Source organism: Barbatula barbatula (genome assembly GCF_947034865.1).
Source record: "Barbatula barbatula genome assembly, chromosome: 23".
In the NCBI taxonomy this organism is placed as follows: domain Eukaryota; kingdom Metazoa; phylum Chordata; class Actinopteri; order Cypriniformes; family Nemacheilidae; genus Barbatula; species Barbatula barbatula.
The window spans coordinates 13,232,173-13,758,690 of NC_136786.1; the positions used below are offsets into that span (position 1 = coordinate 13,232,173).

A 526,518-nucleotide genomic window follows, 5' to 3' on the forward strand; every position below is an offset into this window, starting at 1 on the left:
CAAAACACAATGAAAATTAATATCTTTAATCACAAACATTTACATCAGGAGTAAATTAGTACAAAACTCTAACATCCTCTGGGTAAACGTTTTCCTTCTAAAAAGTACAAAGTCATCATCGTCTAAATCTGACTATGTGAACAAAGTATTAGATTAGCAGCTCTATGACGTCAAATCTGTTCTGACATTCGCACCTCAAGCACCTATTTCAGTTCTTAGCAGCCTTGTGTAAGCATCTGTTATGCACGATTATAAAAAGTAATTATTTAGAGCACTGAACAACACTGTTTGTGTGAATTACACAAATGTCATTGCAGTTTCTTAAGTAGTGATATTTGAAAGCTGCATGTACCAAGTCTCATCAGGTTGACAGGTTGGCATTATAACAATTCAACAATTTACATTATTACATTTATGCTAGAAATACTATTAATGTATTGTAAGTCAATTGAAGATTTTCGTATTTCTTTAAACAAATTTGTTGTGTTCATGAGTAATGTGCAATGTTACTATTTGTGTATACTATTTGTAAATAGTAATGCTGTGCTGTTGTCCCGTGATGAGACGTGACTTACGTACGGAGAAAGAAGAAAGTTGAGTAAAGAAAGTTACGGATTCACTACTCTCGTGTGGCCTGTATTATTCTTAAATCATCTTGATCACATCCCAAAATTATAAATGGTTTGATTCACTCATCAACAGTCTTGTGAGGAAAGAGCAAGTTGCAATACATGTTAGTCCAGTAAGTCTATAGATTATAGAAGAAGCAAAGCAATGGTTTTGTCCCTGCTTTGGGCAAGCTTCCTTGTTATTCCACTGCAGATGGTCAGTGTCCATTTGAAAGAGCGATGTCTAAAGAAAAAGCGTTATAATGAGATTTTTTTACAGCTTCAGGCCATGAGCTATTGGTTGATCAGTGGCAATCAACAAAAGCTGATGCATTACTGTTATTTTCCTTGACTTTGATCATACAACCGCTATAAATCTCAGAGAGAAACAATCGGTGTTGTAATCATGCCATCTTAAGACCTTTTATTGTATAAGGAGTAAGAGAAACAGAGATTAATGGCCCCAGCCTGCCATTTATATCTATATGCCTCTGTTATTTACAAAGGTCTAGGGGTGGTTTCTACAATAATGAAAGGAAAGTTCATTTTAATAGATCGCAGGCTAAATCATCACAGCGATATTTCCGTGAGGAGAGGAGTTGTTGGTGGATTTTACAGAGAGGATTGTTTACACTTTGGCAACCTGACAAAGTACATTTAGCTCAAATTGTATTGAAAAATATTGAACAAATGAGATATAATTTGATGAACCAAGCTAGTGATGTGATTCTGAGAACACACGTAAACCCAGATGTGAGAAACCCATCCATTATAAGAGCTAATTGGTGTTTATTTATGTTTATCATGATTTTAAACATACAAGGTGTCCATTTTGAAACCCGAATCACAAAACTTGCGATGCTGCTGCTACTGGATGCCGGTGTTATTGTGATTTAATCACATGTTGCGGTTCTCAATAACACCCTGCACCATCCATTTCTGATGAGCTTTCAAGCTCCAACAGACTGCTGCACTCACAGGTTTTAAGCCAAATGTCATTTCACTCTGCAACAGTTTGCTGGTAAGCCTACTTATTAAATCAAATGGGAAAGACATCTCAATTCGAGCCAGCAGTGCTCCGACGGTATTCAAATGTTATTGCTTATCACAAGCAATAAATAGATCACAAGGAAATGCGACTGGTTAATTCAAGAGGGCTCTTATAATGCATTGCTAGTTTTCCTTCAATGAGTTATATTTTACGAACGATCAGATTGTTTAGGTAGTTGTTTTAACATTAGCAGATCAACACAGGAATATTATTGGCAGCGCATGTTTGTGTAGCTCTGTCGACATGTGGGGGTAATTATAAGGTTGTTCAGTCGGTGTTGTGACAGACCCATAATGACTGAGTCAGACAAGTCGAACTGCAGACAGACTGATTGCCTTTTTCCTCTCCATCAGGACCCTGTTAGGAAAACACCTGCCAAATAGCCAATCACAGGGTTTTAACTTTAAGATTGAAAATCTAGGATTAAGCATATACATGCAGCCGAAAAGGAAAATATTATATTGTGCGAGATAGGTGCGTACGTCATTTTTTATCCGACTAGGATCTTGCTTTGGAACACCCAAGGGCCCAGATAAGCATTTATGAGATAAAAGTATAAAACTGCATTCAACAATGTAAGTTTAACATTCAGTTGCATTAAAACGTGTTCATCGCCTAAAATGAGAAAAATGCAGCCTATTGTGGTTTTGAAGAAGTTTGAACATGGTAATTTATCATGTTCTCCAAAATACAAAATGAAAAATGCTATGTGCTCCACTTTGTGAGTCACTGGGGTTCTAAAGATAAAAAGTAATTTCAGTTTACACATCCTGCCTTTGGATTTAGTAAAATACCACAGATTATGCCTTAAATTTATAATGTTATGATGGATAGTCTGTTTTCAGGTGTTTTTCTTCAAATCTTTGTCATGAATTCTCTTTGAGCATCCATTTATTATGTTGTTTTATTTGCTCAAATGCAATGAGCATATATAAATATTAACAATATATTGAATTCATTAAAAAATGTTACAGTGTTTGTGCAGATAAGCGAAGAAAACAAGACTGAAAACGTATAAAATGAAACACAAACTCGGGTTTGAGTACCAGAGTGACCCTAGGAGCTATGTTGTCGGGGGCTATATGCCCCTGGTAGGGTCTCCCAAGGCAAACAGGTCTTAGGCGATGGGTCAGACTAAGAGTGGTTCAAAAATCCCTTATGATGTTAAATACACCAAGGACCGTGACGTCGCCCGGTATGGCGCAACCGGAGCACCACCCTGGAGCCAGGCCCAGGGTCGGTGCTCGTATGCGAGCGCCTGGTGGCCGGGTCTTTCCCCACGGGGTCCGGCCGGGCTCAGCCCGAAGGAGCGACGTGGGGCCGCCTTCCCGTGGGCTCACCATGTGCGGGAGGGACCATAGGGGGTTGGTGCATAGTGGATCGGGCGGCAGTCGGAGGAGAGTGCCTCGACAGCCCGATCCCTGGATACGGAAGCTAGCTCTAGGGAAGTGGAACGTCACCTCGCTGGCGGGGAAGGAGCCTGAGATGGTGCGTGAAGTTGAGAGGTTCCGACTAGAGATAGTCGGGATCACATCTATGCATGGCTTGGGCTCTGGAACCACACGAGAGAGATGATGGACACTTCACCACTCTGGAGTTGCCCATGGTGAGAGGCGGCGGGCTGGTGTGGGTTTGCTTATAGCCCCCCAGCTCTCCCGCCATGTGTTGGAGTTTACCCCGGTGAAAGAGAGGGTCGTTTCCCTGAGCCTACGGGTCGGGGTTAGGTCTCTCACTGTTGTCTGTGCCTACGGGCCGAACGGCAGTGCAGAGTACCCGACCTTCTTGGAGTCGTCCTACTGGGGGACTTCAACGCCCATGTGGGCAACGACAGTGACACCTGGAGGGGCGTGATTGGGAGGAACGGCCCCCCTGATCTGAACCCGAGCGGTGTTCAGTTATTGGACTTCTGTGCTAGTCACAGTTTGTCTATAACGAACACCATGTTCAAGCATAAGGGTGTCCATCAGTGCACGTGGCACCAGGACACCCTAGGCCGCAGGTCGATGATCGACTTTGTGGTCGTTTCATCTGACCTACGACCATATGTTTTGGACACTCGGGTTAAGAGAGGGGCGGAGCTGTCAAGTGATCACCACCTGGTGGTGAGTTGGATCCGATGGCGAGAGAGGAAGCTGGACAGACTCGGCAGACCCAAATGTACTGTAAGGGTCTGCTGGGAACACCTGGCCGAGTCTCCTGTCAGAGAGATCTTTAAATCCCACCTCCGGCAGAGCTTCAACCAGATCCCGAGGGAGGCTGGAGACATTGAGTCCGAGTGGACCATGTTCTCCACCTCCATTTTCAAAGCGGCCGCTCGGAGCTGTGGCCGTAAGGTCTCCGGTGCCTGTCGAGGCGGGAATCCCCGAACCCGGTGGTGGACACCGGAAGTAAGGGAAACCCGCCAAGCTGAAGAAGGAGTCCTATCGGGCCTGGTTGGCTTGTGGGACTTCTGAGGCAGCTGACGGGTACCGGCAGGCCAAGCGGACTGCTGCCTGGGTGGTTATGGAGGCAAAAACTCGGGCCTGGGAGGAGTTTGGTGAGGCCATGGAGAAGGACTATCGACTGGCCTCGAAGAGATTCTGGCAAACCGTCTGGCGCCTCAGGAGAGGGAAACAGTGCCCTACCAACGCTGTTTACAGTGGAGGTGGGAAGCTGTTGACCTCAACTGGGGATGTCGTCGGACGGTGGAAGGAGTACTTCGAGGATCTCCTCAATCCCACCGTCACGTCTTCCATTGAGGAAGCAGAGGCTGAGGGCTCAGAGGTGGACTCGTCCATCACCCAAGCCGAAGTCACTGAGGTAGTCAAGAAACTCCTCGGTTGCAAGGCTCCGGGGGTGGATGAGATTCGCCCTGAGTACCTCAAGTCTCTGGATGTTGTGGGGCTGTCTTGTCTGACACGCCTCTGCAGCATCGCGTGGAGATCGGGGACAGTGCCTCTGGGATGGCAGAGCGGGGTGGTGGTCCGTCTTTTTAAGAAGGGGGACCGGAGGGTGTGTTCCAACTACAGGGGGATCACACTTCTCAGCCTTCCCGGGAAAGTCTATGCCAGGGTACTGGAGAGGAGAATACGGCCGATAGTAGAACCTCGGATTCAGGAGGAACAGTGTGGTTTTCATCCAGGCCGTGGAACGCTGGACCAGCTCTACACCCTCTACAGGGTGCTGGAGGATTCATGGGAGTTTGCTCAACCAATCCACATGTGTTTTGTGGATTTGGAGAAGGCATTCGACTGTGTCCCTCGCAGCATCCTGTGGAGGGTGCTTCGGGAGTATGGGGTCTGTGGTCCTTTGCTAAGGGCTGTCAGGTCCCTGTACGACCGAAGCAGGAGCTTGGTTCGCATTGCCGGCAGTAAGTCGGGCTTGTTCCCAGTGCATGTCGGACTCCGGCAGGGCTGCCCTTTGTCACCGGTTCTGTTCGTAATTTTTATGGACAGAATTTCTAGGCGCGGCCAGGGGCCGGAGGGTGTCAGGTTTGGGGACCACACGATCTCGTCTCTGCTATTTGCGGATGAGGTTGTCATGTTGGCCCGTTCAAACCAGGACCTTCAGCATGCACTTGGACGGTTTACAGCCGAGTGTGAAGCGGCTGGAATGAAAATCAGTACCTCCAAATCCGAGGCCATGGTCCTCAGTCGGAAAAGGGTGACTTGCCCACTTCAGGTTGGTGGAGAGTTCCTGGCTCAAGTGGAGGAGTTTAAGTATCTTGGGGTCTTGTTCACGAGTGAGGGAAGGATGGAACGGGAGATTGACAGACGGATCGGTGCAGCTTCTGCAGTAAAGCGGTCGATGTACCGGTCTGTCGTGGTGAAGAAAGAGCTAAGCCGCAAGGCGAAGCTCTCAATTTACCGGTCAATCTACGTTCCTACTCTCACCCATGGCCATGAGCTTTGGGTCATGACCGAAAGGACAAGATCCCGGATACAGGCGGCCGAAATAAGCTTCCTCCGCAGGGTGGCTGGGCGATCCCTTAGAGATAGGGTGAGAAGCTCGGTCACCCAGGAGGAGCTCGGAGTAGAGCCGCTGCTCCTCCACATCGAGAGGGGTCAGTTGAGGTGGCTTGGGCATCTGTTGCCTACCGGACGCCATCCCCGGAAGGTATTCCAGGCCCGTCCTACCGGGAGGAGACCCCAATGCAATTTGTGTTTCAATTGCAACACAAAACCAGTGCAAGTCAATACCGCCATGGTCGGTTACCAACATTCTTCAAAATATATTTTCTTGTGATGTGCAGAAGAAAGGAAGTCATAAAGGTTATAAATTAGAAGAAGGTTGAGTAAATGATGACCGGATTTTCATGTATGGGTTAACTACTACTAAGAAGTGAGATGCGAACCACTGTTACTGTATTGAGTCATATTGCAATCATATCTTCCTTGCATTTTGTATTCTGTTCTCAAATTGAGCATACAGTATGTACCTTAACTGGACCTGCCAACACAGATCGTGTGCTTGAGTAAGCGCAGGACCATCTCGTAATAAAAATCTATTTCTAAAGCAGGAACCTCACATTTTCACACAACTCCATCAGTAAAGCTCAAGTATCAAACCAACACCAAAACGCAAATCACAACCATTTATATGGACAAACAAAGGAGAGAACCTAAAGACTATTGGAAAAATGAACCCTTAGCCTGAGCCTACAATAAATATGCAAGTTTGATGGGTATCTTTCAATATATACAGTATATCTTTATAAAACAGGTGTATATTACAGAAAAATTAAACTAACCATAGGAATGATAACGAATGCAGAGGAAATTGAAAAAGTAAAGTATACTATAATAAATGAATACATACTTTATTAAGGTTCATGTCTTCATACAGTTAAAGCTGTCAGTCGTGTTATGCACGTGCTTGCTTCATAAACTCAGGCTTATTTGAATAGAGACTGAACAACCCTCTCATCACCTGTGCTAACATTGTCCATTGACCCTTCAGTGCTCATTGTCAAAATGAAAATTAGAGAATATTTTTCCCAAAAAGTAATGAAGCTTCATGTATTATGTATAATTTTACCCATTTCCCCCTCTCTATATATGTACATATTGTTCTTTTCTAATGGAAAATCTCATGAATGGCCTCTCATCTTTCTGCCAAGCTGAGGTTTCCATGCCGTTCGGCCTGATTCCTGAGGGGATTGTCCAAAATCTGAATACTAATTTTATGTTTGGGCATGAGATTTGAACAAAGAACCTTCTTGCCAGTCCAAGAATATTTAAAGATATTTTTAAATAAAAACGAACATTATTGGGAGAAAATATGTTCACAAACATGGTGAAATCATTAAAATATCATTGTTTAAAACACCTAGTGCTGTGTGGGGATGTAAACATCCTACAGTTTTACCTGCTGAGTATTTTGCTTTATTAAAACGACATTATCTGTGTTGCAAATATGTGTTTTAAAGGCTATACTCTAAGTTAGATATAGCCAGATGTGGTTAGTGTGCTGACACATAGCGCCAGTGGCGACCCGGGTTTGATTTCCATTCTCAGTGGTCCTTTTCCTCTCCCCTGTCTTTTCTCCAAATGACCTCCTGTCTTCTCTCCACTGTACTGTCATTAAAGGCATAAAAGCCCTAAAAATATAACTTAACAAAGGCCATGCTCTACTTTAGAAAGGGCAAACATTGTGCTTTTTTGCTGATAATAATTAAATAATTTTTTATGGTTCCTGTTTGGTCGACAGAATCTAGCAGCAGAATGTACAGCGCCTGAAGAAGGCACTCACAATCTTCAGATAATCTATTCAAAGCATTGCTATTACAGTAATATTGAATAGCCTTTGCTACAAAAATGGAAAGAATTTAAATTACTGCGAAGATTATCACAAATTTACCATAAAAATACAATTTCAAAACAATTTTCAGCTATGCTTATTGCAGCAACGATTTGAGACTTTCCATCTCCATATGCGTTCAATCTCGTCAGATACTTCAATCTGTGTGTGTTCTGATTCAGTAATATCTGTTTCTGGCAGGCGGAATCCGTTAAAAGGGGTCTGATGCAGAATCACTTTGGCAGCTGAAGACACACCAATAATCTTAATAGACCTGCCCCAAAGCCTTCGCCTGTGAAAGTTACTGTGTGCAGTGCTTCAACTTTCTAAAAGGTTTTGGGTATTTTAATGTTGGTAAAATATTTTCTGAGTATGAAAAATATCACACAGCTTTGAACTCGCAAGCCTTCATTTTGCAAATCAGCTTTATTTTTTGGGGATCATGTTTTGACTGCACGAGTCACTTAATAAGTCAGGATGCTGAAATAACTTAAAATTCAGACTAAAATAAAGTTATTGCGATGTTTTAGCCTTTAACATTTTCCATATTTGTTTAAAAGCATTTCCCAGTAGTATTGTATCTGTAAAAAGGAAACATAAAAGACATCTGCATGATTTTATGTAGATTTGGTACACAATTGATGTAGCTTTGGTTTTCTTGTCTCCAAAGAAAGAAACAAATTGCCCTTTAAGAAAAATATTGTTTCTAATTTCTATTCACAACTAGTAAAAGTATGACAGCCACATGTATCTCTGCACTTTCACTTTACAATTTAAAATGTTTCTTCAGTTTAACAGCAATTTTTCTTGAAAATATCAGATTTAGTAAGAATATTCTCTCTCATTCTACATTAATTGTTTGCGTGGGCTAATAAAGTCTCAACCGCTACTATAAATGTATAAATAAAACACTTACATGAATATGTATCTTCTTATACGGTATGCATATATATATATATGCAATATATATTATTATAATAAAACAGAAAAATCTAATTTAATCCACTTGAATCCAGTTTTATCAATAATTCACTTTCACAGAACTTGCAATCACTTCGGACAAACCTTGAAAGTGCAGTACATTTGAGAGAAAGAAAAAAACATATATTTACTGACTTTGGGCTAAATACTCAGAAAAATCTCAAATAGATTTCAAATGAATCAAATGTATAGCTTTTTTTAAACGATTCAAAGGTAAATGCTAAGGAGAGTTAATTATTTTAATTTCTTTGCAATTCCAAGCACAATCTACCTTTTATTAAACCGTACAGTGCATGACTGTGTGACTGAAGCTTTTACATAACTCTCTGTGAGGTGTGATCATTGGCCTCTTTCATGATGTGTGCACTGTGTTCACATTCTTTTTCTTAAGGTCATTTTAACATCAAGTTCATCACACATTTCAAATAGTTATGATCGATCATAACTAATTCCCAAACCAAATGCAAACTTTGCAATGTTTTGGATTGCTTTCATTTGTCAGCAGTACATTTTCAGTTTTACATTTCAGATACAAACCTACAAATCAACAAGAAAAGGAGTATGGAGAAATAAACCAACTGCTGAGCATTGCAACACTCAGAAAAAACTGATTTGTGCTGCTTGTTCAATTTAGCTGAGCTAATGCAACACAATGCATAAACATTTTGTCACAACTTAATTTCAATGCGCACAGCAACATAGGTCTGCTCACCTGTAACTATAATGTATTTCTGTACTTCCTGTCGTATGTAAAAATAGCTTTAAATTAATTAAATAGCCTAGGTTTGTTTTATTCATTGAATGAACCTGCACAGATTCTGAGGGCTGCAAGAAATCTCATGTCAAAGGCTGCTTTAAGCACTAATATTAGTCTGTTATCTGATGTAAAAAACTCTTGTATGGCACAAAGTGTCTTGATTTCATCTTTAGTTTAATTAGCTTTATCTGGAGAGCATTACCCAGAGGAACAAATAGCAAATTGAGGCCAGTTGTTGCAGATAAAGGATTTGATGCTATCAAAACACAATTTAAACATGAGGTACATGCAACACGGTATGACTAGCTTAAAAATAGGCACATTTTCCCAATGGTCAAAATAGTACAGATTTAACTTACTAAAACACTAAAGATCAAGTTTTTATTGTTTACTTACCTTCACATCATTTCTCATCTGCAGAACACAAAAGATGTTTTGAACAATGTTGGTAAACGAACAACACAGGACCCGATTGACTTACATTGAATGGACACAAAAGCACATTTCTCTTGAAGCATATTATTTGTGTTCATAAAAAAAGTGTCATTTAATGTATGGGTTTTGAAAGACAAGAGTGAATAATTAAAATTTTGGGCGGAACCCAACCCGTTTTTATAATTGCTCTTATTAATAAAGGCTGCTTATGATTTTTACAATTATGAAATAATTAGAACGTTTTACCAGCATTTTCGTTGTATAGTTATTGACACGGCCATCGCATAAAGTAGTATTCATACCTTTAATATAACATACTCTATTTCTGATAGAAATTATCATAGTCTCCAAGAATGGTGTTATGTCAAGGTTGTACAAATAGCTGTACATTTGGCCACATATACATACATCATAAATTTTCCATCACCGATTCTGCTGACCTGCAGAAAAAAGGCCCATCAGAAGTACAGCGTTCTGTGAGCCGGTGGTAAACAAAAGGGAATTCTAATTTGACAAGGGGCACCAAGGTTAAACTTTCCCACACAGCACACAATCCGGGGTCACCGAAGCTTTTCCAGCAAGCTGAAAAATGAATCTGCTGTATGAAAGCTTGGGTAAAACTGATAAGGCCGATTTCATGAGACAAGCTGGTTAGAACATCACAAGCATCTATTCACTGAGTTGCCTGCCACTTTGTACACATCGATATATCCTGTCTGGCAAGAAATAGATCAACATAACCAGATTATTGGAGTTGAAGAACAATCTTGTTTTCTGTTTTCTGATGTGACAGTGATTTTGATGCTTTCAAAAGAATCAGAACATCCAAGTTGATTTCCTGCGCTGTTTCTTGATGTTCTAATGATCTTAAACTTTGTGTCCCATTTATTGACATGTTATTAACTTATGGTAAATGTGTATGGCATGCTGAACTCTCTGGTCCAAATGAGAACGGCCTGACCTCATATTTAGGTTATTTTGTAAATATGTAACTACAGGATGCTCTGCTAATTACAGTACAGTTCGTAATAGAAAACAAATCGCAGGATTAACCATGTATATTGTACAGGAGGTACCACAGGAAGTCTGTTCAAATCCATAGTCAAATAAACTTTATATCAGATTTATTCATGTATTTATTAATAATAATAATAGAACTGATACTATTATTATTATCATTATTAATATTGTTATTGTTGTTGTTATTTGTAATTTTAAGATATCTATGTGTGGACTGCAGCTATACGCTCTAAATAAAGCAAAACTAGCATCGTTTAGATCCAACACACATTCTTGAAAAGGAGTTAACAAAGCCTAATAGTTTTCTTTACACGGCTAAATTATTTTTAACGTTTTTATTTTTTTTATTGATGCTTAAAACAGGAACATAACAAAGGAGAAAGTACACATCACACATAATATCAACCAAAACAATGATAAACAACAAATAGGACAAATATATACTTATGTAAAATACATTAAAAAATAAATAAATAAAAAAAGAAAAGAAGTAAGGCCAGATTACAATACAAAGATATTCACATGAAGAGAACAAAAGCAGTACAAATTCTTACAGTTCTTATAGCTTTTTTATTAGTAGATACTGAGATCATATTTAGATAATTTTCTAATTCTTTTAACAAGGCTGAGAAGACAGGTTTGAACATTTGCATTTGTGAATGTAGAATTTGCTTAGGAAAATAATCAAATTAATAACAAAACAGATATTCTCGTTTGTGGGGTCTGAGTCAAAGTACCCAAATATAATGTTTCTCATATGTATTGAGAAGCCTGGCCAAATCTTACACTTAACAAATGCATCAATATCATTCCAAAGCTGAGTGTAGTGACATGACCAAAAAAACACGGCTACATTTTTCAATTAAATGACGTGCACTCTCGAGGTGTCATTTCCTGTTTTTACGTGACCGTAAATGGTGAAGTTGTACAGTCCACCTGTAGATGTCACTGTGATAAACTTAGTTCGTTCAGGAGCTGAAGGGCTTGTCTTGCCGGGACTCGTTGTCGTCGACTGTAAAGAAATCTTGCCGAACACACACGCTGCCTCGACGGACATTCAGAGAAGTGAGTACGCAGAGAATGTAACTCGAAACCTAGTGAGCTGACTACCTAGACTGCATTTTGGGGCATTATAGGCGCCAAAATACTGATCGATTACTGAACACCGGCCGATATAATGACCAGAAATGCTGTCTATCTAGGAGGCTCTGTAGGATTTACGACACCGGCAGACTCACTGGGTAAACGTACAGTATGAAAATGATTCTTGTCATCTTGTGTTTGTTATCTGTTCAGTTTAGATTATTAGGAATATGTATGTCAGTGCGATTTTAACGATATATTTCGATTGCTTATTTGATGTTTCGCTTACTGAATCTTGTGAACATCGCGTGCTGCTCAATGTCACAAAAAGCGGCCATGATTCACTTTATTTTATTTACGTAGAGCTCCAAAACAGCCTTAAACATACAAGCAAAACAAATTTCCTATGCTTCCGTGGATTACAGGTGTTTCCTAGGAAATGCAAATCGAGTTAAGAAGAATGCATTCTCTAGTTTGTGTAAAGGTGCACTTGCTTTGTGATTTAAATTGAAGGAATCAGGGATGTGTAAGTGAAGTTTATAGTTGTAATTCGTGCAACCTGAGAATGATCAGGTTTCTTTAAAGAAAACTGATGTCAAGCTGAGAATTTTCCATGACAAAGTCAGAGAGCCTTGAAATTTAAGTCTATATGAGTAATTACAAAACCACACAGAGACAAAAAACTACAACAACAGGGGCCAAAGGAATTACACACACAATAAGGTTAACTTAGTTTTACTTGGTTATTGTTTTTTCAAGTCTAGAAAAAGTTGTACAATAGTTCTCACCTGGTTGATTTCAAGTGTTGTAATGTAGAAATCCAACAGTTGGTTATCATTCCAAATTAAGAAAATATCTCTAACATAACGTCTCAAAAACGTTTTAGACTAATATTAACTTGAAAGCATAAATTTGACAAATACAGCATATGCTGAGTAGTATAGTTCATTGTAAATGCACAAATAACAGCCAACGTGTGATTTACAGTCTTCATAGTGATGTTTTGTTTCTAAATGTCAATTGAATAATTATGGCTTCATGTCAGACAATAATTCACCGCACACTGTGGTCGGCATAAACCATTTGTTCTTGCTTTGAGTAAACCTGTATTCATTGTAGTCTGGGTTGCATTTTCTGCTTGCATAAATTCACCCATGGTTGTCTAGCTTAGGCTACCCTGGCTAACTTGTTCCAACTTAAGTGGATTTGTGACAAATTTCCTCATGCTTTTATATACCAACTATATAATGCTCAGATATACGGTTGCATTTTATTATTTGCATTTAGTCTTGTTTCTGTACAAGATAATGTACAAGGTTATTTTACTTACATTTTTATACAAATAAAGTAAAGAACTGGGCATTCCGTTCAGAATTACATATTGACAATAATGATGACACACAAGTTTAATTGTATTTCTATGGTTCCTGTATTCATATATTTATTTAACACCATTCCAGCCTCTAAGGCTATAAATCTGTTTAATCATGCACAAGTTGGGGGGCCAATTTGGAATTCTCAAACAATCTGACCTGCTCGCCTTTGGGCTGTGGGAGTGTGTGTTTACCATGGTTTTACGACATAAAACTGGGTTTGTTGCTGTAGTAAAAGCATGGTTCATTTTCATGAGGGAAGGAATTGAGAAATGTCATTATTTATTCACCTTCTTTGTACAATTCATAGTGCCCTAGTGTCTTTGATTCTTCTCCAAAAGAAATAAAAGAAGTTCATATAAATAGTCATTCAAATTGTGCCGATGTGATTTTAGTAAAACGGAAACGTTATTAGTAAATAATGAGTTAGATGTCAGTCTGTTCCTGTATTGTTCGGCTGCAGAGGACTTGCAATATAGGACCATGTAGACTCATATGGAGCTTTTTTAGTGTTTTTATGTCCACCGTAAAAAAACTAGTTTGGAATGACATGAGGGTTAACAGTTTCTTCAAGTCTCCAGTGCTAGAGAAAAGTGTTCCCTCCTTCAGTGCTGGTGCAATTTCTTTCTGACAGCACTTCACTTGCGTCAGTAGTATTGCCGGTGGCAGGCTGGATTAGCCCCTTTTAGTTGCTATGTTGATCCATTTTGGCAGAGAGTTAGGGATACCTCTGTACCTGCATTGATTTGTTTCTCTCCGCTGGATTGATCCATGTAAATGACATTTTAAACAGCTTTGTCAGGAGTAGGCAGGGGTGCGATATCTGTTTCAGGGTGAGATGTGACAATCAATGATAGTCCCTGTCATGTCAGAACAAGCTTCAGCTTTAGCATTTTGTCATTTAAATGTCTTTTTTAAAAAAGAAAATGATAATAGTAGGTAGGATAGGTTTGGGGTTTACAAACCATAGCTTGTCTGAATTCAGATAGTGACAGAATGAAAGTGATTATTTGTGTTCAGTCTTGTACATTGTATTTACAATGGTGTAACAGCCCTAAACCCTGACAAAAAGGTTACTCTTCTCATTGTCTTTGCTCAACATTTCACTGCAAAAGTTGATGGACGAATTATATGTTTTTATGATGTTTGTCTAATTTTAAATGTTTACATCAATTTAACTTCTACAAACTGATCCCACATCAGTTCGAAATGGGTTTACTATACACATGCATGCTATAAGTTAGATACCCTTCTAGTGAGGTAGGCGGGAAGACTACAACCCTTATGTATACTAGTAACATATAACAGAAGCAGGCAAAGGTACGTACATAGAGGTTAGTAGACACAGAGTAGAGGGAAGTATAGACTGAAGAGTGAATGAACAAAGGTGAGGGATCACTTCTACCTGTCCATGAATTCAATGTATACATGCTGTTTTATTAGAATGCTGTGTACTGTAACCAGATCCTCTCTGCTGAGAAAATAAGTTTGTTTGTTGTAGAACATGTTTTATGTTTTTTGTCTTGTATTTGTGTTTTTCTTCAGTTGATGAATTCAGCTGATTATAACCGAAGCCATGGATGAAGAATTTACTCCATTAGATTGCCTTCTCCCTTCAGGTATTTATTCAATTTAAAAGTCTGAATGTATTTAGCGCAGCGTTTCCTGTCTATGCATGCCTGCGTTTACACCCTTTTCAAAAGAAACTACACACAGTTAATGTTTATTTATTTTTTACTTTGTCCAGTTAATGTGTTACTTAAAGAGGGTTTTTGCATGCATGTACAGTTACACAGCACTTCGTCTGAGACTCTTGTTTCTATTTTCTTATAATAATTTTGCGGTAACACGTTACAATAAGGTTTTATTTGATAACATTAGTTAATGCATTAGCCAACATGAACTAACACTGAACAATGCTTCTACATCATTTATTAATCTTAGTTCATGTCAATTTGAACTTTTACTAACACATTATTTAAATCAAATGTTGTAACTATCTTCCTCCATCCGTTTGATATCGTGTTCTCTACCTTCCATTCCGTCCGCTGGGATACGGAACTCCAATCCTCCCAACCCATATGCACTGCAAAGAATTGGTGGGGAAATTTCCTCACAGCACATCCCTTATAATAGCTTAAGTACAACTCAATACTTGTTTTATCAATTATTTGGATATTTGATTTGTTTTTAGCTAAACCGTGAAACCATCAGAATTCATAAAATAACCATGATAACATGATTTTTTTGTCAAACCGCCCAGCACTAACATGAATAACTAACATGCTGAAAAACTATATTGCTCATATTTGATGTTAGTTATTGCATTTACTAATGTTAACAAATACAACCTATTGTAAAGCATTACCATTTTTATTTCTACAACAAATACTGTACGTTTTTACAGTATAAGACATTTTCATGGAAGTAAGGACAGGCTGAGTGTTGATTCCGGTGTAATTTTTCACTTCAATCATCAGCTGAGATTACACCTGACCTTGTGAAGAAGCTATTGTTATTCTATTTAGCTGAAAATATTAGAAACTTTTAAAGACTAGTTCAATACAAAAGTCACAACCCGGTTAGTCTGATGACAGCTTTGCTTCGGGAGATTCACTCAAGCCAGAAGAGAACTATTAAAAAAAGTCAAATTAACACTGCTTCATTGGGTCCTTTACTTCAAAGGTCAACCAAGGCTGACTGGAGATGTTTTGTTTTTTAACAGGATGGTAGTAGCAGTTTGACAATGATCTAATGAGCCCGGTCAAGTTTCCTTACTGCAGAAATGCTTAACAGCCTCTGACAATATAAGTGGATAGAGCATCCCTGTTTTGAGAAATTCGAAAGCAACCCGAAGCCAAATAATATTTTTTTTTTTTCAAATTATATTTCTGTCTGACTAGGTACCAAGAACTGTATTCACGGTTTTAATGTTTCTCAGGCTCCATGTGGTCATTTCAGTAATGAATGCATTCTGATGTATCTACTATTTTAGTTATTTATGTTGATTTATATTGCAATTGAATATTTCAATGCATAAGGCCAGACAATAATTAAGTGTGGCTGCAATATGCATTTTTTAAGGCATGAAGTTAAGACAACTGAGCTCATACAATGCATGAGGTGAAGACAAATGCGCTCGTATAAAGAACAACTGAAAACATAAGCCTCAGTAACATGACAATACATAAGTGGCACAAAAATATAAGACACGCATACAAATACACTCAAGAGCTATTTATGGAGAATAAAGTCACTAAAGATTCAATACATCCCGGCTTCTTTATATGCATTGATTTATGTTTTAAGTTCAACTGTCCAAAAACAATAGAAGAGAGCTCCATATTTTTCAAAAGCAGCCATTTTATTTCTTAGTATAGGGTGGTCATTTTCTCATATGTTAAATCTATTAGATGTCTAAACAATTGAGTAATTTATATTATTGTTCTATTCTTCCAATTTAAAAAAAAATTCTAGTATGGATGAAATAAAACTAAAGGGTTTTGTTTCTTTTGATGCATCGATAGAAGAGAGATCTCCCAACACTTGCATTGAGGTTGCCATAAAAATGTTGATTTTAGTTTCTGGCTGTGCTTTATTTCCATGCTGTTAAATACACAAGAGGTTTTAAAGGAAAAGACCGTGGTCAACCAAAATACAGTTATTTAGACAGACACCCTTAGACCACTTATATATGGCATTAGTTAATATATTTGGGTTATCCTTTGATTCATGCATATTCAATAAATTGATATTTAAGAAACTGTATTTCATGTCCTTTTCATTTCCATTTGTGAACTAATTAAACCGAGCTTGTTTGTGTTGAATTGCAAATTTGGTGTATCCTAATGAACGGCAAGCCCTGAACTAATTTGGTGTATGATAATTTCCGAGCATTTCAACTGATGATTTACAAGTTCTGTCAGAGACAAATATTCAAATGGGGAAGTCCTTGCTGCTCTATTAACAGAGTGGAAGCAGCCAGAAAATAAGAGCGCAATAATAGCTTCAACATGTGGGCCGTCATAAATTTAATTTACAGGAATTCAACAGATCTGTGATTGAATTTACAAACAGATGTTACACAATTGTTGCAAATACATGATGTTATTTGGCCAGAGGCACCTACCTTTTCTTCACAGTGCAGGGTGTTGTTATAGCTCTGATTCATTTACACTCTGTGTTTGCACCCCGGGACCTCAATACTTTCCCAGTCTGTTCCACAAGATGTATTCTGTTCTCGCCTGCATCGAGGCGCTGCATCGTGATTTATTTGAAGGCAGTTTTGACAAATACACGATGTATTCACATTTGGATACCCATTTTGTGATTTATGATGAATTTCAAATATACAGAAATATAAGTGCACTAAAGGCCTTTGCTTGGAGCATTAATGCCATTAAGAGATTTAGGGGATGTTTTTTGATGAAACAACACATTGAATCGAGAAAGCGGTTGATTTGCATCATGTTAGAATGACTTAAAAATGCATGAGTAACTCTGCTCCAAACCAAAGAGACTAAATCTGGGACTGTGGAAAGTGTTGAAGACTATAAACACGCATGGAGCAACAAAATTCTGTTTGGTTTTCTAACATCATTAGTTCAGTGACTCTCATTGCTTTGCCCTATGTTGGAACGGTAAGATTACTGTGTTTACTACGAATGTTTTACATCGTAGCTTCCCATCATCTCTACTTGAAAATAAATGATTTAAAATAATAAAATGTAATAATATTACTGTGTAAATGTCACAAGGCTTGTTTTCTAATTTGCTCAAAGAATATGAGGACCACTATACTGCATATATTTTCTTTTTGGAGTGGCCCCAACATGCACAAAAGTTCTCCTACATTTAAATTGTAAAATGATATCAGATCCAAAGTTGTTTTTTTATATTGCTCAAAAGCATTGTTTTGGTTTGCTTTTTATTACAGCACTGATAAAAAATATCTAGCAGTTGCAAAAAATAACAGAATCCGTACTCAGGCAATTACAGAACGCATTACCCTCGATTATCGTGGTTATTACTCTTGCTGTTTTTATTAGCTGCTTCTGTTTAGACCATTATCTCACCAGATGAAATTATTAAAATGTTTTTCTCTCTTGCACTTGGAAGGACTTTCATCTGAGACCTCACCGTAACCAAAGGATTCACTGTGTGTTTTTCCTCCTTTCTTTCCCCAGGAAAACAAAAGATATGCTTGATTATCCTAAATCAGCCGTTGGATGAGCAGTACTTCCATGTGCTGTGGAGTAAAGGTATTGATTTTCTAATGAAAATTGTCCATTGATTTGATGCTTGTGCAGTACAGAACCGTGACACGACTTGCCATGTACAGTTCTCTGGAAAAGGTCAGCCACGCATTATAAAATAGGTGCACCATAAGCTATAAAGCCCCAAAAAGCATTAGTCATGTTTTTGGTCCATCATTGGATAAGTCATGATTGCATAACTCACGTTTTCTATCATTTTTTATTATTTACTTAGATTTTCAGCTATGCCTTTCATTGTTGATCTTAATCAACATTACATTCCTGTTGCAGTCTGAACTGTGGTTCACAACAGGACCGATCACACAGACGTATTCTTTTACTTCTGTAATGTTTTTCACGTCAGATATTTTTAGGGGTATCAAAGGTTTTTCACCACTGCAAAATAAGTGCTTGTATAATTTGTTCTTTCAAACAAGCTTTTTTCTTTGCCGTTTGATGTAGCATGTCATGAATTTACTTTTACTTTGTTTTTAACTTGTTTACTTGCTCCTATAAACACAGTTCCGATTTATCGGCAAGAGTTTATATCAGTGCTCTGAAGCGTTGAGTTTATCTCAAAGATTTCGCCATGTTATTCCTTTAGTGTTGCATCAGAGATGCTGTGCATTTTTCATGAGGCTCAGCTTTGGAGTCAAAGCAGGTGGGACCAGAATATTTTGCTGGGAGCTGAGCAAACAATTCCAGATGGTATACCTTGAGGGACCGAGTCAGGACGCTCCACCCCTCCTCCAGTGAGCCTCAGAAGTGAAGCCACCACCAGGATACCACCACTACTATGCATAATACGCATTACATCACCGATTTCCCAATCTTGTTTTTGAAAATGACAATTGAAGGACTATTCTGTTTCAATGTACAGCCACAGAATTGAATTTAAAAACCGCATGTAAATAATGATTCTGTTAAAGGGATCCGATTAAGCCATCTCTAATAGTCACCGGTATGATTTTTCACTCAATCCTCATCTTGTTCTGTTTTTTTAAAGAGTGCTTTAAACTTCAAAAAAGCTTCTCTTGTTGAAAAATTTATAGTGCCACAGAAAGCGGATATAGTCTAGTACACCGTTTTTCTCTCCTGTCCAGAAACCTTTATTGTGGTACGTGAAATCATTTTCCTTTGATTTCTTGTGAAAGTTGTCTGTTCTGAAAGCGCCTCTTTTAAACTACAGTCTTTTGAAACCTTTTTTTCAAACCGAAGCTTTGTTGAAGTTTTGGTCACTGATCGGATTGTGGGTTAGCGTTGCTTACATTTGTCTCTCCGGCACAGCCTTTGTCCTATGTGATAAAGACGTTAAGCTATGGTGAGATGGTTATTCATTCTGTTAAACTGTAGACACAGGTTAGAAATTCTGCACTCATCCCGCCCTCTCAACTGAGAATAAAGAAACCAAATTGAAAGGCAAATTAACCTTCCATTTTGGTCCCTGACCACTCGGCCCTCTTTGATTTACAAAGGCCACAAGTTTCACTTTACCTCCACTGCCAAAAGACATTAAATCAGGGACAGCAAACTCGGCCTCATCAATATTTGTCCCCCATAAAACACCAGCCGAGTAGCAAAAGTTCATGACAGAAAGAGGAAGCACTGCTCGTGGATTTTGAAGTGTTTATTTACAAGGTTATCTGTCCTGCACTAGGGCTTCAGTTAAAGAGCATTCATGAATGATTTACCTTCTCCAGCACCTCTCAGTGGCATAATGCAGTCTCAACGAAAACTCAAAGTGTCTTGTTTAATGTTGCAGGCCTCGCCGCCAGTGTCGAGTATAGCTGCTTTAAATTATAAGTTGCTTAGCTTGTCAAAGTTCCTTGTAGTTCAAATACACTCAAGTTACAGTTTACTTACGTTTAAGTAAAGCTATTTAAATAGATTTTTTCTATTTTGGATGACTTTTAGATTATAGCATCTGAAATTTGTTTTGCTTTGAGGGATTCTTCACCCAAAAATTTAAATTATGTCAGGAAAAATGTTAGCAACTGACATTTCTGGGACATCATTGACTCCCATAATAGAAAAACTGATTGTTTCTTCTCTTTTTGAGATATTATGAAGAATTTAGGAAAGCAAACATTTCTAGGGCACCTATTACCACCATTTTAATCTTTCCTACTATAGTAGTCTATGATGTCCCAGAAAAGACATTTTTATTTCATCTTTCTTTGTGTTCAACAGAACAAAGACATTTCTACAGGTCTGGAACAATTTATGGGTGAGTAAATCATGACAAAATTTTGGGTGAAGTATCCATTTAAAACATCTAAATTAGGTGGAAAGCATTAAATGAAACACACATTTATTGATTTAACAAACAGATGACAGAATTCACACTAATTTATAGATCCAAGTGACTGAAAAATAGTCACATCACTGTTAAATTAAATATTTTGCATAAGGGCTTCATTGCGTTCATACATGTACAGTATTTAAGTCATCTCAAACCAAGTGGAATTTACTTGAATGGGAAAAGATTGATTCTGTTTTGTTTCTTAACCTTAAATCGTGTAAGTGACTCTTCCTCACAGAGAAATCGGATGTACCAATGTAACCATGCCTAAAGTTACAGCGAATGTCATTCAGAAAATCCAAGCTATCAGCTACCAAAAAATATTTCTGTAAAATATATTATAATACATTATAAACTATTTTGAATTATATCAAATACTATTATTGGCTTACCATAGTTTGTAGGCCAAAGCAAACATGGATTTAGTAGTATTGTTTTTTTTTAAAGATTATGATTATTATTTATACTCTAATATAACATTATATACTACAATTATCATCAATCAAACTGCAGTTGGCTTGTTTTGATGAAGTAATAATAACTAAGACAAATAAAAACATGAATTTTTTTGAGAGTTATGTTTTTGCAAATAAAATCTTCGTATTGATTTCAAAATAATTTTATGGACTATCTTTTTCACTACAGTGCTAATTTTAAAAGGCTTTGTTGTATGGCTCATGGTTTAGTATCCATCCTTTCCATGTGAAATGTATTACATATCTTTTGAGTGTTTATAATGGCAAACAAATGTTTTTCATGATGAGTAAATGCATAATCTCAAACTGTGATTGAACGCTCAGGCTAGACATTCACAGGTCATTTAGAACTGAAAAAAATGAAGGTATCTTCCTTAAGATCCACAGTCATAGATGCTATATAATGCCTTTTTTCTTCTGCCTGTGAGGTCTTCATTTTATAAACGTCTTCATCTTAATATATTTGCCTGGTGAAATAATGACTCATTTGCATTCAGACCTTGTGAAGTCTTGTTTCTAGCCAGTGTTCCCTGGTATACCGAATCACACCCTGTTCTCCAGTTAGAGATGTTACACGCTGTTTACTTTGATAGGATCTTCACGAGAAATCTTTTGATTCAACTCCCAAGACCGCATTAAAAACACCAAGATAATGGCACTGCGTACAAACGATGATGGGTTTTGTCAGACCAATTTAGTCGTCTGGAAACTAATGAATAACTGGCGTGGATGCACCATCACGATGCGTTATATCAGAACGGAAGAGCAGATTTTATTTTGCGCTTTAGTTGTGTTTTCGTAAGTACATCTTATCTGGATCATTAGAGAGACAGATGTGAACCTTGTACCATTATCTTTTGAAAGGAGTCAGATTTTTTTCTTTACAGTGTCTTGTTAATGCCCTGCTGATGTCATCAGGCAATCAATAACTTAAGTCCGTCATTTATTCGCAGGAGAATAGACTATGAAGAAGCAGTATTAACACAAAATAGGAATACATGACTTTGAGAATACTATAAATCTAGTCTGGACAAGTGGGAGAACGGACAGAAAAGCATGTTTTGTTTTTCTAAGTGCCTTCCAAAGCAAGACGACCTCGGCAAGTCAGACTGTTATTTTGACTGCATTTAAAATTTTTCAAGAGTGAAGCTTTTTCTTTTTGTGCTATTAAAGATGCTTCAAGTAAAAGGTAAAGTGAAGGTACTGCCTACCTCAAACACTCCCACAACCTCCTGGAAGAAAAAGCTGAAGCAATTAAACTGTTCTGGTGTTTAACTGTGCACCGTGAATTGACACCTGAAGGGAAGTTATTTTAAAAAAATATTTACATTTACATGAATGCATTTGCCAGGTGCTTTTACCCAAGTTACTTACAGGATATGCACCATAAAGAATTGAGCTACAAGAACTGGAACAATTCACTCAAGGCCAGTAGGTGTCCACTAGGATTTCAACAGTGTCTTGCACTTTCCATTATTCATGTGGCTTATGATGCAATCCTGTTCCCCTGACATTTGGCCATAAACCAACTGTGCTGACAAGATTACATTCGTCTTGACATGATCTTTGTAACAAATTCCGTACACTCATGAGCACAGCATCTGAGTGCTTTTCCCCGAAAAACTGTTTTTATTTCACTCAGCCGTGAAAATGTTCGCTCTCTTTATATCGGAATGCATTCGGAAAACATAAAAGGCATAAAGTCACGTCTGTTTGTTTATAAATGCGCTTTTAAATAATACGATTGTTGAGGTATAACCAACCCTCTCCTGATAAATAGGAAGAAACGGCTTCAAAGGAAAGCAGATGTTCTCAAAGCACCTGGTTTAAAATAACTATGCATTCAGCGAGAATGTGTAAATTCATGTTTTCTTGCCTCTTGCTATTGTCTGGAGAGACAATCCCACATCTCTGTGCTTTAGTTCATCAGTTACAAAAGAAGAGAAAGTCGGAGCACTTTCAGTGAACTTCTGCTCAACTTCAAAGTCTGCAGGATTATCATTTTAATGTCACTTAGATGTTCTTTTTGTACATTTTGCATTAAGCATATGGTGCGACATCTTTCCCAGATTTGTCACCCGGCGCCGCATAGCAAATTGAAACACTTGGGTGTTCATGCTCACGTTAAAAGAATAGAATGCATTAGAAAACATAAAATTGTGTTTTTAATAGATTTACGATTTGAAATGTCTAAACTTGGATCGGTAAGTCACAAATATCGCTGCTGTCCTTCTGAAACCTTGTATCTCAATATTTTGTTATCTTTATGATTTGCCATTAATCATTATTATTGGTCACCCTCAATGTTTGTCACTGGGCTTTGCAAATATATAGCCTAATATGAAAAGTATTAAAAGTGCTTGTAAACTTTGACAAGGCTGTATTTAATGCAATACAGGATTTTGCAAATTTGGACATCCAAGGTTTCAGAAGGACAGCGACAATATATTACAATTATTAACAAAAAACGTCATTTTAAGATGCATTACTTAAAGGGATAATTTATCCCAAAATGTATTCATCCTCATGTTATTCAAACCTGTTTATGACTCTATTTTCCGTGGAGCACAAAATATATTTTGAGAAGTGATTTGTGTCCTTACAGTGGAAGTCAATGGGGGCCAATTCTGTTTGTTTACCAACATTCATCAAAATATCTTGTTTTATATGTGACAGAACAAAGGAATCCATAAAGGTTTGGAATGACCTGAGGGTGAAATTTTTTTTTTGGGATGAACTCTACCTTTAACTAGTAAATCATATATATATTTAAATATAACAAGGTTTTGCATGTAATATTATTTTTAGAATCCACTGCTTTTATATTGTTTTTATGTTATGGGTACAGTAAAAAACAACATTAAACAACATTGTGCATGTGGTATTATCCACCAGTAAATCTAAAGAAATTATGCATTAATGGCTGTCATATTCCTCTCCAAAACCAGTGTCGTATTTAACATGGTTTCACTTTCTAACCGGCCTTACCTTGACAATGACGAGGCTCACCATGCTTATCAGAATCGATGATGATCCTGACAGGACAGTCTGACCTTCATCCTGAAATGATTAGTGCTTTTGCGGAAAGGCACAAGGGGGCCATTACTGTCAGCCTGACCATGATCTGGAATAATCTATTTGTTTTAATTTCAGCATCTCAGCAGTTACCGGGCTGGGGGTCTAAAATAGCCTAAAACATATAGTCTTATAATGCAATTGCAATGATATTTATTACTTCAATAATTTTTTCTTCCAGATCTGTGCTGTAATGTAACTGTTTGAGATTTTTTGAGGTGACATCCTATGTGTGTGAAATGAGCCCCTTACGTGTTCTCTGTGCCGTTTCAGCCGAAATCCGGGCATGTGCCGACGGAGGGGCCAATCAGCTTTACCGGCTCACGGAGGGACGTCGTGAGAGGTGAGAACCCCTAATTTCAGTCTCGGCTGTCAAGGTTAGAGATGGATGTGGTGATGTCAGGGTACTGGGGTCTACGCAGTTTAGCTGCCTCTCACAACTGCAAGACCACAAGAGTATCCCGTTTGCCAGGGTGCTTTCAGAAGACTTGACTCCTAATCCATCACCCTTTGTCTGTGTCTGACAGGCTAGATTCATCTCGAGCTCTCTAAATTGAGTATTTCCATACCCCCTTGAGCTGTTTCAACTGTTTTCTCTTGTTTGGTCCCTTTCTGGTTCCACCTACAAATAAAACTCAGACTGTGCAAGCACAGGATTTGAGTGATGGAACAAAACACACACTGGTGCATTTGTTTTTTATATAAATATTTCACAAAAAAAATGAATATTCTGTTTTGCTGTGAAATCAATCCGAGTAAATCAAGTCCAAAATAAATGTGTGTGTGTGAGTGCGTTATGGTTGTCCATTATTTATATATATATATACTGTATATATAAACTAAAACACACCCCACATATATTGGAATCAATTCACCGATTTGACAGCCCTAATATTCTGTAATTATTTAATTGTTGTTTAATGTTGTTTTAAACCTGTATGACGGATTATATTTAATATAGTTATATACATTCAAGAAGCATGTTTGTAATGTAATGTGCTTCAGCCATTGAGTAATTTATGAACTAGAACTGTATAATCCATTTGAAATAATCTTGAAACCAGTGTATTGACCAATAGATATTGACTGGTTATGAAAAATGCATTTTATTTTAATCTCAGTAGTCTGATTTAGATACTGCTTAAAAGTAAACCAATGATTGTGTGCACATAGCAGATCATTTTTAGGTGATCTGTTCCTTTAAACATCTGTTTATTCTCACGTGGGTGTACAGTAGCATAGAGTTGACCTCAAAACTAACAAACATAAATTAGAATTCACAAAACTCCTACTTTATTTCAATTCCACTGCGTTATTAAAACCCACCATTTCAAGGATTCAAAAATCCTTATGTTTCATGCATTTAGATAGGATTTTAGAAAATGAGAAGATGAAATAGATTTGTATAAGCCGCACACAAAAACTGAACTTGTTTCCCTTACAGCTGGTTTATTGTAACATCAGGCATATTTAGATAGCAAGAACGACTTTGCGAGGAGCTAATGATCCGTTCAGCGCATTTGCTAGCCGAGTGTGTTTTAACCGAAAGCTTGTTTTTTTCAGCTTATCAGCTTAAAGCAGTACGGCCAGACACCTCAAAGGACGTTGTAAAAAATAAACAATATGTTTTGAATGCATATATGCAAGCGTCCTGTGTCACATCCATCAATTCTCTTGTAGCTGTCATCGCGTTACTTTGTATGCTTTTGTTGTCATCTGTAGATTTTACTCAAAACACGGTATAGGAGCCTTCGTCCAGACACTTAGCCATATGCGCCGTCACAGGGGAATCTACACCTGCTGGAAACAATTTGCATCTGAGCGGCAAGCAAAACATTCTGTGTTTGGAAATGAGGCTCATTTTGACGTCTTTTTGAGGGAATTTATTAAAAATATTTAACGTCCCAACATCTACATTGTGTAACTAATGGTAATGCATGATTGTGTCATCTTTTGCTGTTGTTTTGTACATTTGCCAGCAGAAGTTTGAGTTTTTTGTTTTAACTAGTGATTGGACATATCCCACAAGTCCGATTGGTGGAGAAGCAGAACTCAGTCTGCTGGACCTCTGTACTTACCTAATTACATGCATCCTCAGTGATTACTCATTTTTAATCTCCCTGCGCAAACAGAAACTGACAGGGAGAGAAATCTTCAGAGAAGCTTGTGCACAGATCAAGACATATCCTGTTATTATCGCACAGTGCCTTAAATGTAATTACTGCATTGACCTTTCCCGGTACTCTTTGATTAGTTTAGAAAGCTCAGCTTTATTTGAACCGAAGCTGGGAACCCGGTATTGGCAATATTCTGGCCGTTGCAGATGGTACGTTATTACAGAGCAGGTTTCCGGTTCCAGACTGTCTGGATTATTAACATTGATTCCTCTGCGGGTAATCTTCAAACATTCAGATGCCTTATTAACTGTTAATAGGGTATATGTCTAAGTTTCTGTTTTTAAAGCCCTCGTGTTTTGCTGTATTTGGCCCAGAAATACAGTATTTGGAGCTCTTCAGAAAAGTGAATTATTTTAATTCTTAAAATCCATTCTGTTTCCATAAAGTCTGTGTGGTTTCATAGTTCACTTTATGCAGGGTTTCTGTTAGTTAAGATTAACTGCAAAAAAATGGCAATTTTATTCTTAGCAGAAGTTGCAAGAGCGACCTGTTTAATACTAAGATGTTTATAGGTACACTTCCTTTCTAGAAGGCTAACATTTGCACGTATAAAATGAGAATAAATGCTGAAAAGAGGTTTACAATCAGCAAATAAAAATGTGTAATTTGCCACATTGTTGTTTATGAAAAACCATCTTTGTAGTCAAACTTTGGAATATTTAGCAATTTATTTCTAACGTGCAGTACTTTTAGAATGCTTGTAAAGCAGATGCAACACACCAGGAACAACACAATTCGTGCATTTTCTATTTTACGTTTTTATCCATTAATTTCAAATATATTTCTATGGAACGTGTTACAAATGTATAAAGCCAATTTAATAAATACACTACAGGCAAAAAGTGTAATATTTTTATGAAATACAATTATTATTAAGTATATATTGTTTTAATTATTTAAAATATAAAAGTATGGTTATGGGCCCACTACGCATTGGTGTTTTATTAATATGTAGAAAAATCTATGTGGTGCCTCAATTTGTGGAATCTTTTTTTTCCTTTATTAGGAAGAATCCACAATTTTTGTGTACCCCTTTGTAATGTACCCCTTCTGGACCACCCAGGGAACCCATAATTGATTTAAAAACATTTGTAGTACCAGATGCAGTCTCTGGCTTTTTTTATTTAAGTAAAGTAATTTTGTAATTTTAATGCAATATTAATTGAATTATTGCATTTTCTTGGATTAACATTGATGATATACCAGGTATACACATATAAACAGTAAATATATATATATATATATCCCTTTTCCTTATTTCCCTTCATTGTTTTTTTTCTGTGATTGGTCATCCAAAGTATTGTGGTTAACAGCATTGCAGGTAGTCGTGTTCATGTTCTGACTGTCACATCAGTACCATGACCATCCTCTGAACAACCTGCTTTTGCAACTCAGAGGATACATCTATGATGAGCCTTGCAGATAAGCCTCCTATTTGTCCTCTTTGACCGATTTACAAATTAGCCGTTCTAACCGACACATACACAAGCTCAGTAACGTACCATTGTTTAGCATGTTAGCTGTCATGCGGTTGTTTTGAAGCGCTCGTGTGACCTTTGCTGATTACGAAGGAGTCGAAAACCGTGAGGCATAATCAAGAGCTGATCGTCTGCTCGGATGATCCACTCTGGAGGTTTCATGATTTCACCAGCTTGTCTGTAATGAAGCAACAGCTGAAGAGGTCTCTTGATATTCAGAGTGGTGTGTAAAAACCGGGAGGCATAAAACTGATGATCTGTTATTTAAGTCTTGAGTGGGCTTATTGACGTACAAAATAGAGCGCACCACACGATACCAAGCCAATATGCGCTACCCAGTTGATGAGCAGTCTCGCAGTTTATTGGCAGTGTCAAATTGGAAGACCTTTGAGGATTTGTGTCGTTTTTCTCTTCAATGTCACTCGGGAGCCCGCTCTCCACCTCTTTGCTTTGACATTCTCATACCTGTTGTTCTAAAGTGCGTAACAAGGACAAAACAAGAAAGCCAAGGCCGGTAACTGTGATCTCGTCGATATGTCTTGTCTGTTTGTGTGTGACAAAACGAATCAACCGTCTGATGCGACGGGGCGTCTCGTCTCGCAGTCTCCCGTTGCCATCGGTCTTGACCTTACGAAATTACTTCAATTCTTAATTCTAATTTTCTCAGCGCCCCTTCGAATCGAGTTCTTTTCCAACGAGAGAGTCCCTACATTACGATTAACTTTAAGTGACACTTTAATTTGAATGTAAAAGAGGTGTATTTTGCCTCCAATTTGAGCTCAGCAGTTGGAAGAGGGGTTTTCGCTGATAAAACGTCAAAAGGAAAGGTTTCATTTAGCTTCACCTTAATGTGGCCACAGAACTGTCACCGTTGAGGGTTATTTATGGCTTCTTGTTTAACTAGGAGTCTGTCGCAGAGACCTGAACGAGAAACTTGAAAACTGTTTGTTGCTTTGAATTGCTTTCTCTCGCACATTGAATCCTGGATCAAAGCCAGTGGGACGTTCCTGGACGATGCGCTATTTCACGGGTACATTCTATCTCGTGATCTGAGGATTTTAATGAGAGCGATTGTAGTGGCTTTTAAAGGAACGGTTTGTGTTGAAATGAACATTTACGCACCCACATGTTTTGACTTTCTTTTGTTAAAGGGACAGGTTGCCCAAGAATTCTGTCATCATTTACTAAACCCTTTGAGTTGTTCAAAATCTGTTAAACACAGAGAACCAAACAGGTCTTGGTCACCATTGACTACCATAGTAGGAAAAATTACAATGCTAGTCTGAGTTAACCATACAAAAAGTGTGACAAATGATTACGTAACACAAAGAGTGTGTGCTGAAGATTAATTCTGACAAATTGTTCGGTAATGATAGCGATGCTTCTCTTAGCGAACGGCGCTAATAACCACCACCTCGGTAAAAATGCAGAGATGCAGTTAAACAGTGGAAAGTTTAGTATCGCTGCACTTTTATACACACATCCTGCTTCTAATCCAGTTACATTTGGGCCATAAACGCAGCAGTGAGGTGAAGATAGAGCTCTCGCTGTTATCCGCCACAGTGTTAAAATACCACGCCGCCGCATTACAGCTACATGCACCACCCAGCAGAGCGTGAAATCTCAACGTCGAGTCTGTGTGCATTAACGTCTGCCAATACAGACACTGCCTTTCTTTTCTGAAGGAAAAGCTTCGACATGATCCGTCTTTCTCAGCCCATCTGAGCGAGGAAAATCTTGCCATTTCTTTCACATATAGTGTAAATCTATGTAGCTTCAGTTTTGAGGTACACAGCATCACCATGGTGTGCATCAATTCTTTCTAGTCTTCACTTTGTCAAAGAGGCCATCTGTGTTGCTTTTGTCATGACGGTGAGCAGATAACGCGGTGACTGGCAGCCAATTGAATGGTTTTGTTGAGGTCCTGTCAGTGAAGTTTTCCATGGCTTGGATCACAGGCCCACCTCTATTTCACATCAATTAAGTCTAGGATGGGTGCACAAATTGCGATGATTTCCTTTTTTAACCCATCGGCCTCCCTGATCTTGTTTTTCTCTTTCTTTACATTAAGTTTTCTCCCAGACTACATAAGTGGAGATTTTGATTCAATCCAAACCGAGGTCAAGGATTTCTACGGAGGAATGGTAAGACTCTTCAACCTTACTTACATTTGTACATTCTGTCTCATTTTCTATCTTGCGAGTTTTTGATTAATTCAGTTTAAACCGTTTTCCGCTGCTCTTGCTTTATATAAAGCAGTGCTTCTCAGCTGGTGGGCCGCAGATCTGTTCTTATAGTCGTGGACAGGGGGGAAACATTACTGAACGTAATTGATAAAATGCGACTGACCAGATGAAATGAAAATGAATAAGCGTAAGATGCTTTGCATATTTTCGTTTTTTCTATAAAAAAGCAATGCATTTATTCAAACTCTATGGTATTTTAGCACCTGTCGCTTTGTAAAAAGGTTGTGAAATTGGGTTGCCAACACATAGGGAGGATGCCTGACATATTGGTAAAATGAAATACAAATATGGGTTTACTTGCAGTATTGATAAATTATAGTTTTTCTTTCAGCCACAGTTTATTTTTCTTGTTAAAGTATTGGCTGCCAAAATAATAAAAATTAAAGAGATGTTTCGAAACCAAAATTGTTCATTTTCCTTTTCAGCCTTATGTCTTGTTAAAAGGTGTGTTGTGGTAATTTGAGTCAATTTTACATGTTTGTTTTTATAACTTTGTATTTGATTTTATGATTTAGTTTCTTTTTCTGAAGTAAAACCAATTGAGAACCATCTATATATGGCACATTCAGTGTTTCTCGCGAGATTTTAAAAGAGTTTAATTAGCATATTTGTGACGTCATCACTTCGTGTTTGCGTTGGGTCTAGTTTTGACATTGGCGCTTGAAATCTGTTTCGCTTCTACTCTATGATCTGTCACATTGTATTGTCTACCAACACAACTGAATGCTATTTTCACATATTATCTGTTCTCTTATCAGACATAAATGAGTATAGAATTGTGACTAAACACAACCCGATAACATCTCCTGTTTCGTCCAACCAATTGTTACTTTAACTGCTGCTATAAACGCGACATTGTCTGACATAATCCCCATACATTTACATTGAAGAGCGGATATATGAGGTGATTTTGGCTATATTACTTGTTTGTCTCAACAGCCTTTACAGCCTTCACTCTACAATGTATTAAGCGGTTTCAAATAAAAAAATAAAAATGTGCATGGGAATCATGAAAAATCTATTCATGGCGGCCAGTGTTGATAGTGTGGCAGGCTGCGATGAATAAATCAATATGGGAAACCGACAACACAATAATATGTTGTTATGAGAAGTATGCATTTTAATTTTGTACTTATTGAAACTAATGCGGATCAGATTACAACTTGTCTACACCGGACGCTGCCCGATGCGATGGGATAGTCGCACCGCGCCATGTCCGGTGTGGACAAAATGTACAATTATAATGGTTTCTAATGCGTACTATTGTCTGCTTCACGTCAGCCTGGATAGGTAGGTGTGATGTGCCGAGAGGCGGAGCTTTGTGACATTGGCAATACAAGCTCCCTCCGTGCCCTTGAGAAAAGCATTTAACTTCACGTTGCTCTTGCAGGATTGTCATTTTTTTTAATTGGCGTTCTGTAAGTCAGTCTGAATGAAAACCTTCTGCAATGTAATGAGTACTAGAGGTTATTTGCATTGTTATAATCCTGCGTTTTATCTCATTCCTAAGCCCGTGTATGCGGGTTTGGAGGGAACGGAAGTTTGACAGACCATGAAGCTTGAATTTAAATGGGCTTAAAAAAGGAATAAAAACAGGGGTGAAGCTATGTGGAGGATAAAGGAGAGATCAAGCAACAACAGGAACAAGCTCTTGAGCTGACGTGCGGATGCGGGGTTTTGTGGTACCTGCTGCGAGTGAGAAGTCACCTGCGACGGGGCGTGTAGATGCACCCATTCAGCGGAACTGAGAGCAGAAGACGCCCAACAACGACGCTCTGTCCTTCCTGACACTCAAAGAATTCTCTCAGCAAGAGATCCCATTTACAAAACAAGACACTATCGGACATAAGAGGCACTTGTTTGTCTGCACTAGTCGAGCATCTTTTAAGTTTCTCAACTTTCTTCTTCAATTCAAGAGGCTTTCTCTACTGTATATATAGTGCTTTCTAGTTTTTCCAAATCGTTCTTATTTGTCACACCATTTTTTAAATATATATTTGATAATATGTTGGAAGCCCTTTACAGAATGGTTCTATACAACATGAAATAAACATTAACACTGCATTATTATATGAATAGCATTAACCAAGATTAGTAAATGTGGTAATTTTTTTATTACAGATTTCTTTGAATTAAAATAAACCTGAACAATGAATAACAGTATGTAAATAAATTCAAATGAGCCTGGATTAATGAATTCTGCTAACATTTTTAATGCATCACTTCCCTGTTTTTTCCCATTAAACACAAATTTCTTATAAATGAGTTTATAACACATTCCAAATGAATATTACATGTTTTATTATTTACTCATGGGTAGTTCTGTAATAAGTGGGATAATGTGCATTATCGTTTATGTACTAAATTGAACCTCATGGAAAGTGTAACTTGTGTAAGTGATACTGTATAAAGGGTCATATAGATTTATTTAATGCAAATAGGAAGTAAACATAACCTGTACACTGTCCTATTTTAAACTAAATGTATGTCTTGTTTATATTAAGTAATTTTGTAGAAATCAAGTTAATTGTAAAATGCACTCTAGTGAATCAGGACTATATGTCACTTGCTAAAAGGTTTACGTTTTTCTCTTAAGCGGTTGTAATTTTTGGTTAATTACACATATTAAATACACATATTGTTTTTCAATTTGTAATTTATATCCAACCTTCTTTTACTTCAGAACTGCAAGCTGATGGAAACGCCAGACCAGGACCTAACAGACTTCACCAAGTCTTTGGCCATTATGCTGCAAAAGATCAAAGAACAGAAATTGCAGGTTGGACTTCCTCACTCCTCAGCTGTATCTCATGTCTCTCTATCTATATCTCTCTCTCTCGTACTAAAATATTCTGTGGTTTCATATCATAGTGTAATTTTATGTGCTAAACCAAAGCTTTTGCTTTGAGATCCATCAAGTGATGACTTAAAGTGATAGTTCAACCAAACATGATTTACTTAACCTCTTGTCATTTCAAACCTGTATGACTTTCTTTTCTTCAGAAACTTTGGTCCGAACAGCAGCGACACCTATTCAATTCTATTGTATGGAAACACAACCAATGCAAGTGACTGATTGCTTTAAAGAATATCTTTGTCTTCTGCGGAGTAAAAAAATCAAACTGAGTAAATGATGACAGAATTTTCATTTATGGGTGAACTTAAAGACTTTGCCAAAATTCTTTATTTTACAAAATAAAACCTGAAATGTCTTTAAAACTAAATATTAATAACCTAAAACAAGTTTATAAAGCATGAATCACTGATGTCAATCGTTTACTTAACAAAACTCAACGATGATGGCATACACCAAAACTAGATATCAAGCTGTACATTTCGGGCAATAACACCAAGAATAATCCTGTTGAAAAAGACAGCATATGCTGGTTTGGTAGGTTTTGAAGCATGGTTGCTGGTTAGTGCTGGTTTAAACTGGTCCTGAGCTGGTTTAGGACCAGCTTAAGCCAGCACAAACCGGCTACCATGCTTCAAAACCTACCAAACCAGCATATGCTGTTTTTTCAACAAGGAATGTAATCTTAAATTAATTGTGATTGAAACATTGCGTTTTCTTTTCATCCTTTCATGTATAAAAGTTGAGCTCACATCTCAGCTTCAGTGTGAACTCACCTCCTTCAGGAGCTGTCAGAGAGCTATGTATGAATATTGTGTGTGTGCGTGTCTGGTTTCTCCTCCTCAAAGCCGCGGGACTGAGCTGTAGTCTTGTCAGACTGTCTGTTGGTCCTCACAGACCTGCCCATCACCTTCACAGACACTCCAGTCCCATCGATATACCAGACTCGAGCTCAATCTATATGCGCCGTGTGCTTTTCCTACTTTCCCCGTTGTGTTTATGGTCCATCTTTGTCTGTGTGCTTTTATAGACCTGAATAAACTGAGAGTAACCGTGAGATAATTTGCTTTTCTGTCACTCTTTCGCAGTCTAAAACATGGATTAAAACCGATAGTGTATATTTATTTATCTAGTTGTTGTAGTGTCGACTTCACTTTGTACCCGCAGAGCATTTACTGGCCGTCTGATGTATAAAACACACAAAAGATTTCTCACAATTATAAGCTCCCATCTGATTGGCCGTATGACTTCTTGTGGAGCGCGAGGGGGTTTAAGTGTTCTGCTGGGATATTTTGTTGTTGAACAATGTCGTGAATGTTGCACTTAATAACAGGTAAATGGGGTGTCCTCATGCGCTGTATATTCTGCTTTGTGGTTTTTGTCGTTCTTGAAGTAAAAAGCACATTTTATTCCCCAGACATATAAACAAAACAGGCTGCACAACCATTTGCGGAGACCGCTGTGCTATTATTTGAACGAGCTGCCTCTTTGTTGCACGTTGCTCAATTATGGTTGTATTATTATTGATTTCAGTTTTACCCACCTCTTAAATGTCACACGTGATTGGTTATTTTACAGACGGGCCCCTTCCTGCAAGGGCCGCGAAATTGACCAGACGTTATGCCAATAATTAAACGTCTGGCTCTGCGAGACTTTCATTCGGATACCTCTAGATAACGCTTGTTTATTGCTCAAAGTTTTGCTGTTATCATGAGAAAGACTTTGAACGGTTCCACATGCTCACTGTAGTGTTTACAGCTCTGCGAGGATGCTTTGACCTCAGAATCCAAGTTACGAGCACATCATTATTTCTGTTTCGCTTTTTAAAAAGTTTCGCAATCAGTCCTCATAATTATACAGGCGCCGTAACATGAACAATTTATGTGTCGGATGTCTCATAAAGTCCTGCTATTTAAGCGAGCGGGTAGGAGCTGCCTGTGAAGCGTTCATCACCCTCGGTGCATTTTAAAGAGTTTTTGTCACATGGAGTTGTTGGATCTCACAGGGTGATGGGTACATTGCAACAGTCAGACAAATTGTCCCGGGAGCAAATGTCAAAGAGATTCTGCCAACTCAACGTTTTCTAGTTCGCACCGTTCCCTCTGAATACTTGCCATAATTAATGAGTCTATTGTTGCTGGAAGATGGGCATAATTCAGAGGCTGCAAAGGGACGGGAAAAGCTACGACGTGACTTTACAACAGCACTTATTTATCCTGAAGTCACTAGTTACTTGGCTTGTTTTATATTAATGTTTATAGACGGTTTCATCTTAACAACATAAAAAACGTTACTGCGCATGCGCACATTTGTGACCCCCACCTTAACTTCCGGTGCACATTCACAAACAATAGAGTGCCTGTAGGTTATTTCTGATAACAATCAAAAGAAACCGAGAAGAGCTGTTACTTGGCTAAACTTGTCTTTCCAATATTTTGAATTTAGACTGCGATACCAATACCAAGCTCAACTACTAGAGGTCAGTGTTGCATACGGTTCCTTAAAATGCGTCAAAACTACAGGACCCATTCAACAAATTGTGTATTCAATCAAATTAACATACAACAAATTGCAACAAATCATTTATTTTATATTGTACAATAAAATAACAATGTAGATTAATATTAACCCAAATTAAACAAAATATAAAAAGTTAACATAATAATATTTTTTTTATATTTTAATAATAATATTTTTAGATAATAGTGGTCAGGGGTCTAGGGGTCAGGCTCGACCGCATCCGATGAAACGGTGTATAAATTCATTATTATTTGCGTAGCATGATGCATGAGTGATTCACAAGATAAAATAAAGCATGAAAACAAACGTTGACCATACCATTTAATATCGAAATAAATAATATGATAATACTTTACAATAAGGTTGTATTTGTTAACCTTAGTAAATACATTAACTAACATGAAGTAACAATGAACAATATAGTTTTTAGGTGTATTGATTATTATGTTAACATTAACTAATGTTAACAGATACAACTTTTGATTTAGTAAATGTTGAAGTTAACATTACAGTAATAAATGCTGTAGATGTATTGCTCATTGTTTCTGCTTGCTTATGCATCAACTAATGTTAAAAAATAAATGAAATTCACAATATGATTTCACACTATATCAATAAAAAAAATTTTAAATAGTGTGTGCTTATGAAAGCTTGCAGCCTTCTTCATATCAGTTGATTAAGAATGATCTCAAATTTATTTTAGTTTGTTTGTGTATTAATTTGTGCATTCATAAATGTGTTTGTTTATTTGCAACAGTATGTTTAGGATATTTATCTTTTAGTACTGTTTTGTTATTTATTTATGTGTGTTCTTTCGTCCATTTGCTTGTGCAGCCCTATAAACATTTGTCCTCATTCGTTTTGTCATTAGCTCATTGATTTATTGTTTTATTCATTTATTTGTTTGCATGTGCAACAGCACTTTTACAACATTTATCCTGGCTGCATGATGTATCTTCATCTGCTTTGCTCCCACAATCCCTCACTTATAAATGTGTGTGTTTATGCACTTGTTCATTCATTAATTTGTTTGTTTGAGTCACTGGTCATTTGTTTGTTCAGCAGCACAAAAAAAAGAGTGCAGCGATATTTATTGTTATACAACAGTTCTTTCTGGTTCTCGAATCTGATTGGCTGAGAGCCATGAGATGGTACACCAGTATCACAATGGTTTCTGATTTATCTATAAACCTGTGCCATCGAACTGTTGTATAAATGCATTATCGCCCTCGTAGCTGTGTGATAGTGCTCTTGTATCGGCGGCTGTGATTGCCTCTGGCCTAATCACAGCCATGTCGATATAAGAGCACAATCACACTCCTACTTGAGCGATATTGCATAAATATCATTAAGAGATGCACGATAAATTAGTGGCCATATCTGTATCAGCCGATAAATTATCATTTTGAATGTTATCGGCTGATAATAAAAATTTAGGCCGATATATTATAGCCGATAAACCACAAATAATTTCCTCTGGTTAAACTTCTTCAGCTGCACGCTGCTCACAGTTAAAATACAGTACAGTACTGTCTTTCTGTCGTGATCATTCACTTACTGGTATTAGCAACACATTATTGATGTAGGTACAGTGTGTAGATATTTATGAATGTCTGAATTATAGGAAAAAAAGCATATTGTTTGAATCAGACTGCTGTTTTGAGATCTTTTAGACTCGTGGCTATTAAGACAATTGTTCTGGGTTGCTCAGGAAGAACATCTATAATTTATTTGTTTTGGATAAAAAATATACCAGAAGAGTTTGAAGGTTAAATAATCTTTAACTAATGTAAAGTAGGCTTGGTACATGATTTTCATGGGGAAAAGAGAAAAAACGGTTACTTTGTTTTCTGCAGTGACTGTTTTCATATAAAAGCTCTTGTCCACTTTTTGCCTTAATTTTCAGTCTAAGGAAATGTTACATTAATATCTAGATACAGTATATCGGCCTATATATTGATTATCGGCTTACAATGTTAAAGAATCATCCGTTGTCGGCCAAAATGTACATATTGGTGCATCCCTAATATCATTTATCGCAGTACTTTTCTCTCAAAGTCACTCGCTTATTCATTTAGTTTGCTTGTTTGTGTATTCACATCTTTCCTGTTTATACCAATACCGGGAATCTATTTATCAGTGTGCGTGTTTGTTTTTCACCTTTTTACCGTCTTTTTGCAGGTGGACACAATAGTAACGCTGGGTGGTCTTTTAGGCCGTTTCGATCAGCTCATGGCCTCCGTGGAGACTTTATTTCATGCCCAGAAGATGACCAATCTGCCCGTGGTTGTTATACAGGGCTGTTCTCTGGCCTTCCTCCTCCAAGAGGTAAACACTTGTCTTTCATTAGCATCTGCTAATCAATGTTTGCACTTGTGTGCTGTTGACACCCTGATTGCAGCACTTAAAGATCAATCGTGATATTAAGCAGTTAACAACCGCAGAGGCACCTCGCCTCCTTCGCTCTGTTGTTTTCATGTTTGTGCACTTTTAAAAGGTCACGTCTCTGAATTACATCCGCTCAACTCACAATATGTTGTGCTTATCAGAATTATCACACAATTATAGGTTTCTCAAAGTTCAATAAAAGCATATATGCACAGTTTTGTGTGTGTGTGTGTGTGTTTTAAGAGACCCCGGTCGTCATAAATATTGGAAATTGTGAGTTCAGGCAAGTGCATGACTGTAGGATCATGGAGTGTCTTGTGACGATACAGCTCAGCGCATCATTATTCCCCTATTGGCCAATACCAAGATTTGAGTGATGTTCAAGAACACTGGAATGCTCAGACCTGCTCAGATATTCTTTTAGATGTATTGCGTATCAGTCCAGTGGTTTTATGTGGAACAGAGAATAGCGAGACACTAAGGTAGGATCAATATCTGAATTTTGGCTTTGGTACAACACCAGCCTCTGGTACTGTATGTCTTTATAGATGCTAAATCAATTCCCTTTCAACAGTCTTCAAGATCGGCTGATAAAATTTAAAGAAGAGTGTCAATAATTCATGTTTTATGTCATATTTTGTGAATAACATGTTCAGTTCCTGTTTAAGGAAAGAAAAATATATTTAAATGTTGAGTTTGCCAGTTCATGTGAACGTGTGTGCTTTACAGTGGGGGAACATTATTTTCCCTTTATATGGTTGTATTTCATTACAATACATTATATTCAATTCAGACTGCAGGACCACAGCTAAATATAATTTGGGTACTCACTAATGACACAAAGACATGACAAGACACATGTGATCTGTGATACAAAACGGGTTGTTACGTAACAAAATATTTAACTGTAAAACAAAATATTTAACTGTTCTATATTGCTTGAAAGTGCATATGAACAGAACATCTTTTCTGTTATTTTGACCTTTTTCTCTAGTTTCCATTTTCTGCAAGTAAGTGCAAATAGAAAATCAGTACCTCCAAATCCCAGGCCATGGTCCTCAGTCGGAAAAGGGTGGCTTGCCCACTTCAGGTTGGTGGAGAGTTCCTTCCTCAAGTGGAGGAGTTTAAGTATCTCGGGGTCTTGTTCACGAGTGAGGGGAGGAGGGAACGGGAGATTGACAGACGGATCGGTGCAGCTTCTGCAGTAATGCGGTCGATGTACCGGTCCGTCGTGGTGAAGAAAGAGCTGAGCCGCAAGGCGAAGCTCTCAATTTACCGGTCAATCTACGTTCCTACTCTCACCTATGGTCATGAGCTTTGGGTCATGACCGAAAGGACAAGATCCCGGATACAGGCGGCTGAAATGAGCTTCCTCCGCAGGGTGGCTGGGCGATCCCTTAGAGATAGGGTGAGAAGCTCGGTCACCCGCGAGGAGCTCGGAGTAGAGCCGCTGCTCCCCCACATCGAGAGGGGTCAGCTGAGGTGGCTTGGGCATCTGTTACGGATGCCTACTGGACGCCTTCCTCGGAAGGTGTTCCGGGCCCGTCCGACCGGGAGGAGACCCCGGGGAAGACCTAGGACACGCTGGTGGGACTATGTCTCCCGGCTGGCCTGGGAACGCCTCGGTGTCCCCCCGGAAGAGCTGGAGGAAGTGTCTAGGGTGAGGGATGTCTGGGCATCTCTGCTTAGACTGCTGCCCCCGCGACCCGGTCCCGGATAAGCGGAAGAAAATGGATGGATGGATGGAAGTGCAAATAGAAACAAAAATGTTATTTGAAAATTGGGAGAAATATTGTTATTAGTTCACAGTACGAAAATGTATTCATCAAACTGCATCAAAGTGCCCAAAAATAAACCTGAACCTTATGCACATTTATTAAATTAAATAAACTTTCACCACACTTTACTTTGTGTAACAAAGGAGATTTTGTTGCTATGGTCTGAAGGTCTCATTTATGTTTGTAGAAAAATATATTTATATAGTGCATACTTGCTATGGTTCCCATATGGATTTAATGTAGCGATAAACTGCATCAAAATGCTGTCATGTCAAATAAAACGAATCTCACACTATGCTTGCATCACTTTGTTGTCAGGTACCAGAATTTGCTAAATGATGTTATACTGCAGTAAAGTTTTGGGACCGTACTATTATTTATTACCCGTGTACACGACGACCTCACAAGACATTTTGACCTTGTACAACTACAGAATTGCTATGGCAGCATTATTTTGCATTCTGTAAAAGAAGGTTTAATCAACCTCTGAAGTTCATAGAAAACACATGACATTGAGGCGACTCCGAATATGTTAATATGTTAGCTGCTGTAATGGGCCAGAAATTTAAATGAATGCATCTCAATCTATATAAAGACTCCCATAAAGCAGACCTATAAAATATGAATTCAGTCCTCTGTCATTGCGACATTTATTTACTGCCATCCATGGCATTCCAGAAGCATCATTCTCGATAAGTTTGGAACTGGCAAACTTTAAAGTTTGCAAAAGTTTGAAATAAAAAGCCAGGTTTTATATTTAGTGCCTGACTTTATACCGAATGTTGTAGGTGGTAATTAGGCTGAACAGAATCGTTCTGGGAACATCTTGGCAATTTTCGAGTCTTTTTAATTTTGGAAGGCTCATCATTCATCTTGCTTCTAAGGAAGTGTGTGTGTGTGTGTGTGTGTGTGTGTGTGTCTGTGTGTGTGTGTGTGTGTGTGTGTGTGTCTGTGTGTGTGTGTCTGTGTGTGTGTGTGTGTCTGTGTGTGTGTGTCTGTGTGTGTGTGTGTCTGTGTGTGTGTGTGTGTGTGTGTGTGTGTGTACGTAGGCAATAACGTAACGCTTTAGAAAAGTGATAATTGAAATGATCACAATATTGAACCAAACTGTTTGTGGGAGAGAGACAAGAATCTTATTACAAATGGCTCTTGCGGGTGAGAACATACATCTTTTGAAATGTAGCTTTTTTTGTCATTTCAAACCTATAAAGTCTGCAAAAGAATAGAATAGAATACGAAATATATCAAAATAAATGGAATGAAATGAATCTCTCCTACTCTTTCAATGACCACCTCTTTCTTTCTATCTCACTTACAGAACAGACTGCATCGGCTAAATGTGAACACTGGTTTGGAGGGTAAATGGTGTAGTCTCATTCCGGTGGGCTGCCCTTGTCTCACCACCACTTCTGGGCTCAAATGGAACTTGGGTGAGTTGCACGTTTGTAGCCCACATGTCCGTCCGTCCACCCACACAAACACACTTATCCCAGAGGACTCACGACCGGCATCATCCTCTGTGCACCATTTGTACGGCCTGTCCTGAATAGGAGACGCTCATTACTCCTGACAGCTGAAATCTCTCACTGATGTTACAGTTGATTCAGTTTGTCAGGCCTACATTTAGTGTTCACATCAGTGTATTTTAGCTGCTCTGCGCATTTGATCTCTGTTGATTTTGATGTGTGAAACTGCTATTTTTTCCAGGGATGGTTCATTGAGAATGAGTCACGCGTTGAACAAAGGAAAAGCAACGGATAGAAAATTATTTTTGGGGTACATTGGTTTTGTATTGTTTACTAGACACGCTGTTCCGTGCAATCCATCTTCTTTGAGGAGAATGTTTACTTTTATTGTTGGAATATATAATGGAAGAAGGAGGTGTATGCTTTTCAGAGATTATTGGTGGAGTGTGAAATTCCTGCACCACCAGCTGCACCAAACGGCTGTTTACAAACGGGTATTCTTAAACTCTTGAAATCGAATCAAACTTTTTTTTCTAAAAGCCTCTGTATTGTTCCGTCCCATTTCTCTGGTACGTTGTAAATGGAGAACACAGTTGCTGAAAGTCGACCGCCTTCTACGTGCATTAAATGTTAAAGGTGTGCCAAAGTGAATGCTCTGACTGAAGACATTAGAGGGAATAGTAATGTTGCCCAACTGTTTGCCTTTGATCTGCTAATGCAAGCTGTCACTGAGAATAAGCCGGGCCCCGTTGTGAAAAATACACGACCTGCTCGCATCCAGGAGGCAGAGGCATCTGCCCCTCCTCCTGTTAAATCTTGCAGAGGGCACACGGGGTGTTGTTGTGCTGGGACTGAAGTGACAGATACATGACTGAGAAGATTAGCGTTATTGTTTCAGCTGTTCGTGGTCTCGGTCTGGATGAAAGTGCCAAAGTTTGGTTTGATCTTCACGGTTTGAGGATCTGCCCTTTGACCCAGATCTCTTGAATTCTTACTTTAAACACTTTACTTACTACTTGCCTTTAGACACTTTTATCAAAAACAACTTTTTACACAGGCGCATTTTTGGACTGTTGCAAAATGAATTTCTTACCTTTCTAACTTTTTGTCTTGTACAAATTTCTACGTTTAAGTGAGAAGCAAAGTATTTTTCAAAGGAAAATATTTCAAAATGAAGAGAAGGCAGGGTTAGGACTACAGTACTATGGTGACGGTAATGCTAGCACCCACTATACTATAGTGAAGGCCTTCCAGCAGAGAGACGTTGGAGAGAAAGATCGTCTAAAAAAATCAACACAAGGAGGTTGTTTTGATTCGGATGAGTATGTGAGTGACATTGTTGTTGGTGTTTGTCAGAACCAAGATATAGTATGTTGTCGTTGCTGTAGTAATATGTTAGCTGTGTAACGGAGTAGTTTTGAGCGTCATTGTTAATCTGGAATCAGTGTGCTGCTTGTATAGATGGTTTTATCTTAACAACATAAACAAACTATAGAATAGTAGAAGAAGAATGTTGGTAACCAAACAGTGCCGGCACCCATCCACTTCTATTGTATGGACACAAAACCAATGCAAGTGAAAATGTGCCGTGACGGTTTTCTTAAAAATATATTTGTTTGTGTTCCGCCGAAGAAAGAAAGTCATACAGGTTTGAAATGACAAGAGAGCAAGTAAATACTGAAAGAATTATTATTTTGGGGGAACTAAGACGGAAATACTAATAAATACATGTTATAATAATAATAATACAATTCTCTAAAATTATTTTTTATAAACCAAATATGAAGCCAAATGCTAGCACGTATTGTTTTCTGCAGTCCTGTGTTAGCAGATTCAGAATTTCCCCGTTGAGTAAAAAAGTAAAAGTGCGTGGATTTTAGTGAGTTACATTTAAATAATATTCCCAATATGTACTCACAGTGGTCTGTGATCTAGCAGATGGTCCATTTCCAACCTCGTGAGCCAAACAAAAAATCTTTGTATGTATTGCGTTAGAATTTATTGTTTGTCAATTGTATTAAATATATTGTAAAAAAAACGCAAACATTATAACAGGTGGCGTTCATCAGGGTGAGATTCCTTAAAGCCATGTGTCAACTTATTGGCCTCATCTTCACTTAGAAAAACGCAAGCTGCGAACATAAAAATGACTTAGCGTATATTTGTCGCATTTCTTGATGCTGTGTTTATTAGCCTTGTTTTGTCTCATTACACTCAGCTCTCGCACATACTCCCTTGAGCGTGATAATGGGGGAATGTTTGGCAAAACTATATTCTGCCAGAGATAAACTGCCTGTGATCAGTTTAATAATTTCCTGTATGAGTTTGAATACTTCTCTGCCTTTGGGGTTTTAGCAATATGTCGTGAAAAGAGATCAGTTTGGGAGTGGGTCGTACATATGACATAAAATACATAAGCGAGATCAAACAAGCAAGAGGGATGTTTTTCTAAATACCAGCTTGGTTTTTAAACCACAGTTCTATCAACAAGCATTTAATCTTGAGTTGAATTATTGTGTATGCTTTTTATCGGCGAAAAATGTTTAAAAGTTGTTTTTTCTGTCTTGACTATATCACAGAAGACTATTTCTGTACATTTTGCAGATGATTAATTACTTAACGTTTTTCAGATCATTGAGTTTCAGAGAATCGAGCGGTAGTTCTCTCATTTATCATCTACACGAATGAGCCTTAATAAAAATGAATACCCTAATAATATTAGCTCTGTTTGCTCTTTGAACTAGGTTAGAGGATCACATTAAAAAGCATCACAGAGTTAAGATGGTGAATTATTGATTTTACCAAATTCCAACCCTAACTATGTTATTCAGTCATAGGCGGGTCGCTGTGTCCTATCGTAAGAACGCAAGCGTGAAAACTGCATTTGGTTCTGGAACTGAACGTCGTACACATACATCCAAAGTAATCTAAAAATTGAAATCACTGCCCGCTACACATTTTCATTCCTGCTTGTCTTGAAAATGTCTGAGCAGAGCCAGCCTTAATTATCCCCAATATTTCATGGATTATTCATGACCACAAATGTATTTACTTAAACGCTTGTGAACGCTTTCAGATAACGCGCTGAAGCATGTCAGTTTTGCTTCTCACAATAGCCCGAGGCCGACGTACATTTAAACTTGGCGAAAAGATTTCCACACGCTTTCGCTGGAGTTCCATTCAGAGCTTCCTCTTGGGAAGCAGACCTGCCAAAAGCTTTACCACAAGCAACTTACAACCAGTAGCTAGATGATGCTTACAAACATCATTAACAGCATTCAGGTACACACACATTCAAGCTGAAGGGGCTTCCAGAGCCTGTAGCGCAGTAAATAAAACCTATGGGAATATATTAATGATGTGTGTGTATTAAAACAAGGCCAGGCTGATGTAATCACGCTGTGGTATTAACACAGAAGCACCACACAGCTTAGTTGTGTTTACATACTTGTATTTGTGACAAGAAGCCCAACAAACATTCAGTTGGACTCGAGGCAAAACTTCTACAGAATTGTGAGAAATGCCTTTGTACCCATACAATGGAAGTCAATGGTGTCCAATGTGGTTTGGTTACCAACATCCTTCAAAATATCTTCTTTTGTGTTCCACAGAAGGTTTGGAATGACATGGCGGTGAATAAATCATGACAGATTTTTCCTTTTGTAGTCTTAAAAACCGCTTAAAAAGCTAGAGCTTGCTATCATCACTTTATTTTATATCCAAGTCTGAAGAAATTGGCTCTGTCATTCCCCACCGACATTTAGTATTTTTTAAAGATTGCATCTCATTTGGCTTTGGTTTAAAACTGCCTGAATTAAAACAAGTGTTTCTTACAAGAATTAAAACCGATCCGTCACAACTACTCCATTTAGAGTTTTTAGGTGCATTGTTCTCTAGTTGACATCAGGGTTATAACTTCATCACAGAACACACTCCAAGCATTCAATTCAATCCTCTGATAGAGGGGAAGAGCATTCATAGCCCACATATGGAGGAATATTGCTCGCCTCCGCTTCAACAGCACCTCTGCGGATAATGACACTGGCAACGGAAGCCCTGCTGACCTCAAATTGCAACACATCCAGTCCAAAGCGTTACGGTAGAGACTCTTCAGTTTGAACGGTACAGGTACCCGGTGATAAGAACGTAAGCACAAGTGCTTAGTGGATACGAGATTCGTGTCCATTGAAAGACGCGGTTTGTCTGTGAGGTGGCATTGACGGCACCGGCTTCCTAGAGGTTATGGGTAATTCATTAAAGGCTGTTTAATGGACGCCCGCTGTGGCCCAGAGTGATTTAGCACCTTAGATACTCATTCTTGGTAATGGCGTTAAAATGGGATGACTTTACGGCCCATTACTGTTCTCTTGAGATTGCTGTAGGGTAGATATCAAGGCCAAATATTAAAGTTCGTCATCAGGACCAGGAAAGAACCCCATTTTGAGATGGTAATCACACCTTCGTTTTGGCTTTTGACAAGAACTCCGTAGAGCACTTGAAGTTAGCTCAGCTAGCACCTGGAGACACAAAAATGGATATGACTCACAATAACGCTATATGTACCGTTCTGTAAATTCCCTTTAATGAGCCTTAAAAATGCCTCGTGGAATTGACGTACGTCTAGATCATTAAAATAAACATAACATTCATGCTTCACTTGTGCAACACATTTTTAGTTCCTGAAGTCACATGACTGGTTGCTTTATCAATGCGTTTTGAATACTTGTCGTATACAGTTAGCCTTCGGTGCTATCTCTCTGTTGACATTGGTAGGTCATCTTGTGTTCTTTTGGGGGGTGGGTTGAATCTAAGGGTTATGAACGCAGAAAATTGAGGGTTACTGACAGACTTTTTCATGTGAATCTTTAAAAGACCTCTCCCTGTTCTCCTCAGGAGACCACAGCATGAGTTTGTACAAGTGAGAGTATACAGAATGGAAAAGCTTTGAGATGATGTGTTCTATTACAGTGTTTACAATCGCTCTTGCCATACAGTATGTACACACAACCCCATCAGTCTTAAAGGGATAGTTCAACCAAAAGATTCTGTTATGTTTTATTCACCCTCGTGTCGTGCAAAACCTGTGACTTTCTTTCTTCTGTGGACCACAAAAGAAGATATTTTGAGAAATGTCTCAGTGGTTTTGTGTCCATACAATGGAAGTCAATCTTTGATATGCTCTTACTTGTTCAATATTAAAGATTTCAAGGTTATGTTTTCACAAATGTTCTTTATATTATGAAGGAAGCAGTATATTTATGTAAAAAGCAGATAACCAAATTAACTTTAGCTGGGTTTTCACAGACAAGGATTATTTCTGATATAAAGCAAAAGAGAAGAACCGTTACTTGACTAAACTTGCCTCTCCAATATTTAGATTATGCGATACCAAGATCAACTGCTAGATGTCAATGTATCATATGGTTTCTTTAAATGCGACAAAGTTACACAACCCATTTAACAAATTGTTCAACAAATGTTATATTTAATACAAACATTTTACAATAAAATAATAATATAAATTAATATGAATTTAAATTAAATATAAATAGCGTTATTTGTTACATTAAATCAAGAAAAATATTTGATATATTGATGTTCACCCCATGCAGTCCTCTCCACAAACAGCTAACAGCAGTGATTGTCTCTGTCTCAGTAATGAAGTGGGGTGGGTGCCTAGGTGGTATCACTATTCATAGTTTTATAACATACCGTAAGATGGCGTTTTGCACTCGGCTTACCATATGATAGATCTTCAATGTCCTCCAGGCGGATGCAGTGTTACGATCCAATGTGACGTATTACCATAAACCTCTCTGTGGGGTGACGTGGAATAGTCGTCAGTGGTGTGTTTTTACAGAACATTGGCCAATGTGAATATTTATTGTGATTACTGTAGTTATAGTGTGCCATTTATAGCTTTGCTGTCAGATTTCAGTTATTACCTTAAAGACCTCTGAAGGACAGAAGCTAATGTGTTTTTTCCCACCGCTGCTAAAGGACAGCTTGTCTTCTTTTTGGTCTTTACCTCTTATTTACTTGCTCCCTGTCTCTCTCTCTATCTCTCTCTCGCTCTCTTTTTGCTATATTTCCATAGCTTTTCACCCAATCTGTGTCTCCAAGGAGAAAATAAAGATCGCCAGAGTGGAAATTATTGGGTTCAAGTGAGTTTGAACTCAAGTCTTCACACACGTAAAGTTACAAGAATGCGACATGTTCGCGACTAGAAGCCCGTTCTCTCACCGCTCGAGCTGCTATGTATAGCAGTTCATCTGTGACCCCTTCCAGAGCAGAAAACATGGAGATTGTAGGTTGGAAGTCATAAAGCTCATTCGTGTGGAATAATGGCTCTCAGATACTTCTGCTCCAACTCTGGCGGCCCGACCACCGTTAGGGATTGACCGCAGAGAGGAAAACTGTGCAAACATTAGCCGCTCCCGCGCAGACAGGGGGTGTATGGCTGGAAACATTAGTATAGCTGTTAAAGGGAAATTGAGACACATGGGAGCCGCGTCTGAATGTGCGAGTACTAGCCTGTTTGAAATGCGAGAGTGCTAAGAAAGAAGCAAAGGCCGACTCCAAAAGAGGATTTATATTCCCTGCACAGACAGACACAGAAGCAGTCCTATCTACAACATGCTGCGGTGATGTTTTACCAAGACATAAAAACATTGTTTTTGTAGGTGGAACTGGAGATTTGCAATATCTATTGTGATGAAGAGAGCTATGAAACAAATACTGTTGACAGGATGCATTGTGGGTTGAGCCGGGCGATATACTGTAGTAATAAAATGACAAGGTATGGACAAAATAATGAGAACACCAGAGAAATATGTGTTGTGTCCTATTTAACAAGGTGTTGGTACACCGTTTGCCTTTAATACAGCTTTAAACCATCTCTTAAATGTATGCAACTTTATACAAATTCAGTGAAATTTTCGTCTATCAGAACAGCTTCCAGTTTCTTCAGGTTGGAGAAGGGAATCTACTCAGTTTTATAACTTTGTATTTTATATAATTATGAAGTATAAATCTAATTTCACTATAATCTTTTCTAACATTGGATTGCTCTTACAAAGCATGTTCATAATATCATTTTCAGCAATATTATTTTGTACAATGTATCTCAACATATTCTCTGTATGGATAGTTTTCCCAAAAATGACAATTCTGTCATAATTTATTCACTCAAATGTCTTTCTAAACCTGTATGACTTTATTACTTCTGCAGGAGATATTTTAAGAATGTTGGTAACCAAACAACATTAAACCCCATAAACTTCCTTTGCGTAGACACAAAACCACTGAGACATTTCCCAAAATATCTTCTTTGGTGGTCCACAGAGGACTTGATTTTGAATGACACGAGGGTGAATCTCGCAAACAGAGCTCAGACGTTTTGATACAATGATACAATCAGTTTGTGTGTTCTCTGGGAAGCCACAAGAATAGCATTGAATAATAGTTTTGTATGTGGCATTATAATTAGGTCACATCTAGGGGACCGATCGCTATAGAACCGACCAAGGACAGGTCCACTTGTGTGTTTGTACTCTTTCATCCTCTAATGTGGCCTCTAAAAATAGTTTGTTTTTGTCAATACAGACTGAAACAACCCAACATCATTGATTTTTGGTGTTTTGTCTTCTGAAACAAGAGGGACGAGATAACAGAAAGGTTTGCCTTTGATACTTTATAGCACGATCGGACCAGTTGAGACGGAGGGAGCATGTGCAGGACGATTTTTTTTAAAAGGGTCATATGAAGGTTTTCTTTTAGCTTGACTTGACAAATCTGACTTCTGTGACTCTCTCTGTCTGTTAAAGTCTTTTCAGAATAGTCTGTGACTCTCCCTCAAAACTTGAATTGAATCGAGAAGCCGATTAAAGATGTTTTTATGGATCAAATTATGCTGAGGGATTTATGGGTTTTTTATGGGATTTGGGTGAGGAAAGCAGGTTTAGCAGCAGGTCGACTTTCCAGGTCATCAGTTAAATCATTGAAAAGCTAAGAATGAAATTCAATATATTGTAATAAATGAACCGCCTGCTGCTTATGAGGCGGCTCACAGAGATTTCCAATCAAACTCTTGTCATGATATATCTATGAAATTTGACGATGTAAAAACTGTGCAGATCAAAGTCAAACACTGCAAATGGGATTGTTGTTGTAATTAGTCGCCATCTTTTTCGTTTTAATTAAAAACAGCTCATTGCCAAACCCATTTGACATTGCACGTCTGTGTGTTGGATTCGAAAACAGATCCTCATATACACATGTATTCATGCACAGCAAAATGGTCTAAAATTAACTCTCACAGTGTTTATATAATCCACACTTTGAGAGTGTGGATTATATACTATACACTGTGAGTGTTAATTTCACCTTTTTTAACACTGGCGATATTACTGTGTTAATAACTTGTTTGTGGTTTGAATCAGAGGAAATGGAAAATCGACCTAAATCTAAAATCAGAATCTCTCTGGCCACGGCGATAATAAAAGAAAAAAACCTGTCCGCTCCGACAGTATTGTCACATGATACAGCAATTTGTGTTGGTGAATCGATACAAGGTACCAAGTAATGGCCCAGGCCAAACAGTTCACAGATTTTAGTTAATATCATTAGCCTGCATAGACGTAGGTCAAAACGGGACAAATACTGTTATACATCCACAAACCTGACAAACTGAACAAAATTGCATGTCGTTATTTTGAGGCACGTCAATTTCAACGAAAGGTGTCAGAGATGCAATTACTTCCACTCAAATGCTCTTCCCACAGCACACGCAGGGAAAAAAGCTTCTTTTGAGGTCTTGAAAGATGTCAGGTCTCTTAATGGAACAATGCCTGACAAAACCTCCTGCTCGGCATTCTCATTTGCATATCAAAATGACTTTGAGTGGGGAAAGTGCCTTCAATCCCATCAAAAATTGGCTGACAGGTTTTGTTCCGATCAGGAGAGAGTGTCCGTCTCTCTTTTACCCTAACAGTAGCATGACAGTAATTCAAACTGGGCTAAATACAATCCCACATTACGCGCTCTGGTAAAGGAAAGTGAGCATGACTCAGCAGGTTTTAAAGTACGCCATAACTCAGATTTTTTGAGCATCGAGGAAGCGGGCAGGACTTCCTGATATGTAGCCGTCCAACGGATAGCTGGCGTATCCCAGGCAGGATGATTTCGGAGGGACTCGTGCTTGTTGGAGTCCCAGAAGTGTCTTTTCCTATTTCGTTAATGTGCTCCTTATCCCGGTGAGATGCAGCTTCTTTGGTCTGAATTTTAATGATGCTTTTAGGGGCTGGATGATGTGTGAAGAGAAGATGCTGTAAAACTGGATCAAAAGGACAATGGATGAGAAACGTTAGTGGGGAAATCTGAGCCTAGGGCTGTCGAAAATCCTTTCAAATTACAAACACAGGCCAGTTTGGGTTACTGTGTGCGTAAGTTTAAGAGGTGTTAAGTGTTGTTTGCGTTTAAAGAGACAAAGACCCTGTTTTACGGCTTTAAACAATCAGAAAAACATAGTCACAGTGAATGATATAATTTACAAGAGTAATGAATCAACTCTAAGAGCCGTTTTGCTTTGTTACCAGTGATTCAATTACATTATCATGATGACTTTTAAATTGATAGTTCACCCAAAAATTTTAATTCTTACATCATTGACTCACTCTTGTCATTTCATAGATGTATGACTTTCTTTATTCTTAAGAACACAAAATATATTTTGGGTAAAAGTCGATAACAGAATAACGGTGGTACCCATTGACTTGCATTGTCTGTACAATCGAAGTGAATGGTTACCACTGTTATTCGGTTACTAAAATCCTTCTAAATATCTCCTTTTGTGTTCTTCAAAATAAAGTAATACATGATAGAAATGACAAAAGGGTGAGTACAAATTACAGAATTAATATTTTTGGGTGAACTATCACTTTAAGTTCATCATTATGCCACGATATGTCTTCAATATGTTTCATGATGTCAAAGTTATAGAAATCACTTTCTGTCCTGTTTTCCTGTGCATAACTCCTAATAAGTGAAAATATTCCTCAGTAAAATGTACCTCAAATTATGCTATTACTTTTGTGACTTCATTTAGGATAAAATGCACGAAAACATACACTTGCATTCAAAGAAAATTCTGCATTGACAAGGACTATTCCTTAGAAAGTATACCTAGCTGTTAAGAAGCTGTGATACTTTTTGTTTAATGTTCCTTATCGTTGCTGACTTGATAAACCGTTTTTTCACCTTGAAGTCACTTTCCTTACACATTCTCTCACCTTAATAACTATAAAACATGCTGGTTCCATTTGTCACGTCCTGACTTTTTCCCACCTTCTCAAAAGGTCTTGCATCCTCAACAAAAGTGAAAAAGACAAACTAGTGATTTTTCTTCGTTGTCATGGTGTTCCTCGTGAGAATTGTTTTTTATGAGATGTGTTGCTTGGAAGACCATATGTGTCCTGGGTGAGGTTTTTTTTATCCAAAGCGAATTGCGAACAGCCTCTGTATCTACAAATGGATGAATTAGACTCTCATTTATTCTGCAAGGTTCAATGCGACACATTCACTTTGCAAGGCGATGAATGTGCATAACCTTGGCTGCCTCACTGCATTGCACAGTTCAGACAGTTTATGTCAATGAAACATTTTCATTTCTCTGCATATGTAGTCAGCCTACTTGTTGGGTCCCAGCTTTTATTGTTTTAAATGTACTTTCTTTATGACTGTTGTTGAGATGACTTTAGCATTTGAAGGAAATGATGTACGACGGTAACTCTGGAAAGACTGAGCCCACACGGACACATATACACATAAAATATGTTGCTTCTTGGAAACCAAACAGCGATTTTCCAGAAGAAAAAGCGAGTTACCTGTAAGAAACTCGGGCACAGAGACCATGTTATCTGAAGGACGAATTAGCATCGAGTTGTCACCTCAGCCTTGTAACTTCCCTCCAATGAAGCCATAAACATTTAATAGAAGCGCTATCAATGCACACCAGATGGCTACTACAGCAGCAAACCTCACCTCACACGATAAGCAGGTGACTTTTGGGTACAGTTTTTGCTTGAAAATGACTCCGCCCCATGACTGTACCATGTTTTTAACACTACCTGGTCCTCTCTGGGGCTCCGTGTAATTTGTTCTGTAAATATTGGGTACTTAAGTGAAGTGCATTGGTTCTGAAAATGCAATTACTACATGCAAACATCTTCATTGTTATCAATAACAGGCACGCATTAATTTCTGCTCCTGCCGCAGAGTCAGATATCGATCTGAATCAGGCTGAGGGGATTACTAATGAAGTTTCCTGGAAACACAGGGAACTAGCTTCGTGCTTGAGCCAGTCTTATTACACATGCATGAGATCAACTCACTGTCCAAACCTTGATATCGCTCATTCAAACACAAAGAGAGAATAATTAATATGGTTGCAGGTGAGATTGGAAGATGAGCCTCAACCAACTTCCAAAAAACAGGTGTCCTCAAAGACAGTAGAACAAGCATTTTCTCTTCCCCTCCCTCCATTCGCAAACTTGGTATTAAATGTGTTATTGCTACATTTCCACGTAACCCATCATGCATGCTGGATATGAATGATAATACAGATATATGACAAAGAACAGATATATTTATACCTAGTCGACTAAAAAGGCAAAAAGTCTTGGTAACTTAAAGTAAAGAAATAACAACGAACAAGAATACTGCTTGTCTGACTTTGACCTTTTCATTTTATAATAATGCATATTTTTGTACATTAATTAAAACAATGACAGTCAATCATACTAATTCTGGTTTTTAATTACATTAAGTGAACAAAATGTCATTTGTGTTTAGTATAAATATACATTTGAAGCATTTGAAGATTTATTTCTGAAATCGTGAACAACATGAGTTGAGGAGTGAAAGAAGCATTATCTTTTCAAAGTGCTTTGTCGCCACCACTGGTCGATTTGCGAACTGCAGAGGATTCAGTACTCGAGTTCTGTTATTTGAAGCTTTCACCCTTTGATGAACAATTCTCTTTTCCGCACTAAATGTCTGTAAAACGGTGGCATTGAGAGGAAGAGAGGAAAAGAAAATTGCAAAGTTTAGTCAAGTTTATCAGCGCTTTAGATCTCTCGAGCTTTTGTTTGGTTGAAATTGCCTTCCTACAATCATTCACGCGCTTGATTAACTTGTGGAAGCCGCCTTTGTAGAGACTGTGAGCCATTCACAGTTGACAAACTAAAGTCAGTCCCTGTAGTGAAACTCTTTCTGTTTGTTGTTTGTTACTCTCACGGCTGCCTTTGAAGTTGATGTTTCTTGAGACTTTGAAGTGTTTTTTCAGCAGCCTTAGTGTAAACCAGCTTATTCAAGTTTTACATGTTGCTTTATTTACCTTTATCATGCTTTTCATTTGCTTTGGTTAATATAATAGAAAATATGTATGGTTTATGTATCTTTTTTCATGTTATAATACTGTCTAATTGGGGCAGGACATTCGGCTATAGCAATCACTAATGTATTATAAGGCTACTACAATAATATATTGTGTGTACTTGTATTCTTTTAGTTAAAAAATATTCTCAGTTAAAAATGATACACAATAGTAAACAATGTATGGCCTTAATAAAATAGTACAAAAGTGTGTTCTATGAAAAATTTGCAATGTTGGATCCACAAAATTGTAGGCACATATTGAAATGGGGCTTTTATACATGTCTTACAATAAATTACCACATAAACGTGTTTATGTATTTTTAACATAAATATTAAATGATAATTTAATATGTATGTTAAGTTAGGCTAACTTGGACAATTTTGCGGTGAATCTCGAAATTGCAATAAAGCGTTTTGCCACTGGGGTTCACGGCAGCATCAATTGTTACCACGATTATTGGGAACGTCCTTATAATCAGTTTTTATGTATTAGACAAAATTATATTAATGCAAGTAAATGTTCTTTATGATTTGTAATTTTGTTGTTACTAACCACATTGTCAAGACCGACCAGTGTGTTGTTCAGTACTCTGGTTCAGTTAATATTCTTTGCGTCTCTACCAATGCTTGAGTGGCCTGATTTAAATTACTTCAAGCATGTCTGACTTCACAAGGGACCACCAACACAAATTTTAATTTGGTCTAAATACCACCCAACAGGTACAACGCCTTGTTTTGAACAGCAAATAGGTTTGTCCATCAGAAATGGCATGCTCAATGATCAAGAGAAATGCTATTGTTCCTATAAAGCTTGGCCAGTGAAGTGAGATGCATTGAACTCTCTCTGGCACCCAGATTACAGCACCACTGCTGCTTGGAGTTTCCGGTCAACAGTCAAACTCAATGAGAGACCCAGAGAATGAGAGAACAGCAATGTCAGTCCCACAAAGCTACATTAGGGCATGTAGTTTCTCCAGTTCAGTATAACACACTCTTGATAGGTTTGGTGAGACTGACTGCACTGTTAAATTAAAACAACTTGTGTTTTTGGACAACACATTTTAAGACCATCATAACTATCCAACCATCCATTGAAAGATGAACTTGTTTGCTTTTGTAATTTCCCCTCTATTTTCTGTTTTTTTAGAAAATCGAGTATTGGCTTTTGGAGAGCTAGTAAGCACATCAAACACTTACGAGGACCACGACCCCAAAGGCGGCAGAAAACCTGTGACGGTCACAAATGACAAACCACTTTTATGGAGTATGGGTATTAGAAAACTGTGAACAAAATCACCAATCCTTAAAAAGTGCCTTTTTCAGCACTAACGTCCTTTTATTAACAACGACAATGATTAGTGTAACTTTTGATTTATTAACACAGCCAAATTTCAAAACGCACAAAAAAAAATATTTTTACAAATTCTCGCATTCGATTCATCATCAAACACAGTTTCTGGCAGCCGAGGGTCTGTATGGGTTCACTATGAAGAGGATTCAGCCACCACTGTAAACAAAAGACAATTCTTGCTTTAATAACAGATGACTGCATGTCACAACGTGTCAAGATATCTTTACACAAATCACTGCAGACCCAAGAATCTATCACTTGAGGTCCAAGCATAATTGTATTATAATAATAATAACAACAATTTTTTGTGATAAATGTTTCTGTACTGCGATCAATGTGTGGATTATAAAATAAATAAACTTACACAATGATGTTGTTGATGGGGATGTGGATGAGTTTAACGAAGAATCCAATGAAGCCCATGATGGCAAATCCAATTGCTGTTGCCATAGCGATCTTTTGAAATTCTAGAACACAGAGAGAGCGAACAAGTTCAAATGTAATTTTAATAATACGAGTAAAGTTAAACACTGTACAAAGTCTGTATTGCATTACAGTATAGGCTTATTTTACAAGATGTCCCTTAAAGACAGTTTAATATTTTTGTCATATTTCATTCAGTTCCACTATTTATTATCAGTGAGAACAAAATGTCACTACATTAAGGTTTTTGTCTTTAAAAAAGCATAAATGTCCCTGTAATAGCTCATAAAACGTAGGCTACATTCTAAAGATTTGGGTGGAGACGACACGTACCTTTTCTGTCTGGTTTCGTGCATCTTTTAACGAGCCTGATGGAGTCCTTGACGAACTGCCTGCTGGGCTCCACGAACTGCATAATCTGATCCATCCTGAAGTAAGGCTAAAGAGAATTTGAATGAGAACCGAGCAAGAACCACAACCGGACAGGATCACGTCATCTACACAACAGCGCAACTTTAATGTTACACTCGGATTGATTTCCCACATCTCGCTGAATAAAGTTTATTTTATACAACCAAGTTTACATGAAATATAACGTTCGGGTCTCATCGCTGGATTACTTAGAAGTCTTTAATGCTGCTTATAATACTGACCTTTACTATAACTAATTGGTCGGCTAACTAGCACGGTTTGCTAGTTAACGTTAGCCAATCAGCTATCTTTAAACGATACAAAATAAGTTTAATCCGTTAGTTAGCTTATTTATAAACCTGTTAATCATGAATATCTTAGGATAGATATTAATAAAACTCGGAGAGCGATCCTAACCGATCAATCTGAGACGCTGTTTACGCGGAAAGTCAAAGATCAGCTTAGAAGCGTCAATAACGTAAACGAATAAATGGTTTGATTAAAAAAGCTGAATTCTTCAACAAGCGTCGGTCCAGAGCACTAAAAACTACAAGATTGATAAAGAAGAAACTTACCTGTGTTAGAAAATCAAAAGATGACGAAACGGTTCAGCTTGCTGTAGACACTGACTACGCTATGTGTGTTGAGCCACGTAGATTTAACTGCGGAAAGACTGACGCAGCGCTAAGGATGACGCATGCGCGCTCTCTCAAAACTGCTTCGTACGATGACGTGATTACTGCCATCTAGCGACCGGATGTTAGAATACAACTACTTGTCCACATCATCATTGCAGTGTAGACACTGGGATGTAAAAGACTCGTATGATTTGAAAAATCCGGCCCGAGAAAAGTAATTTTCCATAAAAGTCAACGTTTCACTGATGAAAAGTTTATTTAAAAAGTTTACGTTTACATAAAAGTGTATAAAAATTATGACACGTATCCTGCCACAAGTAAGCGTTTGAAGCAATATAGAGATTTACTGTTTCCTTAAGGTAGTAGAGAGCAAAACATCCTCAGACAATATAAGCTAAATTCATTAGTTCATTTACTGTGGATGTAAATATTCTGAAAAAAGCTGAGTACAAGCTGAGTACTGAGAACATATAACAATTCAGTAAACCCGGATATATTTTAAGCCCTAAGAGTTCATTAGTTTTATTTAAATGATTACAGCATAGATAAATTGGAAACAGCCGAGGACCTTAAAAAATAATATTAGATTTACAATATAAAACAGTGCTGGTTTGGTCATGCGTTGTATAAATGCTGCAGTTCCCATTATCTATGGCATTAGTACAAAAGTTTCAGTTTCGCTCTTCTCATAATTCTATTATTAAGAGGAGAGTAGCGGCGTTGCGTCTTTCAGTCCCAAGTAATGCCAAGCATCTGACAGCTGAGCTCCCAGAGTTTCTGAGCCATTTCATCATCCATAGCTTCTCTTGAACACCTTGCCGGGGCACAGTCACTGTTAAGAATGAGATCCTTAAGCTTTAACCTGACACAACATTAACACAGCTAGAATCGTTTCCGTGTTTGCATTTGATTATCATGATAATACCGTGTTGCGTACCTGTAATATCCCCCGCTCTCTTTGTCCAGCTCTGGCTCCACAGCACAGTGGATGGTGGTCTGAGCCCCCTGCACAGTTGTCTTGGTGAAGGGACTGAAGACCTTGAATGCTATCTGTGCAGGCTTACTGACATTTCTAAAGAGCTCGGACTGCACCACGCCAGGATGGAGGGAGTAAACAGTCACATCTGTGCCTAGAGACGTGACATTTGTAACCATATAAAATAGAATTTAGGAACAAAAGATGATAACAGGAAATGTAAGTTTATCTTCCTAAAAGAAATGTTTAGTCTGACGTGGATATTTGCTATGAAGGTCTTATACCCTGCAGTCTTTTAGCCAGCGATCGAGTGCACAGGATGTTGGCTAGTTTGCTCTGCCCGTAGGCCCTGCGGGGAGAGTAACTCCTTTCACTGTTTATGTCGTCCAGGTGAATGCTGCCCCACGTATGGGCGACAGAAGCCACGTTTATGATCCTGGCGGGGGCGGATCTCTTTATGAGGTCCAGCAGAAGGTAGGTGAGTAGGAAATGACCTATCAGCGTTTTAGGAAAGATAAAAATAGTTAGGGGTTGCTTGACCATAATGACCTTCATTGTCTCCATGTGTCCTGTTGATGTCTTTTGTGTATGACTCAATAAATGCATGGAAGTGGATGTGTATGGAGAGGATGTATATTATGTGAGTATTTGGGTCTTGGCAGGGGCAGACGAGTCATGCAACAGGAAACCAACTTGGGGTGAGGGTGATAAATAGTAAAGCAAATGTTAAGTCAGTTTAGAGGTTATGTCCCTTGAGCAAACTATTCAACTTTGGAGGAAGTCTAGGACACCCTGTCTGAAATAAGGTTTTCTTGTACATGCTAATAGTGCTTAGTTTGACCACATTACTTGGTTTACTGTGTGAAAAAGTAGCAATGCTATTTACGTTGATAAAATTATAGTTTAGCTGTCATGATAAGAGTTTTAAAGCTAAAAAACATACAACAAAAAACGTCTGTACCCAAATGGTTGACACCAAACTGCATCTCATAGCCATCTGCGGTTTTTGAATATGGGCACATCATGATGCCAGCATTGTTGATAAGGATGTTGACTTGTTTTTCCTCTAAAAAAAAAGTAACAAATAAAGGATTGGTAAAAATGTCTAAACACACAAGTGAGGTAGGTCTGGAATAACATTGATAGTCTAGGTAAAAGAAATTGGGTTGTCTTGATTCATTAATATTAATACAAATCTTACACAATAAAGCACAATAAAAAACTGGACAACATAATTCATTAATAACATACTTTAAACAGAGCTTTCTGTTTTTGCAAATTAACTCTTCATATTTTAATAAAATGATAAATTCAATAATATATATTGAAATGAAAATACTGAATTATATTAGCAAAATAGAATATTAGAAAGATTTCACATTGTTTTAAGTAAATACATACAACGTATCCATGTTAAGTAATATCATACCTTTGTTTACAAGTTCTGCAAACGCTCTGATCGATTTGGTATCTGATAAATCAAGTTTATTTGACACAATGTTTTGGTTTCCAGAATCCTCCATTAATTCTTTTCTGGCGGCCTCTGCTTTTTCCAGATCTCTGCAGGCCATGATGACTCGAGCTCCTGAGGAGGCAACATAGAGACGTTCAGGACAAGTCATGGAACATTTCACTTAAAAAAAGACAGAAAATCTTCTTGGATCTTAAACTTTGTTTACATATTCCAGCAAATGCCCTTGCTGTGAATTGTCCTTGCATAAGCAATTATTTTGGTGCTAAACCGGGATGTAAGGCTGATGAACTAACACAATAGCTGTTTGCCTGGTAATTACTGTGCAGAAAGTCTATTATACTATTCAGAGCAATTTGGTTGGCAAGCATCAGTGTTTCTTTGTTGGAATCCGGCGGGTCGATGTGGGAAAGTGTGCAGTCGTACATTTCTCTGGCAGACAGTATTATAATCCTGTCATTTATTTATCAGCACACATTCAATGCTGTCAAGAGTCTGTCACTTTAAAATGAAATATTGTCTGTTTTTGTTTACATATGCGGTGTCACGTTTGACACTCTGGAACGCTGGGCATAATTTATTTGATCTTTTTTTTTGTTTATCATGGATTATAGTGTTTTAACAGACTGAAATATGTATGAATATAACGGTATAGATCTAAAGTAATTCTGTTTACTGCAGGCAACATGATTGTTAACAATGATTGTAATAGATCAATCTAGATTATTCCACCTAACCTTCCCACAACCCTTTCTTATTTAATTTTATTAGTGGCAGATACATGGTTTTGTCCCATAACTGGTCGGCAGTTGATGCCTTCACTGCTTTTCATGAGCAATTAATGGAACAAACAGGATTACATTTACATTCATCCAAAGCGACTTACATTGCATGATACTATACATTCGTATTTGAGTACGATCACACAGCATTTTCCTTTTAAGGCTTTGTTGACACAATGTATATTACAAAATACAGTGTATGATAATCCAATTCTTACCTCTTCTCGCCAGGTCTCTGGCTGTCTCTTTGCCTATACCTGTATTAGCTCCGGTGATGATGACTGTTTTATCATCAAGCCTTACAGAAGAACTCCACTGACCACAGAAGAAACTTCTGATCACAGATAGAGAGAATATTAATGTTGACAGATGTGTTTTCATTTCTTTACAATGAGCAGATTTTGTTTAATATAGGCTACACTTCAATAGAAGTTTTGTACAGTATATAGTGATGCACACAAAAATGCGTTTAAATATATTTAAAGCAGAGTCATACATACATTACTACAATATATTTGGCACCAGATACGACACAATTTATAACTTTGGTAAAACGTCTGGGGTTATAAAAGTAAAAGCATAAAAAGTAGGCCAGTTAATTAAAAGCAGCTGTAGACAAAAGCACCGCCTACCTTATAGAGTGCATTGTTCCAATATACTGGCAAGTGTCCCTTGGAAAACAGCAGATCTCTAGCGTTGTGAGTAATTTATGAATGAGATATCACTCTGCAGTCCAGATCCAAGTCCGTCCCCTCGAGATCATTGTCTTCTGGCCAATAAAACACGACCGAGGTCTATATAAAGTAGGCTATTGAATGAATATATTCTGAAAGATCCTGGTGTGTTTGGTAGTTATTTCTGAAAGCCGGGTTTTCCTCTGGATGTCAAAAGACCAAACGCAACAATTACGACAACCATTTTAAAACAAAAAAGCTTCCCAAATGCGCAAAGTAGACGCGGCCGCTTTTGGCCACTAGAGGTCCTCGTTCCCCAAGTTAAATGCACGGATGGAAGCGAAATAAAGGTCTCACGGTGTGCATTGTTGCAAACCATCCCAAAAGGAAACATTTTAACATTATTTAAAAATAGGGAGAAAATACCTGCAAAAATATCTATTCAAGATTGCAACTGTAATTCGACCTTTAAATCTGAGCGTATCATTTACTGTGCCAAATATGTTCTTATTTTTACGTACGGCTAATTTTTGTAAGGGAAATATTTCTATTTTGTTTCAAACCACAGAGTTCTTTGTTATGACGAACACATGAATTGTGAGTTTGATATGTACGATGTCAGTTCCAGCTCTTGTAGCCTATTTATTTGGTTAAAATAAGAAAGTTCCAGCTCAGTTTGGTCGGGACTCCTGCTGTTAAAAGGTAACTAACATGTGTCTAGAAATTTTGTTTGTACATATTTAAGTACAGTATGTTCAAATGTGCCGGCGGATGGGTCCCCCCAAATCAGTCTTGGTTCCTCCCAATTTCTTCCTACGTGTTGTAGGGAGGTGTCACTGGGGGTCTCGAGGCATGGACTGCTGTATCCATGTACATTTTTGGAGTTTTACTGGCTGAACTCACAATAAACATTTATTTTGCGGCCAACACAAGCCAGCTCTGTGTTTATTCTCAAAGGTCTTTAAAGTCCCGGTGAAATAAAATAAAGCAATTCTTATTTTTTTCATGGAATATTGCAGCGTTTATAGTAAATAGCTTATCGATGTGAGTCATTTTCTTTTTAAAATTCATGTACGTTCATAATCTTCAATTAAAATCTGAAAATGCACTTCCGCCCTGACATGACGATCCATACAAGCTTGGGCGGGGCATCAACCCCTTCAACTGTCAGCCTGCTGCTAGTTTCATTTCAAAATGCAACAGCTGTTTTAATACATCCAATCAATTCGCAGTAAAAAACGGCACCACTCATTTTCTCCCTTGAAATTCCCTTTCAATCGGAAATGCGTCAGATTACGGAAGTAAAGATGATCACTACTGGTTGACGGGGACTTTAACATCGAAAAAGTGATGGCACTCAAAGGTAAGAAAAAAGGTAAGTAAAAGACGTTAGCTGCAAAGAACGCGTTTTACCATATTTATTTTGAGGAGTGTAGATAGATTTGCAGATTTATTTTTACTTTCTAGCATCTTATTTATTACATTCCAAGACAAACCCCTTTACCAACTAACAGTTGTCAGACTGGTCTCCAAACTATTATGTCTGACGGTTTCAACTAACTAGAAGCTAACTTCTGGTCTGTGTTTTGTTATTAAAAAATATTTTACATTTCGTTTATATTAATTATATTAATTGAATTAAATTAAACTTAAACTACTCGATAGTTATTGATTCTCTACTGTAAATTAAGTCTAACTTTGTTTATGTTGTTGCCACTGAAACCGTCATAAGTAAATCATAAGTTTGACCCATCTGCACAAGGAATATAGATATGGCCCCAGGTGGGCTGCTGTTGAAACTGAGTTATTATCATATTAAATTAGGGCGTTAGTGTGAAATAAGACTCTATCATCTCCAGCGAATGCCCAGCAGGTGGCAACTGGCAGCCCACAATCTGCTTGCAGTGTTGTTATCATTAGCGGCCCTGGAGCATGGTGCCACAGCACAGTCACTGAAAGAAATGATCAGTAAAACAATATTAGTGTACGAACCAGTATCTCGGGGCATTTCTGTTGATGCAAAATGTGTTCTATTATCAGAGGTATTCCAGGTATACCACCTGTATCAGATCTAACAAACCTGTAGTAGGCTCCACTGGGTAGGCCAGGGGTAAGAGCACAATACAGGGTGGTATATGCACCCTCTGCAGGGTTTTTTATCAGTAAGCCAAATGTCTTCACAAAGAACTGAAGAGACTTTTTCAAATGCCGGACGAGATCTGTCTTCACTACACCTGGGTTCACGGCGTAAACACTCACCCCATCTGTCAAAGAAAGAAGATGTACAGTTATTCTATCTATTCGATCACTAGTTCTACCACAAGACCTCATATGTTATGTCAGGACAAACCCAAACAAAAAGTTCTTATTGCAGAATGCTTGCGGGTAAAACACGAGACTCTCACGGTAAAATACCATACTGATGAATTCGTAACACCATTATATGGACACGGTATGACACACATTTTGATCCAATTTTGATGATTCAAGAATGCTCCAAAGATCTCGTGTCTTTCAATAGAAATAATAAAATCCTTTTATAAAAAGGCATTAATGTGGTGATAGATTTGTATACACTAAATCTTTAATATTACTTACATTTTTCTTATGAATTGGATATAAATTAATATTAACTTTTTAATATTACTATTCATTTTTTTCTTTTCTGATCAATTCTTCATAAAATGTTCCGTTCATTTCCAAGCTTAAAATACATACATCCAAGATTTTTGATCCATTTGTTTACACATTATAATATGTATTTGAATGTCAGCAAGAGTACCTTCTACTTTTGCGGCAAGCTCTCGTGTGAAGAGTACATTGGCCAGTTTGCTCTGTACGTAGGCCTTCACGGGATGATAGCTCTTCTCACTGTTCAGATCCTCAAAGTTGATCTTTCCCATGGAGTGAGCCAATGAGGAGACATTAATCACTTTGGAAGGAGCTGAATGCTTCAACAGATCCATAAGGAGGAACGTGAGAAAGAAATGTCCTGGAGAAGAAAAGAAGTAGTACATCTTCGTCACTGAATACGCTGAATACACTTCAATCTTCAATGACCTCTATTGTTGCTAAAACCCAGGAACACATAAGATGAATAAGGGAAGACTTGGGTAAATTGTTACACTTTGTTTCACAATGCACATTTACAACAATCAAGTAGAAAATAAGTATTCTTTAAGGAATAAGAGTGATAAAGACATCAAACCTAAATGATTGACTCCGAACTGCATCTCAAAGCCATCTGCTGTTGTGGAATATGGGCAGATTGCCACTCCGGCATTATTAATCAACAAATGAAGAGATTTTTCAGCTAAAACCAAAAAAGTTATTTTATGAATACTATATTTTGTATACTTATTATACAAAATATTGCTCCTCGTATGTGACTCACTGTTGTAAATCAGCTCGGCGAATTCACAAATAGTTTTGGTGTCAGCCAGGTCCAATTTACAAGTAACCACAATGGCATTCTCCACCTCTCTGCGGATGTCACATGCCGCTTGTTCAGCTTTAACCATGTCTCTGCAGGCCAGGATCACTCGTGCACCTGTAACCACATAAAGACATTACAACAGCACTTCTCTGTACTATTATTACAGTTACAGTTACTGTGTATGTTACGGCTACTTTAATGAGTTAATGTTTTTAATTTCTGCATATTATGCTAATAAACACAAGGTGCAACCCACCACGTTTTGCGAGGTCTTTGGCTGTTTCTTTCCCAATGCCAGTGTTCGCTCCAGTCACTATAGCTGTTTTACCATCTAACCGAACATCTGATGACCAGCTTTTGAAGAACAGCCCCCTGAAAGAGTTATTTCTTTCAATTTCACAAGTGTTTGCCAAAACCAAGCGCTAAAACAATAGGTAAACATATAATATATAATGCATAAAAAGATTTGTGTGGGTAGCTGATAAATGTACCATAAATGTGTCCTAAGGAGTGCGACAGCAAAATGTACAAAATAAAACAAATGTGACAAACCTGTCTTATTTTAAATACAAATATTAATAATATAAAATAATCTATTATTAACAGGTTTTTTTATTTTTGCTGACACACCATAGGACACATGTACAGTATATTTGTCAACTACCCATATATTGTATGTAAGTGAATAATACTGATTTGTATATATGTTTAAAATATTTAAGGCTATCAATACTGATTTACCAATACATTTTCAAAATCTAAGACAAAGGATAATGCAATTTACCATAAAGCACAAAATAGTCCTTACCTTAATGTATTCATTTTTCCACCACATTTATTAAATGTTAACCAGCCAGAATTATATTTGCCAAAGCTACTCATTCTGTGTGTTATGATAACTCTCTCAGTGTCGTTTATACTTAAATAAGCAGGCTATACACAAAAAAACCCTTTCTTCTTTTGAGGTCAGAACGAATTGATTATGTTTGGTGTGCAAAATAAACTCACACTTAATATTTCACATATCCAAAGGGCCAACAAAGCTGTGTAGCTACAGTATGTGATCCACTGGCAGCACACTTAATGAAAACATGTTCGTGGAAACTTTACAACAAAAAATTCCCACTAGCAAGAATCACATGCATTTACTTTCGTCAAAGGTACTTTTTAACAGCTCTGGCAACAAAAGTTGTATCAAATGAGCATTATAAATAGCTAGAAATTACACAACAAGGCCCATGAGGATTGTTTTAATACTGCTTGATTTTAAACGATGGGAAAGTCTTTTTAATTCATCTTGACAAAAATCAGGTAGTTTCCAGCCAAGCCAAATGGTAGCTCACCTGTCCAAACCTTCGGCTTCCCTGTCACCTGATAGTATGTGATCTGTTCGGACATGAACATACTGTATTATGATCACTGCCACCTTATAAATGACCAAGGGAATATAAAATGATCCATAACGGTGTAAAGAAGGTGTTCCCCCAAATCCCCATTTTGCTAAAGAACACATGGCCGTAGTTGGTGAATTATAAAATGCCGCTGATAGAGGCTCATTTATTAATTAAAAAACTAAATCAGGCCTAAAAAAACATATCATATTTATGCCATGTTGAAAAAAACCGCAGGTGCTGGTTAGGTAGGTTTTGAAGCATGGTAACTGGTTTGTGCTGGTTTACGCCGGTCATGTGCTGGTTTAAGACCAGGTTAAACCAGCAGCTGACCAGCTAAGGACCAGCAGCTGACCAGATTTAACCAGCAAACCATCTACCATGCTTCAAAACCCACCTAACCAGCATATGCTGTTTTTTACAACTGGTCGTTTATAAATAAAAATCTAATATTACAAATATCGAACCATTAACTGTTTACAAAACCAATTTTTATCTTGTTTAGTCTTATTCCATTAGGATTTAATGGCATCGATTCCCATCCGCCAGATGCAAATCAGTACATGCATACACATACGAATTGTATTGAATAAACAATTTGTTGAATTTAATTGTATGTTCATTTTGTTTAAAAAATGTAAATGTTGTGGAACATTTAAATAACTTAAATTCTTTACTGGTAACCCAAAATAATACTTTTAACTTGCTAGCTGATGTAATTTAGTTTAGTTATCTAAAGGGACTCTATTTTTTGCAGATGTGAATAAGTAGAGTTTGGGCCACAAATGCGCGCATACACTGCAACGTTTGTTTTTGTTGTTGATTTGAAACCGTCTTGTACTGACCCATAGTTTAGTTTACATGTTTCTTCCTATTAGATAGTTGAGTGTTCTATTGTTATGCTCTAATGATAAGTAGTCCACTAGATGGCACTAGAAGAATACTTTATTGAGTGCTGGTCACGAGGACCCAAATGTGCCTAAATGCCTGTAAAACCACATTAGGACCAGTCATAACTTCCTGTTTTGGCAGACAAAACTCAAGAATTATCTATTTGTCTCTGTTCCAGTAAGACCATCCCAAAGTCAGTCATTACTTCAATCACTGCAAACAACCCAAAATGATATTCCCTACTCTAAACATGCAGCAATTCTCACCTCATGTGGCTAAACTCTTTTTGCCTGTATTTGAGACAAGTGGTGGCAATTGGCTGCTATATTTTAAACTGATGTGTCAACATTGGTTTTACTCAAAGTCTAAGGTTTTACCACATACTTGCAATAAACATTGCTCGACTAAACACCCCTTTCATACCATCACACTAACTTACATGAAAGAGTGTTCGTACAAACAAGCTTTATTTACAGTAATAAGTGAATTCATAGAAAATCACTACTCATGTATTTAGAACAACAGTTTTCAATCACTATATACATCTAATGCTTGTGTATAACATCAATGATTATCTTTTTCTGCTCCAGTCAGACAGACTTGTCAGGTCAGTGGCACAAACGGCGCGATAAATAAACGAAATGATTTAACATTTACAAAGAATGGTTTAAATTCATACATGTAGACATAGTCAATTATCCCTGTAGCTTTTTAAACTGTTGTCAGCTCAGAAACTTAAAAAGCGTCTTTCAATGAGGTACTGTTCGATCACTGAGTTTCTGAAGAAGGCGGAGAGAAAGCCTTTGTACTTATTTGTGCTTTCTCTGGCTCTGCTATCATCATATTTGGCCAGGATTTGGCTTACTGTTGCACCAAGCCACTCTTCCAATGTTCTTCACTTTCATCAAGTTCATTCAATGTTTACTCCAAACCAAGAAAAAGTACGGTATAAATACACAGGTCAACAAATGCATAGCATTTTTCATGAAATAGCACTCAAGTTGCTATACCTACTGTATCAATAACAAAAAAACTATAAAAGCCAAGGTTGAAATGAGTCTATTCCTGTCCAGTAAAAGTAAACTTCTTTATTTTTGCCAGGACCAGTCATTGGTCACTTCCTGTACAGGCAGATGTCTCTGTGAATGGCTGATTTCATTTTCGGCCTGCGGTGCTGTTCTTGGGATGGATTTGGGTTCACTTTGAAGGCTGTCAGCATTAGATTCCTCCTGAACCGGGCAACTGAATGGTTCCTCCGTTGCCCCTCCGCTGCCCAGAGACGTCTGACTGACGTACACCACAATGACCTCACCACTGAAGTTCATTACCTGCCCGCTGGAAATAAAAGTAGTGTTGTTGTTTCCCGTCACCTGACCTGGTGAAAATAGGGAAAACATCAGTGTTGATGTTAGCGGAACAAGGCGGAAGTAGAAACAGCAATATTTCCATGAACACCAAAAAGGTGTTCCTTTCCTGGAGATGAACTTAAACCCATTTACGTTTGATGACCCCGTTGTGAAGGCAAACAGTGCATGTTTTGGTAATCAGACCTATGTTTTTAAATCATACAAGGAAACTTATTTATAGCCTCGAACACACGATGAATAGACTGTGGAGATTCGCAGTCTACATTTTTAGCTTATGACTGAACCTGTTATTTACAAGTATTCTTTTTGAGAAACTTAAAGGGACAGTCCACCCCATAAAAACATTTTGTCAATATTTACTTACCCTAATATCAGACAATATATGACTCCTGTATATGACTGTATCTTCTGAGGAACATAAAAAGGAGATATTTTGAGGAATGTTGTTTTTTGTGTCCTTACAATGAAAGTCAATTAAGGGTCTATTTTTTTGGTAACACATTCTAAGAAATATCTTCTTTTGTAAAAAAAGGTTTGATACAGGTTTGGAATGACCTGAGGGCGAGTAAACAATGGATGATTATAATTTTGAAGTGAACTATCCCTTTATTTTTTTCCCACTAAACCCTTAAATATAGGCTGAATGAATGGTTCCCGTTTTTCAGAACATACATATTTTAGAGAAACAGACTTTTTTGTCATTTACCGCTGGTTTAAAATGGACTCTACACCCACTCCCGGCACTGGCTGCCTGCCATTATTTCAACAAACACTTCTTACTGGAATGCACATGAGCTGAATGTGCTTGTTCTAATCATTAGCTAAGAAAAATGATGGTCACAGTGGTCCTAGAACTGCAAATAATACTAATTAAAATATTAGATATTTAATGCACTTCCATACACATTTATTTACATTTTAAATGCATTTGCCAGACGCTTTAATCCAATGCGATTCATAATGCAAACAAACTAGTTAATACCATACAGGTGTAGACATGCAGGTGGGGCTGTGTTTCATAATCAAACTACAGGAACAATTGCCACACTGTGCACTTCTAAACCCATATTCCAGTAAGATTATTACTTTTCTCTCTTCCAATCTTTCATCATATTTATCCAAAAGGAATATAATCATATAACAATACTGGCACATCTGGGAATATCTGTGAAGCAATACTTTGAATACCTCACATGCGCACACACACAACAGTGTTTCTTACCAGATGTTAGAGCAGCCTCCGAGCACTGGTTCTGATACTCCGTGTCTGCATCCGGGTCAGACAGCTTATTGTCGTTGCTGTGGATCAGCGAAAGGCCCTGGTCATTAGCACTTACAGACGGCAAGGGAGGAATGGTGGTGGAGTCTATGCTGCAGCAACAGGGTTCATTCTGTCTATATTGCCCCTCGACCCGACCTCTGTCGCCTCTTATCTCCGACATGGTGTCCTTACCAGCAGGACTGCTGTAGTCCAGGTAGAGTTCCTGAGAGCGCTGCATGTAAACGCAGTCGCCAGCGCAAGCACGCAAGCCCACGGAAGAGCAGTTCTCACATAGCACAGGCTCTTTTAAACTGATCACCTGCACATTTTCTGTTGATGTACCAACAGCATCTCCTGTCCTGCAGGAGCAGCAGGTTGTCAGGCCTGTGGGTACCAGTTGACTACAGTCTTCGTTTTCTCCGACCTCTATGGGTTCCTTGGAGAGCACACAACTGCAGGAGCTGCCTGACAGCGGGGATGCGGATCCACTTCCAGAATCCTCACTTGAGCGCCCTGATGATGTGTCAGCTCGGTCGTGGTCTTGTTCATGGTCAGTGGAGGTTTCATCGTTGATGGTTAATACGGTGCTGGGACACGTGATCTCTGGAGGGGTTTTCTCTTGGCAAATAAGAAGGCAGGTTTGCGGACCAGTAGGACAGTGTGAGGGTATCCCAGTCTCCTAAAGAATAAAACATACCTATATTTAAATGAGGTCTGTGACTATATATAATACAGTAGAAACCAAAACAAATATCTCAAAATCATCAGAGAATGTTTCAAAGATCATCTTGTGTGCTTTAATGGAAGCAAGGATATGTGACTTTTTGTTCGAAGAGTATCAAACATATCAAATTTGAATGAATTTGTTTTTTTAACATTCGTTTCCACTGTATTGACATTCTTACTCACCGGTTGATTTCTGCTTCGTTTCAGGTTTTGGACGCACGTGCGAAGATTTACTGCGGCGCCAAAAGAAAAGCTTTAATCCACAACATAGACATGAATCCCTCAAAGTGTAATAAAGCAACTTAATCCAGAACAATATTTACCTGAGAGGAAGGTCATCCTTTCTTTACAGCAGAATAGAAAAAGAACCACCAGAGATACCACGATGACGACGGAGAGGATGGCCACCACCATCCAGGGTGTCATAGGACCTGGAGGAGTATGTCAATGAAAAGGTTTAAATACTCATTTTAGTCCGGTATCATCAGTATGTGATGATGGTCAAGTTATTTAGGTCATCGTAGAGTTTTTCTGTTCAGCTGGATGTGTTTTTCTATTGCACAATTATATCTAATGATGCCATTTGGATGAGTGTCGAAACAGCTTGAGCAACAAATACCCTAGTTTGATGTATTGATATTCATAGATTTTATCACAGTTATTAAGAATAGCGGTATACTGTAACCACTTCCCAGCACAGTACATTGCACAGCCATTTCAGTCGTTTTACCTTTTAATAAAAGCTATCATGGTTCACACTAACACACAATACAAATGATTACACACACACATACAACCCTTTATCCAACCTACCGGGAGAAGGCAGTCCACACACCACATCTGTCTTACTGCTGCCTGGCTGCTTCTCAGTCTTGCCAATGGCCTTGCAGCTGGAAGAGAATGAGACATATCAACACAGGGCGGCTCAACAGCCTGGTCACTTCTGGCTTCATCAATCCCAATTTTCTCTGCTAAAAGTAACCACAGAAAAAAAAAGCAGAGAGAGAAAATGGGATCTTTCAAGGGGAAGTGGTGGAGTAATTAATCATAATACCACAGTGCGGTAAGACTGCGGGGGCTTGAAAAAATGACTGAGCATTCCTGCGACCTCCTCCAGACAAACAGTGTGCCCGTGAGAAGAAAAGCTGTGACTTTGAGTCCTGTTTAAGCGCAGATCTGCGTGCGTGAGTCAGAGAACAAGCATGTTTGTGGCGCACACTCCCATCTGTTGTTTAACCTGTGAAGTTGTGAATGCACACAAAGTTTATTATTCTCACAGATACTCACTCTGTCCATTTCTTGCAGATTTCTGTCGACAAGGAATCTGAGAAAAATCCATACTGACACGGGACACAGGATGCTCTGTCTGACGCTTTGTCTGAAATGAAGAGAGGAGGATGTTAATTTAGACACAGAGTGACAGAAGTGTTCATTTTAAGATTTGATAAAATATGCTAAATGAATGCTTCTCTATGATTAATAATCCGTATAATGTACGTGTAATGTACCTCAGGACAAACATGTTAGCAAGAAGTTTCCAAACCCACAAAATCTGAAGCACTTGCGAATTACAGTAGTTTGATCTTTTTTTATATATGAGCACACAAACTGTTTAGTCACAACAATCTCTTACCACGCATCACAACTCCTTCTCCAGCAGGGCATTTCTCAATTGCCTCGCAATACTCGCAGTTTATTAAGGAACAGTGGAAACCCTGTTTGCATCGACAGGGTTCGGGCGCTATGGGGTTGTGTGGACGAGTGCGGTTGAAGCCTTTACCTGCAAAGATGTACAAAAATATATATTTGTAAATATATGGAATAACACATTGTTCATCTATTTCATCATATTGAACAATTCATAAAGAATTTCCACATTGGTACTAATATGTGACCCAGTCTGTGAAAACCATACTAAAGTCTCAAACTCTAGTTTAAAGAAAACAAGCCATCATTTCACTAGGATTTCAATCTTGGACATGGACTTACTGAGTCAATACTGAAAATGTTTTGGTTATATTTTCAGAGAATGTTTTTTACATTATGTAGAATGATTTTATGTATACAAATTGACTTTATCCGGGGTTTTCACAGACTGGGTCACATATATGGAAATGTACCACTTATTATATTGCATTATATGTTTCAGAAAGTATATTCCCATTTGTTTTCGTTTCATAAGGGAAGTGACTGACCCTCATCGCAGAACTTCTGAGGGATGCATTTCAGGTCACTGCTCCAGTCCGGCTGGTACTCATCATGACCACAACCCCGGCATTTTGTGACCGAGGTGCCAGTGCAATGGTCGAAAACATATTTTCCTGCATTTAAAAGAAATCAGTTGTACAATTAAATACAAAAAATCAGTTGTGTTTTCGGTTTTGATCACTCTTGATGACGTCCTAAACGCCAAAACAACATGCACATCGCAAAACACAAAGAGAAATCCTCCGGATCAGTGGGGTGGAAGTGTTTATAGGTCATAGTTTATGTGGGTATTTGTGGACCTCTTCCCTTTTCTCTTCTTCTGCTTTTTAATTCGGAAAAATGGGGGGTAGCAGTTTTATCTTTATTTAAACCTGACCTTGTCTTTCACACACACTACACTCACACACAGCCTTTATAAATCAAACAGATATTAAGTAAATCCGTTACCTGTTGTACAATATGGAGTACTCACCTGGTTCACATTTACCGCAGCATACCCCGTTGTGCTCATACTCAGGCTGACGGCAGGTTTTGGCCAATCCTGTCTGAAACAAATGTAAAATAAACGTTATACAGCAACATGTCACATAAGTACCAAATTCATAAGAGTATGAGGGTAGAAATTGGAGAGTAATTGTGCAGCGGTGAGATGTGCTCTCATTGAACTCATATGAGAGGTTTTAAATATAGATGTTTACTGTGTGTAAGAGACAGGGTTTCAGTCTAACTTAAACTTCCAACGGGTAAAACATGACATCACAGGTCAAATGTAGTGTCAAGGCAATATATCCAAATATAATTCCTCCTTGTACATTCAGATTGTTTGGAAACCTGTTTGCAATAGTAATAACATGCATCCAAGGGGCATCGAACAACAGATGTGGGACTGATTTCTTTGCCATTACTTCTTGTTATCTTGATATTTCGTAACTTTAGTGTGTTTAGTCAGTTTCCTTACAATTTTTTTCCTAAAGCAGTTTATATGTTATACTAAAACCTTATGAAACATTGTGAATTTACTTTTGAACAGAGAGAGAGAGAGAGAGAGGCTGTATATGTAGGGGTATTTTTTTTAAGTCAGTACAGTCCGTCTGTAGAAAGAACATAAAAAAAGGAAAATAAGACACAAAACGCCACCCACATCCCTCCAGATACCACAAAAGCATTCCACGGTTTAACAGCAGGGCAAAATTATACGCAATCCTCTAATTCAGTGCAAATATGAGAAAATCCAGCTGTCACTAATATAAAGGACAATAAAAAAGAAAACAGAGCTAAACTCAGCATACTGGCGGAGGTGAGCAGGGTTGTGGAAAGGACTTAGCTAAAATACTAGATATTTCTTAACAGACCATTAAAATAGCTTGAAATGAATACAACGATTTCTTTATGCAAGTACAGTAAAAGATAAACGTCCCCCATGCTGGTCATGTTGAGGTTTCGTATGCCAGCCAACATGGACTGTATTTTAAAATTAGAGGACGACTAATGAATCATGAAAGCATTGTTTATCCCACGAAAACAATGTAGAAAGCAGAAGCAAACATTTTCCTATGTGACCATATCCAGACGAATTCCAGTTTCCTGATGTAGTTTAAGGATCAGTGCATTTAACCATCACCTCAATAGGAAAAATCCACGTGTGTTATGGAAATTCATAAGGAAAGACTTCTTTATCAAATCTGTTGAAAGGGCATAACCTTTACCTATACAAGTAGCCTGTCAAGCTTAGTGTAACCAAATAAATATGAGGAAAAAACAGCTTTATTCAAATGATGAAAACAGGTTGTGTCCTACTGTGACCTGATAAACAACCCTTTGGGTGACAATATTCAAACAATAATGTTTGTATGTAATTTAACGCTCTTATGATATGTAGGAATACTTTACCATGATTGTAAGGCAAATACAACAGTTTTTTGTTAGGAAATTGCATTTATGGACTTGATTGAGAAGGGTTTTTCTTGCCTTGTTGAAAGCATGAGGAAAACACACAGGAAACCCAAAAGAATGTTCAGAAATGTTTTCGGGGTACGCTTGAGCGACACAACATATTTTCATTGACTAAATATATAAGATCATGGTCAGTAACGCCCTGAAAAATTATACGTTAGAAAATATGCGCCGGACACGAGATGTCTTTCTCACGGGACATCACTATGTTTAGCCCAACGTTGCGCGATACGTTGCGCTGTAACTCACAGCCATTCAAATGGTTTTCTAAGATGGGTCGAGGTCATTGTGTCTGTGTACTGTATGTGCAAAGAATGGCAGACATGAAATCGGTAAATGGTTTGGTAAACCAGTATAATATACTATGTTATATATTGTGAGACGTTTAACCTATGTTATATGAAATGTGACTCGCAGTAGTGGTAAAAATAGCATCACATTCACCACATCATGAATTTGGCTATGCAGGTCTATTGCCTGAAGAATATAATAATATTTCAATAACAATATTTATTACAATTAAAGGTTGAGAAAAGCATTCAATGTAATACAATAACATGTTCTTGTATAATTCTGCTCACAACTTGGCGAGTTCAGACCTGAATGTGATGCAATAGAAAACAAGTTAAAACTCCTGACCTGATCGACCGTTAGATAACATAGAGACTCAGAATGAATGAATGAATGAATGCATTTTGATAGCATGAAAGCAAACTTTATATCTATATTATTTCCCTACGCCTTCTACAAACCAGACAGGAAACATCAATTATGTTAAGCTTTGAAAGATGCTACTTGAAACAATAGGGAAACGTTGCATTAATATGGCTATGACTTTGAAAAGGTTACATGTAAATATTCAATCGAATGCTGTAGAAGTTGGGATTTTTAAGGAACCACACATATGCCTGTTTTGCACATTTCATAATTGACATTTAATGACGATCCCATTAATGTTTAGGGCAAACCTCGTATTGCTCTGTAGGGAAAAGCCCGGATGCAGCACACTAATGGTTTAGAGATCATTCAAAACAACATGCACGAAGAACATCCCTTAGACATTCCCTTTCATACGGAGTTCCCCTCACAATTCCACAATTCGGGCAAAAGTGCATGTAATAAATCTGACTGATAGCAGAAAACTGCTTACATCAGAAGAACAAGAGAGTGACTACGTATCTAAACCTTTCCAAGTGGTTTTAATTGAAACTATAACGGACTCTGTGGGTCTCTGTGATGGGTTCTGCTGGCGGGATGATAGCTGGTGGATGGGTACCAAAAGCACATCCTTAGATCCCACAGGAATAAGACCCAATCCAACAACTAAAACTTGTTTTAAAGGAAAATGTAATGATTCGTACTGGAGTTTGTAATAAAAACCATTACAATATTTCAGCTGGTAGCTGCTTACAGTATTTTTAGGGGGGAAATGTCTTGCTAGGTAGTTTACTGGGTTTTGAGACACAGCCGTGTGTGTAAACTGTACAAGCAGTTGAAATGAAGAGAGGAGAGGGTAACGGAGTTTGGCATTGCGGTGAGGAGGAGAGGAGGTCCAAGGTATACTAAAGTTAAGTGTCCAGTAAACACAGCAAAATAAAATCGTCAAAAGTCTGGACTGAAACAGTAATATTTAATACGTTTTAAAATAACTACGTAAAATAAATACAAAAGCGGTGTTACAATCGCAAACAACCTACCTGCGTGCACAGAGCAAGCACCAAGTGCGTGATCCATCCCTGAAATATCCAGCTAGCTGAAAAATCCAGTCTCATTATTCTTAAACTTTAAACACACGCGCCGAATAAAACCGGACTCGGTTGTGTTTGTGGAGGTTTCGGGATGATTTTACGGTCCACGGGAGTCCTCTGTGCGTTCTTGGTATCAGTGTGAAGAGATGATGAACTGTCCAAGTTGCGGTCTCAGAGATCATGTCCCATGATGTTCAGTCACCCACGCCACGACTGCCGCTCGCGCTGACTTTCCACAGCACTAGAGTCATGTGCAAGCTGCTCAGTCTGTCGCTAGCTCCTCCCCTTTCTCGTAATCAAAGTATTCCACATGAATGGGTTGATATATATAATAACATGCTACTTGGTTTAACTGCAAATACTAGGCTCAATATGTATATACTGTTGATTTAAAATAGAACCAACAATATAGTAATGGTTACTATGGTATTTTTAAAAATATGGATTAATATTTAAAATGAATATGAATTAAAATTGAATAATAATTAATTGTATACATTCGTATTGTTCGCACAAAAGCTGTTATCATTTACACAACAGGCAGAACAATAAATAAACAGTTTAAAAATACATCGGTCTATAGATGATCTTAACTGCAACGACGTGAAAAACGTGTGACCCGACTTGACTTCCGGTAGACTTTCGCAAAGAATCAATAACGAAAGAGTACATTATTTAATTACAATTAATATAAACTAAAATATGAATAGAAATTAAATAAATTATAAATGAATTTATTAGCCACTAGCCAGACTGATAAACAAACACAGACCGGAAGTTGACTTCAGCCCAGGCGCATGAGTCCGTTTAAACCGTGTTTTAGAAAACAAAACTTGCATGCTTCATACACGGGTAAACAAATGTATTTAATGTCATAGCTTTGATTGTGTAGCTTTAATTGGGTCCTTGAGAAGCAGAAAGGGGGTAAAAACACGTAGACTGTAACATTAAACTAAAGCTAACACTTACTCAGCATTATTCAAGAAAATAATGAGTGAATCTCAACCCATTAACTTTAAGACTCCATTTTACACAACCTTATTTGACCTCATGCAGCACTGATCATTTGTACCCAGGAAAATAATCGACAGCTTGGCATGACTAGAAAAAAAACAATGAAAAATATATTGATTTTGATTGGTTATTTTAATGTTGAGGGACATCTTTGAGAAACACTGGCCTGGGTCGTATTTCAGCACATATTGAAAATGTAGACGTACTGAAATTGTCATTCCACCTCCGAACCATCGTTGGTGGGTAAACGGGCTGGGGTAGATGGCTGGGGCGGATAGCAATAAACCTTTTGAGTAAATCCTTCAGGGCGTGAGTGTGTCTGAAACTTTGCCAGAAGTTTTCCTAATCTGCAATCCTCTCGCTTTCAAGCCCAAAGCTGCAGTGTATGCCCCATTAAGCCAGCAGGCTGCTTTGAATAACAGTCGTCAATAAAGCTGAAGGGCATATTTTGGCCCCCATGCAGCTCCTCCACAGCCACGCATGCAAATCAGGTTCACGCTGCCCTCGGTTCCTGGAGGCTTTTCAAAAAAAGCTGCTTTGACAGGCAGTTTAGAGATGTCACAAGAGACCAATTGTTCATACAGGAAAAATAACAGGTTATTAACAAGTTAGAAAATAATTTGGTGTTTTGCCATTAAATCAGAATCAAACATGATTGATATCACAATATTTGGATCTGTAATATTGCAGTGTTGGGTCTTCGAGATCATTTGCGTTTTCTCCCATCTGTAAAATATGTTTTGATTCATCACCTACGTGTTAAGTGCACTAAAGTCGATCAAAGAAATCCAGACTGGCCCTGGCACTATAAAACATATTTTAATTTGCATTTTGGGCAGAACTCTGAATTTAAAAGATCGTGTATGCTGTCTTGTTATACACATGGTTAACAAAGTAATAGAAATCAAAACAAGGAGCGGCAGAACGTTCCTGTGGTTTATTCTGTCTCTCTTATGCTCTTTGGGCTTGGAAATGTTCCTGATTTGTGACTCACAGTCCTCTTCAACTCTTGCCCTGCACTTGTGAGTAACTTGTCCCCGCTGATGAAATTTCCACACATACTACTGTAGATCGACTCTAAAGTCAGACACAAATCTCAGGAGCACTGACACCCGGTGTAACCTCTTACCTGACTTTAAAAAAAAGACAAAGTAACAGTGGATAAACACAAAAGTTAAAGATTAAAATTAATATGCAAATTTTGATCTCCTTGAGTCAATAAATGGACTACTAAACAAAGGCTTTTGCAGTATCAAACCAAAATGTCCTCACAGCAACTGATGACCATGTAATCAAAAGATCATCTATCATCTTCTGAACTTTGAAACTTTCTCCAGAAACAAGTTCATGTCTTTGAAGTATTTGAAGGCCATATTTTTATTGTAGTAACACCTGCTGAAAGTTTAAACTAGGCGCCACAATATTGTGTACTTGCAGTAAAGGTTCAAGGGCTGTGCGATATATTAACTGATATGAACCCTATAAATGAGGAACTGGGACAAACAATGTGCTACTGACATTTGCCTAAAGGGTACTCAAGTGCACAAACATATTATAATAGTTGTAACGCCTGGTATTGGAAAAAAACAAACTGAAAATGTACTTTATCAAAAACAGGTCAAACTAATAAGAGTCAGATGTACATAAGTACACAAGTGGTCTTCGCTTTTTATTATCTTATGACACGGATTTCAAATATACATGATATCAGGTACGGTTCTCTTGATTCACTGTATTTTACAGTCATTTACGATTGGAACAAATCCCAAACGAGAGAAACAAAACCCCCCACACTTATAGAAAACATTCTCCAGAGACACGGCAACAGATAGACAACAAGACAAGGAAGAACTTCTTTTGATTTCATAAAGTTCCCATTTCAAAACAGAAAGAATGTGTAGTGATCTAAATAAGCCTCTGAAATATGATGGGGGGAAAAAAGATGAGTGCAAATTTCTTTGGAGGCTGGAATACATTTTTAAGACATAAATATGTTAAAATATATTAATTCAAAGACGAATAAAACAAAGGCAGACGATTGACTTCAAGTAGAAGATCCCAGACAGGATCGTGGGAAACACCCGGAGCTGCTCTCATTTCTTTCTCTGGAAAACGTTAGCCAGCATGGCACCTGAGGTGGTCAGCTGGCCCATCTTACTTAGGAACTTGGTCTTTGCGTCCTCGCCCACCAGACTGGCCGCAATAGAAATAGACCTGAAAACAAATATTTAAGTTAGAGATTGCAAATCTGAAAGAATACGCACTCCTACTTTTTGGCGAGGGATACAGTCATATTTGGAGACGCTCAAAAGCACATATTCAAGAAAAGCATGTTTTACTATAATGAGCATATTGATAAAATAAATAAATGCCCTAAATCAAACAATTTCTTTTAATAAAAACAGTTTTTGGCCACAATGGACTACCATCGTAAAAAGAAAATCCCCCCAAAAAGTGCCCCAGAACTGTTTGCTTCTCTACATTGTTCAAAATATCTTCTTTTGTGTTGTCAGATTTGGATAAACTTGTGGGTGTGTAAATAAAGACAGAATTTTCATTTTCGGGTGAACAGTTCCTTTAAATGACCAAAAGTGTCACCTAAGATGCATTTCCTTCTAAAAACATTCATGCTTTAATGTCACCCACCCAGCTTTAGAAATATAAAAAGTAAAATCCTAGATGACTCATGGCAGAGAAACCCACACGGTTTGTGAGGGGCAGATGGACTGATGTATAATGGCTCTCAATGACAGTCAGAATGATAGACCTCTGTTAAGTTATAATGTTCAAACATTTATAAATATCTCAAAGAGCTGTGGCAGAAAACCACTGGCAGCGTTGTTCAGCTGCTCGCTGTGAAATCAAAGAGACACGTGCTGTTAAGATCAAGCCACATTTTAAAGTTAAAGGTTTAAAAGTGTGCCACATGTGTTTACAAGCCGGGGAAGCTACGTTTATAAACCTTCCCGAACACAATTCTCACTATAAAGTGAAACCGTATAACCATATATATTTTGTTACCCCTGTTAACCTATTATCTGCATAGCTGGACTTGTTTCAGGACTCTCTTGTTTTGTATGACCTTGTGGTCTCATGATAATACAAGACCCATCAGCTTCCTGGGCAGACTTGACCAACCTGTTGACATTTTGAAATAATGACCATCTACATTATTGCTTACATGTACGGTTTAAAACATTGTGTGTTTTATATATGACTTAAAGAAACAGTTCACCCAAAAATAAAATTCTGTCTTCATATACTCACACAGTCAATGATGTCCCAGAACAGTTTGTTTACAAGCATTCTTTCAAATATCTTTCTCTGTGTTCATCAGAACAAAGAGATCTATACAGATGTTGACAGATCTTAAATATTTGGGGTGAACTGTCCCTTTAAGAAACTCCCAGTTTTCTACTCAACCTGAAATGAAGGAATTAGATAAATAATGCTCACACTTGGTTAAATCTGTTCTTACTGTTTAAACCAGGATTTTTCTTAATGTGCTATTAGTTTTAATGTGAAACAACCCTTTCATGGGCCCACAGGCCCAGCGTGATTAAACCAGGTTTGCAATAATCATGTGGCCGAGCCAGTAGTTTGCAATGCTTGATGGGAAACCTCATTATGCTTGTGAGAAGTGGAGACGCTGAGTCAAAACCAAAGCTGGACTCAAACAGATAAATTGAGGAAATAAACATGTTAAAAGCTTTTCTGCCTAGAAAAGGGATTAGAAAGGTACACTTGAGTTCGCTGAGAGAACTGTTTCATGTATTTTTTATACATTTTTATATTGAATTAATTTATTTTGCTACTGAATAAGCACTTGCCCTGTTGTTTTACGGCAGAGTAGCGCCATACTGGCCAAGAAATTATTGAAGTTGGAATAAGAGAGGTAAAAGAAAAACACTGTATTCACTTGATTTTCCACTATAATGTACTTTTGTAGAGCTCCATTTAAATAAGCGGAAAAAAAACAACACTATAAAAACAAGTATGAAAATGACTTCTCACCCTTGTGCCTCTCCAATGCCTTTGTTCTCCACCTTTATTTCACATTCCTTTATCATGGAACTCAGAATAACCTAAAAGACAAACAAGTAAAGGCGGGAGTATTTTTAATGCGCTGCCAGGAAGTGTGACATACACGCAGACGCACACACACCACGTGTTCGGGGTGGCACATCAGCTGCCCATTACCAGGCAATTCAATAAATAGAAATTGTATGACACAAAGCACAAGAACAGTTAAAACATAAGATGTGGAAATGTTTTTCAATTTAAATTAGTATTGGCTTATAAATTAAGAAGTTTTCTAGATATAGATCGAGTACCTCGTGTTCTGGAGAAAGCTGTTCCATATCAGCCCTCAAACATCTCAGTCCAGGGAGGAAATGATTCACCATCAGCTCTTCAGAAATAACTGAAGCCCACGAGTTAAGAAAGGACAATATGTCTAACCTATTTAAACAAACTTTTGTACTATTCCAAACAAATAAGGCTATCCATTTTATAAAAATCTACACACATCAATTCACCTTGACCCAAAATGTAAACTTGTGATGTTACGGCGCATCAGAATACAGACACAAGGAGGTTTCACAAAACTGCATGGGAGGCAAGCCACTACTACAAGGGGGTCTTAACTAAGAATAAGTGGAGCGAAATGAAATATGTTACAGAACAACAGAAGAAGCATCTGCAGAGGCATGGGTGCTGGGAATCCTGACCAAAGGGCCGGGCTAAACTCTCTCTGCTCCAACTAACAACATCACAGAGCATTTAACGACAAATTCAGCCATCCACCCTGCAATTTAGTGTACAAAAACGGCTGAGGTTTATTTCCTTTCTTTCCCCGCCAGCGGGATATGCAAACATTTTCGAAACATTGAAGCACTCTGAAGATGAGGGAAAGAAAGAGAAAGAGCGAGCGAGCGATGGTGACTCCTATCCATCTTAAATAGTTGTCCATTGTTCAAAATTGAAAAAACAAGAAAAGTGGCCACACAGAGTGTGTGTTGGGTATTCAGTTGAAACTAGAGGTGGAATTGTGGTCAGCTGCCATACGCCACAAACTCTGTTAAAACTAAAGAAAACAGTGAAAAGATCACTTCTGCTTCCATACATCAGCAACGGAGGTGTGGAGAAAATCAACTTTTTCAACAGTTTTGGAGAGATAAACCATCATATGTGACCGAGGCTTACAAAAACAATAAATGGCTTGAATTGATTTGTCAGAAAGTAAATTTAAATGCTTCTCCAACAATATCACCGACGGCATGTTCATGGACCATCCGATGCATTATGGATAGGAAAATAGAAAAAGCTCTAATCTGATTGGCTGCAGAATTAGCAAAAGTCAAAGGTCTAACTACACAAGACAGATTATATGGCCACAATAAGTCAAAACTATATGACAGACAAAATTGCTAAGTGTTTAAAGGTCCAGTGCAAGAAATTAAGTGGCATCTAGCGGTGAGGTTGCGATCTGCATCCTTTCAAAGTTCTGTGTCAGCCACCAAAGTGCTAAGAAATGTTTTTGCTCATATTTACGAAACGTTCACTGCTGAGCAGTTTTTTAGTTTTGGGCTACTGCAGAAACAACACAGTTTATAACATGCAAGGGGACCCACAGTGTATGTAGATAAAAATATATCATTCTAAGGTAATAAAAACGTAACGTAAGGTGTTTATACACCTCTGAAGACATAGTTATGTGTAAATATTGCATTTCTGTCAATAGATCCTCGAAAGTAGAGAGTACCTTACATTTAGAAGTAATGTCTCTATTCAGTTGAACAGTAAAGGATACAACAGCAGGATAAGGCGCTGTAAGCCTCGAACAGTTGAGTGGCAATGTCAATTCTCTTAGTCTCCACCGTCTGCTGGTTATTACACAAAGCAAGTTTGTGCAAATGAGGAAGAACAACTGTTGGAAAAAACATACAGAGGACATTGTATAAAAAACAACAACACAATTACTCGCTCATATTATGCGTGTGTACTCAAGTGCAAATATGATCACAGAACCATAACAAGACTGCTGGCAAAAGGCTACTGTGTTTTCAACTTAGGTAAACACTCTTTCATTATATACGAGGTGCTAAAAGAGTCTTACATTCATCTCTGAAACGGGGTTCTGCATTGGGTCCCACTCTTCCAAACGTTTTGATAATTTCCATGTGCAAGGAATGTTGGTCCTGATACTGGGGGTCTTCCAGAAATGAGGCCAGCTGCATTTTCACTCTCTCTAACAGCTAATACAGCACACAGAGAAACAAACCAAATAAAAAAAAAAGTCTTCTTGATTGTATTTGGAAGTTTAGAGTTGTTCAGTCGTGATGTCAGCAAGTGTCGCCAGCAAGGGCTTCCTTAGGAATTTTTAATCAAACTTGGTTGCATTGTCTATGTTATATCGTTTTAATGTATCACAAAGAAATCACATATATTACAGTCATGGACAAAATGTGAATTCTGTTTATTACACGTTATTACATCGTTGTTGGTGGTCTCCCCATTTTTAATTGTTTTTATTTTCTCATAAATCATTACTATTGGTCATCATTCGTGTTTGTGGGTTTTGCAAAAATGTAAACAATAGAAAATATAAAAAACACTTGTCAACTTAGACAATACAATGATTTATTATTGGAAAAAAGTGTTTTCCTGTAGCAGTTTTGTAGATGCAAGGTTTTAGTCCGACAAGGACTAGGTTTATTTATTTAGCATTTATTTTAATAAATAAAAAATTAATAATTTTTTTCAAACTCTTGGACCCTCTTTGTCAGCTTGTAATGATTTTTTCAAACACCAAAATACTGTATGGCCTTGTAGTGCTAAAGTACAGAGGTGATATGTCATGTGCATGTCCACCATGTATCCCAGAACCTTGTACCTCTTTTTGCGTTACGGTTTCCATAATTGTTCCAAAGGCAGGTATTGTGGATATCCTCACTGAACTGAAAACAGAAAAAAACGTCACTATACAACCAGCATTCACATGCCTTTCCAATTAAAATGACACAAAATATCAAAAAGCAACAGAATCATGGCACACCAATCACATGAATGAAAAATATGGTAAGCAAGATGATTAATGTCACATGATCGTTCCCAGTGTGAAAACCAAACCAAACCAAACCAGACAACAAATATCCAACCCCCCCAGGAAAACAAGACAAAACTAATCATAACATCCAACCAAGATAATGCGGAGAGGACATGTGGCTTTAGCTGTGGTTAACTCACAATTCAGGACCACTGCACAAGGTAATTAGGGCTGGAGCTACTCGCTTGTCAATTAAGGCTTCGCTCATGCCTCGAAGAACCAGCTGCAAACCAGTCAGATGCAAAAGAGAGGGGGGTCAAACACAAATGGCCAAGAACCTAGCGAAGGGGTGGGGATTGTAGAGCTATGGGCCTCGGGAGGGAGCGACTCGCAGCCAAACATGCCATGAATCACATGTATGGATGAACCGATTGATGAACGGATTGTGAAAAGTGCCAGCTTTTCGAGCGTGTGGTGGTTAGTGTTGCCTGAATGAGAGTTGTTAGTACATCGAACATGTGAGACAAAATACACACGGTCTCTCAGGCCTTGGTTTCATCAGGAGAAGCAGATTTTAGCATTCATTTTTCATTTATAGACTGTTTTAAGGATTAATTTTACGGAGACTGACGACTCAATTGAATGTGATCTGGACAATTATTTTTGTGATTTAAATGATCAAGGAAAGTATTCAAATCTCCTTTTTCATCCATTTTGGCCCCGCCTACCTACATACCTCAGTGGGCGGAGCCCCACAGACAGCAATAATAAAGGTGTGGCCTCCTGAGAGAACCAAGGCGGAGGGAGGTGCGTGGATGAAGGAGGCAGGAGGAGACTTACATTTCAGGATCACTGGAGAGAGTGATAAGTGCTGGAACAACTCTCTGAGCTACTAGCGTTTCATTCACCCCCTTCACCAACAGCTGATTGGTCAGAGCAGGGGTGATATCACACAGGATGCATGGAAAGAACGAGCACAGTGTCATGGAACACCGCAGAGAGAGAGAGAGAGAGAGAGAGAGAGAGAGAGAGAAAGAGAAATAAAAAGAACACAAGAAACAACGGTAACAAACTAAAAACAGCGCAGACATACGACGACAACATGACGGAAGCCCAACGAGGCGCTGTACAGATAAATAAAAACAAAAAGACTACACAGGCCAGGCAAATTAAACTAATGCTACGGCCACAGATGAGGAGAAGAGGACTTTTCGGATGAAACTCTATTTCCACTCTTTGAATCTTTATTACACGGAGGGAAGGGGAGGTAATGAAAATGTGGGGGTTTGTCACGTAATCTTTGAATGACAGGAGCAAGCGTGCTGTGGTGCAACATACGGAGGCTTTAAAGCGACGAATTCAAATACATGTAGACATTCAGTGGTTTGATAGGTGTCGGGAATGAAGTGGCACAGGGGGCCCTAGAGGGAGTGTGGAGATATTCTGAGGACATATTTACTACCTCACACCAACCATAAACATTTTAATACATTTATATATTACAATAACTGTCTGACATTATAAAACAAAAGCAGTGTATGATAAAGCTAAACATTTGACTGGCCAAGATGACAGTGCCACTTTCCACAAATGAGGCATGAAACAAAGCCTTAGGAAAACTTATATTTGTTTTGCTTTCTCAACAAATCGTGAATGGAGTCATTTACCCATTGAAAAATATTTAATGTTAACCTTACATTTAGAACTAAAAATGATATAAACTGTTTGTTATTTCTGCATTTGTTACTAAATTGTTGGGACTTGTCTAATTAAATGAAAAACTTTTTTGTTAAAAATAAATAAAACATTGGTGAATAATAGGGCTGTCAAATGATTAAACACGATTAATCGTCCCACGAATATAAGTTGTGTTAACATAATATATGTCTGTGTACTGTGCATATTAATTTTGTTTTCATGAACACAAAAACAAACATATACATTTTTAGGAAAAGTTTGATTGTTTATATATTTACCAGTAATTAAAATCATAAATAAAGATTTATTCATTTTTGTATTTTTCTTAAATATATGCATCATATGTATGTTTTTAAAAATACAATATGAATATGCACAGTATACAGAAATATATTATGTAAACATAAACTTTTATTCTGGATGTGATTAATCACAATTAATCATTTGACAGAACAATTCTAGGTTTATTTAATGCTAAATAATGGTTCATTTTGTATCTCTAAAGCTTTTAAAAAGTGACAAGACAAAAACATACCACATTCACGGAAAGTGCCAGGTACAATCTTAAAAACAAACTTTCAGGGTAAGGGTATTGAAAATATGATTTTAGTAATTGCACAACTAAACAAAAAACTTGCAGATCACAGATTAAATGAGGAGATCTTACCTCAAACATGCGAGCAGCGGTGCAGCGTACCAATGCAGATGTGTGGACCACTCCATACCACAACACCGTTAGTAGCAGCTCATGATATGCTGGGTTTGCCCTGGAGACAGGAAGTAATTTGAGTCACAAAATGACAAATGATAGTCTTACTTAACCCGATCTTCTAGCTCATTAAATTGCATAAATTGCAGATTAGCATCAACCATCTAATATAAATAGTGGATAAGAGAAGTGTAACACATGATGACCTAAAATGTATCTTTAAAAAGGAAAAACAGCCTGACAAGCAACAATGCCATTGCTCAATCTAGGGCTTAAGACTTATTAAAGGGACAATTCAACCCCCCCCCAAAAAAACACACAAATACCATCATCATTTACTCACCCTTGAGTTGTTCCAAATCTGTTAAATTACGTAGATCTGATGAACATAGAGACAGATATGTGGAAGAATGCTTATAACCAAACAGAATTACAATGGTTGTCAGAAGTCCCCCAGAACTGTTTGGTTTCCTACATTCCTCAAAACATCTTCTTTTTTGTTCAACAGAACAAAGACATTTATAAAAAATGTTTTGTTAATGGTGGCCAAGAATTGTTTGGTTATAACCATTCCTCCCAATATACACTCACCTAAAGGATTATTAGGAACACCTGTTCAATTTATCATTAATGCAATTATGTAATCAACCAATCACATGGCAGTTGCTTCAATGCATTTAGGGGTGTGGTCCTGGTCAAGAAAATCTCCTGAACTCCAAACTGAATGTCAGTATGGGAAAGAAAGGTGATTTAAGCAATTTTGAGCGTGGCATGATTGTTGGCGCCAGACGGGCCGGTCTGACTATTTCACAATCTGCTCAGTTACTGGGATTTTCACGCACAACCATTTCTAGGGTTTACAAAGAATGGTGTGAAAAGGGAAAAACATCCAGTATGCGGCAGTCCTGTGGGCAGAAAATGCCTTGTTGATGCTAGAGGTCAGAGGAGAATGGGCCGACTGATTCAAGCTGATAGAAGAGCAACTTTGACTGAAATATCCTCTCGTTACTACCGAGGTATGCAGCAAAGCATTTGTGAAGCCACAACACGCACAACCTTGAGGCAACAGCAGAAGACCCCCACCGGGTACCACTCATCTCCTCTACAAATAGGAAAAAGAGGCTACAATTTGCACGAGCTCACCAAAATTGGACAGTTGAAGACTGGAAAAATGTTGCCTGGTCTGATGAGTCTCGATTTCTGTTGAGACATTCAGATGGTAGAGTCAGAATTTGGCGTAAACAGAATGAGAACATGGATCCATCATGCCTTGTTACCACTGTGCAGGCTGGTGGTGTTGTAATGGTGTGGGGGATGTTTTCTTAGCACACTTTAGGCCTCTTAGTGCCAATTGGGCATCATTTAAATGCCACGGCCTAACAGAGCATTGTTTCTGACCATGTCCATCCCTTTATGACCACCATGTACCCATCCTCTAATGGCTACTTCCAGCAGGATAATGCACCATGTCACAAAGCTCGAATCAATTCAAATTGGTTTCTTGAACATGACAATGAGTTCACTGTACTAAAATGGCCCCCACAGTCACCAGATCTCAACCCAATAGAGCATGTTTGGGACGTGGTGGAACGGGAGCTTCGTGCCCTGGATGTGCATCCCACAAATCTCCATCAACTGCAAGATGCTATCCTATCAATATGGGCCAACATTTCTAAAGAATGCTTTCAGCACCTTGTTGAATCAATGCCGCGTAGAATTAAGGCAGTTCTGAAGGGGGTCAAACACAGTATTAGTATGGTGTTCCTAATAATCCTTTAGGTGAGTGTATTTCTCTGTGTTCATCAGAACAAAGAAATTATCCAGATTTGGATTCTAAACTGTCCCTTTAACAGTTAAAGGAATTTCAACTAAAAATTTAGTTTGGCCGTGGACTGTGTGATTTAACAGTGTTGAGACACACTCACCCCAGCTCTACAAATGAAGCCTTCAGACTGTCAAGGGGAGCATGGGAAAGAGAAAGTGTGGTCATGACATCCTCTAAAAAGCCCACCAGAAGCTTACGGTCCTCCTCCTGAAACAAACAACGATTCAATTAGGAAGGGACTTTCCTTATTTATAACATCAGAGACCATAAAGCACGTAGATGTCACACCCACCTGATTGTAGCATGTCAGGACTCCGGTTGCATATATGGGTACTGTAGCCTTGGTAAGAATGCCATTTCCTGCTGTGGCGTCTGCAGGATATATTCCGTGTTCATTTGAATTTCAATTTTATTTCATAACTTTGTGTATTTTCGTATCAGTTACATTAGAAGTTATTCAAATTCATAATAATTCAGTAACACTAAAGTCATTAAACTGATGCAACATGCAAAGTTTTGTGTTTTGTTTTAACCAGACCCTTTTTTTAACTCCGCAAACATTCAAAGAATGAAAGACGAAGTTCTGTTTCCAAATCCCATGAAAAGTGGAAACACATATTTGACACACTTGAGAAACAGAGACGTGTGTGTGTGTGTGTGTGTGTGTGTGTGTGCCCGCTCCTCCTCTCACAGCGGGGGTGTTATTCTTGGTGAACTGAACAGCCACTCACCCACATTCTCCTCAGAGAGCCGCAGGATTTCTTGGAATTGAGGTTTTACCTTCAAAAATGAGGGGAAAACAACCCTTAAATTAAGCTAAAACTGCTAAACTGTGTACCTAAAATGGCTGATTTGCAGCTCAAGATCTATTTAGGTACTTGGCCCAACAAAGAATTAAAAAATGTATTAATATTTTTAGGTGCCACGGATAAATAGTAATGTCTTTGTTTGTTCCTACCTTAGTGTTGGTGAAGATTTTCCCAAACGTTCGACAAAATCTCCAAAAGAATCTGGAGAATTCATGCACGCAGGTGGATGAAGTGACATTGATGCGTCCAACAATCTCTATTACCTGTGGTAAACTGAGGAGAGAATTCAAAATGAAATATTACTTTTACATACTGTACATATTATCAGAATTATTATTTCTTATTTAAATTGTTGCTAGGGGGAATAGAAAACGTGTCATCCACTCACAACTGGTTGACCACCCAAAGCAAACTGTCCCATCCTGTAGTTCCTTCATGCTGGAGCTGATGATCATATAACTGCAGCAGAACTGCCAACTGCTCTCGGCTGCCCACGATGGTGGCCACGTCCTGCAACGGGGAGGCCGGCCGCGGGAACCGGGTCACTGCGGGGTCACACACACACAGGAGCTGCTTTTATAACCAGGAATACACTAAAAAAGCACAACTGCGCAAATCATCTGACACAACCGCAGCGTGTAAATGAAAGAGTACTTTGATAGAGAGCCCAAAACCAGAGAGCAACCTCAACATGGCAGGAACCCTACAGTGACACAGAGTCAGGCGCCAGGTCAGCGTTGCTAAACGTGGCCTGACTGAGAACGTTAGCAAAAAACGTGCGTGTTGACGTTGGACGTCCCTCACCCTCGATAGGAGGAACGTCGCCATGGAGTTTGGCTCGGCTGGTGAACGGGGCGTTTTGCAGGATCACAGCAAACAGAGAAGGGATGATAGACTGAAGCGCCGACAGATACATATGTAGTTTGTGTTCATCTAAACCATATTCACCCTGCTAGAGAGAAAGAGAGAAAGAGAGAGAAGAAAAAAATGTAATGACAAAATTTTGAAATAAAGTAACTAGAAAAGTATTTGTTGTGCAATATTTTCTTTAACTCTGCAATGACACACTTCCTAAAAACATGGAAACCTGTCAAAACCTTAAATGGTTAATAGTTAAATTTCCTTTAAATATAAAATTCTGAAAATTTTGGATTAAAAGAACCAAAATTAAAGTGGTTCTCAGACTGGGTTCACAAACAGATTTTGTGGCATTTTATGATATATAGAAATGTATATTACATTTTATGCAATCGCGCATCAGAAAAAAAACACCACCAACAAAAGAATTGATGATACAGAACTGTATAACTGAATTTATTTTGGTTTAATTAAAATTCTAAGTTCAAGATTATAAGTCTTTATTTGGGGGGGGGGTGGCGCAAAGCGATGCCTTTTAACAAAAAAGTTTGAGAACCACTTATTTAGATTTTAAACTTTGTTTGAATAATGGGCTGCACAATATTAAAGAAAATTGTGATGATATGCTTTATAATTTGTGAAATCAATTTTAACTTTATGGTTTTCACCTTGAGCAGTTTCTCGATGCGTGTGAGGAGAGAGGGGATGAGCTGGGACTGTAGGTTACCCAGTTCTGTGCACCATGCGGCAAAGGCAGGAATAAAGACTTGGTGGGTGGCGCTGACCACCCTCTCCGACGGGTCACCCAGAGACAGCAGCATCAGTTCAAAGCCCTAACAAGTCCAAAAAACAAGCAACCGCTGATAAAAGACTGCTTTAAACTAGTGAAAAGAATCCTTGTACAAAAACGTTAGAATATGACCAAATGACCATCACACCTGGAAGTATTTATCTGGATCATCTATGTAGCCCATGATGATGCCTAAACTTTTCACGACGGCCTCTCGGACCATGTCGGCTTTATCTTCGGCCAACATCTGCTGGAGCATGGACAGAACCAGGGAGCTTCTTATCTCCATCTGCACACACGTAAACATACACAAAGAGACACTTTTGTGTTACTATCCCGGCTCTGACCTTTGAGTAAACTTATAGATTTGATTTCATTATGATTATTATTTCATTACAATCTTATTTGACAACCACAACATCGTTCAAAGCTGTACATGGTTGATGTGTCCTGCTTTGTACAGCTTTTAAAGAAACGGCGTCTCTTACGGGTAAATAAGGGGCCAGGGCTCCGCAGGCTTCCGCCACCAGAAGTCTTCTCTCAGGATACTTGTGGTTTATCTGAGTGCGAGAAATACACACGCAACACAGACGTACACAAAGAATTAAAGACATAACATGCCAGCGTCACTTGCAGAGTTGACCACAGAAGTGCAGATCAATCAGTAATATTTTTGTGAGAAAATTGAAATTGTATTTGTACTTTTCTCAATGGAAGTAGTTGGGGAGTGAATTTCACTAAAAACTAACTGTAAACATTGAAAGTATAAAGCGGCCCCAAAAAGTCCTTGGGGTCCGAAACATATAAGTATAACTGTCACCATATAGATCAAACAAACTTTCCCCATCAAAATATTATTTTTATTTGAATTATTTTTATATTGCAATATTGTAGTGTTTATTATTCAATTCAATATTATAAATGATTTATCCATTCAGGTAATTTTTTATTTATGTGCCCTCAAAATCTTAATAAAAAAATAATCTTCTCATATATTGATACTATATCTGTCCAATAGCCAGGCTTTCAACGTCCAACCAATTGCATTCCATTTCCAACTGTAAACATGACAAACTCAAGAGAAGTCCCGCTAACCTGTTCCCAGCACTGTGGCAGAAGTTCGGCCTCCACCCGGGTGGGACCCACTTGACGGGCGAAAGCAACACACCCGGTCAGGATCATCTGCCTGAAAATGAACATCACAAATGAGCATTATCAGAAAAGATACTGGCAACCAAATGGCAGGCGTACACATGTGAAGATTCCCGTCGCTGCACACACCTCTGCTCATCGTCAGGTCTCTTGATAAGATTAAAGAGGATGTGAAGCAGCTGGTCTCTTTCTTTAGGTTCTGGATGCAGGCAAGCCGTACACAGGATGAGAGGTATCAGCTCCTGTGGACACACACGAGGACAGGTCATATATGTGTTTGGGACATACGGACATTAGGACACGCATGCACGAGGGCTCGGAGAAAAAAACTAAAGCAAGCGGGTTTTTGAGGGTAGTTCAGAAAGACCTTCACCACAAAAGGAGAGAATCTACACAGCAGTAAACCACATCACGAAGACGTTCTGTGTAAGCTAGAGCTGTCAATTAAAAAAAAGAGGTGTTAAAAATGATCATGTAATTGTGTTTATACAAAGATTTGTGTGGAAATATACTAAGAGATACAATCTCGACATTCCCTGAAGCATTTTCAGGCGTAATCCAGTGCTGCGTGGCGATTTACCGAAAGAGAGTCGAATCCACGTATCCATCCAAAGGAACGCTCACCAGCACAACACATATCACGTTACGGAACAGGCAATATGCCCTCGGTACACGTCTCACAGCCAAACAGCAGTTACGAGCAATTTTCCACGACGATCCAGAATAGAAACAACAGAGCAGGGTTCGCATAAAATTTGGTAAGAAGGCAGAGAAGTGTTTATTTTCTCAACATTTATCTCATCCTGAGACGTGACTGCATGCAAACCACAGTCTCAAACGGGCGCTTGAAGGTGAACGAAAGTTAAGCAAATATGTGGCAGGATTGTAGGCAGTTTGACGCTATGCTTGTTTGTTTGGACGGTGCTCTAAAAACACCCAGTTCTGTGAAAGTCACCTGTAAGCTTTCAAGAGTTACAAACTTTAATAAACATAAAAACATCGTCGGAATGTAAAGAGCAGTCTATTGGAGACAGTAGTGAACCGTTCATCAGTAGTGACTCTCTCTGTGTGTGTGTGTGTGTGTGTGTGTGTGTGTGTGTGTGTGAGAGAGACAGTATAAAGTGACAGTTTTGAATAGAGAGACATTTATAATGTGTTTGATTTGGCACTGGTCCAAAATAAGAGCGTGTACTGTATATGTCGACTGTACTAAACATATGGGGTACAGAAACTGGTACTATAAACAGGGATATAATGTATGACTTTCTAAGGCAGAACACATGAGAAGATATTTGGAAGAACGTTGGAAAGCGATCAACATTGGCACCCATTGACTTCCACTACATGGAGATAATGTCGATGCATACACTCAATTGGTATCGTATCGGCAGATCACTCTGAACAATCGGCGTCAGTGGAGAAATGTAGTATGGGTGCATTTCTAAAATAAACACTATCCTCTTGGTTTGGTTATTACCCAATACACTAAAATCCATACATCAAGTTTGGCTAAAACGTGGAAACACTATTGGTATCAAAATAAATATGTTCTCAACTAGCCCAATCTCTAAACAGAGAACACCCAAACTAAACAAAAACTTGAAAGTTTGCATTCCTTGTCACCCCTAAAGTGTTTCCCATGAAATCTTGCATTTAAATGCGATTTTGCAGCTTTGCCATGAGCCTGCATTGACTCATTCCCTATAAACAAAAACATCAAGTGCTACACATAAAAATTATTCGCAGCAGAAAGCATGGAGAGCCAATAAGAATGCAATGCAACTTGCACACACGCAAAAACATCGTTTACCAAGACCACAGGGAGATTTGGGCTGTTGCTAACACACAATATATGAACTGTTCTCTCTGGCTTCTTATCTATTTTACCACAACACGGTACTCAATAACCTGAATAGCCTTTAATTGCAAAACACTTTATCTTTACAATACAGTTCTTGTTGATGACCCAAATTATATTGCAAGGCAGGTGTTTCAAACTAATTCATCGACACCAGATGCCAGACTCGAGCGGAAAAGCTAAGAGGGTGTGTCTGTACACGAGTAAGATTGAATTCAGGAAAGAAGGCTTAGGCGGATGCAAACTGACAGTCTGAGTTTATATCGAGGGTTCAAAGTCTATCGAGCAGTTCGCTGTTCGGGCGGGTACAAAGGGATCTCCGTTCCTAGTGTGGTGTTTGTTTTCACTCTGCTTCGTCTTGGAAAGCATCCAATCCATCTTAAACCGTCACCTGGCCCCATAAAACAGAACTGCCCTATGCAAATCAGCGGGGCCCGAAGGGGGAAAGCTGTGGGAATAACTTGGAACAGTACACACCTTTGGGTTCCTGCTCAATAGATGTGAACTGTGCGCATGTGTGTTTTAAATAAATGTTTTATCATTTTAACCAAGTCAGCTCATTAAAAACAGGCGGCAAAGAAAACTATTTAAACACAGACAATGTTTCATCAGATGGAAGGCGGCCAGTGTTACTGCTAAACCGAAAATCAGAGCACAGACACATTCTGCTGCCAATGTTTAGAAAATCGTAGAGATTTGGATAGATTTGGCTACTTATTGTTTACAAAACAAACTTTTAAGTTTCGAATTCCAAAACCGTACATGAGCAGATTTCAAACACTCTGGCAAACGTGAAGACTCGGCAGTTAGGTTAATGAATGATATCACTTGCAGGAAGTGGAAACTGTTTATTTAGTTTTTTATTACAACCTTATTTATAAACGTTGGTGAATATTGTTGTGGCTCTTGTGATAAAATCATATAAGCCAAACAATGCAGCGATTTTTAACTACGGTTACACAACTGCAAAAATAACAGTTACAGTCACTTGTGGATGACTGAATAAGGGGAAAAAATGCCTAAATAGTGAAATTTCTCTTTTCTGTTTTGAACCTTTATTACTGATCATTTAATTTGTAAAAGTATGCTAATAAAATACTATGAAATCATATGTATATATTATCAAATAATATTCATATACAGCATTAAAATAATACCAAATTTGATATCATATTGTTAAAAGGTTTCCGTGATGGATGTTATATAAACGTGGATATAACGCTGTATTCTGAATTTGTTTGAAACTGATAGATGGGGCAGTCCCAGTGCTAAAAGATGCCGGACATGAACGGCACGCGGTAAGTCAAAACAAGTCATATGAAGGGATTAAACGATTTTCTGTTACCAACATTTTTCAAATTATCCTCTTTTGTGTTTCGCCAAAGAAAGAAAGTCAAAGGTGAACTATAAGTATGTCCCACCTCTAATACTTTATACAATTTAGAGACACGCATTTGTGAAAATCTTGGTAACATTAAACAATGATACTTCAAGGATTTAGGGCCAGATTTACTAAACAGGGCAAAATAGCGTGGAAAAAAAGCAGATGGTATTAGTAATTTACTAACAAGGTGCACATTAAAAAACACAGGTGCAATATCTCGTTCCCATAATGATCAACAAAATCTACAAATTAGCGCAAAGTTTAATACATGCTTTTTTAGGTGTTAAATAAAGCAACAAATACCCGTACAAAGACGAGCGCAAACCTTCGTAAATCATGTTGCGTGATTCTTTTAAATACTCTCCTTTCATGAAGTTTGCGTCTGAAGAGGAAACTCCAACAAATGCGCATGCAATAGGTCAGTCGCAAAAACAGCTTTGTCCAAGCCTATCCAGCGCTAATTTTCAATGCGTGTCTTAAGTAAATACCGTAGTTTTTTTACGCCAAACGTTTGCGCTGCAGCAAGCTTAAATACAGAAAAGCGAAGCAAAAAAGTGTCATCAGAAATTCAAACTTCATCAACAAAAGTGTAGATGCCAGCAATAAAAAGAAAAGCAGGTGTAAAGCCAAACCAACTGAAAGGTCAAAGGTCACATGTGCAATGAAGGGATGAGGGCTGACGTGAATATGTGCCCATGTGTTCGACTTACCTGGCAGAGGTGTGCAATCATTCTCTATCGGAGCAGTGAGACGCATGCAGAAAAGCAAGAGAAGACATGAGTGAACAGAACAAAAGAGAGACGGGACGATGGGGTGGGGGAGAAGAGAGAAACAGTGTGTATTGCAATGGAAAAATAAGTGGATTTAATGCTGAATTGTGAACGGCATGAGAGGAAGAAGCTGGCCGCAGTGGACATGAAAGCCGTGGTGGCTGATGGGACATGGGGCGTGGCTGCAGGGTCAAAAGCTCATTGGTTACCTCTCGTTTGGCCAGCAGGACGTTGGGTACGATGTGTGGAAGACAGCGGCCCAGCATTAGCATAACACTGTGTTCACTGTCAGCAATTCGAGACACCTGAGAAACAAGGACGTGGATAAGTCAACATGTCAAGTTCTTCATAGACATATAATTAGACTTTAAAAGTGAATAAAGGGCTTTTACAAAGACATGTCCTATTATTACTGCATATCTTTAGCCTGAGAACCTTTTATGCTTTTGCATTTTGAATGCAGAAGACATCATGCATGTGCCTATATTACCATGCAATGCAACTCCATTTATCTAAACAAAGCTAAGATTGATCTAAACAAAGAAGATTTGTAGTTATGTTTATTGTCCGCTTATAACTGGGTATGGTCTTTTAAAGGAACAGCTCACCCAAACATGAAAATGTTGTCGTTATTTATTCATCCTCATTTTTTTCCCAAACCTCATAAATTTTATTAAGCATTTACAATGAACATAGTGAGTCTGTCAAGTTCAGAAAGAATGCAAAACTACCATAAAACCAATCGAAACAATCATCCATAAAGTATAAACAATGTAAAGTCTTCTGAAGATGTATGAAAGCTTTGACGAAAATGCATTACTCTTTCCCTCCGGGTGAGCTATTGTTGACCATGTGATTTGTGAATGAATCATTCACAGAAGTTTTGTGAATTGTTTCCGATTCAGAACGACAATTCACTCTCAAAGTGGATATCACGGCTACTCTTATGAACTCTGAAGCATGAAGGCAGATGGGCAGTTCCAGTGTTATGATTATGACATTTTCAGTCAAAGCTAGACATATAGATTCTCAAAGAATGTATTTATTGACAACATATTTAACCATCTGTTTCTATTTGACTAAATCCTGATGATAGAGTCCAAACGGCAGAAAAATATCAGTCTATGAATGAATTCTCTATTTTAAAAGAGAGAAAAATCTATGCATTATGAATGTGACAAAAAATGATTTTTAAGAGATAACACATATTGTAGGATTTCTGTGAATTAAAAGGTGCAAACAAGAAGCAACAATACCCAACAAATGGAGAAGGTAATAGTCACTTAAATAACATTTTTGTGTGACCATTTCCCTGAACCATGATTTTCTTTGTGTATTGATTTCTTATGGCAAAAACATGTTTTCCATAACCATGGTTATTTATTGGTTATCATGGTTAATTTTCGTAAGGGTTATGAGGACTATAGACTGTTATGGATGTTGCAATTCACTTACCAGAATATGAAAAACTATTCTTTAAAACACTTCACGTGTGTTTGAGTGTACTGTACCCAACCTGTTAACACTCACCTCAGAGCCCAGCCTACTGTCAGCAGACATTCGACAGAAGGACAAAAGAGCTTGATGGAAGGCCGGAGGCAGCTTTCTGCACGGGCAAACAAAACATGATTAAACACGCCCCTCCACCTCTGGATACAGCCTTAAAACTTGAAGAATCAAAACAAGGAAAGGTTCATTTGTCTGAATCAGCATCATAGGTTAAAATCTATTCGGAGCAGATGTGCAAAATGATGATGAGTGGAATATATGGTGCCAGTCAGCACTGCCTTGAGGTCTGTGTGCAAACTGATGTGGTGCTCAATGCAGTGCTGCCACCTACTGGACAAAACAGCTATATTCTACAACATAATACTCCGATAAAGGTGAAACGAATATCATAATCTTGTTGACGTAGACCAGTAAGCAACCATACAGAATTACATGTGCTAAATGAGTGCATGTCTCACCTGTTGGGCTGATCAAACTGCACCGAGCCTTTCACTTGTGGACTATGAGACTTGAGTTTGTTGTGAGGTGGTGTAGCAGTAGTTGTGCCATCAGTACAATCAGTAGTGGTTGTTGTAGAGCTTAAGGTCTTTGTAGTGTTTAGGGTGTCGTCTGCATCTGTGACCCCCCGTATGTCCAAATACTGTCCATTGTCTAGAGGAGTCTTATCAAACCGAGGGTCTTCTTTACACTGAGCAGACTTTACTGTGGCTGTGGGATCTGATGAGACGTTCCACTGAAGAGCCTGGATATCGCTGCCCATCCATCCACACACACATCAATCACATCAATTAATGAATTAACAAAAGAATCGTTTTATATCAATTACACACACATGTTTACTGATAAATATAGCATTCGTATAGAAAGCTAATAGCAAGACAAAGATGTCTCTTAATTCACTCCTTTGTTTAATAGTAAGTGCATTGCCTAGAAAGTCGATGAGTTTGCCATGGGGAAAGATGAAACTTCATACAACGCACAGGAAAAACATTTTTTTTAGGGACCGGTGGCTTTATTATTGTATAAAGAGAGCCTGTATTAAATGTAAAAAAACATTTACGAGATTAAAAAAAGCTTTTTATTTTTTGTTTAATAATTGATGCACTGTATTCAGAGTAACATTTATATTGTGGCTCTCAGACTGAAACCGTGCTTCACCACTTTTTCTGTTTTACATTTTATCATAAATCATTACGGCTGGTCACCCTTCTTGTTTGTCTGTGGGTTTACTTAACCCACATTACTTGTACAATTTCCCAGTATTTCAAGTGTTTGAAAATACTTTGGATTTGGATTTCTTTGAGTTTGTTAAGGAATTTATTTTTAAAGATAAATCAAGGAAATTTTTTAAGGCTATGGACAATTTATATCGATAAAAACACTCAAATTGTTTTAAAATTTTGATTTGTATGTATGTATCCCCGAACCTTAGCATTGATTTGAAATACTCCAAATTTTTTTATTGTATTTTGAAAAATAGGCCTGTCAAATATCCTTCTACAACATTGATCCACTTATATTATGAACCTCGTTTTAATGTCATTATGTATGTAGATCTGTTTATGTATTCAAAGAAATGCTAATTTCACAATATTTTAAGAGCTCTCAATAAAGCTATCTTGGGAATGAAATGAGACGCATTCAAAGCCACAGACGATGAAGGAGTGGAGAAAACTATTTAAAGGAACTACACAGAGCCCATCTCTTGCTAGGAAGCGTAAATGCCACGCAGCAAAATGTCAGAGAGCAGAAGGTCATAATGATGCAAGCCCGTTGAGCAGAAGAGAAGTGGGGTTTGTTTCTAGAGCTTTCAAAAGTGCAAGAATACAGCTCATTATGGTCCATTCGCTAGCTCTTAACCTTCACCTAACCACCACTCTCTTCTACTCTAACTGCCGGGATAAATTATGACCCTACAATCTTTCAGCGGCAAATCACATCTTGATATATTTCCACACAAGAAATATGCTTTACATAAACATGGCCCGTCATTAATTCTGACAGTAATCATAGGTTACTCTGATTGCTCTGGCTCACGTGGCAGGGTTCTGGAAGTCCAATTTTATTTTAGCCTCTCAGGCGCCAGATGGGAACTTACCTCTGGAGTTTCTTAATCTGTTCAGCTAGACTCTGCTTTTCACTGTTCAGCAAACTGATCTGATATTCCAGCTCCTGAACCACTTCCTGTTGCTGCTGTCGCTGTGAATGACACCAAATATACTGTCAACTTCTGACCAATGGTTGACGGAAATGATGTAACGTAAACTTGAGTTTAAATACCTGAATTATATCAGTTTGCTGTACAGGTTCCTGGATACAGCAATCTCCAGGCAAATCTCTTGGATCCACACCGACCGCCACATCCACGGTATCTAGGTGCAACGTCAGGCTGTTTCCAGAGTTCCTATAGAGCTGGAGCAGGTCTTGCGGTTTGGGAATGTTAAGACCCACATCGTCCCATAACTCAAAATCCTGCAAAGTGTTAAAATTGAGATGTAACATTCCTAAAACAGATTAGTGCCAAAAAGAATTATATATCTATAAATAAAAGATTACCTGATCATCATTTTCATCAGAAAATGTGATGGCGGTTAATTTATACTCGTTTTTCAATAAATATTCATTTACTAAAAAGTTTAAGGCTCTCTTTTCAAGAGAGCGGATAGGTTCCTGAAAATAAAAAGAGGAAAGCTTTAGTACGCGATAATAAAATAAATGTAATATATTCAGCATTAAAAATAACAGCATGAAATCCAAAGCAAACGGGGGATAACCTGAATTTCAGGACTAGATTTGTAGTTTTTTCTCTCTTGAGAAGGGATCTCACATTCTGAATAATAGAGAAAGGAGAATAAGAACCGATAAGATGGCATTTCATGGCAGACATTACAAACCTTCTGTAGGAAAAAAGACGACTTGTTCATGTTAAGAAGGACTAAAGCGTGTAAAAGTTGAAAGTACGCCACCTGCAGCCTGTGTCAAGTTGGCACGCAGAGCCTGAATGTTCTCCTTGGCTTTCCGTAGTTCAAACTCCAGAACTGGACCAGGGAGAAGTGGGTCACACAAAACAAAGGGGGGAAAACATAGGATGGCCATGAAAAACCAAAATAAAAAAAGACAATTTTTGTAAGAAGCCGAGGCAGAACCAAAACAGGAACATGCACACTATGGATCTAATGAACACATGCAGCAGAGGTTGCAGGATGAGCTGCCAAATAACAGAAATATTTTGAGTTAAAAATGACTAGCTGTCTGACCAGGGATTTAGACCAAAGGCTGTTGGTTTGTTTTGAAAATCGATGACAAAGTCAAAAAACGATCGGCTTTTTCAGTATCGTTTAACCAAATGTTAAGAGTATTCATTCAAATAGATTAAAAAAAAAACATACACAAAATGTTTTACATCATGTGCTTTACTTGCAAAAGGTGAAGGGTACCTTCTGCACCACTTGTGTCAACAAATGGAACTACAAAAACAATACTCATATCAAACTCTTGTCATTGGTTGAGCTTATGTTGCAGTCTTTTCTGCTCTTTACACTACCTATAATCGTAAATAAAACATAAAAACTGCAACTACAAATATAAAAACGTAATAAAGCTATGAAAAAGCTTTTCTTGTACTGAAAAAAAGCCCTCAAAATATCATAGACACTTACATTATAAATAATCTTTCTAATACAGAAGAACTGCTATTTATATGTGATCTTCATTAAAAAACAGAACAGTTTGATCAGAATGGGTTTTGTTAGTTTAGGCAAAACCTTGCAGCAATCCTGCTACTGTGGACCGGCTGGGCGAGTACAGTAACAGAAGTACAGTAGTAAACAGAAGCATGTAGAGTTCACAACACTTGCATGACTGTGCACTAGTGATCAGCAAATGGGCTTCCTAATATAACTTCCAGGACACTATCAGCCACATTTCACTAAGAAGTGGTTCTAAAGCTTTAAAAGAAACCCATTACAAATCTAATAATCTAGTATTAAATGTTGTAAGATTTGAATATTACTTGAGCTATTGTAGGAAATGATCATTTATTAATGATGAATTAATAAAAAGATGTAAGTTCACGTGTAAATAACAGCACATTCACTTTACACAGTTACAAGACCCAAACTGCACACTATTCATATCTACACAGGGCCAGAGAAAGAACTCAAAATGAAGGAAGAGAAAAAGAAATGGAGACATATGAGGAACACTGGGAGAGAATGCTGAGCTCTAATTGGACAAAGTCACTTACACTGTTGATCAACAGAGCACAAGATGCAAGTTTAACAAATGGAACAATGTCAAAAATAAATAGAAATAAACGAAACAAAAAAAGTGGCAAACGTGCTTGCCTGGATGGTTTGTGGTCCAGTATTGGAAAGAGAAATACTGGAATAGAGACCCATCAGACAGCCAGTTAACCCCAGGTCAGACAGCCAGGGCTGTGCTCATTGCTGAAGGGCTCAAGATTTGGGAGGAGACACCCAATTTGGGCTTCAAAAGTGACATTTTGTGCAAAGCAAACTCTTTCTGCTGCACGGTTCCCTAGGCCTTATGCAGTACTTCCCAATCCCCACATATAACGATTAATAATAATATTCATAACAAGTGCACAGAACATTTCTATTCACTTAATAAATGATCGTTTCTAAACTAATGAACCTTATTACCATAGGCATATAATTCTAACAGGTTTATGTTTACCTAACAATACACTGAAGACCTGTTCGCACCAAGTCTGTTGTAACAAAAATAACAACTCGGAGTATGCAGCAACAGATTAAGAATGTTCGTTTTATTTTAAAAACTGGAAAAATATGGCTAAGCCATAGTATGATATTTCAGACGTGGCATGAAGCAGCTCATACAGAAGCTTTTTTATTTTTGTCAAAAGGTTTAAGCAAACGATTCCCAATGATTCATGGTGTGGAAAATCCATATTGCTGAATAATAATGGCTGTATTTATATTTAAGCATGCGTGTTTGATATTTACTGTGTAACATTTTGGATGACTTATCTCTGCTAGGTTTTTGTCTGGAAAGGGTAGGGCTGTGAACATTTTCTTAGCAGTGACTACATTTCGATCTGAAAAATCTATATCTGCCAGGATAAATGACACTGAAGCCTGGGAAGGACTCAAGATAAAGCAGCGCATGTTTGCCATTACCAGTACATTTCTACTACAAAGAAAGGTTTTGTGTTCGTTGTTGTTTATTTAGCCTCCTGCACATCTACAGACAAAGCTCATCTGGGAGCTGATGAAAACGGTCAGTGAACCATGTGCGAAATTACATCAATCATGAATGCCAAGAATCCTGTGTCATATACGGTAACATAGACCCAATCCCCTCTCGTAAAAGACAGTTTCACAAGCCTCGAAACCACTAATAGTTTCCAGAAAAGGGCTCAATAAAGCCAATTCCTTCTTATTTAAAATACGGCCACATACTGTAAGTGCTGAATTGTGTTCTTGGAAATTCGACGGCTTGGCAAATAAAAAACTGGCTACGGTCAATAGTGGTGTAATTTTGCGATCAGGGCATGCAAGAGGTTTACATGTAAATGGAGTAAAGATTTCCAGTGTTGAAATGACTGACACGAAGTTGGAATTTAAAACGGCTGGCGTGCTCAAAACCAACCACATGGCCTATCACTGAGGTTAAGAAAATGGCACTGATCAGCCAAAAGATATATCATATACACTTTGTTTACACTTCAACAACTGTCTTTTTATTTTGCAGATGAGCAACTCGATCCATTTAGCTCATGCTGAACCCAGAAAGCATGCTTATTAAGTACAAGCAAAACCTTGGGACCTATCCGCTGGTCTAAATACAAAACTAAACTGAAACGTAAAAAAACATTTAACCCAATTTATAACTTCATTGGACATGATGCACAAATCAGATTTAATCTGCGGTCTCGTAACTGCTGTTCATCTTACCTGCCACCCTTTCATCTGACTCTCTGTTGCCATCATCTGAATATCGTGCGAAATCCAAGGAGTCTAATGTACTGATGCTTCCAGCACGATCTGAAAACAAACAAAAAACATGATGGTAAATTTAGTGTCTCGGACTCGTGTTCTTAAAGGCATAGTTCACTCAAAAATAAAAATCCTGTTATCATTTACTCACTCTCTTGTCATTTCAAACCTGTATGGCTTTCTTTCTTCTCCAGAACACAAAAGAAAATATTTTGAAGAATGTTGATAACCGAACAGCGGTGGTGGCCATTGACTTCTATTGTATGGACACAAAACCAATGCAAGTGAATGGCTGCCATTTTTCAAAATATCTTCTTTTGTGTTCTGCGAACAAAGAAACTCATACAGGACATGACAATAAATGATGTAAAAGAGTAAATGATGACAGAATTTTTATGTTTGGGTGATCTCTTTAACTTCTACCCACAACAAACCAACCCTTATTAGAGCAGAAAGGTAAGTATAATTTACAGAAAAAGGTAACATATTGATTTGTTTTGGCAAACCAAAGCAGTCAGCACAGACAGTAGAGACTTCTCATGTATCCATCTGTACGTATGCCGTTCCAGACACACGGAGGACTTGGTCCGTCTACATAAGTGGATAAAACGTTTTTTTTCAAAATCAAGTTCCAACATAGACCCCCCTATAAATGATTGTCAAAATAAATTCTCTGCAACAAATTTTGTAAAAGATTACAAACATTATTAAATGCTGTTCTCTTGTTTAGCGTGATATTGTTGACTAGTCGGCTCTTTTTCTTTCACTCAAGTTGCTTAAATATCATAATGACTCGAGGATTTGTCACATGACGGCAGTAAAGCTCATGCACTCAAGTCCTGTGACTTCAAAGCTATCAATGTAGAAGAGGGACAATATCACATCTGTCAAGAATACAGAGACCTTTCACCACTCTTGAAGGGGAGGTCTCGGCTGCGTTGAGAGAGAGTCGAGACAACAGACGTTCAACATTTTCGCGTGTCACGTGATTCATGGAGCCTTCAGAAAGTTATGTTTTCTCTTTAAATGCTTTATTTCTTTCATTTTTTTATTCATTAAATGACTCAGGTTTTTAAAGTGGTTAAAAATTCATCACAATCGGTCCGTTTAGCCCCTTTTTAGTCTCCATGTGTTACTTCCAGTGACTATTGAGAGCCTCCATGAACCACCATTACTGTGAAAAAACTGTTCCATTTGAGTCAACGGCGTTGACGCAACGTGTTTTCTCAACAGCTCTGGGAGGTCTGATGGAATTGAACCTCTTTAAATGTAGTTAGTGTGTAGTATAGGCGTTTAAGTACGAACAACATCTGCCTTGTCGCAAGGTATTTTCTTTACCAGACATCCCTTTGTTTTTAAAGACTACAATGAATGACTCGTTGGGACTACAACAAACGTTTTCCTGAGTTAGTGACATCATGAACCCCACAATTCACATTGACCCTGCCCCCTGGAACACAAATAGGGTAATGGGCGGTACATCTCCACACTCACTCTCAGCGGTAGACCAATCACAAAAGACTGGCTCCGCCTGACCAATCAGAGCATTTCGTAAAAATATACTTCATAGAACCAGGAAATCAACAGCCTTGTTTTCTGAGAATCGAGGTGACGGTGTGAAACTCAGGGGAAATATATTATATAAAGCTTTTTTTTTTCCTCCTCCGAATCACATCTAAACATAAACAACTATTCTTTATAACATCATAAACATAATAAAGACTTTGAAAAAAAGGCAAATAGAACCTTTTTAAAATTATCTCAGGTGTTTCTTTTCCTGTCCTTATGAACATTTACTCACAAGAAATGTAGTTTGTGTATGGTCAAAATAAACGCTTGAGGTTGTATCTGCCCATGACAGTCTTGGACAGAGATGTATTGATGAGGGGAATGCTGATTCGTTTTTCAGAGTCTTTCTCAGGGTGTGACTTGACTGTCAATTCTGATATGTGCTGAATAAATGCCTTGTCAGACTGGTTGACAGGGAGGGGTTCTGTGAAGGCTATATGTGAGAGCTTGGCTTTTTTTTCAAGGAATGATGTTGAATTGAGGAGCTCTTAAGTGTCAGGTGAGGAACATGTGACTTGGCAAAAATTGTGTTTGCTTACTTTGCTCTGTGTTATAGTTCACATAACAAATACGACATCAGAAATGGTAAATGTAAATAGAGTGGCCCAAAATAGCACAAACAGGCATTTCAATAATAAAAAAAAATTATCTTGATTATCAGCTTTATTTTGTCACATTACCTTTTTTCATTTCTTTTGGAATTTACAGAAATGGGAAAATGTGAGAAACTCAACCTCTACTTCCAAAAATATATCATTTGTTTATGAATTTGTTATTTATTAACACTTGGAGAAGTTGTGCTAGCCACTTAGCTTCATTTCTGGCATCGCTTCCATTTTAAGATTAAAAAGACTTGATTTTTATACCAGGAGGGACCAGCAGTGAATACATTTACCATCTCTAGTCTATATTTCTTAATGTCTTAATGTTAAAGCGCTTGTTTGTCCCAGTTTAGTCATCTGAAACAAAAAGCAATTCGTACAATGAATCGACATTTGGCAAACTAAAACAATGGCATATGATGGAGACAGACAAACTGTTTGTCAAACAATGGAAGACGAGGTGAGTGTTCAAGAAATCTATTTACAAGGAGTCATTGCAAACATGTTTGCAATTCCAACTAGTGATGGGCGTGGCAAAGAAACTGTACAATTTACCTTTAAGCACTAAATAGAAAGTAAAGTGATGCATAAAAGCCACCTGCTTTTGCACAATACTTCTCCTCTAGTTATCTATAAAGAATCAACACAACATGTTCATAATGCTGCAAGGAGGCTGGGGTGTTACACTCAATTCTGTGGCAGAACCACAGCTGGGTACCCGACAGCTGCTCCACAAAAAACAATCAAAGTTTTGCAATTCATGCAGCGGAGCATCAAATCCTGTTACATCCTAAACAAATAGTGCCCTTTTCATCCCTGAAACATTCTGCATTTCAAGCAGCTGGTGTCTATAGGGAAAGGGAATATCGGATCGACTGTCTGAGGTGTTGAAAACCTTAATTCGTCTCTTCCTGCATCCTGTTAAAAAGATTGATGTGACAGAAGTGTGGTTGAGAGCCATATGCTACCTCTCAGCTGGTTGGCAGATCCTCTTTGGGGAAGGTCTGCAGCTTCATAATGCTAATATAATGCAGTGGTTCCTAAATAAACAGTATTCTTCAAGCCAGGTCAATGCAAAGCCATCAGCAACAATTGGACACATGTTAAGGAGCAATAAGCATGTTCAACCTCCAGTCAAGAAAATGGATTGGCTGATACTAACATTCAGCCCATCTAGTCCTCTATATAGCATCCCCCTTTCCCCTGAGAATGATGTAATTTAGGCAAAAAGGAGCTTGGCTCCAGCTCTTAACCGATGAGGTCACTTCCTTTATTTTCCTAGAGACCATTATATGGGTTCTTGATGACTACCTTCTTAAGAGAATTCTTGATAGAATATGACATGAAAATACAAATTCAACCGGTAGTTGGGTTGTCTGTTGCATGACTTGACCAGTCAGTCTTAAAACATGCCAGTTACTTGGTGGCCATGCAAATAGGATTCAGTGTTCAAAAATAGCTAGATGGAGTACAGAACGTAACAGAATGCTAGGCTCTCAAGATGTATTTCCCAAAGTGAAACTACGTAACGCTCACAGCACATGATGCTGAAACCAACAGAAACAAATGAATGTACGACATTTAAAAGTGGTGCAAGAACGGAAGAATGCAGCAATTATTCAATACATAGACAGGATAAATATCTATTACCTTTTATTATACAAAATACTGTTCTTAAAATTTAAAGTATTGTTTAAGACTGTTACAAAATTGCTGTTTAGAAATAATATAAAAAATTATTTAAAGAAGCAATTTCTCCGAGCAGGTTTTAGCAGGCTGGCAGATGCTGTGAGACTTTTAACACGTTGAATCACAGCATGCTGTCAGCACATCAACACCGTCTGTACATATTCGCATTCTTTATTCATCACCTTTATAACACCACTGCTAAAAATAATTTAAATGTAGATGAAGTAGAATGAATTAGAAAAATAAAGAACACAACACACAAAAAACATTATGTTGACATCATCAATCGATGACTAGCCTGTCCATCCCTAGAATAAATGCGGATTTTAAAAAGTACACCCATTTATTTCACAACCATCCCATAATGAATGTTATTTTGCAGTATCGAATCTTGTGCAATTGCTGTAATTTTACTAATCCCAGCATCTTTGATGTGATGAAGGAAACATGGGTGTCACAGGCTTAACTCTCTTTGCAACAGGAGGCTGATTTGATGGATTAATATTATGCTAGTATGAATCGTGAAGAGGCCTGCGTGAAATGTTTTCAGTATGCCACCCACATGTTCAGTCAGCAGCGGGTTGAGGAAATATGCTGCTGATGAGCTTTTACGCTGGGCAATCACATACACATTCCCCCACATAGAGAGATGAGAAATAAGATCAGAATTTTTCATTTTACACGACGACCAAAAGCAGTCCCACGAGCTCCATTAGCTACACATATTTTAAAATAGCCTTGTGAATTTTCCAGCAAATGTTATGTTTTGATCCAGGGGTGTGACTAGACTCTGACAACAACTAAAAGACAGACAGGAGTAATTCATGGCTTTAACCCAATAGCCAGGCCCTAGTCACACTCCTTGATCCCCTGCAAAATATCGGAAACCACACAAAACACATGTTGCAAACGATCTACATTGGAAAGAACTTCTCAGTTGTGAATCCACACTTTTAACAACATACATGCACAAACCTTGATTACAAAGAAAAGCAAAACAAAACATCATGCTTTGAAAGGCAGATAGTAAAAGGCAGACGAGGGCGCACAATCAGATAAGAATGTAATTACTACGTCCAGGAGGTCCAAGGTATAAATGACAGATCAAAGAATTCCTGATTATACCAAACAAACTCCATCCGCCACAGCAGCACACAGTCCGGTTTTACATACCCCTCACGTGGACAGCATCTTTTTTCCTCCTCTTTCTATCCTGCACCTGTGCAGCTGGGGTCAGTGGAAACACTTCACAATGGTCATCACACAACAAAGACAACATCCAGCCCTTCATCAAACCCCTCCCATCATGCCTCTGTAACATCTTAAAATGTCTTGAAGCGCAATAAACAGCAGTATGAAATACTGGGTTATTACACCTGCACCTTCACCTTCACCTTCACAGGACTGCCCACTTTAAGAGGTCTAATAGTCATGTTATCTGGTTACTTACTAAGTGGACCTCCAGGACCGACTCCTTGATCCTTGCATGCGGGTGGAGTTCCGCTCTGCCTCTCGAAGTTGCCTGGATTGGAGAAATAATCCCGCAGCCGAGGCAGCTCCCGTCCAGCCTCCAGGAGCTCGGTGTGCAGCTCCAGGGCCGTGAGGATGTACTGATCCCGGAGCAGCTGCGCTGCGATCGCATCTACCGACACCCGCGTATCCGCGCCTCCGATACCGGCAACCGCAGCTCCCGATGCGGGTATTCCTTCCACACTCGGGCTGGTTCGGTTGCTGGATAGCAAAGCGGCCGGTTCGGAGAAGGGACCCATTCTGTGGCCTTGCGCTTCATCGCTAGGGCTGCGCTCGGCGTCAGCGCCATCCTGCCTCTGCTCCGCTTCCTCCTCCGAATCACTCGCGTTAAACGGGTTGACGTTACCCGCCGCCATTTTGCCGAAAGGTGGTCTGCCACCTGTATGGCTTAATGTATGCCTCCGTCCTCCTGGACGGATGTAAAGAGCGCTTTCTTGACGCTAAACAACAGAGCTTCGGGAAATATGCATTGGTTGGTGGGGCCGAATGTCATTTCAGCGCCCCGCCTCCCTGTCTGGACCCGAACGGAAGTTACGTCATGACAAGTCCGGCGAAGACGTGAGAAGATCCAATGAAAAGACTCGACACGAGTTATTATGTATTCATATGAATAAAATAAGGATTTACAGTACATGCTCTTTGAATAAAACTATAATTATAAATATTATATAGATTAAAGAGACCCGTACTGACCTACTGTATAAATTGCACGTGTTCAATTTATAAGTGGCATTAACACAAAACCACATTTGTTCTTCTGTAATATTACTACCACAGGTCTTACAATATTTAGAGTGTTAAAATGTTGTTAATACGTTACAAAACGTTTATATGTAAACATTTCTGCTGAAAATGCTAGCTAAAATATGGCATACATGTTTACATGTTGTGCCTCTGCGTCCTTGCTGTTTTTATTTGTTGTTTGTGCCATCTGCTGGTTTATACCAAGCATAACATTCTGTCATGGGCTTTCTTGTCTTGCGCACGCTCCTTGTGCAAAGTGTGAGCCGGAAGCCTGCAAAATTAATTCATTCATTCATTCATTCATTCATTCTTGAGCCTACTCCTTTGAGCTGTGAGAACTTAAGCGCCCAAACATTTCATTTCGCCCCATTCTACATTCGTATTACTTCGTATTTCCATTCTATCGGCAACCTTACTTTTGGACTTTTGTTTTTATTTACTTTATGTAGACTTTCGCTTTTTATTTTCATCTGTTTAAAACATTTATGAATAGCAATCAATCATATTCTATAATAGCTGTTGCTTGAATGTAATTAGTTATACATTATGCATTTACTGTCACTGTTGTAAACAGCACTTGCAGCGGAATATATATGGTTGCCAGGCTAGTTTTTGGTGGGACCTTTATTTTGAAAAAAGTAATATTGTCAGCTGTAAGTACAACTTTTAAAAGGCATTAGCAGTTCCATCACAGTAAAACATTAAATACAAACTAGCTCGAATTATTGACATTTGAAAACCTCTAAAAGCTAAGACTAAACGTTTCAGGTGAAATTCTGGACTGGCAAGATTTTCAAGATCAACCGACCGATCGTACAGCTAAGTTAATGGTTGGTGTGTGTTATACTGCTATACTGTTATTGACTCAAAATAGCAGATGACTCGAAACGAGCCTGTATTGTTTAAAAACACACTTCCAGTCGGGCAGCCGACTACGTTTTGAAACAGCCATTATGTTACTGTGGGAGGTTGAGATGCGTGTGTTGTGTTGAGTTGTTGCCTAACAACCTGCGCCTGCCAGCGCCTGCAGTCCTCATTCTCTACATCGCCGCCTCCTCTCAAGTCTTTCTTCATTTCAATGCCCAGCGAGCAGCATATGCAGTTCCCTGCCTTGTGTTGCTATTATAATTAAATATTATCTCCGCGTACTTGATTCTTTGCTGTCTAGAGCTTTTCTGGTTCGAGAAAATATGAATGGCAACATCAGCAACTTTATGGAGGAAAGAAAAGCCACGTTGGAAGAAGCACCTTACATGGAAATGAAGGTAAGCTTTATTTCTCACAGTGTTGCTGTTGTGTTTGACTGTATTGAAACGTGTCATGATGCTTTTATAGTTCTTTGACCATTAATATATTGTTTTATAGACACGTGTTAATGACAAAAACCAAGACAAGGAGGACATCAAACCTGCTTACAAAACACAACCTTCACAAGCCAAACAGACCAAAGGCAAGTTTGATCCCTTATTCTTAAAGAATTGTAATAAATGAAGTGATTTGTTACGTTTCGTGTCAATATCATATTATTTGTGTTATGAGGTCGGAGTTTTCATATTGTTTCCTGCTTTTTTTGCAGAAGAGAGTTCTGGTCTCAGCTTACCTTTGGGAGAAGAGTATGAAAAAAAGAAGCAGAAGCTAAAAGAAGAGTTGCGTCTCGATTACCGACGTTTTATGTCCGAGGTTCAGATTCTAAACTAATTGACTCAGATTGAATCAGGATGTAATGTTCATCGTAATGTTTGCCTGAACATTGTATCGCTTTCCTACATTACAGATGACCTGACATCTTTGTGATATTTCTTTAACATTTTCTCCTTAGAAAAAGAATCGGAGTATTGCCCATCCACTTCCACAGTCTCACATGCTGTCTCTTCCCATAAGAGAACACAAGTCTGCGAAGGTAACTGTGTCTGCTGTGGTTGTGAATCTGCTTGCAGACGCAGCAGACATCGGCTGTAGCATATTCTCCATTTACTGCCAAAATAACTCTGTTTAATCCGTCTCTCTGAGGCAGTCCCCCAAAAACGATTTGTTAAGACTTGTTACTAACTTGAAGTTGATAATGTATCTAATAGCAACCAGTATATTACTGGACTGCAGTCCTGTTTTAGAATGCAATTGAAATTTTTGATTTCCACAAACATAATAATAATAATCAATACAATATAATTGTTTTTCTACCCAGGAAAAGTTACAAAATGAAAGAAAAAAAGAATACAATCTGTTTCTTAGAGGGCATGGAACACAGAGAACAGTGAAACATTCGACTACTCCATACGTGAGAGTCATATTTATTGCAAAACTTAAAGAAATATGATTTATTTACAAAGTCAACTTATTCAAACTGATTATGTGATGTGTATGTTTATATGTTTCTCTCAGGCCATAGAGAGAGATGGTTTTGGCTCTGTTACTCCAAAACATACAGTTTCTCCAGAGGTACAAGCACAGAGGGGAAGCCTGAGCCCGGAATACGTTGCATCTTTAAGAAGGGATGTTGCCACTAAAACCAAGCCTGTTTCCGAAGTGCATTCAAGATCGAGACCTCGGAGACACCGGTTAGAAAGGACAGATAGCTTGGGACGACCACACGAGCACTACAGGGATCACACCAGTTCTGAGGAGGACCAGGTGGAGCTTGTGGAGAAGGAGAGGATGAGAAACATCCATGAAGACACAGATGTAGCCAGGAGAGATGGAAAACCTGATAACAGATCACACAGGTGCCTCTTATAGTTAATGCTACATGTTAATTTTGGTGCCTACAATTATAGCTAATATGCTTTAATGTTTATTCTTGTGCCATTTAGAAGTTGATAGATTTATATTTGGAGAAACATGATGATAGTAATATTCTCCTGAGGGACTTCCATATCAAATCGTGAATACAGCCACAGAAAAAATTAAGAGACAATTTTGGTCATTCCCATCCTGTTGAATTTCAACAAAATCAAACCTCAGGAGTGACATACAGTGAAGTCATCCAACAGCAATGTGAAAGACTAACAGCATTACAAGACGCTTATAAACTGTGATAATAATAGAGGTTTTAACATAAAAAAATAAATGTTATACTTTTCTTAAAAACGTATAACTAGCATATTGCTTAAAAGTGAATATAAACTTGTTTTCTTTGCAGTATTTGAGTTCTGAAAAATTATTATTTTTTACTTGTTTCTCCAGTTTTTCGTTTCTGCAAATAAATGCAAACAGAAACAATATTTTTGTGTATAATTTGGTGTAAATATTGTTAGTAGTTCACAGAATTAAACAAAAATGACCATTTTACCTAAACACAGAATTGCCTATGAATAGTAAATTCAGAAAAACTGAAAATAATTTTGAATATTTATTTCGGCAGAGAATGCAAACATTTTTTAATGTTAATATTTGTTCAATTTCTTTTGCAAGGAACACAAATGTTTGTTATGACCATGTTTTAGGTTACTGAATTATGTTTTATATTTAAATTCATTGCAACAGTTTCGTGAGGAAATCCATAGGTAACATGAAATAAATAAAATCAAGTCTTTAATTTCAAAGCCAAGTGTAAGCAAAGTTAGAAAGTAGATTGGGCAAAATTGTTCATTCATGCATTTCCGTGCACTCGTGTAGCTTATTGACTGAGTTAATGGAGATGACTTTGAAGGAGAGAGTAGTCAGACATTAACAACAATTCATCCCGAGCATTTAGTGAATTATCTGGAATTAAAGTAATTAGGTTTAAAAGGCAATCTTTGTGAAAAATATGAAAAGCTGCAGTGAACCAAATAGTTCAAGTGGCCATCACCTGTCTGTTGTCATAAAGTCTGTTATTTGTGTATTGAGTCTGCTTGCGCTTTATAAAACTTAAGTCTTTATTTACATTTCATATAGTTTTGTGGAAAGAAACCCCTGCTACAGTATCAGTGTTTGTATCATTGAAGAGTTTTTTTGAAAGACCATAGGACATTGGGGATCAGACAGGAAGGCGTTGGATTTAGAGACAGGGGAGAGGGCAAATTTTGCTCGAGATGGAAATTGAAATCGGGTCGGGTCACAAGTGTACTGCCACTACATGTCTGTGCACTAACCACAGGGCTATCTGCGTTGACATCATTGAAGAGTATTAACAGCATTGAGACAAAAAGCGCTGAGTTTTCTGGATCGTCTGGATTTATGGCTCATTCTATCAGTGAGATTGTATTGATCTGTGTTGATGCCGTTTCAAAGCATCTAATGGCTCTTCAGCCAGACTTTATGTGATGTGAGTTACGTGGTGATTTAGCCAGGCAGCGCTGCGGAGATCAGGGTGTGTTTCGTATAAGACACTGCTTTATTTATTCATTCATTTTTGCTTTTGTGTGATTTTAATGTAGTCTACAGGCACTGACTGCATCTCAGCGCAGATATGTAAATGAGCAGAACATGAGCACGTTTTCTACAGGACTCATCATTGGTAAGACAAGGAGCATTTGGTCAAATCGGACTTGGATATGTGTGTGAAAATGTATTGGGATGTCTGAACTGTGATTGGCTGTTAATTCAGGTGCTGCTGAAGGGGGCGAGGCCTCTCGGAGGAGGAAGGAACGGTATAGAGAGGACCTTCTGCAACAAATAGCTGAACAACAAAACAACAAAAGGAGGTGATAACCATCTTTTTTTAAATACTAGTTGTAGGAATATATTGAATTAAGACCTGAAATATTACCATGACTATCATGACATGTCTAAATTCAACTGCAGAGAGAAGGAGCTAGAGTTAAGAGTGGCTGCGACAGGGGTTATTGATCCGGAAAAACAGGTAAAGATTTTAGACCATGGGATTGATAAATCATGCATGTGAAATATAGTATTTTCAGTAATCTCACCTTGTTTCCCACAGCCAGACCGAATCAAACAGTTTGGTGCCGTGCCACGGGCATACGAGGGCAAAAGCAGGGATGTACACTACCAGCCAGAGGTGGGCCTGGAGGTCCTCAGGGCTGACTCTGCCAGGCGGCCCAAGGATCAGAGACCTCCACAAGCACCTGAAGAGAGAATACCCCCCGAGAGGCCTTGTGTTGCATTTCAGTCTCCAACTTTGGACAACAGCACTGTTTTGAGCCGGCTGGCTAATGCCTCTGGCATGGAGATTGGTGCAGGTCTGGTTAATGGTATGCACATCGATAAAGACTATCACAGAGGCACTATGGGGGATGTCGTGGCTCCCAGGTTTGTAAAGATCTGTATGTTATAAGATTTGTATAGACTAGAATTAGAGTTGTTGGTAAATCTTTTGTTAAATGATCAAAGACGCCTGGGTTCAAATCCTATCCTTATATATAGTGGTGTACAAATGTTGATTTTTGGGGTTAAAGGAGTCATATGAGACAGCTGAAACGAATATTATCGTTTGTTTTAGATGTAATGCAATAAACACGATTTAAGGTTCAAAAACGATGTATTTTCCACATACCGTGTATGTTTGAATCTACTCTTTGCCCCGCCTCTCTCAAATACGCTGATGTTTTACAAAGCTCATCGCTCTGAAAAGCGAGGTGTGCTATGATTGGCAAGTTAACCAGTGCGTAGTGATTGGTCGTATACTGCAAGTGTGTGACAGAAATGTAAAGCCTCTTACCATATTTGGAACATCAAGTTCCAAATTGTACTGACAGGTACGCCCACCTTACTCGCATTTATATTTGGGTGGTCTTAGTCAAATCATAGCAAAAACTGATGTAGATTTGTAGGGGTGTCTAGGTGAGCATTCACTTTTCGATAGAATGCATCTTTTGTTCCGACACTTTAACGTTTGCAATTTTACGTGTCTAATACATACACGGGCCACTTATAACACACCACAGACACAGAAAAACACGTATTCGCGCCATATGACCCCTTTAATGAAGTGTTTGCATTCTGTGATGTCAGAGTTACAGGTGTGCGGCCTCCAGTGGTTCCCTACATCTCAGAAATGTATAGGTCTCCTTATGATAATGTGTATTATCACTATGGAGCTAGAAACCCTGTAGACCCTCATTTGTCTAACTGTGAGTGTCGTTTTATATCATTTGAAATAATGTCAAATTGTCTGTTACAGATGTAATGCTCAGTGTTTGTTACATATTTATGTTGGATCTGTGTGTTAGATGGAGCAGCACTAGGTCACCAACCAAACATCTCTCCAGAAGCACAATGGCCCATCCTGCAGGCTCCCTCTCTCACACAGTAGGCACCTAGTTTTACTGTTGTCTGTGAAGGAATCTCTTTTTTCATGTGTGTCCTTCATGATTATTAAATCCAGTCATTTGCACCTCACAGTATTGAAAGAAGGCAGCACATTTACTGTCAACAAACTGCTATATGACATTTTTTGTTATATTTAATTGTATTATTTAAAGACAGAACAACTACATCGCGTTTGAGCTGGGGTGCATGAGTTCCTACTGCAAGTCATTTAGCAAAGGAACGTTTTGACCAGCAGGGGACGCCTATTTCCACAAATAACAAAGAATGCTGTTATATTTTTCAATAAGTAAGGTTTGCACCTCTGTAAGTAAAGAAATCACAGGCTTCAAGTCAAAATGATCATTTACGATTTTCACCCATTCAGATTTTAATTTGTAAATTCTAAATAAAAAAATGTAAACCCTTCATAATCAGAACACTTTGCACAAGACTCATGTTAGGATTTGTCCATATTTGAGTCAACCATGGGTTGCAAAACTATCCGTATTGGGTCATTTCTTCTCAACATTTTTTAGTGTATTAGATTTAGTTATAATAAAAATAACAGATTTATTTCATTGGGGTGAACTGTTCCTGTAAATCATTTTAAACATTGATCTTTCTCTAACTTCAGGCTGAGCATCCGGGCTGACGCCACTCCTTCAGGACCAGCATGTCCTGAGGGGTTCCAGCAACAAAAGGACAGAGCTCTTAACCACCAAGAAGCCCTCAAGCAGCAGGTACCCACTGAGACACACATATACGATTATCAAAATCAACATCCTTGTCTACGGCATTTCCCATCAGAAATCACTCATTCCTACATATAATTCTGCAGTGTTCTACTATACCGTTTTCAAACTTAAGTGTAATGACCAGTGTGCAGTGGGACGGAGGATGATATCTTTATACTGTAATGACAGTAGACACAGATGAGTGGCTTAGAAGGGAACAGATTTGATTATCCTACTTCCCAGGGGAGCTTTGACTCTGCGCTTGTAGCTTGAGAGATATTTATGAAACTGCCTGGTTGCAAGATCATCGAGTCTGCAGTAGTTAGAAAAGTGCAATGCATTGTTTGAATTCACACGAAACTGAATTCATGTTGAGTTTAGCAGGAATTTCGACAGGAGTTTGACAGGCAGAGATCAGAGTGGAATTCACACTTTCCTAAGGTAAAGGGAGATTAGGGTTAGTTTAAGGTGGGAATCTGAAAATCTTCCTGTTTTAGCGCTTTTAAAAAAAAAAAGTCTGATCACAACATGAGCGCGCACCATTTTTACAAGCACAGTTTTTAATATTTCATGATTCTGGAGCGCAGATTCAAGAACGGCAAGCAAGACGACATCGTGAGAAGCTGGAGAAAGAGGTGTATGAAGCTAAGATTGAAGCAGAGATGAAGGCCTTCGAGCCCTGGGGTAGAGCTGGAGGAGGAGCTCCTCTGAGAGACGATCAAGGAAACCTCATCAGTACTCAATCTGAATTTACACTTTATTCAAATCACTTTACTCACGATTCACACTCTACTGCAAACTGCGTAATTTAATAAAGCCTTTGTGCAATGCATGATGCAATGAGGGAATTGATATTGAAATACAGTGTGTCTGATACAAATTTTATATATACTGTATATCATATATAACCTTTTAAAGGCACTATAATGTCATACTGATTGGGAAAGTATGTGGGAAATCGAATCAATGTTGTTATTTCCGTATTTGCAGGTGATTTGAAACAAATGCATAAGACAAACGTAGAAGCGTATGATTCTGGAGGCAGGGTGACCCGTAATACAGCGGCTCCTAGGAAAGGTGACCAACAAGTAACCCTGGACACAGAATTTATATTTAGCTCATTGTAAATGTCAATGAAAACTCTGTCTTTATTTACTCGCCCTCAAGTTCCAAATCTGTATACATTTCTTTGTTCTGATGAACACAGAGAAAATATTTGAAAGAACTCTTAAAACCAAACAGTTCTTGGACCCCATTGACTTCCATAGTAGGAAAACTTGCAGTCTTTGTTCTGTTGAACACAAAAGAAGATATTTTGAAAAATGTAGGAAAGCATTTTTCCTACTATGGTAGTCAGTGGTGGCCAAGAACTGTTTGGTTACAAGCATTCTTCCAAATATCTGTCTCGTTGTTTTACATTATGTAGATTAGGAACAACTCAAGGGTGAGTAAATGAAGACAGAATTTTCATTTTTGGGTGAACTGTCCCTTTAAATATGATACAGAAACAAACAGAACTTCTGATGATTTGCAACTGTACGTAAGTGTAAAACATTTCTGTCCACAGACCCACTGTAGTATTTAAGTTTTATATAGTAAAAAATATATTGTCGATTCTATACAACTTTAAAAACATGAATAAACAGTTTTAGGGACAGGTTTAGGGACGCCAGCTTCAATCATTTTTAAAATGGTGCTCCGTCTCTGTAGAGCCTACAGGTTTTTCTTCAGTTCAGCCACCACTGCACGCCCGGGGAAACCTTTTCAATGAACTACCATCTCCACAGCAGATACACGAGCAGGAAATATACAAAGATTATTTAAGACAACAGGTACACTTGCCTTATTTAATCTAATTGAATCTGTGGTTTTACACATTAACTGTCTTTATCACATTTGACGTAAACAGATCGAGGAAAAACGAAAAAAAGAGGTGGAAGAGAGGGAGCGCAACAGGCTCGAGGAAGAAAAGGAAGAGAGACGATTGGCCGAACAACAAGCTCGGATCCAGAGGGAGTATGAGGAAGAGCAGGAGAGGAAACGGCAGAAGGAGAAAGAGGTGAATAGCAGTTTTGCTGTCTGAATCCAAAACATATCCTGATAAAAGATGATCTCTCTATGGTAAAGCATAGGGGTCAAACATAAAGTCCTGGTTAGATAATGGATGCAAATTAGGTCACAGGCAGTGTATCTTTTCTCACCCTCTTTACAGCAAAATGCCAAAAACGAGGAATTGATCAGACTGGCCGAAGAGCGTCGAGAAGAAGCAGAAAGAAAGAGAAAAGAAGCAGAAGAGAGAGAAAATGAAGCATTGAGGAAGAGACAAGAGCAAGAACAGCAGACAGTAGAAGAAGAGGTGATGGATAACCATTTTGTGGAGCTGTGATATCACCACTCTCGAACTAAACGGCTGACTAAAGTTGTGTCGATTATTTTAACACTGAAAAGGTTCACAGGGCACCATCACCACCCCTGCCAGCCTTGCAGAAGAAACTTCGCCAGCAGGTGCCAAGACCTCCATCGGTGGAGAGCCACCGGTCTGCTGAAAGTCTGTCTGTGAGTCTGCCTCACACTCAAACAAACTAAAATATAATCATGTACTTGTGCTGCTGTCGTAAAGCTTGCTTTGAATTTGTTCAATTATATAATGAAAGCATAAAAGAAGTCAAAGTATCATATTGTTTGACGGAGTGTTTTTAATTTCAATCAGGCACGGTCCATGTCAGCACCACATTCTCCTCCAGTGCCCGCTCGCAGGAACGAGATCAGGGCCTCAGGTAACTCGTATGCGGTCTGTCTCTCTCTGAGGATTTCAGCTATGAAGGTACAAATCTGAACTGTATATTTTGTGTTTTAGAAGAAAAGAGGACAGTGATCAGGGAGCTTTCAGCCTTGCGCAGACAGCTGCGGAATGAACAAAGGCGTATGGAGAGTCAGCTAATGCCACCCACTAGAAATGACAACCCATCTTCCACTAGGTACATTTATCAACAAATTACGTATAATGACACATGATCTCAGCTGTGTATTATCATCTCTTCAACATTATGGTTTTAAAATAGAGTATTTGTTTGTTATGCACTCCTATTGAACAGGCAAAGAGAGCGCCCTCCAGAGGATGAGTTTGAGATGGCAAGATTACACAAACAGGTGCCTATCAGAAGACCAGCTTCACACACCACTGCAGCGGTCAACATGCAGAACCTACACGAGTTTAACCGGCTGAAGTACAGAGGTGACACGCAAGTTTGTTAAGACTTGTCAGATCTCATCGAATTAAACTCTTTAATGTCCCACACAAGTTTTATTATATAAACTCATAATATGGAATGGGTTCAAAAATGTTATTCACCAGCCCTTTATTTACTGCACATGTACCACAGCCAACAGTATCCTGTTTCAGCTTTTCTCTTATCCTGTTATACACGCTGCGACCATCTGCTGTCTAAATATATTAAAGTCTGACTTTATCACCAGGCTCAATGAGTTGAGCCTCAGTTGTTTTGCACTGATAAAGTTAAGCTATATGTGATCTTTCCTGCGCTCTCACTTTAGTGTAGAGACAGCTGAACGAGATACTATAATCATCATAGATGCCATACAGCCGGGAAAAAATCAGTTTGTCTGAATTTACTTTTTCTATGTATGTGTTTAGGTAAAATTATTAAAATATTATTTCTCCCATATCTGAAATAAAAATAGTTTTTCTGTTTGCATTTATTTGCAGAAAATTGAAACAGGTCAAAACTATTTTTTTTAGAAGATCTTGGTTCCAAATTGAGATACAATAATGTTTTTTATTGTGTATTCCAATGAATATTAATCAAACTGTAGTTGTTTTGTTTTGATTTGAGCCACAATAACTCATAAAATACAGCTAACTAACACAATTAAAACAAAAAAAGAAATGTAAAACATGATTTAAAAAAAAGATTTTTTGGAACCAAACTATATATATTATATTATATATATAATATTTTTTCAGTCCTCAAATACTGCAAAGAAAACAAGTTCTTATTAACTTTTAAGCGATACGACAGTATTTGTTCCTAGGAAAGTTCAGAAATATGTTTTATGTTATTTTTATCAGTTTTAATGTCCGGCTGTCAGTCTTCACATAGCTGTTGGATGACTCCCGAGGTTTGATTTTGTCGAAATTCAACAAACACTGGACTGGCCACAATACATCTAGAAATGCTGATTAAATGAAAATTCGGAACGGTCTCTAAATCGTTTCCACAACTGTATAAACACACGAGCCAAAAAAGGGCAAAGAATGAAAATCTGTTCTACTGTTTAAAAACGGAATTAACATAAAAGTACATAAAAAACCGTAACCTTATTTCAATTCACAGCACTGATGCATCTGCTATGTTCCTAAATGTAAATTCAAATCTTTTGTGACCTGACACTAATGTAGCTTTAAAAGCTAATCTGTTTTTAGTGTAGTGTCTTTAACCTTCATTAGGAGCACTCTTAACTTTCTCCTCAGCTCTCTCTCTCCCTCCATCTGGCCACCCCATGGGGAGAGCGATCGTATCAGTCATCATACCCCACAGCAGGAGAGAAATGAGGAAGATTTCTGAAAACCATGACTCAGCAGCTGGCTCTGTTCCCTTGCTTTATCGCACTCTCTATTTCACGCTTCACGGGTCTCCTGGAGCTATTTTCTGTTTCCCCTCTCTCTCTCTGCTACATGGTTCAAATGGGCCACGACAGAGCACAAACCCGAATGAACAGATAGACTAAAATAATTTGGATCCTCCATTGTGTGATGTGTGTGACTGACTCTATGCTCTTGGATGTGTGTATCAGACTCTACATCACGGGAGGAGGTACGGCAGGTATATCCTGAACCTCCCATCGACGATCACAGTCTAGATATCCAGCAGCAGGCTCTGCTACGACAGCAACAGCGAACCATCTACAACCTGAGGAGAGCAAGACCTGCTGGTCAGTATGTGGGATATATTTCCCATAAATGACGCTTAATGGCACAAAAAAGAAGTAAATGATCATTGGTTGCTAAGACCTTAGTCTTAGTCAAAGCCTATTTTATAACAGCTATTCTCTCTTTCTCTCTTCACACACATGCACATCCATTTATGACCTGTTTGTGCACTCACTCTTGTATTGCTCCGGGCAGGTTACTTTGACGCGGTGTCTTCAGGTCAACAGCATCCTGAGCCGGTGAGCGGATTGCCTAGTGCGCACACATGAACTGGAAAAGATCACAACTCCATATTTGCGTGACCCATTTTCGCGAGCCCTTAAAGGGTATCTGCGCTCTGTTAGCGCTCTCTGACACCTCTGGTTATTGACTCGACGTCTTTGTTGATGTGTTTATTTCCCTAGAGGAAAAGCTCGGCAGAGGACGCAGGCAGATACTTGCTGTTAAATTCAGAGAGTGCTTTTATCGGTAAGTCCCCCTAAAACCAAAACCCGTTTACTCACCCGTATGACTAAATCTGCCAACCGATGAGTCATGATTGTAGTAAAAGCTTTTTTTACTCGCGAGTGCAAGTAGGAGACAGCAGGAAGCGTGCACTAGATTGTGGATAAGAGCGATCTAGGATAAGGAATAAAAAGTATGGACAGAGTTGTCCACATCCCGATAGAGAGGTGTGCACCTGCACTTGTGTTCGGTTGGAAGAGCAGAAAGTGCGTGACACTGCAGTCAGACAGCAGCTGTCGGTTCCATCAGGGACTTTCTGCCAAACATCGAGTAGATGACAGCCAGAGTGACAGCTATGAATGCCACACAGCAGAGAGCGAGTCTGAGGTTAAGAGAACGCCTGTCCTCAGTGCCATCCCAGAGAGACCGGCAGGCACTAAAACATTTCATGTCAGTTTATTGTATATCAAAGCTCGGATTGCTCGAAGCAAACATGCCAGAGCTGGAGAAATAATTCCCAACGTACATCTCTGGAGAGGGACGTCCGCATAAGAGTATTTGTCCGTTGTAAATAACATCCATTTGTTTCTTCACAGACCCCAGCAGCGAGTCTTTGTTTTTACAGTCCCGGACGGATCAGAGAGCTAGAAGAGATTCTGCCCGAATGAGACTGGCAGTTGGGAAGCCGCACATCAATGATGCAAGTATTTGTTTGATAAAAAACTCTGGCTTCACGAGTTAGGAAAGGTCTTTAGCTTTCTTTTAATTCTTAAGAAAATCACCCTGGTTTTATTTGAGTAAAGTGTAGTAAGCATGTTTTTTGGGCAGATTAATTATAATTGACAAAGTCATGGTTCATTTGCGGTTACTATGGTTTTGCCTGTCTTTAGGACATGAGCCGGTACATTCGACCTGACAGCGGACCTGACCGCCAATCTCTGCACTCGCTTTCCAGCACGGAAATAGAGAAGCTGAGGGAACGCGTGAAGAACAAGATGACATCGCTGGATAACATGAGAGAACATGACTGGAGATCAGGTCAGGAACTCTTAATCTCAGATTTATCATCGATTTGCTGGTGTCCAATACAAAACTTCAATACGACAGACACATTTAGAATCTAGTTGCCTAATTGTAGTATTCAAGTGACTTTGTATGTGCATGTTTGTTAACTGTAATCGTTTGTGCTTTCAGGGGATGCATCAGCCGACGAAGGGGAGGAGCTATGGTCACAGACTCCTCTTCCTCCTCACAACAGGCGTGTTTCCATAGAAACCATTGCCACGGAGTCCTGGTTACGCCCCAGCTCCTCAGATACACTGAAGAGATTCATTGGAGGTCGCAGGCCATCCAGCCGAACCCATGCAAGTCAGGATTGGGAAGGACCGTCCACCTACCGTGTTTAATCTCAATGTGAAGACACTTGAACTGAAAATTCTTATGGACAGTCAAAGTTTACATGGTTGTTGTCAGATAATTTATTATAGAAAGCTAGAGGTGAACATTTATAATGTTCTATCGTGTTTTTTAAGGGGGTTCGGGCGTTTTATATTGTGAATGAGATATTGCACTTTTTTAGCAGTAAATTGAGTCTGTAGTTTTCTAAGTGTTTGAGCATGTGCCCTCCAGTCAGAGAAGGGAGTACGAGTCAAAATACGATCATGTGTGAAGATGGATTTTATGTATAGGTATATAAGCTGATGACTAAAAAAGAAACAAGCATATGTAATTGCATCTTACTAATAAATATTTTAGTAATTTTCCAAGTCGTGTTTTAAGTTTCATTTCAGCAGGACATAAGCACAAAGTATAACATTTAGACACAATGAATATATTGTGATGATAACAAGTGTCGTATAGAGTTGTACAGATCATTTTATTTCCATATAGAAAACTTTACAGGGCTGTACCATTACAGTTCACCCTCACTAACCAGGAATGCTTTAGGTCCATCAGCCATCATCAATTTTAAAGCGCAGCTATCATTAATTTCTATACAATACAACCCACCCCCAAAACCAAAGACAAGATTTTAAATATATTAACTTTTTAAAAATTTATACACGTAGAGTGAGGCTTAACTTCATACAGTGATTCAGATGCAGGTCACATTTATGTCGCCCTCCGTTTCAAAGTTCCAGTTTTCTTCAGTTTGAAGGATCCCAGTCGCTCTCAACGTTTAATTAAAAAAGTGTCAGCATATATAAAATGGAGTCATCGAACTAATCCACTTATATCGTATTAGAAATCTCTAGCTGGACAGTTATGGAGGGAAAGATGGCATAGTTCAATAATTTATCACAAAAGTAAAAATCTCCAGTGCATTTGATCGAGAAAACAAGTGCAGCAAATTCCGAGAAACAAAACAAAATCTAGTGTTGTGAGATTATATTACAAAGCTGGAATTCTGTACAACTAGTTTCTTCCGAGTAGTTATCCATGCTAATGTTAGCCATTAGCGGTGCAAACAAACAAACCAAACGAAAAAAATCAGATTCGCTTTCGAAACGCCATCTTTTGAACTACGCATCAAGCGTTCGCTTAACTACGAACCTCTTCGTATTTTTCCAAACTATAATGCCAAGACACTTTTTGAAATACATTTGGACCTTTCGACGTTCTCAAAGGTCAAGCGTTTGAATAGCAGTAGCGATATTCAGCATCCTCGTGTTTAACATAATATCATCCTATTGTACAAGGCCTAGTCATCTGACCAGTGGGGCACGGTTGCTGAACTGGGATAGGTTGGTTGTCCAGAACAGGCCCCGGATGGGCGGGCGGGCGGGTTGATTTTAGTACCATCATTCACAAAGTCTCTACTCTCGGTCGCGTGAGATCACATTCAACAGTTTTTCAGACAGCAGATGAAAAGAGAGGCAGACGCCGCTGCTTCTAGGCATCACTGGAAGTCTGGGTGGCAGATCCCTGAACTGGTTCCGAACACTGTGTGATCTGGAACACCAATCCGATGCGCAGGAAGAACTTGCGCAGCACGGCCCGCAGTTCTGGGATCAGATCAAACTGCATAATTTCACACAGCAGAGGGTAGTATCGGGACGCATGAGCCTTGAACTGCAGAGGAAAGAGGCACACAGATTTTAATTCATTTACATTTTCTAGCCGCATGGCCTGGTGTAATTGTATTAGACAGGTGCACGCTCGTAATTGATTTCATTCACAGGAAGTCACGCTATTGTCACTACGGCTTACTCTGTGATGCATTAGTGCTGTAACTGAGCCAGATTATAAAAGAATGATCATTAATCATCTGTATGAATATGTTTACTGTAGGATTAAACACCTTAGAGGACGGTACAGAGAGACTGTTCGAGTTAAACCACGGAGGAGATTTCGACGAAACATGTATTATATGTATTAAACATTTTCTCCATTAAACCAAACACAACCTTAATCTATTTACCGATTTACTGACAGATTCTGTGTAGTGTATTAACCTTTGCATACTGTAGACATAATGAATAACCAAAAGTGTTATTTCGATTTCATTTTGAACAAAAAATATTCATCCGCTATATGAATAAAAATGAAAAGTTCCTATTGTGTTTCATAGATTATAAAATTGTGTGTTTTGAATAACATGAGGATGAGCATTTGATAACAGCGTTTGAATGATTCATACGGACCCAACAAACATCAACATTCTAAATTGACATTCACATTGATCCCATAAATGGCATTTGTTGGATTCGTGTGAATGATCCTTTATATTTGGGGTGATTCTTCCTTTAGTGGTGAATCGGACACTCACTCTTTCATCACTGATCTTGAGCACTTTGGTAAGGAAGAGCAGCAGCAGGTTAGTCCAGGCCTCACGGTGGCTCTCTGATGTCAGGGTCAGGAAGTACGCTACAGCGTCACTGCACACGCTGATGCACGGAGAGAACAAGAAAGTGAAAAGAAAGCATGTTTTATTCGACTCTTTGAGAGACAGAATAAAAATGCACTCATTCTTGACTACAATAAAAAATCTAAATCGATCATTCTGATCCAAGCCACATACAAATTCATATGATATTGATGTGAATGTTGCTTTATTGCCTTGCAATCATAAACGACCTACAGTTATCAAACTACATTACATGGATGAAGATGTTTTTGTATTATTAATGGTAACTATTAAACAACATTTAGCTTAAGAAAACCAATTAGATCATAAAGCTGTGCATTACTGTGCATAAAACTCATTTCTGCTTAACTTGCATCAAGTCACTACACCCTTGTTGTGTATATATAGCCTATAAGACACGATGACCTCTGCCATGACCTCTGATAAGCTCTTCCCCTCATATTGTCTTACATAACCTGCCCAACACATCAATCTTTATTCTTTAAATCCCTGTTAGCCTGGTTAAGCATCCAACGCACACGCACACAGAGCTGCTGGGTTCAGTGAACACTCAGAGAAGGCAGTCAGTCTCGTCTGCCCTATTTCTCATGAGCTCATCCTATCAACAGTGTCGGTCCAAGAGTCGCTCACAAACTAAAAGGACTGCACAGGTCTGACGCTCTCACTGGGGTTGAGTGCATTGTATATTTTTATATTATCCATTATGCTCAGTGCAGTGATCTTCTTGCTATAACAGTGTTTTAAACTTAATTTGCAGCCACTAATGTCCATAATTTGATGTCTCACTGATGTCTATAAGTCTATTCTTTATTATGGTCGACAAAATTGTAATGGTACATTACAATTCTCTCTCTCTGAACCAATTTTGCATTACAATTCAATAAACCAAACACACTTTCTCAATTAAGGACACGAGTCAATGTGATCTTGGCCTTTATGTAAATAATTTAGGCAAATAAATAGTTTGAATGGCCAATTTCTGTGTTCTAACCATGTGAGGACATATAGTTGTTTACGCAGTTTCTATATTTGATTCTGTAAAAGAACCGTACTTTTATTGGAATAACGTTGCAATTGGACAGAAGATAAAAACGCTTTGTTCTAAAATCAAATATGACGTGAAAATGTACCTTAGTTTAATTCATCAATATTTTTGCACCATACTCCTAGAAACTACAGAAACTACATTTTTAACATGCATATGTGCTAAAAGCTCATATTTTCACTTAATATTTATAGTACTTATTTTCTTATAAATATTAACTTTTGTATGGCAACATGACCAAAGGCCTCAAAACTCCAAATTCTGATGTCTGTCTCTCAAAAAACATATTTAAAGTGATAGTTCACCCAAAAAGGATCATTCTGTGATCATTTGCTCGCCCCTTTGTCATTTGTATGACCTGTCTCTGTATGACCTGTCTCTCTTCTGCAACACAAAAAAGAAGATATTTTGAAGAATGTTGGTGTTAACAACTTTCTTCGAAATATCTTCTTTTGTGTTCTGCGGAAGAAAGAGAGTCATACCGGTTTGAAATGACAAGAGGGTCAGTGAATGATGACAACATTTGTATTATACAAACGTTACCCAAATGGTATCAGTGCAGACAAATTCCTCTGTGTGCCAAGACAGCGAAGGCAATAAGCTTGTTCTTTACCAAATGATGTTTACAGTGGCACACAAGAGGCGGATATCTTACTTGAGCAGTCTTCTCTGCACCTCCTCCCATGCATCCTGCCTGCTCTGGTCCGAGTACATGCGGAAAAGGATGCGGAGGCCGCACGCCAGGCTGCTGGTCTCTTGTTTCAACAGATTAGGCTTCGACTTCCCTTTGAAACCTGATCATACACACAGACACAATGAGCTCTTTTAATGTGCGCTGGGAGAACAAATCAAACCAGACAAAGTGACAAAGACTTTCCACACGGGTGCATCTATCTGGTAACAGGACTTGATCTGTGTGGTGGCAAAACAAAGTGTGTTTCTTGCGTCTTGAGTTTCCAACATGAAATAGGAATTATGACGTTTCGATGTCCATTTTATAAGAGAGTACTGACCAGCCTTCCACAGCGCTGTCCTCTGTTCATTATTAGAGTTAAAGGCCTTTGCGAAGCGATGTGACTCCAGCAAGCAGTCAAGCAGTTTAAAGAGCTGCTCTGAGGTCAGGTAGCTATACATTCCTTGGTCCTGAGTATCCACGTGCACGTCGGCATCAAAAGCATCTCTCTGTAAAAACACAAACATCACAAGCCTGTGTTTAAAGGAACAGAGCACCTATAAATGTATTTATAACAAGTTAGATTTCTTAACCAAAGTAATACAACTCACAAGACTACTTCAAAAATACTTTTTTGGAGCTTTTATATCTATTTTGAAGCTTGAAGCTCCAGTCCCCATTCACTGTAATGCATGCGAGTTTGCATTAAAGGAATAGCTCCCCAAAAATGAGAATTCTGTCAACGCTTACTCACCCTCACGTGTCAAATCTGTATACATTTCTTTGTTCTGTTAAACACAAGAAGATATTTGGAGTAATGTAGGAAACCAAACCTTTCTGGGGCACCATTGACCACCATAGTAGTGTCTTTTCCTACAATGGAAGTCAATGGTGCCCCAGAACTGTACAGTTACAAACATTCTTCCAAATATCTTCTTTTGTGTTTAGTACCATAAGATGTATACAGGTTGGAAACAACTAAATGAAGACGGAATTTTCATTTTTTGGTGAACGATCTCTTAAATTTACAATCTGTGTTTGTAAAAGCACCTGTGCTGCAGCAAAGTTCTCAGCGTCCTCCTTCTTACTGGTCGCAGGAAAGAACACAATGTTGTCTATGGTCTGAATGAGCTCCAGCTGGACCACACACTTTATGAGCAGAGCAGCAAACAGACGCTGTTCCTGGCCTTCTGGAGAGTTACACATCGACACGCACGGTAAACAACAGAGAACAAATGAGCCAGCCGCTACATTTCCACCAAAGATTAAAGCTGTGTGACTGTTCATTCAATAGCCATCGGGTGCAATATGGAATGAGATAATAAAAGTTGAACTCTGTATATTTTCCATTCATAAAAATTAGCATTGATAAATATACAAGATGAGACTTATAACTGAAAGAAGAAAAACCAGACAAAAAGAATATATTAAAAAAGTTATTTTCGTTTTTTTTTACCCCCACCATATATTTTTATTATTATTAATAAAAATAATTATATTAAATTATAACAATAATAAAAATAAATATGAATTATACTCGTATATACTATATATATATCATTTTTTTGGTTTCTCAGTCGACCCAAATGTGTTTTCATGTGATTCATACAAATAATTTGATTGGATCTAGGTTTATTTTTAGTTTCTGATCATTCAGGAATGAGCCAGCATGAAGCAAACATAAATCTGCATGACTGGTTGTTTTGATACATGCCTAAAGCCACGCTGTACTGACTCTGTCTGCGGTTGTCAGCCAGCGCTTTTTCCATACTGCTCACGGACTGCTGGTCATCTAAGCGAGTCTGAATATCCACTGACTTCTGGGATATGGAATCCTGCAGACACCACGGAAGCATAAAAAAGGCTCATACTCGTTGGAAGAGCGTTCGCATGAGATGTGTCAAACACTCGCACAGTGAAGAAAACTTATTTGCATACCAGCTGTTTATCTGAGTCTGTATGAGTCACATGATCTCCCTCGGTACCGGCCGGCCTCCACGTCAACAGCCTGAAAACAACAGAGATCTGAGTGACTGGACGGGTCATTCTATGAAACGGATGACTTTCCCATAAAAATTAAAAAATTAACAGTTTAATGAAAATCAATTTATGCCTATCTAGTTTATGCATTTACATAAATATGGTAAAGTTTGATAAATATGATTTTTTCCATTATCGGTTGTTTCTTATACGATAGTTGACATTCTGTAGAGTAGCCTTTAGTGTATTTTGAAGACACTGTCCAAAAATTCAATATTATGAATGTAAAAGACAAATAACCATTGGTGTGGACACTCACGTGTGTGGAATGGTGGTTTTGAAGATGTCTAGCATGCAGTTGCAGGTCTTGTCCCAGGTTTCAGGGTTAAACTTCTCACCGTTAAGAATGACCACGTTTTCTAGACAGTTAGTTCCTGATCGGGCTAACTGTTCATTATCTGCGAGATAAAATTATTTAGGAGGAAACAGACAGTGAGACAATGACCTGAAGACATAATTCACACATGCATTCCAAAGAACGAGTTTCAGTTACTGTCAGATACAAAAAAACATCAAAGATGCAAATTGGAAAAACAACAATCTGATGTTGTGTATCGTGGCTTTACTCACCTTGCTGCACGCACCAGTAGAGCTGAGACAGAATATTATCTAACAGAACATCACTGAGAGATTCAAAGTACTGCGTGAAGACATCGCAGATGGCGTAAAGTGCGTGATTACAGGTGGTGGTCATCCACTCGGCTTTCTGCAGGATAACACAGAAGAAAACATTATTCAGTATCAGTATAAAGCAAGAATACAAAAGTAATACAGTAGCATGGGATCATTTGAAAGCTTAAGGACACACACTAAGATAAGAATGTGTCATAAAGGTGCTGTGTGTCATTTTTGGAGGACCTGAACTGCGATAGAATACACATAACTGTCTTTATAGGTGTAGAAAAACCTTATGAAGTGTTTACCTTAGAATGTGCTATTTCTATCAACATGCACCGCGGGTCCCTTACATAGGATTCATCATGTTGTTTCTCCCGTAGCACTAAACGGACAAACTGCTCTACAGAACGCGTTTTGTAAAAATGTTATCTCTTTCGGCAAAAATGTCTTGTGCCAGCCACCGTCGTGCTTCGAAAGGTAGGGGTGGAGGGAGCCGTTGGTTGCAATTCCCAAGCTCACCACTAGATGACGCTACATTTTGTACAATTTCATTTTCTGAAATTTGTATTTTTCCCTGATGTCGACTCACCTCAGTCTGTTGCTCTGGAAGCTTCATGTTGTCGAAGATCCTAAAGACGATGCGGAACAGATCCTGCCACCAGTGTTTCTCATAGGTGTGGCCGTAAGTCTTCATCACCTCAAACATCACCGTCAGACCCCTAACAAACGAAATCGTTTTTTTTATATATATATATGTGACATTTTACTTTTTGATAGCAGGTCATAAAAACAAGTTATACATAGACCGGACATGTCTTTCGAACTCATACTTTAAAGCAGGAAATAAGTAGACAATTTATGTGCCTATAATTTAATTTCTTGTAATATTTATGTAAAATTAAATTTTTCTAAATGGATAAGTCGGACCATAGGTTAAGGACAGAAATACACTTTGATCTCCCAAATGCTGAACTGTAACATGGTAACTCTATTGAAACTTACATCCATATGGTGTTTGGTGAGATGCTAACAATGTAGAAAACTACCTTTAAATAACCTTTGTTTTAAGATTTAAAATGCTTAACATTTCCATCGACATTACTCATTACATACTGTAGCTTTACACCTCCATTTGTGTTTTATTGCGTTTGGTTTGAACTACAGAATCGCCACCCAAGCAAGCAAAAGCTTCAAGAACTTTATGTTGTGGTTCTGTCTCACCTGGTCCGCACGTCCAGCTTACACCTGTTTATGATGCACGACAGCTCAAAGAGAATAGGGAACCATCCTCTCACCCAGACCCGGTCCTCCGGTGCAACGTTCATATCATCACTGGTATAGTCTTTAAACGCCTGCCACCACAAAACACGGACCTCAATGTAGAACATTTCCGCATTGCATATAGCACATGAACACACAAGCTAAGCTATTACACATCAGAGGGGGGTTTGACTCAATCTGTCAACCCTCAAGCCCTTCATTGAGACTCAGCGGAGGTCTCCAGTTGGGCGATTTTGCTAATCCTCACTTTAGAAATACATCAACCACGGGACTGAAGCGGTTACATGCATAAACAGAGCTCTGGAATAAGCCTCAAGTCACTCTTCACAGAGTGTTTATGTTTTGCATCTACGTATTAATGAGCAAAACCTTTAAAGACGCGTTTATAGCATCTGGTAATGAGTTTGCTAATTAAAACCGTGGACTCAATCCATTTAGCGAATGCCTTTCTAAAGTCTGACCTGAGGACAGATTATAATTCAGTTGCTGTTGAGGGTACTCCTTAATACTGACCTGAGGTCGGTCGGAGACGTATTTGGCGCAGTGGCGTATCAGACGAATGGCCTCCATGCTGGTGTCAGGGAAGGAAGCGTTGCAGGCAAACTCAGACAAACATTTGACGGCGTCTTGGAAAGAGTCGATGGTTGCAGGGAAATGCTTCTCAAATACATTCGCTGAGAAGGGAGAAGAGAGGATTGTGGGTAAGCGAACGGTCTTGACACAACATTAAAGGAATTTAAGGCAATCTGACAAAATAGTCGGGAATCACCGTGTTTTTAATGTTCACGTAGTGCAGATGGTTTATACCTTATATCCTAAACAAGGTTTTTCATCCACCTGCTGGCAGATGCAGTACTTACTGACAATGTGTCCCGTTGTCTGGAAGGCCAGCTCCACTATACTCTCGTCCTGGTCAGAGGCAGCCAGATGAAACACCGAGAAAATATTCTTCCACCCTGATCTAATATTCCCAGCCTGAGAGTTGACCATCTGAGCTATACAGCGGACCACCATGTCTCTGATGGTGGGAGATCTGTGGACAGAGTCAAGTGAATAAAGACTGATTAATAGTTCTTGGCCACTATTGACTACCATGGTAGGAAAAAAGACAATGGCAGTCAAAAGTGCCCCAGATCTGTTTGCTTTCCTACATTCTTCAAAATATCTTCTTTTGTGTTCAACAGAACAAAGTCATTTATAAATCCATTTACATTTAGTCGACGCTTTTATCCAAAGTGACTTACAAAGAGACCAGGGAGCAATAAGCGATATTTGTCTTCTATGGTAGTCAATGGTGGTTAAGAGCTGTGCGGTTACAAGCATTCTTACAAATATCTTTCTCGGTGTCACAAAGACATGAGTACATTTTTATTATTAGGTGAACTATGCCTTAAAAAAGTTTTGGTACATAACCATGTTGGGGAAAAATGCGTAAACCAATTCCCAGTCAGAAGACATCCAACTGACCAACTTCATTTAATAACATTTGATCTTCCTCCAAGTGTATATTGAAATGTTCACCTGTTCTTTTTCATGATGTGCTCAAATGGCCTCAGGAAATCCTTCTGGAATCTGAAATTGGCCAACTCTCCCTTCTCAAGAAATTTCATGGAAAGCTGCCTGAGAGAATCCACGGCAAAGATGGCTACATCCTCATTGGGATTACAACCAACCTGTCCCAAAACAGTCAAGTGAAGGTTTTAGAGCAAAACATTTTCTGTCACTTCTACAACAAAATAGAAATACCCTTAAACAGGTTGAATGACATTTTAAACCATCAGATTCCTCTGATATGTAACAAAGCCACAGAGACGGATGCATGGAGTCACCTTGTTAAAATGATCTCCTATGACTTCCCATATTCTGGACCACTGTAGCCTGATGCGACCCATGTTGTAGTAGGAAATCTCAACAATCTTCTGCAGACTGAACATTCGAGGGTGTGTAGGGGAGGCCAGTTCATCCATTGATACGGCACATAACCACCGTACAAAGTCGACTGCAACACAACAACAGTCAACTGATAAAGCAGAGACATGAAAATACGGAAGCCATGGGTTTAAATCCCAGATAACAATCATTCTGATAAAATGTACGGATTGAAGTCTCTTTAGATAAAAACATCTGCCAGATATATAAACATAAATGTGTTAAACTCAACAGTAATGGTTCTTACCAATAGCATTTCCATCAAGTCTGATGGAGCCTGTAAATATCCTGCAGGTAAAACACAACATTAAGTAACAGTCCAGGCTGATTTGTTTATTTATTAACATTAGAAACAACAATACCTGTCCACAGCGACTACCACACTTTGCGAGCTGGTCTCCCCGATAGATTCCTGTATGCTTGCAATCTGTTTACGGTCAACATTTCCTCCTACAGAAAGAAAAATCTAAGTCAGATTATATCTACAGATTCAAACTTTATTTCATACATTGCTGCTATACAACCATATCATCTTCTATGACATTTAAAGGATTAATACACCCTTTCCAAGCCATTAAGAATTTGTGTGTTAGCACTGGACGGTTCACTCTTTTTTCACGAAATTGAAGTTTCATTAAAAAAAGTATCATGATACTCTTATGGTCCATTTGTGTCCTTTTAGAAATGGCATAAAACAGTAAAACCTTCTAGAAGAAGGTAGCCAGTGACATGTTTTCTGATGACTTTTTATGTCCCTTTATAGATGCTTTAAACTGGTTAAAACAGACAGACTTTATATTTATGAAGAGGGAATGACTGACCCAAGCCCAGATATTCATCAGAGTTATGTTCCTTAGTACTAGTGATGAAGCCTTCTTTCCCCCGCACGGTTCCTGAAATGTACCGCGCCTTCACACCCGTCCCGATGAGCTGAGCCAACTCCAGCTGACTGATGCACTTCAGGATCTGCAGAGCAATTATGGAGAGTGAAATCTCCCCTCAAAATGGACCTGCCAATCACAATAAAGCCATACATGTGGTATTTGAGCCGGGTTTGGGCAGAGCTCACCTCATGCCAGGAGTTTCCTAGATAATTTCCATCAGTGTGGGCCACTGTAATAAGAGTTTTGATGGTGTCGATGTTCTTCTGCTTCATCTCGGTGATGCCCGAGCTGGCCGTGAGCAGCGTAAAGCGAGCCAGGGCCTGTACGTACGCATCTCGCTCCAACTGGAACGACAAAGCGAAATAAATGATGAAGAGTTAATTTGCATAAACGGAAATTTTCTTTTGTTGTGCATTCCAATGAATATGAATCAAACTACAGAACCTTCTTACATTCCAAGCATTCTTGAATCATAAGCAAAAATGTAAACAAACATTATGCCAGCCTCCATTATTTCAATGTGTGAAATTACCTGAATGCTGAAGATGCAAGCTATCCTGATAGCACAGCGGATTCCCTCCAGACACAGAGAAGCCACTTCAGTATCATCACAGTCCTGAAGACCCACACTAAACGCAGCCAGGAAGGGCGTCCAAGCCAGCTGTACGAAGATCAAGAAATCAGAAATCCCCTCATAATATCAGGTGTACATTTACATAAACAGGATATACGCGTTTACACTAAATACCTTAAACATGGGTCTGACGTGTTCAAGGTGGGTGGCACTGGTGAAGGGGGCCTGAACGTGACTCACGGCCTCCATCAGAGCCTTGGCTGTCTTTGCCATCTGCTCCATCTCAACGTTATAAAGAAGTTTCCTCTGCTTCTCACTGGCCACACCTGATTCAACGTCATTGAGTTACAACAAACCAAAACATCACATTCTTCACATAATACTTAACTTAGCAAAGTTTTTAAGCTTTAAGAAGTTTCAATTGGTTCTTGGACCAGATGTAGTGACAGGACATTTGTTTCTTAGCCCCGTCCACAGCGAAGCTTCATTCGCATACAATACTCACTCTGCTTGTTTGATTTAAGAGGTATTTCCTTTGTCTCCTTCATGGATATTTTCTTCCCTGCGATCTCATCGTAAATGGCAGACAGATATTCCTCAGGTAAATCTTTACTGTCATTGATACCACGGTTCATCTTGATGTATTGCTCTTTCGTCATTTTATTTTTCACCTGCAAGATCAAGTAAAATGTCAGATCAGTAGTGCTTCTCTTGTCCATCACCCGGCTCCCCTCACATCTTAAGACTAAATGTAAATCAGTTTTGAGTTCTGAGTTGGCGGACTAACCTGTGGACTGTGAAGATCTGTAGTCAACATGATAATTGAATACGCCAGGACGTAAGCCGTGTCGGCACTTGCAAACAGCGTTTGTCTGCGGAGAGACACGAAGAGACGAAATACGGTTAATTCATCTATTATGATTAGGGATGTAACAATATCAAAATCTCACTTATGACTTATGTTCATCCCTGGTCAAATTACCTAAAAATCTCTATAATTATAAAAGAAAAAAAAACAATTGCACCAGATGGACTTTGCCAAAGGCAACATCTATTATTTTTTGTAACATTCTCTATGTAAGGCCAGGAAGACCTTTCGTCTCATACAGTCATGTGACCACGTTAATGTTGAGACAATTTTGCTATGGCGACGACACAATATCGATAATGTTGTTACATCCCTAATTATGACGGCAGGGGACGGAGGAACTCACCTTTGGTTGCATTCTAAATATCTAGCAGCAAACTTCTCCATCAGCCGATCGATTTTCTGGGCTTCTCCAGGAAGACGAAAGCCCTCGAGAAACATGCGCAGAGCCGGCACAAAGTCCTTGCCCTGGAAGTCCATTTGGTCCACATAGGCATACATGACTTCTTTATTGATGCGATCGTTGTCACCGAGAAACTCTCCTACTTGTATCTGTTGAGTTGGAAACGTATGGGTCAATGAGTCAGATATTGATTGCGTAGGTTGGTTTTATAACTCCAATAGCAAAATAAACAAGCATTCTTTAACAAAATTGTTAGGGGGCTGTTATATTGCATTATACTAGACTGGCGATTTCATTCAGGAAGCAAAAAATCTTTTCAGCTGGGAAATGAAAGTATGCCATGCGTATCACGACTGCTCAGCTAAAGAGCTGTAATTTTATGGCATATATAAGCAGCTTTCTTTAGCCATTACTGCTGAAAATTAGCTATTGAGTTGCCAATACATCACACTAAAGGAGCAAATCATCTCTAAGTGGAAGTTTGGCAATACTTGGCTGAAGCATCGTAATGTTATTTTTATTTTAGTTTTTCAGAACTGTTTCAAGACCTGCAGCTGCATACACTGACAATATCACGCCACACAAATTGTTATGGCCCAAGTTGCAACAATTACAAAAAAATTATGAAGTGGCTAATATGTCATTAGTACATATTGTTGGGTAGGGCTGTAAAACGATTAATCGCATCTAGAAGAAAAGTTTGTGTTCACATAATAAATGTAATAGTAATAGTGTAATGCATAGTCATTTAGTATTTATAAACGTATACACATATATGAATATATATATATATTTATGGATATTTATGCAATAATACATGTATATATTTATTTTGATCAATAATTTAAATAATATATAAATGTTTATACATTTTTGTTTTTGATATTTTCTTTAATATGTGCATGTATGTGCTTATAAATACCAAACAAATCTGCACAATGCACAGACAAATATTATGAAACACAATTTTATTCTGGATGAGATTATCACGCAATTAATCCTTTATCAGCCCTATTGGTGGGAAAGGTTTAGGGGTGGGGATACACTATTGTTTTTTTAATAATCTCACATTTCATAAAATTTTTTACAAAATAGCCACCACTTCCAATTCCTCTTAGATCAGTCTGGTTAATATAAAACATGACGTCTTACAGAGTCAAGTCTCTCTTCTTGATGTAAAAACTGAGCGATATCTTCCGGCGTGGTTCCCAGCATTCCCTGCTCCTGCAGGTACTGAATCCCCCTCTTTGGTTTTTTGTTGAACCTGTTCAATAATGAATCCAGTACATCAACAGACAGCCAGAAACTCACATTCTACATTTTTACACTGTAATGTTTTTAGCAATAGAGTGCATGTGGATGGCTTACAGGTCAATGCCCTGCTCAATGATCTCCTTCTGTTGTTTGAGAACCTCAAATTGTTCAGGGTTGTCTGTTCCTGACATCTGGGTGCTGTAGCTCCCGATGCCCGATGAAGCGGTGGAGTCCAGAGAGTTTATGCTTCCATAGCGGTTAATGGTTTCTGGATGCTTCGACTCATTGCTCTCCTGGTCTAAAGGCTTCTCTTGGCCTGGTAGAGAAAGCATGAAAATTATAGAATCACGTAATGTAAAAAAACTTGTTTACAGGGCAAACAACTCACAACTCTCACAAGAGCAAGAGAGAGGAGAGAGGAGAGAGAGAGAAGAGAGAGGAGAGAGGAGAGAGGAGAGAGGAGAGAGAGAGAGAGAGAGAGAGAGAGAGAGAGAGAGAGAGAGAGAGAGAGAGATCTCTTGTGGCTCTTAACACCATTTTTTACAATATTTTCATATGTGTAAATTTAGATTTTTAATAGCACGGTTTTTGTCAATACCAGTATACTGTGACAGCCCTAGTTGGTACATATTGTACTTCCTGCTGCTTACATTACATTAGATTTGATTACATAGATCCATAAACAAATGCAAATGTAGTCGGAAAAATGCTCCGCAATCTTAACCAATCAAAAAGCGACCTAAGAAAAAAGGAAAAGGCCAAAGATGAGCCCAGTTTGAGAAAACCACAAGGACCAGCATCTCAGAAAGCAGAGACAGCATGATTCATTGGAGACCAACTGGGTAAAATATATGTATTGGCTTATTGAGTCTTTCTCTGGCTAAGTTCCCCATATGAGCTCCCAACACAACACTTCTATAATAAAGACTTTGGCCTCGGTCGAGTCATATAACAAAAACAGAGCGCTGTCGAACGGAGGACCTGACATGATTACACGTGACAACGGATCTAAAGTCGGTCTGAGCAAAACAAGCATGTGGTTTGTGTATGTGGAAGGGTTCCAGTCAGAAGTGTCTGATTACACATTGGAAACACTGTAAAAGATTCAGTGACCTGCCATCTCTGTAACACGAGCTGTCAGGTCACTTCCTCATTTCAGAGACATAGTTTCCTCACTCTGAAAGATCACAATCCAGTAGCTGCTGGAAAATACTGCTTCGGTCCAAATGTTATACGTTCCCTGGGATTCAAACCTATGACATTTGTAACCTATGCAAGCACAATGCACTACCGGCTACACGAAGATGCTTTCCAATATACAAAAGAGAGCAGCATCACAAGCACTACTAAGGAATCAAAATAGACTTTATGCCAAACAAACTAATGCAATGGGTTCTAACATTACTACTGTAACAAACTGCTGTTACCTGCTCTCCCTTTGATGTGTGGCCATTAAGAAAAAAGAACAAACAGCATTGCGTGAATACAAAGGGATGTGAAAGCGTCATTGAGTGATAATGCATCTAAAGGACGTCCCAGATGGACATGATACAGTCGGATGCCTTCCAGACTAATGCTGGACCATTTGAACATGCAACCCATAGGAGTAGCTATTATGTAGATGAAAGCTATTGCTTATTAAAATGTACATGCAGTTTCTGCAGAAACACCTTTGTTCATTGTTATTACTAATGTGGTACTAGCCATCCGTGACAAAAAAGTAAGACATCTCATAATAATGTATAATGATTTTACACTAGCAACAATAGTATTAGCAAATATTACAGTGATACATTTTTTAAAGAGGAGCGTTGCTCAAAGCTGAATGCAAATTTGGTTAAAAGTAAACCAAAATCAGTTATTGCGAAAAAATGTGTCCAGTGTTATTGCCCTATCATATTTACAACAGCTTTTAATAAAAATTACCCAACCAACACAACGGTTAGCATGTGACGTAACATGCAATTTTAAGAGAGGCAAACGTTACGGATGTAGCTTTAAGTACGAAACGGTATCCCATAAAGTAGATGGTAAGAAACACTAGAAACTATATTTCTACCTTTCCTAAGGAAAACATATGTGACACAACTACCTGCCATTGTTAAAAAGTTCTGCCAAGGTTTCTATTCAGTTGCTAAGATGTTCCGAGTGTTTTTTTTTAGTTTGAACCATTAAATCTTGCTCTAGCAAGAAATGTGTATTGTGTAAATGGGTAGGTGACACATAAACCGCATGTGTGTTATAGTGTGACAGCAAAACAAAATGAACAAAGAAGATAAATCTTGCTTATGCCATTTTACAAAATAAATACAAATATTAATAATATACAATAAAATATTATTATTATTAGAGACACATAGTACGGTTTATTTGTCAACTACCCGAATATACATTACACAAATGTGTAAATATATTTTGAATTCCTGGTATCTGGCTAAAAAATGAAAGCCTGAGGTGAGCTTGAGGCAACAAATGAGTTCCCATTGAGCATCAGAGCTCCTTTTCCTCCAAAAAATCAAAGCCAAACCTGATTAGACCAAAATCCCTTCAGTTCCAAGGAGGAGGGAAACACTGTTCTCAACTCTGCCTAGAAGCTCTGATCCAGTAGCCTGCCTGCATGATTTCAGGCAATGCCAAGGTGACGAATAACTGCCTAAGGGCTGTTTGATTAAGATGAAAGGCCGGCGCAGCCATCATGCCGAATAACATTTCCTGCCTCTCTCTGAAGCTGAGGACTCCTAGCGCGCTGTCCTCAAAAGCCACTGTTTATCCGGTTGGTTCTGCACACCCCAGAAGCTACTGGGGCGGCGAGTAAATGTACTTTGAGGACAGTCTTTCAGGAAGTAGTCAAGGCTGTAACCTGGATTTGACGGGTTGAATGCTTAGGGGTATAAAGAGGCTAAACAAGGTTCTGTTGGTATTACATGTAAATTTGGTGGGTGGGCAGTTTTTACATATTTGTAAAGTTGGTCTTACCGAGACTGGTCTGAGAATTGGGGTTGACATACTGGTCTTTGCTCCACTCAACCATACACTTGAGGATGGACACCAGACACTCCAGGCCTTTCTTTCTTAAGGTCAGCTCCTAAGGGACATCATGAGTTCAGCTCAATAATAAAGCAATAATTAAAACAAACAGTCGGGTACCAAAAGATCAAAAAGAATGTTAAAAAAAATTGACACGTCAATGGTGACTTCATTTAAACTAGTCCTGTAAAGCTACATTATTTTTATGATAAAAAATAAAGTAAATTATTAAGCAAGTACATTAAAATCTATTGGCGCATTTTCACAGAAATGGAAAAGTTTGTCCCAGGATCTTTATTTCACAATCAGTCCCTTGACGTAGGACTGCATATGAGGGCAACTCCCAGTCCAGGACGGGGCGGTAATGTGGAACAACGATGAAGTGACATAAATTGACGAATACTCTTCATTTTTTTGTGCGACAATCTCCAGCTTGAAGAACCGATATGTCGATATGTTTATGGATACCCTTTCATCGCGAGTCATCCACCCGTTGGACATCGGTCCGTCTTATGTTTTTATCTTTATGGAATCTCTACACCGGAACTTTATTTTGATCCGGGTTCACGTGGTGGAAACACACCGAATACTGCCCCAAAGTCCCGAGTTGCGGGGGAAAGTTCCCGCGGTGGAAATGCAATATACGTTTCCTTACTTTACCCCAATTCACAACCGTTAGATTATAATAACGATTTTTAAGTTGAGCTGTCGGGTACGTTTTTATGGTAAATGTCAGTACATGAGTACATAACCTAATCTGTAATTGTATGCTTCAAACAGAGATGGCGATATAGAGGCAAAAGTTACAGACTACATCTTAAAGAACAAGGTGACCATTTAAATGGAAATTAAGTTTTTTACCTGAAGTGGGGTTGTACCCAATTCATGGCCTCCTCGTCCTTGTGCAATCTTTGAGAGGTCATTCACCAGCCTCTCGAATATATTAGCAGCATTCAAGTCACAATCATAATTCACATAGATATCTACCACGCCCTGTGCATCTGTGAAAAAGCAATATTAACACAAAAAATACAATTATTCATTAAAGAGAATAATGATTTCATCATTTATTCACTTTCTTTTTTCTGCAGAAAACAAATGAAGATATTTTGAAGAATGTTGGTAATCAAACAACTTTGGTCTCCATTGACTTTCATTGTATGGACACAAAAATCCCAGCGAAGTTTCTCAAAATATCTTCTTTTTTTGTTCCACAGAAGAAAGAGTCATCTACAGGTTTTGAATGACAATTTTCATATTTGGATGACATATCTTTCTAAAATTTCAGTTTAATGGTGTCTCAAAGTCAGGTGAAGAACATTCATACCAGCACATATTCTAGTAAGCGTTTGAATGACCATCCATTTGTGGTCATATGAGCTTGTGGACGTCTCTAGAATATACAGGAAAATCTCTTTGAAAAAGACCTGAGGAGAAAGATAAAATGGCATGTGCCTCAAAGTCAGTACAGAGACAGAAACAACATCACAACAACAGTGCAGACAACAGAAGCGATTTAACAGATTCAAGAAATATTACAGTACAACACAATAAATTCACACACAGCTAGAATGAAGTTTATGTAGACGAGAAGAGACTGGGCTCAGGTACCTCGATTTGCATCTTGAGATGCGTCTTGAAGTTGGAAAGAAGGGTGAGGAAGATGGACAGAGAGAGCTCGAACACTTCAGGGACGGAGGAAACGCCATTTTTGGACAGTGCCACGCACAAGTACTGCTTGATGGCGTTGATGAACATCTCATTGGTCTTAAATATAGGGCCGGCATTCTGAAGGATGGACAGAAGGAGCTGGAGCGACAGGACCTTGGACCGTAGCTCGTGGGATCTGCCAAGAAGTGACAAGCATGAGATGTGTTCATGTAGACATATGTGGGGCAAAATTGTTTATACTTATTTTTCAAATGGACCTGTTTAAGACAGATATTAATAAATTGTTAAATACTATGGAAGATCCTTTTTGTTATGGCAGGGCTTCTGGTTTGTGTGGCAGAAATACACTGTACATAAAACTAACAAATATTTAAACAAAAATATCAATATACAATTTACATTATTATTAAACAAACAGTATTCAGATTCTAAAAATTGAACCCATGACTTTGGCATTACTTTAATGCTTCGCTCGATTCGAAACCTCAAATATGAACAATAATACCAAGGGTGCACGCCTAGTAAGTCCAGGAGCTGCCCTGAACAGACCACAACGCTATTGGCGAAAAGTAATCAATGACACTGACACAAGCTATCCGCCTCACTGCCTCTGAAGATAACACAATGAATTTCTCCTCTTCTATACAACTGACAGGGAGGAACATTCCTCTCGACCTCTGACAACTCTATTCGCCTGTTAAAGGACAATGACTGAAAGCCCCAGACCAACCAAGATATTGATCAGTGGGATGTGATCCAAAATCATCACACCAGCTCAAAAATATCTACAACCACAGATCTAAGCTTAACGTATCAAGAGACTACTATGGATGCCATTTCAGGAACAATAGGAAAGCTTGATAAATGACTGTATTTGCGGGAGGTTACTTTTGCCGTGTCAGGACATCTTACTTTGGATCAGGGGGACCATCTGAAATGGGCTTCATCGAGAGCTTGCAAAGTGAACGGAAAACCAGGAAGGCGTCCTTCTGGAGGATATGAGAGAACTTTGCACCTGGCGCTGACCCAGTGGTGGCGGATTCCTGTGGGGCAAATCTTCATGTTATTCTTCAAGGGAAAATGAAACTTAACCATCACTGTGTCTAGCACATTACACACAACAACCATAGAAAGAATCGACAGGTCATAAAATTTCCATTAAGTTCTGTTATGTATACATGTGTTCTTTGCGTTAAGCTAGTTAAATATTTGACAACTTCTGCTAGATATACTTCTCAAAATTAAGAAATGTGCTGCATCCCATTTCGCATACTATCCGTCCTAAAGAGTATTCGAAAATGGAATTAGTACGTCCCAAATCATAGGATGTTGAAAAGAGTATTCCAACGATTACCGGATGGTCTACTTCTTCCGGTCGAAGTTCAAAGTGCAGAATGATGCACACATCCTTTAAACATGTTTATTAAAGAAAGAGTTCACCCAAAAATCATTTTAAACACCCAACTCGAGGGTGAATAAATGAAGACAGCATTGTTTGGGTGAACTGTCCCTTAATGGCTGCCTAAACTGTTACCTGAGTGTCATTGGAGGAGACAGACATTCTGTCGTCGGGCAGGGACGGAGTGAAGCTCGCAGAGATGGGCGTTCCAGGGATGCCGTTGGCGTGAACATTTTCGTTGTCGCTGCCCAACCCTCCCTCCTCTTCAAGTGAGTTTGGAATGCCCTCAACTGGCTCAGCCTCGCCCTCTCTGCTTTCCTTAGCATCTGAGGGTTAGATAAACAGGATTCAGGCAGGGTCCAGTTTACAGAATATACTATCAAAACTCGAAAAACATTAACCTGTATATTTAAAACATGAAAAGTTACTTCCTTCAAGGAAGAGTTAACCAAAAATACTAGTCTGTCAGTTTTTACTTGGCCTTACATCATTCCAAAAGTATGAAAAAGTGGATATTTTTCAAAGAATAATCCCAAATAATTTCAGTCCGTTCTAAAGCTGTCATATGACTTCTAAGATCAGGATACAGCAAACAAACCACTTTAACTACCTTAAGATTTATTAATAGAAAAAAATATCTATATTTGTATAAATATCTACTTTTGTGTTTCAGTAAAAAAGTTACTGCATACAGAAAAGAAACAACATAAGAGTCAGCAAATAATTTGTTCGGTAAATGATTTCCTCATGCCTTTCAAAAGAGAAAGGACACAACTCACCTCCAGCTACTGTGTTTACAACTTCCTGTAAAATGCTCTGGACAATCTCATGAGCTTTCTCTTCGTAGTTCGGGCTTTCCTCTTCCTCAGTGATTTCTGTAGCGTGCACAGTTTCACCTAAAAACACAGACAGCATTTAAGCATCTATTTCTGTCTAGTCACTCATTCAAGGTGTGACAAGCCAGCTTCCTGCTCCCGGCTACCTCTGTGCTGTCACAATTAATCCCTTCTTATCGGTTTCCCAATTTAACTTCAATAAGTGTTTTTAAAGAGGACTCCATAGTGAATGATCTGTTGATGGAAAGCAATGCTATTAAACAAGAATAAAACTAAGGAATACTGACACGCTGGAATCGTATCATTAAAGGATGTCATTTTCTTCAGATGTGGAGCCTGAATACATGATTAACTCACAATGACTCATAAATGAATCATTTACATTTATGCATTTGGCAGACATTTGAAACTAAAGTATATTCAAGGGTACATTTTTAAGAGACAATTCTCTTAAAAGTGATCATTTTCTTATCATTTACAAACCCTTGTGTCATCCTAAACCTGTATGACTTTCTTTCTTCAACAGAGTACAAGAGAAGATATTTTGAAGAATGTTGTTATACTTAACAACATGAGTCCCCATTGACTTTCATTGTACAGACTTTCACAAAATATCCTCTGTTGTGTTTCACAGAAAAAAAGTCATATATAGGTTTTAAGGCTGGTTGCAGTAAGTCTGCGCTAGTCTGCAGATTTTATCGCGTAGTGTGTGATGCCCTGATTTTCTCTGCAAACTTTCAAAAAGTCTGCAAGTGGGTGATCTCTGTTTTTTTTTTTTTAATCTGTTCAGTTTTTTCAAGTTGTGTAGTGTATTCCAGCCTTTACATGACATGACAAATGAAATGTATTGGAAATGTTATTGGAAAGTTTACTTTGTGCAGCTGCAGTGGCTTGGTCTGCCTCGGTCTGCTCGTTCTCTGCCGGACAAAAACCGCTGCCGTTCTCTGGCTCTGGGCTTTCGTAAGGAGGGGAACCTTGCTCAGCCTTGCTGCCCTGGTGACCCGGACCCCCGTTGGCCTCCGCGGGAAGGCTTTTGGGCGGTGTGTTAACGTGCCGCTGCCCAGGAGATTCTGGCTCTTGCTGGCTGATGGGAGATGGCTGCCTGTGTCTCTCTCTCTCCATCTGCTTTGCTTCCTGGAGCTGAAACACAAACACACAAGGTCATGTGACTTTACACATGTATCAGGGCATTTACAAGCTTTAAGAAATGTTCTCCTGGGCGTCTGGAAGCCTAAAGCCAAATTGATGAACGTCAACATCTCTGAGCAGGAGGTAAATGATCCCATTTAGAAAAACATGTTTCTCTTAGTAAAAGGGTAACACAAGACCAGTCTCTTTTAGCATCTTGCTGTATGTGTAGATGATGCATGTTCACAGAGACAGATGGTGGTTTGATAACATGCACTTGGAATGACAATCTGGCCTGAGCCAAAGTTTTTCGAATAGCTTAGCAAATGATCAACTGACGTTGTAACATATAGTTAAAAGTTTCTCACTATACATTTTATTCCTTAGTTTATAGACAACTGAATCTTCAAACCGGATCACTTTAACCGTAGCCAGCACAATATCAAGAGTCAGCCAAGAAGCACCTTTAATGCTAAAAACTTGTCCCACCTCCACAATTCAGGTGTTCATCATGAGAGATCTGCCCAGTCTACTCTGGTTAAACAAAGTCACATTTTCAATATTTCTATATACTTTCTAAACCACACGTTAGCACACATATGTCCATTTAAACCAGGTATTAACATTAGTTTTGGGTCATGTGATTATAAGTACGTGTGTACTTGGGTCACGATATTTAGGTGCACATGACTTTTTATAAAATCTCTGGTTAGCCTGAAATCAACGTGAAATGAGACAGACCATCGTAAGGACATTTTATACAGGTGTTCCATCCTTTTTTCAATAGCTTGACCAAGACACGGCTTTTAAACACTAAAGACTTAGATTTACACTCTTTACCTTTAAAGATTTGAGACATGACGTAGACCACAGCTTAAAATACTTGGACTCTTAAAAACTTTACTTAGACTTGACTTTGACTCCACCTTTAAACAATGGAGATTTTACTTAGACTTCACCTTTTGAAAACTGGGACTTGGTTTCGACTTCACCTTTAAAGACTTGAGACGTGACTTAGACCACAACTTGAAATACTTAGACGCAGCCTTTAAAAACTTAACACTTAGACTAAGCAGTAAAGGACTTGAGACAAGATTTAGACTCCACCTTTTGAAAACGAAGACTTGACTTAGACCACACTTTCAAATACTTAAGGCTTGACTTAGACTCAGCCTTTAAACACTTGAGACTTGACTTAGACCTGGCCTGGATAAACAATCTGCCTTTGAACACTTGACATTTGGCTTAGCCTTTAAATACTTTAACTAGAATTGTCTTTTAAAGCACTTAATCTTGACTTAGACTTCCTCTTGAAACACTTAAGACTTAAATTAGACTCATCCTTTAAAGACTTGGCCTTTAAACCAATGAGATTTGACTTAAACTCTGCCGTTAGACGCTTGAGGCATAACTTGCGAACACGTCCACCCGTGACAGATGTTAATACCAGGTGTTAACAATCCCACACAATTGCTGAGAGAAAACAATTTCAATCACACTCTTCCACACATAAACATGGTAACGAAAGATGACAAGAACAAATTATTCATGGGTTGCAGGCAAAAACGCAATGAAGCCAAGGCAAGCAGATCAGAGTGAGGCATCCGAGAGAGAGAGAGATACAGGAGTGACGGATGATGCTGATGTACACAAACCAAGAACTTCAAGATCAAAAACGTCAAAGTGGTCCTCTCACTCTTTACCTGACGATCACGCTTTCTGGATGCCAAAGACCAACTGATCTTGTGATTTGTAAGCTATATTTGTGAGGGTGGGCAGGAGGAGAGGCATTAACCAAAGAGAAAGAAGAGATGTTAGATTGAGACGTCATTTCCCTGTATTACCAGAGGAGAACTGTCAAATGCACTCACTGCTTGATTTTCCATGCGGGCGAAAATCACATTCAGCATTTGGGTGAGGGTTGCCTTGGCCGTGGTCTGGTTGATGAGGTTTTTACTGGCCAGATAGATGTTGTAACACGTTCTCACAGCCTGTAGCACCGTACCTTCGTGGATCTCGATGTGCTGGGAGGTCACGGCCGTAAGCAAGGCCTGTTGGGGGCCAGACAAGGACGAAATAAATGCAAACATTAGCACAGAGGGAATTAAACCATGACTGATAAATCTTAGGAATGTAGCCAAACAATATGGGGAGTGTTATTATTTATGACTTTAGCTGTTGGAATTTGGTAAAGTTCAGAGATTAAGGTCTCTGAACATAAGAGTGTATGAAAGAGCTCTGGCAGCCTTCAGGAGTCATTGCTTTCCTACCACTCCACATTCCAAAATTAGATTTGGAAAACAATAGCGTAGTCAAACGTTGGTGTGGAAATGTGAGCACTACAGGTTAGGGCAGTTCCACACAGATGTTAATGTAACACTAAAAAAACAGCACACTGTTTAAAGTCTTCCATGTACTCATTTAACAAAATAACTACCATCTAAGTAGTGTATTTTGTCTTCTTGTATTAAAAAGGCATTTGATCAAAATGTCATTTCATCTGATGAAAAGGGAACCTTTTTGAATAATCTAGACATAACATTTCCATTAAAAACCAAAGTAAAATCTAGTATTTTCATGTTTTAATAATTGTAAACGGTAATGGTACAAGGGAGTCCTTATAACTTTTGATCAATATGATACATCTATAAGGAATACCACCGACCTTAAACTCAAATATCTAACAACATTTTTCTCTGAACTCTTCGAAATATAAAAAATAAATACATTTCTGTATTTACTTACGAAATGAACCTAAGGAAAAAATCTAAAAACTAAATCTGACCTTTATAATTTGCAACTGGACGCCTTCATCCGTCTGCGGACCCTGAAAACAGCCGCATATCGTTTCTATAATCCTGTCGATGAGCTTCTTTCCCGGGATGGTGTTGTCTGGAGCGCTGCCCGTCAGATGACCATATGCTATGAGTTTCTGCACAAACATAGACGCTGCACGTTAGATCTTACCAATCTCACGAGAAGCATACTGACATTGTGAGACACTGACCTGTAAACAGTCTAAGGAGGTGATGACAATGCGAGGACATTTGGACTGACAGGCCAACTCAAACGGCAGGAAGTACTTGTCTGCTTCGACAGAGCTGGTTTTGGATTTGATTGGTGGTAAAGTACTGGAGCCAGACTTGTTATCCCCAGGTGGTGGGCTGCAGAACAAAATACATAATCAACTTAAATTCTATGGAGTAAAAATACGGTCAAGAAAATAAAGATGACCCCGGGGCCAGTGTAAGAAACTTTCATTGGCTGACATAGGGCAAGATTTATTGAAATTGCAACATTGATTTGTGGAAGTCCTGAAAGCATCTGTTTGAATGAGTTTATAATCATAAATCACAGCAAATGTCATTAGCTTCCAGCAAAAGTGTGTTTATGAATTTATAGCTGTCACAATCATTCAAGTACTGAACTGATGCATGAAGCCCACAGCAATATACATTCAGAAGGACCCGTATTCATTGCCATGGTTCCGTCATTGCATTATAGCTACATATAGTTTCCAGCTATTGAAATGTTGACAGGACAAGAATAAGATCTTACACTGGTCTAACATAAAAAGAAAATTCAGGCACCAAATTATTTTGCGTCTCAGAAATGAACAGCCACATTGCAGTGGATGTGATCTAGACTGCAATTTCTCACTTTATATCAAGGCAGTTGATCAGAGAGTAAGACCAGCATCAACAGAGCTGGATATGTGCCAGGTCTAGCTGACTGGCGGGGCTGCTGTGCCTCAGCTAAGAGCTTTACAATTTCTTTCAGCGAGTCGAGAGATGATGATTGCAGTGGGACACAGGGATGGGGCGGGTGAGAGATGGTAGAGAGTGTGATGAAGAATAAAACAGAGCATGAGAGGGACAGAAGGAAGAAGAGAGTGAGTAAAGATGCTGACGGATGCATCTTCATTTCCTGTTTGTAGTATGCTGCATAATTAGGATTAATGTATCCCAAATGACAGTGTGATGAAAATAGAATGCCAAACACGACCGGAGGACATTGTATTTGTTGTGGATTTTTAAAGTATACTGTAAAATCTAGCATGCGTTTTGGGTTACAATCTTTTGCCCTGCAGTTCATCTTCAACATTTTCAGATGTAAAAAACCTTAAACAAAGCCAGGACCTGCCAGGGCAGTTGATAAAAATTCAACTAGTGAAGTAAAGATATTACAAGCAAACGCACAATTTTAGGACGTTGCACTGACGTTTCTTGCGTCAGACCGTGCGTCAGATATGTGCTGGCAGACCCACAACGAAATCTGTAGTTATAAAAAAGGTCTTCCAAGTATTCATTTAACAGAATAACAAGTAGTCTTTATAACAAGTGGTTTATTTTAACTTCTTGTATTAAACATGTATTTGAGCAGGCAGCAGACTGTTTGTTCATCATTTGTCATTTTGAAGTAGACTTTTTTTAAAACAAACTGAGCAAAATGCAAAAAAGTGACTGTAAAATATGGCTTATGTACTCTCAAGATGTAAACTCTTAGTGAAATCAATGCTTGAAATTAATCTTTGATGCTTATAATAATCAATTCGATTACGAGATGTTAGCCTGGGTTTCCACAGGGTCACAATTGTTTACATGCTGACTAATAATGCTAATGCTAAATGTAGAAAAACGTTATGGTTAATATTACAAATCTGGTTGAAAGGTGCGAGATATATAGCAAACGGTAAACAGACTGACGGATACAAATGCTATAATATTTGCTGCATTTTGTTTACTGAAGTGTGTCCATTTACCTGCTCTGCGTGTCTGCACTAGTGTTATTAAAATAAGCACGTGTTTGCTGCTCTTCATGCGCCGCGTCTTTGGCGGGAGAGAAGCAGCGCGTGCGGAGCGGAAAGGGTTCAAACGAAGCACGTTTGGCGCTAAATAAAGATATTCGAGGATATAGCGGTCCGGATGGAAACGTAGCAAAGGTCCGGATCCGGACCGCGGTTCGCCTATTGAGGATGACTGCTCTAAGAGCTTTATAGGAGAGGCAAATGTTGGTATTTAGATTTGTGGTGTAGGGCTAGTTTTGATTAGCCCTTTGGCTGCTTTTATAATGCAAATCTGGCGAACCCTTCATTTAACTCTCACAGTATGCAATATTGCACGCAGGGCTTGACTGAATTCATTCTACAAATCTATCAGAGTGGCTACACCGTATATATTTAGCATGAAGTGGAAGTATACAAACTGGGATGCAGCCATACAGTGTTGCCGTGGCAATAAGGTCTCAGGCAGCTGACTCATCACAGGCTGACTCAGTGGAACGGCCACGGTATAATAAAGCTCTTCCCATTGGCTCGGCTCAATTTCCCTCCTCTCGTCGCTTCTCCTTCTTTCAATCTCATTAATCTGTCTGTGGAGGGATTAGCCAGCTCATATTTTTAATCGACATAAATTGAGCTGTAGCCACGCTACAAGGGAAAAGCCTGGAGCTCCTCGGAGTCCAGAGATTACCTCACACGGCTCTCGCTCAGTCTGAACTCTCTCTTTTACTCTCTCAGCCTTAACCAATACAACTCGGCACATGGGAAAAATCCAAGGATCATTTACAGGGGAGTGCAGGTATAGTACATCGCTGAGACATCAGGGAAAGTTCAGTCCAAAAAAATCCAGATGATCTGCTGAATGTCATTCTGCATCATCTAACAGAAACGTAATGTTTAAACATCAAATGTATGCAAGCTAATGTTGATAGAGAGAGTGCAGGACAAAGATCACCAAACAGAACGAAAACAACAAAAGAGGGAAATATCAAAAGCAAACAAGAACAAACACAAAGCAAGACAGCTGGAGGAAACCAGTGAGATGTGAATTAATGGATGCAAAGGGTGAAAGGATGCTGCCCCGGGGAGCCATTCGAGATGAAGGCCCGAGCCAGACGAGACGGGGCTCAAAATGTGCTGCTGTTGCCCTGTTGAGAGTCCTGAAAACAGTGGCTCATTCCTGCGCCCCAGACACACAGCGAGGTCCCCGAGCGCAGGCCGAGAGATGTGCTTTTCTATCACCAGTGAATGCACACACAAATCACAATGAGGCCAAGGGAGCGGGCAGAACACAAAGGGACTGCGTGAGGTCATCCTCTGGAAAATGTCATATGTGCCTAACAAGCATCGAGCATGGCTAGAATACAGGGGAGCTTGAAATGCATGTTAAATATCTCCAGGCATGGGGTACGGCATAAGAAATCGACTTACCTTAATGTCTCTGACTCTGCCTTGATCTCCTCTGAAAAGAAAAAGAGAAAGCAGAGTTACTGAATTGTGAAAATAAAAAATATCCGTCCCATAGAGACTAATAGTGGCAGAATTATAGGCAGCGATAAATACAGCCTTAATCGGATGGTTGACTTGTTTAAAGTCTTCTACCAGGAAAACAATAAGCATTAGGAGTTCAAGAGCAGCTTTTAAGAGCAGTATGATGCGTTACGCAAATCTCAAGATGCGTCACAATTCGGACAAATCCCCTGTAACAACCTGAAGGAACATCAGACCTACATTGACTGGGGTTTTTGAAGAAATGCTTGAGAAAGTTTACCAACTGGATTGTAGGATGCTGCTATGTCTATCAGGTAGTTTTACCTCTGTAATGATGTATCGCAATACAATACATTAAATGTATGTTGTAATCAAAAACTGTTGGTCCCCAACGCAATGCAAGTCAATGGTGCTTTTTACATTCTTCGAAATATCATCTTTTGAGTGCTGCAAAATAAATAAAGTCATACAGGTTTGAAATGACAAGAGGGTGAATAAATGATGACAGAATTTTAGTTTTTAGGTGAACTTTCTGTTAACTATCCCTTTAACTCTTTCCATAGCTTTGTGAAAATTCTGCTTTAAAGGCAGAATAGGTGATCGTGTCCGGAAACAATCAATAAGTAAAGTGGTCCAATTACATTTTTAAAATGGATATATCCTCTGTGAAAGGCGTAGGAACAGAAAAACGTTCCCCCAATTATTGCATTCGGTCCAAACCAAAGGTCATGTGTACGTTTTCAGTCAACGTATTTTGCCCATTGCGCCCCCTGTTTACGCAGACAACATGGTGATTTAAGGTCTTATCCACGTCTTTAGCACAGACAGTGCAAGATAAGTTAAGATTGTTTAAATCGCTCTTTGTGAGCACCAGCAGGGGTACATTAACTGGAAAAAAACATGTAAGACGGAGAAAGTCAATCATGAGGTTGTTCTCAATGACATCAAACATAAAAGATGGCTCCATTATTTACATCTCGCGATAAACATCCTGTTAAGTGAGCGCTACGGAACCTATTCAGCTTTAAAACCTCTTCCTCAAAAATCACTTATTACCATCGGAGTCAAGATGATGTACTAACAAGCATCAGAGTTCTCACTGCAAACTTTCCAAATGACATAAATGAGACTTTAGATTAGTCACATCAAGTTGATTCATTAGCGTACAGCCGCTTTGATCTGTTCCTCACAGGTCCGGATTTCTGACTGCAATCTGTGCTGATGTCTTAAAAGTAATTTGGTTTGAATATGTTTTTGCTGAACGAGGGCCTGTGGTCACACCAAGCAGCTGCAGTCATGAATGACTAAGTGTTGAGTACAGGAACAATGTAATACTGTAGAGAGACGATCTCTTTCCTCCCCTCGGCAGTAAACAATGACGAGTATAGAAGCATGAAGACATCTACACGCTGTGATGACAGACAGCCCTCCACCAGAAAAAACTGCCTCTGAACATAACTCAGGGAGAGATTATTGAGAACTGATGCCGAACACGGTGTAGTCCGGTGTAGACACACTGCGTCCAGTGTCGACAATATTTTTAATCATAATGCGTTTCTAATGTATTTTGTCGTGTCTTTCTGGGCGTGTCTGGTGTATTCACCTTGTTACACTATTTTTAGCATTTCTTTAATTAGCACATTGCTCTGATTAGCATATAGCTAAAATATAAAAGTATTAAATGTGTTTTGTGAGCAACCCCATACATTTATAATATAATATAACATTTTAAATATTACAATAATTTAGACCATTACAAAGAATAATCATTTTTATAAAAAAAAATCAATTTTGGTACATCCTTGGATATTATTAGTTACATTAATGACTATGGCTGCGTACGAAATTGTCTACTTCCATACTATATAGTAGGCGAAAAGAAGTCATGAATATGCCGTCATTCAACTTCCGTCTTTTCGCAAAGCAGTGTTTTATAACTTCCGTTTTGCAACAAACAAGATGTGTGTCGTCATGTGAACAGGGCCTATTGTATGTCCGAAACCTCCGTACGCAAAAAAAGATGGTCCACTACTTCCGTCGAAATCTGCGAGTGTGGATCGGATGGACACTTGATCCCATGATGCACCGAGAGCTGAGCAACGGTCAAATTTCAAAAGTCAATCAAATATAGTGGGAATCTTTAAGGTGGACGTCTGCTTTTAATGTAAAAGAGCCAATAAATGAATTTCTCGTGACTAAATTATGTTTTCATAAACGCTCATATGTAGGTTGTTGTTAATACGTCATAGTTCAAAGAGGATGCAGTATGTCCGAAATGTATTCATATTACTCCCACTTAGGGCTGCAACAACGAATCGATAAAATCGATAAAAATCGATTATTAAAAATGTTGGCAACGAATTTCATTATCGATTCGTTGTATCGCGCGACTATAACGCGCGCGACATGTTTGAGTGGCGTGAGCGTGGCGTTTCTGTTGCGTGTCAGCTCTGTGGCGGCTGGGTCGTGTTTTCTGTATCTTTGCACACCAGCACCATGCCTGACGCGGCGCTGGCGCGCTGCTGCTGCTATAGGTGACATAGAGGGAGGCCGCCGACAGACAACGGTCTTGTATTCACGACAAGTTTAAACTTTTTTCACATAACCTACACCTTCCAAAATCCGAAAAATGAGTAAGTAGGCTGTCTGTTTATTTAAATAACATTTCCAAATGTTTTGTAGCTTTATTACCTGATGTTGGACCGTCACTCAGATGACACACTAGACTACGTTGTTATTGTAGTGTGTCATATTTTTTTCCATTTTTAATCACATTGTTAAGAGCATAAAAAACAAAAATAATTCAGTCACCAATACATTTTGGGGTTTAATACGAACCACAATTCGTATTAAGATGATTCTCAGATATGTTATTAAAGATGTAACGTAATCAATTGATGTTACTTTATGCAATATGTGTTTCAGATGGACATACATTAATATTCCCATTCAATGCAATGTATCTTTTCATTGGATATAGCCTAAGCATTTTCTTGGAGGAAGATTTTATGGAAAAAAGTAGTTAATTGGAGTATTCATTTGCAACATTTTAGTAATAATATCTCATACTTAATAGGAATATTAATGTATAATTTATTTCAATATTCACTTGTTGTTTCTCCAAAAATGCATTATAAACATGATTTAAGTCCTGATGTTTTCTACAGTGGACATGTAAACCCCGTAACGTGTAGATGTTGGTTTAATGAAATTCAATTTGAAAATACGTTCAAATAAATGATGATTAGCTTTCAAACATCAAAATGGCATTCATTAATATGTATTCGTGTACAAAATTACATATAAACATCTTTTCCTATTCTATTTTGCCTGGAAACGCTTCCAACACACGCTTGCGTGTCTCGTGAAAAATAGGCGTCGATTCAATTCCTAGCATGCACGCGTTTTCCGTGCGGCTCGTCTCACGCAGGCAGTGTGCAAGCTCTAACCTGTTAACATGGGAGCCGATTTAAAAACGGTCACGCCAGGCTTCTGAGACGCTCACGCCACGCATCTAGTGTGTCACAGGACTAAAAAAAGTTGATCACGCCGCGCAGCATAGCGGAGAAAAAATAAATTAAAAAAGCAGAGCGGAGGTAGAGGAAAGACCATCAGAGAGACCCGAAAAAATTCCAGAAAAAAATATGTTTTGCAATGTCAGTTCTATTTTTCAATAAAGGGTTGAAAATGAATGCTTTTAAAAATTTGTATCCGATTCATCGATTAATCGAACAAATAATCGACAGATTAATCGATTATTAAAATAATCGTTAGTTGCAGCTCTACTCCCACTCATACTATATAATAACGTACTGTTTTAACGGCAGATAGGTAGGTACAGCCTTCCTGAGGCTCAGTTGTTAGAGCATAACATGCGTAAATGTACTTATTCAAATTCAGTACGTCCTTGCGGTTTCCGACACAGCCAATGATTCATGAATAACATGACGATATTAAAGCAATATTTTACACAAGATATTTAATATTCATAATTGATTCCCTCAACACAGACAGCATTTTAATATAAATGCATTTGTGTTAAGCTGAAAAAATAAAGTCCCAAGACATTAACATTTTTGCACAATCCATTTCTGGTTTTACATGTAGCCACGCATTCACTGCGGTGGAGGATGTAGATCAGTTCAATCAGTGTTAGCTGTAGACCCTCCCTGAATAAACATGGAAACCATAGCAACATGTGCCATGTTACTTGAATTTTCAACACAATATCCTTGGTTTAGATTTGTCTTCATCTATTGCATTGGGTCCATTCAGCGCATTTATTTTTCTAATCTTCACAGAGAGCTGTGAACCGACCTTGAAAAGCTCCAGGCTTGAACAAACAAACAGCCTCCACATCAAAGCTGAAACGTCAGAGAAATGTTACAGGGAAGCATCCCATCTATAGGTTTCACAGAAATCCAGGGCTGTTTGCAGGGATGTGGCAATAGTCTAAACTCCATGTTGTTAATAATTGTATTTTTAGCGGTAATACATGAGCAACATATTCATCATTTTAGAAATCAAATAATTCATCAAGGCAACACAATGATCGAAAAACAACACGATAGATAATGTAATATAATGGTCATGTGGAACTCAGAATGCAACCAGGTACACATGAATTCTCTACACAAAAAGCTTTTATCCGAATCCTTTATTTCAAACACTGAAGCACAGATTGAAGTGACCTGGTAAAATGTCTTCAATGGCACAGCAGTGATTGGACTGGTAGACTAGGAATTTGGCACTTTGACATCCAGGGTCACGCTTGTAACCAGCCCTCCATCACTGGAATGAAATGACTCTTCCTTCCTACACATCCCACAAACCTGACAAGTACCACCAAACACGATCTCAATGTATCTCACACTGATGCACTCTAACAGTTGGCGCCATTGCACTGCTGTAATGTTGCCAGTGCAAACACTTCTTGAGCCGACAGTTGGCACAACATGTTATGACACCGCATAAATACGTTTCTATCAGTTATAATGAGTTTCAAAGGAATCATATAAAACGTGACAGGGTCACACGGCACTCATGATATCGGAGAGTGCCACACAGCACACATGATCTCCAACACAAAGCGTGATAAATAAACACACCCAGTTTCTTTTTTCTAAATCAGAAGAACCGTTATTGAACCCAAATGACTACCAATTCAACTATTTTTGGAGGTTTAATTGTTTTCCTTAATTTAAAACAATACAAAACTAAATGAATTATTTACCTACAATTATGGTTACTGTCACGGTTATGGACAGAACACAAGACATTAATGTGATTAACGTAAACATTAAAAATGAATAAAATTAACTTCATTTGACCAATAAAATAAAAGATATATATTGCTAATATTCAACACCAATATGCACAGTTTTCCTGTTTAAATAAACAGCATTCAAATAGAATACTATGGTTTAATGAAATGAAATACATAATGTATATGGTGAATGAGAGGGACAAGGTTGTTGACCCACATTAGGACATGGTTCCCCAAGTCCCCTCTATTATTCGACGGGGCCTCTATCCCTTCAGTGAACATCAGGTCTGGGACACACAGCATTCCACACCACCTAGGAAAAAAAACTGCATTCATCTGCCTATGAATGAGAGCGAATGTGTTTGAGAGGGAGAGATAATGATGTCATATGCACTATATCCATGACATTAACCTGTAAAAATATGGAGCTTTGCCTCACCTCTATACACACCTCTTGTTACTTAAACACTTCTAGACATCACGAAATAAAATTAAACTTTACTGTTACATGCCCAAGAAAAAATTTGATTTCAAGATGCCAGGCAGTGGTCACCTGGGTGTTGCTGTGCATTTGCTTGGACTTCTAGGTCGTTTTGAAACCAGACAGTTTAAAAAAGCCAATCTCTCCATGACATTCTGTTCCATAGATATGGCTTTGCTTTCTCGTTCACTTTAAAGGTCTTTCGTCTTTTATCATCTGCCAAATCTGATGAATGTAACAGTCCACAAAAGTTCACGGCAAAGTTACTTACTGGCGTTTACAAGGTCAAGTCACCCCCTCTGAAAACTGATACGTACCGTCAACACAAAGCACTTAGTGTTTGTGTCTGAGCCGTAGCAGAAATCAAACTCTTTCTGATTCACATTATCCTGCTTATGTGGGCCTCAACACAGGAATGCTGGCTTTGATCCACTACCACCATTATCCAAATCAAAGAAATGTCCTTATCATCATGGCCACACGTTCAGGTAACACAAAGTTTTATATTTGAGGTATTTGTACCACAAACTGAATAGAACAGTTAAGGGCAGCAGATCTCAAACTGTGGTATGCATACCTCGAGTGGCACTTGAAGAGACTCTGGTGGTACGTGACACCACAGAAAATGAAAAACTCTATATATTACTTTAAATTTAGTGTTATAAATACGGAATAGATCTCAGCCTATGTGCAATTGTAAAATAGCATGAATTATAGTTTATTTATCATCGGTCGATGCAAACAGGCACTTGTGAGTCCCTCACCCTCCACCTTCCGACGAGATGCATGCAAAATAAGTTTCTTAAGTGTTTCTGCACTTGAACCGCTGTTTAAAGCTGTTGTTATTGCTGCAAAGTGCTAATTCAACACGCGTCTGCACTTACTCGAAGTGTTAAGATAAAGATTCTCAGCTCTACTATTAATTTGAGTGTTTATTCATATGATTTTCTATGGCAGTCATTAGGTGGTACTTGATCTGAAAGTTTGAGAACCACTGGTTTAGGGGAAACAGAAAATGAGCGCAACCTCGGGTAACCTAGTTTAAGCTTACAGACGTTTACGAGTTTAAGCTTACAGAAATAGATCTGCTTGCAAAGAAAACATACTAAAATGAAGACTAATATGATAAGAATTATTCATCCAGATTTTGATGTATGTTTTGAGGTGCTGTTGGTGGCTTGAAGATAATCGTGCACTGGGGACGAGGCACGACATTTGAGATGAAAGTGATGAAATAACAAGTACCATCATCTTAACAGCACAGAGATGTGATTCACACCAATCAGAGGACTAACAGAAGTACAACTAATGTAAACCAAGCTTGAAACCAAAAACGGATGCAGTTGGGCCTTAGAACGCAATGTTCAGCATATTCCAAAGTGTTGAGGGTTTATGGTTCGTATGAAAAGGAAATGATGGGGAAAAGAACAGAAAACAACCAGAAATGTACCCCCTCATGTGAAAACCATGAAATTACATATGTAGATAGAACGCGTGCCCTGCAACTGCTAGGCCAGGGGTCCAACATGAAAGAAAACCGTCGCTGTAACTACAATAAATGAATCTGTGAGAACATTTTATAACTATAGAATTGATTCACATATTAAATCTGTAAAATAATATTTGCATGATTCTTGTGTTATAAAACTAAGAGGAATTCACAGGTGTTTTTCCATATAGGCCATGACGGTACAAATGCTTCAACTGAATTCAAGTTACACTTCTAATCGTTTAGAGTAAGAAATGTCTTCCACAAAACAGAACACTGATGCTGATTCGCAAATAAAAGCAGAAAATAATACTTCTGCTAACATTTGTCAACATTAAGGCTGCAATCTATAATTGTTGGCACATTTATTGTGACATGACTGGAGGAAGTGAGGAATATTTTAAAAACATAGGAAAAGGCACCTAGATAACAATAAAATGGGTTATAACGTTTTTGAATTAATAAATATGTTATATTAATATAAAATAATATATTATTAACAGTATGTTTAAAAAGAATTGTTGTCACACCATATGACACATGTAGTACTGTATATTTGTCCACTGCCCACTTGCATGTGCTCAATAACAGATTTTTTTTGAAAAAAGAAATACAGATTTCAACTTAAAAAAATCTATATTCTGTACAGGAATGATGATCCAGGGAAAACATTCAAATTACATCACATGACGTAGACGTCAAACATATCCGTGTTACACCTGAGACCATATCGGCTCTGGAGGTGTCAGTCGCAACTCTAATGAAGCAGAAATAGCTTCACTTTCACTCGCGGCTGTGGGAGGTCTGCCGAACGAATGCGGCGACATGTCGCCCCGTACAGCTGCTTCGCAGGGAGTTTAACTCTGCAGGACGACTAAAAGCCAGGACTGTTGACAGTCTCCCCCTCTTCGGCAAATTGCAGACGAGCTCTGTAATTACATATTTCTCAATCTCGACTCCGAACGTTGAGCCCTAAATATGAAGCCCCGCACCATGCGGTCGCTGAACGACACTGGGACACCTGGGGCAAGCAACTCAGGGCGTGTAATATCTTCAGCCAATTCAGTATCCGGCCACAGGGAGACGTTTGTTCCATTAATTAGGCAAAAAGCTACAGCGGAGTGAATTGTGGTGTGTCTTGTGGTAAACACACATGCTGCAGCGTCAGGGAAAGATAAACAGTCCTACGGGAGCTCGCCAGTGTGATCAGCACCAAGGCAACATGCGTACGCTAATGCAATAGCAAGAACTGCAGTCAACCATAAAAAACTAACTGCAACCGTCGCCAGAATGCTTGTGAATTAAGTCCAACTGGACATAGAAAGGTTTCAGATGTTGATAAGAAGTTAATTGAGATATTCCTCACTTCCTCCAGTCATTTCTGTCTTGAGAGGACTTGTACGGGCCAAAACAGAGCAAAGCTTCTTTCATGAGACCATCTGGGTGTAAATCCCTCCAGGCTACTGGAAAACTCTAATCTGCTGCCCACCTTCGGCTTCTTTTGCATGGGGGTTTTAAGAATTCAACTCATTTTTATTTCCATAATTTTTTGTTTTCACTTTTTGTTGTTATTTTAACGTGCATACTTTATGTTTCCATGTTTGTTTGTAAAACTTGTTACAGCATTACAAATCTGCACACGATGACACAGTACACTTAAAATATTATAAACACAACTTAATTTCAAATTTAGATTAATTATATTTAGCAGATGCTTTTATCCAGCCAGTGCAGCATCTAACATTGTTGGTGTCACCAACAAGCACAATCTTCAAAGCTGTGTTTACATTATTTACTTGAGTATTATTTAGATTACTTAACAATATGGAGGACCGCATCAGTGAAACATAGGACGAAATAGGTTGTTTTAACTTTTTCAAATGAATCATTTCAGTGAATTACTATTTTATGGTATATATGTGTTGTGAACTTTTACTCATCGACTAATAATGATCGATACGCTAAACACAACCCTATTTACAAGTAGAAATAGAGTTGTAGATAGGGTGCCATAAAGAACATTTATACCTTTTTGTATAAATATCAAAGGTAAATAAATCTGACAAGCTGTCAAATTCACGACAACACAGACTACTGTGGCACGTGCTAACAGAATTAAGTTATGTATAAATGTTTTAAAAACCAGAGACATTTAACTGTAAATTGTAACCACCATTGCTCTACTTTAGTATCTCCTGGTGCATTTATGGATCTAGTTTTCAGACAACAAGTAAACCAGAGAACAACTAAGCATGCCAACGTTTGCAAAGATCAAACAACCAGAGCCTCCAAACCCAACATCACTGTTTGTTACTGCTGGTTCCTGAGAGCGGAACATCTTTTCCGTCATTCCCACGGATGCATTACCATTTCAAAGCACAGACATCCACACTGCGCTGGCACACTTGACAACCAGGAGAAATTGAAACGATCTCTTGCCTTACAAACCCAGTCATTTTTCTTTGCCTCCCTGGTTAGTATTTGTAAAATTAATAAATGTGGCAGACCACAGGAGTTAGACATCATTAGTTCTTATAGGGAGGCGTCTTCACCTTACCAAACAAGTGTTATCACATATTTCATGGGGGTACTTTTTATTAATTTACTATAAATATAAAATGAATTCTAAGTAAGATATTTTACTTCATACATAGTACCTCCTAGAGCAACTTTACATATCTCGGATACTGAAAGAACGTGCTATTTCAAGCATGACACTTGAAATTCTTTACACTGTTTAAACAACAACGTGTTTCGGAAAGTTTTTTGGTATGGATCCCTGTTTCGTAACGGGTTATATTCCATTTACTGGTCAATTCTCCCGGAAAAGCCCACCCACAGTAAGGAGAAAGAAATAGCCCGCCCATGTGCCAACTCACGAGCAATAGGAAGACCCACTTATCAAGATTGGCTGCACTGCGTCAAGATTGGCTGCGCTGTGGGCCTGCAGATGCAGCTTGTTACTATTGCAATAGTGAGAGAAGCTGAGGTGTGTTTGTCTATTCACGCCATTTCAGTGATGAATGTTATATAAAACGTCTATATAACACTGGGTTAGGAGATCGTTTAAAACTGCTAGATGGCACGGTCCCGGTGCTAAAAGATGACGGACATCAACTGCACGTGGTAAGTCAAACTGTGTTATGTCTGCGTTTTGTTGGAAATCGGGCGCGTAGGTATATAATTTAAAAAACATTAAGGGATTATTGCAATGATGTATTGTGTGCTCGTGCTGAATTCAATCTGGATTTTTTTCAACCCTTCATGCAAAGACAGCCCTGATTTCTCTGGCACTGGCTCCTTCATAATATTGCCATTGCAGCCTTCTGTTGGTCCGTGGAAGGAAAACAACATCATAGACACATTTGCATAATGTATCTATTTAGCCCACAGATGAGATATCAAGCATCCACCCACCAATTCCACAAACACAGACTCTTGGATGCACCAGAGCCCCAGTGAAAGGGGAGGACCAGGATGGTCTTTACACCCGCTGAGATAAACACCCGGCTGGGCTTCTTCTGTGCTTGAAGAGGGTGCACTAGACCATCTGACAGTGGAATTGTGTGGGAGATAAAGAAAATACCCAGCTGTAATTACATTTGAGGCCTGCAGGAAATGCTGGGAAGGTTGTCCAGACAACGCAACATGTGGGGCAGGAGGGTGGACCTGGTGTAGCCATGCCAACTAATCACCCCAAAGCTGACAACAAGACGACAGCCACCGATCTGACTGGATACTAAATGACTGCATTTGGAATTCAATGTCTGAAAAAGACAATGTGGTTTTTGCATTTTTATTTTGAAAATCAATGAAACATGTTTATTTCCACAGCAGGAGTGGCAATTCACCACAATAGCAGTAAAAATTAATCACCACACGAGTCTCAAAACAACTGTGGTCTGTGCGATGACAATATTTTTCTGCTGTCTTGTGTTTAACATCTCTAATCTTCCTCTAAGGTTGGGATGGTTAAGTTTGATAAAAAGGTTTATGTGAATCTGATCTGTATTTTTGATCATTTTAGCTGCGTCACTTTAAATATTACTGATAGTGGCTTAGCTGATACAGTGTGTAAAATAAACCCCTCCAAGAGAAACTTCTTTCAATTGCTCCCCTTTAGGGTACCTCAAACAATTCAAAAGTAATGCATTATCGTATACCGTCCCTCGCATCCTCATTTAAACTCTTAAGACCTTATTTCTTCAATGGGAAACAAAAAGAGATGTCAGGCACACACATTTTACAGACTGACAGCATCCAATCGCCAAACCATTTACTTTCATTGTAAGGAGAAAAAAACCTTCTAAAAATATTTCTCATTGTGTTCCAAAGAAAAAATAAAGTCAGGCGGATTTGGACACAAGTACATGACCACAACATGTCAAGTAAAAAAACTATCCCTTCTCTAGGGAGATACAAAATACATATATTCATCATAACCAACTACTCTTCTGTGACTGCTCGATGACGTCAAAAACACACAGAAGTGTTTTATGGTCAATCTGTATTGTCTCTCATTATCTTGTGGCAGAATTATGATTAATTCAGCACCTGTCAGACACAGAATAGCGCTACTGAAAGACGGTGCATTATTTACAAAGGCCAGTAATGAAATGCAGTATTTGGTGTCAGATCTAAGCAGCACAAACTTTCATCCAAAACCTGATCTTTTACATGAAATAGTAGGGTGCATGTATTCATACCGAACCATCACGGGCAACATTCCAAATATAGTCATTATTTCTATACCCTACTCTTTCGAAGGGCGGAGCCCTTGGAGTTTAGACTTTGGAGTGAACAGGGCATTTGCGTGCCATTATGTAAAAGTTTGGAATGCACTTGGCAAAAGAAGCGACGCAATTTCCCCATTATCTTCTCCTGGCATGTTCCCGTGAAAAGGAAGCATTGTGTCCATCAGCAGATTGTTTGCAAATAAACAATACATTTTATATTTTGAAAAGTTTTATAGATATTACAGTTTATATATTATATAGCATATTTACATTTATTTCATTTTGAATTTCCCCTGTGACGGTTTGGTACGAATATGCGTACCGTTACACCCCAATTTCGTTTTTAATGTACGGTCTTGTTTGCATGATGGCAGAAGGTGTGGGGAATTAAAAATAGATTCAGAAACAGTAAAATAAAGAGGTTTTGCTCTTTAAAATGCTTAAAAATCTGAAACAAATATACAGATTTGTGTTAGGTATAGTCAAACTTTATTCTCTTCTCTAAGCTCCACGTCAAAAATTCCTTCGTGTTTTTCGGCCATTATAAAAAACTTTATGATGAATAGCACAGGTGTCGACAGGACTCGGAACCGCCTGAAGTGTTAGAAGGATGTGAGTAATAAATGATCACTCTGAAGCTAAATAAAACATGCTGATATTCGAGCTTACTGGTTCCTCTGAGTTTCTTTGCAGGTCTCGGGAAAGCATTACAAGTATACTGCCGTATCAGAAGTCCAATGAATCACAATTAGCCTGTTTGATATCCAGTACATCCAAACATTTGCATTTTTGTAATATTTAGCAAAAATGCAACAAGCTCCCCACCAGCAGCCAGAGCCCCTGGAGCCGGGGTATGAAATGAATGTTTTGCCACATTTGTCAAAGGCAGGTGAATTGAAAATCAGCACAGCATCTACATTACCAAGACTCTCATCACAGACACCAACTGACCTCTCGCCAAGCCTCTCCCCTCAAACACAGATAAGCATAGTATCAGTTGCACAGGGACCTGAATTTGGACCACTTGAGCCTTCAGCACCATAGAGAAGCATTGTAAAATCCAAAGCTCTCCTCGTTTTTACGGTGTTTATGCTACAAATATGGTAAAACGCTGTGCCGGGGGACTTGTAACACTGATTCCAGGTATCCGGAGAGGATTGAGAATGGAAATCCTTTTATACCATTTGCTTAACCTAACCGTGCTTAAAATGTCACGTTATTAAAGGCTCCGTTACACCACGTGTTTCTGTTGTACGGAATGGAAAATGTTTCAACTTATTAACCTACTAACGTAAATAGTTAACTGTTCTCATGTCGAGCTCTTTCTGGGTCAAAAACAAACAAACGAAGGTCTACATGTCAGTGCCTCTCCATATTAAACTGATCTAATGTAAATTAATTTAATGTTACCCTGCAGTATACGAACAGTATTGACACTTGAGATCATGGCGACCGGCTTCTCCCACTCGCATTGTGATCTGTAAACCCTTGCTTACAAATTAATCGTATTATTTACCATATTTCTTGTAAAATCTTTTATATATGCCTGTCCCACTAGAATGCTTCCCGAGGAGAATGTGTGCAAAATGTGTGAAAAAACTGGGACAAGGCTTTCACACTAAAAGCTCTCTTTGTTAGACATTAGCAAACTCCGTGTGTTTGTCCGAGTTAGCGACAGTATCTAAGGGGGGCGGGGCTTAGCGATAGGTCAATTGTGATTTCGTTCCTACAATGTTTACCGGTGAAAACTACAACATTGGAAAATGATTTTTGCAAACAAATTGCGATTGATTTAGAGTATAGATTCTACTGTTACAGTTTATTGCTGTCTTTTCACTTATTGCGGTAGTAGCAGTTAAAATAAATGATACAATGAATGCAAAATGGGGAGTAGAGCATTCTTGTCTCATGCTTTATTAACCCACTTAACAACAACAACACAAAAACATGTGATCCAATATAGTATTTTAAATATACATTTAAAAACAAATTGCACTTGAAGGTCCGGTCAGACCCTTTACATTAAAGAGATTTTGTGCAGTCTCCAATCCATATCATACGAAACGAATCTACGATAGCCACTATAGGAGCAGAATCAAGTGACAGCGACAGCTCAAAACCCTCCTCAAAAAGATCCAGACTTTTGTTAAGGTCTGTCATATGCATTAAGATGTTCGGACTTTGCCCCGGGCTTTCATCTACTCTGTTTGAATGTATGGTTTTCCTAAAAAAAGATGAATGATGACTTGCTTTACCTGCTCTGCGAGTTTTTATTGTTCTTAAGGAACAAGAAAATCTCCTCAAGTCTTGGCTGTCATTACGTAATCCACTTTTATGACCATGGCTGCCCAATATATGTTTTTTTATGTCAAAGCCCCATTACAGCCAGTATGTCAGCTGGCCTAGCAGTCAACTATAGACACTTTGAAGGGATGCAGGTAGGTGGGCTTGTCTAATAAAACTACAGCCAATATATAAGTTAAAATGAGAGAAATTCAATGCTCCTCAATTGTGTGTAGTCAGCAAATCAATCCCGAATACTCGAAATCTGGCCCAGTTCTTCATGACAAAATGAGTGCGCTCTTACTCCGATTATGCCTAATAAGCTGATAACAAGTAAGTTCATGTAGACACGTAAAATGATTTTCTTTTATCAGTGAAAGGTCATAAACGGTGTAAGCAAAACCGGCTCTGCAGAAGTAGTGTTTTGCCCATTACTCCGATTTTGTGTTGCATGTAAACGCCTTAAACAAAACTGGGAGAAAACTGTTAATGCTTGCATGTCTGATAGTGTGCAAAAGGAAAAGTCTCAGACGGAAGTAATGGTAAAATCATGCATAAAAGTCTGCTCTCGAATCATGCAGTTGATGTAGAAACAGCAAATTGAAAAACTTTTGTTGCATTTGCAGGTACTCCGGACATGGACCATAAAATGGGTATTAGGGCTGTCACAATTATTAAAAAAGCGTTTCATCGCAATTATTTCAGATAACCGCAATTAATGTGAATCCTTAGAAAACAAAGGTGATCTGCAGTATCAGCTGCATTTTACATCCACCGTCCTTGATCTGCACTCACTGTTACATTCAATTGACATTTCTCCATCATTTCAGATGTATTAGCTTTGCATTTTTTGTTGTTGATTTGTTTTTTTCCATACTCGCTGCATCTAAACAGCAAGACCTTAATATCGAACTATATTTTATATCTATTCTATATTTAACTAAAATTTTTCACATTTCTAAAGTATATATTTTCTTCATTTAATAAATTAATTGTCATCTATAGTTATATTGTCAAAGCCTTAGCGCAGACAATTAATCACCATAATCGCAATTATTTAATAGACAATTAATCGTCAGCCAAATTTCATAATCGTGATAGCTATTGGATGGCCATGGAGAATATTTACAAATTTGATCATCATGAAATACCATTTACATGAGGAGGAGGATCACATTTACTACCAGATGGTCACTAGGTTGCACAAAACTGAACCCAAACCCCAAAGTATAGCTATAAATGTATTGTCTTGACTGAGTCTGATTTCATAGTTATTCAGTCTGTGTTTGTCATTGCCTGTGTGACTTTAATTAATCCTACCCTGACTTTTTTTTAAAACAATAGGTGAGTTGTTCCGGCAAAACTGAAGACTAAGCGCCGCTCTTGCACCGCATCTGTTGTCTTACTAATGTATACTGCATTCGTCCATCAGAACGACTTTTTCTACCGTCCAAACATCCCTGAGAAATTAATTTAAGACCCACGACTCCCACCCTACAGCTTTTCTCATTTAACATCCAGTCACAGTATGAAAGTTAAATGGTGTTGCCAAATTGAATTCAAGCTGACCTTAAAGTATATGTCAAACAGCAGACTATTAAAAACTCCAAAGCTCAACACAAAACAGTTTGCTTGCTATATCTGCAGAGAAAAAACTTTTCCTCCCATAGCATAGACCCATTTCCATTGATTTCTCCCTGATATGTCCTGCAATTCCAAACAGTAAGTCAATTGTTTAGTAAAATACCATTACTTTTAGACAATAGAGTTACTTTCTACATCAATGGCCGGCATTGGTCGCACACAGAATTGGGAAGTGACAGACCAGGATCGTGGAGAAAGCTAAAATTTGGGATTAAGTTAGAGGAGTTTTTTTAACAGAGGCTTTTGACCTCCTTCGATGACACAAATGTACTGTGATCTGGCAATTACAACACGATTTCTCAGTTTACTGACAGGTGCTGTCATAACTGTGCCATCAAAGCTAAAAGACGTATCCTGCACTGTGGAACAGAAAACCTCTAAAATGCAACCTTATTCCCAACAGCTCTGTGAACAAGGGGTACAGGCATAAATAAACAACTGCATTGACCTGGTTAAACAACACAATTCTTACGTAACAATTATTGTCTTTTGATATTTAGAAGTTAACCTTTCAAATCTTTAAAATGTGACAGGTGATGAATCCAGTCCTTTAGCATCAACATTAACCTGATAATTTTTTAAATATATTTAAAGGAGTCAAAGACCAAAGGTGCAAGGATAACGCCTGTGTGTAGAACCTTTTGTGATGTATAAACACTGCTTACTAGACATTATCTAAATGATTCACCAACATGCACACTGAGAAGCCGTCCTAACTTCACTGTGTTTGCTAAGTGACATCAAAAACTTCTACATGCACCCATGTCATAATATCTCCTTTGGTGTATGCATACATAAAGACTAAATTGATCTGAATAGAAAAGATGCTGTTATGTGTCACAAGCAAAAGCAACCAAAGAAACACTGCATGCACGGTGCACGCGAGTCAGAAAGCTTGGAAGCCTTTTCTTTCTTCCCCTTTAAATAATGCACTGTAATCCATCTACCACCACGCATGAATTATTGACCATTGTTAATGAGAAATGCATGACAGAGACGTTCACCTTATCCCAAACAAGCCCTTTTAAACAGACACGGCCCCTATCCTGACCACGGCACTTCCGTTACGCCCATCGCAGCGTCGAGGATTCCGAATCAAATGAGACAATCGGTTCGTTCGGACAGTTCGTTCCCGAACATGTTTAAAACAAATTCACGACTTAAAAATGGTTAAAAGCGTTTGTCGTCAACTAAGCATTTAGTCAAACACTGCACCAGAATGTACGGTTAAAGTCATATACTGTTCTTCCTTAATATATTCTTTATTTACATACCCTTTGCGGATCTGTTCAAACGAATCATTTGAAAGAATCGAACAATTCATCAATATATAGCGACCGCAACGGATTGTAGATCGTTTCTACATAATCTAATACTGTTTAATCTCCACTAACGTATAAACCCGTTTGATTTAAACGCAAATACGTGTATACCGCGATAACAACGATGCCAACAAGAACACACACCTGCGTTCTTCTCCATCTTGCCCAGTCATTGTTGTTATGGGGCAAACTGAGGATAACGCGACCACATTTCTGCACAAACAAAAACGATAAGACAGCGAAGTTGTGCGGTGCAGTGTAGGTTCACTCGTTTAGACAACAATTAATAAAAACAATTGTTAGTCATTCGCATTAATATGACAGGTGGGGTCTTCGCACTTATCGACGAAAAAATATCGCGACCCGTTTCGGAACACACAAGGCTTCTCAACGCGCTATAATATATAACACAAGACCATCTTTAATAGTTTATTATAAGAAAGTTAAGTCTGTGCTGAGCCCCATGCTGAGGCTGTGCGCTTTGGCTGTGCTCCTGCCAAAGAGGACAAACTCGCCCTGTCAGTTCCTGCTTCCCCTAACCTGTATATTCATCACTCGTGCACGAACAAAATAAGATTTATTCAACATAAACAGCGCATGGTTGTCGATATTTAATACAGAATGAGCGAGGACGGGCTCAGATCGTGGCGTGTTTCAGGTAAAAGGAAAATAACTTCCGCAATGCTGCTGGCTTCATGCGCCTCTTCTTAAGTACTCAGTGTCTAAACAGGCAGGATTGAAACCACACATGCAGATCCAAAATACCTTTTCAAAACTGCGATCAATGCATCCAAATGATACTGACCTAGTGCCACCTCACAGGCTTTGCGCAGCTGCGAATGATGAGCCTTTTTCACCTCCTTGTCGGCCAAGATCTTTTCCAAAGCTCTGGTTAAAAACATGTTTTTCGTCTTTTTGCCTTCATACATGACTCGTTGCGACGGGGCGAGGAGGACCTGTCCCAATGGCGGTTCGATCTGCGATTATTAGATATTCCCGTGTAATTGTTTTTCTCCGCTGAATGGTTCCCTCAATAGAGAAACATAAATAAAGCCAGAAGGTGGGGTAAATCCCTCAGTTTTCCATCAGCGACCTGCTGCCTGCGCCATGTTGGAAGGAAATGACGTAACGCACGTAGAAACGGCCGCAGTGAGGCGGAATGAGAGAGTGAGAGTATAATAAAAACTATTAAAGTACACATTTAAGCAATTAAGTAAATAACTTTATATTATACACAGAATACATCTATAATAAAATATATTTTAAAAAAAATATTTCTGTGACAAGTTGCTCAATAATACATTAAATACAATGAATAGGTAATGCACATGCCCACACAGTTTGGATCCACGTTTTCCTGAAACGTTACGTACGTTTGCGTTTAACAGTGTTTGAATTATTTTGTCCTGTCATTTTAAGTTTTATTAGTAATTAATTTGTTTTCTTGTTGTATTTAAAGAGTTTGGTTCCAAAATGAAATAAATAAAGCTAACTAACACAAACAAATCTCATTTTGGAACCAAACTCTTCATTTGTTTCTACTGTAGTATAAGTATAAAATATTACAACACGTAATCAATTTGTTTCAAGACCATGTTGAAATTTAAACCTTTTATCACATTTTCCTATTTTTCTCAGCTGGTGTTAAAATAAGATTAATGAGTCAATTCTCTATTTACAACCAAGATCTTGATCACAGCCTGTGTGCACAGTTTGTTTTAACACTCACTCGTGAGTAATTCTCAGGTTATATTCATAAAATGTCAGAAATGCTATTACTTTCTACACATAAACGTACTACATCAGAACACATAACAAATCTTGTGTAAATTCTATGAATCTTGTTCTATGGTTTAACTCCCACCTGCTTTCCCCTTGTAATGCAACAATTGCATTGGACCACAATAAAAATCTAACAACTGCAAGTTGCTAATTCTGGTGTCTACTTTCTGAAATCCCGCTGAATCCTAATTTAGGGGCTACATGCACATTTCCTTGTATCACATTTACCTATGACATTACAATATTTTTTTTACAATATTTTTTGCATATATACTGGCCAAATAAAACAAATATACATTACGTCGAGCTGAATTGTAAAACATGATATAAACATTTGATAAATGTAAACGTTTATTTTCCTAGCACAGATAAAATAAGCAAAGTAAAGCAAATTTGGACAAATTTTCAGGGAAAAAAGCATATGCAAGTTGCATATTCTGCCTAATGAGTTTTCATTTGATGTCTGCTATATCATTTCAATAGAAGATCAAAGCTGTCTTGCTGCAATAATGCATAAAGCTCTTGATTTCACACAGCATCTACAGTATATGATAATAAACGAATTGCAATATAACAGAATGCATTATTTACGTCTACACAACAAGTGTTGAATATTTCTAACTCTAAAAAAGAGAATTATTTAGATCAAGTGCTTACACATCTTCCCTGTTTATATAGTTAAACCATTTGTACTTTAATGTAGAGATTTATAAAACTACTTTATAAATAAAAAAATCCTAATAAAAAAGTTCCCTTTTTTAGGCACATTAGCTTACATATGGCAAGAAATAGTGAAATAGGTTCATTTGGTACATTTCTTCAGCAGACCTGAAGCGATGGTCTTTACTGCCCTCGTGGTTTCAGTACAAGTAGGATTGATCAGGGTCTCTGGTAAAAGGAAGCCGTAGAATCCAGTATCACGCAACTCAAAAGCGAAGGCATACGGTATCCCATTCTTATAGGCCCAGTCTATTGAACTTCCAGAACTGACATCTGTAATTTAATGAAGCACATTACATCACCTTTGGACATCTGATCATAGTAGATACAGAAATCTTAGAAAACTGTCGAAATGAAATTGTCATCATTGCTGAAAGGTTAACCGAGAGAGTTAAAAGAGCTGGTGAGTCATAATGCGCTATTTGTCATTGATTCAAAAGAAGACCAGATGTCTGACTTACACAGTGTGGTGGAGGCAGGGCCATATCTGTATCTCACTCCATAAGCAGAGTACAGAGCACTCACTGCATTCTGGGCAGCTGATTCCTACGGGGGAAAGCAAAGGTTCAAGTATTGGTCGACTCGATCATGTCTGGTTACTAGATTTTGTGGGTCAAAGGATCGTGTGAGCTGTCCAGTCAATACAGTATATGAGCAGAATGTGCCAAAAACGTTTTCAGACCCATATTGTATTTTTAATGAGAAGTTACATTTTTTGCCTTCTTGGATATGATAAAAACACTAATAACATTATAAAAACATACATTATGTGTATATTATACATTATTATACATTATGTTTTCTAATTAGAATTTTGTATGTATGTTTGTGCACACACACAATTTTCTTAATACATGTGTGTTGTGTAATATTCTAAAAAACTAACTCTGGAAAGCAGCAGAACATCTACTCTAAAATTCTCAATGTAGAACAATTCCGTCGAGACTCACCACGCAGTTAAAGTTCGGTATAGTGGAGTATTTGTAGGAATATGGATAAAGAAGCATCTGAGCGTAAGCATGAATCGAGATGTAGGCCTTGATGCGTTTTCTGTGTTTGCGTAGAAACTTGGCGACGGACTTGACCTCAGGCTCTGACTCAGGAAATGGGCCGCAGTACGTGTCATCGCAGGGATGTAGGGATGCCCCCTCGTCTAGCAGGCATAGCAAAGACAAAAAAAGTTAAAAACTTAAAACAAAATAGTTTTTGCCCCTTCTGTTAGTTTCTTGGGTTGGAATTGTGCTGATTCATCTGTTTACTGTATCAGTGTCAGGGATTATCTACAAGTGCAACCAGGGTGAACATCTTTGGGTTGACATTATACCCGTGTCCTTAAGAGTGAAAGAATTTACTTATCTAAGCGTGTTAATGCTGATTTGGTGCTAATACCGATGTTTTGGTTCAACTTGTTAACCATCAAATCTTAGCTGGTGAAGCTGGTTAACCAAAGAAACCTCGCTGGAACAAAGGATTGTGATAGCATTTACTATATCCATTAAATGAAGACACACAGACAAATCACCATTTAGCAACCTAATGTTTCCAAACAGCAACTTACCACACCATTTGACTTTCCAGTTCCGGTTGGCATCCACCCCCCTACAGTGATACTTCGGTATCTTTGACCTTGTTTTCCGCCAAAACCTGTCCTGAGATCGAAACCACAAGAATTTAGCAAGTTCCTGACCTTAATTTAGTAACAACGTCATACTTGACAAACCAATACTTACTGTCTTCCAGCTGTAATGGTAACCGTCCACATTGAAGACGGGCATAATGTAGAAATTGAGTTGATTCATGAGCCGCCTCATGCTTGAGTCGTGTTGATAAGAGTTCAGTGCCTGTGTTGGAAGCGAGCGAGATCGTGACAGTCTTCAACAAATGCTCGAAACATCATTTCATTCACAAATAAATAGAGAAATTATTCTGTACAAGGACATAGCAGAGCATACGAGAATTCTTTAAATGTGTCTGATTGGGCCTTTTTTATTAATTGTCTCCTGAAATTAATTAAAGTTTTCATCTTTCGTAACCTTTGACCCCCACATAGAGAAGACCTTGCATCTGTCGAACGACTTCACAGCGTCTCTGCCGTACACTGCTAGCTTCACTCATTCTCACGATTTAAGGAGTTTGTTATTGTTAAATATGAATAATATAACTCACACATAATATTTCCTGTCATGTGTAAAGCAAAATTCAATACAGGTTAAAAGGCTCAGGGGTGATGGTCTGTGTTATAGGTCTGCCTCATAGTGGTGTATTACAGGTATTACAACAGACCTTTCTTTATAAAAATATTGGTGTAACATGAACAGAATATATAAAAAACAGATGACATACCTCTTTCACGAACCACTGGCAAAAAGCTGGACCGATCCATTCTCTCGCATGCACTCCACAGTCTATCCACACTGCTTTCTTATAGGGCCGTGTTCTCTTTCCTAACTGACAGAAGAGAGCTCTGCTATTTCCAGCACATTGCTTTTTACTCTAGGACTATTATCTTTAGGGTTCTCTCTACAGCCTTTACCTTAAGCACGTAGAGGGGTCGTCCCTCATAGGAACGTCCAATAGAAAACATGTCCACAAGATGTGGGTGTGTCCTGTTCATCTCAAACATCCAAGTCTGGATCTGTAGAGAAGGTAACATTGAACCCAAAATCAGTAACACATTACAGCAGATTATTATCAGTTTTTATCATTTTTAATGCACATTGCCCCATCAAACCATTAGCTTACACATGACTATTTGCTTGGTGGAGCATATATTACATTTATGTCTTGGGCGGGGCTATCTGTTTGGCCAAACAACTAGAGACTGGAATGTGAACAAGGAAGCGGAAGTGTGTTACTTTATATGTGGTACAACTAAACGTGCAAATGTGATAAAACCTAAGCTTTCACCTTTTAAGGGAAAATTCTGCGTTAAACCATTATTTAAGATCTAACACATGAACAATTAATGCACAAAAACCTAGCATGACAACTTAAAATAATAACTCAAAACGTGCTTGTGATAGGTTGCGTTAACTCAACAAATAGAGACTGAAGCCCACTCGACTTAAAAAATAGAAATAGAGAAAAACGATTGGCTAAATAAAAACTGAAAAGAATATTTGTTGTTAACTACAATTGTTCATGTTTTCTCCCGCAAATCGATAAAATATTTGACCCAATAACTGTAATAGTTTGTGTTGAGTGCATTTCTACCGGATGTTGCATCGTGTCGCTTTCAGCTCAACATTGAACACACAAACCTCAACTATGGTAAATATTAAAAACCATCATTCATTTAAAAACTCTAAACACGGCAGATAACTAACAGTAACTACAATGTTAAAGCATAAGTTAGGTAAACACTAAATCTTTAAAATACAAACATTGTGCAATACTGTTTAGCTCAGAATTCAGAATACTCCAATTTGTAAGTCGGGCAAACCTTCTGACGCATTATGGCCTAAAACTTCAGTTCAGTCAACAAAATAATCGTCGTTAGAAACTGGTTCAGGCTCATTTAAATTAATTTATGCAGAATAATAATTTGACACATCTAACTAAAAATGCTATGACCTCAAGTTACTTTTTTATTTTTGTCGGGAGAACATTTAGCAAGTTGGATTTTAACAGTGTATGATACAGCATTTTCATTTGGCAAAAAAATGTTCATCATGTCTTGACTGGCTTTTCTTAAGACCTGAAGTTTTCAAACATTCATTCATGTATTTATGTCATGGTTGCATGACATCATGCTGAAGGTATTATATCCCTAAAAATGAATATAATCCAGTCCGTGTCTGATCTGAAGGTTCCCCATTCATCAGCTTGTCATGAGACTAAATCAGAGCAGGAGCTGTAGGAGGTTTGTGTGTTCAGTTAGAGTTGGCACTCGGTCTGAGAGAGAACTTTGAGGGAGTGAAGGTCTAATGACGACTTCTGTTTTCTTAAGAGTCAATGTCACAATAACTTTTAACAAAGAGAACTATAGGTAAGCCTTTAAAACGTCATTTTTTATGTTCACGCTCCCAGGCACACACACACATACACACAATGAAATACCTCTTCCAAAGGATGGTACACCTCATAGTCATAATGGAATTCTGATCTGCGCTTCCTAGAAGAACGATATCCAGTCTGTTTCTCGATTAATGTTTGGAGATTGGAAATAAGCACCCTGTGGAGAGATTTGAGTGTCAGAGGGACCACAGAAAGCTCATGCGTTGCTTTATCTAGCTGTTAAACAGTTGAGTTTTATGATTTAGATGCTGGTGGATATCATCAGAATCAGAGAAAACAACGGGCACCGGATTTAAATGTAACAAGCCTGTTAAAAAAAAGACAGTCAGATATTACATAAATGTTACAGAATTACAGAAATTACAGAAAAGCAAGGCTTCATCTGAGAACATTTATTCAGTCTATAACTGCTAAGCTGTCAAACCGACTGTATAATTTATACTGTAACTGCTTTCTACATGACATAATAATAATAAAAAATAATGAATCAATATTTTTAAGCTTTTTATTTATTTGGTAATTAGGTATGTTTGCAATCAGGATCCTCATCAGCTAACAAATGCTTTCTTTCTCTGTAAAAGATCCCAGCTTCCTTACAAAAGTTCAAGATAAGACTCATATATCCCCAACTCTTGAGTAACCAGTCACAAACTGAGCAAAGCTATTACAGAAAAAACTGAATTAAACCTCAACCCCTTCCCCTTTTGTTGTTTTTTTGTTGGCCGCGGATATAAAGAAAAGAATGAGAAAGCCACAATGTATCTATCCAGCCTGTCAAGGCCAAAGCAAAAATAGATTGAAGTTTTAAAACCAAGCAAAAAGTGTAGACCAAGCACGAGGCACCACATTTCACTCTCAACCCATCTCATTACCCAGAATTCTCTGGGTAAACCCTTCTGTCTGTAAAGATGCTCAAATACATCGGCATGCCAGGTCTATTTAGAAAGCAAAGAGATTTAGGGGAGCATTACAAAAAAGAGAGTGAAAAAGGGCCTGCTTGGGAAAATGATTGACAATGAAAGTGTTTCTGGCTAGAGCGTCAGAGATAAACTTCATTGTTGCTTTTTTTTGGATGACTGATGTTTTTTTTGTGAATGCCATGTTTGTAAAAACTACTTAAAGGAAAAGTTCACCCCAAAAAATTCTGTCATCATTTACTCACCCTCGTGTAAGATCATATCTGTACAAATGTATTTGTTCTGATGAACACAGAAAGATATTTGAAAGAATGTTGGCAATTTTCACTCCCGGGACATCATTGACTAGCAGGAAAAGTAAAATGGTCGTGCAAAGTGCCCCAGAACAGTGTGTTTTCCTAAATTCTTCAAAATATATAATTGTGTATTTAACAGAACAAAGAAATGTATTCTATATATACATTTATATATTAGTTCATGACAGAATTGTCATTTTAAGGTGAACTATCCCTTTAAAAGCCTGAATTTAACCTAGTCCTGATTTAAGATAATCCCTGTGCGGGAAACCACCCTTTTAAGTCCAAAGAAAGAAGATAAACATACTCATGATTGATGTGTGCCTGTTGAAGATGTCTGCTCAGCCATTGCGTCTTGTTTCGACCCACATGAACATCTACTGAGCTGTTCGCATGAATCAGTGATGCACTGTTGGGCTGCCAAAGGTCTACCTGCAAAACATCACACCAGTCAATTCAGTCAGACTGAATCTCAATACAAGATTTAGTAAATAGACTCTATGCACGCAGGGTGATGACATACGTCCGCTAAAATCTCAGCTTGCTAAGCCACTTCCGCTCACATAGGGCTGAGGTAAAGTGATAAGGATATGTTTACATAAAAAAGTTTTCAGCTAACTGCATGACTAACTGCATTAATGTAATTGGGATCAAGCCTCAAGTAAGTGCAAAAGTTTACATAGTTTTTTTTATCATAACTGTGGATGTAGCTTGAAATGGATAGCCTTAAGCCTTTCCACTTTTGGTTTCTATGCATGATGTGTAGTGCTGGGAATAATTTGCCTCTTGTTGGGGATCGTAATCCTATGTGCATCTTGAGTAAGAGCATCATAGTTCCCTATGTACGTTACATGCGCTGGATGTGACTGGATGCGGATGCGGTCGTGCATAGACTTTATTAAATTGTAATATCATTTTAAGGTAAACATTTATTTTTACGTTAAGGTTATGACAGTATTAACTATTATTAACAATTTACAAATAGTTTGACTCTGAGTTTCAGCAAGACCACAATCACAGTGTTCAAATAATCAGTATTTCGTAGTGTGGATCCACAAAACCATATTAGATTACCAACATATGCTGGAGCCTTTGTAGTAGCCCAGATAGCACTCCCTGAAGCATAACCTTAGATCTGCATCATCTGTCTGCTCTGTACGCCTGCCAAGTCACCACACTGTTGACTTTGGCTACAACAACTGGGCCATTTAGTAGAAAAACAAAGAGTATAGTAATTCAAAGTGCCCGTCTCTGCGCCGGCAAAAGCCTGAAGGCTGAATTACACTTTCCTGACAGTTCAATTACAAAAATCAGCAATATTTCAGGATTTAAGCAGAAAGAGTGTGCTTAAGTCCTTAAATACAAACTAAGAAACTGGGTTGTGTCTACACATGGTTGAGTACCGTTGACATTGAACACCCTAATTAACCCATTGGTTACTAAAATGAGCTTAACATAAAAACACGTCTTCATCTACACTAAAATACATCTACAATACATTATGTCTTGATTAATAGTAGATAGATAGATGTGTCGATCGTAAACTAATGGGTGTTGTATTTGAAGTGAAGTCACACTGTAGCAACAGCTACAGCTTGTTTTAACAAAGAGAAAACTGGCCAAGTGGAACACTATCAATGACTAAATTGCATACGATGAGAGCAGACAGAGTTTATCTCTCTATTAGTGCCGTGACCCCAATTTTGGGGGGTCTCCACATCCAGCTGTTTTAAAATCAACACGGCACTGTTGGAGATAATATGGTAACCAGATCATTTTACACATGGTTTCTTTCTCTAGACATCTAGTTCAGCCTAAACAGAATTCTGTTATCAATTACTCAACCTCAAGTTGTTCCAAATCTGTATGAATATCTTTGTTCTGATGAACATAAAGAAAGATGTTAGCAGCTGAGATTTCTGGGGTGCCAATGGCTACCATTAAAATGGTTGTCAGTTTGTTTTCCCAGCTTCCTTACAAAAATGTTTTCCAAAAAGTTTCTAAATATTTTCTTTTGTGTTCAAAAGAACAAAACAAACTTATAAAATAATTCTTTCTACTATGGTGGTACCCCAGAAATCTCTACTAAAATTCTTCTAAATATCTTTCTTGAGGGTAAATAATTCATGAAAGAATTTCCATTTTTGAGTGAACTTTGTCTTAAATCACTGTGACTGTACATTAGGTTTAAGTTTACACGGGTACTGCTGCTAATACTTGGTACTTTGTTACTGTATATACTAAATTATTGAGTGATGTATATTAATTTACCATAATATATTTAAAGAGTACCATGATAATGGTAGTACCATTTGGTCCTTTTATATGTCACATTTCATCTTTGAGATACAATTTTTTAATTTATAATTTGGTTAAATCTCTATATAGTTGTAGTTGATCAGTATATCATTTCTTAACATACTTAAATATAGGCAAATGAGACATTTGATTTAAAATGAATGGACTGCTGTGGGATTTCTTCAAATTTAGTTTTCAATCACTTCAAACTTATATTTACGCATTCGACAGACACTTTAATCCAATGGGCCTTTCATTGCATTTTACTATACATTTATATAAGAAGTACGTGCAATCCCTGGGATTGAACCCATGACCTTGGCATTGCTAGCGCCATTCTCTAACAATTGTGCTACAGGAAAGCTTATATGCATATCGTTCACATTTTCATTTGTGTTTGATTTGATTAAACTAATTTAGTCCTAGAAATCCTCTAAAACACATGCTGCTGTGATGTCACTCTTTAGGAAAATCCATCAGATATGATTTAGATTATATATCAGTGACTGAATATCAGCCAAGCTTATTCCAAAGTGACCTCCATCATAGACAGATTTCTGAGGTCATCTTATATATATATATATATGAACATACAATCTAAGTCTTCTTAAAAATATAACAAGACAGTATATTGCCCTGTAACTGCAAAGGCTGTATTTTTAGATAGATGAACTCACCGTCAGGTTGTGAAGAAGTTGTTTGACAGCTTGAACCTCTATGTTGCTTGCAGGGTTTATTCTGAACACCTGATCACTGTACAAATACATCATTACAGTTACAGCAAACAGTTCACTGGCAAAGGAATAAAGCGGTGACAATTTTGATTAAATGTATTTTGAACGTTTGTAGTGTACAAAAACTGAAACAGGAAAATGTTGGACCAATGTACGAAGTGGTATATACCCAGCTTTAGTTTGGTCTGTAAGAACAGCCATCTAAGCAGGAGTATCTATATCTCATTGGTAGGGATTTTGACAGTCCGAGCTTTAAAGAAGAGTTTATAAAGATTTCCTTCCTTCAAGTTTTCCAGCTAATTGATCGGAAGTGAAACATTGTTAAACACACATTCAGTTGACTTGCACATAAAACAGATCACAGAAGAGCCAAGTAGTTGTTGTCGGGATGTGCCATTTTCTCAACATTATTCAATATTCTTCCACGCGAGAAGGTTACATTTCTTACTGCCAGGCAGAAAATTACAAATCAATCTAACATAGGCTACATTACATTTGTATTGTGATGTGACCTATACGGTATACAGCTATCATTTGGATTTGAGAGAGAACAGTAAATTAAATAGAAATTTTAAAAAATAATTTGCAATTTTATAATCATGCTGTAAAGAATTGCTGCACCATATATTGCAATTTGGATGCTTTTGTCCTTACCCTCTTAACTATCTTAACACTGTATTGACAATTCAACAAAAATACCAATATCAATCCAAATTTAAGTTAAATTAAAAAAAAAATGCAACCACAGGTTTCAATGATATACTTTACGATCAAATAACAGCCTCATGCAAAGCCTTCTGGGAACCAGAAATCCACATAAACCTTTTTCTGTTTTTTTTTCAATTTTGGTTCCCAGAATGCTTTGCATGAGGCTGTTATTTTATTGTTTTTTTTCTGTAGTTTTTGTTAATGTTTAATGATAATTTATCTTTGAACAAACTGTTGCAAGTAAATTACATAAATGTAAATCTACAGTAAGTTACTGGCAATCTGCTGCCAGTAATACTGTAATTTCTACATATTTTTTACAGTGCGGTTTAGGAGTTTGCTTGAACTTGCATCCTTATTATGTCAATGGTAATACTGATACTTGCCTAATAATGCCTCCAGGGCCTTAATGGGAATATTTCCAGTAGCAATGGAGCTTACAGGTGACGGATGTTTTATTGAGCTACGTGACAAATGAAGGCTCTACAAAGGTTGAATCCTGTGAAATTATTCAAATCGTATACAAAGATGACCTCATTACCTCATTTAAAGCAATCTGCTATTTTTATGCTTGACGTGACGCAAACGCTGCAGGTAGCATTTTCCCTTTGTGGTGTAATTGAGCAAACACTGTGTGCCAGCTTTATCATGATAAAAGAGAGCCTCAAAATTCATGTCACGCTAATGTTTAAAAGCAAAGGAAATCGTGCTTGAAGCCACACCCGCAATGCCAAAGTGGAATTTTATGCCTTGAATGGTATTTCCCGCAGAATTTTTATTGTGTGGTGTCATGCAATATCTGCTCATTGCTTTAGATCACAAAATGAACCCATCCTCTGCTTCAGGGTACCATGGCAGTATCAAGCTCTAATTCACATAAAAGCAAAGTTTTCTGATTATAGACAGTTGGACAGACAATAATGTTACTAAGTGGAGAGACAACGTTATAAAATATTGTGATTGCAAAGATTTTCTTTGTTGTTTTGAATGATGTCACTGAATGTTATGCTTAAAACATTAATGGCAGCAGCAGTTTACGCTGTAAAAACTTTTTTGCGTAGTTATGCAGTTAGTTGCCAGTAACCCGTTCTCAAAGACTTACTTTTAGTCATTATTTGGGTAGCACACATATTCTGAATGTCTTTGGCAGAATGCAAATGAGCCATTTTAATCTAGATTAATTCCAAGATTACAGTGAGATTAATCTAGAGTAATTCCGAGATTACAGTGAGATTAATCTAGATTAAAATGTATCTATGCCCACCACTACATTAAAGATGAACAAGTCTTTATCGTTACAAAAAAAAACGATTAAAATAACAGCCTCATAAAAAGCATTCTTGGAACCAGAAATCCTCCTTTTTCTGTTTATTTTCTACTTTTGGTTCCCAGTATGCTTTGCATTGTGCAGCTATTTAAAGATTTCTGTAAGTATAAAGACTTAGATAGTTAGTGTTAAATTATAATTTATCTTAAATAACAAACCGTTACCAGTAAATAACATAAATGTAAATCTACAGTAAGTTATTGGCGAACTGCTGCCAGTAATACTGTAATCTCTACATAAATTCTGTACAGTGTAGGATACTGAAAGGATAGAGTATATTGGAGTAATTTGAGACAAACATAAATATGAGCGCATTCAAAATTTCACAAATGAAACAACTCTTCTGACGTCAACTGACAACTGAGTCGCACATTAAGGACAAAGCCTTGCATTTGTGTGAAGGTGTGAGGAATGATGTTGTGCCTCTTGGCTAAGATGGGTCAAACGCACCCGGCTTCACACCCTCACATACATGAAGAGGCGTTGATTGCTGCGTTTTATTGCCCCACGTAAGGCATCCATCTGATAGGACAGAGAAACACAATGACCCTATGGAGGACAGGATTGAGTGTCTGGAGTTTTTAATAACTTGTTGTTCCAAAGCTTTTCTTATGATAAGTGCCGATATTCCCAATCCTCCATCACAGAATCATTGGCATTGACCTGCATGCATGAAGTGTCACGTTGTTTCTCACTGAAAACTATATAACTAAAGCCGAAACACATCTCAGACACCGACTGTAAACTGTGATATTATCATCATGTACATCTCAGAAGACCACGGGAATGAGGCATCCTTTTCAGTTTTCCTCAACTTCTGGGCTCTGTTGCTGACAGGCCAACATTTTCTTACTCGGACTGTTAGCATTCATCTGGCTTTGTGAATTATTTGTTTCTTTTAAAGGAAAAGTTCAATCAAAAATAGAAATGCTGCCATCATTTGCTCACCCTGAACACAAATGAAGATATTTAATGAAAATTTGAACTAGGCGGTTTTGGGTCACTATTGACTCCTAGTCTTTTCAACCACTACGGCTTAGTTACAGTAAACCTTCGTAAAAATATCTTCATTTGTGTACAAAGAAATGTATGCCCGTTTATAACAACTGTAGGGTGAGCAAATGATGACGAAATGTAATTTTTGGGTGAACTATTCCTTTAAGCTTCCTTGCTTTTAATAATTCATACAATTGGATATGAAAACATTTTCTAAATGCAACTCAAACTTTATATTCAGCTGAAGAAATCAGACAGATTTAGTGTAAATCTCTGAAACTACAGAATATCGGAAGTATTGTCCCTCTTCCCATGCCTTTCTGATGTTGATATATCGAAACTCTTTTATTTATCATCGAGAGTCTTCCAGCATTAAGCTGATATTTACCTCTCGCACATTTACTGTATCGGCAAAAATGTAAACATCAGCCTACCTGCCAGTTTGTCAGTCCATATGATCTTCAGAGGTCCCCTGCATGTCATGCTTCTACCTGTCGAGACTAGATATATCTGTACACCTTTAAGATGTCACTTAAGGACTGCTTTTCACTATTGCAAAGAAAAAATGCTGGCCCGAATAAACAGCTTTCTTTAATAAAGCCAGTGTTAACTTTATGTGCTCAAACGCAAAACATCTATTTTGCCGGCTGCCTCCTCTCGTCTGGTGAGATTCGATTCATTTGAATCGATCCGTTTAAACAGATTCAAATCTATCGGGTAATTTTAAATGGTTTATAAGTGTACACGTTGTGTGCGATTGTTGAAAAAACATTTAAACGCTTTGATAACCAAACAACCTTCACAAATCGGTTCAGTTGAGTCATTCGTTCCGAATGAACCGTGTCAACCGATTCAGAACGATTCGTCCGAGTCGAACTCCGCGCGCACTCTTCTCAAATCTCACTCGACACTCGAAGCGCTGATGACTGAAGGAAAAACTTACCCGACATAGCGGTTGTTGTAGAGATAAGCGCCGACGGGACACAGTGCGGTGCTCAAAACGATAACACATCCGAGTACAACGTAACTGTCTAAATGTCTGATTCTTAATGCCATAGTATTGACTTGATAGAAGTATATGCAGCGGTTTATTATACAGGCTGCGCTTTTCAGATGGTCAGTGAATGGGTATCATAGCAGTGTAGAAACCCGTGACGCGTTTCTCTTCTATGTGTCCGCTCCCGGGAAGATGTCTTGAGGTAGTGGTGTGAATGAGAATTCATTCATGTGGGAATTCGGCTGCTGTCCCGAGTCTTCTAAGTGTTTATGGATGTGCGGTCACGTGTCAGAGGGGTTGGGAACTGAATCCCTGTTGGGAGTGAGATCAGTGCGGTCCCGTCACGCCTGGCAGCAGGAGAGGTTCGTGCCATGGATGTTTAGCTTTTATTTACTGTTTTAAAGTGCTAAATATTTCGTTACGGCATACAGGGATATTAAAATAAAAGATAAAAAGCATATACATTCACGGTATTTACATTTTCTGTGTGTGAAGCACACATTCGCGTAGGTAATGCGTATCATTATTTTAAGTAGTCATATAAATGTAGTGATGCACAAAATATATTGGCGTATTTATAATATTATATATTTGAAGATATAACTATTACAAAAAGATTGTTTACAAATACATTTTCTTTTTAACAAATGTTTGAAAATGGATACAACTGCTAGGGTACTTCAAAAAGCATCTCAGGGAGACCTCAAGATACTGATAAATCATCAAAAGTAGAATTCAAGGCAAAAAGTGGATACTTTGAAGATGCCAAAATATATTTGGATTATTTTAACTTTGATGAAAAGGGCAGTACAAAAGGTTTTTAGCTCCCCTAAACAGCCATTTAGGTTCTTTATGTTTTATAGTCTAAATAATTATTTTACTTTACATAGAACCCTTTGTGAAACAGAAATATTTTGGTTTCACAAGGATATTTTTTGTGAAAATATTTTTTCTATGGCATCACAAAGCATCTTTTTTAAGAGTGTCGATAAATTCGCGTTTTGAAAATGTGTAGATGTTTAGCTGTGATGACTCCGTTCTGGGTGTTTGCTAGGTGGTTGCTTAGACATTATGGTTGCTTACAAAGTTACTAGCGAACAGAAGTCTGAGATTCTTCATGGGTTTTACCTGTTCAGTGTGGTAAAAGTGAATCCCGATTATGCTTGTTTATTTAGTTTAATCCTTCCTTTTTTATCTCATGACGGAGACGAGTGATCATATTCATCGTAGGACCGTCCAGCTTTTGATGTCTCCCGTTGGTTGTAGCTACAGCATTCCTCCATTTGATTAAGTATCAGTCTTAAAGGTCTTTAAGTAGCAGGATACAGGTTTTGTAATTGCATGGCAGCAGCACATTTTTCAAATGCTTCCCCTTGTGTCAACACTCCACCACCTGTTTTACACCCAATTATGTGCAACAAATTACCCTCACAGACAGGCACTGACAAGAAAACTGATCCTGGAGAAGCAGGTCCAATGTGGAAAATGAAGACCTTGGGGTAGAACTCCATGGGAACCTGGTGTAATAAATGGAATAATTGCATAAAGTGAACTTAAAACTGCTCTTGTCAAACTCCCATTGCATGCACAATGTATTTAAGTAAGGTGCTGTTTGAGAGGCAGCTAAAGAATATTGAAAATATATTCGCTGTTACCGTATAATTAAAACATTAAGCAAAATCATTGAATGCCCTCATTTCGATGTTTAGTTCCTGGCATGCATGCATACAGAACAGAACATTAGTATAGCGTTCAATTATAAGGCTGTGCATTGATACAAATCTGTTCCATCTGTTTTATAATTGACGAAAGTGTGATCTATTTTAGACACCTAATTTAATGCTTTGGTTTATAGCCTCCTTGTAATTAAACTCGAGCAGGCAATAAGCAAATAAGAGTGACTTAAAGGAACAGTTCACATAAAAATATGAATTCTGTTGTCATTCATTTATGCCCCTTTCAAAGTGTCCGAGTGGTTTTGTGTCCATACAATGAAAGTCAATGAAATGAGGTTGAGTAAATGAAGATACATTACTTTTCATTTCAGTTACTTTATAATAAATTTTTCTCAACTTGCATTCGGTCCACCACCAATATAAAAAGAATAATGAAACCGCTGCGTTCATCAATAACGCATAAAGCCATTTACTTACAGTACATCCCTATACACTGTATGCTCCGATACCTGGACGACAGAATTACATTTCTGACCGGTGGTTAAGTTTCGCACTCAAGATAAACAGTCCTAAAGTGTTTCGGAGGAATATGGAACATATAGTAACATATTCATGACTGGGTTTCCAACCATAGCGGATCGTGTTCAGAGTTTGTGGGGGACCAGAAGGGTTAAAGCAAATACAGAGGGTGGATTTGCACGGGAGACTGAAGCTGACTTGTTGAGGATTCACATTACAGGGATGCTGTAGGAGGCGTGCTGAATCGCTCTTATAGCTTTGTGGTAGTAAAACACAGCCTAAGTACACAACTCCTTGAAGCCGGGGGGTTTGGAAGTAATACTTCATTTTTAACGACCACTCGCACGACCAATAAAACATCAGCGCTGCCAGCAACCTCTAATGTACCCGCTCAGAGTTTAAGTAGCACTAGAGCTCTCGAGTTTTAGACTGAAGAATAAATGGGACGGATCTTGGTCATTTTTAGTCCATGGATTCTCTGGGAATAAACACATTATCTTGGTGTTCTTTTGCACTATTTGAGCTAAGGAAACTATCAGAGTCTGACCAAACAGAACATTAAAATCTCACCTCTTCGCTCCTCACACATGTTCCACAGACTTTCACGCGATGAGACCTTAAATCTTTTCATACTTTTATTACCTGCCATACATATCGGTCACAGTAAAAGTGTGAAGTCATTATGCATTAGAAACCAGCATGTAAAGCCCTGGTGCTAAAGGGGATAAAAGTTCACCCCTCGGAAGATGTGAAAGCCATGGGAAAGAATCAAACGAAAGCACATATTTGTCTTCTTCAGACAGCCACAATGACATCATAGCTGTGAAGAACAGAGATGTCATCCTTGGTCGCTGATTTATGGGAGATGTGTCTTTGTTCTAGGGCTGCACATTTCTTACCCAAGATCTGCATCCCATAAATCTTGAGGTTGGTTTGAGAAGAGAATGGATCAGACTTATAACTCTGGAGCAGTGAACCAAAACAAAATTACCTGTGAGAGGACAGACAATTTAGTTCCTAGAGGACTCTTGCGCCCACTCCTCTGGCTAGTCTCCCATGTAGCAGAGACAGATCTTCTGTTATTATCTGAACATCAGAAGATGTAACCCTGTTGGCCCAAAATAGAGTTCAAGAAACCTATACTTCAGACACCATATCCCGCACTTCCAATCAAATGTGACATTTAGTAAAAATTCACCAACAAGACCCCACCATTATATTCATGGAGTTATTGTATTTCCGGAATTCTGAGGAGTTTTATCATTTGTCTTTTTTTTTGTGTAAGGGTTTTTAAAAACGTTGTGGTATCACTTTTTATAGTAATTGGACATAATTTTCATCTGGTAGACGTTAAAAGGAGTGAAAACATCTAGGGATGAAACGAATATAGAAATTTCCGGAATCGAATTTCCTTTTATAACAAAACATGTTTTGTCACGGTTTTAGAATTTCAAATTCAAGACAGGGAACTTCTTGCAGATTCTTGCAGAAAGTAACAGGTACAACAGGACAACAGAACTAATGGAAAAAATTTTCATCTGCCAAACTTTAGTTTCATTCACTGTTATCTTAATTATGTTTTTATTATACTTTAATATTTATGTATTTTGTCATAAATTATTCCTCGAAGCATGTCATAATGCATCAAGAGTAAGACACAGAAAATCCTATTTACACAACATATTTATTAAAGAAACTGCATTAGTCTGCTGGGGCTTCGTGTGTTTTCAACACAAACTTTCTACTGTTGCTTTTGGCTTTCTAAAGAATCCATATTGGTGCATGAAAATATTCACAGAGTGTGTGAACGAGAGATCAAATGTGGGATTGGGAAGTGGGAACTATAGTTAACATATGTTATTTAATCTCAGACACCTGTACTGGGAGCTGATGATCCTGAGCTTTATAAAGACAACTGCCTACAGCTAACCAAGAGAATATACCATTTTAAAATGAATAGTTGTTTTATATTTATTTATTCAGACCAAAATGAATAGTCAAGAACAAGTCAAGAACAGTCGTCTTCTGCAACCTTTTGAGCAATGCAATAGCCTTAACCCAATCCCTAAACCTTACATTTCAAGCACAAACATACGTATTTTATTTATTTAAATGTTTTTCGGTATCATTGCCTATATTTGTTAAGACGCAAATCGTCCTTCAAAAGTATAGCTACATGTGTACTGACAGGCTTACGGAATGGTGCTTGCAAATTCAATAAAATCTGTAAGGTTTTCTCATTCCCGTCTCTCTCCCTCAATTTCCCAGAAGAAACAAATCTGCCATCTGCTGGTCAACAATATGACTACAGTGAGTAATCATTTGTGTTGTTAAGACACATTATATACTAAAAAATGGATGCTATTCATTTTAATTTGCCTTTTCACACTGTCACCCTTTAACTGTTTCCAATTTTAGAGATGCAAAGTGCCGACAGTAGTCAGGACGCACATGGAGCATAAATATGATATAAGCAAGTCTACACCAGACTGGTGAAACTATAGACATATGTTAGCATGTTGGCCTGTACAGATATGTTGTCACCTTTTCTGTAATCGAGAATGTTGGAACTGTGTTGGCTGCTGGGTCACCAGTCCGCCTATGATATGTGCGTCATGAACTGAAGCCAGTTGTGTTTACAGCGCATGTAAACATATGCGTTTAACACTAGAGGGCAGTGTCTGAATACAACAAAGAAGCACTGCTTTTGCCAGGTCACGTTTTACACCACATTCTCAACATTTTAAGTCGGGGTGGTTCATACCTCTCTTAGACGTCTTCAGAGGATGCTCGAATATTGAATATTTGGCTCTGCTCATTGAATTTTACTGAGCTACTTTAATTTGTCAGACACTGAACAGGCCAAACACTGTCTGCAGAGATGAGTGTGCAGACTGAAAGAGTCACATTTCAGATCTTTGATATTTTTTGGAAGTCAGATATCATCCTTAATGCAAGGATGCAAAGGGCCCTCTCAGAACAAATTGTAGCCTATATTTTGTTTTGCCAATTTAGTTTTATGTACATTATTAGTTTACATACACAACATTGTATTGTGTACAGATTATTTTTTTTCTTTGTTTCTCACACTATTGCTATTTTAGGAAGATGTAACTTTCTCTCTAATCGCTTTGGGTTGAAGTTGGGTGACCACACGTCAAACTAATTCTGACAGGTAGCTTTATAGGTAGTTTTCAAAATCTAAGCTTTTTTAATGTCATTACTGTGTTTAAACGATTATGTTACTGCAAGCAAACACATCAATCTAATTTTAAGTCATTTGCAATATCTGAGGTTCTTGGAAATATGGAATGTATTTAAGTGTCTTGTAACTGCAAACAGTAAGGCATACCTTCAAGTCAGAGTCAAGAACTGCAAGAGTGCAGGTGAATTCAGATGTCACTTTATTAAAGAAGAATTGGATAAATTATTAATATTTTTGCGTGTGGATGACAGTGTGTTTGTAAAATTAGTACAGCTGTGAAAACAGATCCAAGTTGAGAAATGCCACAATTGCACAAAAACATTTCACATTGAGCTTAAATGTTTACATACAAAACACATACAGTACCAAACTTTTGATGAAACTGAGATCTTTCTTTCTTTCTTTCTTTCTTTCTCTCTTTCTTTCTGCATAATCACAGTTCATCACAACTCGCATAACTGTTAGCGTCATTCACAAAAACATTTCACATTGAGCTTAAATGTTTACATACAAAACACATACAGTACCAAACCTTTGATGAAATTCTTTCTTTCTTTCTTTCTTTCTTTCTTTCTTTCTTTCTTTCTTTCTTTCTTTCTTTCTTTCTTTCTTTCTTTCTTTCTTTCTTTCTTTCTTTCTTTCTTTCTTTCTTTCTTTCTTTCTTTCTTTCTTTCTTTCTTTCTCTCTTTCTTTCTGCATAATCACAGTTCATCACAACTCGCATAACTGTTAGCGTCATTCACAAAAACATTTCACATTGAGCTTAAATGTTTACATACAAAACACATACAGTACCAAACCTTTGATGAAATTCTTTCTTTCTTTCTCTCTCTCTTTCTTTCTGCATAATCACAGTTCATCACAACTCGCATAACTGTTAGCGTCATTCACAAAAACATTTCACATTGAGCTTAAATGTTTACATACAAAACACATACAGTACCAAACCTTTGATGAAATTCTTTCTTTCTTTCTTTCTTTCTTTCTCTCTCTCTTTCTTTCTGCATAATCACAGTTCATCACAACTCGCATAACTGTTAGCGTCATTCACAAAAACATTTCACATTGAGCTTAAATGTTTACATACAAAACACATACAGTACCAAACCTTTGATGAAATTCTTTCTTTCTTTCTTTCTTTCTTTCTTTCTTTCTTTCTTTCTTTCTTTCTTTCTTTCTTTCTTTCTCTCTCTCTCTCTTTCTTTCTCTCTTTCTTTCTGCATAATCACAGTTCATCACAACTCGCATAACTGTTAGCGTCATTCACAAAAACATTTCACATTGAGCTTAAATGTTTACATACAAAACACATACAGTACCAAACCTTTGATGAAATTCTTTCTTTCTTTCTTTCTTTCTTTCTTTCTTTCTTTCTTTCTTTCTTTCTTTCTTTCTTTCTTTCTTTCTTTCTTTCTTTCTTTCTTTCTTTCTTTCTTTCTTTCTTTCTTTCTTTCTTTCTTTCTTTCTGCATAATCACAGATCATCACATAACTCGCATAACTGTTAGCGTCATTCAGCTTTTCTTTCTTTCTTTCTTTCTTTCTTTCTTTCTTTCTTTCTTTCTTTCTTTCTTTCTTTCTTTCTTTCTCTCTTTCTTTCTGCATAATCACAGTTCATCACAACTCGCATAACTGTTAGCGTCATTCACAAAAACATTTCACATTGAGCTTAAATGTTTACATACAAAACACATACAGTACCAAACCTTTGATGAAATTCTTTCTTTCTTTCTTTCTTTCTTTCTCTCTCTCTTTCTTTCTGCATAATCACAGTTCATCACAACTCGCATAACTGTTAGCGTCATTCACAAAAACATTTCACATTGAGCTTAAATGTTTACATACAAAACACATACAGTACCAAACCTTTGATGAAATTCTTTCTTTCTTTCTTTCTTTCTTTCTTTCTTTCTTTCTTTCTTTCTTTCTTTCTTTCTTTCTCTCTCTCTCTCTTTCTTTCTCTCTTTCTTTCTGCATAATCACAGTTCATCACAACTCGCATAACTGTTAGCGTCATTCACAAAAACATTTCACATTGAGCTTAAATGTTTACATACAAAACACATACAGTACCAAACCTTTGATGAAATTCTTTCTTTCTTTCTTTCTTTCTTTCTCTCTCTCTTTCTTTCTGCATAATCACAGTTCATCACAACTCGCATAACTGTTAGCGTCATTCACAAAAACATTTCACATTGAGCTTAAATGTTTACATACAAAACACATACAGTACCAAACCTTTGATGAAATTCTTTCTTTCTTTCTTTCTTTCTTTCTCTCTCTCTTTCTTTCTGCATAATCACAGTTCATCACAACTCGCATAACTGTTAGCGTCATTCACAAAAACATTTCACATTGAGCTTAAATGTTTACATACAAAACACATACAGTACCAAACCTTTGATGAAATTCTTTCTTTCTTTCTTTCTTTCTTTCTTTCTTTCTTTCTTTCTTTCTTTCTTTCTTTCTTTCTTTCTTTCTTTCTTTCTGCATAATCACAGATCATCACATAACTCGCATAACTGTTAGCGTCATTCAGCTTTTCTTTCTTTCTTTCTTTCTTTCTTTCTTTCTTTCTTTCTTTCTTTCTTTCTTTCTTTCTTTCTTTCTTTCTTTCTTTCTTTCTTTCTTTCTTTCTTTCTTTCTTTCTTTCTTTCTTTCTTTCTTTCTTTCTTTCTTTCTTTCTTTCTTTCTTTCTTTCTGCATAATCACAGATCATCACATAACTCGCATAACTGTTAGCGTCATTCAGCTTTTCTTTCTTTCTTTCTTTCTTTCTTTCTTTCTTTCTTTCTTTCTTTCTTTCTTTCTTTCTTTCTTTCTTTCTTTCTTTCTTTCTTTCTTTCTTTCTTTCTTTCTTTCTTTCTTTCTTTCTTTCTTTCTTTCTTTCTTTCTGCATAATCACAGATCATCACATAACTCGCATAACTGTTAGCGTCATTCAGCTTTTTAAAGAAATGTAACAACTATTGGAGTCTGGGAAAGTCTTGCATCGTAAGTACCCCCAATGTCATTCAACGTTTCCCCACTGTGCTGGCACGAATTCCCAGCCATTTATTTCCTGTCCTTCCCTTGCTAGCGGGAGGCTGGATTTAGGATGAAGGTCTTGAGAGTCACATGGACCAAAGTTTTTGATTGATGTTCAGAAAGCAGCACTCCACGTTTTTCGGGCGTACAGAGCTGAGTGCTGAACTGTGTTGCTTTGTTACATTTGTTAGATTGTTTGTGATCTGCGTTTGTCCGCTCTGGTGAATTTACCCGATGCCGTTCATCATGTTTCAACCCTGTAAGCGTCAGTTCATTTAAAATTCAGTTTTTACAACTTTTGAAGACTTTGAGAGAAGAGCACAAACATGACTGAAGAAAGCAAAGCCGAACATAGATCCGAAAGCGGGAAAGATTTAGAGAAACAGCTTCGTTTGAGAGTTTGCGTTTTGAATGAACTTCTGAAGACCGAACGGGATTATGTTGGGACGCTGGAGTTTCTTTCGGTAAGTGCAACGTGGATGATTCTTGATTTGTATTTGATTTGATATTTAGTTTGGGGAATAGTGCTTAAACCGCATCTCTCGAGGCTCCTACTGTATGAAACGATGCTTTCTTTAGTAAACGCGCGTACCCGATTACAGCAGCATCGCCGTGAACACAGAGCGCGGACCTTTCCTGAGCTGCTGGTTCAAGCAGTCAACTAAAACCACGCAAACTTGCAATGTAGATACATTTGTTTATTATAAACAAATCTTGCACTAGAATAAGTCAAGGCTCGTTAGAATGCACGACAGCAGCAAAAAGAGGTCTTGTGGCGAACCTCAAAACCCGGTCTCGTGCTGTGCCTGTCAATCTCATCGCGATGGTTTGTAGATCTACCCAGTAAGAATATGATATTACCTTGTAATTTGCTATTTTGTTGGCCCATTTACCACACGTCAATCTATTATGTTATCTTTAAAATCATTTCTGACTTTTAATGATTATGTAACCTCAGGCAAACACGTCAATCTCATTTTAAGTTATTTGCAATGGGGTTCTGTGCAATAAAGAAGGCATTTAAAGGTCTCGTAACTGCAAACAGAAGCAATGTAAGGTCAAGAACTGCATGAGTGCAGGAGAATTCAGGGGCAAACTTTGGCCCTGTACACACGTAATGTCTTTTCACTCTGTACTGGAATAATACTGCAAGAACAGGAAGAAAACTGTGTTTTTGATGCAGCTATACGTTCGTCATAAAATGAGTTGCTTATCATTTTAAAAGGGCCCAAGCTTTGGGAATTGAAATATCACGGATTATCATTTTCAGTAGAACAATGCAGATGGAGACCTCTGTGTTTTGAGATACTATATAAGACAGAGAGATGTAGAAGACAGTTCAGATCACCATGATGTTGTAATGATGATCCCTGCTTTACGTACATTCACATGACCGCATTCCATTCTTGAAGACTATCACGTGTGGTACCCACACTTCACTTTAAATTGAAAAAAGATGAAATATGACATCCACTTAAAGCAATTCTGTTGAGAGTGTTGGCACTGTCTGAGATACACTCCAGAACAATTGAGCATGACTTTTATGTACCAGACGTGCAGTGGTTGCCTCTCATTCAGTGATGGGGCATTTGTTTTATCATAGCCAGTATCTGTGTTTCTTTACAATCTTAAATAGGTGAAACATGCTTGTTATTGTAATCTTTATTAACGGCCGTTTGCAGTCCATTGAGCGAACTATATGAACCCACTTCAATAGGAACTATCATCCACAGCCTTCCAAAGCATCCATTGCTGGAGATCTATGTGACGGATCGCTTTCAGCTGATCATATTCACCAGAGAGAACCAAGGTTTCAGCCTTTGGGCTAAAGGAAACCTGTGCAGAAATTAATTACGATAACAGTTCATGAGAAAGGACAATGGCTGTCGGGAGGGGGTGTTTCATCGTTTGCAGGGCAGAGAGGATCGGTGCCATGCTGAGCAGACTGCATTTAGTCTTTGTGAGAATTAGGGGGTCAGTTCCAGACAGTATGGCTCCCCACTGGAACTGACCTGGTGGTATTGCCAGGAGGGGGGCGGCGACGTGAGAGCCCGGGCTTTCTTCCCTCTGTTGTAAACTACATTTCCTGGTGAAGTTGTTTTGTTTGAATCACGAGAAGGGTAGGCTAGTTTCAATCAAGTTCGCCCACCGTAGCCTTCAAGGCTAATTTGTTCTTGGATAAAAATGTGTTCCCCGCATGAGGTTTAGAGAAAATGTTTAGTGGGAAATACGAGCCGCACAGACTGACATTTATTTGGCATGCCACACAATTCTGTCTGGCCATCAGATGAGCCAAGAACGGTGTCTGGCTATTCTCATGAGACGGAGGAAGTCTCTTGAAAGATCTCTTCTGAGATATCACTAGAATGGCTTATGTAACAGCTCAATACACATCTGATAGTGGAGTTTTCAGATAGTCATGTTTATATTTGTTAGCTGGAGGCTAAGGATGATAATCCCCACAAGAAGTGCTTCACTAAGAGATATTGATTTAAAGATGCTTACATTTCCACTCATTTGTATTTTTTTGGATCGTTTGTAACAGTGTCTATTGGACGTTTAAGTTGCATGTGGTATGCGTTTGTTGAAAAATGACTAACAAATCATAAGCATGAGTACTTGTTGGAGGAAACGGATGAGAGAGTACAACACTTTCATGTCCTACTTTAGTAGAAAAACAGAGGCATGTCACCGCATAATGTGTTCTCTCCAGTCTCAGCTCTGAATTAAGTGGTCCCTATGCAGTATTTCCCTTTTGCAACACCCTGCAGGATTAGAAGATTTGACCACCCAATGTACATTTTTTTAACCTTAATAAGGAAACTTTCAGAAGAAGATGCACCACATAAGTAAATTGAAATGTATTTTGCTTTTTGCGGTAAACAAATCTTTTAAATGGGTCCGTATATGTTTCTTGGTCCGCAAAGAAATTTGTGGTGCAGTTTTCTAAATAAGACTAGACAATGTAAGATTTTCTGCTGTTTAACTCCAAAAGAGTTAAACCAAGAACACCACAATAAAGCCTATAGTGGCATGAATTCTTATAGTTCACCCAAACATTTTTTGAAAATCACTTTTCAACTCTAATCTGTATGACTTTTTTAAGCAGAATACAAAAGTGGTTGCAAGTATGGACTTGCATTGATTTTGTGAAATGGTAACACCATTTCTTGGATACCACCATTTTTCAGAATATCTTCTTTTGTGTATTGCAGAACACAGATTGTCTAGGAAAGCTCTTCTCTCATTTTCTGGAAGTATACTAAAATACTCTGTGGTTCACTATTTATTTACAGTTATACTGAGGCCTGTTGATTTGTAGTTGTCACAGGACCAGTGCTGAAACGTAGGCTCATATCCTTTCTCAGTCAGGCGGTGAACCCTGTAACCTCTTTCCTCAGGGTCACAGCTCTCCGTCCTCAGCCTCTTCCTCTTGATGTCCTGTTTTATCCATCTGTTGCTTGCTGTGATATAGTGGGGCTTGGTCAGTCACCTCCTCTACACACATTCCTAACTGGCAAAAACTCATTAAACATATTTAGTGAAAAAGGATTTCAAATGGAATGAAGGCAAATACTTGGTACCTGCAGTTATAAAGTGGACGGAAATGCAATGTAATGCAATATAATATACTATGTCTTCAGATGCAAACAGACCTTACATAATGAAGCGTTATGTTTTTATTACTATTTAATTCAGCATTAATTCACCATGTTTTTCTACAGTAGCCCTAAACACACAAACTCTACAGTGCGCGTTTCGTAAATACGTTATCTCCTTCGGCAAAGAAGCGAAAACGCAATGACATCATTGTCCTCTGAGAGCCATCGTAGTTCTTTGAAAGGGGGCCCGATGGTTACAGTTCGCAACCTCACCGCTAGATGCCACTAAAATCTCCAAATTGCTAAATGTATGTTTTTTATCTATGTGCACAAAAAGAAAAAGCATAACAAGGGAATAATTGAAATGCAAACATGTTCGTCTCAGCTGCCAGACTCACCTTTGCCCTTTGTCAGCCGATCAGAAGCTAGCACCTCTTTCTCACTTCAACTCCGTTTGTCTCCCGCCAATTTTTCTACAGCCTTCTCCTCCCGCATATGTTCCATCCATTATGTCCCAACACTTTGTTTACCCAAAGTTGTATTATTCCCCATTTCATGGAACATCATTTAGATTTCAATCTTTCTAATGCATTTGGGTTGCTTTTTCCACTGTGGAGTCAAATGAGTTCTCATGAACCACACACGGACGTTATAGCAAGCTGAGACCTTATTTTATCTTATCTCGAACCCTTTTAAACCAGTAGGCTTAACTAGCTCCCTAAGGCTTAGGGCAGAGCACTTCATTTTGCGTGCACTGCAGGAGAGCAAAAAGTGTCAGCCGTCTTTCTGCTCTTGTGACAGTCCAATTCATGCGGGAGAACAGAGGCTTTTTGTACCCCGGGAATTTCGAGGTGCGATGAGTCGGAATACACAACGGTGGTGGGGAGGTATTCTGACCTTCCTGCTGTCAGGGTCTCGCGGTGGTTTGCTGCTTACAATGATGAAGCTGGAAACGTGCAATCGTACGTGAAAGCTCTCCATCAGTGAGCTGTAATTAAATCCCAGAAACTCGAAAAAAAAAAGATTTGCTTTACGCCACTTGGATTGTCTGTCATTCTCCAAAAGTGTGTTTTATGCTATTAACTTCTTTCTAGGGAGCAACTGATTTAGTGGTTCTCTAGGTACCCCTTGGACACGGTGCAAAATAAATATATAGTGGTCTTTACCACATGCATGATATACGGTACCACAGTGAACCTCATGAAGTTGTTTTACACTTGCAGTGATCTGTGTCGTATTGCCTTGTGCAGTCTTGTGTGTCGTGTTTGTGAGGGCGCAGTGGGCTGCAAGGGGCTCTGGCCAGTGAGTTCCTTCAGCTTTTGTGTCAGCTTGAGCAGGATTTCCTTCCTTCCTGACCCTCCTCTCCGTTTACATTGTGCTCGGCTTCCTCTGCTGGCTGCAGAGGCACACGAGCCGCTCCACACGGCCACACTCAATGCCAGGGCATCTGTCTCAGATCACTGCTTTGCAGGACAGCATCTGAATAAGAAATCTGACAGTCCCATTAGCATTCAAGTTAGGTGGCCGGTTGCATTTTGGGAATTTTGGAATCCAACATGTATTGTCATATTTTGCTTTGGGAGGTTATATTTATAAATGAATATTTTTACATTCTACAGAAGTGGAATTGTTTGGTCTTTCGAAGCATGAATGGGCCATTTATATCTGTTTGCAGAATGTGCATGCTATGAGAAATTGGTATCTACATCACCATGTTGCAGTTTATTCACTAAATGGCAAGTTGCCCATAAGCATTTTTATCTTTAAAGTCAACATAAAACTAAACTTACCCTATTGACTTTCTTAAAACACCATTGTAAACAACGAATCAGTGTAGGTGTACTTTACTTTTTTTAAGCTGTGATAACTTGCTACATCTCTGAAACCACCTAACATTACCAAAGCCTTTAATTTAAAGGTCCAGTGTATGAAATTTTGCGACTTCTAGCAGTAAGTTGCGAAATGCAACCAACAGCTCACTTTCGTAGCACTACGGTGGCTTACAAAGGACGAAGATGTTGTCATGTTAATGCTTCTTTGCCGAAGGAGAGAACGTATTTACGAAATGCTCTCTGTAGTTTGTCCACTTAGGGCTACTGTAGAAACAACATGGCGAATTCCGTGTGAGGGGACCCGTGGTGTAGGTAGATAGAAATAGCTTATTTTAACACTTCATTATGTAATGTCTTAATACACTTCTGAGGACATATGTATAGGTATTACATTGCATTTCTGTCAATAGATCCTCCAATCAATTACACACTTGACCTTTAACTTCTCTCCTCTGACCACTTGTTTTATAGAGACCTTTCCTTATAGACAAGACGTCCCTTTCTGTTTTCAATATCGTCTTTTATTCAAAAAGAAGGGAGTGGGTTGCAAATGTCATTTCATATTAACTGTAAAAGTTTGAGAAAGAAACACAAGAAAACAAGCTTTTTCTTTACTTCTGTACTATGTGTTTATTGTATCTCAAGGAATAGTTGTAGAATAAGATATTTACATCGTTGGAGTGACAGTACTGTGTTAATAGCGACAGAACATTATGTTGAATGCTCTGTTTCTTTCTCTCTTCTTGGATTTTCCCAAAGGGGAAATTCAGGGACAAAACAGGAAAATTTAGTTGGCCCTAATAGACAAGGTATAAACCGCTATAAATCAAATCTGTCTTTAAGCTCCTCTGTGATTTGGTTTGTTTGGAGCAACCACCACACACAGTCATTTTGGGAACTTTATTTTTCACATAGTTTACTGTGATACTGTGCCTGAATGTTCACAATGTTTCCTTCTATTATGTTTAAGCTTGAATTGTTTGAGCAGTTTGTTGACTTCAGTGGCCAAGTAATGATCCTGACAGAAAATTGTTATTGTATTTCTATAACACTGTATTGGCAGGTAATACCAACAGCTTGTGGAATTAAAGTAATGTCACAGGTTTTACAATTTGCTATTTAAAGAAGCCTCTTTTCTTGTAGCTTGAAACTTTTCTTGTAGCTCCCTGTCTGCATTCATGATTTGTAACCATCCAGTGATACAGGAAAGAGTCTGTGCCATATTCTGGCAGTGTTTGTATTATGAGCTTTTCAGTTTTATTAGTGAGCAGCCTTAATTCATCCATGATGACAAACCGACTCAGTATCTTCTTTTTCTTTTGAAACTGATGCCAGTTTCGTTTCTCTGTCAATACTGGCTTCTAATGTGAACAAAGACATCAGACCCAGCAGCTGTCACTTTGTTTAGCATAAGGAAAGTTCTGCCACACTGGGTTTGCAGTCACTTGTTGAGAGAAGTTTGCCAAATGCCAGAAGAAAATCAAAACTTGCAGCGTGCCAGGTTTATTGTTAACAGTGTTATAAACTTTGTTGCATTTTGTTTGTAGTTACAAAGTTATCAAACTGTAGGACATTTCAAAGCCTAATAGCTATTTCACATCGAGAATGATAACTATAATGATCACACAAACGGACGATAAGGTTAAATTTAGTCTTACACCGTGTCTACTCCGGACGCGACCAGCGTTCCCACATTTGGTTATTAAGAAACAGAAACAGAAACATAATTATCGTAAGACCTCCGCAAAGAATCAATAACTGTTAAGTAGTTTTAATTTAATACAATTAATAATAAATAACATATAGAATAAAATATTATTAATATTAATTTATTACAAATATGTTTATATTATAACCAAAAACAGCTTCTGGCCATGTGAGTGCGTCCGATGAATAACTGTAATAAACTATAATCTCTTTTATGTGTTTGTTTTTCGTTGTCATTGTATGGTAATGCTCGAATTCCTGACCAGACAGAATACATTAGAGCTTCTACCCCAGACAACAGATCGTTTCTAAGATATGTAAATTCATTTCCAGACAGAATATCTTGGAGCTTGTTTGGTAGACAACAGACCACAGCATGTCCAGAAATATCAAATAGATACTCAGAGACAAAGTCTGAGCATGTCTAAAACTTTCTCACTTTTCACACATTTAAAATGTCTCAATGCACAAACTTCTAATACTTTGAAATCTCCCCCAGCATAAGAATATTGTCAATTCTTGGCCGGTTCTGTCAGCCCTGATTCTTTCTCTTTGATTTGTTATTCAAATGGCATACAATCACAGGACCAAGCCAGGTGACAGACTGAGCGAGCACTATTTCATCATTCAGGTCAGTTAAGGGCTTGTGCTTGCGAGCAGAACACAGCATGTACGGTCTCGCTCTGCGTTCAGGGACAGTTTTCAATGTTAAACCCCAATTCTTATTCACTGGCAGGCTTCGTGATGGCGTCCAAAATCAAATTCACCTCAAACCTTGTCCTTTGAGGCTCAACAGCGTTCGGCGAGGGGCCGCCGGTGCCATCTTCCACATCTTCTGCGCTCTGCTAACTAGTCCTGGCCTCCAGCAGAGTGACTGGCATGCTGAAGGGGTTAGAGAGGGCCACCTGAACGTACACAAAGATGGCATTGATCCCAGAGCACTTGGAGGGGGCACTTCTGCCCGGCCCTTTTCATTGACATTCAAGCTGTCTTAAGGGATTTCCAAAAAGAAAGACAAAGTTGTTTTCTCTCTTTCCCTTCCACTGACGGCGTTCAGTTGCGGCCAAGTCTAAGCCTAAAGTGTCCAGGATTCCCAATAACACTCGTCCAGTAGAAATCTGCCTGTACACGGTCATTAAACAGACCGGAATGCTAATCAATGGCACAATCATGTGTGCCACACATGCTGACAGAGCTTTATACAAAATTCAGCTTAGTCATCATGTGCTTCATTTAGATGCCGGTGGGTAGTGGGATTCTGAGGCCTTGATGCATAATGATGAGCTTTGCACTTCACATGCAGTCCGATTGAAGAAGCCATTATGTATAGAATAATAGATGTGTGGCAGCGGTTTGGGACGTTGTTACAAAGTACATTTGCTTGATTTTGAGACTGTAGACAGTTACTCAAGGGAGCAGAACAGACATGAACATGGTCCACAGTTCTCAGTGTTTTTTTGTCTATACAAAGAAAGTCAATGGGGCCTGTTCGGTTGTTAACGTTCTTCCAAATACCTTCTTTTGTGTTCTGTAGAAGAAAGTAATAGGGGTTTTGAACAACATGAAGGTGAATACATGATGACAGTTTTCGATTTTGGGTGATCCAAACTTGCTCTTTTATAAACAAGGAGATATTGGTAATTTGGATATTAAATGAGTTTAATGTATTTAAAGAAGGATCTTCAAAAAGGATCAGTAATAATAAACACAGTTAATAAAATTGACAATGGGGCCATTCATATTTCGTGTCTAAACCGTGCGGAAAACGCGAGCCGTGTCGCTTTCTATTGTCCCGCGGTTGAAATATTACCATCTCGATGCAGCGCCTATGCATCTAGAAAAATGTGCACGCAGCAATGTATGCGAGTCGTGACCTATTTGTTCGCGCCTGCCAATTGTCTACATTAAAAAAAACTATCTTGCGCGTGCAAAAGACGCGAAATGTGAATCGCCCCTAAAGATGTTAAAAGATGCAAAAATCGAAGCAGAATTATAGGCCAGATACATTTGAAGAACTTGAAAATTAGAAATGTTTGAATTCATTTTAGAATAATCGTTTTGTTTTTTAGTCAATCTCAACACAGTTTAAGAGACATGTGTTATCTGTTGTGAACGTCTAGGTTATGAAGCTTAGTCATATAACGATTCCAAGCTGCTTTGGTGCTGATGTAGCTGGAGAAACTGGATAACCTGGACTGTTTGGAGATGCTGATGGTCCATTGAAGTCTCTGTTAAGAGAATTGGGAGACGTGCAAACCAACATGTTGACAACCAGCATCCAAAAACACAACATATGATGGTGAACAGCTGTGCACTGCAGTTTCGGGATGGAGGAGTGACCGTTGGAGGTCATATAATAAAGGTGTTTTTATTTTTCTGTCTAAATATAAATTTTGCTCAGCGACAGGTGGGCGTTTGTGGAGGAAAACAAATATTGAGAAAAGGTCTTCGCTTTGTTAATAATAACAAAGTTCAATCAGGCATAGGTTTTTAGACTGTCCCAACAAGCATGTTAGCCATAAAGACATGTATTTATAGTATTTATAGCACTTCCTGTAGATGTTTCCCATCGGGGTCTGCTTAGGCTCAAATGGATCCTGATGGTGTTATTAGACACCATAAACCACAGGCTTGTTTCATCCGCCTCTTTGTATCCACTGTTCTTCATCTGTCGTCTCTCTCATGCTGTCTTTCTCAAGCATCATAGACTTCTCTCGAGTCGCTCACAGTGGTACAAATGCTTTGTTGATGTTGTGCAGAAATAGGCTTTGGTAAATCACGGCTTTCCCTCCACAGGAAGAAAAGCACAAGACGTTTCCTCAGACGCCCCAATGTGGGCATGTGATTGAGAAGGCCAACCTCACACTTTAGTCTTCATTGTCTGCACTCTGCAGTAGTTGCTATTCCCTAGACTTTCTAGAAAATGTGACTGGTCCTTTCTGTGGGTGGGTAGTGGGATGCAAAATATGGGGACAGAAAACGTAGACACGACCTATCAATGCATTCAGACTGAATGTAATGATTGGGCAAATGTAATTTTGGTCTCCTCCTTTCACAGAGGATATATAATTATAAAAATATAATTGAATACCTCTTTGTTTATTGATGATATCAGAATGTAAAGAGGTTTCCAACCAGTGTGACCAATATTTTTTCTGGACAGGATCACCTACCCTGCCTTTAGGATATATGACAGAGAAATTAGTGAGAGTTCTGGGTCTTTTTTTAATTAGAAATATGAGACACGAGAGACTTTATTTGCTCTCCATTTTTCATCGATGTCTAGAAGAAAACATTGACATAATAAAGAGGTTCTCTGCCAGAAACTAATGAACTTAACATTGCTTATTAACCCTGATGTCCCTGACAATAAAAGTATAGGTGTTGTAGTATAATATTGACACTGAAATATAATAGCAAGAGCAGATTATTATAGCCCTACTGGAAATTACTGGAGTCATTATTAAGGTTGTCTCATCTCGGTTAAGTTCTTCAGTAGTGCTGTTTGTTTTTTGTGAATGAGTTTTTTTAAATAATTTATTTATCCTTTCATTTATTCTCACAACACATTCGCTCAGATGATTCTTTCCTTGTAGATGTGGTCCCGCAACTAGGAATGTTTTCTTTCAAAGACTGAATTAAAGCTTGGCCCAGTTACCACAAAATCAGCCAATCCCATTTAAACAAAGAAGCCATTCACAAAATGTGATTTGATCTTCTTTTGATCAAACATGAAAAGTGTACTTTTATTATTTATTGTATTATTTCTGACGTATTTATAAAGAATTGTGTATTTAAAAAAAGTTACAGATTGCAACTTTAAAGATGCATCACATTTATAAACGACATAATGCACTTTCTATAAACTGTCTATTTTATAACAGTCTGGGTTGGAATGACGTTACGTTACACAACCGTGAGTGATGTACAAAGCCTTGGTCTGTTACAGAGGAAGCATGCAGGACAACAGCATTCCATTTCACTGCCAGTGTTTCATTGTATAACACTAATTTACATCGTGTGTCAGTTTCACCACACGCATGCATATGTGTACACACAAACAAGGGTAAAAAAATCGTAAGCCCAGGCCACCGTGTGGGAGTTAAAGGGGGGCGACATGTTGCCACAGTGAGACTCATTCTGTCCACATTCGCATAAACATATTCAGACCCACACAAACACACACATGCAAATATACGTTTATTGCTGCCTTGAAATAGTAAATAGATGAGGAGGTGGCACTCATGCTATATACTGTACACAATGTACACAAAATACAGTATATATCCTGTTTATTTTTTCCAAATAATTAAATACTTGACTGATGAGGTCATCATTTTAATAGGGTTTTAATGTGCATGAGAAAGCAACCCAGGGCTCAGATTTAACCATCTGTTAGGAACTTTGGCATAAATGGCCATTAATATGTTTTTGTGTAGATATGGATCTCTGGAATAAGTGACAAAGCTTTTCTTATCAGTCTGTTGCAATAGGACAAATAAGCGTAGCAGATTTGGTGTCGGCTGCCGAGACGTTTGTGAGAACCGTGGATGTCATTGTGCAACAGCAATTAGAGGAAATTTGTGGTATGGTTGTGTAAGAAGTGTTTATTTTGTTTCTTTATACCGCTGTTTTATTTTAGACTGATTTGTGTATTCACTGAAATGTATGCACCCTGTTAAGTTATAGAAAACACGCACCGTCTGACTAAACCTGTTGATGTATTTTGATTTATATTGTAATAACTGTATTATGTGACAGTATAGCAGTGTTGTGCCTATAATAATAATTTATAGATTGAAAACGCAACCTAGTGTTTAAAACACCCTACAATAATTTATTATGTATATATTTTCAGTTTGAATGAATTTAAATTGAAAATTTTTGTTATTATTTTTTTTTTTTTGCATTACAAGTACGTTTAATTAATTTATTAGTTAACTATTTAGATTTTTGTTTAGTTTTCATTATCTTCAGTCAATTGTTCCTCAACTAAAACTTGTAAAACTTCCTTCAGTAAATCGGATTATAACAATGTAGATGCTGCTTGCAAATAAACAGCACAGTCTGTATTTTTTGAAGCAATCCATTTAAGACATTTTTGCATGGAGATCTTGTCCTTCAGCACAATTTGGAAAGGTTGGTGAAACTGAACTAACTGAAGTTTTCCTAGCCGTGGTAAAGAAATTAGTGGGTAAATTACTTGGTTTCAAGTGCCCTCGTATTTGTCACCTAACCTCTGTCTAAACAAGGCTGGATTTACTGCCGCAAACTCTAATCTGAGGTTGAAGAAAGCACTGGCCAGCTGAGTTGTGTGTGTGTAATGTGTATATGAGGAAAAGGAGCTGGGGTTTCTTTGACCGGCTGCCAGTACTTGGATGCTTGCGAGGAGTTTTTTGAATGGGACAAGTTGTTTTTTCCTGCAGTCTCCTTGGACCACCTCCACCTTTCCACTCTTAACCTCCTCAGACCCAAGACTCCCAGCCTACTGTAGACAAAACAAAAACTTTAAAAGACCATTGAACATTCCATTGCATTTCCTGATAGAATGTGGCGCCACGGTCATGGTTTGGTTCTCACCAAATGCACACACTTACTAATGTATAGTTTAAACTTGCTTCTCATAAAAAGCCAAATCCTCAAATGTGAAAGTAATTTTTTAATTGTCAGTTTTTAAAAGCTCAAAAATAGGACTGGACTGTATTCCTTTGCCGTTCCACATTTGGGGCTGAGCCCAGGAGCTTAATAACAAAGCCTGCTTTTGTGATTGTGATGAGCTCGGATGTTTCCTGAACATTGCACATCTGGTCCTGGTAAACTGTTTTGAACAGGTTGTGAATGAACATCCTGCTCTGGAGCACCTGTGTTTTATCCTCGTTGATTTATTTCTTGTTTTATGAACTCCATAGAAAGAAAGATTAATGATTCCATTAATGATTAATGATTCATGTAAGTTCATGGTATGATTTGACTAAGACCGCCCAAATGTATACACACGTAAGGTGGGCGTACCAGTCAGTACAATTGCTTTGGAACCTGATATTCCAAATATGGTAAGAGGCTTTACATTTCCGTCACATGCTTGAAGTATGCGACCAATCACTACGCACTGGTTAACTGGCCAATCATAGCACACCTCGCTTTTCAGAGCGATGAGCTTTCTAAAAAATCAGTGCGTTTCAGAGAGGCGGGGCAAATAGGGGATACAAACATGAATGGTATGTGGAAAATGCAGCGTTTTTGAACCTTAAATCAAGATAATATTCGTTTTAGCCATGTAATATGACCCATTTTAAGTAATACAAATAATAATTTAGCAAATCTAAAGATGCTTCTTAAGGTCTAAAATTGTGAAACAGGTTTTTCGTTATGTTGCCCACCCCACCTGAAACTACTTGACGTGGGACAGATTTCCACCCAAAGCACTTTAGAACCACAAGCTTATGTAATCGGACGTTACATGTAGTCCTGCAGTCCTGTCAATCCAGAGCGGTGCTCCGTTCTCAGCCAACTCATTAGATTTTCTAATGAGAGCAGTGTAGTCACGCCGCACGTCTACTGAAAGATAATCACAGTCGCTGATCTGTAATCAAAAGCTGGATTCATCTCTTTCATTAGCCTCTTTCTTTCACCCTTTCCTTTAGAGAGTTTGTAGAAACTGTTCAATTTCTGTTGATGAAATCTATAAGTGGCTTGATCTTCTCGCCCCTATGATCAGCACTTTTACTTTCCATGTGATTATCGAGCTGGTTGAGAGCCTTCTCTCTCTGGATATTTGGCCTGGTGTTGTACGTGGTGGGCCGAGCTCGGCTGCGGGGATCTTGCCCGACCAATTTGCAGTGTGGATGAGCGGTTTACAGCGCAGCAATTTAGGCAGATATGCTAACAGGAAATGCCTTGTTTTCCGTACCTTCATTATAATGTAGTTTAGAGTTTAAGAATTCTTTATATCTTTCAAGTTAAAGAATCTCGTCTTCATATCAAGAATTCTACTGATACAACATAATGTCACGTCTTTTCTAGTAGACCCCTCGTAACCTCATTGAACTTTTAATTCTTTATGGACCTTCACATCTCAGGGTTTCTCAGCAGCGGAATTCATCATTGTTGGGTAAACTTTTATTGCGGTGAATGGGAGACTACCACGAATAGCAAAACTGCTACTTTCAATAAAATAAAAATAGAGAGTCTGATGACGGCAGTCAAACGAGAGAATAATGTATATACCGTGACTTCCATAGGCGCTGTATAAGAAACACTGTCACATTAGCGGTAACAAAGTATAGAGTTATAAACGTACATAATATATTTTTTTATGAAAATTGTTAAAACGTTTTATTTACTCTGCTGGTGACCATTGAACGCGTCATCACAGGCTTGTGAAAATAGTCCATTAACGCATACTAGGTGCTATAGTCATTTTCTGCTATTAGAAGTACATTACATGGCACACTGATGGTATAAGATGCCTGTATTGTTCTATATTCCCTAATACTAAATTACTATATTTTTTCTCTTTTATTTTGATAGTTTTTAATATTTAATTCATACGTTTTGGGTAAATTAATGAATTACCTTAATTGATTCCATTTAAAAATCTTACAAAATAACAGTGACTGAACCTGATTATTTATAGACTGGCTATTTAGGAAATACAAATGAAGATATGGGGAAATCAGGTCTGATAGCATAACAAATACTGGCTAGATATTTTTACCTTTTGAAGTGGGAAAGGAAACTGTGTGGTTGCTACTGTATGTGTACAGCTGAGCTGAGATCTGCCGGTCTGTCAGTGGAGAGAATCACATGGCGTGGGGTGTCTTCTGGTTAGCCAGCACAACTGATGCTGGAACTCCTCCATCCTCTACACTGCTTTAAAAAAGCGAGTTAGCATGAGAAAATAAAATGCTTACATGAGGAAACTGAACGCAGAAAGATATTCGGAAGAATGTTAGCAATTTTCAGTTCTGGGACATCATCCACTACCATAATAGAAAAATAGATTGTATTTGTTTTCAGTTGAAAACAATATTAGATATTTAAAGAGTTTTGGTGCAGTGCTCAATTTGTAAACTCCGAGGTGCCGGAACAAGGGGGCGTTGCAGATCCAGCAAGTTACTGGGGTGGGGAGAAGTAACGAATGTGCCATCTGTGAGGGGTTTTCTATCTAAATGTTTTAATGTTTTGAAAATGCGCATTAGAAAGCCTAAATGGAAACTGATATGCGAGTGCGAGTAAATGATGACAGGATTGTCTTCTTTGGGTGAGCTGTCCCTTTACTATTCCCATTATTAATAGAAAACAAGACAGTGATTTGGCCCAGAGTATTAAAAAACGAGTGTAAAATATTTTTTCAAATAAATTGTTTCCTTGGTAAATGTGACCTGCATCTGGCTTTTGAGTTGAACTCTGAAATGTGAAATGTAAAAAATTACCTGACACCCATTTAACCGAAAAAGCCAGTCAGATATTTAAAACAAGCATTTTAAATGGCTAAAACTGCATGACAGAAGTACTCATGACATATAGATACATTTCTATAACTGAATAAAGGATGTTTTTAAAAAATAATTTTTAGTGACAGTATTTTTTGCTCTGTCACGCTAAATGCTGAAATCAAATAATCATTGCTGATAGTAATGCAGCTTTAATAATGAAAAAAATGAAACCTGTTTTTCAGCCTTGTACTGTTGAACAAACTGTATCTAAATGAGTTTTTCAGATACTGTGTACCACTTTTGTAAACAAATCATCAATAAAACAAAGATAAAATGCATCTCTGAGATGTTTATGATCGAGACATGACAGCTCAGTTATTATTATTTATTATTAAAGTAGAAAATCATGCATGACATGAGCGTGTAATTCAAATTTGATGTAAGCAGATTTGAACTTTTATTGAAGCTTTTCACTTCATTACCATTCTCCATTTCGGGGAGGGATCTTACCGTGCCATGGGAAGTGAAGGGACTTTGGGCACACAGACATTAATCAAATCTTGGTGCCTGACTATTTTATGTTATTTTTGTATCTTGGTATCTTCAGCTTCTTTTCCTTCCTGTTGTTTTTACCTCTGATCCTGTTTTGTCGTAGCTCCAGTATTATGGCATATTTCCATGAAACATTTGTGTGAATTGCACCTATGTGTGTCTGGCTGTGAGATTTCTCCTCCGGTGATTCATTACTCACTCTGCTCTCTCGGACAAGCGGCACAGAACGTCCCATAGGATTAAATTGGTGGTTTTCAAACCAGTCTTTTCTTAATATAATAATTTTTCCCTTTCCTGTGTCTCTAACAGGTACTGCTTCATCGACTGAATCAGTATGCTGTGTCTAAAATCGATAAGAATATCACAGAAGAGATGGTCAAGGTGGGTGTTTCTTTGTTCCTTTAAAGGGGTCATATGGCACGAATACGTTTTTCTGTGTGTTATAAGTTTCCCATGCATGCATTCGACACGTAAAATTACAAAAATTAAAGTGTGGTAACGTAAACGCGAATGCTCACCTAGACCTGCCTGAAACGCCTCGTGTAACCAAACCCCACAAATCTACGTGAGTTCGTAAGTAAGGTCGGTGTATCCGTCAGTACAATTGCTTTGGAACCTGATGTTCCAAATATGGTTAGAGGCGCTACATTTCCTTGACACGATGGCAGTATTCGACCAATCACTATGCACTGGTTAATTGGCCAATCCTAGCACACCTCGCCTCTCAGAACGATGAGCTTTCTAAAAAATCAGTGCGTTTCAGAGAGGCGGGGCAAAGAGGAGATACATACATGCACGGTATCCGGAAAATACAGCGTTTTTTAACCTTAAATCGTGTTCACACAATGCATTACATCTAAAACAAACGATAATATTTGTTTAGGTGTGTCATATTAAGGTTTAAATGTTCTGCGAAACATGGAAGAAGGCAAATCATTCAAGTTTCAAACAACATAAGGAGATGGTTAAAAAGAATGCACAGTATATAGGACTATCCCTTTATGGAAAAGTAGCATGGGTGCAGGAAATGGCTATAAACACAATACATTTTTTAACATAGCTCCCCGTGTTTGACTGTAAACCTACGGCATCCTCAATGCTGTACTTATTGTACTGGAGAGACACATTGATGTAAATAAGCACGGACAAATATATCAAAATACAAATACATACATAGTCAAATTTATTAAATAATTACATTTGTTTTACTATATTATAAATGTATAAATGTTGCGTCTGCCCCACAGGTGCTTTTTTCTAACCTGGAAGAGATCCTGTCTGTGCACAGGGACTTCCTGTCCATGGTCGAGGAGCTTCTGCAGTCTGACCCCAACCCGTATCATGAAGTGGGCCGCTGCTTCCTGCACTTTGTGAGTCTCATTTTCTCTTTTGGTCACTGCGGGTCTTCACTGATCGGTCTTCCATAGTCAGAGTTAAGTTATAGCATACCTTAAAGGGAATAGTTTACTAAAATATGATCAGGCTGTCATTTCAAACATAAAATTTGACAAATATGGGTAGCAACGAGTGACAAATATTGACAAAATGTTCATTTTGTATGATGTTTTAGTTTTTGCCATCTTTTGAAATTGTGTCGGGATTGAGACAGTACTTAACGTTAGCATTAGATCTGGCAGCCTTCTGTCTACCTCTTTAATGCTTTTGAGAAGACTGAAATATCTGAAGGACGCTAGAAATAAAATCTCAGAATAAGTGGTTTGTCATGGGCAGTTTCAAAAGAGCTTACCAGAGATGACCTTCTGTATGTGACTCTGTATGTCTTAACTTGTCTTTAAATCTCATCAGAGGGGAAGGTTTCAGATTTACGACGAGTACTGTGGGAACCACGAGAAAGCCCAGAGACTTCTACTGGAACTTAATAAGATCAGGACAGTACGCACACTTTTGCTGGTAAGACGCTTGTGGTGACAAAATGAGAACGTCTCTCAGACCCAAGTTTAGGGTCAAAAAAGAATTCTGTGAAGACGCTCCTAACTTTAATTGCATGCTAGAAGTCTCATGCACATGTTTGATGTTCTTGTAATCCTCACTTCCCTCCGATCCTTCATTTGTATACAGTTGAATACAAATACAGATTCATGCTTTCCTCATTTCCCTCGTATTCCTGCACGTACACTTCGAGGTTGTTATGTAAAAGAGGATCTCTTTTGTTAATGGTTTGGTCCAGTTCTGAGGACTGGAATGTGTGTGTAAGACTATATCTCATGACCTCTTGTTATACATCGACGGTCCTTGGAGAATCCGACACAAGTTCATTTCCTCAGTATGTGCTGACAGGGTGTCCTTGAACTCACTGTCTTGTAATATAATGCAGGCTTAGTGCTGACCTTTCTGTTCACACTTGTACAGACCATTTTATTTTAAACAGATTTAAGCTCTTTTTGCTCATAATGAAGGCTAAACTAAATTAAGGAAATGAATGAAGGATATAATAAATTAAAGATTAAGACCTAAAGAGGAAATTAGAAACATGGCCACTGATGTTCTTAGGAGAAAAGCCATGTTGTCAGCCTCAAGTTTACCATTGGGTAATGAATAGTGTACCCCAATTTTTCTGTTTGGGGTGAAATGTTTGTTAAACTATTGCCTATAGGACAGCATCAAACCAGTATTTTGAATAGATTTTTCTCTTTTGTTTGTTTACGTCATAAGAACTGCATGTTGTTGGGCGGCAGGAAGAACACAGAGGTGCCTTTGGAGGGCTATCTGGTGGCACCCATCCAGAGGATCTGCAAGTACCATTTACTCCTGAGAGTGAGTGTAATACAGCTTATTATAAAATCGCTGGTCGTGAATGGTATTCCATGCATATAGTAAACTAACACACTGTGCTCAGTATTCATACCTTTTTGTTTTTACTGTATGCTGTTTTAAACATGATGCGATGAGAACATCCCAAAAGCTTAACACTTCAATGAAACTTCAAGCTCTATATCGTCGCTGTCCTTCCATAAAGTTTTTCAGGAAGTAAAAACAATTTTTTAAGTGTTTAAATATTATGGTGTCAAAGTTGACAAGCACTTTTTAATACTTTTTATTGGTTGGATTTTCACATTGCCCAGTGACAAACATAAAGGATGAGTCATCATAATGATTTATGACAAAAAAATAAAATTCACAAAATATGAAGATATGACATTTATGAAGGACAGCAGCGATTTATTGCACTTATTTAATGCGAACTGTGTGTAACAAGGAGCCAATTTGGACATTTACAAAACAATATAGTTAGTGTGTTACAAACTGTGTTGCAGATTTCTTCAGAAAAGCGTGTATGAAGCAATTTCTCAGTTTAATCATTGGCCGACATCATTGCTAATGTTTCGTGGCAGGCTCTTGTACCCAAAACAAAGAAAAGATTTCCTGTAAACACTTACAAGAGCTAATAATAAAGCCGTACATTTAGGCATATTCACACAGGATCGTCATGGCACCTCTTGCTTAATGGCGGCGATGGGGATCTGTGGTCACAGAGATATCACAGAAATGTACATGTGAATTAAACAGATGAGGCAGAACCTCTGTGTTTAGACTCGGTTTTGAGATTAGCATCACTCTCAGCAGACCTTGTCATGCAGTAGCTCGATTATTAAATGTGTTGCAAAACTAAAAAAACATAATGAGCGACATATGAATGCATTTTGTTCGACCAAATAAACAGACTGCTTCATACGACGGTTTTCTGGTGCAGTCACACCGCTTTGGGCTCATCTTGTGGAAATCGTGAGGTGTATGTTTGATTTTTGTGTTTAGGAGCTCCTTAAAAGAACACCGAAAAAACACAATGATTTCTCCATGGTGCAAGAGTCACTGCAGGTGATGAAGGCGGTTTGCTCCAGCATCAACGAGGCTAAAAGACAGATGGAGAAGCTGGAGGTGCTGGAAGAGTGGCAGTCTCATATCGAAGGCTGGGAGGTACGTCAACACACATTTCTTTTTAAATAATGGTGTTGTTTAATTTAAAGGTACTTTCAGAATCCAAACTAGTGATTTTTTTATCTTTTTGCGATACAGCGACACACACACACACACACACACACACACACACACACACTCAGGTGCACAGCATTGTCTCAGTACATCCGGCTCCTTCACACACTTTATTCAGTGTAACGTTTAAGGAATAAAAGGTGCTGTCACTTGCCTACAAACGTCTTTTATTCCACTTGCCAGCATCAATGCCTTCAATTAGACCTTTTTGTCTGGTTCATGTCTTTTTGACCATAGCACCAGATTAACTCTGATATTGATTTATACAGCAGTAAATCTTTCTAAAGTGCTCTAAAAAACTAACCAAAGATTATATATATATCAATAAAATACAGACATATCATCTCACATGTACAGTAAACACGTGACCCTGCAGGTATGGTGGACCGTATGGCCCGAAACCTTTTTCAAATTTCTTCCGTATTAACATGTGACTAGGCATAGGGTTGTGGTCCAAAGATAACAATAGCAGTGATTGTGTGGTTAGTGCGGTTGTGTGCTTCGGCCTTATGTAATATACCCGTACAGTAAGGTATTCTGTGAGTGGGAAGCTCTGTGGTTATAGGGAAAGAGAGAAAGGGGTGAAACGAAAGACACTCGCAAGTCAACGGGGGCAGAATGTGTTAGTCACGAGAATGAAGTGACTATGGTAGTTGGAAAATCACAATTTCTCATTTATTCGGCCTCATGTTGCTCAAAAGTTTTATATGACTCTTTCTACTGTGGAACAAAAAAGAGGATATTTTGTGAAGAGTCTAAGTGGTTTTGTGTTCATACCATGGAAGTCAATACCACGGGTCCCATATTGTTTGGTTAACAACATTCGGTCACACTTCAGTATGGGGCAATTCTCAACATTATAAACAAATTATTTTTTTCCCAATTTGTTATTTACGAATAGTTAGTAAGGTATTGTGTAGGATTGGGGATGTAGAGTATGGTCATGCAGAATATGTGCTTTTTAGGTACTAATAAACAGCCAATATGCCAATAATAGGCTCATAACAACTAGTTAATAGTGAGAATTGGCCCCTATACTGAAGTGTTACACAACAATCTTCTTTTGTGTTCTGAAGTAGAAAGAAAGTCATACAGGTTTGGAATGGCAGGTTTAGTGGAATAGTTTAATGGAAAATAAAAAACTGTCACTCCAAAAACCACATTATGCTTATTGCACATTATCCCTACATAATGGTTTTTATTCATTAATGGAGGGCAACAAGCCTTGGTCACTTTCTTTGTTTTTGCCCATAAATTTATGAAATCATTGAGGTTTGGAACAGTATGAGGTAATGTCTTTATTTGGGTGAATGGTGGCTTTAATTGTGCGTTCTTGTTTATCAAGTTAAACAGAGTCGAAGAGTCTGGACTTTGCTAGCGTGGGTGGTGTGTCTGATGAAGTTCTGGTGCTGATGAGTCACTTTGGCATAGTGGCGCTAGACTGAGTTAATGGCTGTGGTCAATGTGTTAACCACAAAAGAGTGCCGTTCTCTCACATACAGCTTCTTCTATCATCCTGACTTTGCTCAATCAGGTGCATTCAGCCTTAGTGCAATCTCTGAGTTAGTATATTAAAACAAACCATAAATCTTTTTTGGATAGTTTAGATTTGTAACCTAGACATTAATGACTAAGACATCCTTTCAATGTGTTTACTCATATGCTCCGTGATTCTGTGACCTATCAAATATTCACGATGTTTTGTGAACTAAGTGTGTATTTTGCTATTAAGCCTCGGTGACCAAACTATTTTTAAATATTACAAAAAAATAAGTGGACGTTAGTATTTGATCCCAGCAGCCTAGCATGTGCCCTTGTGTTTTGAGACATTTAGCAAACAAAGCCTATGTTGTTTTAGCGTTCAGGGCGCGTGTTGAAATGATCCCAGCCAGGTTCTTGTGTTCGCATCAAGCATTGTAAAAACATACCGCAGAATGAAAAACAGTCGGTCAGATTTTTATGAGGGAAATATAGTGGAATGTTTCGTGAGGTTTGGAAAATGATGTTGACTGAATTTTGTTTTAAGAACTACTATTTCCTTGCAAGATTGTTTCTGTCTGCGACACATATCTGAACAGTCGCACCCCTTATGGTAGGCGTGAAATTACATACGTTTGGTCGGTGTGGCTAGAGCTGTCACACATGTTTCTCAGAGTCCTCCAATGAATTTAATGGGGGGGGGGGGGTTAGTGCTCCATTTGGAAACACGCACTGTTCTGAGTCCATGGGCTCTTACAAAACAGCTTTTACGAAGTACAGAATGACCTTTTGGAAGCAGTTGCCAAATCAGTTTTTGCCTTTGGTGGGTTATTTATGGCCATTTGCCTTCCTGTTACCTCACATCCAGGAAACAAAACAGATGAAACACAAAAATGTGTAATGTAGTGAAATGAGCTTGATTTGCTTTTTAATGTTTTATTAACTACGCAATAATTGTGAGACCGATCTCTGCAGTAATAGACTAACTGGAATTCAAGAGGAAGTAGTCGTCTGTTCTCACAGGGTGTGGGTGGAGATGGGATGGCAGAACACTTTTTCCGCAGTAGTGGCTGATTGCTCATTATTGTTGACCACCTGCACAGCTGTGTGTCCTTCAGACAGCAAAATGGTGGAGGACACGATCACAAGCGCTTGGAGTGCCATTTTATAGACACAGAGTCAGAGGTGAGAAGTTGAACTGTCCCACTTCCAAACACTAATGTGTTCCAGTAAATCACATGTACTGTCAAGGTCGTGGGTTTGATCCCAGGGGATTGCACATACTTAGAAACAAAAATGTATAGGATAATGTAATGTAAGTCGTTTTGGATAAAAGAGTCTGCCAAATGCATAAATGTAAATGTAGTAACATCTTCAGCATGCTAAATGATAGGTCTCGCTGAAGTCAGGGATTACAGGTCAGATGCCAGACTTTGAGTGCCGTTCCAGGCATTATTCCTAAGTAGGTTGTAAAAAAGCAAAATCAAAATTCTGGAACGTAGCATTAATAAGGCTAAAAGAGTGAATGTCCCACTTTTTTTTAAAGTCAGTCACCTTTTGATAGCGGTATCCCCTGTTTTTATTCTATATTAACATGGTATATGAAAAATTTGTCTATAGATCTCCAAAACATTGTAACATTGTGTGAAATAATTTTGCTTACATAAACTTGCATAAAAGAGACAGAGTAAGAAGAGAAGTATCATATGTGCCACAGTCTAGAGTCCTTTTTTCTATGAGGCCACTACATACAAAAATAAGTGTTACGTCCACAGATGTAAAACGATGGACGATGCAACCTTATTCACTTCCATTCGAGTAAAAGGAAGCCAAAATGTCCACTGACATATTGCGCCGATGACGTCATCTGGAGCCAGAGTCTGCGCAGTAGTGAGCGCGATGTGTAGCCGCGGTATCAAGGTCCCGCCCACATTCCCCAATGACTCAATCATAAACAAAGAAATCATGTTATAAAAAACCTTTTTATAACATGGTATAGCTAAGACCCAAACTTTTTAGATATATGAACACTTGAATACACACCAGAGTGATAAGAACTAACTAAAATGACAGAAACCATCTTTGGTTTATCAATTTATTTGAAGTGTAATTGGATTTTTTGGTTTGGTGTGAACCCCAGTCATTTATATGGAGAGGGTGGGGTTTATCATCAATACTGCACCCAGCCAACAGGGGACGATCCAAAAGCTCACAGCTTCACTTTTCAGGACGTGTGAGGCACACCCAGCTATGACACAACCATGGCCTAGCAGTTAGCACAACTTCTCTGAGCTGTGGACCCACCCCAAGATAATTATTTTGTCTTTACCTGTAAATATGACTATAAGGACAATAAAAAGTCTTTTCACACAGTTTACAGTGTGATTTCTTGTGGACGACTTCAGTTTTCAGCTCTGATTTTATCCATTCTCAGGGCTCCAACATCACAGACAGCTGCACTGAGATGCTCATGCAGGGAGTTCTGCTGAAGATCTCTGCGGGGAACATCCAGGAACGCATCTTCTTCCTCTTTGACAACCTGCTGGTGTACTGCAAGAAGAAGAACAGGTGATCAAGCGCTTTACTCTGTCAAACTCTGCAGCAGATGGACGTGTTACCTCTAAACAGGGAAACCCAAAGTTATGGTTGTTCTTTAAGAAGTACAGACATCTGTTTTCTGTTGCAGGCGTTTGAAGAACAGTAAGACGGCCACCGAGGCTCCCCGATACCTGTTTCGGGGTCGAATCAATACAGAGGTTATGGAGGTGGAGAATGTGGATGATGGAACAGGTGTGTTTATTTTATCTGAACATTGAAACGGGTGAACCGTAGCCATTTTTATTTCTCAATGTGTCGTTGCAAAACTCCCCCATCCCCTGAATAGCAGTGAGGTCTGTTTTCGATAAAAAAAACATATTATTTTTCTCTCAGCTTTGGCGCATGATGAATTTCTTTCTGAACTGACAAAATTTAGGGAAACTGTGATAAATAATGTTTTGTTTTAGCCGATTTATGGCACCCTATAGCTTATATTTTTACAGATACGCTGCTTTAAAATGTGTGGGCTTTACCTCTAACTACTTTAACAGCTAAAGGTTACAAAAGTGGCATTTTCTGGGCAGGATGACAAGTTGGAGGCCAGTGACTGGATGAACTTGCGAGTGCAGTGTGTTTTGGCCGATGTGAAGCACTGATTATCAGTTATATTTGTAGAAGCAATTATTTGCTCCCTGGCAGATCTAATATCTGGCGGCCCTGGTGATGGATAGGTTTCAGTCCACACAATCTAAACAAAGTCAATTCCACCACATTTGCTTGTGAGTGTTTTCTCATTCTCTCATTGCTCCATTTTAAATTCAGACATAGATTATTATTGGTACGTAATGAAAACCACGAGAGTGATCAGTGACTTCTGGTGCGTGGCTACAAGAGTGCTTTCTTAATCACGAGTCTCTTTCATTTACAGTTTTTCATGGTTTAGAGGAAGGAAATATGGTTCAGGTAAAAGCATGGGGTTTATTATTAAATTAATTATAAGTTCAAGAGCTTGTTTGAAAATGGAGGAGACTTTGTGTGGAAGTCGAGAGCAATTGTGAAATTGATTCAGTTGAATGAAGGGAAGACGTTGCCTGTGGGGGCATGTTATCACACCGGTGCTAAAGATCGATGCCTGGTTTTCTCTGAAACGGAGATGTAATTTGTCCAATTCCTGTGCTGAATTGAGAGGCACAATCATTGTTACAAACAAGCCAGTGGGGGAAAGAAAACACAATCGTTTAGATTGAATGATTAAAGTGTGAAAGATTGGTTTCTAATGCATAAAAAGTTACACTACTAATACATTAGCTGTATTTGTTAACATTAAAGGCATTAATGTTACAGTAAATGCATTAACTAACATCAAGTAACAGTATAGTTTTTCAGCAGTCATAAATCCTTGTTGATGTTAGTTTATGTCCATACAATTGTTCATGTTAGTTCCCTGTGCATCAACTTATGTTAAAGGTCCAGTGTATAATGTTTTTTGACAGAATTTATTGACAGAAATGCAATATAATATTCATGTGTATAAAGACCTTACACAATGAAGTTTTATGTTTTTATTATCTTAGAATGAGATGTTTCTATCTACATACACCGCAGGTCCCCTTGCATGGAATTGGCCATTTTGTTTCTAAAGTAGCTCTAAACGGACAAACTGCATTTACATTTTGTAAACACATTATCTCATCAGACAGAGAAGCAAAAACATGACGATGTGGGGATGTTTTGGGGAGTGAGTTGTTGGTTGCAATTTGCAACCTCACCATTAGATGGCCCTACATTTTATATACTGGACCTTTAATGCATTGACATTTCCACTGAAGTTAGTGCAGGACATAAAAAGTGCTTCAGGACCTCTTAAAATAGCCAGTAGCATTTAGTTTACCTCATTGCCTGGAACTGTGCACATTAAAATCATTGGTCGATATTGTAAGTTTTAAATGCTCATATTACAACATATGCTTATAGCATATTCACATTGAAAGCCATAAACTTCCAGTGATGATAACAAGACAGATCATTAAATTCTTTAATCACACATGTTGGATGACAGTTTATCGTCCTTATTCTCACAATCCGAATCCCTTTCACATTACATAGAGGCGCAAATGAAAAAAATGAAGAAAAGTTCCTTTGCAAAAAAATCCCCACATGAACGCATAAAACAACACCACACAGCAAACTTAAAAGTTTCAAAGGAATGAGGAACCTCAAGATGGATGTAAGTTTCTGTATGTTCCTCAGGATAATTCCTAAAATCATGTTGATTTCTCATAACCTTCAAATAAGAGCTTTTAACATAAACATATCCCCTGCCTGAAGTTTCCCTCGCAGGCGTTTTAGTCCGTTGCCTATTTTATGCGGCAAATGTTTCAATTGCCCCGGCCTTTCAGCTCTCTTTTTAGTTCACACTGCATTGTTTATTGCCAAGAAAATCTATTTCAACATACAAATGTGGAGGCAAGGCAGGAATGCAAAGGCGAGAAGATTGCGGCCGTGCCACATGTAGGCAAACACAGGCAAAAGACAAAAGCAAATATGTTTTGGAAAATGTGAGGAAGTGGCTTACGAGGGCTATAAAAGGCGTCTGACAGGCAGACATTGATTATTTGTCCACGTTCTTCCACAGCAGATTACCACAGCAGCGGGAACATCGTGAACAACGGCTGGAAGATCCACAACACGGCAAAGAACAAGTGGTTCGTTTGCATGGCGAAGTCACCAGAGGAGAAGCACGAGTGGCTAGAGGCCATTTTGAAAGAGAGGGAACGTCGAAAAAGTGAGCAGCGAATGTCACTTCTGTAAATCTAAAGCAGTACAATAAGCTTTACGTGGCATAAAATATAGAACGCGGTTTTTTTCAAAAACTCTCCTTTCTTTTTGTTCTCTCAGCGCTGAGATTGGGCATGGAGCAGGACACCTGGGTCATGGTCTCTGAGAAGGGCGAGAAGCTTTATAACCTCTTGAGCAAACAGGGACACCTCATTAAGGACCGCAAGCGAAAACTGACCACCTTCCCCAAGTGCTTCCTCGGAAGGTAGGTCAGCAGTGTGTGGCTCTGATGGACTCCAGGAGAAATCACATCATGGTTCATGACCCGGGGTATCATGGGAGAGAGATAGTGGGATGTTGAGAAGGAAAGTCTGAGGTTGTGTGAGATTGGAATGAAGGTGGGAAATATCATGAAACTTGGGAGGAGTGGGAGCTTCAGCTGCTGTTTTACTGCTGGAACATGACCTAAATGGATTTCACTCTGCAAAATATGAGCTGTTTACAAAGCTTAATTTAAAAAATGCAAATGCGAATTTATTTCAAGTTCAATTCATCTTAATATTTTTGCTATATTTACTTTATTCAAAATATTATTTTGTAACCATACATGTGCCGTCAATGTGACCTTTTTCCTTAAGAAGCATGAAATCCATCATTCTCTTATTGTTTCTGTTCTTTGAAATGATGTGTCTTTGTTATAAGGAAATCAAGCCCAGGCGTACTTTGGTGATTCATCTTTTAAGATCATTGGTTGGATGTTTGTAGGCCTGGTTCCTATTTAGCAGAGTAAATCTGGCTTTTATGTAAATGGTACCCAGAGCGGCCAGCAGAACACCATCTTATGCTCAGAGACAACACATAGGGAACTACGGCAGAGAAATTGTTATCTTCTTACATTAGATGGCAATATAATGTACACGATGAATGAGGCTGATGGATTGAACTTTGCCGAAAACTAGGATGCCGTTCAGATGTAAGATACTCTGATATTGCATAACAGAGAGTATTTTGATGTGGGTTGGCTGTGTTGTAGGCCTCTTAATGTTTGTCCTGGGTAATAGAAAGCGAAAGTCTTTCAGCATTATGTTAAAGCTGTGAGTTCAGAAGGTGTAAAACCGATTGTTCCAAGATGTGTTGGATTTTTCATGCTCTGATGACTTATGTATTAAGTGTTCATTTTGGGGTGAACTGTTACTTTAAGAGAAGAGATCACAGAAAGAGAATATTAGTGTGTTTGTCTCATTCAGATAGAAACAAGAACAATTTGACAGGGTTTTTAGGGTTCGCTTATCATACATTAAAGTGATAGTAGTGTGGTGTTCAAACTTTGGAGCAAATACTAAAATTATAAGAGCCATTAACAAATCCTGCAAGATTTTTTTACTCATTTTTGGTATTCTCATGTGGTCTCATGATACACTATAATTAAAACATTCTGTCATTCGGTTCTGATCTTTCTTTGTTCCTTACTTAGTTTCATCAAGCTGTATTTTGCAATCCTTGTCATCCTACTGTCTGTGTTGTATGTACATAACTGATTAAAGCTCCCCCCAACACACAGTCTCAGAGGTTTTAGGTCTGCTGAAGTATGAGATGTTTTACATGCTGCATCACCACTGGGCTCCATAAGCTCTGGAAAGAACCACAGAATTACACTGGTGGAACTGGGCATGTTCGTTTTGGTTTTGCGGTAGCAGGGATGGATGTGGGGGGAGGGAATGAGATACTCTTCTCTGAGCTAGTGGTTTGCCCAGGAAAATGACAAAATTATACAGGGCAGTCAGTTTAATCTTGTCAAGAGAGACGAGCGAGAGAGAAAGAGTGAGGGGGAGAGAGAAAGCATGTGCAAGACAGAAGGGAAAGACGTGAAAAATTAAACGAGGAATGTTCAACAAGATAATTTTCAGCCTTTGTCAAGCCGAAAAAAGATGTGATGTTTGATGTTTTGAAGATCTATTCAGTTTTGGGCGTTTGAGGCATGCAGACAAACACAAGGTTTTTAGCTCAAAATCTCTCCTTTGCCTTGTTCCGTTACCAATTTTATAAAGGTCATGTTATGAACATTACAGCATCATTTGGAGGAGTGTGTGGATTTCTATAGCCTCCGCCGCACAGCAAAGGAACACTATTAATTATTGACCGCCTCTCTGTGGTGCGATCACTCACTTTTAATGGATTTTGTTGACAGTCATTCATATAATTTGTGGATCCCTTGTTGTTCTTTCTCACATTATTTATTTGTTCCCTGACTCTCTGTTCACAGCGAGTTTGTGTCGTGGCTGATGGAAATCGGAGAGACCAATAACCCTGAGGAGGGGGTGCACTTGGGCCAAGCTCTACTAGAGAATGGCATTATACACCATGGTTAGTCCGCCATCTTTCATCCCACTGTTACATATTCCGGCTTTCTAAATGCCTAATTTTTACTTTACTTTACTTTACTTTACTTTTTTATTTGTTTTATTTTACATTTGTGTTATTTTACATTTGTTTTATTTTGACTTGACTTTAGTTGAATTTACACTAAAATTGTCACAATTATACTTTTATAATATTATAATACAATTTTATTATTTTATTTTATTTAGCATGTTTACTTGACTTGACTTGACTTGACTTTACTTTACTGTTTTATTTTACATTTGTTTTATTTTACATTTGTGTTATTTTACTTTTTTTTTATTTTGACTTTACTTTACTTGAATTTACACTAAAATTATCACATTTCAACTTTTATAATATTATAATACAATTTTATTATTGTATTTTACTTTACTTTACTTTACTTTACTTTACTTTACTTTACTTTACTTTACTTTACTTTACTTTACTTTACTTTACTTTATAATGATTCTGCTTTATCATGTCATGTTTCTCTTAGTATAGTATACTCGTCTCTGGTCCCATCCTCTCGATACCTCATTATTGATTAATGCCCCTACACCTACACCTACATCTTGATTATTCCCTCATTTAATGCCCTTGTGTCTTCTGTCTTGTGCTGGTTCATTGTGGTTGTGTGGTGAGTCCATGTGGCTTGTCAGTCTAGTTTAGTCTATTTGTAGTTCTTGTTTTGAGTTTATTTTAAGTCTTTGTATAGTATAGTGTAGTTAGTCTTAGGCCTGTCGTATGTATCCATGTTTTGTTATGTTACCCCCACGTGGGTCTTTGTTTTATTATTTATTAAATTATCTGTTAATCCCTTACCCGCTGCACCTGGGTCCTCTCTCCGTGTCTCACCCCACACTCATGACTATACTTTACACTAAAATTGTTCCCTTGATGGATCTTCATTATCACATTTATACATTTATATTAATGAGATGATACAGATGGCTGGATCTCTTAATATTTCAGGAGCCCTGACATCATCATTGTTCTTGGGCCTGAGGAACGCTGGTAGTATCTGAGAGCAGCTGGCTTTTTATGACTCTGTGTTTATATAAAGCGTTACAAATATTCCTTCCTTCACACCCCGCTGTTTATTTAATACTGAGGGAAATAGTTGGTCCTCCGCCTGCTATTTCTTTGTCATTTGTTTGGTGTCGAGGTCAAGTTCTGCTCTATACTCGCTCACCAAATAGACGTTTTTTTCTTAAATAAGGCTGACTGGCCATGAGCCAGAAGTTCACGTTAAATCACTTCTCACTTCAACGCTTCCTAACAGGGAGAAATAAATTTGAGCGTTAGGGCTCCCTGTCCGCTCACTTGCATTTATGGGATCGGTGCGAAATACGTTTGGGCTTTGCTGAGTGTTCGCTGAGTTGGATGAATTCATTTGCCGATAAACAGAAGGATTCGTTTTCATACGCATGTTAACTTCTCTTACATTCGCTCTCACGTAGTGCTGAAAGCCTTCCAGTTCCCTTTTAACAGATTATTTTCAATAGCAACACCGAATGTTTAGGGCATAAGGTATAGTTCACCTAAAAATACAAATTCTTTCATCCTTTGCTTATGCTCATGTCAACCTGTATGACTTTCTTTCTTCTGCAGAACACAAAATAAGATATTTTGAAGAACATTGGTAACCAAACAACATTGGCCCCCATTGACTTCCATTGTATGGACACAAAACCAATGAGACTATTTGATTTCTCATAATAACTTATTTTGTGTTCTACAGAAGAAAATCATACAGTTGTTGCAAAGCTTTAGAAAGCTAAACAGCACATGTACAGTATGAACGCTATATGTATGTATGTATATTCTGTATACGGCCTTATAATTATTTGTAGAGCAGTACCTATATAAAGAACTCTGGAAGCCTTTTTGTAAGTTGAAAGAAGAAAAACAAATGCCAAAAAGTTGAACCATAAACTTGATTTTACTTGTGCAGTTTAAAACAAACAGACTTTGAAAATATGAATACGATACACCACTAAACACAGTTTTTCTGTCTGACATAGAGGTCAACAAATGATGCAAAAATTTTCATTTTTGGGTGAACTGTCCGTTTAAATACTTTTTTCATCCACTTTTAGAATAAACCACAAACTCATTTTATAACTATATCTACATGTAATAAATAAACCCATGTTACTGCATACATCTTACTTTAAACATAAAATTAAATGTAACATACTAATCTACTGAAACTCATTCCAGTTACAGACAAGCACCAGTTTAAGCCTGAGCCAGTTCTCTACAGGTTTCGCTATGATGATGGCACATACCACCCTCGCAGTGACATGTACGATATCATCTCCAAGGTAACTCGGCTGGCTCCTGCTATGCTAAACGGGCACAGTATCTCTCTGCCTAATAGAAACTTACAGTTTTCTCTTCTCCTCCTCAGGGTGTGAGACTCTTCTGCCGACTTCACAGTTTATTCACCCCAGTGGTAAGGTAAGGGATAAAGTGTTAGTTCCGGCTCATTACAGCTGTGTCATATGGCACGGCTCTGACAGGTGTGTTCATACCACACAACGTTTTTATTTATTGTCTAAAGATAGCACATTCTGGAAACCAGTGACTTTGAAGTACTTACTTTTTTCAACAACACAAAAGAAGATATTTTGAAGAATGTTGGTAACCCTGGACCTTGTTGACTTCCATTGTGTGGACATAAAACCACTGAGACACTAAGGTGTTTCACTGAATAAAGAGTCATGTACAGTTTTGAATGACACGAGGGTGAATACATGATGACAATGTTTTTATATGTAGGAGAACTACCTAAGATACAATAATTGTTTTCTCTCACATTATTTAGTGAAGATCTATATTCTGTCCATACTGTAGGTGTTGTTTGAGTGTAGGTAATGGAGACGATGATAACTGAAAGAAACGATCTTGACACTAGGTTATCTGTGCCTGTCTCGCTCGGCCTGTGTTCTATCAGTGGAGGTGTATAGACGTGCTCCCGTGTGACCAATCAGTGTCAAGACTGCACTGCAAATGAGCCAGCGGGCTGAACCAGTTGCAATTGAAGAGTTTGTCAGCTGACCTGTCCACAGGACATTCAATTCCTCTCAGCAAACACAAAGCTAACGGATTCAGACGGCAGGTTTTCTTGTTCAAGTGATGGGATGGCTCCTTTTTAAAACATTTTACTAAATTGCACCTTAATTGTTGGAGTTGCATTGCTTCCAAATACCACTAACAATTTCTTGAGAGTTTCAACGTCTTTTCTGGTAGCTTAAATGTAAAAATCGTGGCTCCATTATAGTCCATTACACTAGCGCTTTTAGACTTTTTGGACTCTGGTGTACTGTATATTATGCGTGTATTTTTTGTGATGCTACCAATGGGATACCACGTTTTTCATTTCTTAGTTATAGTTGAAGAATCCAGCTCTGGTTAAATTGTCTGGTATTTCCTGCTTGGTTGGGGGGGCTCTGGAGAGATTTGATGCCCCTGCTGACCCATATTATCCTCCCTCAAATCCAAGGTTAGAAACATTACTGCTATACTTTATACCAGCAATACTGAAAGTACACTATTATATTGAGTAATATTGGATAACACTGTTGAATCAAACAAATTTGCATCATTTATTCACCCTCATTTCATTTAAAACCTGTATTCTTCGAAATATCTCCATTCGTGTTCTGCAGAAGAAAGACATACAAGTTTGGCATGGCATTAGGGTGAGTAAATGTTGAAATCATTTTTTATCAAAAACTCTCTTCAAATAAAAACGATTTGTTTAAAATGACAAAAGAAGAGACGAGGAGATGAAAGTTTGGGTTGGCCTGCAGACGTTTGTCCTTCAAATTCATCTGCTCTTGTGCCGGGCATATGGATGCCCACGGTAACGCTGTTTACCCCAATTTGTCACAGTGACAGTCTGGGTACATCTACAGAGGAAAGAGCTAGCTCTGTGTCTGTAGCGGTTAAACCATGGCATGACCTGTCCAGCCTCCAGCTTCTGGTCCATGTAAAAAAATCACTGTATAACGAAACAGAAACCTTCATGCACCATCATACAACTAGACGTGGAGACAGTTTTGTGGGATTCTTTTGAGAGAAAAAGGCACGATTCCTGTAATCTGGAGGTGTTTGTTTATGTAAAACTTTGAATTCTGTGAATTCGAAACAGCTAAGTTTAGCTTTTTGTGTGTGTGAGTATGTGTGAGAGTGTTAGGGTGTGGGCCTCCCAGAGCCCGACCCCTCTGGCCTAACACAGCGAGTGTCCCTCTGGAGACCCCTGGCTTCATGGGAAAATCTTTGCTCCATTTCATTCCTGTGATTTTCCGTGGTCTGTCCCCAGCCACAAAACATTTGGCCTACAGCCTCTGTAGCCAGATTGCAGTGGGCTGAAAGACTTGTGCTGGAGTGGAGAAGCAGGTTTTGTAACCTGGAAGCGGTCTCGCTCATTAACCAAGCTTTGGTTTGTTGGTGTGGTCCAAGAACATTGCTCAGTAGAGAACATATAGAGATTTCCTTAGATTGGGAATATTGCAAAACCCCCTTTTAATTGTCTGATTGACAATATGACGACTGATTCTTAAAGGGATCGTTCAATCAAAAATGAATCTTCTATCATCATTTACTCATCCTCTTGTCATTTCAAACTTTATTATTTTCATTCCTCCACAGAACACAAAAGAAGATATTTTGAAAAGAATGTTGGTCACCGAACAACAGCGGTATCCATTCACTTGCAATGGTTTATGTCCATACAATAGAAGTGAACGGGTACCACTGTTGTTACCAACATTTAAAAAATATATTTTTTCTGAAGAGGAAAGAAAGTCGTAGAGGTTTTAAATGACGTGGATGAGTAAAGGATGGCAGAACTTTCAGTTTTGGGTGAACTGAGTTTGAAAGCACAATAAAATGAACAAGAACGCACAGTGCAGTGTTTATGGAGAGTTCCCGTAAAGCAGCACAACAGCTCAGCTTGTGTCTTTCACTACAGGACAGTCAACAAGTCCAGAAAATGGGTGGAGGATCTTTATTTAGTCAAAAATGGCGCTGTTAAACTAAAGGACGGAACTTACTTTTGAAAAACCAGGCCACAGTTGTCATGTGAAAGCTGAGAACAGCTCTCGAGAGCTTTGTCAAGCGGATGTAGTGAAAGGGAAGGGTTAAAGGTCGAAGTTGAAATACGTGTCGCTTGCAATGTGTGTCTCTTGAGTCTAATGCAGAACAGAGATCACATGAAATGTTTCAAATGTTTTTTGTTTTCACACAGGGATAAAGATTATCATCTAAGAACGTATAAATCGGTGGTGATGGCTAACAAGCTGATCGACTGGCTCATAGCACAGGTAAGATTCCAGTGATGATCATTTCTCCATAATGGACCGTTATGCCCAAAGTGACACTCGTGGGGAAGTAAAAGTTAAAACTCATTCTTGACAGGAAAGGAGCCAGGAAGCAGGAATGAAACTATTTCAGTGGCTATTTTTTAAACAAGCTCCAATAAATGTCGCAAGAGCATGCGATCTGTAACATTAAACCTGCATCTTGCGACAGAGTCTTTTTCTAGTTTTGTACAAAAACAGAACAGTGACCATAATGATATGTCAGATTGGGATTAGACTAGAAGTGTGGTTTTGAGATCGAGGGGCAGACCAGATCAGCGTTCGATGAGATGATGTATTGTGTTTGACAACAAAATTATTGCCAGGCAGTCAAGGGACCGTTTAGAGTTGTTGCTTTGTGGTGACTGCACCACAGTAGCGTTTATGTGATTTAAAGGTGGTTTTCTGGGAGCAAAAGGAGGGTGTGTGACATTTTGACCCCGCTGACAGAGAATGGAACTCATCTTCTTGCTTTTAAGGGGGATTGCCGGACCAGAGAAGAGGCGCTGATTTTGGGGGTGGAGCTGTGTGACAACGGATTCATGCATCATGGTATGAAAGAGTTTTTTTTGGTTCTCCGATCGCCTTTCGGCTCATCTGATTCTACCTGTACTTTTTTTCTTCCTGTCTGTTTTACCGTCAAGTTTTTTGTTATGTTTATTGAATAAAAAATGACTTCTTACTAAGCATTATTTCTACTAACAATAACATTCTTTTTTGTTTCTAGTAAAAATATCTAAAACTTCTTAAATCATTAAACAATTACTTGACAAGAAAAGTGACCTAATATATTTAGTCTTGTTTTATGAAAAAATATATAAGCATTAAGTAAATCTATGGTAAAAACAAGCAAAAATATCTGAAAAATAAACTTGAATTTAGTTTGACCTTTTTCTCATGTAGCCTACCTAATTCAAGTTTATTTTTTTCACCCCATTTGCAGTTTTTTTGCTTGTTTTTACCGCAAACTTACTTCATTCTTATATTTTTCTCCTTTAAAAAGAGACTAAATATCGTATGTCACTTTTCTTGTCCAGAAAGTTCATCTTGATTTTAAAATGTTCAGATATTGTAGTATAAAACGAGACAAAAACACATTTTATTTTGCAGTGTAATACATCATGTTTTATTAATGTAAATATTAAATGTTATCTTATTAACAGAAAATAAAACCAAAATTAAGCCAATAACCCATATTTGTCATGTCTTAGAATGAACCATTGCCAGAGTTGTTGAATGATTTAAGGACCCCTAAAAGTGTTACAGATTAAAATCACCATTTTACGAGGGGTGCCTGATGGCTTGGTCTTTTTCTGTGTTCCTGAAAAAGTTTCACTTTGCTAATAACTGTTTTTCTGAGGATTTTGTTTTCTTGAAAAGTGTTCTGACCTTCAGCATCGTCCAAGTATGACTGGCTGGTCGTCACGGTAACGGATTGTTTGTAGGGCTCGCGGCTGTTTTGCTGGCCACTGCATTCCACATCATTGCTCGTGTGTCTCATTTATCATCTCTCATTATGCACGAGATGGGTCGCTCCCAACAATTTGCAAGTACACTTAATGTGCACTAAACTTCCAAGAAACGTATGAAATGTAATAACTTGACCGGCTATACTTGTTTTTGGTCGAATTTAGTCGCAGCGTTCATCCAGATGAGCTATTTCACTTGCTTATGTGATCATTAAAGCTAGTTCAGCTTTATCCAAATCTCAGTGTGGAGAACACTGGACCTCTTTTCTCATTCGGGGTATTTTCTTACTACAAAAGTGAAGGGATTGTTTGGAGCCGTGTTGCCATGGTGACAGATTGAAATTCTTGTCTGGGCTATTCATGGAAGCCACTTTCCACAGAAAGGCCTTTTAAAGTTTCTCATCACTAAACTGCTCTTGTCGTTCCAGAACATTGTGATCCATTTGACTCTAATGTGCGGTACACAGTCAGTTGACACATCAATTTGCTCTTCAACCGATGTATTAAAAGCACGTTTTCTATACAATGTGTGTATTACGTTATGTACAAAATGTGGAAATCAAATATCACAATTTATATCAATATTCATTTTGAAACCTAATCTATTAATAAATAGAATTATATTCAAACGAAATGTAAATTTAAATAACAAAATTGTTCATTTAGCGTCATCTTAATTAACCTTACACTCGATTACTTTCATCTTTTCACAGTTCTGGAAAAGAGTGAATTCAAGGACGAGCCTCTTCTGTTTCGCTTCTTCGCCGATGAGGAGATGGAGGGTTCCAACACCAAACACAAGCTCATAAAGCACGACCTCAAAATAGTGGAGAATGTCATCGCCAAGTCGCTGCTGGTGAGAGATGTCGTATTTAATCGCCTACAGCTGATGGCACTCGCAATAGCGCAGGCTGGCACGAGCCCATGAGCTTCTCGCGCGTTCTGCTTCGGCACGTACGGAGCTCTGAACTCGGGCCAGCTCTGACTCTAGAGTCCTCACAAGTAATCATGCTTGACTGTTTCTAGACCAGTCTCTTGCTACGCTTGAACATGAAGGGTTTGACAGCATTACTCCATATTAGACTTAAGAGTGATCCGTATTGAAGTTCTGATTGTAGGAGCGGTTCACATGCACCTAACATAAGGAAACGTTTATTGCATGAGAAAAGAAAGCGCTGTGTTTATCCATTTTGTTTATCCAACCACCATTGAACTTTGAGTTTTAATTTTGCTAGTAAGATTTGAACAGCTCTTGAAATGTAAGATTATTACTAGTGTATAATACGACAATAATATATTTAAACAGGTAACTTAATGCAGGTAAAGGAAATGCATAACATTGCCTGTGGGTCAATATACAGTAGAAATGCCCCAAATTGCAAACATAATGTAATGTTTTTGAAACTTTATGCTTGGTCTTGATACTTGAGTCTTTGTTAAGGGAATTTCCTCCTGTGAGTACATTTATCATACAGGTAGTGATATGTAGTGGTGAAACCTATCCAATGTGAAACTGATCGGTTTATTAAAGCTGCATATTTTAATTTAAGAAAATGAACATTAACAATTGATATGTGACATTGTATAATTTTACACTCAGTGTTCTGAATCGATATTCTTGTTTCAGATAAAGCCAAGTGAGAGTGGTTATGGATTCACGCTAGAAGATCGGAACCGAGTACCTATTGTCAAATCAGTGGAGAAAGGCTCCCATGCTGAGGTTTGTTTTACACTGTTTTTGGTCTGGCTTTTAAAGCAGACATGCTGAATTTTCATTGACTCAGGACGTGACTGTTTGTACAGTAGGGATAGTTCACCCAAAAAAGAAAATTCTGTCATTTACTGACCCTCCAGTGGTGAGTAAATGACTGCATGACTTTCTTCTGCGGAACACAAAAGAAAGTATTTGAAAGAATGTTGGTAACCAAACAACATTAGACCTCATTGACTTCCACTGTATGCACACAAAACAACTGTTACATTTCTCAAAATATCTTCTTCAGTCAAGTCATGCTATTATACATGTTATAGCCCCAAACTTTAATACCAAGTCAACAATGATTACTCTCAGTTTGAACTCTTCTTACAGTTATGCGCAATTTTTTATCTGCTCTGTCCGGCTACTTGTACATTTGAAGCTCCGTGGCTTTCTCAAGGTTCTCTTTTAGTGCTTAAATATGCTGACCTGTTAGATCAAACCCCAGTGAATGTGAGAAACTGGATCAGTTGTGACATTGGGAGTAATGCTGGCGTGACGTGCGTCACAGGATGAGCTTCATGTGGCACTGCATGTGGAACAGACTTTAAAAAAAGAAAGAGACAATAAAATCCAGCTGTGCATTAACATAAATGGAGGGCCTCGTAAAAAATAAAGAAAAGAGACTCTCTTGACTGTAATAAAAAAGAGAGGCGATTACAAAAAGAGTTAAAAAGTCTAAAGTGAATGAGGGAGAAAAAGAGGGAAATGCTCTGTTTGTCTGAATGCTGAATCTGCATGATGCGGAAACGGTGGACTGTGCTTTTTATTGTAAAAGAATGGTTATATTTATACGCGTCCAATTCATTCAATGAAGTCCAGAGTGAATGAATTAGATTCCCTTGAGCTCTCAGATCAGGATGTTGCACATATGGATGAAAGAATAAGCATTAACTAAATCCCCAAATTTAAATGGATATTTTTGTGTATAGGTTTATTTCTGTTTTACTCCACTGTAGTATGTATTTATGTAGGACTTTGGTCCTGTGAGGCACGACATTTCGTTCCATGTTCCCACATGTAGCGGAATGACAATGAAGCTCAACTTGAACTTACTGGCCAATATATCGGTGCATCTCTACATAAAATCTAAGTGGCAAACAAATGCTGGTATACGTTTAGCACAATATGCAGTATCTGTGTTGATGTATATTGAATGCTTATCTGATATTCCTGTGTGGTTCTGATGCAGATGGCTGGACTAGAAGTTGGGAAGAAGATCTTTGCCATTAATGGTGATCTGGTGTTCTTAAGACCTTTCCAGGAGGTGGAGAACTTCTTAAGGCAGTGCTTCCATAGCAAAGGTCCTTTGAGAGTACTGGTCAGCACCAAACCCAGGGAGTGAGTGAAGAACTTCTCATGGTCTTCGACTGTTTGCATTCTAGCCGATCTGCATTGCATTGCAGGCTCTGCCATACAGTCTGAAATCAATTAAACAATGAAGAATGCCAGATAAACATCCTTTAATTCAATTACAGCAGATCTATATTTAAACACCTCAAAGGAAACTCAGAACAAACCGCGCTTGGATCAAGGTTTGGACTGAATTGACGTCTGTGTGTCTGTCTGCTTCACAGGACCGTCAAGATTCCTGACTCGGCAGACGGATTAGGCTTTCAGATACGGGGTTTCGGTCCATCTGTGGTGCACGCGGTTGGCAGAGGTGAGATCTCTGGAAAGACAAAGGAAAAGAGAGAAAAGCTATAGGATTTTAGTTTCTCGTACCCTTTATCCTTCTGTGTCTTTGAACCTCAGCTGGATCACAGCAGGAGTTGTAGATACATGACTGGACTAGAGACAGGCCGAGAGGTTCTTCACATTTACTGTATAAAGCAAGACAGGCTCGCATTACCCGCTGTGCCCTGAGCAGTACTCTCATCAAAACTTGGTGAAAGATGAGTGGAAAAAGACAAACAGTGCGGCCTGAACTGGCACTTCTGAAGAGAAGAAAATAGAAAGAGATAGAAGTCAGACAGCAACAGAGAGAGGAGCTTAGAGGGGTTCTACACATGGATGTGTAATTTAAAGGCCCTTTGCTCACACAATAAATAAAAGAAGCCCTCTCAGTGTCTAAATCAGTGTTGTTTTGACAAAATATTGAAACTCTCAGTACAACTCTTACCCCTTTTAAATGATTTGTTGTTTGTTTACAGCACAAATCTAACAATATGGACATGTATTCTTTAAACTTTTCTTATTGTCTCATTACATATATCGTTTTGCTTTTCAAGCTAATTTTACTTTAATGATTTAATGATTGTGCAAAACCACAAAAGGACTGTTTAGAAAATTATATTTTGCAGTAGTCTACAGTATCTCCAGATCAGGGATGTATCCCCTTGTGTATCTCTGTTAAAGGGATAGTTCACCCAAATATTGAATCATTTACTCATGCTATTCCAAAACTGTATGACTTTCTTTAGCAGAACACAAACGAAAATATGAAGAATGTTGGTAATAAGCAACATTGGCCCCCATTGACTTCCATCGTATGGACGTCAGCGTAAAATTCCGGAGTATGAAATGTGATTTAAAAACACAGGAACCTGTTACACCAGCACTTTTTAATGTTGAGAGATATTTTGTATGTGTGTTCGTTTAAGAGATTAGGCAAATAAACTGGATATTTAGTCTGGAAGGCCTTTTCCCCAAGTCATTCATTCTAAAACTTAAAATGTCCCATTGGCCTTTGGACAGCTTTTAAAGGAACCACACATCATTTTCAGACAAACAACTCTGGATCTTTCTGTTGTGTGTTTTGCTTTTCGGAAAACAAAATGCAAACCCACTTGTTTTGGTTTACAGTCTATTACCTTCTATAATGCAAAGATTGGAGCCTTACCCAAAGAGTTTGTCCATGTTAGAGAGGCCCTGAGTCTGGTTTCCCAAATTGCTTATGTGCGATTTGCTTTGCAAACTGGCATTCGGTCATGAATTTTCCAACCACAAAGACATCATGTGGGTCATTTCTCATGTCTTGCTTATGCATAGACTACAGCTATTTATGAGTCTGCTTGTAGAAATGCTTATAGCCAGATTGTTTGTTTAGCAGATTTGTTTTGATAGGCCACCCCATTCTCTCCGCCTCATTGTGTACACACACTTAATAGATCTGTTTTAAAACCTAGTTAACTGCCACATTGGCAACGTTGACATGCACCCTCATAATGCGATTAGAATAGGATTTAGGCAGTTTTGCGATTACACTCAACCTCATGATAATGCAATAATGCAATTAAGCTTATAATCGTGATAAGGATAATCGAAGTAACATATGTGGCGTACGCCGGTTTTAATCGCAATAAGATGGCAGGTAAACACCAAGGTGTGCATGTGCTTCTGTCATGCATCTTGAGAGCGAATTCATGGTACACATGTCAGAAGTTTTAACATCAACACAACTCCCTGTCAGCAGTCTTTACTCTGATTATTGGAAATAATCGCATTATTGATGCATATTTAAACGTTGTCAATGCCGCCTGAATCGGCGCTATTCTCACTTATGCAAACACTATGCTAAGCTAAATGTGTGATTAAATAGATATACTTTACGCAGACCTCACAATAATTGCTATCATTTTCACTTGTACTTTATTATAATAGATTTTTCTGTATTGATACTTTTCAGTTTTAATAAAACAGGATTCACTAAGCTAGCTCTAAGCTAGGTTCTTCACAAAGTAGCCTATACTTTGCTATCTTAGATTAGTCTAAACGAAAATATCATCTTTTTTATTTACTTACCTTCATCCTAGGTTTTACACTTTATTTTGATAGTCCACTTTGGACGATATACCAACTATACTGCAAGTAACTTTGCCACTACATGTCAACTAACTCTCAAAATAGTGTTTGCGGATATTAGAGAGACTACTTATCCTCTTCTGACTGTTAGTTGACAAGAAATTGCAAAGTTAATTTGTAAAATATCTGAAATAAAGTGCTACCAATTTATTATGTTAGAATAGGTACATCTGTAAGATGCCTGATAAAGATCTGGAAAACATCTGTTGTGTAAAAACATCTGATAATATCTTCTAGATATCTATATCATATCTGATAAAAACTTTAAAGACTTTCTAAGGCAACGTGACATGCTGTCTTTTGGCAATGTTACCTCTCTCTCTTTTCTGAAAGGCACTGTGGCAGCAGTCGCTGGCCTTCACCCAGGTCAGTGCATCATTAAAGTCAACGGCATCAACGTGAGCAAAGAGAGCCATGCAAGTGTCATCGCCCATGTCACGGCCTGCAGGAAGTACCGTCGACCCACGCAGGTGAGAGTCCCTGTGCCTTTGCTTACAAGTGAACTATTCCAGACCTATCTATAAACTAAATCTCACCACAAAGCGCATAAGAGAACCCTTTGTGATCCAGTCTGGGCCATTACCCAGCAATAATTGCAGTTATGGCTCCTTTTGGCGGTACAGGGCAGGGAAGATGGCCAGAAAGCCGGTTGGGGGTGGGTGGGTTACGGGTTAAGAAAAGGGGCCAGGCAGGGATGTGATGGAGTGTAATAAAGGATAGAGGATTGAGCCAGGCTTGGCACAGACTGGTAGGGCGCAGCCTGGTTGGCTGGACTCTGGTTTCCATCAGTTGTGGAAAAGTAGAGCGTGGGGGATACCCACCCTCCTGCTGAGCATGGATTTGTGGCCCACCATCCAAACGAGTTTCAGAATCTGAGCACAGCAGGAGAGCCCGAGTTGGGAAAACAGCAGGGGGAGATGCTGGGGAGTCGTGCATAGAAGCAGTGATATGGGGTGGTTGGGTGGTTGTGGGTCTACAAAACGTAGCATTGACAGCCATGTTTTCGTTTGCCCCCACCCAAAGCATTACACTAAACTTCGGTTAGATCATGCAGTGCTTGTAAAAGTCTCTGAAACTCAATAAATCTGTAAAAGTCTCTAACCTGCAGAGAGCCATTTTATTGCTCAGAGATTATGAACTCACTGCGCAGGAAATCGTAATGAAGCTTCATTGAACTTTACCTGATTATTAAAGCGATGAAAAATGACACAATTAAGACAATCCGCTACATACAGTAAGAGCTATTGAATGAATATGGATAGCATAGTCTCGATAATACTGTAGTGTAAAGTCGCAGATGTTTGATCGCAGACTTTATCTTGGCAAGATTAAGGTTCGATTTCCATCTCTTTTCATCATTTTCAATCGCTTTGGAAAAAAATGTCCAGTAAAAATATGAGATTGTGAAGAATGTCCTTTAAAAAGTAAAACATCTACATGTAAACCAAGACCCATATGACTCTAAAAGGTTTTATCATTGTTCTATATTTCAGCAAGACTCCATTAAATGGGTGTACAACAACAGTGAGAGTGCACAGGAGGACCACCAGAGGACCAATCAGAAGCCCACCGCAGAGGAGAATGGAGATGTGTTTGAGTGTAAAGTGGAAGGTGCTGTTACACACACACATACTTTAGCTTTGACATATTTTACTCTCCTTGCTCTCATGAGACTGACACCACAGGTCTCACTTCTGCTCTTTCAGACAAAAACAATGGAAACAACTCAGGGATTATTGAAAGTGTTGATTTAAAACCATTTGTCTGTCAGACAAAGTTTTTCAAATCAGTCAGTGTTTATTGTCCTGTTCTTGTTGAACAGGAATGTGCAGAATGATAATAGACCATATTGGATTGTAATATGTGATTTGATAGTTTTATTTTTTTAATTCATTAGAAATAAAGGGAAAACCTGACGTTTCGTGATATGAGTGTAAGGAAAATAGTTTGTATTATATATATATATATATATATATATATATATATATATAATATATATATGAATATAGCTTATTATCTTGCTTGCAATCCTACTTAACCTTTTGCTCAGATTGTATATGCATTGCTCAAGCTAAATTTTGTACTTTTAAATGCAAATGCAAAACTGCAAACCTTTTCCTATCTTAAAATTCAGGGTTAACTACAGTATGTGAAAAAACGTAAACAATGAGAATAAACGGACTGCTTTGAGTGTATCGTTGTAAGTAAGAACTTTCCATTATTAGCTCAGTTAGGGGTCAATAATAATCGCCATGTGGCGAGAGATTATGTGCTGTATCATCAAATATTAAATACAGATTAGTGCTTCCTAGGTGACAGAAACAGGTCTTACTATAACTAACGTTATGATTTTTTCCCTCAGTCCTTTTTCAGACATGAAACTAAATATTTAGTTTTGTCTACTTCTGTCTAATCAGATTAGTTTTGACTAATCTTGTGTGTGTGTTCAACAGAGGTCATGGATAAATTCAACACCATCGCCATAATAGATGGCAAAAAAGATCATGTTAGCCTGACGGTGGATAATGTGTATCTGGAGTACGGCGTCATGTACGAATACGACAGCACGTCCGGGATGAAGTGCCACGTTCTGGAAAAAATGGTGGAACCCAAAGGCTTTTTCAGCCTCACGGCCAAGGTTAGAGTCACTTCTTACCCAAGACACACACACAAGCCATCGTCTCAGTGGTGGCCCAGTAATGTTATTCTTACAATATCAGAAGAGTCAAGAGAGATTATTTTGTACTTAAGCATTGTAGGGCTCATCAAAGTTCACTTATTACACTCAACCACTGATAGAAAAGTGTGTGCGGGGAATAAAAGTCAGCTTTATGACCCCTGCTGTGGAATAAAAGGATAAACACTTTCAATCACAGAGCTTGTTGCTGTGTGGAAACGAAAAGTCAAGGCAAGAAAGAACAATATTACAGTTCTAACAAGTCAAGTCTGATGTTACTATACAGATTGTTTGCTTGAATATTCTGCACCATCATTCAAAGTGTGACCCAAGCCACTTTCAATTACGACCAATACGCTTGTTTACAAACAGACGAGTCATTTTTCTTTCCCTTAAAATTTGTTACACACGATTTATAAACTCCTTTAATGAAGCAACAGCTGTCGGGCAAGACCTTTCGGTGTTGTGCTGACAAGCCCGGGCAGAATCGCAGCATGACGGTGACGTTACAACAGTGCTCTCTAATGTGGCTCTAATATATTACATGTTATACGTATTAAGAAACTCTTACGTGTTTAATTCCCTTAACCGCCAACAATTTTTGCTTTATTACAAACATCTGCTTGGGTAGGTCTGCACTTCCTCTGAGAAAACTCTCTACAGATGATTTTTAATATAGCACATTAATCGTACATTAAATGGTCTCGTGTGCTTTTAAATTTCTTGTCTATTCTGTTGTCTTAACAACTCGCAGGAGAAAATATGTCTATTGTCATGTGTGAATGTTGACTTTGATTAGTACTGCATTAGGTTTTGTTTAGGACAAAAGGAGATCTTAAAGGGACAGTTTAACTAAAATAAAAGTTGCGTCTTGATTTATTTAACCAAACAGTTCTTGGCCACCATTGACTAGCATAGGAGGAAAAATATTAATATTTATCAGTTTTCATCAGAACAAAAACATTTTAATTCAGATTTGGAACAACTTGAGAGCGAGTAAATGATAACAGAATTTTATTTGTTGGTGAAATGCCCCTTTATTGCTCTTTTTCTTACAATGAAAGTAAATGGCGATCATAAAAGCATAATATATCTTTTAGATTAACTGTTCCTTTGATAAAACAACGGTTAAATTACTACAAGGTAACAAAATAAAGTTCTGAAAACAAAACGCACAGTTTTCAGTCCCCAATGCATTGACTTACAGCAGTATTGAGCTCTTTGCTTTCATTACACCGGATATGTGTTTTTTTCATTCCTCTGATAATGTGACTCAAGCGCTGTGTTCTGCCAGTGCTCATGCTTTATGTCTCTTTTGTGTTTGTGGTCAGATTTTGGAAGCCCTGGCCAGGAATGACGAGCAGCTGTTACAGACCTGCAGTCGACTGAGCTCCAGCACAGAGCTCATCCCTGAGGACCTGCAGACCAAGTTCAGCGTTATGTGTGGAGAGAGACTGGAGCACATCAATCGCCGAATCACCAATTACAGGAAGGTGAGCGAACATGTGCCGCTTAGATGCTGGAAGTTATCAAGGACTAAAATGTGTCCAGAGTTTTGCTAGCTATAAAAAGTCAGATGGAGACCCCGGCGCACCCCATGCTGTTAACCACCAGCATTTCTTGGTGCCGCCGACTTGTACGTTTTTTTTTTGCTTGGCCTTTGGATGGCTGCTGCTGAGAAAGCTTAGCTCATCTCGTACCACTTCTATTTAGGTAAGAGAACAGGAAACCGTTCCCACCCTGTCCTTTTTAACACCAGCTGGCCTTGATTGATGGAAAATGCAAGTCCACCAGCACCAAGGGAAACGGGCTTGTGCGAAAATGTCATTTTTAATTTCCATCAGCTGTTCTTATTTGGAGCAAGAAAAGAAAAATATGTCTGCCAGCATATTACGGTTTCCTTTGTGTTGTTTTCTCTTGTGATCTGTTTCAGCATTACACCCAGCATTGGATTAATTAGCTCTTGCTTCACTGGCTATAAATAGCATCAAACATCCCGTTCCATTGCGTAATTTCCCTTCTGCTGCGTTCTCAGTGAGGCCCCGTGAGAGGTCTGGCAAGGTCCGAGCCCCGGACGTTAAAGCTGCCGGTTGGCCTGGAATGTTGGAAGTTTAGTCCCAGAGGAGGCCGTGTGTGTGCGGGTTTTAGTGTAGCCCGGAGCGCGGCCTACACAGTCGGAGAGGCTGGGGTCATTATGAGATTGTTGTACGAAGGCGAGGTTTAAATATATGCACAACACCATCGCTGTCCTCTGGGGACTTTGAGGTCTTGTCAGACTGTAACTGATTCAATTATATGCTTCTGTGCCTGAAGTCGTAACTTTGAGTTCACATTGTATGTACTATATTGATTTTCTCACAGTCCTGTTTTGGTAATAAATTATCCTTATATAATAGATTTTTCTACAAGTGAAGTGCCGTGTTGGGCACTGTTGATCAACTTTTTCTACAGATAATGGATAGTTTTGGTCAGCTTGAATTTTTATGCTGGTTCGGACTTTTTAAAGGAACAGTTCACCCAAACCCCTTCCTTGAACCGCCACCTTAACGTGGTGGAGGGGTTTGAGTACCCGAGTGACCCTAGGAGCTATGTTGTCGGGGGCTATATGCCCCTGGTAGGGTCTCCCAAGGCAAACAGGTCCTAGGCGACGGGTCAGACTAAGAGTGGTTCAAAAACCCCTTATGATGTTGAATATAACAAGGACCGTGACGTCGCCCGGTATGGCGCAACCGGGGCACCACCCTGGAGCCAGGCCCGGGGTCAGTGCTCGTATGCGAGCGCCTGGAGGTCGAACATTACAATTCTGTCAACCTTTACTCACCTTTGAGTTGTTTCAAATCTGTATACATTTCTTTGTTCTGATGAACACAGAGAGAGATATTTGGAAAAATGCTTGTAAACAAACAGTTCTTGGCCACCAATGACTACCACACTAGGAAAAATTACAATGGCAGTCAAAAGTGTCCCAGAACATTTCGACGTTCTTTAAAATATCTTCCACTGTATTCAACAGAACAAAGAAATGTTTCCTACTATAGTAGTGAATGGTGGTTTCAACATTTCTTAAAACTGCAATCCATAACTTTTGACTCTCTGTCGCCATCTCTGTTTGAAACATAAAGCGGCACTTTCTTTATGTGGGTTAAAGAAGGCACATAACAACAAACGAACGTTACCTCCGAAATGAATGAATAATTAATAAAATAAATAAAAATGAATCGGGGCTTGATACTGTAGGTACAGGATTTGCCGGATCATCATGGGCATTCTCTGTTAGCATACTAGAATAAAATCCTAAATCTGACAGAAGCCTAAAACAACACAATATTGGGTTGACTCAGTGCTGCTCAGGTTTAGACGTTTTTATTAATTCATCACTTATATTCTTTTCGTTCGTGTTCTGACCCATTAATCTCTCTGCTCTCAGTTCTCACGGGTTTTGAAAAACAGAGCCTGGCCCACGTTCAAGCAGGCAAAGACCAAGGTTTCCCCACTGCACAGCAGTGACTTCTGCCCCACCAACTGCCACATCAACGTAATGGAGGTGTCTTATCCCAAGACCACCACTTCCCTAGGAAGTGCTCTCGGAGTCCAGTTAGACAACAGGAAAAACACTCTGGAAAAAGGAAGCCGCAATTCAGAGCAGGGTGAGTCTGGATACACGCTATGCTTTTCATGTTACGACATAACTTATATATCCAATTATATGAAAACTAATGTACTGGAACCCGATTGGTTGGTGTGAACAGGCAAACTGAACCCTATGGTGTACGTCCAGCATAGTATCACCAGCATGGCCGCGCCCTCAGGACACAGTCTGAACAGAGCGGAAGGTCACGGCCTGCGTTTCCTACTACGGGAGGATGACCTGCTCATCCTGGACGCCTATCACAAACTTCTCACCAAACTCACAACCGTCGTCAAAGAGATGGAGTGCTACGCCGCACAGATTGACGAGTGAGTCTGATGTACATGTTTCATGTGAATGAAAAATAATCACTATACTTTACTCAAAAGTAAAAAAGTGTTTCAGGGACTTAAAATATTTAAGTAAGTAGAACTTTTTTTAGAAAATCAAGTTTACATCATTTAATCTGTTTGATTATTTTGAACATTTGGCTTTACAGCGTATAACATTTAATGCTGGTTGTTAGGTTAACGTTTAAATGCTAGTTTTGGCTTGTTTGATAAATTATATTTAACATTTAGTGGTGCATAATAAAGTGCGGTATTTATTGAGCTCTCCTCTGAATGTGAGCAATATATTTATTCAAATGCAGAATCCCCATAACGTCAGAATTTGTGTAAATGCTCTAAGACATGACAATTTGTAGAACTTTGTGAGTCTCAACGGAGCAGTTTTATAATCATCGAGCATTTCACATGACCTAGCATCTGGAATTTGCTTTAAGGTCCTAATCATTGTTATTGCTCTAACATCTGTCAGCGTTCGTGTGAGAAAGTGGGGGTGGGCTACTTCCTGTTTGAGCTGTTGATGGCTTCATTTTGTGGAAGCCAATTAACACCCTGAAGAAAATGGGACACTGAGATCAGCCACAAGAGCGCAGAACTATCGTTGAGTTATGTAGCAATGTAGCTAAACAACAAGACCATTCAAATGAATGCATTACACATTTCCTCTCTTTCACTTTTTCTGTTCCTGCCTAACTTCAAACTCCATTTATACCCTTTGATTAAAAGCTCTGTAACAGCCTTTGAGGTTGCATCATTATATAGACATCTCAGTCAAATTCTCCATGGGCAGGATGGCAATTACAGCTGGGCTTGATCTGATTTGGGGGCGGAGTCTTTCTCTGCTTTTGCCATATGCTTGTCAGTGCCAATTTCTCTCGGCAGGTCTAGGGTGTGCTTATTGGCAGGGTCGTTCTTGATCTTGTGGGGAGATAATGGCCTTCCTCACAGCCCGGGGCGAGAGAGAGTGCCGTAATGGCTGCCTGGAGGCGGTTGTCAGACAGTCATCCCTATCATTGGGCAATAATGGGGCAAATAGCAGCATCGCAGCCACCTCTAGAAGCTGTACTGTTGGAAAAGAAAGGTGTGCCCGGCAGTTTTTTATGTTGTTTTGGCAAATATGCTTTTTCTTACCTTTATTGTGAAACATGAATTCTGCTTCAGTCATGCCTCGTTTTTACTGCGAAATATAGTATTAATCTAACATGATTGTTGATATTGTGTTAATACTACACATATGATAATATTGTAAAATTGTGGAATTAAGTGCCAGTATCGGGTTGACTGTCCAACATTGTGTTGGTATTGTACCCATATAATATTTTGTTGAAAGAGCCAAAATGGTTTCAAACACACACTCCTCTCACCCACACGTATTTGGAGTGAGAGTCAGTGGCTGAAAAAACCTCAAAAGTAAGGAAAAAATATGAGTTCGGTTAATAGCATTATTATTATTATTATTATCATTATTATTATTGTGTAGTTTGTTTACTTAAATATAATTTTTATTGGTTATAAACATATTATAAATAATAATAATATGCAGAAGAAGATTTTTTTTTCTTTTATAGCTTTTACGATAAAATCGACAGCCTTTTTTACACCAGCCATGTTTTATTGTATTTTTTTATTTTTAGATAAAAACTTGTTTCTTTGAGACAACGGAATTGTTGAGCAATTTTTTCTTTTCAAAATCGGTATATTCATGACAAATGCAAAGCACAGGTGATCGTGTCATTCCAGGCAAGTCTGTAAAACTGAACCTGTCACAACGTCACATGTGTTGCCTCATTCGTTTCTGGAAAAAATAACTACTGGCATAAACTTGGTAAACTTGAAACTCAGTGGAAATGTCCTTTTCTGAGTTTATAAGTTGTTAGAAGACACAAAGGTTGCCACAATTATTTAGTAGTCATTTGTCTTTTCGAAAAAAGCGTCAGACTGTCCAAAGAATTGACATACGGTAAATAATAACAGTAGAGATGTATGAATTCAAATATGTTTAAGAAATTGTTAAAAGTATTAGCATTTTTGCAATAATACCTATAATCAGCCCATTGGAACCCTTGAGAAACAAAAGATAATAGAACGCATCAAACATTCCTTTATCCTTGTTTGTTTGTTTGTTTGTTTGTCCTGTTTTCTTCCCTTGCTTTGATGTCTATTGGCATATGCCATGAAGTCATACAGTATGTCTCTGTCTAACTGTCTGTTTCCCTTTGGCTCACTGCTCACACTGCTCATTCATGCAGATGTTTCTCTTTTGTATTTGAAAAGAGGAAAGTGTGATTTGAACTCAAGACAGATTCTCATAAAAGTTGAAAGTGCAGAGTCAGCTGTATGATGTTAGCTGAATGCAAAGCGCGACTGAACCTCACATGTCACATGAAAGCGCTCATGTAGAAAGGACTGAAGGCAGAGAGACCCGTGGACCCAACCCAAGATCTTCCCTGCGGATGCTCCTGGTTGGTCCCATCCTCCACCTCTTCTCGCTTTGATTTTCAGTGCCCCTCGAGGCCCCACGCTGTGCACACTTCCTTATTAAAGTCCAGCCAATAGCAAGCAACCCACGGTTCTCTTTTCCATGGTGACCACATGGCAGGCGATCGTGGCGACCCGTCTGCTTTGACTGGGAGGGATGGTGTTCTAGAACCGCAGGAGTCCTCTGGGCATTCGCAAAAGAGATGCCTTTGGACACTTTCCTGTGTTTCTTACTTGAAGAATTGGTTTGGATTAAGCTTCCGTTGAGGCTTTGTTTATTGTTAGGATGAGAATTTGAGTTTAGAATGAGGGTTTGTGTCTCTCCGTGAAAGGAGGAAAGGAGTTCCACATCATTAAAAGAACCAAGAGGGGCACTGTCTGAATCTGTTGTGTGAGAAGCTGTGTATGAGACTGTTCCCCATACAGAAATCTGATACATAGAAAAATATATTAAACACAAATAATATATTCATGCCTTGACATATATTACACATTTAGCATTAGTTTTGTCCGAAATTACGAATTTTTATATTAGATATTGGATTGTAAAGTTATATATAAAAATATATGTATTATATATATATATATTGAAAATAGCTATATATAAAGAGATAACTAAAATTTCAAATAAGTCATACAAATTTCAAAAATCATGTTTTTATTGTGCATTACAATGAATATAAATCAATCTGCAGTTGAATTGTTTTATTTTAAACTAACACAATAAAACACAATAAAAACATGATAACAATATAAAACATGATTTTAGATTGATTTTTTAACTGAGTTATCTCATTTTGGAACCAAACTTTATGTTTTCTGATATATAAGCTTTAAACCACTTCACAAAATGTAAACACTGGCCACTTCAAGTTAAATCTTAAATACATAACTAAATCTTAAATATGTTTGATTATATTGAGCTGTTTATAAATGTTCTGGTGGTTGTATTTTGCTCAAACGTTTGTGTGGTAAACACTAAAACAGGAAGTTCTTCTGGAACAGCGTTGAACCAGCGATGTTTACATCGTCTGGATTGTCTATGTAATTTTTATACAGTATGTGTCCAAACATGATGTCTTTTTAAACATTTTCCTCACCGTTCTCCAGAAGAGGTTTCATGCAGAGTTATGATTGTTGATACAGCTGTGTGCTTGTTTTGAAGTTATTCATATTTGTAGGACCTCTTACTTCCTCGTGTTGTTGTGTGGAAGTCAAACAGAAACAGGTTCTGATTTTGTTTGGCTCTGGGCGTCCTCGCGCGCCGCACATCTTGATGATATTACAGCTCTGTGGCCAATCCTCCCAAAATGGTTTTCATGTAGAGTAAATGTTAGTATGCTAGGAGGCTGAGATGGGTTTAAGTTGTGGCAGGTTGTTTGTGCTGCTGGGGCCGCAGGGTCATGTCAAATATCTTTCCCACTGTTTATGTGATTCATAAACAGGTATTACTGCAGGCGTTTCTTTTTATTTTGCATAGGTTTATCTGTGATAGTCTCACGTAGCCTGATCTTTGACTATCAACAAAGGTTTTTTCAGATTGAACATTGCAGTTTGAGAAGGATTGTGCCATTTATTTGTGCAACAGGCGATCGGTGGGTGCGTGTTCTTTTGAAGCTGAGCGGAATTTGTATTAACTGCCTCTTGTCTCTTTCTCTCTCAATTCTTCTCTGTCTGTCTCACAATCTGTCTCTCACAGTTTACTCTCGTCCATCACACATCCCACTGGCTCTGAAGGGAAGCCCACCGAGAGCTACATCTCAGCTGAAAGCGAGAGCGAAAAAAGCGAACGCAATGGCAAGAAAGTGTGTTTTAATGTGGCCGGAGATGAGCAGGAGGACTCGGGTCACGACACCATCAGCAACAGGGACTCCTACAGGTGTTTTTCATTTACATTTATGCATTTGGAAGATGCCTTATTCAAAGCGACTTACATTGCAATATCCTATACATTTGTTTCTAAGTATGTCCCCCTGGGATCGCACCCCACGATTTGAAACAACAAATAACAGAACCAAACAAATGTAATAACATGATATATGAGTATGAGTATATACTCACATGTATAACATATCGTTTGCGGGCCTAGGTAAGTAAAATTACTACCAATATTAAAATAAAATAGATTTATTAAAATGGATTAATAATTGTATTCATTTATTTATTAATAATAGTAAATTACTAAAAATGTAAAACAAATTGATTTTTTTTTAATCACGGTATATTCTAAATTAAATATACAGTATAAACATACCTGAATATTGTGTAAATATATGTAGTGAAGTGTAAATTTTATATTGTATGTTAATACATATTTGTCTGTTGTTCGACAAATGTCACCCAAAACTTAAAAATAAATTTTCAGTCTGATTTCTACCAGTCATCCAATTAAAATGTGTGTGTATATATATATATATATATATATATATATATATATATATATGTGTGTGTGTGTGTGTGTGTGTGTGTGTACAGTATATATAATTAATTTTGATCAAATATAATTATGCCAACATATACATTTCTTTCATGAGAATTTGTATTTTAATTTTGACCATTTTCAAGTATTTTTACTTTATATATACTTCATAGTACCCTGTATTGAAAAAAGTTATAAATATTCTAATATTTAAACTATATGTAATTTTCATATTTCTGTGTATATTACTGTATATCAGTGTTCTGCATGGGTCAAAACACAGTCTCTATAAACATTTCTTTGTTTCTTTAGATTATTAAAGTAAATTACAAAAATGGAATAAAAAGAATAGTAAAAATAAATAAATATCAAAGTAAAACATTTTTGGATGGAAATTACTACGTTAAATATGTGGTATAAATATATTTAGTGTAAACATGTATTGTAATATTTTCATGTTGTATGTTATTCTTTCTGTTATACAAATGTCCCCCAAAACATCATGGTTCTGAGATTTTATTTTCTCTACCAGTCTGAGTAAAACAACTAATCTTGATCTCAAAACAAAATCAGTCACTAGACAAATGATTGTTTCCAGTGTAAAACAGGTCCATAAGAATGCATTGTTTTGATTCAGCGTCTTGTTTGCGACTATTATTAGCAGTTGGTGTGAACAGGCCTAATTGTTGCAATCGAGACAAAGCTCGCAGATTTTTGTTTACAGAACCTTCGACTTTATTGAAACTTTACAGCTGCACTTAGGAATCTGCTCTGATGGTTTGATTATTTGTTAGTAACATGTCAATGTTTGGCTGTTTGTTTACAGTGACTGTAACAGCAACAGGAACTCCATCGCTTCCTTCACCAGCATCTGCAGTAGTCATTGCAGCTCTTACGTACACAGTGACGAGATGGACTCGGGTAATTCAAACAGACATCATCTCGCACGCATCTGCCATCATGACCCTGCTAGTCCTCTACCCCGACAAAACCCTCCAAAACACAGATGATCGGGACTATAATCACATTTGGCATGACTTTATATATGGCTTTCAAATGCTTCTCATCTCTTTTCACTGTGTATTACTTGCACATTTCCCACTTAGTAAGAGGGTCAGGCAGTACCTGTCAAAACACGGTCCGGGACAAATTGACGGCCATTTAATGCTTACTGCAGAACAGATGGAGGGAAAGAAAGACTGGAGAGTTTGTGGAATGTTGTTTGGGGAGACACTTGTCACAAATTGTACATCACTACACTAATAAAATAGTATATTAATGACTTCAGTATGTGAATTTTTGTCTAAAAGAAAATCTCTCGAATTCACACATGCAGGAGATGAGCTGCCAGCCAGCGTGTGGATAAATCACGACAAACAGAAGAAACTGCACGGCTTCCTGGAGCATCTGTTCAGTCAGGTGTGTGTGTATGTTTATTGTCAGAGCCAACAAAACCATTTACATTCTGTTTGCAGTTCCTTTATAAACTGTATTTCTGATGTGTGACTTCAGTAATCTTTTGAAACATAAAAATTGCAAGTTGTTTTACATAAATATCTTTACGTGGGTTAAAGTCAGACCACATCCAGTTTATATTTTCCTCAAAATTGCACCTGACGGCTTAACGTTTTAATCATTATTATAAGCATAGATTTGAAAATCAGCGTAATGTTTTAACAGATTTTTATGTAAAAAAAACAATTTAGTTATTCGACAAAAAAAGATACAGGCTGCAGCTTTAAGTTAAGTTGGTTTTGATAGTTTCATTATTTTGGATTGAAGACTTTAATAAATAATTCATGCTGTTAGTGACTCTTAAGATCATGAAAATATTTTCTGTGTTCAACAGAACAGAATTCAATTCTATCGTTTTTTTGTTCTGTTTAATATTTTTGAAGAATTTAGGAAAACAACCAGTTCTATTTTTATGGTAGTCAATGGTGCCCCAAATATCTAAGTTGCTAGCATTCTTCAAAATATATTTCTTTGTGTTCAACAGAACAAAGACACTTGTACATGTTTGGCACAACTTGAGGTTGAGTAATTCAAGACAGGATTGAACTATGCCTTTAAAGCTCCTTAAATGAGGAGCAACTGCTATAGTCTTTATCTCAAGACTGTTTAATAGGGGCGTCTCAATCCAGTAAACTAGAGAATGTGCTCTCTGGATCCTCTTCGGCTGCTGTTTTTTATAGCACGCTGGTTTCGGGGGCCTGACGGTCCCAGTTCACATGCAACACAAATGTTTTTCAGTTTAAAGGGTGGGAGTTCAAGTTTTATATTTGCTCTCTTAATCGCTTTAGGTCTGCGATTGCCTCTGGGAATATTTTGAAACTGCATTCTTTTGCAGAATACACAGACATGCTCAGAATTTATCCAAATTTACTCAGGAGTCATTTTGCTTGTTCAGCTTTTTAAAGATGTGGACTGTCACCCACGTTCATTTCCTGTGGTGTTTTGGGACTGAGCACTGCTTTTTTTCTCTTTTTGAAGGTGGAGTCCATCACCAGTTTGTTAAAAGGGGCGACTGTTGCGCGAGCATTTGAGCAGACTAAATGTTTCACTCCAGGACGAGGACTTCAAGGTATTATATATATTTATATAGCCTTTTGTTTTACAGTTACATCTGTTTTTTGCACACATACTCATCTTTTTACACGTCACCTGTCACGGGCTGTCACGACTGGGGGGTGTGGCATAGAGAGGAAGAACCCAATTGCATGCAGCGGAAGGCGGTTTGGCTAAACAGTGACTTCAATTACAAAACACAAAACAAAGACCCACGATGGGGAAAACACAAAACTGCAAACAAAACACTTCCCACAAGGCGGGCAAAAATAGACTAACTAAAAAACACGACACAACGTCAAACAAACAAGATAGGTGAGGTAATGGGCAAGGCAAGACAGAATCGAGGTAAACACAAGGCAAGGTAAAAGCAAGGACCATAGCACAACCAGCAAGAACCATAGCACCGGACCATAGAGAGCGGAGAGAACGCATATGATGTCCTGATCGACAATAATATGTTTCTCTTCACACAAAACACGTGGCCCTGTCTTGATCCTGCCGCTAGCAAATCAAGACATGAGGAGGCAGAACCATGACAGTCACCAATGCATTGACTGTACCAAAAACCCAAAAGCTAATGTTCATGAGCCCAATCTTTCAGAAACCAAGATGTGTGGCTAATCTATCCTGCTCTACAGGAGTGACATAAATCTATGCCTGTGTTTTACATCTCAAGGGTGGTTGGTACAGTATAAGTATGTGTGGCTAGATGTGGGGCTTTCCTCCTGGCTGTGTGATTAACTGCCTCAACTTCAGCTTTGTCCTTTACTGTGAATCGTCCTAATCAAATCTGAACAATTAATTTTATCTGGACTACTGGAGATACCTGTTGTCTAGGACACTTCCTCTCTTTGATTCAAAGACACTGAAGCATTAGATTCCTTGTGGCCGTCTAGGACACTTCCTTTCTTGGATTTAAAGACATTACGATGTCAGATTATACAGATCGACCAGGTCACTTTGGCACTTTAATTCAGAGACACAAGGACGTTTGATTCATCAAGATTGTCTATGTCTCTTATTTTCGGATCCAAACACATAAGAACATTAGATTCATCAAGATCTGGGTCAGTTTTATAGTTTCTAGATTTTAGATTTAGAAGTATCATGTTGTCAAGTGTCGTCACACTACTTAGGTCATTCAATAGTCATTCAGGTTGCAGAAGTCAGTACTAATCGGGCAGGTGTTGACGGAAGATGCTATATTTAGATTTGATGTCCACCATGATTAAACCCTGCAGAAGTATAAGGCTATTACCTTGATTGAATTAATTCACTGCATATATTATATGTATCCATTTTGATATTACTGTATCGTTATTGAGATACGTACATACATTACATTACTGTATAGACAATATAGATATGATGATTTTCATACCATGCAGTACTGCGCATATACAGTTATATTTTGTGTATATATGGCAGGTTTTTACAATGTCCTTGAAATCCATTTATCATCATCCTTGATCTCATCTTACTCTGTGTGGTAAATTCCTGAAAATGTTTTGCAACACCACTGAAAGCTCAATGGAAATGATTACATAATCTCCAAAGTGAATGAAATGATGTAATATCAAGTCATCGCCCATCACCCTTTTCCTCGAAAGGAAACGGATAGGTGTGTGTGAGAAAGATCACGTGTGTATCTCTGAGCCGAATCACGCCGTTTTGTCATTGCCGTGGTGATGAGCGTTAACACTTTACACTCTGGTGTAAAGAATTAATATAAATATTTATAAACATGTTATGGATAAAATATAAATCAAACTATACTTGCGTTGTTTAGAATAAGACAAAAGTATATTATTATATGTAATAAATAAACCAAAAATGACCTTGTGACCAGTTGATCTTGTGACCAATTCAAATATTTTACTTTTTCATTTTCTATGGCCAGTATGATACTTGTATTTTTTATTCCATTGTTTCATGCATGTGCATTTCTCAGTTGTAATACAGATGGCAGTTATCTGTTTGTCTTCGTTGGCGATGTTTGTTTGACCACCGCTGTGTGCGTTTGAGTTGAGCTGTTCTGTTATTGTTTTTGGACAGAGTTCCACCAGGACATGGAGCCCAAACTCAACTGCACCATGAAACTGCGGCTTCACGTCAAGCAGGATCCATGGAATCTGCCCAGCAGCGTCCAAGCTCTCACACACTCCATCGCCAAGTTTGCGGAAGGTCAGTGGTTCCAAAAAAGACACGCACAAGCAAGTCCGGCCAAAAAAACCCGCTGTTGAGCCGATCTCGAGCTATGGTGGAGGAAATCATTTAAGCACACGCTGCCGAAGTTTATGGAGAGGAGAGAATTAACATTCAGCTATTTGGTCTGTTGTCAGCAATGGCTAAAAAATGCATTTGAACACTTTGCTGCTGTATGTGAATGCTTGTAGAGTCACAAAGTCAGAATTCAGTCTTGCAGTTGTGAAATGTAAAGTGGCATCATATTTATTTAAGAAATAACCACACCAGACTAAAGAAAATGTTGGGAGACTGATTTGATGGTATTCATTCATTTTGCTGTCTGTATTTTCCCAGAGGTGAAAACCCGGCTGCTTTTGGTGTTACTGCAGTACACAGGTGGGAGTCTATTATACCGCATTCACCTCCAGATTGCACATATTATGAATATACTATAAATACACACAAAGCATATGGAATAGGCATCATTTACAGTCTTTCCCTCCACGCTCTTATTCAAAGCTTACAGTATGTGCTGTTATCCGTCACACCGAACAGTGGGCAGTCTTTTGAGGTCACCCTAAATAAATTACACTCAATTCAGAATTCTGCCACACAGCACTTCTGTCACACCTGCACAGTCTGCCCGGCATCTTTCTGGGAAAAATGATCCACGTGAACAGTTTTCAGAGCCTTGTAATCCCCTTAAAGAAACATAAATGTAATGGAAAGCCAGCGTTTTTCAAGGTTATGATGCGAAAATGCAAATAACATTCAGCCGGGGAAATAACAAACTTATTGAGCTTATTGTGAAATGAGAAGGTTCTATGGTGGATTTTATTTAATTGTTCTGCTTAAAGGGATAGTTCATCCAAAAATGAAAATTCTGTCATCATTTACTCATCCTCTTGTTTTTCAAACCTGTATTACTACTGCAGAACACAAAAGAAGAAAGGAGGAATATTGGTAACCAAACAATGAGGGTTCCCATTGACTTGCATTGGTTTTGTGTCCCGACAAAAGAAGTGAATGGATACCCCCATGGATTCTTTTTCAACATTCTTCATAGTATCTTCTGAAGAGAGTGTAAATAATGACAGAATTTTCATTTCTGGGTGAACTGTACCTTTAATGCGGCACTTCAGGCCTGAATAAAACATTTCCATGACTTTCTTCTTGAAGAATAATGCAGTCAGATTTATAATACCTCATTTCCTTTTGCTTCCATTTGGTAGAATGGACAATTTTTTAAGCTCCAAAAAGTGCATCCATCGATCAAAGAATTGGTGGTCTTAACAAATGTCTTCATAAGCCAATCGATGCGTTTGTTTAAGATAAATATTGACAACGCTTTTAAAGATAATGTCTAACATCTGCTGCAGGTGAACAAGAGGCTTGTTTTATGGTGACGAAAGCTCCCACCCAGAGAAGGCGGTGTCCTATTGGCCCAAAACGAAAAATGCTGTGTTCGTCATAGGAACCTAATACAAGCCTCTCGTTCGCCTGCAGCGGATGTTAGACATTAACTTTAATAACGTGTCAATATTTCTCTTAAACAACCACACCGATGAGCTTCAGAAGACCTTTGTTAAGACCACAGAGCTGTGTCGAGGCGTTCTTTGATCGATGGATGCACTTTTTTTCGAGCTTCAAAAACTGCCCCCTATTCACTCCCATTCTACCGCATGGAAGTAAAATGATAACTGATATCATAACTCCTACTGTATTATTCTTCAAGAAGAAAGTCAAATTCACTCAGGATGCCTTGAAGTTTTGATTCATGCCTGAAGTATCACTTTAAGCTCAGGTTTTTGTAAACATGGTGGCTGGAATTAAAAATTTTTCAACATGGTCTTGACTAAACATAATGTGGATTCACAAAGTCAGAGACATTTAATAGAGTTTCATTGACTATGAATGAGATGACAGTAGGTTAAGAGCTTTTCAAAAGCTAATTCAATAGATTTAACCTCACTGTATATTAATTGAACTCTCTTCCTCTCTCTCAGATTCAGAGATCCAGTTGAGGAGAGACATGGTGTTCAGTCAGAGTCTAGTAGCAGCGGTTTGTTCTTTCTCAGAGCAGTTGTTGGCCGTATTGAATCAGTCCCTCAGTGCTGAGAGCGAAGGCCAGGAGGCCAGTCGCAGCTGGCTGGAGCAGATTTCCTCCGCTGGTTTGCTGTTCCATTTCCAATCACTGCTCTCACCAAATTTGGTAAGTAACTTCCCAGCACAAACAAAAGTCTATTATCTTAACTGTAGTCTGTTTACTGCTTCTGCATTACCATCAAATTAAACTGATATGTGTGTGTGTAATCTCCAATTCAGTTAGATTTTCGAGTCATTGAAAGGACAGTGGGCACGAGCTGCTAAAGCTCTCCCTACGCAACGTTTATACGGGCTGTGTCAAACGGTTGTAAGATGCAGTCACATTTTTGCTTCTTTGCCATCGGAGATGAAGTTTTTACAAAAAGCGCTCTGTAGTCTGTACAATTCCATGTAAGCAGACCCGCGGTGTATGTAGATAAAAACAGCTCATTCTAAAATAATAAAAACATTACACTTCATTATGCAAGGTCTTTACACTCCTCTGAAGACAGTTATGTATATTATTTCCTTTCTGTCAATAGATCCTCCTAAATATCATACACTGCACCTTTAATGACAGAATCGGTAGCATTTGACTAGAATTTCATTATTCCGCATTGTGATAAGCGAGATAACACTTGTACACTACACATAAATCACCCCCGAGCTTGCACACCTCTGCCGTCTACTGCATCGTGAATTTCTTTCTTTGTTTTACTGTCCCGCTCCCTGCAGATTACATCTGCTTGTGTTTGCCGCAACCAGACGCCTTGTCTCGCAGAAGGTCAAAGCCTTGTCTGTGCATTGTGACTGTCAAGTTTATTGTCTTACTGAATTGATGACTATGGCTTTGCTGGTTTTCCTCTTACACTTGCAATTTGGCTGAGAGACACAGGGATGATGCTGGGTTTTCATGTCTTGTGAAGTGTATTTGGCTGTGACACTTGATCAGATTTTACCTCGATCTGATTGTTTTTAGATTATGTTTGTTCATTTGTCTGCCTGGGATTGTTTTTTATATAAAAGATGTATCGACACTCAGTTTATTTTTATATTTATTTATTTGACAGGGACAATGCATACAATCATAGCTACAATACAAGTACCGCAACTGATGCGCAGCATATTCATTTAGCACTAGCTCTAAACTCTATATGTTTCTTAGTTAAAGCTTAGTTAAAGAATTTTACGTGTTAGGAGCGGTGTCAAAAATGATCTTGACCACCTTCAGCTGGTATTGTATGACCGGCTGATTTGTTTACAGGTCAGAGATGGTCTACAAGCTAAATGACCGTATATAAACCATCTAAAATGTTTCAACATCAACCAGCAATGTTAGACGCACATTAAATCAAGCATGTAGTTAATCTGTGCAGAGCGAAGCTGGGAGTCATATAAAATAAACCTTCATGTAATTTGAACATTCCCATCGTTTGAGGCCTCAGTCTTATCTCCTCAGCACCGATGCTCTGCCCCCTCCACCTCTGAATACACTCACGGGAGGCAGAACAGGCAGCTGTGAGCAACCCGGAGGTAATTTCTTGATGTGATATGCTTTGGCAGCTTTGTAGGCCCCCAGATGAGTGGATTGTGGCATCTGGCACATGGGAATCTCAGAGACAGTCAGCCCACGTGCGAGATAGAGGTGTTGCTTTCAGATGAGGAGACTTGTTCTGATTTGTCTGCGGATGGTTCTCAGCCATGGACGTACTGTGTGTGTCTGTGTGTGCGCGGGCAGATGAACTACAGAATGGATGAAACAGAGGGCAAAGCATAAAGAAATTATGAATCTCTCAGCTTGTTCATCTTCTGCCAACTGGAAGCTGTAATTGTATTCTATATATACAGTATACCAGAGCACTTTTGATGGCAAACTTTGTTCTAAATTTCAGACCTACAACATAGTTTATATACTTTATACACACATGTATTCATTTCTTATTGCATTTACTTAGTAGGCTGTAGGTATTTACTTGGTAGATGTTGCACTCTCATAAAAAAACTAGGTAGGTACTGTAGGTACAAGACTTTGAAATTAGGTATTTTTAATGTCCATTTCTTGAAACTTAAATTGATGTACTTGTCGACAAGTTTGCTTTTACGCTTGAGCTGTATGGCTATGCCTGTTTTTCACATCTTACATGTGACAAATGTGTACAGAATGTATACGCAACGCTATGGATATAACAGTCTGACAACAATATTATACATTTTTACAGTTAGTAGTACTAATGTACTGTACCTCTTGTACATTATGGATTTAATACCGTGTTTTTGATCATTTCATGTTTTTTATTATAATAAAAAAAATTCCTACATCTCTAAAATTGTGTATCTCCAGTAAAGGAAAACTTTGAAAAGTGCTGTAGATGTATATATGAATATAATTATAATTTATGGTAAATTTGGTTTTCGTAACTTTTTGTTGCTTTTGTACTTTTCATTAATCACTTAGACGGATGAGCAGGCAATGCTGGAAGATACACAGGTCGCTCTCATAGACTTGGAAAAGGTCACCTTCTATTTCCGACAGTTTGAAGGGGAGCCGCTTGTTGCTAGTAAGTTCCCATTTTAATAATCCAGTGTTTTTTACAGTAGGGTACAGTACATGCAAAATATAACAGTTGACCTGGGAGTGTATAAGTATTGGTGTGTGTACGTCACTTTAAATACTGTATATACAGTATACGGTTTCATCAGATGAAGTTAACCTCCCGTCTGTGTTGAGTAATACTATAACCTTTTATTGTATATTTAATTTATATTAATATTTTATTGTATATTAATTGTATTCAATTCAATTAAAATGACTCCAGTTTGGGCCGCATATTGTTTATGTTGTTGCCGCTGAAACTGTCAATATCTGTGTTTTTGTTCAGTTCGTTATATTGTTATCTTCATTATATTGTAAGTCTCTTAAAGTTTATATCATATAATATCATATTATATATGATATGATATTATATTATACTAATAGTGTTAGTATTCTCAACTTTAGTATTCAGAAAGTCACTTCAGGCCCAAGACTTGGCAGAATTTATTTTATTTATAAATCTTTCTCCTTCTCCCTCATACTGATGTCTTTGTCTTTTTCTCCCCAGACATGCCCATCTCGTATCAAGTCGAGGGTACGCGGCAGGCTTTGAAAGTCTGTTTTTACCTGGAGGCATTTTACTTCCAGCAGTTACCCCAGAGGCTGAGGCATGGTGGCAACTTTAAAATCTACCCCGTCCTGTTCACCCAGGGTAAGCTTTGTTTGTGGTTAGCTTGATGCATACCAAGGAAATGCAGAATTTTGCTCTTGTCACTGAATCATTCTATTCTTTATCGAATAATTATGCGGCCAATAACTGTAGCGTTGATAAATGTATGAAGAGAAAACCCAAATCCTGTTTCATTTGCAGCTTTGGAGAGCATGGAGGGATACTACTATCGAGACAGTGTGTCAGTAGAGGAGTATCAGGCCCAAATCAATGCGGGATCTCTGGAGAAGGTCAAGCAGTACTACAAGAGATTGCGGTAAGCCCACTTCACCTGTCAATCAAACTTCAGCTCGACCCGCTTTCTCTCCTTCACAGTGATGTGTTAAGTTGTTGTATTTCCTGATGAGACAGTATGTGGAGGAGAATTCTGGGAGTAATGTCGGAAACCATTGTTTTCCTCAGGAATAACCAAACAGTCTTTTGATCGGTCTATGCAAAAGTCTTCTTCTCACTGGCTATAGAGTTTTTGGTTGATAAACTGTTCATGAAATAGACAGTTTCAGATCTCACACAAATCATGTTTCTGTGTTTGATTATTGTATATTTAAGTCTTTCAGGGGCTTTTGGGGGATTTGTCAAGGTCTGCCAAGTTTCATTGTGTTCCTCTAGTAACGTGTGCCACAGGGCTAAATAACTGTTGGGATTTAAATGAAAGCAAGCCAGTGGAGTGCTGGCTTATGATAAGTTAACACATCTACAAGAGTTATAGTCTCATTATGCGCTAACCATGTTAAGCTTATGCTTGCCAATGTCATGCTGACGTGTCTTTGGCGTATTGACATTTCTTATAAGTCTCTATATATTCCATTAAGAACACCATCCTCCAGAAACCCGTTCCTGGCCCTTTGCTAACTAAGCATTAATATTGGCATTTTAAGCCACGCTTGATGCATTCGTATTGACTGAATGTGAAATGTGGCCGCTGAGCGAGAAAAGGCAAATCCGCGTGGTTTTCAAAATGTCATTGGAGATGGCATTGATCTGACAATGAGACAGTTTCAAGTCATTATAATGCTAACCATTCATTTGTACCTTATCTTTTTAATAACCATTTGTGTAAAACAGCACTTTGAATTGTTGAGGAAGGAGAGAGAGAAATTCCTGCTTTTTAAACCAGTTTGAACCAGCCTAAGCTGGATTGCTGGTCTGGGCTGGTCTCTCGATTTTGTCAGGTTGGTCCATCAAAACCAACTAAGGACCAGACTGGGCAACCAGCTAAAACCCTGGGAGACAAGTTTAAATAAGCGCAGACCAGTAAGACCACTTCAAGCTGGTTTTAGCTGTTCAGCAAGTGGGACCAGAACAAGTAGCAGGCCTGACTCAAGCTCTTCTCAACAGCATGTTTGATTTATCCATTTGGAACTAGTAGAGAATGTCAACCTGCTCTAATGAACGAGGGTATTTATCCGTAGGTTCTCTGGATTTGTGTGGTTTTTATGCAGGTGTAGTGTTGAAAGGTCTAGCAGGGGGTCCAGCTGAGTGTGTTAAGACAGAGGATGTTATTAGGAAAAACAGTACAGCCGAGGTTTAAATCAACTGACTTTTAGTACCTACAGCCCTCAAATCTGATAAAAGTCTGCCAGATCATGTTTCTTTAAACTGTTGAAATCTGACAACTTGTCAGCTCCCATTGCTTATATGGGATAGCGTCCAATGTGCTTCAACACTTCCAAGGGGGGCTCAAGATGACTTGAAATTATTTCTACTGAGAAGCATTAAATAAACTAAAACAACTGGAGAAATGAATGTGTGTTGCGCGCATGTGTTGACAACAACGACTGTTATGGAGAACCATTGCTCAAGTGAGACACACTGGGTAATACAGCAGTTAAAAAACCATTTTTATACCCAGTTGGCTCAGTATGCAGCCTTTGTGTCTCCACCATTTGTATATTATGCAAGTACATAAGTATGAAGTGATCCATGTCCACCTACACTCAAGACCTAAACATGCACTTATACATCCTGAAGTAGCTCATCCATAATCACCCAAAAGCCTTGATAAGCATCTGACACTGTGTAGAGGATGCTAGGCCGACCTTTTGGTTATTCATAATCATTTTGATGCAATTATGCTTACATGCATAACTCTATTCAGATTAGATGAATTTTGTGTAACTGTACAACTGTGATATACATTACGTCTTCCTGTGGCATGTTGTAGTAGGATCAAGAGGGCGAAAAAAACGAGAGAGAGAGAGAGAGACCCTGCTTAAGAGGGATTCCCACCAGAGTTATCTTTTTTTTATTCACTTTTATTGTAGTTTTGCTTTGGTTTAACTATTTATTTTTGTTGTATTTATTTATTGTGTTTTTAAGTACGGTTTAGCTAATTGTTATGTTATTTTATTATCTATATAATTCATTTTAATTTATTATTATTATTTATATAATTTATTTTTATATTGCAATGTACCTGTAAATGTTTATTATTTGGAGGTCAGTTTTAGTTTTTATTTATTTTCAGTTAATAATTGTATTGCCTCAACTTCTGTGTATTGCTGAGTAAACATTTCTAATTCTTGTTGTAGTTTTTCCAAATAATATTCAGTATGATTTACCGTTTCATACCAAATACTTACACAACTGTAAAAAAAAGCCATTTAAACCCTATTTGAAACTTGCAAAGCCCCAACAATAACTCCCAATTTTATGGTTCAGTGTTGCTTTTATGAAGACACAGTTTTCTCTATATTGGTACCATATATAGCACTACATTGACGCACATTAACAGCAGACAGCCTTGCAGACAGAATTTCTGGTGTCTACCATGTAAATGTGGTCTTCGGTGAGATGATGTCAATTCCAGTTCGCTCCTTACACCAAGATGTTTTTGGAGAAGAAGCCACAACTTCACCAACTACTTTTTATGTGGAACATACATTAGAGCTGTTAGACTATAGTTGGCACATTTAATCAGATCCAATGACTTTTTTAAGCTGTTTTCCAAGTCAAGTTTATGTCCAGTTCATCTTCTGTATCCTTACATAAAACTTGAAAGTGTAGCACAAATCCTTTCTAATACAATATGCAGTAAAATTCTCCAAGCCTTGATGTGGGGTGAGATCTTTCGATGAAGCATGACATTATTAGAAAACAGCTTACAACTAGTCCGTTTCAAATTGCTCAGGCTTTGTTTCAAGTTCTCTAAATGGTTAGATTAATCTTTCATGTTTGCATACCAAAAATAGAGTTTTTTGTCTGGTTTGCCTGTAAAAGCCGTTACTTCGTTTCTCAGATCTAACCTCCACAAACCCGAGGGTTCTTTGTTTTTTATGCAGTTATTGGAGCGTTTCTTGTTTGTAGTGGTCTGTGCAGTGCGAGTCATGTGGATGTGGTGTCGTTTGATACAGACGGGTAACTTGTTCGAGCTCTTTGAGTCTGTATTAGGTTAGTGTCCCGTGTACTCTTGTACGACACGGCTTGATTAATGGCTGTAGTTATCAGACAGTAATTGCAAACTCAGTGCTCGACTAATCATACATCCAGAAGTTGCTGTAGGACCTGGAATTGGTCGAGGGGTTTGTGGGAAGGCCACAAAAATGCGGAAAATGTGTTTGTTGTTGGACTTAAAATTAGCAAGCTCTCATGCCAGCGGGGAGTAGTATGACATCATGTTTGTGAATCTGTAATTAGGATGGTTTGTTTAGGTCATGCATTGGGTCATGGTGGCGGTTAAGTCCTATTTGGAGATTTATTGGTCCATTTAACGGCATGATGGTCTGGCAGCTTTGATAACGGCAGTGATGCATTGCTGAAGCTGAGAGAAACCAAATGAAACAACAAACTTAACTGACAGATGGCCACTATGTCAGTCAAACTAGACTATGGACTTTCGGTGATAACTTTGATTTTCTCATTGACTGTGAAGCATTGCTAAGACCTTAACTAGGTGACTACGCTCAGATCAAATTAGATGCATTGCAACACCCTAGCAACCAACACAAAGCATTGTGTCTTTACTTTCTCTTCTAAAAATGTTCCTAGCAACATTTTTTGCTAGACATAGCAGTATGTTTTATTTTAACATATTTGCATGTTGGCGTATCGGCAATTATAGATGCGACATTTTCAGCCAAAACTTGAATAAACATTCTCAAAAAATGTATTTATTGCAAAGATATTGAATCATCGGTTTATATATTGCCAAACCCCTGATGATAGAGTCCAGACATTAGAAGCATCTCAGCATATGCAAAAGTTTTCTGTTTTAAAGGAGAGAAAAATTCATGTGTTATGGATGTACCTTTTTGAGAGACAACATACTGTACTTTGTAGGATTTCTGTGAATTACTATGAACATACCTGAAGCAATAATACTCAAACAAATGTAAAAGGGAAGAACATAAAATGAAGTTAATAAATCATGTGCCCATTTATGAGCAGTATAGACTGTTATGGATGTGACAATCACTTTTAAACCTCCAAATATTGACATCTGACCTATCAGTATGGTGAAAATCTTTGGTAAACACTTTTTTCATGTAAAGTTTGACATTTGCATGGAATTCTCCATGTATATATGTAGATTATACACAGCATAGCTAAGGCCAAAAAAGTGTGCGGTATGCATAGAAAATAGCTTGTGATTCAGCAAATGCTCTAATGTGTATCATTCCTGAACATCCCAAAGCACTCTGGGTAATGTTTCTGAAATAGGGAAAGAAGTGGTGTTTGTCTTGGGTTTTAAGATGAAAAATCGAGGTTTAAGATGAAAAGCTGTAATTTGCTTTAAGGCCCAGAGAAGAGAGGCAGAGCGAGATTGGCCCATTCTTGGATCTCATCCAGCATTTCCATTAAAGTCTCACATAAGAGACCGTAGAGAAAACACAGACCATCGGTTACTGCTCAGTGTGCCTGAGAGGAAAGACCACTGCTGAGTTACGACTCCCAGGGTTCCACATTCAACACACACAGACAAATACACCAAAGGACATTGTAATATAGATAACACTTTTGTCTGTTTTTAATAGATTAAATTAGTCCGCTCGAATAGCGGTGCATAATCATAGTAAAGCCCACCAGAAACAGACATCCAGCCGATTCACTGAGGTGGGGGGTTTGTTTTGTTTCACATTGACTGCAATTACACGCTGCTTGACAAAGAAGTCCAAGCATGTCATATTATTTATTTTCCTTTTTTCTATCTTTCGTCCTTGTTCATTATAATGTATTAGTTAGTTCATGAAGAAGAGTTAGTAAAGAGTAAGAGTAAGTTCGTAAACTTGAAGAGATTCAGATGTGGAATTCTCCACATGCACACTACCTAGTGTGTGTTTTTCAGCTGAACAGTCCTGGTGTGAGCCCTCATTTCTGCTGTGAAATAGAACAGCGGATGGTCGATTGATCCGCTGACATAAATCTTCAACTCCATCTGGTGCTGCCAGAGCCAGCAAGACATGGCTGTTTGGTTTTGTGATGCGTGAAAGGCTGTTATGCCCGTCTGGTACGTGGTACTCTGTGGAGCACAGCGGACTATTGTTTTAAACCAGTGCAATGTAAGAATGAGGGGTGCGCTTCATGAAACTGTTTTCCTTTCCACAAGAGAATGTGACAATGCTGTAGATCAGGGGTCAAACTTTTTGTTAACGTAGGGCTACCAGAAAAGATAAAATCACCCAGAGGGCTACTTGTTGGAATTGTTAAGAAAATAATTTCAAACTGTGTTATGCGTAATGTGATGCATTCTTTTTTTTTATACGTATACTGTTTTCATACAGAAATTGAATAATCAAATACAAACTTAACTTAAAAAGCTAGTACACAGATCCAGCATACGGTTACATGTGCATTTCGTTTACATTTGGTAAAGCACGGCCAGCAGGGTACTTTGGAATCATGTCATCGCATTATGACTCCATTACTTGTCCACTAAATCCCCACTCAAGCGCAGTGGATTCTGTGCAGCGCCAGAGCGCCATTCACATTGTTTAACAAATATTAAATATACATTTTTTTCAAAATCTTTGTTAATGTAAATACCGACTTCGATCGCCCGATCAGTATAGTCCCGAGCTTCATTCATGTGCAGCTCTTATTGTTGAGCCCTGTGCCTGGGGGGCACCTCAAAAGGTTCATGCGGGCTACCTGTCATGATTCTGCCTTCTCTTGTCTTGATTTTCTGGTCTAGGGGCAGAATCATGACAGACCCACGTGTTTTATGTGGAGAGAAACATATTATTGTCAATCAGGACATAATATGCGTTCTCTCCTGTCTCGTCATTTGGCCCCGCCCCTCTCGTTTCTAGTATAGCTTTCCTCATGTGTCTCATTACCCACACCTGCCCATCGTTATCTCCTTTGATAGTCTCCCTATTTAATTCCCTCGTTTTGTCTGTTCTGGGCTCGTTTGGTTTCGTACTTCTCGTACCGCTCGGTAACTGTATGCGCTGTGTAACTACTCTCAGGATTTGTCCCTACGCTGTGTCCCAGCGTTAGCGGCCTTTTTTTGTTACAGCTGGTTACCCGCCGTGAGTTTTCGTCCTGTTTTTGCTGTCTTTGTTATCCCCTGTATTTTACCCCATTGTGGGGTGTTTGTTTTGTTTAATTAAAAGTCTTGTTAACCCCTTCACCAACGCTGCCTGCAATTGGGTTCTTCCACCACGTTCCGTGACACTACCATACTTTGGAGACCACTGCTGTAGATAGTGTCGGCTAATAATAAATAACAATGGTATAGTTCACCCAAAACATTAAGCAACAAAAGTTTAAAGCTCTATATTGTCTATATAACTCAGCTTTTGAACTTGTAAGATATATGGAAGTATATCTTATAAGGAAGTGGATCTTATGAAGATGCTCTGCTTGAAGTGTATGTCTGTGTTCACTGTCTCTTTGGGTTTCGTTGTCCGGTTTAAGCTCTTTGTATGTCAGAGAGGGAGGAAAGAACTTAGACTGCATTTGTAAACATCATTTCATTTTATTAATAGCATCATGCATTTCCCCGTTTCACATCTCCATATCATCTGGCTCTACCACGAAGGATTAACATCTTTGACTAATTAATGATAATATTAATGCTGCGTCAGTGGAGGATATCATCGTAATAAATATCTCCCCAGATGGTGGATTAATTTACCTGACAATGAACATGTGTTGCAATATGCCTCTCTGCTGACACTACAGAAAGTGCTGCAGTGTCTGGTTGGAGAGTGGATTGCACTGAATGTGTGATATAACCCTGGATTATAGGGAATTTGTTTCGGCACGACTAGCAGACTGTAAACTTTGTAATTTAAGTGGTTTTATGTTTCCAGTGACTGAATTAATTAGATAAGAGATAATAGTGCTTTCTAGAATGAAATAGCACAGCACAACTTCACCACCATCCCCTGTGGCATATGTTGGTACTGCATTGCTACCTTTAATTGACATCTAAAATAATTCCCAAAATAAATGTGTTGGTTGTTTTAAAATAATTTCAGAGTGATTTATCTTAAGACTGAAGTTTCTTTTTTATAAAAGTCACGGATCAAATCTTCAATATATTTATATTGCACTCATCCTCTGCTTATTCTGTATGCATGAATATGTCTGTATGTTTATTGCTCACACTAACACGTTTCTATTATTCCTTCACAGGGCCTTTTATCTGGATAAATCAAACCTTTCCCCCAGCTCTGCTCCCAAAGCAGCCTTCATAGACAAGGTGTGTGTCATCACTCACTATCTGCAGGGGCTCATGGGAAATCTCTGTTTATGAGTGTGCAGGGAAATGGTTATTTATTATATGCATTCATTTTCATTTGTTAGTTCCAGAGGATGAATAAAAGAAGCAAACAGGACATCATTCATATTTATAGTTTTTTGATGGTTTGGTTGGGCCAGAAGTTCAGATTTTCCTATAAAACTATTATAATAATATAAATTGGTGTATATATACCATATATATACAGAGTTTGTTCCCAAAATGAGCTCCGTTATTGGTCACAGTTCAGTACAGAGGGCAATTGTCGCTATTAACTACTTTTATTGTACAGTTGTTGTTTTTTTATTTCAGCCATAATAAATAAAAAAATACAGCTAAGTAAAACAAAAAAACTGAATAAAAATATGATAACATAATAAAAAACATAGTTATCTCATTTTGGAACCAAACTCTTCATATACAGTATACATATAACATTTTTATTCCAATATATTGTATTAGATATAATTATATATAAAAGATATATAAAAAAATTTACCAATTTATATTATGTTATGTTGTGTTGTATTATATTATCTCTTTCTTTCTCTAGCTGATGCGTCCTCTCAATGCTCTGGATGAGCTGTACAGACTGATGGAAAGTTTCATCTCGTGTCGGAGGACGGCCGCGTGTCAGTTCACAGCCTGCGGAGCGTCTGGAGTCGGTCTGCTGACCGTGGCCTCAGAGCTGTGCTGTCGTCTGGGAGCGTGTCACATCGCCATGTGTAACAGTGGAGTACATCGGTCAGCTCGAGTTATACACGCATACACACTGACTCTGTCTTTCCCTTCTCTCAGTCTCTCTCTCAAGGGGCTTAGAAACCCTTATTTTTTTCCTCTTGGTCTGTTGCTCAGATCAATTTACTTCCTGTCGTTTATGTCTTTTTCCTTGTTTTGTACCTAAGATTCAACCTTCCCTCTTGTGTTTAACTCTATCAGTTCTTCTCTACTTGAATTTTTCTCTGCTTCTCATGCTATTTAATATTCAATTTCCTCCTTGGCATGAATATATAATAAACCTCATTACATGGTCATGCCTCATTCCATAAATACACCTTTCTCTATGAGGTCTACTTTTAGAAGTCAATCTGTCATTTTGGATATGATCATAACGGCTCCATTACTCTCAAGGTTCTATTTGTGAATATCATCATCTGTTTTTTGTCCATTTACATTATGAAATCGACAGTTCTTGCTCTTTTTGTTGCTTTCTTACAATATACATAAAAGTATTCATGCTCTTGAATCACAATGAAGTTGTAGATTTCCCCTAACATTCATTTTAAATGACTTTATGGGAACATCTTAACACTGAAATTTTATAACAGGGCTCATGACGGATGAAAACAGGTAGTGTCTCAAATTCGTAAATGCCGAATAGGATTTGAGATGTTGAGTCTTGTTTGTTCATAGCCCATAAACCTTAGCTGTTGTCATATGCTGTTTGTTATTGTTCAGTTCAATTCTTTTATTTAAAAATAATTTAAGAATTCAATTTATTGCCGTTTGCTTACCTTTACCCTACTTCATACTTCATAAAGAATCTAAAAAATCTCAAATTGATCTCATCAGAGAATCTTTCCATATTGAGTAACGTGCCTTTAAGCAGACAAACCGATTTCTTTTCTTCATGCCACCATTCATATGAGCCAGGTTTATTATTGCACAGTTCCATCTCTGTCAGACTGTATTCCCCTACAGTTGCTGTAGGCCTCTTGGTGGGGTCACATACTGTATTGCAACTCTTTTTGACTGGATACTGGAGTTTTGGAGGACAGTCAGTTCTGGGTAGATTTATATTCGGTTCACGTATTCTCACTTTTTTTATGGTGTTCTACTCTGCTTTGAGGTAAACTCATTGACTTTGTGTCCTTGCCCTGACTGGGACTCCCGTGTCACAAATCCATTTCATTTGACTAAATATCTGTTTGCCAATAATATATATAAAATATAAACGACCAAAAGTGTGCACGTATTTATTCAGTGATGCCTACTATTTAAGTATTAAACTCATCCTGTATCATTTATCTTGATAAATCAAAGACTTGATAAATCTAAAATCATATGGTTTGTTGCAGATGATATGTAAAGGAAGTTATACAATTTGTTTGATGTGAATTAGCACTTAATGTTGCAGAACAGTATTTCTGTCTCAATTTCTAGGATTTACACACAGCGACAGACACATTGGCGGACAATTATAAATTTCTACTCAGGGAAGCGGACACATAGACACACTTGTTGTAATAAGGAAACCGGCATGAAATTTCAGTGACATCTTTGGGTACATGTTTGCTTGTTGGTTTGAATGTGACTAACTCAGATTTGTACGCCGGTGCAATAACAGTCCACATGCAGTTTTAGTAAAGCAGCAGGTGCTCAGACCTGCAACAGACATGGTGAATAGTGTTCTGTTTACCCCTCTAAAAACCTCTCTCTATCTCTCCATCTTCATTAATCTGTGTTTGCCTTAAACAAACCGATAGCTCCGGATCATTTTGTGCTGAACATGGGTTTTCATATTTATAGCTTGTTTTAGACACATTTTTGTTACTCAAAAAGACAAAATAATGTTAATAGAAGTTGAAATGGTTTTTTTATGAAGAAATTCCTTAAAGAGGGATGTCAGGACCCTGGGTGAGAATTAAGTGGAAATAAATATCTTATGTAGAAAAATCTAAGCATATGGATTTGGGTGTGGTTAACCTGGCATGCTCAAAAAGCCTGTATTTGCATGATACAGTATGCAGACCATCAGCATTTTATAATGCAGTTCTGTTTTATTTTACCCTTTAGTCTCCTAAATATACCCGTCCCTGCTTTTAATGGAATTAAATATTTGGACCTGCCAAATGTGGGTGAAGTTAAGTGTGATCTGATGTTTATGTTATTTTTAATGCAGAGATGGTCAAGGCCGAGTTTGTTCTTGAGTCTTTGTTCTTAAAGGAATAGTTCACCCAAAAACGAAAATTCTGTCATCATGTACTTATCCTCTTGTCATTTCAAACAAAAAATACATTTTGAAGAATGTTGGTAAATGAAAACCGTTGGTCCCCATTGACTTGCATTGGTTTTCTGTTCATACAACAGAAGTCAATGGGAACCAATGGTTTTCATTTACCAACATTCTTCCGAATATCTTCTTTAGTGTTTTGCGAAAGAAAGAAAGTAATAGAGTTTTAAATGTCAAGAGCGTAAATAAATGATGAAAGAATTAACGCTAAGCTCAAAATTGTCTCGTACTTAGATTTCGCAACTTTCTGGGGTCTGGTGGATAAGTTAACAGTAAAAGTAATGTTCAGAGACTTGAGATATTTAGTCAAAGTGAAGCAATAACAAGTATATATTATTTTTCTTAAACGCCAGAAGAACTAGCTGCACCGTAAAACATTGCTGTAATTTTGAAGCAGGTTTGCCAGTAACTTACTGTAGATTTATTTTACAATTTTGTTGTTAAAATGAACGTACCTAGATCTTATTTGTTTTTCATCTCAACTCATCTTAGGTCACTTTTCTTGTTATGTACATGTAGAGTCATTTAAGACGTTTTAAATATTCGCACTAGAAAACAAAACAAAAATGCTTAAGAACAATGTCATTTTTGCAGTGTTGCTGTGCCAATGCCAGTAATGAGTCTCTTTTTATATCATATATCAGTAATGAGTCTCTTATTATATCATATCAGCAAAGAGTCTCTTTTTATATCATATCATATCAGTAATGAGTCTCTTATTATATCATATCAGCAAAGAGTCTCTTTTTATATCATATCATATCAACAATGAGTCTCTTTTTATATCATATCATATCAGTAATGAGTTTTTTTTTTGCTCATTTTGAATCTCAAAAATCAAAGTGTTTTAACTCAAAATAGAAACAGTATTAATAGGAAAATATTAAATAGTAATCAAATCTACACTAATTCCTGACCACGTGAGCATCGATCCTCTGGACTCTGGTTCTGACTGTATTTAACCCTACTGCAGAGGGCCTTGAGAAATGAAATGATGCCTATTTTAAGCAAAAATCCTCAAGGCAGAAATGAATAAATAATGTATGATGTGGCCCCTTTAAACTCTGTCTCATTCTTTCTTTAGTGTGCTCAAGCCATCTGTCTTGGACCCATTTTTGGAGTATAAATAATCATTTAAAACACCCATGACTCTCTTCAGACCTTTAAAACATAAATAATATAATCTCCAGCTAAGGTTATTTTCAGTTACAAGTCCAGTACGTGCATTCTCCATCTGTTATCTCACTGTCCATCTGTCTCTTCTCAAAGTTACAGAAGAGCGTTTAGATCAGATGTTCACATCTGCGAGCTGTATGAATATCACTCAAACAAGAGCAAAACATGAACATCAGTCATGTTTGATGACTCTTTCCCTCTCTTGTGTTTAGTTCATCAGTGGAAAAGGAATGCTCAACCATTTTTCACAGTGTTCACTGCATAAAGAACTCACAAGTATCTTCATACAGTGCTTGCCTCCGGCCAGTTGGCTCAGCATTAAGCTGATTTTGATTCTTCACAGCTGACATTACACAACGGTATGCAGATGCTGCTGTTTCTTCCACCTCTGCTGTGATGGCAAAGCAGCTCTAAGCTGGGTTTCCTGAAACCTTCATGTCGCTACGTCGCTCTTAAGAATAGAGCACTACCACTCTTAAGGTACAATTTAGGAATGACGTAGCGTTAAGATGGTTTCGGGAAACCCAGCCCTGAACTTGTAATTGTTATTAAGGCAAAGTACTATGTTACAGTATTTATTATGTAAGGTTTATAAGAAATGTATGAATGACTTTTATGGAGTATTAACTAGTCTCTGTAGTATTTAAGAACCTAATTTACTAACAAATTATGTAAATTAGGCAAAAACATGCCTGACATTTTTTGCCATCAACAGATTTTTTATCTATATCTTGTTTTCGCAATGTTTGCAATACAATGTTTATGCATTTCCTTATAATTCAAACACAAACGTCATATCATATAGATCACATACAAATAAAACTGCTGTTTCACTTCACAATAATCATGGAGAAAATAATTAACAATAAATAAATAATCATGTTTTATGAACAAGAATATGATATACAACAAATAATGCTGGTAACACTTTACAATAAGGGTGTATTTGTTTAAATTATTAAACACATTAGCGAACATGAACGAACACTGAGCATTTTATCTTATTATCTTGGTTAGTGTTGGTTAATGGCAATCCAATTATCCCTGTTAGTTCATGGGGCTTTTGATATTAAAATGAAAATAAATATGAAATTAACTTTGCTTAAGATTAATAAATGCTATCGATCTTTTGCTTATTGCTGGTTCATGTTAGCTAATGCATTAAGTACAACCTTGTTATAAAGTGTTGCCTAATGCTATCACTCAAATTTATCTTTAATTTGTTTATTTTGTTTTTTCAGTTTTTTAGGGGGGGGTCGATAATTCACACAAAAATATGAGTGCAGGCAGGCAGAGAGAGAGAGTCTCAAGACAAAACTTTCATAGGCTGATTATATTAATATATGAGTTCATTTACCAATAATCGTTGTTTTTAATATCACACTTGTCAATACCAGTACATTGTGATACCTCTCATTTCAAATTCACACCATTTGGAGTCTCTTGCATTTAAATTATAGATCACATCGCAAGATGTAAAGCGCTTCTGGTTTTATTTTATTTTTATCTCACATACAGTATATAATGACATAGAATTGAATATAATTATTAGTTTACCATTTTGATTTAGTTAAAAATGTTCTTTCATTTTGTTCAAATGCTTGTGTAAACTGAAACAGGAAGTTCATCTGAACCAATATTGGGCCTGTATTGATTACGTCTTATGAAATGGTCTATATTAAAGTCCCCGTGAACGGAAAGTTGCAATTGTTTTTTTCCCTTTTTTAACGCATTTCCAAGTGAAATGGAATTTCTAATGAAAGAAATAGTGCTCGTGTTTCTCATCTTTCTCTGCATTTTGAAATGGAACTGGCAGCAGACTGACAGTTGAAAGGGAGGACTTAACGGATGCCCCGCCCAAGCCGTCTAACATACATCATTTTAGATGGATAGTCATTACAGGAAGGAAGTGCATTTTCAGATTTTTACTAAAGGTTATGAGGGCACAAGAATGTAAAAAAGAGAATGACCCACATTGATAAACTATTTAAAATAAACACTAAGCACTATTTCATGAAAAAAATAGACATTGTCATTTTTTATTTCACTGAGATTCGATTTCACTGATAAAACGAAGGTGAAATTGGTTAAAATAGATTTTTTTTGTTATATGAAAAACATTCACTAGATTTTTAAGTCAGTTTAATATAATTTAAGTGATTTATGAGATTTAACCTTAAAATGTACGTTTTCTTTTGAACTCAAGTTTTTAAGGGGATTGTCACGTCGCGCCATGCCGCATCAAGTGTGGACAAAATGTTAAATTATAATGGCTTCTTATGTGGTCTATTGTCATTTGTCGCATCGCGACGTGCCGCGTCCGGTATAGACTAACTTTCAGAACCCAAGAATTCCTGCAAAAACGGCTAATTTATAACATTTTGTTATTGATTTCTTGAATGTACATATTTGTTTATCATCAGTGTATCTCATGCTTAAGTATCTTTCTTGATGGGGCTTTTTTGGCTCAGTCAATCTCTTATCGACTTCGTCCAGGTTGAGCTCATAAAGTTGTTTGTCTTCTCCACTGGGTTGATATCAGATCTCTTACTCTGATTCGCTTTATTCCCACTTTCGTATATCAGGTCTGTCGTTCAACAGTGCTCACATTCAAGGGTTCGGTTACCATTTAAATGCATATAGCTCACCTCAAGGGATATGTATTACTCTCTGGGGACCTTTGTCTTCTAAAACTGAGTGTTTCACACCTGTTTGGTCATGCTGCCATTTGACTGTCCGGTCAGATGTTTGTGGGGTGTGAGTGGCAGACTCATGTTGTCAGGGAGTGAAAGTGCATGTCACGCTCCATCATGCCTGAATTATAGCGCACAGTGCGTGACAGGTCTTGTTATCCCTGGATCTGGGTCACCTAAACGCCTTAACACCTAAATGCTTTATGAAATACCTAATGCACAAACACTTGAAATAGGTTTGGATAAGCTGATTTTTTCCCTTGTTAACCAGTATGATGCTAATCTGTACATCATCCTGTCTTGTAGTTGCACACTGAGTGTCACGCTGGAACAGGCCATTCTTCTGGCCCGAAATCACGGCTTGCCTCCGAGATGCATCATGCAGGCAACTGATGTCATGAGGAAGCAGGTATGATCTGTTATTATGTATACTCAACATTTACTCGATGTGGTTAGTACTCGCCTCTGTGCGTTTGTCTGACCGGGTTAGTTTATTGGGCATTACATTTGCAAAAAACACAATATTAGGCCACTCTGCTCAATTTGTGGCAGATTTATTTTGATCAAAGGAATGTTTTAATTATTTTAGGAAGTGTAACAAGATTAACTGCATGGTTCAGATTATTTAATTTCATTTTTTTTTTTGCATGGCTATTAGCATAAGCTCCAGTCTCGGGTTAACAAGCCTGGAAGCAGGAGAGGAGATGCTCGGGAAATTTCTGTCGAAATTAGATGTGTGAATACTTTCTGTGTGCTGTTCATTTACTGTGAAAATGAAAGATCATTAGTCACATTTTCTACCTGTTCTCACACTAGCCTAGAAGTACCCTTCATGAGGTAATGGATGAAACTGAACGGGTCTGGTCTGTTATAGCATTAAGAACTCTGAGACTTTTATAAAAGCAGTCCAGGTTGGTGGGCACTTGAAAAAAGCTTTTTTTAATTTTGAACTTTGGGAAATGTTTTTGGGGAAATATTTCACTATTTTAGTAAACATTTTTTTAAGTAACAAATGTATATGGCTTTCTTATCATATATCTAAATGTCTCTACTTAATTTAAATTGAGTTATCCCTCAAATCTTTGTCATTTATTCTTTCTTGTAACAAGAGCATTTTAAGAGGACAGTTCACCCAAAAAATTTAATTCTGTCTTAATTTACTCACCCTTGTGTTGTTCTGAATCTATATTCATTTCTTTGTTCTGATGATTGCTGGGAAAGATATATGGAAGAATGCTTTTAACCAAACATTTTGGTCCACCATTGACTACCATAGTTGGAAAAATTACAATGATAGTCTACAGTGCCCTGTATGTGTTCTTTTGTATTCAACAGAACAAAGACATTTATAAAGCAGTCTTTCCTACCATGGTTGGCAATGGTGGAATTTACTTTTTTGGTGTACTGTTCCTTTAAGAATCTTAAATATTTGTAACACTTATTAATACTTAAAGGGGTAGATTATTTCATAATTTACTGTCATGTCACTCCAGACCTGTATTACTTTCTTTCTTCTGAAGCACACAAAAGAAGATATTTCGAAGAATGTTGGTAACCAAACAACATTGGCCCCCATTGACTTCCATTGTGTGGACACAAAACCACAGACACATTCCTCAAAATATATTCTTGTGTGTTCCACAGAAAAAAAGAGTAATATACAGGTTTTGAATGTGTGTTTAAGACAAAAAATATTTTTCTCTTAAGCTTTTTCAATACTACAACAATGCATAGTGGCCAAGTCCATTAAGCGCTATTATAGACACTATTGAAAGGATTAATTCACTTCAAATTAAGCCCTCAATGACTTTCCATAGTAATTTTTATTCCTGCTATGAAAACTCAAAGGGGGCTTATTTTGAAGTGAAATACTCCTTTAACATTATACGAGAAAATGTAAGATGTTATTGCATTGAGCTTTTAATTTCACTACTGTTACTCCGCATCATTGAGTCAGGGAAGAGTCAGGCTGACTGGAGGGCATCAACACTCAATGTTGTGTTCGGTTTGTCACACAACTCTGTCGTATGGCTTCATACTTAAACATCAAGAGGGTGTGGAAAATGTTTCTGTGAACTGTTTCTTTTCAAACCGCAAAATTTACAATGCAAACTTGTCCAGGACCATTTTTAATGTGCTGAACTGCCTGTGGGTGATGACTGCACCGGTCAGGATTCGGAAATGACTTCATGAATATAAATATGAGAGCTCCCCCTGGCTGACTATTTGTTATTATTCACCATGAGACAGACCTCACAGCGAGACATAAGAGAGACTCATCTATCATAATGCCTGCAACTCAAGGAGTAAAAATGATAGACATTGACAGCATGTCCACTTTTTGTTCATATGCATAAAAACCTAAAATATATATTTTTTAGAAAGGAATCAGTAAAGAAGGTTATCAAGAGATCAGATAATCGTCTCTGTGCGAGAATACAAAGTCTGTCACACTGAAAGTCTGCACTACGGTTCCTCATCCTCATATTGTGCTTGTCCTCTCCATACAGCTGTGCCTGGAAGGTAGTAAGGCCACAGTTTTGCACGATTTGCATGCCTGACTCTGATGCGCATGCCGTAATTGCTGATGTTATCATATCACAATAGGAGACTACACAGCCCTGACCGTATCGCTGGTCTTACAAGATAAACGTACCAGTCAGGGGTCCCTAAAGAGCAGGATGAGAGTACCTGTTCAGCGACGGAGGCTGAAATTGCATTTTCCTCTCCACAATTACAGCTGACTACCCCTGGCAGTGTTTATGCGGCACTGAAGCCCCCCGCTGCTGATACAGCCCGCTTCAGACCTGCACCTGCCCCAGACAACACGCATCGAAGCAACCTGAGATAGCAAAGCTATTTGTGGAAACTGCTAACATTTGTAAAATGTGCAAGATGTACGTGTGTATTCTTGCGTCATGGATATTTTTTTTGTCACCATAAGAGGAAAAAACGCTGTTCAGTAGGCAGGGCTGTGATTCATTTGATGTGGGATGGGATGTTAGGATGCATGGTATCGTATCTCCACTCGCTAATGCAGATCTATGTTCCTGCCAGATCACTGCGGTCTGCAAAGGAACAACGACTAGTGGTACCATCCCAAAAAGGAAAAAAGTCACTCTCCCGTACCTTCTCTGGATCTGTTCCACATTGGTGGAATGATCTACCAGCTGCTACAAGATCAGCAGACTCGGTTGCCATCTTTAAAAAACGCCTAAAAACGCATCTCTTCCGTCAACACGTCGCTGATTGAGTTTTCCTAATTCTCTTCCCTTTCCTTCTTTATAAAAAAAATAACAATAAAAAAACTTACTAACCTCACTATTCTTAGCTTTTTATACTGCGCTAGGCTTTAATGGACTAGTTTGATGCACTTATGTATTTTGTTGCCTATGTTGTTATAATTGCTTCCAATGTTTCCTCAGCTGTCAGTCGCTTTGGATAAAAGCGTCTGCTAAAGGACTAAATGTAAATGTAAATGCATGGAACTCTCGGGATGTTCTATGAGTATGTGTGTTATATTTCAATTTATGACTACAAACAAGTCCATCTAACAAATTTGACATGACCAGTGCTCCGGAAGATTCAGCTGTAAGTCATCGATTCAGCCGACTGTGCTTTGAGTTATAAGCTTTGCTGTCTGTGGAGATGGTAAAGCAGGCTGAAGGTGTTTTTGTGGATTCTCACTGTTAGTTTCGTGATCTGATCATTCGTTCGGAATAGATTTATTTTGAAGCATTTATTCAGGAATCAGAATCACAGCCTCTCTGAATGAGGACACTTCTCCGTATTGACCTACTTGAAACAGAATATGTTCATGATTATTTAAAGCATAAGTGTTTTGACAGACCTTCTGCATGTCATTTATCATTTTGGATCTTTTTAGGGAGCAAGAGTGCAGAACTCGGCCAAGAACCTGGGCGTGAGGGACCGCACCCCATCAACAGTGCCAAGGTAAACAGAGCGCTCAGCAATGACTTCATACACACTTCCCCTCACATTTACACTGTGGTCTGGATCGGACTTACCCTCCTTAAAATTCTATGAAATCAACCTAAATTTGATAGTAATGTGTCGAGGTAGAAATGACTTTTGGGTTAGTGGATTGGTAACGGAAGTCTCTAAGCCAAAGTATTAAACTTCTATTATTGCTGTTGCCTGACCTGCTTAACCTACAGACTCATTTTAAACTTTGTAGATCCTTTCAGCCTCATGAATGCAATACATTTTTGGTGAACACTTTTAATACTTAAAAATTTCAAGTTTAAATTAAAACAAACTTTCTTAAGTGACTACTTTTTTGCTGTTGCATAATATTTGCATGCATTTAAACTTGGCATTAACATGTAACCTGTATCTAGATATTGTTGATATTGGTCGGGCAAGTGTATATGTGTCTCAGTTTAATGTTAAAGCAATCCAGGCGTCCTATCTACATTCACAAGTCGATGTCACACGTACCCCCTTCTCTTTATGAAGGCTGTCAGAAAATGAGGACATCACGCATATAAGCTTGCGTATACTGTATGGTTGAAAATTCACTTTCGGAATAGCACTGCCATTCATTTTCTGAAAAAAGCATACTTTTTATTCCCATCGCCTGGATGATTTCGAGATCCTGGCATATATACAATATTTGCAAGCTCCTAAAATATGTGACTGAAATTAGAAAACATATATATCACTTAAGTTTGAATTAGCATCATTGACATTTTTCAACTAGAGACTTGATTTCAATATGGGGCATTAAACAGAGATCCAGTCAGATATCCGGATACAGAAGCCGCTTGATGTTGAGAAGTGTAAGCAAGCACGCTGTGTCCTGATTGGCTGTTGATCAATCTGCACAGTGATCGCATGTTAACGTCATGTGTAAATGCAGCCTGTGTGTTTAGCCTGTTTAGCCTTGTTTACACCAAACCAAAGTCTAAACCTACATATACTGAAAACTTGTCAAAAATGTATTTGAATGCATTTCAGACGTAATATATTGCAGTAATTAGTGTCCCACAGTTTTTTATATTGAACAGATGCTCAGCATTTATTCTTCAGATAAATCCCTTCAGTACTGCCACGTAAAACAAAAAATGCAACATTCTTGCAATATGCTCAAAATGTTGCGTGCATCCTAACATTTAAAATGAAATTGAAGAGAACCCAATGCGTACAACTCTTAAAGTATAATCAAATTGAGCTTATCTCAGGTTAAGCTCCAAGCGCATGTTCTCGTGTGTGCGTGTGTGTTCAAGAGCTCTATTTCCTGCAGTAAAATAACTGCTGAAAAGGACTGAGGAAAGAGATCTGCTCGTGCTCTCTCAGCAGGGACAAAACGGTGTGCCCCAAACCGTTTCACATAAAAGCTTTTTAAGTCATTTCACTCAGAGATTTACTGCATACACTCAGTTGTTATACTATATAGGTGCTGTCTCTACCTGATCTTACTAATCATTTTTTATCCGCGATATTTAAATTGTATTTCATTCCATTAACAGATTGTACAAACTGTGTCAGCCTCCACCTCCCGATGGTGACCCCTGAATCCACATGTCTTTAACAGATTTGGAGCAGCTCTTGTCCAACCCGTGTGACAACACTTTCCATTTAAGGAGAATGTCTGGACATTCATCCTCACTCCGGCTTAGAGGCATCTGTCACCTCTCAAACTCAAACATAATATATATTGGCTTTTGTCATACTGTAGGCACCCTTTTTTATATAATTGTGTGCTATGGTGCGTCTCATTTTAGACCGAAGATCAAACAAACAGGAAGTTGCTGTCAAGTCAATATTTTTGAATAGAAATTGTCAGTCAAAACCTGATTCATATAATTTTTCGTGTTTATGTACAAAGTTTGCACAGTGCTTTAGTCTCTGTATCGTGTATTAAGACATAGCATTTTTATAGTTTATATTTGTTTGTATTAAGTTTAAACAGAATTGGCCTTATATCCAGAGGCTGTATTTCAGCTGTTTTCTTGCCTTACATTTATAAATATGCCATTTATGCTTATATAATCCTATCCAGGGCATTAAAACACATGTATAGGTTTGCCTTCATCATTTATAAGTCTGAGTTTATAGTTTATAAACACCGTAGTGTATTAAGCTAATGTTGCAGGACCAGTTCTGCATTCTCAGTGAATCTTATGTGACATACTGGAAAGTTCATGAACACCACATTGTGATTATATCAGTGTTCTCAGTGTTTTATTTTACATTACACTTGCATAGGTATATACTGTAATATGTATTATTTTCTCTCCACAAATAAAACGCATTCAGTCCTCAGGAGTTATTGTTACATGTAATCTTGGTGTTACTTAAAATAACAAGTTAATCATCATTACTATGCAATATTGCTCTAAACAGGAAGTGTTTATTAACTACATATGTTCTGTTTTTAATGAAAAAATAGGATGTATTCAAGATATTTTTCTGTTATACAAAGCGACTGTTTTAAAAAGGCACATTTAAAAAATAAATGTATTACTGTAAAATGGCATTTATTTATTTGATCATAAAACTAACCCATTTTCCGAATGCATGTTCTATCCCCCCAACCTGCAAATTGGGTTGATTTTCCTGTTATTATGTCAAATTGTAATTAAATAAAATGTTTTAACGGGAATTCAAATATGATATGCTTCAGCTTGTTTCAAATCTATTGCACATGCATGCACCACACACACAACTGCTAAATTGTGCTGCACTTGTCATCCATCATATGTGCAGTCAGTATGAGGACGCTTATACTCGTGTGAAATCTTGCTAATGGCCTCCGCATGCAGGCAAATGTCTTAGACAAACATTCTTTACCTGTCACAGTTTTCATGGCCTTACTGTCACTCACAGTACAGCTTCAAGGCAACAAATGTTTTCAGGCTTCTTACGTAGGTGTCTCCTTAAAGAAACACTTCAACCTAAAATGAAAACTCTGTCATCGTTTACCACCCTCTTGTCATTTCAAACCCGTATACGACTTTCTTGAAGAATGACAAATACAAAAGAAGCTATTTTGAAGAATGTTGTTAACTGAACAATGTGTGTCTATTGTATAGACACAAAACCAATGCAACTCAATGGGTCACTGGATCATTCTTCCAAATATCTTCCTTTGTGTTCTGCTGAAAATCATTGTATTAAGAGTTTATAATATTTTTTATCTGATATTGATATGTCTATATAAACTATATAAAAATGTCTATATAATGTTTTTTTACAAATGTATTCACGATTACACTTTTCAAGAATGCATTGTACCACACAACACATAACATTTTCTGTCAATCGTCTTTTATTGCATTATACATGGTAACACTTTACATTAAGGTACCTTTTATTAAGCATTTATAAATGTGTCCATTAATGATAAATAAGTCATTTACAAATGCATTATGAACCAGTTATAACTGCATGAATTAAAAGAGGGATTCTAACGAATTACCTGCCACATAGTGAGCCATGTTTAACTCACATGTTATAAATGCTTAATAAATGTATTTATTCATCATTTATTTGACTCGAAAGCAGATTCGTTATTATCGTCATCTATCTATGGACACTGTAGGGTGTCATGTTGTTTTTCTAATACCTGCTCACTATTTGGCAGGTATTTTATTAGAATCCCCCTTTTTATTCATGCAGTTATAACTGCTTTATAATACATCTGTAAATTACTTATTAATCATCAATGAACACATTTATAAATGCTTCATAAATGTAAAGTGTTACCTACATTATGGACCGTATCATATAAATGCATATATAACGCCCATACTCAGAGTAAACAGCGAGGGCGGGTCCTTCAGACCTAAGGGGAAAAAATGAACAGCCAATGAATAAAAGATTGATCCAGGCTGTGATCTTTCTCATTGGCTTTGGAAGAAAGCCGTCGCCAGCTACTCTGCCGAGACCGGAGGAGGGATAGTCCCATCAGATAGTAACCAAAGCCAAACCTGGACACTTTCAGCATGTGCTTGAACACACGCCGGAGTCTCCGCTCTGGATATCCGCTCGGGCTCTGTAGCAAAGCCGTTCGGTGATCGATGTTCGGTTTGAAGATGCGTGCCAATATTTAGCGATATCTTCTTCGATTCCTAATGCAAGACATTCATATGGCGTCTCTACAGCAGTCAAGAATACAGTCATACCTGGAGAAGAATAAAATCGGACCCTTGTTTGAGGTACACGGCTCTTTTTCCACAACTTTTAAACGATTGAAATGTCAAATGAGGCATTTTAGAAATGTGCTTCAATGCAATGAGATTGAATAGGAAGTGAACACGTCGACGCAAATTTCTCCGATAAATAGTTTTTTTTGTCATGCAAAGAATGCATAACGTGTTTTTATCATTGCAATTACTGTATGTCATTTCAACTGCATGAAATTGTGCAAAGACGTTTGTCCTTAGGGGGGCAATTCAAAACGTCCTGCATTCACTTGCTTTAATCCAATGTAAGATGTTAAAAAGTAGGTATGTTGTCTTGTTGGACACGATTTAAAGCTAATTGTGCATTAAATAAGACACGTAAGCATGATAGCTGCTCCATAAAAATGATCCGAGGTAATATGAGGTGAATTGTTTTTTGCTGACTGGACGCTTTCTACCAGTAAACCAAACTGCTGTATAGGCTACCATTGTTTCTCTACCGCAACCTGAGGTATATTTTGAATATGTATTCTTTGTCATTTCCGGTCAGTCTAGATCCCTTTTATATTCGTACTTTCTTCGTGTCATTTTAAATCAAATACATATTGATGAACATGTGTATTCAGTGGCCTTTGACTTTTGCAGTCAGATTGGGAATGTGATGGACTAACCTAAATCCAATGCCACAGATTTTAAGAAACACAAAAAGGAACAAACAGTCACCTTTAGGAAAATGACTTTTTCGTGACATAATGAACCAAAATAGCGTTGTCATCCACCACCGAGGCTCGTGTAGTAAGGAGCACATCGTCTATATGAGTCAAACTGCTGATGTATCAACTGTCTTGTAGCAGGGACTATACGTTCATGAACTGAATATTAAACAGCAATAAAGCTAAAAGCAGCGCGGTTGTGACCTAGTACCATGGACAGCGGCGTCGCGCTGAGATCGGTCACGTGAACGCGCAGGAGCTATAAGTGGGCTGCGCTCGGGGTGCTAAATTGACTCTGCCTTTTATGAACTTCTATAGTTTTTGAGAAGTGCATATGTACAGTTTTCCAAAACTAACTTTAATTTGTGACGTTAGTAAATTGGTAGTCTAAAGCTGGTTATACTTTAAATACTCACATAACAATGTAAGAGGCTTTAAAACGTAATGATACAAGATAAAGGTTACACTAGGATTTCATCTTTTTTTGCCGAGTTTCATTGTTAGTACATACATGTTTGCTTCATAAAAAAATGTCTCCTAGTTGGCCAAAAAACTACAATCTCTCGTCTGTGCGACAATTTCTCCCCCATATCTTCTTTTTGTTGTAGGGTACTTGATAACGTAAAGTAACCAAAGTACTGTACTGCGAAGCGACTCTAAATATAGCTTTATTTGCACAGTACCTTTATATCCATAGGCACATGTCATCTCTGTTATATAATATCACTGCAAACAGCTTAAACAGAGCTAGTGTTATTTACACATCATAACTGTTTTCTATATGATTGCATTGTGTCCACACCAGACGCAACATGCAACTTTTAAAGTAAAGACCTGTAATGTATAGCCTCGAATTTATTGTAGTGCGTCCCATATGTCCGGCGTGGATGATGTTGACATAACATGGAAAAGATACATTTTCTGATGTGTTGCGATATCTGTGTCAAAATAATGTTACATTGTTCCACACATTAACTTTATCTCCCCACAAGAGGAAAGATCTTGAAAATATAACTAGCCTAGACTGTAACATTAGAACCAAGAAAATATTCAAATGTTCATGCGGTTTCATTTATTACCATTAAAACAGGTCATCCCAGTCATGCAATATGACATATGGCTGATTTTAAAGGTGCCGTGTGAATTTTTTTGGAGGATTATTAGACAGAAATTCAATATAATATACATATCTTCAGAGATGTATAAAGACCTTACATGATGTAGCGTTATGTTTTTATTACCTTCGAATCTTGACTATTGTTAATGTTGCATGTACAATGGAAATGAGTAGTGACTGAGGCTGTCACCAAAGAAACAAAATCATGATAATTTGTAACCATTTGTAACATTGTAACATTCTCCTAAAGACACAGTATGAATATAATGAAGAGCTACACCTGCAGCATGTGTCTTCAAATTGAAATCACTCACCACATTAAAAGCTTTACTGTATTATTTTGCGAAGACTGACACACTGTGTGGGGGCTGAGATTTAGGAAGCTGTATAGATTAGTGTATACAGTTTTGCATGAATGCACACTCTTCAGAACTAATTAATGGAGAGGTTTTGGTTTATATCAGCTTGACTTTTTTTAGCCTTTCGGTTGTGCTTTTTAATGGTGTTAATGATGATGATTAGTCGCATTCAGAAATAGATTTTCTTTAGGTAATCAAGCTGGAAAATGACTAAATGAAGTTGAAAAAAAAATAGAGACATAAGGGTTTAAAATAATGTACATTTAGATTTTTCTCTTAATAATATGACTCAACCAGATGGTATGCATAACTTGCTAACCACATTTTGCTTAAATACTGAGATCAATCATTACTGAAATGTTATGGGTACAAGTGGAGGATTGCATTGTGCATCCAATGGTACTGGAAGATAAAAAAAATTTACATTTAGAAGCATTATCTATACACTCTCACAAATTATAAAAAATCGGTGAAAATCTATAATTTACATCCGGTCTGTATTACATATACAGAATGTGCAATTGCATCTCCATAAAAGTCAGTCGAGCTCATGGGCTTCTAGGCAACTGCAGTGCTGATCTGCTCCATTTTGCCGCTGATTAGAGCAAATTTAGAGGAGGAAAACAGGTTATCAAAAGCCAATCAAAGAGCACCTCACTAAGTCAAATGGTTGGACAGAGCGTAATAAACGCAGTAAAACATTTGGAATCAGCAGCGTAATTGATCTCTGTTGTGAGCATTGTGTGTTCACCCACACAATATAGTGAAACTAGAGCAGATGGAGATCTGATTAGTACATTCTAATGAATTCAGCCTATAAAACCACAGGCATCAACACTCAAGTAGTTTCTGGATTTGAAACATATGCCATTAGCATATTTTTCTCTTGGCTAGTGTTTGTGTTTATATGTACTGGAAGCGTATTGTTATTGCCGGAGGTTGGATGTGCAATCTCAGCATCTGTCACATGCGCTACTTTCACTTTACAGGGCCATAGAAAATCCTGGCCGGGGACTTTCTAACTTTATTGGTCCTGCTCCCTGATATTTTTTGAAGATTCTTTGCTTCCCTTATGGTTTGGGTTTGCTTGGGTGGTTAATAGATCCTTTTGACTTTTATTGACTGAGATTGTGGCTTACATTACATTTGGACTGGCTATTGTGTTCATGGGGTTTGGTGTAAATGCAATGCTTTTTGTCGACTCAAGCTTCACTTTATGATTCTTGCAATAACACTACAAATCAATTAAAAAGATGACCTGTATCCTTTTTACTGAAATTAAAAATAATATAATAAGCCTAGATTGTAACATTAGAACCAAGAAAATATTCAAATTTCCATGCGGTTTCATTTATTACCATTAAAACAGGTCATCCCAGCCATGCAATATGAAATATGGCTGATTTCTAAAGGTGCCGTGTGAAATTTTTTGGAGGATCATTAGACAGAAATTCAATATAATATACATATCTTCAGAGGTGTATAAAGACCTTACATGATGTAGCGTCAGGGGCGTCACTAGGCCCTTTTTAGGGGGGCTTCAACCCCCTAATTTATTATGTAAATATGTTATCTCCTGCAGCAAAGAAGCGAAAACGTGACAACATCATAGTTCTGTCACAGCCACCGTAGTGCTTCGAAAGGGAGGTCTAGTGAGCCACTGGTTTCAATTCGTACGCCGCAACATTTTATACACTGGACCTTTAATATAGTAATCTGTGACAAAGAATGAAATGAATCTGTGAGCTTTCTCTGTGTAATGAATACAACTGACCCAACACGTCTCACTTCATCCAAAGTCAAGGGTACATTGACCCAGAGCACCGGAAAAGTCAGACAACGTTCAGAGCAATTTGTGTGGCTCTGCTTTTCCAACCTTCTATTCCTACAAAAGGATTACAGCCTAGACCTTTCTGAAATAGTGTCAGCTAATGTGCATTGAAATCATGGTGTGAGGGAACAAAGGCTAAAAAGGATGTTTTGTCATTTCTGCTTGCGGGCTTGCCATATACCTGAAACTTAAAGCCATTTGCGTCATCAAATAAAATGGCAGAAATACGTTTTAAACAGGTTTACAAAATCACCTGGTATTGGTCAGACAAACAGTCCTGCCCTAAAAAAGCATTATAATTACTTTATGAATACAATGGAAGAATGCATTTTATTCATGCTTTTTTGCTCACAGCTTTGTTTTATTTCGACCTGCCAACATTTTCAGACGTGTAAGCTCCTCAGCGCTGGATTTGTTGAGCTTATACTATCATTACGGAGCTCCTCAACATCTCACAAGTGCAAATTGAATGCTATATCAGCACATAGAATATCGATAAAATCAATTGGCTTTAGAACCATTGCATTTCCCATTTTTAATTGAAGCTGACAGCCACCACAGACGATGGAAATCTCAAGCGCTGTGCAGTCTGGGTTGGTATAAATGGTCTCAGCCAGTAGAAAACACAAACTCTATCATAAGTTTCAGCCAGTAAGGCTGGGTGTTAATGAGCTGTGTGTGCATGGCGTTGGGTCACTTTCTGTCCTGTTATAGTCAGCCTATAAATGAAGTCAATGACAGAGAATAATAATAAGGCTATGTGGGTCTTGTTGAGACATGCTGTATTACTGTAGTGGTGCACACACACACTGGTTCAGATACAGAGACTACCCTTGTCTTTATTTATAGCGGTTTCTTGGCGGTCTACAGTAGTTAACGTAGAAGTGACCTCCTGCAGACACCCGAGGCGTCGATGCGGTGTGAGATCCGCTCTCTTGAGCACACACCCTATGCACGGTACGAGACAAGCTCACCCGACAGTCTGAAACTGAATAATAACTTCACAAGATGGATCTCCTGCTCAAATTTTAACAATCTGTGGAAGCATCACTCTAATGTCTTTTTCCGTTTCATCCTAAATTTACAGGCTTATTTAGAAACATGCTTTCAATGACGCCACATGTAAAATATAGTTTTTGGCTGGTGTTGCCTTTTAAAAGGGTTGTAATGTTAAACAATAGTCTGTGTTGAATGTCTGTGTGTGGATTTCTGAGGCTGTAACACTCCTTTGTTCCACCTCTTGTCTCAAGGGCTGGATCTCATCCAAATCTATGTCCCAGTGTTCATTCAGCCTCTGCCTGCTGTGACGCAAGATATGAATGATGGATTCAGAGGGAAAACAAGAGCACTGGTCAAAATTTCTCCTTATGATCAGTAATATCAACTGCGACAGCAAAATATTGAATTTCCTCTACAGTACAAAGTACTTTATTGTAGTAAAAGTGTATTGTAGTTGTGTTAACACAGTTCCCTTTCTGTCGGTCTCTCGACGTTGTGTCGAACCGACAGATGGGGTTTGACTTGAGAACCTATCATCTTCTGACTATTTTGAAAAGGCCAATGAAATTGGCGAATGAAATTTGCATGCCGGACTCCGCCCAGAATATCCGGGTATAAAAGGGAGACGGCGTGCTGCATTCATTCACCTTTTGAGCATTCGGAGGCGATGCACAGCACCCTCGCGGCTGGACGATTGATCATCGGGGGGTGCCTTTTTGTCCCCGAGGTGCATGAGGAGCTCGGTAAGATTGACAGCAGGGTGGGCTGTTTGGTAAGCCCCGCCGTGGGCCGGCCACCTTCAGGCTGTCGAGGTCCCGTTCGGGGTCTGCTCCTAAACAGTCCCGGCCACCTTTTTCGTCGTCCCCGGTTCTGGTGCCCCCTCCTCAGGCGGTCCCCCGGAGGAAGACGTCAAGGGAAGGTCCGCCGTCTCATCAGCAGCTGCCGCGGAAGCACAAGCGCTCCTGATGAGGTGAACCCAAGGAGAACAAGATTGGGCCTGACCCCAGCCATTCCATCGCTACCGGGTCGGACTGGGATGGTTCCTGCCCCATCCCAACATCTGCTGGGCCCCTTCGGGGGCCTGGTGCCCACATGTTCACAAGAGCTTTCGTTCCCCCTGGGTCTTTCTCACAGCCGCTCTCACCCTCTGCGGACGGTGTTCGGCGACTCGACATTGCGTCTCGGTGACGCGCAGTGCAGAGTATAAACATAGCCAGCCCTCAGCACTCTCACCTCGACGGTGCGTTGAGCAGCGCCATCGCCAGGCACTAAACACAGCGGAGCTGGTCCCTTCCCGTTGGGGTCTCCCCCGGCGGGGGACCGGCACTGCTGGCTGTCGAACCACCCCATCGCGGGGGTGATGAAGCAGATTCGTAGCCATCGACCTGAAGGACGCATACTGTCATGTCTCGATTCCCCCCTCTCATCGGCCGTTCCTACGGTTCGCTATCGAGGGACGGGCATATCAGGACAGGGTCCTCCCATTCGGCCTGTCTCCACGGGCCTTTACGAAGTTTGTGGAAGCCGCCCTCGCTCCCCTCAGGGAGAGCGGTTTGCGGGTACTCAAATTTCTTGACGACTGGCTTATCTTGGCACACTCGCGAGATCTGTTGTGTACACACAGGGACTTGGTGCCCCGGCACCTCGACCGATTGGGATTACGGGTCAACCGAGAGAAGAGCCAGCTCTCCCGGGTGCAGAGCTCCCTTTTTTCTCGGTATGGAACTCGACTCTGTCTCCATGACGGCACGACTCACCCTAAAGCGCGCACAGTCAGTGCTGAACTGTTTGAGCCTTCACAGACAGCAGCCAGCGGTCCCCCTGAAATTATTTCAGAGATTCCTGGGGCACATGGCATCCTCGCTGGGGGTGGTCCCCCTCGGGTTGATGCACATGAGACCGCTCCAGCACTGGCTACAGAGAAGAGTTCCCTGGAGAGCGTGGCACACAGGCAGCAGGCGTATCTTCATCACGCCTCTCTGCCGTCACATCCTAACCCCCTGGTCTTCAATTACCTTTTTTTACGGGCCGGAGTCCCTCTCGGGCAGGTCTTGAGGCGAGTCATGGTGTCAACAGACGCCTCCTCGCAGGGTTGGGGTGCGGTGTGCAACGGGCACGCAGTATCGGGTCTGTGGATGGGCCCCCGCCTGCACTGGCATTCAGTTGCCAAGAGTTGTTAGCTGTTCTACTTGCGCCCCTAGCAGTAGGTGCTGGCAGCATTTTCCGTATCCCCGGATGGCCTTAAATTTGGGCCCGGTAACTCTCACATGATCCTGAGACCCCGGCCTGGCTACGTGCCCAATAACAGAGGTTGGCGCACTGGATCGTGGACACAGTTACGACGGCATACCGATCACAGGACTGCCCGTGCCCACTGGCAGTGAGGGCATACTCCACTCGGGGTGTGGCCTCCTCATGGGCACTGGCTCAGGGCACCTCTCTGGCAGATATTTGTAGAGCTGCGGGTTGGGCTACACCTTCGAGAGGTTCTATAACCTCCGTGTAGAACCGGTGTCAGCCCGAGTCTTGCATGTTGCCAGCACGTGAGACCGGCGGCCGGTAGGGTTTACGCTTGCGAAAGCGCCTTCCCCCCCTTTCCGGGCGGGTCAGTGCGCTAATTCAGCCTCACTTTTTTCCCCTCGGGCGAAGAACAGGCATTCCATCCATCACTAAGCACTCCATGGCGGCGGACTGTGCGGAGCAGCCTGCCTCCTATGGCCGGGTATCAGCTGAGTTATCACATAGCTCTAACCGGACCTAGTGCCCCACACGTAGTAACCCCCCAACAGGGTGGTTCCGTCTGATGTTTTCCTCATGAGATGGTCCCCCTCAAGGTGACCCTTGACCTCCTCCAGGTGGACATCCACCTAGCGGTACCTTGGTCCGCGCTTACTTCCCATGAGTTCTCCCCTGCGGGCGAGACCGTCTCCACTATATTCCTCCCTGTGCTGGGAAGTGGTCTCCGTAGCGCATACCCCCCTTCAGGGAACAGCGCTTCCCCAGTGGCCTTACGGTACTGGACGGCTTCTCGCCATTAGAGATACAAGGCCTCAGTCTGTGGTGGCCGAGGGCAGGTGCCTCTCATCTTTGCCAAAGCTCTGGGACGCCCTGCCAAACCCACTGGATGGTTACAATTTCCCACTAGCGCTCGCGTCTGACACACCTAGGCCAGTCACTGTCGCTTCGCTCGAGATTGTGACGCGGCATAGTGCTGTGACGTTTTCCATAGGAATCCCATCTGCCGGTTCGACACAACATCGAGAGACCGACAGAAAGGGAACGTCTTGGCTACGTATGTAACTCTCGTTCCCTGATGGAGGGAACGAGACGTTGTGTCCCTCATGCCACAACACTTGCCGCCCGCTGAGATGCTCTCAGGCTCCTCAGCACAAAAGGTGAATGAATGCAGCACGCCGTCTCCCTTTTATACCCGGATATCCGGGGGCGGAGTCCGGCATCCAAATTTAATTCGCCAATTTCATTGGCCTTTTCAAAATAGTCAGAAGATGATAGGTTCTCAAGTCAAACCCCATCTGTTGGTTCGACACAACGTCTCGTTACTGTTTCACTAGATAAACTGTGGTTACCGTAGTAAAATCATTGTAAGCTCTTTCATCACAGAAGTATATCTAATGCTAAAATATATTTATTATTGGTATCCATACATTTTCAGACCTTCAAATTTGTTTGCTACAGGTATTTACTTAATAGAAAAACAAGTTTTAATGGGTGAAATGTACACTTGATACATTTTTGGCTTCTGAGAGAAGTTAAATGTGCTGGCCCCAATGTTTTGATATCACATTTAAATACATTTATTAAGGACTTTATTGAAAAGAGCTGCCTGATTTCAAACACTGGGATAGTAAACTTATCTCCTGTTCATTAGACACATGTTGCATTAACAGAGCTGCTTATATTTCATACAAAAGTGCTGATTTAATGTTGAATTATACTGTATATGTAAATATTTAGCACTCCTTTGTATATGTAAATATTTAGCACTACCAGACTGAGACAATTGATTGAAAGTTTACTGTTACAAGCTTAGTTAGTTTCTATTGTCTCACACGGCTGTATTTCATGGCTTACACAGGCATCAGTGATGCTCTTGGATTTACTGCATTGATTTGCCACAATACAACTTCAAAGTCAATAACAGAACATATGTCATAAAAAGCTAAATAAAGTTTGTCTTGCAGTTTCTGTTCAGTTTTGTTTAAAATGTTATAATATCTGGTGTCGTGGGTCTTATCAAATACTGATTCAAGAAAGAGATTGTTGATACTATAACCAGTTCATTTATTTATAATTGTCAAAATGAAAGGTCAAGATTTTTCATTGTAATTTTCTGTGTACTGTATATCATTTATATTGCCGTAGTCCATAGTGCTGGGAATCATTTTTGCATACCATACGTGTTTTTCTGTTTTGCACCCTCGTGGGAAGTCTTTGTTTTGCATTTGTTTTGTAGTTTTGATTGATCTGAGAGTTGTCACCCCCTCGTGGGTCTTTATTTTATTAATAAAAGTTTTGTTACCGACTTGGGTTCTCCCTCCTGACGTCCGTGACGACAGGGTTCCTTTGTGCCTGTTTGACAAGACAGTCTATCCTGTCAATTACACTAGAATAGGACTGTGAGATCATAGCTTTATTTGTCTCAATACACTATTAGATTTAATGATGCTGTGCTTTTTTAGATTAAAAGATCATTTGTGTTAAAACACTGTTTTTGGTATGGTGAGGTCAGGTCATAGAAAGGCATGTTTTAAGGTTGGGTAACATTAGGAGATATCTGCAACTGCACAATCTAAGATGCTAAAAAACACATTAATGATGCCCGCAACATATAAAGTTTGTAGGAGAGATTTAAAAGCGACAGAAATGAGGGGACCTGATACCTGTTTATTCATTGTTTTATGTTTATTTGTTTATCATTTAAAGCACTGTATATTGCAGAAAACATACTAATAGTATGTTTGTATTTGTTTCCAACTGCCATAAAACAGTAGAATACTTTCTTTTGACCCCTTGTGAGGGTGCTTAGGAAATGTATTCACCATAGCTGTTCTACTTCAGTGTTGATACTGAACTTGGCAAGGAGTCAGTTTGTCTTTTAGAGAGGCTGAAATTGCGTCCACTCTGCCAATTTTCCCAGTCTGTCAGTATGATCGAGAGATCCTGTTTTCTGCATCCCATTACAAGAGAATCTATCAAGAAGCTTATTTCTTTGACCTAAATATAAGTATGTCTGCATGCTCTCCATCATGGATCTTAAACAACAAACAGCTCAAACTCATAAAGCAAAAACCTAATTTTACTGGCACTTTTTTCAGTCAAGCTGTGGCTTTTTCATCACACGATTGACATCTGCATTAAAGCGGTCAGTGCAGGAAGCTGGAAAAACCCTTTTTGATGTTAGTCGAACACTACAGTAAATTGAGGCTAATCCACACCATGCTTTACTGTTTACCGCAAGGGTAATTACACACTGGGGAGTGTTGGGTAGTTAACACTGCCGCGTTTAATTTACTTCCTGCTAAAGCCACAAATTACAGCTCGCTTTATGCACCACCTGTTGTTAGGTTAGTGGAATTATCCAGTGAGGCTTATGTCTCGTAATTAACGCATTTAATGTACATTTCACATCTTTGATGATTTATTTGTGATTGTCTGGCTTGTATCACAAAACTCAAGCTGGTGAAGGCTGATAGACCATCCTGTACCTGAACCAAAACAGCTATATCTTTATCTACATTTACCATCTGGGCTACATTTGAAGCTGATATTTATCAAACTTTGGTGTTTTAACTTTAGCTTGGGTTTTTTTCTCCAGCACTTTTTAAACCATTGTCATGGTGTATAGATTTATATTTATATCTGAGGAGACCCTAACACATTTAAAATGTCATCTAAGGATCCCTGCCAGCATTAAGCATCTTTAAAAATTGGATCTCAACATACTGTATTTCTAATTTTAGGGTTTAATTTTTGCAGAAAGCCTCCATCCCTCTTCCATCATGAAACATGTATTGCATAGCGTTGGCCAATAACTTCCTCAACTCAGTATCAGTGTGTAAATATTTCTTTGACCTATTACTTAATCAGTTTTCTGATGGTGGAGGCTGGTCAAAGCTATGCTGTTGTGAAGGTGAATTCACAAGGTGAATAATTTGACACATTGACAATTTTAGCACAAATCGCATGGATGCTATTAAAGGCGTTACGTGGGTATCAATGTTAACATGAGTGCAAAATGAAAGTTTATATAACATTTTGACAACTTCTTTGTATGGAGTCAAAACCACTGAGATATTTCTCAAAATATCTTCTTTGCTGTATCACAAAAGGAGGAGTCAAATAAAGGTTAGGAACAAAATGAGGGTGAATAAACGATGACAGAATTTTATTTTTGTGTGAACTATCCCTATAAGTTAAATTTCCTTCACTTCCAGTAATTTTGCAACCTAAACCAAAGATACAACGAAGTTGAATGTCCATGAGACTTGGGTTTGTACAGTATACTGTATCTATGACTGTGTGCTTGTCCTCTGACCACGTTTTGTTTGGCTCTCATAGGAGATGATGACCAAGCTAATAACAGAGACACCAGACCACCCCATTCCGTTCCTCATCGGCCATCTGCAGACCAAGCAGGAGAGTCCAGGCAGGATCCAGAGAACTCTGTCGGGTTCTGCTGCTCTGTGGGCCGATAGCTCCTCAGGTGGGTTTAGTTCAGTGCCCTGCAAGCTGTTTGTTCCTGTTATAGACGAATAAGCATTTTTGCATCTCCCTGTAGAATATAAAGGCACACGACGGGACTCCAGGGGCTATGAGAAACCCTGGCAGATCCACCCCAAAAAGCCCAAGAAATCAAAGAGCGACCTGGCCGTATCTAACATCTCCCCACCTTCACCGGAGTCTAAATCATGTGAGTATTTCTAAAATAGAGATGTTTGTTATCAGTTTTAACACATCTGAGATGAAAAGACAGATCCTATATAAACAACTTCTATTCAAATATTGAGTTGTGTTGCGTAAGTTATGTGCTAGAGAGAGTTCTGGAAAGGTATTTATTTCTCTGGAATGAGTTGTATCAGAACCAGACCTCAGTCTTTAATAATTGAATACGATGCTCTTCTACTGACGGCAGCGGCTCTATTTCTGCCTCAGTGGAGGTTGTCGGACAGTTTTGTGGGAAAGGGCACCAATCTCGACAGCAAGCATTTCGGTTTAAACTGCAAACGTTTCTGTGTTCATCTTCGTTTTGTTTACGTTGACGATTTGTAATATTTGGTTTTAGTTCTTGTAAAATGTCTGTTTTTGTTCAGCTGTGTTTTAAGTTTAGGATTAGGGGAATTTGCAGCTCAGATGGGGTTTCTAGGAAGTAATAATACACATTATGAGTCCAGAGGTTACTGTGCACCGCATGCAAAATAAACATGGGGTGATTTACACAGCAAACAAGCTGCTCAGTGGTATGAATAGGAGCCTTTATTTTCATGGGTCTGCATAGCATGGAAAAGCAATATCAGGTTTTTTTGACCCCATATTGTCACGGTGTCGTGCCGGAGAGAGACAGACGAGTATCCAGGCATACGAAAACAGGTAACTTTTAATAAACACAGACTTGTACACAAAACGCAAGACAATCAATAACTGACAATGGGAAAAACGGAAACACAGAGTATAAATAGTCTTTGATAACGAACAATGATGGCTGGCAGGTGCGGGAACAGCGTGATCACAAATGACGGACAGGTGCGGGATAGTGAATATAAGTCCATGGGGAAAAACCGGCAGGGAAACGGACGGGAGTGTTACAGTACACCCCCCTCCCCAAAGGCGCGTCCTCGCGCCAACGAAACACCAGGGAGGGGGGGTGGGCAGCTGAGAGACTCGTGCGGGACATACAGACTAGTACGGGACAGGGAGTCTCTCAGCTGGCTTCCCCCTGGCTAGGGGTCAGGAGGCTTGGGCTCGGGCTGTGGGTCCGGAGGCTTGGGCTCGGGCTGAGGGTCCGGAGGCTTGGGCTCGGGCTGAGGGTCCGGAGGCTTGGGCTCGGGCTGAGGGTCCGGAGGCTTGGGCTCGGGCTGAGGGTCCGGAGGCTTGGGCTCGGGCTGAGGGTCCCGAGGCTTGGGCTCGGGCTGAGGGTCCGGAGGCTTGGGTTCGGGCTGAGGGTCCGGAGGCTTGGGTTCGGGCTGGGGGTCCGGAGGCTTGGGCTCGGGCTGAGGGTCCGGAGGCTTGGGCTCGGGCTGAGGGTCCGGAGGCTTGGGTTCGGGCTGAGGGTCCGGAGGCTTGGGCTCGGGCTGAGGGTCCGGAGGCTTGGGTTCGGGCTGAGGGTCCGGAGGCTTGGGCTCGGGCTGAGGGTCCGGAGGCTTGGGTTCGGGCTGAGGGTCCGGAGGCTTGGGTTCGGGCTGAGGGTCCGGAGGCTTGGGTTCGGGCTGAGGGTCCGGAGGCTTGGGTTCGGGCTGAGGGTCCGGAGGCTTGGGTTCGGGCTGAGGGTCCGGAGGCTTGGGCTCGGGCTGAGGGTCCGGAGGCTTGGGTTCGGGCTGAGGGTCCGGAGGCTTGGGTTCGGGCTGAGGGTCCGGAGGCTTGGGCTCGGGCTGAGGGTCCGGAGGCTTGGGTTCGGGCTGAGGGTCCGGAGGCTTGGGTTCGGGCTGAGGGTCCGGAGGCTTGGGCTCTGGGCTATCCGGGGCCATGGAACGACTGGTGGGTGCCGGGCTCCCCGGATAGGCAATGTGCACCCCCCCAAAAAAAATTTGGGTTGGCCCCTGGGGTTCCTTGGGCTCTGGAGAGGGCTCGGGCACGGGTTCGGAGGCCTGGTGAGGCTCGGGCATGGGTACGGCGGCCTGGTGAGGCTCGGGCACGGGTACGGAGGCCTGGTTAGGCTCGGGCACGGGTACGGAGGCCTGGTGAGGCTCGGGCACGGGTACGGAGGCCTGGTGAGGCTCGGGCACGGGTACGGAGGCCTGTTGAGGCTCGGGCACGGGTACGGAGGCCTGGTGAGGCTCGGAGACGGGCACGGAGGCCTGGTGAGGCTCGGAGACGGGCACGGAGGCCTGGTGAGGCTCGGAGACGGGCACGGAGGCCTGGTGAGGCTCGGAGACGGGCACGGAGGCCTGGTGAGGCTCGGAGACGGGCACGGAGGCCTGGTGAGGCTCGGAGACGGGCACGGAGGCCTGGTGAGGCTCGGGCGCCTGCACGGGAGTGCATCGGGGCGCTGGCACGGGAGTGCTTCGGGGCGCTGGCACGGGAGTGCTTCGGGGCCCTGGCACGGGAGTGCTTCGGGGCGCTGGCACGGGAGTGCTTCGGGGCGCTGGCACGGGAGTGCTTCGGGGCGCTGGCACGGGAGTGCTTCGGGGCGCTGGCACGGGAGTGCTTCGGGGCGCTGGCACGGGAGTGCTTCGGGGCGCTGGCACGGGAGTGCTTCGGGGCGCTGGCACGGAACACCAGAGGGAATCCAACTCCCGGAGTGCCTCTGGTGCGATCAGGACCGGTAGCTGTGCCTGGGAAGGCCGGGGATTTTGACCCTCACGGCCTTCCATATTCCGCTGCTGCGGAATCTCAGGGGCGCACTCGCGCTGCTGGCGCTGTAGTGCCCGCCGACGTGGATGGCGCCGACGGGACTTCGTGGAGGAGTGAGGCGCGGTCCCGGAGTGAGTCAGAACAACCCCCACGCGGATGACCGGTACCGGACGCGAACCGCTCAAGCCACCGTCCAGCTCCCCAACGCGGTCCACGGATTCCTCCCCCGGGAGAACCTGATTGATCAACTCCTCCAGGGGAAGGTCGTCCGCGTACGGGAGCAGAACGGCGGCGAGCAGGTCGTCGTCCAGACCGGTCAAAAACACACGGTTAAGTGTGGGATTGTCCCAACCCACCCGGTAACACACCTCAACAAACTCCTCCACATACCTCTCCAGTGGCCGTCCGTCTTGAAGAAGACCCACGAGCTGGTCCACTGGAGAGACGTAGATGTAATCCATTCGTTGGTCAGTTATTCTGTCACGGTGTCGTGCCGGAGAGAGACAGACGAGTATCCAGGCATACGAAAACAGGTAACTTTTAATAAACACAGACTTGTACACAAAACGCAAGACAATCAATAACTGACAATGGGAAAAACGGAAACACAGAGTATAAATAGTCTTTGATAACGAACAATGATGGCTGGCAGGTGCGGGAACAGCGTGATCACAAATGACGGACAGGTGCGGGATAGTGAATATAAGTCCATGGGGAAAAACCGGCAGGGAAACGGACGGGAGTGTTACACATATATTGTCAATTTAATATGATGATTCATGCTTAAATGCAAATGCACAATTCATGTTACGAAAGAGTTTCTCTCAGTGCATAGTTTACTGAATGGTCGTCCAGATTTACAGATGTGGAGTTTGCTCACAGATTATTTTATCTGAAAGAAACACATACTGTCACTGTCTGGATTTGTCACATGTATATCAAGGGTTCTACATGGAACTTTACTTGGGATTTACACAAAAACGTTTCACACGTTACTATGTAAAATGCATGTGCCATTTTTGTAAGGGTGGTGCCTTTAGCAGCTTTAACTGACCAGAAACCCTTCACGTAGACAGGAAGTAAAGTAATCAAAGCTTTCATTGTAAAAAAATGATTGCAAATCTTTTATTTATGGATGACGGTTTCAGATATATATTCCCCAAAATTGACTACTCCCCTCGGGCAATTGCACTGAAAGCACACTGAAAATAGCTGAAATATATATATATATAAATGTCCTAAATAACTCCTAAAACGTTTTTTGTCAAAATGCCAAATCATTGCAGAGGAGACAACTCCTGATAGCACAGTCTTAAAGCCTGGCCACAATGCTATCTCTCTGTATTCTAAACAATTAGTGAAGCTTGAAGAACGTGGACGATGAAACCCTTAGAAATCCCTTGTACTACAAGCACCACGCTGAAAAAAGACGCCTTCAGGTCATAGCAGTAGCAAACACATTTAGTCTGACGTTGCAACCTTCTCAATTATTCAGTGTTACACTTTTACTGAAAGTGCTCTCGCAGATATAATGCGGATATCTGACAATCCGTGCATGTTTCAATATAAAGACGAAACATTGCATTTTAACTTTACATTTCACACTTTTATCTTGAATTTATTTCACATAATTGCAACTTTTCATTTCACAATTCTGTATTATAACTTTATATTTTATTAATCCAAAGTGGCTTACAAAAACAGTGTATCGTATGTTTGTGGCGAACCTTCTCATCCATTGTGAAGTGGTGAATAGTGGCAGAGGTGAAAAAACGCCCCCTAGGTCAAGATTTTCTGCCCACAGCTGCTTTTTCTCTCATTTGCACCACAGGAGTGGGCTGCTCATTGTTATTAATTAATTGTCTTCTCTTTCCGAGCATTTCCCTGTGCTATACTTCTCTGCGTTGGAAAATATCACATGAATCATAGCCCTTAGCCAACTGCACTGCTCTCGGTATGATTTCTTTTGGTGTTATTGCGCTATTTGTATACATTGTTTTTAATATCGAATTCAGTGTCATTTATTATTGGTACACATTTAGGATCTAGGCTATATGATAAACTGGAGACCCCTGACAGTAAGAGTCCTCAGGAGCCCCACTGGCTTGGCCTGCAATCCATCTCAGTTCTAGTTAAAACCTACTGCAACTTTTACATTACAGTATATTCTGTAATTTCAATAGTTTTGAACGTTTGTTTTTTGAAAGTATTCTGTTTGTTATTTCTTGTATGTTGTAGTACCTCGTTCAATACTACGTCCTACCTGGGACTGGAGAACCAAATCTGAGAGTCGAGACTTTGATGAGCTCAACCACATACTTCTGGAGAGTAAGAAACTTGGCAAGGCTTTGGAGAACCTGTCCCGCAGTAAGTCAACTGACAGCTGTCAGTCAATATGTATAGCATGCATGAAAACATAGTTTATACATTTTTGTAATTTTTTATCATTATTGTGTTGTGGGTAGGTGATTCTCAACTTGTTGGTTAAACCCACTACTAACTAAAAAATCGTCATTATTTTGGCACAAATTCACATTGAGTGCGCCGATCCTCAAATTTTTTTATAACAAATTATAAAAGGTCAAAGTTGTATTATTCCGGCAAGTCTACAGTAAATGCAGGCTGGTGCTGTGTCTGACTGTAAAATGTTAAAATCTGAAGCTGAATCAGTTGAGAACGGATACATGCATTTACTGACATGTGAATGATTTTTTCTGTGCAGGCATTGCAGTTTCTGATGACTTTGATCTGGTATGATGTTTATTGTTTATTATGTTCGATTAAACTGTTTTATACTGTAGATGAGTGTCATATTCTGATCAGTGTTGTGTGTGAGGAGTCAATTAGAAAATAAAAGATGGCGAAAGAACATTCCCCCTTAATCCAAACATCTGTGTTTTACATCTTTCTCTTAAGGCTCTGCAGTCGATGTGTCTTTTTGGCTGTTGTCCCAGGCTTCCCTTGCTTCTCAATATGGCATTCAAAATGAATAATAAAACATGCATCCATTAATGCAAATCTTCTTTCTTACTCTTAATTATTCTTATTGCAGACCAACTGTAATGTGAAAACTGAAATGACAAATGTGCCTAAACCCAAATTGTTTCTTGTTTAATTTTAAACGTACTATGACTTATTTATCTCTTTCTCCTCTTCCAATTTTTACTCCTTGCACTTCCTCTTAAAGGATCCCCGGGCATTTAATTCTGTGTTGAGGCCACGTGTGGTGGGGGAGTGGGTGGGGCGTGAGGAGGACGATTCTGACCCACTTGCGGCTGAGATGATACAACCCCCTGTCCCCAGAGCCAAGACTGAGGGGTGGACAAGCAAAGACAACAGTCCTGTTGGAAGGCAAGTCACAATTCTAAACAAAATTTTGGTATTTACACTTGACTTGATGAAATTGATCTTTCCTAAAAATGTCAGATATTGACAGACAGTCCCTCGCCACACTTTATCGAGGAATTAGATCATCAGATAAACTTAGATGGGTTGTAGGATTTTACCTACAATCCTATTAGAATATCTGAGCAACCATCCAGAAAGCCCTAGCAACACCCTTTAAAACATCAGAACACTTTGGCAACAGCTTGGTGACTTTTGGTAAAGTTATAAGGCCAATTCTACCCTTGACCCCTAAACCCCTTAACTGTCACAGCCCTTTTTTTAGCCTACACATGAAAACGCACTGGAACTAAAATGGCTGTAACTCATGAATTCTTTGGAATACAAATTAGCAGATTATTGCCCAAAAAAATATATAAATATTTATATATATTTAGATTTTCTTTTATAAAAAATACATGAAAAATGATGGATCAGCTCAAAGTCAATCAAAGTCCCAAGGGTCACCGAGTGTTATATCAAGTTTTGTCCTGATGCACCAAATTCTGAGGTGTCTTGAGTTTTTTTGGCGCTATACCACCGGAATCCACTAGGGGGCCCATAGGCTTCCATTGGTTTTACATTTTGATCTGAAATTTGACCACAACAGACACTGAGATGCTTTTAGTTTCATTTTTTTACAGACGCAATGAAAAAATACAATGTAAACAATTTTAAAACAATACATTTGATACTTTTGATACTCTTGATACACATGTATGAATCAATTTTAATTTATGTATCAAATGATTCTTCTAAACACTGATCAAATGTGTATTCTAGTGTCTTAGACCTTTCCCACGATATAATGTTTGTCATGATTAGATCAGAATAAACATATGAGTCCCGCAGGCGGGTCTGTGACATGTAAAGGGACATAAAAAATGTTAGCACACTCTTTACAAAAAAACATCTACTTTTCCTACATAAATCATTCAAACAGGAAATCTGAATTCTAGAGTTTAAGACCTTTCCATAAATAGTTTGTCATGATTCGATTAGAAATTACATGCACATTATTGAAGCAAACGTTGGTGTCCCGTATATGGGATGGTGACAGTTTTAAAGACGTTACCAGGGTGATTTTAATTGGCCGGTGTTTCAGTGGAGGGTAGAAGCTGGCCGGCCAGAACGCTGCTAATTAGAATGGATCAGATATTAAATAATAAATCATATTCTGGGCCCGGCTGACAGAAGAGACTTCATTCCATTAAAATATTCTCTTACTTGATTACAGTAAATTGTGGAGCCTTGGGTCGATTCCACAGGCATCTCCAGAGCACATAGAGATTTTCATTACAGAGAAAGAGAGACATAAGCTTTTATGAAATTTAGCCTTATACCTCTTTAGAAAAAGGGTTTTCAGATTACTGAATGGTCCTTTTGGAACCAAAAAAAGGTTCTTCTATGGCAACGCGGTGAAAAAAGCACCTTATTTTTAAGAGTGTAGATCTTAACAGTGCTATGTAAATCATTTCATGAGTAAACAATTTCTCCTGCACCATTGTTATCCGTCTATATAATCATAGACATTTAGTCCTCGGGGGAATGTTTCTTTTTAACGTTTTGAAGTTAGATTGTTATATTATTGTGAGTTTTAACATCAGCACTTATGGAACCAAAAGGTTCTTCTATTGCATCAAAGAACCTTTTGAAGCGCTTTTTTAAAGAGTGTAAGCAGCAAGGCTGGGTTGCACCAACAGGTCTTAAATCTAAATAAATCAAGGTTAATGGATTAACTTTAAACCTTAGAAAATATCCATGGTGACATTTACATTCATTCAGGGCTACTCCCTTGTTACACTTGTGACTTTTGTCTTGTGAAATTCTCTTTCTGCCTGGTTCGTCAGCTCTTTACAATAACAATATATCTAAGAAGAGGTTTATAAGAGGTTTTATTATTTCCATATAGAGGAAGAAACCAACAGCTGCTCTGTATAATGACCACTGCCTTCTCTCTTCTGGAACAAAACTGTGCTTTTTTTCCTCTCTAACCTTAATGGTTGAACAGCAAGCCTCTCCTTAGCTGTCAGTCTTTGAGTAGAGGACGTTTGGGAGAGTGCCGAGGCTGCTGGGAAATTAGGTGAAGGCAGAGGTGGATGCTGGGAAGGGCTACTGTGACTGATTATGGGAATGATAAAACCTCGGTGTGGGATTCTCCTCCCTTTTCCGCCCAGGCAACATATCATAACGCATACACCCCATCTTTCTATCCTCTCCACTTCTCTACCTCATTCGTCAAAGAAGCAAAAACGTGACAACATCCTAGTTCTGTGTCAGCCACCGTAGTGCTTCGAAAGAGGAGAGTGGAGTGAGCCGTTGGTTGCAATTCTCAACAGACCGGGCCTTTAAATCAAATTATGCTAAATATGATTCCATCATTTTGTTTCACTTATTGTTGTAGGTCACTAACCCTCCTTTCTCCATTCCTACTAGACGGGCTTCAACGATCTGTTGAATTTACATCATGGTTGCTTCATATTTCTTCATTTGGAGATTTGGTTTTGTGGTCTGGTTATGATCAGTAAGTGATAAATTCTGTTCTGCTAGAAGAATGCCGTAGAGATTTTCCAGTCTCACAGGAACCAGACAGCAGTACAACTTTAGTTCTCTCTAACAAGGCTTCTTGTCACCATACCCACCCACACCAGGCTATAGACGGTCTTACATTTCACTAAATTGCATTCATACAAAGCAATTTACTTTCATTTTATTTTAGTGGTCTGGTCTGAGATTTCTGAAACCGTATTTTGTACTCATTTAAACCCTGGTCAGGTTATATCTGAGAGACAAGCTCTTCTGCATGACAGGATTAAAAATGAGTAAATTGAATGTTTTCATTTAGGAGCTGGTTCCTTAATCATTATTTGTGTCAGTGGCGGTTCATTGCTCCCTTATTAGCGACAGATCGGGTCACTAATTCTTCCTCTGTGTATTTAAGCCAAACTGCAGAACGTGACTTGTTACTAAAGATACATTTGTTTATTTAGGAACGCATCTGTTTTGAATCTGAACAAAAAATGTGCTTGTTCGCAATCCGTGTGTATACTTTCTATTGAATGCTAATGTCAGATCAATTTCATTCTCTTTGTTGTTCTTTCCAAGCACGAAACAATGAATTTAATGCCATTGAGGTTTTGTGGAGTGATAAACTCATACAGCGCTCTATCCCCACAGAATGAAAAGCTTATTTGTTTTCATTGTCCCTGCTGACCTGTACTTTAACTGAGATGTTAGCATTGACTGAGGTTTTCTCAAACGCTATCAGTTTTCATCAGTATTTCATTTGTACAATTTAACACACGCTCAGGTATGATGTGCCCAAAAGCTGTAATGGTTACAAACGATTTAAAAGTAAAACTCATTTAAAGTTAAAGTGCCTCCTGTAATATCAGTTTTACTCGTGGATCCAGAGAACTTTTGACTCTTTCTTCTGAGAAACACAAAGACGATATTTTGAGAAATGTTTCAGTGGTATTGTGTCCATGCAATAGATGTTGTTTGGTTACTACCGTTCTTCAAAATATCTTCTTTCGTGTTCTGCGGAAGAAAGAAAGTCGTGAAGGTTTGGAATGGTGAGTAAATGATAACAGAAATTCAATTTCTGGGTGAACTATCCCTACAAACTGTGTGTTTGATCTCTGGGATGATTGATTTAGCATTGCCGGCACCGTAGTGCACCACAGGATAGTTGGGAATGGCAAAGACATACAAATGGTGCTAAATGAGGGACACCAGTATGAGCATCCTTAATAGCATAGTTACGTTCAGTGCTTGAACTTTTTGATTATATGCGCATTGTAACATTCCAGTATAACATATATATGGAAATAATTAAGATTATTTAGAAATGAGAAAAGAAGATGAATATGCTCATAATTCATTCAATTAAATCCTCTCTGAGTTTGCTCAAAATTCCATACTGTGGCATTTGTAGGCCTACAGTGAATAATAACCCCAATTAATGTATTTAATATACTTTAGGTTTCAAATGCAAATTCAAAATGTACTTAAACATTTTTGGCATGACATGAACACCTCAAATAACTATTAGGTCTGACCTTAAGTTGAAATTTGGTCAGTTTTAGCTAGATTTGAAGTCATGCACAGCTGGTGGTTATAGAATTTTAGAGTAGATAGGGAGAGTGCAGTGTGAAAACATGTTTACGTCCAACAATCCCTGCCCAGATGAGACGTCAATCTGAATTTGAATTTAAAATAATTTCATACAGATGGTTTCAATGCACCAACTTAAACAAACGTTACTGCGCATCGGCGCCTTTGTGGATGTAATGTAACTTCCGCTACATATCCGCAAACATGGGGTGCCTGTAGATTATTTCTGACAACAAGCAAAATAAACTAAGAACCATCACTTGGCCAAACTTGCCTCTCCAGTATTTTAAATTTAGACTGCAATACCAAGCTCAGCCACTAGATATCAATGTCCCATAGGTCTTCTTTAAATGCAACAAAATAAATAGTTTATTTACTAAAATTAACATACAACAAAAAGTATTATACGATAAAATAATAATATAAATCAATATTAATATAAATTAACTTAAAGCTGTGGTCAAACGGCTATGTCCCTGCCACCATTGAGTCATTCTGCTGTCTCTGTCGAATAAAACATTACAGCGTACTCAAAACTCAGAAAAATACTCAAATGTATATTTTTGTTTAGGTGCTACAATGGCATAATTAAACTTCTTCTCTTTCTCCCCGCAGCTTGAAAATGGAAGCAAAGACTAAAGGATTAAAACAGCAGCAACAGAACCACAAAAAACTGTTAGCAGCCATGTTGTCCGAGGATTCGTTTGACTCGATGCCTGACTCCGCCCTTTCAGTCACTGAAGATGAGATGGGAGATGAGGATGATGCCATGGAGCTGCTGGGTAATAAACACGCACACATATGTTGATGTTCCTGTGCTGTTGTTTTGAAAGGTACTGATGTCCTTGATCAGAAGAACAGGAACCTTTATTGTTTAGTCGGTTTATTAGGTTTTAGGAATAGTTGGGAATTTGTCACAATGCCAATGGATGCAATACACTCCACTGATTTGAAGCACCGTTTGCAATCTGCTTTCTTCTGAATGCATTTTGATTGCTGAAGCACATTTCACCATATTTAAAAAGCATCTCCATCTACATTGTAGTAACAAAATGTTGTGCTTTCCTAAAGTGACATCTTACATACGGCTTCACAACCAATTCTCTATGATATATTTAGCTGTAAAAGTTCATTTTCCTAGTTTATAATAACGATTATTTGTTTCTAATTTAACTTAGTCTGCATATGTCAAATGATGTGAAATAGATAAAGACTCTGCATTAAAAATCTGTTTTGAGCTATACACATTTTTTTTGCACTTTTCACCAGCCAGACACATCAGATCTATTCGGTATTCATAGTGGTGCAACATTCCATTCAAACTTTAAATACGATCAGACATTGTAGACAGATCGAGAGCTAACAGAAGATAACCAAATCCTTCCTTATAATCCAGCTAGACAAACAGGGTCATGGTTGGTTTTATAGTAGTCTCAATAGATTGTTACATTTAGATCCTCATGAATCCCTATGATTTATCCTCGCTGCTCTCGTGATTACACAAGCGTGACATTGTAATCTCTCTTTCTGTGTTGGTGCCAGACCACCCTACAGGTACCAGAGCTTTGTAGCAGTTTAGCTCTGTGGTGTTAGTAGGCTGGTCCCCGCATGGGTGTAAGACGCAGTACCTCCCACGCAAAACATGGACGTGTGGCAAATCTGTCTAAGAGACACTATTACTTTGCAACTTTTAATAATGAATTGTCTTTACTTTTACAGTTATTTTTGATGTACTGTTCCTTTAAATATACTTTTCAAGGTTTTCTTGCTTGGCACCGAAGAACGAAATCAAAATTGGTTGTGTTCTTTTTGTATCTATATCTGAGGGTAAAGGGTAAAGAGTTTGCCTTCTCTCCTGACACTTAACAAAGAACTGTATGATGTTTTGTGAGGAGCTGATTTAGTCTTTGTTCTCTTTGTGGGACAGAGTGTGCCCAGAGTGTCTTTCAGCAGAGACCCAGTGAGCTGAACTGCTGCACTGAGGGTTCTGTACTGCAGAGGATGCTGGGAGATAATGAGATCTTCTTTGCTCGGCGAGCAATGGTAGAACAGGCAAGCAGTGCTGGGGCATTGAAAGGGGAATACTTTTGTCATAATGTTTTCATTTCTTTGACAGTGATTGCTCATTAAATGTGCTTTAGTAATTTGTTCCTCATTGAAAAAGTTTTAAACATAAAAAAGAGTAGTACTGTACTTTTAAAATGATGACACTCTGGTGAGATGAAGATAGTGAAAGCCATACAGTAAGAATTGGGTTCTGGTAGATGTTGGTGCAAGCGGCATCAAATCCCAGAGAATACACATATTGAAAAAATGTGTTCCTTAAAGAAATAAGCTAGATTCTGTCATTTACACACCCTCTTGTCATTTCAAGCCTATATGACTTTCTTTCTTCTGCGGTAACAGAAAACCATTGGTCCCCATTGACTTGTATTGGTTGTGGTCCATTCAATAGAAGTCAATGGCTGTTGGTTGCCAACATTCTTCGAAATACCTTTTTTTGTGTTTTGCAGAAGAAAGACAATCATACAGGTTTAAAATGACAACAGGGTAAGTAAATGATGACAGAATTTTCATTTTGAATGTGAAAAGGTTTGAACTATTCCTTTAAATGTATCCCCTAAAGGACAGTTCACCCCAAAATTATATTTCGGTCATCATTTACTTACCTCGAGTTGGAAGTGAGTTAATAAAGACAGAATTTTCATTTTTTGGTGAACCTTTCCTTTACATTTTCTTTGGGAAAATACATCTGCAGAATGCATATAGATGAAATGTAAATTCAGACTAATTTAATTCAGTTTGCCCTTCCTATCCTTCATGCTTCTTTGACCAAGAGACCATAGAGCCTTAGGACAGTTTGTACATGTCTTCATTAAAGAACTTCTTGTGTGAAGCACCTTACCAGAAATGAGAGAGAGAGAGAGAGAGAGAGAGAGAGAGAGAATTTACTGACAGTCAGAGATCCTATAGTCTGGTGGTGGTGAAGGCTAAACATTTATATTGAGCACCCTGTCAGACAAAGACAGACATTGGAGAGATGGCCGAGACTTTGAGATGTTGGACAGAGAGACAGTATAACGTTGGATCCTATTATTTATATCAGTCATGTGCTCCCTACAGGCTTGAAACAGACAAGAGTCTCATTAAAGCATCATAACAAAGAGCTCTGAAGGTCACAACAACAGTTTTGTGTTTGATTAATCCCTTTTAAAATAAAAGCGTAAAATTAAAAAGCTTTAGTCGAATTAATTCAGGTCTTTATGAGATCATCCATAAAACTTAAATGAATCTTGCAAATCTCTAATCTTATTTCTACAGAGATAGTGAGAGCTGAAGTTTGTATATGTTAATACTGACCTCTAGCGGTGGTGATGCGGAACAACATAAGGGCCTTGATTTTGGTTCTGCCCAGTCAACGTTTTAGTCAGTGAAGGAGTAAACTTGGTCTTAGCATTTCTATCATACTTGCATGAAAATCAAATTCATCTCTTTTCCTCTTTCACTTGTTTACTGTTGCATTAGGTTGATCTATTCATCAGCACGCAAGTCACTGATACAAATACGATGTACCTGTGCATAAACCTTTCCTCACATGCTGAAGGCTCTGTCGTGAAGTGATCTCAATTCAAGAGAGTATAATTATGTTAATAAAGAATCTGTGTGTCTAATGTCCTCAGCCCACTCTTTGTTCTCAGTTTATCATGTATTCAGCAGAGGTGTGCTGCTACAGCTGGCCTGCTCTCAGACTGTTTACTGAACATATTGACCGGGCACTTGAGGGAAACAAGCGCCGTGTTGCTCTAATTGTCTTGCTCCTTTGCATTTAAAGCTCTTCTCCAGGGAGATTCTGGAGCATCAGCTACTTAAGGTTGTATTGTTATACATTTACTATGATATATTTCAGTATATGTACACACACACACAATCTAATTTTATAATAGGAAATTTATAAAATATACTTGAAAAGCTTTATACAAAATAGAACTTAGGTCTTAGGTCTTAGAAAGAAATGCCTATATAGAGTACAGTATATTCTTGATCTGTTCTCGGTGTGTTCAGTTTATTTATATTTTAGTAAATAGTATATTTTAGTAATTAGTCATTCCTTTTCTTTACTCCCTCAGTCTTTGCCACTTCTACAATTTGGCTGCAATGCCAGCTCTCTACCACTAGAGAGAGAAAAGTGTTTATGCTCCTTTATTCGCAAAGATTGAATTGTTGAAGGAAAATACACCCCGGTGCTATGCTGAAATAGATCAATAGACCAATACCAGTTTATTTATAAATGGTTAAAAATATGACATTTTGATTATTAGATAAAACAATTATAGTAAAAAGGTTGGCAATAAAATGTCTCCCTTTATTTGAGTATTGTGAACACTAAACTAAGTTCAAGAGAAAATAAAAGAAAAATAAATCAAGAGAGAAAATAGTTTCAGTGGAAATGACTTTTGTGTATATGGGGTCATTCTTCATATCATCTAAGTCAACCACCGTTTTAAGCTCTTACATGTTTCAGAGGCAATACCGGTTTTTGAAAGAAATGTGTTGACTTTTGGTTAGTTGTAAAAATAACATTGTTAGAGGAACACTTTCCCTGTTTGCTTTTCCATGCCAGTGCAGCACTTAAAATTGACTTCTGTGACCTACAACAAGATAAAAAACACAAATGACACATTTACAGTTAGTGAAAGTCGTGGGGATTGTGGTTGCTTAATTTGCTGTGTTAGTCCATGGCGATAACTGATATCAGGAGATTATAATAAAAACACGTTGTCACATGGTTTATGCCATTATATGAGATGAGTTAACTTTTCTTTAGCGTTTTAGATTTTGCGGCAGTGGCAAAAGCTTAGAAAGAGTCGGGTCAGAGCCAACGTTCTTCTCATACATGACAAAAAGATTAATGAGTTTACATCTGGAGGAAAATTAGTTGATAAATGGTGCCCTTGGCTTCTATACATCTTGAGTTGTAATTGTCTGGAGGGTGGTGCACACATGTGGGGATCAGCTCTCAGCTCTGGGGTGTTGTGGGAAAAGAAGATCTCACGAGCTGAATGCCACCCACATGGCAAATCTGAGACATCCAATCTGAGCTCTTTTCAAAGAGCCTCAGACGACAAGATAGCTGTAAATCTCTCATATGTGATTTGTTGGTTTAGGCTGGCAATAAACGCATTTAAATGTGACCATTGATGCCAATACGTGAGTAGGGTTTGACCTTATTTCTGTAAATTTGAAAAGTTAAAGGGATGCTTCACCCCAAAAACCCTCAGATTGTTACCAACCTGTTTAAATTTCTTTGTTCTGCTGAACACACATATATCTGGAAGATTGTCAAATCTCACCCCCCATTAACTCCCACAGTATTTATTTTCCCTACTATGGCAGTAAATGGTGGGTGAGATGTGACATTCTTACATTTTTGGGTGAAGTATTCCTTTAATAAACGTAAATGTTAAGATTTCCCTATTTTACACCATTTTGCTTCTCACTAATATTTGTGTACGATTTTTGCAGTAAAACTTGCAGATTGAGTCTGGGGTATATAAAGGTATTTAAGCATCAAGAAGAATTTGAAAAACTTATTTAAATAACTCTAGACATCATGTGGAATATTAAAGCTTAACGTGATGGTGTACATCATGGCACGTGGTTCATTTTCCACCAAGGGCACGGTCCCATCAAGTTTTGTGTTATCAAAGTGATCTATGTCATGTAAACCCCGCAGATGATGCTGACTATTATATTTTATAGATGTGGTCTGACCGGATTAAGCGATCAGGGCGCTTTTAGTTTGTGATGTCACGACTGCCCCTCTTGGCAGCTGCTTTTCCCAGACGGCAAGCGCTCTTCCCGGGATGCTGAGACAAAACAGTTGCCCTGGCGACAGAGTAAACAAACAACAGACATGCATCCCTGTACCCAGCATGTTATGAACACTGTTATTGGTGCATGCTTGTGTTGTAAATGACAGTGATCTTTACTCCGTCGAGTCCTGGCAAAACTGTGGTATCTTTGATACCCTGATAAGAGCATAAAAAGTCCCCGGTGAAAATGACTGCTTATTATATGCCTTTTACCGCACACTTGCAGATGGATTACCAAACTGTGCCGTTGTGCCAAGCCGCAGCTCAAAGATTGATTCTGCGGGCCACAGTGAGCCATTTATTCCAGTTGAAAGACAGCTGAAAAGATCGAGTGAGGGTGTAATGTAACCCTCAGAGCCCTAGCGGTTAAGCAAAACCCTTGAAAATATGATGTATTTGAAAGAATAAACGCATAAAATGAAAACCAAACAACCCAAGAACAAACATATCACAAAGCAGTATCAATCTCAGCGATTTATATCTCCTGGGCAGATTATTCTTTAAAGACAAATACAGCAATGTTAAAGAATAAATTGACGTCATGCATATAACCTGGTGATAAAGTTACGCTTGAGACAATAAACCATGTCAGTCTTGGAGAGTTTTTGTTTATCACAGATCTGTTTCTTGGACCTCAGCCTCATGCCCTGCTTTGATAACAGGAACATCCCCTGTTTGATCTGTTCAGGTATTTTTCCAGAGATTATGAACTTTATAATCGGTAAGGAAATGCTAAATCTGATTATCGAGGTCTTTGCGATCACAATTTCAGTTTATTTTCTTTAATGTAACAACAATGAACGTATTGTAGGCTTGAGGAAAACAAAGCGACCAGCAGGTGGCAGCGTTGTACGTAGGCAACAATTGTCAGCTTCTCTAGCAACGTATCCATTGAATATGTTAAGTCACCTAAGGACATTTTAAAGCATAACAGATCGTCGTTGACACATCAGCACCTCGTATAGTTTAAATTCGGCGTCACGGTTAACTCTACTTAATCCAGTCTTTCGTTAAAATACATATAAACGTGGAAGGATCATTCATCGCCAGCCGCGACAGACGTGAATTACCGGGCGAGTGTATTTTTACACACTTTAATTATAAACGCGGTTCAAATGTTGATTTTATGACAAAGCAAAACAAAACAAGCTTTCACTTCAAAGCGGCGTATGTGAGGACTCTTCACGGAGTGTTTTAATGAAACAAAAAAGCTGAAAGTGTGCAGACGCTTGCGTGTCTCCTCCGATAATAAGAGTGAAATGAGTCAATTATCCTCTTCAGAAAAGTACGAGCTTTGACATGGATAAACTTTGAAGTAAGTCTAATGCGCATGTCTGGCCGCAGGGTCTGCGTCTATCATCATTCGTGATTATGCCGTCGCATCTTTATATGAAATGTTTTGGGCTTCTGGTGAGCTTTGTGTATCATTCAAGGCCAGTATTTCATTTTCGGTTTATATATTGTTTTGTTTGTATTTTATCAGATTTACCCTGTACCTTGTCTACCCTGCTGAAGAAGTCAACTCACATACAAATTCAAATGATTTTGGTTAGAGATACCATCTCTTTTTTTGTACTTTTTTCCAGAAGGAAGATGTTTTGTTTGGTCCTGCTTTATCTGTCAGATACCATCCCAGCAATAGTCCGAACCATTATAATTCCCAAAACCAATAAAATTCCCAATAAAGACGGTTTAATCGGACGCATGCGCCTGGCCTGAAGTAACTTCTGGTTCGTGTTTGGTTTCAATATAACAATTTGTTTTATAATAGGCTTAATATCAATTTGTGCTCATATTATATTGCATATTAATTGTGTTAAATTAAAACTACTCAACAGTTATTTATTCTCTGCAGTGGTCTACCGGATGTTAAGTTCGTGACACGTAACATTTGTTTATTTTGTTGATGCTGAAACCATCCATAACCATTAGGTCCATAGAACAGTGGCGGCCGGCCAATAGAGGGCGCTAGGGCGCCGCCCCCCTTAAGCCACAAAAAAAAAATTAAAACAATTAAAACAAAAATAGTAATAATAATGAGAAAAACATCAGTATGTCAATATTTGTGTGTTTTAAATATGGAATGCACCCAGTAATACATGTAAAATATGATACAAAATCATATTTGCAACCTTTCCTCTGCCTGTCTGACCGCTTCATCAGCTCTGGGGCGATAGAGAAAGCGCCCCAAGGAGGCGGGTCTATGTAGCAGTTAAGCCAATTGCTAATTTAAGATATGAATGTATGACATAAAATTTAGCCAATCAGCGTTCTTAAATAGAATCCAAGAAGGGCGATCATTTTATCGCCCCAAGCCCTGATAAAATAAGGACTGGGCTCTAGGGGCGCCATTTTTACTAAACGACAATGGCGAGCGCGGACGTTACTCCTCCAAGACCCAACCCTAACTCGGTGAAATCTCTCCTCCAAGATCCGTTTGAGAGGAGAACTTTGTCGGAGAAAGTTCGGGTGAAAGAGCTGGGCCCAGATCAACCTGACCTCTCAATCAAACAGCAGGCTAGCGAAAAAGGGAAGCAGTATATGCGCGGCTTCTCCCGTAGCTGGTACACCAGGAAGGCTTGGCTAGCTGGGTGCACCCATGCTAATGCTTTATTTTGCTTTCCGTGCTTGCTTTTTAAAACGACGGGGACAGATCCAGCATGGACAGTTACCGGAGTGAGGGATATATTACTACCAATGGCACCAACAGCCTTTCCAAAAGATGTTACTTATATGTAGAAACAGTCAATTGTTTACAAGTTCAGTTTAAATGCAAATAAAAGGCTTGTGTTTGTGCATCATGATGTTTATGTTTTTGTGTACGAATGCCTCAACTTTTTAATATTGGCATTAAATAATTACTGACTATTTCACTGAGCACTGCTGTCCTGCAGTTTGTGTTAAATTTTATTGCGATGGTTACGGAAACAAAAAAGTATGGCACAGCCCCACCGAGAATATTTTTCACCAGCCGCCACTGCCATAGAATCCAATTTTTTGTGATGGTTTCTATTGTGTGTTGGGAATTTTTCAAACTTGCAGCCTGGTGTATCAGTCGAAGGCATTACTTCATATTTGTATTCATATATTGTTTTATTATCAAGTTACTCCACATATTTTAGAATGTACAACCATTTCAGATACGTTTTGCAATTAGCAATGTGGAGAAAAGAGGGCCAAAAAACACAAAAAAATGTTTTATGGGAGACAGAGAAACACCTAAGATACAAAGAACATTATCCACAAAAAATGCGCACAATATAGATGAATAACTGATATAAATAAATACCATTACATTTTTGTTACCAGTGACTGTCGGTGCATTAAAACTTTTTCCACTAGAACAGGGCATGCAGACTCCGTCCTGATGCTTCGGTTTGTGAATAATTACAGGCAGAAATTCCTTGTCATCACTCCAGACTTTGTTTGGATAATACTTTCCACCTAACACCAGGAGATCCGCATCTCCAGCAGATGATTTATTTCACTGAAGGCATGCACTGGCACTACAGTAACGCATGACTGCTACAAACACGCTCACATGTAGACGCATAGGCGCATACATGCGCTGTTCAGGAGCTTGTTTTGTCTAGATGGGGCTCTCTTTTCAGTGTTATCAAAATGCTCCCTGAACTGTGAGATTAGCATAAACAACCCCGCTGAAAGGTGATAACTGTGTTTTGGAACATGGTAGTTGGTTCATTAACTAGATAATCAATCTTCAGTCTTAGACCATTACAAAACACCATGCTGGTAATGATATTTAAAGATTGTCAGGATGGTGTTAAAACACGGTTCATGGTCAACAATCCAATTTAATGAACTCAAAATAACTAGCTGTAAAAACAATTCTTCGTCTGATGTTATTGCTTTTGTATTAAGTGTATTGTAGAAACATTATGCAGTGGGGTATCAACACACACGTTTTGTTCACATTGCACAACTGGTTAAAGGATTTTGAATGCATAACACTGAATTTTACCTAATGTTAACAAGATCACTGTCAAAGCCTTGCTACCCTCTCTGTCTAATGTCACAGACAGACTTCTCAGAGCAAATCACTGGTGACATAATGCCTAATCTAACGTCTCATTTTGTAGCTTGCTGCATCTATCGTCCTGGCAGATTTCTAAAGGAACGGCGATGTAGCGATTAAAGAGCCTACAGACACCTTTGTTTCCTTTCACGTCTGTTCCTTCCTAATGGAATGGAAGAAAAGCTCACTCTACAGTCTCTCGCTTTACTATGGCATGAGTTCAGATTCCTGTCAGGCCGATGAAGGACCGCTCCAAGTCTGAAAGTCCACTTCTGGCCCGAGCTTAGCGCATTTGTGGAACAAGCGGCTTGAAGGCCACATAAAAGAAAAATTTGCCAAAGCACTGTGGGAAAACACTTACAGAAAGGCGTCCGTTGGAAGGCCAATTAATTAGGATGTGATTTTACGGGCACAGTCAGTTACTTGTACGCTGACCCCCTTATGGAAAAGTGCTCAGGGAACGTGCATCGATAATATCAGCCAGTGATTTTTCAGTGTTTCCCATCAAAGTTGGATGGTGTAATTTGTTGATATCAATTCAAGGGTGGAATATGTAACTGGAAGAGAGAGAATAAGAAGGGTTTCGGTTCAATGGGAAGACGTCATGTGAAACTCAAATGGGTTTAAGAAAACCTTAAAGGGCCTGTGTATGGGCCTAGATGACATCTAGTGGTGAGGTTACGAATTGCAACTAACGTCTCACTTCCCCTCCATTTCTAAGCACTACGGTGACTGGCAAAGGACTAAGATGTCATCAAGTTTTTGCTAATTTGGTGAAGGAGATAACATATTTACGAAACACGATCTGCAAAGTAGTTTATCCTCTGACGACATAGTTATGTATTTTATATTCCATTTCTATCCAAAGATCCTCCAAAAATTACTTAACGGACCTTTAATCAGCGATTGAGAGGCAGACAATGTAATACCCAAATCTTTTTTTCAAAAGAACATATTTTGAAGAATGTTGGTCACCAAACCACATTGGCCCCTATTGACTTCCTAAATATGTAGATGTTAATGTAAATGTAGTGTAAAATGAAAGAATCATATACAGGTGTATAACTGATATTATCCCATTAAGAAAGGTTTTGCTATTGAAAATCCATATTGATCGACAAATATTCACCTCAAATATACAGTTAGAATACATGCCTGGAAGTCTCCAGTCCTTTTTCGTAAGATGTTCCCCTGACATAAATAGGCCATTGGGTCTGAGCCAACTTCATGGAGGCCAACTCGTATCAGCATTGGAGGCAATACATATCTAACATTAAACGTTGCCATATTGCCACGCTGTCTGGTAGTGACTTTCCCCCTCAGCACTGAATCACAGCTGAACCACACACCCTGCAGCCCTGTTAGAAAACAGAGACTTTCCCACGGACGACAGCTGTGTTCTCATGTACAATACTGTGTGTATGTGTATTAGGTGGCCTCTTGCGATTTCTCTCTCTCTAAGCTGGATCAGACCTGTGATGATGAATGAGGCATGTAATATCACCACGCTCGTTGGTGTTTCACGAACAAGGCAGTGTCTGCATTCCTTTGCCAAATGGACCTCCCTTTTCACGGCCACACGCACACGAATGCACGTTCCGTTCCAGCCGCATGAGAGAAATCTCATATTGTCTGCTCTCTGACACCAGACTATTTCTCTTCTGACAGGTTGTCGGACAATTAGTCAACTAGTCGACTTCATGACCGGTTTTATGGGCTTGTAATTGCAGTTGATAAGTTATTTCCCATCAGGACCCTTCCCACATTAGCAGCTTAAACAAAAAAGACAAGGCGACTGACAGATGCTTTTGTAAAGTGAGTAGATTGTAGATTCTTACAGATGAATAGCCCGAGACTAATCCCTGACATTAGTTCCACTGCCTTGTTTTACACGGTGCTGTTTTTCAGTTTTTGTCCCTCCACGCACGAGTTGTCATGCCATATCTACATAAATTGTACAGCTGGTTTAATGTAACATCTCTGGCCAGAGGCACAGGTGTAAGACAGGGACCTCACGGAACAGAGATCACTTTACCCCGGCTGCTCTTCACTTTGGACATTCTTGCTGGATCATGATGTTTGACAGGAAAATAAAACACCCTGTGAGAAAAAAAAGCTTTTGTTTACAGCTGTCAAATGGACATTACGAAACAGAGTTGTGGGTTTGAAATAGGTTTGGATGAGTCATAATCAGAGCCACAGCAACTGTACATCAGTTGATTTTAAATTGATGCTAATAAATAATGATAAAATATATATAAAAACATGCTGGTGGGTTACGAAAAACTAATTTAGATACAAATTGGAATATCATTTATTGCATAAATATTTGAAAAAAAGCAAAGCGCAAAAAAATACTTTAGCTTGGTTTTCACAGGCAGGGTCACAAATATCAAAGTCCATTGTTTTAAGTGGTCTCTTTACAGCCATTAAAAACTCTGGGCAGCCACCCAGCTTTAACCCAGCGACCTTGTTGCGTGCTGAAGAGCGTTGTTGTAGAGGAACAGATGCAGTGTAAAGCGAAGCGCTTCCCTGTGATCCAGCCCTCTGCTCGCTGCACCTGTTCTCAGGCGACCATGATGTGAGCATATGCTGTTAGGGAGTCACCAGTGACCTCCGAGAGTATTGAATTGCCCATCACAGTGCTGTTTATCTATCTCCATTTACTTTCACTCTTCTTGTCTCTGTGCTTATAATGTCAGTAATCCGACAGTACCGCTGCAATTACAGCCTCTGTGAGAGAGCGGAGAGGGTTGGATGAGGATGCGGGATGTGTTTTTTCCAGCCTCTAACTTTCTGCTACAGTACTGTTCATCACATAGAATAGACCTCACAGCATGAGACCTCAAACTTGTAAGCTTTCTTTATTTCCTCTGCAGCACACAAAAGAAGATATTTGGAAGAACGTTGGTAACCTAACAACATTGGACCCCATTGACTTCCGTTGTATGGACACAAAACCGCTGAGACATTTCTCAACATATCTTCTTTTGTGTTCCACAGAAGAAAAAGTCACACAGGTTTTGACATGAGGACGAATAAATGATGATTTTATTTAGATTGTTTTTTTCCAACAGAAAACATGCTGCAGCTATCTCTTGAGTTGAATTACATTTGTCTCCCCATGTCTCTTTTAGAGGATCTGGACGACCTACGCATGGAGGGGGTCACTGGCCTGGTGTCGTCCGGCAGTAAATTCAGCCAGGGCCGAAGCTCGTACTCTTCAGAGCCACAAGCCAAAGTCACTCTGAACATCTGCTCAAGGTGTGCAAGGTAAATATTGACACAGTGACCAACCGGCTCTACTCGACTCAATGACTTCACCTCCAACCACTAGATTCTCCCTTCACCACCTTGACAAACCTCCAGATTTAACAACTCAAGCGTTATGGACTATGTGAACGATGTTATCATTAAGTCCCCACTAAAATGTACTGCCATACGTCTCAGTCAAGACACGAGTCACGTACGCTGACCTCTGTTTGCTGAGAAGCTGCAACCGAACCCCTTTCAGGCAGGATATGAGGGCCAACACTTCGCTTTCCATCTAGAGTAAAGCTCCGAGCTGAAAGGGAAAGATTACACGCTGAGGTAATCCTTTGCATTTATCACACTTACAGTAGGTGACTATGAAGTGTGCACTTATCTGTATGTACCTGCAGATCTAACACAGCTCTTCATTATCACTTGTTTTATTATCACACGCGTCCTGTTTTGTAGTTTCTGTCGATGCAGAACGATCAAATTTTCCGCCGTCAGCTCTGATTGGTCGACGCATCGCTTGCGTCTGATGCCAGGTTGCGATAAGACAAAATCTGTTGGGTAAGATGGCTGGCACACTCCTACATCTATTCTGGTTTCTTTTGTTTAGCTCTTTCGTCTCCTTGCTTTTCTGGCTTTTATCAGATCCACAACGGACACATTAAACATTCTTTGCCGTCTACGAGATTCTAAACACATCTAGCCGAATGTTTATCACATGTCTGTTTGTTAACTGTTTATCACATCGATGTGGAAGTACATTTGTTTATTCCACGCGTTGAACGCTTAGGATTGTGGATGTGACCCACCCTGGATAGTGATCTAGGACAGAGCTGAGGTTCCATCTGCTTCTCCTTTGCCATGTGAAATGTCAGGCATATTTTTCTTCAATACGCCACATCACTGCATTGCCAATTTGTAAATGCTTGATAGTAATTGTTGGCTACGCCCTCACCTTTGGTGAGTGCTGTGACTTGAAGCTAATGGCTGGATGTGAAAGTGGGCCTTGGTGAAGATTTCTCCTTTGAGCTCTGGATGCGCAATGGTGCTAGAGTAATCATGCTGAGATGTCCTCACCGATGGAAAAGATGATTGCGGGTTGTTTGGCAGAGAATGGATTGCATCACTCAAGAAAAGCGAAGAGCGAGATGCACAGTGGCGCTTTTCAGAGTCGACACTCCTGCGTGAAGTTCTGCTGAATGCTTCCATGTTAATGAGTGGCTCTTTCAACACAGTGACTTACTGTCTGAGAGCCAACACGCAACATTGTCTGACCTTTCACAATAGGCCTGAGTAAAGACAAGGGTAAACACGAAACAGGGTGATGGGCAGATGTATTTGCTTTTGATGTCAGGTTAGATTAAAGGGATAGTTCCCCCGTAATGAAAATGTATTTACTATCGCTCGCGTTACCTTAAACCTGGCTTTCTTTCTTCTGCAGAACACAAAAGAAGATATTCGAAGAATGTTTGTAATGGACACAAAACCTCAGGGTGAATAAATGGTGACAGAGTAAACTGTCCCTTTAAAACTTCAAAATATGAGGTGTATGGTACAAAATGGAAAACACTTGAAGTTTTATTTATTTTACAAACTTATTTAGCGGAAAGGCGATATTGTGTTGGTTCCCTTGTTTTTGTCATTTTCTTGGACTTTCAATCAATTTTGCTTTCATAGCTCAGAAATATTGATTTATTTTAAGAGAAGCTAAAGCAGAAGTCTTTGTTTGTTGCTGTATAGGAAAACATTTGGAGTGATGGGAACAGAGGACTTGAACAGGTTTTTCGTTGTACAGATACTCAATACTTTCTTTGCCTGTTGTTTTCTCTAACTGACCCTGAGTTTTTGTTTGGACACCTGGAGCCTCTTCAGCACTGTATCACACCGACCTTCCTGCAACAACAGCAGCTAAAGAACATGCCAGAAATGATGCCCATCTCTTTTTGTTTTTCTTACTTTCTTTGCCTGGGCATGTGGCTACTGGACAAACATTTCCTTAGGCTCAGATGCAGAATCCTTTTATCTGGTCATGTGTTATCTCAAGTGGTCAATGAGTGAAGAACACAGTACTTAACAGTCTTTAGAATCAGTATTCTGACTCTAGGTCTTTTTTTAATAAACACAATTAGTTGTTTTAGAAATGTTTCATAAGATTGCAGTCCTGATAGCTATTAATACCAAAACGTAAAAACGTTAGATTTGTTAACAGATGTACTGCAGTATATATAAAAACATCATTCACAATAGTGTCTGAATGAATTATGAAATGGTTTGTAATGTATTCTCAGCCATACTAAATCTCCTGCAGCAATCTGTTTACTTATAATGCACCATTGTAGAAAGGTCATGGGATTTATTCCTTATCTGCCAGAGTCTGTCGTCTTCACATGATGAATGAGGTGGCAGACGACAACCACACATGCTTAAAACAACAGTTAATATGGAAGTACACCAATGATAGATGCGACACTGCTGACCACAGGAGGGCATGAGGGAAATTATCTTGATTCAAATACTCAAAACACATTTAGAATTTAGCACACTATTGCTTTGGTTGATGTTTAGATGTATTTTATTCCTTGTGTGGGCGCTTTTATCTCAGAATTTTATGGACAAACCAATGCTGATGTCCCTCTAAAGGGATCATTAAGGATCGAGTCAAAATAAGATGATATTATTTAGAAACTTACTTTAGTTTCGTTATGTTTTCATAGATTACATCAGTCGCACGTCATCACCCTTGCGCAGCTACGTGCTGTGCAGTTGTTTGAGGGAAACACACAGATGCGTATGGACATTTACATTTAGTCATTTAGCAGACGCTTTTATCCAAAGCGACTTACATAGAGTTCAGGGAACACTAAGCGATACGTCATACAGGAGCAATAATACAATGTTACTACTTTCTTCAAAAGATAGACCTCTACCTGTTGAGAGAAAGAGAGAGGGGAAGTATAGTGATATGTGCCTAATTTTGTTACAAGAGTTAATATGAGGTTACTTCATTGCATATAGATCAATTTTGTGGCTTTTATCAATGAAAATGATTACACTGACGAATAAAGTAAATTGTAAAAACTTAAACTTGAAATGTATACTGGAGCACAACAGATTTGTACTGGGGCACATACCTCAATAGAAGGGGTCTAGCAACGCCCTTGGACCCTTTCTCGGAGAAGGAGCTAAAGTGTTCCTCCAAAAAGGTTCTCCTTAACTAAATTTCCATCTGGTTCCATTGGTGCGAACACAACAAAAAGTGGGTACTTCCGGCAAATCGTCCCGGAACTATGTAATGTTTTTTTCTACTAATCGTTTTTCTGCAATTCACATCATCTAAAATCAAATGAATTCTTTTTGCAGCACAAACATGTCAAACAGCTTTCTAAGGCTTCCACCATTCTTATTTTAGGTACTCGCTCAAAATGATGCTGAATGAAAGGAACTGCATTTGATGTTGGGCTTAAAGACCAGTTCTGGCTTTTTTCATCAGCTCCTCAACATATAAAAAGAGAAAAAGAGATAATAGGCTGGATAGAGAGACAGAAAATTATTTCATTACCAATCATGCAGTGAAACGCTGTAGGACATCAGGTAGTGTATTTGGTGTTGTCATAAAAAGAGGTGTTGTTTCTTTTCTTGTCATTGTGTGTAATAGCTGGTCTGACTGCGTACAGGAAAAGGCACGCAATGGCAAATGTGAGAAATGTAAAATGAAAGAAGCCTATCATTTGCTAAGTGTAGCATTTGGTGATTTACAGTTCTGAAGGAAAAACGCTCCGAAATAACAGTTTAAGAACAGAGGGCTGATGATAAAAAAGTATGAGATTTAACATGATGTGGGTCTACATTTTCCAGACTGGAACATTTTAATTGGTTTAATTGATTCTGCACAGTTCACCTTCACACATATTGATGTTGAAGTGTTACTTTTTTCACTGTAATACTGATTCGTTATGACTGCTCCTGATCACTATTCTTTCATTATATTGTAAAGGGCACCATCAATATTAATGCGTTTTAATGTGAAACCTCTGTGAGGAATACCTTTTCAGACAAGATCTCAATCTCATTATCCTCTAGAATATGACATCCTATATTCTCTGTGTTTGTGACAGCTATATTTTCACACATTTAGTACAGTGTTGTCCAGTCTAAAGCGGTCCCCTGTCACCTCTTGTCTATATTCCAGCCTGCTCATATCCTCATCTCCCCCGGTAGTGAAAGTTTCATTACATTTGTCTCATTACGTTTGACGAATGAAGACTTGCTCTCTACGCTTGTTTTCATTAAGCAAAGACACTGGGCAGAAAGAGAGATTTTATTAGACAGCCATCTATTATACAGAGCTCTCAGCTGAGAGTTTTGCTGAAAGAAGAACACAATAGGATTTTCACTATCAGCTATCAAAACTGTGGGGAGAAATACTTGTTTGAAATTAATACGGTGTTTCTTACAATGATGCTTAGTTTTGTTTTTGCATGTGTGTTTTTTAGGCTTCATGGGGATAATCTCACTCCTGGAAGACCAGAGGAGGAATTAGCACCTCACCTAGCAGAACAAGCCGTGCCAGAAATACCATGTAAGTACCCAAGGGCTGTGGCTTAAATTTATGGGGTTTTGTTTTTGTTTTGTTTTGTGCTTAATAATAATCTTTGTCTCTTAATAAGGGCCTCAACAATTTTTTTGGAGGCCTCCCAAGCAGTACCAAAGACATCCCCCCTGCCCGCTAGCTTTATTGTATCGCACAATGCCCTTAAATCATATCATATACAAACAGATCAGATTTATGTGGGTACTGTATCATGTTATGTTGTCTGCTGCGAGGGCCAGGCACTTTGTGTGCGAGTCAATCATTCATACCGTACCGAAATGTAATCTCTCCATTGTCTCTCGTTGGGGCCCTCAAGTGCCGTCACCGGAGTGTGGGAGCGTACTGTGAGCGTGTGTGCGTGTGGTAATGGCCTCTATGTCCTTTTTATTTCTGGAACAGGTCCATTACCCACGGTGACAGAAACACTAACAGCAGTAGAAGATCTACAGACAGCCTCTCAGGTGACAGGGCAGGTAGGTGATCCTCACCCAGCCAAAACTGTTTATCATATCACTTTCCCAAGTCATTATGATCTACAGTATAGCATCATCTCCTTTATGATAGCTGTCAAAGGGACTTAGATCATTCTTCTGGAATGACGGCGCCCAGCGTGACTTGACTGCTTGTCAACCTGGAGGGGACGTTCCCCTAGCAAAACAATGAATAAGACCTTATCGTGCAGTACGATGTATCTGATTAAGCTTCTGCAGGGTTTGGATGAACACAGTTTTGGCTGTTTATTAGGAAAGCACAGAACGCACGCAAGAACCGCGTCGTCCTCGCGGAGTATCATGCTGTTGATGGGATAGTGTTAGTTTACATTCGAAAGAGGGGTCAGCGAGGACACCTGTGCTTTAGAAATCCCCCATTTCATCAAACCTGTCAACAAAAGCAGCCAAGAGACCAGAGCAAATTTCCAACGTGGAACATAATAATAAGACACTCACTGCACTCTGACGTGGCAGAAAAACACTTTGAAAAAAAGGAATTTAACTGTATACTGGTTTGTGTCGTTGTACTGAAACCACCTCAAGCTCCATCTTACTCACCGTGAAGTGGTTTTTCTATCAGCACTAAGAGCAGTTGTAATTACAGAGGAGAAGTGTTGGAAAAATCTTTAGGAATTGTTGGCTGAGTGTGGAAGCTTATGGGCTGGGAAATCCAGACAGACTGGCAACAACAGGCGTGTGAGGCTTCTTCATTGCTTTATTGCTTTAAAGCTCCACTTTGTCTTTTCCAAAATTTCCCAAGAAACCGTTCTACGGAATAAACAGTGCCATCCAGACATCACACAGAGCATGCTTGGGCAAACTGTGGCCTGCATGCTAGATCTGGCGTTCTATGTGGTTTAACCAGGGCCTGTGAGCCATTTATTTTGGTCAGAAATTACACAATAGACTACACAAATAGACTTTCTAGTTAAATAATATATACATATTAAAACATACCTGCAAACTCGTTGAAGAATATCATTTTAGATGTTTAATTCCGACTCATTAGGCCAGCAGTATGGGTCTCATTTACGTGTAAACTACACCTAGGTCATACTTCCTAGGTGTCATGTGGTGCACTTGGTGTGACGTTAATATTAAATAAAAAATCTTATGGGGAGGATGCCCCCAGACGATCGCACCTAACCCAACCTACCCCTCAATGATAGAGACTGTTAAGAATAAACAGTTATATAATAAACGATAGAGAGAAGTTTAATATTACCTGTTGTATATACAGCAAATACAAGCAAAATAGTCTTACTATTCACAATTATGCTCAATAATATTTCAAAGCAGAACATTGTACACCAAAAGTAATATGCTAATTATAATATATGGCCCCTTGTGTACTATTTACAAGCCAGTGTGGCCCCCGTGACAAAACTTTGCCCACCCTGGTACAGGGCCTCATGCACCCTCGGCTCTGCTTTCTCCTTCACACGGAAAGACTCTGTACGTTGGAGTGCATTTTGTAAGACCTGTCTCTCTTCCTAAAAGCAAAGAAGCGAGAGAGAGAGCGACAGAAAGTTTAAAAGGGGGCCCCGTCGCCTATAGATTAAACTGTGCCAGTGAGCTCAGAGCAAGACGACTAATGTTTCCCACATGGAAAGTGTGAAAGGATCAGATCACCTACTGCAGCTTTTTAAAGCCTGATATGGTTGTTTTAATTGCTTATTTTGGACTCTATTTGAAAGGCGAATGCGATTTGTCTTCCTAATAGTTAATTCCTTTAACAGGTCCTTGGAGGTTCTCTCCCACCACCGCCCAGTATGGCACAGAAAACAAAACGTAATGCTTTTATGAGCTGAGTCACTTCTTTGGACAACAATAGTCATGGGGCTGTATCTACGCGGATCTCTTCCAAGCTGTAACTCATGTTGCTAGCACTGTAAATGATGCTCTTGATGGGCGGAGAGGCTTATGCGCTCCAGATTGCATAGAGCGTCTTGGGAAATTTGGCCTTTGGACAACCTTTGTTTAATCAGATGTTTTTATGGTCTGTACTGTGTGCTTTTTGCTGTCATGTAGAATAGTGTACAATTGAATCATTTTAATAATAATAAAAATAAGGGCCGCTAAACATTTAATCACGATTAATGGCATCCAGAATAAAAATGTGTGCTTACATAATATATGTCTGTGCACTATGCAAATTAATTTTGATTTAAAAAATACATGAAAATTGTGTAAAATAAAACAGTTAAATTCAATAACATTACCGGTTTTTTACAATGCATGATGCACAAATAATGTAACAAATTTTGTCTATACTCAAGAATCATATATGTGCTTTAAGAATTCCCAAAATTGGCCCAACAAATACTTATGGGTCAGGGGGAGAAGTCTCAGTACAAAGTCAGTGGGTTCGATGCCAGTTTACAGTCCCACTGATTAAAAGTGTACACATTGAATGCACTGTAATTCACTTTGGATAAAAGCATCTGCCAAGTGCATACATGCATAAATTTAACAAGTTACACTGACAGCCCTATTCATTCAGTTATTCAATAGTTCAGTTTGGAATGTAGAAAGTCAGAAAATGTTACTGTTAGTTGTTAATTATTCATTCCGTCTGGTGCCAGATTTGCTTCAGATGATTCAGAAGATTCAGATATTTCAGTAGTTCCCTAATCAGCCCTGTGGTTAAATGTAATAAAGTATCAGCTTTCCTTTCATGCTGTCAGAATCATACGGTATAATTGTATGAGCCCTTGTGTGCCTGTTACTTTATTAAAGTGTCTGATATTTTTCAGCATACATTGATTATGCCTATGTAACATAATGTCTGCATACTAAAAGATTTGTTTGTGTAAGGCTGGAAAATGAGGATATGGGATTTGATGAAACAATGTTTGTTGTCACAACCTCCCACCTTCGCTGATCTGAAATATATCAACTTCAACCTTTTCATATAAAGAGTGGCCTTTCTTTGTAATATAAGCCATGGCACATTAATGGGTTTCCCTCATGTGGTTTCCGGTCTTGATTGTCTTTGTTCTGGGGTGATATTGAGAAAATAGCCCTGGGGTGAGTTGCTTTAACTGTGAGAAATCTGTGTCGACCAAAGTAGATTTTTCTACTAATTCTTGACTTATTGGCTTATTATTGCTTAGACGATATGCATTATTACATCGGTAGAAACCATTTTGTCCTCATTTCTACATCTGTATTACATAGTAACGTTTATACGTTATTGTCCTCATGCAACCAACCGCAGATCCCATTAACATGGCCCAGCATGCAACTCAATATTCTGTCGATGACAAAATCCTTTTTTGTTTCAAATATCCCATTGAATAAAATCACCAGACAAACAAAGCAAATAACTTCTCCTTCCAATGGCCTCAAAAACAATGCATTTCAGAAAAGTTTTGTGTGCTCTGGTGTTTTTTTGGCTTGTCTTTTCCATTACTGCTAATAGGGTTTGATTAAGTTTTAAGGGAGAGCATCTGTTTGTCGGTTATTGATTGCGATCCTCATTATCGTTCAATGTGTACAGGTCCCTTTGTATAAAACATTCCTCAGCGTATTGTTATGACAAATAATACTAACCCAAAACAGAGCGCTTATCTGTAGTTTTATTCTATGATCATTTTTGTGCTTTGTACAGGATGCATGTTTTTGAGGTTAGGGTATAAGATACATATATTCCCCCCCCCCCCATTTAATTTTTTAAAAGTCTCCACTTTTTTTAATAAATGTATAGATGTTTTCCCTGGTTGCACACGCCTGGCCCGAAGGTAACTTCTGGTCTGTGTTTGGTTATAATATGACAATTTATTTCATATTTAATGTATATTAATATTTTATAATATAATAATTGTATTCAATTCAATTCCTACTACTTAGCAGTGTGAAGGTCTACTGGAAGTCCGGGCTACATAAGGTTTGTTTATGTTGTTGACGCTATAACCATCTATAGAAAATAGTAAACAGTAATAGTGAACATCAACACAGATCAACTTTAGAAAATATACTGTATATGCAATGTTGTTTATTTACTTCTCGCATTATTTTCTTATTGTGTTTACATTTAAAAAAAGAATGTGTTGTTTTCCACCTTAACAATGCTAAATGTTCTCTTAAATTAAACTTTCATTGAACTTCTAGAACATCACAAAGACCACAATCTTACTACAAAGACTACAAACTTCGGTTTCTCCGTGTTCATGGTTGTGTTCAGCATGATGCATATGTTATTCAGAATATAACAGGTTGAAAGAAGTCATTTGGGTGGGTGCAGACATTATGTGATGCTGTGAGGCTCTTCTCCTCACAGCATTTCCCATTTTCTTTTGGCGCCATGCCAATGAACATACATTAGGTGATTATACACGCTGCCAACACAAGTCGATTTAATAAACCTTTGTGTCGAGACTTCATTTCCGTCTGTCGTGCACTTATCTGGGGCACCAGAGGGCAGGTGGTGGCTGGTACAGGATCTCTCGTGTAATATTTGCTATAAAACTGTATATGGATTAAATCTGCTAGTAGCTGAAATAACATTTGATTTTCTTAATGGACGTCTAAAGCGAACTGCAAATTAAATATCCACAGATTTAGGATGACAGTCTGTGCGTGCTGTAACGAAATGTCACATTAAATGCCATAATATGCTTCAAGTGGCTTTTAAGACATTCAGCTCTTAAGATTTCAATTAGTATTTTTTTACAATACAAATGTGAAATGGCAAATCTGAACAGTATTGTTTCAGAATTAACTTCAGACATTAGTGGCGATGGCATGGAACACGAGTTGCTACTTTAAACATACAAAGGCATTTAATACGTTACTTCCTCACAGCAACTCAATGAAATGGTGTAAAAGCAAAGAAAAAGAACCTCATATTTCATCCCTGTTTCTCTCCCTCACAAACCCAGCAAACAAACAGTGGAAGAAGCTTTCAACTGGTTTTAAAAGCTCAGTCTGGAGGGACTGAGGTAATGTGGTTAGTGGTGTTTTCTTCCTTGCGCCAGGGCTGGCTGCCATTCTTTATTGCGCTTGTGGCAGGTCGGCGTGGGCAGAACTCTCTGTGTACACGCTGAACATCGCTGTGGCTTGAGCCCGCGGCCTGTAAAGATCCAAAATGTGTAGATGTGACAGCAGGCAATGAGCCAAGGCAATGTTGTCCCTATGTGGTAAATAAAACGATTTTGAATTGCCACCGACTGCATGAGATCTTCGTTTTCAACGGCAAATGTAAATCTCAGACTTTTCTTGTGGTTTCTGAACCTGCTTCCAATGAACTGGACTTTGTCTGAGCGATTCCAGTGGCTGTGTGTGGAGCTTGACGGGCATAAGAGAAACTCCACAGTTATAATAGCCTGTTAAATGTGATTTGAGAAAAAGTGTTGTGCTTTCCCAGAGAGCATTGACGTGAACGGCGGGTTGGTTGCCAATGGTTCGGAACACACGCACATAGTCTCTGGTCCACAGACGTTGTAGAGTGCTTCAGATGTGGACAGTTGCTTTGTGGTCTCTTATTTATCCTCATTGTAAATTTTATTACTGATGCAATTGGATCCATGTTTGTAGAAAGTGGACGCAATCTCCAGCTTTGTTAAACTAGTTGGTAAACATGCATTGCAAACGTAAAACAGCATGTTTGGATAGTAAACGGTTAAGTAAACCAATTTATCCTCTGAATGTTAATGATTACAAATATCTCTTGGCAGAAGCTCCAAAATACTTTTTATAAACTGTCGTTGTTACTGAAAATGCCGATGCTTGTATAGAAAAATTGTATATAACAGTTTGATCATACATTGCTAGTGTTGATAGATAGGCCTTTTTTCATTGTTGTTTATCCACGATTTCAAATAAGAATCCTCCAATGGATTTTTAGTGCAAGCCATTAGCACAAATTAAATACTTGAGCACTAGTTAAAGAGTTGAAAATATTTGCTGACATCTTGGTCCCCCCGTTAAAAAATCCCATCTGCGCCCCTGGTGCCACGTGACATATTGACTTATTAACATTTCTCCAGCAAAAAGTGGATTTACTGAACCACTACGACCAGTGGAGGCATATTATTTATATACACAAACTATAAACACTCATACACACCGACAAAGTGCATTAAAAGCGGGGTATGAGTAGTGTTTCTTAACAATGCAATATCACCATCCACTGGCCTGGCATTCATATTACATTGTTTTTATCCGTTTTCCATGATCAGTGTAAATCCAGATTGTTTTGATAACGCTGACATGTGTATGTGGAACTTTTAAAAAATGCAAAGGAAATTGTTATCTTGTTTTTCATCGTGTAAACGTAGTCTGAGTGCTCCAGATGGCTGATTGAAATGTTAATAAAAGTTGAAAACAATGTACACACTAATAATCCATCTGTTCTCCTATAAAGATTAAGGATCTTTATAAAAACCATTAAACTCCGTAGGTTTACTGAGCTGTGGGCGCAAATAGTCAAAGCAGGAGATATGGAGAGCATAGAAACAAAGGTCTGAATGTAGCAGGTTTTCATAACTGTTTAGTATCTCGAATTGCCCTCAGTCATATTTGTATGACACATATTTCTTGGCCCGGGTGAGTGGATGTGTTTACCGGTACGTATGATGCTGTTTGTGGCCTGGCATTAGATTTTATGAGCTTATGAGGGTTTGGACTATAACGTTATGCTGTCCCTTGTTGCTGAATATATTGCTTTATGTAATGCTTGGACAGAAATGATGCTCTTTGTGCTCAACCCTTGCCTGCTAACTTTATTTTGCTTTTCAGGGGAAGTTTTAGCATGACAGTTGACAGCCCCTAAACTGCCCAGCCTATTGGAAATGGATCCCATTACTCCATTTAAAAAAAAAACATTTTTCAAGAGATAGATCACCCAAATTGTTGTTCAAAACCTGTATGACTTTTTCTTCTGTGGAACACAGAACACTGGAGGATTATTTGAGACATTTGTTCATACAATGAAAGTCAATGGGAGCCTTGGTTACCAACTTTCTTCACAATATCTTCTTTTGTGTTCTACAGAAGAAAGAAAATCATACAGGTTGAGTAAATGATGAAGATGTTGTTACTTTTGGGAAAACTATCACTTTAAATTCTCTAAACGTATTAAGCTGGTTTGTTTTGTTTGGTTTAACACTAGTTTGGTCAGGCACATAGACTAGCTAGCTCATCTTAAAACAGTTATTTACTAGCAAAACCTGAACAGTTTTATTCAGTAGAATTAACAGTGCCAGTCCAGTAATAAGACCCATAATTGAAATAAAAGCACTTCTTCTTTACGTTGTCGCGCAAGTATGCATGTTATAAATAAATGAAATCATTGCAAACCAATGTGATTTTAATTTATATATTTTTAATACAGTACATCATAAAAGTTTATTCTCCAAAGTTTTGCTTTAAAACCCTGTTTTCTTAATCCCTGAAAACCACCAAATGTATGATGGCGAAATATAATAATTGCAGGATCGTGCCGTCATTCATTTTTGGATCCCCAGTCTTTATTGATTGTTACTTCAAAATCTTGCAACCACTACTGAACGTCGCGCGGTGTTCACAAATAAAACCTCAGCCTTTGCCGCCATGCAGACTTTCATCCTGAAGCGCTGTGGTTTCCAGTGTTTTTCTAATTTCTCTTAAAAAAATAATTGGCCCTCATAACAGATATGGCACAGCGTTGTAACTATAAGAAGTATGTAAAAAGAGGGTAATTCAAAGCTCCCAGTTCTTCTAACGTGACTCTCTGCTGTCTCATGTGTGTGCTGTAGCGTCACCCAGTCTGGGCATCGGATGTGAAGCCGATCAGAGGCACGAGCCCGCAGACGGCCAGACGTGCTGTGCAACTCCAGGACTCCCTCTTCTCTAAAGAACTGGAGAACATGGGCAAACATCTTGCGGGTAGGTTTTTGGCACACAAACACCCACACGCACATAAAACGGGCCATACCTTTCCATTACTGCCCGACACTGTCAGAGGCCACACATCTGAAAGTCTCCGCCGCGCTCCCGTCTGCGTGTGAACACGAGGGAAAAAGGCGCACGATTGGCTAATTAAAAGCTGATCCACCTATTAAAATATGCCAGCCATCTTTTATTCATTTAATATCGCCACTACCGCAGTCGCGAGCTTGTTAGCGACGCTGTGAAGTGACAAATCGCTGTCTGCAGATGATCAAACTCAGTCTGTGGTTTTTATCGGGTTTGATCTCGCAGACCTTTGTGTGACATGGTGTTCCAAAACCAGAGCCAAGAACTCCGACATGTGTCACGCAGTTGTTTGTTTACGTATGTACTGTTTTTGATTTCAGTTGCCGTTGCGCAACATATACATAAGTATTTAAGGACAATTATTGTAAACCATCAGGGCACCAGTGTTTGTGAATGTGGGAGGTTGATATTTCAAATTTATCTTGACATAAAACAGTCTGAAAAGCATGTGATCAATATTTTTATTGTCTCATATAGTTATTATATTACTATATTTAATACAAAGTCGGGCCGAGTACCATAATAACCTTGTAGCCAATCTGCAGTAAGGTGCACAATGCACGGGACGGACATTAGTCGAGCGGAGCGCTGACGAAAGTGGAAGATTGGGGTAGGCGTGTGTTTGCTTCGGTGATTTGAACATCCCTGCCTTTAAGAAGATTTAAGAATTAAAGGTGATTCACCCAGTGACTTTGTTCAGACAGTCAAAAATTCATTTCTTGGCTCATCCAGCTCTAATCCATTTAAGTAAAAAAAGAAGTTGTATCCTATGTTTACAAACACAATCCAGACAACATCCACATGTGCTTTGAAATGAGATTAAAATCAGATTTTTTTGTAATGTGTTTCAATCAGAACGGTTGGATTTTAAGTATTTATTTTTTGATTTGCGTCACTGTTAAGTGTGCGATATTGTTTGGGAATGTATTTGAATACATTTGTTCCCTCATATCACAAACTATGAAGTGAATAGTAAATAAATACAAATCTGATTTATGAGCCGTGTATACAAAGACACCGTGTTAAGCCTCCAAAATCATTATTTTGAGCGTCATACAAATTATTTGACTTTTCGTTATTGATTATCTGTAGCTCGGATGAAAAGACTAGATGTTATTCTCACAGTTTTCTCACAGTTTAGCGACAGGGATGGATTATTGTGCGTGTGGGAAGTGTTTACCTTTGCTGGCTCGAACGTTGCATGCTTGTTATTCCGTGACCGAGTCAAACTGATTGTGACACAGGAAAAGTCACCCCTCCTCTCAGATGGCATTCATTTAAAGCAGTTTGTCTGTTGAGTCATATCTGAATAGAGACATCCCTGCAACGCCGAGCATTAGACTCCTTCAACAGCCTAACTTTGCCCTTTCATGCTTTTATTAGCTGTTAATGTACTCCACGTTGAAAGCCAGGCTTCTACTTTTATCTCATTATTACCTCAATTATGTGGTCAACGAAATCTGCCTTTTCAGTTACGATCAGTGTGCATTGCTTTGTTTCAGGAATTTAAAAGCTCGGTATTCGACTTGTTCCCAAATGACAATGTTATTGGCCATTTTGTAACAGAAGAGAACAGATTTCCACCGGTTTCAGAGAAATACAGCATCATTTTCAGCTGGTTGAGTTTTATTTCTCAGATCTTCCGATCTTTTCCTCCTTGAGATGAGTTGTGAAAGCTTTAGTTATTTAGGAAGAAAAGGTCAGGAATCAATAAGGTTGCATATGTTCTAAATGATGGGTTCGCGTGCTTGAGGATTGTAGGCTTGTGGGAAGTGCATTTGCTTTTTTTATCTAGAACTGTTTATAATAGATTAGATCTGCTGCTTCTAGTTAACTTTCCCTTTCTTCCTCTCTCGATCACTTCACTCTTTACGTCTATTTTGGTCTTGAGCTTATTAAAGATGCTATACATCATCAGAAGCAGTAACTTCTTATGGTTTAATAAAATAAGGGCAATGGTGAATTCTGTCAAAAATGACCGATACACATAAGAGTTTCAGATAATTATGAACAAATTTTTTAAATCTAAAATAATAAAGTTTCCTGGAAACATGATATAAACATTGCTGTGTTTCATTAGAAGTGTTGCTCCATTACGAATGGTAAAATTCCAAATCCGACAAAACAGATGAAGTCAATTTTTATTATGTTTTGTACAAGGGATGGATCATGTCTTCTTAATTTGATATTTTAGTGGTGTTGCTTTAATTCGCATCAACAGACATGGTTTGTGCGATAACATGTCAAGTGATAGTTCACCCAAACATTCTATCATCCTTTAATCAGCCTCTCATCATTTTTAGACCTGTATGACTTCTCATCCGCAAAACACAAATAAAGATATTTTGACGAATGTTGTTAACCAAACAGCGACAGCACCCATTGACTTACATTGTTTTTTTGGGTCAATATGATAATGCCGTTGCTGTTTGGTTACCAACATTCTTCACAATATGTATTTTGTGTTCTGCGGAAGAAAGAAGTCATGCGGGTTCGAAATGACAAGAGGGTGAGCAAATGATGACAGAATTTTAGTTTTTGGTTGAACTGTCACTGTTTTTGTGCATCTCGCAGCACAAGCGTGAAGTTTTTTAGGATAGCGTGTTAAGTTAAAAACTGTTCCACTTTTAAAAATGTGCCTTGGGACCCTTCGGTTCCATTGCTTAATTTCCTTAATATGCTCTTTTTTTGCCTACAACACAAATGATTGATGTTCATATAATATTTTAACAACGAATTCTTTCCGTCACATGTGTTTTTCTGTCAAATCGCTGGATCGAGTTCCTGTATACCATTTAAATGGGAGTTCAGGGGTTTGTGATTACTTCTGATTGAATACAGAAACAACAATCTGATTATCCATTTACAGAATTAGATATATCAGATGCCGGAAAAGCTGTGTACACAAAAGTCTGGAATGTATTCCGTAAAGGGAATTCATTTCAAGAGCTGTGTCATGACACATGACATCACATTCTGCATTTACGTATTTACATCAAGCATGCATGTGCTTTGCATTTTAGAGTGGAAAAGTAATGTTGTTTCTTTGTTACGTTCTCACACGCAAGGATACTGAAATGCATTTCAAGCTAGTACACAATGTTTATAGTATCTCACATGGTCTTCTCAGCATACACTGTATATATTTGTATATAATCCACCTCAATGATTATGTCCTTATGGCACAGTTTCTCTTCTCTGAACACTGGCTGGGCGTTGGCCAGATGTTCCATCTGAAAATGTGCAGTTTCATAAACATAAATATTTGATTTGCTACCAACAAAGCAAACAGACATGAACCGGCTCTATTAAATAGCTGATGTACTCACACAGAGTAGACATGCCATCCAATTTACGCTTTACAGCTGACTGTAAAACCTTCTGCCCATAACTGTTAAAATAAAGCAACAAACTTCAGGAAATGATTCTGGTGGTTTTGTTACCGGGAATCTATGAGAGGTTAATACTACACGTCAATATGCGGATGTGTTTTAAGCCTGTTATTGGCAAATAAGGTTACCAAAACACATGCTTTTAATAGTCTCTTCTTCCACTGCCTTTTCTAAATAATAGTTGAATTAGTTCTTAACAACGGATATGATTGTCTCTTTTTGTTATGTGAGTATTACGGGAAATTATGTAATCCAAGGATGAATGTAGCTGCAGATATTCAAGGAATGTTAAACAAAAGCAGCCAAGTCACAGACATTAAGTTGAAGATTTCTTTTACTGAAAATTAGATTTAGATTTAGATTTTGTTTATTAATTTAGATTTACTTAAAGGCAGAGTAGATCGTTTCTGGACAGGATTGCAGTTTCTGCCTTGACTGCACTGTAAAATGTTTTCGTGCCTTAAGTTTTTAAGTACAAATTGGCTTTGGAAGTCATTTAAATGTAATGTCTTTAAATGTAAAAATGAACTCATCAAAATCTAAATTTACCTTTATAGATTACAGCCCCTCACCATCGGTCAAATCTAGGGCTACAAAATAACTTTTGCCTCTACATCACCATCTCTGTTTGAATCATAAAATTGCAGGGTACTTTTTTTCAGGTATGTCAAAGGAATACTCCCCCAAACATTACAATTCTACCATGAATTAATCCCTGAGAGTTGTTCCAAATCTGAATACATTTTAGAATCTTTCAAAAGGAAGATATTTGGAAAAATGTTTGCAACATATATTTATGGGACATCGTTGACTACCATAGTAGGAAAAATGACAACAGTAGTCAACATTTACCCGGAACTGTTTGCCTTCCTACATTCTTCAAAATATCTCATTTTGTGTTCAACAGAACAAAAATAATTATACACTATGGTAGTCAATGGTGTCCCAGACATGTCAGTTGCTAAAATATTTCATATATATTTCTCTGGGTTCATCATAACAAAGAAATGTATACAGATTTGGAACAACCTGAGTCAATGATGACAGAATTTTCGTTTTTGCATTAACTTTCCTTTTAAAGTCAGATGACATTAAATTGACATTTTCAGCAAAATCGTACCTGTCAGCTCAAATCATAAATCCTTATTATAAGTTTACTTCTGTGTAATGTACTTCCTCTATAACCGATTTTTTATTTATTTTCAAGTTATGGATTACATTAAACACTAAATAATCGGCTGATAGTAGGTTAAGTTTTTCTTCATTTTTACTTGTGTGAGGAAAGCACAGACACGTCTATAAAACACACATTTACCTAACCTCCCCCGAGAAACCATTGAAACCATTCCCATCATTATAGGGCAGAAGTCATGTAAAGCCACATCAGCCCTGCTCTTTATTATCCCCCCGTTGGTAATTCCATGCTTTTCTTGTCTTCATTTCTTCAGAGGTGGAGAAAGACTTGGCCAAGCTGGCAGAACAAGGGAAGCTGAACCGAAGTCCAAACAGCCCTCACAGGAGCTTGCTTCTAACCCCCCTCTTCCACACCGCCAACACCCTGCCTGTTCTCGGACAGACGTCCAGACCGCAGTCTCCCAGTAGCCTTTCCACAAAGACCACTGGCCTGCCCCTGCACAACACCCAGCCCACCACACTGGTAATGGGCCGGACGTCTCCCAGCAACCCTAGCAGTCGTGCGCAGACCCCTAGCGGAGCACGGGCTCCAAGCAGACCCATGACCCCCAATAGTCTCATGATGCGATCGTTTGCTACTGGGGGCCATGGAAACACTGAGCGCGTGTATGGACGTTCAAGAAGCAGACCCGTCACGCCGACGGCACAGATAACCAGGCCGATCCTCACACCGCCAGGCCTGAGCACTACAGATTTATATGGAGGTCTGTGGAGCACACTAACCGAGGTATACATAAATACATTATTACATACAGTATTGCTGACCCTTTTATCCGTGATGTTGTGAATATGCCTTTAATCTGTTTTAATGAACAGTCTCTTCATGGAAACTAAATGGAGCCAAGTCTCAAGATTTGAGAAGTTGGCCAGTCATGTGTGGATTATTAAAGCTCGTCTTTGGTTATCCCCATAAACCACAGGTCGATGAGTTCAAAATCACACATGCTTGCTGTTATTGTGCCGGTTAGCTCGTAAAAGCTGTGGGCTGTCAAATATTCTATTGTCCATGTCTGTCTATGGTCTTTTCACCTCATGCACTATTGATAAAGGATAACAAGAGATGAGACAATCCAGCGGAAAGGGGTGGATATATTTTCGAACACCCGCTCTCGATTAAAAGTGTCATCCATTTTTGTATGTATTTTATAAGCATTGTTTCAATCAATAAATCCAAATCTCATTAAAAGCCTTAAACAGGAATGTTATTGCTCAAACCTTATAATCGTTGCCTTGTCTCGATGATAAAAACATAAACGCATTTAGTTGTTATAGCAGTTCAGTCTTTGAAAAAGATCAGCGATATCCACCTGCACATCTCATTCGGCTCTAAATGTGATACACAGGAACGGAGCTGTCCAATGATTTGTTTCCTTTTTTTGTTTTTTCATACAGCGAAATGTACCGTGGATGCACGAGAGCTTCCTGCCTGGCCTGCACTTCCAATACTTAAAAGAGTGAAAAATAGGAACGCATTAAATGTCTTTAGAAGAGAACAGGGGGCAATTTATCTATTAGAGATGGACTCAGAGGATTTGACCCAGAGCTGTAGTTATTTGAAAATAAAATAAAACCATCTGTAGAGCGAATGATCCTGACATGCACGTTCAGCAGGTCGTAAGCATCTTAAGTTTCCAATTCACAGAGGTTTTAACTGCCGCTCTCACGCCGCCTTTAAACACAGACATAAGCACTTTTCCCTGTAAACCTATGTGACCGTATACTGGAGAAAAATGTGTGCAGATTTCTGATGTATAATCTCATGACGGTCAAATCATCTAGAATCATGCTTGTGTAAGATCGATCCTGAATTACTTTCTTTCTTCCACAGGACACAAAAGAAGATATTTTGAAGAAAGTCTGTTATCGAACAACGGTGGCACCTATTCACTTCTATTGTGCCATCGCTGTTCGGTTTACAACATTCTTTAAAATATCTTCTTTTGTGTTCTGCAGAAGAAAGAAATTCATACAGGTTTGTTTTGATAATAGGGTTTGTAAATGATGATAGAATTTTCATTTTGGGTGAACTACCCCTTTAAAAGATATTAAACCCAAATATACTTTTATAAAACCATTTTTATTAGACATTTTTTTATTTTGCTTGTTCGGAAAGGAAATAAGAATAGTTAATCGACTCCAATATTTTAATTTCCAAAAGGAAATTACAAGGCATGAAAAGATGCATTTAAAAGTTGTAGGTGAGTTTATGTTTCAGCTTTATGAATGAAATGCTGCAACAAAGAGTTTATTTTCTTGTCTTGTTCGATCATTGTGTTTCTAGGATGAGTTTTACCAGCAGTTGCAGGCGGTCAGGAAGCCCTGGCGAATCCCTAGTGACACGGATAGTGATTGTCTAGAACCACCTGAGCAGGACAAATGTGAGTATTGCAATTTTGACTCCCATCTCATCTTCTATTGAGAGCTGAAATACTAAAGATTTCAGTGTTATTGTTTCTGATTCAACTTTACGCTAGCTCTTTTTCATGTGTTAAAAGTTATTTTTCACTGTAAATGATACTTTGATTGAATTATGTTGTAATTCTTATGAATATATAGTCAAGGTTTATGGGTTGGCAAAGCTGAGATTCTATAGAGATGTATTAATGGCCATATCTGGTTTCTAGTTCCTTGGAAACAAATGAGTCAGGTCGAGGGAGCTACTTCCAAATGCTTAAAGCTGAATTATTATGGCTTCCCTGTTTCAAAGTCATCTCGATATACAAGACAGCAGCATGTGTGGCTTTAAAGTTTTTAAAATATTAGACACTTTCATTATGTTGATATGAACATATCTTGGATTTCTATTTAAACCGAGGCCTGAAAGATTTAAACAGTCATTCGAGAATTATTATTTGACCAAATCATCCTCCGTCTTCACTAATAAATACTTTTGGCCTCCTTTTTCACTCTTTGAACCAGAATCTTAGTGTCCCTTAAGAGTCATTAGTCTGTTAAATGATCTCAGTATTCTACCATATCAAAGTTTTAGCCCGGAGAGAGAGTCCCTGAGTGTATGACTTATGTATCTGAATTAATTAATTTTTTGACAGTGTGAGGACAAATGTCTGTTTTTTATTCTAATGTAGACCTTATTTCACAATAATAAAACATTTAAATGCTTGGTTGCAGCGATTCTGATGAGGATGAAAACTACAAAATTCTGCACTACATTTCTTTTCCACTTAAACTCGGAAACACTCTTTAGAATTGTAAATATTTGTTTACAGATCCTGTATAATATTTCTTTGGTAAACAAATGATTTTGACACATGTTTGGAACACAAAACGAATTGCACAGGGAAATGTTTATCCAAGTTTTAAATGAAAATCACTGGGAAAGATTCGTAGACAAGCAAAACATTGCAAATACAATCCAAGCCCTGATATCAAACACAAGTAACTATACATGACAGTCTACTCCAAGACTCTCAGTTTTGCCAAGAAAATATCTAGTAGAAATAAGTGTATTTTGCTAAAGGTCTCTACTTGCTTGCTGGAACTGTCATGCCAGCCCAGCTATTTAAAGGAACACGAGGCAGTCTGTTAGTTAGAAAAGCCTGGCATTGCCAACCGCAGGACGTGACAATATGCCACTTGGCATACAGAGCATTTGGTGATTGGCTGCTGCTATAACTGTTGACACTGTCTGCTGGAGTTTGGCCTGTGCCAACATAGATTTATGAATAGGCAGCAAGTGCGTGCCATAACAATTTCCTGTTATTGCAAAAACTTCCACAATGCGGTAACCTCTAACCCTTAAAAAAGCAAAGTCGGTGTTCCATCGCTTCTGAATTGTATGCCTGTGATATAACGGCTCCATCCAAATAAGAATTGTTTTCTCTGGTTTCTGATCAGTAAATAAGCTTTATTACAAGAATAAAAGTGAAATCTAAGATTTTACTGCTTGTGTTATTTAAACAATAAACGTCTTAAAAGCAGATGACTCACTTTCCTGTTTTTATGTTTCAGGGTTCAAATGATGCATTGATTTTGGATTTTGTGTTTTATCAAATGCCAGATATGAAACGGTTTACTAGTTTTTCCTGTGTTTTTTGGCACTTTTTAGGTAATCCAAGCAGAGCGAGGGACAGCAGCAAGAGATCAGTGTTTTCAGGTAAGCATTCCAACACATGGCTACCGAAACTCAGTGCAACAAAAGCATGATGAAGTGCCTGTAGTTAAAAGACCTGTTTTAAATGACAGAACCTTTGGAAAAGACTGTAAATGTCTGTCAATGACTTCATTTTCCCCAAACCGTTGAATGTTTGCCTGAAAAATGACTCAGACCTCATTTATGCATTCACTAATAGAATAGAATAGAATAGAATAGAATAGAATAGAATAGAATAGAATATATGTGTGTGTGTGTGTGTGTGTGTGTGTGCGTGCGTGCGTGCGTTTGTGTGTGTGTGTAAATATTTGTTACACTGTATATACAAAAATGTATGTGTGTGCATTTATATACATATACATATAAACGTCACACACATATATTACATAAGCACAAATATTTATTTTGGAATCGATTTGACAGCACTTAAATAAATAAACAATTGTTGGGAAATGTCTCCAATACACTGTAATAAGATTCATCGCAGGTCAAATATCAGGCCCTTGTGTTTTGGAAAGGGGCTGTCCAATGGTCGTTTCTATTTCGACTTAGCTGGGTGCCACTCAAGCATGTGGCCATTCAATGTAATGACGATAGTGTCTCCTCTGTGGTTTGACTTGTTGAGCCCAGCTTTGAGGTTTTACAGTTGAAGAGGGACGACTGGCCTTATAAAGTCATAGGCAGCCAATAAGCTTTGTGGTTGACTGGGCTAACCTACCAAAAACTGGGTGCCGAATCTTCTGACCTCATTCATACACACACCCATGTACTGTATATACACCATGAAACGAATGGCAACCAAGACACCAGCTCATTTTTCCATTCTCACCTATGTCTTTGACATGTTTGAATATCAAAGCGTGTTTCAATGGTAATTATTGAGGTTATTATGCTTATTAGTGGTTAGATGGAACTGATGTCTGTTTCCATGCAACTGATGTTTTCTTCTGTGCTTTCCGCAGGATTGTAATGATGTGCACAGAGCCAATCAAACATTTATGCAATTTAAATGGGCATTTCAATATTCTGAGTCTGCAAAAGACACTTATTTTTTTAATTTTGACCAAAAAGAAAGATTGTGTACTTTTTCCACAAATACGAATATTTCTTAGAACTAAACGTGTGTTATACAACTAAACATGTGTAGTACAGTACATTACAACCATTTGAAATGATCGAATGTAATATATGTTTATTAGCAAAAGATAAGCCTGCACTTGAATTTTGTCTGTTAGCATGCTTGTTGTTTGTTCATTCAAATTAAAGTATTTATTGCTGCCTTGCATAAACACAATTTATAACTTTATGTGCCACATCGATAGTTGATAAAGGGAATTTTGATAAACCTTTTCAATAAACAACAAATTACATTTCCCAAGGCATTATCAGAGAGTATGAATGTTACACATGTTCCTGTATGTTTAATTTTGGATATGCACAGCACTGCCCCAGCTGACCTCAGCATGACACTTTCTCATTCCCAAGAGCGTTGTGTATCTAAAACTGATAAGGACACATTTATAAAAATATACATTTACTTTTACTTTTATACCCATATAAAATATGTAGCCTGTTATACATGTTATATCCGTGTATGATGCAAAATAAAAACATTTGTATAAAGTTTCCTTTTGAATTCTGTATCTGTGCAAGTTCTCTTTTTCTCCCCCATCATATTGTTTCATGCTTTGTCTTTTTCTTGTTATTGTCTTTAATCTCTGTAATTTGATGTGCTACCTGCTGGTTTGTGGTTTTAAAAAGTGTTTGGTATATAATGGACTTTCCTCACTAGCATGGAGACATTTGGCAGACTTCATGTGTTTGGTTTAAGAGCATAAATTTGAGTGGAAAAGATCCATATCTTCTTCAGATCTCATTGGATTAGAACCCAGAGACAGATGTGACTCGATGGTGACATACTTCAAAACAACTACATTTCTATGACACTTACAGTAATCTCTGGAAATCTTTTCCCACCTACGGTTTATTAAACTCCACATTTTCCCCATCAGCTTGACAAAATTTTGTTTTCAGAGCTGACGCTACTGAGAAATCGCCAATACTAATTTTGTGGTTCATGCTTCAAGTGTTTCAAGTTGGTGATCTTGGCAGGTGTGAAAGATGGGCAGTCTTGTCTCCTTTATGGCAAATTGTCACATTTATAAGTGTGCCTTCCCACTCTCTTCTTAAAATAATATGAATAAAGAGATTGACCCGGAGCATTTTTAGGCTTGGTAATCCACATCAAAATCTGACGATCGTGTGCCGAGTTGTATTTGTTGCTCACAAATGGGGTCAGGAAATAATATGCTGCTGGCTGAAGGATTAAAACAAATGTAAACATCAGATTTGTGTTTCTTCATGAACTGTGAGATACTTTAAGCAGCCACACCCTAAGTATCTGATCGCTGGGGTCTTTACCCTTTGCCAAACCTCACACTCAGCTCTTAAACAGGATTTGGTTAGTCAAAGGGCTTTGTCTCTGTCTAGCGCTGCAAAAAGAGCCAATCAGAGCAATCAGTTCCTGTATCAAATTTACGATTTTATTAACTGTTGTATTTGTGCAATCTCATTGAGATATTTCCCCACAATGGGAGGCAGGAAGACGGGATGTGGTTTAAGAAACATGACTCAAAACTTGACATAACAAAAGGATAGAAAATAAGGGTATTAGAAAACATATTTCAGTTTTGAGATCACAACTTCTAAATGTTAGCACGTGTTTTATCCTGACAGGAGGCTCGTACTGATTTAAAGGACATCATGTTCTTCAGTGTTCCACTGTTAACATTATTTTTGGCTTTCAATAAATGGAAATAAGTTGGATATGCCTTTAACAATATAATGGTTATTTTATGGTAAACTCATAACCGCATCTGAGTTTAAATTTTTTTAAATAAAATATTTTTTCTAGTTTGTTGTTTAAAGTTGCTCAATATTTTGGTTCCCAAAATCGTTTACCAGTCCATATGAAAGACTTAAAAAGCTAATTATTTTAATACCGTCATATACTGCAAATATAAAAGAGTATATATATTACATGCAAATATTTAAAGAGTTATGGTCAATAAAGTTTTTTAATAACTTTTATTCAAGAACTTTGTTACCTTGTTTGTTTCCCACAAACTGTTAAAGTCCTCAGGCCACCCAAGAGCATCATGTATTTCCACTCATCCTCTCTCACCCGAAGGTTTAGACCACCGCCAGTGGTCAGCTGACTGGCCTCTGTTTTTTATTTATAACTGAACTAAGTCACATTAATCCTGACATAAAGCACAAATAAATCTATGGTCGGGTACAAGTATGCTTTGAAGCTTTATACACAGCAGAAAGTCTCCACTCTTCCCATAGTGTGTGGATCCAGTTGAGTTGTTTTCAAAGCCTAAGGAGCTCTCATAACTGTGGAACTTCATTGGGAAACGGTCCAGTGTCTTCATCTTTGGAGAGCCAGCTGTTCTTTCAGAAGACATATAGCCTACTTAAAAGTCACTACTTTACTTTGTATTAATGAGACACCGTTTGAAATACAAAACGAATTATTTGCAAAATATTAGCACAATCGAAAAAGTGTTTTAACGATGGATGGCAAAGGAGCCTGCACTTCAAATTAAACCTCGATACAAAAAATCTGATGTGGATTTACAAAAAAAGCGTCTTGAAAGCTACATATCATTAAAAAGTGTTATTTTTTATTTGTTTGCCTATATTTGTGTCGTTTTAGTGTAAGGAGGACATTTAGCAGGACATTTCTGATACCGAACTTTTCAATCAGCTTAGGGTGTGGTCAGCTTGCATAATTAAGTTAGGGGCGGAGACAGCACTTCACGTGATGGCAGGTGGCGCGTTCGGTCGATAGTTCGTGACTTGAAGGTATTTTCGCTTTAATTTATCATTTTTATGGAAGCGTGTATGTTTTTTCACGGTGTTGTATGTAGCATTATTCGCGTAGCCTGGAATAAATAACCTCACTATAGCGTCTTATTGGAAGTGTTGAGACCAAACTGCTGACAGTGCTTTAATTTCCTGCCCCAAATAATTTAAGGTGAGTCAAACTTTACAATTTTGTGACTATCAAAGGGTTGTTTGTATTAGATACTTCCATTTAAAGCACAATAAATTGGAGTAAGGGGGGACGTTTTAGTTCCTATCTCCTTCACTTATTGTTTGTTTGTGCTAGCCATGGCTAGTTGTTTATTAGCTTGATGGCGTGGAGGTGAAGGAAGTGTCGGCTCTTTGTAGTGCATGTTGACGTAGCCTATTGTTTTCATTTAATTTAATTCTTCATACAAAAATGTTATTGTAAACTACACTTCTCAGCTAAATTAAAAACAAATGATGTTTGGTATGGTAGGAATTACCACAGTGTACAGTCGGGCCTAAATGTTTGACACCGTAAATCGAAAGCTAAATCGGCAATACTTTTAAACAAAGAGATTTAATCTCTTTATATTTATATTTAGAACGACTGTATGTAACTAAATAAATAAATTAGCCATGTTTTGTTGTTTTCAAAGAAGTCATGTTTCCTTTGCTTGTCCCTAAGACACTTTGTTTATGCCAGCAGCGCATCATTGAAGCCAAATACGTAATAGTAACCATCCCGATGTTTAACACTTAAAAGGTTTGACTGAGAATGTTTATTGAGGAACAAATTTCATTTAATAAAAAATGCAACAGGAGCAATGCACTTTTCCTAGGATGTCAATTATACACTAATATGAAAATAAAGAGACTGAATCGTTCCATGGTTGAAAGGGTTTATCCTTAAAAGTTCTCAATCAAATGATGTCTGGCAATTGGTGATCGTCTGATGCTGAGGTTTTTGATCAACCAATGTGGTCATTTGAACTGTGCATAACTGCTCACATTGACACACAATGACAACATGAGGCTAGCAGAGGTCAGAAAAAGTATATCAACATCCCAGCCATATTCTCACAGAGTTGTCAGGCCTGGAGAAACTTTTGAGGTGTGACTTTGTGGTCAGTAGGTCAACATGAACTTTTTGGTATGGGAGACGAGGTTCTAGCTCCAGTGCATGGTTGTGTAGCAAGAGCATGTGACTTTAGGAGCTTGTGTATGTTTTGGCAGCCGGCAGGGTTTTCTTTTTTTAAGAACAGTGTCTGGTCAAATGAAGAACCAAGAGCACTTCATCCTGCAGGCGAGGAACCGATCGTATCTTTCAAGTAGACAGATTAAGGGTTATTTGTGCGGCTGCGTATCATTGAGCTGTTTTCTTTTCGGTATTTCTTCTTACCTCATTTGTATGGGCTTGAAATAACACATAATGGCAAAAAACAACACTCTTGGTGGATGTGGTGATGTTTCTATTGAATGTAAAATATAAAGGACTGATGGGGAATAATCATTTCTCTCACGCACACGCATGTTTAAAGCCCTCTAGGTAGAAGTGCTTTGTGCTAGATGAAACCCATACTGTGGGTTGTATTTCTTTTACCACAGCTTAGTATTATATGTCAAGTCTTGATATAACTGAATAAAAATCTGCCTCAGAGTATTATTTTATGGTTGTTTTATAAAGATGTTCTTGAACGTAAAGTGCACATCTGGATTTTTATTTGTGAAATGGGCTCAAAGGGTTTTATTCTGCTTCTAGTTTTTTTTGCCTCTTCCAGGGTTCGAGACCCCTTGCTTACTCAACTTAGCCTCGCATCGCAGTTTGTCTGTACACTCGGGTCACAGTTAATCTGTCTGCGGGAGAACAGGCAGTTTTAAAAGGCTATGGAATTGTTTTCTCTGGCCGTGTTCTTCCTGAATGCAAACTCTGGCCAGTGTAAGGCTTAGTCCAGATTTTATTTACAGTGAGTTTGTGTCTTTCAGTAATTTACCATGACTGTGAAAACAAGACCAGCAAATGAGAAAAGTGCATTTACATTTATAAATTTGGCAGATGCTTTTATCCATATTGACTTTGTTTTTTTTTTTAAAGTTGTGCATTGGCTAGTACTTAAGCCCATGTCCTTGGCTTAAAATACTGTAGTGTCATGCAGATAAAGTGCCATAAAACAGGATTTATAATGTTTACTAGAATAAATAAATGGAGTGAGACATTGGTTGCAATTCACAGCGTCACCGCTAGATGCAGCTCAATTTCTTACATTGGACCTTTAAAGGGATAGTTCACCCAAAAATTCTGTCCTTCACCCTCAAGTTGCTCTAAACTTGTCTAAATTTCTTTGTTAAACACAAAAGGATGTGGGAAACCAATCAGTTATAGAGCACCATTAGTAGATTTTTCCCACTATGGTAATCAATGGTCCCCCAGAACTGCTTGGTTACAAACAATTTTCTTTGTCTTTAGCAGAACAAATAAATGAATACAGGTTTGGAACAACTTGAAGTTGAGTACATGATGTCATATGGAATTTCCATTTCAGTGAGTTCTATTGCATTTAAGAGACAAGCAGTAGGCCTAAATGTTCAGATAATGGCTTTTTGGGTTGCCAGAAATGTTAATGGTTTCAAGAACAATTGCTCTGACAGACTTGGACATTTTTTTATTGACCTTAATTTCATTCATTGCTGTCCCAACGTGTACTGTCAACATGCTGTATGTCCTGTAGTTCAGAGGATTAATTGATTGAGAAATGAACATTTTCTGCAGATGTATTACTGTATAATTTAGTGTGCTGAATGGAATAGGTGTTGTTTTATAAGATAACTGAGTTAGGTAATGGAATGACCCAATGTCTTGACACCCATGAAGTGGCTGTACACAAACTCCATGAATGGGCTTGTTTACTAAGTGGTTTAATTTACCAAAACCAAAACAGCACAACACACAACAGGGATGTAGTTGAGTTTTTACAGCTTCCTGGTACAAAAAGCGCTTTCAGCTGCTCAGCACCTGCAAAGATTTAAGGCTGTGTGTGTGTGTGTTGGCTTGAACTATCTCAGTTTCTCATAAATATTTTTAAGCTTTTAAGATTATTCTATATCAGATGGATGAATTGGCTTTGAAACTTTACTGACAGACTTTCAAATGATTTTGTCAGACTGACTCCATGCCTTTCGCTTCCAAGACAAAGTGACAATGGCATCTGGGCGTGTAGCTCCCTCTGTTCTCGCGTAGCCTTTGCAGACTGTCAAAGCGAATAATAAAATGGTTGTTTTGGGTGTGCTGAGGTTTTCCTGCCTTTTCATTTCCCCTAAATGAAATCTGACTATGTCAAAAACATCTGTCCTAACTGATCCCCTCCTCCGAGGCCACCCAGAGGCGTGTTCGGCCTTTTCTCTTTGATTTATTCCTGCGTGAAGCACAGAAACTGGAATTGTTTTACATTCGTCAATGACCTCCAGTATTCAGCTGTTCACCTGGGACGTGAGGGCCACCTAGTTACAAGGTTGAAGATGGGACATGAAGTGAATTTGATTGGAGTGAGGTCTTTTTGAACAGATCCTGAGAGACACTTGACCGAGTCAAAGTACACATGGATCAAAAGTTTCACATGATTCATGCATTCACAAGTTGCAGAAGGATCCCTCAATGCTGAGCTCACAATAAGTCACCTGAAAGCAGGCCAAGGAGTGAGTTAAAGCCAAACTGGTAAATTTCCAGATGTTTTTAGGGAGCGGTACAGCTCGAGTTATTTGCCAAGCTATCAGGCAACATTGAACATGTGTACCTTTGATTTCATAATTAGTTCTAGCGAAAACATGACGGATGTAATTTATGTGTCTATAATATGTCTTTTTTCTTTAACTTCTGTTGGCTTGATATGTGCTTGGGTGGGACCTAAGCCTGTAATTGTACTGATAATTTACTTTTCTATTTAATTGTTTTGACTAGCATTAAATTTCATGTCCTGCTCTGTGCACCCATTGTAACCCCCTCCCAGGCGGTTTTGCCTACAGCATCCTACATTTTGCTGCTTGCTGGTATGTAGGTCTTAGGTGTTTTTCTTAAAAGAATAGTCTACCCAAAAATTCTGTCTTTTATTCACCCTCAGATTGTTCAAAACATGTTTAAATATTCTGTTTCTTGTGAACACGGGAAGCTATTTGGAAGCATGCCAGACTCCCATAGTATTTATTTTCATTTTTGTATGAACTATCCCCTTAAGGCTGTGAGTTACATTATTACCTTATTACTTATTAACTGTTAATATATCCAAAACATTATCTGTTTGGTGAAAACTGGTGGTTTCAGTTTTACAGATTGAGAGCGATTATCTACATTTTTGTATTGACTTTATCTACATTACTACTATTTAAGGTTGGCAGAAATTGTGTTTTTAGCACAATGCACAGATCAGAGATGTTGCTTTGGCGCCCCACGTGTTCAATGATGAGTCCTTTTGCTTTACAATTCTCAAATCTTATATAAATGTATATAAATTCTTAATGGTTTACTAGTAAATAAGTAAATATAAAAGTCTTAACTAGATTTAACCAGATGACATCTTTCATAATCAACAAAAAGCTTGACACTTATTTTGGTGGCTTAAACAAAAAGAAAAAATTTAACAACCACTCAATATCCTGAAGTAATTCCATACACCCCATAAAGATGCTCTTGTGTTTGTCAGATGTTTGAGAGAACCATTTGTTTGAAAATTATGAAAATGTGATTCTCCAGGTCTCACTTTGGCACCTAAAGGGTTTCATTTGAGTTATGTTGCTCTCCCTGTATTGCCAAGCTAATTGATACCCAGGCCAAGAGGAGCAGAGTAAACAGGAGACAGCTGCATTACCAGCCTTCCCATAATGCTCTTCCTGTCAGGCCACATCATAGGATAGGAGATGGGCACACAAAGGCAATGTTTGCTCAATCTATCCAAGCGAGGATGCTTAATTGGGAAAGTGAACTTTCCCATCAATGGTGTCATTTCCTTTTACTCTACTTAGCATTTTCGAGAATGTTGTTTTTATGTTAATCTTTTTGATGTAATTGTACTTTTTTTCTATTTAGAGGAAATTGTTCCTTTCGGATTGTGGCCTGGATCAACTTGAAACATTTTTGCAGCAGTAATGTGGTAAAATCTTAACATGGTTTCACAAAGAAATTGTATTGCTCTAATTCAGTGCATGTTTGACCATGTTTTTATTCAAATTGCAAATTGGATTTGGCTTTTATTAAATCCCACATTAGAAGAATTAATGGCAACATTTTTTATGTTATTTGGAACCCATTTATCTATGGTCGCTATGTTCCAACAAACTCTTCTCGGTTAACAAAATGTCCAAGATTCTTCAGTATATTCGCTCTCACATACCAAGTAGTTTCTGTGAGTGTTTTTCCTCTAGTTGAGCACAACTAGCCTAAATGTGTGAATGTAGGACCCACAATTGTCATTTTCTGAATTTAAGGATATAATGGGGCCATAGAACTGTGATTTCAGTATGGCTTCCCAAAGAGTTGCTAAGCTATGAGACTGGATTGTTTGCTCATGTCGAACCCAGCTAAATAAATGAGGGCAACAGTGGGCGAAGGTATTGACCTGACTCTTCTTTGTCTTATTCTGTCCATATTTGAAGAGTCGTGGCAACCTTGCAGATGGATAAAGGCTTGGTTTTTGTGGGGGTAAAGTTTAGAAAACAAAAGACTGAGGTCTATTGGTAAGAATGAGGTCAGTGTAGCGTTCCTAGAATGTAGAACATGTTTTTGTAAGAGGTCAGTTTGGAAGTATAGAGTAAAGCTAGTATTTGCAGGACGTTTGGTCACTTGGAAATTCTGCCTTGTGCAGCTGGTTTTGTATTTTTGTGTCTGTATTCACAGTTCTTATTATAATACATATTTACAATACAACAATATATGGATTGCTAAACAGTGTTTTTTTTTCCTAATACTTTTTACATTAATTTTGAATCTGCAAAATTATAATGTTTCAGAATCAACACTTGCAGTGCTATAAACAACAAATTGCACACAATTTCATCAGTGAGTCTGTTGTAGAGCTTGTTTAGAGATGTGAACAGCAAGACATGTTTGAGAGACTCTAGTGTTCTATCAGTAAGAGTTTCCAGGGCTGGAGGACTATAAAATCTAAAAGCAACTGGGTGTGTTGATATAGAATTCTTCACAAAGTGTCTTTCACAGTTCACAAACTGCAATACGTTTTGGCATGGACAAAAACAATTATTTACTTCTAAGTTAAAAGCAAATCTAAAATGTTTTCCCCCAAAACATATTGGCAGATTTGTTTGTTCTGAACCCGATTTTTTTCGTTTATGAACATTTGCCTATTTTATGCTGTAGACCATTTCAAATATGTATATTAGAAAATAGAATGTACCTCTTAGGGTGGTACTGTGCTTGAGATTAACCCTCCTTTTGGATCCATCTACTATCATGCCTTACTTTTGGAATGCTATTAATAAGAAAGATTGAATCACTGGTACAAGCCATAGCTTTTAAATCCAACTTGCTGGGCTGTGTATGTTCATTTGTCCTTTAAAAATGAATGCTTCCATTTTAGAGGGTTGCTTTACCTGCTAGTAATGCTTTAAATGCATGCTTTAGGGTTTTATTAATATGGGCTTAAACAAACAGTGACTTGCGTCGAAGCGACCGAAGATCCTTCATTGTGGAATACAGTCACAATCTGCACATATACTAACTTTTTATAAGTCACTTTAAGATTTATTTACCTCACTAGCTTTGATCAGTATCTAGAAGAATACAATCATTATTTTTGCTGTTTGGATACACATTATATAGGGCTGCAACTAACGATTATTCTTGTTGACTAATCTAACGATTATTTTTCAGATTTGTTTACTTTTTTTTATTTACCTAATGAAGATTTTTTTTATTACCTTATTAATCCTTTGATAATCGACGACGTCAGTTCATTGTTGCAGTCCTACATTACTAGTTCTTTTTACTTTAAAGGATTTGTTAGTGTTTGTTTGGCTTTGCCACAGAAGTGTGGGAAACATCTCTGTATGTTGTAACACAGAGCTAAACACCTACACATCCATGTGTCTGAATCATCTAGCGTTATCATCACTGTTTACATGTACTTTGTTAATGTTTACTTTACTCTCATTGTAAAAGTAAGGAGTAATGGATTGTGGGTGGATAGGTCTCTTTAAAACTCCCAGCATGACTCTGTGTTGTTTTTAAAGTGAGGAAGATTATGAAACAGGAAGGACACCTCCACATTCCACATAATCCATGACATCAACTGTGGGCAATAGCAGCGACAGCCTTTTTAGCTAAATATTTAAAAGAAGTTATGGATTTATGTTTTTATTAAAAAGGCTCCAAAATGATACTGGTGAACATCGGACTGTTTTAATGTCCAGAATAGATTTGATAGAGGTTGGACATTTGTACGAAGAGCTATATGGTACTGGTAATGTCTGTCTTTTCCCTACAGGGTAGCCATTATAGGTTACATTTATTCTGCTTTGTCTTATTTTAACTGTGGTCTTTAAGGGCCTTTAAGAGTTCAGTTCATTTGGATGATGTAAACTGTCTTCCGAACCCGGGTCTGCACCCGTAAACTGTACTAGAGTCTGCTTAAAAAGGGAGGTCTGAGGTTCATGTGAACTCCAGTACACTTCGCTGCTGACTGTATTATTTAGTAAAAATAATCGTCTGATGAGCGTGACTGACGCAGAGAGCTGTATATGTAATTTCTGTTTGCCTTCAGGGTTCTTAAGAGCATTTGCATACTATATAGTACATTAATTCATTCATTTGCAGTTGATTAATTAGTACATTATTAGATCAATTAGGAAACAAAACTTAACTGTTCAGGTGAAGTGGAAGCGAAGGGAGCAATGTTATGAATTTTGACCTTCTCCTGCGTCATCATTACAAGCGACCGGGTAAACAGCTGTAGGCTTGATGATACTAATGACCCGTGGTTCAGACCCCCAAAAGGTAATATGAACTCAGTCCATCGGGGGCAGTGAGAGGGAGGAGCATCAAACTAGGGTTCTGGTCAGACAATTAAACTAAATGTGAAACCACCCTAAATGAAGTGGTCAGTTTATGGAGTAAGTACAAATCTAGTTGAACGTATTTATGGCTTTACCTATAAAGTTACATTTTGAAAGTTTGAGTCGTGTAGTGCGGAAGAACTAAAGCATGTTGTTTTGTATTTTGAACTCTACCTCTGTCTATTTAAACCTTATGTTGTTCCTTTTAAACCTGCATGACGTGATTCGTAGATTCTTTTATTTCTGGTGCATGAGCATTATAACTTTGCCCGAACAATGATGACTGCCATTAAGGATATTAGCATCATCCTGTGGCATCTTCTCACTTCCTCTGCTCCCCCTGACTGTGTTCAATTACCTGACCCTCCTCCAGTAGCCACTGCCACTAAAATGTTAATGAGTCCTAATTGCGAGAACTTCACCGAATGCAGACGATAGAAGAACCAGTTAGTTCAGAAGATGCGCATGAGCTTTAGCATTATATAACTCTTCACCTTGTGATGAGACCGCTTCGGTTATATAAAAATAGCTTTACAATAGCATTTGCATTTAAAATAAATGGGTTCCTTTTGATTCCTTGAAAATCTTATTCAGGTTTTTATTAAAAGACTAGAGGCCTGTGTCTGATTCATTATTCTGGCCTAGATTAGCCATTTCAAAATTTCCTATTGGCAGATTTGTTCATGAACCGACTTCTCTGAGTTTCTTCTGACGCATACAGACGCTTCTCAGTTACCGTATCTACACTGTTAACAGCAGTCATTATTAAATGTGCGAGGAAAGTTTTATTAACCACCCCACAGACAACAACGAACCATTGACGTCTAGAGGGTTAATTTGCGACGTTTCAATAGTGGTGTAAAAAAACTATGCCTTACAACACCCCTTGAAAGTGATTTACCTGTCTGCCGTATATACGCCCACTCTTAAATCGACTGCTGCGAAATTTAAGTGGCCATAAAGTTGTGTTGCCACAAGCAGCTGGTCAGATTATCCCTTGGGGATGTCCAAAAATAAACTTGTGGAATTGCCTACACACCCTTTTTCCCCTGGTGATCCCTATATAGTCTAATCCAAGTCAATGTTGAAGTGCCATTGTGTCCCCTGCCGTCCTTTTCCCACTTTTAAAATGTATATGAGATGGTATTAAAAAACAGGCCAACATTTGTATGGATATGGTCTGGGTTTATTTAACTGCTGTGTGACGTAGTGTCATCCAAACATGTGGTGGTATTTCATACATGGTAAGAAGTGATGTAAACATTTAGACATCTGTTGGATAATACATAATGGCAGTTTGAAACTCGTGCTGGAAAGTCCGCCACGGGTATTAACACTTTCTCACAGCAGGATCCATTTTAAAGGGTGATCTAGTTCACAGAAGCATGCTGGAAAGTAGGTACCTTTTTTGTCCTGGTCAGATATGTTTTATGTATTATATATATATATATAATAAAATGGGCTTCCCCACGCTAGAAAATTATAGAAATCCATCATAGTCGTTTATTTGACTAACACTGTATGACTCAATAGGATGTGACTCTCCTAATAAGTTTCTCATGACTTCTACAATGTCTCACTAGACAAATTTGTGGAAATTTGTAAACTTGTTTCTCTTCAGTTTTGATCATTAATAATCATGAGGTGCGGATCTGAAATAGACAGTTTCGGAAACAATCTTTGATTTACATAGAAAATATAACTTTTTATCGTGTGTCGTGACGTCACATCTAGTTGGAACACTTTATGCATTACAGTTATGCAATAGCTTTGTGTGTGGATTGGAATCTAAAAATAATAATTTCTTGTTGTAAAAATGTACGAACTGACATGTAAATTAAAAACATTTTGTATTTTCTGGGTGAACTACTAATTTTTTAATATATAATTGTGTGAAGAAAAATTGTAAATGGAAAGCTTTGTAAATTGCTTGACATGTTATAGTTTTTGATTTAAAGAAACTAGCTTTAGATCAGCTCTGCACAAACTAAGTTTTGAAAACCCCCAGAACGGTCTTCTATAAGACCCTTCACCCTGGCGCCAAAAGTACCAGATTAGGTCTGTACTGATGTAGAACCTCTGATAAGCCCATTAGATGCCAGCAGTTATTGCAGGCTCTTCACACACTGTCATTTCCTCCCTCACAAGTTTCCTCTTAAACACACGCTAACGTAACGTTTACTAGCCTGTTAGCACTCGCTGGCCCAATTACTCCAGTCCTAATGGATGTGCCGTGACAGGTGTGTCGAGTGGTTTATAGTTGGAAAAATCTCTTTATTGCCTGCTCTTAAAATGGGTTTTAAAGCGGTACTTCTCAAATAGGAGAATTGCTGGGAAATGGCTGGTTGAACGGCTCCAGTGTTGATGTCGGTAAGTTAGATTATACACTGCAAATCTTACCATCAACAGCCACTGTGTTTACGTCTCCCGGAATCCCCCCTCTTATGGTTTCATAGCCCAACTTCAGTGTTTGGAGAGCCTTGTTTCTCTTGTTCTTAGATCAGAGGTGTGGGTAGAGCCCATGGATGGGGGTGCAGAGCCATAATAAACCAAACAAATAGAGGGTTGCTAACGGTGTGTGCAAGCCAGGGTGGAGGGCTGCTGGGAGTCGTCAAAAGTCTGGCGCTCTCGGAAAAAGCTTGAATAGGCAGACGCCACAGTCTGGAGCCGACTCCAGGGATCCAGTTTATTTCGACGCTCATCGAAGCATATTGTCTTGAGTGGGAAGAGACTGCTCAGCTATTTGATACTTTTTGTATTGGCTCCGGCCTCCTTTCACCATGCAATATTCCCGTTTTATAATCCAAAACATAAAACCCAGGCCGGTTTCAAGGAATGTTGCCCTTCACAATACCCTCTCCAGTTTCAAATCACTAGATATAACATGTCTGCGTAGTGCTGAAATCTGATTACATCAGACGTTGCAAAGAGGATGCTTTTGAGCACGCACCCATGCACCTTTTCAAAATAAACCCTCATGTTTATAATACCGAAGGGACAGAGGAATGTAGGAAATGTATCCAATCTCGATGCTCACTGTCCGCTTTAATTTTGTTTGTGAACCGCCCTCAGGGACCATTTACTTGCAGGCTAAATTCTTTGATAAAAAAAATTATATTTAGGAGAGGTGTGCTATTACTTTTCTATAAAGATAATAATAATCTGGCAAAAAAATCCCATATACTTGTATTAAAGGGACCTGAGCCACATATAGAGAAGTATTTCCTTGAGACTTTCGGGTGGGCTCTTTAGACCTAGGCCAGTGAGCAACCATCCAGAACACCTTAACAGCCTCTCATAACTTTTTAGATCTGCAAACCGCTGCCCTGGCAACCACCCGCGTCACAGCAGCATCGTGGAGGCACCACTTACTTGCTCAAATATTAGACTGAGGCACTGCGGTAGCGTGCCAAGGTCATGGGTGTGATTCCCAGGGATCGTATGTACTGTAGCGTTAAAACAAAACGGAATGCAATTATTTTAATATTTATATTTTATTCACCTACACAAAGCAATTTCAAGTAACATTTTACCGGTCATTTTTCTGTTATTTTGTTTTTGCCAGTCACTTAGAATAGTTTTTGTTAATCTGCATCATATATTGGCCAGTGGTCTCCAATTTTAAGCATGCTTTACACACAACATAAAATGTAATATGCTTTGGCATACGTGCAGTGTGTCAGCGTTTCCTCACTCATAAATTCCTCACAAGCATGGCAGGACTTTTCAGGGTTGTAGCACTGGTCCGATTCTCTCAGAAACCACTGGGATGTATTTCTCCCCCGGCAGTAGTCACAGACCCCTCTGTGTCAACTCTTATCCAGACTTTGGCTGGGAGCTCCTCTATATTTTGTTCAGGAAACAAGCCATAAATTAGAGTTTCAGGTGCAAGCGTTCCTATCAGTATACCTAGAGGAGCGGGCGGTTTACAATGCTTTGCTTTGGGGCTGATCGAGGTAATAACTGGACCAACAGGTCAGACTTAAATTGATAGAGCCCTTATGACAGAAGCTCACATCTGGAGGGTGATGCAGAGTGCAGACACCTGAGCCAGGCAGCAGCAGTCTTGCCACGCACTGAAACTGCATCCGTGAGGTCACAAGGGTGAGAAGACGAGAACTTTTTTTTTAGCAAACAAAATAGCGTACTGAATGTGCACGAGTGAGAGAGAGAGAGTGAGAAAAAGAGAGAAATTTATGCACAGGAGAGAAAGTGAACGAGTGTTTGATAGCAAAATGCCAAGCTTGAGTTTCATCCAGTGTGGTTTTTTGTAACGCAGGCATGAGGCATCGGAATGGCACACACCCCAATGAATTTATGATCTGTGGAAAGTGGAGCTACTCTCAAATTTAACAAGTTCTACCAAAATAAAACGTTGTATGCACAGGTGAAAATTTCAGTTGGCATGTTTTTATTTATATAATTTTCACCAGTGTGTCTGACTGCTTAGGTTTGTCAAAATGTAACCTATGAATGGGCATATTTTTGTGCCTTTCAGGAACTCTGCAAATAAAAATGTTTGACATGAGGGTCCGGTTCAGTAGTGACATTTATACTTGTTTGCATTGTGACATTCCAACAGAACTTATGCAGTCAAGCCAGTGTCTGTCATACCTTTTAGGTTGTGAAATCTGTTGCTTAGCTTGAAAGTTACAACCTATTATTTTAATATATACATAATACGCCTGGTGCTAAAATACTAGAGGTCTTGCACTAGTACGACACCATAAAGGTTTCCATGTGTTTTTGGATGACAACTGGTCCTATTTCTGTGCGCTTTAATTTGGGTGTTGATATAAGTCTTTCCTGCTTTCACACTGTAATGTCCGTCATTCAGTCAAGCAGTAATATCTCGTAGTATTCTTCTACAGTCTGGTTAATTGGGGAGCCAGTGTAAACAGAAGTGAACTAACTGTATAGAGGTCATATATTCGAGGGAAGAAGAGATAGATTGATGTGGTGGAAAAATGTGCAGTGTCTTGCTCTCCTCCACTCCTGTCTCTCCACAGAAGTGCTCAGATGTCTCTATCCCAAGGCTATGAAAACAAACACTTCAGTGTGTCTAAGCCGGTGTCTGTTACTGCTTACACACTGATCATGACTGCGACGCTTCAGTTTATGAAGTTATAAGTGAAACAGATGCTTATTACATTTACATTGCACGGGCCTATTACTGACAAAAGTAATTTGGTAAATATTAAAGGTCTGGAAAATGTTTTTGATGGCTGGGTTCTTAATTATGATGAATGTAAAATGAATTGTTGGAGCCCAGTGAGTTAATTTGCTGTTTAAACTAGGGATGTGCACGAATCTTAAGGTCTACAATAATTATTCGAAAATTTAAATGCTATTCGAATATTCATATTTTTCAAGAATAAAAACTGCGTCACCACAGGGTTAAGTTGCTGTTACTGTCACAGCTTATTGAAAGCTTCTTCACCTCATCTCTAATGATTTTATAATATACAGAAAATATAAAAAAATATATTTGTATGTGTTCCTAAATCTTTGTTCACTCAAGCAAGCTAGTTTAATTATTTTAAGTTTACACACCGGATGCCTGTATCGCAAATTATGCTTGGCTCACATCACCATATTAACAGGTTTCAAAACTGGTGGGCCGGAGAATTCGTTAATGTATTTTTTTTATATATTGTTACACTTATTGGGTACATACGCTATATCTAATAAAAGGATGTGCCATTAACTCCAAGGCGACTTGCTCATGCAGAAGGCTTAAGCATTCACAAAACTATATTAAAAAGTCTCATGACCCAAAAAAAGAGCACCATAAACACTCCAACACCAGATATTTTTTATCTTCATCAAAAGCTTATAGACGAGAAGCAGAACCCTTTCAGTTTACACCACTACTAAAAACAGGACAGCGTGAGCAGACAGAGGGGCTCACATCCAGCTGGGCGGCCAACCTGTTACTGCAGTTATGACACAAAACTCCTCAAGGAGAACAAAGTGGTGGGCTGGAGAACGCTTTAACAGTCTCGTTTAAAGTCAAAGACACTAGCAGCCATTCTGAAAAGATCATTCACTCCCTTTGCTCACACAGCATTTAGAGTCTTTATAATATCTACCATTTAATATTTACAGCTCTGAACATCTGGATTCTCTGTGATTTTTGTGGGGGGTTAGAAATGCATTTTAAAAAGCCAAGGAGGCTTTTCATTTTCACAATTAAGCTCAATCATCCGTCATTAATTCACTTAGGTTGGGGATTATTTATTTGTAACGTTATTTGATTTAGAGGGTCATGGTTGTCTTATTGTGCCAAAGACGTGTGGGTTTTCAAAAAAGCTCTGATGTTCCAGAAAGAGTGTTTAATGTGCTTGAAACGCTGCCTGCATTTAAGGGATGCACAGACATTATTTGCAGTTTTAATGAACGGTATGGGTGCACGACAAGTTGAACTTATTGACAACATTTAATCACTATTGTAAATTCTAAATAAGGTTAGAAGTGCAAACTAAACAATGCTTTAATTTAAGATTTCACGACAGCATTTAACTTGTTTAAATACATATGATGTGCTTTAAGGATAACTCGTTCTGAAGTCTTTTCATACTGGGGTCACCGATTAAGGCAATTAGATTTCCTGTGATTTTTCTCTTCCAATTTATAAGTTATGACTCAAGGTTTTCTCAGGGTTGCATTTAAGGCATGAGAATTTGACCAAATGTGTTGCGAATTAAGTCTATTGATGCCAGTGGCTCATGCATGACATCACTTGTGGGCACAAGGGTGTGTAATCATTGTTCTGAAGGATACATTTGCACTGGGACTGCATCTTAGTTTCAAACAATTATTTCCCAAAGAACTCTCAAACATGATGTTCTGGGATGATTGTCAGATAATTGTAATTGCAGCAATTTATTTGCATAGAAACTGTGATAATTAACCTGGCAAAAAGCAGAAGTTCTTTTTAATGATATCAATATGCGGTAGGGTTCTAAAGACTGTTGAGGTAAGGGTTAGGTGAGGTGTTTTTGAAGTGACATGTAAATTTTAGTTTGCATCTTGTGTGGACAAAGACTATGGCAATTAACATTGTTTGACATTGACAATGTTAGTGTTTCATTATTGTCCTAGAAGGAGTGTAGAATCCTTATATTTCATACTAATGTTTTGCTTTCTATTAGTTTTTAAACCTGGAAAAAATCCGATACTATTAAATTTTTATTTTAGATTTTCTGAATATCGTTCAAGCTAGGGATGCACCGATACCACTTTTTAAGGATTGAGTATGAGTACGGATACTTTTTCCCTGGTATTCGCCGATACCGATACCGACGCGGTTGTACAGTTTTTTTTGTTTGTGGCAATTTTCTAAGAACAACACAATGAGACTTATGAACATATCAGCATCTTTATATTTAAGAAAAGAATATGAAAGAATAAATCAATCTTATGTGCTTATCAAAGACGCGATAGACCTACTTGCGATCAGATTCACATGAATGAGGCGGTGCAAATTGAGCGTTTGTGTTATTCGCGCGAGTTGAAAAATCTGAACTTTGGAAAAAATTTGCGCCGCGTTAACCAATCAGGCGCCTGCTCTAGTAGTGATGTGATTATGACATAGCGAGCAGAGGCAGAAATCTGAAACAACAATGAAGGACTGCGTCTCTGAAGGATCTGATGGACCCAGACACGGCGCCGAACGAGTCTATCTTCAGCCTTCCATAGCACATAATGCGCAGCTACCTGCTCAACAAAATCCATGTCCGCCATTTCGCAACAAGACTGGAGCCGCCTGCCAGAAGCCCCTCCCATGACACAAATTTCACTCGAGAATGAAGCGAGTAAACTCAAAATGTTCCAGCGTCCAACTACACACGAATAGCGCGATTTAGGTGTGAACACTCTATGACATTGTGTCTGCTACTGCAGGTGTCTTTGTGTGCACTGGAACGTTCTGTCAATTACGTCACGTGAGGTATCGGTCTTTGGTATTGGGGAATTTTTACGAGTACGAGTACATGAGCTTTGTATCGGTATCGGTGCATCCCTAGTTCAAGCTCAAATCTGCTATGTACAACGTGTGCTTATTCTATACACATTAGTGTAAATAATGGTCCTTTGTTCCTTTGACATTTTTTAATTGCCAAGTAAAGCTTGAGTTTTTAGACACACTTAAATTTCAATTCTGAATTGGAATCGAAAGGTTAAGAATGGTTCCGGAATAGGAATCGGATACTTGAAATTAAAATCTCAATTCCTGTGTGCATATTTTCAGAAATGTGCTTATTAACTTGTGTTAAAGCACAGGAACCAGACATTTCCCTTAGTTTCATTAGAGTTACTAGTTTATCCATGATTAATATGATTCGAGTAGTTAAACTATGGTAGTACAATTCTTAATAATCAAACAAACAACATCCTAAACTAGATTTGCTCCATATGTAAAGAAATTTTAATAAGTTGAGCTGTCAAATCATATTTTGTTCATCGCTCACTTTCTTAGCATTCAGAAAGTCTAATTCCAAAAGCAAACCGTAACCCTTTTTGTTACCTTGTTTTCTTGTTCTTACCTCTGACACATGCAACCACTTCATCTTTAGCTTATGGGCACATTCCTTCGTTCATCAAATGTGTTCACTGTACATCACAAGTTTAATGATAATTAGAATCATAGTGATGTCATATCTCAAACAATGTGGTTCTCTGGCATTTGAAGTGGTTCAGACAATATCTCACACTATATCTCATGGCGAACGGTTTTGATTAATGATCTCGGGCGTCTATAAACGGCATCTGCTGCGCTGATCTCACCCTCTACCGCCGTGCTAAAAGAACCTCAGTGCTTGGTCTTTGACGGATCACATCTCCAACTGTCATTACGATCGCCGGCTGGCTTTGTGTTCAGTGGGTCTTGACTGCCTCAAGACAAAGTCTAAATCGCACCGTTATGTTGTGAGAGCCGTGTGGCAACCTAATGGGTGGTTGAGCATCTTGACGTCTCCCTCCACCTTCAAACACACACACTTACATTTTCAACAATGTGAAGCAGAGGGAATTGGCTGCAGCAGTCTGGGGGGAAACGTCTGAAGCAAGCATGAGTCTGCCCGTTGAAATCCCGCGTTTATTGTTCTGGCAGCATTTCTGTTATCACTTATGGAAAAATATGGTCGTACATGACGTGAGAGATGCTTTTGGTGTGGTTTATTGCCATGAAAACTGTAGTCTCTCGTATAAGTAAAAAAACATTACATACTCTATTTTGATTATGTCTACGCTTTAATCACATAGCAACAGACCCCTTTTAGCGGGCTCTCTGGGTGACTTTTATCCCTTAAAATCACTGCATGTTTTAGATCTTAATGTTTAGTCGGTTAGTTATTTCTGAAATACTGGACTTTCACTTAAGATGATACTTATTTGACTTAATATACGTTGAGTGGTCTGTGTGGGTCATGAATGTGGTTTTTGTGGGTAAAGCTTGAAATAAAACTATGTCTGTTGTATCTCAGATATGAGCCAGTGTTGTAGGAACAAAGCTCTCTGAAGATTAAAGGCCACCACAAAAATGCTTCAATGTCAAATAGCAAATGAAGCAGAACAACCCAAATGTTCGTCCTTTGAACTGTAATGACAAAATAAATATATTACATTTCTGCATCGCTATTATTTAAAAAACCTGCGCATTTAGCAGTACCTTGACAGGATTTTGTATCCATTCTCTAAATTGAGACCTATACTGTCCAAACATTGAATGAAACATTACTCCATCTCTACTGAATGACTAATACTTGGCCAGATCTCAAGCAGATGAAATCAGTTTTAATGATCAAAGGCTTAAGAAACAAACTTGGCAAAAAGATCTGGCCATAATCTGTTTCGGCCGTCAATCATTTTACCCATTGTTGCCATTATAACCTTTTTATATAATCTCTATTTAATGGGGTTGTTTTTCATGAAATGTGTTGGGTTAGATGGCTGCTGTTGGATATGCCAATACATGTACAAGTGAATTGTTTTGTTGAAATCTTCCTGCACACTGTCCAACTGTCGAAGATGTACACAATGTGCTTGCCAATGTTTATTGTTTTTGGTATGAATTTCATGAATGACACAAGCTATTTTTAAGCCTAGAATCTTTAATCTATATGACAGGATTTTTAGTTTAGGGTGAACTGTTCTTTTTGAATTTGTTTTTAAACCTGTTGGGCAATACACAAAATGAATCTGGAAACACACAAAATCTGGAAAAAATCTTTCTGGACTAGGGCTGTTGCAATTTAATTTAAATGTAATTATTATATGTTTACAGTTGTTTTGCTACTGATGGTAGATACCATTTTGGCATGCCGCTGTGTTCAACAACTACAATAATAGGCTACACTAGAATAGACCTACGGTTTTTGATGACATTATCTCCCTATGGTTGCTTCACAATTTCAGTATGTGAATAATAAAAGCAAAATTTCCCTTCATGCCTCCGAACTCTGAAAATATAAGCTGGCCAATCACAAACGAGAAGCAGTACACAAGTGTCCCCTTTGACGACGACTTGTGGGTAAACTAAGACAGTAGCTGATGCCTTGCAACCTTTGCTACCGATTTTTTGATCAATAAATGATGTATGTAATTGTAAAAGGGAATGCTGTACATTATAACTAAGACTGCAGGATTTGGACTGTTACTTGTAATTTACATTAATTTAGTTCTGCTGACCAGACAAAAAAAATACATCTTCATAACATGTTTCCTGAATTGTCTCTGCAGGATTTAGCCATTGAACAAAGTTACTCTTAATATGCTATATGGACGCAGTGTGATGACGTACTTCCCCTTAAATCTCAGCCAGCTAAGCCACTTCCGCTCTCATAGTGCTGAGTTAAGGTATATCGATATATTTATTAAAAACAAAACTTTTCAAGCACTACAGCCGAACTTTGAGTGCCTCTATGATCGAGCCTTGCGTTGAGTACAAAAGTGTACCTAACCCATATTTGTAGGTGCAGCTTCATTTCAAGCTATTACCATTTTTGTTTGTCGATGTATGATGTAGTTTAAAGATCGTTTGAATTGCGCTGTTAAATGGAATCCTATGTGCATCTTGAAGCGACTGAATGAAAAATGTCATTGTTCACTATGGACGCCACATGCGCCGGATGACACAGAGCTGGCTGAGACAAAACGAGGAAGAGATAGACTATGCACTATTTCATTAGTATGTGGTAAAATGGGTTACCTTGTCATGCAAAGTTTGCACATGTGAGGATTCCTGCAGGAGCTCCGCTGACTTGGTTGTGGTGGGACTTGCTTTTGTAACTGGTTTCAGCTGGAGTCTTTTTGCTGTCCAACCTAAAGGGTGTGAATTGTTTGCTGACCCACAATTTAACATTCCATCTTTAGGGCTTTTGAAATGACCTGAAATAAGGGGTTCTGAATCCCCTTTCTGCACCTTTGATCTTCTGTTCTGTGCAGCTGATAAGTTGAACTTTGACCTTCTCTCTCTCTCTCGTTTTTTTCTAATTTTCCTTTATTAGAAGAACTTTCTATTTGTACAAGCATACCCTTTTGAGGGTATTGAAGTTTGAATAAAGATTGTGTTTATTGCAACGGATATCTTAATATATATTTTTCTTTTGACTTTAACATTGTTTAACAATCAGCCATAATAAAATCCCTCTTTCTTTTTCTTGCATGAATGAGGAAGGTTTTATGCAGGTATGAAAGCGCCTTTTACTATAGGTCTAGGAATAAAGGTAGTGGTATTTTGGTAGGCCCCTCACTGAAAATTGTCCTTCTGAAGTTTCCTCTACATATTTCTTTGGTTGACAGATCAGCATAACGAAGCAGACAATAGTGTTGGTGCTTTGATGCTCTGTGTATGTCAAATTTTTCCTCACTTTTTGTAATAATTTAATAATTAATAATTTCAACACGTAACTTTTCAGGCTTGCCATATTATTTTATTTTGAACTGTTAGTAAGCTAACAATAGTTAGTTAGTAGATGCTGAAACATCAACACATGATGTCAAATACATATTTGCCAAGATAAGTAAAACCTAAATAGACACCAAATAGACAATTCACATAAACTGTCTGCAGTTCACATTTTAGAGAGATCATGCAAAAGTGTGATGGTTTGATTTTATATTGTGGTTATTTCAAATAACAATTCAGCATGATGCACAGTTAAATATATTTTTCGCCCTAGAATAGGAACGGCACTTCTGGAAGAGCTTATGGGATTCCTGAACACCAACTGTGAGGCGTTTTTCATTTGGTTCTTCCGTAAACATGGACTCCTGAAGGATAAGACACGCTCAATTTAGCAAAGTGCGCGTTCCCCCATTCCCTCACTGTCTTCAAGAAACATATCTTAATGTTAGAGCCTAATATGCGAATTCAATGGGTGGCAAAACAATCAAAGTATTGCAAACTTTCCATAATTAAATTTTCCTGTGCCTAGAGGTGCAAAAACCCATATGCCTGCAAAGAAATGCAAAATCCTGTAATATTGTTGTTCATGGATATTTTGGAACAATTGAAGGTACATGTTGGATACTTTCTGTAATAGGGTTAAGTATATTATATAAAGTCATATTATATGGTAATTTGAATAATCCAGTGAGTTAAATACTTGATAAAGAAATACAGGTTTCTTAAATTTACTAAACTTTTAACTGAGCCTATTGTAACTTCAAACTAAAATTTTTTACTTGGCACTTTAATTTAAACAATGTGATAAGATCGTTTGCATTGACCAGTAAACACCTTCAAGCCACCATTGGTTAAGTAGGTGTGCTCTGATGCTCCACCTTTTTTGACGTGGGAAAATTACTGATTTCTTTCAGGAGAAGGTCAGGGATGGAACGATATCAGCATGGAAATAAATTCAAGATAAGAGCAATGTCAAAAGTTTATTTTATTCATGCATGTTGATTTTTAATGTTATTTATTTGTATTTACTAAAATGCGTTTTCTATGAAATATAGGTTGATGTATCATCTTCAAAAACTGCTGTAAACCAGATGTTTAATTTTGAGTTGCAAGTATTGAGATGCATTCTGTTTTATTCAGAATAACCTATGCTAAGTATATTTTAAAATGTACATTATGTAAATGAAAAATAATTACTCTACACAACTGCGTGTTTTTATTTGCTTCACTTTCTCCTCACCTGTTCTTTTCTTTCCTTGTCCATAAAACCATACCATTTCAAATGTTACTTCATTTTTCGTTTGGATAAAGCCATTCTTGACTAAAATTAAATAATTTAAGACTTTGTTTCTTGTGATTATTAACTTATGAAAAACGATGTATTAAATTAGGAAACTACAAAGTTGAATCGCGCCAATTTTTTTTAACTTTTTACTCTGAACTATAACAATGTTGTTATTAGCCAAATATAGATCTAAAATATAAATGCACTGTTCTTGTATCACAGCTGCCATGTATGTTGTTTGAGATTGTAAATAGCCGCAGTGCATGTATTCTTGGCCTATACACCCACCTCCAGAAACAACGTGACGTTGGAATGTTCAAAAACAGTAGGCCGTCTTTCAGCATTTAAGTTTTTTTAACCCCAATCGCAGAACTAAAACACAATTCGCTCAAACTATGTCGGGCCCTTAACATCATTACCGTTACACAAAATGTAACTAAAATATGTTTTGCAAAATGTCTGTGATTCACATATTCCAGCTGCCACGTTGCTAGCATACTCTTAAGCAAAAAAAAATCATTGGTGGGTTTATGTCTATTCGCAAGATGCTTTTATGAATCCCTGCCCTCCCTTTGCCAATTGTATGCGGACGCCACTGACAAGCCCCTTTGTTTGCAATAGATCGCTGAGATATCGCTTGAAGCACTGAAACCTTCTTTTAACAACAAACACGACATGGTTGTCTAAGGATGATGATCTCCTCAGGCCGAAGTGAAAGGTAGTGTCCATTGCTTTCACCTGACAAGCCAACTGACCAGTTCTATAATGGGGCTGAACTCCACAGCTGTAGAGATGCCTCGCAAAAGGAACATGTGCCTCCCTTATTTCAAAATGTCTGATTTATCAGTCCAATTGCACATACTTTGAACGGTGTATATTCTTAACACTGATATGTATATCCACATATCCTGTAGGGCCTCAGTTAAAGTTTGGTTTATCTTATCTTGTGAGTGTTGGATCCATTCAGGAACTCCCTGAAGAAGCCTAGAGCAAACATTCCAGCGAAAATGTTATTCACATCCTTGACGCTTCACAGCTCTTGACTTGGCATTTCTGTTTGCTTATTGTAAATTGCAAGTGGCATCTTGCCTTAAAGGTGCTTTTGTACATTAAGGCTTTCTCTCAGTTTTTTATCTTTCCTGGGAATTCAATTGAGCAACAGGAACATGCATATATAACATAGAGCAGTGAAATGCTTTTTGATTGAATAAATGTGTTAAAGGTCCAGTGTGTAATTTTTGGGCTTATCTATTGATAGAAATGCAATGTAATATATATAGCTATACATTCAGAGGTGTATAAAGAGCTTACAAAATGAAGCGTTATGTTTTTAATTCCTTTGAGCTATTTCTATCAACACACCGCGGGTCCCCTTGAAAGGAATTCGCCATTTTCTGTCGTTGTAGTGTTTAGAAAGGCAGGGGTGTAGTGAGCGGTTGGTTGCAATTTGCAACCTTGCCACTTAATTTCACTCACTGGACCTTTAATGGTATGCCCTAAAAAAGCATTTTAGTTACTCATGACTAAACTCGCCCCAGTTTCCTGAACTGCGTGTGTCTTAGCTCAGCAGTCCAATAACTTGTATTATGAGTAGACCTGTAAAACGTCATAACAGTGTGGAACTCCTGACAACCTTCTTTAGAAATAACAATGGCTAAACTGGCTAGCATTGACAGACTAATAGTATGTTGGAAAATATGAGCTCCGTGTGACGTTCTGTTAAAAATAGCACTCGTTTACGCAGCGTACTATCAACAAGCTTTCTAGACAGATGTTGAAGAGGCGTTGATTAATGAAGACCTTGTCTGTTTGACATCCTTTTTCCTTTCACACTTCACCGCCTGAGCCCACAACACCTTAGGACCATTGCCTTTCCCAACATTCAACAGGGCAGAGAGATTGTTAAAGGAGTCCTATGACAGCTAAAACGAATATTTTAGTTTGTTTTAATGTAATGAAATGTGTATACACGATTTAATGTTAAAAAACGCTGGATTTTCCACATACTGTGCATGTTTGCCCCGCCTCTCTGAAGCATGCAGATCTTTTACAAAGCTCATGGCTCTGAAAAGCGAGGTATGCTTTGATTGGACAGTTATGCAGTGTATAGCGATTTCGTCTAATACTGCAAGCGAGTAATGGAAATGTAACGCCTCTTACCATATTTGGAACATCAGGCTCACCAGGTCAAGTCATACCGCAAACTGACCTAGATTTGTGGGGGTGTGGTTACACGAGACGTTTCAGGCAGGTCTGGGTGAGCATTCGCTTTTAGAGAGAGTGCATCTTTTGTTTCCGATACTTCTTACTATAATATACCTTTTTTTTTCAAATTTAACATGTCTAATACATGCATGGGCAACATGTAACACGCCATATGACCTCTTTAATAATGGATCGATGTCTAATTGATATGATGATTTTCTGGCTGATGCCGATATTTAGAAATTAGACCAGCTGATATACAGTATGAGGTCGATTTTCTTTTTTCTTTTTCCCACCTTCATCTCATAAACTCTTAACCGTTAAGTAATAAGAAGTGATACAGAATATTGCATAAATTAAACATTTATTGAAGAAATTTATCTTCAAATCAGTGCCCTGCTTGAGAAAAATGTATTATTGCAGGTTACAAGATTGTAATTGAATTAGGCTACTGCTACTTAGTAATAATACATCGCTTAACTTTTAAGCACCTTCTCAAACTGTCCTGAATGCTTTTTGTTTGCTTGTTGGCAGACACTGCTGCTATAAGTCAAATGGTAATATTCTAAGTGAAAAAAACACACTCCTACTACACAGCCTGTTGCTCAAACTGCGTTTTTAGTTTTATTTAGTTTTATAGGACAACAGAAAGCCTAACAGGAAAGTGGTTTCTCTTGTGGTCAAATGGATTTAAATAGACACAAAAGACCGCATATACGGACACAAATGTACCAAGCAAGCAAAATGTTTTCTCTCCATTTCAGATTTCTAACCCACATTTGCGGTGTTCATCAGTGTGTCTCGCGGCAGTCAGAGCAGAAATAATCTCTAAGCTTCTCTCTGTATGTTTATGTCCCCTGGTCGCGTTCATATGTAAACCGTGTGCACTTATTTCATCCATTTGATAGAAATATCGACCCATACACATCATTTTTTTTGCCAGAAGTTTAGTCTTTAAACAAGGCAGGGAGAGGGGGAGAGATTTATGGGGTGAAAACTGTATCAAAACCTCCCACAAATACTCGTTAAAAGATCCACATTCACACTGTAATTCACAAATGCGATCCAGACTCGCGCACTGTAATTCATAAATGCACGTGGGAGATCCACACATACACAGTAATCCACACTCGCGCTTTTTACAAATAATGATATGCAGCTGCGTATATCAGCAAAAAAAGTAGGCATCATAATATAATTCATTAAAAAGTTTAATTTAAAGGTTGATTCTATACAGCAATAAATATGTAAACACTGCTAAATGTTTTTGACACAAACTCAACTGACAGGCAGTAATTCCACAAAAATTATGCTTTTGTTTTCTTAACAGGTGCATCTTTTAGTAAAGAGCTGTGAGAACAGTGTGAACATGAGCACGATGAAAAAAGGTGCTGTGAATGAGAAAGATGCAAGCAAATGTTGAAATCCCCCCTTCTAGCGCGAGTTTACATAAAGAAACGCTGGGAGAGTAGTTGTCTTTATGAATGGCCGGGCTGGGCACTGTAGCTACCAGCAGGCACATACTTTGTGCAGTTATTAGTGTTTTGTACAGTAATGAAAATGAGGTCGCACCACAACAAAATGTGCACTCACACAAATGTTCCCAAATATATTTTGAGGTCGCACAGGTTAAATGAAGGGAGCATGTGCATTTGCTTGAGGATATTGTGCCACAAGATCTCGTCGCACCCCTAGTACATCTGCATTAGGATGGGTTCATTTGTAAATAGCGAGCTTGTGGATTATGTGTGGATCTCTCGCGTGCATTTGTGAATTACAGTATGAATGTGGATCTTTTATGTGTATTTGTGGGAGGTTTTGATACTGTTTTTACCCCATAGAAATTTTCCAGTACAGAAACACTATTGATGATGTTGGAGTTTATCTAGCTATACAACACGGACTAATACCCAATGGGCTCGTTACTAGGTTTTGGTACCCGTGCATACATGTAGCCTAAACTTTGTGGTTGAAGGCTTGCTAACAATGGAGTTCCAAAAAGTTGCATCAGTGAAACACAAACACAGATACACCTGCCTGTTAATCGGCCTAATTTGCAGCACAATCGATTCATTTTAAAATCCTGAAAATTGGCCCGTTTATCAGCTGGCCGATCAATCAGTTGACCTCTAGTAATGGACCGCAATTTACCGCGATTACAGTTTACTGACTTTTCACAAGACACCTCCCTACTAACATGAAAATGTGATTGTCATCTTCAGATCTGTTTGTTTTGACATCGATTGGCCAGAACAAACTTGTAAATGATCAATGTTCTGTTTTTTTTTTAATGAGGTCCAATCATTTTTCTCCTGTTACATTATTTGCTGTAGTCTGCTTGCATCATTATGAAAACCTTCCTACATTAAATTCTTTGCTGATGATGTAGCTCAAAAAAGGTTTTGTAGCTCAACTTGGGTTCAATGAGTTAAATTCCAGGTCGCAGACATATTGATTTTAAATTCTCTGTGTGCCTTTGGATGAAAGCATCTGTTAAATGTAATAATATATAGTCGAACCAAAAATTATCCCGAAACCAGATACATTTTTGTTTTTTTACTAGTGTGTGCAGGACCCTATAGTTCATTTTTGTAAGTGAGGAATAAAATAAAGTAAAACTCACACACATTATACCCAAATATTCTTTATACATGGGAACACCAGTAAAATTTATGAAACATTTGCATAGAAATTGAGACACTTCGACCTTTTAACAAAATTAAGTATTGCTTGGTTATTGGTTGTCCTAAATATTATTATTAAGCGTCATCTCATTTGTTTCCTTAATTTAACTGCTGACAGCTATTCAACAGAATTCATTTGTGAGATAGTGTCAGGACAAATTCATCTTGTTAATGTCAGGTAACTTTGATAGACTGGGTATTTTATTACCATTTTCTAAACTATAGCCAATAAACTGTGAGAAATGGTAAAGGTGTCTTAATACATTTAGGGTTGACTGTATATTTACACTAAAAACCAATGCTTATGATTGAAATAATAAGAAATGGGGGAAAAGGTTGTAACAGCTGTTAAACACACGATGGGACTGCACTGAGAAACATTACAACACTAATGCATAAGCATATTAATTGGGGTTGCGTGCCTTTGTTCTTTTCAGAAGCTCCTTATTTGCCTTGGACTTCCCAGTTAAAAGATTCCTCTCTTTAGCCTTTGTTTCCATGTGCTCTCCTTCAGATTCAGCACCAGGCCTCCTGTGCAACTCAGGCCTCCCATCTCCATTACCTGCAGTGACCTCACCAAACCAAATCTCGCTCTGTTTCTTTAAGTCACCTTGGTGCTAATTCCTGTTAATGCCTCCATTTGGGTCAGCAGTGCTTTTCCTACCCCAAATACTGCCAGAGGATATTTTGCTTTCCCAGTTGTAAACGATGATATTCAAAGGGGGTCTGCCATGTGTGCATTCGTAGTCTGCTGTTTTGAAATGGCAAAAGGAAACCTCTTGCATTTTAATGTCTGAGGTTTTTTGTGTGATTAAAGAATTTGACCACTTTTTATTGACTTATTTAAAATAAATAAAATGCAGTGACTGTGTTTACAAAAGTCTTTACTGTCAAGTCACCAAGATGAGGTGATGTTTAATGGCAAACATTTATCATATCGCTGCTGTCCTTCCAAATCCTGGTATCTTCATATTTTGGGATTTTAAATTTTGCCATAAATAATTATAATTAGTCACCCTTTGTTTGTCACTGGGTTTTGCAAAAATCTAACCATTAAAAATTATTTAAAGTGCTTGTCATCTTGGACAACACATATAATCATTTAAAAAGTACATTATTTGTGTCTATTTCCTGAAAAAAAACTTTAATTTGGACATACAAGGACATACCTTTGGAAGGACAGTGACAATATTTTTCATCTTGCATGTTATCTCCTCAATTGAAGGTTGAGTTAGGCACTTTCACACTGGAGTTTAACAGATAATGTGTATGATTTGTTTTGAGTCTGTTAAAAGAGATGTCAGATATGTGCACCAATGTACATTCTGTGTTACTGACCAACTTTTTGTCACATGACTATGCATCACCTTTACAAACCTTTTAATTTTCCATCTGTTTATGCAAGTTGATGGATTTGTGGCATAAACTAGGCGCCATTATGCTTCTCCGTAGTTAGGTGAGGTAATTGAAGCCATTTTATGTTGAGACAAGCTGAACGTATTTGTCTTTGTCCTTAATGTGAAGCTGAGCTCGGACAGATAAGAGTCAAGATAGATGGGTGTTCTTGATTAACTTAAAGGGCCAAGGCTGACTTATCTCCTTGCTGCACAAATGAAAGGTCAAAGGTCACTCGAGCTTCTCGCAGCTCTTATGATGATGTCATTTTAGAATATGAACCCATTGACTTACTGGTGAAATTTAACCTAGAGAGATGCCAAAACAATCTGAAACACCTTGTTTGGGCTCTGCATCACCACAAGGACACATGCAGTTCTACTTATAGCTCTGTTAATGATCATTATGCTCATTTCCAGATGTTCCTCTTGTTTAATGTTGCATGCACATGACAATTGACTCCACCAGCTTGGCTTGGATGCAGCCCCACAATGTATGTTGTGGGTTGCCTTTGTCTTTCCACACCAGTGCTTAAACCTGCAAGTGATTGAGTATATTGGCCTTGTCAGTCAACGGCAGAGCAATGCATGCCTCGGTTTCGTTAGTTCATGCTTTGGCATTAATCTGCACAGTCTCTGGATGGGAGATCCAAATGCAAGAAGAGTCATGTGCCTGCATATGAACGATGATGGAAGTTGGCTCCAGTATTTGGTCTGGATCGTGTTGGCAGTGATGCCTGGTGGACTTTCCTGACTGGCAATGTGTTTGGAGATATTTAGGAGGGCAGTAGTCGTCTTCGTAAGATTGTGATGTTTAAAGGGGTTGAAGGAGAAATGCTGGTCTGGAACTTAGCCTGCTGTCAGCGCCACACGGTTTTGGCAGTGTGGTGATGTGAAGCCAGCTGGCCCCGATTTGCACCGTGAGTGAAGGGAACCGTTTGGGTCCTTTGAGGATAAAGTGTCACACACTAGCAAACCAGTCTAGTTGCTGTGTGGTTGCTTATTTGCTGTTCAGTTTGTAATCTGCTTTGAAATGTCATCTTATCAAGTCTGTCTAGTACCATGGCTACTTCAGTCTGGGTTCCAGGAGTAAGAATGATACTTTGGTTTTGGAGTTACTCAAGTGTAAAAGCTTTGCTGAGCAACGTCGGGTGTAGAGTAAACTGAATGACTGGTTTGGTAAATCTCTTTGTAAATTGGAGGGGTATCATTTCCTGTGAATCCAGTTCAGTTTTATGATAAATTTAAAATAAGTAGTGCAATTTTCCAATGCATCTATCATTTTTTACAATAAGGCTGTCTTTACTAATACGTTCATTTATATATAATATAAATTAATTAGATTAAAATTAATAATATAATGTAGAACTGTATATGTTTTAAAATCCTAATCCCTTACACTGAATTTAAACATTGGATACATTTTGGGATTATTTTAATGTATTTGACGGATTGCTTCCTCGATGTTAGGCACGGTGCATTAGTATAACAATGTCCAAATAATTATTGCAGCTGTCATGTTGCAACAAGAAAATAAGATTGTAAATTTGATTTAGATGGATGGGTAAGCCATCTGTAGGCTTTTGCAAACAGGATGTGAGGTGCAAAAAAATCTGCTTCAATATATTGAGATATGAAAACACTGACAAAGCTATATTTTCTTTTGCTTAGAATTCTGAACCATGTGGGTGGCAGAAATTCTTGGCCTCAAGTGAACAACCTGAGGTAGACTTGAAGATTGTGTATTTGAGAGATTGTCAGACACACATTGGAAGTACAGTATACTAGACTTCAGTAAGAAAAAAACTAAGCTTTTTTATTTGAGGTTTGCTTTTCTATTTCCTTCACAGTGCTCTTATGGGTAATTTCACAATGAGAGCTCACCAGGTGCTTCACAGGGCTAAAGTCTCTTTTATTAAGATAGATTTGCTAACGGGTCAACCTAACAAGGTTCCCACTAGGTTGAACATTTGAAGCCCTTTCTTTAACCTTGGAAGAGCATAACACAAACATACATCTCATGTTCTGTGTTTGAGTGGACAAGAAACCGTAGTTACAGTGTACAGGGCAGCTTGCTGTTAATCTCAAACTATAATGTCCCTATAGATCTGTGACCTCAGTGTTCTGAACTCTCCCCCACCCATGTTGGGATGGACAATAAACCACAGTTGGACATCCTGAATTCCTCACTGTTTTCCCCTTGACTCTGTGGTGTATCAATGTCCAGTATGAGGAGAAGGGTTTTATTCAGTTTAGGCCTTCGCGATTCCTGTGATTCTTGAGCAATGTGTCCAAACATGCAGATTGTGAATCAAGCCTCCACATCGACGGGAGGAATTCATCTGAAAAGCGAGTGTTCTGCCTGACAGCTATCTGCAACAGAATGAAAGCAAGCAAGGATGATAAAAGGCCGGAGAGGAAGAAAATGTAGATTTATCTGTTTTTCACTTTATGGCTGAAGACACTGGGCATCAAGATGTCTTTTAGAGGAAGTTGGCTTGTAAAACAAGGGACCATTTTTACAGTCTTCTTTTGTTAAGGTTGGTATCTGTTTAGAGATGGCAAGAGTAAGGTTTTGGATAATCTTGAGAAAAATGACAACCCCACATGTGCATGTATGGCGGTAATGTCGCTTAAAAGAAGCTTGATCTAAAATTGAAGTAGTTTGGCGAAAACTCATCTGAAGTTGTTTAGCGTTGTAGTTCACTAAAATATGTAAATGTTTTGAGACGTGAAAACGTTTATTTTGAAGCAAATAATGTACAGCTTATATACAGTATAAGCAAAAACTGAGACCTATTCAAAATGTGGTGACCGATGTATTTGAGATGCATGTCACCGACAGATGTCTCTGCTGACCACTTGCAATTGAATCACACAAGTAACAGATCTTAATGGCAGGTGTAAACCGGGAAGTCAAGCACCACCCTTCATATTGTCTTTGGAACACCCAAAGTGTCATTAGAGCTGAGAAATGTCCTCCTGTTCAGGGTCGAGTGCCGAGTTTGGCTCTGTGCAGCAGGGGTGAAGCCGGACCGTTCTTTCCTCAATGCATATGCAAGCACAACCTGAGAAAGAAGCTTGGCCGAGTGTCAGGGGAGCACTACAAAAGATTGGTGCCTGACAAGAGGCTGAGCTCCCTGCCAGCCGAGAGGGTTACAAAGTGGAACCGAGGGCCTCAGTAATGTTTGCTAAGATCTAAAGCTGTTCTCCATACCACTGTTTACATTTCATTCACTTGCACAGCTGAAAGGTACATAGTCTATTTTTCTACATTCCCCTTCCACTGCCAATGGAATGCCATTTCGTTTTCTTTCTTTTTGACTTTAAAGTTGTATTCTGCCATTTGGTCAAAGAATGTGTACCAGAGGATATTATGTGGTCTAATGGGATTATTTGTTTGTTCTGAAGGCTAAAATCACCCCTGTGGGTTTATGCACTTGGAAAAGGACAGGGTTTCATTGGACTGTCCGTTCGGCCGGCAGAGCTTTGCTGCAATTCACAGTTCTGTTTTTGCACAAGACATGTGCATTATTTTGAGTTTTGGAGGGTTGCCGTTGCGTAAATAAACTCCAGCTGAGAATACCGGATGTTATGACAACTGTTAAAGATTGTTGTGATTTTACTGGGGCACAAGTGGATTTTATTTTACATTTTGCGGAATGTGTTTTTGGTTCAGGTTACATCACACATTCTTTCATTTTTCCAATTCCCCCACCACATTTGCATAAATGTTCATGGATGTTTTTGGAGAAAGATTTATGAACAGAAGTCTTATTGCTGAGATGAACCTAGTTCAGGTCAGGCTTTCATTTCTGGTTTGTGTTTATACTTGTGTTTATATTTTAAAAAACATTGACACTTGATCTTTTTAATAATCTGACATTTAAGATAAATTTGTGACCGATAACAACCTCTAGACAACCTCAATAAACAATACACAACCTCAGTAGGGATACAAAACACACCAGAGTGTATCTGGTTGTTCAGTTTGTAAATGTTACTTTTTCCAACGGAACTATAATGACTAAATATAAACTGTGAACATGCACGGCCGAGCAATGGTTGAGCATTAGCCTAGCATTAGCATCATAAGAAAGCTCGGTTTCATATGTATGTAACAAGGGACCAGTACGTGTTATGTGAGGAATATTTGTGTCCGAGTTTAAATGAAATGTGCGCACCCGATTGGACTGGATTTGATTAAGATGCATGAAGTGACCAACGCATGGGTGATGTTTGTGTGGGATTGTGGCTTTCAGTGGGGGTTAGAAGAGAATTTCTTGTTCCCCTCACAAACTGTCCTTTTATGGCTGTCAAGATGTTCCTCTTTAGTCATTGTTTACTGCCTTTGTTTAAATGGGCACCCAATTAGCACAGAGACGACAGCAAAGCCCCACTAGGACCGTTCAGGATGTAGTGGGCTTCCTGCTCTTAGATGGACACACAAAGGCATGCTAAAATAACCCTGGCCTCTTAGTCACATAGCGTTTAACATCAAGATGTGAATTATGGGTAAAGCGTGCTGAAACAGAAGGCATAGTATACCTGTCCTAAATGTTGGCTGCTTATCACCAGCCCTGCAGTGCCACAGCGCTGATACAAGCACAATACTCCCAAACACATTACTGGAATTTGCACCTGTTGCTGGACAACCCCATCCCATGTAATGGCCTAAATGATGCACATTTGGTATTAAAAGGAACTGTAAAGGAAAGGGGCAGAAATTTGTGTCTTCGCTAACCTATCATTTTCCTTTTTTGGGCTTTATTGGTATTGCTGTTTGAACCTACACGGTATCATGCGGTTTCTGCTCATTTTATACTGTCTAGTTCGAAAACCCCTTATTATACCTTGATCCTATATGATATATGATTATTCCTTTTTTGTTTTGTTTTTATTCAATGTGTTTTATTATTCATTCAATGTGTTTATTTATTTATTTTATGTAGTCAATGTGTTTTATTGTTTATTATATTTTACTTATTTTGTATTAGTTATCTTTTAATTAATTAATTCATAAACATATTTATTTACATACACGTAAATTTTTTCCAGCTGGAAAATCTCAGGTGTCAGAAAGCTTCCAAAACTACCTTAATTTGCGTTTTTTGAGGCCATACAGATGTTAAACTACTTGAGGGTGAGTCCTTAATAGTAGAATTTTCATTTTTCTATCGGAGTTACCCTTTTATTTACATTTAGGCATTTGGCAGACGCTTTTATCCAAAGCGACTTGCATAGCATTATCCTATACATTTTACATAGGTATCTGCAATCCCCTGGGATCCAACCCATAACCTTGCGTTGTAAATGCAATGCTCTTACCACTGAGCTACAGGAAAAGTTAAAGTTCTCTTTCGTACTTGAATAAACAAAACCACACAAGATTATGTCAGAAAGCCATTTTGTCTAACATTTTCGTCAGCACAGATTTCGACGTGTTAAATAAAATCCTAAATTAATGCAGAGAGTTGTGAAAATGGAAGAGGCATCAGATCCGGAGTCGTTGGTCAGACCTGCGTAGAGCGGCAGCTCTTAAAGGGGCCGCATTCTTATATCTGCTGCTGGGACTCCGGTCACTAATGTAAATCATAGAAAAAAAGAAAAGAGGAATTCAATGCGTTTTGTAGCTTTACAGTCTTTAATGCTAAATTCTAAATTAAATTAAAAAAAAGTATTTGAGAACTTAATTTCTGTATATTTCCTACCTGTAAGACATAAGAGCTCTGTTATATTGTACATAATTTTAACATGAATTACAGCTATTTTACATTGAAGATAAAATTAATGGAGAGTTGCAGTACTTACATCAGTTGCAGTACTAATATCAGAATGCCTTTCATTCATAAAATGATCCTGTTAAAGAAATCTGATCCTTCATTCATTTGGATTATTAGAATGTAAAAGTTTATTTCAAAACTTTAATGTTCTGTGCAATTAATTGTGATTAATCACAGAAAAGGTGTGTGATTATTCAGATCCTTTTTTTAGCGATTGACAGCACTAATTTTATTGTTTATTTATTTATTTTCACTCTACGGTTATGTTCAACCCATGGCTGGGTAAAACAGAACAAATTTATAAAATACCTTGTTATTCAGCCATGAGTTGAAACACCCTTAAATACTTAAATGCATTTTATACTTAATTAGTGGTATAACATTCCTTTATACTTAAACTTTAGATTACATTTTAGACATTTAGATCGTGTTTGTGTAAAGCGGCAGTAGTAAACATTTCAGTCATTTAGTTTGTGATAACATGAAAAAATGTTGGGTAAGGCAGTTGGTCAACTCGCCGACTTGTTGCACATTGTGACAAGCACCCTTCAGCGTGGTCATTCTCAGCGGAGCAGCTGCATCCATTCTCTGAGAGGTTTGGATGCAGACGTCCTTTATTGTAGCACAGGGCCATAATGTCCCCTTTCAACTGGCCCTTCATAAACAGCCAGGTGTGAGCACTTTGAGAGGGCAAAGCGAGAGAAGGCAGGAGGGGTCTGCTGCCACTGCACTTCTATTTTAATGCGAATGTCCCCAAATGTTCATCAGAGGAGAGGTCTCATAAACATTAGAAATAACCAGCAACGTTATAAAGCCCTGTGCTTCAGTCAGTTGTTGTTTAGCGACTGTTCTGCGCGGTAATTATTTCCTCAGAGAAATGGAAGGGTGGTGCAGTAAGCTAAATTAAAGAGCTCATTGCCCTTGTGCCAATCACAAGTAGCCAGGCCCTTGTTGCTTCCTCTCCTCGAAGGCTGAAATTAGAATTAAAAAGCCGTAATTGATTTTTTTTTCACCACCCGTGGATGGGATCTGCACAAAAAGTGCTTGTGTGCATGCTGCGTGTGTGAGGTCCCTGACACACACACTTGTCCAACTGCATACTTTGATACATGGAATGGATTTACATGCACCAGAATTTTTTTTCATATAACGTAGTTTTAATAGAAAATAATTTTGAAACTCATGATTTTGATTGATTTGTGTAATAGTGTACAGGTATATTACAAAAGTGCAGTGTCTGGAAATTACACTCATGAATGTGATGGAAGACTGGCGCAAATCATAGAACTGTTATCTGCTTATAAGACGCATTTAGCCGCAATGTTTTCAAATCTTTTTCTTATCACTGCACTATGCCACCTCTAGGGTCGTGCAGGGGGTGAGCACTATCAAGATGACTGCGCACCCAACACACCCCAAATATTAAATCTGCCTCTCAACGACCTTCTGGCTGCATGCTTTCAGGGATTATACTCAACCAGCCATTTCAGGATGCTGAAGCGCAAACAGGGCCTCCTCGTATGAGGGTTTTCTTTTCTTTTCAGTCTTGTTCTTGCTTTTCACCTCTGGGCCTGAGAGGATTAAACGCAGCTTCCGGACTGAGAGCTTTATTTGCCCAAGATGAGTCCGAGGTAATAACTGCCATCTAATGATTGCTGGAGGTGAAAAAACCGTACATAGCAAGATCAGTGATGGTTGATGAAACGACTGACATTCGAGATTGCAGCGTTTTAAACATTGTTATAGGCAAGTCAGTAATAATTGGGGACCATAAAATTGTTGCTGCTGCGAGAAATAAATAGAAAATGTTATACTAGGTATAACCATTAGATGTAGTATAGACCCATATAAACAGCAATTTGTGAAATATACAGGCCTGTGTAGGAGAAATTAAAACGAAAAAAACGGAATTTGGGAAAACATTAAACAGAATTTGGTAAAAAAACTGATTTCATAGGGCCCTATATTATATAAAGGAATTGTGGGTCACTAGTCCTGAATCCATTAGCCCAGTGTCAGGATTGCTAAAGTGCGAATTCACAGAAAGTGGCGAAGCTGGGAAATGTTTTTTTTCTTCTGTTTCCTGCAGCCTCTCTGGGGGTATGACTCAAACTTTTTGTCTGTCATAATGCTGGGTTTGTGCAGTTGCGGTCTCTGGTTTTGAGCAGACCCCCTGAGCGGCGCCAGAAATCAGATCGGGACTTTGAACTTGTCATTTTCTATTTAAGTGAGCTTAAGTCTATTCCTGATGGAACTGGGGGTGTAAATGGCTAAAGTTAATTTTTGCTAAATTATGTGGTGTTAAGTAAGAATGCCAACTCTTTTCAACAAATTAATAATAATGAATAGACTTCATTCCATCTATATCTTTGGGCGTTAAAATTCTTAGTTGCCCCAGGGTTTTTTTTACATATTTTATTTCCATAAACTGTGTTAAAATTACCCTGTACCCTGGGGCCACAGACTTTAAGGGGCATACAGCATTGGGCTCCATGGCCATGGGCTGCTAAAAGAAGTTAAAGGGATAGTTCAGCCAAAAAATTTAATTCTGTCATTTATTCACTCTTATCTTGTTTAAAACCTGTATATGACTGTTTCTTCTGTGGAATACAAAATATGAAATGTAAGAAATTACTCGTTTTGTGTCCATACAAGGAAATCAATGGGGTCCAGTGTTGTTTTATTGACAGCATTCTTCAAAAATATTTTTTTGTGACCACATCATGTAATACAGGTTTAACATGAGGATGAGTTAATGATGATTCATTTTTGGGTGAACCCTTTAAACACCAGTGTCCTATGTGCATTTTAGCCAACCAAAATGCAGGTTTTCTCAGTTTTTGGCTAAATCTCCCTTGTCACCAAACATTAAAAAGGTCTGCCATTCATGGTCGTGAAGAGTTTGTTCCTAAATGTTTGTCTCGGGGGTTCACAAGACCATGATCTGGCCTGTATGTATTTGATCTAGTTTTCATGGGTTGTTGCTCACTCCTAGAACCTTTAAGTATGGGAGTCTTCTTGCCCTGAAGGAATTCCTTTTGCTCTGACAATGCACCGATTGAAAAGCCTGTTCTGTAGGAGATAGTGATTCACACTAATGACCCTCACTTGAGGTGCCTTTTCTGCAGCGGAGGAATGTTTTAGTGTCTCCGCTGCAGCTGCTCCCCATCTGCTATAAATGGAAGATTAGTATCGCTTTATTCTTACGTGTGGGACTCCCACGGGCTAATAATTTACACATGCTGTCATGCCACACTGTGCTTTACTGTTTCTGAATGCTGAGATGCTGAGCAGTGACAGGGCCTGAGGGCACAGAGGGATCATGGGATTCCTGTGTGCCACCAAGCATACTGGGATACACAAACCCCAGGACAGTCTGGTCGAGAAGATAGGCCACCTCTTCCACTTAATACATCACTGTCATCGTTTATCAAGACAATAGCTTTCTTATGTCACCTTGGCGTGGAGGTGAGTCGACCCAGTCTTCCAGAACCTTCTAAGAGTGCTGCACAAATAATGGATAATTGCATTCGCTTTTACCCACAAAGTACCTCACGCTGTTGCTTTTGTGTCCTTTTTCAGCTTTAGTGTTTGATTTTTATAGGATTATCCAATTTTCATAGAAATTAACCTCTGTGGGTCATCTAGTCTCCTGGATTGCAGATGTACAGTTCTGCCAAACTTTTAAGGAAAAGTCATTTTATAAACAGATTTACATGGTTTGGCTGTGCTTATGTTTCAGCGCAGCCAATATACTTAATCATGCAGAAAGTTTCTGGCCTGATGTGATGTAGGGGCTGTATTGCAGAACAGATGAAGGTTCTGATAAAGACTGCAAGGAAATTCAGTTTAGCGCTCTACAGGCAATGAGGTCCTATGAAATCAATATAGTGTTCGAAGTGTTGGTCTGTATTGGCTCATGCATTGCCTTCGCTTAAATAATACCCATGACGGGGATGTAACTTAAACAACTCAAAGGAGAGTGTTACTTTAGCTCCTAAGTTCAAACTTATTGCTTGGCAATGGGGGCATTTATAGATCATTTTGTCCAAGAATGTTCTTGACAACTGCTCTCAATTCAACTATAGAGAAAATAGCCATCCGTTGAGCGGTCAATTCTACATGTGCTGCCAATTAGCTTGACGTTGGCTGCCCCGATCTTAAATACAAGGTTTTTTTGTCAAGAATTAAAAATGTGAAATTCAGTGCAATTTAGTCTTAGCAGAGCAGTTTAGCTGCTATTAGTCAATGTAAGTCTATGTTAGTACATCTGTTATTGGTGGTTATTCAGTTCCAGTGAGGCATGAATTCTTTCTCCTCTGCTCTATGTAAAATTGATCAAGACAGATATGCATGTAGTGTTTTAACGTTCTTTTGATAGTGAGTAAACATAACCGCTTTGTATTTTCAGAGTGGAATTACTTTGATTTAAGTCTCAATGATTGATGTTCCTCCCCATATTTATTGGTTGATTAGAGTAATTTTCACATGACACTTCTCTGTATGGTTAATTGCGTTAACTAGCTGCTAGCTTTCATGTATAGTCTCAAAGAACCACGTTGATGAGGCAGACAATGGGGACAGTGTCAGAAATCAAAATGCTGGAATGCAATTAGCACACCATTAGCTGGCTGCTTTACCTTTTTTGTCTGTGTGAAACTGAGGCTGATGAATGTCGTTCCTGAATGGTTGTGTAAAATTGTGTTACATTTTAATGTGCAAACTGCATTTCGTTCTGTGTTCAACGCCTAATCTTAGCCGTTTCATGTGTATTGATGATGAAGACGTGGATATTTCAGGACTGTGATGAGGTCAAAGCATTAAGCAGCTGACTCCATGCTGTCTTTGATCCAGAGCGTGGCGGCACTGCACACGTGTTGTTGGCACTCAAAACCATGGAAGATAACACCGCGAATGTCATTCATGTTCGCAGTTGTAGAGCTTTCTCTCTCACACACACTTGCTGGTGTTCTAAAGACACCAGATCTCATCCAAGCATTAGAAATGAGACAAATGAAGCAAGTAAGCCCCTCGTCGATATACACACACACACACACAAGGTTCTCACTGCACCTGTGAGCCTCATTTAGTCTTGTAGATGGGAGAGGGCCCTTGCAGGGGTTAATTCTTGTTGGGATTGTCCCCCGTGTCCTTCACTTTCCTCTCTTTTGTGTGTTGGAAGGGGGAAACCTTTTAGGTTGGGCTCTGTACAGCCTAAGTGACCTCCTGCAGGGTCTTTAGGTTTATTTGACAGAAGAGCTCATAGTGTCCTTCTGAAGACCTGGAAAACTTTCTCTCTCGCTCTCTCGCTCTCTCGCTCTCTCGCTCTCTCGCTCTCTCGCTCTCTCGCTCTCTCGCTCTCTCGCTCTCTCGCTCTCTCTCCTTTTGGAAGGATAGCAACAACATGTAAAGCTGCTTTGCAACTGCAAATTTGTAAATTTAATTACATTCAGTTTACAAAATATATTTTTTTTCCATTTTGTATTAACCAATTCTGAAACTTGTTTTTAAAGTTAGTCATTTTAAACACAAAATACTTTACCCTGACTTTAATTCACTAAGCAAACATAAAAATGGATTTTAAGACCTTTCCAAAGCTATTTTTGTGTACACAGCAATTTATTTGAATCTACTTATGTTTTATCTATTTACTTATTTTGCTCATAGGGCTTTAGCTGAAGTTTCTTGACTCCTGTTTGAGTATCTAAATGTTTTTTAAACTATACCTGCTCTTGTACCTTAAGCTTCTTTTACCAGTGTTCAATAAAGTCCATCAAAGAATAGGGTGGGTTTACTACTGCCCACCCTCAAAGGCCTTTTAGAAATATCTGTGGGTTGGGGGCTTGGGGGATGCCGGGTATGGGGTTTGAGGAGCAGCGTGTACAAAGTTGCAAGGGGGTGGGGTTTCACTTTCTGAATTCAGTCAATCTAATTTCAGCTTTTCCCCTGAAGCCCTCATCCTTGCTCCCTGTGTCAAAACCTCATGTGAACCAAAACCAGGGGTTTCACTGGCCCATGATGAAAACAGCCTTTGTAGTTTTTAATCGAATATCCTGTGTATTTAAACAGCAGTGAAAATGAATAACCTGTTCAAAAAGTGGAAGTATCTTTTTTCAGCCTGTATTTCCGCTGAATGTGCTGGCCGGAAAATGAATTTGAGCATACTGAACGAGAGCAAATGGCGTCAAGATATGATAAATGAATTTTCTGGAAGTTGGCGACTTGTACAGGCAAGCAACCATTTAAAATGGTTCGATTACTCGCTCGATGTGTAAAAGGATGTGATGTGTTAAGTTGAGTGTTATCAAACTATGGTCACCCTGATCTTTCCATTGGGAGTATCATGTGAATCATGCTAATGGACATGTAAATATATTTGGCAGCAGTTTCCCTGAAACGGTCACCCGCGTTTGACATGATGAGCCTCAGAAAGGTAAAACCGATTTGGTTTATGGCATTAATAGATAAAAAGGGTGTCTAATCTACTTAACCCCGGCTACCAGAGTAGGGTAAGTGATGACTTGCTCACAGTGTTTGTTTGATTTTTGGACCGCCGAGGGGTTTGTCACGGGTGAAGATTGATCAGTGTTTGAGTTTGGTCTGGTCTAACAGAAACTTTTACCAGGTGTGAAAGCAGCTTTAAAGAATGCTAATAGGTCACTTAGCGCCCTTTGTTTTCATTTCCTCAACTGATGAACTTAGTCGCTAAGATAGCACAGAGCCCGGGTTCCAATGTTTATTGAGCCACAGGTTTGATAAAAGACAAGCGGCTTTCTTGTTGACCTTCAACTAACACGAAGATGAAATGATTAGTCAAAACATGAGCTGGTTTCCCAAAATCTTGATGGCTTTAGCCAATGTTATTCATAGTGAATTATTTAGTAAATTTTTTGGGAAACGTTTTAAATCACATGGATGGAGGTCACTGAAATAAATGAAACGAAATGGAGCCAATAATCACGGTTCCAGGTCCTTATCTCTGGAAAATCTCGGTCTTGACTTAAGGCAATGGATTACGAAGGACAGGAATGCTGCTTGGACAGCTGAAGATTTATAATAGGGAGGTGTGAATTGCAGATGTAACGGCATAGTGCAAACAGCACTACTTACAGCCCTGTATCAACATTTTATTTGTCCACTCAAAAACAGGCAGGATTAAGTGGCTATGACTCTGTGTTAAATGAACCACTGATTTCTAAAGGACCCAAGGTTGCTTGTGCGGGATTCCTGAGAGCTACAAGTGGTAACAAAACTGTTCAAAGGCTCAAGCCCCTCCCACCCTCCTCTAAACTTGCAAACGCATACCGGCTCACATTCTCTGTCCCCTCCCTCCCCTCTCCTCATCTTCTCCTCCCTCTCCCGCTCTCTCTAAATCTCAGGTTACTGTGACTGGAGGTTTTAGACATCTCTGCTAGTGTTTCTCTTATGTTCTTATCCCTGCCTCCAGCCTGGGAAGAGCCACCCAGTGCCCCCTCTGATTGGACTGGGTAGTTTGTCTTGACACACCACTGTGCTGAGTGCTGGAAGACGTGTTTCAACAGATGGTTGGGGTTAGTGTGTGTCATCACATCGGAGAAGGATTAGAGGAGGAAGGTTGTCTTCCAGGAGCAGTGTGGTCCTCACAAACACGCTGTTGACTTCAGGAGCTCAGGAGAGAACAACACACAGAGATAGGTCAACTACATGAAAAAGACTGACATTCTGTTATTCAGGTAGCAAGTTTTTTTCTTTTTAAATGTTCCTCTGTTGATTTGTTTTTTTTGGATCTTGTATTTTTAGTTCCTCCGGGTTACATGTTTTTGGCTGTCTTTTATGTAAAATTAAGTGTTCTGTCAGGTTTCTGAATGAGAGACTGTGGTGTAGTCAGTGTAAGTGTGGACCTGGGCTGTCAATTTTCTTTGACTGACAAGATTTATTTTGGCTTTTTGGAAGTTGTGCTAGTTTTCAATTAACCATGAAATTGGATGTTGGCAAACATGGTGGTTTTACCCTTGTTCCCAAACATCCATTCATTTTTCTGTCATGCTGCAAAGTTGAACATTTTCCTGAATGTCTTGCCAGTTTGGTTCTCATTCACTGACCTTTAAACTGTGCCATCTTTCTCTTTAAAAGTAATAGAATAGCTTGTGTGTTGACAAACGCTCAATCATTGCTATTTGGATATATATTAAGTCACAAATTCTGTTTGAAAATAAGCCTATACATGTTGACACACAAGTCAATGCAATACTGCGCAAATCATTTAAACGGCTGTCCATAACTCTTTATTTTGTTTAAAAAAAAAAAAAATCTGTTTATGAGCAAGTACATAAAGTTAATTGTTCAAAACTGAATCCTTCATTTGCAATAGTAAGTTTATAATGAAGATTTGTAAATCGGGCTGTTGGGTCAGATTTTGTGAGTAATGTCAATTTGACATAATTTGACTTCAATAAACAAAGATAAGTATGTAAAACAAACTCCATTTGATCAAATATGGCAAATAAATGTGCGAAAGTTACGAATGACAGCTTTAAATGACTGATATGCATTTATTGCATTAACACTGTCTGCACATTAGGCTAATGTGTCATCAAAGAACGTCTCCCGCAGCAGCTGTCGGAGTTGTGACATGCTTGCTTGTGAAGGGGCAACCAAAGAAGTCATTCCACAAGTTTCACTCAACTCTGGTCATCCAAAAACGGGGAGATCTGCCAATGAAGCGGCAAGACTAGATGTCTAGTATTAATATGTTGCTGCTGGGCTTGCAAGGTGTTTGCTGTGCGGCTGTAAGGGTGATGCCAGGAATGACACAAAGACAGGGTTGTGTGAATGATGTTTATTTACACACATTAATCAGCCATGTCAACATCACTCACTCGCTCTCTCACTCACACGCTGAAATTCATTTGAGAAAACCACAAATACATCAGCACCAGTGTTGAGATTTTACAATGAGGGCAGTCATTACCAGCGACGGCTACACTATTATGAAGGGACGCGAGTTTCAGAACTGACAGATTTTATATTTTCATTAAATGTTTTCATTACTGTAGATGTACAGTAGAGCTTTTTGCTTTAACTTCATTAGCGTGTGATAAACCGTTTCAAGCGAAATTGCTGTTCGTTGAATACATTTTATGCACTAGCGGTTGCATCAGTTTGCGTATACTTTAACATAAGTAATAATAGGGTTATATATAATTGGCTGCTATAGATGAACTTGAGGAGATCTGACTTGACGTCTGTTTGTGTTCTCAAAGCTTTAAGTTGAAAAGCAGACAAGACCTTAGACATTGTTAACCGTAACCTTGTTAATTCAATTATTCATCAATCACTTCAATGTACATGAGTGCTTTTCATTTCTGCGGACTGTGATTTAAAGTTAAGGATTGCAGGCTCGCCTCATATGAAAGACACGCAATCCTTATCCCATCACCTTTGCAAATTATTTGCAAACAGCTGCTTCAACTGTTTATATTTTGACACAAAACTGAGCTGATATCACAGTTCCTAATTTGGATCTTCCAACACTAATATTGTTTCAGTAGCTGTTTGGTCTTTTCGATAGTTTGACCGGGGATCAGCTGTACTGTGAGAATGAGACCACAAGAGAGTCAAAACTATGTGTGTGAGAATGTTAAATAGATATTCAGATTCCTTCTGCCTTTGGAGTGAAAAGAACAGGTTATTATAATTTTCAATTTAGATATCTGTGCTGTCAATGAGAATTTCATCCCCCTGATTTAATATCCTGTGCGGCTTCCCTTTCCCTGTAGCTTTGGACATGTGTTAAGTATTTCACCCCCTGCCATTCGTATTCACTTACCAACTCAAATCAAAAGCAGCGGGGGGTTCTGCGCCGAAGCCCTGCGTGCCTCTAGTGCTGTTTATAAAATGCCTCCTTGCCTTTAACTAGTTGCATGCATTTGCTGCCGTCCTGTCAAACAAATCACAGTTGCCAGGGTGCTGGACATTTAACAGCTCGTATGTACGGCCATTGCTGTCAAGTACTGGAAAACGACAGCATATGGAGATGGCCACCAGGACCAGCTGTTCCCAAGTTCTCGTCTGTGTGCCGTTATGGTTGTGACACATCTATTCCCACCATAAGTGTATTTTATAGAGGAAATTGAGCCACACTCTGTAGTGGATGTTTATCTCTGCTTAATAATAGTGGTTCTGTAGGAAGTGAGGTGGTAATTTAAAAGGGAAGGGTTGGTGACATCATGGCTGTAATGGTGTTGTCTTATCTGTGGTTTGTAGTCCACCACTGTGGATCTGGGGTTTGTAATTGCACTGACTCAATGATCTCTCCGTGGGGAGAGCAGTCATGGTCTAGAAATTACAGATTCTTATGGGAAACATGCTCACATTTGTGAATGTTCTGCTTTGAGGGAGCTCTCAATAGCACCCTCAAGTGTTTGAAAAACTTTAGATTGTTACTTCAAGGCCACAGGAGGCAAGTCTCAAACACTAAGAATTAAAAGATGTGGTGACAACGGTTGAACCTTTTGGAGAACCTTTGGGCAGCCTGCACAAAAATGCACTCTTAAAAATCTTAAAAGGTTCTGCATGATGCCATAAAACAACCATTTTTGACTGAATGCGCTTCCTTAAAGAACCTTTAAGATCCACCGAAACGTTTTGTTGTAGAACATTTTTTATAGTGGAAAGGGGTTTGATGGGTTATAAAGGTAAGAAAGAAATAGTTCATTTAAGAACCTTGACTTTATTTTTAAGGTTCCTAAAGGTTGGTTCTTCACAAATCTTATTTATGTAGTCCAGTTGTCTAGTGTTTAGCTCGAGTTCCAGTAGTCCACAATATCTCCCTAAACATCTTACTATCCTGTGCAAATCAACATCTTATTACCTAGAATTATGTGTCGTGCAAGAAATCCAAACTATGGTTGAAAGAAAAAATGCCCTGCCCATTATTATATGCAATTAAGCATCAATCATGACACACTCGAGTAAGAGAGGCACATAAAAAGCCCCCCGGATGATCGCCTGCTAATGTACAATAGAAAATAGCGAACAATCTGGAGGGAAAGAATAGGCATGGTCTGCTGACAGCCTGCCTTCTAAAGACAGCATGCAACGCTTTTAAGCCAGTAACCCTGTACCCATCCCCTCTTGTTTTGTTTTTTGTTAAACCGCTGCTAAAAATGCATTGAGCTGTGATTTCCAAACCAGGCCATTAGTGTCCCATATAGTGTCAAATATATTCCATTGCTTCATGACTGTGACTTTCATGTGACTCTTGTCTTTACCGTGGGGATATGAATCTGACCTCTACTGTGGCTTTCTTCTGAGTGGAATGTCTATAAACCTTTCATTGCCTGAGTTCGTCTCGCCAAAGCCTGACACGCAAGCCGCTGGAGAGCCGTACCATCCAAATGCAGTAGTCCTGCGGTTTTCTTTTTTGATGCAGTGGTGTGATCAATGTGGCCGTGAAGAAATCAGACTCGAGTGAAAGGAAATTGCATCTGCTTTTTTTTTTTTTAAATAAAAGCCAAAATTTTGTTTTTTGTTTAACAGCTGTTTCATGAAAAAGCAGTTGGAGCACAAAAAGATCAATTTTGTGTTTAAATGGCATTCTGCCACTATTCTGGCTGTGCAAATTAATCCTGCTATTGGGAAGATCATACAGTATGTGGATGAGGCGTGACCTGTAAGTACAGGTGTCAGAAAAATGCCTGCGCACTCAGTTAATTACATTACAAATTATCCGATCGCACGCTTTAAACCAAAAAAAAGCCACACGCATTCACGCCCCGAGTGCTGGCGGGGGAAGCATCAGTGTACAAATTACAGGTTGCATTTCTATGTGCTTGAAACGGGTAACAACGTTTTTCATTTTATGAGTGACATCTCGAAGGTATCCGTATCAGCGGTGAGTGACTGATGGGGTTACAGATGGGTTTTCTTAGTCTGTGTCTTTCTGCAGAGATTTTGTCCATACATGCCCCGCATTTTGAAAGTGTACCGTTTCAGGCCAGGCAGAATTGTTTCGACGGGGACCTGCTAACAGAACCCTCTATCCATCCCCACCCCTCCTAATGGCGGCTGTCTGGAATTCTGTTCCTAAGTGCCCCGAGTACCATTTGTATCCTTCAGAATGTAATTTAGTCTCATGAATGTGCCATAGACATGCTGGTTTCGCCAGTGTCAAGTTCTGTCTCGAGCCTTTACATGCTTGTCAAACGGGTCAGTGATTTGCACTTCTCTGGGATTTTTTTTGAGGTGCAGGCGCTTAATCCCATACTTTGCTGTTCTTGAGGAAATAAGCGCACGTTGTAAGTTGATCCTGCCGTTAAATAGAGTAACACCGTCTCACTCTCTCCACTTTCAGACAGGCCATATGTTCCAGTGATGAGGCTCGCTGTGCATGCTTGCCGGCAGACCAAGTATTTATATTAGAGGTTTGAACACAAGTGAGTGAGTCAAGGGAATCACTGTCTAATTTGGTTTGTTCAAACCTTTTTTTAACTTGTGCCCTTGTGTGACTTCTAAAGTATGGCTGAATCTCTCAGAATCAACTTTGGAAAACCATGCAAGTGCATGCTTTCTACTTTAAATTAGCGCACAGTGAGCAAATTTGTTTCAAAACTGTGCTCATTTGTTTCACAAGTAGTCCGGCGGGTGTATTCGTTAATCATAAGCAGATCTCCATGGGTTGTTACATGTTTGTACCTCTGAAGCCAGGTATTCACCCGGCCATGTCAATGAATAACCAGCCCTCCAATAGCCGGAACCCCCGTAATACACGACTCAACGACAGGCTTCCAAATGTTCCACTCAAAGAAAACCGATGCCTGTTAAAGATGGGGATTTGTGTTTCGAAAGTTTGTAACAGTGCCACGTGTCTTCGGTCGTGGGCCGGTATAAAATTAGGATCACTTAAGTGTCAAGATACTCCAGCTCAAACCGATATGCTTGGCTTCATTTTTTTATGTGAGAGCCGAACACTGTTTTAATGGAAACGGCATTGACGTAACCCTTATTAATAAATAAATCAATGTAAGTTCACAGAAGTTATTTGAATATTTTCTTTATTCTGCATTTTAATGTGTTTGGTGTATTTGCCATTGTGGCGAGAGAAAGCTTTTTAAATGAAAATAAAACATGAATTTGGGAGGTTTGATCTTTGGTTTCACACTGGCATCCTGGTGGACATGTATCTTTCTCCCCTTAATGATGTATGTGAATATGAAACGAACAGGCTTTGATTAAAAAAAGTTTCAAGACAAAGAAATACATTTATTATGGTCGGTCTGGTTGCAGCTGTAATGCATTCCCCCCCCCCCCCCCCGCACAACCCTGTAAATTGCTTTTACTGTGTCTGTACGTCTGTTATTTGTCATATATACAGAGTTGATCAAAGGCCAAATGTTTGACATGGCCCTCCTTACTTTCCCTCAGTCTTGCTGTCTTCAGAGATCTGCCTTTTTTGCTTCTTTCATTAACCACACACTTAAAGCAATGGGCTGGAAGTCACTAAACATCTACAGCGAGACCTCCCACCTGACCCTGTGGTTCAAAAATGACTTGCCTCCGATGCTTCAACTTGAGAAAAACGCCAAGAATTGGTCAGTTTGGTTTCAACCTTACCTAGAATTCTCACTCGGTTATACTTTTGTTTAAAGTGCAGAGTAAGTAGCCAGAGAATGTTGAGAAGCTTGGGTTATGCTGTGCCGACTGTACAGGTGGCTAATGAGCCGGGCCTTCATAAGAGAGGGCTAATCTCTCCCAAAGCAAAGCTGAGGAGGAGCTGAATGGAATTTGCTTGGCACAGAATTCTGTACCATGTGTATTTAAGCCTGTAAGCTGCACTCTCTCCCACAGCGACTGAGATGCTACACAGCGTCAATTGGCGCTCCTTAACCTGATCTGGATCTTTGTGGCAGAAATATGCCACTACAAATCACTCGCAGTGCCACCATCAGTCTCGCACAGTCTTACCTAGGGGCTCTTAGTAGTACTGGTATATTGGATAATGGAATTAAATGTGATTATGGAATGAAATCATAAAATATCTCGATCTAGAGATCAGAGGGGTGTTTTGGTTGGGCTTTAAAGGTGTGAGTGAAGCTTGCCTGGTGCATGTCACTGGAGAACCTGCTGTTAATGTGAGCTGGCATGGCAAAGTAACTTGGCAGCCTGTGGGAACCAAAGGGGCAGCAACAATGTTTCACAGTTTGATGGCTCAATTGTGGTCTTGCTCTGTCCCTGCATGTTCACAGAGGAATAATGATTTCCTGTTATGAAATCCTGTTTCTATCCAGGTATTCAAAATACACCTCTGCCATATGAATCTTTTTTTATGGGGCTACCAAAAAGTATCCCTACAACAGTTAAATCTAATTTGTTTAGATTTTGTAGGCTGGAATTTAACCAGCTTTTGACATGTGCATACCAATGTATTAGCCACGTGCGTACCAATGTATTAGAGTACAGTACACGCACACACAGTAAACAGAGTTGCGTCTTTTTAATTATTTTCCTCTTAGCTTCTCCATCCACCATTTCCGAACAGGGCACCTGGTGCCACATGAAACATGACTTTGAAGTCTGTGGGAGCCAGATTATGTTAGTGATGTATATATATATATATATATCAATGTATGTATGTATGTATTCATAATGAATGAGGTGGGTCCTGGCAGCTAAGAGAACAAAAGCCCCTCTTCATTTAAAAGAGATTAGCATAAGACTACTTTCCATTGTTTTCACTGCTCAAACCAGAACTTAAATGTGTCAGAGCCTTAACACTGTTCAACATACTGGTAAGACCTAATGGTTCTCTTAAATATAGTCCAATGCCTGTTGAAATGGGTTTGATATTCTGTAAGCTGTTAACAAGAGAAGTGGAGATGACGTAATGGTTCATATTAGTTCATCTTGTAAAAGCCCAACCCTTTCACATTTCGACTGTATTCAAAATACTGTCACCACTAGAATGTGGTTGTTTTAGTCTATTTCCACTTTATAACAGCCATATGCAAACTTTGCACGCTGTAGTATGTGCTCATATTTGGACAGTATAGGGTTTTTATGCTGGCATCATGTGGCTACTGCTTTTGATTTGGATTTTGGATTTTGGATGTTCACTTGGCTTTTTTTTGGATAGGAAAGCTTCAATTCTTTCAGCGTGAGTCAATGCCTCTAGATACCCAAACAAACATGTGAAGTGCCAGGTTGAAAATCAAACCAGGAACATCAATGGGTTTAAAGTATGCCTTGCATTTGTAAGATCTCCTCCCAGGATGGTTGTTTGATTTTCATGTTAAAGAAGTTATCAGTTGTGTGTTTGATGGCCTTTGTGATGGAACTGCTGTGGTCATTTAAAAGACTATAATGCTGAATTTCACTATTCTGGTTTCCCAAGGTGGAGTTCAGTTGATCCAACTAGTTTGACTTGCTAAAAGTCTTAAAAAAACCCTGTAAAGCCATCAAAACAACAACCCAAACCAGATAACCACAAATCAGCTCACACTTGTTCATTTTAGCGACTTTATTTTCCTCTGTTTGCTTGTAAATGCCTGAAAGCTCAAAGTTGCATGTGGTTTTCACATTTGGAAAAGGTGTTTGCATGCGAGTTTGTGCATTGACACGTCCGTTATTAATGCGACTGCAGTGTATCCGTTTTCATTGCAGTGATTAAGCGGAATGGTCCAATGGCATGAGAACAAAGTCAAACCACTTTGGTCGGATTCCACATTCTTCTCCTCCCCACATAATCTCAAGTCACTTCCATCACAAAGAACAAATCGACAGAAGAAAAACGAGAGGAGCTACATTTCGGTACACTATTTCCAAACATGCAGATTCTAAAAACAGTCACATCACCCTAGTATCACTGACCTTCTCCATCCTTGTGTGGGTGGACAAGACGTTCGCTGAGACAGGCTCTGTGCCCCGGCCGCAGAATGTTTTGCATTTGACGCTATGACAGCTCTGTGTGGACTCATCGTATACTGCTGAAACCACAAAATCCTGATTTATTTAAAAAAACGAAAAGTTAGCGAAATCCAAACCATAGCATTCTCAATTTCTGGTACTGTGTAGTCATTTCTCCCCCAATGGGAATAATTACCATACAGAAATATGCAAACAGTGTCTGCTGAAATAGTCATCATGCGCTACCTTTATAAGACCTCTGTTTTTATTGCACAAACTGTCCATCGGTCCATATAACTGTCTGTGCATTATTGAAGTAAAAATATATCATGATTTTGAAGCTTTTGATAATTAAAACGAAACTGTCCTGATGAATCAAGTTTGACGTGTTCTTATTTCTGATTGTTCTTGGCTCATCTTGTGGAGAGCACAGAGTTGAGGTCTTTACGGTGAGGGAATGGAAAGGGGGATTAATCCTCGAGACGGTCTTTGTCTATGGAAACCTTGCATTTATGAATGGTTGACTCACTATTTCGCTGTGCCATCTGGTTTCATTTATGCTAGATCTTGGCTACATAACAAGAGACACTCATTTGCAGTGAAAATGCACATGAAAACAAACTTGCCATGGTGGTGAACCCGTTCTAGCAGTGACCCTGGTAGGTGACCAATTTAATATCAAAGATTTTTTTAAGGGATCTAGAAGCCAGCTCGAGCTGATTACACATCATCATCTGCCTTGATGTTTGGATTGGAGATTGACACAAACCAGACTATTTCAGATTCAGACTAGATATTATAAAAACCAGTGTGGTCGGAAGGAATGTGCTGGGTTGTGACATTTTGATCTCATTTGTGGCCTCTTTCTCAGGAACTCGGGATCTGTCCTTACCTGTTGAGTTTGAGAATTCAGCGGCATGTTTTTGGAGACCATACTAAGAGTCCAGGTGCTTGAGGTTTGGGTTAACCACCCCGCATTACCACGTGGGTCAGTGGGGGTTCAGGGCACATGAGAGTATGTGGTCTGGGACTACACCGCAAGCAGCAGCAGTGGCTTTTCGCTTGCCAAGAACGTCTCCACTGCTGTCTCTGATAGCACTACATGTTAGAAAGGTGGTTGGGAGTAAAGGAGGAGCTTGATGCCTTCAGTGTGTTTGTGTGTATATATATATATATAAATATAAATATATAAATATGGATATCTGTGGGTAAATATGTGGGGGGATAAAGCATGTTCAAATCATAAAAGCATGGATTCTGGATCGCGCTGAAGGTTTCGGGTCCCGTCATCCATTAATCTGAAAATTGCCTCTCTTTCACAGGGGGCTTTTTTGGCAGCTGCATAGCAGGCCGAAAGTCCAATAGTAGCCTTTTTGTTTTGCTGCTTTGAACTTCCAGGACCTTTTTTCTTAATAAATCCCCAATATTATTCCATCAGCTTAATACAGCAGAGGCTCATTTGCTGGCTCATTTGTTCTAATCCTGAAAACAATAAGGGCTGAAAGGCAATGCTTTTCACTGAAGCCCAGTCTGTAGCTCAGAAGAAGGCACTTGTGTTCTTCACTAATCTACAAAGCCAAGGCTTTTAGCAGATGTGCACAGCCGGTCAGAGTAAATAGAGTTTGAAACAAACGTCAAATGATCTTCATTCCTTGCCATGTGATAATGTGACTGATGCCGTCTTTCCAAAGTAAGAGCACTTTGTGCACATTTTCTACATTTGGCGATCTGTACTTATGTTGTGCCAATAAATTATTCATTTTAATTTGTAGCTGATTGACAGTGCAGTATTTGGCACTCTTTTAAGGATCTTTATACAGGCTAATGCGGTGGTCATAACACTTCACAGAGATCTGCAGAGGAAGCCATAATACTTTAATATATCAGCTCGACTTTAGTACATTAATATTCCTTTAACACACATTAGTTTGAATGACTCAGCCGTAAGTTCTTCAGATAGAAACATCACATTATATTCATCGCAAACCAGCCCAGTGCTGATTCAGTGTTTGTATCGTGGGCGCTTTTGTTTCCCATTACTCATGGAAACGGTGAATAGAGGATCGTAGGTCTGTTTTTCTTGGTCATGGGGTCATCAGAGGATTTGTTTATCAGAGAGGAGAAACAGCGGTTTGTTCCTGCCAGCGCTTACAGACTGAAACGTGTTTTCACGGTAATGAGAGTTATTAAAATGAAATTATAAATGATCACAACCCCCTTTCTCCCTAGGGAAGAAAGTACAAGAGCTATTTCGAGACGACTGTATTGTAAAATTATAGTGCTGGAATGGGGGTAAATGTGTCATCTTTGAGTGAAGAGGCGGTTTGATTTAGGGTTGCTTGCACACATGATCGATCTGAATAGGCCGCTGTTGGCTCTTCGTTTGATATCTGGTCTTTTGGGCAGAGTTAATAAAGTAAGCTGGAGTTGCTGGAGGCACATCACACGCAAGTGTTCATTGTAGTGTCACATGAGAAGGTCAATGCAAGGATTCATTTAGCACTTTAAATTGAATACTGATGTTGAGAAGTCAATCTAATTTTCCTATTGAAAGAGCCTGCATAGCTTACCATCAGTACATGTTGTGTCCAGGCTTCTTAAAGGGATAGTTTACAGAAACATTTATTCATCCACATGTCGTTCAATGTTGTATATGTAGAACACAATAAAAACGTTAATTTGAAAGAAAATTCTCTGGTATTGCGTCCATACAGTGGAGGTCATTTTGGACAGTGTTGTTTGGTTACCAATGTTCTTAAAAATACCTTCAGTGTTCTGCAGAAGAAAAAAAGTCATGCAGTTTTGAAATGACACGAGGGCAACGAAACGATGACAGAATAGAAATGCATGCTTTTATATTTTTAGCAGAGTTGTACCAGTGCCCGAAGGGACTAAGGCCCTGTTAAAAGCGGTTAAGTATTTATGTATGTGCTTTTAAAATTGAGCTTTAAGAGAACTGTGAAAGTCCAAGTCTGTGTGAATGTGTATGGACCTTGCCATCCCCTTCACCAGGGGTTTTTCCAAGCCCCTCTGTGTTTGCACAGTCCTTTCGGGCTGTGTTGACTGTGAGAAGCCTTCATACTGCCTGTCTAAAATCTACTCTGTCCAAAAAAGCACTTTGAGCCCATACGAGAGGCAGTCCATCATAAACGCAAGCACACATCATTTTCTATTCAGCAAGAGTTCCTCTTTTCAGACGACTCATATGTATAGATCGACGTGGAGTAACTTTGTTCCATGTTAAAGGCTCCTTTTGATTCAAGTTGCTGGTGTTGATTGGATTTTCTTACCTCTCAAGTAGTGTCTCTGTGGAGTGTTGACTTTCGAAGGTCTGTCACACAAAATTAAAATGTCTATTCAGAGACCATTTTTCATGTGGTTGTTCTGGCAAAGAAAAGTATCAAGACAAATGACTGGCATTAGACATGGCTCAGGTGTGCAAATGCCTTTGTTGTTTAACAGCTCATTGAGCCGAGACAAAGATCGGCATTGGGGGCCAGAGGCGATACAGTCCTCAATGTAGAACAACAAACCTTACGAACCGACTGAATGGGTGAATCAATCAAACCGCTTTCTCTCATGCTGCTGCTGGGCGTAAGGTAAATTTAAACACTTCACCTCCGTACAAGACTTGCACTCAAAACATGGCTTTTTAGTAAATTAATCATTTAAGAAACTACACAAGATCTCATTGAGACACTGTTGGCTTGTCGACCGGTGTGTTTTTTTCCCCTCCCTTTGATGCGTAGAGCAACTGCGGTGGTGCAGGGTCTGTGACTGGTGACCGTAGCACAAGGGTTAATGCAGCGGAACTTTCTCCCCCCGTGCTGCCTCCGTTTTTGCCACCGGGTGTCCCCCAGGGTCACAAGCTCTGAGCCCTGAGACTGACAACCCTGTGATAAAACGTGATTGGCTGGGCGTGTGCTGGTGCAGCCCCTAATGGCCAATGGCAAAGCCTCAATAGCACTGAAGGAGGGTGACTGATTAAAGAGAAAGAAATGGCTTTTGTGCGCACACGAAGGGAGAGTTTGCTGCGAGGCCTTTCTGACTTTAGGAAAGTGTCTTGGAATATCTATGTGGGTCTCCTGGATGCATGACACTGCATTGTAGAGAGCGTCACAGGTAGGGGTATTTTTTGGGATGTCTGATGTTTATTAAATAGCAATTGTGTGGAACAACCTTGTGCGGGTTTAGTTTCAAAGTGCATTTTTGCATTTCCTAAGTTAGCTGCAAGCTTCTTAAGGTGGCACTTTTAATGCTGAGGTTTAAATCAATGGTTCATGTTTTTTGGTGTGTTCCTCTTCTTAAGGATTGAATGTCAAAAGAAACAATGTGAAGTTCATAAGCAGATACAATTATTCGAATTAATGACGTTTTTGACAGCGACCTGGGAATGTAGCTTTGCAGAAGGAAAGTCTTTCATTTTAAGTCGCACCTATTTCTGTAACCCAATATATTTGTATGTTTTGTTTGCAACCCTCACATTTGTCACAATGCACTATACAAACATTGTTACCCTTTTCTCTCTTTTCCATATAGGCTACTTTCCACGATTCCAGAGTGTTTGTGTGTCCCCGTTTGCAATCCCATCATGCAGCTGGTGAGTCTGGCTTGGGTAATAGCCCTGGCCACCCCACTGGTCTGCTATGGCTTTACCACCCGCGGTCAGGGCCTGCGTGGGAGGATACAAGGAGACCGGCGGAACATCAGACCCAACATCATACTCATTATGACGGATGACCAGGACGTGGAGTTGGGTGAGCATACCAGATGCATCTTATCATTAATGGCCCATCTGTTATGTAGACAAATGAGGTGAAGACCTCATGAGGGTTGTCATTGTTTGGCATGCAATGAATGTGACTCGCAGAGTAATCTGGAAAGTTGCTTTAGAGATCACTGCATATGATAATGTTGCTCACAAAACATGAGTTTGGAAGTGTAGACCGAAAATAAACTTTATTATTGAACCGTTCAGATGTCTGGAAATGCACTTGTCACTTAAATTTATTTTATGTTGAGTTAGTCTTTTAGATTATTGCTTTTGGTGAAATGTTCTGGAAGCATTAGCTTGCTTGTTGTCCTTAGCCCTCTTGAGCTGCCACTCAAAACTCTTCGTTGGTTTTTGTCCCATTGCAGCCATGTCAGACATGTAGGGTCAGCTTAACTGTTATCACTGGATCAGGTTCCTTCCTCTGAAAGCCCAACATCCAATAGGTCTCAGTCTCAGACTGTCATCACATGTTTGACTTATTTCCTTTTTTAATATTTAACGGCTTCACTCAGACATTCGAGAGGCTGGGGGACCTTAGTCAACCAACCACCACCGATCATTGCATTGCCACAGAAACTGCAGGGAACCTCCACCACAGCTTTTTCTATGGATTCCTCTGACAGCATGACGTATATTAAGACCCATTTGCGTTCTGTTTTTTTTTTCAAACTTCTCAATCATTCATTTTTTTGGTGTGGCAGGTTCATTACAGGTGATGAACAAAACCCGTAAGATCATGGAGGATGGAGGTACGTCATTCACGAATGCCTTCGTCACCACGCCTATGTGCTGTCCATCACGCTCCTCTATGCTGACTGGGAAGTACGTCCATAACCACAACACGTACACCAACAATGAGAACTGTTCCTCACCTTCCTGGCAAGCCCAGCATGAGCCACGTACCTTTGCCGTTTACCTGAACAACACTGGATACCGTACAGGTGTTATCATACACAATTTTAACACAAATGATCATGTTTTAAAACTTGTTCTCTTAAGTTTACATGTTGTCTTTGTCTATCAGCTTTCTTTGGCAAGTACCTTAACGAGTACAACGGCAGCTACATCCCACCTGGGTGGCGCGAATGGGTGGGGCTGATCAAAAATTCCCGTTTCTATAATTACACCGTCTGTCGGAATGGGAACAAGGAGAAGCACGGAGCGGATTATTCCAAGGTATGTGCATTCTGGTCACGTAAGTTCATGGCTCTGTCACCGTGCCAAAGGATTCCTTTAGTTCAAGCTCAATTGTAAGGTCTGTTCTCAACTAATTTCAGACCTCTAATTGCATATAAAAACACACTGGTTGACTCCACGTGGAATGTGGCTAGATTAAAGGGGGAAGGGGGAGGTGTAAACAGAATAAGGACACCAGTGTCTTCTATATCATCAGATGGTTACACTGAATAATACTGACGATGATGCCCTAAGGATTGTTTCCTTTGTACACTACTGCGTTGCTGCATAGTATGAACATTTTCTGTATATATACATAACACAATCTCTGCAATGTATATACTACTTAGTATTCAACAGTAGTTGCCTACTATTGTATTACAAACATGTTAAAGAGAAAATGACAAGAAATACAACCTGTTAACATCCTCGTGCAAGACCAACAATGTGAGCAGTGATAAAATCTTTGTTTAAAAACTTAAATTTGACATGGCTTCCTTCCATCCACAGAGTATGTTTTGGAGCTGCTGTCAAACGTTTTTGGCAAACATCTCTCATTGCAGTCTTATAGGTGGCACATTTTTGGGGGAATGTGGAATTTGTGCAGAGGTTTCATGGTTTGGGTGCAAATGGACCAGGATTTTTTTACAACGTAGTCTAGGAGATGAGCAAATAAATGTTTGGACAGTTCTTCGTATGCCATTAACCTGCTTGTTGAATCGGATAGAGGTGTTAAGTTACCCTCAAGTGGAGAGTCGTAAGAGGCCGAAGGTTTCTCCAATGAGGGCTTGAGACATTTTGTGGCTAGGTGCTTAAGTGTTTTTTGAAAATCCCTTGATACACTAAGTTTCTGTATTAAGATTGACACTTAAGGCTTATAGGCAAAATTTGAAATGGGGTGGCTCGAGTTGGGTATATGTATAATATTTTAAAACCGTAAATGTGTACCACTATATGGAATTTGCATATCATTTGGAGACTGTTTCATTGATAAAGATGATTTACATTTTGATGTGATACTTCGCCCCCCTAAAATTCACTCTCTGGACCTCCCACCATGTTCCCCCTATTTCCAACCCTGCTTATTAGGATTTTAAAGAATCTTCTAAAGAACAAAACATCTTGGGTAGGAATGTTCTCCACAGTTTGTATACCAAATGATCCTCAGTGGTTCTCATTATTGATGAATGCCACACGTTTCAAATTAGTTATAGTTAACTTTAGTCAACAAGTAAAGAATTTGACTCAAGTAGTTTCAGAACATTTTGTGCCTTGAGTTAGTCCAAGCAAATCAGGTTTTTTTAGATTCTCATTTGTAATAGTCAGGTAAGACACATTCAGATCTCTGCGACAGTATACTATTAATCAATATTGGACACTAAGCTGTAAGTAAAAAAATTGTATGAACTAACAGGTGCATTTACAGCTGCAGCGATTTTTCATGAAGGGATTTGGACACATTCAAAATGTTGGTTATTTAAATCCAACGTTGGGTCAAAAAGGATGAACTCAACCACTGGCTTATTTTAACCCAAACTGATGGGTTAGTTTAACCTAGCTGTTAGGTTAGTCTCTTTTTGACCCAACAGCAAAAAAAATTTATAGTGCGAGTTGCTTAAAAGCAGACTATCAAAATCACTGAACACTCTAACAATGGTTTCCATAAGGCATTCTCTCCCACGGATGCCAGTAGCTGCTTGTTTTGACAATGTGAAAAGTGGGAGTTGATGCTTTCCGACATCCATACCAGACCCAGAGCACTGCCATCGAGGGGCTTACAGCTTCAGTGTCACATGGTTTTTACCCTCAAGCCCTCGTGCACATTCCCGCTGAGCCTTATAGAAATAAGATTGAGACCTCACTATTGTCATAACAGCTGCCCCTATGGAGGCTTTGACCCTTTTCTTAGCACTGAGCAAAGTTGTCAACACCCTTGTCATCCTCCGTACAGGATTATGGCATGGTTCTGTAAGCAAACATGGACTCGGCAGCAGGCTTTGTGCTGTGTGCAATAAAGCTTGTGCATTGTTCTTTTTTATAAAAATGCATTTCTTAAGTGTCTATGATTTTGTTTGTCCATTTCCAGGACTACTTCACTGATTTGATCACCAATGACAGCATCAACTTCTTCCGAATGTCCAAGCGCATGTACCCTCATCGGCCAGTGATGATGGTGATCAGCCACGCAGCACCTCACGGCCCAGAAGATTCGGCACCGCAGTATTCTGAGCTCTTTCCAAATGCTTCCCAGCACATGTAAGTGACTCCAGAACCTTCAGCTACATCCTGCTAGTGTAACAACTGTCAACTACACCCATTATATTCTGCACGAGAGCCAAGACGTGAAATAGCCTGAAATGCACTGGCATTGAAATTGTTGAGTCTAGATTTTTATTGTTTTAAAATAGTATATTCCAAGGGACACACGAGGGCCCATATTTCAGAAGAACGGTGGCATGTCTAGTATATAATTTTTTTCCTTTACATTTTAAACCGTTATAATTTGTGTTGCAGGCAAATATAAGTCTGTAGCAATTGGAATTTTTGTGGCTTTGTATTTTCGGATACGTTTAGATTCCAACTGATAACAGCCCACTAAAATCCAGTGTCACTCACTACCACCATGAAGCCCAAATGATTTATAATCAAAGTAAAGTTCTAGCACATACCAAGCATGATGATGAGGGGATGAGATTTTTATGGACCTCGCTCACTAGTGCCTAGACCTTGACAGGTTCATGGTGCTATCATCAGTTACACCGTGCCACATCCAGTGTGGTTTAATGCGTTTCTAATGTCTTTTGTGGTGTCGCATCGCACAGTCACGTCCGGTGTAGACACTGTGTTAGGCTCTTATTCCACACACCGTGTCATGGCGACAGGCCAGTATTCCTGGCATTTCAAAGTCGTGTTAAGGAATACACCCCCTTTTGTCCTTCTGGCCTATCCATTTCTTGCTGCTTTTCCACAATTTTCAGCCTGTCTACAACTTAGTGCTTTTTCTTATCAATCATGTCATTGACTCTGTAGGTTTTGCGATGTTTGGAATGCATCGTCTTTAATTGATATTAATAACACAAAGGGTCTTCTAAGCGCATGCTTTAGGTTCTCAATAGCTCACTCTTGGATACCCAAGAGTCACGTTGTCAGACGAGTTGCCGATGCTGAAAAGGTTGCCCAGCAAGTTGTGCCAAATGAATAAAACAGATGGCAGGCGCAAGTTTCATTGTGTCGCAGCAGGGTTTCAAGCACTACTGTTGAGCAATTCAAAGCACAAAGTGGGCCAGTGAAATTTGTTTTTGTTATGATGGCCATGCTACTTTTATGTTTACATTTATAGTTTATTTCTGATGTACACAAATGGAATGTTGTGCTCTGTGACCCCGCCACGTTTATAATACCAAAGTTCAATATAGATAAAGAACATTCAAGTGGCAGTTTGGAATAAAAACTTGGCATTGGTCTGTGTGCTTTTTTTCTGTGGTAACTGATACAAATTATCGAAAGTGCCTAAGGGTTGAGCTTCCATAAGATAAACCCGTTTATGAAATATTTACTTCAAAATTGTTTCAAGTCCCGTTAAGCAAATTCACACAATCGGTGATCCTTGCTGTCTATTTAAATACAGAATTACTGAACTGAACTGCCACATGCATGCAATTTCATTATAAGGACCATCCTGCTTTGTGACGGGTGTCAGATTCAGACTAAGCCAATCCATTGACCTTGAAATTCCCGGTGGCTTGCTGCCGATACCCTACCTACGCTTAGAGACAGGTTCCTTTTGTGTGTTCTATTAGTATGCCTCACCATGTGCTCTGTGACCTCTTCCACCAGTCAAAGACAGACTGAGGAGGAGAGGGCAAAAGCCATCCAATCTGAACAGAGCTCTCCTGTGGCCTTCATTCACTGACACCCGGTGTGAGCGTCTGCCTGGAAACCTACAGTAAGGCACAATCCCTCAGCTGTGGAAAGAGCCCAGATGCAATCAACAGGTGGCCATCTCTAGCCTTAGCTCAACAAACAAGTCCACAGCCTCCTGTTTGCCCAGCTTTTTATTCTCCACTTCAAATGCAAATGAGTTATGGCTCTGTCGTTGCTGGACTTATTACAAACTTTATTTTGGGCCCGAAGGCTGGGGAAGCTATTATTTTTCTTATGCATGTGCCAACCCTCAAACGATTAAACCCTGCCAAGAAACTCCAAGACTCTCAGCTTGGTGTGAGAAGCGATGGAGCAAGAACCCAAGGAAAACATAGCACGAGGAGAATTAGTACATTTCCGTGGAGGGCGTGTGGGGCGGAGGGGGTGATGGCTCCATTATTGATGCTTGTCAAGAATGTTATACAACAGACAGGTCCAACCACCACCAGTGCTTGTGAAATAGCAGACAGGTGCATGGTTTGCTAACAGTAGCATGTTGTGTTCTTCTGCGCAGAACACCCAGTTATAACTACGCACCAAATATGGACAAGCATTGGATCATGCAGTACACGGGCCCCATGAAGCCAATTAACATGGAGTTCACCAACTATCTGCACAGGAAGAGGCTTCAGACGCTGATGTCTGTAGATGATTCTGTAGAAAAGGTCAGTGGGTTTGTCTTTCTCAGCTCTGGATATTTTAAAAGATGTACAAATAGAAAGGCAATGTGTGTTTGTGTCTCTTTCAGGTATACAATACTCTGGTCGAGACCGGGGAACTTGACAATACCTACATCATTTACACAGCTGACCATGGGTACCATATTGGACAGTTTGGACTTGTTAAGGGGAAGTCCATGCCGTATGATTTTGACATCAGGGTACCGTTCTTCGTTCGAGGTCCTAATGTGGAACCAGGGGCAAGGTAACTTCAACTTGATGTTAATTTGAACACACATTGCACAAATATATAGAGATTTATTCATTAAAGGTTTACATTTTTGTTTTATCTTGAAGGAACAATCATCTTGTACTAAACATAGATTTAGCACCCACAATATTGGACATAGCCGGCCTGGACACTCCTTCTGACATGGATGGAAAATCTGTCCTGAAACTTCTGGAGCACGAAAAGACTGGAAATAGGTGAGATAAAGTCCTTCCGTAGCAAACGTGATATATCCAGCCTGAAGAGAAACACATGGCCGTGTAGTATCTCATTGAATATTTAATTCAAGTTATATTTACCCCACTCGAAGGACTTATGAACATTTTGGGTTAATTTACAAAGAGTTTCTGTCAGTTAAAGAATGCTGTAAACGCTTTGGGTTTCCTGCCACCCCTGATGGCAAGAAACGTCGAGCAGATTAAGGTGTCGTAATTCAGGCCAAGCTAAACAGCTGTTTATGGCACGCACATAACTAGAATACTGAGAAAGGATTTTAATATTAGCATTTTCGTTTTGCAGATTCAAACCCAACCGGAAACCTAAAGTCTGGAGGGACACATTCCTCGTGGAGCGGGGGTAAGACAAACATCATTCCCCCTTTTCTCAATCATACTGTTAAATCAATGGCCAACGTGCAACAATTCTTTATTGATTCATTTCCGATGGGAGGCTCGTGTATAAAATGCAAATCATTGCGTTCGAGTATTCTGATAAGAAACTGCCAAAAGATAAAATCATGAAATTATGATTCCGCTGTGCAAACATCATTCTAGGTTGATGTGTCCTGGTTAAAGTTTGCGTAAAATTATATTTTTGTTATATGGTCAGTAGCTGCGTAAAATTGTTGTGAAAAGTTAGTGTTGTTTCATCAGATGCCGCCTCAGGAGCTAAGCTATTTGATCAGATCATGTCATTCTCAGATATGTTTCAGTATAAAAGAACGCTCACGACAGAAACAAATCCTTCCTCAGGGAAAGATGTGATATTGAGGTATCCGTGTTTAACTTGATATGCCTGCAAAGCGTTTCCTGTGATTTTTATGATGAGGTGAGGAATTCAGGTATGGTGTTGAGATTACTCTATTTTACTCCCCTTGCCTGAGAGCAATTGTTGGATATCCTCTGTGTCTGTTGATACTTTCTCACGGCATGTATCCAAAAAAGTGTTTCCAAGACCCTTCTATCTATTACTGTGAAAGACGATCCAGGGCTCGAGTTTAAAAGTGTGGCTTGGAAACCCGCTGCTTGCATTCGCTATGTGTGGTAAGTGTGGCTGTGGTCACACTGCCGTCTCGGTCTAACATTCCACGTGTCGCTCAGAAGAGGCTGTCAGTCTGTTTAAAGCCACACAGTCTTGAGCAGAAACAAAGCGCGGCTTTAATAAGTGAAAGAAGATTTTTCTCAGAATGCTGCAATCGCAATTGATCAGTGCCGGCTGTTGCTTCCGTGACTAAGTAAGTGTTGCGCGTGAAGCCAGACCACTGGCTCTCAGTGTGTTTACACCAAAATGCCACGAATTCAACCGTTTTGCACAATCAAGACATTTAAATTTAAGGGATGTCAGAGATTTCCCACTTCATTGTTCAGCTCTGGGGAAATCATGTTGAGCGTCCATTTACACTAAAGAGATTATTTCTAATGCTTTGTTTATTTTTATAACTAGCTATTCACAACATTCCTACATTTATGAGTCAGAAGTACAATATTACAGTCTCCTAGAAAGTAAATCATGAATCCTGTCTCTGTGTGGTTAAATTTGTCCTGTAAATTTAGATTCAGGGCTGCACGTTCATGTTAAAGTAACGGTTGACCTAAAATGAAATTTACTCACCCTCAAGTTTCTCACGGCACTTTGTCCACCAAAAGACACCGTTGTCATTTTTTCTACTGTGGTAGTCAATGGTGGCCAAGCACTCTTCCAAACATCTTTCTCTGTGTTCATCAGAACAAAGACAGATTTGGAACAGCTCTTATTTAAAATGTTTGGGTGAACTGTGCCTTTAAATTAAGAGGCAGGCGGTCAAACAACTGCTGTAGGATTTTTATGTGACCCGATGCTGCCGGCTATGAAACGCAAGCAAGCAACTCACCAAAATGCGCTTTTTAATTGCAGCAAAATCCTGCGCAAGAAAGATGACTCAAGTGGCAGCGTGAACACCCAGAATTCAAACAGTCTGCCCAAGTACAAGAAGGTGAAGGAGGCGTGTCAGCAAGCCGAATTTCAGACGCCTTGCGAACAACCAGGACAGGTATTGACTCACAGTATGAAGCCCATTAGGTTTTAGGCCAGCTCTTGGCCCACGTTCATCTATTGTTGACCTAAGCTGTTTTTATTGCTTGGTTACAAGGACACTTTCCGCACCAGTTTAGAAGTGATTAACGGCATTCATTTGCACCTTTAATTTGGATGTTTAAGCCGGTGCCGCTGTAATTTAAACAACATATTTAAATCAAATTACGAGTAAGCAGAGATTGTGTGCATAGTGCTGATGAAAGAAACTACAAGCGGTGCGCTCGGTCTACCAGACCCTCTGTGGTGTGGCATGAATCTTAGAGAGCCGAACATTACAAATTGCTACAATTTCAAGTAGCGTAAATGCAGACGGTATTTCAAGGATTGTGCTAATGCAAACCAGATTTTCTTTATAGTCAGGTTAAGTGTTTGCCTGCAACACTTTGTCTGGGAATGTGATTGAACGCAGAAAATTCGTTTGCGTGTGCTTGAAATAACACGCAGGTTTTCATCGCAGTTCAGTTACCTGCAAGAACAAAGCTGAAGTGTTAGAGAAACTTGCCATATTTGTATGCACCCAGACAATACATATTCTTTGTTTATATTATGTCCTTGGAAGTAGTTGATATAGTTTTGTCTGTTTCTAATAGAAATGTGACGATAAAGGCATGCAATACTTAAACCACTGTCTGCTTTGAGGTCAATGAGGCCAGTGTGATTGAAAGTTTATGCCTGCGTATGTTTCTCAGTGTGCTTCTTCCTGAGTTTGAGTTGTGTCTCTGTCATTCAAGTAGTAAAGTAGTGAGGCTTTGCATAGTTTGCTGTAGCTCTGTTTGCTTATGTCTGTTTGACTAGTGGCTATTTGGAGCCAGTCTGCAAGTGTGGATGTGAGAGTCAGGCAATGCTAAATCTATGTTGTGTGTGTGTGTGTGCTTTTTCCTGCTGTATATCTGTCTGGATGTGTGTGCTTTTTCCTGCTGTATATCTGTCTGGATGAGTCAAAATGCTTATGCTAGCTTTGGCTGCCTGCTCTTTTGGTTTATTGCCTTGCAAACAAACGTTTGTCTGCTGTCCATGCTCGCAAACTTGCTGACAGATATCACAGCTTGCAGATACATGAACTCTGTGACGGGAATTCTAGAGCTTTAGAGGAACACAAAGCGAGGATGTAGACATTGTTTGGATATGGTTTCTCGTAGCACATGTCTCGATTGTGGTCAGCGTCTGGTGTCTGCAGTGCAAGCTACGGACAATTAGAAAATTAGGTTTGTTTTGTCTTCGGATTCGTTGCATTGTGGGAAAGATTTGGGAGGGTGGGCCTTTTCTCGGTTTGATTGTGAATTAATGGGATTACTCTATGGATTCAAATGTTTGACCGCTAAGCCTTCCTTTTCACCATTCACACACAGAGGATTATTTTCATTCATAAAGACAGCCCTGGTCATGCAAATGTAGTGGTTTCTTGCACACAGAGCGGTTAGCCAGACAAATGTGTCTCTAGTGCTGAATTGCGTGTTAAAAGTCCAACTTCCCACTTGTTTATTGAATGGCTTTGTTTTCTTTGTAGAAATGGCACTGTGTTGAGGAGGTCACTGGGAAGTGGCGCTTGCAGAAGTGCAAGGGGTCTCTGAAAGAGGGGTCCAAGAAGAGGGCGAGAAGTCTTCGCTCACGAAGCTACGACAGTCGGGAGAGAGACTGCCACTGCGGAGACAGATCTTACAAAACTGCCAAGGCGGAGCGGCGGGCACACAGACAGTTTGGCCAGAGCAGAAATCCACGTAAGCTTATATTTGACCCTGTACCACAAAACCAGTCATAACTAGCACAGCTATATATGTAGCAATAGCTGACAAACCATTGTATGGGTCAACATTTTTATACCAAAAATCATTTGGAAATGAAGGAAAGATTATGTTCCATGAAGATATTTTGTACATGGATTTGTACACCTACTTGAAATATGTCAAAACTTTATTTTCGTGAGTGGATGCAACAAAATCGCTAACAAAAAAATAGCTGAAAACACATACAGACTTCGTTCGCTGCTGTTCGCTCTTCTGGAATCTATGTAAAACTTAGAATTTCTGCTTTTGGGTTAATCTGCTCTCCACAACCTCATTACAGCGGTAAGCCAATAGAGAGTGTTAAAACAAACCTGTTTATTCTTAGCAACGGCCAGCTACAGCACCTCTGGTGGACAACTTTAAAGGCGATTTAGATGCTAACAAACCATACATCAATGGAAAGCTTATTTATTCAGCTTTCAAATGATTTATAAATCTCTATTAAAACAGATTGACCCATGTGACTGGTTTGAGGCAGTGGAGGAGAAAACAATATTATTTAGTTGAACATTTATGCAATATTGTTATGTATTTTGTGGTATTTCCTGTCTTAAGGGTTGACAAATTTTGCTTCAAAGTCCAAATAAATTCTGAATATTTTTTAACTTTCTAGCAATGAAAGTAAAATGAAATTTTAAATTATAGATACCTGTATATTGAATTTAAAAACAAAGTTTATGTAAATTTACTGTATAGTATACAGTATATATACAATAACATGATACAATAAGTAGTATTGTCATTATTTTTATATTCAATATATTTGAAAATATTTCATTATAAAACCATGTTTAAAATCCATACGATCCAAAAAAATGTAGTATCTAAAAAATTTAAACAAGGATTTTATGCTTTAAATGCTTTCTGGATGTCTATTGGACACCACCTACTGGTGCATCAATGTATTCTACTCAAAATCCTTTCAAATCCATTCAATAGAAGAGCCAGGTCCCACTTCAAACAGACTGGAAGACAAATGAATGAAACGGTATGCAAACAGTATGCGTGTAGATATTAAAGTATTTAGGATGTCTGTTCCCAGGCTACAGACCTCGCTTTGTGCACACACGACCTGCCAGATCTCTGTCAGTGGAATTTGAGGGCGAGATCTATGATGTGGACCTGCAGGCTGATGACAAAACCCCCCTCGAGCCTCGACCAATCAGCAAAAGGCACTTTGAGCCAGAGGGAGGCTTTGATTCAGACTTCGGGCTGGAGTCTGATGACGGGTCGGAGGAGATGCAGTCCGATGACACTAATGCTGTGGGCTACCCCAGTTCTCTCAAAGTCACACATAAGTAAGAGCTCATGGCAGTTAAACGCACATATAGTCCTTGGAATAAAATGTTCTGTGCTTAGTTTTCCAATGATCTTCTCTTTTTGTAGTATGCGGTCTGTCAAAATTGTGTTCATGTTTTCTGGTTTAACAGGTGTTTTATATTAATGAACGACACTGTGCGCTGTGAAAGAGAGATCTACCAGTCCTCCAGAGCATGGAAAGACCACAAGAACTTTGTGGACCAGGAGGTATGCACCATAACAATGTCTGGTGTTTGTTTGAAAGCTTGTTCCCCTGTCATACGCTGACTGTAAGATTAATGCTGTATAAACAACATGAAACATTGTTTGATGTGCTTGTTCCACAGATTGAACTTCTACAGGATAAAATGAAGAAACTGCGGGAGGTCAGAGGTCATCTCAAAAGGAGGAGACCAGATGAATGTGACTGTGGAAAAAAGAGGTCAGCGACAGTCTTGAAATCACACACGTTTTTGTTCGATCGCTTGTGTCATGTGACTTGAATCACTAAGGAAACTCTGAGTGAACTATGGAAACTTGATTGATCAGTTACATTCCCTAAACAACTTGCTGTTTTACTCCTTGAGTATATGTAATGCAGTTTCTTTTAGGAGTATCATTTCTAACATTTTTGGTTTTTGATAGTCTATGTGCAAAACAGACATATGAAACTTTAAATTCAGTTGCCAAATCTTTTGTTTTAAATCTAAATTGGTCTGAATCCGATGAATCCCGGTGAGTTTAAGGTCTTTTGAAGATGTTTCAGCATTGACTGAACTCATTGAATTTAGTACTGTTCTCTCCTCATTATAACCAGCTATTATAGCAAAGTGAAAGAGCAGAAAAACAAACCCGAGCGATTGAAGAATAGGAATGACCACCTCCATCCCTTTAAGTGAGTGATTTGTGTGTTTGTGTGTGTGTGTGTGTCCTGAACCTTGTCCACAACTCCGCATGTGTGTCCTCAATGGTGGATTTAACATCTGGGTAATTCCAGCGTTATGGATGTGACATTTGCTGTCACAACCTGAAATGTAAACTTTCAGAGAATGGATTTATTAGCACCATCGGTTTATATTTTACTAAACCCCCGTTGATATTCTAGACATCAGAAAAATACTAGTCCATGTGTTTTCGGAATTAAAAATGGAAATAAACATGCGTTATTGATGTGACAAAAAAGGACGCCGTCATTAAGAGTGAACATACTTTGTAGGTTTTGGGGGAATTAGAATTTACGAACCAGAAGTAATGGAGCAGTGATGGCTCGTAATAGCACATAAAATACAGTAGTTGTTATAAATAGGCATAATATTAATATTAGAATAAAGTATAAGAAAAACTGACTGTTATTCTGGAAACCCCATGTTCTGGAAGCAGAAAAGATGCTTTTAAAACTTTTTCATGGTTAAGTTGACATTTGCATGGAATTGCCCATCTATTTGGGTTTGGTGTCTCTAGCAAACTTTAACCTTGTTTGTATTCAGTTAGTTTATAGGATAAATGTTGGTTAGAAGTCATACAGTAGCATTGCAGAATATGTGGTTTCTGTTGTATCTACGTGTGTGAATTCTGCATGCTTGTATGTATTATTTTCAATCGCATACATGTACATAACAATGAAACACTGTGGTCTGCAGCAAAGTTGTGAAGTCTGAAAATGGGACAGGAGATCAGTTCCGTCTTCTCATGACCCCTGATTCAATCCGTGTGTGCATTGCCTGGTCTGCCTCCTCCCAATCTCATTGTATAATCCACCTGGGGATGGACTTCTCTTTCACCCGGGATCTAATGTTTCCTTCATTTGTGCCACAGAGAGGCCATGGAGGAAGTGGACAACAAGGCTCAACTCTTCAATGAGATCCGCCGCAGGAAGAAAGAGAGGAAGGAAAGGAAGAGGCAGAAGAAAGGTGACGACTGCAGTCTTCCTGGCCTCACCTGCTTCACGCATAATAATGACCATTGGCAGACCGCCCCCTTCTGGAACTGTAAGGAACCGTACCTAGTTGCTGTGGACTTCTCATCTACTTGTACTGTTTGGAATAAAATGATTTCTCTGTTTCTGTAGTGGGCAGCTTTTGTGCCTGCACAAGCTCCAACAACAACACTTACTGGTGTCTGAGAACCATCAATGAGACTCACAACACGCTCTTCTGTGAATTTGCAACCGGGTTCCTGGAGTACTTTGACCTAAATAGTGACCCTTACCAGGTGAGGATGAACAGTGTGGCTTTAGATGCATTTTAAAACTCCTTTGTTAAACACAATCAGTGAGTTTATTAGTTTTATAATTATGAATCATATTTTCTATTTTATTATTTTGTTATTATTGTTATATATGAAGAGGTTTCAAAATGAGATAACATGTTTTTTTTACAGTACATTCCAATTAATATCACTCAAACTGCAGTTGGTTGATTTTGATTTATTAATCACTAAAAAATACAGCTTACTAACACAATACAATACAGCTAATTAACACAATACAATATAATACGGCTAATTAACACAATACAATATAATACGGCTAACTAACACAATGCAATACGGCTTACTAACACAATACAATACGGCTAACTAACACAACAAAATACGGCTAACTAACACAACACAATACAATACGGCTAACTAACGCAATACAATACAATACGGCTAACTAACACAATACAATACGGCTAACTAACACAACAAAATACGGCTAACTAACACAACATAATACGGCTAACTAACACAACACAATACGGCTAATTAACACAATACAATATAATACGGCTAACTAACACAATACAATACGGCTAACTAACACAATACAATACGGCTAACTAACACAACAAAATACGGCTAACTAACACAACACAATACAATACGGCTAACTAACGCAATACAATACAATACGGCTAACTAACACAATACAATACGGCTAACTAACACAACAAAATACGGCTAACTAACACAACATAATACGGCTAACTAACACAACACAATACGGCTAACTAACACAACACAATACGGCTAACTAACACAACACAATACGGCTAACATAATCAAATAATCAATTTATTATAATGTAATTTAGTTTCACATTTATATTACAACCTGCATTAACTCACAAGCGCATTTTATGTTTTTGCAGTTAACCAACGCAGTATACACTGTTGAGAGGGACGTCTTGAGTCGACTACATCAACAGCTGATGGAAATGAGAAGCTGTCAGGGTCACAAGCAGTGTAACCCCAGACCTAAGGGCCAAGATACAGGTAGATATCCCGTCTTTGCTTCTTTGAGTGTGATAAGTGGAAATGCTACAAATATGCTAGAATCAATTGTGTGCATTCTTGCAGATCTTTGAATAGATTTCATTTTGAGGAGAAACCTTTTTTTGGATTCATTTTTAGATTTAGTTCCAAGTCTCCAAAAATGTAGTTGAATTTCATACCTGTAGTGTGTGAGAAGTCCTGGATGGTTGTCTAGCATGTTTTATGGTCTGATCTTGGCATGATGCATGAATGGGATAAATCACGTGATGCTGTGTGGCGTGATCTGTAATGGTGAATGACGGACTGCTCACTAAGTTTGTACTTAGATCTTTTCATCTGTATTTTCCATTTGATTCCCTCACCAGGAGACTATGCTCTCTGATTCCAGCAGTTTAGCAATCACATCATCTCATTCTTTTGCATTTTTCGTCATTCTTAGTGGACATCGGTGTAGAATATCGCTTCAGTGTATTATATCAAGAAAGATGTAGTGTTATTTGTATATGTGAAAATTAGTTTTCTGTGTAAATAATTTTTAACAACTAAAATTATAAAGATATATGCTGACACAGTCCTTTTTGGCTTTTTTCTTGTATTGTTTGACAGTCCAACTGTGGTTGGGAAATGACATTTTCTGGTGGGAATGTCAATCTCTGTTCTCAGTACTGAGATGTTTGGCAGTTTAGGAGATTGAGCTTTTCACGTTTCTGAAATCTGTTTATAATATCCTGCGTGGAGAGATTGACTCATCCTGATGACATCATAATTGCACAGAGAGTAATCCTAGAAACCAATCATAACAGCTGCTGTGACAATCTGCGTAATTGAATATTTTCATTTTTATACAAGTTGTCATACTGTGTTGAAAGACTCAAATTGAATAATGTGGCCAGACCATGTGTTATGGAAACATAAATAATTAACTGTCATTGTGAAAAAGTGAAAGCATAGCCTATAAGGATAGTTCAACCAAAAATGACAATTCTGTCATCATTTATTCAACCTTGAAGGTGTCTTCTATTGAACAAGAACAGATGTATTGCATTTATGGTGGCCTAAGTATTAAAAAAAGTATGGTGTCCACATTCTGCTAAATCGTTTTATTCAAGAAAATCAAAGAATGTCATACAGGTTTGGGCGAGTAACCAATACCGGATTTTTTTATTTTGAGTGAACATTTTTTAGGTATGCACACACATCCTTGGTGGGATTGGAAAGAATAACTAGTTCTTAGCATTTCGTAATGCAACACATAATTGAAACATGCATGATAATAGCTTTTAGTGTGCATGAATAACATTCATGTTATTCCTGACTGTAATTGCCGTCATGTCACGTTCATTCCATTCTTAACACTACACATCCTTACCATCTGACAAATGCTTCTTCATTTAAACAGGACCACCTGGATTGTCCTACAGAAACACATTAATCTCAGTTTCTCCATCTTTCATCACATCTATAATATAAAAGTACTTCTCCTCAGGAGCTACGGGTTATGCATGAAGAACTGCAATGTGAATGTTTCTGTTATTTTTCGTGGTAATCATGATAGACGTATAACATTGAATTGCTTTTATTTTCCTGATCAGGGAGTAAAGATGGAGGAAGCTTTGATCAACACAGGTATCCATACTTTTTAAATCCCTCATTGGCTTTTGAATAACTGCATGGGCAGCTTGTATCCACTAATACGCCATTTGTGTCATTGAGCTAAGTGTGTGGTTGCATGTTGGGTTGAGCTAACATGAATTCAGGTGCATTTTTAAATCACAGTATTTAAATGTAATTCAGACTTGACTTTTTTTGTGCCAACAATAAATTACATTATCCAATCATTTTTAATTGAGATTATCTGATACAAATCATTTAGGAAAACCATTTGTACTTGCAATTTTGGTAAATGATTTGCCATGGCCCACGTCAGTTTAGTTGTGGCATTTACAGAATCTCATTCTCATCATTCAGAACGCCAATTTTAACATCTCTGTTTTTGGCTTTACCTGCTTACCAGGCAACAGCATCATCGAACATGGTCAAAGTTGAGGAGGCCAAGCCTTTCATTCCTGTGAGTCTTTGAGACTATATGAACCTGTTTCTGTCTTCATTCCACTCTTGAGTAGCTCTCCACACCGCGCAGCAAATATCCTCAAGCCCCGAGCCGAGCGGCAGTTCTGGTTCAGTGCAGCAGGAATGCACAGATCATCAGCTACTGCCTGACCCGCTCTGGGTATTCTCATTCCATCCCATCCAAGCTTCTGTCTCTCGCCCTCCTTAAACACGCTTTTCTTTTGCAGATTTTTGTTTTCTACCTCTTGCCCACCTTGTCTTGTTAATGGGTTGCTGAATTCTTGGTTCCGGGTTGCCTGGATTTTCCATACTTACTTTCTAAACATTGTTGGACGTTTTATCTTTGATCCTCATCGCTTAGATTTTCAGTTTTTCATGGCTATCGCATTGGATTTGGGTGTTCTGTTTGGATGCACAGAATATTTGTTTACTTGCCATTCACGCTTCTTTTCTGCATTGAAGTTAAAAGCTTTCTGTTGGTCTAGGGCCTATGTTGCAGTGGTGTGTGGGGCACTAATTCAAAGCAACAAAGACCAGGCATAATTGCATGATGTAGACACCTTCCAAACAAATGCTTTTGTCAGACCTAACTTTTTTCTCGTCTTTTCTCCAGAACACAACCAGTCTGGGACAAACACAAAGCTTAAGATGCCCAATTTCACAGAGGACGTCGCCTGGCAAGGACTGGAAGATTTGTACATTGTACAGGAAAGTCTGTATGAATACAGACACAACTACAGTCCTAGCCTGGAAGACTGGACAAACTTTTGGAAGGATGTAGATAGTATGTTTGCACTGCTGAGAAATTTTAAGAAACTCAACCAAACCGATAAGCTTGACCCCCTGGCTGAGCTGGGCTCCGGGGTCCTGGAAGAGGCCAGCGGCGCTGGGACCCCTTTCCAAGAGGAAGGGCCCCGTGTGGTCACTCCGAGCCCCATCACCACAAGTCCCCAAAGCCCGACTCTAAAAATGCTTCAAAAGTCTCTCAATGATCTCCCAGAGGGGCATCCAACCAAATTGAACGGTCTTCTGAGAGGAGCATCCTGGGTTCAACAGCTGGAAAATGAGCTGGACGATGATGGTATGACATTTAGTGGCAATGGTGTCACCGAGCTGGAAACCCGCCATGACTTCCTGTTGCGCAGCTCAGTGCAGGGTCAGCTGGATCTCCAAGCACCAGATCACCAGCAGGAGGAGGAAGAGGACATTTTTCAGGCTCAAGGATACCTTCCCCTTGCCCCGCAGTCAGCCAAACCCCTAGAGAACCCTGGGGAGACTACTCCGCGCCAACCTGACACCCTCCAGGAGAAGTGGAACGAAAGCGTCAGACCTTTGACCCACAATCTCGGGGACCTTCAGGACTCAGAGGGTAGCGCTTTGGGCCCAACCTTTGAGAAAAGACTGCTGCCATGCACTGTGAAGCGAAATAACTCCGAGACACTAACCCCACAGGTCATGGACTGCTCTCCTGTATGAATCATCTAATGAATAATTGTATTTTATACAGGTACTTCCATTTATTAGAAAACGCTGTTATGTATTTTGTAAAAAAAAAAATATATATATACAAAATTATAGGTATAGGATGGATCTTAAATGTTGGATGTGTTTTTCAAATTTTCAAGTGGGAAAACACCATTGAAGTAAGGTTTTAATATATTTTTATTAGAAAACTGATTAAAATGGTGAAACCATTGCATTTAGTCTTGAATTTACCACATGCAGATTGTTTCCCCAAGATATGATGCACTTTTACATGTTTCTTCACCTCAGTGTATCCCAATGTTTCACCTATTCAAAAACAATTTCATATGGACTTTGACGGAAGATATTTTAAGTCTTTAAAATATCACTACATGGTGTGCTTATTTCTATCTTAACAGCTGCCTTTCACTTTTTTTAGTGAGTATGTAATGGTTATTGTTCTCGTTTACAGCTTGTTTGGTTTAGTACACTGTTGTTTACATTATAAAATACTGCTTTTTACACACTTTGAATTGTGGGTTTAATGGTTAATCTGCTTGGTGATTTATTTTTTGCAACACATTCACATGTTTGATGGTTCAACTGCATATAATGGAAGAAGGGTGTTCACTAAGTGCTTTTATCATAAGCCTTAATATGAAAAAGACTACCTTAAACATTTAACTTCAACTAATCCACAAAAAATATCATTTGTAAAGGAGCTTCTTTAGTTTATGAAGAATGTGAGATGGGCATTTGTCACTCTGTGCCTGATCATTCTGTATTTAGAATTAAAGCGTGTCTAAATTCATTTTTGAAGTAAAATAGTTTAAATACAATGTGACCTGCCAAATTTACAAATGACTTTCTTTTTAACCAATGGTGTTGGAACAATTCTGGCTTCTGGAAAGCCATGAAGCTGTTTTAAATAAAGATCTTTTAATGATTTGTCTTGCCTTCCTTGTGCGGCTGTTAAACATAAAAATCACAAAATCCTATTTAAAGTTTATCATATACAAATTCCCATTCAACTTGTGATTAATTTAAACTAATTTGTAACTTCCTTCAAGCATAGCAAAAAATGTATATTAGATTGAGAGAGACTGACTATCTAGCAACCCAAGAGGGCACTGAAGAGCCAGTCTGTTCACAATATTTTATTGTAGGGGTTTTGTCAAGTAACCACTAGAGGGCAGTACGCCACCTTGGCTTGTAATTAACTATCATCTTATTTCTGTATACAGAACTTAACGCTTCTGTGTTTTTTGGGATACCTTTTCCCCCAAAGTTTATATCTGATGTATAATTCAAATTTTATTTTTGTAGAGAGAGAATCAAAAAGGGACAAAACAACTATTGAAATAGGAAATATTTGGGACAGTTTCCTAGGAGTCTAAGCCTAACAATGGCAGGTCAAGACACTTAAAACACATTTTAGTTTGGGACTATAAACCCTTATCCTTAATTATCCCTAATTCTTCAGAATTACACGTAGGCTACGATGTCTGATGTTATTGATGTAATGATGGATGAGATATATTTTGATATCTAATTCACTGTAAAGACAAATGGTACAGTTTTAATAAAAATGCACAGGGAAAGGACAAAATTCCACTCGGGGGGCCTAAATTGCTCTCAAACATCCCTATGAGTTAATGCAGCCTCTTCGTGTACTGAATCCTCTATAAAATTAAATATGACATATTTGTCACTGAGATGGTCGCCGTGTGATCAAAATGTGTGCCATGAATGAGGTACAGCACTTGCACTTTTAAAAGGTGGAGGAGAGTGAAACTCTGGGTTTACCAAAGAAACCCTCCTCCCGACCAGGTTCACAGAGTAAGTCACTATGGAGTGACTTAGAAACGTGCTTAAGTTACCCCGCTTACTCTGGATTTATCAAATCTCACATTCTGAAAAGGAAAGCCCAGAGTTTCCCTCATTTCAGGGTTTATATACTCAGTTTTCACTTAACCTCTTTTCTGAAACGGGCCCCAGGCCAAGACTTGACTCCATGAACAAAAAAATCCAGTCCTGGACAAATTGTGATAATCACAAAATTACAACATAAATTGTTACAAATGTAATAATGCACACAAGTTAAACTGAACACAGGGTCAAAGTTGAGAGACTTCACTTTTTTAAAGTAGGCCTATTTTTAAGTTTAAAAGCTTATCTATTCTCATATACAAATATGTATCTTGAAAATAAACAATGTTTACTGTGAGAAATAAATGCATGTTGTTTCTGAATCAGATCAAACGCAACACTGTCTCTGTGGGATCACTGTAAACCACAGTTTTACTGAATTGACAATAGTTACACATAAAACTGTACATATCTTTTGTTAATAGTATACACGTATTTTCTTTCTTTATATTATCATTTTAATAGTTTACTTGAAACAACATTTTCGTGTCTTTGCAGTCCTTACATTATTTGACAGTCATCATTTATCATTATATATCCGAAATAGATTAATTTTTCATTATGCAACAGCCTCCAGGTTCACTACAATTGTGACCCTGGACAACAAAACCAGTCTTATGGGTCAATTTTTCGAAATTGAGATTTTTACATCAACTGAAAGCTGAACAGTTAAGCTTTTTTATTGATTTATGGGATGTTAAGATGGGACGATATCTGGTGGAGATACAAGAGTTTAAAACTCTGGAAGTAAAGGGTACAAAAAATCTAAATATTGAGAAAATTGCCTTCGAAGTTGTCAATCCGAGGCACTGTAGCAGGCCATCAACTCACAAAAATAAAGTTTTTATATATTTTGGGTTGAAAATGTACAAAATATCTTTATGGAACATGATCTTTACTTAATATCCTAATGATTTTTGTCATAAAAGATAAATCTATAATTTTGACCCACACAATGTATTTTTGGCTTTTACTAAAAATGTTCCCGTGCTACTTAAGACTGGTTTTGTGATCCCAATTAAGTTCAAACGTGTTTATCTATCCTGTTTTGTCGTACAACACAAACGTATTAAAGAAATGACGACAACTACATATCCCAGGATGCACCGGGGAGCACCCTTTCATCAAATACGTAATCTCGTTCACTCGCTCTCCGTTTCGCGGACAGCAACTCACTACCTCTGTCTCCATCTGCCCGTGTAAGTAGACTATCCATCATTTTATTCAATATTCAGACCTACAGTCATTTATATGTATTGTGATTTTCGGTAACTCGACATGTACAGTTGATTTCATATGCACATGTCAGTATTTCGACTTATTTTATTGAACAGGATTTTGTGAATTATCCTCATGTGTAAAGTCGTTCACGATATGCCAGAAACTATTTGTATTATATTAACGAACTATCGCGACGGATTGACACCATTTTATTGTTTTGAACAGTTTTTTGTCAGTGGTCGCGCGCACGTTTCTCGGTATTCTTTGTCTGACAGGACCGCTGATGTACAGCAGCGTGACTTCAAAACAAATGACAGCGTTTCTAACTCTGTTTATATTGATAGTTGGAGAGGTGGTAAACAAAACACAAACATTAAAATGAGTTTTTTGTGTTTTTATTGTCTTCAGCTGCAGGATTCTGCGCAGCGGATACTTCGAGTTTCATCTGAAACGTGCAACAAAGAGTCATTTCAGCACCACGAGTTCAATCCATCCTGTGTAATATCACTCACACATTTATGTCATAGATTTGATCTTATCTTTGCGATCTGACCATGACACTTTTACATGAAGAATGAATAGAAAGACATAGTTTAGTGATAGCTACCTACTGATATGCTTGGAGGGTCTTTGCGTGACTTTTTTGCCAATTTTTTGTCTAACATCTAGTCCAACTGTCAACTTTTTAATTTATTACCAAGCATACCATTCAGCCAAAATGACTCTGTCTTATAATAACGAGACAAAAAGTGAGATATCAGAATCCCTTGAGGTCTGTGAATTCCAGGGTCCGTACGGAGATTCAGGTGGTTACTACAAAACCAGAAGTTTGCCGGTTCTCAACGGCGGCTGTACCATTATTAAAGAGACGTTGGAACCGAGGCTGGCCAGCACGACGCAGACTTCCGTGCATACTGCCCACTATTCTGTATTCAATGATCTGCATCCCAAAACAGACTCTAGTGACTTGGATTCACCTACGAGAACTGACTTCTCCCCCTCTGTGTCCAGCACGGTGGGGCTTAGTAGCTCTTTGAGAACTGAGACCAATCGAACAGGTGGCAAAAAAGTTGGCTTTTCGGTTGTTAGATTCGTTCGTTTTCCTGTAAGGAAATATATCAGGATGATTTTTTCGGACTCTAGGTGTTTCTTATTCTGTATGTGTTACTTGACGTTCATCCAGTCGTTGATGGTTTCGGGGTATCTAAGTAGTGTCATCACCACCATAGAGAAGAGATACAGTCTAAGAAGCTCTGAGTCTGGACTGCTGGTTAGCTGTTTTGACATCGGGAGTCTGCTTGTGGTGGTCTTCATCAGTTATTTCGGGGGACGGGGACAGAGACCCCGCTGGCTGGCGGTTGGAGGGGTGTTCATCTCCGTGGGAGCGGCTCTGTTCTCCCTTCCGCACTTCATCTCTCCGCCGTATCAAATCCAGGAGGTCAACTCCTCCACGGGGAACGGCGGCCTGTGCCTGAACGGCAACGGAAGTAGAAGTGACTCCATGGATGTGTCGTCCTGTCCTCGGGACCAAGACGGCAACGATCATTCCGTTTACGTGGCCCTGTTTATCTGCGCCCAGATCCTGGTGGGCATGGGTTCAACTCCCATCTACACACTGGGACCGACGTATCTGGATGATAATGTGAAGAAGGAGAATGCATCTCTCTACCTTGGTAAGAATTTATTTGTGTGTCTTTACTTTTGTGTTATGGAGGAGTATAATACATATTCACATGATCTTCACGTCTTTTAACTAATTTTATTGAAAATTATCATCCATTTTGGGTCATGTTTGTGTTGTTTTAGATTGATTTGTGATGCTGAAATTGTTCCAAGCTTCTACCTCTTAAGGTGACATCAGTCTTTGATAATCTCCTTGTTTTGATTATATTCAGCATCATGCTATTATCAAAGTGTTAAGTCATAACCATGGCAACCATGAAAGTATGCAGAGAGTATGCATAGTGACTTGAACAAAGCAAAGCTGCTCTGCTCCATGATTGATTTACAGTTTAGATTCAGTTCAGAAATTGTTTTTGTACATACAGCTTGGTGTGTAAGTGGGGCAGTGACGGACCCTCAGTCTTGGGATACTGACCTAATATATATAACTGGTTAAAGAGCAGCTCAGGGCTGATAAAGAGATAGGGTGGGGTTGTTGTGAAGGGTGAGACTGCATCACTGTACATCAACCTTTGGAATGTGGAGCCGGCCATTATACAGTTTAAAAGCTACAGCCTTAAAGTCAATGTATTGATCACTGCTCGCATCACCTGAACTCACTGTGCAGTAAAGGAGATAAAGATGACTCGCTTGAGAGATTTGGGGGTTTACAAAGGCTTCTTTAGCTTTTATATACATTTAAAAAAATATTAAATGGTTTGGTTAAAAGTGATTGCAATAGCTTTTTTGTATTATGAAATGACCTTCATTTTCTTTTAATTTTCCTTTACGTGCTCATATAAAATAATATAATTCTAGTAAATTAATTAATTTGATAAAGCAGCCCATTTCTCTGGTATTTCCCTCTTTAAATTATTTCAAATCCCTTAACAATTTGTGAAAAGCTCTTGGGGCAGTTTAAAATTTGCAACTCAGCGTTTGCCTTTTTCTTGTCTGTTTTTCCTTTTGTTAAGTACATGTTTCACTATATTTGTGAGAACAAGTTTGGCCAACATTGCACATGTACATAAACACTGATGGTATCTTAGTTGGTAATGACATTTTTATTAGGAATGCTTATAATGTAGCATCTCATGATTAACAAATCGTAAAGGTCCCTAAACACTAACCCTTTTAATGAATAATCTTTCTTTCAATTTGAACAACAGACCGGACCCCAATCAGCACCATGCTATTACCTAGTAGCAATTTATTAAGAAAGCGGGGTCCAAAGTGTTTCTCTGACTGCTTTATGGGCCGGTGATTTTCTAAGTGTGGTGCTCATGTCTTATAGAGTGAACTGAACGGGGCAGATTTGAGTGGATTGGTGATGTCACAGAATTTCTGTTTATCGGTGTGAATGTGTGCCTGTATTTTAGTTTTTTGCCAATAATGCTTCAGAAGTTTTTCACCTTTAAACTCTGACACTGTAATAAACGTCTGCATTATTTCTTTACCGGCTGATGCATTTTCCGGATCAGAGATAGGTGATTGTAAAGCCCTGACGACTCCCTTGTGGGTGAGTGTTTTATTTGCGGGCGTAATTGAGGAATATAACACAGTTGAGTCTGTGTTATATTGGTCTTCACAATAAAAGGCCGCCTGGTGCAAACACCAACTTCCTGCTTCTGTTAAATTTAGAAGGGGATAACAGCTGCCGTATGTTGTGTGTGATTGTGTGTCTAAAATCTAAATCTAAGGCTTTCTTTTTGCATTTAGAGCATTGTTTTTCTAGCACAGAAACAGAGAGGATCTCAGTTTTGGATTACTGGACTAAACAGATTGAAACATTATTAATTACGTTACACTTAAGTAGAAAAGGGCATCATTTATACGTGAGTGTAATGACCAACATCACTCTTCACAATTTTTTTTGGCATTTATTTGTTTTTGTATTTTGTGTATTGCACAGTGTAAAATGCCTTGCAGATGTCTGTGTCAAGCTTATTATTATTTTTAGATCATCTCACTAAATAGTAATAAAATAATTTTCATATCATTATAATGAAATAAAATCAAGTCAGCAAACACAACATTTATAAAACTTAATTACCTCACAATATCCATAAATGTGATTTCTCATTCACGTCTTATTACTTATTAGTGGTGGAGTTGAAGATGACAATTCCCATTATTTTGAATATGAAAGTTCCCATTATTCCACACTCCTTCACAGTGTCATCAAGCTTCGCTGTTGTTGTTGTTTTGAACATATCTGTTTTTAATCTGCACCCCCTAACTGCACAATTTACAAACTGTGCCTTTAACAAGTTAACATAAAAAAATGCAATATACTCAAAACTTTAATAACTCTGATCTACATAGAAATGATTCATACATCTGAATGGTACCTTTGGTATCGTACCTGAGCTCGTACGCAAACTCTGAATTGTACTTCTCACTAAAATGAATTAAAGATATACATTGTATACATTGAAAAAAGTTCCTGTAACACTATTAACAACACTATTAAATAGTTGCAGTGCTACTTTTAGATATCCAGCAATGGTGCTTAAGTTATCACGATGCACACACACACGCAAGCCTTAAAGCATTGCCTTATCCTGCTCCCAAGTTTAATTTTATTCCCACCACGTTCCGCCCATTATGTATGGTCACTTTCCCAGAACATCCAGTGCATTTGTGCAGCCCTACAGAACATTTGCACCCGTGATGGTGTCGTCTGACTTTGTAACACCCACTTCCAACTAGGCCACTGGCTTTGGTTACATATTAGGGTTACTCAGCAGAAAGTGACTTTAGTAAGTACTCAGTGAGCCATTTTCCACCCTCCGTCACTGCTCTACTGTACTCTTCAGAATGTAAACACGACTTGTCCTTGAAACGCACTCTCAGCAGACGCCGACTGTCAGAAGAGATTTATGCGCTGTGTCACCTGACACGATCGCTGTCTAGTATTAGATGTCTGTCTTTTGTTTCAATACACTAAATGATTTTCTTAAAGTGGTACGTTCTATGTTTGAGTGAAGTTTACAGGTTGTTTCTCATGAAATTAATATTTCTAGTTCTTGGCTCGTCTTAAACAGTTGGCTTTAATTGTATAGTGGTCCTCACAAAATTAACATAATCTAGTTTAAATATCAGACGATTTGAATAATTTGAATAATTTGTCTTCATATTATGTGACTTGAATGACATGGAGTGGTTTTGCGTGGTTTTATTTCACTCAAGCCTTACAAATGGGGCTATTACACATATGTGCGTGTGAGAAGCCAGATTGGCTCTGACAGATGTCACATCGAGTTTGAAATGGGATCAGAAGACTTGTTATGGCATTAATGGTAATTTTTGTCTCTCTGCAGGGGTTGCAAACAATGTATGTCTCTTTGAAAAACTCAAATGATCTTATTCCGCAGTTACAGATCCCTGGATAGTCACTAAATAATAGCGGGTTAAACCAAATTATTATGGATCTCTGTATTCATTGCTTTAACTCTTCAGTCTTTGAAACAGTGGTTGTTTAAACTACAAAAGCATAGGGTTAAATATAATAATTCAAAGCTATTGTATAGATTTACTATTTTCCTACTATCTCTACTGTCTTTGTTCTGTTGAACACAAAAGAAGATATCTTAAAGAATGTAGGAAAGCAAACAGTTCTGGGGCACTTTTGACTACCATTGTAATTTTTCTAACTATGGTAGTCAATGGTGGCCAAGAACTGTTTGGTTACAAGCATTATTCCAAATATCGTTCTCTGTGTTCATCAGAAAAAAAGGAATGTGTACAGATTTGGATGAATAAATCATCTTTATTTTGGGATGAACTGTCCCTTTAAATAGATTCATTTTCAGTTTTTGTCATATTTAAAGCTTTACAGTCTTTGGTCACTATTCAGTTTTATCGTATGGCAAATTTGGCAATGAACAGCATCAAGGTCAGCATGAAGACATGAAGAAGTTTCTAACATTTCTAGCTGAAATTCACTCTTTGTGTGGGTTTTGGACAGTCTTTTAATTCAACCTTGGTCGGAAAGACACCTACTGTCTGACTCTGTTCTCAAAAGACATCTTGTTTCTTCCTGTTGACACAGCGGGATTTGTGATACCATATTGCACGTGAAAGCACCACCTTATTATTCTGTGTGGTAAAATAAAGTAAATCCATCCATCTTTTCAATAAGGCCTGTTGTTTGGCTATAAATACATTGCACATGATGAAATCCACCCTCCCTGTGCTTTCGCCAGGGTTTTAGATGTGACTTTGTCTTATCTCATGACCTTCCCTCAGGATATAGCTCTTGCTAAACTGAAAAAAAGGGATTCAGTCCCAGCCCATGGGCTATGGAAAAATACCTTTTCAGGTTTACTGTGCAAGTTTTGCATAACATATGCCTGTACAAGAATCATTGCTGTAAGGGACATTTGTATGATATTTTAATATGTTTGAGTTCTCCATGCGTATGCTAATCTCATTTGAAGACGTCGGAATGTGGACGTGGCAGCTGCTGAGGAGGTCTGGACGTGCTCCAGTGGTGTGTTTAGATTTGATATTGATTTATAATAGGGCTTGGTTATATTTCGTCTTGTTCCAATATTCACCTCATAGCAGGAGGAGATATTCTACTTGTTTTTTTCTGTTATGCGATCGCGAAAAAATCAGCCGAAACATTGAATGCTTTATGTTCAAAGTTTCTCATGTGAATATCCATCGACCCATTCTCTGCTCCTGACTATGCTGACCGGTCATCGAGGCTGATGTGGAAGAGCTGCAGGTGTATGCGTGAGTCCATTCACACGAACAAAAGACTGGGTGCCCATCTCGCTGCCCCCTTCCCCCATTGGGCCCTCATTGTCTGTGGCCACTCTGTGGATAAATACAGTGTGCTCGACCCAGATGGCTCTTTCATAAAGAATGTGCAATGGGATCATCTGTCACTGGTCCAGAATACTGGGTCATGGCGGAGGCATTTCTAAAGCTCATGCAATCAGTGCAAAGCCAGTTTGTAATCCAGTGTGAGGAGGAAAATGCAGACATGCACTCTGATGCACGTCTCCACCGACTAGCTCATTTAAGGTCATTTTATTAGTCTTACAAGAGGTGACATAGTATATGACACATTATGATTTTCTTATAGTTTCTCCAGAGTTGAGCCTTTAATTTCAATGTAGTTTTAATGTCAGTTATTTATAAGGTTATTCGTGGGGTAATGGAAATGGTGTCATGCTTCCATAATGACAGTTGGTGTCCCTTTTTATAATGTATGGCATAATGCAGTGTTATAATATTACAGGTCTTTGTTTGTATCCAACCATAAAATGTAAGAGTTTTGTAGTTTAAATGGTAAGGTATGCAATATCTGTGCCAGTCACACCATGAAACTAAACAGGAAAAAAGAAACGAACAGAAAAATAAATCTTTTAAACTGCTACTCGTATTATTATTTTAATTCAGAGTCTTCTTCAAAGATAGATTTAGTGATGCATTGCAACACTGTAAATTCAACTTTAAAGTTGAAAATATAGTAATAAGTACATTATTACAATAATCTTTTATAATTACATAATAAACTCACTTTATTACACAAATTATATTTTACATAATAGATCTCAGAGCGGATAGGATTAGGATACAGTGAACATCTGACCTCACGGTGAGCAAGGACAGATATATATGTCTTGAGACACAATGTTATAATTTTGAGACACTGAATTTTGGGTTTTCATTATCTGTAAGCCATAATCATCCAAATTTCAAGAAATAAAGGCTTTAAATATTTCACTCTATGTGTAATGAATCTATATAATATGTTGGTTTTACATTCTGAAATGAGTGACTTTTTTTCACAATATTCGAATGAATGGAAATGCACCTGTACAATATGTCATTTTACTTCATTATTCGCTTTCTGTTCATTTACATGTGATGCAGGTAATTTGTCCATTTAAACGTTTTTCTCTTGCTTGGTCTGTCCTGCCATACAGGAGATAAGTCCCCAGTGCACTCTTCAGAAGCCAATAAAACCAAAGCAGCAAATAGCATTAAGATGGCAATTAGTCTGTGGAACATGAGGGCAGGTCCATTAGGAGCACGTCAGCAGTTTTAGCGCCACCTCAGGATGTACGAGGGAGAGCAGAGATCCCTTAAAGCTTATTGTGGTGAGATCCCCAGCTGGTGAAAACCACAGTCGAAAGCACCTCTGCTGCATGGTTGTTAATATCTATTTTGATAATAAACTTAGAGCATTTAGCAAGTGCAACTATGTGCATGTAGCAGTTTAATTGTGTGGTTAATCTAAATTATTTAAATTAAATATACATCGTCATCGTATTCCCAAAGTCCAAAGCATTTTAAACAAGGGCGATTCCTGCCTCGCTTTTTTTCTTTAGGGTGGAGCTTGGAACATCAGCAATGGGGATGGAGATTTGTAGTGAATGTTGCTGTCAGCATCGGTTGGAGTTCCACTCGCTTGCATCAGGATCAGCAAAAACCGTGAAGGTAGTCAGCAGTGCGGCTCAGAATGAGACTCACTGCTTCAGCATATAAAGTGCTCATTCGCTTTATAAGAGGGAAATGTTCAGGGCGTTCTCCTAAACACCACTTGTGATGTTTTTATTGGAGTGAAAGAGTTCGAAAATGTTTTTATACTAGCAAAAGTTTATAGTTGAAGCTTAGAAACTTAGAAGGTGCATAAGAATGGCTGTTGTAAATAATTAACATTGTGAGACTGTTTTGGTTGTTTTACGCATAAAGGGTTTGTGGTGCTGAATAATTAATAAAGAGAACATTCCAAATTTTCATTTAATGAGGATTTCTAGATGTATTGTGGCCAGTCCAGTTCAGTTGAATTTCAACAAAATCAAACCTCAGGGGTGACAAAGTCTGCCAACAGCAATGTGAAAGACTGACAGCAAGACCATGCATATGAAAACTGTTATAAATAAAGCTTATCAAAATACATAGGTTTTTTTATTTATAAATACAAATATTTCTGTTGTATTCCTTATAAGTGAATATAAACTTGTTTACATTGCAGTATTTGAGGTCTAAAAAAATACAGAGCATCTTCTTGACCTGTTTCTCCAGATTTTATATCCTGCAAATAAATTCAAATATAATTTTTATGTGAAATTTGGAAGAAAGTACACAGAATGAATAATTCTGAAATGGTCCCAAATGCTGTAGCTAATGAAGCAGCTAATGATGACACGTTATGCCATTAAAACAATATTTCATAAACGCTCCCATTGGAGTTACAACTGAAACTGTTTTGCAAGCATCTTACTCATATGCATGTAGGCATTGGTCGTTGTTTCTTCCAAGTTTCACTGTGGAAGAGCTCTAAATCCACAATACACATTTATTTCAAAGAGAGAGCAGGTTAATCTCTATATACATGAGATGTGGCTTGAGGAGCTGTCAGCCGTAATGTGAACAGGTGCACACATTTACCAGCTTGCTTTGAAAAGGTTAGGGTAAAGGGCATATATATCTTCACAGGTCCTCAGGCACAGCCTGAAGGTGACAGCTTTTGGAATTAGATCTGGTGTTATGAAGATTGTCCTGAATGTGTCTAGTGTAGTAAAGCATGACCTAGTTCATTTTGGTTTGGGGCCAGTTTTCCCTTGGGAGTGTCCTTTTCACAGACATACTTTGTGATTCTACTTTTGTTTGTTACTATACTATGCATTTAGACCTATCTGTAAACTTTCGGGTTAAAATAACTGTTGGTGGTTCAAGTATTGCATTAAATCAATGAGGCGAGTTTGACAGACAGGAGGTGACAGTAGTTGTCATTGAGGAACTTCTGTTCCTTCTATCATCGCTGTAGTTTTATTGCTTTAGATGTGACTAACAACATAAGAACATAGTATAATGTCAAAGAGCCACTGAATCAGTCACAAAATGTTTATTTAAGGTGACAGTGACCTTTTCTGACTCTGAGGTCTCTGGGCAACAAACAGGAGATGAAGGCCACATCCAGTGGAAGCCAACGATATGTCATAACTGCCTTTCTAAAGCATGTCTGCTTTCTAAAGGGGTTTCTTTGTTTCATTGTATGATCTACTGGGCAAATTTAAGGGTTACCTAATAGTTCACCTAAACATGAAAATTCTGTCAACATTTTTTCACCCTCAGGTTGTTCCAAACCTCTGTAAATTGCGTTGGTCTGCTTAACACTAGGAAAGATATTTTGAAAAAATGTCAGTAACCAAACAGATCTCATCTTACATTTACTGCCATAATAGGGAAAATAAATACTATGGGAGTCGATGGGGGGATGAGAACTGTTTGGTTACTGACATTCTTGCAAATATGAGTAAAAAATGACAGAATTTTCATTTTTGGGTGATCAGTCCCTTTAAATTATGATTCCACTTGTTTTGAGATTCATCTAAGTTTGTAAGTTGTGATGGAAACAGCGTTTCCCATACAAAGAATTTACTTGGGCGGTCTGCCCAGGTATATTTATGGCCGCCCAAGTATATTTGGCGTCACAACTTTTTTTTTGATCGAATAACTACTGGATGAACAGCGCTAACGCGTCTTCTCTCGTTCCTGACTTGTTTGGCGTGGGTAGAGCGTAGCCGCACGCGCGTGATTGGTCGAGAAGGCTGAAGCTCAAAAAAATAAATGGCGGCCGAAACGCCTGTTGGAGGATAGTTTATGCTACTTAGATCGTGACGTCACCGTCGCCACAAGTCTGTCAAAATCTTATGGGAAACACTGCTTCATTCAGCAAACTAAGTAGCTTTCCACACAGTTTGAGTCTCTCTCTCTTTCTCTCTGACTCTTCTGTGTCAGCTCAATTGCTCTTTTTGTCTGATGGATCTTTGCTGCTCTGTGCCCTCTGTGCCCCTCTGCACCTCATTAGCCTCAAAGTTATACCTGCCCCGGGGAAACAAACGCCCTCTGAAAACGCTTTGGTTCTCTTTGCATTCACACATTTGTATTCGAGTTATCTCCCAATCGATGAAAATTATAGCTTTCCTGTGCTTTGCTTTTTCAGAAGGTTTTCACCATAATTAGTGTTTCCTTCAGGGCCAATCCCAAGTGTCTGCGCTTGTTTTATTTTTGGGTTAGGGATTACACAAGCTTTATCAAAAACAGCTTACACAAACATACCTGTACGGTTAGCTTGTTTACCAGCTTAAACTGTTAGCTGGCTAGCTGTTTGTACTGGTAACCACTTAAACCAACTAAACACCATTTTGGAAAAGCACGCTACTCGTATGCTCTTTCGACATCTTTAATGTACTAAAAACAGAGCTGTCATTCAGACTTAAGCATTTTTAAATGAGTTTTGTCAGGATAGCTGCAAAGTCATGCCTGGACTGGACTGAACCGGCAGCATAGGCCGGTTTGGGGACAGCTGTGTCAGGCCATTCTGATTGGGGCTCTGTGGGTGAGATATATAAGGTACAAACTTGTAAGAAGACACTGCTGCATCAGCAATTGCAATGACAATGTCATTCACCATTTCATTGTCTTTTACCCCTGTCTGTCCCGGCAAAGTTACTGGGTCAGACAACCACAGAGACCCAATGTTGTACACTTACATTATAAAATATAAGTGGGGTTATTTTTTACACTGAATTTCACATTTCATTGCTGTCATCACTGCCTTAACAACAGAGTTGGGAGCCTTTTTATAATCCTCTCCACTTTTGCCCCTTGGTTATGTTTCTTGGCTTCAGCTCACTGAAAGTTGCATGATGAATTGCAGCATATTGTGCCGGCGTCGTTGCATGAGGCTCAGGTTCTCCTGGGGTACGAGGCGCCATTAGAGCCCTGTGAGAGATTACACAACTCACAGCAATATTTAATCGGCTTCGTGCTCACAACAAGTCTAGAAGTCTTGCAGTGAACCCCTACGGGGTATAGTCTGTGAAATTCGGGGAGGCAACTATGTGCCATTTGCTTCACGCTCAGGTGTTTTAGGGCTGCTACAACCCATTAATTATTTCTAGTTATGTGGAGTTTATATACCACTATAGCTCAGTGGTTAGAGCATGGAGTAGCAATGCCAAGGTCAAACTCAAAAACAAAAATATGTACAGTAGAATGCAATGTGAGTCGCTTTGGATAAAAGCGTCTGCCAAATGCGTAAATGTAAAAGTTAAGTTCACCTTGCGCAATGTTATTGCGATTTGGTGCTAAATACCATTTTTTATGCGTAATAAATCTGTTTATTCATTCATTATTTTTGGGGACTGGGTTCATTTAGTATGAAATGTGCTTGTGTCACAGTTTACTGTTTTGTATAAAGATGACAGAATCTTCAGAGCATTTCACTGTCTGTTGTGAGCTGTGTGGTATGGGGGAGGAGAAAGGATGACCCTAGGACAAAATCATTTCTGCATCCCTCACACGTGGGGAAAGGGAATACAGGCATTCACACCTCCACAGTGACGTCCTTGAGTGACATTGAAGCATGATGCAGTATCCTGTGGTTGCGGTATGCATGCATGACTGCAGAATGTCCTTCGAATAGCATGGCTGATGATGCTTTTTTCAGTTTTTTGGACACCGTTTGGATCCTTTCATCATTTTTTCGCAAAAACCACATTGCCAATGCTGCATTTGTGTTGACTGACTACCTCATTCTGCATCAGATCTGCCTTGCAAGTTACAATTCAAAGGTTGATTTGAGTATTCCGTGCGAGAGGTTGTGATGTTGGTTGTTGACGTTGAAAATAACAATACAGTAGGGCTGCAACAACGAATCGATAAAATCGATAAAAATCGATTATTAAAAATGTTGGCAACGAATTTCATTATCGATTCGTTGTATCGCGCGACTATAACGCGCGCCACATGTTTGAGTGGCGTGAGCGTGGCGTTTCTGTTGCGTGTCAGCTCTGTGGCGGCTGCGTCGTGTTTTCTGTATCTTTGCACACCAGCACCGTGCCTGACGCGGCCCTGGCGCGCTGCTGCTGCTAGGTGACATAGAGGGAGGCCGCCGACAGACAAGGGTCTTGTATTCACGACATGTTTAAACTTTTTTCACATAACCTACACCTTACAAAATCCGAAAAATGAGTAAGTAGTCTGTCTGTTTATTTAAATAACATTTCCAAATGTTTTGTAGCTTTATTACCTGATGTTGGACCGTCACTCAGATGACACACTAGACTACGTTGTTATTGTAGTGTGTCATATTTTTTTTCCATTTTTAATCACATTGTTAAGAGCATAAAAAACAAAAATAATTCAGTCACCAATACATTTTGGGGTTTAATACGAACCACAATTCGTATTAAGATGATTCTCAGATATGTTATTAAAGTTGTAACGTAATCAATTGATGCACGAGTTTACTTTATGCAATATGTGTTTAAGATGGACATAAATTAATATTCCCATTCAATGCAATGTATCTTTTCATTGGATATAGCCTAAGCATTTTCTTGGAGGAAGATTTTATGGAAAAAAGTAGTTAATTGGAGTATTCATTTGCAACATTTTAGTAATAATATCTCATACTTAATAGGAATATTAATGTATAATTTATTTCAATATTCACTTGTTGTTTCTCCAAAAATGCATTATAAACATGATTTAAGTCCTGATGTTTTCTACAGTGGACATGTAAACCCCGTAACGTGTAGATGTTGGTTTAATGAAATTCAATTTGAAAATACGTTCAAATAAATGATGATTAGCTTTCAAACATCAAAATGGCATTCATTAATATGTATTCGTGTACAAAATTACATATAAACATCTTTTCCTATTCTATTTTGCCTGGAAACGCTTCCAAAACGCTTGCGTGTCTCGTGAAAAATAGGCGTCGATTCAATTCCTAGCATGCACGCGTTTTCCGTGCGGCTCGTCTCACGCAGGCAGTGTGCAAGCTCTAACCTGTTAACATGGGAGCCGATTTAAAAACGGTCACGCCAGGCTTCTGAGACGCTCACGCCACGCATCTAGTGTGTCACAGGACTAAAAAAAGTTGATCGCGCCGCGCAGCATAGCGGAGAAAAAATAAATTAAAAAAGCAGAGCGGAGGTAGAGGAAAGACCATCAGAGAGACACGAAAAAATTCCAGAAAAAAACAGCAAACCACGAGAGGCTTCTTGATGGGAAATGCATCATGTAAACCACAGCCAGCTGTAATAATAATATAATAAGTAATAATAAAGCTTTTGAAATATGTTTTGCAATGTCAGTTCTATTTTTCAATAAAGGGTTGAAAATGAATGCTTTTAAAAATTTGTATCCGATTCATCGATTAATCGAACAAATAATCGACAGATTAATCGATTATTAAAATAATCGTTAGTTGCAGCTCTACAATACAGTATTGCATAGCCAGCATGTTTTTATCCTTAGCAAGTAACAATTCTGTCCTTTCCTTGCTGTGGAGATGTAGAATCTAGACTGGGTTTCTGCCAGGCAGCAGGGATCTTTGAAGGCTGTCCAAATATATGACCCTCCTTCACTCCTTCCATTGATGCTATTAAGAAGATAAATTGAGCCACCGTTACACAGTTGAGTAAGATGAAATATGTGTGTAGTCACCTGTGAGATGTTTGAGGTGAACCCTCTCAATGATAGAGAGGTTGAAATTGATGGATGTTATATAGACTTTAGCTCTAAACAGTTTTCATACTTACAGATGCGCACATAAACTGACCATTATAAACGATTATCTTGCACAAAGACATATTATGTGTCATTAAACATCAAAGAACTATTGAACGTCCTTCCCTCTCCACACTTAAAGTCCCAGGGAAATAAAAAATGACAGTTCTAATATTGCAGCATTTATACTAAATAGCTTATCAATGTCGGTCATTTTTTTTTTAAAAATCAATGTACCTCATAATCTTCAGTTAAAATCCCTGACCATCCATCTCAAATTATGTAAATTAGACGGCTTGGCCGGAACATCCGTTAACTCCTCCCCATCAATTGTCAGGCTGCTGCCAGTTTCATTTCAAAATCAATGCAATGGCTGTTTTTACACGTCCAATCAATTCGCAGTGAAAAATGGAAGCCACACCCACTAATTTTCTCGTTTGAAATTCCTTTTCACTCGGATCGGTGTCAGCAGCAATCGCAACTTCCGGTTCACGGGGACTTTAAACACGGGGTCGGCACGTTCAACTACATCACATTTGACCTTTCCAACGTTATTATGTAATACGGAAGTTGTGGACGTGCGTCACGGAGGTAGTGCAAGCTGTGTATTTGTGGTTAAAAACGATATCATTTTAAATGTTTCTAAGAAAATTTGTTATTATCGTTTCTCTAGACAACACCCTTATTCGTCGACTAGTGTCGTGTAGAGCATTTAAAGTTGCGATGATACTGACATTTGGACCTTAAACCCATTAGTCCCCTTTGAAGTCTATTATACTGTATGGAGAAAAATCCTGGAATGCTTTCCTCATTAACTTTCTTTTCGACTGAAGAGAATAAAGACATGGACTTAGATGACATGGGGAATTTTTATTCTCACATGAACTACTCCTTTAAGGTTTGACCATGTCAAAGTATTCAAAACTCGCTCACCTCAAAGCTTTTGACTCTACATTCCCTGATAAGAGATAAGCTGTTATGCTGCATATTTAACCGCAGCATATTTGCCCCCTTTGTCAAGGTTATTTCTGGCATTTGTAGACCCATAAATGTGATGTGAGATTATTATTGGAATGGTTCAATGCGCTCTGCATGTCTTGGGGGTTCATGCAGAGAGGTCAGGTCTGTGTCCCGTCTCTGGAGTTCTGTTCCGTTACCACAGTTTTCAAAGGAAAGAAAAGTATGCCTAATTTCTAGTTTCTCAATTAGCCGACTTTGAAATCGATAAAGATTAAAGTTCACCTGGGAACTCTTCTAGTCTTTACCAATACTCATTATCAACTGAACGCTTGTTATTCTTAAAGTGGTTAAGCATTGAAGCATTAATGGCCTGCTGCACATGCGCACATGTCTTTACGTGTCATTAGGTGCTGTGTCCTGTATTTATATTTATTGACAAAATTGCAATATAATATACATAACTGTGTCTTCAGAGGTGTTTAAAGACCTGACAAAATTAAGCGTTATGTTTTTATGACTTGGATTAATCTATTTCTATCTACATACATTGCGGGTCTCCTTACATGGAATTTGCCATGTTGTTTCTACAGTAGCTCTAAACGGACAAATTGATCTTGAGAGCGTGTTTTGTAAATATGTTATCTTCTCCGGCAAAGAAAGGAAAACGTGACAACATCTTAGTCTTGTGTCAGCCAACGTAGTTCTTCAAAAGGGAGGGGTGGAGTGAAACCGTTGGTTGCAATTCGCAACCTCACCGCACACAACACAGCACCTTTAATAATTTGTTTGATGACTAATGTTACAGATGAGCAGCTTCTTACAGCAGATGGATTATCCTGGGCTGTTTATTCTTTGCTGTAGGTAAGACTGTCTGGTAAAGGTAGCGCACACATTCTGTTTGTGAGGTGTGGGCACAGCATTTTGTCACGTGCAATGGGCACTTCTGTTTTTGGCTGATAAGAAGATTTACCTTTGGCTTTTAAGCTTTAGGAACAATTTATCTCCTCTTCTGTATCCCTTGTGGGTATTAAGCAGTAACCTGTTATTTAATTAGAATGTAGATACGGGTGATTGAATGTTTAAAAAGTCAAAATTAGATGATACCCTGGTGAACACGTGTGTGTAAAAATGGCGCTCACGTTGAATTAGTGAAAATCATTATTGGCAAAATCTGCAGCATTATTTTGTAGCAACTCTGGCTTTGATAACACTACAAAAGTAAAAGCTTCCTTTATTGAATTTGTAATAGTTGGAGGCAGCGTAAAACGTTGTAAAACACCCAGCCCTAAATTTGTATAAAAGTGTAAAATATCTTCAGATGTCGTATAACTCTATTATAGATTTTGTAAATACGTGTGTATGCTAGATTTGGCTCATCCTTTCTGGGAACACAGCCTATGAAAGTCTCAGTAAAGGATGAAACTCTGGCCACTGTAGTTCTGTTTACATCAAATAAATGTGACTTATCTGTCCACCCCAACATGTTTGTGCTGGTGTTATGTAACCTGGCAGGCCGTTGGCCAAACCCTCTCCCGCACGGAGACTGAGATTAGAGATTAGGCCTGATCATGCACCTGTCTCAATGCTGTGTGAGATTCTGGATCAGAACCAGCTTGGTTTACGTTGGCCATGTGGACGTCTGCTGTTGCTTTCTCTGAACTGGCTTAAAGAGATAACTGTAGGACAAACAATGTGCGTGTCTTTTCCAACAATGCGAAAACACACACTTAGAAAGACTGCAATGTTATAAAGACTTCTCCATTCTGGCCTGTGCTATATGCTAAACTTTAAGTTCAGTGATATTAATTCATGCTGTTCCCCCACAAGACAGAAGAGTGACGCATTATCCATGTTTAGCCCTTTATACTATTCATCATTTCAGCATGGGTGACTCAGTCACCCTGTGAGTCAAGAGCTCTTTGGGCAGTAAAAGTGGAAAGAACATTAGAAGCCTTAATCATGTTCTGTTTGACATGAACAACAGGCATAATGTAGGCGATGCAGACCGTGTTTTGTAATGTGTGGTTGTTTTTGTGCTTTGCAGCTATTATGTACGTCATGGGGGCACTGGGACCAGCTGCAGGATACCTACTAGGAGGAGTCCTGATCGGTTTCTATGTGGATCCCAAATCCATTATCAACATTGACCAAAGTGACCCACGCTTTATTGGCAACTGGTAAGAATTTTCTCTATGGTCAATTATTGTCAAATTGAATCAGAATCATCCGACTTGTTTGTAGTGACAGTTCTGTACGTCTTATCTGTGTTAGAAACATTAACCAATGATTCATTTACAAGTTTTGCAGATGCTTTTATTTAAAGTATCCTAGAGTGAATTGAAGGTTGTTTTATGGGAATCGAAAACATGTTGTTTGTGCTAATGCAACCTTCTTCCAATTGAGTAACAGGACCATCATTCATCCATATTGTTATTTTCTTAGGTGGAGTGGCTTCCTGCTCTGTGCTTTTGCCATGCTGTTGGTCATCTTTCCCATGTTCACCTTTCCCAAGAAACTGCCCCCTCGCCACAAGAAAAAGAATGGAGCGGAAAACACCTCCAATGACGACGATGTCCTGAAAGAGAAATCTAACAGCAAGGGCCAGACAGTCGCGTCCTCCATGGGCTTTGGAAAAGACATCAAAGGTGCGTCTGAGATGGATGGATGGATGGATGGATACACATAGGTCATGTGGTGATTTACACTACGGGACTCATGTGTTTAAATTCTTGAATACTGTTCCTTTTTTCCTCCATTTGGCTTTTGAAGCAAATCAATTCAGCATGTTTTAAGAAAACCTTAGATCATCAAGAATAAATGCTATGTTAGTCCACTAGAGAAAACTGCTTAAAGGGCTCTAGACTAAAATTTTAGAGAGTTGGCACTGGTGCTACCAAGGTATTCAGTTGGTGGAACAAGCCCTTAATTGGGTAGCAACAGAGTCATGGGTTGAGGAAAATCGATGTTTTTAATACATTAATAAATCAATCAGAAATTAATATAAATGCAGCTGCCCCTTTAAGAGCTTGCACACTATAGGCTACACATGTGCATTTTGTTTCCTAACTTTCACTACTTTTACAAGGATTATTGTTAATATGGTAATTTTGACGTAATTCTGTGTTTATATGTCCGTTTCAGAGCAAGAAGGTGTGAAAGAGAACTCAGTTTAGTATTTTGTGCTCTGACTCCCTGGGTGCGCGCATATCTCAAACAACCCTGATTATTCTTCATAAGAAGCTGCATTGATACACGTTTGGCTTTTATCAATGGCGACTATAATACAATAGCGATTTAACGTGATGTATAAAGTTATAAATGCTTTTCAGTATTGTTAGCTTTATACAATAATATAGTGCTTAAAGTTTAAACACATTTCCTGCATTAGCTTCACATGCATACAATACACGCAACACATTTCTTTATCTTTGCTGTTTTGTACCTTAGCCGGGGAAGTTCTTGTATTCTGAAGGCTACGAAACATAGTTGCAAGATTTAACGCTTCACTCGTTTGCTCTGTCAGTCATCATAGCGCTTACACCCGCGCATAATGTTTTAGGGGCGGGGCACTGATAGATAAGTGAATGGTTGAGGGAGGGTAGACAAAAATTACATTTTCCATGCATTAAATTAATAATACACAAAATTATATATTGCTCAGTGGTTCGCACTGTCAGGAAAAAAAGTCGCAAAATGTCTAGAGCCCTCGGTTTATCAGTTAACACATCCCTTCATTTGGGGGCGATTTCTTAATTTATGGAAGAGTTATAAAATAATTAGATACATAGGCACTTTAACACTTCAATACCTCTCTCTCTCTTTGAAAAATATGGTATTTGATGGGTTAAACTGTTTTTCTTTGTATATAGATTTTCTCAAGTTTTATTTATGGGTAAACTTTGATATTGCAGTGGTAAAGTTTGACCGTCACTAACGGTACTAATTCTAGCGGCCCACAGCTGCCTCCAAGGTTTTTAAGTGGTTTTGTTGCTATATAGTCGAGGATTTATTATCATCTTATATTACAGGTTATGTCTGAGGACTGCATAAGATAGCTGAAGTTGCTTATTCAGTATCCACCTGCGAAGAGCATTATTGACTATTCTGCGACTCTCACCACTAATATACTTTCTCCCATTAGTGACCTATGACTAAATTGCTGCAGGGAAATTTAGCTTTGAACAATTTGTCCATTCAAAGAAAATTGTACTGTATACTTGTACTAGGAAAGATCAAATTGCTTGGTCAATAAATAAGAGAGGTGAAGACTTTTTAAGGTAATAATAATGCAGAAATGGTGTAATTTACGAGTTCCCTGTTTACCTTTGTAATGTACGGTTTTGTGGAGACAACTGGCATCAGTATTTTATGTATACAGTGAATTTGGATTCATGCATGTGATCACCGTCACGCAATATAGGACGGTATCATATGAAGCAAATTGAAAAAATAGCTTGGTTATAAAAAGGTGAAATAAATAGTGCTTAACAATAAAGTAGAGCAATAAAAGTCATACAATACATTTCATATCGTTCTATCTTCACGCTGCTTTTAATTTACAACTAGTTGCAATTATTTTTATTAGCCTGGAGAGGATTTTGTCCTGATACACATTACAATCACGTACTATAAATCCATTGTAACCTACTTCTATTCCCCCCTGGACTGCATTTGTTTGCCTAAGTAGGCTTACAACATAACTGTTCAACATTGCCTACAGTAGAGTAAAGTGTTAGTGAAACAGAGGGTTTATGAAAGTTTAAAGAAGAGACATGCTCTTACTATATTAAAGCATTTAATTATTCAGTAAAGCATTTCATCTGGTTGTCCCTGCTGTCCCATGGATGCTCCCAGGGGTCAGAGTTCAACATGCTGGAGCAAATTAGTGCTTGGTTATTGCCAGTTGCAATGGAAATGATGCTTAATCGCTGACCTTCTAATAAAAAGTTGCCTGCATTGGCCATGATGAAGCATTCAGCTGAAAGCTCTGGGCTTTAAACAGATTATCTGATAAACCAAGAGGTGTGGAGACACCGTGTATGGGTTTAGCTGTATGTAGCCTGTTAGAAACATCGGTTAGTGTGGATTATAAGGATTATGTTTTGAGAGGTGATGGCTACACACCGGTCACATTTGCTGGCCATAATGTTAACCAGTTAAAAAAAATATTCAAGTACACTGTGTGCATGTTATTTGTTTATTATTGTCAAGTTTTTATATCCTGCTACAGTTTTGTGTCTAGTAAACTACTACTTAATATCTACAAATCTTAGAGAAATAGAATACATTAAATTATAAATAATCTAATTATAAATATAAATTATAAAAATGTAATAAACAAATAATGAAAAAAAACAATATTACTTTTATTTAAATATAAAAAAAATTATATTTTAATAAACAAATTTAATATTATGCATTAACAAATAATAATAAATGGAAAATAAATAAATTATAAAACTTAAATAAACAAGGTTTAAGTTACACTTTGCCCCAATCTAATAGCCCCCCACATATGGCATGCATTGCTAATGCTGTTGTTTTTGTACTTTTGTGAGCAGACCTCCCAAAGGCAGCCATACGGATCCTCAGCAACATGACGTTCCTGTTTGTGAGCCTGTCCTACACGGCCGAGAGCGCCATCGTCACGGCTTTCATCACCTTCATTCCCAAATTCATCGAGTCACAGTTTGGAATCCCCGCCTCTAACGCCAGCATTTACACAGGTACACAAACATAGTTTTTTTTTACATCTGTGATCCTAAACCTTGACATTCTTCGGTCATAGCACGCGTTTCTACACGATTAACACTTTATCTTCAGCGCTTTAAGAACATGTGTTAGGAAAGATGTGCGAGGACACGTGTGATATAGCTTTTTCTCACAGCTGACACTCTTCTATTTATGGAAACATGTTTGATTGCCGTTATATAAAGCTGACAATATTGCTTATATAACCAAAGGGCCCCTCTTGAGAGCGTATTGCTGGCTGTATGTCAAGAAACTATAAAGATTGTGTGTTTATGCTCATCTGAATAACATCTCAAAAACGCCTTTCCCTCCTTCTTGGACTCTGGATCATTATTAAGCCATGCATATGTCCATGTGTCTCAGCACAGATGCTCACTCGCAAGGTAATGGGAGGCTGGCCAGAATTTGGTCAGGCGAACACAATCCTTATCTGTCCGGATCAGATTGATGGAACAAGTGTCAGCGCTGACTGTAATCCGGTTTATTAACTATATAAATGCTAAATACTATAATCCTGTCTGCTCTCTATCATCCTGCCATCTCCTGTCTTTCTACACTGTCCTATTGACATGAAAATCGGTCACAAAACAAAACCTTTTTTCAACCACAGGACTTGAGGCATCATTCATGTCATGTTTGTAAGTTTAATACTTAAGCGTTTGTTCAAAATAAAAGTGATGCTTGTCTTAAAGTGATAGTCCACCTAAAAAAGAAATTCTGTCACCATTTACTCAACCTCTTTTCATTTCAAACCTTTATGACTTTTTTTCTTCCACAGAACACAAAAGAAGATATTTTGAAGAATGTTGTTAACCAAACAGCGCCGGCACTTATTCACTTCTATTGTATAGATATGAACATCCCTTATAGACACAAAATCAAAGCAAGTCAATGGGTGCAAATTAAGTCAAACAGGTTTGAAATTACATAAGGTTGAGTAAATTATGACAGAATTTAATTTTTGGGTGAAGTATCACTTGAAAAAACACCAATAATTTAATCTCGGTGATCTGTGTACCCAACTAGCAGGGTTTTGGTTCCAAGTCATTGGTCTTTTCTTAATTCCAAGAACGCAAAGAACGGTTCTTGTGGAGACCGGTCTTGCGAGGCAGCCTCGGAAGAACAAACTTGGATGGACGCGCCGCAGTGACTTCTGGGACTTCAAGCGTATTACGTAGGAGTGAAAGGCTGCATATAATACATATCCATTTAATGCATCCTTGATATCGTGAACACCCCCGGGTACTTTCATGCGTTCTCTGTTCTTGAGTATTGATGACGTAAAGCGAGAACACAAGACTGCTAAAGAATGCATATTTAGAAACGGCCATTATTTTTGCCCCTCAGCTTGTTGCCAGGATACAGGGAGAGAAACAAATTGGCTGTAGGGTTGCTATGTCTACTCTCAGCTATGCTCATCTGTTCTTATATTATAACAGGAAAGCAATTTCTTAACTTGAGCCATCAGACTTTAAGTGCCGCTTAAACATCTTGTTCCTCGTGGATAAAGTCTCTGCTTCAAACAGAAGCGCATAAAACATGTCCGCAGCAGATTGATATCCCTGCTGAAGTCAGTGCATTCACACAGCCAGGCCTGAATGCTTTACACATCAATAGACGCAGATGCAATTTGTCGTTTTTGTGCTGTTTCCTCAGTTATGGCTGCCAAGAGTCAGTTGAGTCTGTAAGATATGCAGACTGACCATAAAACACGGAAGTGAAGCCAGATTTGCCTTTTGTTTGCAGGTTAGTTTATTATTGAAACTATTTGCCAACAGTTTTGTGCATTCACATTGAATTTAATTAAAATGCTGTTGCATGTGTTTATATCAAGTGTCATTTTTCATGACATTTTAGTTGGTAGTTTATTGATAGATATTTATCTCAGGGGCTTGTCCATACAGAGATGAGAGTCTCAAATAACTGTATTATTCTTGAAGTCAAGGAACTACGTTTTGATCAACTTCAGCGTGTGATGTATTTCCAGGTGAAACGTTATATTGAACGAGCAAAATCAAGGGTTTGGTTTGTTTTTTCAGAATTGACTGGGTATAAAAAAGCATGAATTTCATTTAGAAATGGAGATGGCAGCAGGCGTGGAGTTTATGATTGTTCTGCCCCAAGCCATCAAACTGACATCATCAGAGAAGGATCGGTTACTCCAGACCAGAAGTAACAATGCCTTGCGCAGACAGATTGTTTATAATAAAGACTTCAATATTCCATAAAAATTTTTTGCGTCACACTGCGTCTCCAAGTGCACAGTGTTATGAGAGCGTACAGTGATGCCCTATGGTCATTAACACCCTGCTCTACTTCAGCTTGCCTTGAGGAATCTTTGTACGTTGCCTCTGTATGTCTCTCACTACCCCAACACACACACACAGCGGTGTGCCAGCTGTGCACACAGCCGAGCTGAATCTCCCCTCCTCTCCTAGAGACACAGAGGGGCTGTTTGAATATGTCTCTTCTCTCCATCTCGTCTGGTCGCAGGGAGGTGTTCCTGACGCACCACTGGCTAAATATAGCCCAGAGGAATACATTATTGGCTTCACACAGCTTTGGTTGTCTCATGGATGGGAGTTCATACCACCTTGTCAGGTCGGAGGGCTGCGTGTGTTAAAGTGTGTGTGGGTGAACTAACATTTGCGGAGCGTAGTCGAGTTCAGTGAAGCAGGCCGTCTACACAGAACTGCTTTCTAGATAAGATTGAATGAATTTTGAATTCAGTCATACATCCAGTTCATATGCTGATTCAGTCATATATATAGAATAGTTTAACTATTTTTATTTAGATTAAGAGAAGCCATTTTAAAAAGTTCATTTCAGTTTTTGGTTATATAAAAATGACCTTCTTCCTTCTGCCAGTTTCAAAGTAAATTATATCCATACTTACAGTGAAATGTAAACAAAGAGCAAACAAAGTGCAGCTACCCTTTTTTCCTACAGGTTGAAAATCTATGAGTTTGCTTTTGACCCTGCTGAGGGCAGACATGTGCTTTCCTTGCCCACCCGATGGATTTACTGCTCTCCGCTCATGTCCTCAGACATCACATTTACTGAGTGATGTCTGTGTATTTGTGTCTCCTTTGCCCATGATGACTCTAGTCTGGACCTAAAGCTTGACCTCTGTCAATAATGTCTGAAGTCACACGTCTCTTCTGTTTTGATCCTTTGAACCCTATTCAGGATGTTCACATTCCTTTAGGTCTTTGTGCAAACTTCCAGGTATAGAATGTGTGGACATTCCTGGTTTCGGTTTTTATCTACATAAAATTGACCTAAAATAGTTTTACCTACTTAATGCACATTCACATGCTTATCGTATGTTTGATAAATCAGAGCACATTATTGGAAAGAAATAAAAAAGTCTTAGTATTGCTTTATCATACTGACTTTCTAAGGTCGATTTATAGTACAGTGTCATCAGATTTGAATGTTTTTTATTTATTTATCGTGTTTCGAAGTGTAAGAAGTAAAATGTTTCTGAAATGTTTTTCTAGAAGTAAATACTAGAGATGCATTTAAATATAAAGTAGTTTGAAAAATTGCTTTTATCGACCGATACCAATAATTTGATATATTGACACATGTCTAGTAAGTACTGTTGCATTTCAATGCAATGTGGATCTCTGGTCAACAGCCCACAAAATAGATGAAACGAATTACAGCTAAAAAAACTAATATTTGAACAGAATTATGATCAGCTTTACAGTAAACAGAGCAAATAAAGTGTCCGTCCCCTTTATTTTCCCAACAATTTAAAAATGTAGGAATTGGTACATGCTTTCCTAAATAAAATTGTGATTTGTTAACATGAAACTTGAATCTTAAGTGAATCTTAATTCATTAAAAGAAAGAATAAATAATTGAATTGTGGGTCTCTGGTCCATTGTAATGACTTTCCTCTCTCATTTTTATCTTTAGGGGTGATCATCGTGCCCAGTGCAGGGGTGGGCATCGTACTGGGCGGCTACATCATAAAGAAACTAAAGCTCGGAGCTCGCGAATCCGCCAAGCTGGCCATGATCTGCAGCGGAGTGTCTCTGCTGTGCTTCTCTACTCTCTTCATCGTGGGCTGTGAGAGCATAAACCTGGGCGGCATTAATATTCCTTACACCAAAGGGTAAGTAAATGACTCCTTAAAACCTTTCACCATTTCCTCTGAGTGGTCCCACAGTGTCCTGTTTATGTTTTGTGGCAGGTTTAAAACATCAGACTCAATGTACCGTAGGAAGCATACTGTATGTTCTTCAGAAGATGGTGATGTGTCTTCAGTCATGGCACATATGGTCTGAAACGTTTATGATGATTCAGCGTCACAACCCCCATATCCCCCATGCCCCTTTTGGATCTCTGGGGTTCATCTCACTTTTTTCTTGCCTTTTACCTTACAAGGCAGCTATTGAGTGATATAAAAAGGCGTCTTGTGTTGAAGTCTGAAGTTTTGGAGTTTGCATTGCTCTGACCAGCGACACAGTGTGTTTGTGGAAGACATGGCACAGAAGTGTGAGGCCTTTTGAATGGACAGAGTTGTCCTGCAAGACAAAGAAGTGGCATTAAAGGAAGTCTTTGCTTAAAGTAAGGAGTCAACACTGACATTCCACGTCCAAGTGAACGTCCTTAAGATGCCAGTTCGCAAGCGTTTCTCAACCATTGTTGTGGATGACCTTGAATACAACACTGAAGCCACTGGAGTAAGCTTAAAAAACGTTTGGGGACATAATGGCTGCTCATATATTGAAAGTGAATTAGGCCCGTTGTGCTTCTAAAGGACTGAACACGAGATTCAATTTCATCATACTAAACAATAGCCAGTACAATCTTCCTTTTGTATTCCCAGTTTTGGTACGGTACATTTTTTTGTGATCTGTTTGTTATTATTAATTAGTCATCTTTAAACAGTTTCAGTCACAAGGATGTGAGTTGGTTTTTACGGTGTCTGCTGTTATAACAGGGAGGTCGGTCTCATTCTCATTCAGCTAGAATTCCGATCCCTGCTGTTTCTGTCTATTTTGACGCCCGTGTTATGTCGTGATTGTCTCTTCATTCTGCTGGATATCTGTGAGGATAAGGCAAAGTCAACCAGAACGGTTTCTAGTTGCTGTGTGTTTAATGTGGGAAAGAGTTCTGTTGGAATTTGTCTGCGGTTCCCACAACATTAAAATAACAGTTTGTTCAGGATCTCTCACTTTATTTCTTTTTCTATCTATTTCCCCTCTCTCACTTTCCCAGAGATGAGATTAGACGAAGGTTTGTTAACTGTGCCTGTGAAAGTCATCGAGTTTATACAGAGCAGCAACAAAGAAGGATACAGTAATGTTTGTTATAGTATAAATATTTGTATAAATTTTGTATAAATATTTAATTGTATGTAGAATTGGATTGAAATGTTCAACTAAAAATCTCTTGCTCTCGTTTGTGCAAAACCTGATGATTTGGTCTTCCCCCCACTAAAAGAATCTAAGAATTTACTTCATGTAATCCATTTTATTGGTATATTGTCATCCCGTCTCTTTTCTGTTTCAGGCCGACCCTCACGCTGACCCATAGAAACCTGACAGGGGGCTGTAATGTGAACTGTGGCTGTCGGATCAACGACTATGCTCCTGTTTGTGGCTCTGATGGAATCACATATTTCAACCCCTGTCTGGCGGGATGCAGCACAGTTGGCAATGACAGCACTGGGGTGAGACCTGATGTCTTTCAGATCCATATTTGAGCAATAATTGCAAATTATTTTAGCATAAAACACCAGTCGTTCATATTAACACATTAATCATTTTCTAAATGACTTTCTGGCTATGGATTGTTGTGTATTTCTTCAGACCTAATGATATAAAATAGGCTTATGACCTGTTTGTATCTTTTAAAAAAAAGGAAGATTTGAGACAGTACAGTATTTTCTATTGCCAATAGTTGAACGTCTGATTTGAAGTCTATTTTCTGAATTTTCTTTGCAGATCAGAAACTACACCGACTGTGCGTGTGTGCAAAGCAGACAGGTCATAACTCCGCCCACCAGCAGCCAGGGTAACCAGCTCCAGCTTGTCATCGTGAAAACCTACCTGAACGAAAACGGATTTGCTGTGTCAGGGAAGTGTGACCGCACCTGCAACACGCTTATCCCCTTCCTCATCTTCCTCTTCATCGTCACGCTCATCACAGCTTGTGCGCAGCCCTCCGCCATCATTGTCACTCTCAGGTAACACAAAAACACAAGCCAATAAGTTTATATGTATGATAGGGAGGTAACAATATTATGGATATTGTTGTAATCACAATAGCAAAATTGTCTCAATATTATCATGGTCACATGAATGTATGAAACGATAAGTCTTCTATTTTCAGGAAGTGAAATCACTTTACTTTTTAAACTATTTAACACCGTGTTTTCAAAGTAACAAGCACTTTTTTATACTTATTATTGGTTAAATATTTGCAATATCCAGTGACAAACATAAAGCGTGACTAATAATAATGATTTATGGCAAAAAAAAGTATATGAGGAGATACAAGGTTTGAGATGGACAGCAGCGAAATATAAATTATTTGTGTATATTGTGTAGGTGTATATTATTAAAACTTATAATCGTTTTCTTTTGTAGGTCAGTAGAGGAGCAAGAAAGACCATTTGCTTTAGGAATGCAATTTGTGCTGCTAAGAACTCTGGGTAAGTTACAAACGCTGCAAGGGTTCACTCTTGGAATGCTGAGATAAGTCTTATCCAACTTCAAAAGCCCTGCTTGAGATATTTACACTACAGGGAGTTTGTTTTTCTCAACTCAAATATGTCTCTGCTGGAGATTATTACATTTTTTGTACTGTATGTCTCAAACTTAGCCACCTTATCACAGATCTGTTCAAACAGCACCACCTGGTGTTCAATAAGGGTGTGTTACACATTCATATCTAGCATTAAGGGAATAGTTCGTCTTATGGTGTCCGACAGAAGAAAGAGTAACGTACAGGTTTTTTAACGACACAAGGGTGAATAAATGACGACTGCATCATCTATCCCCTTAAGCACTATATATTTGAGAAATTTTTACTGGCACCATAATCTTTTTCCTTCCGTTTATTTGCAGCCTATATCCCCACACCCATCTACTTTGGGGCCGTGATTGACACCACCTGCATGCTCTGGCAGCAAGACTGTGGCGTTCACGGCTCATGCTGGGAGTATGATGTCACTTCCTTCCGCTTTGTCTACTTCGGCCTGGCAGCCAGCCTTAAGTTTGTAGGCTTCGTCTTCATCTTCCTCACCTGGTACTCGATTAAATACAAAGAGGATCGCTTGGAGCGCTGGCAGCAGCATCTCCCCCCGCTGGGCACAGTGAGCGAATTCATCTGCCACGCTGGAGGTCAGAAGAGCCACGCTCGCACCCGCTCCTGCCCCGTCTTCACTCCCCGTCCCGAGGCTCACGAGCAGCCCCCTCTCAAGCGCGGACACTGCAGTCAGAGCTGCCCAGGAAACGCGCTCAAAGCAATAACACTGCCCCCTTGCTCCCTGCAGGACATGCACTGTCACATTTAACGACATGCCCTGATTCGTCGCTCCATCTGCCTCCATGTGCCTTCCTGTCAGGTGTTATGATGGGACTCACCTCCACCTGTATCTCCGCTTGTCCGCGCATAGCTTCAGGGGCTCGCCGCTCTTACACAGAGAATTGTGTCTCTGTAGCGCGGCCAGTACAACTCGCAGAGAGCTTGCTGTAAAGGTGTGTGGAAGACATATTTTGGTGCTAAATTGCGTAATTATTCGGGAGGACTTTACTTTCTGTATCTTTGATGATTATATCAAAGATGTTCCAACAAGCACAAATGGAAATCAGTACTATGCAAAGCTGTACGAAACAACAGCCTCCAGGAATTAGCTTTCTACTGTATTATTTCCATTCAGAACAGTGTGTTCTGCAGCGAGACCGTTCTCTATGAATGTCACTGCGAGATCTGTGAAAAATGAAGGTCTGCGCTGGAGTTAAAACTGACTTCTGGATAGGTTTGGAGCTGTCCCCTCTCTACTTATCACGCTATATTTTAAAAACAGTGCCTGAAACTGCAGTGAGGTCTCCTGGATAACAGAGCACTGAGTGGACCGCTGAAATGCATTTTGGAGACGGACCTAGCATCATCTTCCTATATATGATCTTTGCAGTCATTTTGTTTGTCTGCAGTTGTCATTGTTATAAAAGCTAACTTCAGTGTTGACTCCTGGTTTTGTAATACAGAGCAAACAATGCATACTGTAGAACAAGACAGTAGCGTGTTTAGCTTTCTGTATTTTGGTGGTCTAACATCAGGTCTTGAAAGCTGTATTTAAAGAGGAAGATCCGAGTCAAATTTGTTTGTTTAAATAGTAAACAGCAACAAAAAAAAGAACTGTAAAATGTATAAACAGGATTCACACCAGATCCACAAGTGGTTTGACATTCAAATTAAAATCAGATCATCTCTCAGTTTGACCAATCAGATCACATTTTAAACAGTTCACCCAAACATTATAATTCTGTCATCATTTACTGACCCTTGTATTGTTCTGAATCTATTTTAAGTTCTCTGTTCTGATGAACACAGAGAAAGATATTTTCAAGAATGCTTATAACCAAACAGTTCTTGGCCACCACCGACTACCATAGTAGGAAAAATTGCTTTACATTTCTTTGTTCGTTTGAACACAAAAGAAAATATTTGAACAGTTCTCGGGCACTTTTGACTTCCATTGTCGTTTTTCCTACCATGGTACTCAAGAACTTTTGAGTTTGGTTATAAGCGTTCTTCCAAATATCTCTTTTTCACCAGAACAAATAAATTTGTACAGGTTTGGTACAACTCAAGGGTCAGTAAAGGATGAACGAATTTATATTTTTGGGTGAACTGTCCCTTTAAAGGGATAATTATTGAATTACTCACCACCTAATCGTTCCAAACTTGTATACATTTCTTTTTTTGGTTGAACACAGAGACGAATGCTTGCAAGCAAACAGTTCTCGGACCCCGCTTTCTACCATAGTAGGAAAAATGACAATGGTAGTAAAGAGTGCCCCAGAAGAACTTCCCCCACTACGGTAGTGGTCCAAGAACTGTTTGGTTATAAGCACTCTTCCAAATATCATTCTCTGTTTTCAACAGAACAAAGAAATGTATACAGAGTTGAAAACAACTCGAAGGTGAGTACATTTGGACAGAATATACATTTTTGCGGAATCTGGAAGTGACCGGAAAAATGGAAACATGCAACATTGTGTATTGTTAGATGAGAATGGTGGAATCATGTTTAGTCTGACACTATCACTAGTACCATAGTAATGTAGATATTAACCAAACTGTCTGAAATACAAAATTACATAAAGACTTTTTTTATTTTTTATTTAAATCCAAATCAGTGCACAATCTACACAAAGTCACAGCTGGTCAGAATTCAATACTGCTGCTAAATGAAAGTACCTGAGCATGTCTGAGCAGCTTTAATGATAGCATCTGTAAAGCCATGATAGCGTTTGTAACGCCACAGCAAACTCGGGAGTACTTTGATACTACATCTTGAGTTTGGGTGCTAATGTATATCAGCTGATGTATCTGCAAAAGCATGTGCTCTGGCTTAAACATAATCCACAAGCATACTTTTATGCAACAACTATATTATATTATAATGAAAGCTCTACCTAATATTCAAACCTCAAATTTTTAGTGGCCAAGTTTATCATTAGACACCTTTTCTCCGTCAGTATTGCTGTATAAATTAGAGTCTGGTTCAGTTATGAAATATTCACTCTATTTATGCAGGGAGGACTAATATGGTTGTTAGATTAGTTAGAGCCTAGCAAACCAACAACATAATCACTGGAAAAAATCGAGCCCATGCTGTAATACTTTTATATTTATATATATATCTCCACATTAAGACACTTTTGTAAACTCCTCTCAGAACCACAGCTCGCGTTCATACTTTTTTCAAACCTATAGAATTTGTTTACTGTCAAAGTGTTTTTCTTGAACTCTATGTATTTAAAATGCTGACACCAGTATTTGGATGTGAAATTTAAACTTGGGCTGTAAGAAATCAACGTCAGGTATTGTTTCAAGTTGAAATTGATTCTTCATGTTTGTGAAATATAAGGACTATGGTGAAACTCTGTATACTCTTTAGAATTTTTAAGACTTCCCACAAGATCGTGTCTTGTATAATGTGAGCCATTCATAGATGATCTGATTAAAACCAATGTTGAATGAAAGCCTGTGCTGCCATACAAAAGCAAAATGCAGTAGGCCTACCTAACACTGGAATGTGCACAGAAACACAGCTGTGATGGTTTAGTGTTTATTGAAGATGTGCATTAGGCATAATGTATTTCATTATCAGATCTTCTTTATCTGTATCTGTGTTATCATCTATAATGAACGAGCTATAAATCTCAAATCTGAGGGGGCAATAGGCCCTGACTTCAGGTCAGTGTTGAATGCCAGCTGTAACTCAGTTTGTCTGTGGTCAGTGCAATCAATCAATCTTCATGGGATTAAGTGTGAGGCACGAGATGTCTCATTTATAAAACGTTTGTATGCACAGATTTGATCGTAAAGTACGCAAATGTCCACAACACTGCAGGTTTTTGGAAATATAAAGAATTCTTTCAACGCAACATTCTATAAATGAGGCCCCTGGACTGTCATGTAGACGCTTTAATTCTGTCTTGGTTCTTCAATATTTTATCAATATGTATTTATTGAAATAAAGAATTTAGAAATGGCAATGGGCTGAAGCGATTGTTCCTTAGAAACAAAGGCATTTTTCTCTACAAAAAACATGTTTTCCCTAATGTCATTACTTGTACCTAATGTCTGTCTATGAACTGGTGAAACTTTTAGCATTTTTTTAAAGGCATGAGGTTAACCTGAGCATAATAGACAAACATATAAAGGGCAAATAAGATGCACTTTTGAACATTTATATGTAAAATAAACAAACAATATATGAAATTATAGGCACCCAAAAGTGAAAATTCTGTCGTCATTTACTTCGCTTCAGTTGTTCCACGTCTGTATACATTTCTTTGTTCTAATGAACAAAGATTTTTACGAATGCTTGTAGCCAAACAGATCTTGCCCCCCATAGTAGGACAAATTACTTTATCATTTTTTTGTTCTGTTGAACACAAAAGACGACATTTTGAAGAATGTAGGGGCACTTTTCCCTACCATTGTATTTTTCCTACTATGGTAGTCAACTGGGGGCAAAATCTGTCTGGTACAGATTTGGAAGAACTCGACGGTGAGTAAATGATGACAGAATTTTCCTTCTTTTGAAGTATCCCTTTGAGTGAAAGAATTACCCCAGAATTAGTTTTTTTTCCTCAGTCACAGATCTAAAAGAACAGGGCGAACAACAATTTAACAAAAAGCTGGACTTTTATTTTGAAGGAACAAACTACCGTCAAATGACATGAATGAAATGAACAGCTTGAAACTGTTAAGCGTGAAAATATATATAATATAAAAGAACTGCTTGGTTTTCGTCTTCATGTAAGCAGAAAATATATACAACAAAAAGGCAGAAGTAAGAAACACTTTGCAAAGCGTCAGAGATCAAAACATACACCAGTCATGACTAATAAATACCATAATTTCCATCGTGAGGAGGTGATGCATCTTTACAAGGGAATAAACTGGACTTGCATGAATGAAGCCATGCCCACTTGGCCATGGAAATGAATCTAATTGATTTCAAGAACAACACGTGAAGGCAAAAAAGCGAATACATTTCTGATTGTGCATTTCTGCTCTCTAAACAAGTAGTATGGAGGCAAATGTATAAACAGATTTGGCATGCAAATGCTCTTAATAGGTCAGATAAGGCTGCTCCAACAGCTAAAGTCTGGATGGTTCGATATGTACATTAACTCAGTTCCTTCCAACTCATTCAGAAACATACAAATCTTTTATCGGTCTTCATTTTGAAGTGGAAACAATATGGGCAACACAAATGCATTTTCTTTGCATAATATGATACATGTTGCATAATATATGCAGGCTTAATCCACAGAACGTTTTTGAAACGACTAATTTATACCCACGATTCATGTTGCCAGTTGTGTCTGCCCAACCATTCGGAGTGATTTAGCTTTATAAATGTATTTAGGTACTTACATTGTACAGACAGTTGAAAGTAATATTTCCGTGACTCTGTTCTTACTATGCAAACACCTGCCTTATGCTTGGCTTTACTAACCTGCTCAAGCATAGATTTAGCTCTATTCATATATTACAAATTTTTCCATATTTGACGAACATTGTGGATTTAATTTCTTAATAAAATAATTTGTCATTAATACAGATTAGAATTCTCTCAAATCTACATAGTTACAAAATGTTAATTCTCTATATCGTAGGCAACACACCCACAATTGAATCAATAGGTAGATTATACAGCATCAGCTATTAAAGAATCTTGTTCATTAGACCGCGGCTCCTTGTGTTAAACGGGCACAAAGAGTAAACCTTTTTATTAAACACACCATGTTTTATTGCCCAAACAATGAATAAATTAAATCATGCTGAAATGCTAACTGTGAAATAATTTAACCAAAGTGTTAATAGTAATAGAATAGATAATTAAATACTTTGCTGTTGGTGCCCCTTTCTCCACAGCTACAAACATAAAAGGACATAAAGACGTGCTTCACACAGGTTAATGTATTTAAGGTGTGAAGTGTGAACAGAGCCTAAATATGTTTGTTTTTAAAAAAGCTGCATTATTTCCACTTCTCCAGAGCACAGTGTGGCTCAGATATATGTAGCTGGCATTCAAGGAAAAACAAAAATAAATAACTCTGCAAGAATAAATAAATAAAAGCAATGGTCAATAGATATCACAGTTATAGTATGCTTTTCCATAATGAATACGGTTTACAACTGAGATATCTGTGGTGTGTATAATAAATTAGAAACAACGCTCGCTTTCTTTGTGCTGATGATCACCACAAGTTGTATGAAAATAATCAAAACAACAGGGCAAAACGAGACTGACCCATCTGTTGTCGGATTGGTTTGTTTTCTTTCACAGATAAAGTGCTAACTGAGGAGCCTCGGGGGGGTTTCGTGTACCATTAAAATCCCAAGGAGCCATTTGTAGAACAGGAGTTTCCTCTAGCTTTGCAATAAAGTACAGACCACCATATAGTCCAAAAGCAACAGGGACAGAAGCCTCCCAAAGCGGCCATTAAATGCTGTTTTGTGTTTTGGTAGAAATTCTCAGAAAAAGCCAAATAAGAATCATAACAGCGATGGTCAAATTGCATTGCTTCCGAAAGCTAGAAAAAGTCCCTGAGATACATAATCAGCACTATTTCAAGACTCCCATCTGTGCCCATTTTGAATTCATATAAATAACTTGAGCAATAATAATAATAGTAATAGATAATAGATAATACCAACGATGTGGATGAGAAACTCTTCACCTTCTGGGCCACATTCCAAAATATCAGTTGGCCAGACTTTTTTTTTACTGAAATGTTAGCTGCCACTAGTATGGCAATACGAATAATGATAATAAAGATTGTTATAATAACTTAATGCTTTGCTAACATCTTAAAGGCAGATAATGCAAATATTAGCACTGGAGAGCTGTTCAATGACAAAAAAAGCTGGAATTAATTTACACCCCCACCCAGTGATTATTCAAAAACATCGTCCCTTAGACTTTGACAGATTCCATAACAGACAGTTTCATGGCGTCCTCCAGCATCTGATTGTCCGTGAAGTTGGCAGGGGGTTCTGGGATAGAATCTGACAAGCCAATCAGAGACTCCAGGAAACAGGTGCCCGGGTCGGCAGCTTGAGGAAGGCTGGGGCAACTAGGCAACTGGAACTGAAAGAAGTTGTCCACATGCTCGTACTCCTTCAGAGAGTTGTACAGCGAGCTTGGTCCCAGAGAAGGAAACCCATCAAAGAATTCTAGGTCTGACTCTGAAGAGAGGCTTAGGTCCATATAGCTGGACGACCGATCTATGGAGGGCGAAGGGGTGTGCGGTATGGACCCGCTGTGGAATAGAGCGTTGCCTTGATTAGCGTTCTCGTCCAAAAGCTCAGACATGGTTGTACGACTGTTGTTCATGATAGAGTCCGTTTGCGCTGCGCTGCGTTTGTTGTCGGCTGTGCTAAAGATCCCGTAACCCACAGATTCATTCCTTTGCTGCTGGTTATCATTGCTACTTTTGGTGTCTCCATCCCTACCAGAAAAATCATCGTTGTCCGTGTCACTAAAGCTTAAAATTCTAGTCAGTCCATTTTCATCAACATCCAGCGATGATTGCTCGCTCCGACAGCTTTCGACACCTTCAGAGTCTTCACTTTGTCCTGAAGAGCTAGACGAATCAGTCATGTCGCTGCTACAGCTGTTCTCACCCACAGCCACAAGCTCTGAATTAAAGTGGAAAGTCGGAATCTCAGGGACGGTGCTGCGCTCTGCTGGACATGCTGGGGAAGTGCGGTCAGGCTGATTTTCGGAGACCTCAGTCGCGTGCTCCTCTAGGCGCTTCTCCAGCTCTAGCTTCATGATAGTGTGGATGTAGTGGGTTTGAACTCGGCTAGAGTTAAACTCGATGCGGCCCTGCGTGTTCCCACACCCGTCTTTAGTGCAGCCACAGGGGAAGGATGAGTGGTCCATCTGTGAATCCAAAAATCACATTACATTAGTCTATTTAGTAAATGATACCTGTAAATATTCCTCGTAAACCTCAGTTGGGATTGGATGTTTAATGGTTTAAGGAAGCCCTCACCTGACATTTGATCCCATTCAGACTACAGCTGCAGGTTTCTGGCTCACAGAAGCCCTGGCAGTCGCACCCGCAGTCCTCCCTTGACGTACGCAGCTCGTGCAGTTGCCGCTTCTCCTCCTTATCGATTTTCTTAACACCAGCTGCTTTCAGAATAGCGTGCCTTTTCTTTGAGGGGTAGGGATGGAGGAAGGACCCGTCCCCCAGGTTGACGCCGCTGAGGTCGATTTCATCCTCGGGGATGTCATCCACAGTCAACTTGTCAGCTTCTTCTGATTCTTGGGTACCGTTTTTAGTAAGCTGCCAGGTAAAGAATATTGCAGGGTTAACATTTCATACAGTACAAGTTTGCTAATAACAATTTTCCAACAAAGTAGGAATTAAGTTAGAAAAATGCAAACCTAATTTAAATAATCTGAAACTTTTATACTCCATTGTATGTTTCATTTATTCAACTTCTGACTTAATACCTTCAGCTTAAGAGCTTCCAGTTTCTCCTCCTTCATTCTGTTTTTAAGTTTCTCCCTCCGTAGGTGGCGCTGTTCTACGGCAAACTCAGCCAGCGTGTAGCATTGTTGCGCGCTGTGTCTCTGCATCATACCGAGGGTACAGCCTCCATGGCTGGGCACGCTGGTGAAGCCCTGGCAGCGCGGGAAGAAGAAAACCGTCACCTGGTCGAACTGCACGTTTCCTCGCCGTGTGCGCTTGGCTTTCTTCAGAATGGACGTGGCTGGAAAAAAAAGGGATTAAATGTAAGGTGTTTTCTTCATGATAGGGTTTCATGTTTTCCCCTATGGGTTTAGTGGAAAACAGTGGGCAAACACAGTCATGGAATGGAATTTCATAATGGAAAATAAAATGGCACACGTCTGAGAGTGTCCTGAAAGAAAAAAATAGCCTTTTCTGAGTTTCTCATTGGGGAGTATTTGAGTAGGAAGTGTGCCAGGCCTAATGGGAAGACTTGGAGTGCCTGAGTCTCTTGTGTAAACATCAAGATCACGTAAACGTTTCGCTGTTGTTCTAGATGACCACCAGGTGGCAGAATACACATAGCAAATCCCTAGATAGGCAAGCTTCAGAACAGAAGCAGAGATAATGTCCATTAAATACTTTTCTCTAGAATCCATTGTGAAGACAATTGCATTCCTCATAACTCATGTCTGACAAACAATCCACACAGGAATTTCCCCTTGGCGCTGAGGTGTGCAAAGACAGCCTAGCCTCCAAAATTGTATCTGGAACTCATACAAAAACGTAAGGTACAAAAGCTTACAGAGCAGGGTAGCTTTTTATAAAACACACCCGTCTTTTTACAGGACATGCCATCTTTACTCTCCCATCGCCCCTGTAAATAGCTCCTACAGCCGGCTAAAATCAACAGTCAGACTTCAGTCAAATGTCATAGGTCGTAGAGTCTCGCTGTTTAAATGGGACTTTTCTTCATACAGTATGCAAGAAAACCATATGGACGAACCACATGTGGAAAAGAGCAGTTTGTATTTTTTCCCCATTTACTCTTTTGCGGTTAATTGTTCCCACAAGGCTGCCAGCTCACCGATTGTTATCAAAGTGGATGGATTCTACGTGCAAATCGGAGGGGGGGGTTCAACCATGAACAATTTCCCTATCAGAAGCTTGTGCAAATATGTTCTCTCATCTAACAGGACTTTAGGAAGATCAGAACGAAGAAACCAAATACCCTAAACATTTGATACTGTTGTAACTCCAGTAATGACCTTCCTGTTTAATGAAATCTATGCAACAGAGTCATTGTTTAGTATAAACATTAAGCTGTGACAAAAAATATGGTTCCTATCAAATACAGTACAGGTAACCCATTAAATATGACATCTACACAGACTCCTGTATATTCCGCCACTTTCTCCGTTTCATAAACACAACCAGACAACCGTATCATTTCCCTTCCTCTTCTCTTCCTACACACCCTCTTTGTCTCTCTCTCAGCACCTGTGCTGGTTTCGTGCCCAGTACTCAGACAAAGCTGTGTTCACGCTAGCTGGCTCGCTGCCCTGCCGTCCTGGGAAACTCACAACTGCTTGCCTTCCCTCCTTCACCCCTACCCAACATGCAGCAAAGTACCTTCGCCCTCCTGAACAGACAGGCTGGGTAAATGTGCTGTGCATCAAAACATAGGTATTTGTGCAATTGGTTTCATCCAGAACCCAGACTGCCAGGCAAGACTCTTTATCCCATATCTCAATAGCGTCTTATCAGGTAGGACATGACTGTGGCATGGGACTGAGATAAGTTGTGCAGACCTTATGCACGTTGCAGCTAGCATGCAGGGCCATGTGCTATAAAAAAAAAACAACAGGGTCCAAATATGAATTTTGCATCCCCGAGATTTTGACTAATGGGGTGAAACTCACTGTTAAATGTTGTTGCTGGAGAGCTGGGATTGCTGGGGGTTGAATCCAGGGTGTCCGAGTAGCAGCTCTCCCCGTCCGAGTCCCACTCCGAGTAGGCGGAGGAGGAGAGAGAGGATGGGGAGGAGGAGGAATAGCATGGGTCCTCCTCCACCTCCGCATACTTCCTCTTGAGAACCCCGCTCATGGCGCTAGTGTCGATGATCTGCGAGACACAAGAGAAGACAGAAAAGCATTATTAGAGTGTGAACACAATAAGCTGAGCCATCAACGTAATTTTCTATTTACATGAATACAAAGAGATATCCTGAAAGTACATTGCAAAGGCTGTTCAATGCACACATCCGATCCGCCCTTGGGCAAAGACTAATTTGTTTTTCTATGGAAATCGCTGTATCTATACATCCACATGAGCAGATATCCGAGGCGTTCTCTTTGTCCTAATAGCAACCAAACATCCATGCTGTTTTTAATACTGGCTGTTTCTCTCTCAACAACCAGCTGACCGCTTTATGTCGTCTCCGAGCGCTGAGGAAAACAGGAAGCAATCAATCAAGTCTCTCCGGTGCTAGTCAACAATTACCAATCCCTTCACTCACTCCACAATCCAATCAGCTAGACAAAGTCATTGATTGGGGAGGGTGATTAAATACATAGCCACATTACCAATAGGTGCAAGGATTTCGATGACACCCACTAAAACATGTGCACATCCGTAGGCCGGTTGAGACTATCACACGGCTGCCAAATTCATTTTATTACACTCCCCAATAAATGTGTGTACAGCTTGCCATAGTAAACAAATTTGTAACATAAGCCCAGAATGCATGTCACTGCTCCTGCTGTAGCTTATTGGGCAATAAAAGCAATCAATCCATTGGCAGGAAGAGACTAGCCGGTGCGCACCCTTTTTCATAGTCAGATCCAGCGTAACAAGCCATCATTCACACAATCATTTGATACTGCTGGCTATGGACTGTTGTTTCTCTGCCCTGAGATAAACCCCCATCAGCTAGTTCACCTCAGGCTCTGCCTCTCGGTCACACACACACACACTCAGAATGGAAGAAAGGAAGGAAAGGGTTTGATTTAAAGATTAGTTTCACTGCTGCTTGGGCAAACCGACAAAAAACTGAACTTCAGAAAACTAGTCAATTCTAGAAATGACCTGAACAAAGTGTAGCTGATGGTACTTTTCTGTGTACTGGTTTTCCTCCCACAAGTCGGATTACGAGTGATGATACATACGTACAGCAAATATCTTGTTCCAAGTCACTACAAAGAAAAGTGGCAGACAACTGTATTTGGCGGATTACAGAGCTCATCTCACACTGCAATGTGTCATCCAAAACTAATTAGACATCCAATGACATCTTTATTTCTCCCGAACAGCATGAGCAAAATACTGACTCGCATCATCTTTGGAATATCCATTATATTGGCCGATGTTATTGCTATTAAATGTACCTTAATAATGCAAAGATGGCATTTAAATGAAGCGACAATCTGAAAGACAAATATATAGATGTACAAATTAACCACTCTGACTAACTCATAACAAAATACATGATTGTACCATTAACAATATGATGTCAGATATGTTCAAATTAAAGACACACTTAAAAATATGATCTTTTCGGCTAGACTGCATAGAAACCTCTCGTTCCCACAGGTTTCTGCGTTTCACACTTTAGTGCCATCATCGTAAATGTGCCAGACGACGAGGGCTGTACCGTCTGCCGTTTAGCCACGGCTTCTGTGCTAAATGTCACTGCCAACGTGTGCGAGGCAGGTCTTATGTGCGTCTATACCTGACAATAACTTCAGAGGACAAACCGTGGCAGCCTGTTTGCGTCACTAAACTTATCGGCTTGTGAAACACCAGGCAAAAGCACCTTGCAAACAGTATTTAAACTGTACAGGTGCTCCAAAAGTCAAACCCTTTTTATTGCTCAGTGCCAAAGTATGGAAAAGCCGGCATGTGGTAGTAATCGGACATGCAGCTGACGGGTTTATATACGGACAAATGGATAAACAGCTGATTTGGGATTTTTTTTAAGTCACACTAGAGACTGAAGATATCTATTTTTACTGCGAAAAGTATGTGTCCAGATCAGTCCTCATTTGCATGTAAACAGATCCAGCACAGAGCTCAAACCCTTACAAGCTACATCTTGCTTGAAAACAAGCAGGCTTTCTGTACAGACAAGCCTTTGGGCCATCAGAGGTCCTGATGAAAGAAGTCTTTTCATATAAACAGCGAGACATATAATGAAGAAGATACTCTCACCACACACGAAGAGAAGACAACAAAATGACAAAGAATTCACCCTTATCTACTCATTTGACTGGGAAATTGGCTTTCGCCATTTCATTGCACGCCGTTTTTAGACAATCAACCACGTGTCTCTTGAGAGAACACCTGCACACAGCATCTTTACAGGCCCCCGGTTCTGTCCCACACAGAGTTTTAGCAGAGGGAAGATTTAAAACCAAACACAAAAGCATCAGCATTCCCTGAGAAAGCCATGCAGTTTTAATTACGGAGAGAGGGGGAAACCGCACAGGACAGATGAGAGATAGCAGGGGCGGGAGCAGGACCTGGGTGTCTCTTTACAGCGGTCTACCTGACACATTGATTTGTTAATCTTGCTTAACAGGCAGAAACAATGGTGACGGGCTAATCCCAGGAACAAGCGGAAGGGGGGATACACGGGGGATGGAGAGCTCATTTGGAAGTCAATCCGGCGCTTGTCCTGTTGCACTCAGCACACTGCAATGACAAAATATTGGTATCTGAGAAAATCTTGAACTTAAATTAATAAAAAATGAGCAGCGAACTCATGAATCCAACAAAAGACAGATGTGGAGAAAGCAAATGGCAGGAGCTGTCACCATGTATCCCAGACACTTGGATGAGACTGAGCAGGTGAGATATTTGCACTTGATCATAAATTATGCAGAGCTGCCATTCCAATAGCAACAGTGCCCTGATGAGGCATCCCCTATGTTGTTGTCACCATGTAAATCTAGTGCACTAGAAAGACACCAAGAATGCCCATGAATGCAAAGACTACTGAATTATAAACTGTCAGCAGAGGGATGTGATGCCTGATATAAAGTTTGAGGGAAAAAAACACAAACACAGATAGCAGCTTCATTAAAACTCACCAGCGTTTGGAGTCCTAGTGTAGTGTACAAACAACTCAAATCACCTTGCAACTTGTTTCCACTGCTAACTTCTCCGCTCACGCAGACAAGCAGTGGAATCCTGACCTTTTCTTATGCAAGAGAGTTGACTTTGTACCTCCAGCTCACAGCTTAGCACCTTCACAAAAGATAACCAAGCAAGCAGCCTATGTAGCTCAGGGCTATTTAACTCCACTCCTTCAGTCCTGAAGACTTTGGGTGGTTGTCCAGGTGTGTTTGAGAGAGCTGGATCTAAACTCTGGAGGTGTTGAATATTCCTTATGTACCTGTTCTCAACGACCAAGCCAGAGAGGAAAATATTCATACAGGTCTAAAAGCATGCACCGGTGTGTCCCAGGATACCCTTAAGGGGATCACTGCTGTATTGGTTTAAAGGTGGAAAAATGAATGGCACAATAACTGAAATCGAGTTGAAATATTAAAGTGACAAACAGTTGTCAAAATTACACACATCTAGATATGTAAATTATAAAACAAAAGGGCTCCTCCTACTGGTGAGGCTATAGGAACTGCAGGCAGGGGGAGGAGGGAGAAACGTGTTGTGTTGATCATCAGAACTCTGGATGCTCAACTATGCCAGAGACATTCTGTTCCTGAACCGCAACCCGTGCAGAGTACACATTCATCCCAAATAGAAACGTACACTGATGTTGGAGGAGGGTAGCCGGCGAGAACTTTAAACAAATAAATAATGCGATGTCTCCAGCCCACAGGAATTCTCCTGTGACACATTCTGTAATAGAGGAAAATGGCCTATTTATTCCAGATGTGTCTGTACAGTCCAAACCATTATTCCCAAAGAGGATCTATCAGAGGACAGGGACACCCATAAAAACACCTGATGAGGCGTATAATATTTAAAACATGCATCATCAAAGATTGTGTTATAAGGGTGGAGATGAGGATTCACATGCCTCACATGCCTCGTAATAAAAGCTGAATGGTCGCTGCGTTTCAAAGACAGTTAAAGTGTGACATTGTGGATGCCACAAACACACCCAAACAACAGAATAAAAGTTTGTTGAAACATTTATTGTGTTAAATGGCAATATTATGCCAACTTAAATAACTTCTAAATAGTCAAAAACATTGAAGTCCCTGAAAGTCAGTAAACACCAGACAGATGTTTTGAACAAATTGCTCCTCACGTTTCACAAGTCAACGAGTGGAAAACATGACAACTCAGGAAAATACCCAAAGTAAGAGATATTTTCATCACACACTGAACAATTTGCATCAATATCCGAAATGCAAACTTCCAACAGTGTGCGTAAAGTGAAACTTCCCTGCGAAGTCATCGGGCTCGCTGGGTTTGTACTAACCTAATAGTGCAGTGGCAAAACAAATAGAAGCTTTCTACGAGACTCCCAAGAGAGAGTGTGTCTAGGGGGGGAGCTCAGGGGTCAACTCGTGTCTGGGGCACCCACTGGTACCTCACTACCCAAGATGAATGCTAGAGTGAGAAAACAGATGGGGTCCCTCTGTTTTAGAGAAATCAAGACCACCACCTCCCCCAATCACAAGTGCACCCCACAATATGCATCAAAGAGGGACACCCACCTTGTCAATAGGATAAAATGTATTTGTCCACTTAGGATACAGACATCCGTTAAAGGTCTTTGACTGGTTAAGATAAATGATGGTCTTAAAGATTATGAAAAGGAACAAGACGACGCATCATCAAACGTACTCCTGCCAGGTGCCACTTGCATCGGATAAATGACTCACTAATAGTTAATAGTCACAGCTGGTGGACTGCCCGCAATACACGTGCAGGTCTACACATTCCTAACCCAGAAGTGTAAGAAACAGATCACGCGTCTCTTATCACGTGTGTTCATTTAACTTTATTACTCCAATACAACAATGTGCATGTGCAACATAGTTGTATTCCTACCGACATACCAAAATGAGAGCCAATTAAAATGACAGATAATCGATTAAAGATGAAATGTGGTAAAAAAGTGTGTTCAATGAAACGGAAAAACTACATCATCAGTCCCAGTGAGGTCGCGCGCGAGACGGCCACAGCGTACCGGACAGGAACATGCGCTCGCGCACAAAGAAACAACATGAAACTCATCTTACTCTATTACCAAAGAGACTAACTAAACGACATAACAAACGCTGCTATTTTCACAACATAACCAGACATAAGTTTACAAGCGAGCTCATCGGTAAACGCGGTAACTTTTTACCCCACTGTAGTCGTCCATTCAAGAATGCCTAATTTCCTCCCCAAAAAAAGAAAGGAACACACCAAACATCCAATGAAATGTAAACAGTCGACAAAACCGGTACGCGAACATTACGATAAATGACCCCTTCAATACAATCACGCGACGCGTCGGTGGGTGATGACCCGATCATCTCTCACCCTCGTGATTGACCGATGTCAATCAAATGACAAATCGGGTCTGTCCGCAGACGTGTGCGCAACCTCGCATGCACTCGTGACGTCACAGAGAGGACAGAAAGAGCAAATGAGGCTGAGCGCAGGTCTGCGCGCACGCTGTATTGAAATGATACGGTGTGGCACCTTAAGGAGTCGCTCTCGCTTCAGAAGACACACCACCAGCGCTATAAACGCGAACGAGGAATCCACTCAACACACACACACCAGCGATTACGTCTTATTGGATAACGTTACACACACGGTCCACTATGCTGGAATTCCGCGCCAAATGTTCCGACTCAGAACCGTCAACAGCTGTTTTGGGAATAAACATCGAATCGAGTCTACAACAAACTCAACAGTCATTTAAAATCTGTGATATCTGTGCTATTTAATCTGAACGCACGCGCCTCTATTGTCACAGTTAACATACACTAAAACAAACAAACAATACGATTTTAAATCGGAGTTATTTGCCGGAATATAAATCAGAGGGTGTTTGCGTATAACGTTACATTGACTAACATTAAGACAAACGCAAACTTTAGTTGTTCATTTTACGCCAACAGCAGCATGCCCTTTAACTTCACTACTTAAACTCGTCACGAAATGATTTTGTATCCGTTTGCACGAGAGCAAAAGGACATTTAAACTATTTGGCCGGACTCCAGTAACGTAACCGATTGGCCATAAGACAAATTACAAGTGTAACGTTGAACAACAGCGTCCTCCGCTACTCACCAATAACGTATCCGATCAGCATTAGTGATATCGTGGTATCGATGGCGACGAACCGGTTATAATCCAAATGATAGATCGGGATTTATCCGAACAGAGATCCCCGTGTACTGTGCGTGGCTATTGTGCGCTCGGCGTGCGGCCGCTGAAACTGTTCCTCTTGTCTGAAGCAGACGGCGGAGCGGCGCAGTCTTTTCGTCAGTGGAAAACTCCCTCCTGACGTGTGACGCAGGCGGTGACAGAGGGAGAGACTGCCCACGCGCCGCTTCCTGCCTTCCGCGCGGAGCGACACTCCCCCTGTCGCGCTCGCATCCTGATAGAAAATCACTATAGTAACATTATCGAGAAAGCGCCGGAACGCAATAACGGCGGGTTATGGGAACCGTAAATCTTTCATTATTTGTGAAAAAAGGCGCTCTGGTAACCATAGTTTCCGCCCAAACGTTATTGTTAATACAGTAAATCATATTAGTGCATTGCATCACGTTTAGAGAGAGAGAGTGAGATTGAACTCTTTCTGCTGTTTTGTTTAATATAGTGGTTCTGATGTGTATTAATGAAGTTACTAAACAATTAAAAATGCTGCTGAGTTAATACATTTTATTAATATTCAAATACTCATTTTATACACTAGGCGTGTACATAATTAGTTTGCGATATTAAACTTCATATACATATGCGACCCTGGACAACAAAACCAGTCTTATGGGTCAATTCTTCGAAGTTGAGATTTTTACATCAACTGAAAGCTGAAGAGTTAAGCTTTTTATTGATGTATGGGTTGTTAAGATGGGACAATATCTGGTGGAGATACAAGAGTGTAAAACTCTGGAAGTAAAGGGTGCAAAAAATCTAAATATTGAGAAAATTGCCTTCGAAGTTGTCAATCCGAAGGCCATCCACTCACAAGTTTTTATATATTTTGGGTTGAAAATTTACTAAATATATTTATGGAACATGATCTTTACTTAATATCCTAATGAGTTTTGGCACAAAAGATAAATCTATAATTTTGACCCACACAATGTATTTTTGGCTTTTACTAAAAATGTTCCCGTGTTACTTAAGACTGGTTTTGTGATCAAGAGTCACATATATGAAATATTCCAAATTGACTGTATATTTGACCATTCTATCTGACATTGTTTTTTATTGGATGCTGAATCAACCTCCACTGAACTAATGAGTCACAAAGCTTGTTAAAATCATTTTTATATATTCACATACATTGACTTCCCCTCTCAAACATCCTGAATTAGGAATTAGACTTTAATTCATCGTTCGGTAAGAGTCGGGAAGATCACATTCACATCAGGCGCCGTGACTGATTCACAACACCTGGCAGGATCATTTTCTATATAGGTAACAATATGTCATGTTCTCTCTTGCTTAAACCATCCCTGCCATGCTTCAGTTTTCATACCAGTATCATCGTCTTTAACAGCCCACACATGACACAAAACTCCACTATTGTAGTATTATGAAAATTGTGTGAAGTGGAGGCGTAGGTGGAGTTTACTTTCGTTTTCTAAGGAGGAGGGTGTGCTGCTTATGTAAATACAGGTGTAAAATACAACTAAGGTGTTTGGGCGGTGCCTCCAAAAGATTGTATTTGTTTGTGTAGTCTAATACGTGATCATAGATGGTCCTCATTTTAAAGGATTTAGGTTCATAGGGTCTCATAAAAGGCATTTTGTTTCCTTATCCACAAAGTAATTACAGTCAGCTAAGCAGGTCTGGTGTCATGCTGGGAACTGCAGTTCTGCTGTTGTTGTAATACACAAATTAAACTGTTAGCAACAGGCAAATCCATGTAACAATAGACATGCTTGAGTGCATTCTGAAATAACATCAGTGGTATATTTACGTTCATCTTGACCATGGTCAATGTAAATGTAAGTGTGATTTATCAATGTTGCTTTATAAATTAGGAGTTAAGATTGCGTTAAGATTCAATGTCTTTGAAAAGTGTTCTCAAGTATCTGTAAGTGTAGATCAATGTCCCTTTTCGCCTGTCATGCTTTTAAAAACACTGTCTGGATGTCACAAGACTCTGTCATGTAGTTTTCCTCGTGGAAAACTCCCCCACTCACCTCTCGCCAGCAAAACCACTAATATCTGTTAAGGACAGCCAGCGAAGACCACAGTGGTTGAGTTAACGTTTGTCATTGTAAGAACAGAAACACAATATCAGTTTTTGTTGTTACTCAATGTTGAAACGATAATATTGATAAATACACACGAAAGAAATTCCTGGCTGGGAAAGGATCCACCTCTTCTAATAAAGCAGAGGAAACACAACTCACAAATGTTTGTCTTCTCTTCCAAGAAAAGAAGTCTCAATAATGGGGGAGGGGAACGCTTTTGCCAGGGCCACTGGCCCAGTCCTGCATACATTACCCACTATGTCTTTAAAAGTGTGCCAGAGACTTTACTGTGGAGGACGTCCTACAACGAGAACAATAATGGCCCTCAATACTTACCATCTGCAGGAAGAAAAAAAGCCATCGCTGCACGTGTTCATTGCTGCACCTCGCATGAACTGACTCACGTAACACGCATTACTAAACCAGGTTCCAAGTAAAACCAAGTGCACATCAAAGTTTGATCATTCTACAACGAAAATGTACATTTCAAGATGTTGAAAAGCTCTCCAAAAATGCTTATTGAATGAAACAAAAACTCCCTCACTGGATAGAACACATCGATAATGTCCCAAACAGGACCAAGCCAGGAGTTATGGTGAAGTGCAGGTTTTGGGAACAGATTGATGTCCCCAAGGAGCGAAAACAAAGCTGGGCAGCTGGTCACCTGTAGCTGAGACAAGAGCTGATTCTGCAGATCTAGATTTGCCAAGAGTCTAATTATTGTCCTATTGAGCCATGTATTCTCCCTGCGACCTATTATAAAGCAAAATAAACTACCTACAACTTTTTAAGTACAACAGAATGAAATGCTGTCAGCAGAATAATAATCCTAAACATTTATAATCTCTTTTCAGCAACATTTTGAATGGAAAATTCCAGCCGTAAACGTTTCACCTCTGATCTGTAATGAAATGGGTCGGCAGAGCAGTAGCACGTCTGTAAACATGTAGCCTGATCGAAGGAACACAATATGAAACATACACAACGACATACAAATCATAAAGAACTCACATAACATAACATGCGCGATTCAATTTTTACATTAGTGTTAAAAGACACAAGACTTTGAGAAACTAAAGCTGAGTTCAATACAGGGGTTAATCTGCCGGCAGAGCAGAAACACCCTTCCCCCAACTGACTGCCAACCAATTACTACACAGCCTTTGCCTCACTCACAGACAGAGGGATCCAGCCAGTTATATGACATCATCAGATGCCCATTAAAGGAGTTTACTTCTGTTTTCTCTCTTGCTCTCTCTCTCTCTTTCTAAAGAAGAGCTGAAAACGTGAAGCTTATTTTCCTTCCGGAACTTTATCACGGGTTCAAAGACAAAGAACTGTTTGTTTTTTAGACATGGGAACTTTTTTATACTTTTATGAGAGTTTGCTATTGTTATTTCTGACCTTTGACAAACAATGTGAAGCCTGTGTTTCTTTTCGAAATGTACCTTAAGTGACTATGTACAAGTAAATAACATCTTATTTTCCCCGTAGTTTCACACTTTTTCTTTTGTAATCTAAATATATCACATGCTTCTACATTTATTTTATGACACGTTTGGAAATATGATCAGTCTGCAAAATATAATGTATTGGTGTTCAGAGTCTGCGTTGGTATTTTCATGGTCACATTTGCGGCACTACGCTCAGTAATTCCAATAGTCCCTTTCAGTCCCAACAAACACTCATTATGTTTCCCTGCACTTAATGTGTATGTGTGTTTTTTCCTCTCAGAGTCTCTGAGCTCGTCTTTGGCAGCTGAGAGAGAAAAAAGGCAAAAGAAAAGACTCAACTGCTTTTGTTTACGCAGCAACATTGCAGGGCGGTCAAGGTAATGCCTTCAGTGTTTGTTCCGGAGCGATTTTATTCAATATCACTTACATTGATTCACATTTTTTTTGTAGACTATTTATAAAAAAAAAGATTTACTGATTAGAGTCTGACAGATGTCAGGTTATAATGGAAACAATGTTTCTACTAAACGTGGTAGCAAATAAGGCGCTATGAGGTTAACAAAGTTGTGGATTCAAGTGTATAAAAAAGCTCATTTCTACAATTAAAGATCAAAAAGCAGGTTAATTTTTCAAATCATATACCTTCAGACAATTTTCGTGGCATTAAAATTGCTCGTCTCCGCAAAGGAACACGGAAGAAAGTGAACGGAGGGTCATACGTTTAGAGCTGCGAAGGTTAATGATGAGTGACAAGTGGATAAAAATGGCGGCCGGCTACCCCCTATATCCAGCCAGTGTTAAAGATCTTTGTAGTTTCACAACAGTGTCTGATCTCCTCTCTGATCATCCATCAATGTTCCAAATCTTAGCAGAGTCATCAGAACAGAGGCCTATCTGTGTTATAGGTTGTCTTTGTAACATGCTGACAGACATGTATCTGACAGACAAAGTGTTTGCAGGACAAACAGTTAATTGAAATCTTGGAGTCTTTCTTTCTATTTAAAGTCATTTGAACTTAAAACAATTTAATTTAGTATTTTATTAAATTATTAATTAAACGTCTATCAATGTTATTATACAGGTTGTTCAAATTAAAAGTTGTGTTTCGCTTTTATGACTAATACTGTCCTCTTGAACCAAGTTCCAGACGTGGTCAATTATTATCGCTTCATCCCACCTTCCATGTGCTTCAAAAAATGTCTGACAGTGACAATTGGAACACTTTTTTTTAAATTTGTACAGTTTTTGTTTATTTGCAATTCCGATATAACGTGATAAATTATATAAACTCATAATTTACTAGAGCTTAATTTACACTAAAAAATTGATCCTACATGAAAATAAATATTATCACAATAATATGGACCACAGAATTGTACAAGAACTACAATAAAGTTAGGCGGAACAAAAAATGTGTTACACTGTGTTATTTACATTGTTGCAGTTCTATACTTGGAAAAATAAACATTTGCATTTTCAAAACATCTTGATTACGTTCTCCAGCATATCTTTAAGAACAACGTAGATAAGCCAGCCGAAGTCAATACACAGTCGAGTGTGTGTCAGGTCGTATCAGCAGGGCTGAACTTCCTCATTGCAATGTTTACATGCTGCACACGTGCTTTCCAAGTCTCTCCGAGAGCTGCTGAAGAAGTCGTCTTTTGTCAGTTTCACAATGCTGATAACTACGCGTTGCATTATTGTGTTTGAAAACTTTCAAAATAACAAGGGGACAATGTTGGTGCATTGTTTTGCATGTGCTTACATTTTGTGGTTTTACCTAAGAAACTAAATATTGTTTAAAATCTGTGGGAAAAAACAGTTAATATGCCAGTTTTCTTCTTGCAAGCTCTATGAAATCTGCTGTGTTTGTGTAACTTCTATTTTAATTACACTTTTCTATTGACTTACCTTTTGTTTTCTATTTTTACTCTTTCTTATAAAGTGGACATTTGTGCTTCCTTGCTGTATGGAGAAGGTTTTTTCCAAACTTTGTCAAGGCTAAATATCAGTTTCCACAGAAATAGGAGGATTAAACAGACAGTGACGGAAACCCCTATGAGACGTCACACTCTACCTCTAAGAAAGGGAAACCAAAGACATTGCAAAGTTTCCTGTTAAACCAGAGTACTTCCTTATTACTGACACACTTACAAAGCATGTTTGTCGCTATAAATAGACACTGGAATAACAAGCTGTGTTTGAATTTTATAATTCTCCAGCATAGCTGTTAAACAGGAATCTGACTTTCTCTTATAGACCGATACAGGCATATTTAAAGCTCTGGATGACTAACTGAAATGACATGAATCACACCTTTAAGAAGCTTTAAGCTGTATATATATATACATAATCCGTTTCTTATTGTTGTTTATGAAGTGAAAACAGTGAGGAAAACAATGAAGAACTAACATTTACGTAATCCATATGCAATGCACTCCATATACTGTATGTACAGTATTTATCATATATGAGTGGCTTTATAAAATGATTAATAAAATGGCAAGTAAATACTGTAAATAATGTGAACAGATGAAAATGTCACAGGCCTTCCTTTTTTGTCCTGTGGATTTTCTTCATAGATGTGAAAAATTTACTAGTAAAATACAGCTAGTAAAAGAGATCTGCCACACTGAAAAGTTCTTGCAAGGCCTATATCTTAAAAGCCAGCAGTACAAAACAAGTAAGATGTTACTGGGGCATGTTGTCACAAAAGGTGTATTACAAATAGTTTTTCCTTCGAATGCACAGCGGAATAGCTATTTAGCAACCAATACCTAAAGGTATGTGGGTATAAAGAAAACTACTTGAACAAAAATAAATAAACAACCTAAGAAATATTTGCGAAAGTATAAGGTGTGACCACTAATCTCGGTTTTCCTTAAATTATTAAAAATAGAAACCTATTTCACACTTTACATACCTGACCACTAAAATGTAACTCAACAGGGTACTGTGACTTTTACATGCTATTTAATTTGCACTTGGTCTACCTTTTGCACAGGGACTCCGGGGAATGCGCATGTGTGAAAGAGAGGGACGACTGAGTTTGGCAGGACCTCAGCACTGTGTTGTTACCAAGGCTACAACAACAAGCAGGCCAACCGCAGGTGTCGCGGCAACAACAGTGCTTCCCAATTAGGGACCCTGAAAGAGGCCCAATAATGAAATGTGCCCCTGGGCTGCGCTGGGTTAACTAAATGGATCCACAGTCGTTTAAAGTTAACAAAAGGCTGACTCGGGAGGCAATTGAATGGCCTGCGAAAGAAGTGCTCGCCCACCCCCGTCTCCATGTCTCGCTCTCATTTATATTGCATAGTAGAGGACGTGGTTTTATACAGGGGGGCCGATTGAAAATAACGCTGCCCCCCCACAAGGCAAATCTATCACTGATAGTTAACAGTTTTCAACAGGACACTGACACCGGAATGAGATTAAATACATCCAGGGGGAAGAAGACACTGTCACTTTGTCTAAAGACATGAATTTTTAAGGATATAAAGCACACAGGCGAAAAACTCGACTAAAAGCTTACACACAAATACCACACTCACACTAAAAACTAGCATTGCCCTCAGAGCCTGAGAAAGGAACCAAGTTGTCATGATTGCCGAGGGCCAGTGTCCACAGATCTGTTTCTACAAAGGACCCATTGAGAGTGCACCCAGGTTAAAGTCTGTTTGAAAACCCTGTTTAAAAGCACAAAAAAAGAGGCACAGGCCGGACTGAGACTAAAATCAGCAGGCTTTATACTGCCAGCTTCACTGCCAGCCTCAACGCACATACTGGCTGTTGTGCTGACACTTTCTTTTTCTCCCTCTCCCTTCCTGGTGAACAATATGTAGGGAGGTGGAGGAGAGGAAGTAGTCAGGCAGGGTGGTGAGCAGGAGGGAGGAGCGGCCCCCTCTCTTTCCCATGTGAAGGACAAGTCTGTTTGAGCGTCAGTCTGGGGCCGTGATTGTGTTCGGCGCCTGGTTGCGTCTCACAGAAGACCCCCATTAATCACTGAAGCAGGTCTCTCTCTCTCTTTCTCTCTCTGCCCTTACGCAATCCACTACCTTCATCCAGGACCTCACACACAGAAGAGGCGTGCGTGCTCACATTTAGCACACTTTAAAATGCAAACACACAGTAGCTTATTTGGTAAACAGCAACTTTGCATGGTTAAATAGCATTGTGATCTGTTCATTTTGATGATTTACGCTAAATATGTTTTTTTTGCAATTAAGGCCAATAGAATATCGCAATTTGTCAATTTTGTTAAGAGATCCAGTGATCTCTGTAACCTTCACAACCCAGACTGTGCCTGCAGGAATTTTACCGTGCAAACTGCGTCCGCGCAAATATTGCTGGCGCGTTTCCACCATAACCTTATTTGCATAACTCCTTTAGTGAATCGGCACTAAAGCATCGCAGACAGCACAAACAAATAAATGGCAACTCAATTGGGCGCGATTCATTCTTAGTAAATTCCCCCCCACAGAATAGCTCTCGTTCATACACGCATACTTGAAACACAACACACAAACATAAAGAACATCATTCACACACTGACATTGCTTTTGGCTCAGAGTTTCCCTCTCTTTCTCTCTTGCACACACAGAGGTTCATTCCCACAATCATTTATTTTCTGGACATGTGCGGGTAAACAGCTTGTAAAAGCATTTCATGAATGCAATAAAATCCAAGCGTACTGTAAATACTATTAGAAAAGCTGCAATGTTCTTTTAATCCTCTAGCCATAAAGTGGAGAATGTCAAATAGCTGGCAATCCAACCTGATGAGAGCACTGGAATTGTTGGAGTGTTCATATGAGGATTGTTTACTTTGAACCGCTAAAAGCTGGATACAGACTCCTCGTCTTAAAGCAAACCAGTTCAGAAAACATTTGGATTAGTTACATCTCATGATAAAGCAATGTATTGCAATATCACATATATTTGATTTATATATTTTTAACTTTGTTGTTTGGGTGGTTTGATACACATTAGCTTTTTCATCACCATAAAAATGTTTAGTTACATTTTTATTTTAAAGTCATTTTACTCATTTTAATCAGCTTCCTGTCTCCACTAGCTTTCACTTTTTAATAGTCCTGTGGTGACAAATGCATTTTAAGTATAAATATTGCATGTACATATAGCCTTCGAATTAATGGACTCTAAATTAATAGTTTAAAAAGGTTTTAGATGGAGCATAACACGTATAACCTAAGGGCATACCATATTTTCAAAGTATTTCATTTCAACTACACATTTTTAATGTGGAATACAGCAGTAAGTAAAATGTTCCAGCTCCTTAGATGCTATTCAGACCTGGACTCAAACAGGCAGCGTGACTTCAAATACCATAGAACCAGATCATCCCAGCACCAGCAGTGATTTGCCAATGTTTTCCAGCTCATTTGGTGGAGAAACGTGTGGTTTTTCCTTTCGTGGCAGCCAACCCATCTGTGCATACAAACAAGCTGTACGAGGACACAGCTGAGGTCATTTTCTATATTAAAATAGTGTAAACATCCCTGATTCTTCTCACATAGGATGATGATGGTTTGCTAAACTACAATGAAGTGCATATTTTTTACATTGCAAAACTTCTGTTTTGCAATGCCACAATAACACTGATGAAGAATGGACTTTAGATAAGCATGAGGAGAACATTTTACCACTAACTCCCTGTCACTACTGCCCTCATCCAGCTCTCTAATGATAATTTATGGGCCAATGTCTAGCTGAGAGGTGGTGCATTATGTCAATGGCTTTCCTCATATAAACCCTCCTGTAATGAGCAATATTTGTTAAGCATCAAGGTTACAGCGTCTCTTGAGTTGAGTGTTGTGTATCAATACAAGTCCTCTTCGTACATTCTGACAGTGCTTACATTGCCCACACAACACTTCATAAGATTATGCGTGTGTGTACAAATCTTGCATAAGTCATTTTCCAGGAGCGGATATTAATACATAAAAGCAAATATTATACATTTTTAAAGGGATATTATAACGAAAAAGCATGAATAAAACAGGAAGTAAAACCTCAATTTTATCATGATGCTCACGCAATACATAAGAGCAGAAAGTATTTAAAAAATAACCCATATGCTATAAAATATTCACTATATATTGAATGTATTTAATAAAATATAATGTAAAGAAAGACATGAGTTTGTGATTGTGCCTGTGTTCAGGATTGAAACAGTCTTGAAGTTAATCCTTTAGAAACAAACAAACAAAACACAAAAGTGGCGTAAACAAGACAGGAGACTAATGTATCTCTGTTGTTCCTAGGCATGAAAAACATGTTTATCAGTGAAGTCATCATGTCAACCCAGATTATGGGAATTGGAATGATAATCCATAAATACATTATTCATTTGCTCAGCATTGAAATCTCATTCTGTGCTCTGTCCAGGAACATTTTGTTTTCAAAACATTGTTTTTTTATTTCATTTCAATAAAAAAAATAATTCCACGTTTAATATTGAAACATAAAATGTATGGAGATTAAACATTTAAAAAAATGAAATGTTTCAATATTTTAAACATTTCCATTACAGTGCATTATTTTATTATTTAAAAAAATATTTTTGTATTAGTCTTGTGTAAATACAGTACATGTATGCCCCTTTAAGCAACATTACACTGCAAAGGTAGACCAGATGTAGCATCTTTGAAGACAGCATTAAATGCGATAATTTGCTAACAGTCTGTTCAGTGCCATCAAAAACATAATCGACAAGGAAAAATGGGCTTTTTGATAGTCAGAGAATAACTTTGTAAGCAGGCCTGTGGGTTGAGTGTGTGCATTCTGGGTGTTTACGTGAGGTCACTAATGGGTGTGAGGATATACTGTTGTGTCAGCTTAATGAAATTGACTCTGGAAGCACATCATCCATCTGCGTTGATTAATCAAAGCATCAGAGGCTGTTCATCATTCAAACAATACACAGATCAAAGACGCAGATATGCATCCATAACGGCTTATATACAAGCAATAAACACATCAAACAGCCACTGATCTGTTTCCAATTCCATAATAAATCACTAAGCACGCAGTTGACCTTTTGTATTTGTTTAAAATATTGTAAAAAAATTATTTAGGAAATATTCCAAAAATATTTAGCATGAATTTTAAATCCATATTGTCACCCTGTAATGACCTAATGGGTCAGGAAAATGGCATTGTAACAAAAACAGATTCAAGAAACTAGTATAATACTATTTGCTTTTATTTCGTGTTTTAGGAGAAAATTGTTAAAAGTGCCAGGGAGCCAATATTCCCATAGGCACAACTCTATATGTACAACTGATTTAGCTGAATTGATTCACACAGATTAAAGTATGCTGAACAGATCATTAATCTGTCATTGCATTACAATTCAGTGATAATAGTAACTAAGGTGGGGCAAATCATTGTATTGTAACAAGATCATATCATCTATGCAATGTTTTGTTTAACAAGTAGGCTACTTCTTAATGGATGTATTTCACATAATTAATTTGAGATGATTAACATCATGTAAAGAAAGCTACATAATAAACATAGAACATAGAGCTACATAGAAAGCTAACAATAAAAAGATATTTTGCTCCTAAGTAGAAAATATGTATTTGTAAGCAAATAATATCCTTGTTTTTCATCTTATTGTTTATCCTTAACAGATGTAGAGTGGATTATCTTGATAAATCCATTGCTCTTGTCTGTTTTTCTCTGTTTGCTGCTTTGCATTTAAATCTAGCAGACTGGCCTCTTTTCTAAACTACATTAACAGGACACCGTATTTCATCAATATGTTTACAAGGTTCCTTCTATGTGTTTGACAAAGACGTTCTTTATTTTACAACGCAGAACTTGGACTGTCATGACATTTTTCATGAATTTTTAGGACATTTCAAGTTACATTTGAATGCAAGAAGCAATTCTTTAAAGACATCATTCATTTTTACGTCTTGTTTTTCAGTTGAACATCTTAACGTAAGCTAAATTGGACCAGATTTAATGGGACAGTTCAGCCAAAAATTTCCCCTTGTGTCATTCAAAACCTGTATGTAACTCAAAGAAGATATTTTGAGAAATGTCTCAGAGGTTTTGTGTCCATAGAATGGAATTCAATAGGGGCCAATGTTGTTCGGTTACCAGCGTTCTTCAAAATATATTTTGTGTTCAGCAGAAGGAAGAAAGTCATTCTGGTTTGGAACGACATGAGTAAATATTGAAAGAGTTTTCACTTTTAGGTGAACTATTTCTACAAGATATTAAGAGATTTTCATGATTTTGAATAAAATCTATTTCCTTGTATTAAGCAAAAATAAAAATGCAGATCAATGTATGCTTAAAAAATATATATTCTTCAAAATGTTCTTTCTAAATCATACACAATTTTATTTACTAAATTAAGTAAATTTTCTTGTTGTTGACACGTTTCAACATTTTCACTCTAAAACTAAATACAAATTTTTGCAGTCCTCCGACCCAACTATCCGTGAGTGCTGATCATGTATTTTCATCTCATTGATTAACGTAAAGCCGGCTGCATTCCGGCAGACCCGGGTAGCTACAATTTTTTCAACCCTAACCACATGTTTGATCTCAAAAAATGACTCATGTTTTTTTTATTTGTTGCACAACCCTGACTCGAGATTTTTACTGGCACCTCACAGCTGTACGAAGGGGGTGTTTTATTTTTCCGCTAAAACAGTGCTCTCTTTGACCCCCTTCTCTCTCTTTCCTGGCCGCAGAATGATGAGATATGAGCGTGGGGTAATAAATTAGAACAACGGGCAGTTTTCCACTGCACATACAAGAGGTGCTAATTTAGGCAATGTGGTCAACACAGAGGGTTGGGTGTGTCCCACCCTTCATAACCGTAGCCCTGTACAAGATGCAAGCTCTGGCAGATGGCTGTTTGCAGGGCAGCCAGATAATGATGGAGGATTAAACGCCTGACTCTCTAACCACATTCCCCTCCTGCATGTGTTTGTGTTCCCTCTTTAGTGAGAATTTATGTGTTCTGTGCCGCAAAGATAGATTGCCAAAAAAAAAGCCTCGCGGAAAACTGCACTAATCTGCCAGCGATAATTCCCATTCAAGTGAGTGATTCTGGATTAATAAAAATGCTAATTCATAGAAATGGAATGAAGCGGCTCCCAGCGAGGAGGACTTGTGGCATGTCTGCCCTCGACTCTATTAAAAAGAAAGACACCGGTATCAAAAAGATGGATCTGTGTGGGTGGTTTCTGACAAGCAGCTACGTATCTCAAATATATAATGTCATCGGCAGAGGGGCATGCTGGAATAAATTGAAAAAGATGGTTAACGTCTCTCGGGCATGTTTACACCTGGTAAACAGTCTCAAGTGATTCGCAAGGGGTCATTTAGATATGTGTTGTTTACACCTGATGGCATTACCCGTCTCAGATGTGTATGAACTTTAGATCTGCATACTTGACATGATATAAAAGTCTTGTGTAATGTTTTATGTCAGTTATTTTTTAAAAGGGAATGTAACTACATAAGCTTTTACAAAATGTGTTTCTTTTTTCCCATGTGATAACTATTGACACACAAGAAATAATATCACATTTACTCAATAAATGCGCAAAGTATAGGCCAGTAAGTGTGTTGCAAGTGAACGACAACCTCACGATATTCTAAGCACCTTAAGAAATACTGATACCAAACTATTTCATCACATTTTAAATTCAGAGCGACTTTTGACATTCTGGGTGAGGAGCAAAACTCAGCGGAAGACCTGCTAGCGGAAACGCAATTACCAGAATAAGATGTGTTGGCTAAAATTAACTTCACTTTCCACCGACATGTCACACTTGACCCGGGATTCCAATTTCAACCTTAGGAATCCTTGATCTCACCTGCGCATTCAGTAGAAACATTATCCCATCACCAGCAGCCAAAGGTGATCGCTCACGGACAACATCCCACTATCCGAAATTGCTGGAGTTAAATATTAAGACGGCAGAGAATTCATCTGTATGGCCAGACTGTTCTTTTCTAACAGCACACAAACTCCTCCATACTCAGTATTCCAGAAATAAAGCAGGCCGGATCATTAGTCTCGGCACATAACCGCATAACTCATTCATTGCCCCTATGAATATTTTGGGAACATGATTTGTGAGCCAAACTGTCTGCCTAAGTTCTGTTTATTTAGAGTCAGTTTGGCTGAGACAGTACAGAGATCACTTAAAATAACACATGTACAGTCTGTAATTTAAGACGGTGTTAGTATGTGATAGGAGCCAGTACTGAAAACAAAGGATGGATGGTCTGTGTCCATTCAGACAATCCGTTTTCTCTTTGGACACAAATGAGATGGATTCAGTTTTATTTCACCACATTTGTTCGGCTTCAGTATCATTTTATCATTAGCTGTGTTAATCCAGAGCTGGAGTTTAAACGAGGACATCGGGTGTGTTGATTTTTTTACGCGCGCAAGCTCCTTGCAACATATGGTTTGAGTGACATTTATAGCCGTGCTATAAGTCTGGTTCATGATCATGTTGCATGCACGCATACACAATCATGTTTTGTGCTCCTTTATCTGTTCAGAACGACTCCCCATGGAAAGTTTTTTATGATGTATCACGCTGATGTCACAAGTCATGTTGGCGTCGAAGACAAATGCCGTCTTTGTTTCCTGTAAACCGCAGTTCTCACCTGCAACGTGACCGGGGCTGGCCAGCTGCCAGGGTTGTTCTTGGCGGAGTATACCGTGAACCAGGACCCTGTGTTCTGCTGCTGGGTTCCTGGGAGATGAGGCCCCAGAGGAGGATTTGTGGACCTGATAGGATTAGACTCCCTTTCTTTGCACAACATTGATGAGGATAAGGAATCCGTAGAGCACTCAAGCCCTCCAAAGCTTTCGTAATACAAAGCATCAGATGCCTTCACTAGGACAATTCTTCACTTTTACCCACAAACATACCTGGTCAGGATATAAAGAATTTGCATGACAACGTTTTTAACTAAAAAAACTGTTCTTGTACATATACACAACAACAGTGTGGAGGCAAACTGGGCGCTATTGAAAACGACGCTGTTATTTTTTCTGCGAAAACAATGAAAGCGTGTATTAAAAAACTATACCAATGATTGTAATAATGTATAATAATAACGATATGACATTGTCTCAGTTGAAAGTGCATTAAGAACGGAGAGAGAGAGAAACATTGATTATTATCTATACAGTAAGCATTTTTCCGGCTGAAAAAGCCAGGTATCTCTGAACGGCATCTAGAACCACTCAATGTTAAAAATGCAAAGAGGGAGCACAGTTTTGTTCTTGGCCCTTCAAAGGTGAAACCTTGGTCTTGAAAGCGCTGCTGAAATATATGCCATTTTTGGAGCACTTCTTCAAAGGTTCAAAGAAGCAGGAAAAGGACTGTAATCAGGTCAGAAAGGGGTCATTTGAGGCCCAGAGAGCCCCAGCTCAGCACTGAGGAGCATGGAGCTGTTTAAGACAGTTATGTACTCCTGTCAGATAAGGTACGTGTCCCTTTTTTGATCTTTCCTCCCGGCTTTGATCAGTGGCTTTGAATGTGAGTGTGTGGTGTTCATTTAAACATCAGGCAGCCGGGCAAATGGAATGAACAGAAAGTTGAGAACAGGACATACAGATCTGCCACTGGTGGGCTCCTCAGATCTGAGCAATGGTGATTTTTCGGTCGCTCTGTAATCCTGGAACTAAATGTCACAAATGTGTCACCTGTTGTGATATCCAATTAGACATACAAATGTATGACTAGAAATAATAAATTAATGAAATAAATTTAAACTGTTATATTTTAGCATCTTCAAAGCAGCCTTTTACCTAGAATTTGTAAAAATACTATCTTACTATCTTCTTTTATTCATTATTTGTTCCAAGTCATTCTTTTCAAAATCGTGGTTTTAATAAAACTTTTATTTTGAAGTGAAATAAATGAAATTAATTTTAAACATTGGGAAATCCTTTTTCAGATCAAAAGGTTTTTAAGATCTAGAAATATAAAATATGAAAAATATACGGTATGTATGTAGAAAAAAATATGGTTCTAAATGAGCAATGCAAGGATTACTGCTGACGTTTGCAATTGAACATCAAATAAACTGGTTATAAACTTCCATCCAAAATTCCTTATGTCCATTACAAATTCCAATTTTCATGCCACCGAAGCAGCTGTCAGATGCACACTGCTGATCTGTTGCATCCCTTTGAAACAGATTTTGGGAATCGTGAGCAAACTCCACTGGGCTAAATCTTCTCTGATTATGTGTGGCTGTCTGCCTCCTCTGATAAAAAAGCTCTCTCCTTCCGCTCTGCCCAGCCCCCATCACGACTTACTGTACCAGGATAACACAAAGAAACATTAATCTTTGGAGTTAAAAGAAGAGAAATACCTAAACTGTATCAATCTATTTTGCTTTAAACTGTACTTAATCCAGACTCGAGCTTGATATTCACACATAACATTCACTTATTGCAGTTTTTGTGCTGAAAACCAACGATTGAGCTCTTAAACGAGCTCTTTTAATGAGGAGGTTTGCAAGATCCCATTGGGAGTTTAGACTGAATCTTTTAGTCTAGAGGTTGAACTGTGGTTATGGGTTTCCAGATTAGCAAAAGAAATTAAGGATCTTAAAACAAAGAGTAGTTGCAAATCCAGATTTGCAGGAAGAGCCTATTAAAGCGAACAGAGCAGAGCTGAGCATTGACCTCAGTGCCAGGGCAAGAATCTAGAAAAGGAGATCTTTGACTGCAGGAACATGATTTAACTAGTCTCAACCTACAAGAGAACATTGATTGATCATCCACAGTCCATTCCTGAATGAAACGTTATTTTGCAGGCTTCCAGGGTTAAGGACACCAAGCCATGTTGCATTATGTCTGCGATGTCTCTTTGTACACAACTTACTTAAAATTATAATACATTTCTTGTCCTTCCCCTTTTTATGTAGGCCCACACAGTTTCTTTCTCTGTTTACATTGGCATGGTTTTATCTTCCTGTTCTGCACTTTCTATCTCAGATTTTCTTCAGCGATTCAGCACTTCCTCACATACTAAAAACATTAATAATTGTTTCTTGCATGTCTTAAACACCACATTATGCAACATATAAACACAATATACTTACAAAGTACTTTGCTCTCTGTGCGGTCTTAATCAGAACTCAGATTTTTATAATACCATACACGATTAAAAAAACTGAATTCCCCATTACCAGAATCACATATAGCAATCTACTGACAGAATCAATATACTGCAGGGAATTCTTAATCTGTTGTCAAAAGAGTTGATGATCCACGGTGAAACAATCAAAGAAAGAAAGCTGCTTAAAGCTCTAAGAAAAGGAGCACATAATGAGCCTTAGAAAAGATGGACAATAAATTAAGTGTCTTGCAAATGAGCAGAATGGCCATCATTCAGAACGCACTAAGAAGAGGTTCGAGGAGTCCATCAAATGCTCTAAAACCACAGATCTTATCAGGTGTGAAAAGAGGATGGAGAACAAAAGCACTCATTCTCTCACGTTCCTCTAACATCCAAACCTTGAGAAGATGGACTAAAGAGTGTTTAGTGCAGGTTTACAAGAGATCACAGAACTGTGAACTTCGTCCACAGCATCGCGTTTGTTAAATAGCATCATTAAGAAATGTGTGGTACCCAACAGTGCGTACATTTTTTAATCACAATGACTAAATATTTGCATAATTTACACAAAGTCAATGTTTGAATGCTTAACAATGCATAAATACAAATAGATAAACCTTAAAATCTTTAACAGTCCATGTCATATTTTTTCTTTAAATGTAATTTCCATGAATCCATGAACAGAATTTAATATGTGTAGGCATAAAAAATTAATTTAGAAATACAAACAAAGACCCATTAAAAAGTTAATGATAGTGGTCACCATTCAGATCCTTGAGACCCAACGACTGCTTGTTTTATTGTTATGAACAGGGAGGAGGAAACTTTAAATCAATCCAGTTCTCTTTAAAAGCAAAACTGGGCCTGCCAGCAAGAGGAAGTGCATCTGTCATTATCCATTACATGCAGGGTATGAATGTTTCACAGTGGTTAAGCGTAGATCTTTATCTGTTTGTGTATGTTTCTTGTTTACCAGAATAGACCAGAAGAGAAGAATAAAATAGAATAGAAAGGGTTTGGAGGTTTCTGACATCTGCTGGCATTTTACATGTTATCATTCGATGCAGCTTCAATAAGATATTATATATTAGTATTATAATAATATAAAATAGCATCCTGAAGAACATCATTAGCCACCCATTATTAATGGGTTACCCATTAAAAATCCATTAAATCAAGTTCAAACCTCTACATCGGTCACCTACAGTATAGACTTGATAAGGGTGATGGTAATTGAGATGGTGGGGGGTGTCACTAATTACCTCACATGAACCAACAAGTGCATAAGCGGGCAGTTATCTGTCCGTCCCCGAGCAACTTAAGTGGCGCTTTAAAACACAGAGTGCCCGAGAAGAGTTATTCAGTTTAACTCCCAGTGCTCCCTCAGAGTGAGAGTGCATTCTGCTTCAACGGTCTTCACTTACTGGGACAAATCAGACCGTCAGTTGACTCAGCAGATTGCCAGGGAGAACAAAAAGAGACCTTACCACCACAGGCTGTCATATATCTTTATATATATCCTGTCATATCATACATCCATTTAAAAAGTGATGCAGTGGATCGCCACTGACTACTGCAGATTTCTTTATTGGAACGCTTGTCCTTCACAAACTCTCCACCCCTTGCGTGTTTATAATATATTTTTAGGTCATTTGATCACTAACTGGCAGTAAGGACCCCCTTTATGTAGAGTGCCTCGTTTTGCAGCCCCCCTCAAATAAAAACGTATAAACTTAGAATTTTAATTAACCAAAAGCAAAGTCTGTTATACAATGCTGGAACATCAATACTTATTTTTCTGATGTTTGATTGCATAGAATTGATGCTAAATCTTTATATTTCATATAATGCTGAGGACCCAGTTTATGATATATATATTTTTTTTCTCTATGTTTTGAACACATTTGAATTTATTTTTTAATGAAAATAAATATATATATATATATTTTTTAATCGGTATCGGCCGATAAATTGTCATTTTTCATGTTTAACATTTAATAATGTAATAACGTTATAGCCGATAAATCATAACTAATTTCCTCTGGTTAAACCTTTTCAGCTGCACGCTGCTCGCAGTTAAAACATAGTACAGTACTGTCTTTCTGTCGTGATCATTCACTTACTGCTATTAGCAAAACATTGTTGATGTAGATACGGTATGTAGATAACGTATTTATGAATTTGTAAATTCTAGGAACAAAAGGATATTGTTTGAGTCAGACTGCTGTCTGATGATGGTTTTCTGTCTTGAGAGCTGTTAGACTTGTGGCTATCAAGAAAACATTTCTGAGTTCCACAGGAAAAACATGTATAATTTGTTAAATTAAATTATCTTTAACTAGTGTAAAGTAGGCTTGGTACATGATTTTCAGGGAGGAAAAAGAGAACGAACAGTTAACAGTGAAAGTTTTCATATAAAAGCAGCTGTCAAATTTTTGCGTTTTGTATCAATCTTAGGAAATGTTATGTTAATATCTAGATACTGTATATCTGCCAATTTATTGGTTATCGGCTTCCAATGTAAAAGAACCCTCAGTTATCGGGCAAAATGTACATATCGGTGCATCCCTAATATGTTTATATTTTACTATGAATCCTCATCTCACCAGTTTAATTTAATTTAATATAAACAAAAAAATTTTGATAAAATGTAAAGTTATAATTAAAATATAATTTAGATTTAACTCAACTAAACTGGTAAAATAAGGATTCATGGTGGAATATTCTAGTTCTAGAAAAGACAGTGAAAGACACCTAAATTTGTGTTCCAGAGCATAAAGAACCACTACAATGCACCTACAATGAAAATGTGAGCAAATAAAACTGTACGAAGTGCACAAAAAATCATTTCCAGAACATCTTATTGTTAAGGCCATCATGTGGCATGTTGGCTTACTTGAAAACACAGAACATATGCCTTAATTCTCAGCCTTCCTACTAGCCAATGGGTAAGAGGAGAGAGAGTCAATGCGAGGAATCTGGTGTGTCGAGTGAGATGAGGCCAGTCTGCATATTGATTGTGAGGCTGTTTTGCCAATGTTCCCTTAATATGTAGGTCAGCGAAGCTCCAGACTTCAGATTCACAAGCATGTTAAATTCTGTTATTTGGGTCACACCTCAATTACCAGCTCCGGTCCCGATAAGAAGCTCAAGGATGATGTGTAACGATAATTTCATTTGAGCAATTTATCAATCTCTAAGAAATGATGTTCAGAGGTTATTTTGTGAAGCGAGGATTACAGAGCAACAGGCGTACACGACTGGCTCATGCGGCTGAGAGGTAGAGGGAGACAAAATAAACGCCTTTGTGTGTTGCCTATGCAAATGACAAGACCACCCATGTTCAACATTCCCAGTCACTCAAATTTAATTTACAGGGTTTCAGAATCATCAAGAGAAAAGAAAAGGACCACTTCTGAAACAATAGTATCACTGGGTACCAAGCAAGTCCTTTAAAATCTGTGCAGAGATGTAGCAACCGAGGTTGGCTGCAGTGTGCGATTGGTCTTGGTGCAACCAATGGCAGGATGAGCTGCGAACCTCCAATCAGAATTAGACGGTTTTGAACAAAGGAATGTTGCACTGCATTTGATTATTTGTGAGCCGAGAGACTTCATGAAAAAGATTCTCCCAGGGCACATGTTGAGAACTATTCAAGGTGCACATTTCTAGTAGAAGAAACAGCAATAGAGCGTTCTTTGTTTTAATGCCAAAGCTTTAATGATTAATCATGTGCTTTACTACTCTAAAGGATGTCCCATAGAGAAAAACTAGCTACACATTCAATTAATACTCAACACACCCTCGGCATGGGGTCAGTGTTAAGCCCCAACACTAACGTCCTTTTCTCCGTATGGGGGAGGGAAGATGACAAGCTCAGGGATTCCAACCTCACACGCATTATTGCAGAGAGATTAATGAAATGAGTTTTAGAGATATAATAAAAGGCAAGAGGCAGACACATTTTTCAGCCAGGAGACTAGAGAGCAGAATATGACAGAGACTGTCAGTCATTTTAAAGGGGAGGAGAAAACTCTCTTTACTCTCACATTGGTGATTAGGGTGACATATTGCAATGAGTGGAAATGCTCTAATTGAGCATGTTTTGGCACGCTGCATGGAATTTATTTCTCACCACGTAAGCTGTGCTCTTTTGTAAATGAAGCCTGGGTGTTAACACAAATCATTTACATAGATTTGAACACAGGTTGATGCTGCCAAATGGGATCACGAAATGTTAACGCATAATCAAAAACTACTTTTTTACTTTTCTAAAGGAAGTTCCTGATCTGATTGTTTTGGATAGATAAAACACTGCACACTTTTTTAAAATATATATTTTTATTAAATCAGATCAGTAAATGAGGGAATCTCAACCTGTGCTATTGTTTATTCTTAATTGTTTATTCTAAACATTCTAAAAATGACAATGTGAAGCTTATATTCTATTCTATAGGTTTGAGTAGGCCTACCGGAGTATACTACATTGTATAAGATATGTAATTCTTTCCGTTATTCAGTTAAAAATGTATATTACAAATAAATGTATATTACAAAGTAATGATGCTGTTAACACAGATTTTGTGAACTATTCATGTTTTGTTCTATGGTATATTTTATAATGGTCTGCTAATGGTGTAGGCTTTACAGATTAGGAAATTATCACACTGCATAAATAAGTGCTTACGTGTGTGATGAGGAAATAGAATAAGAATTGGTAGTAAGGATAATGCTGTAGTTATTTTTATTGTCTTTTGTACAGTGTGTAAAATTTCAAAAAACATTTGAAATTGAGAAGTTTGGACTTTTTTGTTTTCACCGAAATAAGTGTTTTTATAACACAGAGAGTAAAGTACTGAAAAAGGTATCGTTTGGTACCGGCACTAAATTCCCGGTGGGAACGGTACTCAACCATAACTCTGCTCTGCTCTGCTCTGGTCTGGTCTGGTCGAGTCTAGTCTAGTCTAGTCTAGTCTAGTCTACTCTACTCTACTCTACTCTACTCTACTCTACTCTACTCTACTCTACTCTACTCGCATTGTCACATCGTCAACAACAATATTTAAATGCCCTCCTCTCTTCCTAGTGAACCCCTGCCCCCTGGTTGAGAAACACTGATCTTGATTCCCTTAAAGTCATAGTGTTAGTTCACACAAACACAAACGTTATTTTATTTATTCACTCCCTTTCCAAACCTTAATGACTTCATTCTGCGAAATACAAAAAAGAAACGGAATTGAAATGTTGACTTCCATGGACACAAAACCACGAAGACATTTCTTAATGTCTCACAGAAGTCACATTCAGATTGTGAACAACATAAGGGAGATTAAATGATGCAAGAATCTTCATCTTTTGCGTGAACTATCCCTTAAATGCTACTAATATACATATGATCTTTTAAACATTTTGAAGTTGCAGGGAGGAAACTGAGCTTAACAGCACACATATGATCCAGGTAGCTTGTAGGTGTGGTTTTGGTGTGTTCTCTCAATAGGGTACGCTGACAGTAATGGTAGGGGTCCTCTATAGCGTCCCACCATGACTGACACTGGTACACACCCACCGTTACCCAAAAACCATTCACATCTGTCACGATAAACTGTTGGAGTTCTTGATTAGCACACTAATTGCCTGTAAAGGTGTATGATTACAATCACCTTCAAGACTAAAAGAACACAGGCCAGGACGGTGCTGTCATTTCTATTATGAAGAAGACAGTGTGTAATATGTATGTATTCATTAAGCTGCCGAACTCGATTATACAGGATTAGGCTTTATGTAAGGCTTTGTTTAAGCTTATCATGCTTATCTAAGTGAATTAACTTTACAAGTAGGAAGATTTGGTTTGCCAACTTATGTCTTCTTTCATTTGATTTTGTTTCGAAAGCTATTTTCTTTTTTTTAATAATTGAAAATCATGGAATTTACCTTTCAATTCTTTTTTCAGAGACTCCTAAGATAGACTTTCCAGCACACACAGCAACGCTGCACTTTACATCCTTTCCAATGTATGCCACAAAAATCACAAAGAGTTCCCGACCTTCCTCCAAAAGTCCCTCAGTAACCAACATAGATCATTTTACCATGAGAACCGGACTAAGAGTCTCCTCAGCTTTAACGCATAACACATGCTTTCAGCATCTACCGTATGCATTTACGTTCTTGGCGATCTTTTTTAAAGAGTTTAAAACATTCAACAACTTCCTGGGCATTGTTCGGGTTGAAAAGACTAGCTAAACTCTTCAAGGTTGTGCCCGTGAAGAACAATAAAGGTTTTCTTACCAATATTTCATTAAATCTATCTAGATTATTACTAGATCTATTCACTGCTGCTGGTATATCAAAGAAATAGATGAGACTTTATCCCACAGGAATTCATGGGCAAAATGGTGAGAAATGTATTATCGGCAGTTTCATTATCTTGGAGTGTCATTAAAGCCTATTCCGACCGGAGCGTATGATTAATGCACATTCCAGGTCTGAAACAGTGATACGACCAAACAAACAGAACAAGAAAAGTCGTAAATTAAAATTATTTTTTAATCATTAAAAGCAGTTCGCATTTTTCTCCCTGGAGTGATTTTCATGTGGAAAGTGCACTGTGAGAGTGACTGGAAACGGAAAATGTGAGCTCGACCTTACAGAGTTGAGAAGGGTGGACGAGAGGGTGGTGCTGCCTGAGGATCGCTCACATGTTTTTACTGTTGCTGTGTGGAAACTTCAAAGAACTCTGCGGCTGCAAAAAAATCCCTTTTTTCCCACTTGCAACTAGTCAAAAGGGCTGTGGGCCAAGGAGTTGCAACAAAAGGAAGAATTTCTCAGGCTTTCATGTGAATAGTGTTCTATATACCGCTTCTCTTTTTTTGTGCTCTTATGCTAGAACAGGTACTTGGTTGGTGTCCAGTGGGGGAACCCTGTCAGAATCATCTTGCTCTTTTGATGTCATCAGCTTCAAACTGATAGACCACAATGCCCTCAATTAAACACGCTATAAACAACTTTTTTAGGAGTTTAAGTTTCTTTATAACATGACGAGCTGATCTGAATGCACTGACATGTATTTTTCCTTTTAATTAATTAAAAGATTTTACATGCAAATACAATGTTTTTGTATACTTATATGGACAATAATGTTTAAAGTTCACTTAAAAATAAAAATGATGTCATTAAATCAGCCTCAAATAGTTCCAAATCCGTAAAAATGTCTGTGTTTTGATGAACACAGAGATAGATATTTCGAAGAATGCTTGTAACCTAACAGTTATTGGCCACCTTTGATTACCAGAGTTGAAAAAAATGCTTAGAAAAATGTCTTAGTTCTGTTGAACACAAAAGACGATACTTTGAAGAATGTAGGAAAGCAAACACTTCTTGGGCACTTTTGACTACTTTTGTAATCTTTCTACTATGGTAGTCAATGATGACCACTGTTTGGGTACCAGCATTCTTCAAAATATCTTTCTCTGTGTTCATCAAAACAAATAAATGTATACAGATTTGAAACAACTCGAGTACATTTTACTGTGAAACATCCCTTGTAAAAAGTTCTGTCCTCACTGTTTTAGGTCAAGAAGTAAAAAATCCTAGCAGATTTATCACAAAGTCTGAACTATGAGAGGGGGTGAGTTCTTGCCGTCTGCCAAGTGCTTCAGTCCAAAGTACATTGAGTGAAATGACTAATTCCCTCTCATTGTTATTTGAGGATTTATTCTACTGTTTGTGTCAGTGGAAGCAAATACAGAACAGAACATTGGTTTTACAGCTCAAAGTAGTAAGACATTGTGTAGTGCAGGAGAAATACACCACAGTGAAAATGTACACTAAATAGTCTGGGAATCCTGTGTACTTAAACTTTTTTCCTATAGGTAAGAAGTGACCACAGTAAAACTATAGCATAGTATAGTGGAATTCAAATATAGCGATCGCATGCAAAAAAGAACTAACCTGAGTGTGTAGTAAAATGCTGCATTCAAATATCAGGAACCTGAATGATGGGTGAGAATTAATGTAGCCATAAAAACAGGCAGAGTTTAAATTCACACTTCCATAAAATATCTCTACAATGTGGCTTTAAGCTAATATATGCAAAACCCTGTCTTTCACAGGAGATCTTGCAACCTTAAATGCTGTCTGTACCTTTGATGCTGCTCTTTTCATATGATCAAAGAACACATAGCACTGCCAGGACGTCTTATTGAAGATGACAGTAGAGACACCTGCTTTGCGGCGCTTGGCAGAAATAATGCCGTTTCTACCCACACAACATGTCTCTGACTCTTTATGTGCACGGTCTCAATGCAAGTCTTTTCCTGACAAATTTGTAATACTAGGAAATTAACCGGATCATTGCTTTCTGGTCCATATATTGAAGCAATTTCATATGACTGTTGCCCAGAGAACAAAAGGCGGTTGCTCTTTCATAGCTGAGGAGATTTTATAGAGTTGTCAGTTGTGTTTCGTATAAGTATCAACGTGGTCTCAGATGTTACTCTTAAAATTGCTTTAGAACGATAAAAATAGAAACAAGACACAATTGAATATATTAAGAGTAGGAAGCTATAATGAGTGTAGATAAAATAATCTGGATTTGGCGTAATTTGAGGAGAAATGTCTGAGTTCATATTGAAATCTTCAATATTATTGACTTTTGAATGCAGACTTGGCGATTCCGAGCTTAGTTAATGACATTGTTGACATCTCTTCTGGAATTCTAACAGAGACATTGTGGGTTATGTCAGAAGAAATATCTGACATGCAGAAGAAATAATCAAACATTTTATTTGTTTTCCAGTTAATTTCATTGATGTCTAGGAGACATAATTAAGATATTAAAGAGGTGAAATTTCTTATTAATTCATAATTATTAGTTCAGGCCCCCAATTTCATTGGTTAAGTGTCATCTGTTTGCATCACTTTTGTCTGACGCTTTGGCTTATATTGAATCATTTTAGTTGACTTGGTTTATTTTCACAAATGAGAGTTTAAGTCCTACCTCGCTTCAGTTGTTTTATACAAAATAAGACCTTTATGGTTCAGGTGTGTACAATTAGGGTTGAAACTAAATTCTGCAGGACCATGGCCCGCCCTCAATGGATTCTGACATCTGTGTTACATACAACTAATCCAGAGAGCTGATATTCAGAAAAAAAGCAAATCACGTTGTACAGAAATATCTGGTGTGTGCTCTTCCATGCCATACAGAAACAAAGGTCACTGCTTCAAAATTACACAATCCCGTGCTATTACACGGCTTACATAACATTTATCAGAAGAAGAGGTCCACATGGGCTCCGTTATATAATATCATTTAATTACACTAAAGCTGCTCCCCAGAATTTATCCCATCAGGCCTCAGGATCTAATTTGACAAATTGCTTAAACATTTGTCATCGCATGTACAGTAAACAAATCAGGCGTAAAAAAGCCCAACATTTTGACTTCTGGACAGTTGACAGTGTTCCAGTGAAGTGTCTCTCAGACCTGTGTGTGATAAGATATGATCGCTCTCACTGTGTCAAGCTACAGGTCCCTGTAGCTCAAGTGTTGACAGGAGGGTGTGTGCTCGTGTCAGCGGCTCGGGGATTGGGCTGGCCACACTGCTGCCCTTTTCCTGTTTGACAGGACTTTGACATTCCATAGAGGCGTCACACATAGGCTTCCCTTTCATGCTGCTGTATGAGAATGTTATTGTACTCGGAGGCTTCCTGGGAATAGCGCTAGTATCAGCGTGTCCTCGGAAAAGGCACATGGGCGCGTTCTGAGTGGCCGAGTGCACAACATGTGAGACATGTTGACGTGTTGTTTGCTTACAATGTGTGAAGAACTATATTGTTTTTCATGTAAAGTGCAGTCTATTCAGGTTTTAAGGCGGTTTTGACCGTATAAAATTTTGTTTTACAGTGCACCAAAAGCACCATGAAAGCGGTTCATATGATATATTATCAATATAATATACAGTGACTATATATAACACTATACAGTATATTATATTGCTTTAAATATTCTCCAAAAATATCGTAGTTTGGCATGATGTACAACAGACCAAAAGTTATTATTTAATGACGTTCACCACTTTTTTTAGTTTTAGAATCTTGACAAATCGAATTTGGTTCTAATCAACATCATTTGCATCATTTTTGTATGATTATCCCTATGATGTAGGGCTTTCCTGTATCTCAGTGGTAAGATGTATCAACAACGCCAAGGTCGTGGGTTCGATCCCAGGGGATTTCACATACTTAGAAGCAAATGTATAGGATAATGCAATGTAAGTCGCTTTGGATAAAAGCGTCTGCCTAATGCATAAATGTAAATGCAAATGTTCGATGTCCTTAATTTCCAAAATTCTAACTAACTCCCGGCTAATAGTATTCTTATGCAAACAGTAACAAGAATCCCACATCCTTTTGTTTTGTCTCGCTAGGAAGATAAGCTCAAAACTTTTATTTATTTATCATCTCAATTCTTTGGTCTTCCAGCATCCTAAAGAAGAACAAAACGCTTCCACCGAATAAGATATGCAGCAGGTCTGCCGAGCCCCTCTGTGTGCATGTCCATGTCTTTGGGGGAGAGATCTTTTGAAGCCTGGAGCTCCGTGGCAATCCCTAACGGCCCGTCTTTGTTTCTGCGCCTCCCCGGAGCTGGTGCGAAGCGCAGGGCAGGAGGGAGCCCCAGTTGGCACAGGAGGATGAAACGCAGCAGCTCGTCGGCTCCCCAGTGCTCGAGCCTGCCCCACTAACTGAGTTTTTAATAAATAATGAGGCACAGTATAAATAAACTACGAGGCTCTGCTACTGCCAAAGGGCTGTAAGATACCAAGGTAACAGCACAGGGTAAGAGATAAATAAGTAAACAGAGACTCGTTATCACTTACTGGTGTTTCTGTGTTTGTAAAAAAAACACATTAACCAACACCTCAGATTGGGGTAGATGTGTTTAAGATGTTTTCTGGCAAAACAGAAAAGCGGAAGGCGAAAAATGCAGCATCTTTTAATTATCATGTTAGAATCAGAGTAGCAGAAGTTCCACAAAGCAGGGGGTCCTCTGTTATGTCTGAATGCTGTTTTAAATTAGCCGGAAAATAGGTGCAATGTGCCAGTGTGCATACATTACTGCAAAGCGGTTATCACAGAACTTATGAAAAGCATTATTAGATGGAGTGAGAAATACCACTGTGGTTTTTCATTGAACCACAAATTAGAAAATGCACAAAGGGTTACATTAACAAATGATATCTTTGTAATTTCTCAATATTTTCTTTTAGACAGCAATGAAAAAAAGGAGATGCCTGTCGAATTGTCCTATAGATTCTTGAACTTAAATACCCCAGTAATCTAACATATCACTGCTTTCCTTCAGAAACATTTAGTCATAAATCATTATTATTAGTAACTGTTGATGTTTATTACTGGGTTTTGCAAATATCTAACCAATACAAATGATCAAAAAGTGCTTGTCAACTTTAACAACACATTATTTAATTATATAAAAAGTACTGTGTTTTATCTACACTGGAAAAGAGCGAATTTGGACATATAAGGTTTCAGACAGTGTCAAGATGTCACCTCAGTTTAAGATGAGAACTCAGAGATTTCAATTTAAGCTATATCATCGGACGCACGTGCCTAGCCTGAAATTAACTTCCAGACTATATTTGGTTATAATTAAACAATTTATATTTAATTTACATTCATAATAATTAATTTTTTATATAAACATACTGTAATATAATTGTTTTATTCAATTAGTGCAAGATCAAATTCGTTGAGCTGTTGTGTGCATTCTTTTTCATAACTCTATAATTTTACTGTTTGTCAACAGTTTCTGTCATTTATCTAAACAAGTTCATGGGAATTATCCTTGACGAAATTCATATTTAAACAAAACGTTAGAACTCCATTATAGACTTCAACTTCATTATAGAGATGCAGACTAGAATAGAATATTGCTCTAGAAAATGAAATGTTCCAGATTAGTCATAAATAAATAACTAAAATGAAATAAATAAATACAACAAAAGTGACCTTTAGAGACAGACCAGCAGATGCATCATGTTCTGATGGTCTCTGTTCTATTCTCAGCCTCCCCTGTATCACACACCTATGGTAATACATCACCTGCACAGTCCACTGACAGCAGATGGGGGCGAGAAAATAGGATCCCAAATAACCAAACAACAATCACACTGAACTCAAACTCTCAAGTCGCTCATTTTATGTAAGTCTGTCACCCAATATCGAGGTCATACGTCCCTTAATCTTTGACCTTCTCTTATGAATCTGCAAATAGGTTGCATAATGTGATATTAAAGTGCATTCTGTCTGGGTTTTAGTGCTTCATTTCATATGCTCCAGGTGAATGACCTACATGCTCAAATTCAAAAGTTACCTACGGCTGAAAGTGTATGTCAAACGGCTCTTTTGTTTTCTGTATGGACACAAAATAAAACGGAAGGCAGAATTAAGCTACACTCACGTATATGAACAGATAGGTGCAAAGTTAAACACCTCGGATAAATTCTCACCAAACTGATTTAAATACATTAAATTGACATGGCACAGTCTTTAAGATCCAGAAACTGGATCTTAAAGCAGAGACCAGAAGACAGATACTAGATAGTAAATGAGAAGCAGTGTAAGGGATTCGGTATAGGCAAAGCATGAAAAATGATTAAAGCACAATGTACAGAATGAATAAGAAGCTGGCCGGGTGGAAGCTTCTTTAAATCTTCTTCATTTCATCAAAGTGACTGTTGCAGGCACTTAACAGCTTTCATATTAAAATGATTAAGCACCTTTTGAAGCAGCGAGGGGCGGATCGGGCATCGCTCTGTTGGAGAGCAGAAGTGAGGGACCTCAGAGATTGAAACCGAATGATGTCTGAATGTCAAAACAGACATCCCCAACAGAACTGCAGATGCACACGACTCAATCATCTGTTGCACAGAACTCATTAAAACTATAGGCTGACAAATGAAGAATCTTAGTTGAAAATGAGCCGGATTTAAACGCAACAAACATGCAACAGCTAGACATGAAAAAATGGTGTTATTAGTTTCAATGGACGTTTTATTAGAAAAAATGTAAACACCAGTTCAGAATCAGAAAAAGCTCATAGTATGAAGATGTTGAAGTTTTGTACTCAAATTGTTCTATAGAATGCAAGAGTTCAGGTGTTCTGGGCTGGCAATGGCCTCCATGATACTGTGGTGAGGATGGTGAGGGTTGGCTGTTGTTTTGAAAATGAGATGGTGTCGGTGAGATGGTGATTTTCTGCAGGCTCAAACACTACACTGATTACACCATGTAGAAGTTCAAGGACCGTTCTGTTTTTCCAAACAAGAAAGTACTCCCTTTTCGCTTGTAATTTATGGCACAGTTAAGCTCACTGACACGCTGCAGGAGATTATCCTCAATGCACCGCCTCCAAAACATGTGCTTTTGTTTTCATGGGAGGACAGCGTCTCTGGCCTTGACCATAATCTCTCATTACACAAGGCAATGTTTTCTCGTACCAATGAGTGGCCTAAATGTGTGCAATAGTAATGTTAATGTTTACATTTGAGATTGAAAATGTAAGACAAATTTCCAAAATACAGGGTTTATATTAAAATAACAAACAAAAACTACCGTATTTTTACTAAATGTAAAAAACAACTATTGATAAAAAAAAGTTTGAACAGAGCATCTGAGCAGATTATTTACCCATGTTATTTATTTGATGTTGACAGTGAAAAATAATTTTTCACTGCAGCTTTAAGATAAATTCATAACTTATGTAATCAAATATGAATGATTATTATTTATGAAAAATTAACTACAGTTTTATACAGCAATGCTGTTTTTAGATAAGTCTAAAAGGCATAAAACAGTGTCACACAAAGGAAAAACCTTTTTCACATTTCCGGGGTTCTCGGCAGCTGTTATAGTTATCATAGTTGGGTAAACTTCTATAGCGGTGAATGGAAGACTACCAAAAATATATTTATTGCATTCTCATTTGCACAAATAGCTAAAGCAAAACCTTGTTTTCATTATATTCAACAAAAGATGACGGCAGTCAAAAGAGAGAATGATGTCAAATTTACTGTGACTTCCATAAACGCTCTATAAGAAACACCCTCGCATCTAGAGTCCTTTACTTTTTTTTGATGCAAAGGTAATTTAATACATTACAATGTATAATGTTATACATACATGTAATATAAATAACGTGATTTTTAAGGATTTACGATGCTAATGACCGTTGAACGCATCATCATAACCTTGTGAAAAAGGTCCATTCCAAGTAAACGAAGTGCTACACATAAAAATATATAGCTTGCATACGCCATAATTTTATATGGATAAAAGTGTGTTCCAAATACATAAAAGTAAATGTTAACAAGTACATATACTATTTTAGAGAGTTATTATAGAATTATAAATGATACCCGAAGCCCTTAAACACCTCTAGCTTCACTTATAGCCCTATTCTCTACTTGTAAAGTAACACTCCTAAGAGATGCTCTACATTCTGGTAACAGGTAAGGCCTCTCACTCTGAGCATCAATCGAGTCATGAGCATCTCTATGCTATAACCACCTCTTTGATATCAATCTGAAGTCAAACAGCACAGCAGTTCATTTATCACGTTCTTGAAAAAAGCCGTTGCTCATTTCTGAGTTCGAAAGGATTTGCTGATCGATCATAGTACAAAGGATTTTATCTGAAGTGGGATATTCAACATCTCCCCGCTGTTAATGCAACAAAACAGCCTGTATTGATTAACTGATCATTAAGCGAATTGATGATACCCGTGGAATCGTTCAATGTTAAACTCAGAAAACAGATGCTAGGACAATCTGCACTAGTTTCCTCGCTCTGGCCCTGAGGGACATGATGTCACATGATCTGTGACTAAAGAGAATATGAAAGAGATCCTGACCTCTAGAAATGGCCTGACGACCTTGTGACAAGAGAATGTATTCAAAGAGTTTGACGTGCCATCAGCCAGACTTATCTACGCGTTCTTTAGCTTGCACGTATGCACGTTTTGGCGGGAGATAGCTTGTCGATTTCTTGCATTTCTTAACCTCTTGACCCTGTCTTTTGTATCTGAATGCCAGACAAAGCTCAAACTTAAACATTCACAATAAGATCAAAGCCCTGAGGGAAACATCAGCAGGGTGCGGCTTCAGACAATAACCACTTCAGAACTCACCAATTAAAAAAAGACATTTATCAAAAGGTCTCTTGAAAAGAAGGTAAGCCGACATTACTGTTGGATGCCTCATTATGTTGAAGTAACAAAAATGATATTGCTGGTGAAGACATTTCAGGCTTTGGAGGCTGTTAACTTGTTAAATTTCCAGATTGGGTTGTGGACCTTGCCCCAGGCTAGTACAGGAGCGCCATATCCCGTGTGTACTTTACATGAAAGTTGTTCTGTACTTGTACAGGCCAACGTACAGCCAAGCAGCTGGCCTTCAGCGCTCCATATGTCTATCTAGTGGAGTGTGTCCCAATTTTACCCGAGCATACGGCTGCAGTTCTGCTTGAATAACGTGTTTGAGGATTTAATACTTGTGTGGATTTGATCCTAATGCTGACGGCAAGCGGCGGAAATAAGATTCCCATTCCTGCATGCAAACACATGTAAACACATGTCGGCTCTCGCCAACCAGACTGCTAAATCAGGTGAGCATTATGGTAACATGCACCTTATGTTGTTTAATAGCTGTATGACTTTTTTTCACAGAACACAAATTAAGATATTTTGAGAAATTTCTCAGTGGTTTTGTGTCCATGTAATGGAAGCGAGTAAATAGGGGACAATGTTGTTTGGTTACCAGTGTTCATCGAAATATATTTTGTGTCCTGCAGAAGAAAGTCAAACAGGTTTGGAACATAATGAGGGTGAGCAAATTATGAAAGAATTTTCATTTTTGGGGAGACTATCCCTTTAAGACATAAAACCGCATTTTGCATTTGCCCGATACCAAAGCAAACACTCATATATACTTTATTTACAATTCCTTAAAGGGATAGTTCACCCAAAAATGTAAAGTTTCAAACCTGTGTACATGTTTTTGTTCCACTGAACCCAAAAGAAGATATTTAGAAGAATGTTTGTAACCAAACAGTTCTGGGACACTGTTGACTTCCATAGTAGGAAATGAAACTACAATGGTGAACCACAACGGTTTGGGTTGATACATTTTTCTATATTTCTTCTTTTGTGTTCAACAGAACAAAGGCATTAATACTGATTTAAACCAACATGAGGGTGACTAAATGATCACAGAATTTTTATTTTGGGGTGAACTATCCCTTTAAGACATGCTTTGAAGAAATCATGAACTTTCAGATTTTCCATCATAGCTTCTTCAGACCAGTAAGTAAAGTTAATTTAAAACAATCCGTTTAATAAAAAACATACAACATAAATATTCACTTATATAAAAATTTGACCCCCAAAAAGTTGACAAATTAACATTATGACAGATATAGAAGTTTTAACAGGCATTACAGTTGTCTCTAAAACAATGAAGTCATTCTCTTACGAAAAACATACAGATGAAAATGCTAATGAATCCTCCAGTACTCACAAACATATATCCAAATAATCGTCCAATTAAATGTGCAAGAACTTTCCCGCTTAATTTCACCCAGCCCGAATACAAATATCCAATCATGTACATTACAAGCTATCGGCTATATAAAAGAAAGTGTCCAAACCCTTTAATACATCCCGTCCCGACTTCTGTTTTTCGTTTTAGCATATTAGGGAACACATACTTAACGTTTGTACCGTTCACAGTTAACATAAGCTAGTGTCTGCAAGTCTCTCAATGTTCTGCCGCTGTCTCGAGGCGACGCGAGGATCCTCTAATGTACCTTATTAATTCTCTGTTCTTATCTCCTGAAGCTGGCTATCATTACAGTTCTATATATAGAATCACAGTGGGACTGAGGAAAGATGCACACACACATTAACATTAATGGCTTTGGGCTGCTCTCTGCTCAGGCGTACTGTACAAGTCGACAGCACACACAGATACGAGATCTAAACGGGGATAACACAAAGGCGCTATGTGCGCCTAACACAAGAGTTTTGAGGCAAAATCATCCTCAATTAATTTCAAATAAAAAATGCTAATTACAGAAATAAAAAGGTCATTTCTGTTTTCGAAGCTGAACTTCATCTACAACAGTTTTGGGAGGGTTTTGTTTGGCCAACATTTTTGTATTTTAAAGGTCCATGAATATATAAAAGTATATTTTTTCTTTTCATTTGTAAATTAATGGCCGTCTACAGAGATCTTTCAGTACAATTGTAAACTCCCACTGAGTTTGCTAATGAACAATCACCAGGGACTCTCTGATGGGTATTGTGCGAGAGCAGCTCCTGATAGTGATGTGAATGAGGGATTACAACGAGCCCTTTGTTGCTTTATATCCTCCATCTCCTCAATATACATCTTAACCCTCCATTACATTTGTAATATTTACTAATCATGCACGACTTATAACTTTAATCCACCACAGCCCATCTAGATCCACACGTCACTTTTGTTCGGGTATGTCTGACAAGCAAGAGATGTTTTTATGGAGCCACTCACGAGGACCCCTGCTCACTCAGCTCTTTAATTGAATACTCCCCTCATCACCGGTCCTCCCTTTGGGTGGCTCCGCAGAGGGGCAGCATATGGTGCTGGGGGCCCGGCTCATCACCGATGCAGCGGTTTGTTCACCGGGGCCCTCGAGGGGTTATTTCAGTGCGGGACAAACTATAGAGGCCAGTGTCAGAATGTGACCTCTCCTGCTACCCCTGGGGCTGGACATGCTCATCCATGTGAAGAGCAAAGACAAGTCCAAATCCATTTTACCGGGCTGCTGGACAGAGTGGTCGATTTGGAGCAATTTGGTGCATGCAACTTCACGAGAGCTCTGATCGATTGTGTATGCATGTGTGCATTAAGGTTTAGCCATTACATCTACAGTGGACAAGAGGGATGCATGCGATGCATCAGCTGGAAAGATAAGTCTAAATATGTGTAATACATTTATAGGTTGGTATTAAACTGTCTTAGAAAAATCTCATGTTTCGTTTAGAGTTTTAAATCAAATATGTACGAGAAACAGAGACAGAATGCATCGGCTGTCTGCACTGAAGCACACGAGTCAGATACGGTTTTTAAAAGTTAGAACATTAAAGCAATCTCTTCTGCTATTCCAGGTTCATTTGTAACTTTAACAGTTCTGTGTGCTTTCTAAAGTTGTTAAGGTTTACTAAAATTAAAACTCAGAAAATATTTTTTTATTGGAATCAAATCAAATATTGAACTTTAGCATTACAAATGTTGCCTCATATATAAACTGAAACAATTTTAAGGCACTAAAATTATAATGCTAATAAAAAACTAAACTAAAAGTAAAGAATTAATCAATAGAAAATAATAAATTAATCTTATTTAGCAACATCAAAAATAAATAATAAAATGACAAAAGAATATAACAAAATTGCTTAAGAAATGTAATATTTTTTATTTTATTTAAAATGATAATAAACTGCAATGAAAAGAAAAACAAAACGATAACTATAACAACCAATGGTGTGAGTTTGAGTAGATTGTGGCAACCAATGGCAGACAGCTGGGGTGCAGTTCCAATGCTACTAATGGCACAGAAATCACACACTTCATCTTTAAGACCACCATGGTAAATAATTGAAAAGCTATAACCACACCTACACAACAACAATAACTCCCATACACAATAACAGCTGCTGTGTAACAAATTATGTAAAAACATAAACACCGCACAGCAATAAGTCACGATGTCAACATTTTTAATTGTTGGACAGAAAATTCCTGCTCGTTCACCATTTGTAAAACCAACATTAAGCAATACTATTTCAAAACAAACATTCCAAGAAACCTCATTGCGCCGCTTGAGCCTGAGGCTATTGGAAAACTGGAAAATGTCTGCTTTTTTTCCTGCAATTACTGATGTAATAATATCAAAGGACTGGGTGTATACTATCACTGTGACAAACATGATCATTTAAATAATTTGCATCCAGGGATAATTAGGAAATATGCACCGATTACACTCACATTAAGCACGTTTCATGTAGAGCTTTACAATACGAAAAAAGGTTAATATGATTAAGATATGAAGCAGCACGGTGGTGCACGATAAAGCTGTTTAATAATAGTTGGTTCTGAAGCTAAAGCACCACCAGCAGCATCTCAAGAGTACAGACATGCTGTCCTCCTGCAGGCGCCCTGGATGCAGCAGTGTCGGCTTCTATCTGTGTCTGCATCAAATCCAGCCTGACAGGCAAGTACTGCAGGTAACAAAGCACAACACAAGACAAACACATCTGAACGCTGCGATATCTTCATGCATTAGTAAAAATATTGCTATGATTGAACACCAACATACTTAAGCATGATGCAACATCCAAATCAAAGAGAACACAATATATCTCCAGAGCATGAAACAAGTTATCTGTCTCAGAGGCTGTTCAGTTGTGCTCGCCTTCAAATAAAACCCTAAAGGCCAAAATTCACCGATCAAGGCCTTTTCAAGGCAATTTTTAAAATGAGAAGTAGATTAGGACCACATGCAGATTAAGCTCATTGGAAGTATAGAGGACCCATCTGGGCATTCATATGAACCCGGGTTTAATTAATCTAGTAGTGGAGGATGGGGTAATAAGCACTCCATATTTTAGCAAGAGATAGACGAGAAGAAAATAGAAGGAAAGGAGATAGCAGGGCGGCTGTTTTGAACATCAGCAAGGTTGAAATGGAGCGTATTGCCTACAGGGAAATTAGCAGTGTGTGCACCATGATGAATGGTCCATTTTGTCTTCCAAATGGATAAAAAAAATAAAAATGTCTGGCTGAAATTATAAAGTGCTACCCTTTTTATCATCCTGGTGCCGTTGTCCGAGAGTTGCCCTGGGAAAATGGTGCAAAGAAATGTTTAATGAATGTTGGTGAGCTGGGCATCATCAGCAGGGTTCTGGAAAAGAAACTGTCTGTGGGTATTAAAATGGATTTAGGTGCTACTCCAAAGACCTTTGTTCATTTTCACAAATATTAATTATAGAGATGCACTTATATACTGGCTACTAATCGGAATCGGTCAATAAAAGCACTTTTTCACACTATCGGCTACCGGCTGAGGAAAAGAAAGAAATTTTAATGTAATCTTCAGAATCTGTATCGGCCGATATCGCTCTAAATAATTGGTTATCGGTTCCGGTGGATAAATTTATTATCAGTGTATCTCTAATAAATTATTTAACGATGTAGGAATGAGTTTAGCCAGCCTTGCTTACAGCTCTAAAATGACTTTGAAACGGTACTTTTGAAACACACAAAAAAGTCTAAATGAGTTGTTCGAAATCATAGACGTAATTGAACGAATCATACGGACATTTCCATCATCTACAGTTATACTTCTGCCTTCTAAGAAAAGGTTTGGTGTAAAGGAACTGAGCAGTTCTCTTCCCACACGCGTCAGGCAGCTTTTATTTAGTCATCAAGTCATGTGTCACCAAACCGACGAGACACACTGGTGATAAAGGCTTTTTCCAAGGCTTGGCACATTTGATTTTAGTCAAACTCTGTATGTGAAGTACGATTTGATTGTGACAGAGACGTATGACGGAGAAATGCCATGTATGAAAAACTGTTAAAGTTAAGTAATGTAAGTGTCGGATTTGTTAAAAAAAAAAATTTATTTTTCGGTAATTTAGTTTTTTAGTAAAATATTTTTAGTGCATTTTTGGTGGATTTCTGGTAATGCACAACGATGTGTCATTTTGATCTAAAATAGTTTTTAGCCACAAAATCGTGTGTTCAGGTCTGTGTGTGTGTTGTTAATGTGTATTGTGTGTAAGTTTGCATGTATATATATATGGGTGTGTGTCATTCTTTCTGTCTACATGTATCAAGTGAGATCATTCCCATAGTACTTCCCAAAGCAAGCCGGGGCTTGTTAAATAATTTAACCCCTGGAGTCACGCGTTGGAACAGCTTGACTGAGCTTTGGAGGAAAAAGCGCTAAAGTCTGGTGGTCCCCATCTGTGGCTGTCGAGGGTCCCCAGACGACCTCTCATTTAGTGTCCAGAAACAGACCCTCTTCAGATAATTGGGCTTATGCTCCTTCAACATTTAATTACAGACAGAAGGAGCTCATTCTGAATACACCTAATCCAAAGAAAAATGGTAGGATTTGACAAAGATTAAGGAGATTATTCAAGATAAAACCCTTTCCTTTAGCAACATGACTATATAATATCTGCACAAATCTGGATTATTAACCAGCAAGCAGGATGTTGTTAAAAACAATTGCATATGGAGGAAAAGTAGCACACAAAAGTGTTAAGATTATTCTTGTGACAATGCTGTAATCTGTGTCTTTAAGAGACACATAAATAAATGCAAAACTAATCTCTTGTAATATTTGTTATATTTGTAATTGTATAATAATAATACCATTTACAGTGAGCCAAATAAGGAAAAGGTCAAGAGAGAGTAACTCTGACAGCTTTTTCAGACTGTAGGAATTCCCAGGTCTCTTTCTTACAAGACCTCCTACTCTTCACAAAAATGTGAAGCAATTTCCTTCCTGGAGTTCCACTGGAGCTAATCTGCTCTTTCACGGAGACGGCGGTCTGCCACAGATGTTTACACAAATATAAAACATTTCACATGGACACATAGCAAAGAAAGATTGTAAAGCAGAACTTGCTATAACTCAGAGATAAAAGGGTTAACGTGGGATGGATGTCATAATGGGTCGTCGGCGCACATTTTCAGGCACACGTCTCCACTGACCGACACGCAGTGGTCGTTGGCTTAACTGCTTCTGCTGGCTGGTTTCACTGCTGAGACGAATGACGATCGTGTGCTCTACTTTTCCCTGGCAGAACGTAATAAGGAGTGATGTCTTGTCTTCTTAAGGAAATGAGACTCTAAGATTTAGTGTGTTTTCTCTTCGGGGGCTAATATTGCTGTGTGGGGGGGTATCTGGGGTGCTTTGGATCTGCAGAAATACAATAAATGAGGTTATCTAATGAATAAAAAACAGAATGTCAAATCTGATGCCCATCCATCTCTTAAACGACTTTCTACGTATAAAGTTATTAAAATCTTACGGACAATACTTTTTACAGATAGTACAACCAATGTACATCCCATGACGAGTTCGACGCAAACAGCGCTTACTAGCACTACGAATAGAATAGAACAATACCATTACAAGACTTTCAAATTATGAACTTACAGTTTTCCTTAATGTCCTTCTTGTAATGAGAAATAATGCAAGATCATGCATTCTATGTTTTTTACATTTTTTCAGAATTACATCTCTCTACTTACGTCTCCGCAATCGTTGTCTGTAAATCTGCTTCTGAACAATGCAAAAGTGTGAAAACCTTTTCGCTCAAACTGAATTTATCTATGGACCACATTCTAACAGCCTGGAAATACAATGGTTTTCACACATGATCTAAAAAGGGTAAAATAATTTACATCATTGTAATATTTAGCTAAATTATAGCATTTAAAATCTTAAATTTTCTACGGCTGCATATGGTTACTTGCTTGCTCTGAGAACTGGGTTTGTGTGGGGATTTTTTTGGTGACCTAGTAAACACTATTGATGAAGCACCGTGTTGTGTTTCTATGTGTGTGTGAGTGTGAATAACCTCCAGTACAGATGGGCTGTGTGGGTGTACTCAGCTGGGTATCCAAGATAGGCTCTTTCCTTTCCAGCGTGCTCAACTGTGTCTGTTTCACACATCAAAGCGCTGTGATAGAGGTCAGATAGACAGGAAGTGTGCAGTTATACAGGTCTCTTAACCTCGGCTCTCGCTCTCTGCTGTGTTTTGTAGTGCACTTACAGTAGGGCGTCTGGTCAACTGATAAACAGCAATGCTCATTTGCTAAATTATTAAAAGCCATTTGAACAGCGGGATTGGAAGAGACGAAAGGCACACAGAGATGTCAAAAATAGCCACTCTTATACCTTTAGAGGTTTTACAGTGAATGCTTCAATATGAAAACTATTGACATAACAAGTACCGTCAAAAGCCTTGGCCCCTTTCTGAACTAGTAATGTGACTGTTAATAGAGGAAACTGTAACACTAAGATTGTTTAGACCGGGAGTCAAACAATTCTTGGCACCGCTTAACATTGGCTAATAATATATTTATAATGTTATAAAGCCTGTGGGTGGTAGGTTTAATAATTTAATTATAAATGTGTTTGAAGGATGATTATTTATTATTACAAATACATAGTCAAAATCTTAATTTACAAACAAAATTGTGATATAACTACAACATCAATCAGTGGTGGTCTGTTTACATTATTTTGTAAATGTACATTTCCGTCTATTCTTTTGAGTTGTTTCCAGGTCAGGCAGAATTAGTTTCTGCTGGATCGCTCTATAAATAATCAGGTATGCTGTATATATGAATCCTGTCTTGCGGTGTAATTCAGAGAGGCTCATCTGTTTAGCCTCATGTTGGAGGTAACAGGTATTCGTTCTGATGAGAATGGATGATGTTTACTGCAGTGAGCGACCAAACCTAGTGGGTCAGCCGCATTAATCCATTAATCTGTCAGCCGTGGAGCCGTTTGATTGACTTAGCAGTGGTCATTTTCTGCATTGACCTTGTCTGACTATAAGAACAACTACCACTTCACTATCTAGACTTTATTTATAAACTACTCTTTTAAAGGCATTAAAGAGGTCACCAAATTATTTAGAAAAAATGGTATTTGAGTCACCCGCATGTCATTCATAGCACGTATATGACTCTTTACTGTGCAGAACACAAAAAAAGACATTCTGGAGAATGTTGTTAATCAACCCCCATTGACTTTCATAGTATTGAAACAAAACCACTGAGGCATTTCTCAAAATATCTTCTTTTGTGTATCAAAATGTCAACCACAGGTTGGAATGACATGAAGGTGAATAAATGTAATTTAATTGTATCCTTTTTATGTTCATTAGATCAGAAGCAGCACATTACAGAGCCAAAATAACTTTAATACAGAATAAAAGAAACTCATAGATTTTACTGTGTTAACAATGTGTCTTTTGGCTGTTATATTTATTTCATAAACATAAGAAAACCTCTGAATTTCCATCACAAGCCACATGATGTGTTTTTCCCTAGCTATACCTATGTATGTGTGTGCATGTGTGCTCAACACAGATTCCAAAGACGTGTGACAATGTGTCTTGATGTGTAAATTACCATCAATTGTGAGAACGCAATCTCTAATCACTTCCATTACATACTAAATTTGTTCTTATAGCGACCAGATAAGTGACACAATAAGCCCAGTGGGTGGACCTCTGTATTTCATGAAGAGAGAGCAAATATGTGAAGTCATAGGTGGACTTTAGGAAAATGAATATACAAATTTGCCTTTAATCAGCATTTATATACACTGCAAAAGTGCAGAGTTATTTTCAACTAGGGGTAATAAACTTTTGGGATGTAAATGAATCTACACTAGGTTGAAATAACCCCAGAATGTTTCGCTATTTATTTTGTCCATTCCATTCCTGTGTCTGCTGAATTCCAACAAAAATACACTTCAGGAATACACCTCATTCATCCAAAAGCTATATAACACTGAGAATGCAACGTCACATAAGAGTTGTAATAGGAAATTCAGGATCATTCCTTGAAATGTTAATTTTCCTTAATTCTTCCTAATTACATGTAAAACATTCGTATTGTTTTGAAATAATATTGTTTGCAGTATTTGTTGCTATTGCAGGAATAGTTTTTGCAACTAACAATAGTGTTTGTACCAATTGTTGCAAAAAAAGTAACATTTTCCAAGCCTTTATCTGGCCTTTAAAGCAAACATTCAATCAAAATTGACAATACTCACTTAATAAAATCGTATGAATCTGCACAGCTAATACCAAAATTCAAATGCATATACAAAGTTATTACCACCATGCATTATCAACCTACCCAAGCTTCTCTTGCATAGATGCAAATAATCTTCTCCACCTGTTTCCCAGCCCATATCACAACACTGCAGATATGTCTGGGGTCTCTCCTAAAGCGTGACCTCTTGACCTAGCCTTAGTGTGGTCTCATGGGTGGGATAAAACAGTGGCTGATGGGGGGGAAGTGTGTAGCACCATTGTGTTAACCGACAATCAGCTTTAACCAGAGACTTTTCACAGTTTGTGTGTAACACCAGCCAAGTCATTTAACCCACTAAAGACTAACACATTAAACCAACAGTATCAGTGACACATCTATGCAGTCGCTAGCCAAACCCAACAGTGGTCAGAAAAAACAATCACACTCCAGAATTTGATAAATACAGTGTGATAACAACACCACTCTTTATTAAAACCGAAGAATTTCTTTATATTACAATTCTGCTAATTAAGGATGTTTTGACTGACAGCCAATACAAATAGTAGCGCCCGCACTCTCACAAGTCGTTCCAGGCCATATCATAAAATATTAATGCGGCACCAACATGCGCCAGCCGAGGCACACGGAGCAGTCCATGTTTTATGCGCTGCGGCCATATTTTCCATGAATGCAAATGGTTTATAATTGTTTCTGTGAGAAAAGACGTACTTCGTTCTACAGATGGGTGAATTCATGCAGCACCATCTCAATGGCAACATTTGGCTAATGGCGCACAAATATCATCCTGGAGAAGGGAAGGAGAGAGAGAGAAAGAAACTGATTTAAGACTGTAATAAATGCTGGGGTATCCGCCGCAATTAACAGTTGTTTTACACGGCAAGTTTATCTTTTCAATGGGAGGCTAATTATAAGAGAGAGAATTGCTTCTCAGCATAGGGAGATATAATAAACTGTGATGAGCCCACAGGCATTCTCCTGGGCTGCCTCCATGTGATCTGAACTGACTCAGAGTCGGGTTACTCCGGCTGACTCCAAACCAGTGCAATCTCCACTCGTGCAGCAAAATGTGTGTGCGGATCTTAAAGGCCCCAGGACAATGGAAAATGGACAGTGTGTTTCGAACGAAATGTATTAGTTTTGTAGAAACAAATAACATTTTGGCCAAACTAACCCTTGTAAAAACGTTTCTGTCCAACCACTAATATTGGGACTGGGTTTATACCTTTTTATATCACTATTGCGTCTCTTATAAAGCACCGGGCTCGGATTCAAAATCTATGCAGAGAGTTGATGCAAAGAGGCAGATGGTTTCATTCCAGGGTAGTGGCCTCTTATTTCTCTGTTTATGACCTCATAGGTCAGAGCACAGCTGCTTAAGTTTCATCTATTTGACCTATGAAGAGTGACACACTCTTTTCAGGCACAGTATATTTTGAAGTTACATAAACACTGGGGTTTATTCATGTTTATCAGTGCTAACTGAGCATCACATTGATCAATTGTGATGAATTGATTCCAAATTAAATAGTTGTGTTTATAAAATATGTCTGGGTGTGTCTATATGTATATGTATGTGTATATGTAAATGCACACACATACATGTACAGAGTATATTCTAAAAATATTTACATATATATATAACTTGATAATAGAATATAATTTATATTATGTATAAATATACTGTATTAAACATATTAATTAAATATATATCAATAAAGGTATGTTTGTGTACTTCTATATCAACATTACATAAACACAAACATTTATTTAGGAATAGACTAATCATCAGAGACCCCTAATTAAAAATGACTAAACATACATTTTATAAATGGTGTTGTACCGTTAAACAAGATCTAAAAGTATGTGGCCCCTAAAAAAGTAAGACAGAACAACCAAGTGAACATACTGTACTGTACGTCTCCTTCTCACAGACTTGCTTTTGTTCAACTAAAATTAAATTTGGTGTCTAGTCTGACTAAGGTCTAACATACACTGGAGAACATGGTGTAACAACGGTTATGTTGGGAAGCTGGGTGCATACACACGCAGGCACACACACACACACACACACACACAAACACACACACACACACACGCATAATTGCTCATGAACACACGCCCTTACTTTACCTGTACGGATTAAGTGGACACCTGGGAGAGTTAAGACAACATTGTTCAGACAACACCTGTTGAGTTCGTCGAATCATAGCTGTGCTTTCTTTATACCCAGGTGGCCACAAAAACACAGACACCCATGTGGGGAGTCTCCTAAAAATAACATATGCCTCTCACTAGTTATTCAAGTCAGATTTTATGAAAAAAGTGGTTTGGCAAGTTAAATGCATTCTGCAGACCGCAATGTTAACTTACAATAAATGCCATAAAAAATGTGTTTGCATGCGCACGTGTATTACTATTTATGATTAAACAACTCCCCTAACCGGTTACATAATAAGAAGCAATGAGGCAAAGCGTACCAGCTTACCACATAGTCAGCAAACACATCTATTAAGGCCCATGCAGCACATTCATCATGCACTGACACGATTAATTTTACCAGAGACCCTCGACCTTCTCTCCATACACATGTATGCATTGATATGACACATGATCATAGACAAACAGTGTAGCATTACAGCAGTCATTAACCAGAGAGGTGCGTCAACTCTTACGTGTGCCTCTCGTGTACACTTAGAACTTTGACCTTCAACACGCGTCCTACTTTACATTTCTCTACCCTTCTAGTACACCATTCTAGATCTGAGCTGATACTCTAAATCCAGCGAAATGTTTAAAGTACCACAGAGGCCCCCGGTGGAATCAATTTGTGGATACTCAAAAATAAACTTTTTATAATGTCATTGTTAGAAAAAAAGAGTTAGAGCTGTACTGATGTAAAGATTATACTGAGTTTTGTTAAATAAAACAGTCATTTATGTGCAACAAGGGTTACTTGGCAGAGGCCTCCTGAGAACAATAATAAAACATTTTCAATGGCCAATTGAATCGCAATATTATTTACAGACGATTATATGGCTCTCTGGAGTATTCAATTATGATTGTCCAACTGCGGCAATTTGTGGTCAGATATTTTTGTATAATGACCATTACATTGTATGATTGACTCTTGTTCTAGACCAGAGCCAATTTCTTGAATAAAAGAGCTGTGCTAGTTTTCTTAGCAGAAGCTTTAAAGTTGTTTAACTGTGAGTAACTCACATAAAATGTATATTTTCATGTCATAAACTGAGTAATGTTTCTTTGTAGTCTTGATCACCCCATCAGGGGTTATTTTGAAACGATGTATACATATGTCATCTATCCCAGGCTGGTCCAGTGTATGAAATTTAGTGGCATCTAGTGGTGAGGTTGCAAAATACAACCAACGGCTCAGTCCACCCCTCCCTTTCGAAGCGCTATGGTGGCTGACACATTAAAAATGTATTAAAATGTTGTCACTTTTTCGCTTCTTTGACGAAGGAGATAACGTCTTTACGTAAGGCGCTCTTGTAGAGCATTTTGTCCGTTTAACAACAAGCAAGGGGCATGGTGTATGTAGATAGAAACTCAGACAATAAAAACATAATGGTTCATTATGTAAGGCCATTATACACCTCTGAAAACATAGTTAATAGATCCTCCGCCGCACCTTTAAAACAGCACATTTTATTGCTGGGTTTTGCATAAAAAGAACTCACACGACGGTGTAAATTTCTGAAATCCCTGTGCTGCAAACGATCTTATCACCATCTTCAACACCCCCACCAAACATGTCATATACAGTTATGTTGCCATGACAACACATTGACTGACAACAATGCCTACATACCAATCCAGTGTGGTCTAATGTGTTAAAAAGTATATTATGCCCGTTGCTAAGCGCACGCCACAGCACAGGATGACTCAAGATCCCATACGCCCACTTTTATAGAACCATATTATAACTGGTAGGTTGTATGATTTATGGAGCCCACTCAGGTAGATAAAGGGGGCGGAGCTGGGGAGTTGATGCTGAGCGGTCGTGTAACAGCTGAGTCATTCTCCAGCAGTGAGTGAAGACTACACACAGTGCTGAGGTGGGTGTGCGGATGACTCACAGAAGATGAGTTACAGATGAAAGAACAGTTTATCTCCACCATCTCACTGTTCAGTTACAGTAAAAAGCGCTGAGTGTGTGTCTGTTTACGGCAAAACAAATCAGCAAGAAATATAAGTGGCATATACTACGTACAAAAGGGACTGCAAAGGAAGGCTGTAAAATGCTTAGGTTTTAGTATGATACTATAAAACAAGGATTGATGTTTTCATGTAAGACACTTGAGATACAGCCTCTATATTAAGTTCAGGTCAGTGTGGTCTATAATGGCCTAAGAGCGGCTGGGCTCAGAGGTTGTAGATGAATAGTACTTTCCTATCAACGGAGAAGGCATTTCAATTCAGTGCCGTCTATTTCTTTTCTGCCAGATTACTGGAACTAGCCACAGTGGAACAAAGCAACTTCATCTTCTTAAATTTGAGAAAATTCCGAACAAGATGAATCACAGCCATGTGTGCCAAGAAGCACATGAATGATTATTCCAGCGGCTGCTGTTTTGACACATGCCGAGGAGAGAAATGAAGTCATGTGTGTAGAAACAGTTACATCAGAGTCGACCGGAGTAGATCTGCGATTGAAAACATCCATTACATTATTTTCAACACTTTTGGGTGTCCATACAGAGATAAATACAACTCGTGGATCCAAAGACACATATGATCTATAAATAAATCAATGAATCTCATTAAACATAACAAGGATAAAATATAATCCTTCATTTTCAGATTTCTCTTTGCTTCAAAAATTTGCATTCATGACAAAAAAAATCCAGATTCATTCTATAATCTTTCTTTTGGGGACGATGTTGGGGTGAATTATGATCAGGACAGAATTATGATTGAGATATCTGTGTGCAAAAAAAAGGTGGGTTATTTTCAACCCGGCGTTGATCAAAAACGGACAAACCCAGACATTGCTTGTAAATTAACCTATGCTGGGTTGTTTCAACCACAAAATGTTTAGTCGATTTTTTTATTATTTCCTGGGTTTCTCCCTATCTGTCCCAAAGCTGGGATGAAATTAGCCTGGCATTTTTATAGTGTTTGGAAGATATACCAGACACATTCTGACAGTAGTACTATGTGTGCATCAAACAATCTGTAAAAATCATTTAATGGTTGTAGCATATACTTTGACAAGTATACATCCAGGAACTACACAAATATTATCATGCAAGGGAATCCTAGAGGAGCTGTACACACACATACAACAAACACACACCTGTTGCATGTGTATCAACTTCATCAGCACCAGTAAATATTCCCAAAATGAATTGGGAACTCTCTTAAGATGAGTACCTCATTCTCTCTAGGATGTGCATTTGAATGTGATTTCTGCGCGGTTCTCTCAGTTCTATTTCACCGTGTGCGACTCTGATTTGACAGGTGGGAGGTGTAGTGTGTGTCACGATCCTGCAGCGAGCGGTAATCGCTCTCTATATACAGCACCGATGATACAGACGATGAGACACTGTTCATTGACAACTCTGCTGCCAGATCTGAGTCATGAGAGAGAACGGTGTCCCACTAAGCAGTGGGAGAAATGCGGTGACCTCATTCTGAGTCACACCGGCCGTACCCTGACCGAGCCTCTGCCAGCGTGAGCGTGCTCTTCTGCACAGGGGGCCAGATCATCGATAACCCACATGCGGCTAATACTTACACAATCTGATTTTGCAGGTCAGATCATTTCACTTTAATGTTCACTGCAGGGCCACAATGAAACCTGGCGGGGATTTTGTCTTAACACGTTTAAAAGCTGATTATTTGCTAAAACCATAAAGTGTGCTAAAAAATAAAGCCTGAAATGATTTGGTTTTTGGATATTCTAGCTGTTTTTGAGGTGTGATTATTATCTTATCTTATTTTATTATTGTATAGAATTTTTTTATTATTATTAATTGTATTATTATCATATATATTTGTATTATTATCATTAATTTTATATTTTATTTTATTCCCACACAGAGTCCAGCCTTAGCCAATCGTATGCTAACAAACCCATGGTGCACCACTCAAGTACACAATGTTCAAGAGACCAGGATCAGTTTGGCTGTTTGCCTCATGACTTCTCTGAGTTTAGGTCGCCTAGCAACCGCTCCCCTGCTATTTGAATTTTCATGCATCACTATGTCTGCAATGATGTCACAGTTGCCCTGGCAACCATATGCCCGACTTATTGTGACACTTGCACTGTAAAGTATCTGTCTATGGGCTAATGACATTTCCAGAGGTTCCTGAATTAAGACGATGTTGCATGTTGATACGCACGATAATGATATTCCATCCAGAGGAAATGTAAAATAAATACCAAAATAATGATATGTTGTAAAATGAAAGCTGCCTCTCATTATGCTTTTGTCTTTATATTGACTCTGTCCAAATAAACCGAACAAAATGATTCCATTACAATTCCCTGTTTACGCACACTGCCAAAAAGTGAAGCATTGTTATAATCACGCAAATGACCAGTGCTGCAGTCAGAAAACCACGGGATTGAGCTAAATATAGACCAGAATGAACAAACCCACAGGCCTTTATTTAGCTCCAGAGACGCTAAGCCTCTCTCTGTTTGAGTTCCTATTTTTATTTACATTTCCCTGATTCAAAATATAATTTTCAATCTGGCATGACCCATGTTTTCCCTAAATCACAATCACTTACTTTATCCCTATATAAACATACAAATGCTTCTCTTACGATACTTATAAAACTAAATTGGCTATTAAAAGTGCAGAGTAATAAAGTCAAAAGCTGGTCATAAGACACAAGGCTTTTGTGTGATGCAGTTTCCAACATCCTGACCTTTGAACTCTACATCCAGACAGGGAGATTGATTAGGTGTCTCAGCAGGGGTGCAGCATGCATGTTGCTGCTGGTGAATGGCACCCAAGCACTTCAGTGTACTTACAAAAGCCCAAGGTATAACATTCACTGACCTAAACGTAAAAGAACATCTCGCTTTGATGCAAACCCAATACAATGCTTCTGTTCAACTCCCTCGAGAGAGTAAATATTGATGACTGGGTAAGTTAGGAGTTGTTGCGGCCATCACAAGGAAAAAAGCGATAATCTGTCTGCATCATTGCCTTGCCAGAGATAATCTGTCTAGATCAGAATGTACAGTACAATGAGGCTGTGCTACAACCGGGGAAAGCCAAGCAGGCTGGATTCAGGCAGGAAGCTGGTGTCTCCTGCCAGTTTCCCAGCTCCCACATGACTACACTGCCCTCTGGGACACAGGCCTAGAGCAAATAAGGAAAAAATAGATAAACATCCACAGGTGAAGAATCGTTTAAAGGGACAGTACATTTAAAATGAAGTTCTGCCATTTTTCACTTACACTCATTTATTATAGATATTTAGTTATTAATAGCAGAATGGCCAATAGAACAACACGTGAGCTCATAGAAAACTATTGAGTAAGTTATTTATAGAAAGTAATTAATTACGAATTGCATCATCAGCTTGGTATTTAAATCACCAAGTACACTAAATAGTCGTTGACTTCTCTACTATCAGCTATCTAGACTACATGAACAATAGAGAATGTTTTAAAACTTTCCATTTAAACTGTATATTTGTATTTACTAGATGTTTATATCTATCAAGACTAAGCTAAATTGAACATTATCTCTAACAAGCAAACAGTGCACTATTTAATAAATATATAAAAAATTCGAGAATATTTTTAAGAATGTAGGAAAGCTAACAGTTCTGGGGCACCTTTGACTACCATTGTCATTTTTCCCTACTATTGAGTCAATGGTGGCCAAGAACTGTTTGGTTACAAGCATTCTTCCAAATATCTCTCTCTTTATTCATGAGAATAAAGAAATGCATACAGATTTGGAACAAATTGACAGTGAGTAAATTATGACAGCACTTGTATTTTTGGGTGAAATGGGTGAATTTGTAATGTAAAATGTTTTAGGGGACAAGGAATTTATTTGTATTACATATATACTGTATATATATTTAGAATAAAATAGAATGGTACAGCTGTACAACATAATTAAGATCTCTTTGTTCCAGGAAATTAAAGAGTTAATCTCAAGCACAGTTTTAAGTAACATTAGGACAAACATTACATTCACTACACAGCAGGCTGTCCACACAGCACTCCTCCAAGAGCATGTGACCAAACACTCGTGTGGAATTCAGAGCGCCATGTAACGTGACAGGTGATTTGTATATGAGGTCTGGAGATTGCTGACAGAAGAACAAACGTATTCATTGTCTTCTCATTCACTGGCATACTGCCAAGCTCACATACAACAACACATTGAAATGTGCAATTAAGTTATTATGACAATACAGAATTGCAACGTGATGTTTTAAAAAATATGCTTTAACTGAATCACCAATGATGAACCAGGCAATGGTAATTATGTAAACAGCAGTGCAAACATGCAAACAGATCTTGCTATACACACAAAGAGAGTTTAGAAGATCATTTGGATTAAATCTAGGTTTCTTTAGATGCTGGAAAAATTTACATGAGGCTTCTGAGATGTCCATGAGACTTTCCATTGCAGAGTAATTCAAGAGGCATAACAGGGCTATCCCCATTGCACACTGCCAATAAATCCAAGCATGCACATTGTGGATGTACAGTTGGCAGATCGTGGTCCCTGCACATCAGAATAAAACCAGCAAAAATGTCAGTGAATTTACTGCTTAGTTTAGACAGCGTTTTGAATGACAAGAATCTCTATGCACGTTCTTTAATAAGTGCTTTAACAACTTTCTTAAAGGGATAGTTCAATATTCTGATAGCACAAAGTTCAAATTCTGAAGAAAGGAAGTCAAACAGGTTTGAAATAACAAGAGGGTGAGAAATGACAGAATATTCATTTTTGGATAAACTATCCTTTAAACATGTGTAATGTGATTTGAGTAGTAAAGATAAACGGCACATGACAAACTACAGGTATAGGATAACCAGATCTCTTTTTACCGAGGTGGCTTATTCGTATGAATATGTACAGTATGTCGCAAAATCGTACAACAACGTACGATTACTATAAAAAGCAAAATACTAATTCCCCACCCCTAACATCACTGGCGCGAAAGTAATGTACAAATGAGATGGAATAAATTCATACAAATTAGCCCAAATTAGCCACATCGTAAAATAGATACGTTTGTGCCGTGAGATTGTTTTGGGTGGGCTCAGGCGGAATTCGTGAAAGTTTCCGTCACTTTTTTTGGGAAAATCTGGGAAATGTATTAATGTATTAATCATAGCATACAACCTTTTTGTAGAAAAAACCCAAATTAAAAAAAATATTAATAAACAAGCATGCAAGCATTGAACTTTTTTTTTAACAGAGGCCAGTTTAGGAACTGAAAGTGTGAAAGCAGGGAAAGGCAGTGAATTGTTTAGTACAGGGATTCTGGGAGGTTCAACTTCATACAGAAGCCCTGGATGAGACCATCTTCATTCTATAAGAGACAGACAGAGAGCGAGAAAACTGTGAGCTCTCATGTGATACCATGTGAGTCCGTCTCCAGCTGGGAGTATGCGAGGGAGCGTGAGAGAGCCTAGCTGAGAAAGAGAGAGAGAGAGAGAGAGAGATCTGCTTTATGTAAGTGTCTGCTGTGATGTTAGCAGGACTCACATGCTGATGTTGTGTTCTCTACTAACCAGGCTGACTGTGGGATGGGCTTCTCTCCTCCTCTTCCTGCCTCTGCTCCCTGCTTCACCCCTAGCATTCTGCAGCTGGGAAAGGGTGTGTGTGCGCTGATAGGCATATTTGTGCATCGGGGGGGGATGAGGTTGAAATATATAAATATGAGATAACCTAATTGATTAAGTAAAAACACTATTTATATGGCACTTAACTTCCATAGATAAATGAACACCAAATTGAACAAAAACTAAACACATCATTTATACTGACCGAGTTGAAATTTAGTTTTTAATAATAGTTCAAATAATTATTGGTATTTTTTCTTTTCAATCAAAAATACAGGAATGCTGTTTTGGATCGCTCCTTTCAATTTTTCCCTTGGGGTATATACAGTATGTGTATAAAAAAGATCTGAGGCCTTGACTTCGCATTAAGAATGCTGAAAGAATAGGCCTGTGTCCACCACACATACACGCACGCACCCTTTCTGAACCCCAGCCTTCCCCCTCACCAGCACAAGGCAGCTGGCAAAACACAAAGAAGAGAAGTGTGCAACTGGTGCGATAAAGCCGAGAACATCTTGTCGTGTCGTAGTCAGCAGAACACATTCTCCACACAATAAATCCTCACGAGCCGAGCTCAGCTCGCCCCCACCCAAGAGATCACCACTGGAGACCCTCCCAACACTTTTACATTCACAAGATGGGTCCAGCATTGCCTTTTAGAGTCACAAAGAGACAAAACAATTCAATTCACTACCCCCTTTAGTTTTTTTCTTGGTATCACGTGGGACCTTAAGAGCTTTTTCTCTTCAACACTCTATGGATAAAAAATTATGCAAGATCGACTAGTGAAGAAATCTTAATAGATTGGTGTGTTTTATAGCTTGAATCTGTTTTGATGTATGGACGGTTTCATCTTGACAACATAAACAAACGTTACTTCGCATCCGCACTTTTGTGAACCCAACTGAACTTCCAGTACATTTCTGTAGATTATTTCTGATAACAATCAAAAGGAACCGTTACTTGGCTAACCTTGTCTCTCCAATATTTGGAATTAAGACTGCAATAGACTGTACGGTTTGTTTAAATGCGACCAAACTACAGGACCCATTATACAAATTGTTTATTTAATCAAATTAACATACAACAAAATTCAACAAATCGCTTTAATAAATTATTATACAATAAATTATAATATAAATTAATTTTAACAAATAAAATATAAATGGTTATATTATTAGACACTAGCCAAACACAAACCAGAAGTCAACTGGGGGTCAGGCGCATGCTTGTCAGATGAAGCGGTGTATAGCTAAAGTCTTGTTTGACTGATTAGATATGACGTGAAGGAGGGGACGTTGAATGCTGAGTTAACAAAGTAGCGATAAGTGTACTTGTTCCTTAAAAATACAGTAACCTACATTCACTGTAAGACAAACAAGCCACTGAAAGGTATAGCTAACATTTACATTTTCTCTTATGTTATTTCTAAAATTACTTTGTTGACTTTCTTTAATCCGTGGAACACACAAATTGTTGTTTGGTTTAAAACTGTTTGAGCCATAAAGAAAAAAGCACCGTGAAAGTAGTTCACATTACTTGAGTGCTATGGTTTAAAACTTAGGTTTAAAACAACCTATCCGTGAGTAAATGATAACTTTTTGAGTGAACCATCCCTTTAAAAGAACTATAAATAAAACTTGAAGGACTGTACGTCTATACACATCCATTCGACCAATCAGACAGCAAGAGGGATTGAGAACTCTTTGCTCGAGCATTGCAGCATGTTCCTGAGCATTGGGTGCTCGGAGATCTGTTCTGTGAATCCTCAGAGGACACTGGTGCAAAGTCTGCCGCTGTCTGGCTGTTCCCATGGCAACGACCAGGTGAGCAGACAGGCTGGAGAACACAGCGAGAACATATGACTCTCTCTCCACATGCTCAGACACCCTGAAAGACAGACGCGCAAACAGCTCTTGTCGCTCAAGAGATGTCAGTGATACACACAGTGTGAGCATCTGCACTAACCATCATTTGCTTAAACAAAAGAACTTCTACCTCACAAACACACCTAGGTGTTATGTACACGCTGAGGTGAGTACAGTTGACTATGCATGCGTGTGCAAATATGTGCATCACAAATGCATTTTATTTTAGAATGTGCAAACACAGCATCTCCCTGTGACTGCTAACTAACATTCACGAGGCGACATGTGCTGCATTGTGTTGGATGGAAAACAGTGAGAGAGAGAGATAGAGAGAGAAAGGAGAAGGCGGGACCTTCCTGCCTGGGGACTGGGACCGGAGGTGTCATGAAGTCTGAACATCATGCAACAAACAGAACTCTGACGGCAAGGAGAGAGTGGGAGAAAGTGAAGCAAAGAGGATAATTAGCTACTGTAAAAAATAGTCTTTGGATTCCATGAGTTCTTTTCCCAATGCTGAATATAACAAAGAACTCAATTAGATGTTTCTCGGTCTTACCTCAGTTTGTATTATCACAGTAAAATCTCATCATTTGAGGTATTTCTTTGCAGTATTTTATGAAACAAATGTCTGTTTTCAAGCTGTTTAAACAGAAAAAAGTTAAGTCTAAAAATCTAAGTTTCTTTTGATACATTTCAGCTAGAATTCTTTCTGGGGCCAGGTTTTGTGATCATATTTAGAGTCTCTACACTGGCTCCCTGCAAGATACCGTATTGATTTTAAAATCCTTATGTTAACATTTAAGGCTTTCCATGACCTGGTTCCGCAGTACCTGTCTGACCTGTTATTGCCGTACACACCATGTCGAAATTTGCGCTCTTCTCAATGTGGTCTTTTAGTGGTTCCCAAGACACGGCTTTGTACCACGGATGAAAGAGCATTCTCCTCAATGATGATTCACTGTTTTTGTTATTGTTGTGTTGTTTAAAAAATTTTTTTTTAATAATTGTGTTGTTTTACCTGATATGATGTCTACTGTGAAGCGCTTTGAGAAAGCAACTTTTAATTCTATTATACATTATATAAATAATTTTGCCCGCAATAATTGTGTAGTTTCACAAGAAATGTGAAATGTGTAGTGAAAGAAATGTGAAATGTGAAACATTTTGAAAGAAATGTTTAAAGATATAAAACCTTGCAAATAAAGCAAGACATGAACACAACATGTGATGAAGTTCAAAATCATCCATCTTCATTAAAGCCCGTCAGCGCATGACAGATTTTCGTAAACTAGCAGCTCACGCGTGGCTATTTAATTCATAATAAATGACGTGCTGAACGTGCATCTCCGCTTTGCATTATTTATTGATGGAATTCTCTTTGCGTCTGCAACCATAACTGGTACGAGGGGCTGCCAAAGCAACAGCCGAGGAAATGCGCTTGCAGTGACTCCCTGTAGCTGCCGGGTCAGAGAACGGTGCAGCGTTCACTCTCGGCTTAGGTTTCAATGACACATGTGGTTCAGGAAATCCCATCGGATCCTCTGCACAGCCTCATGAGAGACCATGCAGTTCGACAGGGTGACCCATTATTGGCCTGTGATGTCGATGAAATTCACAAAAGGCCAATGGAAGGGGGTGGTCTACTTTTAGACCTGCATGTCATGGTACAGTATATAAGGCCATGTTTGCAAATACAGTCAGCAGGGTACATGCAAAGGATATTTTTAGAAGAACTTTAATAAGCATCCAAATAAGCATGGAGCAAAATATAACCCACAATATGCTTCACTCCAGATATGAGCATGAGCTCTGGTTTGTTATGACATCATGCAGAGAAAGCACCCTACCTTATAGAGCAGGGCATACATGTAAACCTACTGGGGACGATTTATTCTAAGAATTATCTTTGGTGGGTTAGAAAGTACAGATGATCTTCTGGCAGTTCTGGATAAAAAAATTCTGTCATAATTCACTCCTGAGATTGTAAACTCACAACTTTACCACATAATGAAAAGTGTATGGTGACCACAGCTCGCCCTGGTCTCCATCCAACATCACTGTATAGAAAAACAGGACCTGTGACATTACAAGGTTGTATTTGTTAATATTAGTTGATGCATTCGCTAACATAAAGCTAACATTTTAGGTCAACATTGGCCCCCATGGACTTCCATTTCTCAAAATATCTACTTTTGCATTCCACAGAATAAAGAGTCATATACAGGTTTCGAATGACACAAAGATACATAAATGATCACAGAATTATTTTTGGACGAACTATCCCTTAAAGAAAAGCAATAGCACGTCTAATGAATTCTTAGTTTGTGGCGTCCGCTCACCTTCTTCCTGCCCCAGTCATCTCTCATAAACTCGAAGGACGAATGGGACTCATCTCTATCCCTGTCACTCTGGACGGATGTTGACATGTTGCTGACATGCTAGAAGACATTTGTTCTTTTCTCCTCTGATTCTCGAGGAAAGCATGAAGTGACCTCGTCTGTGGATGCCGAACGGCTGTGTTTGACAGTATTGAGGAACCCGTCACATCCATCTTTGGCTAATTGTCACATTAGATTATTGATGACAGGTATGAACGTGGCCCAACGATACACAGGCTGCCAAAACAGCTTTCCATTAAGAAATCTATAGCATCTGTCAATTTTGCATGCTGAGCGATTAAGCGGGCCTCAGTCCCAGTCGAACTTGCTTTCGCTGTCCTGAAGCATGTGAAGGGGAAAATTGCTTTCACAAGGTAGCAGTGGGCTTGGATCCCATCACAGGAATCTCTTATTGGAATGTCAGATTTGATGAATGGATCCGATTGAACGTTCTCTACATTGGAGGCCTTTAGCTGAGGAAGAGGATAGCTGCTTTTCTTCGCCTGCTGCTATCTGCTGATCGCCTGCTTTTTTCCTGACAGAGAATGAGTGGGGGGTGGGTTGGGATAAAAAAGCTCGGCTTGAGGTAATTCATACCACTCATTAGAAAGATGGAGACAGAATGGGCGACCAAAAAACCAAGCTCAAGGTCGACCTTTCTGCTTCCTACTTCCTGTTAAGTTGATGATGCGGCTCAGATTCAGATTCCCAGGGGAACCTAAAGTGGACACGTTTAGACCAGGATGTTGCTGAAGAGGTCATTTTGAAACTGCCGAGAAATGAGATTGAAATGAAGACTTGACAAGAGCCAAATACTATACATTTTTTAAATGGTCGGTAACTATAAGAACAGCTGCATACTGTAATACATGGCTTAAAGGTCCAGTGTACGAAATTTAGCGCCATCTAGCGGTGAGGTTGCAAACTGCAACCAACGCTCACTCTACCCCTCCATTTCGAAGCACTACGGAGGCTGACACAAGGCTAAGATATTGTCACGTTTTCGCTTCATTGCCAAAGGATATTACAAAACACACTCTGTAGAGCAGTTTGTCGGTTTAGGGCAACATGGTGAGTTCCATATAATGGGACCTGTGGTGGTTCTAGATAGAAATAGCTCATTCTAAGGTAATAAAAACATAATGCTTCATTACGTAAGGTCTTTATATATCTCTTAAGACATAGTTATGTATAATATATTGCACTTCTGTCAATAGATCCAGAAAATCACACACTGTACCTTTAAAATACATTTTTAATTGTAGAAGTATCACCTTTGCTGATATAAGTAATGTATTATGCAATTATGCGTCATAAAAACATCTGTTGTGTCTGCTAACACATTTTTCCTCTGTAGAAATCTTAATCAAAGAATGGCTATTGTTGTTCTCCTGAAACACAAACCTAGATTGTTTTCTTTTGCTAATACACCAGAACAAAAAATGTGAGAAACATAAATCACAGTTTGTCAGTTTCAGTGACATCCAGATGTGATGCTATTAGAATGCAACAATGCCGTTTTCCATTGTTAGGTGCCAAAAAGTTGATTTGAGAATATAAGAGCTTCATCTTATATAGATCAAGCAAGTTCTGTTTTCTGTTGGTTTGGCTGATCCTAAATCAAATGCCTATGTCACACATAGCAGGACAAACACGAGTGTGTGCGTCTGTCTGTTTGTGGTGTGTATTCTCATATTCCTTTCGACATTAACCCCTGTAGTTGCTCTATAAATAGATGCCACTCATCCACGACCAGGTTTCTTTGTCCATCTCCCTCTAAATTCAATATGCATTTGCTATTTCTGTGAGCGCTGCTCTCCAAAATAGCTGGTATTGAGCGCTAGTGATCCCTGTGTGTTTGCCTGTAGTACTAAAAATAGCTCATGTCAGATATTTTCTCTTGTGTGCCGGTTGAGCTAAAGGGGTATTAATATCCACCACTAACACTGTCATATCCTGAGAGACCACGCATAATGTGGGAGGAGTTGTTTTTTGGGGGGAAGAGTATGCGCAAGTCTGTGTGCGGATGAGTGTTAGATTACATCATCTGGTTCAGACGTCTCCTGTAGTTCTCAGTGACCTTCTGTTTGTAGCTCAGTAATCTCTACACTGTGATCCCTTACGTGTGTCCTGGAGTTGTACGGTAAAAGCAGGAGATGCATCTGACATGTGGGAAATATTACCATGATATGAGCAAAGTGAAGGACATTTTATGCTAAATTGAAACTAAAGAAACTACATACACTTAGCACTACTTTATGTTTTAAAGCTACAAGAATACGCTGTTTTATTTCTAACATTAAGAGTTTATAATAATTAATGTGTCAGGCGCCACAACACACAATAAAGCCCCACAGGACTCATCCACTAGAATCTAGAAGTCATCAAAATTCATTCAATAGCTTTTTTGTAATTAACAGTCATTACTCATTCTCAAATAATTTCAGTTTCAGTAAGCTGCTCTCAAATCATATTTGCCGCTTATGGCATGTTTTACTGTCATTATGTTTGTTACTTATATCAATACCATGCAAGAATCAAGAGCATCCATAAATGATTTCAAAGTCTCCCATCATTTACTGTACTTTAATGAAGCCGTCATGAATATTTGCAACGTAGCTGGTCAATTATTAATTGGTCAATACGTACTGTCATTTTATAAACAAATTACATATTGGAAGGAATCTAAATGAATAAAAAAAATCAAATTAGTTTTTCAACAAAACAATATGGTATTTGTTTAATATTTAATCGGAAACAAGGATTTTCTATAAATTACATTCATGGGTCACTAGATTGTCACATCTTCCTTATTAATCCGAGAGCTGTGGGTGTCTTATCAGTTCCACCACGTGCATTAACAACGAACAGGACTGAGAAATGCCGGGCTGATGGTTAAACCCCTAAACATGCTGTAGTATTGGCAGATATATGGTATTGTTGTCTGCAGGATGCTGTTGTGTGCAGCTCCCCCTGAGCTCTTGTGTCTGTCCCCTCTGACTCCAGCCATTAATCAAACTCCCCACAGTCAGACCTGCATAATCCAAACCAGAGCTGACGACATGTGCAGCCCCCCGGCTCCTAACCAGAGGAGAAAACAGGACAAACGAAGAGAAAAGCAAAGAGGAGAAGACAAGAAATGAGAGGACAGGAGGACAACAGAAGAAAAGATGAGACAGAAATATGTATTGTTTTAAACTACACTATTTGGCATCCACACTAACTATACTGTCACATTTCCAAGTAAAGCAGGATTATAACAATACATTTCTAGAGAAGAGCTTGATTTTATTCACCAGGAATGTATTTGTTCATGAAAAGTGGTCTTTGTATGACAGGTGGTTAGAGGGGAGGATTAAAAATAAATATATTAGGGGTGCAGTCATCCAACAAGGAAAGTCTGAGTTTTTCCAGATGTAAAGAAAGATTACAGAGACAAACTTTATATTTTAATTAACAAACAGATCAACACATTGAGGCTAAAATAATCATCTAAAAGACAAACAAAACCTTTTATTTTACTCGTCTACCAACGAGTAAGTTCATAGGAAATCTCAAACGTATATTATTGCAAAGCATTTATTTATTATAAGGCATACAATGCGAAGTGTTAAGCTAATAATCAAACTCTTCAAAATCTCTTTACTGTATTGGCACCTGCCAGTTTAGCCGTAGAAACTTTTCAACCCTTTCCCATTGACAGAACAAACCTTTCAAACAAAGATTCAACGACTCTTTCACCGACTATATTTGGCACGACAATAGCAAACTTATAAGAAAAGCCTTTCTTATAATTGCTATCACTTAATACCGACCAACACTTCCTCATACATAATGTGACTAATCAAGAAGTTACAAAACACATTTCACTTGCACAAGCTTATGGATATACGTTTAAGTTATGGCAAATTGTTTATGGATATTGTTAATGAAGGGGTAGGGACAACACTGCCCCCTACTGGAAGGCATTAGTTGGACAGTATGAGAACAGGAGCCATTGAGGCGCATGCCATGGAGGTAAAGTAATCTCATCACTACATCACACACAAATAGGTCTGATACCATCACAAAATCTGCTCAGTCTGTCTCCAGAAGTGCATATTTAAGATGTGACGTAGATAACCGACAGCTCTAAAACTAATAACAATTAGGCAGATAAAACAGAGACATTGGGGTTACAATACATTTGGCAGCACAAACTGATCCGTGGAATAGTAAAACAAGGTGTTTAGAGTGGCGGAACAACAAGACGTTTCGAGCAGTCTTACAGCAAACACAGCCACGTGGGATCTTTGTTAAGCGCACAAAGACATACTGTATGCGTTTATTGTTTAAAAATAAAAAATGACTGTTGCTTTGTGTAATGCATAAAGTGAAAAAGTCCCTGTTATGGGTCACATACACAAATTCTGATGTAGATGTACAGTAGTAAACTATAAAATAGGCTACCGCCAATCAGAAATAAATAATGCTCCGTAATCCATCACACATCTATGACTACTGCAAGGATTACATATCGGCTTGCTATACAATCACAATCACGAGGAACATAAACACACATGCACACATCCACACACAAGCTCAGCAGGGAAGCAGTGTGGTCTTCTTAGCAAATACTGTATCAGTGCTCACTGCACCCTCTCGTCTGGGTTATTCTGCCTAATCCCATCACAAGACAAATCCCCTTTAGCCAAACACACACACAAATGCACAAAAATCCATTAACACAGATAACAGGTTTGCAAAACCGAAACCCACTCAATCAGACAGCCGCTGCACCAAAATGCAAAATAGATGCAGCACTGTTGGGGAGATACATGCCATCTTTGTTTCGGAGGGTTTAATGTTGTGCCAGTGTCTGACGGAGAAGCCGAGTAAGAACGGTGGAGAGAGCGAGTGGGGGAGGAGATAGCTAAAAGAATAGAGTGAAGCTGAATGGTTCTCTATTTCGCTCTCTCTCCTCAATCAGGGGCCAGCGGGGGCCTCCACTTCTCCTCCTCCAGTCCTGCACTAGCGCTGACATGACACCACAGGGGTCACCAGGGGTTCTTCTGGGAGTGGAATGTGGCATGAAAACAATCCTTATACTCTCCGCAACCAGCCAGAAGGGACATGGATGATATTACAATATCACAAGGCATCTAATGTGACCTATGAGTGTAAATCTGTTATTAAAACGCAATGATAGAATATACTACAAATACAGACCATATGGACTTGATACCTGTTTTTTAACTAAGAAGTGAGTCAATTTGCACTGCATTACTGCATAAATAATGACTTCAGTAATGTGGGCTGTCACTATAACTGACTGTCCTCATATTCCAGCTAAAGGTTGAGCCAATGTTGCTGTGTTGGGCTGGTCGGGTCACTTAAAAAAACAAAGCCATGTTTTCAAAGCACACAGAGCCACATTCACAAAATATTTACATTCTATAGTTATATTACACTTTGAATATGTAACTTTTACTGCTGGAATAAGAAAAATATATTTTACATAAAGACACCTTCTCTCTAAATATGAACTCTGTTCCATGTGTTTCAAATTAATACTGTAAAGACAAAATAACTGCACAGTCAAAAGTTTATTATTTCCATCATTTTGGAAACAAGTCTTTGTCAAGGTACAACTCATACAATATGGAGAACATCATAAATAAAATGCAATAATTACTTACGAGCAAAAGTAATGCCATCATAACTAATGTTGAATAAATAATAAACACACTTATATTAACAACCAAGAAACAAAGAAATAGAGCAATAAAACACAATTTAATAGACACTATGCACGATCGCTTCAGCATTTTGTCTCAGCCAGCTCTGTTACATCTGGCGCACATCTGGATGCACCTAGGATTACGGTCATACATCGACAAACAAAAAATGGGGAAAGGCTTCAAGCTATATGTTTAAAGCTACATCCACAAATATTAAAGTACACTTAAGGGCTGTGTATTGCCAACAACTTCACGATACGATACGCTTCCCGAAACGGGTACATTTTGTATTACATTTCTCACATAAAAATTTACTTTGCTATAACTATCAGTTAATCTGACAAATCAATGCAGTTAGTACCAAATCAATCAAGTAGTTTTGAGAATGAGTATAAAGTTACAAAAGATCAAGACCCCTACATCATATGTATGCATGTGTTTTACACATAGACAATATGTGTAACAAATAAATATACATATATATGCATAAATGCGCAGAGTAAATAGATTTAATTACAAATTAAATGTGTTGAATTGAAATAGATGACAGATTTCTAGATGTCGGATTATGTAGGTGTAATATTATAAATGTGAGAGGTGCTGTAAGATTTCGGTCGAGTACCGAAAACACTTGCATCCATGTACTGTGCATGAGTAAAACGCAAGACACTTCAACCTGTGTCCTTTCTTTTGTGTATTTACTTTCTTCCTTACTATAGCGCCGTAAGGATGTTGGTGTAAGTACACAAATAAAGTTGTGAAACTTTCCTCGGAGATATTTAAAAAATCTTTCTCCTCGGTGTGGACAGAAAGCTATTCACAAATTCGCCTCGCATTTAACAAACTACAGAAATAATGCGTATTTGGCGAAATCCCCTTGTGCAGGGAGAGGGACCCGGGTCCGGTGTGTGCCCGCACTGCTGGTGAGGAGTTCGGGTGGAGGAGGGATGCTGCGAAAGTGTCGAGAGAATTAGGGTAAGGCGTCTATGTGTAGGGGTTTTCTAAAAGATGTTTGGTGAGATTGGTTATAGGAAGTCAGGGGGGTTAGTTATCTAATTGTGAGATTGGTCATGGAAAGCCAGCCGGGTTAGTTATCTGCACGTGCTCCTCCCGAACTTTGTTAATAAAACATCATAAAAGGAGAGAAAGATTTGCGTTTTCAAAGGAAAACGAATGAATGTGGACAGGGCCCAGGTACTTTTCTTACATCTAAAAGGTGTGTGTTTGTTCTAATACACTTTACAGTATCAAAGGATAAACAATTATTAAAGAGGCACGTATGAGACCACATGTTCTTTAACATTCATATTTATTCAGTTATTCAGTTCAATTCCCGCTGTTGCTCTCAATTCCAGTTTAACGGTTCAATCTTTTTGCATATTCCCGAGGTGTTAATGTATTACCAGTGAGAACTAACAGATGCCCACTGGTCAAATAAAAACCGGTCCAATAAAATCTGCCCATGGCGTGCGGCTCATAACACGGGCTGATGGAAGGAGCGGTAAGGCATGCTGCTTTGACGTAGAGCTGCTTTGTGCTGACGGCAGGAAAACATAGAGGAAACACTGAGTACACATTGTGCACACAGAGGAAACCTGATATTCCTGTTCCCAGTAGAGGACAGGCACCACGTGCCCACTACACTGCATACAGCCCTGCAAACACTGTCTAATTTACTCACCATTCACACTTACACACACCTCATCTTCCTGTGTAAGTTGGGCGTCGCCGACATAAATGCAAGATCAAATACCTTGAGCACGACATACCAGAAAGATGATCTCTGATTGCACCTGACGTAAAACTGCAGTGTTTTAAGACGAAAGCCTTAAGGGATTGAGACAGTATGTTGCAATTTTACTAAGAAGTCTGAATGACCGTCCGCCTAGGGCAGGTTCATTTCCTCAGTTATGGGAAAACAACATGCTTATGTAAAGCAAATTATATTATTAGCAATGGGCACTTACATTGTGCACTAAGTACACTTTATTTAAGTTCACTTCCATGAAGTGCTCTATTGTATCACATTAATTTCATCCTTAATATACTAACAATATCGTTTTTTTGTAGTTCTTTTCACGGTGTCTTAAAATCATGTGAGTACACAAAGGCCCGCTTTCACAGACATGGCTTTGCTTAAGCCCGGACTATGCTTCTTTTGAAGATATTTATGTTGCTTTTATAAAAATGCCTTAGAAGAATACTTAACTGGTGTGCGTCTCAGAACAAATCAATGGCACTGATATATTTTAAGAAATGTATATTTAGTAAAGACAGGGCAAACATTCATTTTAGTCTGGGACTAGCCTCAAGCCTTGTCTGTGACTAAGATTTGTACACTTAGATCTTCTTAAATTTATTTTAGGTAGTACATTTTTTTTTTGTATATTAAGAATAAAATAAGTGCGTGAAAATAGAGCAGTTTCAGTACATTTAAGTGTATTTTAGTACACTTTTGTCACCTTTGTTTAAAAAAGTTTATGTGTGTAATTGTCATAATATTATTGAAATTAAATATTCATAATTTAGCATTTTGTTCTGTTTTCAAATACTTTTAACACATTGTACATAAGTACAATTTGTTGGAAAAGTTCGATTTCAGTATGTGTGTACCTCTTAATTGCCAAAATGTAAATAAAACATTTGTGAATCAGCATTTTTTCTGTTTTCAGTATTCAATATTTCTCATATTATTTGTGAAAATATTGTTTAAAAATAGTTTTCCGCCCATCACCCCTAATAATGATCAGTATTGGTCATTAAAGTCGAAATCAAAACAGATAATTCTTCTTCTTTTTGTCTATTATCCATCTATCTGTTGTATAGCATTATTTACTATTATATTACAAAAATAGTATGATTTATCTTTGCATGTCATTAGTATCTCAATTTATATGCCCTCATAATCATTAACATAATCTCGTGACGTGATTATGACGTGCAGGGACAGGACTTATATTGTCTGTCTAATAGCCAGTTGATTTCCAAAATACGCCCCGTTGCACTCAGATATACGTCATAATACTGAAGTACACACTGCTGCAACTTCCGTTTCATGCCTACTTGAATGAAATCCCTATCAGCTGAGCACTTGTTGCAACACACCTGTGTGAAAATCCAAATGAACGACATTGCGGCTTCACAGGTATTAGATGCATTAGCTTCTCATAAGCATGCATGCATGTTCCTCATTCAGAAAGATACGTTGTGTCCGGCCTGAGCATCTGACAATCATGCTGCACAATGTGTGGAACTGTCTTCCACAACAAACTCTCCGTGTGTGTCTAGGTAACGGCTGCTCTTACGGCCCCAGCCTGGTCCACGGCTCGCACACGTGCACGCACACATACGCACCCTCGCCGGCCCTGACTGGACGCAGTCCCTCAGTGCCTCAGAGTCAGGGGAGGAGTCTCAGGCAGAGTGGTTTGGTTCCTGAGCCTGGGTGGTGGTTGTGTTTGTCTGTGTACGAGCTTTGAGCCCTCCCACTCAGATGGACTTCAGCACGTTTACTAGAGCAGCACCTGCGTCCACACAGCTGAGAGACATATTGTTCTAACCTGTCTCATTGCACAATTGTCAAAGCATCACAGCACAAAGCGTATGCACGAGTCTGTCCTACACCGAATGTCATTCATTTGAAAGATTTATAAATTACTCTATTTATAGCATGTTATATAAACTACAGGAAACTACAGATTAAAAAGACTTATTCTTCTTTGAAAAGTGCAGGCATATAAATCACCCGTTTATACTGTGGAACTACAAAAAATATATGAAGAGTTCATTTGCACCTTCATTCGAATGCACAATAAAGAACATGATTTATGAAAATTAATAAAGACAGAGTTTTCAGTTTTTTCAAATAACTGCTTCATATTTCCCCTATGCATCTCCTGTTCATATGGGTGTACAGGTTTGGCTATTGAATAGCTGTCGAAAGCATTCCGTAAATGTCCTTAGAAATAGAGCAGCACATTAAACGCTGACTGGGAGGACATATTTTATTTTCAACTTTACTATTTTAAAATGATCCTAAATTATCTAAGTAAGAATAAAAAATGTTGTCCCACTCCCCACTGTCGGGTGAATCAGTGTCCTCGGGGGCACATTTAATGATGTAACGATTAAGTCGTATCTATTGTAGTCACTGACATCACCCACATGTCATCAGCATCTCAATGTGAAAATATATATAATGTTACTTTATATCATTCTAATCCTACGCTGGTGACCACACTCAAAAAACACGATGATTGCAGCCTATGTCATAACCTCAATCATCTCTATCATTACAACCATCCCCAGAATAGAAACACACAACAAGTGGTCCTTTTTTAAGCCAATGGGGATGATTCATAGCTGTCATTGTAGCTCTGCATTTCCTCAAGATTCCTGACTATGGCAGGAGCCAAACTTCACAGCATAACGTCCCCACGCAGGCCCGAGGCTGCCGGAAAGTTATTTATTTTAATCAAGCGCACAGCTACAGCGAGTCTGTTTCTGGCCCAGTTGTGGGCAAAAACTGCGAGATCAGTGATGACCCCACAGGATCGGTGAGTCAGATCTGAGTCAAGCACTGGTCCCCGCGAAGTCACAATGTTGATATGATCATACTTGCCAGCTGACCTTCTGAGGGTGTCAACCGAGTTTTGGCACAGCGGATACTGGGTTGTTTTTCAGCTCTAAGCTCAGCGTACTATAGAAATGAATTTACAAACTGAAGAAAGTAAACTGAATTAAAACAGCATACCTAATGGTAAAATAACCATTAATGAATAATACGTAACCATGCCTGTGAAAACCCAGCAAAAGCAAATTTTTTCTAGATAAAATAATTCTATATAATGTAAAGAACATATTGTGAAAAATATAATCTTTCTTTATGTCTTTAATATTGACTGAGTACTGCAATGTCAAAGGTTAAAATCATAGTGAAATTAATGTTTGAAATTAAACTTTGATGCTTGTAATTGCATAGTAAAATGATGAGATCTTTTTTGCATAATTTGACAGCTTCTTATGTTCACAAGCAACATATATTTACTCTGATTATTCTTTGTAAACATCACATGACATCACATTTTTGGCCCAAAATTAAACTCTAACAACAAAGAAAATATCACTTTTGAACATCTGGGACGGAAGAAAAAACCCATCAATGTATAAAAGGCATTAAAGTAGAAAAATCTAAATCTGACACACTATCACCTGATGTAAAAACATTTGTGCTCAAACTAAAACCTTTCTACTGCAAAAAAACATTACTGATCATATAACAGTGAGAGAAAAAAATGGGGCCTGGAAAGGAAAACGAGAGTAAGACAAGAATGTGAAGAATCTGACTTGTCCGTGCAGTAAATATGCATTTGTTCCAAAGAATCCACAGAATTAGGCAAGAGGCAGCAGGAAGGGAGACATTGTTCACAAAGTTGAGATCAGCTGTGTTGTGTGTACCGCCCTGTGCTCGACCTTTTGAACTGTTGCTCACTGTTGAGGTTCACATGGTAAAAACTGAACAGTACAATAGTATTACCACAATTGTGAAGCATGTATGTACTCTGTAGAATAAACACACAGTGCATCTGTGTGAGAGGGGTGTTAAAAACAGCAAAATAGGGTGGGAAAGGAATAGTTGACTACTAGAGTGCAAGCTTAGGTCAGTAAATGTGTGTGAGAGTATAAAGATTGACTGTAAACATGGGATTACTCACTGCGCTCTGGGCTGCAGCTGGGACCGCTACACTTCACTGCTCTGGTTGTCGCGGCAACTTGGTGCACGGCACGGGCACGCAGAGGGCATGATGCCAGGTAGAGGGGGGATGCTGGCATTGGACAGCGGTTCTTCCAGCTGGCACTGCCAGGAACTCGGATACCCTGCGTGGCAGAGCCAACTGTATTCAATCGCCATCTTAACTCTTGCGCTCAATCCTTAACCCATCTAAACTACTGTGGTCATTACATGGCTACAAGGCAGCATTGTATTAATAGTCCTTGTGCATTCTGGTTAGGAAAAGGGTCTAAAACCCAAAGTATTAAACTTTTGAAATTAAGCGAAACGTCTAAGTCCATGAAATGTTTTTGATGATATTTTGACTTTTAACAATAAGTTGAATGATGTTTTTATTTATTCTCTATTGATTTGCATACAGCATTTCATTTACACACAAGGCCTTAAACCTAAACAACCTCCAACTATGACTCATGGAGAAAAGATTCAGGATAACACGATATCTCCTAACTTATGGAAGTATCTGCATGCCTGAACAACAGCTCTTTGTCTCTGCGCTTTTTTTGTCGAAGTTTAAGAATGACTCTTGGCTGCCCTCTATTGGCCATTGTGAAATACTGCAAACACGTCAAACAAAGCCGCTCTGTGTCCCAGTTTTCATGACCTTACACGATGCAGGCTGTTATCAGAAAATGTTTAGCATAACATATAACAAAATAGAGATTCTTTCTCTAAAAATAACATATAAAAAGCAATGCATATTGGATAAATAGTTTATGTATGTAGGTATTGGATGCATTTAAAACGGGAAGTCCCAAATCGTAGTGTTAGATAATATCCTTAAACCGTCTATTTCCAGTGAAAGTCTGCGTGCACATAAATTAAGAAAGACAATTTAATCAATTAATCTAATTCGAAAGCAAAATTAATGAATAATGGACGGCTGGCATGCAACTTGTATTTCGTTGTGTTTGTTAATTTTCACAATCTCGCTCAAATCGACAACTTCCGTTGTGTCAACTCCTTGCATCCTCCTTTGCAAAGAAAAGCGTACCGAAAAAAATGAACACACTAATGTAAATAGGTGATTAATAAGGTTTTGCATGGTTTATTAAAACCCGAGGATGCATCATGACCATGGAGTTGTACCATATCTTGCCTGAATGGCCTTTTGTGAACAAACTGGACAAACCGGGGCAACTTGCAAGGCCGGGTTAGCTGAACGTACCTTGAGTAAACGTGGCGAACGCTTGTATCCAAAGCGTCTGATAAATTAGTGCAACTTGTCGTCGATTCTCCAAACAGCGATCATAAACGTTAGTTCACGAACGGTCAGTTACCGGCTGTCCACTAGAGGGCGCCAGTGAACTT

The 526,518-nt window shown here is 38.7% G+C and overlaps 14 protein-coding genes across 61 annotated transcripts; 6 read left to right on the top strand and 8 right to left on the bottom strand.

Moving 5' to 3' along the window:
* The first annotated feature begins 11,570 nt into the window (after window positions 1-11,570).
* On the top strand, window positions 11,571-55,286 carry tpk1 (thiamin pyrophosphokinase 1). 3 transcript variants are annotated; one of them, XM_079447565.1, is made up of 9 exons: window positions 11,571-11,695; window positions 14,632-14,705; window positions 18,273-18,347; window positions 24,468-24,537; window positions 29,921-29,993; window positions 32,779-32,874; window positions 37,651-37,797; window positions 40,954-41,065; window positions 54,684-55,286. In XM_079447565.1, exons 2-9 carry the CDS (start codon window positions 14,663-14,665, stop codon window positions 54,821-54,823), a joined length of 756 nt encoding a protein of 251 aa, XP_079303691.1. In that variant the 5' UTR covers window positions 11,571-11,695; window positions 14,632-14,662; the 3' UTR covers window positions 54,824-55,286. The 3 variants fall into 3 exon arrangements, with proteins under 3 accessions (XP_079303691.1, XP_079303690.1, XP_079303692.1); XM_079447564.1 differs by having other exon boundaries at window positions 11,679-11,871; window positions 54,684-55,266; XM_079447566.1 differs by lacking the exon at window positions 11,571-11,695 and adding an exon at window positions 14,428-14,473 and having other exon boundaries at window positions 54,684-55,266.
* sec61g (SEC61 translocon subunit gamma) lies at window positions 55,248-56,395 on the bottom strand (the record flags this gene model as incomplete). The annotated part of the gene is made up of 3 exons (XM_079447568.1): window positions 56,297-56,395; window positions 55,644-55,749; window positions 55,248-55,354 (listed from the first exon to the last, which is right to left on the bottom strand). Exons 2-3 carry the CDS (start codon window positions 55,735-55,737, stop codon window positions 55,248-55,250), a joined length of 201 nt encoding a protein of 66 aa, XP_079303694.1. The 5' UTR covers window positions 55,738-55,749; window positions 56,297-56,395.
* Window positions 56,396-56,553: 158 nt separating this feature from the next.
* Window positions 56,554-60,560, bottom strand: LOC306888948 (retinol dehydrogenase 12; the record flags this gene model as incomplete). 5 transcript variants are annotated; one of them, XM_079447561.1, is made up of 7 exons in its annotated part: window positions 56,554-57,191; window positions 57,297-57,489; window positions 57,620-57,829; window positions 58,297-58,401; window positions 58,765-58,920; window positions 59,807-59,922; window positions 60,221-60,560. In XM_079447561.1, the coding sequence occupies 7 exons, from the start codon at window positions 60,232-60,234 to the stop codon at window positions 57,089-57,091; spliced, it is 897 nt and encodes a 298-aa protein (XP_079303687.1). In that variant the 3' UTR covers window positions 56,554-57,088. The 5 variants fall into 5 exon arrangements, with proteins under 5 accessions (XP_079303687.1, XP_079303689.1, XP_079303685.1 ...); XM_079447563.1 differs by lacking the exon at window positions 60,221-60,560 and adding an exon at window positions 60,089-60,217 and having other exon boundaries at window positions 56,592-57,191; XM_079447560.1 differs by having other exon boundaries at window positions 56,593-57,221.
* A 1,097-nt stretch (window positions 60,561-61,657) lies between these two features.
* On the bottom strand, window positions 61,658-65,472 carry LOC306912131 (retinol dehydrogenase 12; the record flags this gene model as incomplete). The annotated part of the gene is made up of 7 exons (XM_079487999.1): window positions 61,658-62,214; window positions 62,343-62,526; window positions 63,045-63,254; window positions 63,471-63,575; window positions 63,657-63,812; window positions 63,955-64,070; window positions 65,423-65,472. The coding sequence occupies 7 exons, from the start codon at window positions 65,470-65,472 to the stop codon at window positions 62,112-62,114; spliced, it is 924 nt and encodes a 307-aa protein (XP_079344125.1). The 3' UTR covers window positions 61,658-62,111.
* A 545-nt stretch (window positions 65,473-66,017) lies between these two features.
* Window positions 66,018-75,541, bottom strand: tnfrsf11a (tumor necrosis factor receptor superfamily, member 11a, NFKB activator). Of its 3 annotated transcripts, XM_079447662.1 has the most exons (11): window positions 75,193-75,498; window positions 72,015-72,087; window positions 71,530-71,655; window positions 70,968-71,114; window positions 70,622-70,712; window positions 70,148-70,224; window positions 69,658-69,765; window positions 69,518-69,567; window positions 68,570-69,287; window positions 67,712-67,755; window positions 66,426-67,355 (listed from the first exon to the last, which is right to left on the bottom strand). In XM_079447662.1, exons 1-11 carry the CDS (start codon window positions 75,265-75,267, stop codon window positions 67,347-67,349), a joined length of 1,518 nt encoding a protein of 505 aa, XP_079303788.1. In that variant the 5' UTR covers window positions 75,268-75,498; the 3' UTR covers window positions 66,426-67,346. The 3 variants fall into 3 exon arrangements, with proteins under 3 accessions (XP_079303786.1, XP_079303788.1, XP_079303787.1); XM_079447660.1 differs by lacking the exon at window positions 67,712-67,755 and having other exon boundaries at window positions 66,018-67,355; window positions 75,193-75,541; XM_079447661.1 differs by lacking the exon at window positions 67,712-67,755 and having other exon boundaries at window positions 72,015-72,083; window positions 75,193-75,374.
* A 2,203-nt stretch (window positions 75,542-77,744) lies between these two features.
* relch (RAB11 binding and LisH domain, coiled-coil and HEAT repeat containing) lies at window positions 77,745-108,555 on the bottom strand (the record flags this gene model as incomplete). Of its 13 annotated transcripts, XR_013788307.1 has the most annotated exons (31): window positions 77,900-78,471; window positions 80,272-80,342; window positions 80,592-80,680; window positions 82,070-82,186; window positions 82,376-82,514; window positions 83,153-83,216; window positions 83,506-83,588; window positions 84,146-84,228; window positions 85,671-85,770; window positions 87,638-87,744; window positions 87,830-87,909; window positions 88,269-88,317; window positions 88,496-88,619; window positions 88,735-88,891; window positions 89,151-89,298; window positions 89,873-90,037; window positions 90,143-90,283; window positions 90,483-90,554; window positions 91,090-91,180; window positions 91,276-91,388; window positions 95,368-95,463; window positions 96,689-96,764; window positions 97,126-97,419; window positions 98,766-98,866; window positions 98,948-99,139; window positions 99,224-99,337; window positions 99,442-99,497; window positions 99,634-99,705; window positions 102,607-102,696; window positions 107,682-107,735; window positions 107,959-108,554. XR_013788307.1 is itself a non-coding variant. In XM_079488083.1 (30 exons), the coding sequence occupies 30 exons, from the start codon at window positions 108,392-108,394 to the stop codon at window positions 78,351-78,353; spliced, it is 3,609 nt and encodes a 1,202-aa protein (XP_079344209.1). In that variant the 3' UTR covers window positions 77,745-78,350. The 13 variants fall into 13 exon arrangements, 10 of the variants coding, with proteins under 10 accessions (XP_079344209.1, XP_079344213.1, XP_079344210.1 ...); XM_079488083.1 differs by lacking the exon at window positions 83,506-83,588 and having other exon boundaries at window positions 77,745-78,471; window positions 89,151-89,295; XM_079488084.1 differs by lacking the exon at window positions 84,146-84,228 and having other exon boundaries at window positions 77,886-78,471; window positions 89,151-89,295.
* Window positions 108,556-109,084: 529 nt separating this feature from the next.
* cspp1a (centrosome and spindle pole associated protein 1a) lies at window positions 109,085-122,867 on the top strand. Of its 5 annotated transcripts, XM_079488093.1 has the most exons (30): window positions 109,397-109,435; window positions 109,551-109,612; window positions 109,951-110,047; window positions 110,148-110,232; window positions 110,359-110,462; window positions 110,602-110,682; window positions 110,968-111,060; window positions 111,165-111,505; window positions 113,141-113,220; window positions 113,311-113,407; window positions 113,508-113,565; window positions 113,647-113,975; window positions 114,678-114,796; window positions 114,896-114,974; window positions 115,609-115,714; window positions 116,296-116,443; window positions 116,699-116,785; window positions 117,419-117,540; window positions 117,618-117,767; window positions 117,921-118,064; window positions 118,157-118,264; window positions 118,419-118,485; window positions 118,566-118,686; window positions 118,804-118,943; window positions 120,524-120,661; window positions 120,855-120,898; window positions 121,064-121,127; window positions 121,700-121,803; window positions 121,994-122,141; window positions 122,298-122,867. In XM_079488093.1, the coding sequence occupies exons 3-30, from the start codon at window positions 109,973-109,975 to the stop codon at window positions 122,507-122,509; spliced, it is 3,444 nt and encodes a 1,147-aa protein (XP_079344219.1). In that variant the 5' UTR covers window positions 109,397-109,435; window positions 109,551-109,612; window positions 109,951-109,972; the 3' UTR covers window positions 122,510-122,867. The 5 variants fall into 5 exon arrangements, with proteins under 5 accessions (XP_079344218.1, XP_079344219.1, XP_079344217.1 ...); XM_079488091.1 differs by having other exon boundaries at window positions 109,400-109,612; XM_079488094.1 differs by having other exon boundaries at window positions 109,400-109,612; window positions 118,569-118,686.
* On the bottom strand, window positions 122,830-169,220 carry arfgef1 (ADP-ribosylation factor guanine nucleotide-exchange factor 1 (brefeldin A-inhibited)). Of its 3 annotated transcripts, none has more exons than XM_079488076.1 (39): window positions 168,899-169,220; window positions 150,813-150,843; window positions 147,609-147,765; window positions 147,387-147,533; window positions 146,473-146,652; window positions 144,346-144,613; window positions 143,417-143,533; window positions 142,773-142,963; window positions 142,151-142,281; window positions 141,179-141,413; window positions 140,895-140,994; window positions 140,429-140,568; window positions 139,517-139,625; window positions 136,655-136,856; window positions 136,439-136,550; window positions 135,230-135,435; window positions 134,803-134,887; window positions 134,521-134,686; window positions 134,190-134,341; window positions 133,974-134,102; window positions 133,627-133,785; window positions 133,379-133,523; window positions 132,920-133,007; window positions 132,805-132,845; window positions 132,458-132,627; window positions 132,150-132,301; window positions 131,489-131,661; window positions 131,142-131,302; window positions 130,569-130,699; window positions 129,937-130,066; window positions 129,300-129,435; window positions 128,989-129,127; window positions 128,628-128,697; window positions 128,404-128,524; window positions 127,740-127,879; window positions 127,030-127,198; window positions 126,672-126,810; window positions 124,873-124,990; window positions 122,830-124,175 (listed from the first exon to the last, which is right to left on the bottom strand). In XM_079488076.1, the coding sequence occupies exons 1-39, from the start codon at window positions 169,020-169,022 to the stop codon at window positions 123,996-123,998; spliced, it is 5,544 nt and encodes a 1,847-aa protein (XP_079344202.1). In that variant the 5' UTR covers window positions 169,023-169,220; the 3' UTR covers window positions 122,830-123,995. The 3 variants fall into 3 exon arrangements, with proteins under 3 accessions (XP_079344202.1, XP_079344204.1, XP_079344203.1); XM_079488077.1 differs by having other exon boundaries at window positions 122,957-124,175; window positions 128,425-128,524; window positions 168,899-169,207; XM_079488078.1 differs by lacking the exons at window positions 146,473-146,652; window positions 147,387-147,533; window positions 147,609-147,765; window positions 150,813-150,843; window positions 168,899-169,220 and adding an exon at window positions 146,305-146,325.
* Window positions 169,221-170,211: 991 nt separating this feature from the next.
* On the bottom strand, window positions 170,212-183,117 carry cpa6 (carboxypeptidase A6). Its single transcript, XM_079487643.1, has 11 exons — window positions 182,832-183,117; window positions 178,801-178,876; window positions 176,133-176,257; window positions 174,655-174,769; window positions 173,129-173,230; window positions 172,939-173,043; window positions 172,326-172,436; window positions 172,154-172,244; window positions 171,546-171,748; window positions 171,057-171,141; window positions 170,212-170,868 (listed from the first exon to the last, which is right to left on the bottom strand). The coding sequence occupies exons 1-11, from the start codon at window positions 182,942-182,944 to the stop codon at window positions 170,678-170,680; spliced, it is 1,317 nt and encodes a 438-aa protein (XP_079343769.1). The 5' UTR covers window positions 182,945-183,117; the 3' UTR covers window positions 170,212-170,677.
* An 8,275-nt stretch (window positions 183,118-191,392) lies between these two features.
* On the top strand, window positions 191,393-289,135 carry prex2 (phosphatidylinositol-3,4,5-trisphosphate-dependent Rac exchange factor 2). Of its 4 annotated transcripts, none has more exons than XM_079488248.1 (40): window positions 191,393-191,775; window positions 207,752-207,823; window positions 208,690-208,812; window positions 209,249-209,353; window positions 210,116-210,217; window positions 211,217-211,378; window positions 215,367-215,500; window positions 215,619-215,722; window positions 218,106-218,255; window positions 218,369-218,513; window positions 220,512-220,612; window positions 222,857-222,960; window positions 223,047-223,096; window positions 225,891-225,966; window positions 226,482-226,554; window positions 228,185-228,327; window positions 229,099-229,191; window positions 230,420-230,568; window positions 230,805-230,890; window positions 233,365-233,501; window positions 234,525-234,642; window positions 235,485-235,669; window positions 237,040-237,201; window positions 239,136-239,355; window positions 239,458-239,665; window positions 243,861-244,040; window positions 245,407-245,501; window positions 245,917-245,999; window positions 247,074-247,164; window positions 249,207-249,335; window positions 249,693-249,734; window positions 251,345-251,550; window positions 253,879-253,981; window positions 254,525-254,668; window positions 254,828-254,942; window positions 262,268-262,334; window positions 262,927-263,117; window positions 269,562-269,664; window positions 273,142-273,209; window positions 274,748-275,893. In XM_079488248.1, the coding sequence occupies exons 1-40, from the start codon at window positions 191,638-191,640 to the stop codon at window positions 274,791-274,793; spliced, it is 4,803 nt and encodes a 1,600-aa protein (XP_079344374.1). In that variant the 5' UTR covers window positions 191,393-191,637; the 3' UTR covers window positions 274,794-275,893. The 4 variants fall into 4 exon arrangements, with proteins under 4 accessions (XP_079344374.1, XP_079344375.1, XP_079344376.1 ...); XM_079488249.1 differs by having other exon boundaries at window positions 191,489-191,775; window positions 218,109-218,255; XM_079488250.1 differs by lacking the exons at window positions 262,268-262,334; window positions 262,927-263,117 and having other exon boundaries at window positions 191,489-191,775; window positions 274,748-275,881.
* cUnh8orf34 (chromosome Un C8orf34 homolog) lies at window positions 289,010-335,986 on the top strand (the record flags this gene model as incomplete). Its single annotated transcript, XM_079488000.1, has 17 exons — window positions 289,010-289,148; window positions 289,224-289,355; window positions 294,191-294,319; window positions 294,675-294,703; window positions 295,140-295,303; window positions 300,068-300,234; window positions 301,380-301,504; window positions 311,788-311,942; window positions 312,365-312,381; window positions 312,499-312,625; window positions 317,116-317,201; window positions 317,613-317,686; window positions 325,444-325,573; window positions 330,504-330,976; window positions 332,531-332,627; window positions 334,316-334,363; window positions 335,323-335,986. 17 exons carry the CDS (start codon window positions 289,010-289,012, stop codon window positions 335,328-335,330), a joined length of 2,100 nt encoding a protein of 699 aa, XP_079344126.1. The 3' UTR covers window positions 335,331-335,986.
* A 2,198-nt stretch (window positions 335,987-338,184) lies between these two features.
* On the top strand, window positions 338,185-411,350 carry sulf1 (sulfatase 1). 17 transcript variants are annotated; one of them, XR_013786164.1, is made up of 21 exons: window positions 338,185-338,402; window positions 391,954-392,171; window positions 392,890-393,129; window positions 393,213-393,364; window positions 395,451-395,620; window positions 397,803-397,953; window positions 398,037-398,212; window positions 398,305-398,433; window positions 398,756-398,812; window positions 400,349-400,484; window positions 402,036-402,246; window positions 403,355-403,610; window positions 403,743-403,839; window positions 403,959-404,053; window positions 404,429-404,506; window positions 405,427-405,599; window positions 405,680-405,822; window positions 406,745-406,868; window positions 408,461-408,494; window positions 408,883-409,098; window positions 409,552-410,484. XR_013786164.1 is itself a non-coding variant. In XM_079447779.1 (21 exons), the coding sequence occupies exons 2-21, from the start codon at window positions 392,006-392,008 to the stop codon at window positions 409,583-409,585; spliced, it is 2,676 nt and encodes an 891-aa protein (XP_079303905.1). In that variant the 5' UTR covers window positions 338,185-338,402; window positions 391,954-392,005; the 3' UTR covers window positions 409,586-411,347. The 17 variants fall into 17 exon arrangements, 15 of the variants coding, with proteins under 15 accessions (XP_079303905.1, XP_079303893.1, XP_079303894.1 ...); XM_079447779.1 differs by having other exon boundaries at window positions 408,883-408,936; window positions 409,552-411,347; XM_079447776.1 differs by lacking the exon at window positions 338,185-338,402 and adding an exon at window positions 378,933-379,244 and having other exon boundaries at window positions 408,883-408,936; window positions 409,552-411,347.
* A 2,132-nt stretch (window positions 411,351-413,482) lies between these two features.
* slco5a1 (solute carrier organic anion transporter family member 5A1) lies at window positions 413,483-445,223 on the top strand. Its single transcript, XM_079447635.1, has 10 exons — window positions 413,483-413,530; window positions 413,961-415,225; window positions 430,768-430,900; window positions 431,166-431,368; window positions 434,285-434,449; window positions 438,402-438,600; window positions 440,004-440,163; window positions 440,438-440,679; window positions 441,083-441,147; window positions 441,563-445,223. Exons 2-10 carry the CDS (start codon window positions 414,271-414,273, stop codon window positions 442,009-442,011), a joined length of 2,571 nt encoding a protein of 856 aa, XP_079303761.1. The 5' UTR covers window positions 413,483-413,530; window positions 413,961-414,270; the 3' UTR covers window positions 442,012-445,223.
* Window positions 445,224-446,484: 1,261 nt separating this feature from the next.
* csrnp1b (cysteine-serine-rich nuclear protein 1b) lies at window positions 446,485-458,283 on the bottom strand. 3 transcript variants are annotated; one of them, XM_079488216.1, is made up of 5 exons: window positions 457,979-458,283; window positions 451,636-451,837; window positions 449,716-449,975; window positions 449,249-449,545; window positions 446,485-449,136 (listed from the first exon to the last, which is right to left on the bottom strand). In XM_079488216.1, exons 2-5 carry the CDS (start codon window positions 451,817-451,819, stop codon window positions 448,165-448,167), a joined length of 1,713 nt encoding a protein of 570 aa, XP_079344342.1. In that variant the 5' UTR covers window positions 451,820-451,837; window positions 457,979-458,283; the 3' UTR covers window positions 446,485-448,164. The 3 variants fall into 3 exon arrangements, with proteins under 3 accessions (XP_079344342.1, XP_079344341.1, XP_079344343.1); XM_079488215.1 differs by lacking the exon at window positions 457,979-458,283 and adding an exon at window positions 457,041-457,217; XM_079488217.1 differs by lacking the exon at window positions 457,979-458,283 and adding an exon at window positions 454,804-454,880.
* Between the last annotated feature and the right edge of the window lie 68,235 nt (window positions 458,284-526,518).

Coding starts and splice junctions, on each gene's coding strand:
- cpa6 (XM_079487643.1), bottom strand. CDS start 182,944: ATGGCATTAAGAATCAGACATTTAGACAGTTACGTTGTACTCGGATGT. Junction 172,437..172,938: donor GCCAGTGGTTCGTGAAAGAG/GTATGTCATCTG, acceptor CTTCCAACACAG/GCACTGAACTCTTATCAACA. Junction 170,869..171,056: donor CCCTGCCTCCACCACACTGT/GTAAGTCAGACA, acceptor ATTAAATTACAG/ATGTCAGTTCTGGAAGTTCA.
- cspp1a (XM_079488092.1), top strand. CDS start 109,973: ATGAATGGCAACATCAGCAACTTTATGGAGGAAAGAAAAGCCACGTTG. Junction 110,233..110,358: donor ACAAGCCAAACAGACCAAAG/GCAAGTTTGATC, acceptor CTTTTTTTGCAG/AAGAGAGTTCTGGTCTCAGC. Junction 110,463..110,601: donor ACCGACGTTTTATGTCCGAG/GTTCAGATTCTA, acceptor TTTTCTCCTTAG/AAAAAGAATCGGAGTATTGC.
- tnfrsf11a (XM_079447660.1), bottom strand. CDS start 75,267: ATGAGACTGGATTTTTCAGCTAGCTGGATATTTCAGGGATGGATCACG. Junction 70,713..70,967: donor AGAAGGAGTTGTGATGCGTG/GTAAGAGATTGT, acceptor TCTTCATTTCAG/ACAAAGCGTCAGACAGAGCA. Junction 70,225..70,621: donor ATCTGCAAGAAATGGACAGA/GTGAGTATCTGT, acceptor ATTCTCTTCCAG/CTGCAAGGCCATTGGCAAGA.
- csrnp1b (XM_079488215.1), bottom strand. Junction 449,976..451,635: donor TCCAGCAACAACATTTAACA/GTGAGTTTCACC, acceptor TTTTTTTTCCAG/CCACGTCCATTCTGAAGAAA. Junction 449,546..449,715: donor TGGAAGCTCTTAAGCTGAAG/GTATTAAGTCAG, acceptor TTTACCTGGCAG/CTTACTAAAAACGGTACCCA.
- arfgef1 (XM_079488076.1), bottom strand. CDS start 169,022: ATGTATGAAGGCAAAAAGACGAAAAACATGTTTTTAACCAGAGCTTTG. Junction 134,342..134,520: donor TCTTAAATCAAACAAGCAGA/GTGAGTATTGTA, acceptor ACGTTGAATCAG/GTGTGGCCAGTGAGAAGCAG. Junction 126,811..127,029: donor GACAGCGCTGTGGAAGGCTG/GTCAGTACTCTC, acceptor GTGTATGATCAG/GTTTCAAAGGGAAGTCGAAG.
- sulf1 (XM_079447765.1), top strand. CDS start 379,216: ATGAAAAAGACTGACATTCTGTTATTCAG. Junction 402,247..403,354: donor TGGCCAGAGCAGAAATCCAC/GTAAGCTTATAT, acceptor GTCTGTTCCCAG/GCTACAGACCTCGCTTTGTG. Junction 403,611..403,742: donor TCTCTCAAAGTCACACATAA/GTAAGAGCTCAT, acceptor CTGGTTTAACAG/GTGTTTTATATTAATGAACG.
- tpk1 (XM_079447565.1), top strand. CDS start 14,663: ATGGATGAAGAATTTACTCCATTAGATTGCCTTCTCCCTTCAG. Junction 18,348..24,467: donor CCATGTGCTGTGGAGTAAAG/GTATTGATTTTC, acceptor GTGCCGTTTCAG/CCGAAATCCGGGCATGTGCC. Junction 41,066..54,683: donor TGGGCTCAAATGGAACTTGG/GTGAGTTGCACG, acceptor CTGTTTTTTTAG/AAAATCGAGTATTGGCTTTT.
- prex2 (XM_079488248.1), top strand. CDS start 191,638: ATGACTGAAGAAAGCAAAGCCGAACATAGATCCGAAAGCGGGAAAGAT. Junction 230,569..230,804: donor GTCAGCACCAAACCCAGGGA/GTGAGTGAAGAA, acceptor TCTGCTTCACAG/GACCGTCAAGATTCCTGACT. Junction 254,669..254,827: donor CCCCGTCCTGTTCACCCAGG/GTAAGCTTTGTT, acceptor TTTCATTTGCAG/CTTTGGAGAGCATGGAGGGA.
- slco5a1 (XM_079447635.1), top strand. CDS start 414,271: ATGACTCTGTCTTATAATAACGAGACAAAAAGTGAGATATCAGAATCC. Junction 430,901..431,165: donor CCACGCTTTATTGGCAACTG/GTAAGAATTTTC, acceptor TTATTTTCTTAG/GTGGAGTGGCTTCCTGCTCT. Junction 440,680..441,082: donor GCCATCATTGTCACTCTCAG/GTAACACAAAAA, acceptor TTTCTTTTGTAG/GTCAGTAGAGGAGCAAGAAA.